This window comes from Castor canadensis, chromosome 2 (assembly GCF_047511655.1).
Source record: "Castor canadensis chromosome 2, mCasCan1.hap1v2, whole genome shotgun sequence".
Lineage (NCBI taxonomy): Eukaryota > Metazoa > Chordata > Mammalia > Rodentia > Castoridae > Castor > Castor canadensis.
In genome coordinates, this window is record NC_133387.1 from 14374459 (window position 1) to 14888105 (window position 513647).

Genomic DNA, 513647 nt, shown 5'->3' on the forward strand with positions numbered 1-513647 from the left:
TCAGACAAAAGGACTGATAACCAGAATATATAGGGAACTTAAAACACTAAATTCTCCCAAAACTAATGAACCAATAAAGAAATGGGCAAGTGAACTAAACAGAACTTTCTCAAAAGAAGAAATTCAAATGGCCAAAAAACACATGAAAAAATGCTCACCATCTCTAGCAATAAAGGAAATGCAAATTAAAACCACACTAAGATTCCACCTCACCCGTGTCAGAATAGCCATCATTAGCAACACACCAACAACAGGTGTTGGCGAGGATGCAGGGAAAAAGGAACCCTCTTACACTGTTGGTGGGAATGTAAACTAGTACAACCACTCTGGAAAAAAATTTGGAGACTACTTAAAAAGCTAAACATTGATCTACCATTTGATCCAGCAATACCACTCTTGGGGATATACCCAAAAGACTGTGACACAGGTTACTCCAGAGGCACCTGCACACCCATGTTTATTGCGACACTATTCACAATAGCCAAGTTATGGAAACAGCCAAGATGCCCCACCACTGACAAATGAATTAAGAAAATGTGGTATCTATACACAATGGAATTTTATGCAGCCATGAAGAAGAACGAAATGTTATCATTCGCTGGTAAATTGATGGAATTGGAGAACATCATTCTGAGTGAGGTTAGCCCAGCCCAAAAGACCAAAAATCGTATGTTCTCCCTCATATGTGGACATTAGATCAAGGGAAAACACAACAATGGGATTGGACTTTGAGCACATGATAAAAGCGAGAGCACACAAGGGAGGGGTGAGGATAGGTAAGACACCTAAAAAATTAGCTAGCATTTGTTGCCCTTAATGCAGAGAAACTAAAGCAGATACCTTAAAAGCAACTGAGGCCAATAGGAAAAGGGGACCAGGAACTAGATAAAAGGTTAGATCAAAAAGAATTAACCTAGAAGGTAACACACACGCACAGGAAATTAATGTGAGTCAATGCCCTGTATAGCTATCCTTATCTCAACCAGCAAAAACACTTGGTTCTTCCTATTATTGCTTATACTCTCTCTACAACAAAATTAGAGATAAGGGCAAAATAGTTTCTGCTGGGCATTGAGGGGGTGGGGGGGAGAGGGAGGGGGCGGAGTGGGTGGTAAGGGAGGGGGTGGGAGCAGGGGGGAGAAATGACCCAAGCCTTGTATGCACATATAAATATTAAAACAATAAAAAAAGAGTGATTTTAACTATAAATTTTTCATAAATGTTCTTCATCATGTTCAATAAGTTTCCTGTATTTCCCATTTTTTACCATGAATGGCTGTATTGTTTTTTCTGCATCTATCTTTCTGTGCCTCCTATCCTAGATGTAAAACTGGATTGAGTCTTGGTGTCTTAGTCTGTTTTGTGCTATCATAAAAAATACATGAGAATGGGTCTTTTATTTTTAAAAAGACTTATTTGGTTCATGATTCTGGTGACTAGAAAGTCCAACCAGCATGGCACCAGCATGTGGTGAGAGGTCCCCTGGCTGGATCACAACATGGCAGAGAAACAGAAAGGGAAAAGGTCATATGCACAGAAGGAGCATTTGTGAGAGTAAGGAAGCAAGAAAGGTTGGTGGGGCCAGGCTCTCTCTTTTATAGCAACCTGCTGCCCGGGGAACTAATCTGCTCCTAGGAGACCTGACCCATACCTGGGAGAGACAGCATTAATCCATTCATGAGGGTGATGCCCCATGACCTAATTACTGTGAGCTAAGCCCTAACACCACCAGACTTGGGGATCAAGCTTCTAGCACATGAACTTTTAGTGGACATGTTCAAACCATATCCTAACCACAGCACCCAGGATAGGGAGCACTAAAGTCCACTGGCAGAGGCTGAATGACTTCTGAAGCCAACTTATAATTTAATGACTATGAACTTGATCAGATTGTTTTCCTAACATCAAACTGCCAAGTCCTGAAGAAGTCAGAATAGGTGTAAGAAGTACCTTTGAAACCCAGAGCACACTGAGATGGACAGGTAAAGATGGGCTGCTAGAGTGGGAAACAACCCAAGAAGAGAAGAGAGGTGTCAAGAACAGGAAATGAGAGGGTACCACAGACACATTTTACATTTTCATTGAGAGCTGAGGTGACAATCATACTATCAAAATCCTGCTCTCCTATGTTAATTCTTTCTTGAACAAGAAAAGTTACAAGCAAGTATTTGAACACAAAATTATGCTCTGAGCTGTTTTTGGCAAATATGCCCAAGGAACTATTCCAGAAGACTAGAGCTTTGTTTAATTCATAACTATCTCTCTAGTCCAGATTTCTTTGATTGGTCTCTCTAGCATATTACCTTTCAAGCCAGCATTCTCCACAGTGTGTTTTATAAAGCACTATTTCGTAGGAAAGTTAACAGAAGCACACACATTCACACACACACATATACACATACACACCGTCATCAACAATTCCATAACCTTGGGAACCACTAGGCTAGAAATGTGCCTTTGTATTAGAACATAAGACAACCTTGATATGTAAATAAACATTATAAACTTCTGAAAGAATGTTGTAATATATGGTATCCCATGCAGATTTTTTTTCCATAGTACTGGGTTTGAATTTAGGGCTTCATGTTTGCAAAGTAGGTGCTCTACTGCTTTAGCCACACCTCCAGTATATTTTGCTCTGGTTATTTTGGGGATGGGGTCTCGTGAACTATTTGTCTGGGCTGGCCTTGAACCTGGATCCAATCTCAGCCTCCCAAGTAACTAGGATTATAGGCGTGAGCCACCAGCACCTGGCCCATGCAGAATTTTATGTTGTAAATAAAACAGACTTTTGGGCATTGAGTCTAATGGGTTGAAAAAGTATGGTAGGAACACTACTAGACTTCAAGACAGGAAATCTAGGTTTAAATTTTCAGCCCTATATGCCCCTGGGAGTGGTTGTTTAAAATTTCTGAGTCTCTGCTGCTTTGTTAATATAAACACAATGCTCTAATTTATCTCATAAGACTAGTCACAAAGATTAAATGAATTATTAAATGTAAAATCACCAATAAATGTAAGTTCTCCTTTTAATTACAAACCATATATGTTGTTAAATAAAATGTAGATTTAAAAACTCCATCAGGAATTGTATCATTAATGTAAGTTTCCTTAGAAATTAACTACTAAGTTTAAAAGCATATACAGAAAGGAACCTACAACTCTATAAAAAAAGAGATAGGAATTAACATTATATGTAAGCTATCGATGTCTATATAACATATATAATAGACTTTCATTCCCTTATGAAAAGTCTATGGGGTCCTAGTTTCCGCCTATGAGACAGAGTGACCCTGACCTTTTGGGAGAATAGCTTGTAGATTTAGAACAGAATAAAAATGACTGACCCATCATTAGGGTCAATTGTTGCAAAGGAAATATAAAAAGGAAAGTGGTTCTTTGAAACAGCAGAGCGAAAGCAGAAGAATATTCTGCCCAGTTGGGGTTCCTGCCTCACTTCTTGGACATTTGACCTTGGCATCTAAGGGAGCTTTAGGCTGGATGGGATTCTCTTTTCTACTCCTCAGTTCTCCACTTCCTTTGCACAGCTTTAACTTCTGATCTTGGTCTCATTGTCCAAAATTGCTCAGTGTCCAAAATTGCAAAACCATTTGTACAAATGCAAAGTCCTACTCCTAATTGTGTATGTAGTTGCTGAGATTAAGCACTGTGACTTACAATTCTCCGACATTAATCCCAAAAGCTCTCAATTTGTTTGTTATTACCACATCGCCTCTTATCTTTAAGAGGAAAGCGTTAATCCTTGAGCTTTAAACCAAGACATTTGAATCCTAGTCGGTGGCTTTTGTAGTGTTGCCAGCCTTGAGGAGTGTTCCACTGGGTGGCACTGGAGATCCAGCCCTAGAAGGCTAATGAGGGATAAACTGCACAAGTATGTGTTCCTATTCGTTTGTCCATCAGCCAGCACTGGGCTGCAACTTCCTTTATTGTTGGGGATCTTGGGATGCTGGCATGAGTCTAATGCAAACAGTCCCTCTGCAGTGCTCAGCAGTTAGCAAAGGGGGTCTAGGGCTCAGCAAGAGTATCTCTAAGGCTTTATCACAAGATCATCACTGAACCAATCTTTCTACCTCCCCTCCGTCCCCAAGTCTGGGAGCCGATTCTCTGTTTCTTCATTCATTCATGCAAACATCTATTGCTTGTTATTCTGTATCAGCCATACAGCTAGGAGTGGTGAGATTTGGTTTGAAAAATCTGACATCAGTAGCAAGCCCTGATACCATGGATTAGAGTGACTGCTCAGGCCCTGCAATTAGGGGACAACCATTGGCAGATGGCCTGTGCTTCCAGGAGGGAGAAGAGGGGAAATCTTGTATCCACAGCCTTCCCATAGTCCATCTCTCCACCAGCACACATCTATATAAAGACCAATAGCTTTCTTGTTCAATCCTCCGTATCAAGCTGACATTTTTACCTTATCTTTCTTTTTGATATAGCTCTGAGTGTTTCTTTTCATTTAACTCTAAAGCAATGTAGTTTTTGATCATTTTTAAAGTAAAAAGTCCATTGGGAATAAATCTCTACATTGGAATATTACTCAAGAATGAAAAGAAACAAAAACTATCAAGCAGTCTATGAAGAGCCAAGGAGGAACCTTCAATGCATTTTTCTAAGTGCAGAAAGCCAAGTACATATTCTGTAATTTCAACTATATGACATTCTGGCAAAGGGAAGGATATGGAAATAGTAAGCCTAGGGCTTGGGAGGAAGGAAGAAGAGAGAAGCAAGTGGAGCACGGGAGATTTCTAGAGCAGTGAAGCTATTCTATGTGGAACTATAACAGTGAATACATGCTATATATTTGTCAAAACCCATGTAATGTACAGCTCACAGAGCAAAACCGAAAATAAAGTATGAGCTTTTGTAAATAAAAATGTATCAGCACTGGCTCATCAATTACAACACTCTATGTAAGAAGTTAATGATAGAGGACACTGTGAAGTAGGTACGTGGAGACTCTCAGTTATGTCCAATTTTTCTGCAAACAAACTGTTGGGAAAGACCTAATAGTTTGGTGAGTTCACTCCTCAACTGCACTGGATATCAGCCTCCCCTCACCACTGCATTCCAGTCCTCCTGGCTCTTCATTCCTCTCTCACATGCCAAACTCTCCCACCACTTTGCCTGCAGCAGGTGTGAAGGAACACCATGTACAAAGTCATTTCTGTGGTTGGATCCTCCTCACCTTTGGTCTTAACCCACAACTCACCTTGCAAAGGGGGTCTCCCCTACTGTCTAGTCTATGGCAGGTGCTACTGCACCACTCTCCTAGCACCCTGCTCTTTCCCAAGACTGCTAACTATGATTTGTAGTTATATATTATTTATTTATTTATTTATTATACTATTATCATCTCCAACCTGTCCAAACTGTAAGCTCTTTGAGGACGGGGATGCTGCCTCTTTTGTTCATCAGTTCACCAGACACCAAATATGGTGTCTGGCATATGGCAGGTACTCCAAAAAGGTTGAAGGGATAAATGAATTATACAATAAAACTCTCACAACTGTGGCAAGTACTATTTGCTCTGAGAACAAATAGCCTGACCTGAGACAGGCTGGGATCATTGGAAGGCTGGTCTGAGGAAATGATGTGTAGGTGGAGAAGGTGGAGACTAAAGGACTAGAATCCACCTGTCTGCCAGGTAGAAGGAGCAGGTGGGTAGACTACCTTCCAGTCTCAAATAGAGCAGTGTGTGCAAAAGTGGAAAGGAGTGGGATGAGATCTAGGATATGAATGATAGAGCTGAGAGAACAAGAAGGAAAAAAGATTCAAGAAGAGGCTGGTGAGGCTGACCAAAGTTTCCCAGGCAGGGTCTTCAAGCTGCACCAAGGACTGACAAGTCATTTTAAACTCAAGAATGAAACAATCAGTTTTGTACAACAAGACCAGTCTGGCTGCTGTGGCGTCTTTGTTAGATGGGGTTAGAGTGGGGTAGGGTGAATGGATGGATGGGAAATGACCACAAGTCCCTAGGAGGTGATATGAGAAACTGGATTGAGCTAGGGTGATCAGAGCAGAGATGAATAGGCAGTTCTTAAAGATACTTAGAAAGATACACAAAGAAAAAAAAGGCTGGATCCTTCTTGTCCTCAAAAAACTTACTTTTCCTGAGCATGGAAAGTCACATGAAAGTTAGAGACAAGAGTAGAAAAGGGGGGAAGGAATAGGAAGAGGTAGGACTAGGACCGGCTATAATAAAACATTGACAAGTACTACAAAGGAAATTCTGGGAGGAAATACAAAGGAATTGTAGGAAAATGAAAATCAGGATGATCCTGCCTAATCTGACGATCTCACAAAACCCCCATGTCGAACAAGGAGCTCCAACACATACTGGTTCACCACTGGAGGTAACCATATTTTGCACTAATAGTTTTGGTTTCAGGGCTGGAGATTTAGCTCAGTGGTAGAGCACTTGCCTAGCAAGTGCAAGACCCTGAGTTCAATGCCCAGCACTGACATAAAAAAAAAAATAACTTTGGCATTCAGCCTATCTTCATATGCTTTCAGATCTGATTTTTTTTTCTACTCGACAGATTGCATTCTTGGTTGTCTTTTAATTATTGAATTGCTGTTCTTTATCTGCAGCCTCCGACTAGTAACCTTATTATAACAATTGCCCAAGACACAGAACTGAACGGTGCACAATAAAAGTACACAGTAATGAAAATGCTTAAATTAAATTTAAAAAACTCCTAACATGTAGCAGAGTGTGCTGGAATGGATTGTATGAGTCACTGACTGTATGAATGATTTATTTTAGAAGGTATATCTGCTGAAGAAAATAATAGTTCAATCTTAACACTGAATACCCAGGCCAGCCCTAATACACTCATCACAGAGCTTCTGAATGAAATAGTCTCATGCAGAGATGATTAATCTATAAATAATATCCTAATGGCCTATTGGTGTTTATGATTATTGTTTTAAGATATACTTCCAAGTGGCTTTAATAGACATTTCTTACTTCTTTTACTGTTCTATACATGTTGTGACTCTGTGTAGAGGTGTGGGATGTATTTTGTGTTGTGAACCCATTAAAATGGCCACAGTATGATAGCCAGACTAAGAATCTCCTTCTGTTTGCTACACTATTTTAAAGAATAAGAAAAGAAAAAAATCTCATACAATATTAAAGAAAATACTAATTTTGTGACTTGAGAATGCAGAATGGTTTTATGAATAGTTAATGAGAGAGCTATATTCTAAATTCTATTCCTCTTTTACCACAATACAAAAGGAATAGCATGGTATTGTTTTTCCTTCTATACTCAAACTCTTCTAACACCAAATTTGTAGGGTTTCCAAACCAAGCAATTCTGATACTGTCCACCTGCAGTTAGCTCAAACACCACAGGTAGGGGGCTCATCCCCTAACTGAAATGCTAACCACAAGAAGTGGGGTCACAGGTTACCCACACTTATGTCCAACTTGGTTACAAATCAGGGGTTCCCACAACCTCCCTCCTCAGGTTTGGTAATTTGCTGTAATGGCTCACAGAACTCAGGGACACTTAAGCTTCCTCCTTATTATAAGGACTATTAGAAAAGGTATAGATAAACAGCCAGAATAAAAGGTACTTGATGGTCCCAAGCACAGAAGTTGGTGTCACTATGGAGTTGGGTGCACCATACTTCTGGATATGGATGTGTTCACCAACCAGAAGCTCTCAGAGCCCTGTATTTCTTTTTTTAAAATTGTCTTCACATTTATTCATACATGTATACATTGTTTGGGCCACATCTCCCCCTAGAATCCTGTATTTCAAGGATTTTTATGGCAGCTTGATCCCATAGGCACAACCAATTTTTTTTATTTTTTATTTTATTCATATGTGCATACAATGTTTGGATCATTTCTCCCCCCTTCCCCTACCTCCTCCCTTACCCCCCCAGGCCCCTCCCTCTCCCCCCACCCCCTCCCTACCCAGCAGAAACTATTTTGCCCTTATCTCTAATTTTGTTGAAGAGAGAGTATAAGCAATAATAGGAAGGAACAAGGGTTTTTGCTAGTTGAGATAAAGATAGCTATACAGGGAGTTGACTCGTATTGATTTCCTGTGCTAGGCACAACCAATTATTAACTCAATCTCTAGCCTCTCTCCCTTCTCCAAAACTTGGATTTGAGGAAGAAAGTTCCAAGCTTCTAATCATGGCTTCATCTTTCTGGTGACTAGCACCCATCCTGGGATCCATCAAGAGTCATAGCATTTGAACAAACGATGTTCCTGTCACTCAGGAAATTCCCACGAACTTAGAAGATCCAAGTCAGGAACTGGAGTCAAAGACCAGATATTAAAATAAAAGATGCTCCTAGCACCCCATCACTTAGGTGATTATAAGGGTTTTTGGAAGTCTGTGGCCGGAATTGGGGATGAAGAACACATATATTGTGATGTATCTAGCTAGCTAGCTAGATATAGATAGATAGATCACAAAAATCACACATGGCAAGGGATTTGAAGAGGCACTTCACAAAAGAGGAGCTCCAAATGCCCAAGTGCTAGGGAGGTCAAGTACCTCTCTGATAAGCAGAAGAATGTGTATGGCTATAATTAAAAAGACTGATGATACCAAGCATTGAATGAGGATGTGGAGCAATGGGAACACTAATACCTTCCTAGTGGGAATGTTATTGGTACAGCCACAATAGAAAAGTGTTTGACAAGATCTATGCTATAGCTTGGAAAAGGATACCCCAAAGGCCCATGTTGCCAGGCTGTGGCACTATTAGGAGGTGATAGAAACTTTAGGAGGTGGGGCTTAGTGGAAGGAAGTTAGACATACTTGGAAGTAGAAGTTTCTAGAAGGGAGACTTAGCATAATGGACTCTAGAATCAGAAAGACTTAGACCCATATGTTCACTCCACTACCTGTAAGCTGTTTGAACCTGGGCAAGGCTCTATTCTTACCTATAAAACAGAGATGATAATAAGGTGCTTATAAGATCATTGTGAGAATTATGTAAAATAATTCAAGGAAAGCTGAGATAATTACCTTCAACAAATGGTGGCTGTTTTCAACAAATACTTGATAATTCATGGATCCTGCTCACTTACCAACCTGGCCATGTTTATTATATAACACCTAATATTACCACATGCTGATGGAGCCTTCTTCTCCCTTATAAGTGGTAAGAGATGGTTTATTTATGTGAAAATAAGTCAAACGGGAATCTCAGCCATTCAGTAAGAACTTTGTGGGACCTTGTGAAGGGCAGAATAAGCAGATTTCATAGGAAGAAAAGGTAGACAGCTTCCTTCTTGGACACTAGTCACAGTGGTGGGCCAGAATCCATGAAAACCTGGGACCCATACCATCCTGCTGCATCCTTAGCAGCAGGAATTCATGCTCTCTTGCTCTACTCCTGACAAGGTTCAGCTATACAGCCGGTTCTACTTGCTGCATCTTCAAATCACATGTACATAGAGGGAGAAGGGGTTGGTTCAATGTGGCATCATCCCCTATTCTGTGCATGGCTTTCTAAGCCCTGGATTGGATGAGCTTGAGTTTGGAGCCTTCTCCTGGTCCACTCAGATGCATCTGGGGAAGTAGTGTTCATCTGGTATCTGTGAAGGAATATGGATTAAGGAAATGTAGACAGCTCTAAGAGGACCCAGGACATGATACTCTGTAGTATTCACGTCCTTGTTTAACTCCTTCCCTTGAGAATGGTCTGGATGAGCTTCAGAATCAAGAGGAAGTGATGGAATATTACCTCCAAGATTAAGGTGTAGTGTGACTCTGCTTCTGTCTTAAGCACTCTCTCTTGCTCTCTTCCCAATTCCTCTTTCCAGGGAATCCAGTGATCGCATAGTGGGTTTGGAAGCAGATCTGAGGGTGAAAATGACACCTGAAGGAGGTGGGAAGCAATTCTCACCTTCTGAGCCTTCACATGAGACCACAGCCTGGGCCTCAGCTGAGAGAGGCCTTGAGCCAGAAGCACAACCAACCATTCCCATATTCCTGATCCACAGGAACTGAGGTCAAAGGTGCTTTCCATTTTAAATTTTATACTAAGTTTTAGAGTAGCAATGAGACTCAATAGTAGGTCACTAATATAGATGGGCCACTTTCCTGCACAATCCCCACATCTTATGAAAGCATCAGTGTACCACAGGTTAGAAAGGTGACCCCACCGAGGTAGTGCCCACTACAGAGTACAAGGGGTGGGATTAATATGAATTCACATTTGTGCATTAAAAAGCAGCACATTTGCTGTAGAAGAAGACAGGTAGTAGTGACATAGAGTCAAAATAGTGGTGTTTAGATGTCCCTGTAGCAAATATCTGGCAGCAGACATGGAGTTCCTATTGACTGAGTTCCCTGAACTTTCCAACATGAAGGCCAGGATGGGGACTTCTTTCCATCAACACTTCAGATGAGCCCTTTTTTACCTTTGAGGATTGAAACCAGTGATTTGCCAATTCCTTCTATCTTATGGCCCAAGTCTTTCTCGGAGTAGTTTCTGAGGAATGCTTCCCAAGATATGCAAACAAGGGAGTTCTGACGGTTACATTTCCTAACACCCAACTCCAAGCCTGGCCCACTCAGGTAGTGGAGATTTGTCACTGCTCTATCTTCTCAGCTGTCCTCCTACAACCTAGCATAGAGGTGGGTGCAGTCTCCCCAATACCTTCACACAAGCCAACTTTGTTGACAGAGTTTGTGGTTGTGTACTATTGAACCTGGCCACATGCTTTCATGTCTCTAACTCCATGAGAGGACACATAGCACCTCCACTAGCTTGAAGGTAGGGATTTGGTCTCATGTCATACCACCTCACACGCAGAAGCAGATGTTCACATGCACTTCTTGAACTCACATGAAGACCCACACAGACGTAGTGTACAAGAAAATGTGGCTTTTTGGCCTCCTGTAGCTGATCTCTTCATCAATGAAGAGAAACAAAATGAAAACTTGCTCATTATATATTTGCACAGCTAATTTTGCTTCATATGGTCTTTTAAATAATCACTCAGCCTCTTATGGTTTAAAGCTCAGTTGTTCAGGTTTTCTCCACTTCTGGTTCCCCTCAAGGATGGTGTGAGAGAAAGTGAGAGTAATTCATGGCCTGATGGCAGCAGAGATGGGGAGTCATGGAGCCTTTACCCAATCATTTCACTCAACAAATAATGACCAAAACCCTGGTTAACTTCCTGTACCAGGGAGTGTTCTAGGTAATGGATTACAGCAATGGAAACAACAAAGTCCTTGCCCTCCAGCCTGTGGACCTTCCATTGTGCTGGACAGGAGACAGACAAAAGACTAACAATACCTAATGTATCAGGATAAGTGATATGGAGGTGGAAAAATGGAGGGAAATAGGGTGTTATTCATATAGAGTGGTCAGGGAAGTCACCATTAATGAGAAGACATTTGAAGCTGAGCCCTGAAGATGTGAGGAACCCAAATAGGGGGAAGGGACTTTTCAGGCATGGGGAACAGAAAATGAAAAGGCACTGAAGCGAGAGCATGTATGATGTTGGAGGAACAGCAAGCAGTACCAGGTGTCTGGACTGCAGGTGGTAGGGGAGAAGTTGTAGGCAGCCAGATCCCAGCTGGCCTGGCACACCAGGGGAAGGAACGTTGCTTTTACTCTAAATAAGCTAGAAGCTATTGGAAGATGTTAAGCAGAGGAGTAACTCACATTGTAGAAGTCTCCTAAGAGCTTCTGTATGGACGAGAGTCTATGGGGAACAAGGGTGGGAGGGGAGGGGTGAGTTAGGAGGTGATTGTGGGAGATCACAGTGCACAGACCTGGACAGCAGCACCAGTGGTAGAACAGAGAGAGGTCCTAATGGTGTCAGAGAAGACGACACCAGCACATCCCATGGCATTTGGTGGAGCAGTTGGTAGACCCACATTTGGATGTGGAAAAGGGGAGGAGGAGGTCAAGGAGTTCTATTTTGGATGCATTTATTTTGTAAGTGGAAATGACAAGGAAGCAACTGCCTCTAACAGATAAGGAAGGGCAGGTTTGGAGATAGTTGCAGGATTTTTTAGTATACTGCAGACTCTAAACCTACCATGCTGTGACATCAGCAGGAGAGTCTAGAAAGCAGCCCTGGAGTTTGGAAATAAAGGGGAATCTTCAGACTGAAATGAGGAGGAAAGCAGGTCTCCATCTGCCCTGCTCTCAAAATCTTCACCCACAGCAGTTCTTTTCTCCCAACCTAAAGCTCCTGTCACCCACACCTCCCCTCTCAGATTCCTCTCCTGACAACTCCTGACAAAGTAAGAAGGTGTGGATCAGCTGTTCTTCCTGAACTGGACATGGGGAGCTGAAAGTGCTGCCCAGGACTCCTTCATCCCCCAACCCCAGCCTCTGCCAGTGCCTATGGCTGCTCTCTTGCCACCCTGGTCAGATGCAACTTCAGCTGGGAGACTCCTCTAACATAGTTCCAGGAACATAATGCCACAGCCAAGCTTTCGCCTTAACATTATGACATTATGAGGTTCTGCTGAGTCTCCCCTGCCTCATAACTCTCTCTCTCTCCCTCCCTCCCTTCCCCTTCTCTCAAGTGTTCTACCCTAGAAAGAATCTAAACAACCTCTTATCCTCCCTCAGTCTCTGCTTACCCTTCATACCATTCCTTCTAGCACCCCTGGTCCACATCTCTTTGACATGGACATTCCTTTTCTAAAACCCACCAACCTAAGTAGGGCTCCCCATGTGTTAGAGGAAGAATTCTAGAATTTAGAAAACCCTTCTCTCATCCCACAAACTTAGGAGACAAAGCTCCTGATTAAGCAGTCAAGTAAGGCAGAGTTGACCTCCAAAGGCTGCCTCTTAGTCTTGCACTAGTCCATGCTTCCTGCCTTCTACTTCTCTGGGGTGGTAAACTCTGTAGCTCAGATTTGGAAGCAGAGAGCTTAATGGAGTATGGTTAAGGGTGAAATGAAAATAAATTGCTTTACTATTATTCTCTTCCCAATTCAACCAACTACACTCAGAGAACAATTTGTCCTTTCCCTTTACTCCCTACACACCTAAAAGAGAGTGTGGATAAAGGGGAATTGTGAACAGAAACCTTTATAGGCCGTGGCTGGATCTGGATAAGTGTGACAGAGACATTGAGGGTGGAGAGGGAGGGGCGCAGAGAGTAGACAGCAAGAGGGGGGACAGGGGAGACAGAGACTAATACTTCATCTGGGAATGTAGGGCAGAGTAGAGTCCCAGGGGCTTCCTCCTGGATCTTCTCCAAGCTGAGGAAAGGATGAGAAGAAGGAGGGACATATTTTCAACACACGAGTTTCCACCCCTGGAGTCAAGTTCAAGGCAGAGCTGGAGAGCTCAGTTCTGTAACCAGTAGGGAGAAGCTGCAAGCAGTTACCACAGAGTCCGGCAGAGATTTAGCACATTGATTTTTTTTTCCCTTTATTTTTTTCTGAGCACTGTGGTTTGTGATTGAGTGGGGAGGTTGGGGAAGACAGCCGAGGCTTTTAAAGGTGCCAATACCGTGGCAAGAAATAAAGAATAGTGACTGCTAAAAGGGCCTAGAAGCTCCAGTCTACCCTCCCATGCCTCATTTTTCTTTTCCTTTTTCTACTTTCTTGGATGACACTGCCTATCATCAAGGCAGTCAATGGCTTTGGTGAGGCACAGAGAAGGACTGGGGGAAGCACTCAGCATGGGAATCGGGAGGCTGGGTCCTGAGCTTGGCTGATGATCAGCTTCCAACACGTGGTCCTCCAGCTCCTGGCAACATGCCTGGTTCCTTCTTTCACTCTGGTCTCCTCAGAGTATGTATAGGGTGTCTATTATGCACCAAGAATTAGGCATACAGGTGTGACAAACAGACGTGGTCCTGTCCTCAAGGATCTTACACTCACAAAAGGTAGACAATACAGTTGGTCCTTAATATCCATGGGTCTATGCTTAAGATGCATAGAGATTGGTGCTCTAAAATAACTCAAATTTACCTATACCACATGTACAGTAAGTCTGAGCACCCATAACCTGCAACCGCATGGAGTAGGCTACATTGCTGTCATGAAAATTACTACTGTACATGTTAATACTGCTCACAAAAACTTCATCTTATTTCATGCTCCTTATCTCAAATACTGCAAAGGTTTGATCCATTTTCCCATAATGCCACCCAACTTTCACTAAAGACATGCTTTCAACAGATCTAAAATTATCACCTGATCATGTCAATTAAGCACATTAACTCTTACCTTGCTTTTTTGTACACTGTTTGCTTTTTTGGGAGGCACATTTTCTCAAAGTTCAAGGCAGAGAAATACAATGTTTTAAACACAACTTAGGGTAATGTAGAACTGGCTGAGAGCATCTCTGCATCAACTGAGCTGCAGAATGGGGGGGGGACTTACAATGTTTGTTTTGAAATTTATTTTTATTTTTATTTATTTATTATTATTTTCTTGACCACACTTGTTCAAAACCATGTGTCATAAAGCCACAGATTAGGCAGGCTTACCATATTAAATATATGGCTGGAAATAAAAAGGTAATTACAGATAATGTTAAGTGTCATAGAGAAAAACCAGGAACATAAGAAAGAGAATTACCAGGCCAGGGGCTGCCCACTTCAGACAGTGGCCACAGAAGGTGAACATTTAAGCTGGGGTCTGACAGATGACATAAAACAGAGGTGAGATCTGGATCACCACCCAGTAGATGGTGTACCAGGCAAAACAGGAGAAATGAAGAAAAGCACTCAGACTGACTACTCCAACCTTGTGGAATGGGGTTAGGCTCTACACCTTACATTTCTTGTTAGGTTTATTCATCAATATCAACCTGCAATCCTGCACCCATCAAAGGAAGAACAGCATCTGAATGCACCCTGCCCTTGACAAACAAATTAAGCTACTTACTAGTATTGATATGCTCTTTTTTTAAAAATATAGAACTTTCCAAATTAAAGGAATTTGTGAATGACACTGTGATTAGGGTTTAAAATTCTTCTTATGACAAAAGTCAAAATTAACACTCTTCCTCATTGTCATTGGGAAAAGCCTCAAGTTCTTTCATAGAAAATAGGAAATTGGGTGCATCCCTAGATTTTTTTATTCAGTGGTAACATTCCTGAACCTTGTAGAGTTCAGCAGTCAGCACTGAGGATCACTGTAGCCATGTTGTATGTTTGTGACCATGGTTGCAGACATGCTCCTTTCTTTTCTCTCCAGTCTCTAGTCTCACGTCCATTCATTCCATCAAAGATATTTACTAAAAACCTAACACGTGCAAGCACCATTCTTACTAAGAATGCAGCAGTGAACAAAAAAGAACAGACTGAGTTCTATTCTCATGGAGACTCATGATGACTGAAAGAGACATCAACAAGTAAATAGACAAACATGAAATGGCTTTGTTAGCTAAAAGGAAAAATAAGGCAGAGAAAGAAGATAGAGAGTCATTCACAGTGGTCCCATTTATATATATTTTAGAGAAGATGATGGTTGGGCAGATACCTGGGGGGCTGCCAGGGAAGATAGCTCTGGGCAGAAGGAATAGAGGGTACAAAGTTTCTGGGTGGAGCTGAGTTTAGTGTGTTCTAGGAACAGGAACTAATGTAGCTGGAGTGAAGTGAGGGTTATCTTAGTTTGGGTAGTCCTTGAGACAGATTTTGGGTACAAGTGCCTTATTCTGCTAGGCAGTCACTTGAGCCACTCTGCCAGTCCTGGATACATAAAGTGCCTTATTCTGAAGGTGATCTTAGAAAGCACCATGATAGAATGGGGAAATGAGAGAGAAGAAAGGAAAGCTAATGGATGGGATATTAATGGGTGGGTTACCACGATAGAGAACTGAGCTTAATCCTTCTGGAGACCTCTGAGAGATGTATGGAACATGCCTAAGAACTACCCCCATTGAGGGTCAGGAGGCTGGGTGTTCATCCAACTCCTGTCTCATTAGTACAGACAACTTCTGGAACCTGCCCCTGATGCCAGAAAATACCTGCAGGTAGATGCAGGGAGGTCCCTACAGCATAGGTCAAAGTCTGCAGGTGATCTCTTGGGAAAGCCAGGGATGTGGGCAGGGCATTGGAAGTGTCTGCTGGAGGAGAGAGTGATAGGTAAAATCAGAGAAGGCAGGACCCAGAGCATAGATATCACAATAAGAACTTTGGATTTTAAATTCAGTAAGATGGCAAACATTCGGAGAGTTTATATAACATGATCTGATTTCCATTTTTAAATAAAAACGTATGAGTACAGTCAGGGAAGAGAGTAGGGAAACAAGGCTGGAAGCGGGGAGGCCAGTTAAGAGCCTATGCAATAATGTAGGCAGGAGAAAATGGCAGCTTGGTACAGGGAAGTAGCAGCCTGACAGTAAGAGGTAGCTGATTTCTGAATGTGGTAAAGGTAGAACATACAGAATTTACTAGTGGATTGGATGTGGAACATGAGAGAAAAAGAAGAGCTAAGACAAACTCGGTGGTTTCTGGCCTGAGAAACTGAGATGTCTATTAGATGATATAGGCTAAGGAGGAGTGATTTGGGATCTGCCAGATATTTGTAAAATGCCTATATTGAATTAAATAAGCAAGAGATATTGGCCCAAGACTGTTACTATAGTGAGTCTCTATATAACAAACTGCAATCTAATTTAGTACATAAACTGAAAATTTATCTCACAGATGTGTATTTTTATAACAGACCACCAGACCTCAGCCAGTCACAGGCAGCTAAGTTTCAGCCAGTCACAGGCTGATCAGACCATGTCTGGATAAGACAAATAGCTGTAACCAATGGAGCCACTTCCGTACCTTACTTAATTTTCTCTATGTAATCACAGTTCACTTGGCACGGTGCTCTCCAAATCTCTCCTTGTTCTGAGTGCTGCCCAGTTCATGAAAACGCCCGCTAGATATTCGGTTGGAGACACTAATAAGACAGTGGGACATAAATGTGTCTGGGACTTAACCATGCCTCCCTGATTCATGGTTTGGGACAGCCTTTTGTATCTCGGCATGACACCATGAACCTTTTAAATCTGAGCACTTTGCTCTTCATCCCACATTCCTGACTAGGTCAAAGTTTCTTTTCTGGCTTCCTCGTTCTCCTTCTCTTCCTGCTTCTAAGTCAAAAGATGACCAAGTGGTTAGAAAGTATCCCATGCCTGGAAAATGACATTTTAACGCCTCTCCTCACCTTACTTCCATCAGCTCCTTTCTGGCATCTTCTGAACTGAGGCAGAAATGCTTGCTTAAGTTGCACTGCAGTTAAATACATAAACTTTTGGGTCCCTGGTACATTTTATCTTCACCACACAAGCTCCAAGGACAAGGTTTCTCACATTATCTTGGTTTGGCAAGGAAGGTAATTAGAACAATAGATACAAGACATTTTTCCCATAGAAAGATAAACTAATGTTAACTTATGAAGTAAACGACGTCTAAAGCTCAGTGTGTTCACACAATAAGTTTATTTCTTGCCCATAGCACAGTCCAGTGTACTCAGGCATCTCTCCTGGTTGCTCTCTTCCACGTGGTGACTCAAGGATGCAAGATCTTCCCAACACCTGTCTCCATTACAGAGTCCTTTCCTTCTTCTACTTGGCCTTCTGTGCCCAGCAGAATTAGTGAGCATCCAGCTCATCTTTGCTGCAAACGGTTGGTCCCTCCTAGTAAGTCAATGTGTTGGCACTCAAGTTTGGCTTCATTTTCTAGTGAATAGTATAGTGTGACTTACTGTGCAATGTTTGATTGCTTCTGGTGAGCCAAAATCGGCAAAATTGAGACCAAACCAATTTTTTGCTGACCCCAAATTGCAGCCAACTCATGGAGAAGTGCCCACCTGGGTCATTAAGGAAGGATCAAATGGATTACCCGTGCTCTGATTAGTATGTCAGTAATGTGTGTCTTAAATTTAATTATTCCTAGGATCTCTTTATTTCCCCAGTAAACCAAATTCTACTGCTGTCATCTGCTACCCATAGCTAGGGAGGTGACTGAGGACAAGGAATTCAAAAGAGAAAGGGGAAAAAAAGGAAAAGGCTGGGAGTAAGAGAACAGTTAAGTCAAGGGCTGGGTTAAGCAATGACAATAAAAAGAAAAAAGGAATGAAGCGAAGAGAAGTTCAAGGTGAGAGTCAATACAGAAGAGAAAGGGTGGAGAGCAAACGCGAAGTGGGGTGAGAACCTGGGAACGTCGGAACGGATGGGGAGGGGGCTGCGGAGAGAGCAGCTGCAGCAAGAAAGAAGGAAAGGCCCTTTAAGAGACACCGCAGCAGCAGCTGTTGGCAGGTGGAGGCGGCAGAGCTGTCATTACCGCTCAATGGTGGTTTGCTCCACCACCACTGGGGGAGCAAAGCGGCTCTTGTCCCTCACCGGGGAGAGCGAGAGCGAGAGGATGGGGAAGGAAGTGGAGAAAGCAGAGGAACAAGAGGGAGGGAGAAAGCTCAGAAGAGCACAGCAGCCCCTGGCATGCTAGATGTTTCCCTCTGAGCCCCTCAAAGTTTTCACCTCTGCCTCCATTTGGAATGGGCACACTCGCCTGGAGCCTCCCACCCCTCCCAGCGTGGGCCGCCCTAAGCAGCACCTGGCCGCTTCCTGCAGGATCTCGGGCTGCCTCCTGGTCTTCTTGCTGCTCTGAGGGAAGGGAGCATCTAATGGGAACAGGGTGTGCAGAGTGTGATTAGGGTATCCAAGAGTGGACTGCTGGTTCCTGGGCAGCAGTGGCCACGGAATGGGATACAAAGGATCAAAGTGGCCTCTCTGTCTGGGTTCCTCCTCTGAACACTCGCCTCTGCCCTTTGCTTGGCCTTTCTCCGCCTGGGGCTGGCCGCAGTCGGAGCATGCGCAGAAGTGGAGGCACTGGGCGAAGGCACGCACTGGCTGGGGATTGATCCTGCCCACACTTACAGCCGGCAGGTAGCTCGTCCCAAACTTCGCCAAGCTGGGCGATCTGAATGGGTCAGTATTCTGCTCCATGAAGATGGGCTCAATTTTTTTCTCTCTGTCTTTCTTCTTTATTCCCCCCACCGTGTGTGTGTGATTTTGTTTTGTTTCTCATAGGCCCCATGGATGTTATTGAGTGTGCAGGGCAATTAAAACAAAGGGATCCTAGGGCCACCCCAAATGAAGGCTTCTTTCTCTGGCTACGTTGGGGAACTTTATTACCTCCAAGTCTCCTCACTGCTAAACACCATGCCAAGGCTGTCAGTTAAAATCGAACAATTTGCAACTTTTTAATGCAAGGGAAAGGAGCAAGCTGATAGACATAACACCGCTATGAAGTACTAAAGTTGACCCCGCAAGTAGCATTTCATTGCTTCGGTTGTATCTGATCAGCTACGGTAATGGTCTGATTTTGCTTCCCTCAAATACCCATAGTCACCACCACCATTTATTACCAGCTTCTCTGGGCCTGGGGGAAGATGAGGAGTGATTGGTGTTTTTGCAGCTTCTATTCCTGACTGCCTTTCAGAGGCTTCAGAACCAAGGATTCCAAACTCTGAGAGTCAGGGTCACCAAGACATTCTTGCATATCTGCTTTCTTTGTAGTTCTTGCTCTCTTTCCTCCTGTCCTTCCTCATGGCATTTGCTAGCCCTTCCTTCACTCTGATTCAGCTAATTTTAGTGAATCTCTAGTCTGCTTTCTGGAACAACTATTCTAGAAAGTGCCTATAACTTTCCATAGCTCTTGCTCCTGGCAAGACTGGGCTAACCTGGATGTTCCAGGACTCAACCTTGAAGCAAAATAAATTGACTAGTACTGACCATCAGGCTCCAGAAAGCTAGTGTCTTGTGTTTGTGTGTCCCAGCTGGGTTCTGCCTTGTCAATATACATTCTTGGTTTTGGCTTATGTGTGTGTGGTGGTGGTACTGGGGTTCAAACTCAGGGCTTCCTTCTTGTAAGACAGGTGCTGTATCACTTGAGCCACACCTCCATCCATCAATAGACATTCTTAAGTTGAGACACTGTCTCATTTCCCACTTCAGTCTCAGATCCCACTCAGGATATCATCATGCTGAAGGAGGCTGTAGAATTGGTCCCCAAATGGGCTTGCTTGCTTTTTGTCTTTCTGTTTATTTATTTACAGAACTGGGCCTCACACTTACTAGGCAGTTCTCTACTAAATGAGTCATGTCCCCAGTCCTTTTTGCTTTTTTTGTTTTTGTTTTTGTTTTTTCAGATGGGTGTTGCCCTGATGATCTTGAACTGCAATAATCCTCCTACCCGCTCCTGAGTAGCTAGGACTACAGCATGTGCTACTATACCCAACTTCGGCTGTCCTTAACTAACAAAGTTCCTTTTTACAACAGGAAGGTAAAACAGGTCTTGTCTGGGGGTAAGCACCAGTAGGAGGGGGAGGGCATAAGGAATGGGTGAAAGAGGGCAAATATGGTAGCAGTATTTTGTATTTATGTATGAAAATAGAACAATGAAACCTGTTAAAATTATTAGGGGTAAATTAATAGGGGGTAAGGGGAATAAAGGAGAAAGATGGAGGGAGCAAATTCAATTAAGATATGTTGTAAACACTTATGTAAATGTCTCAATGTACCTACCTCCTGTACAACCATAATACACTAATAATAAAAAATAATAAAGTTCCTTTTAGATTCTCAGAGCTTTAGACTTAGAGATCACCTAGTCCAGTGGTTCTCAAGGCAATGGGGAGGATTAACAGAGGTGAGACAAACTATCGTTCTTAACATCCTGGGCAGGAAGGGTAGAAAAATGGCTCCCAGAGCAGCCAGTCATTAGATTCACAGGGAGCTGATCCTGACAATTCTGATACTTCTACCAAGTATATTCTTCCCTTCTCTGCTGGGATTCTCTAAGGATGTAGGGTTTTTTCCCTCCCTCCTTCCTCTTCATGTACTTTATTTCCTAATAGTCTCTACTTCTCTAGCCCAATAATTTGAGTCCCATACAAATGCCAGGGAATAGCATGGACATTTTCATTACTTGATATTTACCATGTGTCTTCATATCTATTCTCAAGTCATGCCATCTCCTAAAGAAAACCCCATCCAGATGAGTTCTCCCTTGCTCTGTGCCAGTTGACATGCTAAAAGGGCTATCTGTATACACATGGAGTGGGATGTTTAATACCAATCTTCCTGTGGTGCACATTTTTATACTGAATCCCCAAAGGTGGAAAATGATATAACAGGTGTCATGCCCATCTCCTAGCACCTGATGGACCATAGGCAGGACCTTATGAACTTAAGAAACCAGTGTTTCTGGAGTTGACTCATCACTCATCCACATCCTATGAAACAGGAGGCCTTAGGGAACTGAAGAGAAGCCCGTTCCTCTGTAGAGTTTTGATGCTTTTCCCACCTCCAGTCAGCAATGTCTGCTAGGGATCTCTTAGAGAGCCTGATATGTCTCTTGGGGGAATATTGGAAGCTAGTATCTAATATGCATCTGAAAAATATGAAAGCAAAAGGATTGAGGTAGCAGAGCAGAGGTAAAGACAGACAGAGGACTTCCCCAGAGCATGAGTAACTGCAGAGTAATGATGCCTCCTGTTGGACCAAATGTGTGACATGCTGGAAGGGAGGGACCTAGAGTCATCTTCAAAGGGACATGGCCCATGAACCCTGCCTGGTGGGATGAATGACCCCAACAGAAGGGGGAAGCTGAGAACCTGAGTGTTGGAAGCAGCCAATAAAGGAGACATTGTTTGATTCACTGGAATAACTTTGGAAGGTTTTAGTGGAGAACCTCAGAGAAATCACAGTAATAAACCTTGGGGGAAAAGTCTGTTTGGAAATTCTCCCAAGGCCAGAGGCCACCAACATCACAATTACTAGAAACCGTGTCTTTTCCCGAATCCTTTCTCCCATCCTCACCAGAGCTAGAAATTGCAGCTTGCAGAGATGGAGGAGCCAGTGCAGAAAGACAGCCATCCTGCCCTCACACTGTATTGCATGCAGTGTGGAGCTGGGAAGAGAGCACAGCAAAGCTCTAGGTGGCATTAATTATTATATGAAGCTGACATATGAACTATGAAAAGAAATTTGTTTTTTGTAATTAAAAGGACCAGAAAAATCCTAATAACCACTCAGGATTTTCTGGCCTTAGGGCAAAAATTAACCCACAGCAGATTCAAAGGGACACAAAGGAGCTGACTCCTCTCATTCAATATAACGAGCACATACATAGGGCAGTGAGCACATAAGAACATATTAAAATATTAAACAACCTCAAGTTAAAATAATTGGAAAGGATGTGGACTATGTATTTTGATTTAGCATTCATTCTGGGATTTCTTATGACCAGAGTTTGGTTGTATACACTCAGTAATTGGGGATACCTTTGTACTTCCAGATTGTGGCTGGCCATTAGATACCTTGCCACCAGGAGGCAGGAGGTGTCCTGGTCATGGGTTTATAATCCAAACCACTAGGCTTTCTGTAGAGTTCTGAAAAACATGTTTTATGCTTAGGAATACTTTTTGTGTTAAAAGAGAAATCTGCAATAGAACCAAATAGATGTAAACTAGTGTTAGCCAAACATAAATTATTATCTTAAGTCATGAGTCTTCTATTTCTATAAAGAAACAGGAATATCTAGATATTTTCTTTCACTCCAGAGGTTCACCTGGGCATAAGAACCATCTTAGACCTGGTCCTCAGGGCTTCTAGCTTAACAGTCCTGGGCAGGACCCAGGACTCAAGCCTTTTAATAAACACTCCAAGTAATTCTGATGTCTTTTACCATTTAAGAAATATTGTTTTAATTATTTGCAACCCCAGTACCACTCATTGTTCAGTCTACAGCTTCGTTTTTCCCTAGACTTGAGCGGAACTGCTTTACCCTGAATTTTTAAACCTAAAGCCATTACGTTTGGAGGGGCCTTTGTCTTTAGCAACTTCACCAGATACCAAACCTTCAAACACTTCTCTTACACGAGAACCTAAGATATTGATTTTAATTACCTGCCTTCTCATTTATTACAAGAATGCATTTTTGCCCTTTTAGTGACTCCTTTTCCTTAAGTGACAGGAGCAAATAAAATGACCAGTTAACCTGTAAATTCAGGTGGCTGCCCTGAATTTGGCATCACTGCAATCAATAACAAACAGCACTAAGGTTTATTCACTAAACACTTCCCAAAGCAAAGACCATAAAGATGACACACTTGGGATTGGATACAAGTCTGCTTCCTATGCAGCTGCTATAAGAGCTCGGGGGCTTAAAAATCTAAGTCATCCCAGTCACTTAATTGGAATTTAACAAGATTTTTCAGTAGATAGGGTAATTTCTTCACGCACTCAAAGGTAATCAGAAACAGATGTGTCTAGAATAGTCAAAATCTGGAAGGACTTCTTCCTTCCAGTTCAAGGATTTAATCAGAGGCTCCAGTCGATGACCTTTAAGGGCCTGTTCTTCCAAGATTCTGCCATTTGTTTTTTACTGTTAAATTTCTTCTTGGCTTTGGCCCATCATTTCAGCCTGTTGTGAACATTTGGAGTCTTAGTTTTATCTTCTGTCATATTAGCTATTCCTCCAACTTTGACTCACCCTGCAATTTGATTTACAGATCTCTGAAGAGGTTCTTTCAAGCTGGTGATAAAAACCCACCAAGGAAAGATCCATACTTTACTGCAGTGAAATTAGACTCATTCTGCAGGCACTACAGACATTGTCCCAGCTTGCAAATGGAACTCGATATGCACCTAAAATCACACAGAAAGAGAACGCAGAAAGGCAGCAGGTATATTCCCTACAGATAAAAAACAAAATAGTGGGAGTGACTTGCAGGCAATAGGAAAGCAGCAAGATGGGATTGGAAGAGGAGTCTGTGAAGGGCCACAGGACACTGATAATGTCATTAACAATGACATTAGGCTGCCTTTATTGGGCATTGACCATGTGTCTGTCATTATCCCAGCACTGCATTGCGTTATCTCATTAATTCCCTCAACCCATTATAGGAAAGAACTGGTGGCTACCATCTCTGAGACCAAATGGCTTGGATTTGAATCTTGAGTCCAGTACTTACTTGGTGTGGCTTTGGAAAAGCTACTTATCCTCATTTGAAAATGATGATGGAGTCAGGCATGGTGATGCACCTATAATCCCAGCTACTCAGGAGGCAGAGATAGGAGGATCTCAACTTGGAGGCCAGCCTGGGAAAAGTTGATGAGAGTCTAACAAAACAAAACCAAACAATAAGGAAAGAGCTGGTGGGGGGTGGATAAGACACTTACCTAGCAACTCGAGTCCCTGGGTTCAACCCGCAGTACTAAAAAGAAAACGAAAGAAAAGAAAATGGTGGTGGGAATCCACCACTCGTGGGCTTGTACAGTCGGGTAGGGAACTGTAGTTGCTGGGACAGACATGCCCTTGTGTCTTCGTGGCTTAATACATTAAGGGTTTGCTTCACACATACAAGTGGATGTTTGACAGCATTCCACATGAAAATTCAGGGACCCATGTTCCTTTCATTCAGTGATTCTGCTAGCTGACAGGTAGAGAAAGGGCATTTGGGAGCCAATAAATACTTGAAAACATGTTCCCTATCTTGTCATAAAAGAAATACAAATCAAAACTCAGTGTACTGAGATTCCACCTCACCGCAGCCAGAATGGCTGTCCTCAAAACAACAAATGCTGATGTGGATGTGGAGAGAAAGGAACCCTCACATACTGTGGTGGGAGAGCCAGTGTGGAAATTGTATGGCGTGTCCTCTAGAAATTCAAAATAGATCGGCCATATAACACCTTCTATGCCACTCGACATGAATCCAAAGAAATGTAAGTCAGCACGAAATAGATACCTACACCCCCACTTTAAGGTGGCATAATGCACAAAAGACAAGTCATGGAAGTAGTCCGGGCACTCATAGGTAGATGAATGGATACATACATCCAATGGAATATTATTCAGCCATAAAGAAGGATGAAATTATGTCATCTGCAGGAAAATGGTTGGAACTAAAGATCTAAGTTAAGTAAAATAAGCCAGACTCAGAAACACAAATATCATATGTTTCTCTAAAAAGAAAGATATGAAAGAAAAAGGGGAACTATTAGGCGGAGGGGGATCACTGGGAGAAGAGAGACAAGAGAGGGAGACAAGAGAGGGTGATGGAGCAAAAATTTTATCAATTATTAAGCAAGAAGCTTAATCTCCCCACTCTTTACTCCCAAACCATCATTTGGCTAAAATGTGTGGAAGGGTAGTGGGTACAGAGTGGTGTAGGTTTTGACTTTCTATCTTGGTACAATATTTGTAATTCTTACATTACAGAACAAATTAAACTGTGACTTTTGAAGTTTTTGTAGAGGACATAATAAACTTGGAAGAGTTGGTCATGCTTTTGTAAGCATTAACACAATAGGTTCACACAGATCTTGAATTCCAGCTCCCTATTTCACTAGCCTTGTGAGTACAGGTAAGTTACCCAAAGACTCCAAACTTTAGTATCTATCTGCCTGGTGAAAATAATAACCTCATACTTGTATTGCACAGCGATTTTGCATGACACCAGGCAACAGTAACTCAATATGATAGTTACTTTTGTTATGATGAACACACACACACACACACACACACACACACTTCCTTCTCTGTAATGTTGAAGGGCATTCTTGTGTTCTTTCCTCCCCCAAAGTCCTGAGAACCCTAATAGGAATTTTGAAGACTGATATTTCAAAGGGTTGCCTGAGGCATTCTAACTCTACATTTTTCCCTTTGTAGAGGCACATATCCACTCATATTTTCTTTACTCACATAAGAGGGATGGACTTCCAACAAGTAAGATGATTATTAAGCAGTCTGCCTTTTCAGAAGCTCAGGGTTTCAAAAGGTAGATGTTTGAAGGTTGAGGGGTGTGGATGAGGGGGAGGCTCTCCAGACAAAGGCTGGTGGAGCCTGGAGTTAAGAATCCTGAGCACCAACCAGGATTCTTAAGCTATTTGTTAATCTTCTTGTTAATATACTCGTCTCATTTAATCTACTTGTTAATCTTCATGATGGCTCTGCAGAGAACAGAGTCCCTGCTTAGCCTTAAAGATCCTTCTGAGGATCTGATGACAGTCATTACTTTTATCCTGGGAAAATGCATTTCTGGCTATACATATGCAAAGGTTTGCAATCAATTTCAATGGCTTGGAGCCCCAACTGTGGCCCATCTGTGGATTGCAGGTTAAGACACTTCTCAGATGGTCCATTTGTTTTACATGCCTGTATAAATAGCAGTCCAATGGCTATAGTTGCATGCATGTATTTCTGAATCTTCTGTTCTATTCCATTAGCCTGTGTGTGTGTCTGCTTTTGTTACTATGGCTCTGCAGTATAATTTGAGGTCAGGTATTATGATACCTTCAACATTGCTCTTTATATCCATGGTTACTTTGGCTATTTCTAGGTTTTTCATGTTTCCTTATGAATTTTAGGATTTTTTTTCTATTTCTATGAAGAATATTATTGGGATTTTGAGGGGGATTGCAGTGAATCTGTAAATTGCTTTGAGTATTATCATTCTTACAATATTAAATCTGACAATCCGTGAACATGGGAGGTCTTTCCATCATCTGGTAGCTTCTTCAATTTCTTCAGAGGTTTATAGTATTCGTTGTAGAGATCTTTCACCTCCTTAGTTAAGTTTGTACATAGGTGTTTGTTTGGTTTAAGGTTATAGTGTATGGAATTGTCCTGATTTCTTTCTCAGCACATACATTATTGGTATTTAGAAAAGTTACTGATTTTTGTGTGTTGATTTGTGTCCTGCTCTTTGCTGAAAGCGTTTATCAGATCTACAAATTTTTGCTGGAGTCTTTTGGGTCTTTTAAGTATAGGATCATATCAACTACAAATAGGGATAGTTTTCTTTCTTTCTTTCCTATTTGTATCCCTTTGATTTATTCCTCTTGCCTTATTGCTTTGGCTAAGAATTCAAGTACTATATTGAATAAAAGTAGAGAGAGTAGACGCCCTTGTTTCATTCCTCATTTTTGGGACATGCTTTCCATTTTTCCATGTTTCATACAATGTTGGCTATATTGTAAAGGTTGTTTTCTACCTTTATTATGTTGAGGTAAATTCTTTCTATTCCTAGTTTCTTTAAGATTTTTATCACGAAGGGCTGTGAATTTTGTCAAAGGCCTTTTCTGCATTCATCAAGATAACTGTGTGATTTTTGTCCTTGATTCTATACATGTTCTGTGTTACATTTATTGAAGTTGAACCAGCCACAGAAATCTGATTCTCAATAAAGGTGGCAAAAGCATACACTGGAGAAAAGACAGCCTCTTCACCAAATCGTGTTGGTAAAACTGGATATCCACATGTAGAAGGCTGAAACTAGATCTCTATCTTTCACCCTGTACAGAAGTAAATTCAAACTGGATCTAAGACCTTAATGTAAGACCTCAAACTTTGAACTTACTAAAGGAAAACATAGGGAAAGCACTACAAGATCTAGGCAGAGACAATGACTCTTTGAATAGGACTCAAATAGCTCAGGAAATAAGAGCAAGAATTGACAAATAGGACTGTATCAGATTAAAAAGTTTCTGCACATGAAAGGAACAATTATCAAAAGTAAAGAGACAGCCTACAGAATGGGAGAAAATCTTTGCCAGTTATTCATCTGACAAGGGATTACTATCCAAAATATATAAAGAGCCCCAAAAGAACAAAAGAATAAGCAATCCAATTAATTAATGGGTAAATGAATTAAACAGTTTTCAAAAGAAAGTACAAATGGACTGATGAACACATGAAGAAGTGCTCAACATTCCTTGCCATAAAAGAAATGCAAATGTAAACCACACTGAGATTCATCTCACCCCAGTCAGAACAACAATCATCAAGAAAACAAGCAACAACAAATGCAGGTGGAGGAATGGGGAAGGTACCTTATATACTGTTGGTAGGGATGTAAATTATTCCAGCCACTATGGAAATAAGTATTGAGATTCCTCAAGAAACTAGAAATAGAACTTCCATATGATCCAGCTATACCACTCCTGGCTATGCACTTGAAGGAATCAAAGTCAGCATACAATAGATATATCTACACACCCATGTTGTTACAGCCCTATTTACAATAGCTGATTATGGAATCAGCATAGGTGCCCATCACAGATGAATGGACAAAGAAAACATAGTACACATGCTCAATGGAGTTTTATGCAGTTATACAGAAGAATGAGATGTGTCATTAACAATGAAATAGGTGGAACTAGAGATCATCATGTTAAGGTTCACACTTGTAATCCTAGCTACTTAGGAGGCTAAGATCAGGAGGACAACAGTTTGAGGCCAGCTTGGGCAAAAAGTTAGTGAGACCACATCTTAACCAATAGCTGGATATGGTGGTATGCCTACCAACTCAGTGAGGCAAAAAGCATAAAATAGTAGGATCACAGTGTAGCCTGACTTGGATAAAAAGTGAGACACTATCTCCAAAATAACCAGAGTAAAAAGTGCTGTAGGTATTACTCAAGCTATAGAGTGCCTGCTAAGCAAGTGTGAAGTCCTGAGTTCAAACCCCAATACTACCCAAAATAAATAAACTATACTCAGAAAGACAGATATCAAAATACCATGTTTCCTCTCATATGTGGAATCTAGATAGAAAAATAAATAAATACAGAGGACATACATAAATGGGGAACTATTTGGGAAGTGGAACCAGTGGGAGGGGGAACAACAGTGGTCAGAATATATGTACATTATAATTACATATAACAAAGTGATGGTGAAATCCATATAAAATTTTAAGGAAAATTTAAGGAAAAGTTTTTTTTATTTTTCATTTTATTTATTTTTATTAGGATACATTCATTATACAAGGGAGACTCATTGTGACAATTCTGATTGGACTTATATTGTACATTATTTACATTTTCCCTATCATCTCGTCCTCTCAGCCCCCTCCCTACCCTGCCTAAAACAATTGCAAAAGGTTTTTTAGTTATGTTTCATATAGATATATGAAGTCCATCAACCATATACTGTCACCTTAATCTCCTTCCTTCACCCTCTGCCTTCCTACTAGCACCCCTTCTCCCACACACACTGTGCCTATTTTACAGTCCTGGTTTTTGTTATTAATATTCAAGTTGACGTTCAAAGGGGTGTCTCAATGTATGCCCACTGTGGGTGTACTTTACTTTTGTCTGTTCAATCCCTTTGATTGCTCTACCTTACCCTTTTATCTCTCACCCCCCCATTTTTCAACAGCTTTCAATATACGTCCTTATATCCTTTACTTTCACATGTTATGTGATATTACTGTTGCTCTATCTTTCTCTTTTCCTTTCCCTCTTTCCCCAAGTTCCACAGAGTAGTTCCATTGTTACAAACAAGTTCTACATCTGAGTTTGTACATGATCATGTTTGTTTTTCTGTAGATGTTTATCTTTGGCTCTATCTTCCTAGTATGAGAGAAAACATGCAGTTTTTGTGTTTCTGATCCTGGCTAACTTCACTCAAAGTGATGTCCAATTGCATCAATTTACCTTCAAACCACATATCATTATTTCTTGTGGGTGAGTAATATTCCATTGTGTACATATACCACAATTTCTTGATCCAGTCATCAGTTCTAAGGCACCTGTGTTGTTTCCATAGCTTGGCTTCTGTGAATAGTGCTGCGATGAACATCGGTGTACAGGTGTCTGTATTGTATCCTGTTTTACATTCTTTTGGATAGATGCCAGGAGCGGTATCACTGGATCATATGGCAGTTCTGTCTCTAGTTTTTTGAGGCATCTCCATATTGCTTTCCATAGTGGTTGTACTAACTTGCATTCCCACCAGCAGCATATAAGGGCTTCTGTTTTGCTGCATCCTCACCAGCATTTGTTGTTATTACCCTTGCTTATGGCCATTCCAACTGGGGTGAGGTGAAATCTAAGTGTTGTTTTGCTTTGCATTTTTAAGGAAAGTTTTAAAAGGGAGGGGGTTGGGAAAGGGGAGATAAGAAAGTGTGATAAAGGAACTGAATATGGTCAAACTACATTATATGCATGTATAGAAATATCTCAATGAAACCTCTTACTTTGTATAATTAATATATGCTTAAAAAAAACAGTAGCCTGAGGCTGAGGTGAGAAATGACTACCTTCTGCTTGCACCCTGAAAGCCCAGTGCAGGATGCAAACAATGGGTATAACTTTGGAGGCAAGCAGATCAGTTAGAGGATGAGCCTGACTTGAGGAGCAATGGGTTGGAAAGAAAGGAGAAACCCACTCAGGTGTATGAAAGAGGACTCAGACACCCCATATGTTGGGTATTGGTGACGGAAAAGACCTCCAAGGAAGACACCTGGTTTCCTGGTTTAGATGACAGGCTGTGCTCTTCACTGAGATAGGTAGATACAGTCGTGAACTTCACATATCTATGGGACATCTCATGGGATTTCCCAAGGTGTGCAAGTCTGCACCACAATTCAAGGGACAGCTACAGATGAAGATTTTTGGAGTCTACATAAAATCAGAGGTGACTGAATTTACAGTACTTTTAGAGAAATTAAACAAAATATGTGTCTTGTGAGAGGACACGGGGGCCAAGGTCAGAGTCCTGAAAAACACCAACATGGGAAGCCATGTTTCCCACATCTCAGCCATTTTCCTATAATTTTCCTTCAGTTCAGTTCACTTTGTTTTACTTTTCTTAGTTTATTTTGAAAAGTGTGATCATGATAATAAATGAAAAAGTAGTATAACTTGCCATAAATAGAAAGTAATCCTAAAAACAATATCAATGAAAACACATAAACAAAAACCCATCTCTGCACTCTAGCTGGTCCAGAAAGGCTTCATTATCAGATCTCTCTCTTTCTCTTTCTTTCTCTCTCTCTCTCTCTTTCCTTCCTTCCTTCCTTCTTTCTTTCTTTCTCTGGTTGAGATCTCATACCATCTAAAATGATCCTTGGTTCACCAATGGTATACATGCCTCACATTGAGAAAACCAGATGAGTTGGAGTCCTGGCATCTGAGGAAAGGAAGTCCAGGAAGGAAGTGGCCGGTGTTGGAGGCTGCAGGGAGGCCAGGCCAAATCAGGACCAAAAGCACCTCTGGACTTGGCACCCAAAGATGAATGGTGTCTTTGGTGGAGTAGATTTAATGGTGTGGTGAGGGGAAAGGTAGACTGACAGAGTTGAAGAGTGAATGAGATATCAAACATGGAAAAGAAGCATGGAAGAACGTGACTATGAAAGGAAGGATAAAGACAAGAGATTCAGGGAGATGTTGTTTTGCTTCCTTTTGTAAAACATGGGGTAAATTTGACCTGATTTTAGATATTGAGGAAGGAGATGGATGCATGCTCCAAGCACTGGAAAGAGGTGACAGATGGAGTAAGGTCTCAGTTTGAGAGAAGATGGGAAGGGTTCAGACTAAGACAGGTAGAGGGACAAAGCCAGAATAGGGTGAAGGTCATCTTTTCTTAGCTTTCAAGGTAATAGGTGAGGGCACATGCAAGCCCAGGTGATGACTTGAGTTTAGAGTGCAAAGTGGAGGGAGCCTATGTCTGGAGCCTAATTTTTCTCTGGCAAGTAGGGGGTGAGGTTACCTCTGAGGTTAAAGGAAAAACTGACAGCAAATGTGACCTACTGGTTCCCATTGAAAATATATAATAGTCAGGGATGTTGAGAGAAACAGAATCAATAAGAAGTATGAGTAAGAGAGACAGAGAGACAGAGAGAGAGACTGAGAGACTGAGAAACTGTGTGTGAGAGAGAATGGAATGGATGAATTTTTTATCCATGTATTTATGGAAACTAGCAAATCCCTGCAGGGTAGGCTGGAAGACTGGAGGTGAGGGAAAGGTTGATGTTGCATTTCCAGTGCAAAGGAAGTCTAAGTCAGAATTTCCTCTTCTGGGGACCTATGTTCTCATGTAGGGCCCTCAACTGATTTTATGAAGCCCACCCACATTATAGAGTTGTCTGGCTTAATCACAGTCTATCCATTTAAATGTTAATCTCATTCCCCCCAACACGCCTTTCCAGCAACATCAAGATTGGTGTTTCACCAAGCATCTTAGTCCTATGGTCTAACCAAGTTTACATGTAAGATTACTCCTTACAAAGAGTGTTAATGACACCATACTTATCAACAGCAAAGGCGAGAGATAAGGACAAGGCAGTAGCCTATGGAAAGAATCCTCAGGATTCTAGAAGGTTCTGTTAGTAGGTGCTCCGATGACCACAGGGCTTTCGATGGAGCCTGAGATGATGGAAGAGCCATGGCACGGAGCCCACCCCACCTTCAGGAAGAGCTATCATTTCAACATAGATGAGAAGACCCTGTGAAAGTGAACCTTCTAAATGCAGAGTCTGATCTTGAAGCTCTGGTCAACAAACAGTTGGCCTTCTTCCTTCCTGTTCCTGCCTCTTAAGCAGCAGAATGTGGTTAGAGATAAATTACATGAGTTTCCTTTCATGCTTTCTCCTTCCTTTATTTTTAACATGAGTCAAAGGCATATATATTTATCTCACTGAGACCAATTTGATTATTTTCAAGACTGTCTTTTCTCAACATAATAGAACTTCCAGTTGATCAGATTCTTTCCTTCACTCACAACCTGAGGTAGTTTCATATCCATCCTGTCCTTGGCAGGAATCCTTGGACGGTCGCCTGGGACATACCTAGTGGTAAGCCACCTGCTCTGGGTTGAGGGTGGATCTATTCTAGTCATATTCTTTGTGATCTGGACAAAGGAATTGAGTATGTGCCTGTCAAATTGTCAGGCAATACTAAATTTGGCGGGCCAGCTGAATTCTAGTGGAAAATCATGCAAAATAGGGTTAGCAATTGGGGAAAAATTGGCCCATAGGAAAAGCAATTGAATCAAATTCAGTAGGAATTACATGGCCATAGAACTCTAACTTGAGAACTATCACTAGCTATGTGACCTTGTAGATCAGAGACCAGTCCTCAGATACAAAAAGGAGGTCATACCCTACTAAAATGTTTAGGAGCCAAAAGGGTCTTTGAGAAGAATCCACCCTCTATCCTGACTAATATACATTCAAAAAATATTTCTTCCAATTTTAAAAAGGTTATAGTTCTTGAAGTTCATCTCTGTTAAGTGAACTTTCCACCACCCCAATCAGAATTACTTGCACCTGCCCCTTCAGTCTCCTAGGATTCTGTTCACTGCCCTGTAACACTTGCTTCATTTCGTCCCACACTATTTACTTGTCTTATTCCATATCTGGATCATCAGCACCTTGTTTCTGGGACCTTATCTAGTGTATCTCTGGATTTTCAAGAGAAATTTTACTGCTTAGCACATAATTGATGGTTAATAGGTTTTGGATAAATAATAATAAAAAGAAATTCCACATATTTTCAAATCCAGTCGTTAACTTGTATCAGCAGGTGATGGTGATGCACAGATGACACGCGCAGGAATTTCAGGTGCTCAAGGTTCTTGAGCCCGCTCTGAGAATGAAAGCACAGGTGGACTCCAACAGCAGAAGTGGGAAGGATTTTATTTGTAGAGAAAAGAAGAGAAAGACTGCATATTGGGGAATTCAGGGGGACCCGGAAACCGGTGATCCCATGGGTAGGGGTAGGGAGTGGGGATTTATAGCCTATTTTTTGCATTGCCTGAGGGCGGAGATGCCTTTCAGATGCAAACAGGCATTTCCTAGGGAGGAGAAGTGTCTCATTGACCACTTATCATCTTTTGGGACCTCCCGCAGTCCGTCCTTCAGTCCTTCAGTGGGTTCCAGAACCCTCTGAGGATATCAACATTTGTGGGTACTCAAGTCCCTTATATAATATAGTATACTATTTACATATGACCTCCACTCATCCTCTTGTGTACTTTCAATCATCTCTAATTACTTTTAATACATCCTATAATGTAAGTAGTCATTATAATACATTGTTTAGAGAATATGGAGAAGAAAAGAAGTCTGTACGTTTTCAGTACAGACACAGTCATCCTCACTCGCCCTAACTACACATTCTGAATCTATGGATGCAGAACCCACAAATGTGGAGAGCCAACTCTACTATGGTTAGCATTTTCCCACTTCAAATGCTGTCTCTATACACAGCCTAATTCAGCAACTTTCTTAAAATTGAAAAAAAGCAAACACAGTTCTCTAGATCTTTGACCAGCACAAAATATAGGGAGAAAAATGCTTCGTGCCTGGACCCCTTACTTCTGGCTGGAGAAACTTAAGACTTGTGTTGGGTTGGTTATAAAGCCACATCCTCGTAAGCTTGTGGTCAACTGACTATTAAGATTGCTACCAAGCTGCATCTCGACCATTCTGCACATGTGCAATTGATCTTGAACTCAAAATGTAAGACTGTATTTTTTTGAAGTCCAATCAAAATCATTTTGAACTTAATGCTGTCAGTCCTGGCTTCAGATCATGGGCAAAAATGATACACATATATTTTCTGTTTTTACCCCACTCTGACAATGATGTTGAAAGGATTGGGGCAAGGATGAAGCTCCAGTGGTAACCACCCTGTTCCATACTGATCCATATCCACTCATAAAACTTAGGAGTAGCAATTGTAAGCTAAAAATACATATCAAAGTACTACCAAACATCTCTATTCACAAAGGTCTTATAGATGACATTTTAAACATATTTTCTAAAGTACGTACATGTATTTTACTATTTTAGCTTCTAAACCTTGCCAGCTAAACAATCTATTAAAGTACAAATAAACAAGGCTTATGGTAAAACTTCTTAGCATTTACATGCCAGTCCTATTACCAATGGCATTCCTTTCTAAATTCTCACAATTTTCTCCCATCACTTTAAAATGGGGATGTGTTCAGATCAATTTGTCCTTAGGCAATTTCATAGTTGTACAAGCATCAGAGGGTGCTTACACCGCCTATATGGAGTAGCTCACTACATACCTAGGCTATATGGCATAGCCTATTGTTCCTAGGCTACAGACTTGTACAGTGTTACAGAACTGAACACTGTTGATAATCTAAGCACATCTAAACACAGAACAGGTACAGTAAAAATGCTCAGTGATAGGAATTTTCCAGCCACCTCATCATCCTATGGGACCATCCTATGGGACTGTTGTACATGAGGACCATCATGGACCAAAAGGCAGCTATATTGCTTTGGCTGTAAATCTGACGTCAACTATGCCCCGACATTGGTATTGAACTTACTTCCCATGATTTGGATCCCATTTGATGACTGTCTCCAATCTTATTTAACTCTTTCATGATTCCTCAAAACTTAACAACCGCAACTTTGAAGTCACAGTTCTTTAATCACCTTGGATGAAGTTATTTACATGAACTTTTTGAGGTTGGCCTGAATAAGCATGGCAGAGCCATCTTGGATTCCCAACTTCAGTGGCAAGAGCCAGCCGTCAGAGGCTGATTATTATTTCTTCTGATTTTCGCCATATTCTGCAGGATGAGGCAACAGAGCAGGCTTTTGTCACCCTGAACACAGCCGCCTGGTGAGAAACTGCTTATCCTCATCTGAGGATGCTTCACATCTTATTCTGAGTTCACTTGAAGGTTCAGGACATCTTGATATTCTCCTCATCTTTTGATGCTGAACATGTGAAGGCCCTGAGTGATATCCAGTTGTACCAGGAGGTCAAGCCAATTGTCCCAAATGCCAAGGACTTGAATGAAGAAACAGGCCAGACTACGGGTGAAGTTCACAGAGCAAACTGACTTCTTCCCTGGTAATTCCCAAGGTTGCTCTCCTGGTAGAAAGTGATAAACAACAAGGTAACTGAAAAATCACCTGATGGTAGGAATTTTTTTCTTGCTCTCATAATCCCTGTTCATAATGTAGATCTTGGACTCGGTGGAAGACACCCATGTTCTTGTTTCCATGATATGTCAAATATAATGAGTTCAACACAGTAGTCCACGTTTTAGAGAACAAGGTCAGGGTTTGTCTTTTCTACCTGAGCCTGGAACTCCCAAAATCCTTCAAAAAGGGGCCAGTAAGAAATTCATTTCAGGGTAGAATATCAAAGTCTGAGTCTTTCAAAGGTAGCTTGAAATAAAATAGTCAAATTGCCTCCATTTATAAGGAAGGAAATTGAATCCCAGAAAAGTTTACTGACTTGCCCATGGTCACATAGTCAGCAAAGAATGGAGCTGGCTCTTGAGTTCAGGGCCTGGCAGTTCCCACTCCTTTCATTGTAACAAGCTGCTGTTGCTTTTGTCTGTGAGTTGTAGCTTCTCTGTCAACCTTTGTTTCTGCCCTTTCCAATTGAAAGACACATTTCTTCTTGGACAACAGTGAAAGAGAATGGGGTTTGCATAATTCTGGCTTCTGCTAATGTCCTGTCATACTTTCTAGGACTGGGAATACATAAGGTGGTAATACAGACACAGACAAACCTGTTGAGGAGAAACAGTTGGAGGAAGACCAGTGAGGCACAGGTGTAGCACAAACAGACTATGAGGTCATGGCTGACCGCAGATGGAGGGATGCAACCATGAAGTGCTATTCCTGAGAAGCCAAAATGATATGGGTATGTATTTATAGAAGGATGACACGTAAAGCCCAGGAAGCAATCATTAGGCTACAATCTATATTAGATGTCTATTAAATATGATCTTCAGTTTGTCGCACTTTGGAAAGAGAGAGCCCAGAAGGTAAAACAACAGGAAATTGCAACTTAGGGTAAAAGTTAAGGCATTTGGATAGCTGAAGGCATCATTTTCACAGATTTCACCATTGCCTGGTTGGTTGACCAGATAGGAGGAAAGCATCGAAAAGGGAAGGGAAATTGTGTCAGCCACAAGTTTCGCCCAGCCTGCTGGACTCTCCACGCAGGATTTTAGAAGCCAAGCCTGTCTCCTGCTTTCCACTGAAGGTTAAGATCCCCTGCCTGATGTCGCTCTCTGTGCAGAGTTGGGCCTCACACAATGTCCTTATCATGGATGGCTTTTCTACCTGTGCAGGGCTCTCCCTGTGTAAGTTGCCCTCTCCACATGCTGATTGCAAGGACTTGTAGAGCACAAGTAGTGAAGCAGCCACAGGCTCGTGACTAGGATCCTACGTGCACCACAGCAGTCTCATGGCCTCCACCTGGCTTTTGAATTTGTTTCCAGGCTGAATGTGAAAGATTTTTCTCACCCAGTCTTTCCCAAAACCCTGGGGACATCTAAACCACTACCATTTCACCCCCATCCTTGAGTCGCTTTAGGTAGCAGCATATTGAATACGATGGAAATACAGAAGTCAACCACAGAGACTCAACATTAACTTCCAGGAGTTAAAAATATGGGTTTTTAAAGCATGAGACATATTTTGTATAGTCACTTCATATTTTTTAAAGAAAGCTGGTGATGATTTCAAAGCAATTTTCTCTGTCATGCCTTTTTTGCTCTTCTATAGATGTTAAGCTTAATCTCTCCCCTCCAAAAGAAAAAGAATGATACATGAGTCTGTCATCATTGGGGTTCCATACTATGTTCTTGCCTGCCAACGAGTGCAATGGAAATCTTCCAGACCTGGTTTTCCCCCATCTCTCTGCAAAAGATATCCTTGGGAGAAGGGAGTACAACAAGCCTGCATGCCAATAGCACTGGGAGAACTTGGCCCCACAATTCAGGGACTTTTTGGAGAGAACTCAGGCATGAAGGACCAAGGAAATGCTAGGGGTTGCCGACAGTGACCTATTCCCCAGGTGTGAGCCACCAGAATTGCAGAAGTTTAAGTAAATCAACAGAAAGAGTCCATGGATGATCAGGAACACAGGCTTTGTGACTGGACAGAGCTGGAATGGAATATTGGCTCTATCAATTTCCTTCCCCAGCCCCAGTTAAACCTCAGCTACATCTGAGGACATAGGAATAGGCATGCAGGAATAGACTTAGAAATCCACACACCTTCCAGAAAGTGCTAGAATCCTTTAGGATCAAACAACATGGCTCATGTTTTATCTTCTACACATTTCTATACCAACATACAGAACCTGACCTTGATTGTTTTAACAACTGCATGGTACTCTACTATATGGCCATATTTATTTCTGTCATTTCTAAGAATGGGGGTCAAGGTTTTTTTTAATGAATTTTTGCTACAGTGAACAATGCTGCAATGAATATCCTTGTTCAACTATCCATATACAAATATAGCTGTAGGAAAATTTCCAGAAAGAAAATTTCTTCAAATGCCTTTAAAATTTGATATTGTCAAATTGTCCTCTAAAGAGCCTCCACCAATTTCTCCACTCACTAATGGTACCCACTAAGGCTTCTCTCTGACAAGGCACTAAGAAAGGATGACTATGGGCACATTGGGGCAGGGACTAGAAATGCCTTTTGTTATTCCTTCACTCCCCTGCAAAGCATTGTTGGTGCTATTTTGGGGGTCCTTGGGTGCTGACTCCACTGCAGAGCAGAGCACAGTTGTGCTTTTCTCAGAGGGGACATCTGTCAGATATTTTTGGCAACTCACTGACATGCTCTCTGCAATTCCAGGGGACTCTTGGCTTCCCTTAGCAATGGCCCATTTGTCCATTTGTGGCTGAATATTTAGTTTGTCTCTCAGTCCTCATGTCTATTCTGCAACCTATTTTGGGACTTGATACACTGGTTCCCCGAGAAAACTGTGAGATGCAAATCCCCAAACTAGGATCTTATGCTCTCTGTTATTTGGGAAGGTGTATAGGTAAAATGTGATTTTCATTATTTAATGTTTAAACTTAAATTTCTAATGGGAAATGGCAGACATATATAAGAATGGAGATAATAGCATGATGTACCACTCTGCTTCTACCCACACAGTTTCAATAATTCCCAACTCATGATCCATCTTGCACTCTAATTCCCCACCTCCTATATTATTTTGAAGCAAATCCCAGACACCTTTATCATTTCACTCATAAATTATTATTTTGTTCATATTTAAGAGTCTACCTCTAAAAAATAAGTTCTTTTAAAATAGGTATTCCATTTTCACACCTAAAATAACAAATAATAATTTGTCTGTGTCTGCTCAGTGGTGATATCTTTCAGCAGAGACAGTTTGGGGAGGGTGTGTGGTACATGCCTTCTCTCTTTTTTGAAGTCAACAGTGGCCAGAGTTTGAAGAGGCTGAATTTCTGCTGCTCTAGTATCTGTAGCAGCACAATTACCATCCTTAATCTGACCCAAGTGCTCACACATCTAGACATGACTCCAATACCTCAGTCCTGTTTAAAGACCATAGAAGAGACTGCTGCTCCCTGAGGGATCCTGTGGAAGAGTGACACTGCACAGCAGGGCAGGTGTGTGTGTGGGGAGGGTGCAGTCTTCTCGTAGACAAACTTGAGAGAACGCAGGTGGATCTGTGGAGAGATACATGTCTACAGTCCTGGTTGGCCTGGTCTGGTCCACAGCAAGCAGATGAAGATTCACAATTACCTTGGCAACCAGATAACAGGCTGAGCTGTTACTTGGCAACTTCCATAGACTTCCGTCCCCTCATCCTGTGCATGCTGGTTCCCAACTGAGCACATACACTGACACTTGTTCCCTCTTTAATAAGCTTCCAAGATCACAAGACTCTGTGTGAGGAAAGGAAGGAAAACAGAGAGATTCCAGACACAGGGAAGGAGAAAACATTTTCAAACACAAGTGGGGTTATGTTTGAATGACATCTTCCTACTTGTGACAGGAGAGAGAGGAGTTGGGAGTGGGGTCAGGGTGAAGAAGAAGAAGAGGTGCTTGGGAAGAAAGCTAGACATCACTCAGTTCATTTGTTCATAGAGGGAAAAGCAGAATGTATTCCCATTTTCATTTCTGTTCTCCCACTTCCTTTTTAGAGGCCCTATTACAGGAAATACCTTAAGCAGTCTATGCCCGTGTTCTGGTAGGTGCCAGCTTCCTTTCTTCTATTCATTGATGCAACACACATTATTGCATGACTACTGTGTGTCAGGCAGTGTCCCAGCCTCAGGGCTGCAAAGTAAAACACAGATAGACTCCCTACTCTCGTGTAATGTTAGATTTTTAGTGAGGGGAGAATTATAAAAAAAACAAGTGAGCAGTCAAACAAAATCATTGCAAATTGGAATAGTAGTGTACCACAAAGCTAGGGCCTGAGATTAAGACTAAGAGAAAAGGTCTTACTTTTGGTGGGGGTCACAGCAGGTCAAGAAGTATCATTGAAGCCATGATTCAAAGGAAGATTGGGAGGGAGGGAAAGCTAGAGATTACACCCATCAGAAGAGGAGTGACATGGGAAGGTGGGGAGGGTCACGCTAGGCACTGAGGGAGGAACTGGATTTAGACTAAGGGGGTGTTGGACTAGTCTGTAAGGAGACTTAAGAGGATGAGGGTCAATAGAGGTCAAATGAAATAAGGCCTTGGTGGCCACAGAAGGTGTTTGGATTTATTCTTAGCCCAACAGCAAGCTATTGCATGGATACAACCTGGTGGTGGAGACTTTGGATGTATATTTTTTTATTTCACTATGGCTGCTGGGTGCAGACCAGATGGGAGAGTGCTGGAGTGGAAAGATGTGGATTGATTGATGGATTATTTGGTCCAGATGAAAAGTGATGGGGGCCAAGTGAAGACTCCATGATGGAATTCATACAGCAGGGAGTAGAATTCAAGTTCTTTGGGGTAGTTTGCTTGTTTATTTCCCTTAAAGGGAAAAAAAATTCACAATGAAATCAGGCAGTTAAGAGACAGGCTCTTTTTTTGTTTTGTTTTGTTTTGCTTAAGTTTTTTTTTTTTTCCTTTTTCTTTTATTATTCATATGTGCATACAAGGCTTGGGTCATTTCTCCCCCCTGCCCCCACCCCCTCCCTTACCACCCACTCCGCCCCCTCCCTCTCCCCCCTCAATACCCAGCAGAAACTATTTTGCCCTTATCTCTAATTTTGTTGTAGAGAGAGTGTAAGCAATAATAGGAAGGAACAAGGGTTTTTGCTGGTTGAGATAAGGATAGCTATACAGGGCATTGACTCACATTGATTTCCTGTGCATGTGTGTTACCTTCTAGGTTAATTCTTTTTGATCTAACCTTTTCTCTAGTTCCTGGTCCCCTTCTCCTATTGGCCTCAGTTGCTTTTAAGGTATCTGCTTTAGTTTCTCTGCGTTAAGGGCAACAAATGCTAGCTAGTTTTTTAGGTGTCTTACCTATCCTCACCCCTTCCTGTGTGCTCTCGCTTTTATCTTGTGCTCATAGTCCAATCCCCTTGTTGTGTTTGCCCTTGATCCAATGTCCACATATGAGGGAGAACATACGATTTTTGGTCTTTTGGGCCAGGCTAACCTCACTCAGAATGATGTTCTCCAATTCCATCCATTTACCAGCGAATGATAACATTTCGTTCTTCTTCATGGCTGCATAAAATTCCATTGTGTATAGATACCACGTTTTCTTAATCCATTCGTCAGTGGTGGGGCATCTTGGCTGTTTCCATAACTTGGCTATTGTGAATAGTGCCACAATAAACATGGGTGTGCAGGTGCCTCTGGAGTAACCTGTGAGAGACAGGCTCTTTAGTCAAATCCAAACATGCCACTTCCTGTGTGACCTTGGCAAGTCACCTCAACCCATGTCTGAAAAATGAGAGCTGGCACAGAAGCAAAATGAGATAATTAATGTAAAGTGATTAATACAATGCCAGGCACATAGTTAAGAGCTCAGAAAATGGAAGATAGTATTGTTGGAAACTGAAAACTTGAAATTGCACCACCCGATTTCTGCTGTCAGGGGTGACCATAGGGAATGCTTTCCCTTTCCACAGTAAAAATATGAATCTGGGACAAAATGGAAGATTTGGATTTAGTAAAGGAACCTAAATGGAGCTATTAAATAGTAAATTTAAAGATGTTTAATGATTTTAACGTTATAAGCTACAAAGAGGAAAGAAATATACGCTAGGTACTTTATCAAGAATAGGAGTTTTGGAGCCAGAGAGATACGTGTTTTGAATCCCCAGTTTGCTACTTACCAGCTGTGTGAATCTCAGAAATGTCGCCTAATATCTCTGAGCCATTTTCACACCTGTAAAGATGTGCAGTGGCCATGCTTTGTGCATAGGATTATGGGGAGGAGTGGATGAAAGAATACACTAACAGGCTTGCTTGGAGTGAAGGCTGGGACCTATAGAGAGTTCAGCATGTGGGAGCTGCTAGAGAAAGGAACAGACTTTTCTGATGTGTTAGGGGTGGGGAGATTCATCTTTACAAAAGACAAAACTTTCTTGAAATGACAAAGATGTCACTGGAGAGTGGCAGTCCATGTTCACTGTGTTCTCTGGACACTTAACAGGTATTTATGTTTGCTAGGGTTGTCATAACAAAGCACCACAAACTAGGTAGTTTCAACAACAGAGATTCGTTGTCTCCCATCTATGAAGGCTGGAAGTACGAGATCAGGGTGTTGACAGAGTTGCTCCTTCTGATGCCACAATGGACAATCTATCCCAAGCCTCTCTCGTAGCTTCTGGTGGCTGCTGGCAGTCCTTGGTGCTCCTTGACTTGTGGATGTGTCACACTGATTTTTGCCTTCATATTCATGTAGTGTTTGTCCTGTGTTTGTGTCTCTGTGGCCAAATTTCCTCTTTTAATAAAGGCACAAATTATTTTGAATTAAGGGCTAAACCTAATGACCTTATCTTAACATGATCATTTGAAAGGAACTTATTTTCAAGTAAGGTCACTTATTCAGGTTCTGGGGGATAGGGCTATAACATCTTTTTTTGGGAGGAACACAGTTCAAATCAAATAGTAAATGGGCCAGCACTGTTCCCTGATCCAGTGAGGAGGTTATTCCAAGCTTTCACAGCTAGTGGGAAAGATAGGGAGGAGTGGTGTACCTGGGCTGTTTCTTTATAGTCAGGTTCTGCAAATCATTCTACCTGGGAGGCCCCAGGAAGTCAAATGCTCCCACATAGTCAACAGGACTTTTCTCATGGGTGACCAATCACATGTGTGTGTCTGCTGTGGCACTGGTAGTAGCTCCTATACAAGGAATTAAGTGTTAACTCTGCTTCTGTTGTGCTCTGCCTCAACCTGTATTGGAATTCAGCTTTGGGATTGTACCATTGGATTGTACCAAGTGAAGGCTGTCTAGGTTGTATATTTCACAAATCTAGAGTATGTCATTTATACTGAAATCTATTTTGTATAAAAAATGCAGAAATCTGGAGACCTCATCTAATTCCTACATCCCAGTTGTTCTCTTCCAATGCCTTGAAGGATGAGAAATAAAGGAAGTAACAGATTACAGCAGAATATCATGTAAATAATACTTAAACATGAATAACAATGGGAAAAGCAAAAGTTTAATGACAGTTCTGACAAGAAAACCCTTTAAGTAAAGGAGAAGAAGCCAAACAGCAGCTTTGCTACTGGCAGAACCATTGTGCTAATTGTTAAGAGGTAAGAGGGGGCAAAATTGAAAGCAGAGTATCACTATCACACACTTGAAGGCAACCCTCAGGACTCATCAGTGAGCTAAATCTCCAGATCAAGCTTGGAGTTGGTGCTCAGAGGCTGGCGCTTTCTATTGAAGCAAGAAGATGGTAAGAGATCCAAGGATGAAGCATTTAGTGTAAGAAAGAGAGTGCCCTTAATTTTTATAAGCTGGTTTGTAAAACACTTGTGCTGCACATCCAACATAACTATAACTATTTTAACTATTTTTACAAGAAGCGACTTAGAAAAAAATATGTCAAAATGTTAAGGGTGGTTATCCATGTGTGGTAAGACATTATGGACCCCCTACTTTTTCCTCCTTCTTCTCCATCTTCTTCATTGTCCTTATTTTCTCCAATGAATGTAATTTTTTAGAAGAACCTTTGTTTTTTAAATTGCAGCTCTTAGTGTAGATAAAATGCCATATCAAAATTTTCCTCTAAATAACTTAAAAAGCATTGCCTAGTTTGGTTTCAGAAAAGTCTTCAATGTAAGAGGAACTGGGTTATTACAGAAGAAAATACATATTCTAGGACATGCAATATTCAATAAGATGAATCCACACTTGGCCTTCAAAATAGCTAAGGATAGATTTTATTTTTGCTTAGTCCTAATTTTAGTGTAGACGGAGCTCAATCCTTCAGGATTTGAAAATTATATTAAAAGTAAGACCTCTAGGGCCTAGAACCCAAATTCTCAAGCTTGGATTGCTAGAGTACTTTGTGAAGGCTATTTTGGTTTTATGACCATTCAGAATTAATGAGAACTACTTTGCATAGACATCACTTTATGTTCTAAAGCAGTACCCTTTGAGGATTCTTGCCTTACACCTTGAAGATATAGATTATCAAAGTTGATTTGTTTTTGTATCTCACCCTTTACTGTTCTAGCCTATAAACCACAGAGATAATTATCTTTTAAGGCCCACAATTTTAGAACATTTATCAGGTTATTAAAACCATTGGTTAGGTTGTGGGTATGGCTCACTGGTAGAGTGCTTGCCTGGTATGCACAAGACCCTGGGTTCCATCTCCAGTGTGGCAAAAAAGAATTAAAAAATAAAAATAAAACCATCTGTTATGATGGTAAGCACCCAAGAAACTGGGGGACTTCTAGAAGGATTAAGAGAACCAACTTCAAAGATGCCATTGGGAGGGAGGGGCACATAGAATGAGAAAAACGTCTTTACCTTGATTGACACTCATATTTTCTCATCTTTTGAAATGTTGTCTTTTCCTTCTCAAGTAGACATAATCTATCCTGTGAAAAGAATTCTCAGAATGCAACTGATGACTATGTTTAAAATTTTACAGAGCTCTTGATGCCATTAAAGGCTCTTAAACCACTAAAATAATTTGTGATCTCTGAAGTACACAGCAATGGAATTATGTTGTCATAGACAGAGAACTTGTGTTCTAGTACAGAGGTTAAAGGCCTTTGCAGGCTTGGGACTCCCTAGGCCACAGATGTTAACTCCATTCAAGAGTACGTTTGGTTGTCAATCTCAGTGGTTTATTCTCAGGGCTAAAGGGAGCCAAATGTATCTTCATTTTACTTGGTAGGTCCAATCCTTCCTAAGAAGATGAACTTTGGGGAGAAAAAGTAAATAATGGTTTAATACCACAGTGTGGTAAAACCCTTATTTTGAATCACAGTTTATGTAAATAGAAGAGTAGAATAACAAAGTGCATCAAATATTTAACTTAGAGTGGACTCTAGTGCTCCCTACACCATTCTTCCTCCCTCTGTCTTGTGTTCCTAATGCCTGACCCCAGGCAGGTGGAGTGACTCAAGTGGTAAAGCACCTGACTAGCAAGAGTGAGGTCCTAAGTTTAAACTCTTGTACCACCAAAATAAAAAATAAATAAATAAACCTAAATCCTGACCCCTGTAGGGATCCTGCATCTCTGGGATATAGATTGTTCCCTTGCCCTTTCCTCCTTCAGTTGTTGTGATATGGCATCTTCTTACCCATTTAAGTCTACACCCCCTAGAACTTCCATTCCCCTCTCTCTGTGTTTACTTTTCTTTGAATAATGTATCACTATGTTGGTTACTACTTTACCTATTTCATCTGTCTTTCCCCCACCTCCACTAAACTGTCAGTTTCTGGAGGGCAAAGATTTCTGTCTGTTTTGTACCCTGCTCCATCCCCCGGTCCCAGGGCTATATCTGACATGAAATATGTACTCAACAAACAGTTTCACTCATTAAATAGCATTAGAGGTTTTTTATTTTGTTTTGTTTTCCTGTAGACTAGGGTGGAGGCTGGAGGCAGAAATTTCTTCTTTAGACTTATATAGCACATTGCCAAAAATTAAAAGTAATATGGAGAAATAAGGGAGAAAATGCTAAGAAGATCATCCACCCTGGCACACCCACCCCTTCCTGCAAACCCCAATGACAACCCAAAATGGCTCTCAAGGTCTATGGAAAACCCTGCTCTCAATCATTGCTGAATCATCAGGGTAGGTTATGTCCTGAGCAGAGATCTTTATCCCTATCCCCAAATAATCAAGCCATTGAAAGGAGGTAGAACTCCGACTGCAGCCTTATTGGCCACGGAACACCCTGACCTGGGAAGGCCAGACCCCAGCCAGTGATGCCAACAGACACTCACAGAAACTGGCATTCCCATGATCTCCAGACCACTGGGACCATCATCATCTTTCCAGTGATGTTCTGTAAGAAATCCTTTCCACTGGTGTCCTTTCCAGAGGCTCTATTCTAATATCCAGGTTCGGCATCACATCTGATTAGGTCTCATTAGCCAGTGTGACTTTCAACAGGCTGTGTACAATTCTAATTATTGAATAATAAACACTTCTATAGTATCTGTTATATGTCAATGACTGGTTTAAACTTGTGGCAAACGTTATCTCATTTTATCCTCACAACACCCTACAAGCTAGGCATTATTGTCATTATCCTCCTTTACGGAGGAGGACAGTGAGGCACTGAGAGGCTAAATACCTTGCCCAAGTTTACATGACTGGAGGGTAGTGCCAAGTCTACATTCAAGTGGTCTGATCCCACACTCCTTGCCTGTAACCATAATTATACTGCCAGGAACTAGATCTTTACCATATAGCTCAGAACACAAAAGAAGTGATATTAAGATGGTGGGTTTCTAGTCCCCTCACCCTTCAGATGCATTTGACTGTGTGGCCCAGGCTTTCTTAGGAAGAGGCAAAAGCAATGTCCTCTCCCGTGACTACCAGAGTTTGCCCTCCCATGTGGCTGAAAAGCATGGGGGTCTAACACACTGGCTCTGAGGCTGCTGTTGTAGAACTAACACATCCTTGACTGCTCATTGGGAGAAACAAGAACAAATTACTTGGCCTTGTTCCACTGGTATTTACATAACAACCAGGTCAGACCCAGCAGAAAGGCGCTTTCTAGGAACATTAGTTAAAATGGTACCTAAAAATGTCAACCTGAAAGTAGAATAGTGATTAGTAGAGGTAGGGATTGGAATAAAAATGGGAGCTTGGATTTGATCAGTGAGGAAATATATTGAATCCCATTCATATGTACAACTAATATATGTGAATAAAAAATTTAAAAAGACACCAGGTCTGATGTGGCTTTGAAACCTGTGACTAGTTTTTTCTTGTCTTTTGAAATCCTACTATGATCTTGACCCTGGATACACGACCTTGAAAGAAATTTTCAAACCACATACATAGACCAGGGTATACAAACCACTAAGGGATCATGTAAAAATGCAGATTCTGACTCAGTAGACCTGAGGTTGGGCTTTAGATTCTGCATTTCTAGCAAGCTCTCTGGTGATGCTGATGCAGCTAGCCTAGAACCACTTGGAGTGGCAAAGTTCTAGAGCATTTCTCTCACTCCTAGAAAAAGATCAGCCCTACAAAGGGGATGAGTATTTTCAATCCTTGATTTTCTCCCCTCTTGGATAAAAAATATTTCAACACCAGATTTTTATCACACATAGCTGTATCCTTGTAGTTGTAATGAATATACAATTATTGAATATAGTGAATGTGTGTGATTAAATCGGCTCTTGCAGTGGTGAGTGAGGTACAGGTGGGATGCTGAAGAGTGGACAGATTTCAGTTCAGAAACTCTTCTCAGAGAAGTAAGATCTATAACCTGCTTTGTAAAGAAGAACAAACAGTGCAAAGGAGGTGAAGGGAGGTTTCTAACAAGTAGTGAGTAACAACTCTGAGTCAGGCCCTCTCATATTTGTTAACTCTTCCATTTTCTTAAGTAGTCTGGGAGGTGAGTGTCCATTTTACAAGGACACAGGCTGAGGAGGCCAAGTAATACTAAATGTATGAAGAATTAGAATCTAGTTCTACTTAAAGACTCAAGCACCTGTGTTCTTTCTGCGTCTATCCCCCTATCCCAGCCCATGTGCAAAGGGCACATGGAGCTGCTTAAGAAAAAGCAGATAGAAAGGAGACCACCAGACAAAAGAACTTCAAGCCATTGACCAGAGAAGAAGGTCCTGGCCAGCCCTGTCTGTAGAGGGTCAAGAGGAAGAAAGAATTGAAAACCTGTGGATGAACTTTAGTATGGATAGAAAGGGTATTTTGTTTGTTTTAACTCATCTGGTAGTTTAGTATGCAGTAAGGGTTGACTTAGAAGGCCTCAGTTGACCTAACCCTACACATTCTAAGGAAAGGTTTGGCCCTTGACTGACTCTTGGGAGACAACTTCTAAGCCCTTGGAGTGCCTTGCCTGATGAGTGACTTCATTTATCTGGTTCACCTTGAGTAATGCTAGATAGTTTATGCAGTAATGTGATCCGTGGTAGAGACCTTGGCAGGGCTAGAGACTAAATAACTAAGGTTAGCCACAGGGGCACTCATGTCTACATGACTTGACCACTTCAAAAATCCCTGGACACGAAGGCTGAGGCGAGCTTTCCTGGTAGCCAATACTCTGTATGAGTTGTCAAAAAGCATTGATGTGAGAATTAAGTGCTATCTGTACATAACCACTGGAGGAAACAACTGGAAGCTTGCCTCTTCCAAACTTTTGCTAATTTTAATCTGAATTCTTTCAGTGTAATAAGCTGTAACCTGAGTGTAACAGCTTTTCTGAATGTGTCAGTCCTTTAAGCAAATCACTGAATCTGAGGGTGATCTTGAAGATACCCCAATTGTACTTAAATCTAACACCACTTGGAGGGGATGAGTTTGGTTCAGATCAGTATTTATTGAGCATTTACTACTCACACCCCAGTTATCAGGAAACAAAGACAATTAAGTCATAACCTCTGCTCCCCAAGACCCTGTAGTTCCTGAGGCAATCCCAGTGGAAACACTTCCATCTGAAAGTGCTGAATGCTGCAAGGCACAATATGGTACCATACGGTCAGGGGAAGGGCAACTTAGCCTGGTAGATATTTGGGGTGCCCCTCTAGGGACCACTATGAGTGTTTTGAGGACTTGGTTACAAATATTAGAGCTACCTTTCTGCAATTATATAACAGCTATCACTGTGGGGATATTTGTGCCTGGAGGCACTGGGGCTGGGATGAGTGGTAGTGGGTGTGTTTTTGACAAATCCAATTCTCTGCTTAACATAGTGGGCTGCATAATTCATCACAGACATGAAATCAAAGATGTGTTTCATTGGAAAAAGAAGAACAGTCTGTCTGTGGATAAACCCTGACAGTATACAGACCATGCACAGGGCATGTCTCAGATAGCTGTTGTGACCCCACCCACCCTCAGGTCAGAAGGTAGTGCACTGCAATCATAGGGCCTGATTAGCTCATTATCCCCACCTTACTTACCCCCACCCAGCAGGGAAGGAGCTCTTTAATCCTACCATCCCTTCCTTGAAGGAACAGGGCTGGAAGGTCTCACCTAACATCCACTCCTTTTCATTTCCAAGGGACTTTACTACCAAGATGCATATATGCAGTGGGCACCTTAGGATTCGTTCTTCCATTTTTTCAAGTTCATCTCCACTTGTAACACCTTCCCCACTTCTATTCTATATGGCACCTGCTTCTGATCTGCACTTACTTTTGAAATGGTTTACAGTTTATATCCATTACACTCAAGATACCTCATTAAAAAAACCCCACAGGTTATATTAATGTTCATGTGTCAGACTAGGTTCCTGCAGGCTGGTCTTCTTGTGCAACATCCAACATTATGCAAATCTTTCCACATAGGCTACTAGCCATGGCTTCTTTCCACATGAAGACTGTGGTTTGCGTCATGCCCACTTGGCCACTCCTCAGATGTACCAAAGAGAAGCAGCAACACACCTCTCACTCAGAAATCTCTCCTCTCCCTCCAGAAACCCACCTCTAAGGGACATCTTTCCCTCCTTGGCTGCTTAGCATTTATGTCTCAGAAGTTGTCTACTCTAGGAATCTTGGAGGGAGGCAGAGCTCACTATTCAAGAGAGAAGCTACAGGGTTGGTTGAATGGCTCAAGTGGTAGAGCACTTGCCTAACAAACATGAGGACCTGAGTTCAAACCCCAGTACCTCCAAAAAAATTAAAAAGTAAGAGAGAAGATGCTGTTCACCTATTTTTCTGGCCCCTTCAATGGTATACCCACTTGGGATTCTGATACAATAGCTACTGCCTAAGCAAAAGCAGGGACACAGGGATTACATTCTGGTGCTACATGTCTCTGCATGTGGCAGAGGCAGCCACAGGCACCTCCAGGGAAGGAGTAGTAGCTGGGCACGCCACTGTGGCTGGAGTCCAAGCAACATCCATGGGGTCCAGTGCACACCAAGATATGATTGTGGCTGGTCGTGTGACAATGCTTCCAGCCACCCATGTCTTTCCCAGAAATTACTTTTCCACTTACATCAGCAGAGCTAGTCTTTTCTACTTAAACCAAGACATTCTGATTGACAAGTAAGTCCATTTCAAAAGCACTTGCCTCTAATCAACTTCCCCTTTCCTCCAGCCTTCCTACACAGGAGTGAGCCAGAAACTTTCAAAAGGTAGATGGGTAGAAAGCAACTATGACTCTAAGTTAGGGAAAAGTCCAGTGAAGACTATGAGAAATTTCCCTCTTCACTGACAATTAGGAAATAGATTGAGGGACCAGAATGTAACTAGCAATTCCAGCACCTCAGAAGGCCTTTAGGTTTTTTTATATAAATGACAGTGATAGAAGAAAAAAAACAAATTTCCCTCTTTTTCTCTTCTGAATCCGTCTCCATTTTTATTTCCTCTCACCCAGCCCTCAAAGTATGTTCCTTTGGCCTGCACCTGATTGAAATGTTTACTGTCAGTTTCCTTTTGGATTAGCTTTTAGTTGGCTATCTGTGTAAAAGCTCTATTATTTCTTTCTACACAAAACTCAAGGGAACAATACTGTTCTGTATCAAATACTGAAGCCTCTGTCCTCCCCTTCCCAGTCCCATCACCCAAGCAGGTAGCAGACACAATCCTTTAAAACACACAACATGATCTTCTTTATTTAATTGTTTAATCAGTTTACATTCCACAACTGACAGATTATTTATTTTTTATTTTTTCCATGAACAAGTCATTTAATTAATTACCAGACACTTTTTCTTCAATCGATGGAAATACAATATTTCTGCCAATTTGAAAAAGAAAATTGCAAGATGCAGTCAGTTTCAGTGAGGTCCCCAAATGCTCTCTGCTTCCTTAGTCCTTTCAAAATCACAGGAACCTGGCAATTTCCTTTTCATTCCCCCCTCCCAGTTTCCTTTTAAATTCCTCTCGGAATATCACATGAGTCTCAAGATCTGGTTTGGATCACCTTTCCTGTAATTAATTAATTATGAGAAGGAACAGACAGTACAATAGATCTGATAAGATGTAGCATTCTTGTTAAGATTAAACAATACATTTATTCACATCATATCAGAACAAAGTAACATGATATTTAATCTTATTTTAGCACCAATAACCACAGGAATTGCTACCTCCAATGGGAGACTCCTTAGAATCCTGCAGTATACACCACTCCTTGTCTAACCAATCAGAAAGTACTATGCAAATTAAAGTGAAGATAAATAAATTTATATTGACTGAGCAATAATCTGGCAGACCGTAAACACTCCAGGTGTTTGAGAGTTTTGTTGGTGATGGCCCCTGTCTAATGACCATATAAAAAACATACTCACCAAATCAGCTTATTTTCTCTTGCTTGGTAACATAGGGCTCAGAATGTTATATTTAAAGTGAATCAAACCTCACCATATTGGCTCTTTGAAATGCTTTGAGAATGCCCAGGGATTGGTTGCTTGTATTTTATTCTGTTCTCTGCTCTAAGATCTTGCTACTTATTGTCCCGTCTCTCTCTGAAGAAAAGAGGCTCCTTCAAACCTAAGGAAGTTCTCCAAGCAGAGAGGAGAGGTAGGCAATGGTGGCGGGAGTCCCTGTCACTGCTACATCCTAGGAGACCCAGTCTGCCTGTGGTCACTACTCTGCCCAGTATCTCTCCTTTTCAGCATTTGATTTTAACATAAAAGTTTAAGGAAATTTAAGGATGGAGAAAACAGCTCCAAATATTGGTGAGATGTTCTAAACAGGTGACAGCACCAGATGACAATAGAAAGGCCTGTCTGCCCTCACCATGGTATAAAGAACATTTGGATAAGGGAGGGCAGTGCTAATGCTCCTACAATGAAGAATGTTACCTACTTTGACTCTTAGGACTTTAAAAGATCATTAAGGCCAGGCCCAGGGGCAGCACTGACATCCATTTGGGGCAGATGTAACATTGATTGGTTCATCAATCAATCTCCCCTTACGAGGCAAGTGAAGCAGGACTTCCAGAGGCCATGACAGCAACCTAGACATAGTTCTGCTTCCTATTCTGTGCCAATCTAGCCTCCTGCCTCTGTCAGCCACGATAGGATCTATGACAGTGAGTGACTCATGGGCAACAGCATCCCACTCAGTCTCCAAATGAAGAGCCTAACTCTGCACGGTCCTAGATGTACCCAGAAGTCACATGAATTGGAAATGTGGCTGACCCAAATTGAGATGTTTTCTCAGAGGAAAATTCACATTGGATTTAGAAAATTTCATTTAGAAAGAAAAAAGAACATAAAATATAATACTCCAGTAATTTTTATATTGATTCCATGGAAGTGATAATATTTTTGATATGTTGTGTTAAAGTATAGAATGAAAATTAATTTCACCTGTTTTGCCAGACCTTTAAAATGTGGCTACTCAGAGAGTTCAAATTGCATATGTGGCTTGCATCCTGTTTTACTGGACAGCGATGGTCTAAATCACCTTCCTGATGCTGGTCCCAGAGATGATAAGCATGGGCCATCAGAGAAGAGGAAGGCTTAGACTGATGGGACCTCTAGCTAGGGGGTGGAGAGCAGGGCCAGCACTGGCCAAGCTTGGTGTGTATTCCCCTCTGGGAGAGCTGCTCTGTTCAGTCTTGAGGGCAGATGGCCCTTTGTACTATTGGATTATACCGTCCATGTCCTTGAACTTTCTCTTACTTCAGGGTTTTTGCCTTAGGGATCCCTCCTTCTCTGCCACTAGGCAGAGGGCATTCTGGTGACCCAGCCATTTTTCCATCCAAAAGTTCCCTTTATCTAACCTCCACATCTTCTGCCCACAGCCTTCACCCCCCCACCACCACTGCCGTCTTCATCCCATTTGGTAGTGGCCTTTTTCCAGACTACCTTACTTCTGACATTGTCAGACACATTTGCAGAGCGAGTCACAATGACAAAGCAATTCACATGCATCATTTCCTTTGATGGTCTCTTTCTTATTCCAGCCCAGCACGGCAAAGCTCTGACAGCAGAAATAGTAAAATGAGATCATCAAAGTAGGTGGGAAAAGGCATCTGAGAATGACAAGGTAGATAAAAGGCTTTGGACTCTGAGCACAAGCTGGCTGCTATCTTGAGGTTACTTTCTGAGGAGTGCAAGTGTGGGGTAAGAGAAAAATCTCTCCTGATTTTACCTCAGTGTAGTAAACACACACCAACCAGCATGGGCTCGAAGTCTCTAAAAGTAGCAGCAGAATGGACAAGGAGACTTGGTGCCCTGTGAATCCCAAAAGCCATCCTGCTCCCTGTTTAGCTGAGAGGACATGGAGCCATACTGAGGTAACAGATCTCATCCAAGGTCCCAAGTAAGCTAGAAACAAAGCCAGTAATGCCACCCCCCAGGATCAGGTCTCTGTGTTGACCTTTGCCATAACCTCCACCCTTCTAACTCTGATGATATACTTTTAGGGAGATTTATTTTGCTTTAAAGTCAAATCCCTTCAGAGCAGAGTTCTAAGCAGACACTAACAACTGCCAGGGAACAACCAGAAAAGTCTCCTGTGCCACAGTGTCCCTCCCTTCAAATGCCACCAGAATCAGGATTCTAGGGCAGTCCCACACAAGTTCTCAGAAAACTGAGGGCTACATCATTGCATATGAGCAGTCACAATACCCCTCCCCTTTATTTTCAGTTTCCACTTCTATTTGTACATTTTTAGATATTCTTGAATAGCAAAACAGTCACACCATGGGGGGGAAATGGAAGAGGAGCATGAGTGATTCCATGAAAGCTCTGTGTAAAAGGCATCATCACACTCACAACACAGACACACTGGCACATACAGACAAGAAAGGGCCTATGGGCCACCCAGAGAGGAACGGGAAAGCTTGGGGTCTGGGAGAGAGAAAGAAAGGGACATGGGGTTCCCTAGGGAGCAATGCCAATCCTTGTGCATGAAGAGGAGGCTGGCTGTGTCACAGAGGTGTAAGCTTGAGCTGCTGCTGGGCAACTCTCAGGTTAGGACCCACTTTTCTACTTCTTGACACCACTGCAGGTGGGCATTTTTCCTCATCACCGGCCGAGCTCAAGCCACATAGAGAGAAATGACTTGACCTTCCCCTAGAGAAAATCTCAATACAACATTGAAACTTGATCCACTGCAAGCAGAAAGTGTAGAAATATATTCTTTTCTTAATCAGACTCCAGGATTCAGTTTCCCAAACAATATCATACAGTCCTAGTGAATGTGCCATCTAAAGGACTTCCTGCAAGAACCCATAGGTGTTTGATGACATCACTGGTTTCACCAGCTGATAAGATCCTTGCTCTTTGAAACTTTATCCTCATTCTAAACTTGAAAACACATTAAAACCTTTCAGAATCAGGTTTGTTCTCTCTCATTCCCAACTTGGACAAGTGTAGCTGGAAATAATGTTAGAGACTTGTTAAAAACAAGCAAACAAGGCATTAACCCATGCCATGGTTAAAAGTTAACTGTTTCAGCTCGTATAGGCTATTGTCACATATGCTTTATTCATCCCACCACTTCTGGTTATAATCGAGAGGAATAGAGTGCCCTTTGCAAAGTTGGTGTAAAAGAAAAGGAAGGAAGTTTGGGAATGGGTAAATGAAGGAGTCAGTTTCTCTGGAGGGCCTGAATGAAAAAGAGAATTCCATGTGCTTCAGTTGGATAGTCACAGTCCAACTCAGCAACCAAGATGACCTCTCTCTAGATCATCCCTTTAGCAGCGAGGCACAGAACCTAGACAGAACAATTCCATACCAGTGGGGCTCTGCTGTATAATTCATATGACACTTCATATTTGCAAATCATTTGCAATTTTTTTGCCACATTTAATATACCATGAGGTAAAGTGTTATCACTACCCTCATTTTGTAGATGAGGAAGTTCAAGTATGGAGAAGACACAGTGCCCAGAGTCACAAATCATTTTAGTAGTGCAGAGTGGCAAAGACATGAGCAGTAATGCGTTATACAAGTATAGCTTCGTTAGTGAGTTTCTCTGGCTTTAGTGTTTATACCCATGATTAGATTGAGGTGGCACCTGAAAAACAAAAGAACAAGTAGGAGAGAGAGAGAGAGAGAGAGAGACTGAATCCCCAAACAGGAATTGAGCTTTCAAAGGCCTCTTTGCTGTCTTTGGGGCCCCAAAGACCCGTGTTCCTACTGCCAAGAATATAGGTTCACCTTGATGCAGACCAGTAAGGTTCTATGGCCATGCAATGTTTTTCTATTCCATCTGCCAACCCAAAGACATTGGACCATTATGATTGGGTAAACTTCAGATGCCTCAGAGTGATGGAATTATGATCGATCTTTCTTTCAGTCTTTTTGTATTTTATTTTTCTAATTTTCTACAATGAGTATGTGTTACTCAGGGGGAAAAGCCCAAGAGCAAATAATAACATAGCCTGGGACTAGGAATAATGTTTAAGAAACATTTTGTACAATGGCAGCATCAATGGAAAGAGGTCAAACATAGTTCCAGAAGTCAACTGCTTTGAGAGACATCAAAACCATCTGTATGCATCAACTCTGCTGGGCTTTTTCAAAAATCTGTTCCCTTTCTCTCTATATACCAGTTGGAAGGCCTCCTGGAGGACAATTCAGCTGGAGGGCACCCATTAGCTCTATCTTCAGTAAAACCAGCTCTCATTTTCTCTTATCACATTTCCTGGAAAGGGATGGATGCGTTCAATGGACTCTTCATCCCTGGAACAGAGGGAACATTTTTGGAAAAGCAGCTTCCCTTGAACTACCAGAAGCAACCATGTATCCCACATACACCACACCAAAGGATGACTGGTTACATTTCTTCTCACTCTTCCCCAGAATCCTTGAAAATCACTTAATTCATGCTCTCAGTCCTTAGAAATGCCTCAGAGTGGTGTATTTGAATACATTCAGAATAATGATTCTGAATTTGACTAGGGTAGACAGTTTTGGAGACTGAACCAGCACATCCTCCCATGGAATCAGGACAGCCATACATGATACTTTTGTGCTAGGCCTCTAATCATGTGTGTGAATGAATCTGGAAATACAAAATCTCAGGTTATCCTCTCCTTTTGTGGAAGGAAAGGAAGCATTGCTGGGTAGAACCCTCACCCCCAGAGGGACGATCTACCAGCCTGGCGCTAGGCAGATCATGGCGCTAGGCAGATCATGGTGCTCAGAGACATGGAGTCGGGAAGGCTGGTCTCTGTCTGGGGAGTTGTCTAGTCTCTTGTGCCTTCATGACCCCAGGAGGACAAAGTGTGGAGTTGTTGAAAGGCTAAGGCTTATGGGAAGGTTGAAGCTGAAACAGACACATTTTGTTTTTATAGTTTGATGCCAGTGAGCCACAAACATCCACATGAAACCCATAGCCACAAAAAACGAGGAAGGGGGCTGCTTAGAGTCTATCTCTACCCTCGCTGGAGATGAAGTAATTTTCTATTTTAACTGACCAAAGTTGATACAGAAGAAAAGTACAAGTGAGTTGGGAGAAGAAAGAGGAACAGATGAAAGAAACTAAAACTCCCAAAATGAGGAGAGAAAGAAATGACCTCTCTCTAGGCAGACACTCCACTTTCTTGAACCTAATCTATTAGGAGAGGGAAGGAAACAAGTTCAAATGGGCCTCATGCTTGAGGTTGTTTGCAATGGAGCCCACAGCACATCCATGGTCATATACCTTGCATAGAAATTTGAACTTAACCTGGATGGGATCTTGTAGACTAATCAAAGCCATCATCCTTCAGTCTATTCAGAAGGCTAGGTTCTACTTTGATTTGGAGTAAGCAGAGTTTGATCTAGAGAGCTTCACAAATTAAGGCTCTTCTATTCCTTCTTCACTTCTTTATTAGCCTCCTCACACCCTAACTTCAGTAACTGCTTGGAGGAGTCTGTTCTAACCTGTAGCCAGGTCATTACACTGGAGAGATCAAGGTCACCTGGGAATTTTTCCCATTTTGGCTTGGACTTGCCATCAGCAAGGGGCTTATATGTGACTGGGTATTGTTTTTTATTTCAAGCCATGATTGGACCCAGATTGTGTGTCTCTGTACCTGTATGACCCTACTATTGAAAAAGTTGCTTAAAAGTACTGCTGACGGTGAGTTTAGCCTAGAGGGTTTACATCCTTCCAGGAAGTCTTCTAACATTTCAGAGATGCTCGTGTTTCAAAGGAAGTCAGTAAACTTTGTTAAAGGTCTGTAATTAGATACAGTAGGTGATCTGTTTATGGCAAATATGTTATTTTAAAAAAGAGAGAATGAATAATGATAGGTCTGTGAGTCAGTATCTTCAGATGCAATTACTTAAGAAAAGTTTAAATAGTTGATAGCAAATTGTCTCAATTAGAATTGTTTCCCTGTCTTTCTGCAATTGGAAAACAGGTGGAGTTGGTGTCCAATCACAGACAAGCCCTCCATTCCAAATGGGTAAATGGACGTGCATGAGCACCTGTCTGTCCCTGTCTGGTGCAAGACTCTTGGAAGAAAAACACTGGCCTCTCAAGCTAAGATACTCTTCTTCACTTTTCCTCAAGCCCAAGAATGCTGTTCCCCTTAATGGGAAGAAACTAACTTTATGAAGAAAAATGAAAATAAAATTCTCTATTAAAAAGCCAGGCTTTCCAGAAAATTATTCTCCTTCTCCTAGAATAACAACTTTGTCTTAAAAATAATCCTAGAACTTCAACTGGAGACCAACAGCATTTCCTGCTACCCAGCTCACCCTCATTCCCCAGAACACCCATACCCAGGACACTCACACATGACCTCTTGCAGAAGCTGAATGGGGTCCCTGCGAGGAAGTCTTGAGTAATGCATTCACACCCATATGCAGGTACGAATGAACACAAGCACACGCAAAATGCACCAGAGAGATAAACACATAGAGAGACCCACATTCAAGCCTACTCCTGTACATTGGATGTCACATTCAGATATGAATTACTCATACACATAGTCAAAAAGTGCCAAGAGACAGGCAGGACTTACAGCCTGGTGGATGGAGGGTCAGAAGCTAGTGGTTAGTAGGGGAGAAGAGGGAGAGGCTGGTAGGAAAACAGGATGGAAGACAGGGAGATGAAATACTACACAGGAGAGGAAGGCTGCAAGTGTTTGGCAAAGTTCCCAAAGTGTATTTGTTATGGAACAACTTGGATTCTCGGCTGCATGGCTGACCGTGGCTACCCCAGCTCGGGAATTCTCTCTTCACCTCTCCTCCAGCAAGGCCCCTGAGGTGATGTGAACTGCCCCTGTGCCTACAGCATTCACATCTCTGGCTGGTTTGCTTCACTTTGCTCAAGGGAGCCTGAGACACTGGGGTGGACTTTTTCCACCTCTGATTGGGTGCTAGCCACTAAGACAGCAATGTTGGGATTCACACCTTGAATATTAAGAGGAAAGGGAAGAGGATGGGAAGAGTCAAGAGTTCTCCATTAATTTATACAATATCATACAAACTTGAGCCCATGGGAAATGAAGGTGCTCTCTCTGCATGTGACCTACTTCTTTCATCTGTACAGAGGTCACTCCTTAGGGAAGGGGCAGATATCCAGTGACAAAGGACAGCCCCCAAGATGGGGAGTGAAGGTCTTGTTTGGTATACATACTTGTACATCAGCAGCCAGAGGCAACATTCCTTCTCCCTCCTGAACCGTGTGTTCCCCCTCTTCTCTCATGGCTTTTGTGCCCAGCTGTATCTTGAACTTCCAAAGTTAGAGGACTAAATCTTGCAGAGTCCCAGAACTGTAATGTGAAGAACCAGAGGGTTCTCTGGCCCAGTGGTTTTGTTCTTGGTTCTGCCCTCTGAGAATTTCTGCTGTACCAAAAATAATAGAAAAAATGCAACACAAATGATAAAACCCCACACTCAGGCATCATCCACCATAAGCACGTGTGCATGCATGCGCATACACACACACACACACACACACACACACACACACACACACAATCTCCAGGGATCTGCAGCTGCAACGTTAGCATCCATAGAGGCCTGCCCCTCACGATACTTTTGAGGTTTTGGGACCTCCATCTTGGACCAAGAAATCACTACAGTGTTAGGGAAACAACAGTCGTAATGCAATGTGAAACCACCCAACATACATGCACACACGCACACACGCATCACAGCATTGCTCCAAGGCTCCATTCTGCCCAGGGAGTGCAGGTGGGGAAGGACAGGGCGGCCTCTTGTTTAACTGGGTGTAAGGCAGCTGGAAGGTAAGACTGGGTTTTCTGAGCAGCGTGGTTAGCGTGTCCTTTGATTGATGGGCGTCTTGCCTCTGAGCATGTCCTCTCCTCTTCCCACCTCTAAAACTTTGTCCAAAAGTTTGACTACAAAGAGAAAACTTCCTTCTCAGTTTGTTTTCTCTTCCACTCCTTGTGTGTTGCTGGTGGGCCAGGAAGGAGCTCAGAACAGGAAGAGCAGGAGAAGTGGATCTGAAAATGGCCTCAAAGATGTGGTTACATTCTATGAACTTCGGGGCCTCGTTTTCCCTCGAGATGAGTGCTAGGGTTGGTGTCTTCTCCTGATGTCCCAGTGGGTAGCACTTCTTTCTCTAAATCTGGGTTGCTTCAGACTACTGCCACTGTCCCTTCCAGCTCACCACCACATCCTCGTGAGTGATGGGGACCAGGATGCTACCACAAGTGGTGGTGTTTGCTCTGTCTTCAAGAAACCATGAAGCCAAAAGTCAAGAATTGATGGAAGAGCCACAGGACGGGACACAGTCCCCATCATGGTGATGAGGCAACACAAAGTCCGATGAGATGCAGGTGCCTGAGCCAACACAACGCTACCTTGGCACTGGCATCATCTTGATTGAGTTTCGTTTTATATATGTATATTATATATATATTTATATATATATATGGATGGATTTGTTTTTTTAGCACACTGTCCCATTCTCGGGTCTGGATTTAGGGCAGTTGGTCCTCGGGACAGGTTGGACAGAGGGGGCCAAGGTACAGAAAAATCCCGAGATTAGCGTGAGACCCAGGCCCCCCCATGCACAGAACATGGACCATCCATAGCCATGGCTGATGTCATCAGGGAGTCCATACAGGTAGCGTGGGTAGCGTGACAGCTCAAAGTTGATCCCAGCCACACAGGTGCACAGTGAAATGATGCAGAAGGTTCCTAGGGAATAGGGGGGAACATGGGGTGTGGGGAAATGGAGAAGGAAAGGGAAGAGGAGAGGAAAGAGAAAGAGAAGTTAAGATTATTATATTTTCAATTCCTTGACTAGAAGAAACAAGGCAATCCAGGTAAGAACAGGGTATTACCAAGGTGATCAATTGAATATTTTCATAAAGAGGAGAAGAATATAAAGAATCACTACTTCCTTAATCTCCAATAATTGTCCACTCTTGGACAAACTCAGGAAGTCTCTTCTTTGGAAAAATACCCACAAATAAGTATCTTATTAATTTCATGTAGGGTGGAGTGACACATTTAGTTCATTTTTCGGAAGCATTTTAAATTTATCATCTTTCTTTGGAGACACAGTCAACATCCCATTTGATAATTCTTTAATAATAATTTTTTCTTTCCTATACATAACATCTTATACAATATTAGGTATTCCTTTATTCTAGTCACTAACATCTTTGTCCACCAAGAAAAAAAATTCCTTCTCAGTTTGTTTGCTCATCTTTCCAACTCCTGGAAATCTTTTTCCATTTCCTATAAGACAACATTTCCCAAGTGTTCTCCATGAACACTAACCCTCAGAGAGACACCTTGCAACATGGAGGGTGAGTCAAAACACTGGGAATCCTGCACAGGCATCCCACCTTCATGATCCACACTAGCATAAGTCAACTTGCCTAACTACTTCTACAACAAGCTTATTTGGTAATGGCACATTAACCTCCAATGAGAAGATTGCTAGAAGAGGTAGAATGGAATAAAATGGTTTAGAATCACAAACTCATTTTTAACCAATGCAAATATTTGATCAACTGAGAATGAATTCAATAGCCTTTTCAGTATTTGCTCTTGCGTTCCTTATGTTACCACTAAAATGTGAGCAATGACCTGAAGAAGGATGTACAGTTTTAGAGGAGGCTGGGCTGGATCAATGGAAGGAAGAAGGAGAAGCATTTTTGAGGGAGGGAATAACAGGTGGCACGTTATGTTTTATATTTGTTAGAAAACCTCTTCTTTAAACAACCAAACTGCTCTAACATCCAGTCTTATTTTTTCCAGAAGGCTCCTGGAGGGCAAGGGAAACAATGTAGAGTAATGAGGCTGATGCATTTGTAATCAATTAAGTGCCCATAGCAGCTGCAGTCATATTAAGAGCAGTGTGCTGGAAACTACAGAAAGTGCTCTGTGGGGTGGATTATATCATTATCCTGATCTTCCTGATGAGGGCATTAAGGCCCAGAGACATTAAGTCATTTGCTGAAGATCACAAATCTAGGAACTGGTACAAACTCAGGCAGCTAGTTCATACCTTCCAGTCTTTTCCACTATGCTATTGAAAACTGGTGTCAGGGATCTGGTTCCTTCATGAACCTCTCCATCCTAGGTCCATCTCCATGATGCACCTAGGTTCCTGCTGAATTCTGTGCCACTCAGTGTGGTTTAGGTGGTTTATAGTCTTGGAGGACTTATGAAAACAAAATGGCTGGGTCCCACCCCAGTGTCTGATTCACAGGTCTGTGGTGGGGTCTGACAATCTGTGTTCTTAACACATTGTTGGGTGACGCTAATGCTGCTGGTCTGGTGACCACAGTTTTGGAACCACTGGGTTGGGAAGATAAAGGTTTTACTGAAGAAAGAAGAGATGTAATAGTCCAGATCACAGAGGAAGAAATAACAAAAGCAATGAAGATGAAAAGTGCTCAATTTTACCAATAATCCAAGAATTGAAAATTAAAAGCATGGTGATAGAACATAACCTATCAAATTAGCAAATTTCTACTTTGATTTTTGCCCTCCTTTTTAATGATTATCTCCCAAACTGGTAAATGCACAATAAAATGAACCATCCCACAGACTCTGGGTAGTGTAAGCTAGTGTTTCTTTACAGGAGTGATTGTTAAAATATTCATACCTTTGACCAAGTTATTTTATTTTAGGTAAAAAAAAAATAGTGCCATGTGGGGACAAAAGTCAATATCTGAAGTCATTTATGTGGTGAAGAGTGGCTGAGGAGGAGGGAACAATGTGAGCCTAGATATTGGGGTGACCACTGTCCTCTGAACTGGGAATTTTGTATTTTTTCTGGAGTCTGGGAAAGGTGAAGGCACTGGTAACTCCAACTTGTATTTTTAAAGACCATTAAGTCAGAAGTGTAGAGGAGAGACCAGAGGGATGGGGATATCTAAGAGGCTGCTGTGGTCATCAGCGAGCAGGGAGCAGGGTCTGGCAAGGAGGGAGCAGGGTCGGGAGATCCTAATGGCTTAGAGAGTGATTGTTTTGAGAATGGTTATTTGTAGAGACAACAGAAAGTGATGTGTCGGGGTGACTTTGGCACAAGTGCAGCATAACTGAAATGCATGTGTATGTGTCACGTGTGTGTGTGTGCAAATGTATGTATTATGTGTTATGGGTATTCATATGCATATTTGTGTGTGCATGCATGTGCACATCTGTGTTTTGCATGTGGATGCGTGCATGTGTGTGTGTGGCAATAGCAACAGTATATATATATATATATATATATATATGCATTACTTGAGAGGATAGGGCCCTAAACTTGCAGGAGTTACTAAGCACCATGGTTCTCTGGTGCCATGCCCTGGGCTTCAAAGAGACTTCTCTGATAATTCCCAGGGAAGATCAGGTCTCAGCCCAGACTTTCTGAATCAGAATCTTGTGGGGGACAGCATGGGCATCTTCAGTCTGAAGATGCTTCTTAGATGACTTCCTATGCCAGGCAGAGGTGCTTTTTATCACCTGGAAATACAACTCCAGGTGGGAACGGCAGGGCTGGGAGAGGGGAAAGGGCAGCCTGGGGGCTCAGGCAAGGAGAGTGACTGCCTGGAGTGGCAGAGCAAAAGAAAGCTGTCATGAGTTTTAAATAATTCACATTCAAAATATGGCTTGCTCCTGTCTCAAATACCATGGGCCTCTTTCCAATTGCTGGCCTAGGAACCTAACATCGAGTTTGTAATTTATATAATTTGCTGATATTTAGATTTAGAACAGAATGTGTATGTGTGTATACTGTATGTGTGTATGTGTGTTGCATGCACGCATGTGTGTGCCTGCATGATGTTATCTGGCAGTGGGGCAAGTTCAAAGTTGAGCTACCCTTGGAACATTCAAGGAACTAGGATAGAAAGCTCTGAGCTGGACATGTGGGCTAAGTCAACATCTTATAAATTGAAGCACTGGCTGTAACTGAGGTCACACAGGACTTTATATGAGCTTTATCACCACAGAATATTTTAAAAATAGAGACATTTCTTCAGCTTCATTAATGGAGTTCAGGAACTTGTGTGGGGACAGAAGGTTCACATCAGAGAAGTTGGTCTTTCCCAGCTGCCTGTGGTTGAGAAAGCTTGAAGGACACAATTCTTGTGGTATGCTCCACCAGAAGAGTGGACAAGACACAAAGGATGAGTTTGATAAATTGTGAGTAGAGCGATAAGGTCCATGCGGGCCTAGTTAGTTACCAATTGGAAATGACTCAACTTCTTGATAACACACATCTTGTGTTCCATTAATGGAGTTAATAGGGGCATCTTTCTGCCTTTATGTCCTGCCAGTTCTGTGAGTTTGTAAACTTTTAAAACTCCTCTTGTTGGTATTCCCCTAGGCAGACAAACTTTTATGGCTCTCACTTAAGATGGCCTTTTGAATTGGCCATCTATGCAACTTGCTAGGAAGTTTTCCTACAAAAAGAGGGGAGAGTTGTAACAGGTCTTGTTTGTTCCCACAAACGCTACTGTCTTGTTATGAGCAAAGATTTATATTTGATGTAATTCTCTACTTATATGTTCAAATTGGAGACTAGATCTTAATAACTACACATGGGTAGATGCAAGCATGTAGCAGGCCCTCAATAAATGGAGGAATGAATACCATATTATGTCAGCACCATATTCTGACAAACATTGACAGAGCTCTGGGTGGGGGAAGACAGACAAGCAAAAGACACTGACTGATCAAGCTCTCTGTCCTACGTGATGAATGGAACTCTGTCTATGGACTGGTGGCTATCTGGGGACTGTGGGGTGCAGAACTCCCCCCACCGACTTGCTGGGGCCAGGTGGGGGCCTTTGGGGAAGTGAATACAGATTTTAAATGGTTCTGCTGGAAAAGATGTGACAGAAAGGGTAGCAATAGATATTCATAGCATGGGAGTGGTGGCCTCCTCCATTTACCCAGAGTGCTGCAATCTCTTAAGACAGGTGCCATGGGGCTGGTGAGAGCTACTGAGGCATACCAGGGGTCTTCTCCTCAGAAAATAGTCCCTATTCAGTCTACCCTAGGAAAAAATGAAGCAGCAGACCATGGTCTCTGAGCCTAGGTCTTTAGACTTTGACATTCCATTTCTCTTGGGTACTTAGTGATAAGTAAGCAAGGATCCAAGAAAGGCAACAGTAGTAAGACACAGTCATATCTTCTCAATGCTACACACATGAATTGGGGTCTGGGCCTAATTCCAATCACATTCCATTGCTAACTATGGTTACACGGTAGTGGTTAACGGAAAAGAACTCAGCCCCTAAGCTCTTTCCTTTGGAGCACACAGATGCTGACTGTGTGCAGTGCCAAGTGTAACCCTGATCAGGGTAGTAGTGATAACAGCAGTGTGGCTATGATAAGCAATGTTGGGTCAGGGATGGGGGAGGTTGGCCACAATGTTAAGGGGGTGCAGTTCCTTGGCAGTAGGCTCCATGGAATGCAAAACAGCCAATCAGCAAATATTCGTTTAATTTCTATGTTTGGAAAAATCATTGAGCTAGATGCTAGGAAGATAAAAGGGAGAATAAGACATGACCTCTGCCCTTAAGAATCTTTAATTAAATCTAAAACAAAATGCTAAAAAAAAAGAGCTTACGATTTGAGCCAGGAGCCAGTGACTCATAGCTATAATCCCAGCTACTCAGGAGGCAGAGAGATAGAGGATCTAGGTTTGAAGCCAGCTCAAGCAAAAAAGTCCACAAGACCCATCTTAACCAAAAGTAGGGCAAGGTGGTGGGTGCCTGTCATCCCAGCTACACAGAAAGCATAAATAGAAGTTATACATCCAGGCTGCCCAAGGCATAAATGCAAAATCCTATTCTAAAAATAAATAAAGCTAAAAGGACTGGGAGTGTGGCTCAAGTGGTAGAGCACTTACCTAGCAAGTGCAGGGCCCTGAGTTCAAACCCCAGTACCCAAAAAGAAACAAACAGAAGAGAGCTTCTAACTTGGTAGGGATGTGAGATGTGCATGAATCAAAAGTTGAGTATGAACTGGAAATAGCAGCAGCCTGAGGATTAACAGAACTGAGGAGCCTTTGGTCCCCTCATCTGTGAAATCAGGGAGCTGGGATAGACTATACAGTCCCTCCTGAGCCTACAGTGTCTGGGAAAAGAATGAATAATAAGTAGCCAGGGTAGGTAGTAACGACAACTTTGATGCAGACAATAAAGCTGGAGGAAGGAGGGTTTCTCATGGGAAATGGGTCTTGATGGTAGAACAGGTTATCTTCAGCAATGAGAAGAAGGGGACTTCACCTGGTTAGTGCTCCATTGTCCTAGGTGTCCATGAGAAAGCCTACCGTGCTACCTTCCCCTGACTGCTCCTCTCACTTGGGAGATGCTCGCTGCTACCAAAGTCAGGCTTCTATCATTTCTTACATGAACCACCACAATACATCTCTTGTACCCTGCCTTCCAACTTTGCCCTATATAGTAGATTTTAACAGTTTACCCAGGGTGGGCAGGAGGCATGGCTCAAATGGTACAGCACTTGCTTCTCAAGCATGAAGCCCTGAGAGTTCAAACCCCAGTACCACCCAAAATTTTTTTACTCAGGTTATGATTCTGTCATGTTTAAAACCCCCCAATAGCTCCAAATAAACATAATCCAAACTCCTATATTCATGTTGTCTTGAGTATATTCCTCTTACCTATCTGACAAATTTCTAACCTTGACCCCCACAGTCCCTACACTCAAGCCACACCAGAGAGTATCCTGTTTTGCAAACTAGTGATGCATGTTCTGTCTCAGGGCCTTTGCAACTGCTGTTTCCTTGCCCAGAATGATCTTGTAGCTCCTCTTGGATCTCAGTTCAAATATCATCATCAGAAAGATCCTCCCTGGAGACTCCCTGCCCTCTCTTTGACTAGAATAGCTCTGTTTTGATCTGTTTGCATGGGAAATTTCATTGGAAGAAAGGATTCTTATGACTTAAACATTTTTGAAAACCACCTGCCTTGTTGCCCCTTTGCATGGGAAACTTGAGCTACATCATTGCAGACACTGGATCCAGTGGCTGCTCAATTAGTGACAAGTCATGCCTTTGGCAGGAGTAGCTCATCAGTCTCAACTCTCATTCTTGCTGGTCCTGCAAGGAGCCCCAGACTCCTCAACACAGCCCTCCAGGCAGACAGCAGCAGCCAGTCAGCAGCAGCTGGCTGGAATGAGAAATAAAAACTAATTACCCTCTCTGTGCCAGGACTCTCGCTGGCTCCAGCTCAGAGTTCAGGAGTCCAGTTAGAAGCAGATATGGCGCCACCCTACATAGCTGTAGCTGAGAGTTTGCACTAACAAGACCTGCTGGCATGCAGGGAGTGGCACCCTGCAGACCCCACAGCATCTGATGTCCCTATTTGGAAACTCCACCTGTGAGCAAAGCCACAGTTCATGGGGACAATGAGCAGTGTGCATAAGTACAACATTTTGATTGCCAAAGACCATCCACCTAAAGCTTTTTCAGGAATCACACAGGGGTGGGAGGAGGGTGTCACACTGAAACCTACCACACTGTGCTGGATACTCGTGTCCGTGGGTCCCCATCAATACCTGGCTGTAAGACAGGAGGGCTATCACAGAGTTCTAGAATTGGTGCTCCCTCCACTCCAGAGAGGGTGAAAGAGGAAACTGTTTTCATGCCCAGACTCCCAACTCTGTTCCAACTCCAAATACAGCTTCCTCCTCCACTCCTTAACAATGTGCCATCGCTAATTAATGTTTTTCTGGTTGCCAAATACTAGATTCAAGTTTTTCTCACTAGTTTCATTTTCTTGGCTGTTTGATAACTTCCTCTTGCTTGGATATCTCTTCCCTTGATTTCCAAGCTGCCTTGAAACCTGGCTTCATTGCATCTCCCCTCACTCATCCAGAGACTTCTTGGCCTCCATTTGTTTTTTTAAGAATTTTTCTCTGGCTCTCTTTTCATCCTACATCACACAATCTCCAGCAACACCCCTCTTTTCTAACTGGCACTACCACTAGCACATGACTGCTGCATGAGCACTTCCTTCTTCCCACACCCCATCCCAGGCAGCTGCTATGTCCCTTGTATTCCTTGTCACATTCAGAGTCTCAGTGCAACCCCCATGCTATAATTTGCATGTATCAACTGTTTATGGGTTGGAGATGTAATCCTCAGATTCACGCATGAATGGTGTTTGAAGATGGAACCACTGGAGATAATTAGAATTACACTAGGTCATAAGGATGGGGTCCCCATGATGGCATTAGTGGTTTTATAATAATTAAAAAAAAAAAAAAAGGAAGAGACACCTGAGCCAGAACTCCTGTTTTGTCTGTCCACATGAGGTCCTCTACTCTGCAGCATAAAGCCTTACCAGATTCAGTCAGATCCAGTGCTATACTCTTGGGCTTCTCAACATCAGAATCACAAGCCCAATAAACACCTATTCTTTTTAAGTTACCCAGTCTTGGGTACAGTCACATGTCACTTACAATGGATATATGCTCTGAGAAATGCATCATTACGTGATTTTGTGATTGCATGACCATCATAGAGGTGTGTGATGTTCTTGGGAGATAGGAATTTTCCAGGTATGTTATAGTTTATGGTCCCACTGTTATATATGTAATCTGCCATTGGCAAAAAGTTCATTATGAAGAACATGACCATATTTTGTTACAGCAACAAAAAAATGGACTAAGACACCCTATAAGCCAAACTTTTCTTAAGTTCCTGACTTAATTTACTCCCACAAAGCTTTATTTCCCTTGTACGGAAACCAGCCTTCCTGGATGGCCTGGGAGTTGGAGGAGGAGGGTGTCTGGAGTGTGGGATTTTCAGTCCTAACCCTGGGAAGTCTTGGACTAACAAGATGAACTGGCCATCCTGACTACTGGTTTCCTCAGGATCCTCCTGTTCACTCTGGGGCCCATCACTATAGTGACCGCCCCAGGAAGGCCCCGCTTGTAAGTGAGAAAAAGTATCATGTCCCAGTGAGTGGGAACCCAGAAACGTGGATCTGTGAGGTGTTGCTGATGTTAAGAATTGCCAGGCTCAGTTTGGGAGTAGCGAAGTCTTTTGTCACCCTGAAATATCACCAAAGAACACTTACCCAGCAGCCCGATAATACTCCCATCCTGCTACCACCTTAAAGGTTAATGACCAGGATATTTTTAAGCTGTTATTCAGAGTTATGGTGTTAACTTCGTGCTCAGCCCACTTCTGAGCACTAATTGCAGGTGCATAAGGCAGACAAGATGGTGCCTCCTGTGCGGTTGTTGCTGGATTAGCCTACGCAGCCAGGGGAGGGTAGAACATGTGTTTCCACACCCCTAGGGATTCTCAGAGAAGCCATGGCAGTAATGCCACAGCACTGGACCCTGTGGAGAAATAGCATCAAAATTTAGGCCTCAGGCTAGGCAGAAAAAGCTGTTCTTACTAATTCAAGAAGCCATCTCCTAGGAAACCAAAGCTCTTGTGAGGGTTCTCGCAGGGATCCACAGCACTCACATCTCGTGTGTACAGGCACTTTCCCAAATATCTGTTCCTTCTGTGACCAAGACATGCCCACAACTTCACTGCTGCAGAATTTCTTCAGCTTTCTAGCACTAGAAATCCATGCGCATGACATTTTCTGCTCCCAGGAATGAGAGATGACGTCTGTGTGTCTCTCACCCTGGCCTTTTCCCTTGTTGCTATGTGGAGGGCTTCTGTTCTGACCAGTCACACAAGTTGCTACAAAACTGGAGATGCATAAATGCCCGTGTGGACGTGCATGTTGGGGACGTTTGAGAAGCAGCGAAGTCCGCCCTAAGACACCTTCCTTCTTCCCCCATCTGACCTTTAAAGCGATAAAAAAGCAAATCAGCAAACAGAAAAAGGATCCCTCCTCCTTCAATGGTGGCATATTCATCCTAGGAAGGTGATGTACACTAAATCCTTCCTTTGCTTAGATTGAATGCCCCTGCAGCATTCAGCTCTCGAGAGCACTTTATAGCTATGTTCAGACCTGCATGGAATATAAATTAGTGTTGAATTATACACCATTGCATCATCAGCTGTCAACAGGCAGGTCATGGGGCTTTACATTCAAAGTGCCTTAGGGATTCACTGGGATGAGGCAAGGGATGGTGGACGTGTTCGGGAAAAGAACACGCTGCAAGGGATGGGGCTCTGAGTTAGGGAAAATCACCCAACATTCTGCAAGCTGTGCACATGCTCTTGGTGGAGATTCTGCCAGGAGTGGAACCCAGAGGCCCCACGTTCAGAACAGGAGGGATTTTATGCTTCTGAGGCTATATCGTTACACTATGAGGGTGTTCTACACCCCAGCATGCTTAGGCTGCAGTAATGCAGCATCCCTGACTCAAGCAACTAAAAGGACTGATCCAAACATAGTTGTTGGCATCACTTCTAAAAATAATATAGGTGGACTTTTAAAATGGCATCTATGTATGCATGGATGTATTCATTAATTTATTTTAGCTGGACTGGGGTTTGAACTCAGTGTTTTGCACTTGCTCTACCATTTGAGCCACACCTTCAGACCCCAGATGGACTTTTGTATCTGTGGGTTGCACACATGTGGATCCAACCAACCACAAATAAAAATATTTGAAAAAAGATTTTGTCTGTACTGAACATGTACAGACCTTTCCCTTTGTGATGATTCACTAAATAATGCTGTATAACAATTATTTATATAGTACTTATGTTGTATTAAGCATTGTGAGTAATCTAGAGATAATTTAAAGTAAATGGCATGACACACATAGGTTTTGTGTAAATTTTATATAAGAAACTTGAACACCTGCAGATTTTTGGTATCCATAGGGAGTCCTAAAACTAATACCCCTCCATAGATACTATACAGGTACAACTATATGTCCAGGTTCCTAGCATATAATCTGAAATCATATCCCTTGACTTCTATACATCTATAGGGTAGCCATCAAATCTAGACATAGGTATATGAACTGAATTGTGTCCCCAGCCAATTCATCTGTTGAAGCCCTCAACAGATGTGACCATATTTGGAGATGAGACCTTGGAAGAGGTAATTAAGTTAAAGTGAGGCCATCAGGGTGGGCTCAAAAATACAATCTTACTGTTGGCCTTGTAAGAGGAGACAATGAGAAGATAAAAAGCAACACTGGAGGTGTGCACATTCAGAGACAACCATGTGATAAGGCACAAGAGGGAGGCCATCTGTAAGTGAAGGAAAAAGGCTTCAGAGAAATCCACATTGCTGGCACCTTGATCTTGAACTTCCAGCCTCCAGAACTATGAGGAAATCAATTTCCATTGTTTAAGACACCCAGCCTGTGGTATTTTGTTACAGCTATCCTGGCAAACTAATACATGCATAATAAATGCAAAATGCTTAATAGCATTACATGATAAAATAAGAATATGTATGATTAAGACTTTATGGCCACCCTGTAGCTAGAATAGGCATCTAAACATAGTCAAATAAAATAATGGCTGCTGGGTGTCACGTGGGTTTTTCCTCCATGTATTCTTGCTCCTATTTATCTTTGCTCACTCCTACTCAAAAGTTGTTTATGTTGCTTCCCAAGCTCAGTGGCCCTGGAGACTCTGAGTCTTTAGAAACACGTGAAAACATAAGAAGGGCTGAGGCACTGGGGGGTATTCAAAGGGTCTCCTTACAGTAGGAACTTAGAAAAGATGAAGTGTCACTGTCCAGTCTCTTCAACTGAGTTATGACCTTTTCATCCTCCACCCAAAACACACAGAGTCCTTGAAGTTATCCTGTATGATCCAACCCACACCCTGAATCTCTTAAGAGGCCTTCCTCAAGTATACCCAGCAAAAGGTAATCACACTTACTCTACATTTCTAAAACTTTCATGGTCTGAAACAAGCAGCCTGGGAATTAATTATAGAGGCTGTCTCCTGTTCTCTGTTGGAGTTTGTGTCTACCTAGACTGTAACCTTCTCAAGAGCCGATGGCAATGGTGTCTCCTTTTGCAGTATACACAGCCCTGAGTGTTACATCTATATCACTTGAAGAAATGGGATTTTGAGACTACAGAGCTTTTAAGTGAAATATAGACTTTAACCTAGAGGGGAATGAAGCAGAAATTGTGCCTGGTCCTTCCATCCTCTGTCTTCCTCTTAAATTGTGATGCAGTTTCTGAGGTGTTTGTGAACATGTGTGCGTGTGTGTATGCGTGCACACCCACGCTTGTATGTGCCTACTTTGTGTTTCAATTGGTACCTTAGATTTCAAGAAGCTTTTTTTATTTTTGCAGAAATTCGGCATCAGAATAATACCCTCTCTGCAGAATTATTTTGAAGAGCGATAATAATACATATGAAAAGGCTTGGAGAAGTTAAAATTGCTTTCTATATGTAAGGCATTATATCAGGAGTGGAAAGCTTTGAGTGAAGTTGAAGAAAAATTGTTCTTAAGGACAAGAAAAAATGTGGCTGCTGTTCCTTCTCCATCAGCCACTCTGTTCTCCTCCAGCCTCGTTCTGAGGTAAATGCTACTCAGGGAGTGACTGCTCTCAACAGAGAGGAAGTGCTTGATTAAGACCCTTCATTCTGTGGACTTTGTCAAAACCAAAACCATGAGACTTGGAGGGATCTCAAAATTCACTTCTGAGACAGACCTTTCTTGGAGATAAACTTGCCCTTGGGCTCCAAGAGGTCACAGCCTCTATTGGGGTCACATGTGACACTGTTGGTTTGTAAAGAACGTTACTAGGCCTGTGTCTCCACCAGGAAGGCAAAGGAACCATCCCTAAGAGGTGTGTTGGGAATCACTACACAATATGAGTTGATGACCTTTGGGAAAAGAAAATCTCATCTGACTTTTGATTTATTATTTTTCCCACTTATAAAAAATAACTGGGAAAAATTTTAGGAGTGTATACAAGACTTGAGCAGATACTATTATTTTCCCTGCTTGATGCCCCATCCCTCCTAACCAAGATAGTCAGCAGTTTGGTGTGTACTCTCAGTTTTTAAAAAATTATACAGTTTCATATGTGTGTTTTCCTACAAAAAATATGCTGTTCTGTATCTTGCTTGGATCACTAAATGGGTTTTGATAACATTCCATAACCATACATAAAATCCTAACAAAGTATATTACATTGTAGGTATGTGTCAAGTTTAGCATACCTTCAGTACAGTGTTTGTATTGTTTTGTATTTTTCAGCATTATAAAGAATCTTGCAATACAAGATCTGATTCTGATTCCTGTAGAATATCATGGAGGCCTTGATGGTTCCCCCACATTTACTTATTAAATGACTGAGAGAGCTACATTTTCATTATTTTAAATCTACACAGCACACTCTCTTTTTTTGGCTAAAACATCACCACCATATTTCATGAGAAAGCCATTCGGCAGTCACAATGATTAATTCAGACATTACCCTGAAGTCAAGCCTTACTTTCTGCATCTTCTGTATCTCTTGGGGTTGCTGTGAAATATATGCAAATTACATATACATATGTATATGTACAAGTATATGTAAACATATATTAATATATACAACAAATAAATTATATAATTCAAAAAGCAATCCCAAGTTAAGTTAAATAACTTGCTGGAAGTCTCAAAGTATGTGACAAAGCAAATATTTGATTTTGTTATAACTCTGAAATTATTTGACTATAGAAACATCTGAGAACTAGCCATTTACTTACTTTCATTGCCCCCATTAAAAAAAAAATGAATCCCCAGGGGAAGCAACCTCTGGCCCACTCCACTTTACCCACCTGGCCTTGGGCATATCATGCCTTGCAGAGTAAGATGTGCTATGAACTTTCCAGACAGGATGGGGAGAAGAGTTCTGGAAAGGACATGCATTTAAGAATGTAGCACCACATATATTTTTTTTAATATGAATCTTTGCAGCTTCCTAGCCATCTGGGCCTTGGTTTAGAGATGAGAGTTAGTGGGCTCCAACTGGCTTGTTAACTAAGCTGAGAATGGCATCGACAGCTGTGCAGAAAGGAACATTCTCAAACTGTGATCAGAGAGCTCCCAAGAGTAAGCCACTTAGAGCATACCATCTTCCTGCCCCTGAGTCTTTCCGCTTCTTTCTGATGACAGGTCCATGGAGGAAATTCTGAGAACCTCTAGGGTAGAGGGTAAGCTTGCTTAGGTCTCTTTCTAGGGAACAATGCTTAAAGTAATATAGCCTTCTGCAGACCTCCTCTGGTACTGCATCTTCCTAGGTACATAAAAGGCTTTTCCGAGAAAGTCACACCACCCTCCCCCCCCGCCCCCCCAGGACCAGCATGAAATCCAGTATATGCAGTTCTTTCATTATGTTGAAGTCCTGTCTTGGTGGTCATAGGCTCTCCTGGCCCAGGTTCCACCAAATCAACCTGCACTGGCTTCCTTACAGGACAGCTGCAACATATAGCGACATGGTTTAGTGGAAAGAGGACTCCACCAGGAAACAGAAAACCTGTGTTCTGGTCCCACAAACTAGAAAAATCACTTCATCTTTCTGGGCCATGATCACCTTGATCATAGAACATAGGAGCAGAAGCAGATTTCTAATGTCTTTCTTTTGTATATAAGTGACCTGACAATCCTAGGTCTTAGGGCAAGAAAGTGCCTTTCTCTGACTTGCTTTAGAAGTGGCTCTCACTAATTTTGGCTAACATAAACCACCTGGAGAGAAGACACTGCTTCTTACCTCCTGACATGCATAGAAGGGAAGGTGGATGAGATCACTAGAAGTCATTATTTGACATCCAGGTGCACATGAGGCTCAGGTCTAAATTGCCTTGATTGTCAATGTGGAGGGATGGAGTCCCAGCTGTTTAAGTGTCTGGAAGAAATTGACTCCTAAAAGAAATCTATCTGGCTTCTGCCCTATCTGATCTAAGCCAATGTCATGTTAATTAGTAGAGGAAGAAGCTGGGGTGGTAGCCAGAGGATCAGACGAGCCTGCCACCTGGTTTGGTTTATGCTTCCATCTGTCTGGCACATTTGTCAGTTTGGCCCTGGCCTTTCTTTGGGAGTAAAACCTGCACTCAAGTGATCTTTTTCATGCGGTCATCTCACTGCTGGGTTGCTGCACATATACTTAACTTTAATGGATAAAAGGTTCACATGTGGTTTATATGATAGGCATTGTTCCAAGTGCTTTACAAATGTTAGCCCTTTTAAGTTTCTAAGAAACTTTGTGAGGTTTAAAAAGGAAGAAATTGAGACAGAGAGCAGTTCAGTAAATTGCCTGAGGTCAAACAGCTAAACGTACTGGAGCCTGGATTCAAACCATGTTTTAGCTACTTGTTATGTTGTCTCTCATTACAGCTAGTGAACTGTTCAAGTGGACTGAAATCCATGTATGTAGAGAAGCCTTCTTTTTCTCCAAGACGATCCTGCCTAGCAAGTGCAAGGCCCTGAGTTCAAGCCCCAGTACTCCCACAAAAATAAAAAAAAAAAAAGAAGAAGAAGGATTTGCCTGAGAGAACATTTGGGTCCATAGAGCAGTAGCTCACCTGGAATTGCTGATTCATACTGGTGGTCCAAAGAAAGAAAGAAAACCCAGCCTCCAAATTGGTTTCCTGAAGCCAGTCTGGGGATTGGACCCGGATTCTAGGATGCTAACTACATCCAGGAGTGAGCAAGAGAAGACCTTTGTGGGGCTTGGTCCCACAAGCTCAGCTTCTTCTCCCAAGCTTACCAGAGAAGGCAGTCACCTCTTCTCCCTTGGGAAGGAGGGCCTTAAAAGGACACACACCTCTAGTCAGTATCCTCCAAAGAAGAACAGAGATACTTCCTTCCTTTATGAGAATGCTGAGATGAGAACATGGCAATCCGATGTCTCTGAGCCACACTAACTCAGGGGCCATAACAATCTGACTCACAGACTTCTGGGAAATGTGATTTCCTCAGAACTTAGCTGAAAATGTTAAGAGCTGAGCAAAAAAAAGCATTTCCCTAAATTGACTTATTTTTAAGTCAAATGTATCTGGGAATATGGCAGGATCAGCCAGAAGAGACATCTAGGCTTCGTTAGGGTAGCATTAGAAGAACACCATCATTGGCATTCCCTCCTGCTCAGGGCCCATACTAGGGCCAAACAGCATACTAGGTTTACATTTTAACTTTATATAAAGCTGTTTAAGCATTTTTTTATATAAAAGGGATTTTTTTTTTGCTTCATTCACCACAGAGTTTAGTTACATGGGAAACAGAAATATATTAATGACATGTGAAATCCTAAACTAGTCTGAATAAATAAAGATTTGGCAATTGCTTCTGGAGAGTGGCCAGCTCCAGGACTAGGAGCAGTTAGTTTCACTTAATAGATGGACATGAAAAGCTCTTTGAGGGGCAGTAATAAGAAGGCATGTTTCCTGAATTCCTCCTTTAGCTTCAATGCTTAGCTCCCTTGTGAGGCTGTCCCCAGCCCCACAGCAGAGGGAGGCTCCCTTTGGTCTTCACAGTTCCCTCTCTTATGGCTCTGCTACCTGCCACTCTCCTAATCTGAGCACCTACCTGCTTCCACTCCCTTGCTTGGGTGGTTGTACACATTTTTAGTTGTGTGTTTTAGGTACTAGCAACACAATGGCTAGCACACAGTAGGCACCCAATAAATAGTTATTGGGTTGAATTTAGATGGTTATTCCCGCCGTTAGGAAGCACAATAGAGTGGTGTGCAAATATTTGAAAGATTATTGGAAGAAGTTATTGAGTTTAACCTAGCAGAAAGAACTCACATCAAATAAGTCAAAGCTACCAGAAGTCATATGGAGATTTAAAGTAAAGATGACAAAATGACAACTGGAGTAGCCAGCAAGGAGGAGGATCCCCTGCTACCATGGAGGTCTTGACCCAGAAAGGAGATAGGAAATGACTAGAAACAGGCTCTTAGAGATACTCAGAGCAGGCAGTAGTGAATGGACTATTTGAGTAGGGCACAGGACATGTGACTGAAGGTGTATGAAAAAGATTGTGGTTGACATGAAACTTTAGGTAGGGGATGTTGGATTTCATTCTATAAACAACAGGAGTCACAGAATTTTTGTATCAAAAATGACATAATAATTAGTGTATTTCAGAAAAGCAGAATGAAAGGATGAATTTAGTGGAAAGTGGGGAAATGAACATTTATGAAATTCTTCTTCTCAGCTAGATGCTTTTGCTGTATATTATCTCATTTCATACACACAACAACCCATCAGGGCAGGAAGCACTGTCTCAATTTTATACATGAGAAAATGCAGGCTACCAACTGGTGGGATAGCAATTTCCACAAGGACTAAAAGATTTCCAAAATACTGCAGCAGTGATAACCCAGACAGAGCCTGAGGAATGGAAGTGAATGAATGGGTCACAGAGAACATTGCAAAGGAAATGTTGGTAGATGTTGACAATTGATGCAAAGGGTAGGGTGAAAGTGGAAAAGTGAAAAATGACTCAAGGGACAGAACAATCTTCAAGGATGTCAAGAAAAGGAGCTCATTTCCTTGTGGGGGAGGGAAAGGATAAGAACTGACACTTACAGGTGCCTACAGAAGGCCAGCATTTAGCATGTATTTGGTACACATAAAGCAACATGTGTAATGTATTCAGAGCAAAGACAAATCCAGCTGAAGGCATGTGTGAGGTTCCAGAGGGTAGAGATGTCTAGCAAGCAATTAGAAACACGAGGCTGGGGCTCAGGCTCAGAGCAGACCTACACGTGGTCCAGACTCATCTGCCTGGAGGACATTCACCATGAGGTGGGGTGTTGTTGCCAAGGGGACATGTTTATAGGGAAAAAGAAAAGAAAGTTAAAAGCCCACATTTAAAGGTAGAACAATGGGCAAAGTAAACAGAAAAGGCAAAGAGAAATGAAAAAAAAAAACCCTCAGTGTATTATCAAGAGTTTCAAGGAAAATGGAGATAGGTGGTCAGAGGGAGGTCAGAGGGCAGGTGGCAGACGGAGCAGGCAAGAGTAAGCACATCTCTAACAACGCAGCTTTCCTGACACAGTCGTAACAGAGACCAGACCCCAACAGGTGAAGAGGGTTGGTAGCAGAACTGTAGAAATAGTACGGATTATTCTTTTTGCGTCATGAGACCCAAGCTTTGCCTTTTGTCTCAAAGCATTTGAAAAGATAAGGCCCCCAGCCCAAGAGACTTGTTTTCCTTTTTCCTAGAAGACATCCAGAAACAAAAGCAGCCTCCTTCTTTCTGCCACTCCAAGAACAACACTTCATCTGCCATGATGAGATGTCTGTGTGGGGTCATCTCTTACTCTATCAGGTCATGAGCTGTTTGAGGATCATAAATTTGTCAATGAATTAATAACTGTTTGGGAGCTAGTACTGCATGTTAATTAAAAACCCCAAGCTTCTGCATGAAGCAGATTTGAATTCAAATAGTAGTTCCAGAAACTAACTGGCCTTGGGCAAAACACTTAAACTATCTCAGCAAGTGCCAGGAATTGCAAAGAAGGTAAGAGTCAGTGAGCAACTGAGCACTTAGATAAAAATGTATGACAGGCTCACTAAGCATTGTACACATCAACTTATTTAATTCTCACAACAACCCTACATGGCAGATACGGTTTTACAGGTAGTGAAAAGCCTTTACTTACAGGTAAGTAAAGGCTAAGGTTATACAACTTTGATTCAGTCTGACCCCAGGTGACCTTCACTGCTTCTGGACTTGATGCGAATGGTAACATTTCTGTGGTGGAAATGACTTCCTTTTTCTTCTCTCTTTTTACTGTCCCACCACAAGCAAACACCCACCTGCTCCCGGCTGGTGGGAATAGGGGAAGAGTCGTGGATGCCTGTGAGTATGAGGGTGTCTTTCCTGGTGGTTAAGTCCTCAGGCCTTTTATTTCATCCCAGGTGGCCACTCCCAGCATCCTTTTCTTTTCTCCCACACATCCCAGGAACATAGAAGAAAGAGTGAGGATTAGTGTGAAGACCTTAGATTAAGGGTCCAACATTTACTTAACTACATGATTCTATGCTAGTTTCGTGCCTGTCTGGGTCTAGTTCATATTTACAAACTGAAGGTGGTAATGTTGACCTCAAAGGCTGCTGGGAAGATGAAAGAAAAAGGTGTCTGAACACTGTCTGCCCTTGACCCAGGACAGATGCTCTGCTTATCTTCTTCCCTCTCTGCCTCTTCCATCTGCCTCCTAAGGAGGTTGAAGGCCAAGTGAGACCTTACTCTGCCTTTAAAATTGTATAAACTGTTGCCCAAACAAAAAAATGTACCCTTTCCATTGTTTTTGGGTAATCAGCACCTTTTCAGGTGACCAGTTGTTTTTTTTGAATTTAAAGATATGTCATGAAAAGGAAAACAGCTAATTTACTACACTATTTGATATAGGTGTCTGATTCCTGAGATTGTGCTCAGCTCCAAGGCTAGGTAAGTTTTATTTGGTCTTCCACAACTGCTGGTTGTCCCTCTAATAAATAGCAAGCATGGGCAGGTTTGAATGGTTCACTAAATAACATAGGATGGACTTGCCTTGTCACAGCCACATCTGGGACATCCTCATCCTTTTGAATAGCATCTATAGACAAGGTGAATATATTTTCCAAACCCTAAATCAAAGATGCCAGTTTGAGACATTATCTGTCAGTAAAAAAGAGTATTTGAAATCAGGAGGACTTTAGAATGTCAGGAGGCAAGCAGCTTTGCATAGACCTTCATTCTCCAATTATTGTACACATGGTGATAAAATGCAAGCTATTCCTCACTTGTCCCAGTACCCAAGTTCTGTTTTGATGGAGGTTTGTCCACCACAGCAGAGTCCACTACAGTTTAGGGCCATGACCCTAAACTCTTTCTAGTGCAATGCTTTGAGACCTCCCCACTCCTCACTCTCCCTTAGGCCTCCAAGGCCAACCACACGGGAAAGTTGAATGGATGGGACTGGCTAGGCTTCACCCACCTCATCTACGGAGAGGTACAGAGATGCTGTCCTGGGCCTAAGTAGTGCCGGCCACCCCCACTGCAGGGGCTACACTCAGTCCCTCATCCTCGACTCTCTAATCTGGTCCAGTTCTCCAAGTTTCTGGTGGCCAGAGGGAGCAGGTGTCTGCATACTACAACCTGCCCACTAAGCTGTGCATCAGCTTATCACAGAAGTTCCTATATGTAGTCTGGTCTGGTTGGCCTGGTATGTGGTTTTCAAACTTCAATCCCACCCTCCAGGTCCTGGCCATCTCAGCCTTCAAATTGTGGGGATGACAAAGAACCTCAAGAGGACAAAGGACCTGCTTCCTTGGGCCTGGCTATTTTTGCAAACTTCTCACCTGTCCTTAACCCCTCCATCTCACCCCAAGCCCCATCATTACCACTCTTACCCTCAGGGGACAGGAGAAAGGAAATTCCTCCTCACTTATACCTGTACCTCCCTCTTCATTGTTTCCTGGGAGCAGCTTTTAAGCCTAATAGGAGGGGTCTCCATTTACTTCAGAAACCATCATTTTTCTTTGATTTATGACTTGTTTCAAGGCCCCGAGTTTGTCTGATGAGTTCCCTTTCTCTGAGATTTGCACACCTCTGTAAGAACTTCCCAGAAGAGCAACCAGGAGGGAGCTTTTAAAGTTGCTTTAGAAATTGCTTAAGTTTCCATGGTAACCAGTCCCTGTGGAGTCACCACCACATTCTGGGTCTTTCTGTTTCCACCAAAGGGTAGTGGAGCAACTTGTTTTTTCTCAGCAAGCATCCAGCAGTGAAGAGGGTCTTCCAACTGCCTTACCCTCTGTCTTCTGCCTGCCCTTCACTGCCCACTCTTATCTATGGACCGAACATTGTGTGAAAGCAAGGGAAGCTGATTCAGTACAGTGGTGATCTTATTTCTACCCTAGAAAAGACAGGGTCTTGCTGGGGCAGAAGGAAAGAGCCTTAGGATATCAGGATCCCAATCAAGACCATGTTTACTCAATAATTTAGACATGTTTGGCACATTTGTGTTGGTATGGGCAGGCCAGCCAGAAAGGCACCAGGATGGGGAGAAATCATCCATCATATGTGATAATGAGAATCAAACTCATCCACCCCACCTCAGCCTGGACACAGAGAACCAAGACCAGGCTGCACTGTCTGTATGAACATGATTTACAATCCCACACCTGGAAATGTCCTGTCCAAGAAAAAGTCTGATTACTCATCATAGAAACTTCCCTAAAGATTCATCAACTGTTCCATTAAAAGCATCCATAGATAATGTTCTCCTAAGGTTCCTGATTCCCTCACCTCTAAATCCTCACATGGCTGTTCCCCCTAATCCTGGATATATCAATATTCTTACCCAAACTTTGGGTCATTATTTTTACTCAGCCTTAATCAAATACCTACATTGAAATGACGGCCTTAAACTACACTTCCAATTCTCAATAAATTCTGATCTTACCTCCTCCTTCTGAGACCTCATCAAAGTTTTTGAAGGTGGTATTTTTATCACATGAGCAAAAACAAGCTTTTTCATCTTCACAGGCTGAGCTTACAACATGTGGAGGTCAGCTTTGGATATAAGGAAAGGGGCTCACATATCTTTTTGTGATTATTCAGTCACCAGGACAGCAGAGTCGGCAAACAGAGCATCAGAGAGAACAGCAAAAAGCAAAATAGACAACAGATCTGATTTCTTGAGATCTTCCAGAGTCCTTGCAGCAAAAAACTATGATTTTCTAGGGTCAGGGAGTTTGAATGCTTGAGACAAGGCTGGAGGTTGAACTGGCTTCGTGGACATGCAGCGTGTGCATCTGTCTTCCTGCTGAAATATTTTCTATTGTGCTTTTGAAATTTTTAATGTTTGAACAAGGGATCCTGGGTTTTCATTTTGCACTGGGCCCATCAAATTATGTAGCTGGTCCTGGTTGGAGGGGAGGGATATTCGTGGGTGTACAGCAATGCCTTCTGGGAGCACGATGTAGCACCTCAACCCTGATCTGGCTATCCCAGGTATGAACATAGTGTCCTTCCTCACTGGAACTAGGAGTGACAGGCTGTAGAGGCTCTAGCAGGAGGTACCCCAGAAAGTAGCAAGGGACACTGATAAAGTCACACAATGTTGAATGTTACCCAGGGAAGAACCCCAGTGAAATATTGGAATAGATGAGGGTAGAACAGAATGGAGTATTGATGAGCCTTTAGTTAGTCAAGCTCCTAAGCATGGTCCCCAAGGTCCTTCTTGTTCTGTCCACCTGTTTGGCAACATCTTCATCTTACTCCACACCAGTCACAATTGTCCTCTTACTCAACTTCTCCAGAACTGATAGGCTCATTGCTATCTCCATTCTTTTTTGCAAGAAATGGTTCCGCCCCAAGTCTTCCCAAGACCTACTGCCTCCCTTCATGCAAGACTCTGTCCAAACACTACTGCTGAGAGACCCTCCATGCCTGTCCCCATCATCAGCAATGTCCCTGTCACTCTCTCTTTCCAGCCTTACTTTTTTCCATAGTTCTTACCACCTAACATGTCTTATGTACCTATGGGGCATTCTCTTTGTCTGTCTCTACAACTAGAATGTAAGCTTCATTCCCCCACTGTATCTCAGGTAAAAAGCATCTAATGTATAAGAGGCAATCAGTATTTATTGAATGAATGAGAGAATGAATGAATGAATGAATGAGTAGGGTATTGAATAGCCAGAGAAACATTATCTGTGTGAGGATTTCATCTTTCTTATTTTTATGACATGTAGGGTGTCTGTGTGGTGGTGGGAGTGATGGTGTGAGGCTGTTCAGATTCAATGTGGAGTGTCACTGAAAACATATATAAAAAAAATATTCCAGCAGCTAAAATAATGGTATCTAAAAAGTTACTAAGAACAATACTAAGCATTGTTGTAAGCCCTTTACTTACATACATTAAGTCTATAATCCTCACAGTTATGCTTGAACTGAATACTATTATTAGCCCTTTTTAATACATGAGAAAATTGAAGAAAAACACGAAAGGCAGATAAGGAACTTCCCAATGTCACATGGCTAGTCCAAGACTAGACCTTCATGAAAAAAGCATAATTCCCTCTATTAAGCGATGACTCTATTTCCTGAGCAAGGGATTTAACTCCCAGTTAGCTGGCAGTTAGCATGTAGCTCATGTGCAAGTGTGCACAGGAATATCTAAGAGACAAGGGCTGACTTCTCACACAAGCTCTTCTGAATGCCTTTACCAATCACCCTCTTTTCCATCTCCTTCCAGGGTCTGTTCTGTCTCAGCATGTCATCTGGGAATTCAGCAACAGGGTTAAGCAGCCCCCTGCTGTGGTGAATATGTAGCACGGTGGCTTTGTTGAATGTCTGGTGGGCACATTATGGGGCATTCCAACATAGCCTTCACCGGCCAGATTTAGGTTTGCAGAGCATTAAATCTCTATTTCTGCTCACTATTCTCTTCTGAAGCCCACGTCTCTACCAGGGGTGGGCCCAGTGATGGTAAGGTATAACCCCTTTTAGGTCTTTTCCAGCTCAAGGCGAAGATAAAGCCCTGCTGCCTGGGTTGCTGGAGCGGTCCATCCTGGCCACCTGTTCTACATTATACCTGGATGTTTTTTCCTAATCCTCCCAACAATATGTCCCTCCTCCCCAACGTGACTTTTACCGTTATGACTTTCCCCTCTGGGATCTGTTTTGAATGTAATTCTCAAATGCTAATGAGTATTCAAATATGCAGCTTTCAGGGGGCAAGACTTCCCAAGGCATGAAGAGGTTTGTGAAACTCTGCTTAAGATTTTAAAATATTATAAGATTAAAAGTCTAGGGAAGAGTTCTGATTGTCCAGTGAAGTTTCACATAAAACTATGAAAGCAGATCAGCAAGATAAGTAGATCTTTATGCCAGAGACATTCTTGATTGGCCATTAGAGATTATGGACACTTCTCTGACTATTAGAATAGACCTTACTTGGGGTACAAATATTATAGTAATAGCTGCCATTTATTATAAGCTTTTCATCTTGGAAAGTCAATGGCTTATTGATTTTATTCTCCCTCCCCAGAATATCTAATTTACATAGTCCTCTGCTCTATATCTCCCCTCTCTGACCCATGAGTCATGAAGTCATGGCCTGTAGGCATGAAATTAAGGCTTACTACCTCCAGATCTTAAAGAAACCCACTCATGTTTCTAAGTAGGGCCAGAGGGAGGAACGACAATGGGGAAAGGATGGGAAGAGAAGGCTGATGGGGAAACCTGTATGCTGTTCTACTTCACAGGAATTCCTAAAATCATTATATTGCCTAAAGGAAACAGTGCTCAAGGGAAGACACCCATTGCCTTGGCCCTTTCTGCTCAGGCTTATAAGGGCTTTCAAAGTTTCTGGGGCTTTATCAAGGATTCTGTCTGCCAGAAGAGGGGTATTTTTATGCTTTGTATCTGGGGGCTCAATGCAAAGTTGGCTATAGATGCCAGACATTTGTTGTCACTGGTTTGCATATCATTGCCATCACTCAAACCTGATAGCCTGAGCTTCTTTCTCTTTGTTCCTCCTAACTGATTGGGAAGAGAAAAAAGGTCACACTGATCACAGATGGTAGGAAAAGAAACTTTAATGATTTCCTCTTCTCATTACCCATGCTCTTGATTCTGGCCACCATCCCCTCCATATGTCCATTTGTGCTTTGAGAAGGGAGGGAAAGGAAAGAGAGAGCACAGGGCATGGAGAAAGACTTTGGGAACACTGGGCCTGTGGAGAAACACAGGAGTCATGCCAGTGTGGGAAGAAGTGTGTGGCTCAGCAGGGCACACTGATCTTCAACATGTGATGCTGCGAGCAGAGGCAGCAGGGCGGGCTTCAAGAATCCAGGTGGACTCACAGTCCAAGCTCTGGCTTCAGTTCTGCCAGCAACTAACAGAGTGACCTAGGACAACTTGATATCTAAAGTATAAGGAGGTCTAACTAGGTGATGTCAAAGTCCCTTCCACTGGTACTATTCTATGAGTACAGACAGGAAGCTCTTTATGAATCCATATACTTCATACTCTATTTCCAAAAGGAATTTGAAATGCTTTATAACAGAAGCAGAGAAATCCCTAGGACTGTCAAATACAAATAGAAAGAGGATACAGAATCCCATGGAATGGGAGGTGATTAGTACAGGAACTGCAGATGAGACAGTGTGATTTCTTGAAGAATTGCTGCTCTGTTGAGACAAAAATAATACTTTCTGTTTGTTGCACATAATTCACTCTTCCAACACATTCATTCAGCAAATATTTATCAAGAGTGCAGTCACTTCTGCTGACACAGGAGATACCTCAGTGTAAGTACCCTTCACCAAGGCAGACAAAGTTCTGAAGCTCATGAAGCTCACATTGTAGTGTGGGGAGAGAGACAATGAACAAATACAGAATATTAAAAACATTTCAAACACTTTGTTCCCCGATCTTGGTTTCTAATACCATTCTCCGTAAAAATAAATAGGGATCCTTGAAGAAATAGCTGATTCTAGCACTGGAACAGGAAATACACAAGAAGAGCTAGAGCATCTCATAGTGCTCCAAACTAAGTGCTCAAATAAGCAAGCAAAAATCAGGAAACAATGAAAACCAAAAACCAACATAGATGGCGGTTTGTCACAGGGCACAAAAGCCAATTTACAAAGCTCCCAATGGCCAAAACTGGAAAAATCAGAGCAACAAAATAAAGTCGCATTGGGCTGTAACCCAAAGTGCAAAATAAACTTCCATAAGTCTACACTGACATAAACAAATGAGTGAATAAATTAATAAGTGGAGAAGAGACAAATCTCCTAGGTTGAAAAATTCTAAATAATTTCTGTAGATAATCCACTCCAAAGGAGTATCTCCATCCCAGTACTCTATCTGAACTCTCACTCTTCTACATGTGTGGCCACACGTAGCCACTTCTCTTCTAAGAATATAGTATGGAAATGGGTTGACGGGGGGAGATGATTTTACAATAAAACATGGTAAACACTACTTTCACCAGGAAATCAGGGCAACATCCATGGTCATAAATAATGTTGAGATGATGTCATAAAATGATACTTCACCTATATGATTTCCCTACCCCAACCCATAACCCAATATAATCATGAGAAAAACAGCAGACAAGTCCCAGCAGAGGGGCATCCTACAATATGCCAGACCAATATTCTTTACGGCTGTCAAGGTCATCAAACACAAGCAAGTCTAAGAAACCACGTGAGCTGAGAGGAGCCTAAGGAGACATGAGAATCAAGTACAGTGTGATGTCCTGGATGGCACCCACAAACAGAAAAGGACATCAGGTAAAAATAAGTGAATATGAATTAACTATAGATTTTGGTTAAATATAATGTGCCAACATCTATTTGTTAATTATAACAAATGTGCCAGATTAATATAAACCTATTAATAAAAGGAGAAACTGTATGCAGGGGCACAATGATATGTTAACTCTTTGTACTGTACTTTTCTTTAAAACTGTTCTTAAAAACAAGAGTCTATTAATAAACAAAGAGGGTATTGAGGTCAGAGACTGGAGTCAGAGTCCCTCTCTTAATGGCCTTGCATAGGCAAGCTTCCATGAATTCTACAGCTGCAAGGAAATGGATTCTGCCATTGCCACTGTGATCTCAGCAAAGGACCTCAGGCCTCAGATGAGACCCCTGCCTCAGCTACAACTTTGAACGTGGCTTTGTGACACCTACAACAGAAAGCCCAGTTATGCTGTGTATAAAATTCTTATCCATGAAACCTGTGAGATAATCAATGTTTATGGTTTTAAGCTGCTAAAAAAAATCCCAAAACGTAATTACACACACTTCAGAAAGAACTGAAGTGCTATAGAGAATTAAATTAATTAAAATATACAGTGTGTCTGATGTCCTCACTGAATTGGTGTTCAAGGAAGCTCTCTCTAGGGTGTACTTTTGACTGGGACTCTGAATCTGAGGAAGAAGCCACAGGTCTAGGGCCTTGGAGTCAAACTTCATGTGTTCCAGGACAGAAAGGCAGCAAGTATGGGTGAGGCAATGTGAGTACAGGGGAAGGGAAGTGAGAAAGGCAGGATCAGCAAAATTGTAGCAGCCTTCTAAAGAAGGGTAAGAAATTTGGGGTTTATTTTAAGTTAACTAGAAGCCATTAGACCATTATTAGCAGGTGAGTGATATCTAATTTGCAGTCAAAAATTATACTAATTGTTCTGTGAGGGACTGATCACAGGGTAGCTGGAGTGGAGTCAGGGCAGTCAGATAGGAGGCTCCAGTATTAGTCTAGACGAAAGATTGTGGGGCCTTAGACTGGCTGGGGCAGAGAGGATGGAAGACTTCTAATGAGTGTGGAAGGACTGTGGGAAGGCTCTTGATGGAGTATATCTTATAGATCTGTGTCCATGAGGTGCCACCTCAGGAGGAAATTACAGGTGACCGCAGCAGTCACATGCTCCCTCACCACTCAATCTGTCCCTGTGTCATTCTGTTCCTGAGCTTCTGCACATCACTGATGATTCATCAAGACAATGGCTGTCACCCAAATGGTGTTGTGCCCATCTAAGCTAGCCTCTCCCTGAAGGGGCTGCCAAAAGAGAAGCTGGATCCCACCCCCACTCCCTTGCCTCCTGGCCAGACAACACTGCTCTACTTAATTAATTGCCTCCTCTGGGTTGGGCATTAGTTCAACAATTAGTTGCTAGTTATTTCACAGAGGATGAGATACCCTCTCTTTAACCCAGAAATAGTTACACCTACAACAGAGAAGTGCCCAGTGCTACCTGCCTTCCTTCATATGGAAACAGAGAATAGTGCAAATAGAACCCTTCTGTGCTTATTCTAGCCCTGGCAACTTCACCTAAAGTCACCTGCAATTCCATCTTCGGAATCTTGACTCCAAATATAACTTTCTCATTCTTGCTTCTCCCTCCTTTTCCACTTGCTTACCTAAACACCCACACCTGGCCAGCACTGGATGCTGTGCTGTTGGTTCCCACCTGATGGTCTCATTTGCAGCCCAATCTAACCCTTTGGGTACCTGTCTCTGCTTAGTTATAAACACCTGAGACCCCAACCTGGGGAAAAGCTAAAAACATGTGGCCTTTTTGTCCCCCTTTCCAGGAAACACCTGCACAGTTTGAATGAATGATGGTTTTGCTGTGTCCAGGAGATAGCTATCACAGGTAGCTGACTCTCCAAGTTCTTCAACAGGTCAACTGTACAAGATTAACCCCTAGAGGGGAAGAACTGGACAGGTTCTGGGAAGAGCTGGTGTTGAAATGTCTCCTTGATACACAGGGTTCTACAGATCAAGGCCTCACTTTTCAGATTGGTGTCCAGCCTCAGTTTATCTATCACAGCTGAGCAGTTCCAGGGAATGCACAGCATCTGTACCTGAGTTTGTTCCCCCACCATACCCCCAGTTCCTAAGTAAACCAAGCTCATGGGTCACACACAGCAGCTTCCCTGGCCTTCAGGAGTCCCAGGGATGTGTCTCGCCTAGTTACAAAGGACTGTAGTTTGAGAAGGAAGAGACTCCCTCTCTCCCTCCCTTCAGAACTTGGCCTTCCAGAAAAAGATCACCATTCAAGGGCTCAGCAGCTGGTCTTGTTCATCAGTCCTTTCTGTTGGTACATGGTCTAATGGTACCCAGAATTGTGTGGATACCACTTCCCCTCCCAGCCCCTTACAGGAGGATACTGCTCTACCTAGGGACACAGATGACAATGCTCTAGAGTAAAAGAGAAGGCTGCATGGATGAAATGGATTCGCTCCAGCCTGGGTGGTGCCCCAGTTAGCAAGAAATAGCTGTTGAAACAGCAGCTTCCCCAAAGCCTGTTATCACACTAACACTTTATCAGAAAGTATGGTCATGCAATTTTAAAACTACAGCTCATGTCTAAGAAATGCACATCTATCTGGACTCCTCCAGTCATCAGGGCTTGGATGGGCCTATCTCTTTCTGCTAGCACTGCGCTATCTCTTTCTGCGTAAGATTCAGAGAAAAATATCATGAGACACCTTGACCAACTCTGATACTAGCACTGCGCTATCTCTTTCTGCGTAAGATTCAGAGAAAAATACCATGAGACACCTTGACCAACTCTGATACTCTGCAATACTGGAGCTGAAGAGTTTAGAATTCATCTTTTCCACTGATTCTGTGCATGTGAGGAGCACCTCAGAAACTCTATTTGGTTGGTGTGGGCAGGGGCCTGTTATCTCTGTTTTCCAACTCTCCAGGGGCCTCCCATGTGCAGTGAGGACCCACTTGGAAGGGGAGAACAAGGTTCCTACCCTGTTACCCTGAAGAGAGTGGCCTCAGGCTCCTAACTGAGCCCAGGGGCTTTCAAACTATCTTGCCCAGAGCTCCAGGTTTCTGGCTAGTACCCAGTGGGAGGCCAGGGTTCCAGACACCCTCTTTCCCTCTGTGTCTGCTCTCATCCCTTTGGGAGGGTCTCAGGTGAGTGGGAGGTGACCCAATGACTTCATCTCAGTCAGAACTGTTGGCCCAGCCACTATCACTCAGTTCTGGCCTGTTTATTGTCTAACCTTCAGTGTGTGGCCTGGCCAAAGGAGATAAGCCAGCCAATCACATTCTAGCTATTTATCTGCAAGCTGAATGAAACAGCCAAAAAGGAAGTTCTCAAAGAGTGGAAAGGTTCCAGGCATAGCACCTGGACAGGATCTGACCCTGTGCCTGCCTGAAGAGAGGGACAGTGTAGAATGTGCCTAGGAGCTGCAAATGTCAGGAAAGAGGGAGAGATGAAAGAGCGCCAGCCCCCAGGGCTCATAGGATTCCTGCTTTGCCTGAGGCCTGTTTGCTCAGCTTTTCTTGGATTCCTAGGAGACCTCTCTAGAGCCTCAGGAAAGCCCTTTTTACCAGGGCCGTCTTTGTGTATCCAAAAGAGACTCAGAGTGAGGCCTCACTACAAACAAAACTGCTTCGCTTTTATCTTTTTACATTTTGGGGGTCCACATAAGTTGGATTGTGAAGGGGAAATAAAAGGGATCCCACAGCTAAGATATAGTGTGGGAATCATGAGCTAGTTTGATTCCTTGTTTCACTGAAAGGGACAGAGGCCCAGAAAAGGTAAGTAGGGTTGTTTTTGTGGCCCCAACTCTGTAGTAGAGCAGAAGGGGTATAGGAAATGCTATCACAGAGCCACCATACCTCCTCCCTCCCCCAGCCTTTGCCACAACTGCATGTGTGGGACCCCAGGGGAGACACTCTGACTCTGATGACAGAGTTTGGGCCTAGGTAGCAGTTGTCTTTGGCACAGAATGGCTGTGCTTCAAGGAACAGTACTTCAGGGCCCATGCCTATCATGCAATATTCTCCTTCTCCTCCAAACCAGAGCTCACTGGGCCTCAGAGATCTCTCTGGGCACTGAGAGATAAGCCCTCCTTTCTCTACCTGACCTGTTTAAGAGGAGCCTTATGGCCCCTCCTCCACCTCCTGCCTCTGCTCAAAAATTCTGGCCATCCACAAAGTGAAACTCAATCTAGCATTTGCATAGTGCCTGAAGTCTAACTGACATTTATGTCTGCATGTTGGGACTCATTGTTCCTTCTTTCCACAAATATTCCAAACTCCCTCTGTCCATACCCAGGCCTCCTCTATCAAGCTCCACACAATTCATCCATCTGTCTTCTCTGAGCAGTCCAAAACTTCAGTTCTGGACTGAGACTCAAGCCAGGAAACCCAAAAGTACATTCTAACTGTCAAAGAAAGAAGAGGCAAAAGTAGATGGGGGGTAAACCTTTACTCTGCATGGACTGGAACCTATTCCTGCATAGCTGTGCAGTTCTCCCCCTATACAAACCCAGTTAAAGGACACTGGGTTGGATCAATGGCCATGACAGTTATTACTCTGTTGAGTAAAGGAGACAAAGGCAAGGGAGGTCAAGCCCTATCCCACCACTGCCTTATTTTAAATGGGGGTCAGGGCATCGGGATCCATAGTCAAGGGTGAACACAAGCCTTTGGAGACGAAGTTAGCTGCCCAAGAAGCACCTTCTTCCTTCCTTCCTTCCACACCAGGTGTATAAAATGCCAGAGCACCTCCTGAGTTTATGTTTCCTTCAGGTCTCAGGTCTCCATCTGCCATAACATAAGCCTCATAGACATAACAAGCAGTCAGATTCCCAATGCCCTAGAGGGTGAGGACCACGTCTTATTTTCTTTTGCATCCCTAACAACTGGCAGAGTAGTGAATTGGTAAAAGGAATCCATTCCCCCACGACCCCAGTAACCAGGACACTTTCCACCCCATGCCTCCCCCAGACTGGCAGCCTTACCTCCCATGAGGAAGAGAAGCCCTGCCACATACTGCATAAGGCCTCGGTCCCAGCAGCAGCCCAGCACGCCGATGATCCAGCCAAAGAGGATGATGGCCACCGCCATGCCCATGAAGCCCGCCGTCATTCTGCGCAGGTCTGTGGGGAGCAGCAGGCAGCAGTCAGCATCAGAGCCTGGGACGTAGGGTCAGGGGCACTGGGACTTAGGGTGGGACAGAGAGGACACTGCAGGGGCAGAGGGGCAACCTGTCCTTTGCAGACAGGCTCAGACAACCGAGCGTCCTTTGCAGGGGAAAGAATCCCCAATGGTGACTGCACACAAGCTTGCCAAGACAACTGGGTTCCTTAGCACAGTAAGAGCACATCATGTGACAGTCATCATTGCTCATACACATCATTTGTGCCACCTTCAGAGATGGGTGCTGTCTTTATCCCTGCCTGCAAAAATGAAGCAACTTGCTAAAAGGCATGCAGCTAGTTAGTGGCAGAACAGAGATTTGAACACAGACAGGTGTGTCTAACCACAGCCTTAGTCAGCCTCTCAGAGGTGAGAACCAGGGAAATGGGCTGTTGGAGCTAAGCAGGGTCTAGGCAGTCAGTCTGCATCTACCAAACCCTCCCTCCCTTCCTGCCAGGGTCTGCCAGTCTCCAACAGGTGGCATGTGAGGAGATGCTCCCGGATCATAGATGTTGGTGCTCTGTTCCTTCTCCTCCATGCTGGCTTCTAGGGCTTAGTCTTGCCTTCCTGCAGAGTGGTAGAGTGTGAGTCACACTTCTTGCCCTCTGCCTCAGCCCCTGCAGCAGACCCTCTTTCTTGCATTTGCCTCCACCCTCAGCCCTCCACTCAGCCCTGTGCTCAGAATCAGGACCCTCCCTGTTCCACGCCTCTGTAACCCATCAGACATTGCTAAGAATGGCCAGGGAGGAGGAGGGTGGCTGCAAAGGCAGGATTTTTAGCAGAAGGGAGAGGGCAGGACTCTCTCCCATGTCTAAGCTGGCCACTAAGCATCTTTCTCAGTTTGGCTTCCTGCCTAGCTCCTGCCTAGAGCTGGCAGAGCCCCAGAACTGCTGTCACATGCCCCGTGGACATGCCTGCCTCCAGCCTGCACACTTTCTTTCCACTCTCCTTCCCTCCAACGGCCTTTCTTACGTCTTTGTTGGGGGCACCTCACCCCCATCATGCTGGCAGCTCCTTCCTCCCTGCTGCTGCCTCAACCTGCAGCTTCCTTGCTTCCACCCACCCCTATCAGCCCCAGCCCGCTGACAGGGCTCTAAACAGGAACAAAGCCATTTGTCTAGCCTCTGCCCCAGAGGCATTGTCGAGCAGCATGGAGGACCCATGGACAATCTCCTCTCTCAAAGTGTGAGAGTAGAAAGGAGGGTACCTGCCTGGAAGCAACCATGTCACCACCCCATGTGAGCACACCAGCTGCTACCTGGACAATCTCTTCTATCCCAGAGACACAAATGTCTCAAGGGTTTTTGTGGGGAGGGCCTTTGGGGTCTGCATTCCTAATGAGGGGGCATCCCCTCCATTGCTCTCTCACACTCCAGTAAGGCTACTGTGTAGCGCAGACAAAAAGATCCCTGGCACAGTTTAGCTTGAACCTGTCTGTCAAAGGATCTGATCTTGCCCTGACATGGAAGACTAGACCTTGTCAACTGTGGCTGAGAAACGGGGAAGGACAGGCACAGAAGGAGAACCAAGCCTGGCCCTCCCTTCTGGGGATGAGGGGCCTGTAGAGGAAGCAGGACTGAGCCTGAGTCCCAGAGACAGAATTTCTCAAAGGGCTGCAGAGCAAGTCTCAGCTCCACCCATCTCTCCTTTGCCTTCCCCCTGCCAACCTGACAGGCCTGCCCCTGCCAGGTAGAAGTAACACTTGCATAGTCACTCCTGTGAACTGCCAAGGATGCCTCATTATCACGCAGCACTGTGCTGATTGCTCATATCGCTAAATGAGTCAGATGAAGCTTTGTTGAAAGCATGGTTTGATTACAATACTAACACATAAGCCAAGCTTTCTGCACAGCCAGCTTGAAAGAAAGAAAGGAAGATCCCGTCTGCAGGGCTGGTCCTACTTCATATTGAGCCACCCATGCTGTCCTTTCTCTTCCACCTCCCCAGGTGCACTCAATACCACATGTTCTGACCTCAGCCCCATCTTTCTTCATCACAAGGGATTCAGGGAACAGGGCCTGAGCAGTGGGAGAAGTTTCTCAGTGGGCACAGGAGGTCATCTGGACTGATTCCTGGAAATGGGATACGTAGTAATAATGTTCTTTGCTTTCCACTGTCTTCAAGGCAAGGAAGAGGTGGGAAGGGGAGAGCCTAGCTGATTGTCAGTGTTAAGTGGGTTTACAATCCCTTAAACAGGATATCCCAAAAGTTGGCACACTCCTTTTGTAGGCCCTTCCCTTTTTGGTACAAAACAGTTTATGGAGTATGAGGGGAATCCTGTTTCCTTTGGCCCCCCTGGAAACAAACAAACCCACGGAGCCCATTTTCTACTACTGGCTGGACTCTTACTTGGCCTTGCCCATTGGAAGGCCTGCACTGCCTGCCAGGCTCTACGTGGAGGAACAAGTGGATCAATGGGTCCACATCTAATGAGCCCAACTTGGCCAGAGTTTGATGGAAAAGGGCTAGGAAGGAAAACAAAGAAATGCAAATCAGAAAAAGGGGGAAGGTGATAGGGACACTAGGCATCTGGGTCCCGGGTCAGTGAGGAGCTGTTACCCTCTCTCTCCCATTGCTTGTTGCCCACAGGGCTTTATCAACAGATGTGGAGGGTTGTGCTAGGTTGGGTGGAAACCAAGATGAAAAGCAGAGGTCCTCCTTGTGTATTGTCACTGACCTGAAAAGGTTTTTACTTCCATTTTTGCTATTTTGTTCTTGGGCAATTGGCCACATTATCTACATGGTAACTTAAGCAAGCTGCAACAATAACTTATAAGGTAGGTAGTACAAAAAATATTTCTATTTTACAGATGAGAAAGCAAGATCCAAAGATGTTAGCTATTTTACTGTCGGTCTCAAAACTACGGAACTACAAGAAGAGTTAATGACTGCATTGAGTTACGTGAGAAAATAAAATAATTGAATTAAAGACCTAATGAGTTGAGGCAGGATAGAGAGATGAGAAGACAGGAAAATTATATTATGTTTTAAAAATATTGAAAGAGCCAGACTCAGACATTGGAAGGAAGAAGTAAAAACTGATAAGCCAGAGCAGTTAGGGATTTCATCTCCTTTTAGATATTGAGTTGTAACAATAGTTGGAAGACATAAATCTGTCTTCCTCTTTGAGATGTTAGGGAGAAACAGAAAAAATGAAAGGCATGTCTGGCAAAGGGAAGTCCTAAAACTTACCTATGTCTCTGCATTTGGGGTAGGCCTAGATCACATCTCCATGTTTTAAAATAATAAACAACATCCATCTTGGGCACCCAAACCCATTCTCTAATGAGTAGGGGGTTCCTCCAGCTCAGAAAATATAAACTACAGATAGGAACCGTCATTTTGACTCTCTACTACCATTTCCTGAGTCGGAGGCAGGAGATATTTCTCCCTTTTTTTCCCATCTCTCCCTACTTTAACCTGCTATACTAAAATAAATCCTTGTTAAAACTTTTACCTTGTGAGATTCATTGTTTTGAGACACTTTGAAATTCTTTTCATGTTTGTGGATCTCAAAGTACCTATGATTTTGCGGAAACTGGGAATCCAAAGGAACCCCTCATGCCTCATTTGGTAACAGTGCTATAATGGCAGATTGAACCAATGCATCTAGCAATTTTTTCTCTGAAACCAAGCCAGAGCTATAGTTCAGAGATTTGCTTTTTTAAAGTCAGCAAGGGTGAGGACAACAGGAAAGAAGATGACCACAACAAGAAGACTGGAAACTGTGTAACTGACGGTGTAACTGACTGGGTGGAAGAGGTGAATCCCAAGCCAGCATCAAGAAGCTGAATCCAACCTGCAGGATTCCCCCAAAGGCTCACGAACTGGCACACATAGGTCCTTCCGGATCAGGTACTTAAGTCGAGGGGAGGGCAAGAAAGCAAGGATTTGGCGGAAGTTATTTGAGAAGGAATTGAAGTCTCAGGTTCCCTACCCACTCCACACCACTGAGGACCACCCCACAGTCATAAAACAGAGCACTTAGGAATGAGGGTTGACAAATTCATATAAGGGTTCGCCAGTACTGGTGTGGGTCAGGGTGCTGTACTGAAGTTCACAACTGTACCCTAATAGGGTGAGTAGCTTTGTGCATATTGAATGTGGAAACTTACCATTGAGTCCCCCAGCCTTCTTCTACTTGGCTCCTAGAAGCTGGCTGCAAGCCCTTTGCCCTGCAGCCTAGAGTCTGGGAGAGGACTTCCTTGCCCTATGAGCAGCATCTTACACTACTCTACAATGAGGCCCCAAGTTGACTTGAAGTTTCCTCACTGACTTGGTGACCCCATTTTTCAACATGAGCAGACAACCAAGTATTTCCAGAAATCTGAGCAAAGCCTATAACCTGAGGGGAGGGAGAGAAAACTGTGCAGTGAGAAGAAAAAAACATAATTCAAAGTTATTATTAACATCCACAGAGAGACAAGAGACAAAAGATATTGCTTCCATGAAATAAAAACAATACTATTAAAAATGACTAGCTGGAGAACAAAACCAATATCTTGAAATAAAATAGCAAAATCAAAATCTATGAAATTTGTATTATAAATTTCAGTTCTAATTTATGTATGACTGTCCTATCATGCTCCCAAAAAGATTTGAGAAGGATTACAAAATGTACACAGTAGAAAAAGCATAAAATGATGAAAGAAGGAGGAAAAAAAAAAGGAAGATGATGCCAGATACCACATTTGCACACAAAGGGCCTTAAGAAGGTTATTATAACCCTGATTTGAACTTAGAGGCATTACAGTGTATTATTTCCATTGTTTTAAATTTTCTGTTACTTTTTGTTTCCACTTGAGTGAATTCCAATTGCCACTCTGCCTATGAAGTGGCCATTGGTGCCATTGCTGCCCACCTGCCATGACCAGTGTACCCATCTTATCTCGTTAGGAGTAAGAAACAGCCATCTAATTTTTTGTGACTTCTCACTGTGTCCACAGCAGCTTTTTGTATTTAGCTTATGTTTCTTTCATAATCTCTTCCTGCCTTTTTAGAAAAAGAAAAGGGAGGAAACCTAACTTACTTAAAAAATATTTTATAAATATCAAAAATATTACATTGGCCTGAGAATGAACCCGCTGGAAACAGCCTTGAATGATAAGTTTGACTTTGCATAGCAAAGGCTAAGATGAAAATTCTCATGAATTGTGTTGGGTTTGAGCCCATTTTCTGTATTCCATGACCCTAACATTTAACATTCTAATTTTTGAAATGAGTAAGGTGCATTCTAAACTCTTTTGAATTTAGTTCATCATGGCAAAAAGGAGTGGGCAGAGGGAGGTTGATTATAAGGGAGAGTGAAGGAGGAAAGGCAAGGAAAACCATTAAATGGAGCCAGAAAAAGTTGTTCTCCCTTATGGAAAAATTTTGATTTTAAAGTTTACACTACTATTAACATTTAAATTGAAAGGTATTGCTTGCAACTGTACTCTGGGAAAACAGGATATCTGCATTTAAATAAACACCACTTAGAGAAGGAAAAATATATATTGGGCTCTGAATGTCTTTCTATTTGCTCTTTAAAGACCTGACACAGAAAAATGATGATGATTGGAATTTTTTCTCTTTAGAAAAAAAAAAAAAAACAGAAACGGTGAGGTAAGCATGTGTTAGAGCTTGCTTCCAGGGTAAAGATTGGATCTAGAAAAGGAAACACATTGTATTAATGGTCCCAGAGGTAAGAGTTTGGAGTACTGCTCTGCAGCTGGAAACTGTCAAGGCCAAGGTCTTCTGCTAGCCACACAGGCACCTCTTGGGTGATCCTCACTTGCTGGATGCTCTCTCTTCTACAGGGCATGAGCACATACCTCTGGATACAAGGATGAGAGAGGGCTGGCTGCCCTGGACTTGACAATCATTCACAAGTGATTCAAGGTCACAGGCATTGAAGGACAGAGCAAAGTAGTGAGGACAGAATTCAAGTGTTTTTGCCCCAAGGGGTCAGTCAGTTTGAGACATATGAAGGGCTGATCAGAGAGAGTCTATAGTGAACTTGATGGCCTCAGAATCAACTCAGGACTGGCTGATTCAAAGGACAGAGAATATTCAGGGGATTTATCACTGCATAGTCATTATCTTTGAAGGAAGTGGGTTTTGATGCTGGGGAACTGTATACAGACATAAAAGTTGGGAATGGAGGACAAATCTGGGAACCTGGCTGCCCCTGTTGATTAAAATCCTGGCTCTTCCACTCATTGGCCATGGAAACAAAAGCACATTAGTTTATTTCTCTTGATCTCAGTTCTGCACCTGTGAACAGAAGTTAGGACAATGTCTACCTCAAAAAGTTATTACAGGGATTATATAAGTTAATATGTATAAACAATGCTGGCAGTATAGAAGTGTAAAAAAATGGAAGTCACCTCAAGGCAATTTTCTCTTTTTACACACTACATCCCTTGCACTTGCCACACATGGCACAAAAGGAACTGAGTAGCATGTTGGAATATACCTCATTAAGGATTTGGTACCCAGAGGGAAGAGGCTTCTGGAGCTGCTTTATTTATTTATTTACCTTCCAGATACTGGTGATCTCTAGGTGAAGACTTTACTTTTTAATTTATTACAGTGGAGATGCGTCTACCCTAAGTGTTGTTGCTCTGTGTCCTCCAAGGACCCAAACAGCTGGAGGCTACAGCAGCTAATAGCAGAGGTGCCAGTGGCTACCAAGGCACTTTGGATTCCGGGCTCTGGCAGTGAGCACACTACGTGGATCTAGAAGGAAGAGACATGGGGTAGGACTGCTGCTCTGTTGGGAGGGCTTCAGAGAATTAGTTAAGAAAAAACAGAAACAGCAAAGAACCTACCAGGAGGTTTAGCCTGGGACTTGCTTCTACAGCGTAGGTTGGTTCAGCACTGCGGTGTAGTTATATTTCAGGAAATATTTTTATGTGAGAATAAAACAGTTCTCATGAGAAAGTGGATGTGGGGTTTTGATTCCTAAAAGGCTCTTCAGAACTGCCTTCTGCCTCCCTGTGGTCTCCGTCCTTCTCTAAGTTCCTCATGCTCCAATCAGACAAACTGCAGTTCCTTCCCTCCCTCCTGGCTGACCCTATGCTCTCTGTCATCATAGTTCCCAAAGGCTCAGTCTGGCAAACTTCTCATCACCTTTGAAGGTTTCCCCCAAAAGTAAATGCCTCTGGGAGGCTCCCGTGGTGCTTTAGTAGATCCTCGCTTCCAGTCCAGCTGGGTGACATCACTTCCAGATCTCATTTTAATGACTTGTTTACGTGTCTCCCTCCAACAAATCTAAGCTGGTCCAAGGATGCATTTATGTCTGGTTTATTCTGACTCCCTAGTCCCTAGCTCATTTGACATAAGCAGGTGCTCAAAAAATATTTGCTAAATGAGATCACCATCCTGCCTGTAGCAATTACCAAAACCTGTGCATGTGGAATAAGATAGGTGAGAAGAGTGCACCTTCACAGTCCAACCTGCTTCAATGACTCAAATGTCATTGCGACTTGAAGTCAATGTTCTCTTTCCAATCTCTTATTTTTTAAAAACCAGTTTTAACTATTGCTGAACAATTCAACATACTTATTTATTGCAAACAAAGGAAACATCAGCCTGCATCTGGATTCCAGATGACAGACAGCCATGGGTACCTGTGATACTCCACAGATTACGAATGCCACAGACCTTTCTGCACCATCCCTCCCCTAAATCAAGAAGAGATCATGGGGGAAGGTAGTTGCTGTAGGAACAAAAAGTGGTTTCTAGGTCAGAAGACAGGCTTGAAGTCTCCTCCTCCTCAATCCTACCTCCGGATTAGAGAGCTGCCATAAATAGGGATTTTATGTGATGCTGCCATATACAAATCATATTCATTGTCAAAACAATGGAAGGAAAATTACAAAATTTGTACTTGCCTGATGAAAGCTAGGTCAGCAGCTAAAGCAAGTGCAGGAAGAGAGGAAAGAAGAAGAGAAAACCCAGAGCCAAGAGGCAATATTCCAAACCAAAAACAAAGTCACAAGAATGGCCCCCTTCTCCCCACTGCACACTGCTAAGCTAACAGCAGAAAGTGCAGAAGGGAATGTTGGAGAGGAAACCATGGTGTAATTGCCCAGACATACCTGGCTGGACCAGTGCAACCTGCTCCTCTACTTGAGAAAAGCTCTCATTCTTCTTTCCCCACACCAAGTGTTGCTGAAGTACAGAAATTTGGGCTTGGCAAGAATGTGAGCCCAAAGAGCCATCATAAAAGCAATCAGAAGATAGAAGCTTGAAACACACAGGCTTGAAACACACACAGCCCAGAGAAATGCTGCAGGTGTCTCCAGACTGGTTGGTGGCAAAGAATTTGAAAACCCAGGGACAAGGAAGATAAACAGGCATTAACACTGATGTCCATTCACCATGGAGGCATGTGGAGGGCTTGTCAGTTCCTCTTCCCAATTCTTTATAAAGCAGATGCTACTTTTCCCCTTCAGAAATTGAACAAGGGAATTTTAGTTCATCTAGGTCACACAACCAGTAAGAGGCAGCTCTGGGAAAGGGTGTCACTCTGCCTGTGACCTTTTCATTCCTGGATGCCTTTTCATATTCCACACTATTTCAAATCCCAAAAGAGAGCTTAACATCCAGTCAAACATAAAGGAATATTATTCAGCTATCTAAATTATTCTGTTGAATGTCAACAATATAGGAAAAGTTTGTGACAAAATATTAAATGAAAACAATGGGCAAGCCAGCAGAGGCTAGGTGTATATATGAGTGACCACTGGCACATATCCAAGCGATAGAAGTGACAAAGAAATATACCAAATGCTAACAGGGACTCTTTCTGGGTGGCAATTTTTTTGGGGGGGTTGTTTATTCTTTCCTATACTGAAAATGTGTTACTTACAAAAGGAAGGAGGAGGGGATGGGAATATAATGGCCAGGGTGAACTTATTTAAAGTACACTGAGCACATGTACAGACTTATCATAATGAAACCCCCTTGTATTATTATTATTAATAATTATTGTTATTGGCGATACTGGGGTTTGAACTCAGAGTTTCACGCTTGCTAGGCAGGCACTCTACTACTTGAGCCACTGCACCAGCCCTCCCTCGCATTATTAATGTATGTTAATTCAAAAATAAAATAATCAGATTTTGGGTTCTTTGGGATATGTGAGCTTTATCGTTTGTAAACAATTCTAAGTATAAATACCGAGGCAACCTGCCCTAGCAGGAACGATGACAGAACACAGTGGTCTCAGACCTCAGATTCCTTCTTAGAAGTACTGCTTTTAAAAACACTTAGTGCCCTTTATCTGTGGTTTTACTTTCCAGTTTCAGTTACCTGTGGTCAACCACAGTCATAAAATACTAAACGGAAAAATTGCCGAAGTGAACAATCCTTAAGATTTAAATAACGTTCATTAGTGTATATTATTATGATTGTTCTATTTTATTATTGTTATTGTTAATCTCTTACTGTGCTTAATTTATAAATTAAACTTTATCATTCATACATATGTATAGGATAAAAACAGCATGGGCAGGGTTCGGTACTACCATGGTTTTATACATCCATTGAAAGTTTTGCAGTATGTCCCCAGAAAATAAGAGGGCTTAATGTATTGTTGTTAAAGACTTTAACAGTGACAGCCAAAACACACTATGCTCATCTTTGGCCAACAGTGTGCACTATGGAAATATTCACTGTTGGGTATCAGAGCTTGCTTTCTCTATGGCAGTTTCAGTGTGGGTTGTTTGCCAGGAATGGGGCCCAAAGCTGTTCCTCCCCACAATTGCTATTTTTTTTGCACAAGATGCTATGGACAGTTCCCTGAGTACCCACTCTCTCACTGCATCCCACATTGCAGGGATAAGGTGCCTTGGGACCAACCCAGAATGTCAAATAAAATTCACATAGAAATCTTCTTGCTCCTAAATGTCCCTCTAACTACTATACTGGGGTTTGTTTGAATAACATGATGACATGGGAAGAAAACAACCCACTGGACTCAAAGTTACCAGACTAGAATTTGAATCCTGGTTCTGTACATTTTGGTTGGAAAGCATTTGATAGACCACAACCAAACTGTCTTAGTTCTGAGGCTCAACATGGAGGATGATAGATGACAAACCCCCTCTGCTTCCACATCTAAAGCTGTGTTGGCTGGTATGGTAGCAATGGCCATGTGAGCCCTTGAAATGGTTGGTACACTCAAATTGAGACATGCTGTAAGTGCAAAATCCATACCAGATGTCAAAGATTCAGCAGGAGTCTGTAAAATATATCTTAATTGTTGTTTGTATTGGTTGATGTGACAGTACTTTGGACCTATTGGATCAAATGAAATATATTATGAAAATTAGTTTTACCTGTTTCTTTTTATGTCTTTAATGTGGCTACTGCGACATTTCAAATTACAAGTGTGGTTTGCGTTATTCTTCTGCAGCCTGCCCTGTTCTAAAGAGAGGTGTAAGACCATGTGTAGACCTTGCTATGAGAAACCCCAACTCAGCTCTGCAACGTGTAGTGTACCCCACCTTCAGTTTACATGTGGCAAAAGAGGAGGAAACCAGGAAAGAGTGGAGGTTTTTCTAACAGAATCATCCGGGAACTGTGTGTTCCCTTCCTTCAGGGTGGTATTTTTCTCACTCCTCCCTATCTAAGCTCAGGTCAAGGAAAAAACCCTCGAGAGAACCACTTGGTGAGCTGCACTAGAATATTACTGAGTTTAAAAGACATGGGGTGATACCTTCCTATGGCTTGAAAAATGAAGCGAGAGGCTGAATGGAGCCACCTGTGGCAACAGAGCCAAGACTAAGCTGTGCATCGAGAGTTTGGCTGCAAAAGGATCCCATGCTTTCTCCATGGCCCACCAGCCCACCATATGCATCCAGTGAAGGCCAACATGCCTCTACACTGAAGCTTTGCCTATTATGATGACATGACTCCACTAGAAACTCTTGATAAGGGGTAGCACAACAAAAGGGGGCCATAGAGGAAGGGAACCAGGTCTCCTGGACAGTGCCCAGCTCACATCAGGAGGCACTGGTGCTTTTTTATTCACTGTAGAGCCTTCCCAAAGGAACCACAAATTATCCCTACAAGAAATAAAGCCAGAATTTGGGCCCTCAGGGCACCGATACAGAGAGCAAGAACACCATCATCTTAGGCCCCTTAGGCCTTTTACTTGCCCTCCTTTCCCCAAACTCAGCCCTGGAGGAACCAGAAGTTCTAGGGCTATCTTATTGTGAAACAATAAGAATAAAGAACCTTAACAGCTCTCTTTTCTTACTGAAAGTTTCTAAGAGTGGGTCGAAGCCAAAAATTAGGGAGGAGAGCAGACTGAAACTAGACACTAGACTGAAGTGCTGATATTAGATCAGATTCAAATTTTGTTAGCTACAAAAATTAATATGATAAATTATTAAAAAATCTGTGGGATCTTTCATACATATCATCTAGGTATTGAAATGGGAGATCAGCCAGAAAGAACTTACATGATTGTAGTAAGCAAAAACTTGAGTAAGAGTATAGTCTTTTTCATAAATTAGTGACAGATGACCTTTTATGTGTCATACTTAAGACAAGATAGAAAACAGTAATAATGAAGTTAGCATTTTTATGTGCTATGCATGTCCTAAGCCCTTTCTATACATTATCACATTTAATATTCCTCCAAAATCAATGAGTTTATTATCACTTCTCTTTCATGGATGAGATAATAAGGAACTGTCCTCAAGTTGGCACCTTGGAAGCAGTAGAATGAGGTAAAGCATTCTGGTCTAACTACAAGGGTTTTACTTTTAATTACTGTGTTCTACAGCCTGGTAGAGTCATGGATCAAATGAGATCTGTGAAAGTCCTTTGTAAACTGAAAAGTGCTACCACAAATGCCAGTGATCACTTATGTTCACTGCCAGGCTCCAAGACAGAGGATCAAACACAATAGATATCATCCAATGTATTTAGCAGTGCCAGTCTTTATAAACAACACAGGAAGTACAAAAATAACAACTTCTTTTTTATCCTAAAAAAAACTTTAAATTCTGCAATCCCACCAAGTTCTATTTTTTAATTTAGAAATCTGATAGCAAAAGGACTAAAAGAATGTGAGCCTGGCCCCATCTACATATAAGCATAGATCTTTTACATATAAAGTCCATGTACATGGGATGATCTCAGGAGCAGGCAGTGTGACAGTAAAAAGGTGTTTTAGAGTAGAAAGAACCATAGGGTATTGGTGGGTGCTGTCCCAGGGGCAGGGATGGCCTCCAATCCTTTCCCTACTTTAGGGAAGTCACACAACGTCTGCATTTATGTGTCTGCTTTCTGAAATGGGAATAACAAAATCTCTCCTGCCTATAAGTCTTGGGGTAGACTAGATGATTCTGGTCTAGTGGTTTTAATTCTCAATGCCATTTGTGTAGCCTGCCAGCATGTCTTTATCTCAAAATATAGAGAAAAAGTTGAAAATGAAAAGCATGTCATTAAAACACTAATAATACATCATGCAGCCTTTTTTTTTAAAAGAATGCTGAGGGATCACAAATCGAATTAGATGATAAGAGGGCATATACCTCCCTTAAAGCTGGGAGTGACTGTAGGTAAACTAGCATGGCCTTCTCTTCATCCCTTAGAGGTCACACATCATTCCCCCCTCTGTGGTTCTTCCCCACCCTCATATTACCAGTAATGAATGCATGGGCTTTGTGGATCTTTCCTTTTTCCATTCTTTTCTCTCTGGCTCTACTAACATCTTTGAAGGCTACCTGTGGTCCCCGCTTCTTTAGCTAATGGTTAAAATTCACTCAAATAAACATCTTGCCCAGAAAAGGACTTTGGTAGAAGGAAACCAAAGTTTATATCTTACCCCCTGCTTGAAAAAATACGCCATTGATTCAAATTCCCTCTTTGGGATTATCCCACACTCATTAATTCATTCTGTGCGTGTTTATCAAGCAGCTAATAGGTGAAAGAGATACAGCAGTGGGCAAAACTGAATCCCTGGCTTCATGAAATGCACCTTCTGGGGAGAGAGACAAACCACATACATACATGCATGCACCTATGTGTATATATGTCAGGTGGGGATAAATGCTATGGACAAAAATAAAATAGGTCGGTGGGAGGAGGTGTAATGCAATGGAGTGGGAGAGTTGCTAGTTGACACAGAGATCAGAAAGCTGCCTTTAAACTGCGGCATTTAAGCAGATGCCTTGGGAAGGGAGAGAATGAGCGTGCAGGTGTCTGGGGGAAAAGCATTGCAGGCAGAGGGAATAGCAAATCCAAAGGCACTGAAGCAGAAGTCTACTTATCCTATTTGAGGAACAGTAGGAAGAATACAGGCTCTATGCAATGTTTTTCACCTAATAATTATTCTACACATTGACTTAGAGCCATATAGCTGATCTTAGTTGTCTATTAAAAACAAATAAGTACTTGCCATAACCAGCTATGTTCTCTTTCAGGGAATAAACACATGTTCCAGCTTTCCACTGTGATGACTGGGAGGAGAGGTGTGGAGACTTTTGCTCAATTAAACTGCCTTTGATGAGGAACTGATGTAGTCAACATTCACCAGGAGCTTCCTAGGCCATACTTTGAGTTTAGATTTTTATCCAGAAGGCCATGGCAAGTCATGGAAGGGTTCCTATCAGGGGAGAACTGGTTAGGATTTTATTCACTCTAGGAAGATAACTGTGGCTGCAGAACAGGATGGGGGACAATTGGGAGGAAGGGGTCTAGAGACAAGACAATTTTTTAGGATAGAAAAAATGATGAAGATCTGCACTATAGCAGAGGATGGGGATGAGAAGTGAAAAGAAAAAGAAAATTTCAATGAAAACAACATTACAAAAGATTTTTGAAATGGAGTCAGGAGGTCACATTTGTAGCTACTGCCTGGGAATATGGACATGGTCACCTTCTGACCACAGGTATCTAGAGCAAATAATGACATTATGCCAGAGACTCAGGATGCAGGTCAAGAGGTTCTCAGACTCCTGTTTTATGGACACTTTTTACTAAGTACATTCTTTATCATCAGTAGCCACATAGTCTATGTCAGGGGCCACCAGATCTTTCTCAATTTCAATAAAAGTCCCTACGAAGGATTTTTTTAAAATCACTTTGTACTGCTTATCCATTTCAGTTCCCACCTTCCTGGCCTTCTTTGAAACACTGATTCAGTGCTAGATGAACCCATGTCTCCCAAATTGCAATTCCTCAGACCTCACATAAAGTCCTATCTACTTTTGCAGTTTCTGAGTTTGGACTGATCATCTGAAAGTAGAGGAAATGACAGAAACTGGTCACTGGATATGAGGAATAAGGGAGTGGGATGCACAGCTGGTGACCTTGAGGCTGGGTTGAGTGATGGGAAAATGGGGACATCCTTGACCAACAAACAGAATAAAAGAGGAGATACAGAATGTTCGTTTCTTTGTCTTTACTTTTTACATTTTGGAGAGGAGATTGGAAGAAGGATGGAAGGACAGATCTTTTAAGAGAAGAGAAAGACATCAAATTTGGTTAATGATGCCCAATGCACACCTATCTGATGGGAAATGTCCATGATGACACTGCTCTATGGGTCTAGTGTGTAGGAAAGGGATTTGCTCCTGAGATTTTGATTTCAGAAGCTAAAGTGGTGGCACTAAATGCCCGTGCTCCCAGGGATGTTATATAAAATGAAAAGACAGGAAAGTTAAGGATAGAATATGGCAGGCACTGGTGGCTCACGCCTATAGTCCTGGCTACTCGGGAGGCAGAGATCAGGAGGACCACTGTTGGAAGCCAGCATGGGCAAATAGTTCCTGAGACCCTATCTCGAAAACCAACCAACACAACAAAGGGCTAGCAGAGCAGCTCAAGTGATAGAGTGCCTGTCTAGCAGGTGTAAAGCCATGAATTCAAACCCCAGTACCACCACCAAAAAAAAAAGGATAGAATTTGAATACCAACATTTAAGAGATGAGACAAAGAGGAGAACGGACAGCCAGAAAGGGTACAACAACACCCCAGCATAAGTGACACTGTGGGAGTGAAAAGAAGAAAAGGCTTCACTAATGACTAACGTAACTGATATCAAATAAGACCTAAGATCACATAACCTTCATCAAGGGTTTGCTGAGCACCAGTTGTGCACCAGGCATCATGCTAAGCACAGAGAACACAGTTTCTACCACGGCATGGTTTCTTGTCAGATGGAACTTAGTAGATTTACAACTAGAGCAGATGCCATATGACCGTGGCGAGAGCTCTTTGAATGGAAGTTAATTTTATTGGGTTACCATGAATAAGAGGTAAGCAACAGAAAGTTGCTCCTAAATCCTGTTTTCAAGTAGTCTGGTTAGGAAGAAGAGGAAGGGAGTGGAGAAATAGTTAGGAGGAACACGGAGGGAGGATGGGCTTTTTAAAAAAGTATGCAAGACTGGAGCACATTTCTATACAAAAAGAGTTAGTAGAGAGGGCGAACCTGAAGATCCCAGACGCTTAACCTTTCACAAGATTTGAAGAGAATCTCAGGGAAGCCCTCCTGGTTCCATTTGAAAATGTGGACATTAGAACTTGAGGGTGAAGGAAACTGAGCTGGAGGGGGGCAGGGTGGTCAGTATATCTGGGCTTAAGTTCCAGATGTACCTCTTCCTAGCCATGTGAGCTGAAAACCTCCCTGGCTTAGTTTCATGAGAGGTGAACAGAGATCATAACATGCCTACATCACAAGACTGTTATGAGGATGACATTTGTAGCTCACTTAGAGGCTTGCACAAGTGCTGGGCCCATGATCAGAAAGTAAGGCTTATCTTACTTTCTGGGCTACAGAAAATAAGACACACACAAACACATAATACCCAACTATACCCACTCTGTGAGAAGAGGTGTTTGCAAGAGTAACAAGAGGGAACATAGCTTGGTAAATGAGAGGGAAGTGGGGAGAGGTGGATATGTTTAAAGAATAGAGACACCCTTCCTCTTTTCAAGTAACTCGGGCCTAGCTCAGATTCCTATCCTCTCTGTAACCTCTCCTGCGGGCTCCTACTGGAATCATCCTTTCTGGAGGAAGGGCCACTCCTGGGGCATCTTGGTAAACATAACCTCTCACTTACAGCACATCTGTGCATTCATTGACTCATTCATTTGTTCATTTGCTGAGATCCAGTCCTCAGCCAGGTATTATTCTAGGCACTGAAGATCCAAAGATGGGGAAGACACCAGCCCTTCCCTAGAGAAAGTGGCTGGTTATAAAGACTTGGAGTTCTCTTGTCCCACCTTCCTACAGTTCTGCCATGTCTTCTGCAGTCATTCAGTTGCTTGGAGATGGAGGCTGCATTTTGCTTCTTTGTGTTTCTCACAGCATCTAACATACAGCAGCAGCTCTAATTCTCCACAAAAGGAAGGAGTGTGCTTACTCCCCTTGGTAGGAACATGAATGGGTAGGAGCCTATGGTGTCTCCCAGATGATCAGTTTGCAAGGGAGAACAGAGCTGATATTTACTTGGCATTGTCACCAGTGCACAGCACACAGCTCACTTCGAGGTAGGCAAGGAGAAAGCCCTTTTTGTTTGTTTTGTTGAAAAGTGATGCTTAATGGCTTTACTTTTATGTTTTTCATTTTCTGTGGTTTGTTTTCTATGCTTGAAGTGTCTCACATGACTGCAAACATTTTTCATGCTTCACATGCAATCAGAAACTTTTTGAATTTTGCTGGTGTTTTGCTGTTGGGTTTTGTGTGAAGTAAATGCTTGTTATGTACTTCCTGTCTGGTTCTACAAGAGACAAGCATTCCCACCCCTTTGGCCTTGTATGTGCCAGTCTCTCCTTCTGCCCTCTATGCTGTCTTTATTCTGTGGCAGGCTATGAAGCCCATTCCAGCAAGGTTGTCACTAATGAGGACAAGGTCATTAGAAGACGTGAAAAACCAGAACACAATGGGAAACATTTTGGCAAAAAATTTTTTTCAGTTCTTCCAAAAGAGTTAAAGCATTTGATTTATCATGTTGGAAAAAACCTAAATGGATCGTGGACATTTTTTTAAGCATAAGAGATAAAATATTTAAGGAAAGATGTTTGTATGTTGATACCCAGCCTTCTCTACCCTTTGATATTTCTAAAGGAACAACAGGCAGGTCATTCATCTGAAAGTAACTCCTCAGCTCATCACAATTCCTGTGTCTTCACACCTGGCAGCACAGAACAATGATCAAGTTCACGTTTCATTTCTGTGTTCTGGAGACATTGTCCTTGTCCATGGAGAAGGAGAAAAGGCTCAGGGCCCTCTGTGCTTGCAGGACTTGGATTCTGGGCTGCTCCTCCTAGGCCTGGGAGTGGAATGGACTCCTAGTGTCAGTCAAATGTTCCTGAGGAGGTTCAAAGCAAGAACCCCACTGTCCTGCCTGCTAGGAAGGCTCAGGGCAAGTCTCAATGTTTGAGAACTGGAAGGAAATAGAAACTTGGTTACTTCTGGCTGTGGGACCTCGTGATTCACCAAAGAATCTAAAAGGAGTATTCTTATTTTATCAAAAAGTTAGAGTTTAAGAGTAGGGCATGGTGGTATGCACCTGAAATCCCAGCTATTCAAGAGCAGAAGAAGGAGGATGGGGTCCAAGTCCAGCCTGGGTAAAAGTTAACTTGAGACCCTAGATCTAAAACAAATTATAACAGGCTAGGGGCATGTCTCAAGGGGTAGAACACTCAAGGCCCTGAGTTCAAATCCCAGCACCACAAAAAAAGTTAGAGTTTAAGCTTATCTAAACTTATATTATCAATTACATTTTAGTCTGGCTGCATTCAAATATATTTATAATGTACATTAATCAGAACTAGATTTCTACAAACTGATGTCTATCGAATCCACATCAGCAGTGCAGGCCTTCTTCCTTGGCTCTGGTCCAAATAGCTCCTGGCTTTCTGGATGTGCTAATATGGGTGTTCTGCCTGTGCCTCTAACTCTGAACTTCCAGAACTTCTAGAACTTCACTCTCAAAGTTCTCCTCCCTACTGATGCTGGTGGCATCACCATCTTCAGGACTCCCAAATTTCAGTGGCGTTGTGAGCTTAACCCTTTCCTTGTCCTTCAGCTCTGACTGGTTGCCAAGTTGACCTGGTTTTGCATCCATGATAAATGCTTATATCCCTCCTCACCCTCCCTGGAGATGCTGCCTCTGCTCTGGCCTCGATCCCCCTTCCCTTGCCCATGGTCAGCCCAGTAGAGTCAGATGAGCCTTAGCTTCATTTGGGGTTTTAAGGTTGACACCTGTCTCTGTCACTTTCTGCCCCATGGGGGATAAAAATGAAGGCATTTACACAACACACCTGCAAGGGTCTCAGCCCTATTAGGAGTTCAGTTTGTACCTTCTCTTCCCTCTTGTTGACCCATCCCCCGAGTCTGTCTTCCCAGTTTCTCAGCTCTGATCAATTTTTGTACTCTGCTGCCAGGTGAGTTATAAGGTGAAATGCATCCTCTTGCCTCCTGCTCAAATCTTGAGTGGCTTCCCTCTGTCTGTCAGAAGAAAGAGCCTAAGTTTGAGGGCCTTCATGATTGACCTTTCTTAACCAGCACAATCTCTTTTCTCTCTTCCTCCCTCACACACTCTGTGCTATGGCCAGGTGAATGACTTATTCCCTCCATGACACTCTCTGCCCTCCTGTCTCCTACCTTTGCCTGAGCTGAAGAAGACTCACCTGCAGCCTGGGCTCCTCTCCACCCCTATGTCCTGATCATGCAGCCAAGCCCTCATCCTTCCCAAGGATTCATTTACCTGCCTATGACATGACAAGGATTGATTTAATTTGACCTGTGGCAAATAAAAGAATAAATAATAACATGCATATATTTTACTCAATTTGTGACACTCTGCAGAGATTATTTAATTGTCAAATTAGATAATGTTTATGTTAAGGAGATGTCATTATTAAATATGTAAACTTGTAGCTTACTGTATTTGCAGGTATGTGGGCCTAGATAGGTAAAATAGGTATAGAAGATGGAGAGATACATACAGTGAGATAAAAACTGGACACTACCCTTCTATATGGAAATTTCCATCTTTCTATATAGTAAATCAGTTTGAGAAATCAAAGTCTTTTGCAGATATTCTCTGATGAAGAATTAATGTCCAAATGTTTCAGGCTGACCAACCACAGCCTCTCATGTGAGAAGCATATTGCAGGCATTAGAACCCTATTGTGAAAACTGAAAATAACCCAAACTATTCCAGCAATTGGGACTTGGTTAAATAAATGATGGTACACTCACATTATGGGCTACTATGCAGCCATAAAGCTGATGTGTTAAATGACATTGGAAAAAAAGAAACCAGATGCCAAGTTGTGTATTCTCTCTGTTCCCAGATATATAATTTTAATTATCATAAACACTAACAATAATAATAAGCAAGGGAGAAAAAGATCAAAAGGAAATATGACAAAAGGTTAATAGTGGGGGGAGAGGATTATGGGTGATTTTTAAATTTTCCTTAATCCTTTTTCTGTGGTTTCTAAATTCCCCACAATAAGCATGTATTGTTCTTACATCTAAGAGGCAAATACTCAAAGCATTATTTAAAAACCAACACAGAGAAATGTCCCTGGGCTTGGGTAAGGAATACCAGGATAGAGGAGGTTCAAACAGCTCTCTTCAGCATTGCCTAGCCAGAAGTTTTGCCTCTTGGAGGCTTTTGGTTTCCACTGTGAAACGACCACTGTGAGCAACTGCATACTAAACACCCCAACGACTCCACACATGGGCCAGATGACGCCAGAATGCCACGAGAACAGATTCAAGGACTTGCAGAAGGATAGAGAATTTTCTTTTACAACAGTTCTGTTCATGATTGACATGGCATACTGGTAGAAGTCTTTATTTATTTGGTTTTTGAATCCTCAAGACCACGATGCCATTGGTACCACAGGCAACCTCTGAGTTGGTGTCTTTTGATGGGAAAATACATGGGAGTCTCTGGAAGAAGCACCAGTGTTGGAACTGGAGGAGTAAATCAGTTTTCAATAGAAAACTGAACAATGCACCAGCTGTAAAATCCTGAACATCAGACAGAGGATGAGGGCAGCATAAAATGGCTTTGAATGTGGCACACAAAGCTAATCAAGTCATGTTCTTGGTTGACTGACACTTTTTGTGACATGAAAGATCACAATGACATTGTCATACAACAGGATGAAGCATGCTTCTTTGTCAGAATATGAAGCTGGACATTCTTCCAAAGACCTACAGAAGAGGCTGACTTCACCAATTACAGTCATACTTTAAATTACGACTAAGTATTGAGAATCTTGAAACTCAGAAGTGTCTGGAACTAGACTGCTGAGCTTGAGTATTGGCTCTTGTCTGCCATCTGACTTCGGTCACCTCTAAGCCTAGTTTTCTCATCTACAAAATGGGGTTAATAAAGTGTCTCTCTCAGAAGGTGAGGGTTAGAGAGCGCTATCACTTGGGTATGGCTTGAGATGTCTCCCAAAGTTTCACATAGTGGAGGCTTTGTCCCCAGTATGGCAGTGTTGAAGTGGGGCGCCTTTAAGAGGTGGGGCTTAAATCATTAGCAACACCACCAACAACAGGTGTTGGCAAGGATGCGGGGTGGATGGGGGGAAGGAACCCTTTTACACTGCTGATGGGAATGCAAACTAGCACAACCACTCTAGAAAAAAAAATTTGGAGGCTTCTTAAGAATCTAAATATAGATCTGCCATATGATCCAGCAATACCACTCTTGGGGATATACCCAAAGGAATGCAACACAGGTTATTCCAAAGGCACTTGCACACCCATGTTTATTGCAGCACTATTCACAAACATTGTATGCACATATGGATGAATGCCAAGTTATGGAAATAGCCAAGATGCCCCACTACTGATGAATGGATTAAGAAAATGTGGTATTTATACACAATGGAATTTTATGCAGCCATGAAGAAGAACAAAATGTTATCATTCGTAAGTAAATGGATGGAACTGGAGAACATCATTCTGAGCAAGGTTAGCCAGGCTCAGAAGACCAAAAATCGTATGTTCTCCCTCATATGTGGATATTAAATCAAGGGCAAACACAACAAGGGGATTGGACTTTGATCACACGATAAAGCGAGAGCACACAAGGGAGATAATGAGGATAGGTAAGCCATCCAAAAAACAAGATAGCATTTGTTGCCTCAATGCAGAGAAACTAATGCAAAAACTTTAAAGTGACAGAGGCCAATAGGAGAAGGGGACCAGGAACTAGAGAAAAGGCTAGTTCGAGAAGAATTAATTTAGAATGTAACACATATGTGCAGGGAAGCAATGCTAGTAAACTCCCTGTATAGCTATCCTTACCTCAACTAGCAAAAACCCTTGGTCCTTCCTATTATTGCTTATACTCTCTCTTCAACAAAATTATAGATAAGGGCAAAATAGTTTCTGCCGGTAGCGAGGGGTGGGGGAGAAAGGGAGGGGGGTGGAAGGAAAGGGAGGGGGCGGGGGGAAGGGGGGAGAAATGACTCAAACAATGTATGCACATATGAATGAAAGAAATTTTAAAAAAGAGGTGGGGCTTAGTGGAAGATGGTTAGGTCATGGGTGCTTTTCTCTCAGAATGGATTAAAGCTGGTCTCACAGAATGGATTAGTTCTGGCAAGAACAGATTGCTAAAAAGCAAGTTCAGCTCCCTGGGCTCTCTCTTTTGCTTCCTATCTTGCCATTAGATCTCTTCTGTTGTGCCTCTGCCATTGTAATGCCATCCATCATGAGGTCCTCACGTGAGCCACCAGAACTGTAAGCTAAATAAACTTATTTTTTCAGGTATTTTGATAGAACCACACAACAAAAAATAGACAAAGACAGAAGGGGTCATGCATGGCACATGTGAGGGACTCCACCAAAGTGAGCAAATGGGAAACTGAACCCTGGCTGAGCTTAACTCTCTCTGCGATCCACCTAACAGTCCACAGCATTGGAAAAACCAGGATCTTCCCATTCTCTCATCTGAATCTGTCCAAATATTCTTTAGCAAATGGCTCAGATCAAATAAAACCCCAAATTTTGCAGAATCTATATGCATTAAGTGAAAGGGTTTTTTGTTTTGTTTTGTATGTCAATAAACGGCATGGATTGTGTTGTCAACCAATTCAGGCTACTGCAGATCTTTCAGGCTCATAATTCACAGGCAGAAATAGAAAGGAAGATTATGCTACCACTGGCCCTGTCTCCATTCCAGGGCACGTTGGAGCAGGCAGCTGGACAATTTAGATTTCAATGAGCCTCAAATGGAATATACAGCTTTGGTCAGTTTTTTCACTGGGTCCCTGCCCTCTCCCACTTCCATCCTGACAGTGTGACGCTGTGTCTTACTTCATAACAATGACAACATTTATTCAGCATGTACCATGTTCTGAAAAGAGCATGGATCTGACCACTTTACATTTAGTTCATTTAATCACAGTATAGCAACTGTATGCTTCAGAGACAGCTTGAAGGGCACCCTGCCCAGTAGTGTCACTTCTCACTGAAAAACAACAAACTAGTTCAATCAGACAGTCTTTGGGGTACAGGAATGTGAGGGACATAGAGAAGGGCAGGTCGCACAAGCTCAGCTTGAAATCCAAATATTGCTGAGTCATTGTTCCCACAGCGTTGAATCTTGTATTTGTGTTGAATCTTGTATTTGTGTTGAATCTTGTATTTATTTGTGTTGAATCTTGGTCCCACGCTGGGACCCAGGGTGATGGGTTGTGGGGAACATGGTTTCCACCGTACTTCATTCCAGGGCATCTTTGCATCAAAAGTCTGTCACCAAAGACCAGCTGAACCTGCTTCCTCCCTGTACCCTAAGGAGACTCATCGACCAAATCCACAAGTACAAAGACATGCCCCATTCCTCAAATCCAGCAGCTTGTCACTATTTGTAAGAAAAATGTCAACCTTTTGAAATTCAACTCAATTAGTGTCTTTGCACTGATGGTTTGTTTTATTCAGTGCTGAGCACTACCTCTCAAACAGGCCCACAAATGTCCTGAATAAATGGGCGCGTTGTCTGAGTTACAATTTTAAATGTAATGTACCAAACACACAGACGTGGTGAACCACCCAAGTAATACAAAATCCTCTTTGACATCCTGAAGATAATGGAGTGACTAAATCAATAGAAAGAGCTTTAAAAGAGTTATTTCCATATTTTTGTTTTTCCCCAAATGTTCATTTTATGGTTTTCATTTTTTCATGAAGGTTTCTTTTTCTTTCTCGTTTTTCATGATGGTTCTTCCTTTTAAAATGGTGCTTATATATAATTACCACGTTCACCACTTTTAAATGGGCAGCTCAGTGGCATGAAATATACTCAGTGCTGGGCAGTTACCACCAGCATCCCCCTCCAGGTATGCTCACCTGGCCAGAGGCAGCTGTCTCTTACACACTCTCGCCCTCCCCAGCCCTGTGCAGCCACCATTCTACTTTCTGCCTCTATGAATTTCACTACTCAGATACCACTAGTCAGATATGAATGGGAGCATACTGCATGGGTTCTTCGGTGACTACCTTATTTTATGGGAAAAAATTTTAACTCTTGCATGTTGTAGCATGTATTTGAATTTCATGCCTAGTTTTTAAAAATTGGGGTAAAACACACACACAGAATTTATCATCCTGGTCATTTTTAAGTCTAGAATTTAGTGGCTGCAATGGCTCACTTTTAACATGACAGTTATAGCAACAGTAATGATAGATGGTGTGACATCAGAGTTGCCACAAAGAGGTCAGGAGGTCAGGGGTAGGATGCAGTTCAGCTGAGGACTTCACAAGTCACCTCACCACTCTGAGCCTGCTATTGTTAGGTCCCTTGGTAACTGGGTACCAGACCAGAGTGTGTGGGTTTTAAAAAGAATGAAAGAAAACACCCAGTGACACAGTCTGAAGGGAAGCGGCAGAAGTGATACAGAAGACAGTGAGGTGTGCAGCCCTTATGTGCGAACACATCTAGACTGGAATCCATTCATTTGCGTCACATGGGGCACAGAGAGGGCCCGATTGCACAGCCCCAGACATCTTGCTGAAGCCCCTGAAAAGATGCCAAGTCAAAGCAAAGTGCTCAGAATGGAATTTCACGTTCCCTTTTCACATTGGGGAGAAATCAGAAAACCTTCCAGAAAGTCAGTGGTGAGGACCTTGGGCCAAGAAGGAAGACAGCAGGCAAGGATGTGCGCACAGTGGTGGAGAGGCCCATGTCTCACGTCCTTGTGGAGAGGCCCATGTCTCATGTCCTTGTGGCTGCTGAGCCTAGATGGGACAAGGACAAAGGGGCAGCCTGAGGTACACTTGTCCCCAGGGCTCAGAAGAGAGGCCACAACTCAATCCCCAAGGGAGAATGAGTGAGTTTGAAAGGAGTTGAGAGCTGGAATCCCACAATGTTAATTAACAGAGCTGTGATTTGCCAATGAGCACCCAGCGGGGACGATCATCTGCCTGATAGAGGGGCCTGGCTTTCCTGATGGAATCTCAAGTGCATGAGGCATGAAATTACTTCTAATAAAAAAAAAGGCAAAGACAGTCAAAGAGGACAAGGATTTGTATTTGTGAACAGGAGGACTCTTGCTGTTCTCTTTGTTAAAGAAAACAGGCTAATTACAGAGACTGGAAATGAAACAGAAATAGTCAACCGTATCATCTCTCCTGAGAAAGGACAGTGTAGAGCACTTAAAATATCCTTGGCAGCATTTTACTTACACTGGCCTGTGAAAACCTCACAAAAACCTACTACCATCCTTATTTCACAGATGAGGAAACAGCAGCACAGAGAAGTGAGGTAATTTTCCCAAGGTCACACAGCAAAATGGAATCAACACAAAATTCTGTCTTCCATCCCAAGTCTCGCAATAACTGTCTTAATGAGTTTTTAAGAAATGGCCTAAAAATGAGGTTAAGCAAAAGTCCCAAGTAATATGCAAGAAGGTTTTTCTTTCCTTTTCCTGCTAGTCACCAGGGGTGCAGTGCCCATTTCTTTCACAGGCTTCTTGTAATCTCTCACAGCAAGGATGTGTGGTGGCCTCAGCTCAGGGGTGTGCACGCTCTAGGCATCTTTCTCCCATGCATGTCTGACCTCCCCAGCCCACAGGTTCAGTGGCTCCCCACTGCCTTTAAAATGAAACCCAGCTCCTCGCTGGCTGTGCCACTCAGGCCTTTTGTGATGCAGCTGCTCTTTGACTCTATTCTTCTCTCTCATGCTGTACTCCCTGCCTCTCTGTCCCTTGCCCACATGTACCTGTCACACCCATCATATCCCTTTCTGGGGAATTCCCAAGTCATCCCTGGCTCTTGGGCTTTCCTACTCTTGTGTCTTTTTTGCTAGCAATTCCTTGGGCATAAAAACATCTCTGCTTTCTGCCCGGACCCATAGGGTCCAACCAGAGGCTACCTTCTCTGCAAAGCCTGCTGTAACCAGTCAGACTTCTGGTTTCACTTCTTTCTGTTTCCCATACTGCTAGAGTTTGGATAGATCCCCAAGTTCACATGTTTATAAGTTCACTGAATGCAACAGTGCTGAGACCTGTGAGAGGTGACTATGTCCTGAGGGCTCTGCCTTCCTGAATGGACTGGTATGGTTATTGCAGAAGTGGCTTCATTCTCGAGACTGGGTTTGTTATGAAAGTGTGCTCAGCCCTCTCTTGGTTTCTCTCACTCGTGTGGGCCTTGTGCTATGATTTATGATGCAGCAAGGAAGGCCTCACCAGATGCGGCTCCTCCATCTTGGGCTTCTCAGCTTCCACAATTATCAGCCACAAAATTTCTGCTCATTGTAAATTACCAGTCCACGGAATTCTGTTAGAGCAGAAAAAGCAAACTAAAACACACACTCCTCTGTTAGACTTCCTTTCACACTGCATTGTAATTATCTTCATTCACTGCCTCTCGAAGACTTATCCATCCAACCATCCGTCCATCCATCCTCCATTCTCCATCAATCCCTCTGCATCCTCACATATGAGAGCTCTGTTGAAGGTAGGAACCACTACCATCCCTGATTATATTAGATCTCTGTGTATGCCTCTAATACAGTGGCTGGGCCCAGGCATCAGCACAGCAGCCTTGGGAACTCATTAGAAATGCTAAATCTCAGGCCCCACCTCAGCCCTACTGAATGAGAAACTCTGGGAGTGAGCTCTGTTTTAACAGGTCCCAGTTTGAGAACCACTGTTCTAATACAATGCTTGGCAGGTTGTATCCTGTAAGCCTGGAATGAATGAGCACACAGCTACCACTGGAAACCAGCCTTTCTGAGCCTCTGGAGACCTCAAGTTGTTCCAGAGGAAATGATCAGATCTTCTTGGATTAGCTCCCTTGTTTGTCCAGAGAATCTTGGTTTGCTCCAATTCCAACCCTATTTTGGTACTGCTGACAACTAGCTGAGTGACTGTGGAACACATCCAGCCAGTGAATCTTTGGTTTATCTGGCCTTTTGAAAATCTAATGAACCCCAGAAACCAGAAAACTAAGATAAAGGCCAAGTCATGACTTTTACTGGGTGATGTGTCTCTTGTCACTCATTTCTCCTCTGAAAAGAAAACCTGCTTCTAAGTTTGGATCTAGAAGGCTTCCCAAAGGCCTTGGTCCTTAGATTGGTTCTATTGGGAGGTGGTCAAACCTTTAAGACATAGGGCCTGGTGGAAAGTCTTTAGGTCATGGCATGTGCCCTTAAAGGGGGTTAAGGAATCTTGGTTTTCTCTTCTATCATTTTCACTCCTGGAAATAAGGTCGACAGCTTTGCTCCATCATGCACTCCCACCTTGATGTGCCACCACAGGCTCAAAACCTCCAAAACTGTGAACCAAAATAAACTACTACTCTTTATAAGTTGTTTCTCTTAGGTATTTGTTAGAGTAGTAAAAACTGACTAACACATCTGCCTAGTTCATGGAGTTGGCACACGAATCAAAAAAAGGGATCCATGTTGAATGTACTTCAACTTCAAAACTCTGCTCACATGTTAGTTATGTGGACAAAATGAGACATGCTAACTAAGAATACCAAAGTGTTTCACTTCTAAGATTCTATTATTCTACAAAACACAGACACTCAACTTCAATAACACTAAAAAAGAGGTGCTTCTCATAGATCAAGAATGGTGGGTCTAGACACGGGTGAGTCATGACCCCTCCTGCAATAGCCATACTGATCCATTCAGGAGTGCAGAGCCTTCTCACCCTACTCACTTCTTAAAAGTCTCAGCACTGTTGTACTGGGGAAGATTGGGTTCTATTCAGCCCTGCTGCTTCCATGTAACATGGAAAAGTTACTTACGCTCTCTGGGCTAACTGTTCTTATCTGTGACATGAGTCATTACTACCACCCACCTCCCAGGGTGGTTTGAATATATGTAAGATACTCAAAACTCAGCAGTTGGTAAATGCTGGGAAACTATTGCTATTAATACACTATTGCCATTGTTAATTGTGCTCTTTTCACTCCTGAGGGGAACAGCACAAAAATGAGGTATCAACTATGATGAATCATCTACAAAGAATCATTTTAGAGAACGCAATCTTCGGACTATGTGGTACCTGATTGTATTGTGTGTGTGTGTGGATCCAGACTATGAGGTACTGTTTTCTTTCATTTTGATTTGTTATGGTTTGATTTGGTTGGTTCAGACGTCAAATAGGGCAGCCTTTCAAATCTTTAAATGTGTCATGGACCATTGCTGCCAAGAACTTTCCCACGGATGTTAAATGGCACAGAGGTGTCTAAGAGCCAAGAGAGAGTAAACATTTTAGACTTGCAGTCCCTGTAGTCTCTGTTACTCAACTCTGTCATCATAGCACAAGATCACAATATGTCATTTATAAACCCTTAGGTTTACCTGTATTTGACCTACATATGACTGGACTTTGCTGGCCTGCGGCTTAGCAAACCAAGGAACCAAGATGACAGAACCATGGCCCCTCTTTCCCTAGCCTCATTCAATACACTTTATTTTTAGCTAATTCATTATAAAGAAATTGGCTATCTGGGATGGGGATGTAGTTGAGTGGTGGATCATTTGCCTAGGATGCACCAGGCCATGAGTTCAATCCCTGGCACCAAAAAAAAAAGTAAAGAAAAAATAAATTGCTATCAATTCTATCTTATCTCTAGTTCATGTATTCTGGGGAAATGAGTTCTAGAAATACATGAATTACTAGTTTTTTTTTCTGAAAAAAACTCTTCTCCAGAATTTCTGGTATTCATCATAACATTTCTATCTTAACAATATGATAGAGTAAAACTAGTTCCATGCCTGGCTGTACAAACTACTTCTCACTCAGCCTAGTTAGAATATGGCTAATTTTATTAAATAAAAATTTAAACATACAATATACATTTCTACTAATTTCTGCCTTTCTAGGAGTTAATTACTGCTATGGAAACATGGTCCTTTTGACCCAGCATAGATTTACAGGAACTGCATAAGAGCATCAGTGGCATGCTAAATAATCTTAACAATCTTAGACACTGCTCTCCAAGTGAAGTGGGTAGAATTAGTAGTTGTTTTGCTCTGTTCCAAGTCTTTAGGACTCACAAGTGGCACATGGAGTACCACTTTCATACCCAGCTCTGGTACAATCTGGAAGAGAGAATGAGGGGCTTGGTCAAATGCAGGGTGCAGAAGGAAGGCAAGGAACAAGGTAATGAGAGGAAAGAGGTAGGGCAGTAGCTTCAAGGGTTCAGGATGGAAAAGAGGCCAGAATGCAAGATATGGGAACAGGGAGCCAGGGACATTCCTAAGGAAGGAAGGAGCAGAAATAACCTCTATGCATTGCCAGAAAGCCAAACAAATCAGGTTTCAGAGGTACTACTCAGGACTCCTGACATGCTTGTAATGTAGCATTTAACATACAATGTGCAGTGAACAGATGTGAGCCAGAAAATGACAGGGTGGCAAGAGGTGGGTGGCAATTTTATTTGCCATTTGGACCTGAGCAGCCCAGTTTTAGGAAAACTGATAAAAATAAAGAAATAAATAATGCAGCACACCTCCTCTGTACCCTGTGGCAATAGGCTTCCATTTTAATGAGGATTGAACGCAACATAGACATTTTGACACCCTGACACATCCATTAAAATGAAAATCTATCTATAGAGCCTGTCACAGCAGCTTCTCCACACCGAAGACCCATCTTTACTCAAAGGGACCCATAGCAGTGTGAGAAGGAGCCCTGCAGCCATGGTCACCAGGTGGCCACCAATCCCCGTTAGAATGTTATAAAGCACTTAAAGCTCCAGTGACCCATCCAAAAGCAGTTGGTCAGACCAATTCCTACATCCAAATTCTTTCCACTGGGTTAGGACTTGAAGCCTATAGACCTGGCTGAGGTTCAAGTGCCCTGGTGGAATAGGGAAAGTCACAGGAACAAGACAGTCTCCTTTGTGAGGAATTTATAGGAAGCAGATCCCCAGAGAAGGGCCCACAGGAAAGTCTGTGCTGATGTAGGTAAAAGAGAGGAAGAATTTGGAAAGGCCCAAAACAGAAGCACTGTGTGCCACAGTGAGGGTGCAAAGGGAAACTTCACCTCCAGCTTTGGCCTGAGGCCAGAGGGGTGTTCAGAGTCATGGGCCCAGCACAAGACAAGACATGTACAAGCCTGGGTCCATCCTGGCCATGTGACAAAGTAGCCATGCAACTTCAGAAAAGATAGGAACCCTCTCTAAGCTTCCGATATATTTCATGGGTATAAATGGGTTGAATTATCTCCCCCCCTCAAAGCTATGTCAAAGCCCTAACCCCAGTACCTGTGAATGTGAATTTATTTGGAAATAGGGTCTGTGCTGATATAATTAAGTGCAGATGTACTAAGCGGAAGAGCCCAAGAGGAGACCACCAGCATTTAGAGTAAAATCCAATGACTTCGTCCATATAGGTAGGAGAAAGGAAAAAAAAAAATTAAGACTCAGAGTAAAAGACCGTTAAAGAGTAAGACAGAGATTGGAGTGATAAAGTCACAAATCAAGGAGTGTTGAAGCCACCAGTGCTGGGAGAGGCAGGAAGGAGCAACCATAGAGCCTTTGGAAGGAACATGACTTTGCTGACACTCTGACTTGAACTTCTGGCCTCTAGAACCATGGGAAAATAAACTTCTGTTGTTTTAAGCCCCCCAGTTTGTGGTCAATTATTATGGCCACCCTAAGAAATGAATACAATGGGGATAAAAACCTTACCCTGATAACCTGCTAGATGGCCACGAGCTTGCATGGAGTATTGCAAATGAACACCCTTCATAAACTGCAAGGGACAAAGTGGTGATGGGATCCATTTTCTGGGAGATATTTTGGTCCCTCTGGAGAAACTCATATAGGCAGTAACTACTCAAGGCTGCTGTCTGCCTCAGGGGTCGGGGAGGGACTTTCTGCAGCAATAGTGACCAAGGATAGACTTCATGTTGGCATTGAGCTAAAATGTTGCAAAGCACTCATCTCACTGAGTACTTTCATAATTCCATGAAACAGGCTGCATTATCATTCCCATTCTACAACTGAGGAAACAGAAACTGAGTTCTTTGCCAAGATCACAGTTAGCAAGTGATCAGGAGGGTCTGAGCTCTTCCCATCACATTCTCATCAGGTGCTCTTTCTATAGGGCTGTGCCCCTTAGAACATGCAGCTAGCTGGAAGCTCTGACATGTACCAAGTTCTGCTATGAACCTCAGTACTGGAAAAGTCATGTGACACATTACCATACTAAATCATAGAAGCCCTAATGTGTCCCTTTACAGAAAAGAAACTGAAGCTTAGCTAGGGTAAAATTGATTTTCAGGATCACACAGTAGGATCCAGCTATGTGTCACTGACCCTAAATCCTGGCTCTTTATGTCACCACATGGATCTCTTAGGGCCCTGTTCCCTCTCTAGGGAGGCCCCAGGAAGACCAGAGGCAGAACAACTGTGTGACAGTGTCTTACTTTGGCCTTAACAGCTACATTGGTCTATTATCAGTCTTTGGGGTCTCTGTGACCCCAAAGTCAATCTTTCAAATAGCCACAAACTTAGGGATAGTGAAATTTATATCAGTCACCTAGAAAAGAATGACATCTCCATTTCTGTTGGGGGCCAACCTCCTGATGATTATAGCAAATGGCACTTTGGCAGATTTCTACCAAGCTTGTGAGCTTCTCATAATAGAGAGAAAATGATAAATAAAGGAAACTTAGTATTCTTAGTTCTCTGATGGAATACTCCTTCTACTTCTAACCCAGGGCCCTTTGCAGATGCGAGGTTTCCGTCAGCACTTGGTCTTCCAGCTTTGCTGCCTGGGGCTCACCTTGGCAGGGCTAAGTGCCTGTAAATAACAGGCTGGTTAGAGTTTGGATAATTATAGACCCAACTAGCGAAGGTGGTAACATTTGTCTCCTGTAGTCCGTCAGTCTAGCTCATTCTATCTCTGTCCACCTGTCTCCAGGCAACTGCTCAGACATTGACTTTTCTCTCACCCTTTCATCTCTCTTCTCCTCCCCTCACTCATTTTTGTCTTTGCAAGGGACACTGACACACCTGGGGGCTGGCAGCATGGCACTCTGAAGGTCACCCTCTTCACCTCCATAGAGTATAGTATTTGATCCCTCCAAAGAGGCAGCTCCCAACACGATGGGTGAAAAGTCAGTGAATGACAGGTATGGGAGGGAAGGAGGAAAGGATCAAGGAAGAAATTCAACTCCCTTCTCTGTAGAAACTGCAAAGAAAGGAGCCTCTACCTCTGCAGGCAGACAGGCAGACACCCACGCCCCAGACAAGGGGAAAATGAGGTTAGTTAAACCCACAGGCATTAAGAAGCTTCCTCAGGAAGCCTTCATGCTCTTCTGTGCCAGAATGGCTTTTTCTCCCCAGAATTTGAATAACCCTTTTAACCCTTTTATGTAGTGCCTTTTAGCATCTTGGTTAGCTCCTAGAAGGCAGGACTGTGCCTCACTCTTCCTTGTGAAACCCTTGCACACTGAGGTGGTCCATAAACATTTGCTGCTGTTATTAATGAAAAAATAACAATAATTGTTTGAAAACAATTGTCCAAGATTTGGATACAGAGCACAGGAATTCTTGTGCTTCCTTTTACTGTAGGGATGACAGGCCTTTGCCTGGAGTTAGCTGATTCCTTAAGAATGTGCACTTTAGTTAGACTTGCTATTTACTATTGATTAGGATATTTACAACTTGTCAGGGTAGATGCTAACTTTCAGCAAATTGAGAGTAAACAAGTGATTCTGTCCAAAAGCCAGACAAATGAGTATTTATTTTTCTGTACAGATACAGGTGATTTTGGTCCTGTGGAAAAGAAGCCCAGTGGTCACTGTTTATGGCCCTGTGGATTATTGTAGCTTACCTAGCCATCACATTCTCATATACTTTAAGTGTTTTTCCTTATGCAACACATAAACTCTAGTTCTTTGATAGGTCTTTGAATCCACTTTATCATCTTACTGCCTTCCTCATTAATTAATGAGTTGGATAAATTTTAGTATATATTCTATTTTCTTATGAGAAGTATGCTTTGAACTTTTGGAACATTATTCTTTGACACTGGACAGCATGAGAGGAAGAAGACTCTAGTCTATAGTGATCCTAATGAATCAATTCCCCTTTGAGCCTTGGATCTTGATGGTACTGGTTCACCCTGTGGATTCACCTAATAGAGCTTCGGGGACAGTCTTGCAGGAGTGGGCGGTCCACAAGCCTTTGGAGAAGGCTTCAGAGTATAAAAGAGAAGAAATTACAGAATATTGGGACAACTGGTACATCTAAGTGAAGACGGAGTGGACAGACCAGAGGCCATGACTGGCACATACTAAGTCCTTGCACTCTGTCTAGTGTGCCCCTCCAGTGACTCCCCTTAAAATACTTTTCTGATCACCACTTATACCTCCAGGCCTACCTCAAAGATTACTTTTTCCTGAAGCCCTCCTTGGTCACCCCTACCCTCCAGGAAGAACTGGCTGCTGGCTTCTTCCTATGGAGGCCCTTGCTCTGCAAGAGAACCTAACAATTGTTTCTCCAAATTGCATGAAAGACTTAACTCCAAAGTAGGGCTTCCAGCTGCCTTAAACAAGAATATAGGTAAAAGACAGTATTCTGGGAATCGGTGGGCATATTCCCAGCCTTAAACAAAGAGGAGGAGATGGGAGGTTCTGAGAAAGACGAAACAGTCTTAGAGAAGGAAGTGCAAAATTGACCCATGCTAAGGGGACATGCCCATTCTAGAGCCCAAGTTGAAGTAGTGGGAAAAGATGAAGAAGGGCAGGTATGTCTGCAAGAATAAGCTGAGTATGAGGACCTCTTGGAGTTCGAAGGATGAACTGAAGAGAGGACAAGTAGGGGATGTAGAAATTTCTCTGTACTTATGAACTTCCATCTCAGTTAATTTGGATATATCTTTGTTTTTGTCATCTGGTGAATAGACTTAGGAAAGATAAAAAATAGAATCAATAAGCTCTACCAAACTTGGCCTGAAATGTTAGAACTCCTAGTATATCAGTGTGGCCTATTACTAAGAGAATGGCTGTAATGGCATGTTGTAATTATCTGCATTTATGCTCATTGCTTCCACTTGACCCTGGGCTCCGTGAGATCAGATACCAGCCTATATTCATCATTGCCTTCCTGGTACCCAACAGAAAGTTTGACATATAAGAAATTGATGGGTTTTTTTTTTTTAAAGTTCCTAAATATATATTTTTGTTGCCTACTAACTTTTCTTTCCAAATGGAGAATGTTTGAGCCCTTATTAATAGATATAACAAGGAAGGAAGGAGCAATGAAAATCCCAAGATCCAAAGTTAGATGTGACTTTAAAAATGAAAGGAGAGCAGAAAGTCCCTGGGGCAGAAAGACCCTGGAAGGAACAAGACAATCCACAAAGGAGTAGCCATGCCTTTGATGAGTTGGTAGTCTGGAAGGCACCTGGTTCTCTCTTTAATGTAGTTCAACACGTAAGCAAACAAAACTAACAAATCAATGCCTATTACAATCTTCCAAGAAATAGCAGAAACACACACCTAGAAAACACAATGAAGCTAGTCATAGGGCAGAGGCCCAGGAGTATCTAAATGAACTTTGTTAGTTACTCTCCTAGGACTTGTGATTATAGAGGACATTTCATTACCATAAACAACAAAGAATTGGCCCAACTCTTCCCCTGTGCTAAAATGTTGTAGAAAGATCACAGGACTGGGTCAGACAGCTGAGTTCTTGTTGTGATTCTGCCCTGACTACCTATCATCGAGAATATTTGATGTGATTCCACCACACCTGTATTTCTCACTACCTTCCCCAACAAGCTTATTCTGGCCCTGGAGTACAGCATTGCCCAAGTAAGGGACAGACTGAATTTGTGCTGTCTGCACATTCAGAACATGCTGATTACAGCTTGATGGTTTCTAATTTGGGACTGGGAAACAGTATGCCTTCCTACTGATGAGGATGTCCTTTGCACAGGTTCTCCTCTTTGCCCCTTCCCTATGTACGGAGCTCTACAATGACAAGTAGTGGGTGCCTCTGTCACCTCCTAGCTTCATGATCTCAGAGAAGGCAGCTCACCTTCTTTGCTCTGATTCCTCATCATTAGGCTAAGAAGGTTGGACAGCAGCCATCTGCCTCTCCAGCCAGACTGGAAACTCCCACCAGAGACTGTTAGAACACAGCTCAGTGGAGCCCCTTCAGCACCTCCTGCAGCTTCCAGAAAGCTCAGGATTCTCCATCAAACCATTCCAGCATATCTTATTTTCTGCTCCCTGCCTAATAGTCTAATCTGCCTCCTATGTGCTCCTGCAGATGGTTTAGTGAAAGAACCACACTGGAGTCTGAGGCTCCAAGCCTTGGGGACAAAAGAAACCCCCTGTAGTAGGGAACAGATTTGGAGAGACACAGGCAGGAGGGAAGATGAGGAGGGGGATGGGCTGTTCATTACTAGGCTGTTTCTCAGGCTCCAAGGCACAGGGTCTGGGTCCCAGGTGCCACTGAACAAAACCAGGGATCCCTTCACACAATGTACCTGGAGGACAAAGTTCTCTCAGAAGTTCTTTCTTTCAGAATGGGCAAGCAGAACTTAAATTTACCTCTCTGGTTAGACTCCAAGAGTTGCTACAAGGTTCTAGAATTCTCTGTAGAAGTCAAGCAAAAGTCTCAAAATTGGCCTTTAATACCACTCTTACCCTGGTCAAAACTTCCTTATTAAGTGCCAATGTATTAGAAGATCCTGCTGTACAGGGTGCTGTGCACCCTTCCGCACCTTGCCATAGTGACCTTTCACCTACCCTCCCTTCTCCCCCATCCTTCTAACCCTGGAAATGACTCGGACTCTGATCCTAGTATAGCCCAGTGTGGCTCTTCCCATTTCCTCTGCTGTCAGATGCCACAGACTATTATTATGGCTGTAGCTCTCCTCTAAGTCCCCACCTGCCCAGAGCTGCTGAAGCCAGGCCCAGGACTGTGGGTAGGGTGCTCACTTCTGCCTCTGATGGAAGGGAAGAGAGGCACCCCAACATCGCTCATTACAAAAAGGAATGTAACTTCTCCTAGAAGTACTTGTAATGGTGATTAAATTCTGTTCCATTCAATATAGAGAAATAATAAGTCTTCAGGTGAGAAAATCAAAGGCAGTAACTGAATGACTTGCTCACAGTCACGTAGGCAGCTAACGATAGGGCTGAAACCAGAGGTGGGCTCCTAACTCCCAGTTTGGTTACAGATTAGCTAAAGGGGCTTTTATTACTGGTTGAGGAGCCTGCCTGCTATTTATAGCATGGCTTCCATCTGAAAGTGTGCTCTGATTTCCAGATCACCATACTACAGAGAAGATTTGGAACACGGTTCATCCTAAGTTGGAGACCTACAGTTCTGTGGAAGGTCCACTGCTCTGTGGCCTTGCTGGAGGGGTACGACTTGGGGAAGTGACTTCACCCCTGGAGTGATATGGCAACTGAGGATGGTAACAGCACAGATGCCCTCAGGACTCTGCAGCTAAAGGAAGTTCAGGAACAACTGAGGAGAAGAACATTTTCTATCTCCTGAGGCCATGTTAGTTAGATTGATTTTACTCTACACCATTTCCAGGGGAAAGAAGCTAAATACAAGAACTAATCACTATGACTTTAAGAGAAAATTCCACAAGTTCATTACTTCAAGCACCAATTGAAGTTCATCTTCTGTCCAACCCTCAACATTTAATGAAGTAAGATGCCACCATAGTGCTCTCAGGGTAGTGGTGACAACAATGGTGACATTACTCCCATTTCTCTTTTTCCCTCAGTTACCACATTCATGGGACAGAAAAATAAGTTAAACTTGATGGCATTTTGTCCTCTTGGCTCTCTATTTCTCTCTTAAATGACAACAATCACAAATGTCTTAGAGAGTTATTGTCCCCCTACAAAATGGATGGAGAGATTTCAACAACACCTAAATTGAAATGATTGTTGAAGTGAGTTTTCCCTGGCTCCATCATCACTTCATCTCTCATTTCACTCAGTAACAGTGACCTTCTTCAAGATCTTTCTCCTGGTATCATGTGCACTTCTAATAGACTGCTAAGTGGTCACTATGTCGACTCTCTACCTTAAAATTTTTTTTTGGCCCCTTAACCTTCTTCCACTTTTCTTTAAAGCCATATTGGAGTGGCTCTTGCCTGTGAGTAGAGTGGCTATTATGAAAAAGAGGGGAGAGGCGTGGGCAGATGAATTTTGGCTAAACCTTTCCTAGCACCAGTGTGTCACTTCATCTTTCTGAGGTTCTGTTTTCTTTCTGTTGCATGAGAAGCCTGGACAATTTGAGCCCTGAAATTCATGGTGGTTCTCAAGACCTTTGAGACTCTGCAAACAACAGCACTGGAGACTCTTGGAGGGGACAGCAACTCAATACTAAGGGATGCCTTCGGGAAACAGGCTAGAGAGGAGCAGGTAGGACTGGGTGTCAGCAGTGGAAAAGTGGTGTGACATTTGCCTCTTTTGAACTTTGGAAATGGATTCTTTCTCCTCTTCTTTTGGAGTATTGGCAGCCGACTCCTGGCAGAGGAGGTGTCCAAGAAAACCAGGAATAACTTATGATGACAAAGGGTGAGACATGGTTGCTTGACAATGTCCCTCATTCCCTGGTGTGATGGTATGCCCCTCCTTCACCCAAGAGACTGCCTCACTCTTCAGGCTCCCTGGGGGGACATCAGGAACTGAAGAGGCCCCCGTACCTCTCACATCCTCCAGTCTCACAGGGCAAGGCCAGCTGCACAGCCAGGAGAGTCCCTGCATCTCCACCACGATTAGAAGGGGGAAGATAATTCTATTACCAGTAATAGTATGTTGTAAATATTCTATCTCCACCTGTTAATTAGCCCCCCTCCCTTCCCTCCTGAATATGAAGCAATGCTGCGTAATCATGGCATTTTGCGGGTGATGATGTTTATTATATGTGATATTTCAGTGGTTTGTGTGGGAGAAAGGATTAATTATAGCTCTCTGGTTCCAACTCGTTCCCCATCCCCAGCCCCATCCTCTCTCCTGTTCGGCTGGTATAGAAAGCCATATGTGCATAAATAAGAAGAGTAAGTCTATAGTGCTGATTTGAGACAGGGAGCAGGGCATTGAAGAGTAAGAACTGAGCTTGTGATGTGGACTCAGGTCCCCCATGACCCAGCAGAGAGGTCCTGAGGAGACACTGAAATCCTTTGAGCTTCAGTTTCTGTGTTTTAAGAGGGGAAGAACAAGCCAGGCCTGCTCATACTCTGCACTTGTTAGGAGGCTCAAAATCATGGCATTCTGTGCAGTGCTATCTGCGTGTGAGGTTCAGCTCTTCACGGTTGTTTCACGCTTCTGTGGATCCCTTCTGTGGATCCCTTCTGTGGATTCTTCTGGAGTGTGTCTGTAGCCAGGTATCTTTGCATACTAAAGAACTAAAATCACAGGTAAAATCAGCTGATGATGGTAGAGGCTGCTCAGGGTCAGGACACAGTGGTGATGGGACACAGGATGGAGTGGGGATGCAGTGGGTGTGCTGAGGTATCAGAGGACTGGGGGGGGTCCTTCTTCTCTCAAGGAATTTTGAGAGAACAAAAGGTCAGTGGAATCACAGGTGGGGGTCCACATATTTAAAACATGGGATGACTTTAAAATGGGACAGACCCTAGAAGAGATTCAGAGTAGAAAGGGAAAAAAGGATTTGGGGTGAGACATGGCTGAGGAGAAAAATACAAACAGACATAAAAAGAATTGCTTATGTGGCTCCTCTCCTCGACATTTTAGTAGACTCTGAGAATTTGCAAACTAACAAAGCAAAATGGAAAATGACAGAACTTGCTGAAAATATCATTGATCCACATTAATAATGGTGTGGATGGAAAATGATATGTATATCAGGAGCTGCATCCATGAGTCAGAGACTCCATATAGATTATTAGTCTACACAGAGGCCATGATTTGGCTGTTATCATACATGGTGGACACTTAGGAAGTTTATAGTAGAATTTATACTCCCCTGAACAACGCTTGAAGTTAAATATTATTATCTTAATTCTCCTCATCAGGAAACTGAGGCTCAGAAAAATGTAGTTTTCTTGTTGAAGGCCACACAGAGCCAGTAAGCAGCAGACTGGGCTTCAAACCCATAAACAACTCCTGAGTCACCATATGGGCTGTCCCACATGACAGTCAGGAGGTCCTCTGCTTTGAAAGGCCCACAGAGTGGGGGGGTAGGGAGGCCTCATCAGAGCCAAGGTCTTCTAGCCCCAAGTGTACATTCTGGCCACATCTCCATGTTCAGCTTGGAAGTTCTGAAGAAATGCACCAAAGTTACTGAGAGTCTGCTGCTTCCCAGCCCACTCTAAGTTGCTGACCTCTTTGCAGTCTTTCCAGTGTCTCCTGCAAGGCACAGGGCACTACTGTGATTATTGTTAGAGGGAAACCTCTTGCCCAAATTGTGCAGCATCAATGTTAAAGCAAAATCCCCCAGAAACACAACTGCAAGTCAAGAAGAGGCCAAGCAACAGAAATTGCCGAGGGTTTATTGAGACAAAAAAGGAGCATTTACCTTTAAAGCTTCCAGTCTTTTTAAAGAAAAGAGATCATAAATTAAAGCAATAGAGAGTAAACACCAAAAAATTAAGTTGTCTTTCAAGTCTAAAAGAGGAAGAAAAATCCTAGGCTAATAAATTATTTCTAGATTAAGGTAAAATCATGTCTTTGTATGAATTCCCTAAATATAAACCTGAAATGCATTTGTCTGGTTGGCCTACCCAACATTCTCCACATTCTAAACACAGATCCTGGAAAGAAGACATGTATGTGGTCTCTGATGATCACTGGCAATAACAACCGGGATGAATGAGAGTAAGGTTTCCTTGAGAGCATGAGAACATCTTCTCAGGAGATTTCTGGCATTTTTGTCTCAGGGACCTCCCTCTGTGGGGTACCAGCTGGTGGTATGTCCATTAAGCAGAAGATTCCCATGAAAAACATCATGAGGCAGGGTGAGAACTAAGCTCTGACCCCACAACTCTCAGGGGAAGGAATTCCCCTTCTCCTGACTGCTTAGTCACACACCATATACCCTTCAGCCTCCATCTTTTCTTAGAAGTTCTCTGGCTCCTTCATTGGTCTTTGATTTCACCCTTCTTTCAACATCTGCTATCTTGTGCATGCATGGTTGAAAGCCTTGCTTCTACAATTATTATGCTTTTATTAGTTTTATTTTCTCATGGTTTCAAATGTTTTATATTTCCTTTGACTCCCCCTCAATGCTGAGTAAATAGTTGTCGCTCAGTAAATATACCGCTGATTCAATGACAGATTAAGGATTTAGGGATGCGTGGTTTCATAGCAAGGAAGATAAAAACTGAGTTGCCTTGGGGGAAAAAAACACCCCACTCAAGCACCCTGAGTAGGCATCCTTCCCTGGGAACTTATTATCTTTATGAGAGAAAGAAGGAAGCACCCTGTAGGAGAAAATGAGTTATCATACACATTTTGAACTCCCAGCATCTAATGTACCACAAAAGCACAGGCTAAAATTGCTGCAACTGGTGCATTATTTACCTTAGATAGCAAGACTTGGAGATGGTGCAAGCAGAATTTCTGGTTGCTTGGTAATGACTTAAATCTTTCAGACATATTGAGGGTTTGGCAAAAGCATATGCCAGATGGAAGTCCCATTACAATCTGGGTCTGGTGTGCATTGGGAGTAGGGAATTCACCCTTTTCTCTCTTCCTTAAATCCACTCCCCAATGGTTAGAAAAATGCTGTGGTCTACAACACAATGCCAGAATTCAGGTTTGGTCTTATTTCTCCCTGCCAGTGACTTCCTTTTATGGGCTGGACAGAGTCAAAGACTGGCTATGTGTGGCGCTTGGTTATCAGATTCTGTTTTGAAAAAATAAATCCACAATGACATTTGGGGGATAATTGTAGGCATTAGTATATGAACTAGGCATAAATGACATTAGAAAATTACTGTTAATTTTGTTGGATGTGATAATGGCAATGTAGAGACGTAGGAGCACTGATGTGTTTAGGGATGGAGGGTCATGATGTTTGCAAATTACATTCAAGTGATTCACAAACCAAACATTTTTGATAAATAGAGAAGATGAAAGATGAAGTAAATATGGAAACTTATTAGCATCTTGATTTGGGTTATGAATGTTCCCTGTTCCCTTCTGACGTATGGAAGCATAAATTTTCTTTAAGCAATTAAGTATCAGAATTTTACATGTTATAGAGCCATGAAAATCCTATATATAAGATTGAGCACTAAAGTGCAGGACTCAGAAATTGTGACCCTTACCTCTCAATCCTAAACTATGTATAGCATGTCCAAACACATGGCATTCCAGAGCAAGCAAGCTTAAGACTTTTGCTTTATTTTGAAACTGAGTGATGAGAATATGGGTGTTTATTGTACTTCCAATTTTGTGAATGTCTAAAAATTTTCCTCATAAAAACAGTGTGGCAACTTCTCAGGAATTTAAACACAGAATTATACAATTCTGGATACATGCCCCAAAGAAGAGAAAGCAGTGGTTCCAACAAATATTTTCACACCCATGTTCATAGCAGCGTTATTCACAATAACCAAATAGTAGAAGCACCATTCGTGTCCATTAAGAATGAGTGGATAAAACAAATATTGTATCTATATATACATAATAGATGATGGGAGAGGCACATAATATGTTATATGTGGTAGCCTATATCATTATATGTGTTATGTGTAACAATATGTGATAGAATGTTATTTCTGAGGCCTGCTGTTATCTTGAGGACATTCTGCTAAGTAAAATAAGCCTGACACAAAAGGACAGGTACTGTTTGACCCCACATATATGAAGTATCTAAGATTGTCACATTCACAGAGACAGAAAGCAGCAGCATGGTTACCAAGAGCTGGGGGAGGGCATAAGGGGGATTGGTGTTTAAGGGGTCAGAGTTTTAATTTTGCAAGATGAAGCAGTTCAGGAGATGGATGGTGGTGATGGTTGAACAACAGTGTCAATGTGCTTAGTACCACTGTACTACACACTTTAAAAAGTAAAAATGGTAAATCTTATGTTATGTATATTTTGCCACAATAAAAAATTTATAAAAGTTGAAAGGAAGAAACTAAGCACATAAACAGTTAAGCCTGAGCCAGGGCTTTGAGGCCATCTCAGCTCTCCCAAGGCTCCTGCCCATCTCCTTACCCCTTTTCTTTTGCTGACCCTGGCATCTGAAGTCTCTCTCACATTTTCTACCTGTCAAACCCCATCTACTTTTCCAGTCCAGCTTAGATGCCATTATCTTTTTAAAACCCTCCCCAACTTTCCTAGGGAAACTGATTCTTTTCTAGTGCCTACCGTACATTGCTTGCATTTTCCATAAATGCTGTTTGCTGTTAAAAAACAAAATCAATGTTCAGATACTAGCCAAGATGAAGTATGTTGTATATACAAATCATCTGAGATTCCCCTCCGATGGAGAGGAGCATAAATTTTCTTTTGAGGAAATATGAACACTAGAAAGGTTATGAATCACATGGGATTGAGAGCTAAAGGTCAGAACAGGGAAATTATGGTTCCTACTTTTAATCCCAAACCATGTATGAAATTTCTAACCAAATGTCATCACAGAATGGGCCAGGTAGTTTGAGAATTTTTGGCTTTGAAAATACAGAGAAATCACGGCCAAATTATAGAACGTAATGTGTGTCGTTAAGACCCTGCCTGGACACCAGCCAACCCTGTAAGGCTGGAGATGAGGCTGGGCCCCTTTGGAAAGGGACAGGATCTCACCAACAAGAAAAGCTCACCTGATTCTACAGTACTGTAATTTGGTGAATATGATATGGTACATGAAAATACAAACAAACAAAAAAGTTGGGAACAGAAACCACCAGAACAGGTCCAAAGTGTAGACCTGAGGCTCAGAGCCCACAAAACATGTGATAAAGAATAACATATAACCACGGCTCAACTCCAAAAAGAAGGCCAGAGAAGCCCAAAGCCCAGAGAAGAAAACAGGCAAGTTGGAGAAAGAAAAGAAATGATTTTTGCTTTGTTTCAATTTTGCCTGGCCCTCTCTCCTGGTCTCCTTTAAGTCTAAATCATTACTCTCTCTCCCCATGCCCTCCTCTCACTTCCCCACCACTGCCTAGAAATTTTAACCTGAAATGAAATGGATTTTAGTGCTTGAAATGTTGCTAGGTAAGATGCTAAATTGCCCCTTAGTAGTAATTGCTTGGGCTAGAACAAGATGTTTCCAGCATGCACTTCGGGGGTCCCCGAAGGCCACCCTCTGTCATACTGCTCACTGCTGAAAGCAGCTATAGTTTTAAAAGGAAGCAGAGTCTCTCCTTAATTCCTAGACATTCCAAGTAGATCTGTGAGGTGCTCATGCCTGTCACCATTCTAAAAGACTAAGGTCTTTGAAAATATTCCCCTTCCAAAGCTTCCTGTTCAGACCCAAAGCTTCACAATTTTCTCTGCCTAGACTCATCTAGACATCTTCCAACAATTAATGCTTTTGACACTGATCAAGGACAAATTTGGAAGTAAAGGTTATTGTCATTCCATTGATGACTTTGACAGCATGGTGCTGCCTAGTGACAGCTGGTATAATTGCTGTGCTAGTGTGTTATTATTGGCTAATCAGAGATTTTAAGATCAGAAGAACCTCAGGGCCTCCCACACCCATCAATCTTCCTAAGCGCTATGTGGCAAATGCAAACAGCTATCACTACTATATCTTTTACTATACTATATTAAGTTGTATACAGACGTACCTCTTTTTTCCATTAGGCTACATAAATGGAAGTCCAGGCCAGGATATAACCCAGTTTCAAAACAATTTACTAGAGAGACTTCTCTAGGGTCCACAAGGGACTATTAGGAGAGCAGATATGGCTCACTCATTGTGGCAAGCTGGTAATACAGAAATAGATACTCATTCCCTTTTAAGTTACACATTACTAACATAATTGACAGAGGAAATTTCAGAATAGCTACATGTTTTTTACTATGAATTTTCTGTTTATGCCTCCTGAATCTAAAGTGACCAGTGGTATCAGGAAAAAGTGATAAATTTGCTGGAATATTCCTGCTGGTTGGAGTCCAGGGTAATGAGTTTGTTTGTGCCAGCTGAAGGAGACACAGCTCCTAGGTCTTGCTGGTCAAGAAGTGATGATACCATGCTAGACTTTGGAACCTCAGAAGGCTGTTTGTTGAAACTTACTGCTGCCAGGAATAATGAACACAAGTCAGCCTCGGACTGTCCTAGTACACTCATGCAGATAGATTTGCAGAAGTGCTGTTATTTAAAACATCTGTGATTCTCTATGAAATCACAGAAATCCTAGGCTTTTTGATTTTATCATTTTTGTTTATTTGCTTTGGAAACGGGGGCAAGTCTTCCTGCCCCCATCTGAAATCAGTCCCACACTGTTATAACACTTCTAGAACTGTGAAACTTTATAACAGCAATAGGGCTGAACACATAAAGATGAATGCTCACTATCCACGCTGCAATGACAACCTAAAGCAGTTATTACTCTAGTCCTTGCTAACTAGCTCTTCAACCATTTTGAGGATACCACACGTGATCCTTCTGACTGGCAGGAGAGGACATGGAGGTGAAGAGCAAAATAACCTCAGGAAGAATAAACAATTTTCCTCCTTGTTGTTTAGAGAAATTCAGCATGAATCAATTAAAGTGATGACAATATTTTTCACCTTGGGAAAAGTAGATCAATCTTTAGTGAGTTCACAGTCACCCTCACAGCAAACCAGGTGGTCATTTTAGTGATGGTTTTTTAAAGCAGAAAAGCATGATTATCATTTATGTCAAGCAAACATCTCAACTCGAAGCCTGACTATTTAAGCTACATGACTGGGGTAATTCAGGGTAAATTCACACTCTAGCCTGGCTTTGTACCAGGTCTGGAGGAGCCAAAGACACACTTGAGCTATTTCCTGCTTATCTCCAAGAATTTTAGAGTCACCTGATAGCACACTGGAGCTCAAACAATTACAGCTGGTAAAGAAAGCTTCTTACTGGCAGAAATGTCCTATATAGTTATTTAGGTGTACCCCAGTGCCTCAGTGGACATAATTCTATTCCCATGAAGGTGTACCTCACAAAGTCAAGGACTGAAAAGCTACAAGGAAGTGTGGTTTGGCAGCTGGAGCAAGTTATGCCAGGGCAGGGGGAGACAGCAGGATTTGATAGCAGGTGAACAGAAGGTGAGAGAGTGGGCTTCCTGTAGAAAGCAGGCATGGCCAGCAGATGACCATGGAGGGAGAAATCTGCATGAGTATTGGGTTATGTGACAGAAGAACAGAGCAAGAGTGGGTGGCTAGGAGGCCCAGAAACGGAACAGTTGTGGGTGAGGCATGTGGTGATGGAGACAAGTGTCAGGCCTTGAGGAGACGCAGCAGGAGGTGGGCGGGTGGGCAGAGGGAGGCCACCCACCGTGTGACAAAAATGGGGGCATGCAGATATGTGAAGGCTAAATGATTTCCCCTTTATTCAAAGGAGTCTGCTAAATTTAGCTTCTCGGCATGAGAACCTTTTCAAAGTCTTCCTCAACCAAGGGAGAAGAAAAGATGGGCTTTGGGGGGATTTGTCTGCCCTGAAATCCATTGCAGCTGGGGACAAAGTATCATCCTGTAATTTACCTCTGACCTATTTAGAAATAAAATCTGATTCTGAAAGAACTCAGAAGCAGGAGTGAAACTTCTTCCCCTGGCTGTAGTAACTTATGATGAGCATAAGGAATTCCAAACTCTTGTGCTCTCTGATGGCAGTCTTAGTCTCCTTAGCTGTAGAAAAAATAACAACATACACCTGTCTTATGGGGGGCTGCTATAAAAATAAAAACAGAGAGCATGTATTTTGCCAAATGTCTGATGTGTAGTAAGTGCTCAATAATGCAATATAAGTCTTATCTAAGGCTCCTTTCAACTCTACTATTCCCAGATTCTATGAATTCTGTCAGGTCTAGATTTATTTTCTTCCAAAGCAGGAATGCCTTGAAATTACATGCCAAGTTCATCAGAGACATGTCTTCCCAGCTCATGACAATTTCCTTATTGCCAGAATGGCCTCACACTATACAATGTGGGCCGTAACGAGCACCCAACCCTCCTGGAAGAGCTGACAGATTCTGAATCAAGTCGGGGCAATTAGTTTCTTTCTCCTGAGATTTTGAAATTTGGAGCAGATAGGGACATTGGACATTATCAAAACTGAGTTACTGAAGGTGAGTCTAGGAGGAAACAATCCCCACCCCCAAATGCCAGCTGCTGAGCACCCAGGACAGCTCAAGTTCCTACCCTACATGTATCTAGATTGCATGTCTTTAATTAAAGCCCCAGCATCCTTCTTGCTTATTTATATCAACCATAGTTGATTTCCTCCATTGCAAACAAAGGACAGGTCAATGATGACACATGTATATGCATAATCACATTTTTCAGAGGGAAAATCCACAGCTCTCATTATAGCTTCAGAGTTTCCATGACTTTCCCCTGGAAGAGTTAAAACCCAAGAATTCAAGAGCTTCATGTAGTGAGGTCATGGACAGGGAGCTCCACGGAGGACCAAAACAGCACTTCATTTGATCCACAGGAGAGCAAAGCTCTTGGAGCGAATCTTAATGCTTCTGACTTCTCCCATAATTTGGAGTCCAGGGAATGATGCTGAAGATCCTGCCAAGTCCCCAAACAACCCTTTGTACTAGAATGCCACCAATAAACAGATAAGGCTTTTAATCGAGTCATTACCCAGGAGAGAAGGCACCAAAGGAGAAAACAGGGAGCACTAATTAAATCCATGACAAGTCCAGAGAACAGATGATGAGGATGAGTTTTAAAACTAGCTCAGCTCCTCAAAATCCCTATGCCCCATGCCACCTGCACATGGGTCCACAGTCTCTGGTCCTCCTGACTTTGATGAATGGAGGCTGAATGGTGCAAAAAGGTAAAGAGAGAGGCCCACAGAGAATCCTTTATAAATCGAATTTCAGTAACATCATTTTTATTAGCATATAATAGTTGTACAGGGAGCTACATTGTGATATTTGCATATCTGCTTATGATATATCTTAGTTAGACTTACCTACTCCATCATTTTCCCTCTTCTCCTTCTTAGAATAATTTCAACAGGTATCATTCTCCTAGTTTCAAATGTGAATACAAAATACACCCACTGTGTTCACCCTCATTCACCCTTTCCTTATGCCCTTCTCCATCCCACCAGTACCCACCACAGAAAAGACCTGTTTTACATTCCTGTCCTTCGTTTTTTAAAAAGTGCACATTGATCATTCAAGAGGTTTCACCTGGGCATTTTAGACATGTATATATCATGTTTTAATCAGATTAACCCCCTATTACTTACTCTTTCTGTATCACTATGCTCCCCTATTATTCAGTAGCTTAAATTGCATTATGTTATATTAGATTCATATATAGATGGGATGTTTCAATATTTTTCATTCATTATATAATGGAATAAGTTCAAAAAGAAGCCTCCAAAGATGACTCCTAGCTCTTTGTCATACAAACAAGCCCAGGTAGGGTCAAACTAGAAGTTGGGATCATTGTTTAAAATAGAATCGTGTACAGGGAATGGGCTAGCTTCAATTTTGTCAAAAAAGAAGTCCCCTCCCCTTTGACTTTTGAAACAAGGTGTCACTATGTAGTCAAGGCTGGCCTGGAACTCATGATCCTTCTGCCTCTGCCTCCTGGGTGCTGGCATTGCAGGTGTGTATCACCATACCTGGCAGAAATGCTCTTCTTATAGCCATGGGAGTGGAACCAAGATTAGGGTTAATTAAAACCAACCTGTGACCCAGGATAACAGGAAATGTAATAGTGTAAGTAGGATGTGTGCCTTGCAACATGGGTGAGAATAAGCAAGACAGATAGGTGGTATTGGATAAAAAGGCACAGTCAACCCTGTACCAGAAAGGATTATGCAAAATTGCTTGTTCATAGTTACATAAGCACTAATGCTATGCTGTTGGTATCTAGAATTTTTTTCCCCTACTTGCTCTAAGGTATGAATTACTTCTAAATAGAATTCAAGATTATTTGTAATGTGTTTCTAATTTTTTAGAAGGTAAATCTTTTTGTAAAAAGTTCAAATGGCTAAGCTTTGTGAAGAATTTCTGTAAATCCTGACTGGGCTTACAAAAAGTCAGCCTAACTTCCAGAATGCCCTAGAAGGAGCTACTTGATGGCTGGAACAGAATTATTCACATATAGCCTGAGGGATCTGGTTCCACTTTAATGGCCAAACAATATGCTATTTTTTTTCAGTAATGGACACATTCCATGTACTAAAGGTTTGTCATAATTAAGGATCCTGAAACACAAGGAATCGATCATGAAATTTATCTTGAAAACATGGAAAATAAGGGACAGCTCCTCTTTCTAGTGGAAAGAATTGGGGGACCTTTGTGAAAGCCCATATAAATTTTATTTAGCTAGGATGTCCACTTGGAGCAAATAATGCTTTAGGTTTAATTTTAAATTCAGGAATTCATAACAAACTTAAAAGGAAGTTTTAGTTTATCTGGGAAGAAAGAAATGCAGAAAATATAAGGGTATCAACATGTTCCATCAGAGAAGAAGATGAATTATGCACAGTAGACTTCCACATTACACCAGTTATCAAAATACTAAAGTGGTCAATTAGCTCTCAAGAAGAGCTTGACCTACAGAAAGTGTGTCCCTGAGAACATACTTCAAAACACATAGGAAGATGAGTAACTGCTGCTGAAGAGTCTTCCCTACATGTTCAAAAGAGAAGCAACTCTAGAGCAATGGTTCCATGCAAATGTGAACTCGAGCAAGCCACCAAGGAAATGAAGGTTGAGCTGCAGCCTCCTGCCTTGGCCTTAGTGTTGGCACAGCTCAAGCCATAGCTATGTGTTTGCTTGCCAAGCTCCAAGTTCTCAAGAGGAGGGGTGGTAAGGGGCGGGGGGAAGTACTGGTAAAGATGCCTAAAAGGATGGTTAGGGGACTTCTGTGGGTTCACACAGGTGGATAGTACTGTGCTGTCTACATTTCTCAAGAGACTATAGCAACTCAGAGGAACTCAGAACTCTGCTGAGGTGGAGCCTTGAGCTGTGTGCATTATGAGGTTTGTTTTGGAACGGAATCACTTACTAGTGAGAAAGGCTAGGCACCTGAAAGGCCTAACTCAATATATTTGTTGTTGTTTTCTCTTTGTTGTAATATATGTATATTAGCCTTCATAAAGTGACTATTTTTTAAAATTGCCTTTCTTGTGGGAAAAAAAAAACCTGTCCATTAAGAAAGCCAATTGCTAATGGTGGTAATAGATGAGAAGTCTTAGAAAATAGTGTTTTGTATAAAATAAAGAATAGAATATTCAATCTTTCAGTAGAACAGACACGTGAAATAAGCAAGTTCACTTACATGGACTAGGGAAATGAGGAAATATAATTTATGAGGGTTGCAGCCAGTGCAAAAACTGTAATTTATAGGTGGATTTTTAATGGTATAGTGATATTTACAAATTGGTGGATTGCTAAAGTACTTGAGACCTATCTTTTAGGAACTCAACTGACTCTTAATTCCAGCAGTACAGACTTTGTCTGGTACTTTACAGAATTCCTGTGCCTAAAACAGAGCCTGACTCCAAAGAAGATGAAGACAGCCAGCAGCCAAGGAGCATTGTACCTAGTGGTTCATATGTGGAATTTATTTATTAATCTAAGTGCAATGGGAAGGCTTTGGGCATTTTTACATATAGGAGAACCATGATATCAATCTTAAGATAGTGATGGCTACCCTGCCTGCCATATGGAGGACAGATGACAGGAGGGGCATGGTAGAGGAGGCAGCCAGTATAAAGAGGTAGACCAGTTCTCCCTCTGGAGAAGGCTCCTAGCATATGCCATGTGAGGGATTATATCGTGGCCTGGATTTGGGATTGTCAATGGGTTCAAGATCAGTTGGAGACTGGAGCCAATAAATAAATTTACAGATAAGTGGGTGGGGGACTGAGGAAAAGGATCAAGTATAATTTGGGCAACAGGACTGCTGGTGGTGCCATTTACTGAGATTATCAGGAATGGAAAAGGAATCTTGTTCCACTGGGCTTGAGAAGTTTGAGGGACCTGCCAGGCATTGTGTGGAGATGGCACTCAGATACCTAAAGATAGCAATGCTATCTGACCCTGGAACTCAGAGAGATACATGGAGCTAGGGATTTAAATCTAGAATGGAAGAAAACAAATGTCTGAGGCCTACTCTCTACATTAAAAATGGGAAAAGTTCCAGCAAAGACAAAATAAAGGAACATAAATGCATTCAGTCCCCCTCAGTTAAAAGAGAAAATATGTTTTGCTTGTAAGCAAAAAGGGAGGGAATCTGAATTTTCACCATCCTAAGACATGAAAGTTCTTCCCACACTTAATGACTTCCCTAATTATACAACACGTCAAAGAAATAGTTAGGCTTTTTTCTTGCTTCAATTATTTTTTTCTGGTAGGGTCTCATATTTTTGCCTGGGGCCAGCCTCAATTCTTGATCCTTCTAACTATGGCCTCCCACCTAGCTGGGATCACAGGCATGTACCACAACTCATTGATTGAGATGGGGTCTTGCTAACTTTTTGGCCTTGAACCATGATCTTCCAGATGTTGGCTGTCTGAGTATCTAGGATTATAGGCATGAATACCACACCTGACCAGAATTTTTTTAATGTAGGAAATGTTGGCTATTGAGACCCTCATTTTCTTGATTCACCTAAACATACTTGCGACCCATTACAACCTAATCAGGCAGAGTTGGAGGGATATCTAGAAAGAAATAAAGGTGATAGAAATAAACATTTTACATAATAACTTTTAAACTGAAGTATCTGAAGCTCAGGAAAGAAAAAGAATATAAATAAATGAACGTTGCTGCTTCTAAAGAAGGAAAAAGTTCATACAACACTTAGACTCTGACAAACCAAGTGTCACACAGGGAAATGGCTTCTGCACTACAGGGAGAGTCTACATCTTTATTCAGAATGAGAGGCTGGAATGGTCAGTTACTTGGCTTGAGGCTTTAAAAGAACTTCAGTGAGCAAGGCCACAAGCAGGAAGTCAGGAGAAGCCATTACTAAATTCCCTATAAGATTCAAATGGTGGGGGGAAGGGTCACACGACTGATTATAGGTAAAGGTGACAGTCACATAGATGTTGCATTTGCCCTGACTTCAGGGAGCAGCAACACTTCCATCTGCCTTACCTCACTCCCTGTAATATTATGGGAAAGTAAAGCAAGCACACCAACGATACATGCTGTGTACACATGTAAGGTGTAGATTGTGTTGTGTTTCTGGGGAGGGAGAAAGGGGAAGACAGTGACAGATGTGTCATTAGATGCTTAAAAGTCACAATAGTAACCCCAGGAATGTACAGTTACACATTTACTTTCTTCTAGATGTATATTTGAATCTGAATTTTCTGACAGACTAGAAGATGTATGTTTCTTTGCAGCGATAACACTCCACCTCTCAAATGTAGGGAGATCAACACACCAAGACCGCGTCACCCCGCCAAGACCGCGTCACCCCACCAGATGATGATCAGCTCAAGGGATCTTACGGAGCTGAGGCCTATGTGAATGATTGTCTTAAGGACCAAGACGAAAAATGCATTCAATTAACATTTCCTTATAGAAAGGTAGCGCCTACTCCCCCAAACAAGCACAGGCATACACACACAGTAATGACAACATAACAGTGTGTTGTCACTGTTAAAAAGGTAGGAAACATAGTGCTTTTTTTAAATATTTTTAAGTTTAATCAAAATGCTGGAGCTGGATACGGCACAAAATAATCTTAGTAGTGCGCAACATATTCTATTTCAGTAAGACGCTTAGTAAAATGTGTATACCACTCAGGAAAGCAAAAGCACTAATAACCTAAATTATTTGGTATAAATCCCATCAAGTGGAGATATTACAAAGAAGATGTGTGGGGTATAATTTTCTAAAAGTGAAAGAAGGATCCTAAAATTGAATATAAACAAGATGGAGTCTTCTATCCAATTGTCTCTGAAAGGGTTTCACAAAAAGAATAAGATATGATTGTAAGATTCAGTTGTTCCAAATGTTTTGCTATCAATTGAAAACATTCAGATATTTTATATACTTAGATTTTTGTGCATAGTCAACAAATATTAACATAATTCACTTTCCTGAGGCTCCCCACTCACAACTGGTTTTACAGCCACTGAAGTTCTAAGCTACTGAAGTGCTCAGCACAAATATCTGAAGATGTTAATCAAGTATACCCCAAAATACACATCCAGGCCTAAAAATATTGCCACTGAAATAGGCATTTTAAAAATTCAACTAAATTTGTTTTCAAATTTACACTTACAAGTAGGGATGGACCACTTTGCAACTTCTTCATTTATGTCAAAAGTAGTAACAGATGAGTAGAAAAAAAATTCAATGTGAAATTCTGTAAGTTTACATCCATTTCCAAATTCTTTGAGGGTAAAAGTATTTTCTTGTAGAATCATAATATACCTGAATAATCCCCTAATTTGAGAAAAATACACCGAGAATTTTTTCAGTGTTCATCTGAACCAGAAGCCATTACTTCTCAAACTGTGACAACCATAATGAAGAAAAGGAGAGAAGGGAGGTAGATGAGAGAAAAAGGAGACAGACAGACATAGGGACCATATAAATCTGTGAGGTTTCAGGTCTGTAGAGAAGACCTCATCTGGTTATCACAAAAGTATCTCCATTTTACAGAAAACCAGAAAAAGACACAAACTCTGTTAGAAAAAGAGGCTGCAGGAAACCAGCAAGACAAAATATTAGTAAGCCCAAGTAGTTTTAGAAATAATATGAAGGTTTTCAGTTGTCTCATAAAACAACTGAGAGACTCTGGACATTTTAGAAGGCTTGGGAAGGTCCTGTTAGCTGACAGTCTAACAGAGATTGTGGACCACAAGGCCTGTGTGAGTAGAGAACTAGAGAGAGACAAAGATGAAGCTGCTTGGCTCTCTGACTTCAGTGAGGTTCCTCTTGGTCTGTGCTTCCCCCTGCACAGCATGCTTCTGAGAGATCCGTGTCTCTGTCCCTTTGTGCCCTTCTTGTGCACTATATAATCAACTGCAGTCACATCACAAGACTTGGACATCCAGGAAAACCCAGATGGCTATTTTGGAATGTCATAGCACACTTCCCAAGTGTGAAGGAAGAGAAATGGCTGGTGGTTTTCTTTCTGCTTTCACTACCATCTCTTCCTTCCTCCTGCTCCCCTGTCTCCAGTAGCAAGGAAAGCTACATGTCAATCACAAATTGCTCCTATAAAGGAATACCACTGCGCTAATAAAAGGGAACAGATTTCTCTAGTTGAGTGTTGGGAGAGGAATCTCCATTGGTGGAAGGTCAGGTTGGAAAAGCAGAGGCTAACCAAGGAACCAGACTTCTGCTTCATGTCACCTTTCACTCAGGCTCCCCTCACTCCATTACCAACTTCGCCAATGCCATGGACCTACGGTGTGCTGATATCAGACAATGCAAAAATTAGCTAAAATTAACTAGTGCTCTGTGTGTGTGGCCTTCAGAAAGACCGTATGGACAGGATTTAGTGACTCCATTCAGAATAAAGTATGGAAAAGGAAAACCATTAAAAGTATTCACTAGAAACATAGTGGAGAGAATTGGCAGCCAGTCCCTTAACCAAGTGACCAAGGTTAACTTCACCAGTGGTAAGTTGTGCGGATATCATGTTCCCCAGACATAATGAAATAAAAAGGGCACCTCCATTCAAAGAATTCTTCCACAAAACCTATAACCTATAACCCTAGTCAAAGCATCAGACAAATTCAAACCAAGGGACATTCTACAAATGTCTGAGCAGGAGTCTTCAAAACTGTCAATGTCATGAAAAATAAAGAAAGACTAGGGAACTGGTACAGACCAGAGGAGGCTAGAGAGATACTCAGACCAAGTGCAATGTGGCATTCTAAAGTAAAAAAGGGAGGTTAGTAGAGAAAATGGTGAAATCTGAATGAAGCTGGGAGTTTAGGTGATAATAATCTACCAGGGTTCATTTCTTATTACAGGCAAAGGTATTTAAAATGATAAATACCCATACTCTCTCTGGGACTTTTCTATAAGTCTAATATTACTCCAGAATAAAAAGTATTAAAAATATTTGAGTTCCAAAAGAACTAATAGATGTTTTTTATTGTTCTTTTAAAAAAAATTTTATTAGGAAATATTCGTTGTACAGGGGAATTCATTGTGACAATTCCAAACAGGCTTATATTGTACATTGGTTAGATCACTCCCACCGTCTCTACCCTCTATCCTCTCCCCACCCCACTTAGAGCACTCGAAAGAGGTTTCTTTGTTCTATTTCATATAAGTGCATGAAGCCCATCTTCCATATACCCTCACCTTAATCTCCTTCATTCACCTTTCCTTCCCTCAAGTACAACCACACACTATACCTATTTTACAATTCTATCTTTCATTATTTTTAAGATTTAAGTTGATGAAGAACTAATGGATCTTAATACAAAATGAAATCATAATTCATTTTGTTGTTTTATTTATGGTGATTTCATAAAATAACAGAAACAGAAACATGCATAATAGAAAATTACAATATAAAGACAAAACTAAAAGTTTTGTTTTTTATAAATAAAACATCTCACTTCTACCACCTGGAAATCAATACGTCCTCGGGCGTATTCCCCCCTCTCAGCTCTGTTTCTAATGTATGTGCACCTAAGTATCTACCAGTGTGAGATCTTACAATGCACACTAGCCACGTATTTTTTTTTTTAAGTCAGTGGTTTCTTCTTTTCTGATTTTGTAGGTTTTTATATCACCTAATAGTTTTACCATATTTGAATCCCCTGCCAAATTTCAAACCAGTATCTAACCTAGGATGATAATATCTACTTATTATGACCTATAAATATTTTTTTAAATCTAGCAAATTCTCCTTTTTTATCCTTGTCCATGAAGACACCAGCCAAGTGATGCTCCAGATTGTCTCAGCTTCTGGATTTATGTGATTACTTCCTTGTAGTGATGCCTAACTCGTTCCTATATTTCTATCTAGAGCTTTCTAGAAACTGAAAGGTCTATCTAAAGCCTTGAGGAAAAATGATAAACACTTTTATCTAGAAAATATCATAAGTGACATTGTCTAGTTGTGCTCAGTTACATCAAAGACATACAGCTGCAGCATTAGTGATACTATGACTGGCTACCAAATTAGGGTGAGGATAATCTTCTCCCTATGTTGTATACTTGGCTAGGTTTTCCTCTTGCAATCAGAAAGTACATGTGCAGTCAGTGTAATTTTGGTAGTATAACAATTGTCCTTTTCTCCAGTAGCTACATATCCTGTTACTTTTGTAACAGGAACACTGCCTGCATCAATGAATTCTTTGGGGTTGGTGAAAGTATTTTTAAGTCTATTAGACCATTCCCTAACCAACTGAAGCTATTTGGTTACCCTTAAATATAGCTCCTTACAGAAAAGACAAGAGAAAATCCTGGCTGAGATATTTAAACGATTTTAGTAAGCATTAAGGGGGAACAACAGGGAGCTAAATGCTGAGGGTATTAAGAATACAAAATAGGAACTTGATTTGTGCCCAGAGGACTGAACAACTTCAGGGTCACCTTGCCTTAGCCCCTGGGCTGCTACTTTGGAGCTGGTTCCCTCTGAACTCTTCCAGGCTTAAGGCCAAGAGGGCTCCTCCTTGTGCTGCAATCCCAAGACTTGCCCTCCATTTCTATTTTATACCTAAGATCTCGCCTCTTCCCCAGAAAGGTCTCTCCCTTTAAGTGAGTCTTCCTATGTCTTAATTAATAAAGCTAAACATTAAATCCTTACACACCCACACACTACCAGAACCAGTCTCCTAAATATAATAGAATAACCATAGCCAATAACCAAGAATATACAGAGTAACAAAGGGATCATTTCTTGTGGCTTCCTTAACAGAAAATGGCGGAAGAACCCCTAGAGTCAAGTTATTTCCCCTGGAACATAACTATTACCTACCATAATAAGAAATAGGATGTACTACAGTGTGCTTCTAACACAGACGTTAGTCCTGTCTGCTAAAATCAGCATCATGAGAGGATTCTACTATAGGTTTAACTCCTTGTCTTTTTCATTTAAAAATAAGGGTCTCACTTTGACAATCTCTATGCAGGTGCAGTCAAGATGTATGTAATGGAAGGATTTACCTTCTGCAATTCAGGTGGCACATCAGAATGACCCTGAAATGATGGGGCCAGCATTTGCAGGCCAGCAGTTTCAAATACGGTCCACAGTGAAACCTTTCCATTGTGTTCAAACCTATCAAAATTATACAATTATATACATAATTTGCTTCTGTTAATTATTAAAATTATAGGGAGATAGAGCAACATGTAAGTGGTTTAAAGGAACAAATAAAAGCAAATAGTCATACTCATTATCCAGAACATAAAGGGAGAGGGTGATCGGTCTATCAGTGTATAAAATCTTGAAGGGAAAGTATTTGTAGGTATCCAAGGGTACATTAAATTATGAACAAGAAACAGCATGGAAATAGGAAGACAGACTCTCAAATCCCAGCCACGGGACCTAGGGACATCTATCTTAAGATGAACACACAGTGCATACTGAATAGGATGAAGGCCCTGGGATTCTGCAGCTCCACAAGGTGCACTGCCTCATTTCACTTGGCCTAGGTGGAATCCGGGAGTGGAAGGTCTCTAATTATGATCTAGTCTATCTGATGAAATGTTTACAAATTTAGTTCAAATACCAGAGATTAATCTAAAGACACACAGAGAAAACTGTCTGCAAAAGTAAACACCAGAGTAAAATCAAGTGACAAGTTATTGGTTTGGGAAAGGAAGTCCCATGAACGTCTAAGTAATCGTCACATGGTGTGACATGTGTGGGAGAATAAGAAAAGAGGCAGTTACACAAATGGGAAAGACGCTTGCATTTCATGCCTTAAGGCTGTCTAACCTATTTCCTGGGGCTCCTTCTTACTCTACATCCTCCTATTAGCCTACTGCCTCCATGCACAGTTACTCTCTCTCACAGGCCTTTATGCTCTTCTCTCTATTGGGATACACACAGAAAAGAAGAGGTGAGAAGACTGTTCAGGAGAGCATCTGGGAGTGTGGTTTACACTGCATATCTCTGTGTATGCATGTGCCCATACAGGTTATGTCTCTAAAGAGTTTTTTAAGCCAGTGGGGTGCTTGGCACCCGTGAATACTAGAAACCATCTGACAGAGACATAGGCTACTGATGGAAGTCTGTTCGGTTGGTTTTGGTTTGTTTTTTTTTTTGTGTATGGTACTTGAGTTTGAACCTTGCACTTGCTAGGCAGGCACTCTATCCTTTGAACCACAGCTGTCGAAGCCCATACAAACCTGATTTCAAATTAAGAGTATGTATTAGCCAGGTGCTGGTGACTCACACCTGTAATCCTAGCTACTTGGGAGGCTGAGATAAGGAGAATCATGGTTCAAGACCAGCACAGACAAATAGTTCATGAGAGCCCCCATCTCCAAAACAACCAAAGTAAAATGAACTGGAGGTGTGGCTCAAGTGGTAGAGTGCCTGCTTTGCAAGTGCGAAGTCCTAAGTTCAAACCCAGTCCCACCAAAAAAAAAAAAAGGCTATGTGTTAAACTCCATGTTAGTACCATAAGGCTGTAAAGGAGTTACTGACATGAATCCTGGGTTCACATAAAAATGCTGGGAATGGTTGATGCAAGCTGTGGTGACCCAGCTCAGGGCTTCCCCTCTCATCAGCTATGGGGAAGAGCTGGACTTTCTCTCCATAGCCACTCTTTTTTTTTAATTTTTATTTTTTTATTATTCATATGTGCATACAATGCTTGGATCATTTCTCCCCCCTGCCCCCACCCCCTCCCTTACCACCCACCCCGCTCCCTCCCTCTTACCCCCCCACCCCCTCGATACCCGGCAGAAACTATTTTGCCCTTATCTCTAATTTTGTTGAAGAGTATAAGCAATAATAGGAAGGAACAGGGTTTTTGCTAGTTGAGATCAGGATAGCTATACAGGGAGTTGACTCACATTAATTTCCTGTGCGTGTGTGTTACCTTCTAGGTTAATTCTTTTTGATCTCACCTTTTCTCTAGTTCCTGGTCCCCTTCTCCTACTGGCCTCAGTTGCTTTTAAGGTATCTGCTTTAGTTTCTCTGTGTTGAGGGCAACAAATGCTAGCTGATTTTTTAGGTGTCTTACCTATCCTCATATCTCCCTTGTGTGCACTCACTTTTATCTTGTGATCAATGTTCAATCCCCTTGTTGTGTTTGCCCTTGATCTAATGTCCACATAGGAGGGAGAACATATGATTTTTGGTCTTTTGGGCCAGGCTAACCTCACTCAGAATGATGTTCTCCAATTCCATCCATTTACCAGTGAATGATAACATTTTGTTCTTCTTCATGGCTGCATAAAATTCCATTGTGTATAGATACCACATTTTCTTGATCCATTCGTCAGTGGTGGGGCATCTTGGCTGTTTCCATAACTTGGCTATTGTGAATAGTGCCGCAATAAACATGGGTGTGCAGGTGCCTCTGAAGTAACCTGTGTCATATTCTTTTGGGTATATCTCCACAGCCACTCTTTAAGGCATGAAATGGGAAAACAAGAGAGTCCTTTAAAAATCACAGCCAACTTTCTCAGGTATTTATTACAAAAAAAATTACAGTCATTTCATTATTATTTGATCAAAAAAAAAAAAACCGAATAAAATCTTGTGCTTTGTGACATGGATAGCACTGGAGATCATTATGTTAAGTGAAATAAGCCAGACACAGAAAGACAAGTACCACATGATCTCACTCATATATGGAAGCCAAATAAGTTGATTTTGTAGAAGTTAAGGGCAGAATGGTGGTTACTGAGGCTGGGACAGGGTGGGGGTGGGAAGCGTGGAGGAAAGGACGGGGAATAATTGGTTACCGGCCACAAAAATATGGTTAAATAGGTGGAGTAAGTTCTAATATTCTATGGTACAGTATGCTGACTATAGTTAAATAATACTTTATTGCAAATTTCAAAATGGCTGGAAGGAAATATTTTGAATGTTTCCAACACAACCAAATGATAAATGTTGGAGACAATTAATGTGTTAATTACCTTGATTTGTACATTGTATACATGTATCAAAATATCACTGTCTCATAAACATGTGTAATTTATTTAAAATTTTAATTATGCCCATTTCCTTCCTTGTCTGTTACAGTCCATCTCACAGAGATGGGTTTAGTGCCTAACTAGACATTTGCCCATGTGAGGAATTCAGGGCCACAGCTGGAGTCCCATTCCACAAATTTTGGATTTATATTCTGACTGCTGAGCAGAGGTTTAAATATTTCCAAACACCTACTTCTGGACAAGGGCGAAAAACAGGAAACAGTCTTGTAATGGACACTGCACTCTCTGCCTGCCCTTCAGGACCAAGCCCTTATCTGCCCAGCTGCAGGAGAGCTGGGGGCTGCAGATCCACAGTGGGAGTCCTCTCCTGGAACTGCATCACCAAAGGGAGAGCCCATTGCCCAGGGCAGCCTGCATCCAATGACTGGTCACTGTGTGGGTAAGAGGCCTGGGCCCTGTGTCTCAACTGAGACTTCTCTAAAGGACCACCTATGCTCTAGAGCACTTCAGAGGGTAGCAAAGGCTTTGGTTGCAACCCCAGGGATTGAAGTAATGAATTTTACCTCCCTCCAACCTGTCCTAGCAGGTGTTGGTCCCAGCTGGCCTCCTGCATGCAAATTTCAATATCCCAGTCTGTTTCCCTCAGAAACCTGACCTACAGCATGTCTCTGCTACACATGTGGTGCCATACTAGTCACCAGGATTTGTTGTTGTTTATTGGAACTTGAGGGTAATTGACATGGTCACATCCACAACCTTTCTCTTTTGCTGGCTGTGGTGACCTACACCTGTAATCCCAGCACTAGAGAGATTAAGGCAAGAGGATTGAGAGTTCAAGATCAGTGGGGGATACACAGTGAGACCTTGTCTCAAAAAGCCAAACCAAAACATAACCTTTCTCTCACCATCTGCTCTGGCCTCTGCCTGTTCTTGGAGGATGAAAGCAAGAACACCAGAGTTCACAGTTACAGACCCCCTAATAGGCTCGGAACTGCCAAAGCACTTCACACACACAGTCACATTTAATCACTTAAATGCTGAAGGAAAGGCATAATTATCTCTATTATTTTATACAAAGTAACCAAGGCACGGAGAGATCAATTTGCCCCAAGTCGCACAGCTACTCAGTGGCTGGACTCCAGGCAATCTTGATTCTAAAACCAATGCTCCTAACTGCTAAGCCATTTCCTTCTACTTTTTTTCCAATGCCTCTTTAATAGCCTTTTAATTTTTTTATCACCTCCCGCCTTATTCCTCATCCCCATTTCCCTCAGTTCTCTCACAGTCCCAGATTGCTCATGGGTCTGGATGTTATTTACTCATTACAACACCAAGTCTGGCATTCTTATCAAATCTAACCACCAGGTTCTTACATTTACTCAGTATGTCACCTTCAGGGCTGCACAAAACATAATTTTAAAGCAGTTCACAGAATTTTCAAAGAAGTTCTCTAAGATTTTGTCCATAATTTCAAAATAATTAAAACTTAAAAGCTGTATGTGAACATAGACACCCCTAGCAACTTCTCATGGGTCCCTTGCATAACGCATACAGATGAGGAAAGAAGGTTCTGCATGGTTACAGAGGAATGGACTCAGATTATGGAGAGACAGTGGGTTTTGGGAACCTTGAACGTGCCTAGGGATATGCATCTTTTAATGTAACTGCTGCATGGATGGTGACCACTCTGAGAAGGTGGCACTTGAGCAAAGACGTGAAGGAGGCAAGAGAGCAATCCATGGGCCTCTCTGCATGGGAATATTTTTGTAAAGGTCTGGAACCTTTGACAAACAACTGTGAGGTCAGTGTGTTCAGAGTAGAGTAAATGAAAGGAGAGCAGCAGATGATAGGAGATGTAGCCAGAGCTCATGAGATGAAGGAAGAATTGATGATGCCCAACAATACTGATAGGTCAAGTGAGGGAGGGCCTGAGAGTTGACTTCTGGATTGGCAACATGGAGGCCACTGGTGACTTTATCAGTGCAGATTTTGTGGGGTAAGGAGAGATGGGTGATGACAGCCAGACTAAAGTGCTCTTAAGAGAAAAGGGAAGAGGAGGAATTAGAATGAGTGAGGATAACCCAAGTCTTCTTGAACGGCTTTGCTGAAAAAGCAAAATACATAGGGATTAACTGGCAGGGAAATGGGTTCAAGAGACCTTTGTAAGATGAGAAAAAGTAATAGGTATTTGCATGCCTTGAGACTAAGAAGCTGAGAGAAGAGGAGAATTGGTACAGCAAATGTTTTGACAAGCCAGAGGAGATGGACTAGTGTGGGGGGGCGGATGGGGAAAGCAGGTTGTATAGATGGGCAGGTAGACTGAGGTGGCCTTGGACAGTGGGCATTTGGTATCCTGGCCCCAGTGGTAAATCTAACTTAATGCAGAGGTGTACACTGGGGGTTGTAGACTTTAGACCATTAGTGTTTTGATGTCATACATTCTGACCTCATTGAAGAGACCAGAGATGGCTGAAACCATCGCACCATTACTCCTATCCCCTCTTCCTTCTATCCTATCTATCCTACTTACTCCATGTTCACACACAAGCTTATAATTTACCTCTGCTCATCAATCTATCTACTGGATAAAAAAGAGCTGGCCATGTGAACTACTGAATCCCACTCATCTGATCATTTATCTGTCAGGGACACTCTGGTTTCTACATCAGTTCTTTGAACTAACTGTGCATTCTCTCAGAAAAGAAGGATCTTCTCTCAGAATGCCAACAGTGCCAAGTCTCTTGTGCTCCACAACTGAGAGCTCTATCAAGAGAGTAAGCAGCAGGTGCCCTTGATAAGGTGACCAACGTGCACATCCTCTGTGTTTGCCATGTGCAAAGGAGGAAGCTCGTTTTCCTAACACTTAGGGACAATTAACCAACTGCTAAGGAAACATTCTGGCAAAAAAAGCACCCTCCTGGGTATTGGCAAATGCCAGAATCTGAGCTGCCTTGCCCTTCTGTCTAAATCTAGCTCTCCTCCAAGACCTTCAAGAATCTTTTTTCTCTCCAGAAAAGTCTCCTCAACCATTCCAAACGAAACTAGATTCTCTTACAGCTGAGCTGTAATGGGGCTCCTGTCCTATGGGGAGTGGATTAAAGCCTATGAGAACTGGAAACAAGCAAGGTGAGATGCAGTTAATTGCTTTTACCTATAGGCCAAGATAGGCATAGCCCAGGCCATGAAACAGGAAAAGGTAGAACAGCTGTGTCTCCTAAGTTGCTTTTCAGAGAAGCAGGTTTCTCCTTTAACAGGGTCTCGCCTCTCTCTGTGGCGCCACCCTGTTTGCTGCTATAAAAGACCCCTGAAGGAGGAAGAGGGGTTTTTACCTTTTGGGAACTTACTTTGGGCTTTTTGCTTGGCTTTTGGCCTTTGACTATTGGGAAGCAGCTTTTACTTTGGGCCTTTTGGTGTGAGAAGCTTTTGGAAGGGAAAAGAACTGTTGAAGGGAAAATGCTAAAAAGAGGGGCTGATAGAAAATCTGCACGGAGAACTTTAACATAGGCTTCAGAGAGCAAAGCTGAGAAAGAACTTCACACGTGGGCCTTAGGAAAACTGAAGCTAAAGAAAAGCCAAAGAGGACAGGGGACAGTGCACAGAGCAAGTGTAAGGACGGAGACCTTAAGAGCTATGCATGTGCAGGTTGTAGGCGCAGCTGTGCAAGTCTGAGCACCGAGGCTTTGAGGGAGATGAAGAGAGATGGGACAGTGAGAGCCTGGGGCAAAAGACTTTAAGAGCGGTTAAACTAAAGATGAGCTGAGAGCAAACATGGGACAGTGCGAGCCTAAGAGGTTTTAAGCAAGGTTTTAAAGAATTGCAAGGAGAAAGGCCTTAAAGAATCAAGATAGAGAAAAGAAGCAGTTAGGGTTGTGCATCTCCAGCCGAGCATACAACACACCTGACCCTAACTTTCTGTCTATCCTGTATCTTCTCTAAGATCTCTAGATCCCCCCCACCTCCCCGGTTTAGCCCCGTTAGGTACGGTAATAAACAAGGAGCGAGAGAGCAAACCTCGCTCCAGCAAGGGAGGGAGTGCGAGGAACAGCGCCCCCTCACTGTCCGCAAGGGGACACTTCATCACACATTGTTTTACATGACGTGCTGCGTGTGTCAGTCTCCCCAGCTGGACTACAAGCATGTTGATGGCAGGTACCATGTCCTACGTGTTTTGCTCATGTTTCTTAAAGCTCAGAGATGTTCAGCATTGGTTGTGCAGAACGACAGCTGTCTGTCCTGGCCATATCTACTCAGTGCCAAAGTGGAGTGCCAGATGCATGTCCTTCCCTCTTAGCATTGTTTCCAGCACCGCTGGCCAAGGACAAGCCTGGACCTCACTCCCTTCTCTTTGGTCTCTTGGCTACCACTATTGAATATATCCTGGGTCTCCTCTAGTAATGCATCTCTTCACAACTCTCCTGTCCTCCCCGCTGCTGCTGCTGCTGCTGCTGCTTCAGCCCCCTCTGTGTCTGTAGCTCAGTAATACACCTAGGGGCTCCTTCACAGCTCCACCTGGGGCAGGCCCTCCTTACCTCAGGCCTGTGAGTGCAAACCCACATGCAATCCGTTGCTATTTGGGATGACTGAAGTCCAGGCTAGCCTCGTGCTAGGACAAAGAAGGCCCAATTAAGCAGAAGTTTACCCCTTGTCTTTGCTGTTATACGGTTTGCTGGTTGGTTGATTGGCTTTTCTCCAAGCTGTATGATTCCGTTAGCCTTTTCAACCGATAGAAGAGTTCTCCACTTGCTAGGCATACTTCTATTTTATGGCTTATTTAAAAGTCATGTTAAAAAACTCACTGTGAAGATGAGGTAGGAAGTAATCCTGGTTCCAGGGGACAGATGGAATGACCCACTGGGATTGTGCCATGTCTGTCCCCAAGAGAGAAAGTGGCAGAATGTATTTGTCTGAAGTGAATTTCTGTCAACCTGGGCTCAAAGCCAATCTGTAGAGAGCAAGCTCTCCATTAGTAACACAGTGCAAGTGCTTCCCTGCTCTGCATTCTTGCTCAGGGAAAAAGCAAAACACCTGAATTTTTCATTTTGCTCAAACTACAAACAAGGAAGAGCGAATGGGAAGCCAGCCACTTTTAACAGCTGGAGGGGCCCAGAACCCTGCAAGGATCTGCTGCTTTGAGAGAAAGGCAGAGCTGGAGAGATCAACAGAATTTTACCTTCTCTTACGGTGATACTTATTTTCTCTCTCCTTTACACACACACACACACACACACACACACACACACACACACATACAGAGTGGGGGGGATAAAATATTTTAGCAGAAATTTCTAGAGCATATTACTTAAATTATATCTTTGGGGCTGACAGTGTCTCAAGTGGTAGAACACCTGCCTAGCAAGTATGAGGCCCTGAGTTCAAGCCCCAGTACTGCCAAAAAATTTTACATCTTTATTAATTCAAACAAATACTAAATATCCTTTCTTTGTGGGGAATGGATGGGTCCACCGGGGAAGAAAATTGTAAAGGGAAGCCATGTTGAGTCTAAAGGATATTTACCTTTTTCTACAGCTGAATACCTCTTCAAGTGACAAGTCTGTTAGAGAAGGTGAACAGAGACCCAAACCTCACTGTTAAGGTCCATGTGTAGGAGAGGGGCTGCCCCCACAGGTCAGTCTCTCCCATCATATCCAATACTCACCATCGATGTGTTGCTTGACAATGTTTCCTTGTTCAGACTCGGATGTGGGGATCTAAGCAGGAGCAGTGTGGTCCTTTTATGAAAGAACTGGTAGGGCAGACCATCTGACAAGGAAGGAATTTGGCAATATTGTCTCACTGCTAGAAATCCTGGAGTAAAAACTCACTTCTATGCAACTTGGCAATATGCATTCAGAACCTCACTCTGTTCATCCCTGTTCTACTTCTAGGATTGCTCTGAAAATCACCAGGCATGCACCGACATACACTCACACAATATGTCAATGTGTCCCTGCTGCACAGCACAACAGGGAACGATGAACACTAAAGAAATGCACACAATGAGGAGTGGAGAAGCTAAGATGCACTCCATGGTAGAATACCATTCAGTCTGTAAATGCCACATTCTTAAGGTACTTTTAACAGTACAAAATTGTTTTGATATAGTGTTACATTAAAAAACAAGCATAAGTTTATAAGCATAGAATTGATTCATGCAAAATCCAATGATATGTTCACTTAAAAATACACACTTTAGGCACGTCACTGGGTATAAATCTCAGAAGAGTTCAAACATGTAAATATAGTTAGTAGTGTTTTCGATAACTTTTTTTTTTCCTGCTTTTCAACATTTCCCTGCATTTCCACAGCCAACATGGCCTCTACTTCCCCATCTTGGGTTTTGGGACATTCAGCTCTCCTGCTCTCATGCTCCATGTCCTGCTGCTCTTTGGATCTTCGCATGTCCTGAAGTCTACAACTCTTTACATTTATAGTTCCTCTGACTATATCCCTGTCCCCTTTGCCTTCCCTTGGTTGACCCTGTCCATCCCTCAGCAAGGCCACTGCTTCTTAGGAATCCCTTGGTCCTCTCCCTCTGCTCCACAAAAGATGTGCTCAGGTACTCAGTACAGCCTATAATTGCAAATTAATTCTATAAATATTTGTATATTGACCAGTAGGATCTCCTGGTTTTGAGAGAATGTTTTACCTAACATTAACTGGGTAACCTCCCAGTACCCAGCATGATGCCTGGTCCCTACTAGGACCACGAAAAGTATTTGATGAATCAGTGAGTGGAAAATCTCTTCTGTTAAGTAATCAGTTTATAAAAGAAGTTCACACCTTCACAGAAAGGAAGTGTTTTTCTTCTTCCCCCTTCCTTTTCCCAGGGGAGGGAGCTGGTGCTAGAGTGCTGTTGTCTCAAGAGAGCCATGAGAAGGAAGCCCTCACTCTGCCCTCCACTGTCATGTAAAATCCCCTGCCTGGGAGTGAGGCCCAGGATCTTAGCAGCACAGATCAACCTACAAACAATAAAGGGACATAAATAAGCAGCTGTCCATTAAGGAGCAGCTCCACCAACAAAACCCTTTGGATTCAACTTAGTAATCTCTTTTAGGGGACAATGAAATTGAATAGTTTTAAGGTCCATAAAACAGATTATAAACTGCCACACAAGAGTGGCAGGATATATAATGGGGTGGATGGCCTGCCTGTGAGGGTCCTAGAATAAAAACAAAGCACAGGATATCACCCAAACCCTGTTAAGAACAGGATGTGGGTGGGAGAAGGGGAAGGACATGTGGCGGTGTTGTTGTTGTTGTTGTTGTTGTTTAAAAAAGAGCATAAGTGAAGTGGGAAAGGAGGAAGGAAAATGTGGGAGGAATTTGCAGGGGAAAGAGGAAGTTAAAGAAGAAAAGCAATGGAAACCTAAACAAAATGGCACATGAAGGGAATAAAGGAAAACTCAAAGGAGCTGGGAAAAGCCAGGTGAGATCACGGAGGGGCTGAAATACCAAGAAACTTGTGCCATCTTCCTTTCCCCAAATCTGAGTGAAGTTTAAAAACCTTCAGAAAGCTGTAGGCCTTAAACACAAGGAAATATATTCCTCTGGGTAATGTACATGTATTTGAAAGCAAGGTACCGTGGAGCTAATTTGCTATGATCCTTGTGGTGCGCTGATTCTGTTTGGGAGGAACAACATGATCATTTCCCTCTGAGATCAGAACCCACGGACGTGCTTTCAGTGCAGGAAGGAGCACGGGCAGCCTGCAGAACTGAAAACGAGAAGAGTGTCCAAGGATTCCATCAGCAGGCTCTTTGGCCTCCAGGGATTCAGCAGACAGGTTATTAATAATAAATATTGCAAGCTTTTATTTTTATGATAGCTCCAGAGGAAGACACACACTCAACAATCGTCGTCTTTAACCTTCTCACAACCCCTCCAGGATGAGAACAAACTCATCCAGTTACAAAGTATTGTATGCCTTACAGAAAGGGTTCTCCAGCATTATTGCATTTGATCTGGCAAACTGCTGGGTTAGGCAGACAAAAGACAGATGTGACATTCTGAGGGTTAAATGGCTTGTCTAAGGTCACTGTTATGGGTTGAATTGTGTTGCCTAAAAAGATCTGCAGAAGTTCTGATCTCTGAAACCTGTGAATGTAATCTGCTTTGGAAACAGGATCTTTGCAGATGCAATTAAGATATCCCTCACCATATAAGGTAAGGTGAGGGTGGGTCTTTAATCCAATATGGCTGGTGCCTTTTAAGAATCACAAAGACAAGCACACACACAGAGGTAAATGCCATGTGAGGAGAGAGGCAGAGATTGGAATTATACATCTATAAGCCAGGGATTTCCAAGGACTGCCACAAACCACTGGAAGATATAAGAAAGAACCTGGCTCTGCCAACACCTTGACATTGTACTTCTAGCCTCCAGAACTATGAGTAAATCAATTTGGTTTTAAGCCCCACACTCTGTGGGACTTGGATTAGCAGCTGTGGGAGACTAATAGTCACACAGACAGAAGCTGTAGGGTGTGATTGAAATCCTTGTTCCCATACTTCATGCCCAGAGATTTCCTAATGCTCTGCTGATGTGGCTCACCCTGCCACCAGCTGTCCCTCTGCCTGGCTATCCTGGCTGAGCTGCTCTCATTCTCTTTTCTCCCAGGTCACCAACCACCTCTCACTGCTCACCACAGCCCCCATCACACAGCATAAGAGACACCTACCACCAAAACTCTCCCTACTTGCTTGGCAATTCTCCTCAATGACTTCCATTTCTCTGTACAGTGATCTCAGTTGTCAATGAGGAAAACATCTGATACAACTTTGTTATAAAACAGAAACTTAGTAGTGACGTTTATTTAGCACTGTGTCAAGATCTTTACATGTATCTCTTCTAATACTTAGAATATCCTTGCAAAGCCCACAGGGGATCAGCAACATTCCCACTTTCTACAGAGAGAAACTGAGGCTCAGAGGGCTAAAGGAAGTATGTTCCAACTTACACAGGCACTGAGAAGGCAGCATATAAACCAAAGGGTCTTCATTCCAAGGCCTGTGACTATGATTGTATGTCATACTGAGATCACCAGATCAGTAACATCCAGGAGAGGCCCTCAAGTTTGACTGCATCATTGGACAAATGAAGAAAACTGCCCTTGAAATTTGCCAAGGTCACACCCCAACTTAGTCTTCAGCTCATATCATGAGCACCAACTTAAACCCAGCATGTCTCAAGAAAGGGTTTAAAGACAGCAATCTGATCCACAGAGGGAGAGTTTCCAAAATTCTGTTCACCTAGCATTTTATACAAGCCTGAGAAGGCACCAAGCCACCCTCTAAACGAAGGGGGGAGGGATGGAGACTGAGATAGGCCTACAAGCTCCCCATATCATCCTTGGCACCATCACTGGGTCACAGATGTGTGTTGTTTAGTCCACAAAGTATTTACAATTTTTAAAAATGAGTTACAGCATCAAACGTCAAGAGATATTAACTTCAAACCTTGATTTCTAGATTTTATGGAAAACCAGAAGATCTGGTAATACATTCTCATACAGCATCATGAGCTGAATCTGAGAAATAATACAGCATGCCATCCTCAGTCCCCAGTACTCCTTATTGTCCTACCCAAGAGCTGAATGACAACTCTCATACATCATTCTTACAGGACTGCTTCTCTTAGATGCCCACTTCACTTCTTGGGTTACCTACAAGGCCTGTACTCCAAGCCTCTGTTTTGTTTGGTTTGGTTTGGTTTTTGAGACAGGGTCTAGCCATTTAGCCCAGGATGGCCTCAAACTTGAGGTCCTCATGATTCTGCCTCCCCAGTACTAGGGACTACAGGCATCAATGCACCTGCTAGAGTTGACATTTTCATATGTAATCACTGGCCCAACTTTTTCACGTGCTCCTAATGTTTAGGAATAAATATCTGTTTTTAAAGGGGGTCCAGCCCAGAAGCACAATACAAACAAATGATTCTCCAACTGTACCAAGATGGCACACTTATTAGGCAGTTATTTTAGGGCAAGAAAGAGATATTAAGCCAGACGTGGTGTTACTCACCTATAATCCCAGCACTCAGGAGGTAGATGCAGGAGGATTGCAAGTTCAAGGACAGCCCTGGGCTTGACAATGATACCCTGTCTCAATAAACCCAAAAAAAGGGGGGATTTCTCACCTTGCAAAGTGGGATTTGAAGGAGTTAGTATAGTTCAAATCAAATCACATTTTTATTGTAAGCAAAAGACATAAATTCCTTACTTCTGGAAGACAGAATGCTATAACTAGATCAGAATGGTTTATATCCATTTGTGGGTTATAAATACATAAAAAGTTATCAGGAGGGAGCATAGATAACTCATGGAGCCTTGTTAATCTTTACACAGCCACGGGGAGGTCCACCACCACATCTTCTCCCCACCCTGGGATTCTCTTTATTCAGTATAGCACTTTGCTTCAAATGAGAACTACAAGGGATCTAACTTCCACACAAACCTCCTCTCCCACTCCTGCACATGAAGGAGGTGGAAGGAGACGATTCTTAATGACACATGGGCTTGTTGGGAAAGCACTCAGCCTCACTCAGCAGAAACAGCCTTGCTGTTAGTATCAGAGGATTGGTGAAAATCCTGCTCTACCACTTACTCACCCAACCGTAACCAATTGCTTCACTGATCTTTAATTTCCCCCACTTGAAAATTCAAATACTCCTTTGTCAACAAACCTGGTGGATGCTGTGAGGCCAGTGTAGAAGCACTCTGTGAACTGTTGAAATGACCAGCCAAAAACTACATGCAAATTGACTCAGGGAAGAAAGTGATGTAAGATCCTAAAGGAGTTCCTAACTATTTACTAACCCAGCAAAGGCAAATCCCCAAGGTTTCATGCCAACCCTGTACATGAGCGACATTTGGGCTCACATTAAGATTCACTCATTCTAAAACAGTTACTCTGTTTTAGGCCCTTGGGACCTTTCTGACAATTTTGTCCCTCTAAATTTTCTGCCCTGCCTGTTCTCCACAGCTTATTGGCATGGGAGTGCCTGGCCTACTCTGTTCCCAGAGGACAGATTCATGCTTGCCTTCCCAGTTCCTGATACACCTGCTCAAACAATTTCCCTCTTTGTCTGCCATGTTCTGGCCACATCTGACTTCACCAAGGTCTTTCCGGATGGCTGGATAGATAGCTGCTGGTATGGATGGAATGAGTTGCCCTCTGGGTGGTTTCCTTGTCACCTGCCCTATAACTTTCAAACTGACTGCTGCCTCTCTGCCCAGCCTCAGAGTACACCTCACCTCCTGGAGCCAATCGCCCATGTCTGGGAGTCCTGATTCTTTCTTAGATTCGACATTTTGATCATAAAATTATCTAGGCCTCATTCTTCCACAGACTTCTTTTCTTTCAGTGGACAAATTAACAGTCTGGCTAACTAACAGGTATTTAAAAATTGTACATGTGTTAAACTCTCACAGTTAAGAGAGACTCGAAGAGGATAGCATTTTACTTGGAAGCATGAGAAATGATCAGACTGCGGACAACATGTCTGTCCATCTCAAAACCAAAAAAGGTCCCCTTTGTGACAGCCACAGTGTCATATGCTTATTTTCTTGCACTGGAATTGAGTGACTTTTGTCCCAGCAAATGGTCCTCCCAGAGGCTCAGCGTCTGGTAGAAAGTGAAGGTCCTTCTGCTGTCACCCAGGACTGCCTCAGTGCTGGGCAGAGACTGCCTGTCATGTCTTTATCTCTGGGGCCTATTGAAAAGCACTAAATGTGATCACCAGATAGTGAGATCCCTCCCATGACTTGGAGCACTAATTAGTGGCATTTGTCAGACTAGTTGTCTTGCAGCAAAGGGTCTGAAAAGCTGAGTTAATTTAGCCATTGCCATGCACTAAAGATGCTTTGATTGTAAGAATAATCAGCCTTCTTACCTTCTCTCTTCCAAAAAGAATGAGTCTGAAAGTGTCAGGAAGACAAATTTCCATTTGTGCCCTGTACTATAGTTATAGTTGGGTTTGCAAATTCTCAGGCCTACAGGTGCTGGCAGGCAGCTAATTTGAATGACAAAGTGAGCCCAGTGTAAGAAACACAGCCTCCTCTATCTAGTCTTTCATTCTCCCACTCGAGAGAGACAGTCTCCATTATGGGAAAAACAATATTGTAAACATCAGCCTTGGTGTCATGGAAACAATAAGGATGGACTGAGAGTGGCAAACTAGAGAGTATATGTCAAGCTAAAGGGTCACCATTCCAACCAAATGTCATACAGAAATGCAGGCCAGTTTGCCAGGATGGCTGATTTTTTAAGAAAAACTAGAAATATGGAGTTTTATGTAAAATCTTCTGACTCTTAAATGTTGGTAACTAATGTTTTAAACACGTAAAGTGTTTGCATTGAACAGTATACATCTTACCAAATCGGGACATGTACAACCTGAGTCGTGGCTCAAGCTGCTCTTCCCCAAATGTGCCATGGGCATGGAGAAATTAAAGATTCTTCCATTTCAAAGTTATTTTAGTATTGGTTTTCCAGGACATTCCCCAAGTTACTGACACTGCAGTTGGGTTGCTTATCCACTTGCTGCTCCCTCACCTGAAATCCAGGAGGAATGGTGAAAACGAATGGTCCCATGGAGCATCCAGGCAGAGGAGTGAGGATCAGAGAGGTCACTAGGCCATACTGCCAGCCAGTACTAGGTCAGGTTGAGACCCAGGACAGGGTTCAAGACCTCATACCAAACTGCCTCCCTTGAAATAGTTCCTTACTCTAGCACCAACCCTGGAAAGTGTACATGAGCAGCACCATGTCTTCCCCAGCCTTTTGACTTCTTTCTGCAGAGAAAAGCTCTGCTCCTTGATAGTTTCTCTTCTCTGAGGCCTTGTCTGGCTGAACTGCCCACAGTGATTGATGTTCTCTCTGCTGGGTACCCTTACACTTCCAAAGGATTACCAAGGCGCCTTTTGTTTTTTCTTTTATCAAACAGGACTGAATGGTATTTTGGTTCCAAAATGTCCTCTAAAATGTTTGATTCTTGAAACTATATCCAAAGACCAGAACCTAGAACTTGATTTTAACCTAAATCCCAGATGGAAAAGCCAGGATCAGTTATGAATGTGTTTGGCTGCAAGTGTTAGAAATCTGACTCGTAAGTTGTTTATTTACCCTACATAACACTAAGTCTGGAAATGGATTGCTACAGAGTTAGTGCAGGGGCACAAGAATGTCAGGATGCACGATCAGCATCTCATGTTGCTCTGAATCATCCTCCATGCTTGTAAGACAGCAGTCACAGCCGCAGACAACGTGCCTACACATAAACCAAGTATGCTGAGCAGACAGGAATGGATAGAGGAGGAAAGAAGGAGCCCCTTGTGTGGATCTGACCTTTTATTTGGAAGCAAAATCCTTTCAAGAAGCCTCCAGAAAATGTCAACAAAACATTAAGCATCGATAAAGTACTGGAACACCTTCACTTTTTAGCCACTAGTGCAACATTCATGGATTTTATATGAAAGAGTTTCCCAAGTTCTTGGGGTCATTCCATTCAAACACCAAATATAGCTACATTATTGTTTATGAGAAACAGCTGGCCACTGAGTCAGGTAAAGTAATTATGAACGGTCTGTGCAGGAATACATGTAGCAGTGAGTGTGTACAAGTATATGAAATACTAACTCTACTTATTTTCAATAGATAGCTATAAAATCTAAACATTCCTTGTTAAGGGAAAAGCCACATGGTTCAAACAAGGAAAAACTCATGCTTACCTACTTAGAATTATTTGAGAAAAGAAGTGGGACTACAGATTAAATGTGGCAGAATTCCTTAGTCATTAATAAAATTTCTCCCATTCGGTGATTTTTTTAAAAATGATTTAATGAGTTGTCGTGTGGCTGAGAAGATAGGGTAGGGTTGGCGGCTCATACATAGAGTTAGCTTAGAGACCAAGTATATTAAAGCATGTCTCTCCCTGCATAGAGAAGGGTAAAAAGAACAGCCTGGTTTCTCAGAGATGAGCCCTAGGCCAGTGCTGTTTAGCATCTTTATTAATGCTGATGAGGAGAAAAGACATGGATATCTCATAGGTGACACTAAACTGGTGTGCAAAGAAAAGGACCAAGCTATTTAAAAAGATTATAGGAAACTCTTATATGTGTATACACAAGGTGATGCATTTCAGTATAACCAAACTTGAAATATCAAGTATCCATTAAAGAAAGGATGGTTTCCTGAGGATCTCAGGCCAGTCTGCTGCTAAGAACCAAGAACAATAAAAATCATCATCAAAATACAGACTGAAAACAAGGCAGGAAGCCTTACCTTTCCTTTACATTCTATGACAATATAGTTTTAAAATCCAATGCTTAACACATCAAAAAGATTATTCACCACGACCAGGTAGGCTTCATCCCAGGGATGCAGGGGTGGTTCAACATACGAAAATCAATAAATGTAATAAACCACATTAACAGAAGCAAAGACAAAAACCACTTGATCATCTCAATAGATGCAGAAAAAGCCTTTGATAAGATCCAACATCATTTCATGATAAAAGCTCTAAGAAAACTAGGAATAGAAGGAAAGTTCCTCAACATTATAAAAGCTATATATGACAAACCTACAGCCAGCATTATACTTAATGGAGAAAAATTAAAACCATTCCCTCTAAAATCAGGAACCAGACAAGGATGCCCACTATCTCCACTCCTATTCAACATAGTACTGGAATTCCTAGCCAGAGCAATTAGGCAAGAAGAAGGAATAAAAGGAATACAAATAGGTAAAGAAACTGTCAAAATATCCCTATTTGCAGACGACATGATCCTATACCTTAAAGACCCAAAAAACTCTACTCAGAAGCTTCTAGACATCATCAATAGTTACAGCAAGGTAGCAGGATATAAAATCAACATAGAAAAATCATTAGCATTTCTATACACTAACAATGAGCAAACGGAAAAAGAATGTATGAAAACAATTCCATTTACAATAGCCTCAAACAAAATCAAATACCTAGGTGTAAACCTAACAAAAGATGTGAACGACCTCTACAAGGAAAACTATACACTTCTGAAGAAAGAGATTGAGGAAGACTATAGAAAGTGGAGAGATCTCCCATGCTCATGGATTGGTAGAATCAACATAGTAAAAATGTCGATACTCCCCAAAGTAATCTACATGTTTAATGCAATTCCCATCAAAATTCCAATGACATTCATTAAAGAGATTGAAAAATCTACTGTGAAATTTATATGGAAACACAAGAGGCCACGAATAGCCAAGGCAATACTCAGTCAAAAGAACAATGCAGGAGGCATCACAATACCTGACTTCAAACTATATTACAAAGCAATAATAATAAAAACAGCATGGTACTGGCACAAAAACAGACATGAAGACCAGTGGAACAGAATAGAGGATCCAGATATGAAGCCACACAACTATGAGCAACTTACCTTTGACAAAGGAGCTAAAAATATACGATGGAGAAATAGCAGCCTCTTCAACAAAAACTGCTGGGAAAACTGGTTAGCACTCTGCAAAAAACTGAAACTAGATCCATGTATATCACCCTATACCAAGATTAACTCAAAATGGATCAAGGATCTTAATATCAGACCCCAAACTCTTAAGTTGATACAAGAAAGAGTAGGAAATACTCTGGAGTTAGTAGGTATAGGTAAGAACTTTCTCAATGAAACCCCAGCAGCACAGCAACTAAGAGATAGCATAGATAAATGGGACCTCATAAAACTAAAAAGCTTCTGTTCATCAAAAGAAATGGTCTCTAAACTGAAGAGAACACCCACAGAGTGGGAGAAAATATTTGCCAACTATACATCAGACAAAGGACTGATAACCAGAATATACAGGGAACTTAAAAAACTAAATTCTCCCAAAACTAATGAACCAATAAAGAAATGGGCAGGTGAACTAAACAGAACTTTCTCAAAAGAAGAAATTCAAATGGCCAGAAAACACATGAAAAAATGCTCACCATCTCTAGCAATAAAGGAAATGCAAATTAAAACCACACTAGGATTCCACCTCACCCCTGTTAGAATAGCCATCATCAGCAACACCACCAACAACAGGTGTTGGCGAGGATGCAGGGAAAAAGGAACCCTCTTACACTGTTGGTGGGAATGTAGACTAGTACAACCACTCTGGAAAAAAATTTGGAGGCTACTTAAAAAGCTGGACATCGATCTACCATTTGATCCAGCAATACCACTCTTGGGGATATACCCAAAAGACTGTTACTCCAGAGGCACCTGCACATCCATGTTTATTGCGGCACTATTCACAATAGCCAAGTTATGGAAACAGCCAAGATGCCCCAGCACTGACGAATGGATTAAGAAAATGTGGTATCTATACACAATGGAATTTTATGCAGCCATGAAGAAGAACGAAATGTTATCATTCGCTGGTAAATGGATGGAATTGGAGAACATCATTCTGAGTGAGGTTAGCCTGGCTCAAAAGACCAAAAATCGTATGTTCTCCCTCATATGTGGACATTAGATCAAGGGCAAACACAACAAGGGGATTGAACTATGAGCACATGATAAAAGCGAGAGCACACAAGGGAGGGGTGAGGATAGGTAAGACACCTAAAAAACTAGCTAGCATTTGTTGCCCTTAATGCAGAGAAACTAAAGCAGATACCTTAAAGCAACTGAGGCCAATAGGAAAAGGAGACCAGGAACTAGAGAAAAGGTTAGATTAAAAAGAATTAACCTAGAAGGTAACACCCACGCACAGGAAATCAATGTGAGTCAATGCCCTGTATAGCTATCCTTATCTCAACCAGCAAAACCCCTTGTTCCTTCCTATTATTGCTTATACTCTCTCTACAACAAAATTAGAGATAAGGGCAAAATAGTTTCTGCTGGGTATTGAGGGGGGGAGCGGGAGGGGGTGGAGTGGGTGGTAAGGGAGGGGGTGGGGGCAGGGGGGAGAAATAAACCAAGCCTTGTATGCACATATGAATAATAAAAGAAAAAAAAAAAAAAAGAAAAAAAAAATCCAATGCTTAATCCTGTCTTAAATAAGTATAACTCAGAACTGGATTTCCAGATGCGAGCAAGTAAAATGAGTTCCAGGAGAAACAAGTGGTATGTGAAGATAGAATTCAAAAGGCTTGGTAATTTTTAGTTTATACAACAGATATTCATCACCTTTTGGGGGCAGTGGACACTGTGGCAGCCTACTGTGCTTATGGAAGCCTTCTCAGATAATGTTTTTCAATATATAAAACAGAATATAGCATATTACTAAGGAAACTAAGTATGATACTAGCTAGTTATAATATTTTTCAAACAAATCATTGAGATAGTGATAGATGTGTTTATTAACACAGTAAGCAACAAAGAGTGCTGAAAGATATAATAATTCCATAATTTGAAAGTGGTGATGTGCAAAAATGATATTTCAAGACATCTGCAATGATTACAATATAAAAGTATCTGTGATGTCTATGGTTATATCTAGAAGGGAAGAAAATGCTAATTTCATTCAGATGTTAATTAGAATAAAGATGCAGTTTTTCTAGTCAAAATTCATAAACCACCTGCATTTCTCCTACAGAGGCTTGGGAACTCTAGGCTAGTAGTCCTGCCATAACATCCAGGGCTGAGAAAGACTATCATCTATGGCTATCATGTTATTAATAATGTACATCATACAAATGTATGCCCATGTCCACAGACATGAAGTAGGTGGGGGAAGAGAATAAGAAACATGAGCAAAGTGAATTTAGGATAAAAAGTATAATTTTACAACAAACATTATAAAAGATGTGTACTGCATTATTTCCAAAGGTAGTAATGACTAGAAATATATCAAGTTCAAAAAATGTTTGGTAAAATTTGTCAATTTTAGTCACAAAAGACTCTTAAGAAAGGAGAACTAGATGCAACCTAACCTTCAAGGTTGACAGTAGAGAAGACAGTAGAATCTTCATTTGAGAATATCTTTGTAGGTGAAGACAAAGTTGGAGACCATGGGCTTGAACCAGTACTGTAGTATTTTCTCCTTTAAGTATCAGTTTTGTAGCTGGGTATGGTGGTTCATGCCTGTACTCCCAGCTACTTGGGATGCTGAGATAGGAAGATTATGCTTTGAAGGCAGCCTAGGTAAGAAGTCAGTGAGTCACTATCTCAAAAAAAAAAAAAAAAACAAGCTAGGCACGGTGGTGAAAGCCTGAAATCTCAGCTGTGTGGGAGGCAGAGGTAGGAGGACTGTAGTCCAAGACCACATGAGCAAAAGTACAAGACCCTATCTAAAAATCAAACAAACAAAAAGGACTGGGGCATGGCTCAAGTGGTAGTGTTTGCTTAGCAAGCATGAGGCCCTGAGTTCAATCACCACTACCACAAAAATTATTTTTAAACCCAACATCAGTTTTTTTCCATGCTCACAATTAAATTATAATAAAGCCCAATAATTCCATAATGTGTAGTTTCTTCACATGACCTCCGCTTCAGGTACTGAACAGTAGAAGTTTGTGCTCCAGTTGTTGATTTTATTGACCAGAAAATATATTTTCAGTGACACAGGCAAAGAGTGACTGTAGAATCTAGAGAAGAATCTGAAAGGAGAATAGGGTGGGTCCTACACCTGCAACCAGCACTCAAGAGGCAAAGGCAGGAGGTTCATGAGTTTGAGGCCATCCTGAGTGACACAGCAAGCTTCAGGCCAGCCTAGGCTGCATAGCCTCAAAAAAACCAACCAAACAAACAAAGAAATAAATAAAAGGCTCCAGGTTCTGGGAAAGTCTGATGGTAACATCATTGACGCCAGGGATCCGAAAACAAAAGTCAGGTCAGCACCTTGGACAGCTCAGCCACAGGCAGAATCCTCCTTAAGGCCTTTGTTCTAGACTTTAAACCTTCCTTGAATATCCATCTAAGCTTACCTCCTCCCGCTCCCCGTTCTTCCTATCCATCACATACATACCCCACGTCACTCAAGAATTAAAAGGCCTTGACATTGTTATTATGGCTTCTTCCCTTCTTTTAGACAATCGGTAATCTTCATCTGTCCTGGATCTCTCTCAATACTTGTCAGATACAACTGATGAAGGGGTTGTCAGGAGTCCTCAGGGGTCTCCATGCTTCTCTGTGGCTCCAGGACAGGAAGGGAAGCTTTTCTGGCCAGGGTTCTCTTTTTCTCCTCAGATTTTCCATCCCTTTGACTCCTTTTATTTCCTAAGTTAGTCAGCAGGTCTGAACGCCAGCCAAAGCCCTGACAATATTAGCAAGAACATTTGATTCCTCTCAATAAAGTTGGAGAGAGCCCTGAAAAATGATCAGTATTCACCCTGGATCTCTCTCTGCCTTCCCAAGGAACAGTCCTTCATCCTTTCCACCCCTTTCATCACAGCAGCAAGGAGCCTGTTTGAGGAAGCAATTTTCTTCAGTCTGGCTGCCTTTAGTGAATTTTTTTCATTAACATGAATAACTTTGTTTCTTCCACACAAAACAAGAAAAAATAAAAATACAAAGGGGAAATTTTTAATCTTAAATAGACAGCAGCTAGAATCTCTTAAATCTGTAAGGATATACAAAATCAGTTCACAGAAAACGAGGAGAAGGCAGAAGACCCAAAGAGATGAAAGAAGGAAAAGAAACCAAAGCAATGTCTCAGGAGGAGGTAGTACAAGTGCCAACAGCACAGGAATAAAGGAAGTGAAAATGGAATTGAGTGGGCTACACAAATAAGCACAGAAACCACCAAAGAGAAAGGAAGTAGAGCAAGGGGGACCTAAAAATGGACCACTACAGTAAATTCCTAAGGCTTACCAAGATTTGACTTTAGAGGTAAATAATGGAGAGACACAAGTGAATGGAGAGAAGGGGATATCAATGAATAACAGGAAAAGTGTCCCCAGATGAAAATAATTTTACTCTTGAGCACACACATGCTTGTGCACACAAACTCAACCTCATTTTCCTGGACTACACAAGCATTCCTAGGTTGCTTCATTATTTTGTCAAAACTATGTGCCACACCAAATTTGACATCCTAGCATTGCGGTGTAAGTGGCAAAGAACTCTGTGGGTGGCATAACCACAAAGCACCAGAAACACTTCTACTGAATACAGCATATTTTCAACGCCATCAACTCTTTGTCACTGACAACAGCTTATTCTAAGGGAAAGCAAAACAAATTTTAAAAAAACTCTATGATATTTATAAGACATTACACTCAAAGCAAAGCATTTGTTAGTACTCAAATTCTATATGTTGCTGTTGCCTCCAGGAGACTTGATAAGCCCAGACCATGAACCATGCATTGGGGAGAGGAGGAAGCAACACAGACTCCTGAAGTTCTGCTATGAGGATTCGAGCTTGTTTTCTGTTCTGCTTTGCAAATAATCCAATGCTCACATTTCATTCTCTCATTTTATCCTCTATGAGGTAGAACAGGTAGGCTTATTCTTGTTTGACTAACGAGGAAACTGAGACTACAAGAGGTAATGAGACCTCCTCAAGGTCAAGTAGCTATTAAAGAGAAAGCAGAGTCTTTTGGCCTCAAGTCTAATCACCATTATGTGATACTTCACTGCCTGTCCATCAGTGTAACTGAAATGGACCTCATGTCTCCCTCTTTCTGGTTTGATTACATCCACCCAATTAATATTTATTAAGTGCTGGTGGCTTAAGAAGGTTGAAAAGACAGGGTCACTCTCTTAAATGAGGTTACAGAAAATAAACAAATCAGAGAAGTGAGAATGGCAATGCAGAGACACCCTAATGGGAAAGTAGCAATGGGGCTTACACATGGAGTGGGAATAGAAGTCTGAAGTCACCCAAGACAGCAGTAATAGCTGTTTTGAGTTTCATGCACAGCCTCCAAATGTAGGTATCTTTTTTGGGAACAACTTACACTCCAAAAAAGTTAGTGTTTAGGCAGACAGGTGGGAGAAGGGTTGTTCTTGCCACAGAGAACAGCATATATAAGACAAAATATCTGAGAAACACTGGCAGGTTCAAGAAATTATCAGTGGTTCAGTTTTACTCAAGAACAAAGAATGAGATGAGCCTGAAGAGTTGTTACCAGTACATTCAGGCCTCTCATAGCATGGAGAGCACTTTTGTTGTGAACCTATAGGCTGGAGGGATCCATGGAGGAATGCTCCCAGGCAGAAGAGGGGTTGTCATGACCAAGTCTTTGTGTTACACATTCTGGCAGCAGCATGGACTTAGCCAATAGCTTGGCAGAGAAGGAGGGACTGAGGTAGGGGTACCAGCAAGAAGGCTGCACCGTCGTCATGGCAACAGATGAAGAGGACTAAACTGAAGGGGTGGTAGAAGAGATGTATCCAAGGAACCATTGAAAAGCAAAGTCCACAGGGTTTTTATGATAGAATGTAGGGGCAAGGGAGAGAAAGCCACCAAAATAATGCTAAATAATTTGAAAAATAGGACTGCCTCAAGACCAGAGGCTCTATGATGTTCATCTTGGGCCTCGCTTTTCTCAAGCCTGACACATTTGGGTGTTCAACAAACTTCTGTGAAATCACTTTGTTCTCAAGGTCCTTCCTTATTTTCATCTACCATAGCACATCAAAGATGGGACATACCACCAATTGTCTCTTATGCCTAGGAATACCTGGTTCAGGAATCTGAAGTTAGGAGGTACTCAAAAGGTTTATGGAATCAGAAAATTTTCCAGGTTTTCAGAAAATGATGTGAGACAGAAAAGTAGACATGTAGATGGAGGTGAAATGATGTCAGTCTTGGGGCAGATTCTTTGCACATAGCCATACCTATTCTACCTCTCCTTATAGCAACACTCCTTTATTTTTAGTTTTTGTATGGGTTACTGGGGTTTAAACTCAGGGTCTCGTGCTGGTTAGGCAAGTGCTCTACCACTTGAGCCACCCCTCCAGTCCTTTTTGCTTTAGTTATTTTTCAAATAGTGTCTTTTGCTTTTTGCCTGGCCAGCATCAGACTGCAATCTTTCCACCTACACCTTCCAAATCGCTGGGATTACAGGCATAAACCACAGCACCCACCCGGCTACACTCCTTTAATGTGACCTTAAAACTCCTCCTATCAAAGGTAGAGCCTATTTCCCATCGTTTTGATCTGGGCTGACCTGTGACTTGCTCTGGGCAATGGAAATCAGTAAAAGTAAACTTCTACTTGCACACCTGTGCCTTGATTACTGCAGCTCTTAGAACCCTGGGCTGGCCTCCTGGAACACAGGAGACCACATGAAACAGAGAGCTAAGGGTAAATCTCTTTATGAAAGGAACACATAAGACACTCTTCCTTGGCTCCTTTATTTGGAGGGGGTGGTGCTGAGAATTCAACCCACAGCCTTCCCTGTGCTGAGCATGCCATTACCACTGAGCTATGACCTCAGCCCTGGCTCCCTACTTTGAAGGAAATTAGAGCTGCAGGAGACCAGTTTCAGACAGGAAGTTGTTACACAGTGAATTCCGCTTCCTGCTGGACACCCCTCCATCTGTCATCTGAATAGCGCTAAGATTTACTCCAAAGGATGTCAGAGGTTAAGCAAGTCATATTTGGCATGGAGACAAAAGGATGTCAGAGGGTCAGCAAGTCAAATGTGATCGGGGTACTGCTGATGTGTAGGGGGCAAGGGCATTTCTTTGTGGGATGGACACGCCCTCTACAGTCTTTAAGTAACCAGAGGCTGCTTGTTACTGAGCATTGCTATTGTAAGCTTTGGGACTCAAGCAATATAAAACCTCAGGGGGGAGGAAGGAAGAGAGAGAGAGACAAAAATCCATGTTAAAGGTATATATGCATGTTTTACATGTTGCTCTATTTGTCTGAAATATCTTTAACCTGGTAAAAATATTTTTTTTTCTTGTAATAATAACGTAACTTTCCTTTTTTTCTCTTACACTGTCCCCAAGGAAACCTATGTTGTTGCTTTTTCTGCTCACAACTATGTTAGAAGACACAAAGTCAACAGCACCATATTTAATGTAGTCTCTTTTATCGTACTTCATTTATTCATTCATTCAACAACTCTTACCAAGCATCTTCTATAAACCAGGTATTCCTCTGGACAGGAAAGACACAGCAATGAACAAAACAATGACCCTTCTCTCTGAGCTTACATTCCAGTGGAGGAAAAGAAAATACAAGTATCAATGACCAGAGTGATACATACCATAAAGTAAAGCCTGCTCAGGGATTAGAAAGGCATTGAGAGGACTTTTCTACATGGGAAGGTCAAAGAAGGAATGCATGAGCTCAGCCTGAATGAGGGGACACTGGGGGGAGACATCTTGGAGATAGAGACCATGTCTTCTTCATTTCTGCATCTTGAGGTCCAGGCATACAGGAGGCACTCAATCTCAATGGATGGATAGATGGATGAATGGATGAACAGATGGAAGACAAGTGGATGGACAGGTGGGTGGATTGCTCCTCAAGGTTCAGCAAACAGTAAGAACCCAGTCAGCATTGTGGGGTGGGGCTGCCATCACAGTGAGACTATTCAATACCTTATTCTGCCCACCCCCATCCCCTTGTCCTGCTAAATCTTTCCTTTATTACATAACAATGATTGCCTTCAATCTTGTCACATAATTGACCAATTTGTTTGGATTATTGCTTATCTGTCCCTATCACCAGAGGAAGCTGCTGGAGGGCAGGAATTTGTATGTTTTGCTCGTCATCGTAACTCAAGCACCCCAGGCAGTGCCCAGCACACAGGCAGAGCTCAAACCATAGTGCTGAACGTGAAAGTGAAAGTGACTCTGCTCACCTTGGGTTTCTGCAACCTGCTTTGAAATTTATCTGGGCTCCGATCCTGTCTATTTTCCAGCAAGACACTTACATCTAGGATGATCCACCAGTCATTTGTTCCACATCAAGGTTGGAGGTTACTCCCCTGAGTAACTGACATTTAAAACCACAGTATTTTTGGCAATCTAAAAAGTCAAGCAAGCTTTGTACAGAGAGAAAATACAAGTCAGAAATAGAATCCTTTAAAAATAGAGAGCAATTTTGGCTTGTAAATAAACATTAAGTTGTTTCTTTATGAATTAATAACAATATTAATTAACTCTAAAGCACAGAAGAAAAATCTGATGGAAAAATCACCAAATATATCCAAACTATTTGTCGACATTTTTTCCTTTGCTGTGTGTCAGTCACTGTGGGCACATTTCCTGGTCCTGTCAATCATCTATACCTTGCCACCAGTATGCTGTCATGAACTCTGCCTGTCACTCTCAACAGGATTCTGACAGCTTCCAGAGTGGCAGTGCTGCTCACTAATGTTCTGGTTTCTTTGTAACCTAGTTAAGGTTTTATTAGCTTAACGAGGCTGGAGATATTCTTGTCAGCTGAAATTTGCTTTCCCCCTGAAATTATCCACACTCTTTTGGAAATGGCTGCATTTTCCTCAGTCTAAATTAGATTACCTAATTTCAGACTGTTCTCTCTCTACATTACAATTTGCCAAGATGGCCTAGAGATGGTCTTTTTCTTCCAGAAACATGTCTTTCTCCTAACATTGGACTCCCTAGTCAGAATGCCACCCCCACCTCCCCTCCAGGCCATGTGCACCATCGGGACTGCATGTGAAATGTAATATAGTACAGAATTTCTTCAGTTAGGAATTTAAAAAACCATCCCACAATTTGGGCTTTACTACAGAAGAGACTTTGATTCACTGATTTTGTAATCTTATTTTTTAGAACAAAACAAAATTTAGACACAAAAATCAAACAAAACAACCCACTATGGCAAAAGCCAAGATTTTAGGTAAGACAAAAACAAAACAAGATAAAAATAAAGTGATCTAGCTAATAAACATCTCAAAAGAAAACAACAGCGTACCTAACTCTGTTGCCAAATGCAGCTAGATTTATTTTAAACCCTTTTCTTCCCCGTCTACTGAATACTATTTTTAAAGGCTCTGTAGTCATAGATGAGACCTTTGGGAATTAAATTTTGAAAGGTTTTATGACAGAGGCTGTTTGTGCAATCATTTTTCCTAGGTAACTACTGAAACACAGCAAGACTGTCACAGTAGTTTGTCCTGGGGTTGCATTCCTTACGTACCCTTTCCACTAGAGTGAATTCCATAATTAGCAGGAATGGTAGAGGGGGAGGGGGACACTGGAAAGGATAAGGGGAGGAGGACAGGAAGTAGGAGAGAGAAAGCAGAGAAGAGAAGGGTAGCCTGGAGAGTAACAGAGAAGACCAGGGGTTGGACTGGTGCTTGTGCAAACTCCTTGCAGAGAGGGAGAGAGCTAGAAAGCTCACCAATAGCCTGCAGCCATGGAGGCATCCCCAGTTACCAGGGCTCTCCACTAGCAGCATCTTTCCACAGTGTGATGCTGGTGCTTAAAGACTAGCACTTTTACACAATATGGCTGCTATGGCTTGAATATAGCTTGTTCCCTCCAAAACTCATGTTGAAATTGAATCCCCATTGTGAGTCATTAAGAAGAGGGACTTTTAAGAGACTAGAGTCCTGCCCTCATGAATGAATTAATCCATTCATGTGACTAAAGGGTAAATGGTTATCTGAAGAGTGGGTCTGTTATAAAAGACAGCTTAGCTAGGTCTCCTGTACTCCTATCCCCTGGCCAAGCAATACTTTCCAGACTCTCCCAGCATGACAGCCATCACCAGATGCAGCCCCTCAACTGTGGACCAAAAGCATGAGCCAAAATAACTTACCCAGTCTGTAGTACTGCTCGATAATGCAACAGAAAATGGACCAATACTTTGGTTCTCAAACACAAGACAAGTATGTCATCTAATGTTCAATTGATCGAACAGTGGTCTCTTCCCACACTGAAGGAAAGCCATCTGTGCTGGCCTCCAACGTGGCACAGCCCTAAGGGATTTCCAAGGAGTCATTTTCATCTTACATCCAGACTTTAGAATCTACACACATCATGACCCTCCTCTACACAACATTTAAATATCATGGAAACCTAGATAGAACATGGGCTAGATGATTCCTTACTGAGCAAGAAGCATCTCTTGTTTCTTTATGAATAACTCACTTTGTAATAGAGACTTACTTTCTAATGATTAAAATGTATTTCTCTTAGTGTGCATATCTGTGCATGCTGTTAGTGCATACGTGCTACGTACTTATCCTTTGTTCCATATGTAAGAGACACATGAGGGACTCCAAAAGGAGCAAAGAGTTAATGGGGTACGTGTGTGCACGCACCCCACAACCTATATCTGCAGTGGCTGGAGTGAGACTAGGGAGGACATACAGACAATACCACATGACTACTGCTCCTAAGGTCCTGACACTCCTTCCATATAGCTGGTCATGAGTCAAGCCCTGGAGGCCGGCAGTGTTCTGAAAGAGATTGTTCAGGGAACATTTTGTGTAAGTTAGGAAAGAAGGAAGTCTGGTAGTGCTTTTAGGGTTGATGAATAACTTCCAAGAATTGTTGAAAATGGTCTCAAATTGTACATAGGTCTTCATTTTTTACTCTCCTCTAAAACTTTCTAGAACTACATCTTTACTCTTTTCTATACTTACTTTGGCAAAGAGTGTTTTTTTTATTAAAGTAAATAAATGAATAGAAATATCATAGGTAAGATATGAACCACATATAAACCAAAATGAATTTCTTATCTTCTAACACCAGGTGACAATGCATCCAAAATAGTAGGTCTCATTTGGTTAACATCACTTAAAGTTTAAAGGTTAAAAATGACAGCTTAGGCCATCCACAGGGTTCTATAAATTCAGCTCCTCAGGAAGCAGAGATCTGCAAGATCACAATTCTAGGCCAGCCTGGGGGAAATTTTAGCAAGATCCCATCTCAACAAATAAAACAGATGTGGTAGTGAAGCTTGGAATCCCAGCTAAGCAGGAGGATTGCGGTAGGAAGATCCTGGCCCACGGCAGGTGAGACTCTCTCAGAAAAATAACCTAAAGCAAAAAGGGTTGGGGGTGTGTGGCTCAAGTGGTAGTATATCTGCCTAGCAAGCACAAGGCCCTGAGTTCAAACTCCAGTACTGCCAAAAAAAAAAAAAAAAAAAAAGCTGTGGTTAGTATAAAGCAATCAGCAGGACATTTTAGGGAACATTTATTAATTTGAACTAGTAATAAATGAAAATCTTCAACTTTTTTCTTTTCTTTACTTTCTTTCCTTTTTTTCAGTACTAGGCCTGAGCTCTGGACCTTGTGCTTGCTAGGCAAGCAATCTTCCACTTGAGCCATGCATCTAGCTCTTTCTGCTTTGGCTTATTTTTCAGATAGTTTATTTTTCCAGATAGGTTCTCATGTTTTTGCCTGGGCCAGCCTCAGACCATGATCCTCCTACATTTACCTCTCATGTAGACAGGATTACAGGGATGCACCACCACGCCCAGCCCAACCTGTTCTTTATTTCATAGATATGATAGATAGATCTTATGTATTTTCAATGAAACACCAATCATCTGTATAAACTCATTAATTAGTGAGGATGCTAACAAAATCACCTAATACTTGAACAAAAAAAGGATATCATGACCCTCCTAAACATTCCACAGCTTATCCAGTGGCAACTTTATCATCCACTGTAACAGTGTCACCTTCACTGTGGCTTAGCAAGGAAAGAGACCCAGCACAGTAACAATGAGGACGGAAAACAAAATCAACACGGAAGGAGACATCCTACTTTTCTAGAATCTCTCTGAAAAAGCTTTACTACCAATCTCAAACTGTGGGCATTTGAGTATAAAGATTTTTATCATGGAATTATTAACACTCTAACTTTACTTATAAATTTAGAGGTTTTGATAAATACTGTTATTAACATAGGTACTTTTGATAATAAATGTGTGCCAATTTTTCCAGGGTTAAGTTAAAATTGGTTATCTCCTATTTATAAATGGAAAAGGGGAGGGAGTTTCCAAAGCAAAGTAGTAATATAAAGGAGGGTACATGAGAGTACATTTGTAACTTTTTACTTTAGGACATAATTTCTTTCCAAGCTCTCTTTTATGACACATTTGTATGCAATGACTAGCTGTGAGCTCTTTATAAACGCAAAAGCAGTTTCTTTACTAACTTTGTTAGCCATTAGCTCAAGTTCATTAATCAACCAATGGGTTATCACCAGAGACGTGGTACAGCCCTGTTTATCTCTTTAACTTTACATCCAAGGCCATGGAGTCCTGGAAAGTTTGCTGACTCGTCCCCATTCCTCCAACTAGCTGGTAGCAGCGTCATCGCTCACATCCAAGTCTTCTGAGCCCCAAAGTTTGAAATTATGACTCTCTCCGGTGACTGTCAAGCCAATCTCTGGGGACCTGAGACAGTGGGTGCTGGGCCTTGAGGGTCCATTTTATTCTATGTTTATTGTTCTGTATTTTCTTTATTCTACATTTTAGTCTTCCCTTCTAAGGGATCTTTTCACTAAGATAAGTAAAATACATGGCTTTTAAAAGTCTTCAGATCAAATTTTAAAAACATTTCAGTGAAAAATGTCTAATAGATTTTGAGAATGTAGCATAATTCATTATAGAGTAGAATTTGATAGAAGTTGGATCTTTAAAATGCTGTCTGACAAAGTTCAGTAACTGAAGGGCCACAGGATCAGAGAGTCTGAGTTTAGGCCTTACATTCAATGACCTGAGACCAAGGCCTCCAACTCCATGACAAATGACAAATTCCTTAACCACTCTGGCCCCCAGTGTCCTGTAAAATGGTACTCAAAGCCTTACAGCATCAAAGATTAAGATAATCCATATTAATAGCTGCTGAGGTTGCTGTGGTCTTTCTGAGACAAGGTCACCCTTATATTGATATCAGAGAAAAGTATTTTAGATCAGCATATAGTGAGGTGCCAATGTACTCCATATTTTCAAATATGCCACTACTCAAGCTGCCCTTTCCCCTGCAGTATGAACACATAGTTTTGTTTTACTCCCAAGGACATTTGAGAATTACAGGCCAAAACCATGGACCCTGTAGCCTGCAAGAGGAGACCAGGGGCTGAAACAAACGGCCCCACAATTGTCTCTAAAGTGCAAAACAAAGAGAGCCCTAGGTTTAAAAAAAAAAAGTGTTCTCATCACAGCTGCAGCCTGTGAAGAAACTGATTCCATGCTGGGCAGCTGTGAGAAGGTCAGCAGCCTGGACCCCGGTCTGGCCTTATGTTCTGGGGCTGCAAATGAGTCCTTGGACTTGAGGAGTGTCAATCCACAAGCCTCTCTAGGGGGCCTCTGGCTTCTGAAACTTCAAATGAGAATCTCAAGACCAGTCTGTGGGCACAGAGACATCTTGTTTCATTCATCCAATTCAGCAAAACACATATGTACTATGCATTATTTTGTCAGGTGCAAGACCAGAGTCCATGGTATATGGATGAATCAGGTCAACATGGTCCAGTGATGTGGGTAACATAGAGGGCAGCAGCTATGAGCACCATGTGAGAACTTTCCAGAAGTACCAACCTCGGGCCTTCTGAATGGAAAACCCTGGCAAGGAGGCCCCACCATTCATGCTTTAGCAAGCCCCTCCAGGTCAGTCCCACACAGCTGAAGTTAGTGAACCAGCCCTCTAAGCTGCATTTAAGAAGAACAGCCAAACATGAGCAATGAAAAACAAAATAAGACAGGAAGTTGGCATTCTGTCAGAATAGATATCACAAAAACTCCGCAGCATGAAGAACTGGCCAACGGTGAGCAGAGTAGTCAATCAAGCTGAGAGAAACTGAAGGCTGACGTGCCGTGAGATAGGTCAGAGAGTTTCACACCTCACTGACTATAGAAACTCAAATGGAAAAACCAGGAGTGATTGAGTCATCCATATGTGAGGAGAGTTTGTTTAAAATGAATATTGAACTGACTCTTTTCTCTGTCCAGGAGAGGAAATTTTACTTAAACTTACCCAAAAAAGGAATTTCAAGATGGCGGCTAGAGGTAGGAAGCAGAAAGCGACCCTCCTATAGTGAAATCTTGGAGAGACGCTGGAGACACACTTTGCAGGCATAATCACTGAGAAAAGGCATAACTTTGACTCCTCCACATCTCCAGCCGGTGCAGAGAATCTCCACCTCACCTTAAACGGAGCAACGAGGAGGGCCCCCGGGGCTGCCAGTGGCCGGCACCCAGACGGCTTGGGAAGACGCGGACCAGGTGAGCTTCCCGGTACTGCAGAACTCCTAAAGACAAGCCTGGGCCAGAGCAGCATAGCCCCCTGGACAGACTGACCTCCACCCAGGAAAAAAAAAGAGAAACTCAGTAATAAGCAATAAGAACAGTTAAGACACGCTGGAAAGAGGGTGGGGTGCCCTGAGCGCTGAAGATTGGGGGAAGGGAATCCTTCCCGGGACTGTAAATAAACAAGCCGGGCGGGCCAGAGAGGCTCTGGCGGGAGCGGGGTGCGCCCAGCAACCAGGAGCAGGGACGCTTGTGAGAGGAGGGAAGACCCACTTCCCACGTGAACTGTAAACAAACATGGCGGCCGGCAGGAGCAGCAGCACCGCCCAGTAAGCAGGAGCAGGAAAGCTTCTGAAAGTGGCAGTGGGAGGAAAACTTCAGAGGAGAGGGGGGAAGACCCACCTCCCACATGAACTGTAAATAAACACGCAGGCCTGACAACGCGGGGGCAGTGTCACCTTTCCCAGTGCTTGGAAAGGGGAAAGCCTGTAGCAGAGGCTCCCGCACAGGAGAACTCTGAGCAAACAAAGCCTGTGGGACCAGGTGAGTGCTAAGTTCACCCCAGAGATCTGCATAAATAACGCCGCCAGCTACAGGCTGAGAGCAGCAGGCAGGCAAGCCACAGTTGCAGATACCACTCTCAGAACTGTCTCAGACGCTTTTTTTTCTTTTTCTCCCTACCTTTGATGAGAGCACAACCGAATTACACCTGCAAGCCAAAAAACTTACTGAAACTGTATTGCATTTGAACTGGGGACACTTGGTGGGGCTTTGTGTGTGTGTGTGTGTGTGTGTGTGTGTGTGTGTGTGTGTGAGTGTGAGTGTGTAGTTTTGTTCTACTTTATGCATCCCCTTTGATGAGACAACTACAGAACAACACCTGAGGCACTAACTCCAGGACTGGAGATTGAGACGGACACCCAAATTATTAAGACTGAAACTGCATTGCATATAAACTTGGAAGTTTTTTGGTTTTTTTTTTTTTTAATTTTCTATTTTCCATTTTATTTTAATTCATTTTTATATATAGATATTACTTTCATTTACTTATTTTTTATTTTTTATCTTTGATTTTCAATCCTCTGTCTCTCTAATGTCTGTTCAGCTTACTGTCGATTAGTACACTAACACTCCCTGTTTATACCTTTGAAACTCTCTTGTCTGATACCTTGTTCTGCTTTCTCCCTCTTGTCTGGATATTTGTTTTCCCCTTTTCTTTAACTTCTTGCTTTCCATCTCAGCTCACTCTTCCATTCTAAATATTACCATTGTTATTATTACAAGCTAGAAAATACTTAATTACACACAATACAGGGACAGTAATAACACCAAGGACAATGACGGGAAGACAGAAAAAACAGGGAAACCAGTTTCCCCACAGCAAAAAATTAGTACAGGAACCAGAGGGGAATGAAGAGAACAGAAACTCAGATCCAGACTCCAACAAAATGAAGATAAACTATGCCAAAGGACCCAATGAAGCCCACAAGAATAATTTAAAAGAAGACATACTACAAGTACTCAGTGAGAATTTTATAGAGATGATACTGGATAGGGCCAACCAAAATGTACAGGAGACACTCAAGAAATTCCAAGACAATAAAAATAGAGAATTTGAAAAAGCAAAAGAAGAAATAAAGGAAACCATAGAAGCACTGTATAAACACCAAAGTGAAAGATAGAACACAATGAATAAATGGATAAATGACAAAAATAGACAACAATAAAGAAGAAAACTGCCAGGATATGGAAAACCTCAGAAAAAAGAACGAAAAAGAACTGCAAAACAAAACAGAAGGCCAATCCAGCAGAATAGAACAAACAGAAGACAGAATCTCAGAACTTGAAGATGAAATGGTAATTAAAGGAAAAACCGAAGAACTATTAATTAAACAACTCAAGACCTGTGAAAAGAAAATGGAAGAACTCACTGACTCCATCAAAAGACCAAACGTGAGAATCATGGGCATCAAAGAAGGAGAAGAGGTGCAAGTGAAGGGAATGCGTAATATATTCAACAAAATAATAACGGAAAATTTCCCAAATCTAGAGAAAGATATTCCCATACAAATGCAAGAGGCCTCCAGGACACCAAACAGACCAGATCAAAATAGAACTACTCCACGACATATCATCATTAAAACAACAAGTTCAGAAACTAAGGAAAGAATATTGAAGGCTGTAAGAGAGAAAAAACAAGTAACATACAAAGGTAAACCCATCAAAATCACAGCAGACTTCTCAACAGAAACATTAAAAGCAAGAAGAGCGTGGGGTGAGATCTTCCGGACACTGAATGAAAATAACTTCAACCCCAGGATACTCTACCCAGCAAAGCTATCATTCAAAATAGATGGAGCAATAAAAGTCTTCCATGATAAGCAGAAACTAAAACAATATGTGACCACAAAGCCACCATTACAAAAGATTCTGCAAGGGATCCTGCACACAGAAAGTGACACCCAACTTAACCATGAAAAGGCAGGCAGCACCAAACCACAGGATAAGAAAAAGCAAGACAGTAGAGAGTAACATCAAGTTAGGTACACACAATCAAACCTTCAAACAACTAAGACAACTAAATGGCAGGAATCACCACATACCTATCAGTACTAACACTTAATGTTAATGGACTTAATTCACCCATCAAAAGACACCGTTTGACAAAATGGATTAAAAAAGAAGATCCAACAATTTGTTGCTTACAGGAGACTCATCTCACCGACAGAAATAAGCATATGCTTAGGATGAAAGGCTGGAAGAAGATTTACCAAGCCAATGGCCTCCCGAAAACAAGCAGGAGTAGCAATACTTATCTCTGACAAAGTAGACTTCAAACCTACATTGATCAAACGAGATAAAGAAGGACATTCCATACTAATAAAAGGGGAAATAGACCAAAAGGAAATAATAATCATCAATCTGTATGCACCCAATGTCAACGCACCCAATTTCATCAAACATACCGTGAAAGACCTAAAAGCATATATAAACGCCAACACAGTGGTAGTGGGAGACTTTAACACTCCATTATCATCAATAGATAGGTCATCCATACAAAAACTCTATAAAGAAATCCAAGATCTAAAATATGCAATAGGTCAAGTGGACCTAGTAGATGTCTACAGAACATTTCATCCAACCTCTACACAATATACATTCTTCTCAGCAGCCCATGGAACCTTCTCCAAAATAGATCATATCCTAGGGCACAAAGCAAGCCTCAGCAAATATAAGAAAATAGAAATAATACCGTGCATACTATCTAACCACAATGCAGTAAAAGTAGAACTCAACAACAAAAGTAAAGACAAAAAACATGCAAACAGCTGGAAACTAAATAACTCATTACTTAATGAAGAATGGATCATCGATGCAATAAATGAGGAAATTAAAAAGTTCCTGGAAGTCAATGAAAATGAAAACACAACCTACTGGAACCTATGGGACACAGCTAAGGCAGTCTTGAGAGGAAAGTTTATAGCCATGAGTGCATATATTAAAAAGACTGAAAGATCCCAAATCAATGACCTAATGATACATCTCAAACTCCTAGAAAAACAAGAACAAGCAAATCCCAAAACAAATAGAAGGAGAGAAATAATAAAAATAAGAGCTGAAATCAACAAAATAGAAACCAAAAAAACCATACAAAGAATTAATGAAACAAAAAGTTGGTTCTTTGAAAAAATAAACAAGATCGATAGACCCCTGGCAAACCTGACTAAAATGAGGAGAGAAAAAACCCAAATTAGTAGAATTAGGAATGCAAAAGGGGAGATAACAACAAACACCATGGAAGTCCAGGAAATCATCAGAGACTACTTTGAGAACCTATATTCAAATAAATTTGAAAATCTAAAAGAAATGGACAGATTTCTGGATACATATGATCATCCAAAACTGAACCAAGAGGAAATTAATCACCTGAATAGACCTATAACACAAAATGAAATTGAAGCAGCAATCAAGAGTCTCCCCAAAAAGAAAAGTCCAGGACCTGATGGATTCTCTGCTGAATTCTATCAGACCTTTAAAGAAGAACTGATACCAACCCTCCTTAAACTGTTCCACGAAATAGAAAGGGAAGGAAAACTGCCAAACACATTTTATGAAGCCAGTATTACACTTATCCCAAAACCAGGCAAAGACACCTCCAAAAAGGAGAACTATAGGCCAATCTCCTTAATGAACATTGATGCAAAAATCCTCAACAAAATAATGGCAAACCGAATTCAGCAACACATCAAAACGATTATTCACCACGACCAAGTAGGCTTCATCCCAGGGATGCAGGGGTGGTTCAACATACGAAAATCAATAAACGTAATAAATCACATTAACAGAAGCAAAGAGAAAAACCACTTGATCATCTCAATAATGCAGAAAAAGCCTTTGATAAGATCCAACATCATTTCATGATAAAAGCTCTAAGAAAACTAGGAATAGAAGGAAAGTTCCTCAACCTTATAAAAGCTATATATGACAAACCTACAGCCAGCATTATACTTAATGGAGAAAAATTAAAACCATTCCCTCTAAAATCAGGAACCAGACAAGGATGCCCACTATCTCCACTCCTATTCAACATAGTACTGGAATTCCTAGCCAGAGCAATTAGGCAAGAAGAAGGAATAAAAGGAATACAAATAGGTAAAGAAACTGTCAAAATATCCCTATTTGCAGACGATATGATCCTATACCTTAAAGACCCAAAAAACTCTACTCAGAAGCTTCTAGACATCATCAATAGCTATAGCAAGGTAGCAGGATATAAAATCAACATAGAAAAATCATTAGCATTTCTATACACTAACAATGAGCAAACGGAAAAAGAATGTATGAAAACAATTCCATTTACAATAGCCTCAAACAAAATCAAATACCTAGGTGTAAACCTAACAAAAGATGTGAAAGACCTCTACAAGGAAAACTATACACTTCTGAAGAAAGAGATTGAGGAAGACTATAGAAAGTGGAGAGATCTCCCATGCTCATGGATTGGTAGAATCAACATAGTAAAAATGTCGATACTCCCAAAAGTAATCTACATGTTTAATGCAATTCCCATCAAAATTCCAATGACATTCATTAAAGAGATTAAAAAATCTACTGTGAAATTTATATGGAAACACAAGAGGCCACGAATAGCCAAGGCAATACTCAGTCAAAAGAACAATGCAGGAGGTATCACAATACCTGACTTCAAACTATATTACAAAGCAATAACAATAAAAACAGCATGGTACTGGCACAAAAACAGACATGAAGACCAGTGGAACAGAATAGAGGACCCAGATATGAAGCCACACAACTATAACCAACTTATCTTTGACAAAGGAGCTAAAAATATACGATGGAGAAATAGCAGCCTCTTCAACAAAAACTGCTGGGAAAACTGGTTAGCAGTCTGCAAAAAACTGAAACTAGATCCATGTATATCACCCTATACCAAGATTAACTCAAAATGGATCAAGGATCTTAATATCAGACCACAAACTCTTACGTTGATACAAGAAAGAGTAGGAAATACTCTGGAGTTAGTAGGTATAGGTAAGAACTTTCTCAATGAAACCCCAGCAGCACAGCAACTAAGAGATAGCATAGATAAATGGGACCTCATAAAACTAAAAAGCTTCTGTTCATCAAAAGAAATGGTCTCTAAACTGAAGAGAACACCCACAGAGTGGGAGAAAATATTTGCCAACTATACATCAGACAAAGGACTGATAACCAGAATATACAGGGAACTTAAAAAACTAAATTCTCCCAAAACTAATGAACCAATAAAGAAATGGGCAGGTGAACTAAACAGAACTTTCTCAAAAGAAGAAATTCAAATGGCCAGAAAACACATGAAAAAATGCTCACCATCTCTAGCAATAAAGGAAATGCAAATTAAAACCACGCTAAGATTCCACCTCACCCCTGTTAGAATAGCCATCATCAGCAACACCACCACCAACAGGTGTTGGTGAGGATGTGGGGAAAAAGGAACCCTCTTACACTGTTGGTGGGAATACAGACTAGTACAACCACTCTGGAAAAAAATTTGGAGGCTACTTAAAAAGCTGGACATCGATCTACCATTTGATCCAGCAATACCACTCTTGGGGATATACCCAAAAGACTGTTACTCCAGAGGCACCTGCACATCCATGTTTATTGCGGCACTATTCACAATAGCCAAGTTATGGAAACAGCCAAGATGCCCCACCACTGACGAATGGATTAAGAAAACGTGGTATATATACACAATGGAATTTTATGAAGCCATGAAGAAGAACGAAATGTTATCATTCGCTGGTAAATGGATGGAATTGGAGAACATCATTCTGAGTGAGGTTAGCCTGGCTCAAAAAACCAAAAATCGTATGTTCTCCCTCATATGTGGACATTAGATCAAGGGCAAACACAACAATGGGATTGGACTTTGAGCACATGATAAAAGCGAGAGCACACAAGGGAGGGGTGAGGATAGGTAAGACACCTAAAAAACTAGCTAGCATTTGTTGCCCTTAACGCAGAGAAACTAAAGCAGATACCTTAAAGCAACTGAGGCCAATAGGAAAAGGGGACCAGGAACTAGAGAAAAGGTTAGATCAAAAAGAATTAACCTAGAAGGTAACACCCACGCACAGGAAATCAATGTGAGTCAATGCCCTGTATAGCTAACCTTATCTCAACCAGCAAAAACCCTTGTTCCTTCCTATTATTGCTTATACTCTCTCTACAACAAAATTAGAAATAAAGGCAAAATAGTTTCTGCTGGGTATTGGGGGGGGAGAGGGAGGGGGCGGAGTGGGTGGTAAGGGAGGGGGTGGGGGCAGGGGGGAGAAATGAACCAAGCCTTGTATGCACATACGAATAATAAAAGAAAAATGAAAAAAAAAAAAAAAACTTACCCAAAAGAGACTTCTGTTGACCAAGGGGCCAGTCAGCTAAACTAAAGGTGTATCAAATCATCATCCTGAAGGCTCTGGCCTTCTTGAAAGTCAGCTGGTAGATGGAACTTGATCTTAAGAACAAAATGAGCACTTGTAAAATGAGCTCAATCCTTAGGACCAACCCAAGAAAGTCCCCACTAAGAGGATCTGAGAAGGGACTCTGTGAATATGATCTTTTCCATGCATTTTAAACAAAAGATTCCACCTCTCCTGGTTTCAGTGGTTGACTTTGAAAAATACTAGTTAGGAATTCATTTATCCAGCAGCAGGTGGTTGGAACCAATGATACCAAAAGATCTATAATCCTCTTTTATTCAACACTTGTTTGCTTTTAGGTCATTTTTTAATCAGCTTGTAAGTTTCTACCAGAAGACATTAGAGCAGTCAAGGCTAACTTCTAAAGTGGAAAAAAGTCACTACAATCCCAAGTGCAGAAAATAACCTAGGTCAAGGTGGGTGGAGCTAATGAAAGGCAGCAGGGTCTTTCTGGGCTTTTAAAAACAGGATCCTTGCCATCATTTTTCTTTTTCTAGTTAAAGAGAGGCAGCTGGGCAGCAGTGGCGCACACCTGTAATCCTACCTACTCAAGAAGCAAAGATCAGGAGGATCAGGGTTCAAAGTCAGTCTGGGCAAATAGTTAGCAAGACCCTATTTCGAAAAAAAAAAAAACACAAAAAAGGGCTGGTGGAGTGGCTCAAGGTTCAGACCCCAGTACCACAAAAAAAGAGATGCATTTGAAATTCAGTCTTGTTTCTCCTAAACTGACTAAAATGATGAGTCACTAGACGTGAGAGCTGGCAGTGACCTCAGTGGTCATGCTAGTCACTGTCGGCAGCCAGTCACTCCTTGGTCCTGAGACATGGAAATCTCCCCGTCAGAAGTCAGGCAGTTCTCATGAGGTCACCCTTCACAGTGAGCCTTGTAGTCAGACTTCCCTCTTCAAGAGGAGAACTGGGATGAGTATGTTACCCTTGGATTTATGGGGAGAATCTTTGCTTTCTTGAGAGGACAGGTGAGGAGAAATCAGAGAAAATTCTTAATTGCATTACAGAGAAAACAGGTGACAAAACAGAAGGCAAAAAACATGTCCTGTTCCCTCCTTACAATCTCCTCCCCACACCTTTCCAGGCTTAGTGAACCAGTGTTTACCAAGTTGCAGTGCTACAATGTAGAGAGAAGAAAAAAGAAAACCCCATTTTGTTTTATTTTTCAATCCTGGGATATCATCTTATTCCTTCATTTTTGTAGCCTTTTGTCTCTGCCAGTTTCCATAGAAACAACAACCAGCAAGCAGTTTTCATCCCTCTCTCCAGCTTGTGCTCAGATAACTCCAAATCGGGTCAAAACCAGCTCTGGGTTGAGAAAGAAAGTAGGAGATTCATTTCCTTCCCATCTATGTTGTGTGTGGATTGCTGTAATGGTGCACACATGCTCTGGGCATTGATCTCACTCCATACTTTTGGGCTATAAGTGTTATTTTTTAGACCTTATCTTTGTTTCTGAGAAGGGAGCAGTGAATTTTGGAATTAGTGACACAATTGAGAATGTACAGATATATAATATTGGAAAATAAGGAGCATCAAATGATCTTGCAGAAATAAGACCCTACAGTACACTATATGCACCTGAAAGGGGAGAAAATATTTTCTGCTACACAGGTACTCTACCACTTGAGCCACTCCACCAGGCCAGAAAATATTTTCTGAAGGTGTAATAGGCTCTTGAAATATTTATAAAACTCATCAATGAACCACCAAACTATTAGGTACAATTTTATGTCAAGGCATGATGCATGCTGTTACTTTACACTAAGTAGAACTTGTTATGTGAGTTTTCCTGTTGTAATTCTCCTGAGGGTATTTTGGAATTTCCTTAAATATTTTTTTTTTTTACTCCTAAAGAGAAAACTGTGTTGCCAACAGGTGGTGGTATGTCCACAATTAGTCTACACATCTGTTGACATAGGTGATGTTTGGCTAAGATTGAAGTAAGCATGATTTATTCCTTTCAAGATATTAATCTGTATTTAAGCACAATGCTATATATACCAAATTATAACAGGATTTATAGATGAAATTTCTGTATCATGCTATTAAAAGAAATTATCTTAGAAGATATTGATATAGGTATCAGTTTTCTATTGCTGCTACAACAAATTATCACAAATCAAGCTGCTTAAAACCACACAAACATTATCTACTCTGTGTATGTCAGAAGTTCCAACTGGATTTCACTGGGCTGAGGTCAGTGTTGGCCGGACTGCGCTCGCTCAGGAGTCTGTATGGGAAAATCTGTCTCTTTGCCCTTTCCCAGCTTCTAGACCCTGATTGCATTCCTGGCTTCATGGCCTTTCCTCTATCTTCAAAGCCAACAGAGTAGAATCTCCAAATCTCTCTTAACTTCATCACATCTGCGAAGTTCCTTTAGCTCACAGGTTCCAGGGATTAAAATATAGACATACTGGAATGAGAGGGATTATTCTGTCTACCACAGCACCTCTTTCATCAAATCATGCCTAATGATAAACATATTTTACTTTGATCTTGGTCTTACTCCAAGACTTTGACAAAATGACCTTTTCTGACGTTCCCTAAATCCTATCGTAACAGTCAAATGTCCTGCTCTTTGGTTTCAAGCCAGGTTTATGGCAAATGTTTTGTAGTTCGCACAAGCCCAAGTGCATGTACTCAAGGGTAATCTGTGGGTGTACCAGGTTTTCCTCTCCATCTGCCTCTACTCAGTCCCATCCCAGACAAGTTGCTCCTTACAGCCTGTGCCACACCTATTGCATCGAGGACTGCCTTTTGCCATGGAGGTAACAAATTCTTGAAGATAGGTGAAAATTTTCAAATTTTCTTTCATGAAGCACATGAGTGTCTTGCTTTTCTATTTGATTATACATTCATGGCTTTAACTATTTGAGTTCCCTAATTTTTAATCCCTTGCTAATTTTAATCCCTCTTGCTAGATCTCTTGATGACGTGTAGTGTTGGTTCTCCAGGACTCCAGCATGGCCTGACTTCTGAAATCTGTACTTACTCTAGTCATTGCCATAGCTCTTACCTGAGCCGTACATACTTAAATTCTACCACCGCCCAACTGCTTAGCTCTGAATGGTGCCCTGGGCCGGCCCACTGCAGCTTTGCCTCCTGACCCAGTCTGCTGAATTCCACCAGCTCCAGGGGCCTTGCCATAGCTGTCCCAAACATGAGTGTGAAGACACTGTCCTGCCTAGAGATTCTCAATGCATATCTACATGCTAAAACCACACTCACTTTCCAAAACCTGCCACAGAAGTCCCCGTATGTTTCTGAAGTAACTATTAACATTTTAATTGGTAGCTCCAGCTTCCAGATCAGAGGTCGCTCCCCAATGCACAATTATCATGGGCAAGAAATGTCCCCAGAGAAAATATTCTTCCAAGGCCCTGTTTTCTACACTATAAAACAATGTGACTCTTTTTGGCAGAGATGTTATCACTGACCAGCCTGTGGTGGTTCTGATAGTTTTGAAAAGGCAGAATGATGGAGCCAGCCCCCATCACCTTCTGCATGCCCCATCTCCCACACAGCCACATGGCCTGTTGCTGGCCTCAGGGAGAATCTGGTCATTGCTTTCCCTATGACTTCATACTATGGGGAACATCATGAACTCCATCACCAATCTAAGCAGTCCAGACTTGACAGGCAATGCAGCCCTGACACTTAGAGTCACTGAATGGGAGTTTTTTCTTTTTCTTTTGTTCTAAACGAGGTAAGAGAAGAGGCATCACCCTGTCTTCCTTCCACCACCATCCAGGTGATCAAGTAGAGGCCAGGTGCTCTAGGGTTCCAGGTGTTTTCATTATTAACCATCTTAATGAGATATTTCTGGCCAGAATAAGAGTGCTCTCCAACTTGAACTTCAAAATTACTTTTCTTTGATTTCCAGGGAAAAAAACAAAGTTGGGAGTGAATAAAAGGAAAGGCTGAGAGAAAGTTCGATTATATAAATGACTAATTCACAGGCTTTCTCCACTGATTATAACTTTTAAACAAAATGAGCTTATTAGTAAAGGTCTTAACTTCATTGTGATCAACATTTTACTGTCCTTTCCCCATCTTACATCTCTGTTGCTCTAATTAATTTTTATCACAGAATTTCAAAAAATAACCTTGCTTTTTAAAATATCAAACCTTCTCTTGGTACCTGCTGGATCTCTGTTAAATATTTCTTGCCTTAACTGTTTACAATGTTTGCAACTGGCTCAAAGGGCCCCATGACCTCTTCATTGTCAAAATGACAAAGTGCACACTGACCTATATAGAAACACATAGACACAGAGGCACACAGGCAGGTAGAAAAGTGCACACATTAAAAACCTGAAAGACATAGCCCAAAGTGTAAAACACAAGCTCCTTCACCACTTATTAGCTCTGTGAGTATCTGAGCTCTGAGGTACTAACCTGAGATCATCTACAAAATGCAGCTAATGATATTTAAATATTGCATGGAGTTTTTGTAAGAATTAAGTGGGTAAATTCATGGAAAGCATTTATAAAAGCACTTGGCAGTAAGTCCAACAAGAGTTTTTTATTGCTGTTTTTAATGGTGGTGGTGGTTGTAGTAGTGATGATGCAGAATGAAGGTACTTAGAGCTATAGAATATGTCATTCATTGAGCAGGAGAATATAAGTAGTAAAATTATACATGGATAAAATTGACATTATTTTTTAAACACAGTCCTATGGATATAATCTTATGACTAAGCAGAATGAGCCAATCCTTGTGTTAGGGACTTTACAACATTGGCTCTAGAAATCACAGCAGCTCAAACAGGTCACATTACTAGACTCATTTTAGAGATGAAAACACAGAGACCCACAACAGGAAAGTAACTACCACTGCCACAACAGTGGACAGTGGTACAAGCAGGATTCTGTCATTCAAGCAAACATTCTCTTTCCTGCCAGTCTTACTCCAAGCCTCAGCACTTCTCATGGCCTGGTAAGCAGGCAAGCAAGGATTCACACTCCCAGCAAATGACAGATGAGAAAACACAGGTGACACCCAGGAAGCAAGGATGGAATGGCAGTTGCGAGAGGGTGGGCTCTGGGGATAGGGAGGCGAGGTAGAGGTCAGCCCCTGAGGTAGGTGGGAAGCCTGGGAGGATGAGGAAGAGACTCCAGTGAAGTCAGGTAGCCCATGAGGACTCCGGCGGGGTCAGCCAGATCCTTCCAGGCTCTCTGCTCAGTTACAGCAATTCTCCAAGTCTGCCTATGGCAAGTGATGACTACTCCTCTTCAGTTGAAAAGACCGTCAAGCATTTTAAATTACAATTGTCAGCAGTGAGATGGTGTTTCATCATGTGAAATGATCTAAAGCTGCAAAGCATAAAACCTAATTTAAACAGCCAAGGAATGGCTCCCTGCAGAGAACTGAACCTCAAGCACAGAGAGGCTCTCTTCTCCCACAGCCAGTGGGAAGAAAATTAGCAAGTTTCACTGGCTTGGGGAAAAAAAGAACAACAACATGGCCTTGGAATGGCCAGGACACACGCATGCCAGGTGGCAGCCTTCTCTCTAACATATTCCCCAGGATGCTCCCCTGAAATGTCAAGGGACTCAACAGAAACAGCAAGGAAACTCTGCTACAAACACTTCAGGAATGCAGACAAGACCCCATCCTGTGATGCTAATGGGTGAGAGGTGAGGCCATGAGAAGTTTAAAGGGGAAAAAAATAGCAATCCCAAACCACATGCTGTATTACTGCCACTTTCACGAGCTTCTCTCACCCAACAGAAGTTACTAATGAGCAGCAAAATTGTCTATTTGTGGGTTCCTTTCTTCTGTTCTTCCATAACCACTAAAGGTGCAAATGAGCCACAGATCTGCAGAGTGCCAGGCAGCAGAAAGACAGTGAAGGGAGGCCAATGATCTGCCTCCTTGCTACATCCCCACGGTCATGCCAAGACCACTGGGGACAAGAATGAAGAAGAGGGAAAGGGAAGACCAAGAGCTGCCAGGCACATGGGGCCAGACACCAGGATGGCACGTCGGGTCAGCTGTGACCATCATTCATGTGATCCCAGGGATGCTTCTGGACCATTTGTCCCTTTGTTTTGGGATGCTCCTTCTGTCCCACAGCCCAGCTGCCAGTAGTTTCCAAATGATAGGAGGCACCTGGATGTCAGGTCCTGGGGCAATTGCCATTGCAGGCCTCAGCAGAGGGGGCCATGAGGTTTTCTGAAAGTCCTGATACCAAGATAGCCCTTTCTCCATCCTGCTCTCCACTCCAGCCCTGGGAACCTCCTTAGAATAACTAAATCAAGACACAGAAGGAAGGAGTTTCTCACTCACTCAGCACCTACTATGTGCCAGGAAGTGTTCTAAGAACTTCAGAATAGTGCTATGAACAAGACTGAGAGGAAGAGAGTCTGTGATCAGGAAACCTCGGCTGGTAGGTGGTTTAGGAGCTGAGGGTATTCAGGCAGCTTCTCACCTGTGCTCCGTGGCTTCACCTCAGGGTACCTGTGTGGTAGAATAGAACCAAAACCACAAGGAAAGCTCAGGTCCACCTGGCCTCACTTCCCATCTGTTCTCAAGACCAACTGACTACATCATTTGTAGAGCACCCTTGAGTGCAGAGCTCCAGCACCAGGTAGTGAGGCAGGAGAGAAAGGAGCAGACATGGATCCTGGCGACGACGGGTGTCGCTGGTTGTAGTGGGTGCCACCTCAGTGCACAGGCTAGCACAGAGCTGAGGGTCAGGGTAGCACCATCCCCTCCACCCATCTCTTAACAAAGCCACTCATTCCCTCCAGCTGGGCCAGACTCACTTAGTCTTCTGACCTCGATTTCCCCTCCCTCATGTGGGACTCCACTCAGGCTGCCCCATGGAGGGCATCCATGCGGATACAGCTTGGCTCAGAATCACCCAGCCCGCACTAACCAAGCGGTTTATGTCATTGTTTGCTATTGACTGGGTGGCCCTGAGAGAAACTGCAGGCACCAGGAGGGAAGCCAGACAAAAGTCTCCTTTCCCCACGCCTCCCAGGACCTGCCCTGGACTGAAAACCATTTTCCAAATCTTTACCAGCTGCCTGGCAGCTTGCCACAGATCAATAAGTCTTCTTCAGAGTTCCAACTTGCAAAAATATTTACTGTACATAATTTAATAGAATCCTCTCCTGGATAAGGAGATGACACTTTTAATTACCTGCATCAAGTGCCCTCCTCCTATAGGACATGGCGTGCACATGGTTTAGAATGCCAAGTGCACACATTCTCTAGGCTTTTTGCTACTGATCTGCAAAAAGGAAGAGCAGGATCAGGAGGGAGCATTGAGATGGTGACCTCCAAGTGGGGCACCTAGGAAAGGATACCCAGAGATATAACTAGGGACTTTCTTTTCCTAGTGGAAACTTCAAAGTGCTGTCTCCTTTTCTCCCCGCATTGTTTTCTTCTCCTGCACTCTTGTAAGTGTTCACATCTTCAAATACAAATTTTTTTTCCCCTTCTGTTCCCAAGGAACTTCATCTTCCTTGGGACAGTGCCTGGGTAGCTGGCCCCCAGCACTCATCACCTTCAGGTCGCTGAGGGTGCATGACTGAAAGTGTAGAATCAGAATTGACCAGCAAGAGTCCAACCATCTTCTGTGGGTCAGAAATACACTTTATTTCTAAGATGCAAAACAGGCCTGTGTGGAGGTGCTACTACATCCATTTTTCAGATGAGAAAACAGAGGTTCAGAGACATATGACTCATTGAAGGCCACCCATGAATCAGTTGCTGTCTCAGGTCTCAAGGGCACCTCAGCCTGACTGAATGCCTGCACTGTGTCTCAGGCCCCATCGTGAGGCAGACCCACACATTCCCAGAGAATCTCCCAAAGTCCCTACCCCAGTTTCCATCCCATGACTCTGTAGGGTAAGGTTGAATAAATGCTGGACAGTTTTGGTGACTTATGCCCTCCTCCTCATGAGGTCTCTCCTCTTTCGGGGTCCCTACGAAGCTTCTCCCCTGTACCCCTCATCCTTCTTGTCAGGCCCAGTATGGTCAGGTCACGCTGTAATTGGAGCATTTCTCTCAAATGCTAATTAACTTTCTTTGGCATCTTAGACAAAAGCAATCCCCTGGCAATCGCATTCTGCATAGCACCTAAAAAACTGTGGGTGTACAATAAATATTCAGCTCCTAACAGTTCCCACACTTGCTAATGGTTGTGTGGGTGCATGTGGTTTCATAGGCAGAAAAGCCAAAAAAGAGACTGCTGAAACCAGAAAGGAAATTATGAACCCAAAGTAGCTGTGCTTGGCTGTGGTTGGTTGGGGGAAGCAGAGGGTAGAAAATGAAAACCTCTAAACCTCCATGAATCATGGGTAATTCCAGACCAGCCAAGGCCTGCCAGCTAACACGTGATTCCTGCCTTATGCTGTTTTCAACATAACAATTTTAGAGCTGATATTTAAACGAGATGCCACTGGGATGTGGAAAAAAGTGTTCATTCTGGGCCCCTCCTAGGAACTGCTGACCTGCAAGGAACAGTGAAGGGGCAGGATGTGATGGTGAAGAAGCCTGGACATTTCTTACAAATGGTAGATTCGAAATACACAGGGACGACTGTCCAGCCATGTGCTCTTTGGTATGAGCAAAAGGGGAGCCCTGCAACCTAGGAAAGCTGTATCATACAGCAAGGGGGAAAACTGAGTGGGAAAGCCCCAAAACCTATCAAAGCACTGGCACCAGTTAGTATGGGATTTATTTTGCAACATGCACTACAAGGTGGGAAACACTAAGAAACTCTGACAACATTTGCATGTGGCACGTGAGACGGGCATCAGTATGTTATTGTGCAGAAGGACAGAATTGAAGGCAGGAGACAAACTGACCTGCATTTCACACCTCTATCCTCTGGACAAACTGAACTGTCACTCTCCTGCGCATGCACCCCTGTTGTTTTCTGTAATTTGAAAACAGTGTTTAGAAGAAATGCTTTTAAATCTTCATGGACATTCATATGACATTGACATGTGTCTCTCAATTGACCGTACTTCTCTGACGAGAGCTGGAGTGATGAAGAGTGAAGGGAAGTGTGTGCAGAGCAGGGGGAGGACAAAAACACAGGATGGGTCACAGTTGACATAGCTCCCAGGGTTGCTGATTGGCCTGAATCTAGTGGTCTACAGAGTATTTTTCTTTTTATTTATAGGCAGATTCTAATTGTTAAATAAGTTATTATTTAGATAACTAGAAAAATAGTTTAAAAGTATTTGGAAGATACAACGACAATTAATACCTAAGTATTAATGAATAGTGATTTATTAATAATATGTAATAATACAATTATTAATGAAAAAATATTTGGAAGAGGGTCTAGGCATTGGGAACCAACATAAGATTATTCAGAACGAAGAGTTGGGCTAGACTGACTTGGAATGATAGATGTGAAGTCTGCAACTGTAAAGTTGGAGAGTCACAGCCAGGAAGTCAACCCCTGCTCACTACAAGGGTGGAGTTAAATGTCCTGAGAACACAGGGGAAAGCCAATCCAAAGGACATGGGTTCAAAGGGAACACCCCAAAGGGAGAACTGGGAGTTCCTGAATCAGAAAACAAATGGGTTGGACCAGAGAAATGTATATAGACATTGAGAATTACAAGCAAGGAGACTACCAAGAAAATTCCAAGGTCTGCTACTGGCAGACCATGCAATAGCTGGCCCCAAACACTCACCTTTTTCTAAGGTTAAACACACACATGATCCTTAGTCCCTCCTTCCCCCACAGCATCACTACTGAGACTGTGTTCATGAAATAACAAGGACTTCCTTGACCCCCTTCCACTTCCAACTACCCCTCCCCATTTCTATCTTTCTCTTTGCAGAATTCTTCAAAATACATCAGTATTCATTATATCTAATCCTTTATCTGCCATTTTCTCCTAAACCAGAACAATCACAGTTTTGCTTCCTCCACTCCCCCAAGGCTGTTTTGATCAAGCTCACCCTTGCATTTTGTGCAGCTAAACCCAGTGGAAGCTCATCAGTCTCTTTTTTTCTTCACCATCAACAGCATTTGTCAACATCATTTCCTCTCCTTGAAATGCTTTATTCACATGACTTCCAAACACAGCACTGTTATGGTTTCCTGCTAACTCACAGACCACAGCTTTTCCATCTGTGTGGTTATTTCTTCCTTATTTCCTTGACCTCTTAAGTTTGACATGTCCCAGGACTCAGTCCAGCACTAATCTTTTCTGCTTACAATTACTCCCTTGGTGGTATCATCTATATGCCAGAGACTTGCAAATTTATATCTATCTCACATTGAATTCCACATTTGAATTCTCATGCTTATTTAATATCTCCACTGGGATATCTAACAGACATCCCAAACTTAACATATCCAACCTTTCCCCCATAAATCCAACCCCTTCTGCTGTTCTCATCTCAGAGGACGGCAATTCCAATCTCATAATTCCTCAGGCTCAAAGTCTTGGAGTTAGCCTTGGCTTTTCGTTCATACCTCACATCGTCTGTGAACAAATCCTGTTGGCCTAAGCTTCAAAATAAAGACTGTCTTCCTCAATGAAACATAGGCTACCTGTGTCCCACTCCATTGTTCTCCTTGAAAATGGAAAAAAGGTCATGGTATTTTAAAGAAAGGACAGCAGTCAGACACAACTTGCTGGACTAATGCTTGTTTTCCACTTTTTGGTTTTTGGTGATACTGGGTTTGTACTCAGGGCCTCATGCTTGCCTCCCAGCAAGCACAGCCTCCCAGCTACTGCCTTTCAGGTCAAAGCCTGTCATCCATTGCCTAGATTAGTGCAATAACTGCTCCCTCTCTACTGTCCTCACCCCAGTATGTATCCAACACAAGGAGCCAATGATTCTGTTATGACATACTTATTCTTCTCAAAACCCTTCAACAGTTCCCATTGATGTTTCCCTCAAATCCATCCATTTCTTTTCACCTACATGTCTCTGCTGCTGTGTCAAAAAACCTCCCCAGTCCCCAAACTCCCCTCCCATATCCTTCTCTGCCCAGCAGGCAATGTGATCTTTCTAACTGAGAAAACTGATCACATGCCTCTTCAATTGAAAGCCTCTCTTCAGGGGCCTCCTGCCCTCAGGATGAAGTCCAAATGCCTCTTGGTAAGCTCAACCCCTGTGCTGTGCAGTGGTGACCCCAGTGTATGTCTTGAGAGCAGGTCCTGGTGAGCTCCTTCAGCTAGAACAGGTTCTATGTATACTGTATTAGTTAAACTGTCATTAGAAAACTTTCTGATGAGTTGACCTCTTTGGGTGAGTTTGATCTCCCTAACCTGGTTGTTTTGGGCTCTTGTGAGCTAGTGTCAACATCTCCCCTTTTATTTTCTGTCCCTTTATTAACTCCCTGATTAGAGCAGTCCATTTGATATTTGTGTAATTAATGGGACAGAACAGACTGTGACTTGTATAAAAGGATGCTTGGCAAGTGTTTCTGGGCCATGGGTTGGTTTTCTTCTCCCAACACATCTGCAATGCCTATTACAAAATGTTCTGCAGAATGGTTGATGTGCTTGTGCTAGACATTCAATACAGCTGGTTTTTCAATTTCTTTGGGCAAAAACACCAAGAACAAATGACTTTACCTGAATATGTTGCCATGACAGAAAAGCTTCATCCTTTGGGACAAGAGCTATTCTTCTGACCTGATAAGCATCAGGGCAAAAGGATCATTGATACCATGTTCAACAGGCTGTTTGCTGGCTTACTATGGAAGCTGCTGTGCAGTCATGGGAGAGAATTGGTCATGAGGATAGAAACCATGATGGTTAGGTTACCAGAGCACCAGCTCCTCCTGCTCCTCCATGGGCGGGAGCTTGAGATCCTGCCCACACACTGCTATACATCTGCACCCTTGGAGGTGATGAGGAGAGGGTTTGAGGGAAGCTGTCACCTCACTCATTTTATTACGGTATGTTTTAACAAAACATTGGATTGGTTGGGTGGAATAACAGATGTTGCCCTCCTTAGGGGATTTTAGACTATCCAACGTAGATGCCTCCAGTACCCTGCTTCCTTAATTCTAAGGCTCACAGGTTGACTCCAAGGTCATAGGGCAATAAACCTCAAGGCACCATAGATTTGGGGGAGACATGTTAACTTATAAAAAGGACCAATCTGGGAAGAAGCATGGCATATCAAAATGATCTGTGAGTCATGAGGCCTGATTCTAGCCATTAATTTTTTTTTCCCATGTGTCTGTCTTTATTGGCTGGCACCACAATAAGAAGAATAAAGACTGTTCTAGAGAAAAAATGTAGACATACATTCTCCTCAGATTTCTAAGTATTTATAAGCCAATTGCCAGTGGTTCAAGCCTATAAATTAGTACTTGAGAGGGTAAACCAGGAGGATCATGATTGGAGGTCATCATAGGCAAAGAGTTCACAGGTCTTTGCTCCAAAATAACTAGGATAAAACAGACTGGATGTGATGTGTGGCTTGAAGGTACAGTCCTTTCCCTGGAAGCAACAGTCATGAGTCAAATCTTCTCTTCACATCATTTTTCATTATGTATCTGGAGGAAAGCAGGAGACATGGCGCGCTCTAACAAAAGATACATAAACTGGGCAGTGTCATGAGTGTGAGAATGGAGTTCCTTCATGTTTCTAAAAGGAAACAGGATATGTGAAGTCTTTCACTCATTACTTAAATACATAGAGTTTCACTACCCTGTGATATCTTACATGTATTTTTTGGTAATAGGAATGACAGAATATATTCCCCTATATGTTGCTTTTGTAAGGTTTGTCACAGATAGTATTACAACATATGCTTGATGGTGAATACAATGAATACAGACAGGTTCATTATGCTTACAACTATAATTTTCTCTCCAGTGTGTGGACTTTCATGTTTGAGGTCACGGAAATGAATGAAGATTTTCTACACTGCTTTCCTAATCCAGTTATTCTCCATTCTTAATCGTGTATGTTTTAGAGGAGCACTGGAATGTGTGAAGGCTTAGCCACATTACACACATGTAAAGCACTATGTTACAATGTGAATTGTGTTCCATCAAAGAGTACTGGAAAATGTTAAAACATTCTTCCATTACTTACATTGATAGTGTTTCTGAGCTCATTTATGATTTCCAAGACAGGGATATATGAATGTTTTATCATATTTGGCATGACACTAGTGTTTACTTACACCATGAGTTCTTTCAGGTACATGAAAGGTACTCGAACTAAGGAAGGCTTTCCACATTGCTTATATCCACTGGGTTTGTCCTGATTGCATTCTTTGATGAGTATGAAGGATACTGGATAGAGTATAGGTTGTCTCTCATTCCTTACATTCATAGAGTTTCTGGCCATTAATTCTTTAAGTTACATTGAGCTAGGCACAGAACCTCATTGAGCCTTATCTGTGCAAAATGGAGTTGGAAGTATAGCTGATCTTATACTAGCTGGCTTTCAAAGACCTTTGCAGACCAATGAGTCTTAGGATTTGTTATAGGAAAGGAAAATGAAAGGCACTTTTGGCCTGGATTGTTTAACCTGGGGATGATAAATGACAACAGCCAGGTTTTTGGTCCCATGACAAAGAATATCCATGACACCAGCATCCACCTCTTCTCCTGAGAGGAATACCAACATCATGACAGAGGTTGCAGCAGGATACAGCACAGGGTGAAGACAGAATAGTTTATCAACCAGTGTGAGGACTCACAAAAACTCAGGCACACTCCTCTTTTTGCTCTTCCTTTAGACCCAAAGAACTTGAGTGGCCCAGATCACATTCTCAGTGGCCCAAGTATCTTGTCTTTTAGGCCAGAGCTCTTTCTACATAGTATCTGGTTCTTATGGCCTTAGAACTCCTTTCTTTAGCCTCTAGCCTCCCCCAGGGACAGCAAAGGAAGATATTCCTCCATTAAAAATGTGTTACATATAAGATACCACTAACATGAGATCTGGACAGAATCACTTTCCTCTCCACCACTTCAGTCATGGTACCTGCAGCTCCAGAAGAAACATAATGACCAGAAAGGAAAAGATATATACACATATGTATTGCATATAAATATATATATATTGCACATTCTCCCTCAAGAGTGACTTGACCCTTTTTTTTCCATTTTGAAAGAGAAATGGGTATGCAACTGAAAGTCTTATGACACCCTTTTAAATGATATAAGGTTCACTGAAGATATAAAGTTGTCTTTATATTTGTACCTTATCATCCTTGAAGATTCAGTCTTCTACTTTGCAAGCTGGTAGAAGACTGTCAGTAGTAGGAAGTACTCAGGGTCCATGCCCAAGAATGCATGAGGGAGCTAGGCAGAGGCACCTCTCCAAAGTTGTTATTAACCTTCACTTACAACTCATGTTGAATTACACACACTCTACATTATGGTGCTGGTTTAGAAATTATTTCAACTGGAACTAAAACTTTAATAGAATACCTTCATTACAAATACAATTGTACACATTAATGGACTCTCAATATTTTGGTCCAATTATGTTCATAGTTTGAGATATAAACTTTGTAAAGATCCAATGACATAAATAGTGCAAGTCGAGTTAATCCCAATTTTTACAGACTACATTTTATATCTTTTGTGCCAGTTTCATTTTGCCTATGCTTCATTTCATCTACAAATATATTAAAGACACCAAGTAATAAACTATCAGAATCTCTAGTAGTGATAAGACAAAATTTAAGATCATTCTTGAAAGTCGAGATTCTTACAATGCCTTTCCAATACACGACATTTATAATTAGACATCAGAAGGGAAGGAGTAGTTGGGGGTACAGGGTATTAGGTCATTACCAAAATCTGAGACTTGGAATAAAATAAGCACGGCATTCTTTAAGACATTATAATATATTGCCAAAAAGAAGAAATTCAAATGGCCAAAACACACATGAAAAAATGCTCACCATCTCTAGCAATAAAGGAAATGCAAATTAAAACCACACTAAGATTCCACCTCACCCCTGTTAGAATAGCCATCATTAGCAACACCACTAACAACAGGTGTTGGCGAGGATGCGGGGGAAAAAGGAACCCTCTTACACTGCTGGTGGGAATGTAAACTAGCACAACCACTCTGGAAAAAAATTTGGAGGCTACTTACAAAGCATTGATCTACCATATGATCCAGCAATACCACTCTTGGGGATATACCCAAAAGACTGTGACACAGGTTACTCCAGAGGCAGCTGCACACCCATGTTTATTGCAGCACTATTCACAATAGCCAAGTTATGGAAACAGCCAAGATGCCCCATTACTGACCAATGGATTAAGAAAATGTGGTATCTATACACAATGGAATTTTATGCAGCCATGAAGAAGAACAAAATGTTATCATTCGCTGGTAAATGGATGGAATTGGAGAACATCATTCTGAGTGAGGTTAGCCTGGCCCAAAAGACCAAAAATCATATGTTCTCCCTCATATGCAGACATCAGATCAAGGGCAAACACAACAAGGGAATTGGATTTTGATCACATGATAAAGCGAGAGCACACAAGGAAGGTATGAGGATAGTTAAGACACCTAAAAAACTAGATAGCATTTGTTGCCCTCAACGCAGAGAAACTAAAGCAGATACTTTAAAGCAACTGAGGCCAATAGGAGAAGGGGACCAGGAGCTAGAGAAAAGGTTAGTTCAAGAAGAATTAACTTAGAAGATAACACACATACACAGGAAATTAATGTGAGTCAACTCCCTGTATAGCTATCATTATCTCAACCAGCAAAAACCTTTGTTCCTTCCTATTATTGCTTATACTCTCTCTTCAACAAAACTAGAGATAAGGGCAAAATAGTTTCTGCTGGGTAGCGAGGGAGTAGGGAGAGGGAGGAGGTGGGGGGAGAGGGAGGGGGTGGGGGGGAGAGGGAGGGGGAAGCGGGGGAGAAATGACCCAAACATTGTATGCACATATGAATAAAATAAAAATTAAAATAATAAAATATATTGCCAAAAATGATGGCCTCATGGTAAAGTCACATCATATGTGTAATGGCCAACAGTAAATCCTAACTCAACCTTGGAGTGCACACGAACTAACTGGAACAGCTCACATTTAAAAAAATTCACAGAGGTCAAACATTGTTTAGGGTGAGTGGTACAGAACATGTAAACAGTTTGGAAAGGAGAACTCTTGGCAACATCTGAGACAGTAGGAGAAAACCAGAACCATACCTCTACAATCCTGAGTGCACAAGGTGGGGACAGGAAGCCTGAAGTGGACAAAATTCTACCCACATATGTTCACCCATCCATCTGAAACTTTCAGCTGAGAAAAAGAGCATATAGAAATTGACAAGCAAATAAGTTTTCCTTTATGCTGCTCTCTTTTCAGCACTTCAAGCATCTTCAGCTTGTAACCTGCTATCCAAGCTCTATCCCCAAAACTACGCCTTCATGAATGATCTTGTTGGTCATTATGAGCTTTAACTAGAAATCAAAGGCTAATGGTTGGATCGTACATTCTTTCCGTCTATTTTTTGTGCTGCTGTAACAAAATATTGAGGACCGGGTAACTTAGAATTAACAAAAAATTATTGGTCCATAGTTCTGGAGACTATGATGTCCAAAATAAAGGAGCCAACATCTTGCAAGAGCTTTCTGGCTTCATCATCCCATAGCAGAAAGGCAAAGAGAAGGCAAGAAAGAGAGGAAAGAGAACTAAACCTGACCATCTATGAGGAACCTAAGAAAATGGCTTTATTATTAGAGGTAAATACCTCTTAAAAGTCCCTCCTCAAATGACCCAAGCCTTGTATGCACATATGAATAATAAAAGAAAAAAAAAGTCCCTCCTCTCAACATATCCACACTAGAGAACAAGTTTCCAACACATGAACTATGAGGGGCACATTCAAACTGTAACACACACCTTATCTTTCTTATCTCCCCTGAAAGGATTTGAATGTGTCATTACACATTTACCAAAACCTATAGAATGAACACCACCAAGAGTGTGAAGTATGGACTTTGAATGGTAATAATGTATCAATGTAGGTTCATCTACTTTAATGAATCTACCTCTCTGGTGGGGGATGTCAACATGGAGAAAGCTGTGCCTGGGCTGGCACAGGGGCTATCTGGGAACCCTCTGTACCTTCTGCTCAGTTTTGCTATGCACCTAAAACTGCTCTAAAAATAAAGTCTATTAATTTTTTAAAGAAAAGGAATTGGCCTCTTTCTACACTCTCTGCTCAACATTCAATGTTTTCTCCTGGAAAATCTGTCTCTCCCATGATGACACATTTCTGAGCTGAAATTTTCACTAACTCTATATTTCTTATAAAAAAGAAGCCACAGTTCTACCCAACTTAGGAATAGTTAAGACATTTTTTAAAAAGATGTTTCCATCATAAGGGTTTAGGGAGAACCCAGAGAAAAGCATCCAGGTTGAATAATAACCCAGGGAATAGGACTGGGAGGAACAACTAAAAATATAATATTCTGGTCTCAAGCTGAACTGCCCAACACAGTAGTCATTCACCACACTTACATTTACGTATGAATTTATTAAAATATCAGTTCCTCAGTCCTAGTAGCCACATTTCAAGAATTCAGTAGATACATGTGGCTACTGGCTACCACACTGGACAGCTCAGATAGAGAACATTTCCACTGGTGCAGAAACAACTTCTGCACAGAGCTATTCCAGATCAGGGATCAGCAAATCTCGCTTGTAAATGGCTCCGTCCTCATGCATGTATCAGTGTCATTATCTCACACTGGGCTCCTTATAGAAGGTCAAGTTCAGAAAATGTTTTAAGCTTTGAGGACCAAACCATGTCTGTTGTACCTAGTCAGCCTCTGCTTTTGTGGTGTGAAACAGCCATAAACAGAATGTTTATGTTCCAATAATACTTTTTACTTTTTTGTAGGATGTAGTCTACAGGGCAAGTTCACCACGCTCTGGTTGAGAGACATTATTCCTATTCTAGTGACACTCCCAGGAGGCCTGAAGTACTGGGAGGTATCTACTTAGAGGAATCTATCCATAAGCGCCACAAGCGATAGTCAAAGATTGAATAAGTAACATCTTGTAGCATCTCTCTAGACCTTTATTTATCAGAATATATAATCATAACTGATAAAATACAAATTCATTTCAAATCATTACTGCTTTCCAAGGAGCATTTGTCATTATGTATTATTCTCAAGAAATGAACCATGAATTTTGTGTGTTATTACATTGTTCTAATACAAGTAATGCACATTTGGCTTAGAAAAATGAGAAAGCAAGATAAAAAAAAAAAAGAAGGGAAAACAAACTACTAGAGTTTCTACTCAGGAGATTTTTTCACCATTTTTTTAATACACACGGTTCTTATGTTTGCTTCTCTATACCTAGTACCTAGGACATTGATAAATCCATGGTAAATAATACGTCAAATGAAAAAACCAACTGCATATTACAAAAGTAGAAGTGTGCATAGATAGACTTCAAGAACTATGAACTTTCTGACTGCATTGTTAATGCTGGGTGTTTGTGAGAGTTTCTGCAGGGGCCTACCATTTTTGTTGGATTATCAAAGGTATCTGGGACAGAAAAAAGTGAAGAACACCTCAGGCATCCCCAGGGCTGAACCTACAAGACCTTTATGTTTCTGTACATCTATGACTGAGTTCCCTGGAGAAGCAGACATTATTTTCCCAGGCAGTCTTCCATGACTAACCAAAGTCATCTATCTGAATGCAAACCATCCCAGGTGGAAAAGTTGCTTGGCTTGAACATAATTCACCAGGGAGAAGTAGAAGAGGGAGCTTCTGATCTGGTTTTTCCAAGTCTGCGAATATGGACTCAGAGCATAGAAAAAGATCCACGGGCTTCCCAAGAAGTTCTGGCTGGTTTCACCTCCTTTGGTCCTGTCAGTTCAGTAAGCTTGAGCATGATGCTAATGAAGTCAGAACAGAAGCCCAATCCCTACAGGGACCAGCTAACACAGAGGCAAGGGTCAAGCAGAAAACACAGGCCTCTGATCCTTTGGGGATGGTAGGAGGATGAGCAAAGCCAGTTCCACAGTCCTTGGGATATCCCCACTGTAGGCAGGCACTGCCCTGATGACAGACAAATTCACAGGATTGCGTTAGCTGTTTTCACAATGAAGAGTTAACACAGGAATGCTGGAGATGTTTCTTCCTCAAGATGCTTTTATAATCCGGGGGGTGGGCGGGCGGAGCGGAGAGGGAGAAAATAACTTGAGATTTATAGGACCTATTTGGAGTTCTCTCAGGCATTTTACCTGCATCTGTTCCATAAGGATGAAAGTTTAGCTTTCTTTTCTCAATCTAACATAGCACAGTCAATGCAGTGTCATTAATTGCCAAGTGTAAGGTTTTCTATGCCTAATGAAACCTTTAGGAACACAGGCTCCTCAGAAGCAGTTCTATTTATAGATCCTACATTTTCCTGGCCTCCTTCTCTTATTTCTGTGAGCATGGCTAGGAGACAAGAATTTTTTTTTTTTTTTTTTTTTTTTTGCTTCTGCAAAAATGACCATCTGCCCTTGTACTTATTCTCCAGTTGGCATCTGGCATCCAATCCCAATTTTGACATCCTAATCATCTCCAAGAGCAACCACTATGCTGTCACAAAGAGCAGATTATGACTTCAGTGGGAGAGTATGCCTAAGAGCTAATCATTTCAGAAACAAAAGGCCCTGTTTTTATGCAAGTGTACATAGTTATAAAGAATCTGCAGATAACTGACCAAAATGCAACCCATGGTAAACAGATTTATGGCTAAAACAAGATGTGTGCACACACAAAAAAGTAGTAAATGATTTTTGAAAAAAATATTATACTCTGATTTAAAACTATGATGAGGAAATCCCCTAAAATCAAGCAGTTACATCTTGAAACTGGGAGCCAACCTGTGCCTTAAACGAAACACAGCTGTTAAGTGAAAATTTTTGAAGGCATACTGCATCTCCAACATCATGAAGTCCGAAACTCAGCTTCCATGGCCCCTCCAGCTACGGCTTAAACATCATTTGTTGGTGTTTAATCCCTATTGTGAGGGATTGGAAAGGTGGAAACTTAATCTGACCATGGTGTTCACGGGTGAAACCTTGGGAAAGTGAGGAAGAATAGGTAAGGTCATCAGGGTACAGGCCCCTGATTTAATACTGGTGTCTTTATAAGAAGAAAATCAATGCTGGAGGATACGCATATGCACAAGTGCACACATTCCCTATCTCAGGCCCTGCACCACTTCAGTACTTTTCCAGCAAGACGGTCATCACCAGATGCAGCCACTCAACTTTTGACCAGACCCCAGCCTCTTTTCTTTGTGACTTACCAACTCTGCGATACTGCGCTATTACCAACAGAAAATGGAATAGTGCACCTATCCGACCCCTGCACTCACTGGACTTGCCATTCCCCATCTCTGGCAATGACAAATCCAGTCTCAGTTGCTCACAGCAAAACTCTTCTTGCCTCTTGTCTCTTCTCCATGCTCACACGCCATATCATATCCAGTCTATCAGCAAATCTTGTCGGGTCCAAGTACCTCCAAAGTCCTATACTTACTTCCACCTTCCTTGCATCACCCTAACCCAAGCCATGACAATCTGCTACCTGGAATATTTAAATACCCTCCTGTCTCTCTGCCTCCAAATCTGAGCTACCATGTTCCTACTAAAATATAATTCATATCATCACTCTTCTGATCAAAACCTTCTAATGGCTTTCCTTCAAGGAACAAAGGACCCAAAAGACCTGCTTTCTCCTATCTCTCTAACATCATCTCCCATGAAGTTCTCCCTCACTAACCCCCAGGCAGTTTCTTGAATACTAGCACCTTACTGCTTCAGGGCCTTTGCACTAGCTGGTCTTTCTGCCTGGAATTCTTATCTCCTAGGTGGTTTCCTCCTGTCTGTATTCAAAAGTCTCGCCTTGCTGAAGACTCTCCTGACAACCCTTAAAATTGCACTACTTGTTCCTTTCCATTCATTTCTTTCTCTACTTAGCACTTATCACTACTCAGCATGTTTTCTTTTCTTTTGTTTACCTTGTCTATGTCATAATATGTTGGGATTTGAGATTTTTTTCTCTTTTGTTCATGAATGAATCATGGCTATAGTGCCTAGCCTAGTTAGTGTACAACACTCAATAAATACTTGCTGAGTATATGAACACTGAACAGAGAGCAATTGGGACCCTAACTATTAATTACAAGTAAATAACAAAAGTAATTGGAAAAAAATTAGAAACTTCTTAAAGGCTCATGAACCAGAAATTGGTTAGATAATTAATGATATGGCCATTTAAAAAATACACTATGCAGTCCTTGAAATACTATGCAGAATTTACTCAGATTATGTCAAGACTATCACAACAATAATAATTCAATAACAATAATATTGAAATAATTAAAATAAGAGTTAACATCAGATTTATTCTGGTATAAAATGTTACATGTGTATGATAAGCATATGCATCTCATATATTCGTTACAAAACTCCACTTATGTGTGTTTATTTGTATGGCTAGAAAGAGAATAGGGACATAGAGATGAAAGAGAGAAAGAGGAGAAAGAAAGAGGCAAATCGATCCATCTTGGGAAAAGAATGTAAAAAAGATTTGTGCTTTCTTCATTGGATTTTCTACAATGAGCAGCTTTTAAACAGAATTTCATAAAGAGCTGTCTTTTAACATTTACCAAGGGTTAGCTACCTGCAGAGAGCCTGACTAAACTTAATGCCCCATAAAAAGCAGCATTCAAACCATTTCAGTTCAACCTACCAGAAGCTATTTGACAGCCAACTCTTTCAGAATTGCAAAGGAAATTTTACCTCTTTCCCTTGACAACACAAGGCATATAAGGAAACGATAAAATACAAATAAGAATTTTAAAAATCAGGACCAGAAACAGCTAGAAGTCTGCTTGCTAATCAAAATTTCCTTAGCTTTAGCCATGACCACAAAGTACAATGGAGGAGGGGAAGTAGACAGTAATAGCAAATAGGGGGAGAAACAAGCATCCTCACAGTAAAAGCTTTCCTGTCTCAGCCACACACTCACTTCACCCTCCGTCTTTCTTTTTTTTTTTTTTTTAATTTATCTTTGTGGTATTGGGGATCAAACCTAGGGTCTCGCACATGTTAGGAGCAAGCACTCTGAACTGTGTTCCCAGCTCCCAAATTCTTGCTCTTGCCTGGCCACTCAACCTCAATAGAAGGCCCTGTTCCAAGCAGATTGGGGTGACTGTCTTTGCCATATTCCCTGTGCACATTTCGCCTCCAAGCCTTGCTCTCATCGTGTCCCTGACTTGAATGCCCCCCTGTTCTTCTAGGCTTGCTAGAGTCTTCTTCCTCCAAAGTATCTTGCCCTAATAGCCACTCTGTACTCTTTCTCATAGCATTTCTGTCACAGAAAATAGATTCCTTAGCACTGCTGTTTGTCATTTTTAACATAAATAACGGGCACCGTATTAACCTCCATGGTCAGGGCAGGTAGAAAGAACACATCAGATGAACAGACAAGCTGGCCCCACACCCTGGATCATTTCAGATTCCCAGCCAGTCTGTAAGGCTCCAACTTGATTTCTTCCTCCTCATTTCCCAGAACAAAACAGAACATTTTGTGCTAATAGGGAACTCCACAGAAGACATGCAGGCAAAAACAAGGATGAGCACATCCTTGAGCACAGGCTGACTTTGGACAGGAGGAAATGACTTCTCTTCTGTTCAAATCCAGGATCTCTGGATCCTGAAGTGAGGGACTGTGCCCCAGAATGTCTCCATGATTTGCTGCATATGAGACTCACCTAGGAAGAACTTTGTAAAACAAATTGCTGAACAAGTAGATCAATACTCAATAGGGCCAGGGCATTGGTGCCTTCGTAAAGCTGATTTTAAAAAGGGTTCCAGTGGGCAGTCAGGGTTGAGAACCAGTGTCCTGGTCTCAAAACCATCTTTCCACAAGGTAAGTATGAGCAGTTCCCCTTTTTCTTAAGGCCTGATACTACTGTCAGAGAAAAATCAAGAGTGATAGGACCAGTGTTGAGCCCTTAAAGCCACACTGAAGGACTTGTGGCAGATAGAAGAGCAAAGGTCAGAATGGGCACCTGGCTGCATGCTGGTATGTTCTCCTTTTGGCCCCTTGAGGAGTCTGGTCTCATTCACCTGGGCCCTGTGACCAGAACTGTGTTGGGCATGCAGGACAGTCAACAAGTCACTTGCCACAGAAGTCAGTGAGGCTCCATGACACATGAGAAAGAGATACACAAGCACACAGAAGGGGCAAACTACTTTGGGAAAAGCCATTAGTGTCTTGGGAGCACCACCTTATTTTACAGGATGCCAAACCACTAAAGAATGGCAATCACCATACTGATTACCAGTTAAGCTTCCCTTGCAGTCTGGAGACTACCAGGGCTGGGGCATTTGGTCTTGGCCACCTGCAGATGCATCCAGGTGACTGCACTTTATATGTGGTCTTGATAGAAAGGAGCTGTACTGAGAAGCACTACATTTCCAAGCATGGCATGAGACAGTCCCACCGATAACCCTGAATGAGGTGTATTCCGAACCATGGGTTCTTGGAGTAGACCCAGGTGAACTAAGATGGCAAACAAACTCAAAAGCAGCCTCATCTCTGAAAGGTTTCCCTATATGAAAGGCCAGTCCTTGCCCAGCCAACTCACAAGTTGGGGTACTATGGCTTTTAGATTGAGAGCAGGAGATGACTTAAGTATGCGGGTCTGTTTCCCAGCTGTGTGACCTTGAACATTTATTTAACCTCTCTATGCCTAGAATTCCTTCTCTATGAAATGGGGGCAGTTATGACAATACCTTCATCATAGGGTCATTTGGGGATTAAAAGCCAATTTATATAGAGAGCGACTCTTTGCTCTAAATATAGCGGTTCAGAGAATCAAAAATCTCAATTTTACGCTATTCCTAAGCCTTCTGCTTTCCAGTTTGCTTTTCTGGAGATCATCTAGAATTATATTTTGCAGTCTGACAATTCCCTCCAACCATCACAGTTACTATTTTTTTCAATTGCTTAAAACTTGGTAAAATTGTTCATTTTCTTTGGCAGAAACATCTCATATTCAAGCTTGGATCCAAGGTAAGCATTTCTGGCACATATGGTTAAAAAAAGATGTCTTTAAGTGAATTAAGACAGCATGGGAAATACACATTCATTCAGCCCTTTTCCAAGAGTTGATTTCTAGCAGTTTAGCAATATTTGACAGTATGAGTCTTAGCATATGTGGTAGAAGTGTTGTGTTGCTCTCTGTAAGGTAACATATTGTAAGACTGAGATGAGCTGTGAATCAGACAGGCTGGCAAACTTCTAGATGTCCTGTCCATGTTCTGAAGAGTAACACGGCACAGGTTTGAGGAACAAAGGAACATCTTCATATACTATACATCTCTCTTTCTCACTGAATGACAAATGGTGTCTACCTCAAGTATGAGTAAAAATTTTCACAATTATTAGATAAAGCATGTATCCAAGAAATGAAAACTAAAGAAAAACTTGGGACTGGCAGAGTGGCTCAAGCAGTAGAGCGCCTGCCTAGCAAGTGTGAGACCCTGAGTTCAAACCCTAGCACCATAAAATGAATTAAAGAAAAACTTGAATGGTTTTCTGGGTTCACACACTTGGATTTTTTTTCTCTGTAAATGAATTCAAGCCAGGTTGGATATGTGGACACTTAAGCTTTTTAGCATTGAAATATTCAATCCATGATTTTTGAAACCCATTATTGTCCTCAAAATGTACTGTCAGAAAGGAGAGCCAGCATCATCATATTGTATGTGCATAGACTCAACATTTAGGATGTTTGTGTGCTATGTACATAGGGACTGCCATGTTGTAGGCTCAATGAACTACTGCATAAATGGGCAGATGGACAGTCGACTATCCTATGTCACCCAAGATTATCATTACATTGCAGTCATAACCACAGAGCCTGAAAAGAAAGATTATTCAATAAGAGATTTTACTAGCCAAGCACAGGGCTCAAGCCTGTGGTGTTAGCTACTTGGAAGGCGGAGATCAGAAGTAGTGAAGCTGAAGGCCATTCCACACAAAAATTAACCGCATCTCAACTGATGGCTAGAGGCAGTTGTGTAAGCCTGTCAACCCAGCTACATGGGGAAGCACAAATAGGAGGATCATGGTCCAGGGTGGCCTGGGAATAAAGTGAGACCCTATAGCAAAAATAACCAGAGCAAAAAGGGCTGGCAGAGTGGCTCAAGTGGTACAGCACTTGCCTACCAACTGTGATGCCCTGAGTTCAACTCCCCAGGATTGCCAAAAAGGGGGTTGGGAGAGATGATTTAATTGAACTTAAAATAAGTCTGTAATTCCTTCCCAAATACCCACCTTATTTCTTAAAGCCAGAATCTGATAAAATAATTAAAAATAAATATTAGGTATAGATAAACACATCTGGTATTTTGCACTTGTGGATGTTAACAAGAATCTCATTCTGCAGCTTTGGATGGCCCTAGTCAGTCATCTCAATTATTAGGTCTTTAGCTGCTCAATATATATATATATTAAGTGCAATCTGATAGTTTATCACTAATCCTTAATTGTTAAAAGACCCAGACCAACTTTGGCCTTTTCCCTAGTGTCTGGTAAAATGCTCTGTCTGGTCTAACTCACTAGGAATCAGATCTTGGAATGAAACAGCTCCAAGGACTAGGTTATGGCTCTGGAGTTCCAATCAGTTTTATGTCCAAAGTCTGATTACAGCATATCTTCCTTAATCGCAGCAAGTTCTTCATCTTGGCATTGATCCTTTCTGGACAGACATCCTGGGAATGCCAGTTTGGACTAAAGGTCATCTTGGCATTCATAGTCCTCCCAGCGGCTCTCAGACACAGGAGTTTTTCTCCAGTTCCAGTGCCCTTGCCACCCGGGTTAAGTCGTTCACACTAATTACACATCCAGCCCTTGTCTGCCCTTGCGTCCTTGCCAGCTAGAAAAGGTCTGCCATTCTCATCAATGCGCCTGCAGCCAGGTGGCCAGGCAGAAGAGGTAGGGTTATCTCCTCATAGGACCTTTCTCTGCTCCAGCATGAAACCCTGTCATCTCTTCCCCCACTTATAAGACACCACCTGCTCCTTTGTAACAAAAAAGAAAATTCCCTCCCTCTGGCCTCTGCAGTAATAGCTGTATAACTAGCTGCTGCTTTCAAATACTGACACTTCTCAATGTTTTGTCAAAAGTACGTGAATGGGAACTTCTGCCACCTGCCTTGGCCACAGACTGCTTTAACAAGAGCTCCTCAAACCCAGTTTCTATAAGAGCGTCTTCTCCCATGGAACACAGAACAGGGCAATGCTTCTAGAGAGACAGAAAGTGAACTCACAATCACATTGGCTCTATCTCTTAAGTTAAAGGGGAAAAAAGGAAAATTTTTAGATTGGAAAGTTTAGGGGATCTTCCCTGATATACCTGAGATCAACAAGAATAACCAGTACCAAACCCAGAATTAAACAGTGGCAAACACCTGATCATAGCCTCCTGACCCTGTTACCATCAAATGTGTACAAGCAGAGTGTCACACAGAACTGGAGGTTAGAAATGTCACTTCCAAAAATAAGGTGACAAAAAGATTGATGACATAGACCAGTTTTATAAACACATCAACTTAAATGACTTTTAAGACACAAAGTAAATGAATTAGGAAAAAAAAAAAAAGGAAAGAGAAGAAAAAAGAACTGATGAGTAAGTTTTCTATTGTTCACTAATTCTGTTCAAAAGACAAACGTCCATCTGTGAACTCCATGACACAGGAGATAGTGCCTCTGTTCCAGCAGTTAAAAGGTGCTCAATAAATACCTGCAAATAGCAGAGATGGACATGTAAGCATGTGTAGGAAACGGATTGTGTTTGTGTGGTGTGCACAACAATCCAGAGGAATTTCTTCAGGCTGTCCCAGAATTTGAAAGACTCCCCCAAGCCCTCTATTATGATTCTCTTGTAACCACCAATCAACTCTCAGATACAGAATCATGTTGCCATGGTTTTTCCCAAGTATCACCCTAGGAAGTAGCCAGGAACCTATCAGTCCTCAAAATGTGTAAGTTCATAGTAAATACATGGAATGCTGTTTTTACAACCAGTGTTTGTAGGCTTCGTGAATATCAATTTCCCTCTCAGAAAAGGTGATCCAACTGTTGAATCGTTTCTGGATTTGCCAAGCTAAGAACAACAATCAGCCTCACTAGCCATCCAATCTCCCTTTAATCTGCTATAATGTAAACATTATCAGGTCTGAGTTGTGCCTGAATTAGGTTTAGTAGCTGCTGTATGCAATATTGCTCTGTCCTTCCTTCTCTGGGATTCAATCATGTGACCATAAGCGTCTCTCTCAGGCTCATCAGGGAAGAGCTGACATGTCTTTTTAAAAAAGGATAATATTAGTATGTCTCAGCTGTCAATCATCCATAATCAAGCTCACAAACAATAAACACTTTTTGATGAGTAAAATTTTATTTTTACATACTAATGGCAAGTTGGGAGGGCTAAATAGGTTAATAAATAATTCTGTAGAGAGAAAATAGTTATTTTAAAAATAGGTTTCCTTGATTAACACAAAGTAGACATCCCAGGTGACCTTAGCTCTCATCCTACACTCCAGTGCTGAGTAACCTACATGCAAGCCCAGATAGAGGAACAGGAAGAAAATGGACAGCTTGTGCCTTCAAGAAGCTTAGGATTGTGTCATGGTAGTAAAACATGCAGATGAAAAGAAAAAGTTCTAAATTCAAAAATAAAATTGAGGCCAGGTGACGTGGCTCAATCCTGTAACCCTAGCTACTTGGGAGAAGAGAGGATTGCAGTTCAGACTAGTCCACAGGGCAGGGTGGGGGAAATCAAAGACTGTCCTCTCAACCAATGATTGGCTGTATGGTACATGCCTGTCATCCCAGCAAGGGAAGCACAAAGGATGATTGAGGTCAGGCAGGCCCAGGCATAAAATGAGACCCTACCTAACATAAACACTACCTAACACTAACATAAACACTACCTAACACTAACATAAAAAGGCTAGTGTGGTGACACAAGTGGTAGAGCAAGTTGCCTACCAAGCTTGAGGCCCTGAGTACAACCCCCAGCACTGCCAGGAAAGATAATAAAATTGAAACATCAATAAAAGAAAACAATGCAACAGACACCAATGCCAAAATATGCTAAATGTAAGTATATTAAAAGTAAGTGCAGAATGTAAGTGCTTAGAGGTGGGGGTGGGGTCCCTCTAGACCTCAAGGAAGGGGTAAGATTTGAACTCAGGCAGAAGAGAATTCAAAGGCCTTTGTATAAGGAAGCCAGCACAAGCATGAGTATGAGGCAGGAACACCTGCAGCATGATCTCAGTGCATCTGTCACTCACCTTGATTGGTGATCCTTTAATGACAGCTTAAAAATTGTAGGCTGCGGTCAGTGGGAAACCATTTGTACAGAGGATCTGGTGGGGGATAGAGGCATTTTCAGAAGATTGACCTGGCAGAGGTGTACAAGATCAAAAAATTGGTTGGAAAGGGTGGTAAGATCAGGTAACAGGCAACACCAAATCTTAACGTTAACTGGTAACAGATAATAGTGACATTTAGAAAAAAATCCTTCAGGACTGGGCCACCCATGAGACACATGCCCCCAAACAGAACCAAGTGGCAAAAAGGAGCCTAGCCTTCCAGGTTGAATTATGTCAGGAAAAAGACAAGGGTGCAGATGGAGAATGATTTGATCAATCTGAAATCATTCTGAGATTCTGGGTCTGAGCTAATGAGTGATGATACCTGGTTAGATCCAGCCATCAAGCAGCTGATTTACATTCTTCTGGAACTTCGTAAGACTAGGGTGCGGATTTGGAAAATCCAAAGAGAGACAATAGCTGGCCATTAGGGTGGTTGAGATCTCAGAGGAAGGACAGTCAGCACTGAAGGACAGAGGAGAATCTAGGCAAAGGAGAGACCCAAGAGCCATGGATGGAGGCATGGCAGTCACTGAGGTGGAAGAAAGCAAGATTAGATGGTGACATGATGACAGTGGCAGCATCAAGTAATGCTGAGCAGGAAGGATAAACAAAGAGGCCCAAGAAAAAGGATACAGGTCCTAATCCACTGGGTTTCTCAGAGTGTGTCTCCACAGAATACTAGTGAGGACAGGTGGCAGATCACATGGGGCCAAGAAGAGATGAGAAGTAGGAAGGGACACACTGAGGAAGGAGACTGTATGAGCAGCCACATAGCGGGGAATGTCAGAGAGTGGTGTGAGCATTTAACAGCCTGCCTAGCCAAGAAAGTGACACTCTCCTGTCCCCAGTAGAGTTTAAACACCCCGCAAGCAAACAGCCTGGCTCCACTTTCTTACAAGCTCAGCCTCAGATCTCGAAGAAAAATATCCCCTGGCACCAACTATGTGTAAGGCCTAAAACTTGCCATTCCAAGAGCTGAGCATGTCTGCTCCTCCTCCCTGCAATGCTGATTCCAGCTGGCAGGGGTCAAATGGTTCTGAGGAGGGAAGAGATGAGAAAAATGAATCTCCTGGGTTTCCAGGCAAAGAAGCTATGTCTGTTGCTGTAAATGAAAGAGAGGTCAGGTGGTGGAGATGCTGAGTGGAGGCGGAGGCTGAAATGACTGCGCCACAGGCGGCCAAAAGTTTTTGCTTTGTTTGTTTTCACCTCATTGCTTGCAGATCTCACTGGCATCGTTTAGGGGAAGCTCTATCTGGTTCCTGTCTGCTCCCTATCGGGAACCGGATTTAACTCAGTGCTTTTTGCACTAAGCAATGCCTTTGTCTCAGCCAGGGGGTCCTAAGCCATGTGTGTATCTATGTCTTTCTGAAATAAGACCCCATCCCAAAGACACACATCGATAATGCAGAAAGTGCAAATATGGACCTTTTTCAAAGTCCAGCATGCCTGTGTTTGTCTGCTGAAAGGCACTATTTCATTGTACTTTTAGACCATCAACTTGGAGAATTAACTTGGCAGCAGCAGCTTTGACTGTGGAGTGCAACAGAAGCAGAAATAAAAGAACAAAGCATTTTCGCCAAGGTCATACACATTGGAAGCCCAAACCTCCTTTCGGCATAGAACTTTCTCTAGTGGTCATGTACAAATTAATGTTCTCAAATGCGAAGGTCCATAAGTTTCCTTGAAAGAAAATGCCTGTAGTTCATTTCCACCAATCAGCAGAAGGCACAGAGGTGTCATCAGGAAGCACTCGGGTGAGCAGGCTGGAGTAGCCGCATCCTGCACACGTATCAACATTAGGCGAAAGGGGCATAATTATCTGGGGATTGGGAGGGGCACATGGGCAAGAGACAGCCATGAGTTCAGTGGTTGCTGGGAAGAGCCTGGTGATGACAAGAAAGAAGAAATCGTGGCAAAGTTTTCTACTACACCCCTTAATAACTAAAACATTCTTTCCTACTCAGTCAGTGCTAGAATGAAACATGATGCTGTTACATTTTTTCTTTTTGTGGAAAATGACTCCAACATCGCCAAGATTTCTTGCCTTGTCTCCTCCCTTAATGACTTAACTAACCCAACCTAGTTAAAACTAACTTGACGCTTTATGATGCTTATCTGAAAAGAACTGACCCAATTCTGACCAGCCTGTCTGTTGTCTTTTGTTTTTAAAAAAAAATACAGTAAGGAGCCAATTCTGCTCAGTTGAGATGGCTGAGAAGTTTCTCTTTAAGAGACATCCACCTGCTTTAGAAACTGCATTTGGCATTCTCCATGGGCCACCAGGAGAGGATTTAAATTCTACTGCTTGGTTGTTGCCCTAACGATCTGCAGGTGCATCTTCTTAAGAATTCGAATCATAGAAGCAAATTTAGAAACTGTTTGGAAGACATGACCTATGGAGATTGAACTGCAAGCTGAAGTCTGGGGAGTTTATTTACAGCATCCTTATCCTGGAGAAGTCTTCACAAACTTGTCTCCCAAATGACTTTTCTGGACTATCAAAATATCAAGGGCTTTATTTACCAGCTCAAGGAACACTGTCTCCTATTTTAGCTTTCTGTGGAAGCTACTCCACGGACATTTCCTCTTTCTCAGTCATAGAACGTCTTATCTCTTCTAACCCTACCTTTCTGAAAGCAGAGCTTATGTGCACCTTGTTAGTAAAGTCACTCATAAGGCAAGTAATTCTGGGAATGGGGAAAGATGGACTTTGGGGAGACAAGTGAAGATGATCCATCCAGTTTATACCATGCTCAATTGTGAGATGAGACATCCAGCAATTAGGGAGTTGGATATATTTGCCTCAGGTCCAGGTTGCAGTTACATATCAGGGGATGAGTCCTCAGAAATATGGAGGGTCACTGAAGGTGCGGAGTTAATAAGTTCACCCAGAGAGAGCTTATGAAGCAGAGGAGCAGAGGGTACAGGGCCCCACCTGGAGGTGGAGATGGCAGAAAAGCCCCTCTTTCCCCCTCCTCACCCCTCTCTCTCCCCCTCAATCTTGTTTTCCAATTATATTCCATCTGTGTGAATTGGCACCTCCTTTGGGGACTCATCCCTTGGCCCTGAATGTCAGGTGTCACAAGCCCGTCTCCTCTATCCATTTGGGTGCCATCCCCTCACGCCCAGCTTTATCCTTCCCCTCACTCACCTCCATTCAGCATCTTGTCAGTTCAAGATGCTTTCTGATGACAGTTCAAACTTGGTCCTCACTCTCCCTTACAACCTTTCCAACACTGTCCGACCTTCACCAGATGACATATGAAAATACACTAACTAAACAAAACCAAAGCAGAAAAATCATCCAGAGAAGATACTTTTCAAAGCATAAAAAAGATTGGAAACTCAGAGCCAACAGATTTGACTATAGAGCCTAAAATAACAAACGAAACTAAATAAAATGTAAAATAAAAATTCATAGTATAAGGTAAGAAATAATTTTATAGCAAATGTAAATATCCTGAATGTATATTTTTAAAACTTTAATAAATCAATCAGAAAACCAACAATGAAACAATGGAGACATGGGCAAAGAGTAACAGCTAGTATACAAAGCACTCAGACACAAAAAAATAAGATGTAAAAAAAAATTAACTGTTCTAATAATCAAATAACTTAAAATTAAGAGTCCATACTTTTTGCTTATTAAATGGGACAGATTTTTTAATCTGTTATGCTAAGAATTTAGAGTTATAGATACTTGCAAATACTTGTGGCATAGAGGGAACCAAGAATTTCGTTTTTAGAATCAGTCCCAAAGAAATGACACAGATAAGATCTATGTGCAAACATGTTACATGTACATTATTTATAGTAGTGTAAACTTGTAAGTAACTTAAATATACTATGTGGAATAAATAAATTTCAGATTCATTAATTATATACCCAATATTTTCACACAGATGAAAAAGGGGAAAAGATGCATAATCTATAAAGAACATTTATAAATCAATAAAAAAAAGTCTATAAGAAATAACAAATCAGGACATGAAATTCATAGAAGAAGAATCAGTAAACTACTTTTTAGTCAATCATCAACCCATGAAAGAATATATATTTAATACTTATCCCTAACCTATCACACTGGAAAATATTTCAGTAAACATAATATATTTGTATTAACAATGTATACTATGCGTAGAAGATATTTACCAAAGTGCTACCAATAGTTGTTTCTGGGCTCTTAGATTATCAGTGATTTTTATTTTCTTAGTGCTTATCTACAGCTTCCAAACTTCCTCAGTGACTACATACCCCTTTACTAGTGACAGAGGTAGTGGTGAATATGGAAAGTGCACCAGCTGTAGTGTCACAGAGCAAGAGGCCTAACCTGCGACAACTTAGGTGTTATCTGCATTACACATAAGAAAAATAATGAAAGGAGATGCACCACGCCAAGCTTTGAGTGGTCATCTCTTGGCTATGGGAATATGGGTAGGTTTTACTTTCTTTTAAATTTTTCTTCTACATTTTCCAAGTTATTTTATAATGCAAATTTATTATTGTTATAATAAATAAAATGCATGAGTTGAAGTGCTTTCTCCTTCCTATCAGTATTTCAAGCTGACCCTCTGGGTGCCTTTTCTCTAAAACATTCACATACTCCATTTTCTCCTTCCCACCCCAGAGCACAAAGAAATCAGGATATCCTGATATGGCTGTAGCTCAGTGTTAGAGCAGGAAAAAAAATCTGGCGTTATGGACATCCAGTGTACTTTTGCCTCTGACCTCTTCCTACTTGAAGCCAACATACTTGCAAGAATGAATTCTACTAATAACGCTCAATTCTTCAAAACTAAGTGAACATAGAACAAGAAAGACCTACTCCTGTTGAGGATACCTTTTCTAGATACGGAAATTCTTTTCTGCTCTCAGAGGATCTGTACCTTTAGGTCCCATGTAGGTTATTAACACAGTCACAGAAACACATCCATCCTCTCATTCCCCTCAAGCAAAGGGCATCCTTCACCAAGACCCTTCCCACACACTTCTTTTAAAGATCACAGATAATTACTGAATACTGATGGCAAGTCAAAGAGGATTCTATCTCTGTCTCAGCCTGGCATCTTCATTCTTCCTGATTTGACTGGGTTTACCCAGCCTTTTGGCTAGAAGGGACTATGCTAACTGAATCACATCAACCAAAAGCAAAGATTCTGGAATATGAACTCAATCCTATTAACTTCAGTTCAGTTGACCACATATATCCAGTACCTATTATGTGTAAAGTACTTACTAGATGCTACAGGAGTTATGGTTCCAGAGAAGACAGTCCATACCCTTGATAATCTTCAAGAAACCAGACCAAACAACCCAAGGGCACACCTGCCTACCTCTGGCAGAAAATGACCAGTGCAATGAGAGGGAAGCAAAAACAAACAAAGCCCATCTAACAGAAGAACATCAGGGAAAACAGTAGAAGATAGGGCACCCATGCTAACCCAAGAAAAGGATAATATTTAGACCTGAAGGGCACAGAGGGAGACTAGTTGAACAGTAGCATCAGTGGAAGGAAAAGGTTCATAAAAAAGCAAGCACAGGGCATGACATGCACTAGCAAGTGATGCATTTCTCACACGGGGTGGCCATGAGAGTTGAGTTCACATATATAAAATACTTAGAGCAATGCTCAGCCCAAAGAAAATATCCTATGACCATTTCCCACCACTGTGGGGAGTGGATTATGAGAAGCCTATGAGAACGTGACATAAGCACAAGTGTGCCCAATAATTGGCAGGCTGAGTTTGGCATGGCCCCAGCCACAGAAGAGTGCAAAATGCAGCACAGCTGCTTTTCCTAAGTTGTTTATGTTCAGAGAAGTAGGAACACAGGTTTCTCTTCTTACAATGTCACGCCCCTCCCCAAGAACTATTGCTCCACCTCGTTTTTTACCACTGGATATAAAAGACTTGCTGAAGGAGGATGCAGGGTTGTTTTTTGATGGGGGGGCTGATGGAAGGGTTGTTTTGATGGGGGTTCTGATTGGTGGGCTGCTTGCTGAATGATGCAGCTGACTGCTGCTGCTGCTGCTGAGTTATGCTAGAGATCAAAGGGAACATGGGACAGTGCAAGTCTAAGGACCTAGACTTTAAGAGTTATGCTAATGCAGTTTTTAGATGTGGCTGCTATTGTTGTCTGCAAGTCTGAGCACTGAGACTTTAAGAAAGCCAAGAGAGAACATGGGACAGTGTGAGTCTAAGGAAAGAGACTTTAAAGAATAGAAAAGAAGAAAGACTTTAGAGGTGAGGTTTTAAAGAATAGAAAAGAAGACTTTAGAAGTAAGGTTTTAAAGATAGAGAAAAGAAGCAGAGTAAAAGAAAAGAGTTAATAGAGTAAAAAAGCAACCAGGCTGTTGTGCATCTCCATCTAAGCGCCCAGCACACCTGGCCCCAACTTTCTGCATGTCTGTCTTCTTTTGTTTGTCCTTTCTGCATCTCCAGTCGCCCCCAGTTAGGTCAGGTAGGACCAGGAGTGAGAGAAAGCTCGCTACACACCACCTTTATTGCTGTTGCTTTACTACTTTCACAGGTATTACTACTATGGTTATTACTGCTCCTTCTATTTTGGGGTTAGAAATTGATGACAGAACATAAGACTATTAAGGATCATACTTTGAAAATTGAGAAATATCCCATACCATAAAATATTTCTGAAAGAGCTTATGTAATGTGTGTTTTACTTTGGGAACATTAATCTGGCAATAACATAGTATAGAGTGGAGTGGAAAGAGATAGAAGGAAAGGAGATTAGATGAGAAGTTATGCTTCTCATTTGTTGAAAATGTCCATGAAAATGAACCAGGGTTTCACATGATATGAAAAGCACTAGGTCCTTAGGATACGTGTGGTAAAAAGATATTGAATGAATAAAAGTGGGGATAGATACCAGAGACATTTAAGAAATAGAAGTCATGGGACTTGCAACAAGTTAGATGTGGAATGTGAGATGAAGGTGCTGAAGAAGATGGGACTAGGAAGTGAGTAGTCAGAGCACGGGGATGCTGAAGCAAGGAAGGAGAAGGAGAAAATGATTGACAGCATGCTGAATCACAATGGTGGAGCAACCCCCACCAAGCTGCCCAACATGGAGCTGGGGAGCAGGTCTAAAGACCAAGGGAGTAGAGACTGATCCAGAACTGAGAACTACCAAGATGATTCTGGTCATGGTGGTGGCCATGGCAGCAGAACCTGGTAGAGGACGAGAGCCCTGGAGAAGAGAGGACAGAGAGGATAGCTCAGAATAGAGCCTTGCTTTGGGAATGTCCGCTTTGGTGGGCAGAAAGAAGAAAGAAGGTGGTGGGGGTGGTGGGAAAGGGGTCAGGACACAGAGCCAGTGGAACAGACCCATGCCTTTGTCTCAAAAGAGCTTAGAATATGTTCAGCACAGCAGCGTCCTGCCATTCTGTAGTTACTCTGCTCACCCACTCCTGAATCATCCACTCTGTGCTGTCCTCCACCACCGTCTTTAATTGCCAACACTTCTCAGAGTAAGATCTCCTAGGTGGGAAGATAAAGAGGAAAAATGTGCAGTATTTTTTAAAAAATCAGTAGTAACAACATAATGTGCCTCGCTGGTATTTTGGACTAAAGTCAGTTACCTTAGCACTAGAAATTTAACTCTTATAATGAACCATAATCCTTGAGCAGCTGTGCACTGCTGAAAAATATGGAAACTCACATCCAAAATATCTGATTTGAATCTTGTTTCTATGATTTACTGGCTGTGTCATCCAAGAGAAGTCACCAAACCTCTCATTTCTCTCATTTGTAAAATGGAAACCATGATACCCTCACTCAAAGGGTTATTGTAGCGATTAAGTGGAAAAATGAGCTTAGCAATGCCTAGAACACAAAAAGTGGTAGCTTTTGTCTACTGTTAGCATTAAAGGAGACCTTGAAAATAAACATCTTTGTTGCTTTTCCCCCCTTGCATTAAGAAGGCCATCACATTTTCTCACCCCTGTGACATTTTCTTTTTTTCTCTATCTCTCCCCACCCCCTTTTGATGGTACCAGTGTTTGAACTTAGAGCCTTGCATTTGCTAGGCAGGTCCTCTGCCACTTGAGCCACTCCCCCAGCTCCTTTTGATTCAGTTATTTTCAGGTAGGGTCTCACATGTCCACCCAGGGCTGGCCTCAGACTGTGATTCTCTTATCTACCTACCACCTCCTTCTTAGCTGGGATGACTGACATGCACCACCACACCCAGTTTATATTGAGAGAAGTCTTGCTAACATTTTGCTCAGACTGACCTCAAACCACAATCCTCCCTATCTCTGCCTCTTGTGTAGCTGGAATTATAGGACTGAGTCACCACATCTGGCCTTCACCCCTATGACTTTCAATGTCTTTGCTCCCATCAGGTGATGGGGATTGGTGGAGACAAAAAACGAGAGTCATTGATCCTACAGCTTTCTGTACCAAAGACTAGTTGCATATCTTGTATGGTCACAGCAAGGACAGCCTGGGGTCTCATCTATGAGTTAAGGAGTTAACAAGTCCTCCCTCACAATGGAGCTTGATAGTTATGGCAGGGTTCTGATGAGTTCAGAGTTCATGGAGTGTGGGAAACCATCTCTGGGAGGCAGGTCCTGCCTGGGTAGCTGAATACCTGCTGATGATACTCCCACAGCAGCTATTTCAGAAGCCAGACAGCTTCTGAATCTCCCCTTAACTGAAGGCTAATTGGTTGATCCTTACCTATCACAACTATTCATGGAAGATGCTGCAAACACAGTATTTGGCCTTGTACCTTCTGGAGGCTACAAGAATCCTGCTAACATAGATGACTATTCCAGCTAGACACTTTCCAATCCCACAGAAAAGCTACAAGGTCACATGATTGATTGAAGAGGAGGAGGTGCAGCAATTGGCAAAGACATCCCCGCAAGGATGCACACATCCAAAGAGCAGTCTGGCTCCTGGTAAGAGGGAATGGCACTGAATAAAGATGTGATACCTTGGGGAAGAACTTAGTTCCAAATTGGTTAGCCATTTAAATGACCAAATTACCCAAGACATAATTAGGACATCATCTCCCCACCCCCCTGAACTCCTATATGTGAATTAATGGACCTTTAGTAAGCCACGCTAGCACTAATAGCATTTTCTTTCCCTCAGACCATTTAAATCATTAATCCCCTTTCCAAGCTGGCATTTGTGTTTGCATCTTCTGTGCCCAGAGATCAAGTCTCTATCAGGCTGCCTTTTGCTCTCTGACATGCAGTAATGGTGGGTATCTGTCAGGACAGAGAGTCTTTTCTGGTTCTTATGTACACCACATTCCCAAGGAGGTAGTTAGCACTAATTGAAAGAGCATTGGGTTGGGACGGGACACAGCTTTTTTGGTGCTTTGCAGCCTGCTGAGATCTTTTTTTCTATTGTGGTAAAATACACATGACAGAAGATTTGCCACTTAAACCAATTTTAGGTGTACATTCAGTGGCATTAAGTAAATTCATATTACAACTCCTTCCTGCCCTAAAACTCTGCACTAATTAGACAATAATTCTCCAGTCTCCCTCCCTTCAGTCCCTGGAAACCACCATTCTACTCTTTCTCTATGAATTTGCTTCCTCTAGGAACCTTACTTGAGAAATCATACAATATATGTCCTTTTATGCCTGATTTATTTCACTTAGAATCACATCTTCAGAGTTCATCCATGTATCAAAATTCCCATCTATTTCAGGCTGAATAATATTGCATTGTACGGATGGATATACCACATTTTGTTTACCCATTTATTTGAATTTTTGCCTTTTTAAATTAATGACTAGTAGTTCTGAAACCATTTTCATTACAGTAAGACTTTTATAACACTCAACCATTTTTCAGTGGACAGTTCAGTGGCACCGAGTGCATTCACATTGCTGGACCATCGTCACCATCAGCCCTCCCCAGAACTTCTGCGTCTGCACAAACTGAAACTCCACTAAACACTACCTCCCCAACCCATTTTGACTTTAGACCCTGGAAACCCAGCCAAGACTTTTTACTGGGACCAGCCTTAGCTTGTTCATTTGAAAACAGACATTATAATCAAAGTCTTGGACCTAACAGTTGTTTGCGTAGCAACTAGGTCTTTTTCATTCAGCTCAGGCCCCCCTTCTCTATGGGAAGAGCTCCCTAGTGTCCCCTTGACTTCTCTTTCTGGGTCAATGCTTCCAGATTTGGTGGGCACCTGGATTTGGAAGATATCTAGGAACACATACAGGTCCCCCACAAGCCAGGAAAGGGAGCCAATACTTCCCACATGGCAAGGAGTGAAATGGTTCCTCATCTTCACACACACCTACAAAACACTGCTCTTCAACTAATTAAACACACTTAGCTTTGAGGTTGGGAAGTCAGGTACAACAGGGACAATCTAAATATAAGTTCCCATTTGTGTTTTTGTTCCTTCCTGGCAACTTTTCTGGAGAAAAAAAAAAGGAGGAGGAGAAGAATTTGTTATGATTATTTATTGTTATCTCCTGTAAAAGAAAAAAAATTATAAAAGTCACCCACCTAGTGGAAAAACACAAACACAGGAGCTACCATATCCTGAAAGAGAAGAAAAATAAGGCCCTGTTTACATTAAGAATCTCATTTTTGGCAACAGAGCCAGTTTCAACTTTATATATTATGTGTGTTTATTAGAGAAATTTCATGTAATTAGTCACTGGAAGATACCCACAGAACCCCATAAATGTAACAGAAGCATATTGACAGCGGCATAAAAGGAAATGCTAATTAAATCCCAATTTCCTCTAAATACTGCCAGATCTTTCAGGTACAGGCTCACTTCCTGGGCTGTGAAGCATTGTCTCTAATGTGCCCAGATTTCGGAGTTGGTGCTGCATTAAAGTGAAGAGTCTGGAACAAAGCATTTGGTGAGCAGGGTTAAGTGGCTCTCCACAGTTGGAACACCCTGCAGAGCCTAGGAAAGTAGAATAGAAGTCAAAGACGGACTGAGAAAGGGGGCTTAGTCAGAAGACGTAAACAGGGCCAGCTGAGGAATTTTCTAGAAACACAGAGATGTAGCATAAGAAAAGAATTATGGTTGGAAAGAAAATAAAATTATGGAGAGGGGTAAATTCTGATGGACAGAGAAAAGGAGGAGAGTGGGGTCTGATAAGGTACAGAAGCAGTAGGGTGCGAGAAGTGAAGTGGGGAAGATTAGAAGGAACAGGACACTGGACCTTGGTGCTGTTCTATGCTCGTTGTTGGTCCGTATTAGAAATTTTAAAAAAAGGTTCTCCCCACCACTTCCAGGATGTCAGTTAGCATCAGGCTTGGAATGAGCTGCCCATGATGAGGTATGAGAAGATATCAGGAACACAGATATGAAAGGAGAGGAAGCAGAAGGAGTCCAAGCTTGTAGAGAGGAGGAATGAGGACTCCTGTCCTTCTGATAGTTCATCAGAGAAGCTGGTGGACTGGGACATACTGGTACCTGGATTATGGCCCTAGTGAACAGTGTATATGGCCCTTTCTCCCTCACTGTTTCTCCCTCATATCTCTAGCCAAGAGTTCATCAGCTAAAAATAGCCTTTGTACCCGAGAACCATCACGGCTGGAAGAAAACCATATGTATTCCCTGAGGGTCTGCCCCAAGAGTAGCTGGACAGAACTCATCCAGACCACCTGTCTTTCCACTGGTGTAGATTCTCACCAGGTGAGGCAGCAATGCCAGCAACAGAAAATAGGTCTGTGCTTCTGACCAAAAAGAGCAAGTGCATCCTAGAGGGAATGGCCACCAGTTGGCTCCTCCTAATTGCGCCACAGAGAAATGTGGATGCAGTTTTCGTGTGAAATTTATTAAATGTTGACAATGGATTTAAAACAACAATGTATGAACCTCACGGAATAGTCACCACTTGTAGATTTTTGGACCTCTGGGTATGTAGCCAAGAAGGAACAGAAGAGAAGATACCTCTCCTACCTTCAGTGGAAATTCTTCAGAGAAACAAAGGGAAAGATCATGTTGGGTATTCCTGTCCTGATTAGAGCAGAGAGGTAAGAAGCCTTGAGGAGAAAGAATTCAGGAAGCAAAGAAAGAAGGAGCCAGCCTGGTTAAGGAACGCCTAGGGAAGGAGGAGGCTGAAGATCCCCAAAGAAAGCATACAGATCTGGAAGGTTAGCATCTCAGCCCTGCCTGGGAAGAGTTGTTGGATATAAGCAGCAAAATCTGGGAAATGAAAGGCCATTGCCATGAACGTAAAGCCTCTCCAAGAGGAAAGAGGCAGTGAATAAGTCTCCCTCTCCAAAACACTGTCCTGGCTCCTCCACGCATCACCAAAGGGCAGCAATCCTTTTCCCAAATATCAGTCTCTTCCAGTGGCACTTTTTCCCCCACCCCTTCCAAAAACAGCCCACTATTCATCTCTTACAAAAACCTAGCTGTTCCTACAAATTTAGGTGTGTATGTAAGTTCGGTGAACTGGGAAGAAAGCTGGCAAAGGGGTCACTATTCTGCTTATAAAATGAGGTGATCTCTCCCTGTACACCGATGTTCATCACAGCACTATTCACAACAGCCAAACTTTGGAAACAACTCAGATGCCCCACAACTGATAAATGGATCAAGAAAATGTTGTATATACATACAATGGAGTATTACTTCGCCATAAGGAATAATGACATGTGGTTTGAAGGTAAATGGATGCAATTGGAGGACATCATGTTAAGCAAAGTAAGTCAGGATCAGAAACAAAGGCCACATGTTTTCTCTCATACATGGAAGATAGAGCCAAAGAAAAACATATACGCAAAAACAACCATGATCATATACAAACTCATATGTAGAACATGTTTGTAATATGGAACTACTCTGTGGAACTTGGGAAAAGAGGGAAAGGAAAAGAGAATGACAGAATATCAGTAATATCGCATAAAATAAGATGTGAAAGTAGAGGATATAGGGATGTGTACTGAAAGCTGTTGAAAGTGGGGGAGACGTAAAGGCTAAGGGAGAGTAACAGAAGGGGTTGAACGGACCAAAATAAAGCACACCCACAGTGGGCATACATTGAGACACCCCTTTGAACATCAACTTAAATATTAATAACAAAAACCAGGACTGTAAAATAGGTACAGTGTGTGCAGGGAAGGGAGGGGTAGTAGTGGCAGGGGGGAGGGTGAACTAAGGAGATTCAGGTGAGGGTATATGGTAGATGGACTTCATATACCTATATGAAACAGAACTAAGAAACCTCTTGAAATTGCTTTAAGTGGGGCAGGGAGGGAGTTGAGGGGGAGAGACGATAGGGGAAATGTAACTAATGTATATTATAAGTCTAATCAGAATTGTCACTATGAATGCTCCTGTATAACAAATATATCCTCATAAAAATTATCTTAAAATATTTAAAAAATAAAATGAGGTAATCTCTCAATGTCTTTCTCAACTTCACTAGGTCTCTAATGATTTTCTTCACAAAAATAAATAAGTAAATCAGACTTGGAATTGGTATGTGGATTGAATATCTGCAAATGGATGGGGTCCAAGTGTCTAGAAGGAGCGCTCTTCTCTTTTCCCCCATATTGACCCGTTTCCTAGAGCCTTCACCTTCTATAGGTCCTAGAAAAGCTGATGTCACCCCAATCCTTGTTCTGATCACCATAAATACAGATTAGTGATATGGGAGTCATTGGGGACTCATTCATATAAAATCAAGAAGTTTTAAAATATGGGAAAATTCTACCCAGTATTAGACTGCCCATATTAACACCCTACCTCTCTCCTCAGATCTCTTTCAGAGTTCCTATTACAGTGATTTCATAAGGAAAGCCAGGTCCAGCTTGGGCTAAAAGCAGGGGGAAAGGGAATAAGGCTTATGTGTACTTCGAGGGGCACAACAGAGTCCTCGTCCCACTGATGTTGCTCCCGTGACACTGCCTGTGTTCCTGAGAGTCCACTATTAGCAATTCATTCCTTTGTGGACGTGGAGGTTAAGGGCAGGTAAAACAATCTTGGCTCTATTAGCAGCTTTGTCTCTTAACCTCACAGCCTCTGTGAAGAATGGTCACAGGACCTGCCACGTAGAGGTGCTCTGAGATAACACGCAGTAATACACACGAAGCCCACATGGATTGTTCCACCCATGGCAAAGGTTTAGTTACATTACTACCATTATAATAATATCAATTACTATGATTCCTCTTAAGCTGGTAATTCCCAACGCCCTAGTGATGCACTGTGGTGTGCAAATAAATGTTGGGAAAGCAGATAGGGCTGAGAAACACCAGAGTATATTCTCTCCCTCCCTCCCTCCCTCCAGAACCTGGCTCAAAGCATGCAAGTCACCAAGATAATAGAAATTTGTTGACTCGTTCCCTGACTTTCTTTCATTCCTGCAGAGACCCTGCAGCATGAAAGGCTGTAGTACTGATATGAGGAAGATCCACTAACAAGGTGAAAAGTCAGGGTGGGAGACAACAGAGAAAACACACTGAGAAGTCTGTCTAGGGAAACTAAGTGAGAGCATAGGGATCCCTCTTATGTCTTTTCTTGGGTATAAAACACTCAAAAGTGTTCTAAAAGAGGTCTTCCAGAAGCTGAAACCCCCAAAATTCTAATTTGGGGGGCCCCTGTGAACCCTCAGGGAGCTGGCTGACCTCCCATAGCCCTCTGGCCCAGGGCTTCCTGGGAGCAGGGACTGTTTCTTTTCATCTCTGCCTCCCCAGTCTAGTACTGTTCCTGGTCATTGCAGACTCACAAGAAACATTGAATCAAAACATCAAAGAATTAATCCTTTTTCAAACCCCTCGTCCCCAAAGAATAGTCAAAAGTACTCCTCCACCTTCAGCTACAGCACAAACATTGGAGGTTTGTTGCATTTAATTCTTTTCTGTGTCTTTGGACATGTAGTACTGTCAGTTGCAGACACCAAGCCAGGAAAGGTCAATGGGAATGCAAACCAGCCACCATTAGCATCGGGATGTTAATGGTAACAGGGCTGCAACAGGACGCCTTCAGATTTCTGGAAATGTGGGACAAAGGTTAGCCTCTCTTCTGAGCTTGTATTCCCTCTGTTCTTCTGCCTGCCTCCTGTTTGGCAGCCAAAATAGCCACTCTAATTTCATTCCCTGCTCTTGGCCGTGTGCTTTGTGTATTGCCTCTCTTGACACAAGATAAAGTGAATGAACAGAGGAATTGGCCCCCTGCAGAAACCAAAGACAAGGCCAAGTCTGTTTACTAAGAAAACACTCCTTGCTCACCAAACACAGCTTTACAAGTAGCTGCTTCTTTGGCCTCTTCTTAGTGCTTCATAATAACCCTTGAGCATCTGGGATCCACGAGATCCTAAGCAACATGAATGAGGATACAAGACATCCTGGTAGGGGAGAGATCAGGTATCATGCCAGGCCAATAAACAGTTAACTCCCAGACACAAACAATGGAGGTTATCTGCTGGGTTAGAGGCTCCTAGCTGGATATCTCCTCTTCCCATGGGCCTGTGCTGGGGGTTCTACTTTCCTCACCTATCTGTGCAAATGCTAACGTGAATTTCCCTAACTATGCTGGAGGAGCCAAGGTTCACCCCACAAAGGCACAGGATCGCCTCAACCCAAATTCTCCCTCCTATGCTACAGGGTTCCTTCTCTACTTATGTATGACACTTTCCACAAAAAAACAAAGCAAGGACATGGGTGTAGACAGCCATTGCCTCCAAAGCAGCTTCCTGAATAGGCAGCTTCTTCAGACCATGACACTCCACAGAAGGGAAGGACATTTCTCACCATATCATTTCATAGCCACATCAAGGAATCAGGGTCCAAACAGCCCTCCATCTGGTGATATTGAAACTACAAAATGATATGCACAAGTGGAGTTCCTCCGATTGCAAAGGGCCTGTGTTTGATTGATGTCTGTTCATAGGTGACTGCGCTGCACACGGTCAGGGTGCATTCTGAAAGATTTAGAACATATGGAAGTGGGAAGGGTGGAGGCTTCTATAAGAGTTTCTCTATGATTCTCTATATGAGAGAACTGAGCGCAAAGTCAATCAACTTTCTCTCATTCTCTTCTCTATGTTCAATCAAGGAATCTGATCTCAGTGGGAGATGGGTGTACAAACTTCTATACCCCCAGTACCCAGGTTGGTTTCTGCTAGGTCAGGCACAAAGCTCGGAACATCTGGGTCTTTCTAGGTGGTTGTCCCAACTTAAAGGATTTAATTAGTCTTTGTGTAGTTGATTCTTTTTTGAAAGCTGTAACAGTCGAGATGGAGGTACTCATTCTGAGCCTGACTTGGTTTCTTTCAACCATCTCTCTGTTTTTGTTAAAAATCCTTACATACTACCATGTAGTCCATCAGACCTGGGAACTCCAGAGGGTGTCAGAGAGAGAGGGAGAGAGAGAGAGAGAGAGAGAGAGAGAGAGAGAGAGAGAGATGGCTTCCTGTTCCTTCTTGCTTTGGGTCTGAGACCCTGGGTCTCAAAATAAAAGGCACTACTTCCTCATAAGGTCTGTGATCTCTTTTCTGGATTCAAATAGCTGAAAGCAGCAGGGGTGAGAGGACAAGTCAAGACCCTGAAACTATACCTTTCACTATTGGTAAGCACTGCAACTATTTGTCAATCACTTTTGCATTTTCCCCATTACTCCTGTCCACATCAGACTCTTTTATCTTTGCAGTACCCTGAGGGATGGGCAAGACCTTTATTCACAGTTTAGAGAGGGAAGCAAACTTGCCCAAATGCTCCCAACTACCAAGTGGCAAACTCAGGACTCTTGCCAGGGTCTTCTGATCCAAATTCTCAGCTACTCTCACCACCTCATAGCCTCTTTCCACTGACCTCAGACCTTCAGGGATAGAAGTGTCAAACAGCGGACCCTTTGCTACTTTGCAAATCAAAAGGTCAAGGAAGAAATATCATGACAACCTCATACCCTTTAGGATTTCCTAAATCCAAAAACCCAGTGGAGCAATGAGATAGCCTCTGTAGTTACAAATTCATGAAGACATTCCATTGGCTTTCTACAAGACAGCATGGTGCTATCTTGAAAAGCAGGGCATAGAACACCTTCCTGCTATTAACAAATAAAACTCGCTCCTTTCCGCTTCCAATGACAAGTAACAGAGAAGCAAAGAGAACCTTCATTGTCCACTGTGTAAAACCACATCAAGCAGCTCCTGACAAATGTTCGGCTGGAGACTGAATCCGGTAAAGCCAACACACTCATCTCCCACCTCAGTCTCCACTGCCTGCAGCCCTCTCTTTGCCACTGTCCCATTTCTCTCTTACCATTAGGGCGCTGAGAATGCAGTTGCCTATGCTCCTTAATACCTTCACCTTCAAAGGCCATTTTTTTTACCAGAAAAATAAACAAAACAATCTGCACAGTCAACAAGACACAGTCAGATATCTTAACAGCAAAACAGATTGTTCTAAATGAAAGGGTTGCTAGAGAAACAGACTGTCAGAGAGTGTAGAAGAAGTGGGAACAGTGAAAGAAGATACTCTGGTCTGGCCAAGCCTGAGAAAGGCAGAGGAGCCCCAGGTGGGACCTTTTCAATGGTCCCTAATCTGACAGACGAAAATCAGGTCTGTTGAAGGCATACGCCTTCAGTTTGAGAGCACTGAAGCCATTTCAAGTTTGTTTCTCCCCCCATCCCCCCAACCCCTGCCCAAGCCCTAGACGAGAGTAATTTGCCCCACCCCTCCCCACCCCAATTTTGCCTCCAAATATAGAACAATTACTAGAGTTGAGGGCACCTGCAGGTCTCTGGACATTTTTATTTTATTGGACCCTTTTCTCATGACCCTGGCAATGCCAAAATCACATGCTCAGCTCCGCATAGTAGTGTCTACAAAACTCAATCAAAGAAAGACCTGAAAGAACATTTTGGAGGAAGCAGGAGTTGGGGATATTTAAAGATGAAATATAGAGAAGACAGGAAGGTTATGACTTCTTTAGTGATGTGAGCACACGGGCACTATCAGTGACTTACTTTCAGGGTATGTGCTGGCAGACCAAGGACATGAGCTTGCCAGGGCACTCTGATCCCTCTGCTCCCTCAATGAAAGACACTTGAAGAATGACTCTTTACAGTCTGGTTTATTAAACAAGATAAAGGGCTCCTAGACAAGGTGACAGTGAAAAGATATGTCTGAGAAATCAGAGTAAGACCAAAGATAGGAGGGAATAATGTAGAAGAACATGACACAGAGGTCACGAGAGCTGGGAGAAATCCAGTAACTTTGCAGCTCTGTTCCACACGCATATATACTCTGAATCATCCTGGGAAGCACAGAACACTTAGGAAAATTCTTGCATAGGTGGAAGGAAACTCATTAGAGCCCCCGGGGGACAGGTACAGCATGGTGCTTGGATGCTCCCTACAGAGAAGCACAGCGTGTCTGTAACCTGACAAAGCAAGAAGAGTGGCATCTTTCTGGAATGTGTATCCAAGATGAAATATCAGAGCCAATAATGGAAATAAAAAGGACAGGCAGGGCTTTGATATTTGAAAAGAAAATGCTCTCCATGAGATACACAAAGTGGGGTGCAGAACCCTAGGGGAGCACAGTTAGGGCAAAAGGAAGTGATAGACCAGTTACCAAAATACTGGCTGCCCCACAATGGACTGGACAAAACTATTTTGTTTTGTGGTAACAAGATAGAAATTTTAGTACCCTAAAGAGGCCAAGAAAGTTTTACTGTACCTAAATTTCATGCTAGCTAAAGGTGGGGATTCTTCAATGGTCTTCACAATTCTGGGCACAGAGTTCTTTTTGGTGTTTTTTTTAATTTATTTTTTTATTCATATGTGCATACAATGCTTGGGTCATTTCTCCCCCCTGCCCCCACCCCCTCCCTTACTACCTAACCCACCTCCTCCCTCTCCCGCCCACCCCCTCGATACCCGGCAGAATGGGCACAGAGTTCTTGCCACGGTTTCCAGCAGTTGGAGGGAGCATGGGAAAGCACATAAGGTGCTCTTGCCTCTATTATCACCTCCTGGGCCAGGAATCGTGAGCCCTGGATGCCGATTTTCTTCCTCATTCTGGACAGTGAGTGATTCATTCCTCTCCTCAAAGAAAGAAAGTCAGCATAATTTCTCAACAGAGTTTTTAAAGAAACTTTGCAGCCATTATGTGTTCTCACTCAATGTGGTTCTGCCCACTTTTCCTTCCACTAACAGGGCCACGCATCTTCATTTAACCTAGTTAAGAAAAACAGACAATAGGTACCTTCTGTTAATTCTAGCTGCTTCTCATAAGAAAGGAAAATCTGCTACATGGTGATGTCAGAAGTCCTCAGGAGCATAAAAAGATTTCCCAGAGTGTCTCCTAAAATAGGCAAGACACCCAGAGTCACTTTGGTTGAGGTAATCAAGTGCAGAACACTCCTCCAGCTGTAGGAGATAAATAACACTTTCCTGATATAGATGGTAAAACATTCTCCACATCCAGCCTCAGCAGTGGTATCAAGGATCCTGCTATCTCCTGGCGGCCCAACTCTATTACACAGAGAACATCAAATAGATCCCCGCCCTGTCCTGCTGACAATTTTCTCTCTCAAAAGGTAGAGAAAGCAATTAGGGAAACTGCTATTCTTGACACAATTCTGACATCAAGGAAAAGCCAGCCGGCAGTGTATAAGTGGCAGGAATCTCCTGAGTTAAGTGACCATTTTATCTCAAAATAAAGTGTAATAGCTTGGGGAGGAAGGCTGCATATAGGTGGACATGGTCATCATTCATAACCATCGGCTATGAACAGAAACTGGCTAATGGCACCTGCCTCCTAAGAGCTGCCTGCCTACCCAGACGATCAATAACACCAACACCTAAGGGCATCTTGTCAGTGATGGGAAAAGCAGAAGGGGCAAGTGATAGAGAATACAAGGGAGAGACTATCTTGTGGGTAGAACGATATGGGAGAAAGACATGCTATAGAAATCTGAATTAGAGTGTAACTGTGTGTGTGTGTGCGTGTGTGCGTGCGTGTGTGCAGGAGGAGTGCACATTCCATATGTGGGCAATGGTTTGAGAATTAGGATGTAAATGTCCACAAAGATGGCATAAAACGTGGCCCAGTGGAGAGCTTAGAAGGACAGAGTTAGCATGAGATTGAAGAGAGAAGGTAGCCAATGTCTGAGGTATTCAGTAAGCCCTGCCTGTTGCCTAAGAGTCAGCCGTTGCAAACATATTTATTCTCAGTTACCAATTGCACCTCACCCCACCACAACTGTTTAGACTGGGGTAAACATGTGGCAAAAGCTAACCAAATGGCTTTCACTTTCAACCAGGAATTTGGAATCTAGATTGTCTCCTGGTCACACCCTTGAAGGGTGTGGGAAGTCAGGAGTTCTAGGGAAACTATCTGCTTCCAAGAGTAGAAAGAAGACAACAGTTTGCAGCAGAGAAGGAGGGAAACACAGCAAAAGTAAGCCCTCAGCCCATAAGGTACCAAACCACACCCTGTCTTGTTTCACTCAGGTCCTGATCTTTCTAGGGTCCTTGTACTAGAGTCCCATGAAAGCCCTGAGCCCTGATGCATTCTCCTTTTATACAGGACAGGCTGCCTGGGTTTGGTGACTGCTCCCAAGGCCAGCTAATGGCATGTGCATGCACTGAGCTGAGTGTTGTCACAAAGATATCTCAGTAAACTCAGAAACAAATACTGTGTACTCTACATAACCTGCATAAACGACTAGGGTTGTGGCAATGTCACAAGTGGAACCAAGACCCTGGAACTTGGAGATTGTGCCATCAACCCCATTGCTAATCTCCCCATGCCTTGCAAAAGGCAGGTGTTCCACAACCAAAGCTATAAGCAAAGACTTTGAACTTAGTTCTTTAATAGTTGAAGGTGTTTGAGCAAGAGGCTGGTTTATACATGGGAATCTAGGGGTCAGTCAGTCAGAAGAAAAAATTTTCAGGGTTTTCTGCAGATTCATTGAGCATAAGTGGGAAAGAAGTAAAAACAAAACTGGGAGGAGAGCCAGGGTTGTTGGCCCAGAGGGACAAGAACCTGTCAGTCTGATGGGGGAGGCTAGAAAGGTTGAATGAACAGCTAGGTCAGTAGCCAGGGAAAACAAGGCACCAGAGCAGGCTGCAAGGTGGAATGAGCCAACATCAGCCAGCACATGGGGACAGATGTCACTCTCATGCAGAGCTGGGGATGTGGGTACAGAGAAGGTGGCTTTGGAAGGAGGCTGAGAGCTTTTGGCTTTAAAGGCATTAGGAGACCAGAAGTCCATCTGCAAAGGACCAAGAAAAGGATGGATGGGGACAAATGATGGGATGGCAGGACTGTCAAGGATTGTGTGTGTGAATTTGAAAGAAAGAAAAGAATGACAGTTGCTGGAGGGGATAAGACAACCAAGGGGGGAGGGTTTTTCTTTTTATCTTTTCTTTCATTTTAAATCTCTTCTTTTCTTTCTGGACAGAGAAACTGCAAGAAAAAATAAGCATGGTGCTGGGTCCTGGGCCAGCACCTGGACTTTAGGGAAAAAAAATAGGAGAAAATATTTTTGGTAAGAAAAGGAGGTAGAACACCATGTCTATACAGTCCAACAGGTAAACCATTCATGTGAAAAAGATAATGAAAGGGGAAATTTTCAGCAGAACAATCACAAACAATTACAAAGAAAAGGAGAGGGAAACATCTAAAGGGTGACACTAGTCACCCAGACAGCTGTCTCTACAGCAAAAGCACTGAAGAGACAGATGTGATTATGGGGAGGAGGGGTTCCCAACCACAGGAGCACACAGCTCTGCAGCAGGACCAAGCCTATCAGTAGGACTGAGGGCTCGAAGATGCTAGACAATCTTTAAAGGAACTTTTGAGCTATGTCTGAAGGAGAAACAAGCAAGAAAAGATAAAGCTGCTGCTTGGAGGAAGATAATTTAATGCTCACATATGATAGCAAGAAGGCAAAACTCCTACTTTGTTTGCCTTTCCTTAGGAAAGTGATCTTGAGAGGCAGCAAGGTAAAGTAAACATCATCAAGAAGTAAGCAGATTACCAGAGGGTGGAAAGATAGTAAGAGAACAGTTGGCTTCCTTAAATCAGTCCAACAATTCAGGCCCCAGCGAAGAGCAGCCTCAGCCATGAAGGAGGGGCCACAGGTGCGCACCAGGGGAGGTTTTAAGAGATGTCAGTGAACTGAGGAGGAGCTGCTGCTGTCCTGGTTGGGGGGAGGGAAGAGGAAGGCAGACCCTCTGAAGCTCAAGCTGATCCCCACCACAGTTATTCAACTGGCGGCTCATGAGTATTTAAAAGAAAGATGTCACTTAATAAAAGTGACTGGGGCTCTCAAATTGTGCTACAAAACCTCATTTCTATATTTTAAGAGAGAGACAAATTGACTGCTATTTGTTCATTTATGCCCTGTCTCATTCCAGAAAAGGACTGAATTCAGGTTGGTTAAAGGGACACCAAAAATTCACCATGATGCTGCAAGTAACATGAGAAAGAAAAAAGGAAAAACAAAGATCAGGCAAGACATAAAAAGAGAGCAATAAATAAGACCAGCATTAAAATGTGCAGCATGGAGTTCTATCTGCTTGTTAAGGTGGGTTCTATTCATTTGCTAAAGACACACCACTAATTTGGCTCTAAGTGCTCAATCAGGTAACAACAAAAGAGAAACCTGTTCAATTATTCATTTCACACCATCTATAAAATTTTAAAAAGGAGGGAGAAAGAAAAGTGGAAGTAAGGGGGTGGAGAGGGTAAGAGAGGAAAGACAGAAAGATGGAAAGGACCAAAGATGCACAATTATTCCTGAGGCTAGACCCAAAAGAAGCTTCTCCCAAGGATCCTCAGAAAGATGATCATGTGCAATTGTAACAAACACACACTGCAAGGACTCCCTGCAGTCAGATGCAATGTATAACCTGCAAGTATCCCTCTAACTCTATGTCTCTGATTATTTGTAATTCAAATTTGAGTAAATTTCATTAAAAATCCCAGTAGTGTCAAAGTCTTCTCAGCCTCCAGTGTTGGCCTGATTATTCTAAGCAACACGCAATACAGATCAACTACAGGACAAACCAAGACCTCATACTCTACATTCTGGAGGACTTTCTACCTCCTCTTGAGTGGCATCTCAGGATCACACATCCTCTGTGCTGGTCTGTCCAGGACACTACCTTGGGAAGATTCAGGGTCCTCTCATTCATGGAACCAAGGGATAAATGTGTTCTCCCTGAGGCTGGGCAGCCTCGTGGAGTCATTGGATGGTCAATGGCTCATGTTGGGAAGGCTCTTGGGAAGCCTAGCATCCCTATATTCCAGCAACCCTAAAGCCAGACCACCCTTTACACATCAAGGATTCTCTTTGGATGGCTCTTCTAAGTTTTCAGGCAATCAATAAACAAAGAGGCTCACAGGAGTTCCAGAATCAGGGCACAGTGCACCAGAAAATCAGACTAGGAGGACAAGTGGAGTCCTTATAGGTATAGAGCCAGCTCTACACTTACAATGATGTGAATCTGTTCAAGCCATTTAATTTTTATAGGCCATCCTCTATAAAACAAAAGGGGTTGTATACTTTGATAACAATTAAGCATCCTTTCTTTGATAAAATTCAATAGTTTAGAAGCACAAAGTAGAAGAAATCCATTTCAATACATTCTGTAATTATAAAATACAATATTATTGGTTATCTTTATTATATAAATCATCTGATTCACAGAAATCCAATTTGTACATAGGGTCTCAGGAAGACATATTCATTACACTGTACACCTATATACTGTCCAAGATGGGGTGATTCTAAACGCATTACAATAACCTGGATTGGATCTTAATGGATAAAAAATGATACTGGTGAAAAAACTGGTGATACTTGAATAAACTGTGTCATTTTTTAAATATAGGAGATTTCATATATGCTGTTCAATCTGGAAGATTTGAGCTTTTATCTCACAGTCAGCTCCCCTCCACAAAAAAAAAAAAAAAAAATGAGCCTTAGAATCCTTGCCTCTGATGTAATCCATCCTTCATGATTGACTTTGGGTTCTGTTCTCTGACCTATTACCGACCTCCTTGACTCCCAACTGAGTCCTGCATATAGTCCTACCATCCCTTTGATCACTGAGCCCCAAACAGCCTCCACATCCTTGCGATGATACTGGCAGCTCAGGCCCTTGAGGCCTGTGCTCTGTTGACTGATCCTTCATATTGGACCTGAACAAGACAGAGGGACTCAGTGAAAATGATCCCATACCAAGCCTTGTATCACTCTACTATGATACAGAAGGAGGACACCATGGCTTTCTGTGATAAATGCCACTTTTAGGCTCAGTCCTTGAAAGAAAATGGGATCAGAAAGGTTTTGAGAAGAAGAGCTAAAAGCATCAAAAGATGGAGAGGGCACCTTCCTAAGGATGAGTTAAAGAAATTAGGAGTCTGAAAGACAAAGAACAGTATTAGAAGGAGATAATCTCAAAGGTTTCTTTTTTAAAAAAAAAAAGTCTTGGAGCAAAAACAAAAGATTCATAGACCAAATTCCAGAGTATCTGACTAAGGCATTCTCTCTTGAATCTTAGTCATTTCTTTCTGACTGCCCTAAACTTGTCTGACAATAACAACAAAACCGGTGACTGTGAGAGACAGTAAAACTAAAAATCTAACTTTTTGACAGGGTCTCACTAGGTAGCCCAGAATGGCCTTGAACTCAAGGTCCTCCTGCCTCAGCCTCTAGCGTGCTGAGATTTTAGTAATGAACTACCAGGCCCAGCTTAAAAATGTAAATTTAAGGATAAATTTAGATAAAGTCGTGGAAAACTCTATGTCAGAACAGTAGAGTAAACTGGACATCTTCAACTCTGGAGACAATTCAACCCCCAAATTGCTTGGTATTTCCAACAGAAAACTCTACCAACTGTAGAACCTTGGAAGAGTTGCTTATTTCTTTAAGCCTCTGTATTGTTGCTTTCTTGTGAGGACCACCCATGCAAAAGTGTGTAGCTCAGTCCCTGGACTGCCGAGCCTCAATAAACAGCAGCAGCCGCCATCTAACGGTAATCGTTATAGAATTGGACTGAACAAAGGTGGATCCAGCTCATCATAACAATTCTGCTGAGGCATTATTTTGTCTTCAATAAGTCAACAGTTGCCATTTTTCAGTAATTAGATCCTGCTGTCTGGTGGCTCTCAGCTCAATGGTTCTTGGGCATTCCAGATAAGACCTTTCACATTTAAGAAAAGCTCTAGCACTAGATATTTTCCAAGGTCAAGATCATTCGCATCCCAGAGAAAATGGTTTGGGAAACATGTCAGATGTGTATCTTTGCAATAGATGTGTCAAAAGTAAAAAATTAAAAGGTGATGCAGGTGCCGGTTGCTCACATCTGTAATCCTAGCTACTCAAGAGACTGAAATTGGGAGGAATGAGGTTCAAGACAAGCCCGGGCAAAAAATTATCAAGATCCCCATCTCAGCAGAGAAAAGCTGGGTGTGGTGGCAGGAACCTGTTATCCCAGCAGCAGAAGGAAGTGTAAAATAGGAGGATCTTGGTCCAGTCCAGCCTGGGCAATGGGCCAAAAGCAAGGCTCAAGTGGTAGAGTGCCTTGCAAGTGAAAAGTCCTGAGTTCAAACTAAATAAATAAATAAATATGTGAACAGTAAGAAAAAAGATTTCTACATGGCTGCAAAATTAAGAGCAACACAGAGTCCATCCAGAGGAAAAGGCATTCCCTTACCACATAAGGGAAATCCTCGCTGTGATGCTCATATCCCTCTGGTATACCTCATAAAGCCGACAGACAGTTCCCAAGAAGTAGACATTTCTGCCTGAACCCCACTTTCTGCTTCCTCCTTGGAAGACTGTTTTCATCCCCACTGATCACTCTCATTTGGGGCTACAGCACATTTGCTGGGCTCCTAGGGCCAGGGGCAAAGGCCACCACAGGAGGAAGAAGTTGGTTGAATTCTATAGCCAAAGAGCATTTGCAAGATATTTTGAACCTGTTGCTGCTAAGTAAGCTGAGGGCTAATGCATTCAGGAAAGAGCTGAATCCAAGTCTGGCTCTTCTGACATGAGCAGGTCTGTCTGTGCCCACGGTCATGACATCCTCTGGACCAGTTTCATGCCCACTTAACTTCCTAGTCCTCAGTGCCAAAATGGGGATAATCGCAGCCCTTCCCTCATAAATCAGGAAATGTTAGATGAGCTCAATCATGAACCATACTTGGCACAACGTCCAGCACCATCTAAGCATCCCAAAAGTATACTTATTATTAGAGTTCATTATCATTTCCTTTCCTCCTTTCTTAGCTCCATACAGCTGGGGAAGAAGAATGAACAATAAGACATTTAGCCTATCTGCTGTCTGTCATTTTGCGTTTTCAAATGTTCATTGACTTAACAGGCTGTGCCTTGATTACAGTCCTATATGGGTTTGAATTTACGCTCACAAGTATGTTTGAATTTCACTAGCATTCCTCTCCAGGGACTCATGCTAAGTCAATACCTCTTATCCGATAAGGCTTAAATTGGTGTTGTAAACTACCATTTGGACTCTGTAACAGAATTGCTAATGGAGTGATAATTAATGAATTTCCCAATTATTCTCCTCTATTCCAGATTTATCAGCCATTGAATCTTCAGAGTTGTCTTTCACCTTCAGGGATTTGGCATGGAATTAGTGGGCAAAGGGGATTAAAAAGAAAAAGAGAGAGTTCCTCAGATTATAGGCTGGTGGTTTAATTCTACAGTTAATACCTTAGCTCCTTCCCTTCCATCCTCCCATCAGCCACTGAGATCTGTTTCTCCCAATCCCAGGGGACATTTTAAAACCATTCACTTTAAGGGCAAGGTTGCAGAGGCCTCATAATTCGTAAACCCAGGGATAACTTTCTGGCCTTCAACCATTTCCTTCTTAAGATTTTCTCCTCCCTGTGACTCTGTTCTTCCTCCTATTTCTCTAGCCACCCTACCTAGGTTACTCTGTCTCTTGTTTTTTTGTTCCTTCTACATTTTTTATTTAACTTTTTATTAGTATATATTAATTGTACAAAGTGGTTTCTTTGTAATAGTTTCATACATGCATATAGTGTACTTTGACTGAATTACTCCCTCTTACTTTCTCATCCTCTCCACCCCAATCAGTTCCTCACACCCAGTAACCCAGCCTTGTTTAAACTTTTCTCATTGCTCACCTGGACCACTGCCAACAATGTTAATCAGCTTCCTTATCAACCCTACACACCTTCCAATGCAATTCCTACTCCACCAACAAAACAGCAATTCAGAGAAGCAAATCCACTCACATGGCTCCCTCCTTTTTTTTTTAACCTACACAATAACACCCAGACAGTATGCACACACAAGTGCATTCTGGATTTGGCTCCACCCAGCTTCCCTATGGCTTTCCATTCCACCTGCCTCTCCACAACACTGTGCCCTTCCCTCTGCACACATGCAGTTCCCTCTGACAGGAATGTCTTCCTCTCTGTACCCCACTGGCGAACTCAGACTCATTGTTGGAGGCTCAGTTCTTGGGAGACTCCAGGGCACACCATATGCCCAGGCACCCTTACAACAGCAAGGTACATTTGCTCTTCCACATTTGCATTGAGCACAGTTGCCCCAGGGACCACATCTTACAGGTCTTTGTGTTCCCAGCATCAAGACTCAAGGTCCTGGGCCCGTTGCAGGCAGATGGTATGTGTTAGCTCATCGGTGCTCAACCAGAGACTTGATAAATGACTAGAGAAGATAGACAAGTATTCCTTCCCAAAGATATTTTTAAACCACAAAGAAGAAAAGATGACAAAAAGCCCTGTGTCTGCTCACGTGAGCAGTGCTCAGCCAGGCTTTCAGGAAGAAGAACCTGTGGTTCTAACAGATAGCAGTCAGAACAAGCCTGACCCAATGCGCTATTTAAATTCCACTCAGCGATTTTCTTTTTAATTCATTTTTATTCCAGGTGCAGCCCTGAGCTATTTTAAACCTGAGACTTAAAATAAAGTAATACTAATAGATGGAGTTATCACAGGCTCCCGCAGTAATAGGATGCCTTGGATCCCCCCCAAAAAAGCCCTTTGTGGCATTTTGACAAACCCCAGTATCCCTTCCCTGGGAGAGGATGGAGACCGAACAAAACAGGGCCTCCATCATCAAAGGATTGTGCTTCCATTTGCAGAAGCATTCATTCCTAGATGCCCTGAAATAGTTCACTTTGTACATTTAACTGTTCATTTCCAAAATGTGCACAGTCTGAAGGGAAGATGAGAACGCTGGAAAGAACAGATAAACATCAAGCAGACACGCTTCCTGCCAGTGCAGCCAGCTGACAACTTGTGACAGCCATCAGCGACCCAGGGGGCTGAGCACAAATAAAAATTCCAGGCCCCACCCAGACCTGTGGAGTCAGAACCTCACCTGCAGAAATGCACATTTTCTGGAAAGTAACTCCATGCTTGGAAATGCTGCCCCAGAAAATGAAGTTTTGTGAGTGGAGCACAGGGACACAGCCTTGCCCCTGACTCACTTGTGTCAGCAAGAGACAGACTGGTTCCTTTCAACCAGTCTTTAATTAATGAAAAAAGCAGGCTTTAATTACTGACCTGAGACAGCCAGGAATCCACAAAATTAACACAAACCAGACAGGAAACTTCACAAACAGAATAGTGATACCGTCCATTCAATCAGACTTGTCCCCTTCCCTTGGAACAGCCTTGCCTCCCAATGTGGGGGTTCCTTTCACTTTATGTCCCACCCAAGGAAGAGCATGAATGAGCGGGCAGCCTGCACCACCTCCTCCAAGGGCATTACAGAGTTACAGATAGAAGGATGGACACTGGCCTTAGCCTGGCTGGCTGGAGTCCTTCCTGGATGACGAGCCTGGAAAGGTTGTGGACAAGGCCCTGGTCCCCCTGACCTTGGCCCTCTCATGCTATGGGAAGTGAGCTTGTGACTGAGTTTGTCCAAGTTGGGTTTGTGCCACAAGCAACCAAAAGAGTCTGTATAGCATAGAAGGTCATCCAAGTTAAAATGGACTCAATTCAGTTTGGGGGTTTTGGCTTCCAGGATTCCAGAAGAGAATCAGCTGAGAACAATTTCATGGAGCCATGCAACAGGAATCCTCCAATGGCCACAGAAAGGACCACCCAAGAAGAAGTACCATGCTACTTGCTCACAGGGGCTTCCCCAGAGGCACCTCAGGTACTTCAGCAAGTTGGTTGCTGTGGTCAGACTCAGAGCTCAGGCTGGGGCCTCCCCAAGGCACTCGACCCGGGCCTGCCCACCACAGAGGCCCAGAGCCTCTGTCCTACCAGGTGGAGTGTACCTGGGCGCAGCTCCGCAGATGCTGCCTTTGCAGGGGTGGTTTCCTGCTGTGCAGGTTGAAGTGGTCTGCTTTCCCTTCTATGAGTTCCACAGCAGCTAGCTGCCCTCCTACCACTCACCTGGCTCTTCTTTACAATCTGTGACAGCCCTTGAGCCAGAAAGAGCATCATGCAATGTTTCCTAATTTAAAATTTTTCACAGACCTGCAAAATTCCATGTGCTAACATCTTCTTCTGAGAAGTAACATCATTTAAAAATACAATTCATTAACAGCACAGAACTTTCTCATACCAAACAAGAATGAGAAGCACCTGAAAGGTGCTACCTCAGAATAAAGAAGGTTTACTTCACTGCCACTGCCTCCTGCTCTCTTCCTTCTATTTTGTTTTTTTTTTTTTTTCATTCTGGTCTGGACCAGGGAAAAATTTCCCCCAAACCAGTCCCAGGCTGCCAAGGAGCAACTGAAGTCACTCCCTCTCCTTGGAAGTTCTCTAGACTGACCACGCCCAGGCAGGATCTCCCTCCACAGAGCACCTGTGGCATGTTACCTTGGAGAGAGCATTTCAGGTGACGAAGTGTTCACACAGACTTTCCTCTCATTTCATTTCACCTCATTACAAGGTTCTTGTGTAGATGAGGAAGCTAAAGACTTCACCTGTTCTATTATATGGGCTTTTCCTTGTTTATCCTTATTCTTATTTATTTACTTTTTATTCATTTATTTATTGGCAGTACCAGGGATTGAATTTAAGGTCCTGCATACCATTTGAGCCTCTTCCCCAGTCCTTTTGGCTTTATTTTTTTGGATAGGTTTTCACATTTTTATCAAGGACCATCCTCAGCCCTCAGTCCTCCTACCTATACCTTCTGACTAGCTAGAATTACAGGAATGAGCCACCATGCCCAGCCTTATTTATCCTTCTTTCAGTTCTGATTTTACCCTTTGGAACGTTCCCTACTACAGAATTGTTTTTAGACCTCACCTGAAAGTCCTCTTTCCAGGCTCACCAGACCACCCTCTTTGAGTTTCTTCAAGCACAAGTTTCTGTCTAAGTCCCTAACATGTTGCACAGGGACCATTACACAGAAGATACATGTTTGTTGATGAACAAATGAACTCTTCCTTATTCCATATTATTTCTAGACCCCGTACTTCCCTGACCAGGCCCCTTAAGAGGCACTGCAATCTTTTAATGGTGCTTAAAGTGTCCGGCCCAGAACTGTGTGCCAGGCACCTTGTAGGCTCAGATGTGCAGAAGGCCAAGGCCCCTTGACACTCTTGCCCTAGGCACCCAGCCTGATTCTGAATGTTGACATTGTTTATTTTTGCTTTCTGGAAGTCAATTCACACTGCCAATTTCTTTTTTTTTTTATTCATATGTGCATACAATGTTTGGGTCATTTCTCCCCCCTCCCCCCACCCCCTCCCTTACCACCCACCCTCTCCCTCTCCTCCCCCCACCCCTTGCTACCCAGCAGAAACTATTTTGCCCTTATCTCTAATTTTGTTGAAGAGAGAGTATAAGCAATAATAGGAAGGAACAAGGGTTTTTGCTAGTTGAGATAAAGATAGCTATACAGGGAGTTGACTCACATTGATTTCCTGTGCATGTGTGTTACCTTCTAGGTTAATTCTTCTTGATCTAACCTTTTCTCTAGTTCCTGGTCCCCTTCTCCTATTGGCCTAAGTTGCTTTTAAGGTATCTGCTTTAGTTTCTCTGCGTTAAGGGCAACAAATGCTAGCTAGTTTTTTAGTTGTCTTACCTATCCTCATATCTCCCTTGTGTGCTCTCGCTTTTATCATGTGATCAAAGTCCAATCCCCTTGTTGTGTTTGCCCTTGATCTAATGACCACATATGAGGGAGAACATATGATTTTTGGTCTTTTGGGCCAGGCTAACCTCACTCAGAATGATGTTCTCCAATTCCATCCACTGTTAGCGAATGATAACAGTTCGTTCTTCTTCATGGCTACATAGAATTCCATTGTGTATAAATACCACATTTTCTTGATCCATTTGTCAGTAGTGGAGCATCTTGGCTGTTTCCATAACTTGGCTATTGTGAATAGTGTCGCAATAAACATGGGTGTGCAGGTGCCTCTGGAGTAACCTGTGTCACAGTCTTTTGGGTATATCCCCAAGAGTGGTATTGCTGGAGCATATGGTAGATCAATGTCTAGCTTTTTAAGTAGCCTCCAAATATTTTTCCAGAGTGGTTGTACTGGTTTACATTCCCACCAGCAGTGTAAGAGGGTTCCTTTTTCCCCCGCATCCTCGCCAACACCTGTTGGTAGTGGTGTTGCTATCACACTGCCAATTTCTATAAGAACTGAAGTTCTTAGATGTTCTCAATTTTGAATCTGCTAATTGGTATTTTAAATCTAAGAACAGCTTTTTACATTTAGCCCTACCATATTTCTTGTTAGTCTATAAAGTCTGCACCTTCCCTTCTTATCTGACTCTTCCTATCTTATCTCCCCAAGTAGATTATAGCGTCCTTAGATGGTATCTTATGTACTTTTTGTGTGTGTGTGTGGTGCTAGGCTTTGAACTCAGGGTCTTCACCTTGAGCCACTCCACCAGCCCGATTTTTTGTGATACGGTTTTTCAAGATAGGATCTTGCAAACTATTTGCTTGAGCTGGCTTCAAATCTTGATCCTCCTGATCTCTGCCTCCTTAATAGCTAGGATTACAGGCGTGAGCCACCAGTGCCCGGCTTACATATTTTTATATTAGAAATAAATGTTCAGCATAGTACCATTCAACAGATATTCAATAAGTATGTGTTGGTTCATTGAGCTCCACTTTCATCCTAATATCCCTTTCCTCAGGACACTCACCTTCTGAAGAATCACATCTGTGTCCCAGGGGATAGCACCTAAAGACTTGTGCCCCACACATTGCAGCCCTGGCTCTTGCTTGTGTCCACAGGACTTGCTGGATGTCACCAGGCAGCCTCTCTGCATCCAGGCATGCCTTGTCCTCTCTATGTGACCCTCCCTCCCTCACTGCACCACTGCCTCCCATGCCTCACTGTGTCTGTGAGCCTGATCGCTGTGTTTCCCACGTTTCCTTGGCCTGTCTAGCACAGTCCATGTGCAGGAAAATATCCAGAGCACACCAGTGAGTAGTCAGTAACCAACACGGAAGAAGAAAGAATCCTATCAAATGGGATCCTCTCTACAAAAGGATTTGTCATGGAATTTCTTTCTGCAGAACACCCTTTCATCGTATCTGAACTATGGGTTGATGTGCCTATATGTGGTGAACATGCAACTGCACGTGAATGTATCCATTATAGAAGGAAAAGGCCCTGGACCATCACCAATAATTGTTCCTGCAAGATGCTTTTACCACTGATGGCCTTGAGATACACTGTGTCACTGACTGACAATGAACTCTGAACAACAAATAACTATATATATAATCACATTTTCCCCATGAATTCACAATGAAACTAGAGGAAACATAGAGTCTTATGTCTAGAAGAGACCTTGACTGAGCTACTCACATTAGGGGCAGAAAGAATTGACTAAGCAGAGAGGCTTACAACCACAGAGGCTCCTGGACTCATAACAGGGTTTTGTCTCAACAAACCCACTGCACATTGAAAATACTCTAAGTTGAAATGTATTTAATACATCGCGTGTACCAAACATCACAGTATACTACCAAGACATGCTCAGAACACTCACATTAGCCTGGGATTGGGCGAAACCATCTGATACAAAGCCTTATGTAATAATAAAGCATCAGGTAACTCATATAACTTATTGAATACTATGCTGAAAGTGAAATACAGAATGGTAGTATGGTTACATCTGGACCTATTCACGCTGAACCATTGAAAGTTGGGGCCCTTCTGATCTACTGACAGTTCTTCCAAGAAACCACCCAGGAGCGCTCCCTGTGGAAGCTGGAGGTACCACTCCCATCCTTCCCCAAATATCACTGTGTCATAGCTGAGACTGGATGCCACCCTTCAGCAGAAGCCCCTTCAGATCAATGGGGAAACTACTCAATTTTTCGATATTCTGTTTAGAAAAAAGTAACCTGGATGCCTCACTGAATATTTTGGTAAAACTTATTCAAAGATTGCTTTGAACTAACTTGTCTTGTCGGGGGTTTCTGGAATGTTTCACAGTTCCTAGGACAACACTGGGCATAAGAAATTTTGGCAGACCTGTTTTCATGCTTATAATTGGAGCTAATGAGGGGCTGGAAATAAACGCACACTCCTGCAGTCATAATTACTGCTCAATTTGCTGAAATAGAATCTGTTTAGATCCTTAATAATCACTGTTCTATTATTTGTAGAATGCTATGTTTCAGCTTGGTTTTTAATTATGTCTTAGGTCAGTCTCTTATTTGTGCCTTAATGTATCTTCAAATATGCCTCGACTTCTCTCTCACTTATTATACCCCAACAACCCAAGGATTTAAAATGCTGTTTCTGTAGTAATTTTTTATACGCAGTTGGCAAATGAGGATCTTGTACATTCGGGGTGTACAGCATAATGGTTTGATAAACATGCACATCGTGTGACGATGACCACAGCCAAGTTAATTAACACAACCATCAGCTGAACATCAGCTCCCAGAACTGTCCGTCTTATAACCAACATCTGTATCTCACGGTCATCATCTCCCCATGTCTCCCAGCTTCTCCTACCGTCTATTACTAGGAGTTTGACATTTTTAGATTCCACATATAGGAGAGATAACCCATGTAGTAATCAGATTTCTGGTACTGTGACAAAATGCCTGAGCTAATCAACTTAAAAAGAAGAACATTTTATTTTTGCTCATAGTTTTAGAGATTTCAGTCACTCGGCCCTGTTGCTTTGGGCCACAGTTCATCATGGCAGGAGCGTGTGACAGAGAGGCCTGTTCACCTCATTGGGTTAAGGAAGCAAAAACAGAGACGAGAAGAGGCCAGAAACCCAACAGCTGTTTCTGTGACATGCCCCCAGTGACCTGACTTCCTCCCACTAGGCCCCACCTCCTAAAGGTTCCAGCACCTCCCAGTAGTGCCACAGGCTGGCAACCAAGCCTTCAGCACAGGGCCTGTGGGGGACACTCCTAAACTGTAGCAATTAAGTATTTACTTTCTGTGCCTGGCTTATTTTGTGTTGTGTCATACCCTCTGGGTTCATCCATGTTGTCGTGAATGGCAGAATTTTCTTTTTAAGACTGAATAATATTCCATGTCTTCTTCATGCACTCACTCATTGGTGGACACCCAGCTGGTTTCCATACATCAGCTGTTGTGAATATGCTGCAGTGAACATGAGTGTGCAGCCATCTCTTTGAGATACTGATCTCATTTCCTTTGGGTATACATCCAGTAGTGGCATTGCTAGGGCACATGGTGACTCTGTTTTTAATGTTTTGAGGAACTTCTACAATGTTTTCCATAATGGCTGAGATATGAGCTGCTGAAGAAAAGAGATGAGGTCAGACACAGTGGTTAACACCTATAATCCCAGCTACTAAGAAGGCCGATATTAGGAGGATCACTATTGAAGGCCAGCCTAGACAAAAAGTTAGTGGGACCCCCATCTCAACCCACAAGCCAGGTATGGGTTCACATCTGTAATCCCAGGTACACAGGAGATGTAAGCAGGTGCATCACATTTCAAGGCCAGTCCAGGCACAAGACCCTACTTGAAAAATGACCTAAAGTAAGAAGAGCTGGTGGCATGTCTCAAGTGGTAGAGCACTTGCCTAGCTAGTCCTGAGTTCAAGCCCCAGGATTGCAAAAATAAATAAAAATTTTAAAACCACAGAAAAGAGAAAAAGTGCATATGGTGTTCAGAGTAGAGGGCAAGGGGAGGCCCCAGCTGGTGGGTGGAGGAGAGCTCTAGAATCTCTGGCCAGTGTTGAGGGGCAAAAAGAGATTGTGCCTACTGATATTATTCCCAGTGTGGTAGCCCTTAGGACCTCTGGTGGAATAACCCAAGAGCTGGGTTTCACTCTGGAAAAAAATTTGGAGGCTACTTAAAAAGCTAGACAACGATCTACCATTTGATCCAGCAATACCACTCTTGGGGATATACCCAAAAGACTGTGACACAGGTTACTCCAGAGGCACCTGCACACCCATGTTTATTGCGGCACTATTCACAATAGCTAAGTTATGGAAACAGCCAAGATGCCCCAGCACTGACGAATGGATCAAGAAAATGTGGTATCTATACACAATGGAATTTTATGCAGCCATGAAGAAGAACGAAATGTTATCATTCGCTGGTAAATGGATGGAACTGGAGAACATCATCCTGAGTGAGGTTAGCCTGGGCCCAAAAGACCAAAAATCGTATGTTCTCCCTCATTAGATCAAGGGCAAACACAACAATGGGATTGGACTTTGAGCACATGATAAAAGCGAGAGCACACAAGGGAGGGGTGAGGATAGGTAAGACACCTAAAAAATTAGCTAGCATTTGTTGCCCTCAACGCAGACAAACTAAAGCAGATACCTTAAAAGCAACTTAGGCCAATAGGAAAAGGGGACCAGGAACTAGAGAAAAGGTTAGATCAAAAAGAATTAACCTAGAAGGTAACACACACGCACAGGAAATCAATGTGAGTCAACTCCCTGTATAGCTATCCTTATCTCAACCAGCAAAAACCCTTGTTCCTTCCTATTATTGCTTATACTCTCTCTACAACAAAATTAGAAATAAGGGCAAAATAGTTTCTGCTGGGTATTGGGGGGGGGTGCGGAGTGGGTGGTAAGGGAGGGGGTGGGGGCAGGGGGGAGAAATGAACCAAGCCTTGTATGCACATATGAATAATAAAAGAAAAAGGAAAAAAAAAGAGCTGGGTTTCAAAAGGGGGTTTTGTTGTTTCCAATTTTGTAAAACGGTATTATTGGCAGTGGATGTTATCTGCAGTTTTGATGTAAGCAGGTTGACACCACTTTTCATGTTTTCAGTGGATCATTTGTAGAGACAACCACACATGACTTTTTTTGTTTCGGAACTAAATTACTTATTAAGTAAGAAAGGATTGGAAAAGTGAATTACATTAGTAAAAACCTCCACCTGCTTTGCACAACAGTGATTCAGTGAGGTACACTCCTGCTTTCACAGGTAATGGTCCAAATTTAAAGTTCCATGATTGACAGCCAGGATTTGCTGAGTATCTACTGCATGGGAATATAGACTAATCACCAAGGGAGATGTGAAATGCATCAGGAATGGCCCTCTGACAATGTGCCACCAAGTGGGGAACAGAGACATGAAAAGGAACGATACCAGGCAGTGAGTGTTAAGGCAACAAGCTAGGGGAGCTCAGAGTCCATAAAAGAGCTCACTTCTGCCTGAGGTGCCCACAGAAGCAGGCAGATTTGAGTTGAGCACTGAAGCATGGAGAGAAGGGAGACCAGTCCAGGGGACTCTGTGAACAAGGGCATGAAGATGAGGCATAGGGCATTCTGCATGGTGAGAGAGCAAGTTTCAACCCTAACATTTACAAGCTGTGTGACCTTGGGCAAATTGCTTGCTCTCCCTGGGCCTCCACTTTCTTATTGTAAAAGTGAGGCAGTAGAGGAACCTTGCTCCAGGACTGTCGTGAAGGTCATGGAATGAGGTACTTAGCAGAATCACATTCTTGGAATCACAGGGGAGCCTCGGTGAACAGTAACTATTGCCTACTTGGAATCTTCTACTTGTGAGGAGCCTAGGCAGTCCTTGGGGTGAGCTCTGTGCTGGAGCCAAGGTCAATGGCAGAGGACCTAGTTTTGCAACAGCAAATTATGGCCAGGGAGAGGAAATGGGTTATGGAGCTCCGTGGTGCCTGTCATGAAAATGAATGGAACTGATGTAGGAAAAGGGGTCATGGTCAACACTAGCAGACTCTTCCCAAGCACTGGGGCCAATCTCCCAGTGCTTTAAGTGGAGTTGATTCATTCTCACCCAGATCCTAAACCACTGAACTCCTCGAACCAAAGGGACTCACAGAGCAATGCCACAGGGAAACCAACCCAGGAGATACTTGAGGGGTGGTATCCTACAACCATCAGCCTTCCTTCTCCCACTCAGGAAGCCAGGATTACTGCAAGGCATAAGTGACTGAGAGAAACTGTTGGAAGGAGGGAGCATGGAGAGATTTTGAAGCAGCTCTCCCCACCCCAACACTAGCCTCTCAGCAAAGATGAGGGAACAATAGTCACTGGACCAGACACAGGAGCTGGTCTCCTCCAGGAGCCATTGCAGGCATAGGGGCTCCTCTGAAACCAGGAGCAATGGGCAAACTGAGGAGGCAATCCACTGTCTCTCACAGGGGACGCTTCTAGAGCCCATGGCTGAGACATCCAGCTTAAAGCAGTCAGGAGCAAGAAAAACTGCAGTACAACTTCCTGGTGGCTGTCTGAGATCCACCATGATGAAGAGAGAGAACCAGGAAGCTGGGGAGGCACAGGGTGGTGACTGACGGGGCTGATGTGGAAGGCAACCAAGATGGCAGAGTGGCCAAAGTGTGTGATATTCTCTTTTCTAATAATAGAGGTAGAACGACCTAAGGGCATGGTAGCATTCAGCAGAGACCACCAAAATACAGCTTTGATTTCTAGAAGTCTTGTGAAGAGAATTTATCTTTCTCTGCCTTGTTCTGATTAAGCTTCAACTTGAATCATACAGTGTTTTTGGAAAAATCCATATTTTAATTAGAAATGATGCTTCAAGCAAGATTGGCAACAATTGAAACAAAAAAATCACTCAAAGTAGTAAAACAACTCTTGAACACATCTGACAAACAAGAATGATGTTAAGAGATGGTTGAATATATATTTTGCTAAATTATGAATCTTTAGGATCAAAAGAGAATCTACCCAAAGAAAATTCCTGAATGTCTGTCTCTTATTGTCTTAATGTCTTCTCTTACAAGAGCTATAGACTGGCTGCCTGAGCGCTGGGGTTTGAACCAGGTGTTCCCCAGATCTGTACACAGACACCTGAGTATCAGGTGCCACCCAGAGCTGCACGCTGTCTCTATAAGCAGCTGAATGAGGTGCTTACCAAAGGTTTTTACCTCTGCTATGGCCTAAAATCACATGACTCTTAGAGTACTTCAGGTACCACTGTACTCTAATCAAAAGACATAAGGCCATCAGTACCTGGGGGAACTCATCCCGCCATGAATATGTAGCCAGTCACTGCACTTCACAATGTTGACAAATGAGAAATATGGTCCACTGTAGTTCTATAGCTCTACATAAACAGAGATGTGGGGGACAGTGCTAGAATTGGGGTGGAATCGGCCTGAACTTCCTTATTGGGGGGAACAGTGGTTTTGGGGTGAACTTTGAAAATGCAGGTACCAGCTGGATCTGAGGAGGAAAAGTGACTGGCCTGGTACCTCTTTACACCCAATTACAGGATGAGAAGTAGAGAATCAGGCCTGTAAAGGCTCTAAGTGTCTCTCACAGAAAAACTTGAACTAGTCAAGGATAACACCAAGAATTAAATATAAGGATATCCCAAAAGCTGAAGCAAGAAAGCAGGCAACACCCAGAGGGTGGTGTGGCCAGGCCAGGAAGCCTGTGGCACAGAGACCCATCTCTGGGATCTGTGAGTATCCTGCACACAGCTTGGGTTTTGGCCTGATGTTCAACATCAGTACATTTACAGGGGTGCCCACTTCTAGACCTGTGCCCTGAAGGATGCTGGGTCTAAGCCAGGGCCAACCTAACATGGAAGAAGAGGAGACTGAGGGAAGCTGACAAGATGATGGGCTGAGGGTCACCTCAAATGTTCTCTATCATTGAGGCCTCCACACCCACAGCTGGCTGCTCTTGGTTTGAATTAAGTGTTGTCCTCTCTCAGTTCTTCTTTCAAAAGCAAAAACCATTCTCTAGGCAGGAATCACTCAATCCCTACTACTTTAGTGTGAATGAATTTAACAGATCATTTAATAGCTTAATAATTATAATAATTTCCCTGCTAGGGAAGACAAGGAAAACCTTTCAGAATAGAAATTTGAGATAAGCAGAGGGACTAGAAACTAGAGGATAAGGCCAGCAAACATTATGAACATTAGTGTGGTGTTTCCCTTCTTAGCTGTTTTGCCTGGGGCCAACCTGCTTTCAGCTTCAGATCAAATGTCATGGGAGGAGTTTTTCTGTTGTTTGCCTTCCCCCTCTCCATTCAGGCAGCAAGAAAGGGCAGATGGCACAGCTAAAGTCTTGCTGCTGTTAACCTAGTCAAGGACAAAACTCTTGGGAGCACTGCCTGGTTTCAGCAAAGTGTGGACAGCATTCAAGAAGGACAGGCCAGGCTAACCACACCTTCACAAAATGCCAATGACTGTAAGAATGTCAAAATGACCCCTAAATCAGGTCTCCTCTCCTATCAGGGTTTAGAGACAAATTTTCCCATTGTAATTGATAACTTCTACATCATTACTGAACAAAAATGCAGTAATTCTGCAAAGGGTCTTATAAATAATAACCACCCTGTAATGTCCTTACCCTATATAATTTATCTTTAGTCCTGAGTCCCCCGAAATCAAAGGCAGCCATGACTTGAGGAGGAGTCATGACATGGGGTAGAAGACTTCCTTAGGATCTCCAAGGCAGCCCCTCACCCACTGGGAGATTTGCACGGCCTTTCTTAAACCAAAGACCAGCAGGAACCTCCCTTCAGTTGCTCCTCCAAGGTAGGAGCAGGGAGAGCTGAACCCACCAGGAATACTGTGTCAATACAAGGTTTTTATGAACTAATAGCTCCTGGTTTATATTTGCTGAGAAAGCAATGTACCCAGGATTGTGAGCTATTAATGGAGAATCACGGACACAAAAATGAGGCTTCTCTCTCTGCTCAGTGTTCCTGGGTGATTGAGGGGTTGAGGGAAGGGGATGTCCACATTCACATGCTCCCCCTGTTGGTGAGGAAAGGCATACTAACCATGGTCCAGGCAGCCTCAAAAGGATGCTGGGAAGATGAATGAAATGATCCTTCCCCATGGAGAGAGGTTCCAACAAGTCATACCAGAAAGGGGGCTACTCAATACCCTAGTTCCCTTTGGATTTCAAATTTCAGTGTTTTTCTTAAAGAACTTCAGAAAGTCTTTGGGAAAAATTACTTCATTTAGTTTATCCAAACACCACTTTGGTCAAGATTTCTACTGTCATGAGCCCTGACTATGCTCCAAGACTCGATCAGGGAACAGGAGAAATTCCACAAAGGGGACCTACAGGCTCCTGCAGACCAAACTCACAGGGGACCCCAAATCCTTAGCAGGCACCACACCCAAGGCCAGCACATAGAGGTGAGCTTTCGTCCAAACAGCTGGGAAAAAAAACAGACCTCTTCTCACAAAAATGCCCTTCCAAATAAATTAAACTCTACTGTCAGGAATGGAATGTTGTTAGCTATCGTGGCTATTTTTTAAGTTGGAGGGAGGTGGAGGAAGACCATTATAACCTCACCTGCTACCACCTCTGGAGTCCTAGAAAGACTTGGAGTCCTAGATCTTGTCCTCTGGGTTATATGGCCTTCATCAACTCACTTAACACCTGTGAACCTCCAGTCTCCATCTATCAATATGAAATGAACATAACAAAACTAAACTCCCAAGCATGTTGTAAGGTTCAAATGAAAAAATATGCATGAAAGTGCCACTGAAATGTCTAGCCTTGTTTTGAAAGTACTTGACAGTCTTTGGAAAAGTTATGCTGGGTGGAAAAGCTGATCCTGCTTCTTCAGTCTTCATCCAACCCAATTCCAGAAGATCTGCACTCACCTTCCTTCCCTATGTAAACGAGCATGTTTATTTAGCAGGGATTCATTAGACATTCACAGTGCTTTGCACTGTGCTAGACGCTGAAGCCAGAGCAATAAACAAGGCCCTCAAGAGCACAGATTGAGAGAATTACAACAATACCTATCCCCACCTCCATCTTATATTCTAGCCCTTTCTCAGGAACAAATATAAACCATGTTCTTCCTGGTAAGGTGATCAGCCCTGAGCAGGCAGCCCAAACTCATGAGCTACTGCGTCCCCTGAGGTCAAGTTTATACTGCATCACAAAACCATGAAACTAACTCAGCTCTTCCCCTCACCCCATTGTCATGGCCTTTCCAAATCCTTTCATGTCAAAACCTGATGTTCCTGCTGCACTCAGCTTCAGGCATAGCAGAAGCACAATTTTTGAAACCACTTTTGAAATAAAGCGTGAAACACCAAGGTATTAAACCAGAGATTTATCTCTATCCCCAGATCCAACATGGAGACTTGCAGCAGGCTAAGTACAGACATTGAAGTCAGGACAGGAAGACCAGGATTTGAATCTTGGCCCTGTCTCCTGTAATCCTTTAAGCTAATTGTTGGATTACTCTACAGCTCAATTTTCCACTGTATGGAACTCAGCAAATAACACCTAACCTATTAGTGATAGTCATATAATTAAATGTGAAGATATTGGTAAATAATTTAACAGTGCTTGGCACTTGGAAGAACTCTATAAATGGTGGTCATTATTATTTAAAATTATAATAGTCATTACTATTGACATGCTCAAAAAACATAGCCCATTTCCCATGCTTCTTGATAGCTCTACTGCCTGTAAATATGTGCAGAAAAAAACACTTGCTTATGGACTCCAGAGCAAGTTATTTCTAACCTAATTCATGGACCCTAATTCACCTTACCATTTTGGCAAAACTTGCTCCCAGTCCTGATGGTTAAGAGATATGTGTATTTGGTTTAGTACCCACCTGATAGACAAAATGAAAGACTAAATCACAACCTGAAATAGTATTTCAATCACCAACAAAATCATTGGGTTTCATGTCTCCCACTCCATTCATACAGAATCTTCCAATACACTTCACAGCAGCTCCCCTTCCTTGCCAACCACAGTTTTTTCCTCACCCCCTTCACTTCCCTCATCTGTGGTTCTCTCACCTCCACCTCCACTCTAACCAACTGTCTCACACAGCTCCAAAGCACCCTGCCTTAACTGAACACATCTACAGCTGGCGCAGGAAATCCCAAAGACATGGGCAATGAGAGCAAGACTATGTAGTAAAGAATTAACCTTGCTTGGAGAGACTATGGCTTTCTCTGTGGGCTTCTGAGAGGTCATCTCTAAGATCCTGGAAGTAAATGCCTCATAGGAGTGTCTGTTTTCCTGGGGACCTCGGGTCATGCAGCATGGAATAACAACGTGACTTAAGAGTGGAAGCTTTGGGTCTTGTCATGTCAAGACATGAAGGGTCACCAGGATGGAGCCACCACCACCCCCCAAAAAATTTAGACACCAAGACTCACGTGGGCGTCCCTTGTTGGCAACACTCTAGGCATATTTGTTGGGGTTGACAGTGAGGACAGCCACGTTAGGACCAGACCCCCTACACCCTTGTAGGTGGCTTACTAGAAACTCCCCATCCAACCCCAAAGACTGACAAAGGGACAGTTGTTAACCTTTATCTCTGGATGGGTGCCAAGGACAATTGAGCAGACAGTGACCTAGCCACAACTTAACTTTCTTGGTTGCCCAGCAACAGTATCCCTTAGTGACCTTCCTGGTACTTTTCCATGAGCCCCCTATATCTAGCCCAAGCCTGTGTGTGGCAGTGGGCTCTAGCTCTCTTGCTGGGGTCCCCTCCACAGCCTGAACAATAAACCCTGTGCTGGTGTTTGAGCATCTCTCTGCCTCTTCCATGTCCCTTTCATTTCTAACAATATTGTCATAGATTGATGCTAAGAAAGTATGGCTTTCTGTGACTCCAAAGGAAGAGAAAATCCAGACACTCAATGTTTGAAAGTCTCCTGGACTTTGCCCTAGGCACTTCTTCTCTTGGCCGATTTTATCTGTATTAACTATAATAAATTGTAACCATAAGCTTAACTCTTCAGTTGTTCTGTGAGTCCTCCAAGTGAATTATGGAAAGCAAGAGTGATCTTAGGGACCCTTGAACTTGCAGTCGGTGAAAACAGTCTTGTGGGCTGTTCCTCTGATGTTCAGAAACCATTGGTAAAATCCCCACAGACAGTCAGCCACATTCCGTGTGTTCAAGAGAAGCTGCTAAGAAACTGAACAACTGCATCCTTGGGTAATCTCCTGCCACAAGATGAAGCTCCAAGCCTAAAATCATTACTCTGCATCCACATGTAAGTCCTTGTGGGGTCTTGATGACTGACACACCCTGAATTAATTTGTACAGATGGATCTTTGCCCACTCAGGCCTCCCTCTGTGCTACAGGCACAACATGGAAGAGGCCCTGTTTTGGGGTCACTTGAGATTTCTAAGTCTAGCATGGTCACTAGGTAGTAGATTGGAAGATATATCATGTGGGAAACTGATCCTGGGAAACTACCGCCTGTGCCCAGTATCTCATCTGCCTGGAAAAAGTTACAGCCATCATTTCACTGATCCTGGTCCTCAACCCAAGGGAGGAAACTACACAGACAGAGGAAGAGAAAAGAGGAACCAGAGAATGGGTCAGGGAAGCCAGGGGACAGTAAGAGGGGCATCCATAATGACATCAGAATCTTCAGAAATTGCACCCGGGTAGAGATGTTTTCCCCAGGATGCTGAACCCCTCTCTGCTTAGAAACAAAGCTCCTTTTCAAAGCTGTGCTGTTATCTGTAGTGTGTCTGTGTCCAGATAACTAGAAAGCAAGGAGGTACATTCTTAAGTCAAGACTCCTGGGGAAAACACAGAAAGAAGAAATGTCAGCATCTGAGTACCAATGGAAATGGAAAATCTCAAACTTAGTGAGAAAGAACGGGTATTTTGGTGACAATGGGACTGAAATGAGCTGAAACTGACTGAATGTTGTATTGGATTTGAACTAGCCACAACAGCTTCCTTTGTTAACCTTGACTCCAACCAAATGCTCCAAGAACACTGAGTAAAATGGAAGGTACATCCTGGACTCCATCTGCTTAAGATGAAGAGATTTCAGGGCTGGATCAGTCACTTGAGCCTAATATTTGGATTTCCTTTAAATTGCATTGTCATTGACGCCTGTTCAGGCTGAGTTGCTTAGACAGTAAATTCTGGTTCTAGCTACCATTTCACGTTATGCTAATGTATGTGAGAAGCTGTCTCCCTGGACACCGCAGCAAATTGCTAGCTGAATCATACGAATGCTGTCAACTTTTTTTTTTCAAGTTTCCCATTTTTGCTTTGCCATTGTGTATAGTCAGGAGCAACCAGGAAAGGCAGGGATGAATATATATATATTTTTTTCAAGCTTCCATTGGATTCGTTTTGCCTCTTTAAGAAAAAAATCTGTAGCTTTCTCCCTTGTTTCTAAAGCACCCCACATGCATGCCTCCATTTTATTTGAAGGCATTTCTTTACCCAAATATGTGTCAGTTTTAGGGAACCAGTTCTGAGGGCCAGCAGAGGGAGGAAGAGAGCACCAAACCAGGCATTTCCTACAGAATCCACTTAAAATCAGAGCCTGCACAAGTGGATATCTGCTGAGCCCAAAGAGAAATCTGCAAATCAAATGCATTCACTAGGTGAGACTGCTTCCTAAAAGATGGCCAGGGAACCTGGTGTGGTGTAAAAAGCCTGGGCTTGCAAACTGGTTCTAGTTTGGGCACTACTATCGCCAATCCTTAGATGACCCTTCTGCTTTGAACAGTTCCACTGTCTGTAAAGCAGAAGAAAATTGGATGAGCTGTTAGGGTCCCTGACATCTTAAGTCATTAGGACACTTTTCTGACCTTGGCTGCCTATGGACTGGAAAACAAAGGTTGAAGCTGAAAACCTAGCAAGGTTGTGCCTAGGTCTAAGATCTAAGATTCTGTGAAAGCTGGTGCAAAATGGGTCAAGTAGTGGAAGAGACTGGTACATGCATGGATTATAGGCTGAGCCACACTCCGCATAGCACTAAAGTTCACTTTGCCATTACCTGGCCCTTGTTCTGCTTGCTGGACTCTGTGTTGGGGGCCAGAGCACTTGGCAGGGCCAGGACAGGAGGTCAACCTATGAAAGTGACTATAGCAATCATGTTCCCTCATAACTCTCAACACTGGTTCAGTCTTAGAGTTCCTGGTCTGATGTATTAACCATGGATAATTAGCAACCCAGCTATGTAATTTTTTTTTGCCTTGTCTGTTCTGTGTGTTTTCAACCACCCAAAGTTCTACCCATGCCCCAATGGCTGTTATTCCTGTAAAGATTCTAACTTCTACCCATTTCACCCTACCTCTTACCTATAGCTCCAGAAACTCAAGGGTGGCAAATTCAAAGAACTTTGGGAGGTAATCAAGAAGCATAAGCTGGTGCCCCTGTCATCCCAGCTACTTGGGAGGCATAGATAGGAGAATCGCGACCCAAGGTTGAGTTGGGGCAAAAAGCACAAGCCCTTATCTGAACAATAACAAAAGCGAAAAGGGGGGAGAGGCATGACTCAAGTGGTACAGCACCTGCCTAGCAAGTGTAAGGATCTGAGTTCAAACCCTAGGACTGCCGAGTTTAGGCACCAGGAAGAAGTAGGACTATGGCCAAGAGAAGACAGCATACCTTCCCTTTCCCTCACCAACAAGACACTGAAACTGAATTTTCAGAAGCTCTGTGCCCTTTGGGGTGGGGTTGTAGCTCAGTGGTTAGAGCATTCACCCAGCACCAAAACACAACAAAACTTTGTGCCCCAAACAAAAGGATCATACAAAAATTAGGTCATACTTCATCACTTTTTAAAACTACAATCTGTTCATTAAATGTGAATCTCTTTTAAATATCAGAATATACTACATAAAATTCATCATTCTTTTCAATAACTAAGGGTGAACTAGTTAGCATTTATATTATTACAAAAATGGTCTTATTTTACATTGAATAAACCCTACAGCTTTCTTAAAAGAAAGCCTATGGATCTCTTATTAACTATTTTAAGCCTAATCTCTACAGCATTTCTGTAATTTTTCAAAGGAAATTCTCTCCTGGAATAAAGTTATACCTGTAGGGTTATCCAAAAGTGATGCCATTAGGTCAAAAATTTGTCTGAATTCTTACAGTTTTATCTTTTAAAAAATGAAGTTTATTTTATGAATTTTGTGTTCAACTTTCTGTGTGATTTGAAAATAAACTTCTTAAAATGCTTTACTACCTGTTTAACTCTTCACTCCAAATCTGTAAACAAAATGGACATTTCTAGGAGGTGTGCCATGTTTATCCTGCCACGACCCAGAGGAGAACCAAGCATTCCTGTGCTGTAAATGGGAAGATCACTTACACCTGTCACCTGCTTCCTAAGAATGGGGTAGGGGGATGGGCTCACACAAATATGGCAGATAAATAAAATGAAGGTATGTGTGTGAGTCACTTTAGCGAAACCCCACCAAACATGGAGCAAGGAGTGACATCTGGAACATCTGTGACAAGTTCAGCAAGCCCTTACTTAGAAAAAACAGCCAAAACAATATGAAAACTTAGGACACTGACCAAACATGTGCAGAGTTTGAAAACTATTTATTCAAGGGCAGTCAGAGACAACCAGGTGTCAGCCCAGGGACATTCCCATCTCCACCTCTAGCTCCAACAACACAGGTTCTGTTAGAGACAAGACATGAAAATCATCAGCTAGCTGATGTAAGTGGCTTACTTGATGGGGGGGTAAAGTGCAAAACACACAGACATACACACACACACACACACACGAAACTAACCCCCAAGCATTATCATACACAACGATAGTTTTGTTGGCAAATAAATAGGGAAGGTCAATGTCAAAGGTAGCCTAAGTCTGATCAGGTGCTGTGGCACATGCCTATAATCCTAGCTACTCAGAAAGCAGGCAGATTTTGAGTTGGAGGCCAGACTAAACAAAGTTAGTGAGACCCTACCTCAAAAAAACAAAATAAAATCTAAGCATAGTGGCTCATGCTTGTAATCCCAGCTACTTGAGAAAGCTAAGATTGGGAAAATCACTGTTCAAGGCAAACCCAAGCAAAAAGTTAGCAAGACCCCATCTCAAGAAAAAAGCTGGGTATGGTGGTTCACACCTGAATAATCCCACCTATATGGAAGGCATAAGTAGAAGGATCACAGGCCAGCCTGGGCAAAACCAGCAGAACCTATCTGAAAAATAGCTAACGCAAAAAGGGGTAGAGGAGGTGGCTCAAATGGTAGAGCATCTTCCTAGCAAGCACAAGGCCCCAAGTTCAAATCTCAGTACCGCCAAAAGTAAAATGAAATAAAAACAAAAGAGCTGGGAGTGTAGCTTAAGTGGTAGAGCACTTGCCTAGCAAGCATGCAGGCCTGGGTTCAATTCCCAGTACTAACAAAAAAAAAATTTAAGTATAAAATTTTAAGAAGGTAGCTTGAAGTTGCTACCCTGGTTGAAGCAAGCAACTAAGAAGAAGATGAGCAAGAAACATAACCAAGAGACCCAGAGAATAGAAATCAACATGGGTCTTAACATGCTCCCATATTACCCTGGCTGAGCATGAGGCCTTGTGCACGCACAAGAGGGCCTAAGGGAGACTTGTTAACTGACACAACTTTGTGTTCTGTCCCCATCCACACATAGATGTCAGCAACAGAGAAACATCCAAATGTTGAGCACAACCTTTGATCAACCCCTACCTAACCACAAACAGGCAATCCTAGGAAGCCAGACTCAAACATTAAAATAAGAACTCAAGTAAAAACATTGAACACAGACATCAGTAGCTACATATTGCAGGAAGAAAGACTCTACTTATCAGAAACAGTGGAGGCCAGAAGCAGTAGGGTAAGTAACATCTTCTAAGTACTGACAGGAAAAAAAAAAAACCCTTTTAAGGGAGAAATCCAGCAAAACTATCTTCAATGATGAAGGCAAAATAAAGACATTCCTAGATAAATTAAAGATTTGTTGCATGGGGTGGGCCTTTAGAAGGCAAGCTGGGTATTGGCAGCTCACATCTGTAATCCTAGCTACTCAGGAGGGTGAGATGATGAGGACTGCAGTTCAACGCTAACACAGGCAAATAGTTCGCAAGACCTTATCTCCAAAATAACACCAGCAAAATGGAGTAGAGCACCTGCTTTGCAAGCATAAAGTCCTGAGTTCAAACCTCAGTCCCACAAAAAAATAACAAAATAAAATAAAAGTCCTTCAGGCAAAAAAGAAAATGAGGTTGACTATAACTTGAATCCATGTAAAGAAAAAAGAGTGAAAGAAAGTAAACACTTAGGTAAATATAATTGCTGTTTTAATATTTTCCCTTTTCTCATTTCATGGATTTAAAAAGGTCTAAAACTTATTAAACAAGAACAAAAGATTTGGGGACTTATATATATGAAAATGGAACACATAAAATAGTAATGGCACAAAGGAGGGGGAAGAAATGGAGCTCAATTGCAGCAAACTGCCTATATTTTACCAGAATTAAATTAGTATTAATTGTAAGTAGATTATGACAAATGGAAGATCCTAATATAATCTCTAGAAAAACCATTAAGGCAACAACTCAATAAAGTATAAGAAGGGTTTTTTTAAGGAATTAAAATGGTACACTAAAAAAATCTATTTAGCGTAAAAAGACTGTAAAAGAATAACCAGAAAACAAAATGACAGGAGTCATAGAAAAGAAATATCAAGTTGAACAAATCCATCCATATCAATGTTTCATGAAATGTGAATGGATGAAACTTTTCAATAAAAAAGCAGAGATTGTCAGGCTAGAATGAAAAGAAAAAAGATTCAATTAATGTCCATAAAAGACACACTTTGGATTCAAAGACACAAAGAGGTTGAAATTAAAAATATGGAAAAATATATACAACCATCAGGGTACCCACACCTAGCACAGGATAAAAAGTCCTGGAAGCCAAGGTCTTCTAACATTCTTATACAGATACATCCTGACCAGTCGCCTTCCCTTCCCCTCTCCATCTTCTGAGTCACTGTTTCTACAGCACACATATCAGTAGCTAAAGGGCTGGAAAGGGAAACTGAGGAAGGGGAGTTTTATCAGAATGGGAAACACTAGAAAGTACTCTGTGATCAGGGGATAGAATTTTAAGGTTTTAATGGTAATTTGATAGTTAAAAGAAAGTAAACCAGGGGCTCACACCTATAATCTTAGCTATTTCAGAGAGTATGTTTGGGAGGATCAAGGTCAACCTGAGCAAACAGTTCACAAGACCCCATCTCCAAAATAACCAGAGTAAAATGGACTAGAGATATGGCTCAAGTAGCAGAGCATCTGCTTGGCAAGCACAAAGCCCTGAGTTCACACCCTAGTCCCACCCAAATTAATTAATTAGAAGAAGTAAACTATTGAAGACCCAAGTCTTCCAAATGACCTATTTCTGAAAACGCTGATGTGACTTGAACCTGACTCTTAGACACAGATCCTACAGATTTTTGGTCATCTTGAAATCTAGGTTTCCATAGTTAGAGCTATTTGGAGTGCAGTAGGAACTGAACCTGAAGGTGGAGCCAGAGAAACAAGAAAGGTGTGAGGGGGGCTTATTTCCTCCACCATGAACAACAGGCTGCTTTTCTTGGTCCTGGACTTTTACCTTACAAAGACTTTTACTCCATTTGAAGCAACCAAATGGAAATGCCTTGAAATATCAATAGCTTCTTTACTTGGCTTCTGCAGCATCAGTGTCCTGATTTTCCTCCTACATCACCAGACACTCCTTAGTCTCCTTTTTTAGATTCTTCCCATTTTGGAGACTCTAAGTTTGGATGCCCTGCATCTCAGTTCTTGGACCACTTTTGTCCATGCTCTCCCTTCCTAGGTGATTTCAGCCAGCTCAAGGACTGTCAATCCCACTCTACACTGAGGACTTGCCTCCAAATTTGGATGTCAAAAAGGCATTTTGTAATGTTGCACATCTTAGAAACCAACTCCCCTTCTCCATACCCCACATCCAATCCTGTCCATAACACCTTTGAATCCCAAATCCAACTTAGAACCTCCATATCACTGTCATCTCTTACCTGGCTAAGTGCAATATCCTTCCAACTGGTCCCCTTACTTCTGCCCTTTTCCCTTCAGACAATTCTAGTGGCCTGAGTGGGCCTTTTAGGTAAAAATTTTATGATGCAGCACCCCATGCAAAACTCTCTGGTGTTTTCTCACCATACATGGAAAACATTCAAAAGCTGGCCTTGGTATAAAGTTACATGAACTTGATTCTGGCTACCCCACTGAAACTGCCCCTTACCACTTCAGCCACTGCTCTCCAGCCACACCAGTGGCCCTGGAGTTACTACACATTCCACGTACCTGCTGCCTTAGGACCCTGCACTTGCTCTAGATCTGTTGGAAAGCTCTACTCTCAAATAACCATTTGGGTTTCCCCCACATTCATTTGGGTTCCTCCTCACTTCATCAGAGAAACATTTTCCCAATATATTTCAAACAAATCCTCTTGGATATTAGTCCTTTAATTCAGGCATTTACTTGTTTATGGTCTTTGATTTCCACTGGAATTTATGTGAGCTAAGAATGTCTACTTTTTCACAACTAAATCCTCAGCATACAGAACACTCACTATCACAGGTAGCTGCTTATTAAAAATTCACTGAATGACGCTAGTAAATGGATGGAATTGGGGAACATCATTCTGACTGAGGTTAGCCTGGCCCAAAAGACCAAAAATCATATGTTCTCCCTCATATGTGAACATTAGATCAAGGGCAAACACAACAAGGGGATTGGACTTTGATCACATGATAAAGCCAGAGCACACAAGGGAGGGGTGAGGATAGGTAAGACACCTAAAAAACTAGATAGCATTTGTTGCCCTCAACACAGAGAAACTAAAGCAGATACTTTAAAGCAACTGAGGCCAATAGGAGAAGGGGACCAGGAACTAGAGAAAAGGTTAGATCAAAAAGAATTAACCTAGAAGGTAACACACATGTACAGGAAAGCAATGCAAGTCAACTCCCTGTATAGCTATCCTTATCTCAACTAGCAAAAACCCTTGTTCCTTCCTATTATTGCTTATACTCTCTCTTCAACAAAATTAGAGATAAGGGTAAAATAGTTTCTGCCGGGTAGCAAGGGGATAGCGGGGTGAGAGGAAGGGGGCAGGAGGGGATAATGGAGGGGGTGGGGGAAGAGGGGAGAAATGACTCAAACATTGTATGCACATATGAATAAAATAAAAATTTTTTTAAAGTTCACTGAATGAATACATGAATGGATGAATGGCTTGTCTATCTCCTCCCCAGGAAGAAGAAATATAAGTAATCTTATCAGAGACCCCAGTTCCCTTGAAGTCTGGCTATTCTGACCTTTTTCTGTGGCAACAAATGTTGGCCAGCAGACTCATGCTAGTGTATGAGGAAGTTTTCACTATACCCAGGGGGAAAAAAAATGAGAACAGTATGGTGAATTTCTCATGAGCTAAATTTTTATGTGTCCCTTTATCCTGAGGTTGCCCTCATTCTGGAAGACACCCTGATAAGAGCATGGGGAAGTGAGAAAAACAGGCAGAGGCTGGCATTATATACCTGAAAACTGTATGCCTTTGTATATCAAATCCAATCTTCCTATTGATCCCACACTTCTCTTTTTTCATGGTTGCATTTCAAAAGACAATGCACCCTAACACATCAACTTTAAGTTCTCTTGTTGCTTCTAAGAATTGGTGATTTGGAATACTCAAGGGAGATAAGAACTTTTCATATTTTAGAGTGAAAAAAATCATTATATATGGAGAAAGATTGTTCTTCCCCCAATTCATATATTTTGGAAGCCTACACTGTGTTCAAATTGGGTTACCTTTACTTAGATTCTGGAACTAAGGGCCGTGCTACTGAAGATCACTAAACAACTCAAATATTATTCCTTTGGAATTCTACTTGTGGTAAACAAGTTTGAGGCAAACCCAGGGGAGCTGAGTTGCCTCTCCTGAGGACCTCAAGATGGCACCTGTGGCCAGTGGTGGTTACCTCAATGAAGAAGCTGCCCAGGACCCAGGCAGCCTCATTGGATTTAACCCTGAAAGGCCATTTCCCCACCCACCAGGCCTCTCTTTGCCATCCACAGATGCCAACCAAGCAAGTGAGGAACTGGTTGCTTAAGAAATAAAGCAGATTCAAATAAATGTCCTTTTCCATGGAGAACTCTCTTTTCTACTTTGCTAGCAGAGTCCATTTGAGCCCCTCTTTTGAAATCTTTTTGACAAACAGAAATCCAAACTCCCAAAACAGGAAGGAGGGGAGTAAAGGAACAGGGAGATATGTTTCTTTATCAAAAGATTTATAGCCCCAGGATACAAATGAACGTTGTATTAGTTAACTTTCTCATCACTCTGATGAAAATACCTGGGAGAACAACTTAAACTAAGAAAAATGGATTTGGACTCAAAATATCAGACAGTTTAGTCCATCATAGGGCAGGTGGGTATGGTGGAGCATCTCACATCATGGCAGACAGGAAGTAGAGAGAGGGAATACAGAAAAGGACCATAGCAAGATACAGCCCCAAGGACTGCCCCCTCCCTTGATCTACTTCCTCCAAAGACCCCACCTCCTGTTTTCCACCATCTTGCAATCATGCCATCACCTTATGAATCCATCAGGGGATTCATCCAGTGATTAGGTTGGAGCCCCCATGATCTAATTGTCTCTGGAAATGTCCTGGCAGACACCCCAGAAGTGTGCTTTACTACCAGCTAGCAGGCAAAGAATCCTCTGGTCAAGAGGCTTGCTCTCTGTGTCCTCTGATGAAAGGTCCTCTACTTTTTTCTTGTCTCATTAATTAATTCTAATAACTTCAGTATTGCAACTTTATAAAATCTTCCTCTTATCTCAGAGCAGTTTGGAGAGGAACACTAGCAAGTGGTAGAATTCCATATTTTTAAACCTGAAGCAAAAAGAGATCTTGGAGAAAGTCCTTTCTCTTAAGAGGAAAAAAAAGTTTCATGATAAGGGAGCCAGGAAGCTGAGTAAAATTTTAGACATGCCTTCCCTTGAGCCCAGGAACAGTAGAAAGTGATCTTCTCCATGTGAGCTGTAGGGTCCTGCTGAGGTCCTGGGCAGAAGTGGGGATCCAGGGGCACAGCCTAAGAGAAAAAGTAGCTTTAAGACCAAGGCTACCAGTAGGTTAAAGAAATGATAGCCAGTTAACCTTGGACAGAGGGCCATGGCCTGGGACATACTGTGACAAACAGTAAAGCACAATGCAGTGAAGCACAAAGCATACCTAGGGTAATAAAAGATCTAATCCTATTTTATAAATTTACTATGGAAATATTACTGTCATTATTTCCATTATTTCACTTAATAATTATAGCTTAATGTGTTAATAATTTTTATTTAGGCAGTAATCTTGCAGGCTAAAGTAGTTACCTGGGAACTCTGTATCATGCACCTGTAGGTCTTGGCAGTAAATGTTACCTGCAACCTTTCCAGCTGCAGCCAAAAGAGTTTCTGCTCTTTCCTCATCCTCTCCTCTCATGCTCTCTGACCCGTCCAGCAGTATTTTGCACTGTCTCCAACTGGCCATTCCCAGGTGCACATATTATGTGTTCCCCTCACATCTGCCCATATGCATTGCTCAGATCCCTCTACCTGTCATTTTCAAATATACCTTTCTGATTCCTGTAGGTGTGTTTGATCATTCCTTATTTGGTTTTACTTCATACAGAAGTTTCTGGTAGTGACTGCTTCTTCCTTAGGGATTAAGGTACCCATACAAGTTAGACTGTGAGTGTCTAGAGGTGAAGGCTTCTCTCACCTATGGCTGTGTCATCTGGGCCCACAGAAGTTGCCTCAGGAAGATGTATTACACTACCCAGGTTTTAGGTAAACTGAAGCCCAGCTGAGCCTTCAGGGGACTACAAGGCTGAATGCAAAGCAAAGGCCCAGAAAGGGAGAACTTTTCTCCAGCCCGGAGTTCCCACAGTGTCCACTCCTTGCAACATGGGAAGAAGCAGGCCAGGCTTTGGAGTTCCAAGCTTCCAGAAAGAAAGACTACAATGACATTGATGCATTTGATGCTGTGAGGTGTGAAAAAGAGGGAGGGATGTAGACGGGCTGGTCCTGACCAGCTCTGGTGGTGGAAATTGTTAAAAAGTAATGGGAAAGGAAAAACCAATTCAGTGCATCTTAGGGAGGGGAGGAAGGAAGAGCCCCATGGGGCCAGGTACTCAGTAGGAGCCTCTTGCTGGGACAGGCTCATTGTGATAAATGTCAAGATGCCTGGAGGAGATTAAAGGAACACCAGCGAGGAGCTTCCGCTTTGCTCAGGCGTGTGTCAGGCACTTCATCCTACTCTCTTTCCTTTGAGTTCCTGGAACTAAATGGTTCTCTCTACTCCTTCATGTTTCTCTTCTCCTTCTGGTCCTAGCTCAGTCATTGTAGTGGAAAGCGCATGGTTCTGGAGCTACACTGCTCATTTTAAATCCTGCCTCTGCCACTCACTAGCTGTGTGACTCGAAACACAGAGAGGTGACTTAATTTCTCTGCACTTCAATTTTCTCACCTATAAAATCGGACAGCACTAACACTACCTGCTCATCGGTTTGTGTGAAGAGTCAGTAAATGAGTGTGTGTTATAAAGGAAGCCTAGATGCTCACTGTCCATGGAACTCTTTTATTATTATTATTATTATTATTATTATTATTATTATTATTATTCTGGGAGTGGGTACATTGTAGCTTTTACAAAGGTTCGTTCTTACAATATATCAAATACATCATACTTGAACTACCCCCCTCCCCTGATTCCGGAAACAGTTTCAATAGGTATCATTTTTGCATTTACATGCATGTGGATACATTGTTTGCACCATATTCACCCTCCTACCTCTTTCCCTGACACCTCCCCTCCCACCAGCACCAACTGCCCCCACCCCCTGGGCAGAACCTGTTCTGCCCTCCTGTTCTCCAATTTTGTAGAAGAAAAAACATAAAAGATAAAAAGAGAAACATGACATTTTTGTTAGTTTGTGATAAAGAAAGCTACACAGGGAGATTCCATGTGTTGTTTCCATGCATATGTGTATTAGAGCTCCAGTTGATTTGCCTCTTCCAGTCCTCTTCACTCCTCTCTATGGAGTGAAGTCCTCAATGGGACTCTTTCAAGCTCAGTTTCTGCATCTGTGACATTAGCTGCATTAAGCGAGTTTGCAAGATGTTTGAGACAAACGGTGGCAATGAATAAGTCAATATAAAATGCCAGGTACACAGCAATTGTTCATCATATACTAGCTATTATTATTACTATTATTTTACTAATTGACAAGTAATTGGGCCTGAAAAGTCTTTGATTTGAGGAATTTTGTTTCTTTAAAAGGAATCCTATAGCATTGGTTCTTGCTATGCTTTGAACATGGTTGGTCCCTACCAAAACTCATGTCAAGCTTGGTCTCCATGTGGCAGTGTTCTGAGTTAGGGTCTAGTAGGGGATAGTTAGTTCAAAAAGTGGCGCCCTCATGAATGAGTGCTTTTCTCCTTCCAGCTAGCTCTCACTCTTGTGAGATTTAGATCAGTTACAGTGAAAACAGGTTGTTACACAGGGAGGCCACCCCTCCAACCTGCCCCACATGTTCTACCTGTTCCACATGTGCTACTCCCCCTTCTGCTTTCCACCATGAGCTGATGCAATGTGAGGCCCTCTCCAGAAACTGAGAATTTGCCAGCACCCTGGTCTAGGAATTCTCAGCCTCCAGAACCTTGAACCAAAATAAACCTCCTTTCTTTATAAATGCCCAATGTTGTGAATTCTGCTATACCAACATAAAAAGGACTGAGCTCATTCTGCAAGCTTAAAATTTGTTTCCTTAAAGTAAGGAATACCTGTGTTGAATTAATGACCTCCACTAGAGCTTGTCTCTGAATTATCATAATGATATAGATGGAGGTTAAGTCTCAGATTTAATATAGCCAAATGCAATTTCTTTTTAAAATTCTGATTTTCTGAAATGCATCCAAGAGATGAAATAGTATCAACAACTGCTGGATGGAAGAGGAACTTTCCATTTAGAGAAAGAAGGGCTGGTGGTGAGATTCAAGTAGTACAGCACCTGCCTAGCAAGTGCAAGGCCCTGACTTCAAACCCCAGTACCATGGAGAAAGAGAGAAAAGATTCCAAGTAAGCACCTCCAACCACTTTCCAGACAGCCCCACCCCTGGCTGAGACACCATAAGGGGCTCATTTTCTCATCACACCCCATGAAAGCGAGTCCATAGTCAGTGTCTAGTTCATACCCTTCCTGAACTGGGCTTTCTCCTTCCCCTCCTAATGGCCTTGATTTACTCTTTCCGATGAGGAAGCTCTGATGTCCAACAACCCACAGCATCTGCAGTCTGAAATCTCAGCAGAAGCCCTACACCACAATATAAGAGAGCCCAGTACTATGCACACAGAATATTTATGATTTAAGAAACAACCCACAGGGTGCTATCAAAATGGACACCACAAGAAGAGAAGACAGAAAGTTGGTCACATATACATTAGCAGAAGATAAGACAGGACAGGTGCAATAAAAGCCCTCAAGCGTGTCCTGAGATTCTTCTCATTAAGGTTGCCAGATTTGGGGGTGGGGGAGAGAAAAAAACTTGAATTTCAGATAGAAATCATCTTTTAGTACAAGGATATTCCGAGTATTTTCTGAGACATTCTTATACTAAATATATATACAATGTTAATCTGCAATTCAGATTTCTCTCAGCACCCCTTGTAGACTAGCAAACACAGCTGTGATACACCCTGGTATTACTGGTTCCCACCTGTTGGAGAAGCAGTGAGAAACCCTCTCCCCTTTGCTCTTCTACTGCAGATGCAAAAGTGAATAAAGCATGTCCCCATCTTCTTTTCTTTTCCCTGCTGGCAAAAAAAGAATGAAATACTCATAGAAAACTCCTTCCCCATGTAACAGCAGGGGAAGCTTTGGATGTAGCACTCAAGAGAGTTGAATACATGATTTTAGCCTCATTTCAGGGCCCTTCATGGGTCTGGGGGTGGACTACAGGAAACATGCTATGGTATGAATATTCCCTAGGTACTTAATCCCCAAAGCAACAGTGTTGAGAGGTGGAACCTCTAGGTTGTGAGGGCTCCACCTTCATAAATGGATTAATGTCACTCTCCTGGGAACTGGCTCATTATGGAAAGAATGGGTTTGTTATGAAAAGTGAGTACAGTCCTCTCCTGTTCTCTCTCCTCCTCCTCTTCCTGCCTCATCTCTCTGATCTCCCATGGAACAGAGTCCAGTGAGACCTGTATCTACATGCATGTGCCCTCTTACTCTACCCCCTTCCACCACAGGATGACACACAAGACAGCCCTGACCAGGTGCCAGCACCTTGCTATTGGACTTCTAACCTCCAGAACTGTGAGAAATCCATTTCTTTTTCTTTGTATATTACTTAGTCTGCAGTATTCTGTTACAGTTATACAAGACAAAGATAGGGTGCATGACCAATCTACACTGTATACAAATATTTGTGAGTGTGCACTTTTTACAGGAATGGAGATCTCCCTGAGAAAGAATGAAAGAGAAAAAGACTATGAGCCAGGCATTGTTTTAGATACTGGAAAAAGTATATGGGGAATCAAAGAGACAAGACCCCCAACTTTATGGTGCCCATATTCTAGAGAGGAATATGACCTACAAAGACGTAAACAGATAGACGATTTGTCTTAGCAAGCAATGAGTTCTATAAAGAAACCATTCTTGCTAATGGGGAAAGGAGTGCTAGGGGTGAGCAGACTCTCCACAAGTCACTCCCTTAAGAACCTGCAGTGGCCCCATGATCCCCTGGAGTACAACAATTATAGTCCTGCATGCAGGACATTGTACACACCACGCCTCTTGTTCCCACCTCTCTGCCTTTGTTACATACAAGCTCATTTCCACCCTACGATCGTCTACATAATCTACTCCATGATCTACCTCATCAGGGAAGCCATCTCTGGTTACTTTATTGCTTAATGATATTTAACTTCTGAATTATTACCTTTTAGGCTTTGCCACAAAGTACCTTATATATTTAGCCAAATTAGTTCTAAAGTCCTTCTATTCTCTACCTCCATTATAACTCCCTGGAGAGGGAGCGCTAAGTCCGAGTACTCTCTTCTACTTTCACAAACACCTTGCCTTGTATTGTGCCTAAGAGATACACATGAGAATGAAAGATTTGCCACTCGCATCAGTGTGGGGGATGGACCACTACCCTGCAAGGATGTTTGAATTCCATATTGCTCAAGGAATGATAAATATTGGATAATATGATTTGATTTTTAACTAAAAGAAGCATGGGTCCACTGGGATGAGTTTTCAACACAAATTCACTGCTGTTCCTCAGGACCTGGATGAGATCTGATTCTTACTCAGAATCATCCTCTCAGAGACAAATCTGGGCAAAATCTAAATTGTGGTAGGCCTAAGCTAGACGAGTTTTTTCCTGAGTCCATAAAAACTCCAACTATTACAGGTTTAATCAGAGTTCAGGAAAAAAAAATTCTCAAACTCTATTACTCTATTATCTCTGCTTTTCTAGTCTCATGATGTCTCTCCAGTGAGATCCAAGTCATGCTTTTTACATAACGGAAGTCAGAGTTACAGCAGATCCCATGGGAGAACATCTTCATAATGAAATTCACTGGACAATTTGCACAACCAAAAGAACATGGGTTTGGGAAAGTCTTGGGAAGCAGATCTACATGTACCATGCAGATTCTCTCATCTCTATTTCAGTTGGAAAATCTATAGATGTTCCATATCAGGCAGGGCTCCGTCGAGGGAGCTGGCTTATGTATACATTGTGGCTGCACTTCAGCTTGGGGACAAGTGAAAACATGAGCATTATTTGCAGAAACAGGAGTTTCCAGAAGAGGATGCTCCAAAGGGACATAAGCAGTTCTGAGACCTCGATGATTTCTCTCCTTGCTGTAAACTCAATAGGCTCTCAGATTTTTTGTGTTTTTCTATTTTGTAAAATCTTCTCAAAAGAAGACTCACTTTGGGTAGCAAAAGTGAGACATCTAGCCTCTGAGCTAAATACCCTGCAAGTATAAAATGAACAGACCTCTAACCACAAAGGTCCTCTCCCAGTCTTCCTCCAGCAGGAACCTGGGTTCTGTTCGGGCCTCTCCACTGTTCTGATTTTCTTCCCTTCACCAGGTTGCATGGGTGGCAGCCCACACAAGGGAACCTTCTACTGCCTGGCCTTTTGACATGATGCTTTATTCTTTCCCTCCTGCCTCTCCCATCAATCCCTCTGTGTCCTTAGCTGACTTCCCCATAAATGCAGCCTGTGTGCACTAGACACCATTCTGGGCCTCACTCTTCCCTCTCATTTAGGAAATAAATCCTGTCTTACAGCTTCATGAGCACCTCTTTTCCTGACTCTCAAACCTATATTCCTTGATCAGTTTTTATCCACAATTGGTTCAGTAGCCAACAAACATCTAACTGAACATGTCAACATCATAATCTCTACAAGCCCCAAACTGGGATCATTATCCCTATTCCCATGGCTCCTTTGAATAGCCTTACTAGATCCCCTCACCCAAGCCCAAAAGCTTGGAGCCAATCATTTGTACACTCAACAATGGCTAAAATGTGTCTTTTTATTTCCCATATCATTTAAAACCAATTAGAATCAAAGTTTTAGCTCATAATATTCCTACTAAAAGTGCTATCTTCCTTCCTCTCCACTTATCCCAATCGTATCATCTTCAAGGTTCAATTTTAGTTCTAATCTCTGTCTTTCCTGAATGTCCAAGGCATTCATTCAACATAGTAGTATTTGAGAACATAATAAAACATTGTCTTGGACTGTTACCTGTTTTGTAAAGACACGCCGTACACCATAAGTTACTTTTCGCATATGTGCCTATATACTTCGAGGTAACCAGAACTGGAGGGATTATTTTAGGACCCCCACAAACACACCCTAGCACATAATGAATGAGCTAGTCTTTACTATGTGCTTATCTCAGGACCTGGTACAAAAATGAAAACCTAAAAATAAGGCTTGGAAAAAAAAATGTGTACTACAGAAAATGCCCCCCCCAAAAAAATATCCGCAGCCTCAATTTTGCCTCTCCTACCAATTTTAGTGGAAGACTAAGAGTGCTGGATCATGGTTGGTCCAGATAGTCTGAAGGACACAGACATGTGTATTAGGTATTTAAGGGTAGACATGTTTGGTCTTGGCAGATCAAGCAAAAAGGACTGATGGAGACTTAAATTATTCTTCAAGTGAAAATGGAACATGGAAATACACTATTCCCTCCCCTCCCCCATCACTTTTAGTAATATACACACTTAGTTTAGCCTCTTCTCAGCTCTGTATCTGGGCATGTGTAGTGAGTGTGCTTTGTAGAATGAATCTGGACCCGTGGGACAACACAGTAAAGAAAACACACAGAGCGCAGCTGAATTCCACAATGAAGAAAAAAGCAGAGGCCCAGAGACAAGAGTGACTTGCCCGAGGTCATGCCTCTACTGGCCAAGTTTACCTAAGGCCCCTGCCTCATCTCACAGTCCTCCAGTCCTCATTCAATGTCACCACCCAGTCCCAGCCTCCTCAGCTTCATAAATAGCTCATCTCTGGGCTATGATGCTTTTTACTCCCCATGGCAACCACAATCACACAGCAGAGGGAGAAAGGATTTACTCCTCCCTTTGCAAGCACAGAAGGACTGAGAGGCTCTGTTTTCTTTTAAGTCTATAAACAGAAGTTAATTGTTGGGGTCAGAAGACAAAACAAGTAACTGTCCCGAGTCCCTGCTGACCTGGGTGGACTCAGTGGCAGGGAGGGTCTTCCCTTTCTTCACTCAGTGACCCTAAAGCAAAGGACATCAATCCAGGGTCACATACATTTGGCTGTTTACATTGTTTTTATTCATTTATTCATATGTGCATACGTTGTTTGGGCCATTTCTCCCTCCTACGCCCCGCTCCCTCCCCCTCCCCCACCTTGGTTATTTAAATTTTGTTTACATTTTATTTTAGGCTGAGTGAAAAAATCTATACTGTCACTCTTTCTTAATTATTGGGAAATCCAAGCTATTTGATTTTAAAAATACAGATTTTATGACTAGTTTGTGAAGAAAGCCAGATATGGAAGGAGAAGAAAATAGAGAAAGTAAAGTGGAAATGACATCAGAATGCCGGTGACATTATGGGGTGCATCAAACAGAAACAACACTCATGAACCCAGGAAAGTCAGACACACACACATGTGTACAGTCACATGAAGAAATGCTGCGAATAAACTCATGAAGTGCTGTTCTATTCATATTGTGTTTTTTGCAATTCAACTGTACTTCAAAATATTCTTTATTTTTCACTACTGGGATTTGAACTCAAGGCTTATACCTTGAGCCACTCCACCAGCTCTTTTTTGTGGTGGGCTTTTTTTTTGAGAGAGGATCTCACAGACTGTTTGCCCAGGCTGGCTTTGAACCGTAATCCTCCCAATTTCTGCCTCCTGAGTAGCTAGAATTACAGGCCTGAGCCACCAGTGTCCAGCAGCCTCCTAATATTCCAAAGAAGCCCCTTGAAGCTATTGAGAAGTTGAATTGTGGCTACTGTGACTGGCAAAGTAATCTTCAAATTTTAATTAAAATTTACACTTAAATTTAAAAATGACAGCAATATAAAGTCTTTTTATCACTAAACACACTTTATCTGGAAGGACTACTTTTCATTCTGCTTCAAAGTCATACCAATTCTAAAAAAGATAAACCAGCTCTATTAATATAGATCTGAATTTTAAAGAAAACTGATTTCTTTTTTTGATACTTGACATAGTTATTGAAAAAGTTTTAAGTATATTTGGAACAACTCAGATATATGAATCCACACTGTCAGTTGTAAGTTTTATGAATTAAGTACAGACCCAATATTTCTGATGAAAATTTTTGTGTCCAAATTCAGATGTGTTTTAAGTGTAAAATACCTACCAGATTTTGAAGACTTTGTACCAAAAGAGAATGTAAAATATCTCATTAATAATTGTTTGCATTGATTAGTTGTTGAGTCAATAATATTTTGGATATAGGGGTTTAGTAAAATACATTATTAAGTTTATATCATCCATTTGTTTTTTTACTTTTTTAAATGTAGTGACAGGAAAATTTTTAATTAGATCTGTAGCTCATGTGTCTATCAGACAGTATTGTTCCAAAGGAAGCAAAAGCAAAGCTATTTTTAAAGATTTGATAGAGGTTGAGCCTGGTGGAACACATCTGTAATCACAGCTAGGTGGGAGGTATAAATAGGACAATCAAAGTCCCAAGCTAGCCCCAGGAAAAAAGCATAAGATGCTATCTGAAAAATAACCTAAAGCAAAAAGGGTTATGAGTGTAGCTCAAGTGGTAGAGTACCTGCCTGGCTAGCATAAGGCCAAGTTCAAACTCCAGTACTGCCAAAAAATAAAAAAGGATGATAGAAACCTCCTATCACAAGGTACCCCCAAATTGCTGGAGCCTTAGTAGCTGAGGAGCCAGATAAACACTAATTAATCTACCATTGTTGACCCTGGGATGACATAAACCAGGAAATTAGGAGCTAAAAGGGGATCCCAGAGGATGTGACTATGTTCTCAGTTCACAGGGAGGACGTCTGTGGGCTTCACCACTGAGAAGACGAGCTGGGGCAAAAAGTCTGGAAGTGCAGCCTGGCAGCACCCACCTGCCAGGGAACTTACCAAAAGCCTACAGATACCTAATTACAGAGGAGAAGAGAAGAAGACCCAAGGAAACAAAAGGACCCCAAAGAAACCCAAAGCAGTAGAGAATGAGAAAGCCATCATTATATAAATGGTAGCAAAATGGCACGCACAGCTATGTGCTTGTGCCTGGAAAACCCATCCTGGTATTCCCCAAAGGCAGAGCCGGTCTAACTCCTTTGTGATAGCAACCTGTTTGGGGTAAAAATGCAATCCAATTGATTATAAAATTTTGCCTACCAATTTTATTGGGGGGGAATCTCCGGGGGGGTTGAACTCTGGACCTTGTGCTTGCTTAGGCAGGTGCTCCTTTTGTGTTGGTTATTTTTGAGATAGGGTCTCACTTTATGTCCAGGCCAGGCTGGACCATCGTCCTCCTATTTGTGCTTCCCACTGTAGCTGGGATGACAGGTACATACCACCACACCCAGCCACTGGTTAAGATGGGATCTTGCAAACATTTTGCCCAGACTGGCCTCTAACCAAGTTCTCCACTTCCCAAGTAGCTAGGATTATAGGTTTGAGCCACTGCACTTGGCTCCAAAATATTCTTAAAAGTTAAGTTAGGGCCAGGCATGGCGTGTCACACCTGCAGTCCCAGCAGAGGCAGGGTGGATTATGAGTAAAGGTTAGCCTGCGCCACATAGCAAAAGGCTGTCTCAAGAAAAAAGGTAAAACTTGTAATCACAGAATTTTCGTCCTTGTTTGCAACAGAGAAAATCATTGACTTTTTACTTTGGGAAAACAGAAGAAGAAAGAAGAATATTTTCTAGTTTTATCACCTACTATCTTAGTATCTTGGTACTTTTTACCCTTTGAGTTTTACATTATTAAGTCCAGTTGTGACTGGGTATTAATTTTTATCATTAGTCATAACCCATATCACCTTCGGAAAGTGAACACTGAGCCCTGGAACTTGCTAGAGGTAGCTGCTTCACCCAACGCTGGAACTTTCCAGGCAGCGGGCTGCACCAATGACAGCACAGGCCTGGCGTCTGCCTCCATTCTGGATCTGGGAGAGCCAAGGGGCCATCCCAGCTCCAAGCTCCCCATGGACTGACTGCAGCTTTCTGCAACTCCATTGCTCTTCATTTCTTGCCTCTCCCTGATTCTGCTTCCCTAGGGGACTCCTCGAAAACTCCCTGCATGTGGAGAACGACTTACAGCAAGCAAGCACATACAATACTCACGTGTGCACACACACGCACATGCACAGAAGGTATTTTATCCACCCAGCCTTTGCATCCAGGAGTCATGTCAGAATGTCTGGGGTCAGATAACACACCTACCAGCTCCTGCAGGCTCTCACTGTGATGCCCATTGTGGAACACCTGGCAATTCCTGCTCTTTTGAGCAGAGAAAAGGAGTCCTGATAGTCAAGTACTAACTGCAGGTGAGGCTGGTTATCTCACCTAGTTAGAGCTCTTGGCTAATGAGTAGAAAGATCTAGGCTCTGGCTATCCCAATGGGGCCAATTAGTGTAATCTGTTCCTTGACCACAGACTGCACCCCTAACCACAGACTCCCAACAGCACCCTCACTGTTGGTCATAGAGAGGCTGTGTAGGAGGCATAGGCTGACACAAACAGGGACGAGGTCAGGTGACTCTCAAGGGCATAGTTCCACTGGGGCGGCCCCAGGTGCATTTACTCAGAAACCTGCTTCAGTTCACTGGCTGCTTCCATTGCTGACAGGAGGGATTTTTCTCTCAGAGATGGCTCTTCGGGATTCCTGGTCATCCCGTGTCTGCGATTCTCCTCTGGAACAGCACTTCTCTCTACCTGATCCAATTCAGCCCTACTAGTAAAGCCCTGATCCTCCTAATGTTTGGATAATCTTGGGATGCAGGTGATGCACAGTCAGCGTCCATTGCAAGTATGGCCCTTTTATTACACACTAAGTCAGAGCCCATGAGACTGTCTTTGAGGCTCCCTGATGGCTGCTTTTCTCAGGCCCTTGGGGCCCCTCTTCTCACTCATCCTAACCCTGACCACCACTGAGCGTCCTCTGTTGTGTCTCTAAGGAAGTAGGACTCATATTGAATGTCTGGACATCAGGGTGAGACTTACCTCCTATCAACACCTGCTCTACTCCCTGGGCTTGCTGCCTGAGGACAGTGACATGATTTACTAATTCAGTATGAGCCTCCCTGAGATCATCCTATCCCCCAGTTGTGTCTGACCGTGCCCTACTTACCACCTCCTGTCTTTCCTTCCAAAATAAGGTATTTACCTTTGTTGTTGTTTGACTTCAATGAGTTATCCTTACTTACAGGAATACAAAAAAAATCTTAGAAGCCAAGTGCAGTGGCTCATACCTGTAATCTCCACTACTCCTTGGAAGGTAGAGATCAGGAGGATCACCAGTCCAGACAAAAAGTTAGTGAGACCCCATCTCAATTGATAAACTGGGCATGGTGAGTAAGTTCATATCTATAATCCTAGCTACTTGGAAGGCCCTATGTAGGAGGAGTGAAGTCTGAAGCCAGCCCAGGCAAGAACACAAGACCTTTCCTAAAAAGTAAAGTCAAAAAGGGCTGGGAGCGTGGTTCAAGTGGTAAAGCCCATGTATCTCCTATAACATTCTAGTTAGAAGGGCAATCTACATATGACTATATATTCTGCTTTTTCTATTAATATTCAATATGTGAGCATTTCTTCATGCCTTAGAATTCTGCACAAATGTCACATTTAATGATTTCAATATCTTCTACTATATAACTGAACCACAATTAATTTAACTATTACCCTCATTTTTACCATCAAATCATTATCAATTTTTAGTGTTGAACAATTTCAATATTAAGCTTTCTGTGTATTGTAAATTGTTTCCTTAGGATACAAACTCTGAAATGAAATTACTTAAAGGGTAGGAACATTTATAGACTTGATAAATATGATCAAATTGATGTCAAGTAAGGTTACATCAACTTACTCTCCCACCGACATACCACAATGAATGAAAGTTCCCTAATTTTGCTAGGAAGAAAGGATATGTTATTAGTATATTATAATTTGCATGCCAGATTATTTGATGAAACTGAACACTTGTCATGTCTGTTAGAAATGTCAAATTCCCTTTGCAACCTGTTGTCCTGCATGCATTTATTCACTGGACTCCATACCCAGTTGCTTGCCCTCTCACCATATTGAGAGAGTTTACATTTTATCTATTTGTTCATTGCAAGGATTTCCCAGTTTCATTGCCTTTTGATTTTTTATTAGTTTTGGCCTCCAGAATTTTTAGTTTATAAGTAAATAAACCTATCAGTCTCCTCCTTTGTCATTTGATGTGGGGAAAAAATCTTTCCCACATCAGATAAAGATTTACCTATTTCTTCTAATTCATGTAATAGCTTTCCGCTGACCTCTCAACCTTGAGGCATTCCCCCTACCTTTTTTTTTTTTTTCCTTGCAGTACTGGGAATAGAATTGGGGCCTCATACTTGCTAAACAGGTGTTCTCTACCACTTGAGATATTCTCAGCCCTTGGGGTTTTGGGTTTGTTTTTGTTTTTGAGTATGGGTCTCTACAACTTTGTCCAGGCTATCCTTAAACTGAAGATCCCCGGTGTCTGTTTCATCCCGCACCCAGCAGCTGGGATTGCAGTCAGCTTCTCAGGACATGTCTAGTCAGCTTCTTTCCAGGCCCTCCCTTACTCCGGATTATTTTACCCAAAAAGCTGTGATTGCTCCTAGAGGAGGGACAAAAAGAATCCCTCTTTGCTGACCTCATATCTTGAGAACGATGTTGGCCTACAGGTAGTTGGCTTGGCTCTGTTGACATTATGCATGGGGGTCAGGACACACCAGCACTGCCCCACCCCCACACCCCCACACTCCCCACACACCCCCACCCCTCCCACACTCCCCTACCTCTCCCACCCCGTCAACTCCCAAGAGCTGTATCTGTTTGAGCCTGGCAGGTGGAGGCAGAAGACATACAACTCAGACTTTGGGGGACCCTTCTCAGAGGCTCTAGAAAGCCCCTCCACACACACACACGCACACATACAAGTACCTGTTTTCTCTTCTCTTTCCTACCTTTGCCTTTCTCTGCTTCTCTTTACTTAACCTCTATGACATCTTGAATTTGGAAGTAAGTTTAGTCAGCAATCCTAGGAAACTATCCCATTTTCTCTGCCTCTCAATACCAACCCTCTCTGAGATCGGGGCTCCCTCCCCCCTGAACCTCCCATTGTTCACAGGGACCACTGGGTGGGGCCATTTACAAACCTCTGGTTTACATCTCAGAACAATTTAGAAGGTGGAATCAGGGACCATCATAGCAGTTCTGGCCTGGTTCTCCTGCCTGCATCTCTTGCTAGTGATCCAGCAAAGAGAGGAAACCCCTCTTGCACTCTTCTGCTTGCTCTCATTAGAAAACTAAACAATGGACAAACTTCAAAAATATCAAACATAGAGGTCTGGAAAGGTTGAACCAAAGCCAGCAGAAAAGCGTTATGTGCCTGGGGAAGATCATAAGGCCCAAAGGACAAGGCCCACACCCATCAGGTTTACTGTATCCCAATGCCTGAGGGGTGCCTAGAAATTTCTTAGGGCCCAGTCAACAATTATTAAGGAATGACTAGGAGCATCCTCTCCAATGCGAACTGCTCTGAAATATGATAACTAAAATAGATAGACAAGCAACTATTTGGAATCAACCACAGAGGCTTTGGGAGTTTTGTTGTTTTTATAATGAATGCACGTTTTTTTTTTTTTAGCTAGTCCATGCTTTTAGTACTTCATCTTCAAGTTCTCTGGCCTCATCACTAAAATGATAAAGTTAGATTAGATGATCTCAAAAGTCACTTCTAGCTCTGAAATTCCATGATTAAATTAATAACTTAAAGATGATGGTTTTATTGATGGTTATAAATTCTGTCCTACCTACATGTGGTTTTAGAGTACATGCCATAATTTACATCTGACTGTACTTTACTGGAAACAAAAGTCCAAAAGGGAATTAGAACCATGAATGCCTTCTCCTACTTTGTACACTGAAACACGATCCCAGAAATCATGCTTTGAGCAAACATTCTACACCAACCATGAAACTACTACTGGTATAACTTATTCCTTACTAAATAAGTCTAAACCCTTATGTAACGATTCTGAAATGTGGTAGCAGTTAATATCAGCTTTGTGAAAAGTCAACGACAAAATGTGCATATGGAAGTTCATTTGGCATAGAGGCCGCTGCTAATGCTAACCTTCTAGAATGTTCTAACTGGTATTAAGGTAAGTAATTCATATTAAAAATGGAAACTGATCATCAGAGTTCTTTTTTACATGACCTCAGAGTTGGGTGGTATGTGTTCGCGGAATGCCAACTCATTTGAATATTTGCCTAATTAGGAAGGTAAATCTGCTGCTCCTGCTGCCAGCAATCACGTCGTGCCTTTCAAGGCCAAATATAAATGCCTTCATATCACCCACTGATTAGGATTCTTCACCTCCCACGTCGGCTCCGACAATGCAGAACTGACCAAACTGTTTCCCTTCTTGGTCTTCTCTCTCACTGAGGCTGGGCTCTGCCACACAGAAGAGTGAGATGGCAGAGGACTATCTGAGGGCATGGGACATGAGGAGACACGGGAGGAGTTAGGATTTGATTAACCAAGTGTGAGGAAATGTGATGGTCACACTCCTGGGCCAGGTTCTGGATCAGAGGATGTGATGAGGTATGACCTGCCAGAAAATGTTGACTAGCTGCCCTGGACAAAGAAAATCCTTACGATATGCCTCAATTAGCCTCTGCTTTGGTCTCTTCTCCCATGGTAAAGCCACCTGTATCCTCCATTCTAGCCACTGAGACACCCCCTACCTCTTGCACTCAGAAAGTCCTCCAGCCTTGTCATCATACTTCGCCCAAGCTGTTGCATAGCCTAGAAGTCTTTGTATCCCACATAGGCCTGGGGATTGCCAGTCATTCTTCAAGGCCCACCCAATTCAAATCTGCCTCCCATAAAACTCTCACCAGAGCTTCCTAACCTCAGTAAAATGACCTCTGCTTCTCCCATCTTTCATGGCCTTTGATTTGCCCCAGGGTATCTTTTATTGAAGTGCTTTAAGTACAAATATAGATACGTTAGGTTTTAAGCAGCAGAGGATGGGGGTAGTCTCTTATTCATATTTTATGTCCAATAATGCCAATCACAGTCTTTAAATATAACTACAGACCAGAAAAGCAGGCTACAGAGAGAGAGCAGTTACCTTCTGTTGGTGCCATCTGAGCCAGACAACTTTGAAAAGCATCCCAGAGGACCACTGCTCCAAGGTGGAGTGGAGGGCAGCACCCAGGCCCTATTTCAGGAGTTATACAACCTTAGCTAACACACAGAATCTTCTAAGCTCATTAAAATGCAATTTACTGAGCCTGCTTAACATTTTAATTCAGAAGTTTGGACTGGCAGATAAAGAATCTGGTTTTTTGCCCACACAGGCAATTCTAAGCAGGTGCCCTGGTACCAGTATTAGAAAATTCTGCCCTGGGGAAAGATGCACAATGAAGTCAAAAATAGGAGTTGCCAGTTTTGAAAAAGGGAATGACACCTTTTGGTGGGAATGCATAGAGCTGTCAACATTCTTTTGATTAGCAAAAGGCACAAATCAAAGTGCTCAGAGCTTTCCAAATACCTTGCCTCTGGAAGCACCTGTGTTACAGAGACCAAAGATTCTTTCTCCCCTGGCAAGACCTCATGCCTAAGTGGAACATGGAAACTATCACAGTCTAGCTCTTAATGTCTGTCTGTGGTGAGACACATAGGAACCCCCAAGAAGGCCAACTGGAAGTGGAGGAAGAGCTTATGGTGGACTATTACTTGGGGGAAGGCTTCCAGGGTTAATATGGAAAATGAAGAAAATTCATTTTCAGAAGAGGACTTGCCCAGCTGACGGCAATATAAATTCTACCTTCAGCAAGTCCCTCAGTCAGCACCTTTGTGCTAATCCTATACCTAAGAACCCCACTGTCATGTTCTTTAACATCTTTTAATTAATTGAAGAAATATCTCTCATGCCTACTATGTGCCAGACATCATGCTAGACACGGACATTAAAGATGAAAAGACATGTCCCTTGTCCTAGGGTAGGCAAGGATGGCAGTAAATAATCAAAATGTGAATGGAAAGTGTACTGATAGCAATATGCACAGGAATACCCCCAAATCACCTGGGAGAGAGCGTATTGAAACCCAATCTTAGGATTGACAGAATCCTCCACAATTACCAGATATGAATCAATACACCATCCTTCCATCTGTTCCAAGTTATAGAAGAATTTTCCATCTCAGGCAACTGACATCATCCATTTCCCTCTGGCAGTTAGGGAAGGCAGCACACAGCTGTGCTCAGATGGTCTCTTCAAGTCTCCTCAGCAGAGCTATGACACCTTCATTACTAGTCCCCTGCTCAATGGGTCTGGAGCCTGATTGGTGGGTTCCCATGGGCCTTGTAGTAGGGGGCCAGGCTTACCTAATGTCAAAGGCAGGATGGCTGGAGATCCATGAATGCCATAGAGCTAGGGAAAGACTTCTGGCAGAAGAAGGAAGAAGTTAAGTTACAGAAGAAGGAAGTAAGAAATTGAGTCCCTAAGTTTACATTTTATTGGTGCTTAACTCAAATTTTCACTCCTGTCTTAACTAAGAGTTAAGACATATGGATAAAAAAATGCTGCCTATATCATGTGGGCAGTAATCAGAAGCAGCAACTAGCCAGCCACAGGAAAACTGCCTGGTGGCAAGAGACATGCCATTCTGCAGACTCCATCACCAGCAGTGGCTCTCCACCCTACAAGCAGGCACTAGGAGGCCCTTCCAACCCCTGGGGAGCAGGCCCTGCCTCTATCCCCAAATAGGAATGCTGCAGAGGAGATACCATGTCAAATATAAAAAGATAATAGAGCCGGGTGCCAGTGGCTCATACCTATAGTTCTAGCTACTTGGGAGGTTGAGATCCAGAGGATCACAGTTCGAGGCCAACTGGGCAAACAGTTGAAGAGACCACATCTCCAAAAAATAACCAGAGTAAAATGGACTTAGAAGTATGGCTCAAGAGGAAGAGGACTTGCTTTGCAGGTGTGAAGCCCTGACTTAAAACCCCAGTCCTACAAAAAAAAAAGAAAAAGAAAATAGAGAAATGGCTGATACTGAGTGCAGAATTATTTTACTAAGCAATTGTTTATTTTATGGGGCATCTTCAATTTTTCTTAAGGTTACATACTGAGTAACTGCAATCATTGATTACATTAATGGATTACCTCTGGAGAAGGAATCTAATTACATTTTTGCACAAATTGCAAAATGTAGATTCATTTCAAACTTCCTTGGCAGCTCTCTCATTCTTGAGCTCAGTGATGGGGCTGTGGATCAGGAGAACCAAACTCTGGCAAAGAAGCTGAAACCTCTAGGAGATTTTGCTCATTCATTCAACAAACATGCACTAAACTCCTTCCTCTCTATGTACCAGCTCTGTTCTACATGCTGAAGATTTGGAGGGGGTGGACAATGTTTTGTTCCACTTGGAGTCTCCCAAAGTGCTAGACAGCTTCAGAAATCACAGAATTCCCATTTAAGGAGGCTCTGGGTTTTAATTTCTGAACACCAGTTAGCGCATGGTGCCTCTAACCCTGAGTTTGTCAACTTCTTTAGCCAAGAGAAGAAATCTAAAAGGGTGAGGAAAGGATTAAATAGAAGGAAAAACACCTAAAAGGGAGCCTCTGGCCAAGCTGCACACTTCCTGAGCCTGATTTACTCAGATGGCAAAAGTAAGGTGATAGGAAAGTAAGGACAAAGCAAAGGAGGAGCGGATTTAAAAAGAAATGCAAACAGCTAATAACCACTTTTTAAATTCAACCCTTCCCATAATCACAGAAATGAAAATTTCAAAAATGAGTAGCTAGTCTTCAATCAAATTAGCATATGTTTGGGGTAGAAAAGGCTTTTCAGTGTAGGTAAAATTGGAAAGGACTATACGCTGGCCCAACCTCTCCAAAAATCTTTAAAAATGTTTATATCTTTTGAGCCAACAGTTCCTATTATTGGTATTTATCCTAAACAAATTATCAGAAATATGATCAAAGATTTCTTCACAAGGATTATCACCATAACATTCTTATAATAGCTCAGAACCAGCTCATATAAACATTTCACTTTAGAGGAAAGGTTAAGTAAATTACACATATCCATATAATAGAATACTATGAAGCCATTAAAATTATGTTTGTGAAGAGTTTTGATGATGAAGGGAAATTGTCTATCATATAATTATAAACAAAACAGGGTACAAAATTACATATGAAGTATTATTCATACTACAGAAAGAAGTGCAAATAATATACTCCACAACATTAATTTATCTATTGGTGGTAACAAGTTAGGTGACTTTTTGTCTGTTTTTATAATTTTTATCAATTTTTTCTCCATATAATCAAATAATCATGTTTTATCTTGATAATCAAGAGAAATAAGCTGATGGAAAAGAAGATATAGTAGAAGAGGGGCAATGTTATTTTAGCAAGAAAGAAAACAAGGATGTCTCTGTTGCTCCATGGGCCTGGGGTGGGGAGAAGAATTGAAACCACAGACTTGGAGGATTCAGAGGATAGGCAAATGCCTGTTGTCCAAAGTAGCCCTAGGAGACAGCAACTGTCTCCAATTTCCTCCCTCTTTCAAAATTATGTTTGTGAAGAGTTTTGATGATGAAGAGAAATTGGATTTACTCTTAAGTTTCAATCTCCCTGACAACTCTTGAAGTAACTCAGCCTGAGTCTATGAAATTCTTAGTCTTACTTGGTTCTACCAATTTTTGGCCCCCAAGTTGAACATTACTTGATCCTACAAACTTTATACATTGACCCATGAAGAAAAAAGTTTCAAAAGAACTATAGCATTTTTCAATTTCTTTTCACAAAATCCCTAATAGCATAATAAAAATTTTCTTTCCCCCCCACAAAAAAAAAACCACACAAGCAGTACTGACTGTAATCAATTGACTCTTTAGATTCTTTCTCTGGAGACTCCATCCCACTGAAGGAGATGAATTACGGTCCTAGAAAGCTTCTAAAAAGGGTGCCCCATCTGTTCAGCACTTACCTTTCACTCAGAAACCATAAATACTTAATGATGACTAAGTTGATCAGCAGCGAGCATGGAGACAACCTTCCATTCCCAAGCATGCCAGAATGGGTGTCGAGGGAATGGAAAGAAACTACAGAGACCATGGCTGCTCCTCCTTGCTTTTCTCATTCACCCAGTGGTCATTCCCAGCCGAGAGCATCTCAGTCTCCCAGAGTGGGGCTGAGGTTATTAAGAGATAGTGCTGGAGTTTCTAACAGCTGATATGGAGGATACCAGCAATTTCCTCACCAGTGCCCTTTACCCATGCAATTTTAATAAACTCAACCTCAAGAAGGGAAAAAGGAGCCTGGGACCATATTGAATTATTCACAGCTCCAACCCAAGAAGGCAAAGGAATCCCTTTTTTGAGAGTAAGTGATAGCCACTCATTGATTTTCCCCCTTACAACTCCTAGGTAAGAATCTAGTTTAAAAACAAAAGAAAGTTCTTTCATAGCTGAGAGAGCGAGAAATCTATCTTAAGTCTGAGTTCGTAAATAGTGAATTTATGAACTGTGTTTCAGTTGACTTTTTCTCAAGAATACTTTTGATTCTTTAGACTTGATTAGAAAAGAGAAAAGGCAAGGGATTGGTCTTAGTATATCTACATCTACTTAAGTGTTGTACATATATAAAAAAATTGTATGGTGTTATGAATATGATAAAGTGGACTTGTTTAATAACAGAATAAAAATGATGGCTAGCCTTGAGAATTGTAAGCCAAAGAGACATGGCTCATACATTTATTAGATGCTGTCTTCGTCCATTTTCTATTGCTATGACAGCATACCTGGCACTGGGTAGTTTATAAAGAAATAGGTTTGTTTAGCCCATGATTCCAGGGTAAGCGAATAGTACCAGTGAGGGCCTTGCACTGCTTCAATTCGATTCATGGCAAAAGTGGAACAGCAAGCAGGTGTGTGTGAAGGAGGCAAAACCCAAGGGAGAGCCTCGCTTTTGAATAACCCACTTTTTTGTTTTGTTTTTTTGAGAGAGGGTCTTGCTATGTAGCCCAGGCCGCCCTGGAACTCACTATATAGGTCATTCTGGCCTCAAACTCATAATGCCCTTGATTCAGTCTCATAAGGCTGGAATTACAGACATGCTCCACCATGCCCAGCTTACAACCCACTCTTGTGGTAGCTTATCTAGCCCCATGAGAACAAGGGACTAGACAATGTAATCATTCCTTAAAGGCCCCACCTCCCAACACCACCATCAAATTTCAACATGAGTTTCAGAGGGGTCAACCCACATTCAAATCCCTGCATTGAATTAGCTTTGGAATGTAATTATATATCTTATTTCTGGGTATGAAAGAGAAATGTAAGTTCAGCAAAATGTAGTTAATTCTTTCCTACACTTTAAGGAAAGCATGCGTTATAGGAATTGTCCAATTTTCCATGGCCATAACTCGTGTTGATAAATGGTATTTGGGAGACAAGGACAGATGCCCAAGTTCCTGTAGGAAGTGGGTTAGAAAATAGTCACACAAGCTTGCTCAGACCTTGCCCATGCTTCTCAGAATCTCAGCTCTCCCTCTAAAAGTCCTATGTAAGCATACCTATGTAGCAGGTGGTCTCACCTCCCTATTCTATCGAGTCTCATACATCCATTGCTGAGAATCTAATCCACCCATTATCTCAGACCTAGAATACCAGAGAACACTCCCCACAGAGTCCAGGCTCCACCCCTTCCATCCCTCCCATACTCAGCTGACAGATGAATTTCCTCAATCACATAGTCATGTTGCTCATGCTCCATGGCTCATCCATGAGTTACATAACCTCTGTAGGCCTCAGTTTCCTAGTCTGTCAAAAGATATAATATGTACCTCTGAATACAGCTGGGGTTTATGTGAAATGATACATATCAAAGACATCACAGACCCTGGCACATGTTAAGTATTCAATAAGTGGTAGTTGTTATTATATAGGAATATAAGCTCCCTGAGGGCAGGAATTGTTGACTCTTCCATCCAATGCCTAGAACAGTTCCTTCTATATGGTAGGAACATTTTATTGCAGGCCTGTTATCCTATTTCCCACCATGGAGGCTGCTGATGGCATTTGGTTTGCTCCATCTAATAGCACGGCCCCAACATGCCGAATGTGTGTCACTGTTCTATGTTCTCTAGGAAAACTGTAGACTCACTAGTCTCTCTCACTCCTCTCTCCACTGCTCCACACCCCAGTAAACACCAGGAATGGCCCAGCAAGGTCATTCGAAGAATAACCAAAGACAACTCCTCATTAACTACAACCACACAGCTCTGCAAACTCTCAAATCCCGGCACCTCTACTTCCATTTCATGGGGAATGCAGCTGGGCTAGTAATTTTTTTAATTGCATATATTTCTATTAGCTCAGCCATGCTAAACAAGTACCTGAATTTCAACTCTGACCATAGGCAGACTCCCTACTCCTGATACGAAGTAATTTTTACTATCTAGAAAGGAAACGCTCCCTTGAGGGTAGGAACTGATGGCAACATGGGATGGGGAGTGTCTCATAGCATTCACCTGACACTCAGACAAGGCCAGACCAGAGGGGGGAAGGGAAGCACTGCTGGCTTGGAGCTACCTACCACTACTTGGTGTCAGCATCATTACCAACCCCCACTCCCAGACAACTGCCTTCCTTCCCTTCTACCCATTCTCCCCAGGATTTGCCAGGAGCTTTGGGGAGGAGGTAACTGGTGTACAATTGCTTTCCCCAGTTTCCTTGGTAACCATGCAGCCTCTAAAAATTCCAGGAGTGAGGTAGCGGGATGGGATGTCATATGGAATAGAGATGCTGATGTCAGTCAAATGTGTCAACTCCACACCCAGGTTTAGCAGCCTCTCAGCTTCAGAAGTTTACACACACACCTCTAAATGCTCAGCTCTAATTTGGTGCCAGGTGCCCAAGCAATGAGCCTCGGGGAAATGTTTTATAATTAGTCTCATATTACCAATGTAAACTGAGACTAGGCCTGAGACTGAACAATCCCTAGTGCCAGAGATACTTGATATCCCCTGCTTGGGTTTCTGGATTTCCTAGAAGCCTACACAGGACACATGAAGGAACATTCATTAATGGTGTATCAACAGCTAGTTACGGACTGAGAACAGGGAGTAGGGAGTCAGCTTTCCCATGGGGGCTGAGAGTGTCAGATTTGGGGGATCCAGCCTAAGAATAACAGAAGTAGGCAGAGGGAGGATGGCAGGTTCATTCAGAGGCAAAATTGCCTAGAGAGTGGGAAGGTGCAAAGTCTCCAGCTTTCTATTCTAAAACCCCATTTATGAGTCACTTAGTTAGAATTCGGAACCTATTTCCAGAGAAGTCTTGTCTGTTATAAATGATGATTGGGTTTTTCGGCTAGTCCACAAAAGCCTATTTAACTTATAACGTAGATGAAATACTATACATTTGCCATGAAAAGCAATAGAAAAAAATCCTGTTGTGATACCAGTCATTAAATGAAAAAGAAAAACAGAAGTGGAAAATAAATAGCTTTCTTTCATTTCTTTTGAACATTACAGCCCTAGGATGAAGGGGGTGGCAGGCTGGTTGCTCATTACCTCATTTGCATTAGGGAATGGGTTGGAGGTGAGCAACCATGGTCGGGGAGGGCTGCAGAGTGGAGGGAGTGCTCTTCTGCAAGGAGAGATGGGGAATGGGCCTGCCACACAAGATGTAGGCAAGCACCTAGGGCAAGGAAGGGCATGAATTTTGCATTCACAACAGCCTGGATTCTGGTTCCACCTCTATTTCTCTTTTTCTCTTTGGGGACGGTTCTGATCTCTTGAGTTTGGTTTCCTCCTGGAAACCTCAACTGATTGCTTCAGACAAATGCCTGCACGATAGATGTGTGGCACACAGCCCAGACTCCACTTCCCAGAAGAACTTGTTGCTCAGGTTCGGGAGGGCTGTCAGCCCCTTGGGGATTACTCTGACACAGAGAGCCACACACCCAATGTCACCCTACTTCCATGGCCCACAGCCAAGAAGTGGCCATTGTAGGAGGATAAAGGCCCAGCCATTTCAGCCTGAATCGAGAGAGTACGAAGGGCGCCTTCTGGACCAGAGCCATCCAAGGATGTCACTGCATGTTCATCCCAGCCTGGCTTCTCCCTTGTTGAATGCAGCCTCCTCCCTTTCTTCTACCATGTCAATTCTGAGGTTGCTTCCCAGAGAACCCACCTGCAACAGCCTGGTCTTTATTTGGCACAGAGAAATAATGAGACCTTTTCTCTGCTGCCATTCCTTACCTGTACTGGGTGTAGATCAGCATAAAGGCCTAGAAATACCCCCAGATGGTGCTAGAACTTGGGGCTGCTGGGAACCTGGGGCAAAGTGGCCAACAAGGATATGGAGGACCCAAAGAAATGTGTATTCCTATCCACCTAAAAGGGCCAGTGTGTCATGTAACCTGCAAGCTTGTGGTTTTAATGTATGTGTGTTCACAATCAAGAGTTTATCATTTGGAAGTAGGCTCTACTTAAGAACTTCTTTGGCACTGCTGTGTCTAATACATTGCTGGCCACATGTGGCTATTTAGATTTAAATCTATTCATATCAAATACAATTTTAAATTCAGTTTCTTGGTTCAATAGGCATTTGTGACTTGTGGCTACCATGTTTGGCAGTGTGGATTTACAGAATGTTTCCATCATAACAGGAAGTTCTATTGGCAGTGCTAATTGGAATTGAACTGTAAAGGATCTAAGAATATTTGCATTTTATTCTACACCAACCTTCCATGGAAGGCTCCACAGATAGATATTTATGGAGAATGAAGCAAGACAAGGACCACTAAGGCTTTGGTATTCCCCAGAATCTCTCCCACCCCACAACTCTAGGCTGAATTCCATCAGAACTACTTCAGGGAGACCAGAATGACCCAGAATCATGTAAGGCTCTTAGCTTACTGTGATCTCCATGCTCAAGCCAGAGTTAAATATCAGGAAAACAAAGAAGAGAGAAAACATCAGAAAACCTCAGACCCAAAGCTAAAGTTAAAAAAGAGTCTGTTCCCAGAATCATGTGTTCCAAACATTTTAGCTCTACTTGGTAACTCCATCACTAAGACAGTGCCAAAGTGTCCTCAAACTGATTGACTCATGCAGCTATTCAAAGAAATTAAGGACCCTCCTAGAAGTCAAAGCTACCAAACACTGACCATGACTTGATGAGCAATGACAGAGAGTCATGGCTAGAGCAGTGCTCTGTCCATCATTCCCAGTGACCCCATGCACTACCCTGACCTTTACTTTGGATCTGGTTCTGACCTTCTGCCCCTTCCGTGGACTTGCACATCAGTATGCTCTGATTCCCCACAACCAGGACTTCAGTTCTATCCCTGCTCTGCGGCTGTGGCTACAGAATAGTCCCAACAGCATTCAGGCCCTCCCTGCCTCCCAAGGGGGTTCAGGCCAGGTAAAGCTGCAGCTTCCCTCTCCACCAGCTGATGGCCCCAAAGCCATCTTCAAAGCAACCACCTCCCTGTAATCTTGGGCTACACAAATGGGCAGAATCCATGATCACAGCCATACCAGCCCAATGGACCACCCTGGTGAGAGTGGGAATAAGGAGCACCCTTTCCCACAGTACAGCATTGTCATCCCAGTGGCCTCCCCACCCACCCATCAGCAGCTCTTTCCCTTGCCTGGGCACTCTGTGCCCCCCCAACATTCTCCCAGGATCCTTTTTTAGGATGTGCTTTTGTTTCTGGAATACAAGAGAAAATGGGAGGCCACAGTCTTCCTAGAAGGCAGAGCTTGGCTACAACAGTTAAGAGAGATCTTTTGGTACCCCCTCTATGATTTCAATACAAATGCACTCACTGTATTTGCCTTCAAAACTGGACTGTTACTTTTTAGACACTGAACACATAAATGTTCTCTCAGAGACTCATGTTACTGTCTAAACAGTGTTCATATTGAACACAACCGATAAATTAGAGGGCTGCTTCTGCTGCTGCTATCCCACTGAGGGTCTCAAACACTCATGATTTTCTGCTCTGGAACTCCTTTTACAATATGCCACGCTGTTGCCTGCAAATAACACTCTCAGCCACTTTCTACTCCCACAATATAAATACCTGATGCCAGCTCCCGGCACACACCTGCACCAACAGCAAACCCACAACAGACCTACCAACTCACACAGCCACATGCAAGCCAAGGTCAACTATACAGGCTGCACAGTGTGGAGCCGAAAGTCCCCTGATTGTGAAATGATAGGTCATTTCAGAGACATTCCCCCCAGATCCCATGTGCCATGGGACAGCTCCTGGGTTCCAGTAATAATAGCATCTAATGTTAGCATCAGGTTTTGCAAAGTTACAAGACACTTTGCATGAATCATTTTTATTCATTTTAGACCTTATAATAAGTCTCAAGGCAGGTATTATTACCTCAGTTTTACAGATGAGTGTACTGGGGTCAAAACACTTCAACGATTTGCCCAAGGTCATAGACCTAGAGGCAGCAGAGCTAGAACTCAATCCAATGTCTCTGAGTGGGACTTAAAAGGCTGTTTTCTTTTTTTCCACTATCACTGGGGCACACTCCCAGCCCTTTATGCTTCAGTTATTTTTCAGATAGGATCTTATGCTGTTGCCTGGGGCCAGCCCTTGGACAAAGATCCTCATACTGTCTCCTGCCACATAGCTGGGACTACGGATGTGCACCAGTATGCCTGGCTTATTTTTTAAGATGGAGTCTTGCTAACTATTTTTTTTTTTTTTTTTTGCCTAGGCTGGCCTCGAACCTCAATCTTCTCATTTCTATCTCCCAAGTAGCTGGAATCACAGGCCCTGCTACGAAGCATGTTTCTGAGTGAAGCTGTACTCTGGGGACACAAGATAGAGATTTGAGGGTAGGTATTGGATGATGCTTTTGGTTAAAACACATAATACTAAAAAGGAAATCCAGTTCACCTCCTCTGTGCTGTTTTATTGTCAACAAACAGCACACAAATAAAAGCCCTACTTCTGCATGAGAGGATGTCTTTTTTTTTTTTTATTCATATGTGCATACAAGGCTTGGTTCATTTCTCCCCCCTGCCCCCACCCCCTCCCTTACCACCCACTCCGCCCCCTCCCTCTCCCCCCACCTCAATACCCAGCAGAAACTATTTTGCCCTTATCTCTAATTTTGTTGTAGAGAGAGTATAAGCAATAATAGGAAGGAACAAGGGTTTTTGCTGGTTGAGATAAGGATAGCTATACAGGGCATTGATTCACATTGATTTCCTGTGCGTGGGTGTTACCTTCTAGGTTAATTCTTTTTGATCTAACCTTTTCTCTAGTTCCTGTTCCCCTTTTCCTCTTGGCCTCAGTTGCTTTAAGGTATCTGCTTTAGTTTCTCTGTGTTAAGGGCAACAAATGCTAGCTAGTTTTTTAGGTGTCTTACCTATCCTCACCCCTCCCTTGTGTGCTCTCACTTTTATCATGTGCTCATAGTCCAATCCCCTTGTTGTGTTTGCCCTTGATCTAATGTCCACATATGAGGGAGAACATACGATTTTTTGTTTTTTGAGCCAGGCTAACCTCACTCAGAATGATGTTCTCCAATTCCATCCATTTACCAGCGAACAATAACATTTCGTTCTTCTTCATGGCTGCATAAAATTCCATTGTGTATAGATACCACATTTTCTTAATCCATTCGTCAGTGCTGGGGCATCTTGGCTGTTTCCATAACTTGGCTATTGTGAATAGTGCCGCAGTAAACATGGATGTGCAGGTGCCTCTGGAGTAACAGTCTTTTTGGTATATCCCCAAGAGTGGTATTGCTGAATCAAATGGTAGATCAATGTCCAGCTTTTTAAGTAGCCTCCAAATTTTTTTCCAGAGTGGTTGTACTAGTTTACATTCCCACCAACAGTGTAAGAGGGTTCCTTTTTCCCCACATCCTCACCAACACCTGTTGGTGGTGGTGTTGCTGATGATGGCTATTCTAACAGGGGTGAGGTGGAATCTTAGCGTGGTTTTAATTTGCATTTCCTTTATTGCTAGAGATGGTGAGCATTTTTTCATGTGTTTTCTGGCCATTTGAATTTCTTCTTTTGAGAAAGTTCTGTTTAGTTCACGTGCCCATTTCTTTATTGGTTCATTAGTTTTGGGAGAATTTAGTTTTTTAAGTTCCCTGTATATTCTGGTTATCAGTCCTTTGTCTGATGTATAGTTGGCAAATATTTTCTCCCACTCTGTGGGTGTTCTCTTCAGTTTAGAGACCATTTCTTTTGATGAACAGAAGCTTTTTAGTTTTATGAGGTCCCATTTATCTATGCTATCTCTTAGTTGCTGTGCTGCTGGGGTTTCATTGAGAAAGTTCTTACCTATACCTACTAACTCCAGAGTATTTCCTACTCTTTCTTGTATCAACTTAAGAGTTTGGGGTCTGATATTAAGATCCTTGATCCATTTTGAGTTAATCTTGGTATAGGGTGATATACATGGATCTAGTTTCAGTTTTTTGCAGACTGCTAACCAGTTTTCCCAGCAGTTTTTGTTGAAGAGGCTGCTATTTCTCCATCGTATATTTTTAGCTCCTTTGTCAAAGATAAGTTGGTTATAGTTGTGTGGCTTCATATCTGGGTCCTCTATTCTGTTCCACTGGTCTTCATGTCTGTTTTTGTGCCAGTACCATGCTGTTTTTATTGTTATTGCTTTGTAATATAGTTTGAAGTCAGGTATTGTGATACCTCCTGCATTGTTCTTTTGACTGAGTATTGCCTTGGCTATTCGTGGCCTCTTGTGTTTCCATATAAATTTAACGGTAGATTTTTCAATCTCTTTAATGAATGTCATTGGAATTTTGATGGGAATTGCATTAAACATGTAGATTACTTTTGGGAGTATCGACATTTTTACTATGTTGATTCTACCAATCCATGAGCATGGGAGATCTCTCCACTTTCTATAGTCTTCCTCAATCTCTTTCTTCAGAAGTGTATAGTTTTCCTTGTAGAGGTCTTTCACATCTTTTGTTAGGTTTACACCTAGGTATTTGATTTTGTTTGAGGCTATTGTAAATGGAATTGTTTTCATACATTCTTTTTCTGTTTGCTCATTGTTAGTGTATAGAAATGCTAATGATTTTTCTATGTTGATTTTATATCCTGCTACCTTGCTATAGCTATTGATGATGTCTAGAAGCTTCTGAGTAGAGTTTTTTGGGTCTTTAAGGTATAGGATCATGTCATCTGCAAATAGGGATATTTTGATAGTTTCTTTACCTATTTGTATTCCTTTTATTCCTTCTTCTTGCCTAATTGCTCTGGCTAGGAATTCCAGTATTATGTTGAATAGGAGTGGAGATAGTGGGCATCCTTGTCTGGTTCCTGATTTTAGAGGGAATGGTTTCAGTTTTTCTCCATTAAGTATAATGCTGGCTGTAGGTTTGTCATATATAGCTTTTATAATGTTGAGGAACTTTCCTTCTATTCCTAGTTTTCTTAGAGCTTTTATCATGAAATGATGTTGGATCTTATCAAAAGCTTTTTCTGCATTATTGAGATGATCAAGTGGTTTTTGTCTTTGCTTCTGTTAATGTGGTTTATTACATTTATTGATTTTCATATGTTGAACCACCCCTGCATCCCTGGGATGAAGCCTACTTGGTCGTGGTGAATAATCTTTTTGATGTGTTGCTGAATTCGGTTTGCCATTATTTTGTTGAGGATTTTTGCATCAATGTTCATTAAGGAGATGGGCCTATAGTTCTCCTTTTTGGAGGTGTCTTTGCCTGGTTTTGGGATAAGTGTAATACTGGCTTCATAAAATGTGTTTAGCAGTTTTCCTTCCCTTTCTATTTTGTGGAACAGTTTAAGGAGGGTTGGTATCAGTTCTTCTTTAAAGGTCTGATAGAATTCAGCAGAGAATCCATCAGGTCCTGGACTTTTCTTTTTGGGGAGACTCTTGATTGCTGCTTCAATTTCATTTTGTGTTATAGGTCTATTCAGGTGATTAATTTCCTCTTGGTTCAGTTTTGGATGATCATATGTATCTAGAAATCTGTCCATTTCTTTTAGATTTTCAAATTTATTTGAATATAGGTTCTCAAAGTAGTCTCTGATGATTTCCTGGACTTCCATGGTGTTTGTTGTTATCTCCCCTTTTGCATTCCTAATTCTACTAATTTGGTTTTTTTCTGTCCTCATTTTAGTCAGGTTTGCCAGGGGTCTATCAATCTTGTTTATTTTTTCAAAGAACCAACTTTTTGTTTCATTAATTCTTTGTATGGTTTTTTTTGGTTTCTATTTCGTTGATTTCAGCTCTTATTTTTATTATTTCTGAGAGGATGTCTTAAATGCAATATTCCCTACTCCAACTCTTGCCCAAAGCCCACCCATAATAGCTCCTGCCCTGAGCTACTTCTGACCATGACAATTCACAGTGCCATACAGACCACAGTTCGCAAACTTTAGCATGTGAAGAATCACACTGGCTCCTGGCCCTACCTCTCGAGATTCTGATTCTGAACATTTGGGCTGGGGCCTGGGAATCTGCTTTTCTAACAAGTTTCCAGATGGTTCTGACTGCTGGGCTATGGACCACATTTGCATAGCCCTGGTTTTGATACTGGCAAGACCTTTACAACACAATGTAGAAATTGGCTACTTTTTCTGTTACACTATTCCATTTCCCAAATACTTCCTACTACCCTCCCTGCAGGCCCATCACATCCAGAACCGCCACTGCAAAACCCAAGATCAATTCTGATCACAGTTTAGAATACTGCTCTCAATAAAATATCTTCCTATCTCATCCTGGGCATAGCACTCCTGTCCGTGTGCTCCGGTTCTCATAAGTGGGCCTCTCTCTTAGCCACAGTTCTGTTTCTTATTCTACCTCCCCAATCCTCTAGATTTCTTGTAGAAATGGGGCCTTCCTTCCTTTGGCCAAGCCTCCTCCATGAGGATTGACTCATGCAGTCCTGAACCCCAAAAGTGCACCTACCATCCTCATACCTGCTGACCACAGCCTTGATGCCAGATGTCTGCCTGCCCAGACATCTTTGTCTCATCTCACCCAGACTCCCTCTCACCAAGCTGTTCTTGCCTGCTTGAACAAACATCCAGCTCCGAGCTGTAACTGTCGTGTTGGAAAGAAAGATCGCCTACCATACTCATTTTCAGCACCTACAGTGTGGACAGTTCCCCAAGAGGCCCAAGTCAGGCAGATCTAACGCCATCTCCAGGCTGTAAAAAACAGGCCATGACCCCAAACTCTAAAGTTGATACAGGAAAGAGTAGGAAATACTTTGGAACTAATAGGTATAGGCAAGGACTTCCTCAATAGAACCCCAGTAGCTCAGCAACTAAGAGAAAGCACAGACAAATGGGACTTCATAAAATTTAAAATGGTCTCTAACCTGAAGAGACCACCCACAGAGTGGGAGAAAATATTTGCCAGCTACACATCAGACAAAGGACTGATAACCAGAATATACAGGGAACTTAAAAAACTAAATTCTCCCAAAACTAATGAACCAATAAAGAAATGGGCACGTGAACTAAACAGAACTTTCTCAAAAGAAGAAATTCATATGGCCAAAAAACACATGAAAAAATGCTCACCATCTCTAGCAATAAAGGAAATGCAAATTAAAACCACACTAAGATTCCACCTCAACCCTGTTAGAATAGCCATCATCAAAAACACCACCAAAAAAAAAAAAAAAAAACACCACCAACAACAGGTGTTGGCGAGGATGTGGGGAAAAAGGAACCCTCCTACACTGCTGGTGGGAATGCAAACTAGTACAACCACTCTGGAAAAAAATTTGGAGGCTTCTTAAAAATCTAAATATGGATCTGCCATATGATCCAGCAACACCACTCTTGGGGATATACCCAAAAGAATGTGACACAGGTTACTCCAAAGGCACTTGCACACCCATGTTTTTTGCAGCACTATTCACAATAGCCAAGTTATGGAAACAGCCAAGATGCCCCACTATTGATGAGTGGATTAAGAAAATGTGGTATTTATACACAATGGAATTTTATGCAGCCATGAAGGAGAACAAAATGTTATCATTCGAAGATAAATGGATGGAACTGGAGAACATCATCCTGAGTGAGGTTAGCCTGGCCCAGGAGACCAAAAATCATATGTTCTCCCTCATATGTGGACATTAGATCAAGGGCAAACACAACAAGGGGATTGGACTTTGATCACATGATGAGGCAAGAGCACAGAAGGGAGGTATGAGGATAGGCAAGACACCCCCCCCCCAAAAAAATAAGATAGCATTTGATGTCCTCAATGCAAAGGAACTAATGCAGAAACTTTAAAGCAACAGAGGCCAATAGGAGAAGGGGACCAGGAACTAGAGAAAAGGTTAGTTCAAGAAGAATTAATTTAGAAGGTAACACACATGTACAGATAAGCTATCCTTATCTCAACTAGCAAAAACCCTTGTTCCTTCCCATTATTGCTTATACTCTCTCTTCAACAAAATTAGAAATAAGGGCAAAATACTTTCTGCCCAGTATTGAGGGGGTAGGGGGGCAGAGGGAGGGGGTGGAGGAAAGGGAGGGGGTGGGGGAAGGGGAGAGAAATGACCCAAACATTGTATGCACATATGAATAAAAGAAATAAAAAATAAAAAAAATAGGCCATGCCTCTGTGATATGGTAGTTCTGTATTATACTTTGCTTTTCATTTCCCCCATAATGAATCCCTGCTGATTAAGTATGAAAGTTGGGAGCTATGATGTGTACAAGCTGGCAGCATTAGCCTGCACTCTGTGGGTAGTCAATACACGCTAAGCACCAAGCATTTTGGTCACTTGCCTGGTTGGCACCTAAATATATCATCCAATTTGGAAAGCAGAATACCTTTAATATCCCCTCCAGCACCTAACAAAGGGTTTTTCACAGAATAGGCACTCCATGAATATTGAATAAGTAAATGAACAAACTGGTGAAGGAGGCCAGTGGGGTTGTGCCCAGTTCTCCTTGGTGGTATCCAGATCAGTATGCTCAGCCAGAAGAAAACAACTTCCAATCTGCAGAAGCTGAGAAAATGCCTCTAGGCCAGACTACCAACTAATTCCCAACACAAAATTGAACCTGCACACTCAGATGAATTGTGCTTCAAAGATTACAATTACAGCAGCACGGCACTTCTCTGGTTTGTTTTTTTTTTTTTTTTTCAGTACATTGATGTCTTTAACACAAAAGATTGTACCATACTCCACCCTTTCTCTACTCCAGATTTTCCCTACCCCTAAGGCTATCTCAAAAATAAACTCTACCTCTTTATCCACTCCATTTTCATCATTGACTCCTAGTCAGGCCAACTACCTGAATAGGTAAAATCAACAGCTGCATGTGTGTTATTGATGTCAAAGAACCTTCATACCATCTGTAATCACCTCCCCATCATTCCTTTGTGTAGGTCTCCTGAAAAGTAAAAACTGCTATCCAGGGATAATCCTGGAAGACATTAACACATTAGCTCAAAAAGTCCATCAAAGTCAGACGTAGTGGTGCATGCTTGTAATCCCAGCACTCAGCAGGCTGAGGTAAGAGGATTGTGACTTTGAGGTCAGCCTGAGCTACAAAACAAGACCCTATATTAAAAAAAAGAAACCAAAATAACAAAACAAAGTTCATCAATTTAAGGAGCCTGTTCTCTAGCACCAGACTGAGGGAATGCACAAAGGAGAGGTAAATTTGGGCAGGCAGTAAAGCCACTCTGGAAAGGAAATGTCCTTGCATGAGCTGCTGCTGTAAGAGCAGGTCTAGGTATAATATTATATTAAAGGGTCTGTGTTTTCTGCCTGGCTTTCTGTAGTAACACCACAGGGGCTCTGGAAGGACAGGCACAGGGCAGCCTGTGAGCTCTAGGCTGTGGGTGTCCCAAAAGATCTGCAATGTTCCCTGCAGGAGCTGGGCCAGAGAGACAGGCAATGGTTTGCACAAAGCAAAGACTTTTGGTTACCAGGCAACACATAGTGATGCTCTGTTGGTGGAGTATCTGTGCTACCAAGCTTCCCACTTCTGAGGATGCTTTCCTGCTACTGATGACCCGAATGGATGCCAGTGTTGCTAGCAAGAAGCAACTCACAACAGATTGCACACAGTGACAGCCTCACTTTGGCTGGGCTCACGTGCAGAAGCAGAGAAGGAAAATGGCTGACGCTACAGGGATCCTAAGCATCTAATGTCTGGGATGTTTACCTCATTAGGCTGTTTTACATAACCTCAGCCAAATAGAGAAAGAAAAAAAAAAGGTAGTTAGAGGGCCGAGGTTCAGACCTGGATTCTGAGTCATCCTCAGGGTCCTCTAAGACATGGATCTCCAGGCAGTCGGTTTCTTCCTGGCCTGGTTATCTTACATGCAAAGGAGCCACAACAATGTAGACTGTGCTAGGAGGAAACACCAAGTCACCCTCTGAGAGCAGAGCATTACAGCAATGTGAACAAAAAGGTGCTGGCATGTCATAATTACTGGCAGTTTCACTCTAAGTTATTTGATCCACACATCCATCTTATCATAACCAAGGATGGCTGAGGAAGGAGAGGCCAGGAATCCAGGATGCTCTGGGCTGAGGAGGCCAGAGAGGTCTTGATGGAAAAAAGGTCCAGAGAGCAGTCAGTTACCGAGGAGTGGGCTAGTTTAGGAACTGTCAGGTCAGTCCACTGGGAAAGGCAGGTGCCATTGGGCCAAGAACCAATGTAAGTCTGAGGCCAGAAGGCCCATGCCAGAGAGGAGGGGCAATGAGCTACCTGGGATCTAAGAGGTAAGCAGAACCTGGAGTGTCTGGAGGGAGTCCAGACAATACCATGGAGACTGGGGTTCAGAGCAGGACCTTCTCGTTCTGGAAAGAGCAAGGGGTGAGGAAAAGAGTAGGAGAGGCCAGATAAGCGGGCTTGGCTAGGTAGAAGAGGTGAGAGTTCTGCACTGTGACCTACAGTGAAATGGCAGGACTCACTGGGCTTCTTACCACACACCAGCCTGGGTGGGTGGTCCCCCAAGATTGATCTGACCCACAGGCCAAAGTGGAGGTCAAGAGCTTCAGGGAGCTGAGCAGCTATTCAGTGTCTGAAGATAGCACAACAGCTCTGGGTTGTGATTTCTTGTCCCTCGTAGTGGCAAGTCCCCCAGAGTGCCCTTGCTCATGTACCAAATCTCAATCTCCACCTGTCTCCCTCCCCTCTTCTCCCCTTTCTTCTTCCTCCCTCCTCTAGCCAGGCTGTATTTCCTCTGCATTCCCCACACCCATCTGTAGGATGGCTCCATGGCAAGAATGTTCTCACCCCAATGGGTAACATGGTCACTGCACAGGGTGACAATGAAGAACTCCCCACTCCGGGAATAGGGGCACCTGCTTTGCTGGGTCTTCTGTCATGTCCTGTGTGCCTGAGGCACAGCTGCAGGGCCTGTTTGTGAGCCTGTGTTGGGTGTGATTGGGGGTTGGGGGTTGGAAAGTAGAGAGAGGAAAGTATCTCTCTCTCTCTCTCTCTCTTCCTCCCTCCCTCCTGGCCAGCTGGAAGTGTGCCATGTGACCATTCAATCTAATTAGTTAAGCCCTCACTCAGTCCTGACAGAAGGAGGCTTCAGAAAAAATCTCTAGCTTCCTTGGCTCGAAGCCTCTTGAAAGATACAGAAGATCTGATTGCAGGAAAGTGGAGTCCCAACACCTTGATTCTCACTGCCAGAAGCACTCAACTATGAGCTGAAATCTCCATCTTGCCCACTCCAAGTGGAGTAAGAAACTGAGTGCACAAACAGTGACTCTGAGCCTTGGGCTTCCACAAGGGGATCTTAGCCACAACTGTCCAGAGTCCCTGCTCAGCAGATCAGAAGGTCAGGGGCATCACACTATCAGGTCACACTGTCCAGTGGATGTCCACTCAGTAGCCTCAGGCAGCCTCTCCCATGGTGACTCTACCAGCCCACCCTGGCTGCCTGATATCTGTCACAGGCCCCTGATTCCCCCATCCATCTGCTCTTACCAAGCCACTGAGCAAGTGTCAAGGTGGCTGGCTGTGCAGCGAGGGCAGGCTAGAGGACACAGTGGCAGGGAGACAAAGGCAGAGCCACTTGGGATGGCCTCTGGGTTCTTGGGGTTGCTCAAGGACACAGCATTCTCCAAACAAGCACTGCCAGCTCAGACTGAACTGCAGGTTGTGAAAAACCTGTGGGGACATACTCTAGTGAGGAGGGAACAGCACCATTGAAATGTCACAGTCATGCCAGCCATTTTCCCCTGACCACTGGTAATTGGATTCTGCCATATTCAAAGCATTAAACCAGACGACCCATCCAAATAGTGGTATTTGCAAAGTTTGGCTCCTGAGGTCATCTGTCCCCTCCTTGCTCACCAGTGACACTGTCCTATCCTGCTCTAGCCCTGGAGATGGCAGGACAATCTGGGTGAGGAGAACAGTGTATTTGGAGCCCATAGAGCACCTGCCTCACCCCTGCCATCCACCTGGGTTATTGGGACTAAAAGGAGTCAGTGTCAGGTGGGAAGGCAGCAGTGGATGGCCTTGCCTGGGTGGACTGAGGACACAGATGCCAGCTCCACGAGGAGTTCTAGCCTTGCCCAGCATGGGGAGGAAAAACAGGCACCTATAGAACCTCGCCCACAATCGCCACTCAAGCCAGGGTCAGAACCTTGTCACAACTCACCAAGAGGACTCAGCATTTGACCCTCGGGCACAAAGACCACTTCTCTGCTCCCAACAGCCACACGCACATGCACCTGAACACACACAGGTTTGATCCTCCCGCCTTCACTTCCTGCAGAGTAAACTCTTACACTTGGATCTGGAAGTCTAGTGGCCTATGGGCAGTTTGATCCTTTCACCTGGTATTCAGCTGACCAGGCAGTGAATGAGCCTACAACCTGGCAGCTAAACCTTGCATTGGTGGGGTTAGTTTTTCAAAAACAATATATTTTTAACCAAATTATGCCTTTTCCCATTTGGAAACTTTCATTTTTTTTCACAACAATGGTTGACGATCACATGCAAATTCCTGATGAAAAGTACACAACCAAAGTTCAAATATTTGCCACAAATTCACAGACACAAAAAATTTCTTTCCTTGGGCAAAAATTATCTGAGAAAAATTACAGACTATAAGATACTATGGTCAAATTATTAATTGGTACCAACCTACTATGAAATAAATTTATTTGATCCCACTCAGAGTATTAAAGCATATAGCAATCTCAAAGTAAGAAATCTGTTTGCTTGAGTTTTTATTCAGTTCTGGAGATCAAACCCAGATCCTTGTACATGTTAATTAGGCAAGCACTCTACCACTGAGCCATAGTCTGTAGACCAAGAAATCAAGGGGTTTTATTTCCTCATGGTTAGTGCTTGATCACAGGAGTTTCTAATCTTTAATTGCTTCTTCGATATTTCAAAGGGGGTTTCCCTGCCCACTTCCTACCTGATGTCATCGATACTCAATCTCTAAAAATTAACAGGGGCTTGTATCATGCTTCGCCATGAGCCAGCATTCCCAGTTACACTTAGTACCAACTTCAGTTGTGACAGATGCTCACCTGCCCTCCAGCTAAAAATAGCTGTCATGGATGTCAGACATGGCAAATGTTCTCTGCCTGCTTAATAGCTCATTAGGCAACTTTGTGAAAGAGGCAGATGAATCCTTCACCAAAGGATTCACCCAACACCGTGTGCTGGAGACCTTCACATGAATCAATTGTTGCAATGGCTTTCATCAGTTAAAAATAGATCTGTTAGCACCCCTCTTCACAGCAGAAGCTGTGCTTGGGTTTTCAGAACCCAACAGCGCTACAGTTGAAGAATGAGCATCCTGGAGACACACAGTGCTCAAAGGGGACCCCACAAAGCTCTGTCTTGGCTGATGGCAGGTGACATGTTTCCAATGATGTCTCAATGGGTGATCTCTTTGAATTCCAGACTTCTATGGTGTATACAGCCAAAAGAGTTTTACCATGTTTCCGTTGAAGTGTATCTGTGCAATTTACACTGAAATAATTCTTCTTAATGAAAAAACTCCACAAACTATTTTAAATGCTAGAAGCAATTCTCCTATATTGTAATTATCACATTGCCTTGTAATTACTTGCTTTGTGAATGTCTCCCTCCAATCCCGCCCTTCTCCACTCCCAGACTACAGCTCCTTAGAGAGCTCCCTGTGGCCTTGGTATCTACTACAAGCCTGATACATAGAGAAACTCAGTAACTTTGGTTCGATTCAGTTCATCTGAATTAAAACGGAAATGTCAGTTTCTTAATCTGTTATATTTAAATGACTACTCAACAGAATTTACATATCTTGAATACTCCTTTTAGTTTCCTATTGAGTGACTGACTATACTAAACCAATGCATTATGGGAAATAAGCAATTATTGTTATGTATTTCTATATTTGGGTCCTTCTGTGTCCACCACCCAAAAGAAATTAATAACCCTGATTACTAGAGTCTCTAAGGCAAATCTCATATTAAAATTAAATAGGTATGGGGTATACTTTGCTCCATGCCTAGCACAGGGGAGTGCTCTTTGAACATTAGCTCTCTGTTCCCATGTGCTGCTTAGTGTCTCTGATGACTAAAACTTGTAGGGGCAACAGTATGGTTACAGCTGTTCCATTCCCTGGCACCAGCTTTATTGTTTCATCTCAGGAGCAATGAGTAACAATCAAGTTGTTAAAAATTTGGACATCCAATTTTTTTCCAGTGAATAGGGCCCATGCACACAAATGATAACTGAGCAACATTAAAGAGAAGAAAGATGTTTCTGCCTAAAGAGTTGCCTCCTTCAAAGTTCATCAACTAAGAGATCTTTAATATCAGGAAACAATAAAAGAGCACTCATTTGCATACAAATGTAAACTGAGCCCTAACCTTTGGAAATTGGGAGAAAAAAAGAGGCAATAGGAATACCTGAAAAATCCAACAAGCACATAGATTCACAGGACCAATGGGTCAGCACAAAGAACTGGGCCAGCAATGAGCAGGAGCTCTCCTGCCACAGACAGGCACAGATCCCCATGGAGCAGAGGCATAAAAATAGGCAACCAACTCTGCTTGCTCATTAAGTCACCCCGTGGTGGCAATGTAAGTCTCTGAGGATCCCTGGCCAAGAAATTCCCTAACCAATGGACACTGATGTTCTGATCTTTACTAAGAAAGCACACAGGAACCCAAAGCCTATCGTTCAAAGGCACACAGAAACTTGTAAGTTGAGGCCAGACTCTACCCCTTCAGTGACCCCACCCGGGTGCAAATCCCCAAAGCAATGCAGTTATCTGGTCTCATCTTTCACAAATGGCAACTCAAGGGACTAGCATGTTACCACAATAATATGCCAAGCAACTTGGAGACATGCTAGAGTTAAATCCCAAGAGAAGATTTGTCAGGTAGGTGAACTCTTAGATGTATATTAAGGTAGTGAAATAAGACTATTGTCTAACTGGTAGTGGTTTGATTTGTTGTCACTATTGTTCTCAGTTTTTTTTTTAATAGCTGACTCCCAAAATTGGTAACATAATCAAACCAACAGTGGCAATTCTGACCCACAGATATTGGCACTGTAAGGACCCACCACAATGTCTTGAGACTGACCACAGATCTCAGAAGGAGGCACATCCAATCCATCAAGCCTTCCAAGAGACATCACAGCACAGTCACAGCCAAAGAGACATGGGTGTACTTACGCAGGGCATGCCACTCGTCTTGACGGATAGTCCTCGTGATATTGAACGTGAGGTTTCTGGGGATGGTGGCTGAGGAGTAGTGGTACTTGATGTACGTGCATCGCTCAATTTCTCCTGGAAAAGAGAGACAGGAAACCAAATCTTAGTGAGTAGTGGCCACATCTAAAGCAGTTCTGAGATCCACTGTTCTGTTCTTGTTTCATGTTGGGCCTGAAGACACCTCCAGTTTATCATACAAGGCAGTAAGTTCGACTCAAGAGAATAGGACCACAATCAAAAACAACACCGATTTAGAAAAAATACATCTGTGGGATTGTGCAGAGGTAGGAAGAGACAAAGTTTAGACTATTAGAAGCTAGCTTTAAAAAAAAAAAAGAGATACTCATGTTTTTCTAATCTTTTTAAGAAAATCAACTTTCAAGTCAAAAGAGGAACTTTGGCATCAGAAAACATTAAGTTTCCAGACAGGGGTCAGAGAGCAGGCTTCAGTCTCAGTGATGTTATTTGTGCTTTCAGTACACACAGTCTTCTGGAATGGTAATGGGGGCAGACTGGAGGGGGAGGTGGGTCTTCCCTTTTCTCTTCTCCACCCTCCCCAACCTCACCTCTGAACACAAAGCACTCAAATCAATCTGTGTCTACTTGAGCCAGTCTCTTCTCAGGTTTCTCGGACAAAATTGTAGCCCCCTTAACAAACTCAGCACATGGTCTAGTATGACCTTCACAGTAAGTTGTCAATCAAAGCATGCTTTGCAAGTAAAGTTGTCAAAATGTCCCTATACCTTAGGACAGAGATTTTTAAAGGGTGATCCCAGGACCAGTAGCATTAGTATCCCCTGGGAACTTGATACACATTCAATTTCTCGGACCCAACCCCAGAATCAAAAACTCCAAGATAGAGCCTGGCTGAATCTTCTTAAACCTTCCAGGTGATTCTGTTGCATGCTTAAGTATGAGAACTGCTGCCTTAGGGAACCTAACAGAATTGCCAGTGTACTAATTCAAAATTCCACCATGTTTGCAAATTCCAAAAGGAAGGCCAGATTACCTTTGGTCTCCTATAGGTATTTCTATTGATGCTTGCTTATCTGGGGAATATTAAAACTCAATGACAGGGCATTGTAAAGAATCAGGAAAAGAGTGATTTTTAAAGGTTAGGGGTTTTGAAATTTGGTTTTGCACCTGAATGGATTTTGATGGTAATCCATTTTGCACCCCACTGATTTTCAATTTATAACTGGTGGCACCTGATTGAATTGTTTGACCCCTGGCCCACTGTCAGCAGGGAACCTGGCAATTGGTAGAGTGCCATAATTTAGACAGTGCCTTGTGAAAGTGATGCCTTATTGTAAATCATATCTGGACAACTGCCCAGGTGCCAGTTGCCTGCTATTGGCAGACATTCCTCTAACAGGACAGACTCTATCCAAAGAGGCGAAGTTCTAGAAAATAACAGACATTCTTTACTATAGCCTCAGTGTTTCAGCTCCTCCACCTCTGCCCCCTCATCCCACACCCTCCAGCAGTCTCTCACATGTCCCCAGTATTCCCCAACCCCCAGAACACCTCCTCTTCACACTTTCATCCATCATCCTGCTAAACTTCTGGAAAAAGTATCCACCAGACCATCTCCACTTCCTCAACTCAAATCCACACCTTCTCTAATTTCATCAATAGCATGCTTCCTCCAGTCTACAGCACGTCCCCATGTCTCCTCCTCCCTGATTCGATCCCTCCTTCCTACCATCAACTGGTCACCAAATTCTGTCAGTTCTATTTCAGAAAAGACCCTGGAGTCCCATCTCTCCTCTCAGTCCCCACTTCCTCCATAGTAGCTATCCTAATACAGTCACATGCAGCATGACTATGTTTTAGTCAAAGCCTTTAAGAGTGTGCCACCCGGTGAGGTCCTGGCCATCTTATTTTGTGTAAGTGCACTCTATGACGTTCACATCATGGCAAAATAGCCTAATGACAGATTTCTCAGAATGTATCTCCATCACTGAGTGACACATGACTACAATGGACTGTCTCAACAAACAACCACATTTGCTTGCTAGGTCGGAAGAAACTGACCTTGCAACCCAGTGGTTTCTAATGCATGGCATGTCAAGGTGCACACAGAGATCTTTATCCTACACCCAGTGTTAACGGCTTGAGGTATCCCACTCCTGGGTTCTGCACTTGTCCCATCAGTGAGAAACTCTGGTACCGACATTATTTCATTTAATCCATTATTTGTCCCGATTAAATAGGTGTTACTATTATGGTCATCTCGATTTACAGTAAGAAAATGAAGGATCAAGAAGATTAAGTGATTTGCCCAAGGAAGTGACCTCACCAGGAGTAGAACCCAGGATTGTCTAACCAGAGCCTCCCTCTACGAGGCCACCTTCCCCCTTGAAGTATATCCCACAAAGGAAATGGCGTGGTCAAATTTCCTTTGTGGAATATATTCAGAGACCTCTGTTGTCCTCTTTCACACACAGGAAGAACCCACAGTCTTCGGGCATAAAGTCCCAGCCCCCTCTCCAGCTCCCTTTGGCCCCAACCTGCACACCCCCAAGGCTCCAGCGGGCAAAAACTGACTCTGGAGCATCCCTTCACTACAGCTCCTATTCTCCCTGCCGGCCTCTCTAGGGACTCCACTGGTCCTCCCATGATAGCTCCCAGCAAAGCCTCCCTGCATTCAGGATAACACCCGCAGCAGTCACCCATGCTATTCCCTCCTCCCCTCCTGGTCCCTCCTTATGCTACAAACACACCATTGGCTGTGATTTATCTGTTTACATGCCTCACTCCCCCACTAGATTATGAGTTTCTCAAGGGCAGGGAGATTGTCTTACTCATTCATCATTCTCTCCTGAGCCCTGGGAGCAAGGCATCATCAAAGTCATGGCTTTGAGGTAAGGCATGGATCATATGAGGCACCCTTTGCAAGACCACAGTGGGCAAAGAATCTAACTGCTCTTATTACATTCAAGGAATTAAAATAATTGGGGCAAATTAGAATGTGGTGCATCAAAGGAGGTGATCATTGCAGAACTCTGAGATGACAGCACCCCCTCCTCCCTGTCCAGAGAATGTGAGAAGAAACATCGCTCACAGCCAGGTAGAAGAGGAGTTTCTTGTGGTACTTGGCAAATGTAATCCAAGGGGCAACTAGGTCATGGTTTTGGGAAAAAGGGGGGATAGTATAGGAAAAAGAGGGGAAGGAGATATAAAGAGCAAAAGATTGGAACAAGAAAACCATCAGCTCCTGGTTGGACATGTACAGTCAGGCAGGTTGTGCCCTGCATAGGGGTACCTCCTGGGGTACTCAGTGCTGAAATCCACCTGTTGCTCTGCTCCTGGTAGGAGGTGGGGGTGCCCTGCCAGAGGTGCTGCCTGTATCCAATTTATTCAAAAGTCCCATATCTAGCAGCAGCTATGCATGCAATAATTGTGAAATCAAACAAAACACATTCCCTTGCACTTGGATGCCACTGGTGATGTGCAGATTGGTGCCTGTCACTCGTGTCTGAGAAAAGTGCCTGATTCCTAAGCTGCGGTCAGGATCTTTCAGCCTCAACACAGACCCAACAAGTTGCAAGAGGACCCAGGCGAGCTGGAGCCAGTCCCCTAACCTCTCCCACCTGCAGCCCACCAGGCCAGTGAGTAAAAGAGGCTGTTTGACTCTCAGCAAGAGCAAGAAAGCAAGGAGCAGGCAGTGCAGGTGGCGGCCAGAGAGCCTGCATGGAGCAGCAGGAACAGCCTCACTGGAGGCCCTCTCTGTTTGCTTTGCCTCGGGGATGTAAGCATCCTGCCTTTGACAGCAATTAAATTTGAAAGATTCAAATATTGCCTAAAAAGAAAGGCAAAATATTTATCCATGTGTCTGCAGGTCCTGTCAGTGTGCTGGGCTTTCATAAATACAGGCACCATCTGGGCACCCAGTACGTGTGCCCAGAACGTGGGCTTCCCAGTGCAAACAGGTTTCATGCACCAAGCACTGCAGAGGGGTTACCTGGCAGGCTGCAGGGAAGCCCAGGCCCTTACCTGGAAAGGAAGACCAACCTACCTTTACCTGTGTCTGCACCCCAGCCCAAAGACCCTGCTGCCCCCTCAGGAAGCCAGAGCCCTGAGAACTGGCTGGTGAGCTCACAACACAGCCCCTACTATGGCCTCAGTCATGCTCTGCCTTCTGAGCTGTTGACCCTCCTTCTGCATGCCAGGGTCCCAGCAAGCAGAGAGGACACCCAAACAGGTGACTTAAGAAATAGCAAATTAATAAATGATCTGATTTTCAAATGGGCAAAGGTCTTGAACAGAAAGAAAACATTTAAATGATCACAGAAATGCAAATCAAAACCACAATAAGATACCACCTTACACCTGTTAAGATGGCTACCATCAAAACATAAATTTAAAAGATGATGGAGGAGGTGAATTCAATTATGATAAATTGTAAGAACTTTTGTAAATATCACAGTGTATCTCCCAGCATAACAATAATCATAAAAGTAATTAGCTGGGTGCTGGTGGCTCACACCTATAATCCTAGCTACTAAGGAGACAGAGATCAGGAGGCTCACGGTTCAAAGCCAGCCTGGGCAAACAGTTCGAGAGATCCTATCTTGAAAAACGCTTCACAAAAACAGGACTGGTGGAGTGGCTCAAGGTGAAGGCCCTGAGATCAAGCCTCAGACAGTGATCACCTACTTTGGCCTCTCAGATACCTGGGATTCACCACCATGCTCATTTTATTGGTTGAGAGGGGATCTCACTAACTTTTTTGCTCAGGCTAGCTTTGAACCATGATCCTCCTGATCTCTACCTCCTGAGCAGCTGTATTATAGGCATGAGCCACCACACCCACTTTTATTGCCGCATCATTCACAATAGCTGAAATATGGAATCAACCTAAGTATCCATCAATGGATGCATGGATAAGGAAACTGTGGTATATCCATATGATGAAATACTACTCAGCCTTAAAAATGAAGATGCTGCCATGTGTGACGACATGGAAGAACCAAACACTGCATGATTCCACTCATAAGAAAGATCTAAAATAATGAAACTCACAGAAGCAGGGAGTGGAATGGTGGTCACAGGCACTGGGAGAGGGAAATAGGAGTTGTTCAATAGCTACAAAATTTCAGTTCTGCAAGTTAAGTACATTCTAGGGCTCTGTCACACAGCACCATGTCGCACAACTCTCTATCACACACTCATAACTCTGCTGAGAGGGCAGATTTCCCACTAAATGTTCTTACCTCAAAAAAAAAGGTGGGGATGACCCCTCAGCTGAGAACTGGGCATAAAGAGGACGGAAGAGGATGGGACAGGGACCTGGGGCTGGCGACAAAGGAACTGGCACTACAGAAGGCCAGGAGGGAGGTTCTCTTAGATATTCATTTTTAAAGCTCTTCTTAATCAGTGTGAAGATATTGCCCCGAGTCACTAATATCTAACTGTGAGTGAGATCCCCATACTCCTTCCTCCAGACCAGAGGGGCCCTCAGCAGCAGAGTACCCCTAGAGAAAAGAGATGCTGAGAAGTATGAAGAATCCAAGGTGGCACCGGGGAACATGGGTAATACCCAGAGGCAAAGCTATCACCTTACACTGTGCTTGGCACTGACCCAAATGGCCCAAGGAAGAACCAAAACATGAGATGTCCCCACCTCTCACTTTAAAGGTGATGAGGTGGACTGGGCACATGACAGTCAAGTGTATTTAGGAAAAGCTGGGTTCAATTGTAGAACTTTTAAGAAATATACATGATGACTCCTTTAAAAAAAGGGACAATTACAGCATGCAAATGGGCCCAGACTCTTTGAACCCCAAATTCTTCAAATTTACAGAGAAGTTTCTATCACTGATCTGTGAGTTCATGAGAGTCAGAAACCATAAGCCAGGCATAATGGTGCACACCTGTGATCCCAGCATGCAAAAGGCTGAAAGAGGAGGACTGCAAGTGTGGCTACATAATGAGACTCACTCTGTCTCAAAAAAGAAAAATCAGATTTCTTTTGTGCATATTCTACCCCTGGGCCAAGCATAGCAATATCACATGGCAAGTCCTCAATATATATTTGGATGAATGAAAAATAAATATGGGGTCTGCTATTTGATCATATGCTCAACCAGATAAGTTAACTGGCTCCAAAAGTTTGCTGGTCTTTTCTCAGAGGCCACATCTGTGAGCTATCAGTACAAGTAGCTCCAGGGTCAAATGCCTGGAGTTTGCACAATGCCTTGAAGTGAGTCTGGCATCTCTGTGCACAGAACTGGAGCTGGCACCTTTAGTAACCTACACCATATCCCTTAGCCACCTGCAATTCCAGCTGTCACACAGCTGCAATAGACAGGATTCTTTGACAAGCTGGCAGCACCCACCAAGTTCCCTCCTTTTTTAAAGAGCCCAAACTAAGACTAATGACCCAAAAGACAGCTGTGTGCATGGCTTATACAACTGTAAACACTGTGGGTGGTGATAAGTAAAAGGAATTGGGACAGTTTTGTGTTGAGGTTACCCTGAGGGTCACAGGGACACCTAGATGGTGGTGGGCTTCTCTCTTTTCAGCTCCTCTGTGCTTTTCCCCTTGCTGACATGGGGAGGGACTACAGGGTCATTTCCCAGAGACCCTGTGTTTCCTCCATTGCAAAGTTCCTTTTTTAAACAATGAGAAATCTGTTCCATGCCTAGCACACATCAGATGCTCACATTATCCCATGTCATCACAATGACCTGTGAGAGAAGCCTAATAGTACTATCCCTGTTTGACCAAAGAAGAAAGAGGTTATTCAGAAGATGAAGGCCCTCCTTGGAGCCACTGGGAAACCAAGAGAAGGCCAGGATGCAAATTGTGGCCTGTCATTCCATGATTCTCAAACACCACAGCCATAGAGTCACTGCTTGCTGGACAACTCCTTGGAAACAAGAATTCTTTTTTGCAGCCAGAGCCTTGAACACAGAAAGAGCTCAATACATGCACTGAAGGAAGAAGGAAAGGGAGGAAGGAGCAGAGGAGAGAAGGGGCATCAGCCTGTCTTGAAGGTTGCTCCTCTTCCCACAGTGCCCAGACTGCCTGGGTGCTCTTGTTGCTCTAGCCTGCTGCAGGGTCACAGGCCTTCCAGGTTCACTCTCATGCCTGTCTCGCCCACTGGGCTGGCATTCTCAGTCACTCTAGCCCAAGGCCTGGATGGTGCTCTGCACTAACGAAAGAAAGATTAAATAGCAAGTAGAAAGAGCACATGGCAATAAATGAAAAGTCAACAACAAAGAAAAGATGAAACCAGTTAGGGCTTTAAGATTCAGACTTCATCTCCTCTTTAAACAGCATTTTCTTTATAAAAAAAAAAAAAGTTAAGTTACATCTTAGCAGGGAGAAGAAGGAGGGAGATTTTCTTTTAGCAATTAGGAAATTTCAGGTGAATGAGTTTCCACAGAATGCTTTAGAAGCCCACAAGGGGACTGAGGTGAAGGAACACAGGAGTCCCGAAACATGAACCTTAAAGGTTCACAATCAGAGATAATAAAAAGGATAGGAGGCAAACCAGGGACATTCCAGGAACTCAGAAGGGCAGTGGGAATACCACACCCCCCATCAGCCCAGTCCCCAAGGTAGCAGAGAGGGAAAGAGGTGGGGAGGGTCTACCCTTAGCCACCCCCACTAACCAGCAATGTTGGCAAGAAGCTCTCCTTATTTAAGAGGCAACTCTCCACAGAAGCTCATTATAAATAATATCCCCACCACCTCCCCCATGTCTTCTCTTAGTACCTTCTGCTCTTCCCAGATGTTCTGAGATGAAAGATTTGCAAGGCTTATAGCTGCTGCAGGCCCGACCAGAAAGAATGTTTTTCTCTTCATACTGAGAAAAAGTGTTAGCTACATTTTTTTTATTTTTAACGCCTTCAGATGCATTCCCTTTTGTATGCTTTGGTTTTTGTGCTGGTGGTATCAGCATGGCCTTTTAATGTTGTTTTGTATGTATTGCATAGACTGAATCCTAAATATTTAATTCCTTCCCATCCTATGTTACATTAGTGTTTGGCATGAGTAGTGATCGGGCCTCCTGATTACACACACAGAATTTCATTTTCAAAACCTATTACCTCCCCTATCCATGGCATCACTACATATTTCATCCTTCCCCACCCCTATACACCTTCTACTGCTATAACATGGTTTATGTATTTCTATGTGCCGTAAAAGCTTTGAGATAGAAAAGCTTATGTTTTTCCTCTTGTACTTAATCATCAAAACGATATTTTGAAGATTGTTACTCATTTTAATAATAATTATTTAATGAATGCTTTCTGTGTTAGGTACTGCAAAAGTACTTTATTATGCATTTTCTCACTTAATCCTAAAAGTTAGACACTGTTATTTTCCCCATTTCCCAGATGAGGACATAAACTGGGTGTCCCAAGGACACACAGTTATCAGGTGTCAAAGGAGAGACTGACCTAGCACAGACCTAAGCATCACATGACAGTGTGTGTGTGAAAAGAAATTTGGAAAAATTTCTTCTGAAAGAAGGGTTCTTCTGAAAGTGGGGCACCTTCCAAAGATCTACGTCGCTCTTCATATAAAGCAAAACTTTTCTACTAGCAGGAATTTTCAGCATCTTCAGATTCTGCTGCTCTTCTAAAGAAGACAAAACATTTGCTTCTATAGCTCCCTAACAGGCTGGAGAGAAGTGAGATCTGTAGTAACACTGAGTGCAGATGCATAAGAAGGCTGAAAGTATGTCTACTGGCCTTGCATTCACGCCTGAATCTCACCACTCCCAGGATGGCAAAGGCCTTTGATGAATTGCTTCACATCTCTGGGTCTGCATTTCTTCAACTGCAAGATGCAGACAATAATGGCACTCAGCCCATAAGACTCATGAGGAATAAATGAGGAACCCATGTAAAAAAAATGCTCCATAGTGAGCAGTCAATAAAAGCTCACATCATTTATTAGTTATGCCTCTGGAGACACACATCCCACTCCCATATCACAGCCCATAAATATTTAAAGAAGACTCTTGTGCTCATCCCCACTCCTTCAATCTCCTTTCCTTCGAGCCGAACACTTACAAGTTCTCCCAACCACATGGTCACAAAGCCCATCACTATACTGGTCATTCTCAAGGTCCAGTCTATATGTCATAATCTCTCCGAGTGCCACCAAGAGCACTGGCCACAGTGGTTCCCATGCATGGTCAGAGCTGTGCCAACCCACAGGACCACAGGCACTCTGTGTGGATGGTAGCATTAGTTTGGTACCCTCTTAGTCTCATGGGAAGCCTGGTCACAGAGTTGGTCAACCAGAGGGGACAATGCCAAAGCATTTTCTCCAAGTAAGTTAAACCAATTCCATTCTACCATGTGTTGGGCAACTGTCTTTTCTCATTTGGGATTGTCTTTACGGTTTATTACCTCCATGTAAGATAGTCTACTTGTTCCAGCCCCTGAAGAACTTCTTGGATCATGGTCTTGTCATTCTATAAATTAGTGATTAGGCCTACCTCCATCCTCACCAAGCCATTGCTAAGATTCTTCCACACAGCAGTGTTGAAGCAGAACCCTCATTCTCATTCCAAGTAAGAAATAAAAACAAGGCTTAAACAAGGCACAAACACAGTATCTCCTTGTGAGCAAAACTCAAACCATCATAAGAGAACTCTTTGGTGTGATCGTTTAGCCTCCTCTGGTTCTGCCTCCTGACCTACCTCTCCCAGGCAACCTGGACATCATGAAAGACATGCCTACATCATTCACCCAGATCAACATGTCTAAGAATTGTACCCAAAAAATGGAGTGAGGTGAGCTTGTTTCACCTCTCAGCACCATGGCTTCCTTTCTGAGGGCTCCCCAATTATCTGTTTAATAAGCCCTTTGGACATCTTTTCATAGCTCCCTCCTCCCAGATGCTTGTCTGTGTCTCCAGAATCCCCTGATAATCTCCTCCATCATTGAACTCTGAGCACAGGTCACCTGTTTCCAGGCTTTCAGCACCTTGTATCCCACAGTCCCTCTGACCACCCCATCTACCTTGGCAAATAGGACAGCCACACTGTAAAAGTTACTTCTCATGCTCCTCCCTGCCCCTTCACATCATCGGGATGGACAGGAAGAACATTCTCATTCCAAGTAAGAAATAAAAACAAGGCTTAGCACTGGGTGACCACCACACACTCCTCTGATGACAACCAATTGTGCCACAAAGCACAGTTTTCAGTCCTCCAGCTTCTCCGTCCATCGCTTCATCAAAAGACTCTTTTCTGTGACTAAAAATTGTAGCATCTAACATTCTACAACCTTCTGTGCCAAAAGTCACCTCATCTTTGGTGGAAGCTAAACCTTTTAAATCCTGACTTCTTCATTCCCAGATACTAAATGTCTTTTTCCTTTTTTTGAGTCTTTTTGTAAGTTTTAAATAAGACATTTTTTAATGTCATTACATAGTGGTTTCCTCACAAAAGGAAATAAAGAACGAGCTGTCACTGATTGCCCCATCATCCCTGCTAGCTTCTGACTGCCTGGTCCCATTTTGCTCATGTATTTTCCAGCTTGAAACAGACTTCATGGAAAACAATGAGAATGTGAGGTATGACTGTAAATTACCGTTTGGGGTACAGTAAATAATCTGTTCCCTTATTCCCATCACCTCCCTAATAACCTTCCAGAAAGTTCAGAGCTGCAAGCTGCTGCTGCCCTGACGGCACCCCCTTCCCCTCCAAGCTCACGGACACCCAATGCAAGAGTCTGCAGCTCCTCCAGGTACACTTTCCGCCTGTGGAAGGATCATCCATCTCCAGGCTCTGACAGACAAACGAGGCAAGAACGAGACCAGATCTGGTTTTTCATGGCAAACAATGAGCTCATGCTTTCTCTCCAAGGACCAGGAAGTGGAGACAGATCTGGAGATGGGGAGACAGTGATGGAAGCAGGCAGGAGTGATGAAAGATAGGCCTGCAAGAGGAGGGAGCCCAGCCTGGCACTTTTTTAATGTCACTTTTGATAAGAATCCTCAGCTCTCAGGCCAGAGGGAAGCATCTATTTTCTTTAAATTAAGGATTCAGCATGAGGCAGTTGTCCTAAAGGGGAGGGACAGACAAAAGATAAACAGAGTTGGAAATTTGTCATTCCTGCTTCTTCAGACAACAGTGAAGTGATTGTTCATGAGTCACCAGAATTACAGATGCCAGGACAGAGATGGCCCTGCTGTTCTCTCTCACTGCCGCCTCTGGGTGTGGGGTCAAGATCTGACTGTAGACGCTTAGACCAGTTTCATCCTGGGAGAGATCTGACTCCCTCAGGAACATGTCTCCAAAACAAAGTTAGACAACTCAGACACCTGCCCAGATGTTTCCAAGTAGCTAAATGGATGTTTGATTTCAGACAGGGGGCGTAAGCCAGATTAGTAAATTTTCCAGTGTCATTTGAAAAGTTATTATTACTAATTAATTGAGAGAGAGAGAGAGAGAGAGCATGCATGTGCACATGCACGTCTGTATATTTACAGCAGGATTGGGGGAAGATGGGTTATAGATCAGAAGTCAAACCCAGATGACTGGTTAATTTATCTTCAACCTGTTGTATGTCTTAGTTAAAAAAAACTGAATAAAGATCACAGAAAGAAAGGAGAAAGATCGAGTAGGTGAATTATGTTTTTATTTATATTGCTACTCACAAGATTAACTATTTTCTGTCTTTTTTCAAAAACGGAGAACAGGAAGGGAGAACAGGTCCTGTCTAGGGATTGGCACCAGTAGGATGGGAAGGATATAAAGAAATGGTGTGGGAGGGAGAATATGTGGAACTGTTATGTAGTCATGTATGAAAATGGAAAAATGAGATCTGTTGAAACTATTACAGGAATGGGGGAAAGGGAGATAAAGGAGAATATTGGCAGAAGTTAATTCAAATATGGAATATTGTAAGAACTTTGGTAAATGTTACAATGCACTCCCAGTACAACAATAATTTAAAAATTAAATATTTTCATGTTTAAGTTAAATGGTTAGATTAGAAATAGTAATTAAAGTGTTACTCTAGCCTGATTTACAAGTTGCATTGGAAAACAGAAAAGACAAAAGGAATAATGGACAATTCACTCTTCCCCTGCATGTCCAGAAGCACCGTGGACAGTGCAGAAGCATGGGTGCTACAGCCAGCTTGCCTGGGGTCAGATCCTTGCCTTGAGACTTTCTAGGTTGTGATCCTGGCCAAATTAATGAAACCCTCTGTGCCTAAAGTGTCTTCATTTTAAAGGAGTGTGATATCTACCCCCCTAAGTGTGTCATGAAATTTTCATAAATTAATATAGGCAAATAACTTAGTGTCTGGCAGTGGTAAACATTCCATAATTATTATGGAATACTACAGCACTACAGAGGACACAAATCTATTGTATATGTCAGATACTGGGAACATCCTTCAAGACATGTGACAAGCACATGTCTTGGTTTAATAAAAAAAGATGGACATCCTAGGAGACAGCCACCTATCAGCCCATCTTGTCCTTCCTTCGTTATGGGCTCCCTAGTTTCCTCTAACCCATGTCTCTGGCATCTTTCCCAACCCCCACTCCCAGTTCAGGGCCCCTCCTTCTATTTTCCATGCTTTGTTACATCCTACCACCCACTCCTAACTTAAGGATCAATTCCATCCCACCCCCATGATTTACAGCCCCTCAAACACTACTACACCAGTGATCTTCTTGAATGCATATCCCCACCCATGTGTGAGACCCTCCCAGACACAAAAGCAGATTATGGCTTCAACTGCACAACACCAAGTATAACTTACAATTTGATGCACCTGGGAAAGTAAGGATGTAACTCAGTTTTGACCTGCAAAGATAATACTTGGTAGGTGAACATGGGTACCCAAACCTCTGACCCCAGCCCTAACCTGATGAAATACAAGTCCAGGCCATGATGGAATTTCCATTTAACTTTCTAGAAATGCTGTTCTAGACAACACTTGACAAAATCAATCAGAAGTACATATATCCTCTGGCCCAAAAGTGCACCTCCTATGCTAACTATCATATGTGCTCACAGGAAAAGATGTTTAAAAGAACATTCAACACAGCATTACCTGCAAAAAAAAGAATGAAAACCAAATGATCATCACTTAGGAAATAGAAAAATTAACCATGGTTATATTCGCCTGATAGAATGAACTAGAGATGTACATATTAATGTAGAGAAGACAGATCTCCAAACATATGGAACTGCAGGTTAATAGATCTATGTATATAAATTTTCAAAGCAACTTATTGGTTGCTTAAGGACACAACTAAGTGTAAACATGAACATGGAGGATACCCACCAAGTTCATGAGAGCATTCACCACCATGGAGAAATTGGAGAGCACTCAAAAAAGCCTTCAATTTCATCTCCATCTTTTCTTGACTGATACTGAAAAATATTACCATTTTCTAATTCTACCTAACAAGCACAATGGTATTTACTACATATTCTTTATAGTCTCTTGTATTTTAAATTTCTCCCACAAAATACAGTCCCTTGGAATCCAATGAGAAAAGCCAATCACTTCTCCAAAAGAAATTCACTTACTCCTTTGATAAAAATCAAAGCCTGGTTCTTCAGGGTGGGAAGAGGCAACGAGCCCAGCCAGACTTACCTCACTGGTCTTCCGAGGGCTCCTCATCTCCTCCCCTCACCTGTGCATTATGCACACAGTGCCTGCTGAGATGAATGGTGCAGCCCTAAAGGTGTAGATGCCTAGCAAGAGGAAGGAGACAAAAAAGCTAAGGGAACCCAGGATAGGGCAGGTACTGCACAGTGCCAAGGAATGGGGAAAGAAGGCGACTTATGGCTGAGGAAATCAGGGAAGTGATGGAACTTCACCTTGGTGGAACAGATCTTGAGAGAAGTGGGATCCCAGGGTGTCTGTGAGTCTGCACCTATCTCAACAGGAACTGAGCTGGTCTGAGGCCAGAGAGTTCCACAGGGGATAATTGGGCTGAGGGAAAGCACTGAGGGGAGGGCCTGAGAAGGGATCAGAGAGAGGGGACTGAATGGAACTGGAAGAAAGGGCAGGGAGGACTCATGGGCAAGGAAGATCCATGAGGGACTTCCTGGCCCCCTTGAACTAGCCCTGCTCCTTGCAGAACCAGGCCCGACCTCAGCCTCCTTTCACTGAACCCACCCTCTGCTGCAGCTGAGCCATTTGTCACTCTAACTTCCCCTATGGGGGCAGAGAGGCAGCATGTGGGTGCCCTGAGACCCCAGGCATGCAGACTGATCAAGAGGTACAGCTGTTTCTGATGGAATAAAGGCTCTTAGAAATGTAGCCCGACTCTGCCTTAAGAGAACAGTTCCCATCACTCTCAGGCCTCTTAGCTTCTGCATCAGGACTTTAGCCAGCACACAGAAGCTGAGAGATAAGACAGACAGACAGCTGTCTCTTATCTCATTTTGCATGGCCCTGGGAGCCACTCTAGTGGCTGCTGCTATGAACAGAACTAGTGGCCTGGCAAGAAAGCTTCCTCAAGGGAACTTGGGCTTCAGGAAGCAGAGCCAAGAGCAGGAGTGGTTCTACAAAGAGGCAGATGCAGGGGCAGGGCCGGACTGCAGAGCAAGCAAATGAGACCATAGCAGAAGTAGGGTGATGATAAGATGGAGGTGGGCCTGGGCAGCCAGCACTGGAGAACTTTCCATTAACTTATCATTTTTTTCTGCTTATAAAAAACAGAATATGTGAAGACTTAAAAAAAAAGTATTTATCAAACAGTAAGATGTCACCCCTGGAGAGTTAATACTCAAAAATGTGCATTGCAGAGATGCTATCAGAATACAATAGCAAGTACAAAGCCATCAAAGCAAGTGAAGTGTAACTCCTGAGGTAAACTAAGCACACACCTTGGAATGCAGACTCCTGCACAGAGTTCTCTTTCTTTCCCATCCCCCTTTTAAGTGCAGCCACCCCCAGAGTACCTGTTGCAAAGCTTCCTGTCTCTTCCTTCTTCAAGCATCGGTCATGGGTGTCCCTCCAGACCCAGACAGCCCTTCTCCAACCTCCCTGCCTCTCAGCTGATCTTGCTTCACTTAGATGCATCCCTCGGCTCTTCCCCTCTCTACCAGGCCCCTGACTCTCCCTGCTGCCTAGGAAGCAAGTAATGAGGTATGACAGGGAAAGAACTGGACCAGAATTCACAAAACCCAGCCCAGCCCAAAACACATGGGAATGTATTTTAGGAAGAATAGTGGCATCTCAAGTCAGTAGGAAAAAAAAAAGATGGTTTTTTTCAATAAATGATATTCAGAAAACTATGTAACCCTCTGGAAAAAAATAAAATCTAAGGCACACTTTGCAACTTAAACCAGAATAAATCCCAAATGGATTCAATATTTGTTATTTTAAAAAAGTTCAGTTGCACAGTACCAGAAGAAATAAACAGAAAAGTCTTTGGGTAGCCTTTTTAACTAGGACCCAAAGTCCAAAAAGGAAATATTGATAAATTTGACTACAAAGAAATGCAAAAGTCTGCCTAGCAAAAGCCACCATAAGCAAAATCAAAAGACAGAGAGAAATGTTTGCAACTTGCACCACAAAGGAAAAATATGCCTCAAACATAAAAGGCACCTACAAATTGATAAGAACAACCCAAACCAATCCATTTTCAAAATGAACAAAAGAGATGTCAGTTCATGTAAACATGAATGTCTCTGAAACGTGTGACAAGATACTCAAGAGCACTCAATATAAGAGAATGGCAAATTAAATCTGCTCTGAGATGACATTTGCAATAATCATTTTGACCAAGGCCCAGAAGTTCGATAGCACATTGGGTGGTTCTGATGTCGAAAACCCAACACTGTCACGGGTTGCTGTTGGAGTATAAATTTTGTAAATTTGTTCAACCTCTCTGGAGAGCAATTCATCAACATCTCTCAAAATTACAAAGGCTCAACTTGACCCAGAAATTCCACTTTTAGTAATTTATCTAAGAGATGCAATCTCACAGGTGTGACATGACATATGTACAAGGTTATTCATTGCCATTTTACTTAAAAGAATAACCTAAATTTCCACCAATAGGAGACTGATTGAACAGATTATGGGACATCCACACAATGGAAGAAGTCAATACAATCAATTTTTTAACAGATAAAACCCTTTATAAACCGATATGGAAAACCTTACAAGATAAATTAACACAAGTAAGATACAGAATTCGTGTACTATATGCTACATCTATGAAGTAAAAAAGGAGAAAGAAGATAGATACAAACATAGATGTATCAATATAAGGTTACATATGCATAAAACATCTCTGCACAGAAACATAAGGAAACTGGTAATATTGCTTGTTAATAGAGATTTGGGAGGTTGGAAGCATGCAAGAGAAAGAAACACTCCTTGTATATCCTTCCATGCTTATAAAATATTGAACCATATGAATGTATTGCCTATATTTTTAAAGTGAATTTATAATGTAGTTATAACCCAAAACAAAGTAAAGATCATTAAAAAAACAAAAACAAAACAGACTGGGTATGGGGATCAAGCCTGTAATCTTTGCTACTTGGGAAGCAGAGATCAGAAGCATTGCAGTTCAAAGAAAGCCTGGGCAAAAAGTTCATGAGAGCCCATCTGCACCAATAGCTGAGCATGGTGGTGCACCCCTGTCATCCCCATCTAAACAGGGAAGCACAAATAGGAGACTCGTGGTCCAGGCCAGTCCAGGCATAAAGCAAGACATAGCTCATAAATAACCAACACAAAAAGGGCTACCATTTGTGAGGCTCAAGTAGTAACAACCTGCCTAGCAAGAACAAGGCCCTGAGTTCAACCCTCAGTACTGCCAAAAATTTAAATTTAAAAAAGGCCAGGTCTGTCCCAGCCTCTGCCCAGGATGACTTGAGGGCAGCTTTCCCATCTGAACCTCAGATTTTGCATCCTGCCTTTTTGGCTTCCAGGCTCAGAGCTGCACAAGGCTCCGTGTCTTGGTGGTTCTTGGAGACCTTTCCAACCCCAGAACTCAGAGCCCTCCTTTCACCACAGCTTGAGCCAGCCGTCTATAAGCCTAAAGGCTAGGCTGACTTCTCCCAGAAGGCTTTAGAGTGGTGGACTCCGTCAAATGCAGGATGAGGTGGACCAGCACGATGAGCTGATCTTGAATACCTGTCCTGGTAAATGGGCCTCTGCCTTTTTCTCCCAGGACAAGAGCCAGACTGTGACGGCTGCTGAAGCCTCCTCTTCCTCCAAGCTGAGGACTCTACCTTCCCCTTGTCAGATGCTACCAAGTATGGCTCAATTTCTGGCCCAGATGAACCTCTGAAGGCTCAGACACTGTTGCCAGACCCAGCAGTAAACATGCTGTCCTTAAGTTTCTGCTTCTCTGCCTGTCTGCTGTCCACCCTCCAAGATGACCTCACAGACCAAGCTGGTCCATTCATTCCAGTTGCATCCATACCTTGTGCTAGTGGCTGCCCCTCAGTTATCCCTTTGGCTGCTGCATGGGAGAGCGCCACCTTTACTCCTGTGCCTCTCACGGCCAGCCCATTGGAGCTTTGCTGTTGGAGCTGCTCTTCAGGCCCTGCCCTGCAGCTCTGTAGTGAATCTCTGTAGAGAATCTCACACTGTAGTGAGGGATTCTCTCTTGTCATTTGATGCTCATTCCAGCTTACATTAAAACAGCCTCAGAAAACCTCTTGTGATGTCTGTCCTCAGCAAGCTAAGGTCCCATAGCTGTTGGGGAAGATGAAACACAGCTTTGGTAGAGACTTTCAGAGCTATGCCGGCTTCACCACTCTTGTGTTTCAAAAGATACAGTGACTTCCTCGGTTTCAGCTTCCAATTCCTTGTCAACTAACTCCACATCAAGTTCTGTGGCCCTGGACCTTCCTCAAGCAGCAGGACTCAGGGATACCTTCCAACTCAGTATTTCCAACAAATAACTGACTATCTTCAGGGGTTTCCTGGGTTTGAGCAAGTCTGTGACCTTGATTCTCTCCAGGCTTATCTTCAATACACAGCACATCCCAGACTTTGCAAAGCAGCCTGTAATTTCTGTGTGTCCTCTTGTGTGAGTACTTCAAGGTCACAATCACCAGCACAGAGCAATCAGCTCTCAAATGACTGTCTTAATGGCTGTTGTTTGCAGCTCATCCCAACCAGAATGTAAGCTTATTTCTATTTTATCTTCTCATAGCACCTAGGGAAGAACAATGCTCTGCATACAGATGTATAATGTAGAAGAGGCTGGGGACTGGAAGTCAGAAGACTTGGCCTGTCTCCCACTTGCTCTTGACTTCTGTCTGACTCAGTTTCTTCATATATAGGTGGAGAGTGATAATACCTGCTTTGCAGGGTGACTGCTAAGATTCAGTGAGTTCAAGTACATGAGGTGTGGCTTTGGTCATGAGGTATAATGCAGAAGCTGCATGGATTCATCTACTGAAAGTCATTTTGTAAGCATTATCTCAAAGAAGGTGCTCTAGGAGATATGAGCTCTGTGCCAGCCACACAAACTTTCAGTTCTCTGCTGTGATGGATACGAGGTCACTTCTGAAACTCACTGAGGGGGCCAGAACCCTGATAGAAGGACAGCCTGCATTGTTCACAGTCACTGGTGAAGCTACTAACTGTCCAGGGAATTAAGACAAACCTCTTCACAACGGTTCCATCTCTTAGACACCAGGGCAACAATGCCTTGGCCACTCATGACCTAAGGCTTGACACAGGATGTTGAACTAAGCATGTCAATCCCTCCCTCAAGTGAAAAGGAGATCAGAAACATTGAAAGATACCAGGAGGCATTCCAGTGTGCCCTATAATTAAGCTGGTACCAACGAAACCAATCAAAGTAAGGAAGATTCGAGTTAGTTATAAGGGAGGCAGGCAGAGAGGACTCTAGGTTGAAAGAGCAGATGAGGAGGGAGAGACAGGAGCCCTGAGAAGGAGGGCAGGACCCAGACGGCCCTATTCCTCAGCTTCGCAGTTCACAATGTTGCTAGGTATACCCTTCCAATCAACCTTTCTAACTTGATGTAATCTTTGTGGGTTCCCTGACCCCAAGCCAGCGAGACTCAAAAACTTGTACCCTGAATATGTATCCTGTTTCCAAAATGCAGTTCCCTCTCTAGAAGACCACAGGGGCTGGCATCACTCTCTTCTTGACACCTATCCAACACTCTATAGGTTCAGCTGTTTCTTGTCAATGACCTTGACTCTTAGACAGTGAAGTGAAACATTCACCATGTCACTTTGGTAATGGTTTTCTCTCCCCGCCAGCACACACATACCCCCACCTTTTGTTATATTATCAAGTCCCAGTGGACAGAAAAGAAGACAATTTGTTAAGGAAACAGGCTTCAAGAAACTGATGTATTAAAAGGAAAGAATTCTCAGGAGAAGCTGATCAAGGACCAAAGTTGATGTCCATATCATAATTAACAGGATATTTGGAGCTCTGGTCTGTGCAGGTGTTTGAATGATACACTAAATATCGGCTCCCCAGGAAGACAGGAAACACAGCATCTGATGTGCCCACATCATGCCCAGACATGCCTGAGCACATCCAGAGGGTCAGTAGAGCAACTGTGACTTACATGGGGCTGTGCTGATTGAAATTCAGAATGTCTGCACTCTAGTTCCAGGATTACCTGCCTCTTCCCCTCTCTGGGGCTTCTAGAAGTTTATTTATACCAAGGACCAGTGAGAGAGCTGGAAAAATATGCATCCCAACAAAAGGGTTACTACACAAGTTGGGGCCAAGGACAACAGGGCAGAGTGAGGGGAGGGTTGCTCCAAATGCCAAAGGATGTGTTGCTTTGAAGTACCCAGGCTCTTGGCTCCAGGGATTTGTGCCACAGACCAAGGGAAGAGGAGTTGAATAGAATAAAGGAAAGCGCCAAGTGCCCAAAGTCCCTGTGAGACATTGCTACTACCCCCAGGCAGGACAGAAGAGAGTATTTCTTCTCTAATGAGTCGAAAGCCAAGGACAGAGAGCCATAAACCCAGATGCAGCAGCAAGTCCAATCAACCTAAGTCTGGAATAGCTAGGAGAGCTGAGGCTCCCACACCTCGGAAGGTAGGGGGGTGCAGCAGGACAGCCTTAAAGAGGAGCAAAAGAGGCCACAGTGCAGGAATGGCTGACAGAGAAGACAGGGTCCTGAAACATTCCGAGGAAGGCAGAGCCCTTCAGCCAAGAGCATCTAGAAATCCACAAGGCACTCCTAGGGACCTCTTCAACCCAATGCAACAAATTTCAGGGTCCCTGAGGAACAACAGTGGAAGGAAAGACAATGGAAATGGGGGGTGACCAAATCCATGATTAAACCTGAACCAAGGCAACAGCAACTGCAGATCTATCACTGATGTCAGCCTGCGAAGTTCAACCAGCAAGCACTGAGCAGCCGTGCAAAATACTACACAAGTCAATGGAGGGATAACAGGTACTTAAAACCTTACTTGGGCTCACAAGTTAACTGGAAGCAGCATAAAAAGCTTGGCCTCCCTGATACCATTTTATACCTGTCTTTGCTCTGAGCCATTCCCTCCTGCAGCCACCTTGGAGCCACCCTGGATAAATATCTTGTGACAAGAATCAAAGCTACACCCCAGGCAAGGATGACTTTCTTATCATGACTAGGCCCTGCCTGACCTGAGCAACCTGAGCAATGAGACCACACCTTTTACCAGAACTATATAACACATACCTCTTGCCACTTGCCCCAATTCTTCCTCACATCTGTAAAGCTCATACCTGTCCCAAAACATGGGCCGAAATGCTTACTTTGCTCTTCTCATGGAATACCCATGCTGCATTGATAAATCTACTTTCTCTGCCCTTCATTACAACTCATCTCTCTATTTGGCATATTGGGGTTAGTGACTAGACCTGACATACTAGAACCCCTGGAGATGGGCATCTGGCCTAGAACTCTGGTTACAGGGAGAGATGCCCCCCACAGTCTCACCATAGAATCTATGCCCCAACTTCTTCAAGCTTTAAAAACAATCACTGTTCTCTGTGTCTCGGCAGCAGACCCTGTGAGAGATGAGAAACTACCAAGAAATCCACAGAATGTAATGCCTCTCCTTTGAGAAAAGCCCTCCAAGGGAAGGGAAGGGTCTGCAGGAAGCCCAGCTGAGGGAGCCAGCCATGTGGAAGCTGATCTCAGAGAAGCCTAATTCAACTATGTCTGAAGTTGATGTTCCTTTGCTGAAGACAAACCTGTGCTCCACACACTAAGGAGGCCAGCATAAGGGGCTAACTCCACCACAGACAGTCCAGTCATCATCTCAGAACCTACTTGAGGACCAGCCACTTCAAGAAAACACTCTTGTTTATCAAGTACCTTAACCCTGTATGTGCTCATAATTATCCATCACTCAGGCCATTAGATATCAGGCACAGCATGAGGTGCTGAGGCAAGAAAAATTAAATAAGCACAGACTTGGCCTCCTCTGCAGCGCAGTCATGCACCACATAACAACATCCAATCAATGGAAGATTCATTCCATTTATGATGGTGGTCCCATAAGATTATATTGCATGGTGACCATCATGTAAGTCCACTCTGTGCTGTTCACACAGCCATGAAATCGCCTACCAATGCATTTCTCAGAACAGATCCCCAACCTCAAGCAATGGAGAATTGTCATCAGTTTGGCAGGGAACACAGAAAGGAGGAAGATAAGAAAGAAGAGAAAGAAAATCAAGTCTAAGGAAATCCTGCTTTAAGAAACATAAAGAACTATTCGATGACTCACACATCAATGCTTAGGAAATAAATATGTACTCTAAATTTTTTGACATCAGAAAATGATACTTACATTTCCAATATGCTCAACTATTTTTTTTCCTAGGTAACACAAAGAAAAATCCCTTTTCTAGCCCTCCTGGAAGGATGAAGAGGTATGACTTAACAGAACACTAATTTCTACCATTTACCAAGTTAATTGCACATGCATTTTCAGCAATTAATAGAAAAGCAAACGACCTGGAATTTGAAAGCAAGCATCCGATGAAAGGATGAGCTGTGAAGGAGCCAAAGGGTAAGAGCTGTGCCCTCCCTCCCTCGGCCTAGTTCACCCCAGACCGCTGAAAGATGCCTGTCTGGGAAGAGGTCAGCAAGCATATAGCTTTTATACTGAGGTCCTCTGACCTCTGTGTTACTATTTATAGTCAACATTGTCTTTATCATCAGAAGATTTAGCCAGTTACAATACCACCCAACTTCCTCCATTCAAGCACATGTAATTCTCTGGTAAACAGCTGTGGCTAAGAGAGAAAAAATTTAAGCTTCGATATCCTTTGGGCCTCTGGTTTCACCAACTTATTTCAATCCCTTGATGAACAGTACTTCAATATGCTGACATTCACTGTCAGTGTCCATGTCATCTTTTCTCTCTCCCTCAACTAACTCAGATCATGCCTACAATTAAACCTAAACCCAGTAGGAAGAATCTAAACAGCTTCCTGACTGCACACAGTATGGTCTTAGTTGTTCAGGTCTTCTCAATAGTGGTATCCTGGGGCCACTGTCCAGCAAGCAGGCCTGAGTCTCCACTTGCCTGATTCCAGACCCCTGGCTTCCCAAGTCCCCAAATTCCTACTTCCTAACTCTTTCTCTGTGCCATAATTCTTGTCCCGCTTCAAGGCATGAGGACTTAGAAGTAAGCTAATAAGGAAGGGTATATAACTGAGACAAAGCTTATCCAGTTAGAAAGACTACTTAATTCGTGTTCTAACCTGAAGAAGAATGACCGACAGTCATTATTGTCTCCAGTGTCCACTTAGATAGTTAATGGGCAAGGGAGCCACGCTGGAGGGAAGACTCCAAAACAGGACTCATTGGATTGATATGAGCCTCCTATTGTGCAGCTAGTAGCACCACAATTCTAGATAAGGGGTTGGCAGATCATGGACAGGATCAGGGGAGAAGACTTGCCAAGAGGTTTTGGAAAATGAAGATGCAGATTACCATGAGATTTAAGGTTCAGTGATAGAAGAGGGATGCATGTCACTGTGGCTTTGCTGGTCCCAACTCCTCGCCGTGAACCTGAACTCACCATCACCCCTAGTCTTAGCATCAAGAGTTAAGATTAACTGCAGATTTGAAGTGATAAAGGTACATTTGCTTGCAAAGAAAAGCAGTGATAACGAGTAGTATCCTTCCAGAACTAGAGCACAGCATACAACTTCCCAACCCACTCATCTCAAAAATGTCTGGGAAACCAGTCTATACTGAGCCCCTGCTTAGTCAGCCAGTGTGCATCAACCTTTCCCTAGCAATGGTCTACACTGATAACCCTGTACTGTATATGCCTACTGTATGTACTTTATCATGAGTTTCAACAAACATGTATGAAGAGCTTGCTGTGTGTTAAGACCCAGAAAAAAAATCCACACAGCTACAGCCATCTGATTCTCAACAAAGGGACCAAAAAACATGTTGAAGGAAAGACAGCCTCTTTCACAAATGGTACTGGGGAAAGTAGATATTCACACGTAAAGACTGAAACTAGATCCCCATCTCTCACCCTGCACAAAAACCAACTCTAAATGGATCAGAGACTTTAATGTATGATCCAAAAATTTGAAAATACTAGAGGAAGACACATGGAAAACATTTTGAGATTTAGACATAGGTAACAGTTTTCTGAATAGGACTCCAATAGCCCAAGAAATAAGAAGTAACCATGAACAGATCGCATCAAATCAAAAAGTTACTGCATAGCAAGAGAAACAATCTAGAGTGAAGAGAGAGCCTACAGGCTGGGAAAAGTCTTTACCAGATAGTCATCCAACAAGGGATTACTATCCAGGATATATAAAGAAATCAAAAAAAACTAAACACAGTTGATATTTGTTAGTAGGAAAAACACTAAAAGAATAAATAATTCAGGGCTGGCAGAGTGGTTCAAGTAGTAAAGTGCCTGCTTAGCAAGCATGAGATCCTGAGTTCAAATCCCAGTGCCACCACAAAAAGAAAAAAAAGAAGAATAAAGAATTTAGTCTATAAATGGGCAAAAAAAATTGATAAACCTCTTTGCAAGAGTGGAACTCCAAATAACTCACAGATATAAGAAAAAATGTTCAACATCATTAGCCCTCAGGGAAATGCAAATCAAAACGACATTGAGATCCCTCTCACTTCAGTCTGAATGGCTATCATCAAGAAAACAAAAAACACACTGGTGAGGGTGTGGGGGGCGGGAAGGACCTGTATACAGTGCTGGGTGGAATGTATATTACTGCAGTCACTGTGGAAATCAGTACGGAGGTTCCTCAAAAAAAACTAAAACTAGAACTATCATATGATCCACCTCTACCACTCCTGGGCAAGTAGCTGAAGTAATTAAAAGTCAGCATACTACACCTGCATACTCACCATTACCCCAGCCCTATTCACAAGAGCCAAGTTAGGGAACCAGCCTCAGTGCCCATTAACAGATGAGTGGATAAAGAAAATGCGGTATATACACAAAGGAGTATTATTCTGCAATAAAGAAAGAAATCATATTGCTTTCAAGAAAATGAGTGGAACTGGAGTTCATCATGTTAAGCAAAATAAGACAGATTCAGAAAGACGAGTATCACATATTTTCTCTCATGTATGGAATGGTGGGGGGATAAGACATGGGAGTTGAAGAAGGACTATGAGGGAAGAGGAAGATAACCAGGGGCAGGTAGGAGGGATGATAAAAGAAGAAACAGTCGGACGCCAGTGGTTCACACCTGTAATCCTAGCTATTCAGGAGGCAGAGATCAGGAGGACCGTGGTTCAAAACCAGCCCAGGCAAATATTACAATGAAGCCTATTATTGTGTACAATTAATGTACACTAATAAAAGAATCTAATCTTACATTTAAAGATGGATTTATGGGACTGTAGGTGTGGCTCATGTGGTAGAGTGCTTGCCTAGCAATCATGAGGCTCCAAGTTCAAACCACAGTACCACCAAAAAAGTATACCTGTATTCATGAACACATCAGTGTAATTTTGTAAAGTTGCATTATTTCCTAGTCTCTCATTATTTTATGTATGTAATTTTTTGCCTAATATTGAAATGTAAATCACCTAGTAGAAGAATCATACTTTCTATGGCTTTCAAATTCTCACCTCTACTCTATGGCACTCACTACCATTCCTGGTATGTGAGGAAGGGAGGGAAGGAAGGAAGAAAGGAGGGAGGGAGGGAGGGATGAAAAGAGGGAGGGAGGGAGGGAAGGAAAGAAATTGGTTAAATTTTCCTTATGTGGATCCCTTTTGATGTGGGATTTAGAAGCACCAGAGGACACAGTGCAATAAGACCTAGAATTTTACAGTTGGTCGTTACCTTAAAGATTACTTGGTCCTAGTTCTCGTTTCACAAATAAAGACTCTGACGACAGAAAGACTAGGTGACAAGTCCTCAGCTATATCACAAGTAACTGATAATTATACAATTTGTGAACTAATGGAGACCATTATCCTTTGTACGGTGGTACTAGAAGTATTAAAAGTAAAAAAGATAATACTTCAAATAGAACCCACCCAAGGTAAAATAACTCCTAAAGTAGAACTAAGTCTCATAGGAGCGCAATTTGGCACAGAAGGTCTATCAGCAGAGTTAATTAATTTTGTTCCTGTGAAGGACTAAAGGAAGGACAGAATGGCTCCAAGGGCAAGGTGCAGAGTAGAAGACAGGGATGGAACAGGTAGCATGCTCTTGCTTCATAATTTTTGAAACTACAAACACCAATTTTCCCCCTCTACCATTCTGACATATTGATAATATGATAAGTAATATGAAAACAAAGGGAAACACACCTCTCTCCATACTGTTTCAAAGACTTTCTCCATGGAGAGCTAAGGACCACCAGCTGTTTTTACATACAAAGTTAATTTAATTTGGTTGCTTTATTCATAAAAAATGAGATGAGATGGAAGTAGTGACAAAGGTGGGATGGGAGGAAGGGGCACTGAAAGCGTGTGAGCTTGGTGAGAAGCAGATGGGGAGTTTGGATAAACCAGAAGGGCCAAGAGAGATAGAGGGGCTGACAGAAGGCTGAGGAAGGTGCATGAAAGACAAAATGCACAAAATTAGTCTTACCTCCTTCACAACTTGGCCAAGTGTCAGCTGGTCCTGGTTCTCATGTGACCCTAGAGACAGAGGACACTTGTCCAGGATGGCCTCCCCTAACACTGGTATTAGAAAGGCATTCCCCTCAACTCACCCTTCCTACCTCATCCTGTCTCTGACCACTTAAACCACACTCCCTACAGCCCTTTCTCTTTCAAAGGTCATTTTAAATTCTAAATATTGTCAAATAGAACCTGAACTGCAACTTTTCTCCAGACCTAATCTTTTGCTGTCAGCAAGTTCAGAGGCAAAAAAAAAATCAATAAGGGATTAGCTGCAAGTGACATTGCCTATTACAGCAATGTACATCACAGCCACGCTGAAGGACTTGCCAGCTGACAAATAGTATGCAACCCTTTCAAACAATGACTTTTTATCACAAAGCATCTCTTCACCTTTGTCACTCAGAAGGAAAAGAAAAAAATTAATGTACCAAAAAATGCTTTTTGTCAAACATTTACCTATCGTTCCATTTGGTAAAATTCTGTCAGTATATTGCCTAAATTATTGTTACCCCTTCAGAGTAGGTATTGACTTTGGAAATTTTCTGATATTAACATAGCCCTTTATCCGAGAAAGTTCTTAAATTATTGGAGGTGAGACTGCAGGAGGGTGTTTTCTTTTAAAACTAAGCACATTCTAGCAAGTATATCCCCACTTTCGACTTTCTAATATGGAGCCTCTTTCCATAGGCCAGTGGTTCCCAGTGTGACCAGTGGGGCTCACCCATCCCATCAGTAGATCTCTGGGAGCACAATTACACCTCAATTATCTGAAAGTCACCCATAAAACAACTTCATCTAAGCAAAGGTCAGCTGAAAACCCAAAAGTGAGTGACAGGAGCTTTCTGAGCAAAGCTCAGCATCCCCACACACAAAGTGCACATTCTTTCTTCTCAGGAAAGTCCCTGGGCCTCCATTTACAGCCTGCTGCTCCTTCCTAGCAAATGCTAGCAAAGCTATCCTATGTGATTTTGGAGGCTACAGGAAATTACAAACAGAAAATTATAAACAAACAAAAAAAATTACTGCTAGAAGCTGGCAAATTGACAGCAGCCAGGAGGTTGTCAGCTGCCTTCAAAGAAGGACTCTGGACAAAGACCTGAGATCTCCCCAGACCCACTGTTGAGTACTGAGTACTGAGTACTGCCTAGGTGACCTATCTGAATTTCTACCCCACCCTAATCTAGTTCGTTTTAGGGACGGGATGCCTGTAAGCTACAAGTGCCTCTTCAAGTGGGCTGGCTGAGCATTATACTTAACGGAGAAAAACTGAAACCATTCCCTCTAAAATCAGGAACCAGACAAGGATGTCCACTATCTCCATTCCTATTCAACATAGTACTGGAATTCCTAGCCAGAGCAATTAGGCAAGAAGAAGGAATAAAAGGAATACAAATAGGTAAAGAAACTATCAAAATATCCCTATGTGCAGACGACATGATCCTATACCTTAAAGACCCAAAAAACTCTACTCAGAAGCTTCTAGACATCATCAATAGCTATAGCAAGGTAGCAGGATATAAAATCAACATAGAAAAATCATCAGCATTTCTATACACTAACAATGAGCAAACGGAAAAAGAATGTATGAAATCAAATACCTAAGTGTAAACCTAACAAAAGATGTGAAAGACCTCTACAAGGAAAACTATACACTTCTGAAGAAAGAGATTGAGGAAGACTATAGAAAGTGGAGAGATCTCCCATGCTCATGGATTGGTAGAATCAACATAGTAAAAATGTCGATACTCCCAAAAGTAATCTACATGTTTAATGCAATTCCCATCAAAATTCCAATGACATTCATTAAAGAGATTGAAAAATCTACTGTGAAATTTATATGGAAACACAAGAGGCCACGAATAGCCAAGGCAATACTCAGTCAAAAGAACAATGCAGGAGGTATCACAATACCTGACTTCAAACTATATTACAAAGCAATAACAATAAAAACAGCATGGTACTGGCACAAAAACAGACATGAAGACCAGTGGAACAGAATAGAGGACCCAGATATGAAGCCACACAACTATAACCAACTTGTCTTTGACAAAGGAGCTAAAAATATATGATGGAGAAATAGCAGCCTCTTCAACAAAAACTGCTGGGAAAACTGGTTAGCAGTCTGCAAAAAACTGAAACTACATCCATGTATATCACCCTATACCAATATTAACTCAAAATGGATCAAGGATCTTAATATCAGACCACAAACTCTAAAGCTGATACAGGAAAGAGTAGGAAATACTCTGGAGTTAGAAGGTATAGGTAAGAACTTTCTCAATGAAACCCCAACAGCACAGCAACTAAGAGATAGCATAGATAAATGGGACCTCATAAAACTAAAAAGCTTCTGCTCAACAAAAGAAATGATCTCTAAACTGAAGAGAACACCCACAGAGTGGGAGAAAATATTTGCCAACTATACATCAGACAAAGGACTGATAACCAGAATATATAGGGAACTTAAAAAACTAAATTCTCCCAAAACTAATGAACCAATAAAGAAATGGGCAAGTAAACTAAACAGAACTTTCTCAAAAGAAGAAATTCAAATGGCAAAAAAGCACATGAAAAAATGCTCACCATCTCTAGCAATAAAGGAAATGCAAATTAAAACCACACTAAGATCCCACCTCACCCCTGTTGGAATAGCCATCATCAGCAACACCACTAACAACAGGTGTTGGCGAGGATGCGGGGAAAAAGGAACCCTCTTACACTGTTGGTGGGAATGTAGACTAGTACAACCACTCTGGAAAAAAATTTGGAGGCTACTTAAAAAGCTAGACATCGATCTACCATTTGATCCAGCAATACCACGCTTGGGCATATACCCAAAAGACTGTGACACAGGTTACTCCAGAGGCACCTGCACACCCATGTTTATTGCGGCACTATTCACAATAGCCAAGTTATGGAAACAGCCAAGATGCCCCACCACTGACGAATGGATTAGGAAAATGTGGTATCTATACACAATGGAATTTTATGCAGCCATGAAGAAGAATGAAATGTTATCATTCACTGGTAAATGGATGGAATTGGAGAACATCACTCTGAGTGAGGTTAGCCTGGCCCAAAAGACCAAAAATCGTATGTTCTCCCTCATATGTGGACATTAGATCAAGGGCAAACACAACAAGGGGATTGGACTATGAGCACATGATAAAAGCGAGAGCACACAAGGGAGGGGTGAGGATAGGTAAGACAACTAAAAAAGTAGCTAGCATTTGCTGCCCTTAACGCAGAGAAACTAAAGCAGATACCTTAAAGCAACTGAGGCCAATAGGAAAAGGGGACCAGGAACTAGAGAAAAGGTTAGATCAAAAAGAATTAACCTAGAAGGTAACACCCACGCACAGGAAATCAATGTGAGTCAATGCCCTGTATAGCTATCCTTATCTCAACCAGCAAAAACCCTTGTTCCTTCCTATTATTGCTTATACTCTCTCTACAACAAAATTAGAAATAAGGGCAAAATAGTTTCTGCCGGGTATTGAGGGGGGGAGAGGGAGGGGGCAGAGTGGGTGGTAAGGGAGGGGGTGGGGGCAGGGGGGAGAAATGAACCAAGCCTTGTATGCACATATGAATAATAAAAAAAAAAAAGTGGGCTGGCTGAAACTGTTTGGATCTAAGATGGCTGCCAGAGTGACACCCCCACCAAGAAACCTCTGACTTCATTATAATTATAATCCCACCTGCACACTTAAACATCACCCCCCCAATACCATGACAGTTAACAATTTCCACTGTGATGAAAGAACCACAAAAGGAGTGAAAAGATGCGGCACCCAAAAAGACAACTATTCCTTCCCCTTATTAGCATATTCTTCCCCCTCATTTCTTTTACTCTATAATTATAAATTCTAAGTCCCCAAGGGTCAAGAAGTTGATTTGCCAGTTTATCTCCCACTTCTTCTGTCTGTTCTGGGCTTTAAAAAAAGCCACACACCTAAGAGCTCAAGAACGAGCACAGCCTATAGCCATAAGTGCAGGTACAAGCAGCTGTGTCACCATTAGGGACATCTGCACTACAGTAAAGTCCATTACTGACTTTATGATGATAACAACATGTCACCAATTATACATAGTGACTGGACCGAGCCATTTAATAAGGGGGCTCACACCTGTAATCCTAGCTACTCAGGAGGCAGAGATCAGGAAGATCATAGTTCACAGTCAGCCCAAAAAGTTCCAGAGACTCCATTTCAACCAATAAAAGCTAGACACAGTGACTTGCACCTGTCATCCCAGTTATACAGGAAGCATAAATAGGAGTATCACAGTCCAGGCCAACCTGGGCATAAGTGTGAGATCCTATCTCAAAAATAATCAAAGCAAAAAGATCTGGGAACACAGCTCAAGTAGTAGAGCACTCACCTAGCAAGTGGAAGGCCCTGAGTTCAAATCTCAGTACCAAAAAAATAAAGGACGAGGAAGATTGTACAACCCCTTCTAGAGTCATTTCTATTTAGTATAAGCTTTAATACAAAGCTTAAACCATCTAGAAATTTAAATTTGTGGCTCAGTTCAGACCTCAATGATTCTAGAAATATTACATATTATTACATCAAAGTGGAAAGATCTTAAATGTCTATGTTTCTTTGTCTTGATTTCTTTCTGATAATCAGTGTGTTTAAAGAGAGTACCTCCACTAGAATTTCTTTAGCACCTATTCTACCCATTCAGTCTGATAAGAATTGCTTTTTGATGGGGAATTGACTAATGAGGAAAGTAGGGCCCACTGCACCTACCTGCATGACCTCTTCCACTTGTATGAGTTGGCACCAAACACATCACCAGGCTCTGTTAATCAAGAGTCTGCTTTCCCCATCTATATGGATGGGATGGTTAATCTTAGAGTCAGCTTGATTAGACTGAGCGATGTCTAGGAGATTAGTAAAGCATACTTCTGCGTGAGTAGGTCATTACCATTTAGGACAACAGCTTGGTATGGAGACCCACCCTGAATGTGCACAGCACCATGTAATAGGTCGGGGGTCCAGATGAAACAAAAAAGAAAGAAGGAAGAAGCCAGCCATGCAGGCTTGTTCGCTTGTTCTCTCTCTCTCCCTCTCTCTCTCTCTCTCTCTCTCTCTCTCTCTCTCTCTCTCTCTCTCTCTCTCTCTCTTTTCCTCCCTCCCTCCCTCCTGATCTCCCTCCCTCTCTGTCTCTTTCTGTTCTCTCTCTCCTTCCCCCCAATCCAGCTGCCACACTACCACACCATAATCTCATAATCTCTGCCTTGCCTCAAACCCAAAGCAATGGAGACAGGTGCCCATGGACTGGAATCTCTGAAACCATGAGCCAAAACAAATTCTTCCTCCCTTAAGTTGTTTTCTCAGGCGTTTTGTCACAGCAATGAAAAGTAACTAAGACAATGGAATTGAAGCAAAGGAAAGGAATAGGGGTCATGTTTAGCGCCCAGAGACTTAGCATGGGACAGGTAACGTATGATACAAACACCACCAGCACCCTTCCCAAAGCATGGCAAGCATAACCAATCAATCCTTCAGAGTGTAAGACTTATGATCCTCCCCTCAACACAAATCCAGGCAACCATTACAGATTGATTGACACTGGCATTCAGAAGGAAATGATCCTAGGCCTAAGTCACAGCTAAGTGATCTCAAATTAGATTTATAAGTTGTCTGAACTGAAGTTTTTCATGACATACAGGCCACCTTCTTTGGTACCTCCATATCCTCAGTCATGACTACACACAAACCTTTAAGACCTCACTCAAATACCCCTCCTCAATGAAGCCTTCCCTAAACTCCTGTGGATTGGAGACAGGGTGGCCAAGAAGCAAGTGACTAGTTCAATTCTGTGTCCACAAGACACTGTATATTTTCTTCATTCAGCTCAATCAAGAAACATTTACTGAGTATCTACTTTGTGCCAAGCACAGTGCTAGGCACTGGGGGTAGAAATTCATATATAACATAGTTCTTTTTTTTTTCAAAAATTTTTGGGGGTGTTAGGATTTGAACTCATGGCCTTATGATTGCCAGACAGGTGCTCTACCACTTGAGCCATACCATAACGTGGTTCTTGCCTTCAAGGAACTTACAGTCCACCTTATACTGTTTACCTCTGGTTTGTTTGTTTGACCCTGAGGATTGAACTCAGGGCCTTACATTTATTTGCTAAGCAAGCACTGTACCACTCTAGTTCTTTAGGGGAAAGGCCGTGTTTATTCATTCCTAGATCCTCAGGGTCAATGAAATGTGCAGTAGCTTGGGAAACTCCAGGACTTCAATGGTCATATTGACTGTAGACTTCAATAGCCATATTAGTGCTCACACACGCACAAGCACACACACACACACATACACCTGTGCAGATCTCTAACAATACCACCAGGAATAATTTAGCAAGGATTTAATGAGGAGAACAAAAGAATTAATTGAGAATGACTAGTTTTGCATTGGGATGGAACTTACACATAATTGTGTACCATCAACGTCTCATCATCACTAACTCCTCTTCCACCAGCTCATGCTGAAGTGGCAGGGAGAGGCTTCTGAGCTCACACTCCTGTTCGCCTGGGCACTTTCTCCCTGGATCCTTCCCTGTGGCCTCCTGCATGGCTGGCAGGTAACAGAGTCCTCATTAGTGACTTCCAAAGAGGCTCTGCAGAAAACCTTGTTCCTCTGTGTACTAAGCAAGCCCCATTTCCTGAGGCCACGGGACCCAGAAATTTTCTCTAGTTCTAGGGACCCCTAATGTGTTGTCTGTGTTCTCTGCTGTACTGTGGTGTCCATGGTGGTGTTATTGGTTTGCTTTCTGGTGTGAAACATAACATTCAGCTTAAGTTCATGCTGAAAAACACTCCTCACACTCCCCATCATGGGCAGAGAAATGGAGTCTCGTACTTTCTAGGTGACATTATTGATATTCTTCCTCACAACAGCAAGTCAGAAGTTTTTCACTCTTGAATACAGAACCTAACACTGTGGCTGGCCCATAGCAGGCTCTCAAAACACATGAATGAACAAATGAATTAATTATTGAAATGAAATGAAAGCACGAAAGAAACTATTTCAAGCTCACTTTCCTGTTAATTGGAATCCTGCTTCCAACTCTGTAAGCTTAGGGAAGACTTTTAATCTCTCTATGCCTCAGTTCCTCACGTGTAAAGAGCAGGATATTAATATATAGCATCAAGTGGAAAGAATGGAGGAAATGTGTGTAGAGCACCCACCTCAATGCTTGGCACACAGTAAGCACACAATGAAGGGTCACAGTCACCGCACTAACATAGAGCAGGCACTTTGACAAATATTTGGTGAAAACAAATGCATAAAAATTCCAAGAAGGGCAGAGTGGCTCAAGTGGTAAGAACACCTGCCTAGCAAGCATGAAGCCCTGAGTTCAAACCCCAGTGCCACCAATAAAAAAGAGAGAGAGAGAGAGACTCCAAGAAGAATTGAGGAGTTCACACATGTTCACATTGCCTTGCTCAACTGTTAGCACTCTGTCCCCATCACTGGCTGTCCTCTGATGTCACAGCCCTCCCCTCTGAATGGGGCTTGCAAGCATCTCTTAGAAGGCAGTCTCACAAGGGAGAATGAAACCTGTTAAACGTGGTCACGAGTTCCTGCTTCAGATAAATAGGGAAGATGAATCTAGCCATGGCCCTGAAACTCAAATGAGCTGAATATGATAAAGACTTTAGTACTAACCCTGTCTCTATCACTTACCCACTAGGTGATTGTGCCAAGTTACTTGAGCTCCTAGCCCATTTCCCAATAGGTACAATGGATTCCACAATAGTACCTAAATCACCACGTGCTAGTGTGATGGATGGAATAAGATACTGCACGTGAGGCACTTAGAACACTGTCTACACATAATAAAAACTCTAACCCATTAGTTCTTTTAAAAAAGACAATAGACCTATATTAAGTAGCTCTGGGTAAACTTCAAGATTAAAAAGTGAAGAGCTATACTTCAAGCATGGATTTTTACATGTAGTGTATGTGCTGCCTGGGCTTATAATAACCACTGACCTGTTCACAGATTGCACATTTTTAGTTCACTCAGATAGTGAACTAAAAAACAACAAAGCATATGGCATTGTGTCCTTTGTGGCATGGCATGTTTGGGACCCAGAACAGAACTCATGACAATGTGGCTACTATGGCTATGAGCCAATAGGATTTGTACAGAATTAGTTCTGTCTTCTTCCAGACCTTTCCCTATAGGAATACATATCTACCCCCACCCCACAATCTCCACCCTTGTATAGCAATGCACTGCAGAGCCCTTGTTAGCTGGTGGGACTTGGTGGCAGTCATTCTGGAGAGGTTCATTCAGAACAGTTAAAGGGGAACTTGAGAGGCAACAAATTACACCATCAGTAACAACTTGTTTTTGAATCATTTACAGAGAAAATCTGTAAGTTCTATTATTCATTCCCATAACAACCAAAAAAACAACTGATGATGCCCATCTACAGAAGATTAGTAAGAGGCACACTCAGGCAAAATCTCTTGTCCCTAATATCATCAAAGTCACACCACAAATGAGAAAGAATTGAGAAGAACTATAATGAAAGAAACAAGATTTGATCAACCATCAGACTTATACTGCAAAGATTCAAGAGTCACTTGTTATAGGTGGTGGAAGGGACTCTATGTCTAGATAATTCAGGCCATGAAAAGTAATGCACAATTTGTTAGTGACAATAAATTAATACCACTGTTTCAATAACAATGTGACAATAGCTACAGAAAACCATGAAAACTTTCACTCTTTGACCTAGTAATTACAATTAAGGAACTAGACTAAAGAAATAACCCAAAAGAATCTTGAAGTTCTATGCAAAAAAAAAAAAATGTTTACTGCAGCTGAATAATGGCCAAAAAATGGAGAAAGTTAAGTCTCCAACTGTAAAAGAAAGACAAAGTACATGAAACTTATACACTTGATAGCATTGGTATAACAATATGAAAAAAAATTGTATACTATTGAAGAAAAAATCACATATTCAAGTGGACACAAAGGGAACAGAATTTAGGCTACTGAAATTAGCATGAAGGAATTGTTGGTGATTTTTTTTTCTTTCTTTAATTCAGGGTTGTACAAATATTACTAAATATTATTCTCATACCATGTAAAAGCTTAAAAACTAAAAAAGCAGGGTCGGAGGAGGCTTGTGTTAGCATCTTTAAGGCTTCTAATAGCTCCAATAATCTCTGAGCCTTTTGAGGCCAGGATAAGTGTCATTTCCATCTCGGTATTCCCAATGAGAGAACCTCAGCAAATGGGGAAGGGACATAATGAGCAACCAAGTGGGTGACTCTACTGAGTCTGGGAAACCCTGGATCAGTCAGAGCCTGGATCACTGCAAGAGCCATATGTCTAGATATTAATTAGATGAACTAGATGTTCAAAAAATATCCCAGAGGAAGAGTTTTTTTTAAAGGGAGATTAGAGAACAATCTGAAGGAAAGAGTACTTGATTGAAAATTCCTCAGTTTTGCCTCTTTGACGCAATTCCACACATTACAGTCCCCCCGACAAAGCTAGGTACACGAGCACAGAGTAGCTTTCATTTCTATTCTCCAAGGTCTGGAGACCTCCAAGGCAGGGCTCATCTCTGGAAAGAGAGGTCATGAAGTTTGCACTAAATTCAAGGTCACCAGAAAGATGACTTGAAACCAGATGCAACCGTATGACATGGAGTCAAAGCATGAGACATCTGAGATCCTGAATCAGAAGACACAGGTTACCCACTTACATCGGTGGTCCACCTCCACCAACATGGGCAAACCATTCAGCTCCTCTGGGACTCAGATTCCTAGTCTCTGTCCTGGCCATCTCACAGAGACGTCATGGAAATCAACATGTTATTGAAATGTACATGAAAAAGATGCGTGAACTCTAAAGTGCTGGACTGGCCGAGTGCCTCAAGTGGTAGAGCGCCTGCCTAGCAGGCCCTAAGTTCAAGCCCCCACAAAAGTGCTATGGAAGATCTGGGCTTGAAGCAAATGGGTGCCAAAAAAAAAAAGGAGAAAGGAAGTCAAATAATATGTGATTTTTACAGCAAGGCAGGCGCAAATAGTAAGGCCGGTACTACTCTGTGTTCAGAGAAGCAGGACACAGCCATTCTTCCAGGCCATAATGGGAAGGAGCTTGAAGATTACAGACAAACTGACCTAAAGAGGAGCTACCCATGGTGCCTTCAGCCTCCTGGGGCTGCCTTCTTTTAGAGGGCCTTCAAGGCAAGGCGGAGCAGCCTCAGAGTCAGGAATATAGATACATGACACTCATTATTATGCTTCTGGGAACAGCACAGGCATGAGCATTTTGCAAAATGTTTTCAGTTTAAGGGGTTGGAAGGAAGCCCATTGTGAGAGAGCATGTCAGGCACTTTCGGTGATCAAAGGGATGAAAAAGAGCGAGAGATGCCAGTGACATAGATCGAGGTCCATGTACGCGATGACGTGATTAAAGGCACAAATCTGTTTCAGAGTTGTCATTCCTAATAGAACCTGACTGGAGAGAGAAGCGATGGACCTGCAGGAGCACCATGCAAGCCACACACACGTGGGGCGCCTCCTTGTGCCCTGCTGAGGCTGCAGGGTGCTGAGATGAGGACAGAGCTCATGCATTGGGGCTGTTTGGCATCATTAAGAAAAATAAATGGTGCAAAGGGACATTGTAGGCAGAGGTGATCTCTTAAACCCCACAAGGAAAGACAAGATGCAGTGTTCTTGGGCAGCTCTGGATAACGTCAGGCAACTGGGTCCATGTGCTCTCAGTGCAAGGCAATGAGCCCAGACCAGCTCTTGCTGGGAAGGATCATGTAGGTTGACACTCTCATTTATAAAGAAGAGACTGGAGCCCAGAGAGGTTAAGTGACTAGTTCTCAGCCACATGGCAAGCTACTGGCTATGACCTCTAACGCCTTGATTCTCCAAACATAATACTACGCGATAGGCATGGACGTGGCAGAGTTAACATAGAGCACAGGAAACTGTCTGTTCCAAGGCACCCACAAATGACAAGGAAGACGAATGCACTGTCAGGCCCAAACTTGAGGGGAGAAGCCATGGTCAGACCCAGGCGTGCTGACTGTGGCTATCATTATAGGGTTTGGATCCTATCTACAGAAGCAGAGCTACTCTTGGTCCTTTCTGTCTGTGTGTTTGCCATCCAAACCTAAGAACCCAAAGACAAGCCTTGATTGTGATCTATCCCTTGGGTCCTGGGGCTACTTTTTGTCCTCTGAAGAAGCATGTGACATGTGACAGGTGGGGCTTGGGAGGTTCTAGGACTTTTCTGCAGGCCTTCCACATGTCAGCCTTCCACACCAACAGAGAGATTGATCCTCAGTCCCTCCTGACAAAAGGTAGCTCTGATCTTTACAAAGCCTTCTAGCCCAGCCTGTCACTTATGGTGGTTTCCAAAGGAGCTGGCTCCCCATTATAAAGATTAAATGTTCTAAAGAAAGCAAACATATCAGATGCTTTCAGATGACACACCACGAGAGGAGATGTTGCACTGGGGAAAAAGGTCACATCACAGCCCCACCAACTACAGGTCTAGTAGCCCAGGTCCTGGTACAGTGATTATGGCAGATGCCACTGGCTGACTCTGAACACCCAGGCTATCTTTCCTTCCTTAGTAACAACATCTCAATTTTTAGCTAGCTAGGTTTGTTGCTTTCTAGAAGAGACTTTTTTCTCAGCCTCACTCATCGTGTGGCCACACACGATGCCAATGACTAGTAATCATGCTGCCTTACTATAAGCCAAGTGCAGTTGTAAGCACCCTTCCAACGCAAACTTGTAACAACTCTCTGAGACGCACACTTATTCCCCTTTACAGAGCAAACCTCAACACAGGCAAGGGAAGCAATTTGATCAGTTACACTGTTGATGTGTGCAAGAGCTGGGGTTTGAATTCAACTAGCCTGACCCAGTAGAAGCTCTCTGCCACTCATTACACTGTACAAAATCCCAACCATAAAAGAAGCAGAAGTTCCGTTGGACTTCCAAGATCATGCCTTTTAAAAGGCTGGTGCAGTAGCTCACACCTATAATCCCAGGTACTCACTACTTGGGAGGTAGAGATCAGGAGGATTGTGGTTCAAGGCCAGCCTGGGCAAAAAGTTCCCAAGACTCCATCTTACAATAAGCTGGAAGTGGTTGCAGGGGACTGTGATCCCAGCGATACACAAGGCCATGGGCAGAAGGATCAAGGTCTGAGGCAAAAATGTGAGACCCTACCTGAAAAATAATTACTTCAAAAGAGGGCTGGGGGCATGGCTCAAGTAGTAGAGTGCCTGTGTAGCAAGTGTGAGGCCCTGAATTCAAACCCCAGTGCCTCAAAAATAAAGTTTAATTAATTTAATTAAAGGAGGGAGCTGCTAGAAATAGAACCTATTTCCCCTTTCCAGGAGTGTGAGCCAAATTTAAGAGGGTCTGGAAAGGAAAATGGAGTCACTTGGAAGTTGAGAAATCTGGCAGACACCACCTTAACAAAGTGACCAAGGTTACCATCACCAGCAATAAGCCATGATACTATATACCCCAAAATGATGCAATGATATAAGGACTTCATCTCTGTGAAATTCTTCCCCCAACCCCATAACCTGATCTAATCACAAGAGAACATCACCCAAGCCAAACTGAGGAACTTTCCACACAATACCTGACCAACACTCTAATCTACCAAAGTCATGAAAATAATGAAAGGTGGACAGACTGTCACAGATTGAAGACTAAGAAAAATGATGACTAAATGCAATACGGAATCCAGGCATGGATACTAGAACCAAAAACAGACACTAGTAAAACTGGCAAAATCCTAATAAAGACCATAGTTAGGTTAATAGGGTTTTATTAGCATTGATTTCTCTGTTTTGATCAATGTACCACAGTTAGGTAAGATGTAGACATTGGGAAGAATTGAACAGAGGATATATGGGAACTCCATTGCTATCTTTGCAACTTTTCTGTCAATCTAAGTATTAAGAAATACTTTTTCCCACCCCCATTTCTTCCTATTGCTAGATTGTTAAATTATGGTGATTTCTAGAGTTTCAGCAAATATTTTGATCCAAGAAGTCACCTTGAAAATTAAAGTCATGTCCTGAGAGTGGCAGAATGAAAAAATGGAAGCCTAAATCTCTGATGACACTCATTGCTATCTTACCATTCTTGGACTCCTAGTTACCAAATTCTTTCTCTTGTGAGAAAGAGAAATCATCACTATTTTAAATAAGTCACTTACTTGGGGATAGCCTTTCCAATGCATCCAAAATGAAACCTTGCTAATATCAGTAAGAACCTGTGTCATTTCTGTCACTGTGTCATTTCTGAGCCCTGGAACTGGGCTCATTAAATTCCACTTAGTCCAACCACCATTTTTAGCATGGGGAAAAGAAGAACCAAAAAGATAAGCACATACACAGGTCTCATAACCAGCAGCAAAGTGATCCACAACACCCAAGTTCTGTCCAGCTCAGCTTCTTCCACTGTCTCACTGCCTGGTGAGAATTCCAAACACCAGCATTGCAGTGCTAATATAACTATGCATCTAGAGTCAGGGTGAAATGCTGCAATGCAGGTTTCTGATTGTCACACTGAGTTGCCTACTTCACTCCAATGATAGGATTCTTATATTTTACTTTTCTGAATCAGTTGCTGAACTCAGAAACACATCTGCAAATTACATCATAATTCTGTGTATTTCACAGAATTATGTTTGAGTTTTGTGAACAGAAGACTATAGTGCTAAAATTCATGCTATTGTTAATATTTACTTGGTTTTCATTAAAGGGAAATGCACTATAGCAAAATATATGCTATTATATCTGTCAAAGAGAATTATATTCAGAGAAAAAAATAAGGTTTTCATAGGTATGGGCACTGAAGGGAGTCACTGCCCCAATCTGAGTTGGAAATTTCTTTGTCTATATAATTAGAAGTTTAGTTGGGATTTAATTTCCTCTAAATTTCCTTCTAATCTAATAATCTATAATTCCAAACACAAACCTATCACTCAGTTTTTACCTATACAAAACAATTGCTTCAAATATCTATAGAATGTGCTGTTACACTAAACAGAGAACACCAATCTGTAGTAGATCACATGAATGGTCCCTTTTCTCCACTCCTCCCTGCTACGTAGAGCCATGTGTCACTTAGTGACTGAGAAGTGCATCACTGGATGTTTCGTCATTATGTGCACTTTCAAGAGTGCACTCACGCTCAGGCGGTATACAGGTCGTTCATTCATCATGGCCTCTTGATGCAACAGACGTAGAAAACACAAGATAGGTGAGGCTGCTGCTGGCATAGATACCAGTTAACTTTTTCTATAAGCAGAAGGAGTACATTCTAAAACAATGATAAAGATATAGTAAATACATATTCCAGTAATGCAGTCATTTCTTATCAAGTATTATGTAATATAGATAATTATATCTGCTATACTTCTGAATGCCTGGAAGTATGAAATAGGTTTGTTTACACCACTGTCACCACACATGTAAGTAATGCACTGTGCAGCGCTGTTAAGATGATGATGACATCACTAGGTAATAGAAATCCTTCAGTCCGTCATGATTGATTTTTTTTCTTTTTTTTCTGGCAATACTATGGTTTGAACTCAGAGCTTACATCTTAAGCCACTCCACCAGCCCTTTTTTGTGATGGGTTTTTTCAAGATAAGATCCTGTGAACTATGTACCTGGGCTGGCTTCGAACCATGATCCTCCTGATCTCTGCCTCCTGAGTAGCTAGGATGACAGGCATGAGCTACCAGTACTTGGCCCATCATGATTTTATGGGACCATGTCACATATGCCATTCATCACTGACGAATACACTGTGCTGTGATGCACAACTGTGTCTTCGGAGTTCTCTCTCCACCAAAGCAGAGTATCCCCACCCCTTGAATCCGAGCTCAGTCGTGCAAGTGGTTTGAACCAACCACTGTTATAAGGTAGGAGTGACAGCGTGCCATTTTCAAGCCTAGGCTTCAAGGAGGCTTACATGCTTCCACACCTGCTCGTGCCATTTCTACCACTGCTGTGACAATGGCAATGACATGCTTCACCTGCTTGCTGGTCATGGAGGAGAATCAGAAACACATGAAGAACTGTCCTGGCTAAGGCACCCCAGGCAAACCCCACCAGACCACAGATGCATCAGTCAGCCCAGCCAAGACTCAAAGAAATCCATGACACCCCAAAGACACTGGAGAATTACTGTTTATTGTAAGCAGCAAGGTCTGTGATTGCTTGTTATGCAACAAAAGCTAGCTGATTCACTACCTTAAAAACTTCAACTTAGAAGGGAAACTATTTTAGGGCAGAAACTGGCTATATGCACTTGCCATAAAATTCTCTGTGGGAAATGGTTTGTTACTGAAGTGCTAGACTAAAAGTGCCTGCTTGGCCTGCACTCATGGTCAATCTTTGGCCCAGGCATGGATAAGAAGTCTACCTTCCACACTGTCTTGAGATGTATTCTGTACTCCTTTGAGAGCGTATTCAAATGCTAGTTACCTTCACTATGCCACCTTTTAAAAACATTCATCCCAATCCCCATCTTTTGCAGTGAATTAATTCAACCAAATGTTATGCACTTTGATTAATGAAATGAAATGCTAGCATTGGTACCATAAGAATAAGATTTGTTTCCAACTATGCATTAGTAAAAACTAAATTAGATGTCAACATCCTATAATGACTTGAATATTCCTTTTATCCCCAAAGGCAGTGGTGGTAAAAAAGCAAATGTATTTAGTTAGGCCCATTCTGCATGTTTGTTTGTTTTTTAATATTCTACAAATACATATTAAGCACTGATTGCTCTATGCAAATGCTGTTCAGGTGCCAGCCCTCGGCATGGGCAGCAGCCAACCCAGAAAAGCCTAGGGTGTAGCACATGCCAACAATGGAGCAGCCAAGGTGCCAGGAGGCCCAGCATGGGCCAAAGGACAGTCAGGCCACAGAGCCCAGGGACAGCTGAGGGATGTTAAACATGGAAGGAACAAGGTGAGAGGCGAGCAGCTGGAGAGAAAGGGCAGGCCAACACAGCACGCAGAGGGCTGAAGTGTCACGTGTCAGGATCCAAAAGGAGATGGCTTCCTGCCCCTGCTCTGGACTTCTCTTGCTTGCTGTGGGGAAAGGGGGATCCTAGGGGAGATGGCCAAGCCCAGCAGGTGAACAAAGGTGGTAACTGGCACCTGATGGTAGGGCGCTAGAAAATTATCTCCTGGCCAGGGACTGCTGGCTGCCATGCATGTGAAAGGTTCCAGCTTTCTGCCTGCAAGTGCAAATACATGACCTCTCATACTCACACAGAAGATGCACTTGCACACCCATCCACTGACACACGGACAGAAGCACACACATACCTCCATCCTCTCACATTCACACACAGACAGATGTGCTCACACATGCCCTCACACACACCCATCCTCTCTCTCACCAGACACACTTATCCTCTCACACTCACACACAGACACACTGACACACACTCAACACAAAAATACACTCATCTTACACTCATCTACACATACCCACTCATCCTCTAACACTCACACATACTCTCTCAACACACACACACTCACACAGATGCACTCACATATACACCAAACTCACTCTCAAACACACTCTACACGCTCTTACACAAATACATATCACATCTACACACTCATGTACCACACACATGCTCATACACTAGCATACACCACACACCCACACACTCTCATATTCTCATAGAACCACACATTCCTACACATTCTCTGACACACACACCACATATCCTTACATGTATCACACAACACATACTTATACACAAATGCTCATATATACTGTAACACACATTCATGCACTATACACATTGCACACTCTCACACTGTCTTGCATAACTCATACACAGGTATGCACACCCTCTTGCTCTCTCCTAAGTACACTCTGGCACACAAGAGTTGTCGGGTCCTGTCGAGCCTGTCTCAGAAGTGTCTCTCACCCTCCTCCTACTCCCTCCTGCCCAGGCCCACTCTGCTTTCTTCCTCTTCTGCTGGGAGGGTGTCTGGGCCAAACTGGGGCCATTCCTGCCACTCTTCAGACCCCCGGCTATTCTGCCACAGTACCAAGTCACCTTCATAAAGCTCAGCTTCCATCTCCCTCCTCTTCTGCTGAAAAGCCGTTGACTCTCCCAGAGTGGCAGAATATGGACCATGCGCCAAACATATACCCCAGGCCCTGGATGCTGGATCCAACCTACTGGGCCCTCCAGATCACCCCCAGACACCCTCGTGGTCTGCTCCACCTGCATGTACACATCTCTGGCTTTGCTCCTGGGTCACTGCATAAGCCTCCTCACCTGTCAGATCCTCTATCTTTCAACAGAGCTTTTATGTAGAGCCTTCCTTTCTGGAGCCCTGTGGCTAACAGCACCACCTCCACTCTCTCTCCCCAAGTTCCCTTTTATGCTCCTTGGGACCATTCACTGCCACTCACCAGGTCCTCGCTACCCACATCTTCTCTTATTGGAATGGGAGCTCTTTGAAACAGATCCTGTCTCTCGTTCATCTGACTAACTCTGCTCCTTCCTTAAGGCCTAAAGCATAAAGAAATCCAAGAAAAATGTGCTGGATTAGAGTCAATAATTTAATCCCTATGAGACTCGATTCATTTCATTAGCCCCACATCCAGCCAGTTTCCATTACTGAGCCCAGCAAACTGGACGAGAGATTAAGGCTGGTTCAGCCTAACACAGACTCACAATGAGGAAAACAGCTCAGAGCATATGCCCTCTTCATAATCAACCAAACTATGTGCCAGAAAATTCTCTTGACTAACAGTAACTGAGCCTCTGTCCCCAGGCAGCACTCTCCCTGCCCTGGGGGTGCAGTCAAGTTGCAGGGTAGGGATGCAGACAACAGCACCTTTCATCCAAAAGACCGATAAAGACTACACAAGCCAAAAGTGAGGGTGATGTTATAAAGAACAATGGGGAGGAGGCAAGGGACAATAGGAGGTGGTAACCACTGAAGCTGAGACCTCATCCCCAAGAAGGTCCAGCCACGCAAATTTTCTTCTGAAAGAAAAGATGGTCAGGCCAGTGGACCAGCAAATGCAAATGGGCTTAGAGCCCTCAAGAAAGACAAGGGAAGCTGGTCAGCAAGGGTGCAGATAAGGTGGAGACCTGCAGGCTATGGAAACAGGAAATACTTCGAATTGTGGTAAGATGCACATAACATTTACCATCTCAACCATTCTAAGTGTATTATTCAGGAGTGGTAAATCCATTCACACTGTGGTATATCCAATCTCCAGAACTTTTCATCTTGCAAACTAAAGCTTTACACCCACTAAGAAACAGTTCCCCATTCCTCCCCCTCCTTGGCAACCATCATTCTCCTTTCTGACTGTGAATTTATCACTCTGTGAAACAAATATAGAATCATACAGTATTAGTTTTTTGTGCCTAGTTTATTTCACTTAGCACAATGTCATCAAGGTTCAACTATGTTATAACATGTGTCAGAATGTCCTTCTTTTTAAAAAACATTCCATTGTGTGTAGAAACCACATTTTGTTTATTCATTCATCCATTAGTGAGCACTTGGGTTGCTTTTGCCTTTTGACTATTGATGACTGCTATGAACATGGCTGCACAACATCTCTTAAAGACCCTACTTCTCATTCTTTGGGGTGAGTACTCAGGAATGGAATTGCTGGATCATAGGATAACTCTGATTTAGTCTCTTGAGGAACCTAATCTAGCAAGGAGTTTGTATTTTATTCTGGGTAAAACGGGAGGCCATTTGAGGGTTTTGAGTGTACAAGTAGCATAATCCCACTTAGATTTTTAAAACGTCACTCTGCTTTGGCAACTTACAGAGTGGATTATAGGGAGCAATCAGAGCTGTAGGACACTGCTGCAGTCAGAAGGCCATTGTGAGAGCCCTGAAAAGAGATGATAGGGAGGCAGAGTGGATCTGGTGACCATCAGATAGGGGATAAAATGGGGGAGTGGGGAGTATGCAGGCAGGAGGGATGGGGAAAGGAATACTGGAGAGCAGTGATGTTATTCAGAGAAGCAGTGGAGCCAGGGATGTAAATATCTTTTAAATAGTCCACAAAAATGTCATAATGAAAGTTCCCTGTATAGCTTTCTGAAACAAACAAAAATGTCCTTTCCAAAAATGAAGAAGTCCTGTCTGGGGATTGGTACCAGTGGCGGGGTGGGGCGGGGGGGGGGGTGTGGATACAAGGAAAGGTTGTAGGAGGGTGAATATGGTAAAAATATTCTATGAACTCATGTATGATATGGAAAAATAAGGCCTGCTGAAACTATTCTAAGAATGGGGGAAGGGTGATAAAGGAGAATGATGGGGGGGGTGAATTTAACTAAGATATATTGTAAGCACTTTTGTAAATGTCACAATGCACTCCCAGTACAACAATAATGTGATAACTTTAAAAAGTAACAAAAAATAAATTAATAAAATATAAGACATATTATTCACTCAGAAAAAATAGTCCACAAAAGGTGACAAAACATTCTTTCTCCTCTCCACCTCCAATTTTTGGGGGGTTATTGGCATTTTTTGAACTCAGGGCCTCTTACTTTCTAAAAAAGAGCTACACTACTTGAGCCACACCCCCAGCCCTTTTTTGCTTTTTAGTTATTTTTGGAATAGGGTCTCACATTTTTGCCCAGGCCCGGCTGAATCACAATTTTCCAATTTAAGTCTCTTGTATAGCTATGATAACAGGCACATACCTGTTATCATATAAAAATATGATATTGGTTTATTATCATTTATTTATTTATTTATTGGTTGAGATGGGGTCTCATGAGCTTTTTACCCCACCTGGCCTGCAACTGCAATCCTCCCAATCTCCACCTCCCAAGTAACTAGGATTACAGGCATGAGCCACCACACCTGGCTTCCACCTCCAAATATTTTACAACCCTAAATCTCAATTTAGCCTTCATCTCTCAGACTTCAGTGACTCTTCCTCACACTCAGAGCTAAGCTCTATGAAGCAGGAAAGTAACCACTATCCCACATGGTGCTGGTGGGGACATCAGTTCAATCCAAGATCCCTAGCCTGTGGGTTCCCCTGGAATGCAGGCTGGCAGGAAGTTAGACCACGTGCATCTTCAAACAGAGGCCTGAGAACTGGCCAATCAGTGATCCAGTATCTTATCAGTGGCTCCATGTATCCAGGAAGGTCACCTAAAATCACATCAACAGGGCCAGGCTCCAGCAGAGAGTCACCTTGTCCACAGGTCTAGCCTCTTATCTCAAAGAGTCCCCATGAGTCTTTCTGGGTCTTCTTGCTGCTGTTCCTGTCCTTGTCACATCTCATACATAAAGGACAGCTTTGAAGAGCCTGAGCTTCATTTTTAAAAAGCATTCAACAAATATTTACTAAGCACCTTCCATGTTCTTAGCAACATGCTAGTAAAAGGAGTACAGAGATGGATAAGACCTGGATCTTGTCCTTGAACTTTCAGCACAAATACCCACTGGCAATATGAGGGAGGCCACACAGGTTAAATACCAAGTCATAAAGAGAAAGAGAGTCTTGTGAGCTGATATCTTTTTGCACAACAAAGTGGGACTCATGCTGACCTTCAAGGATAAACATAATTTGGGCGTTGAATAGAGGACAGGGATGTACCAAGCAACAGAAAGTGCTTCCTAAAGGTTCAGAGGCAGAAAAAAAGCAGAGCCTGTGAAGAAGGAGGCAGGGTGAAGGACCAGGAAGGAGGCTGATGGTGAAGATATGGATCAGAGATGGGCACAAAGGAGGAACCGCATTCTTAACACAATGTGGCCAGCATCATACTTGATGCTTCATAGCTGTTACCTCCCTCAGTGCCCACAGCCCCCTGTGAGGGGTAACACTGAAGTTCTCATCCCTATTTCACAGCTGTGTGACTGAGGCTTTGTTGCAACTGAAAGTTTTTGAAGTAAGATTGCCAGCAGTAGGACCTGACCTCCAGCCACCAAGAGATTAGGAAGCAGTGTTTGCTATATGTGTCCACAGCCCCGCCTCGCTGTGTTGCTACTGCCGCTATGCTTGCTGGCTGGTTTGAGTTTTGTTTGTCTGCTTTTTGGTTGGTTGGTGTGTGTTCAGGGATCAGGAAGAGCAGGTCTGATCTTTGCTTTTCTTCTTGCCCCAGAGTTGTTCTATAAAATGAGGAGGCCTCCTCTCCTAGGACCACAGCATAAAAAGATGAGGAAGTGGGTGGTCCTCTCTGGTAGACTGCAATACTGTTCCCAGTTCTTTAGCCCTCCTGTCCTCAGAGTCACCATGTGACATTGCAATTTGTGCCATGACAAGTGGAGCACATACTCCTGCCCAGGGCTGTCTAGCTAGGCCAAGTAACTTGTCATGCCCAGTGGAAAATGGGCAGAAGTGACAGTTTCAATTCAGGTGAGACCTCTGGAAACACTGCATGTTTCACTTTCACCACAGCTAGAAGCTCAGAGTCATTCTTGGGACCCAGAAAAACCAATACCAAGAGCCATATGGAGAGACCTGAACCCCTATTGCAGCAGAAGCCAAACCCCACCTAAATCCACAGTATTTCCAAGTGCCCGGATTGTGAATCACTCATCTGTTGCAATCCCCTCATTTTTCAACAGATGTATCTAAGGCCCAGACTGGAGAGATGGTCTATTGGAACCTCACAATCAGTTGAAAATCCTGGTTTCTTATCCACTGCTTTCTCATTGTATCTCCCTAACCCATCAAGGAATTCCCTTCAGGCTTCAAGAAAATAGAGGAAATCTGAGATGCCAACCCAAGTAAGTAATTAAGCAGAACAGATGCAGTCAAAAGCATGAAAGCAAGATTGAACCTGGATAATCCCTCCATAATTTAGAGTTGATCTGTCTAACAGGGGTCCTGTTGATTTCCCAGGAGGCCCTTTCGTCTTGGAGAAGAGCCCCAGAGAGCCTCAGAACTGAATCTATTAACCCCATTGTCTTTCTTTTTTTTATTATTATTTCTTTTATTCATATGTACATACCATGTTTGGGTCATTTCTCCCCCCTTCCCCCGCCCCCCGCCCTCTAACCCCATTGTCTTTCAACGTGTCACTCTAGTACCTGAGACCTGTGGTCTGATTTTTGTTACCTCTTAAACTTTGTGTTTCTATGTTATGCCAGAAAAAAACCAGTTCTTTCCCAAATGACTTTGCATATTTTTCTCTGCTTCACACAGCAGAGAACACTGCCTTAGTAATTCCATTCCTATAAATATTGTTGTCATTCAAAGATTTAATAATCATGGCATGTCAGGGCTGGAAAAGAACTTTCATCGTTTCTAACCCTGTCGTTTTATAGATAAGAACACAGAGGCCCAAGGAAGGAACTAACCTTCCCAAGGTCACACAGCTAGTTAGTGACAGAGCAATAGGTTCCATGGAAGAGATTGGCAGAACCCTTCTAGAAACAGGCCATAAACTCCACAGTTCAAGGGAGTTACTGACAGTGGGTCACTCCATATCTGTTGAGATGCCTAGTGTCAGACCTGTGCCCTGAGAGTGGGAAGAAGTTGAACAACAAAAGAAAATGGCCCTGATCAAGAAGAAACTAAGTCCTCCCTGAAGAGCACTGAAGACTTCTGGTGCCTCAGACCCACTGGTGCTGAGCCCAGGTCCGCTGAGTATGCAAACGAGGACCCAGCATCCACCAAAATGTACCACCAGTGGCGTGCTCCAGCCAGCTTGTCCCAGCTACTGAGCACCGAGAGCTTAATTTTGTGAGCCAGTTGTTAATTTCGTGGCATGGTGCAAAGTCAGTCAGGTAGGAATGTTTACACCACAGGAACTGGCAAGGGCTACAATGTGAAGCTGTTATTGTTCTTGTTTCCAGAAAGCCAATTTCCCAGCATATCATGGGCTGCTGTCCCTCCAGCAGGGACTGATGGCCTGCCCAAAAACTATGACACTTCCCCACAGACAGGGATACTCAAATGGATTTCCAAGGACAAAAGAGCTCCTACCCAGATTCCTGAAAACCAGAGCCCCACGAGTTTTGTCTCTCTCTGTACAATGAGTGCCTATGACTCACGTCTGCCTGATGTGATCTCTTGGAATTCCTTGTATGTTGTTTGACTAAAATCCTACTAACCTGACTCCTGCGGCCCACACCACCCCCTTGTTTTCAGCTATTGATCACCAAACACTGGGTCCTTTGCATTCTCCACAGATTGACCAGGTGGGGAAATTAACCCCTTCTCTCCCTTTCTAAAACAGGAGCTAGAAACATTAATAGCTGCTTCCCAGGAGCTAAAGGCCCAGCTAATCAGTAAAGAAAGGGATACAACTATAGTCCTGTGCCTGTTACCTTTCCATGGAGAAAATGTCCAGCATTTCCTGGAAAACTCATGTGAAGGAGCGGCAGTCATGACCCAGAAGATGAAGGCTCTGAAAAAAGGAACCTACAGTGTGGGATGGGGGTGCTATAGTGTGAATCTTAAATGTCTCTCCCAGACTCCTATGTTAGAGACATAGTCCCCAGCTTGGCACTTTTGGGAGGTGGTGGAAACTTTAAGAACACGTCCTTGAAGGGCATAGTGGAGTCCCAGCCCCTGCCTCTTCTGCTCTTTCTCTTCCTGGTCATGAAGTGAAAAATGGTTTTGCTTCGACCATGAAGTGCTGCCTCACCACAGCCTCAAGAGCAACGGCTCTGCCTGATCATGGCCTAAAACTGCTAAAACTATGAGCCACAGGAAAACATTCTATAAGTTGACTATGTCAAATATTTGTCCTAGTAATGGAAAGCTGGCCAAAACAGGGGCTGTATGACATTTTCTGGTCCACCCCAAGCCACCTCTGAGGGATCAGCTGCACAAATGAAGACGCCAACCAGTAATTCCAGCAGCTACAGCAGAACCTTGGGTATGTTCCAGATGAAGGCCCACGCCTGCCTTCAAGGACCAGCTTCAGGAAGGCAGGCCTCAGAGGCCTACATGGGATGAGCCAGCCTGTGGCCAAGGTTCTAGAATTTTACAGAATCATCTCTTGGTGATATACCTTCCGATAGGACAGAAAGCCATTCTGGCTCAAGCCTTAAAATGCTAGCCTTGACTAATGAATTCTCTTCTTATTCTCTTCTTATTGTGGAAGGTAGAGCCGCCACAGAGGGTGTCAACACCCCAGGAGCCAACCTAGTCAAGAAAGAACAACTTCTTAGAGTGTCAACTTTCACAGAACTTACAAATCAATTTCAGATAGATGGAAAAGGTATGCAAGAGAGAAATGTGTCCACTTTTACCTTGTTTATGTGTCCCCTTTGCCTAGGTAATATCAGGTATATTGAATAGCACTCAACAAATGTTTGTCAATGAGTGATTTCAAAATGAGTAAAAGAATTCATTTTTGTAGCATAGAACTAAAAGGAAAAATAGTAAAGGCAAAGACTCGAAAATTTGACTATCTAGACACTTAAAACTTCTATATGTAAAAATTAATAATAAAATATAAAGGTATATGTTGTAAGGCAGGCACAGTGGCTCAAGCTTATAATCCTAGCTACTTGGGAGACAGAGATTGGGAGGACTGCAGTTTGGGAACAGTCCAGGCAAGACTGATTCTCAAGACCCCATCTCAACCAGTGGTTGGGCACAGTGACATGTACCTGTCATCCCATCTACATGGGGAAGTACAATTGGGAAGATGGCGGTTCAGGCCAGCCCAGGGAAAAAGCAAAACACTATCTAAAAAATAACCAGTGCAAAAATGGCTGGTAGAGCACCTGCCTAGCAAGCAAGGCTCTGAGTTCAACCCCTAGTACTGCCCAAAAAAAACATATTTTGTATATGAACAACAACATATGTGACAAACAGTACATGTCATATCTTAAAGATATTATCCATATCAATAAGAAAATGTAAACATTCTAATAACAATAAAAGCAATTCACAAAAGAACACCTGACAAAGTGTTTAATGTCATTAGTAATCAAAGAAAGATATTTTCTACCTGAGAAAATTTACAAAGTTTAAAAACAATGAACTACACAGTGATAGCAGTTGTGAAGAAGTGGGGACTTTCAAACTTTGCTAGTGGGAAAGTAAATTAGTGCAAACCTTCTGGAAAGTGTTTTTGTAATCACACCAAAAGCCCTTAAATGTGCATGCCTTTTGATGCAGGAATAGCACTTCTAAGAATTTCTCCTCAGGCAGTCTTCCGAGTTACATGTAAAGACACATGAACAAAGTTGCTAGTTGTGGCATTATTTATAACCACAAAATCTATAAGAAAGTTGCAATAAGAGAGAGAGGCTTCTTTAAAGTAAATTATGGATCCCGATATAATGAAATACTTTGCAGGTGTTGAAAATACCTAACATTGAATAATATGTTCCAATTAAAATGGAAAAGCAGTCTGTAAGTCAATACATAAAGTGACTCTTTTTTTAAAAGCTACACACATATATACCAGGAAAAAATATTAAGAGTGTTCATCTATGAGACTGTAGATGACTTGTTTTTTTTTTTTCACTTACAGATTTTTCTTTAGGATATACAAGTCGACTTTTTTATGTTTTGCAAATCTTCTAAATGCATGTTTTTCCTTTTCAGTTGGAGGCAGAACAAGTGCTCAGGCCTTGGTTTAGTTCCTGGTCCCATGATTTACCAGCTATGTGACATAGGATTAGTTACCTATACTCTCTTCACCTCCATTTCCTCATCTGTAAAAAATGGGACTCTGGTACCTGATAGCTAAATAAAATAATCTCTGTGAAGTGATTAGCACAATTCCTGGCACAAAGCAAATGTCTGGTAAAAGCTGGCCACTGCTATTAGAGAAAATGAAAAGTAACTTTATTTAAAAAGAAAAGAATATACTTTGAGGCTTGGCCTTGGGCTGTATGGGGGTTTAACAGAATGTCCCTAATTGCCTGGCTAGTTGGAGAGCCACCCTAGCCCAGAGGAGAAAGAGCCCCTCTGGTTAGAGAACACTCACCCAGCCACAGACTGGGGGCATCCACTTTGTACCACTCAGCTTCTGCTAATCTTCCAGCTCTTCAGGACACAATCCTTACAGTCATGACAGTGCAAGGCTACTTAGCACTTTTTGTTTTAATTCAAACCCCTCTAAGCTTCCCAGTCAGGTCAAAGGTTGGTCTGGTGATGTAGAAGTGATAAATAGTCATACTCTGCCCTTGAATTCCAGGACTCAGGGAAACATTGTCTGTAAATGAGCATCAGGAAGCAAAAAGAGACAACTGTCTTTGGAATGACCCCTATTTTGTGAAGTCTGGAAGCCAAGTCAGCACGACTTGGAACCCTGAGGTCCTCCCTCCCAGGACCTCATTGCCCAAGCCATTAAGAAGGGCCTGCCTCCCTGCAGAGAGCAGCCCAGACCAGGTGATGACTGAAATTCTCAGGCACTGGAAGAGTACCCCAGGCCCAGCCAATTTCCAGAACTGAGAGTGGTTCCCAACCCTCAGTGTGCGGCTGTGTGCCTATATCCCCTCCTGATTCCTGATTATTGCTGACTTTTGTCTCCTTGCTTGGAAGCTTCTTTCTGCCTACTGTCTTCTTGGCCTAACTGCACGCAGTAGGTGCCACAGACTTCCTTTAACTCTGCACAGTGTCATTCCTTCAACACAGGATGATTCACTGGCCACTAAGCCCCTGTTTTCCTAAAGTCATTGTGACAGGCAAACCCACTTTCTTTCAACAGAAACACATTGCCCCATGGCTGGGATACCACATAGCAAGTCCATAGCAAGTGGAAGCCATGAATGGTGACCAGGAAGGACCTAAGAGGTGAGGAGCACTAACTCGAAAAGAAGTCCTCCCTATGATAGACACCCCATACCCACACAGCCGTCCCACAAACATGGTACAATAAGATGTCCTGGACAGGAGGAGCGCTCCCTGTCAAGAGTTATTTGGCAGGAAGTAGGGATCTTTCAAGATTTCACAGATTTGTATTGTGACAATATGGATTCACATGGCTCTTCCCTTCCTGCCACAGTCCTGATTCTCTGAGAGCAGAGCAAGAATTCGGGTTATATTTCCACCATGATGAGCACACTCAGCATTAATCCTCCTGATGCCCAGTGCAGGCCCGGTTGAGGGACTCCATCTGGCCACAGGGTCTGCCAAGCTCAACTGTAATCTGGACCTACAAACCACCTTTGAGTCAGGTGAAGGACACCCTGGTGAAAAAGAGTATAAGCCTGACAGTCAGACACAGCTGGTGGGTCATCTACCTTCCCAACTGGGTAATCCTGACCCAGCTATTTATCCTTTTCCATCAGTGGAATGGAGAATAATATCCACCACACAGGGTAAGATTGTGACTATAAAGAAGGTGAGACTTAGTGAGGTCAGCCAATGACAACCACTGTTATCATGAACCACATTTGCTGTCTGCATGGCCATTCCTAGCACACAGGGAAGGTACCCAACAGTTACCCCAAGACAGTGACAGCATTTGTAGTGCTCATCTTAGTTTCCTCTATAACCCCCACCTATCACCCTGCCAAACATATTATAGGGCAAAGACCCTTAAATATTTGTTGAAGGAATGACTTAGCAAGTGCCTTTTGGTCTCAGAAATGTGCCTTCCATATTTTATCATTTCATGAATGATGTATTATTTGGTGACCTTTTGAATTTCCATTTAATCATGCAACTAAGTTAAATTCTGATTTACTTCTATGACCCCGAACAGCATACATTCCTTTTCCTTCAATATTATCCTGGCTATATGGACACGAATTCTATACCAAGTGTGTCCTGTTGTATAAACAACCCCCATGAAACTTCCTTGCTGCGGATGATGTCATTTACTCTCATTATTTCAATGCCATCTATATGCTAATGACCTTCAAATTTTATTTCTGGCTCAGCCTCTGACTCACATATCCAACTTTTGATTTCCCTCCCCAAACTTGCTCCACCCATACTCTTTCTAGTCTCAGAAAGGAGAATCACCAGCCACCCAATTTCTGAGGCCACAAATCTAGTCTGTCCTCAGTTGCTCTCTTTCCTTCACCTCTCATTTTCAATCCATCCATCAATAAAACCTGTCACCCTCTCCCCTCCTTCACTGCTACCATAACAAACCACCTCAAACTGGGTGCCTTGGAATCTGTTTTAGAACCTTGTGGTAGACAGAATAATGTTCCCCTCAAAAAAAAAAAATGTCTATGTCATAATCTTAGTACCTGGGAACATGTCACCTTACATGGATAAGGATCCATACTGAGGGGAGGGGAGTGATTATCCTGGCTTATCTGGTGGGCCCAATCTAATCACAAGTATCCTTACAAAAGGGAGGCAGAAGAGAGAGTCAGAGAAGATATGACGGCAAAAGCCACGCAGAGTGATACGGCCATAAGCCAAGGTATGGGGCTAACCTGTAGAAAAGGCAAAGAGCAAGTTCTGACTTAGGACCCCCCAGAAGGATGCAGTCTGCTGATACCCATAAGACCCATCTCAAACTTTTGACCTCCAGTGCTGTAAGAAAATAAACTTGTGTTGACTTAAGCCACTAAGTTTCTGTGAATTTGTTACAGCAGCCATAGGAAACTAATACTGTTCTTGTCTTCTTCCACATGTTCTCCTTGGGCAATTTCATCTTTACCTGGCTTCAATGACCATAAGAGGATGTTTCTCCCTTGAAATTAGAATTTCATATTCTACAGCTTGTTTAACATCCTCAACAGAATGTCCTGTGGGTGCTCAAAGTCAAACCATCCTCAACTCCATCCCTCTCCCACTCCACCCCGACCTATTTCTCCCCTGTGTTCTTGGTCTCGGGTGGTGGCAGCCTCGTGCGCTGTCCTTCCAACCATGACTCCTAAGGACTCCCACTCCTTCACCCCAGTGTCCCATTGATCTCCAAGTCCTACTATCATCTCATCAACTCATCCCCTCCCCTCCATTGCTTCTATCACAACCTTCTCCATCTCTTGCTTTGATTCCCATCTTAGATTCCTACCTGGTCTCCTGGTCTCCATCCTTGAGATCCTCAAACCCATCTCCATGCTACACTTATCTTTCTAAAATGCACATATTTCATCACACCCTCTGATCGTGGATTCCTCTAAGATAAAAGTCAAGTTGCTAAACATGGCTTACATGGCTTCCTTCAGTCTGCCTCCCACCCCCCATCACCCCAGCCTCACCTCCTCTGCACCACAGCCCATGTTGCTTCCCACTACCCCAAATGCACTCCTCTTTTGGGAGATAGAAGAGGGAGACATGAAGCAAGCTTGTGTTTTTCCCTACCAGATCTCTCTAAAACCTGTCGCCTCTCTAAAACCACAATTTACTGACTCTCAATTCAAGGGGAATAGAAGCACCCCCCTCTGTATCAGATACTTTCACACATATAGAGCAGCTCTTATACATTCTCATCTGTCCTGAAGACACACCCAACAAAAGCAAAATCACACTCCAAAATGCAAATTCATGTAATATTCATTCCCCTATAGATATGCCCGCCCACAGACATACAAATACAGAAGATACAGACAGATGCTCATCCAACTGTAAATGCCTTCCCAAACTTCCCTTAAAATTTTCTTGTGCAGACACAGCCCAAACTCACAAATATCTAAAGCAAGGAAAGCAGATAACATCTGTGGTTTTGGGAGACAGAGAATAAATAGCTAGGAGAGGTGGGAAAGGATGGGAAGGAGGTTGAGGGTGAATGGAAAAAGTAAGAGAATGACCATGGATGGTCAGCTTGGATATATTCACGCATCAACAGTCCCTGGGCCCAAATGAAAACAATCATCATGCCGCTAAGCAATAAGGGTACAGCGATCCTTACAGTGGGAATGACAATACAGCTCACAGTGGCCATGCCATCTCAGCACAGAGCATAGCACTTTTGTGAGCTCCTTTAATCTCCATTACAATCTCATTAGGTAGATTCTATAATCATCCTCATGATGTATGTCATGATACATGATGCAACAAAGTAGAAAAAGTCATGTGACAGGTCCAAGGTCACATTGCAAAAACTGGCAGAACTATGCAGGCTGCCAGACCCAAGAGTCTGTGTTCTTACTGACTTTGCTATACAAGAGCCTGTCTGGGGGTAGCACACAGACCACTGGACACTCACATGCTGAGGCTGGAGACTGACTGTCTTCTTTCCTCAAGGAGAAAGCACGGGCAAGGAGACAACAGGTACTAGAGGGATGAACACTGAACCTAAACCTAAATCCTAGTTCTGTCGCACATTAGCTGTAGAAACTAGAAAAGCTGCTTAACCTCTCTGAACATGGGTTTTCTCATCTATAAGTGAAGATTCTAATGCTACTTTGTTGAATTTTATTAGAATTAAGTGAAGTAGTCGATAAAACGCTAAAGACAGTGCTTAACAAACAGTAAACATTCCATAAACAAATATTCCTTCTGCTCTGACAAATAGCTACTTCTCAACTCCCAAACCTAAGGCTTTCCAGAAGCATTAGAAGAGCAATTGCAAATCACAGCCCTTGGACATGTGCATTGTTTGTTCAACAAAGTACTTTAAAAGGCACAGAAACCAGGCAGGAACTGCACTAGCCACAAGGCAAGCAGCTGGACACCTAGCTGCTGTGGCCATTACAGACAGTTCTCACTACCAATCCCCTGAGGACATCTGAGTTCTCAACTCGTGCATTAGAATGAACATAGCCAAAATGGTTTACTTTCCACCTACAAAATCACACTTTCCCAGGGAGGGGTCCTGGCTGTGCTGCTTTAAATTCTTGTGCACACTCATATTGGAGAACCACTAGATTAAAGAGTAAAGAGTAAAGAGTCAGATGCAATGGTGCACACCTACAATCCCAGCTACTCAGGGAGCAGAGGCAGGAGGACTGAAATCCAAGGCCACCTGAGCAAAAGCTTGAAACTCTATCTGAAAAAGAAACTAAAAAGCAAAAAGACTGGGGGAGTGGTTCAAATGGTAGAGCACTTGCCTAGCAAGTGTGAGGTCCTGAGTTCAATCCCTAGTACTGCCCTCCCCACGCACACACACAAAAAAAGAGTAAAGAGACACTCTGCCTTCTGTTTTCCAACAAGATGTCTGGCTCCAGGGTGCATGAGCTGACCTACAATGCTGCCAACTTTGAGTGTTTCTTCCACCTGAGACAGGAAATAAACAAAGACTTTCTCTCTTCCTGGAAAGAAGTGGCCCTTTTAAACTTAGGATGGCCAGGACATGTCTAGAGGAAGTCATTGGGCTGTCCCTGTGTCCCTGGTCAGGTTTCAGAAGCCAGGCAAGTAGCATTACAAGGACAGAAGGTTAAACTCTACCAGGTCTGGCTCTAGAGGGAAAGAGGCGGATCTGAGGCAGGAGAGAACAATCCTTAGGGGACAGAATCCCTGATCTGAGTGCCCTCATTCAACCTCCCCTTAGGAACTCGGATGGCCTAAGACACAGGGAGTGGAGCCATGGGGCAGCCCAAGGGTCTGCTGGGGCTGGCAGGATACAGGTATTTCTGTTGCATAGGAACAAAGCCTTGAGCACAGGCCCACTTCTTGCTGACTAACTCAGCCTGCGACCTAAAGTGACCTTACACCATTTCCCAAGAAAAGTAATTATGCCAGCATGAAAGGTCAAACAACAAATAAAGACTCCAGCATCAGGCCCATGTTTCCCCTCTACCTAGAGTTAGGGTCACATGACCAGCCTCCACCACCTCACCCAAAGGCCCCACAGCCCCAGGCTACCCTGAGCCTGGTCAGTGACAGGAAGCAACTAAAGGGGTCCCAGCCCAAAGGAGAGTTGAGCCTTGAGTCAGCTCTGCAGGACACAGTCCTGGCACTGTCCTTTGCCCTGGCTCCCACCTTGAACTCTACTGCTGGTGAACTAGTCCCATCTTCCCTTGTGCCCAAGTCTCACAGCCCAGCATGCCCCTCTTCTGTCCTTGTCCTTAAGTGAAGGACTCCTCCTGATCCCCACGTCTGAGTGTAGAGAATTGCCTCTGCAGTCAGACAAGACTTCCAATCCCAGTGCTCAGACCCTCCACCCTCCCCATCCCGACCCTGGTCATGGTTTGTGTCTGGGTTCTAGACTGCAAAGATAGGGTGCTCTCCTGGGGTGCATGCTCCCACCTGAATTCCAGCCCTGGAACCCAGAGAGTCTGCAGGAGGCCCCACCAGCCCACCCAGCCCCACCCAGCCTGCTGGGATGATGTCCTATCACCAGCTTTGTTCTGAAACATTGTCCTCAACAGAGAAGACGTGATTAGTGCTCTACCATACCTTGCTCATACTTCTTTGCCCACAGTGTTTTCCCCCTTTGGCATAAGAAAAATGAATTTTCACTATTCGGGTATCACAAACAAAATGCAATACTCAGCTAGGCTTCATAGATATCCTTTTTAATCATAAAGCTTAATTAACAAGTTGCTTAGAGAATTCAAGTATAAACATCAGCACAACTAATGAACTTGTAAACACTGTAAGGGATCCTCAATCACATACACATAATATACACATATATGTAAATATGTATTCTTGCTAGGCAAGTGCTGTGCTACTTGATCCATACCTCCAGCCCATTTTTTGCTTCAGCTATTTTTCAGATAGGGTCTCAAGTTTTTGCTTGGGGCCAAACTTAGACCACGATCCTCCTACCTATGTATCCTACATAGCTAGGATTACAGGCACACACCAACATGCTCAATTTATTCATTGAAATAGGCTCTCACTAACTCTGCCTGGGCTGGGCTCAGTTTGTGATCTCTCAATCTCCACCCCCCAAGTAGCTGGGATTACAGGCATGTACCACCAAGCCCAGCCCTAATATTTGTTTTTTAGGGTTTGGGGAGTATTGTTTTGTTTTGTTCTTTGATGATACTAGGATTTGAACTCAGGGCCTCCTACTTGCCACATTATCACTTGAGCCATGCCTCCAAACCTTCAATTACACATATTCTGCCTTTGCCCAACCTAACCTTTGTTTAATACTTTATACATAGAAACCCCTAAAGTTTAAACTACTGCTCATATATTAAATTTGGGCTTTAATTCATCAGCTATTTAATGAACATTGAAAGGTCTCTCACCAAAGCCCTGCTTCCAGCTGGGCTTGGTGGTACATAGCTATAATCACAGCTACTCTGAAGTGGAGGTAGGAGGATTGTGAGTTTGAGGCTAGCTTGACCTACCTCAAAAACCAAAGGACTATGGAGTGTAGTTCGAGTGGTAGAGTGCTAGCTCACAAACTTGAGGCCCTGGTTCAGAACCACAAAAAAAAGTCCCGCTTTCCTGGCTGTATTCACTCATTCTTTCCTTCAGTAAGTGTTTCTTGAGAGCCAAATGTGTTAGGTACTGTGGGGGAAAACACCATGTGTGGCACGGAGTGCAGTACTAACAACATAAGTGGGGAAACATACAATAAATAAGAAAGCAAACAAGTAATAGCACACTGTGTAACTTTTGTTATGAATGAAAGACTCTGAAAACTACAATAAAAATAAATGACAAACACCCTAGTAGCCACAAGCACACACAAGGCCCAATTCTGGTCTCCAGGGCCATCCTCCAATGAAGGAACGAGGGCTCCCAGAAGAAATGGCTGATTCTAAGACCAAGGTAGGAAATACACAAGATTATTCTGTAGCATCCTGTATGCCAGAAAGTAAAAGGTGCTAAAAAATATTTTAATAAAGAAAAACATGGATGTACGATAAGGTCAAAAAGATCACAGGAACAACTGAAAGAGCTTCCAATGACCAAAACTAGAACAACTGGAGCAACAAAGCAAAGTCTTATTGGATGATAACCTAACACATAAAAGAAACATGCATGAGTTCATATTGGTATTAATAAATTATTGAATATATTAATAAATGAAGAAGGTACAAATTCATCATGCAGAAAAATTCCAAATAATTTATATAGAGTCTCCATCCTAAAGGGGGAGGAGACTAACTCCCAGGAATAGGTTATGACTGGTGGCTTCTCTTCAAAGAGTACCATATGGGGGAGGGAAGAAATCTAGCAGACATGACTACATACAGGTGACCCAAATAAGCAACAGCCAGCCATCATGTTCACAGGATGTGAGGAAACAGCACTTTACCTCTGTCATCTTCCTCCCCAAACATATAGCCCAGCCTAATCCAAAGGAAAACACCAGACAAGTTCCAACAGAGTGAGTCCTACAAAATTCCTGAGCAGAACTCCTCAAAACTGTCAAGGTCAGCAAAAACAAGGACAGTCTGAGAACCATCATAGCAAAGAGACCAAGGAGAGATAAGAACTCCATGTAATGTCCTGGGTGGGGTCCTCACACAAAAAACAGGTGAAAATTAAGGAAATTGGAATAAATTATAGACTTTGGTCAATAATAACATACCAATATTGGTTTGTTAATTGAAACAAAGGCACTATGGTAGAGTAAGACATGATAGAGGAAACTGAGTGCAGGAGCTACCTAGAAATCCCAGGAGAGAGAAACCTAGTTGGATTAAAGGGGATGGTCTGAGACAGCCTCACTGAGGAGTAAGCTCTAAACCCAGACTTGAATAGTGTTCAACGCTTAGGAAACAGTATGTCCAAAGGCCCCGCAGAAGGAAAATGTTTGTCTATCTGAAGAACTAAAAGAATATCTGAAGTCCCATCAACAGGAGGCAGAGTAAAAGGAAATAAGGCTGAAGGAGTGAAGGGAATGAAAAACCAGGCTGAAAGGAAGAGTGGGGTGAAACAGGTTGAGGACATAAGCATGGGCCAGACCACTCGAGGTCTTGGTACTACCATAAGGAAAAGATTCTCATTCTAGGTGTAATTAGAAGCAATCAAAGAAGCAGTTTCACTAGTACCATCATCTTATTTAGCAGAACAGTTCTGGAATATTCTATTATAGTGCTCATTGTATAAAGATGAGTAGGAAATGAAACACTGGGGATACAAACTGGAGTTCTCAGAAACACACCCAAGCCAAGGTAAAATCCACTACAAGGACTGAAGAGGTCAAACTGAAGGTGAAGCCAAGTTCATCTTCCCAGGCCATTGAGTTTAGGCTCACTGTGTGACAATGGTGAAAGGAAAGGAAAAAAAGAAGATGCATTTAGGAAATGTTGGAAATGTTTCATTGAAGATTATGTCTAAAAGATAAAGTGGAACCAAGGCTTTCATTATTTGTTGTATCTCTGAGAACAAATCCTTCTGAAAATGTAAGTTTTTTCAGACGTAAGTTATCTCTTGTAGGAGTGAAAGAAAGCAGGGAATCACGTTTATTATTTTCTACGTGTAGGTCTCACCTTTCATTGTGTGACTGAATTTTGAAACTAATATCCATATTTTTTTCAAAGCCTTCCATACCGCACTTTGGTTCCTAAGTTCCAAACCACACCCGGATACATTATCTTACACACACACCCTTCCACCCTCATCCTCAGAAGACAAGGGCCTGAGCTGAACCCACCTCAGCCACCTTCTTCTTTCCTGTCTTCTTTCCCCAGACTTTATGAAGGAGCTGGCAATGGGATCTGTTAAGCTAATTCTCTATAAGGATTCATATGGCTTTTCCTTAAAAATTTGAATTTTAAAAGAGATCTCATGAAAATAAGAATTTCTCAAGCCAAGAAACGAGTCTTTACTAATATACATTTTAGGAGTTCTGCCAATCTGGTGGGAGAGATATTTTGTAGAGGAAACTTTTAGTGGCCCCTTGCCATGGTACCACATGGACAATGAAATACCCTGCCAACACAGAAGTTCCGTTTTCGCATTAATAGCTCAGTCTCTCTCTCTCTTTTTTTTTTTTTTTTTTTTTTTTTTTGTTATTTCCATACACTTTTCACCAAACCACATTCCATTTTGTTTTGAAGGGGAAAAAACAAACCAAAATTTTGACTTTGGTGCTACCAGAAACTCCTAATAAATTAACTGCTAAATATTGATTACAGTGTAACATGTTTACTTTCATAGTTTTAAAAGGTATTCATTAAACAAATATTATGCATCAGCACTGTTCTGGAAGCTGAGAATATATGATAATGGTCATCAAATCAGACAATGTCCCCACTCCTACAGAACTTTTTTTCTAGTTAAATTTGGCAAAAGTCAAAATTCCAATAGAAAATTGTGATGTGGCCTTAGAAGGCCAACAGGAACTTATGACCTGCCAACCAGAGAGGGGGACAGTTCAGAGTCTTATTTTCTTAAGCAATGAACACTTGATGGGCAATGAGGTTTCTGGATAAGAAGAGAGAAAGATATCCTCGGCATCCTCACTCAAACAAAAAGCCAAGGGCCGGCAAGGCAGGCTCAAAGTCTATGTTGAGAGAGGAAGAGGAATGGGATTAAATAAAGAGAAATTTTGAGGGAAATCAGAGTTACATGCTTCCAAAGGTGGGTCAAGATGTAAAACATCTGAAACTTTCCTGTGCTCTTGGTGGGAGTATAAAATAGTCCAACCACTTGTGAAAACTGCCAGCTTCTAAGGAGACAGCTCAGTGGTAGAGTGCCAGCTGAGCCAAGACTCTGAGTTCCATCCATGGCACTGCAAAAAAAAAAACAAAGAGAGAGGGAGAGAGAGAGAAAACCGCCAGTTTCTTATAAAGTTAACCATGCATTTACCCAATATTACCACTGCTAGCTATTTACATAAAAGAAATGAAAATCTATGTATACAAAAGACTTGTACAAAAATAGTCATTGTTCATATCAATGCCAGGCCCAGGGCACACTCCTGTAATCTCAACTACTTGGAAGTCTGAGATAGGAGGATGTCTTGAACCCAGGAGTTCCAGACATAGCAAGACTTCACCTTTAAAAAAAAAGTTCATAACAAATAAACATGACAGCATAAACCCTACCTTCCAGGGCATCCCTGAAATGCATAGACAACCTTATAACCTACTACCCTAGGGCCACTGGTGGCAGCTTCTCTAAATGTAACCACAGGGTGTTTCAGAAGTTCACTGACTTCCACAGGAAAAACCTAGACTCTTATTTCTAACTCAACAATGGAAAGCCAAGCGTGTTGGCACATACCTTATAATCCCAGCTACTCAGAAGGAACAGGCAGGAGGATTGCAAATTCCAGACCAGACCAGGAAAACTTAGCAAGACCCTATCTCAAAAACATAGTAAGAACAAAAGGGCTAGGACATGGCTCAAGTGGTAGAGCGCATGAAGTCTGAGGTCTTGGGTTCAAGTCCCAGTTCTGAAAAAAAAAAAAGGAAACATCACACGTGATCATCCTGTCCTCCTGAAGAGCAATATATGGTTATTACATCTCAGATCCTGGTGTTTAATTGCAATTGATACTTAGCCCAAAAACTGGAGATGACACAAATGTCCATCAATGATGCCCAATTACATAAACAAATTGTGAACTATTCATACAATGAAATATCACTCCGCAGTAAAATATACACAAGGGTGAGTCGCAAATACTGTGATTGTTACTCCAGAGGCACCTGCACACCCATGTTTATTGCAGCGCTACTCACAATAGCCAAGTTATGGAAACAACCAAGATGCCCCACTACTGACGAATAGATTAAGAAAATGTGGTATTTATACACAATGGAGTTTTACTCGGCCATGAAGAAGAATGAAATCTTATCAGTCGCAAGTAAATGGATGGAACTGGAGAACATCATCTTAAGCGAAGTTAGCCAGGCTCAGAAGACCAAAAATCGTATGTTCTCCCTTATATGTAGACTTTAGATCTAAAACAAATGCAGTAATATTATTTGACATGGGTCACACGCTAAGGAGAGAACACATACAGGAGGAATAGGGAAAGGTAGGAAACCCAAAACTTGAAAGTGTTTGATGTGCCCACTGCAGAAGAGCTAATATAATAACCTTAAAATGACAGAGGTCACTATGGGAAGGTGACCAGGAAGTAGTGAAGAGGTCTGGTAGAGATGAATCAATTCGGGTTGTAATACACTTGTGCATGGAAGCAATGCTAGGAATCTCTCTGTATAGCTATCCTTATCTCAAACTAGCAAAAATGCTATGTCTTTCTTAGTATTGCTTATGTTTACTCTTCAACAAAATTGGAGAAGAGGGCAGAACAGGTTCTGCCTGGAAGGGAGGAGGGTAGGGGAAGAGGGAGGGTGTGGGAGGGCAGAGGGGAGAGATGGCCCAAACAATGTATGCACATATAAATAAATGAATTTAAAAAAAAGAAAATCCAGTCCCAAAGCACAACATACAGTATGTTTCCATTTACATGTGGATTAAGAGCAGGTCAAACCAATCTATACTAAAAGAAATCATATCTGTGGTTGTTTGGGGTCAGGAAAAGGTAGAGAATAGTTGGAGAAAGAATATATGGGCTGATAAATATTTTTCCATCTTTTGGGGGAAGATGGTTACACCCAATGATCAGTACATATCAAACAGAACATTTAAAAACCAGGTACTCTATTGAATGCAAATAAACTCAATTAAAAAAAATAAGCTGCTTAATATCAAGTTAACAATAAAGAGGACATAAAATACCACTAAACAACTAAGAGAGAGCTGATCTCTTAGAAATTAAAGAGTAGAAGTCTTTAACTTCTACCCCTTTGGCATTCTAGGTCAAAGAACCAGGTCAGGGAGACTGATACAAGAGAATTCTAGCAAATGCCTTCTGATATATAGAAACAACTTGTGCACCAATAATCTTTTAGAAAATAGCCCTCTTTAAGTAATAATACTTATTGACAGTCTACTAGGGCCAAGTACAGCTCTGGGTGCTAGGAATCCAGTCCCAATACTGATGAGCCCCAGTTCCAGTGGGGGATGGGTGGCAGCAGGGGAGAGAGAGACAACACCCAAAAAGTTAAAATTATATCATTTCAGATGTTAGCCTATCACGTACTCAATTTGTACTTAAAGGCCATCCTGCTTGTAAGTTTTTCTGAATTAAGGTAAGAAGTTGGAACACAGAATGGTGTAGCAATAAAAAAAACACAAGCTGTGGAGCATTTGGTAACTTACTCTAATCCTAACATACAGTAAGCTTTCAATAAGCCTCAGTTATTATCATTATTATTTCTCTCCACTCCCTCCCTTCTTATAAGAAAAACATGAAGTTTGAGAATAGATGTGCAATTAAAGATATGAACAAAAACATTCATAACAGTTTCATTCATAATAGCCAAACCCGGAAACTACCCAAACAGTAGAAAGGATAAATTGTGGAATGTTCACATAATGAATACCTCCTTGCAATAAAAACAACGGATTGCTGCTTCACAGCAATTAACAACTTGGATGAATCTCGGAGTGAAAGAAGCCAGACTTAAAAAGTCACATACTATGTAATTTCATTTATATAAAGCTCAAGAATAGGCAAACCCAACCAATGGATGAAGTCAGGAGAGTGGTTAAAGTTGGCAGAAGTGGCTAACTGACTGGAAGGAGGCACAGAGGAACTTTCCTGCACACTGGAAATGTTTTTTTGTTTTTTCAGTACTGGGGCTTGAACCCAAGACCCAAGCTTTCCAGGCAGGAAAAGGGCTGCCCCCAGCCCTTTTCCCATGTGTTATTTTTTGCATAGGGAACTGCCTTGATGCCCAAGCTGACCTGGACCGCAGTCCTATTTACACTTCCTGTGTATCTGGGATGACAGGCACACACCACCATACCCAGCTTCTTATTGGTTAAGATGCAGTCTTCCCAACTTTTTACTCAGGCTGGTCTCAAACCACAATCCTCCTGATCTTTGCCTTCCAAGGAACTAGGATTACAAGCACGAGCCACTATGCCTGACCAAAATGTTCTTTATCTTTATCGGCGTGCTGGTGATATGGATATACACATGTATAGCTATTCACCAAAGATTGGAACTCTTTTACTATAGTTATCTTAAGTCTCAATAAAAAATTTGAAGAATATAAATGCAACTAAGTGAAATAAAGCATAATAAATACGAGTATTTATTATGTAGCATCTTGGATATTTTCAGACACTGATGGCTGCAATAAATGGGAATGCTAGACCTCCACTGTCATAAACAGCTCATTCATTCAACACCCAAGCATCTCCCAAGCATCTCCCAGCTGCCAGGACCACACCAAGTGCCCAGGACACATGAATGAACATGATCACATAATCCCTGGCCCCCAGGGCACTCCCAAAGTGGGCAGTCAGCCATGTAACCAACTACTCACAGGCAACTGGAAGCAGTTCCTCTAAATGTGGTCCCCAGGGTCTTGCAGGAATTTACTGATTCCACAGGAGAAGCCTAGACTCTAACTCTAAATCAATAATGGACTGGTGCACATCATCATTGCCCCCTAAGGAGCAACATGGTTAATACATCTTAGATCCTGGAACTTAGTTGCAATTGACTTTGTGAAGTCAGTAGAGGTGACAGCAAACGTCCTTCTGAAAGGTTTCTTGTTTGTGACAAGAGCAGAGGAAAAGAGGCTAATTTTAGGGACCATGGCCCAGCTGCTAACCTACAGAGGCACATCCAGTGGGTGAGTCTTTGTCCTCTTGGCAGTGGTGTGTGTGGGAATTATTACATCTAATATTTGACTCCTGCAACTCTCATCACCCTCCTCATGGGTCCTGGGATGCTGCCATGCAGATGGTTCCAGATGCAGTATTCATGTCTGAAACATGACAAACTTCTTGGCTTCTGTTTCTAGCAGAAAGCGATAATTTGTTTTTTTCAAGGACCCAAGTTAATTGATATTGTAGCCAAATTAGCCTGATCTTCTTGCTCAGTACAGAGGGACAAGTAAGGTATCCAGGGGTTGCTTGACCATCACAAAGAAGTCTGAAGTCTGACAGTTTCTGAGCTAAAAAGAAATAGTCAACCTCTGAAGAGAACGAGCAAGTAAGAGAAAGGAGACTGAGAAGGCCAATTCTGAACATTGCTGCAGGCCTCACTCTTCCTAAGGTGGAGCAAGCAATTATTCCTGACTTTAATGTGGAAAAGACCAGAAAGGAGGCCCAAAGGCACTAGTTTCAGAATCAGATGTGACCAATAAGAAGGGTAACCAGTTGTTCGAGTTTGCCTGAGACAGTTCCAGTGTTGTGCACTCTTTCACTGGGACATGTGCCCCAGTTTGAATGATAAGTTGTATCAGGTTATCAAGAAGAGAAGCTATAGCTAGTGAGCTAGAATTGGCACAGTCTTTGGGAGAAAGAGGCCAGATTTGCTTATGGACTGTGATTGGCTCTGGGCCACTCAGGTAAGTGCAGATCCCAGGGCCAATAAATACTGAGAGGGCCTAAAATATGAAAGGAACTGGACCTCAAACATGAAGCTCTTACTCCAAAAGGGTTCCTTTTGGAGGTCCTGAGGGGAACTGCTCATGCCTCTCTTCTAGCTTCCGGTGACTGCTCAGCCACCCTTGGCATTCTGACATTCCAGTCTCTGCCTCTGTCCTCACATTACTCCTCCCCTGTGCCTCTCTGTATTTCAATGTTCTCTCCTCTTCTTATAGGGATACCTGCCATGTAATACAGGCCCACTCTAAATCCAGAATGATCTCATCCCAAGAACATCAGTAAAGACTATTTCTCCAAATAAGGTCACATTTGCAAGTTTCAGGGATTAGGACCTGGACCTAACTCTTTAGACATTCAACTCATTACAGATGTATATATAATTGTGCCCAATCAAATCAAAGTTCATCAAATATTTAAAAAAAAAAAAAAAAGGCCAGGCATGATGGACCACACCTGTAATTCCAGCTATGCTGGAGGCAGAGATAGGACAATCCATCTGAGGCTGGCCCCAGACAAAAACCCAAGACCCTATCTGAAAAAATAAGTAAAACAAAAAGTGCCGTTGGCATTACTCAAGTGGTAAAGCTCTTGCCTAGCAAGTGCAAGGCCATAAGTTTAAACCCAATACCACAAAAAAAAAAAAAAGAAAAAAGTGTTTCCAAACAAAGTTTAAAATACAAAGAAGAAAAAAAACCAGATCTCTGAGGGAGAGAAGGGCTTAAATGAACCAAATAACCAAGGGATGGAGATACTTCCCTATGCCTACTTTTGTGGCCACTGTCCCCAAAGAGGAACAGCTGGGCTGGCCAATGGCCATTTCCCACCTCTCTCCTGTCTGGCTTCCCCTGGACTCACTGCTGAGGGCTTGTGAAGCCCAGGTGTGCACAAGTCACAAATCTGCCTGACCCAAAGGCCTCTACGTGCCCCAACATTTTAGTCAAAAAAAATATCACCTCGCCCCCATACATATTCTGGATGGACTTCAGAGAGTGCATAGGGCCCCTTCTCAGGCCACAGTCATCAGGGAAGACAGATGACTTTAACCTGAAAATCCCACCAGGATTTTTCTAGATGAAGCTCCCACCTGATGGTGTGATTCTCACACCAAACACCAGTCCAACTTATGGTATCCAATTTATTTAAACTCCTGCACCCTGATGATCTGATCACACATCCCATGAAATCTGGTCACCTCTTGATAGGCATCTTAATCCCTTCCACCAAACACCTATGACTATAAACAAGACAAAAACAACATAAAATTGAACTTAAAAATAAATTATTATACAATCATCTCCCAGGACATGTCAGTCCTCAGCTGGCCCATAGCTACAGCAGTGCTCCCAGTGGTTTTCTATTTTCTCCCAGACAAGGTGCAGACTTGGAGAAAAGGAGACTTGAGAGAGATCCTGCAGATTCCACCAGCAATTCTCTGATTCTATATGACTCCATTTTAAGGAAGGATTCTAAGTCTAAATAAATTTATAAGGAGACCACTAGTATAAGGCTGCAAGATCATAGCCCCAAACACAGAACCTTTCACAAACCCATCTCTGCCCACTCACCTACCTCAACTGTCATTCATCCCTGACCCTCACTGTGCCCCAACCTCTACCTACCAGTGTGCCCATACACACTTGGCTTCAGCTTTGGTCCATGCTATTCCTCAGCTTAGCATGTTCTTCCCAGTCCTTGACACACACCTGCAAACCAGGCATCCTGCCAGAAATCCATCCCTCCTTCTTGATGTCTTCTTTCTCCACCCAAACCTCATCAGCCTCCTTTATCTGAACTCCTGCACCCTGATGATCTGATCACACATCCCATGAAATCTGGTCACCTCTTGATAAGCATCTTAATCCCTTCTTACAACTAGCAAGCCCACAGCCCTTTAGGGAAGGGAACCCCCAGCACCTAGAGTAGCAGCCTACCCTTAACAGTTCCTCAATAATGTCTAACTGACAAAACCAAGGTTACCTGAGGGTCCAGGAGAAATTCCAGAGCTGGGCTTTAGTAGGTAAGTACAACTTTGTCTTTGGCTCATTCTTATTAATTTCCTGAGCTTCCAGTGACAAAAGAAATATTCTAGCAAGCTAGAGATTGGTAAATGTCAACTATAATTAAAACAACAACTTCATTTTCCCGCAGGTTCCAGGTGACAAGTGGCACTGGACATCACTGTCTTCCAAGTAGTTAGGAAGTCGAGTTGTTTCCCCTTTTTCAGTTATTTTTATTGTTTGCCAGGTTTTCTAACAGCTTTCTTCTTCCTGAAGTGATATATGGCATCTCTGCTTAAACCAAAGCAATGTAAAATTGCTTTTTCTTTGAGAATTTTTAAAAATGTCTTAACACCTCTTGAGCTAATTGGAGACACCTGAGAATGTCAACTATCAAAACTGGATTTGAGGTAGGAAATTGTCTTCTAAATCAAACACAAACATTCTCTCAGAAGCATTTCTTAAATTCCTTGGACAAGAAACAACTAATTAACATCCCAATATGGGGTCTCAGATAGTTCTTTTATCCAAAACCAACAGAAAAAAAAGACAAGGGTAGTCAGCCTCAGTGATTCTGGAAGCTTTCTTTTTATATTCTTCCCTTTTTACTCTGTTTGGTGAAACAAAAGGAGTTGAAATTCTAGGGTAGAAGAAAGCGATGAGTGATGGAAAAGAAAACAGCTTTGTAATCTTCTTTGAAAGGATTTTATTTCACACAGTATTTTTCCCCTTAGGAAAAATAAAATACAATAGTCAAATCCTTACCTTGCTTATGTTGCAATTTCAGGCACTCACAATACTTAGAATACCATATGTTAGGCATTCAGCTCAACAAATATTTATTGCTTCTCTGGCACCGTGCTAGGTGCTGGGAAAACAAAACAAAATGTGACCAACTTTCACTTTCCGCACCATGGACAGATCTCAAGAGCGCTCCAAAACAAGACAGAGTGCTGTCTTCAGGGAGCTTACGGTCCAGGGCACAATGACAGTGGATATTACAAAGGGGTGGGGTTGGGGGGACTCATTGCTTCTTAATGCTTGATCCTTGTTATCAGATAGACTAATCTGTTCGTTTGTTTGAAACTTTTACAAATCAAAGGTTTTATATCACTCTGAGAAAGAAGAAAGCAGTATGCAATTTTTTTTGGCAGATCTGGGGTTTGAACTCAGGGCCTTGTACTTGCCAGGCAGGCACTCTGCCACTTGAGCCTCCCCTCACCCCCACCCTTTTTGCATTAGTTATTTTTTGAATAGGGGCTCACACTTATGCCCGCTGGCCTGGAATGTGATCCTCCTCTTTACATTTCCTGTGTAGCTGGGATAATAGGCATGAACCACACTATACCCAGCTGGCCCAGAATGCAACCTTAGCACACACATCTGCCTCTAGCTTCAGGGCATATTCCAGTTCAAAGGATAGCAGGGGTCTTCAGCTCACCCTCTGCACAGCAAAGGAAGCCCATACCATGAAGGTCTGAGTTCACTACATATGGGCAAATGTGTGAGAAAAGTACACAGCTTCCCTCCCCACTGTGTGGACCCAGAAGCTCAGGGAGGATTGGGAAGGTAGACAGGGAACGACTCTTGCTCCTGCTGCCTCCTTCATTCACTACTGAGGGACACAGAGAGCAGTGCAGTCCTGAGGGAATCCTCACAATTTCACTGAGGGTCACACGCACACACACACACACCGGCTCTGGATAAAGTCATAAGACAAGGAAGGTGGGAGCCTCCAGGCCCCCTGAACACAACCTGTTAAAGTTCAGAGCTGCCTCCCCAGCCTTCTCTGATTACAAAACTCTCTCCCCACAACTTTGGCATAAAAATTCCATTTTTTTTCTGAGTACCCCTGACAGAGCATCAGGAGACAGAGAAGAGATGGGCTGAGCAGGTAGGGCAAGCATTCAGTATACTCAGAAGAGCCTTAAAACAAAGGTACAATAAAAAAAAATAATTAAAGAAGAAGCAGGTCTAGACATCATCAATAGCTAAAGCAAGGTAGCAGGATATAAAATCAACATAGAAAAACCATTAGCATTTCTATACACTAACAATGAGCAAACAGAAAAAGAATGTATGAAAACAATTCCATTTACAATAGCCTCAAACAAAATCAAATACCTAGGTGTAAACCTAACAAAAGATGTGAAAGACCTCTACAAGGAAAATGATACACTTCTGAAGGAAGAGATTGAGGAAGACTATAGAAAGTGGAGAGATCTCCCATGCTCATGGGAGAATCAACATAGTAAAAATGTCGATACTCCCAAAAGTAATCTACATGTTTAATGCAATTCCCATCAAAATTCCAATGACATTCATTAAAGAGATTAAAAAAATCTACCGTTAAATTTATATGGAAACACAAGAGGCCACAAATAGCCAAGGCAATACTCAGTCAAAAGAACAATGCAGGAGGTATCACAATATCTGACTTCAAACTATATTACAAAGCAATAACAATAAAAACAGCATGGTACTGGCACAAAAACAGACATGAAGACCAGTGGAACAGAATAGAGGACCCAGATATGAAGCCACACAACTATGAGCAACTTATCTTTGACAAAGGAGCTAAAAATATAGAATGGAGAAATAGCAGCCTCTTCAACAAAAACTGCTGGGAAAACTGGTTAGCAGTCTGCAAAAAACTGAAACTACATCCATGTATATCACCCTATACCAAGATTAACTCAAAATGGATCAAGGATCTTAATATCAGACCCCAAACTCTTAAGTTGATACAGGAAAGAGTAGGAAATACTCTGGAGTTAGTAGGTATAGGTAAGAACTTTCTCAACGAAACCCCAGCAGCACAGCAACTAAGAGATAGCATAGATAAATGGGACCTCATAAAGCTAAAAAGCTTCTGTTCATCAAAAGAAATGGTCTCTAAACTGAAGAGAACACCCACAGAGTGGGAGAAAATATTTGCCAACTATACATCAGACAAAGGACTGATAACCGGAATATATAGAGAACTTAAAAAACTAAATTCTCCCAAAACTAATGAACCAATAAAGAAATGGGCAAGTGAACTAAACAGAACTTTCTCAAAAGAAGAAATTCAAATGGCCAGAAAACACATGAAAAAATGCTCACCATCTCTAGCAATAAAGGAAATGCAAATTAAAACCACACTAAGATCCCACCTCACCCCTGTTAGAATAGCCATCATCAGCAACACCACCAACAACAGGTGTTGGCGAGGATGCGGGGAAAAAGGAACCCTCTTACACTGTTGGTGGGAATGTAGACTAGTACAACCACTCTGGAAAAAAAATTGGAGGCTACTTAAAAAGCTAGACATCGATCTACCATTTGATCCAGCAATACCACTCTTGGGGATATACCAAAAAGACTGTTACTCCAGAGGCACCTGCACATCCATGTTTATTGCGGCACTATTCACAATAGCCAAGTTATGGAAACAGCCAAGATGCCCCACCACTGACGAATGGATTAAGAAAATGTGGTATCTATACACAATGGAATTTTATGCAGCCATGAAGAAGAACGAAATGTTATCATTCGCTGGTAAATGGATGGAATTGGAGAACATCATTCTGAGTGAGGTTAGCCTGGCTCAAAAGACCAAAAATCGTATGTTCTCCCTCATATGTGGACATTAGATCAAGGGCAAACACAACAAGGGGATTGGACTATGAGCACATGATAAAAGCGAGAGCACACAAGGGAGGGGTGAGGATAGGTAAGACACCTAAAAAACTAGCTAGCATTTGTTGCCCTTAACGCAGAGAAACTAAAGCAGATACCTTAAAGCAACTGAGGCCAATAGGAAAAGGGGACCAGGAACTAGAGAAAAGGTTAGATCAAAAAGAATTAACCTAGAAGGTAACACCCACGCACAGGAAATCAATGTGAGTCAATGCCCTGTATAGCTATCCTTATCTCAACCAGCAAAACCCCTTGTTCCTTCCTATTATTGCTTATACTCTCTCTACAACAAAATTAGAGATAAGGGCAAAATAGTTTCTGCTGGGTATTGAGGGGGGGAGTGGGAGGGGGTGGAGTGGGTGGTAAGGGAGGGGGTGGGGGGCAGGGGGGAGAAATGAACCAAGCCTTGTATGCACATATGAATAATAAAAGAAAAATGAAAAAAAAAAAAAACATAAAAAAAAAAAAAAAAAAAAAAAAAAAAGAAAATGTGGTATCTATACACAATGGAATTCTATGCAGCCATGAAGAAGAACGAAATGTTATTATTCGCTGGTAAATGGATGGAATTGGAGAACATCATTCTGAGTGAGGTTAGCCTGGCCCAAAAGACCAAAAATCGTATGTTCTCCCTCATATGTGGACATTAGATCAAGGGCAAACACAAGGGGATTGGACTATGAGCACATGATAAAAGCGAGAGCACACAAGGGAGGGGTGAGGATAGGTAAGACACCTAAAAAATTAGCTAGCATTTGTTGCCCTTAACGCAGAGAAACTAAAGCAGATACCTTAAAAGCAACTGAGGCCAATAGGAAAAGGGACCAGGTACTAGAGAAAAGGTTAGATCAAAAAGAATTAACCTAGAAGGTAACACACACTCACAGGAAATCAATGTGAGTCAATGCCCTGTATAGCTATCCTTATCTCAACCAGCAAAAACCCTTGTTCCTTCCTATTATTGCTTATACTCTCTCTACAACAAAATTAGAAATAAGGGCAAAATAGTTTCTGCTGGGTATTGAGGAGGGGGAGAGGGAGGGGACGGAGTGGGTGGTAAGGGAGGGAGTGGGGGCAGGGGGGAGAAATGAACCAAGCCTTGTATGCACATATGAATAATTAAAAAAAAAAAGAATAAAAGAGGAAATCAAAATGTAAAAAAAAAAAAGAAGAAGAAGAAGCAGGGACTACATCTGAATGCTAGGTATAAAGCTGTGTTTGGGAAAGGGGTCCTGCGTGACCAAAATTAGACTTTCCAGAGTTTAGATTGTCCTTTTTCTGACCAGCTGCCTTGATCCACCTGCGAATGGGCAAGAAATAATATATTTGGCTATGAAAGCAAACAAGCTGTAATGGCTATCTTTATAACACAAGCAAACAAGCCATTATGGTTCTTATTTCATTCAGAGGCTTCAGTTTTGCAAAGAAGAAAAGGGGTTGAAGAAAGAAGAAAAATAATGGACAAGATGAAAAAGGAAAAAGCCTTTATCCATAATTTCCTCCCTTCCATCATGATATATTACACTCATGTAATCACATTCAGAGTCAACAGTCTCTATGCAGCTCATTCATGCATCACTGGGCCCTGTGTTTCATCTTCCACAATGCTGGTGGCGTTCCCCTGATGGAGGTGAGCCTACCTGCCTAGGTCAGGATGGAGTTTGTTTTATCTAATCAATGTCCTTTATCTCACAATCTTGTGTTCTTAAGACCCTCTGGGGACAAAAAGCTTAAAATTCTTATATGTCACAGCATTTTAAAAAGATGTTACAATAATGGTTCATTGGTAAATCCATTATTAATTCCCTAATCGACAATGTCTGCACCACCTGTGTTACACAGAGCCAGACTGGACTGTAATTTCTTTCCTTCTTGATCTGTTGCTATGAAGTTCTTCATCGAGGTTAAGGGTGTAACTCAGTGGAAGAGCACTAGCTAAGAACATGTGAGGCCCTGGGTTCATTCCCCAGCACCACAAAAGATAAAATAAAAAATAAAGTCCTATTTTTTTCTATTGAGCCCTCTTCCTTTATTCTTCCATTTTTTTCTCCTTTTCCCTGCTCTGTCTTTTCTTACCCAGCAGAAGTCTTATTTGCTTATTAAATATTATGTTCAGTTTTCCAGAGAATTTTCAAGCTTTTCTTATTTATTTCTAAAAACAATGAATTTCTAATTGGACGGAAAAAAATCACATGACACTTGTTTTTCTCTTTGACATGTTAACTCCACCAATGAAAAGAAAGGAATTAAGAAGCCCAATGAGCATAAAGCCCTGAATTCAAACCCCAGTATTGCCAAAAAAAAAAAGGAAAGAACAGAGTCTAAGATCACACAAAGACAAAGAATAGCAAAGGAAGCTGGGCGCCAGTGGCTCACACTTGTAATCCTAGCTATTCAGGAAGCAGAGATCAGGAGGATTGTGGTTTGAAGCCAGCCCAGGCAAATAGTTCTTGAGACCCTATCTCAAAACAAACCATCACAAAAAGGGCTGGTGGAGTGGCTCAAGCCATAGGCCCTGAATTCAAACCCCAGTCCCCAAAAAAAGAATAGCAAAGAAGACATCAACAGATGAAATATTTCAACATGTTTTTGGAGAAGAGAAAGTAGAGGAGGGTACCTGAATAAAGAGAGCAAAGGAAACTATGACCACAGTAAGTGAAAAGGAAACACAGACACAGACACAGACACAGACACAGACACAGACACAGACACACACACACACACACACACACACACACACACACACACACACACACATATACACACACCCCAGAGCTCAGGAAAGAAAGGCTCAGGACTTGATGGTGCTATGTTCAAAGGATAGAAAAACTGGCTTCATACAAAGAAGCTAGCTAAGAGATATCACATCTACCATTACCTGGAAAAGAACCAACTCATACTTTCAAAATTAACATAATTTCAACTTAGAATTCTTTTCTCAATCAAACTACCAACCAAGACTATAAGAATAATAGCATTCTCATGCCAACAAAGTGTTCAAAAATGAACACTTTTTTTGAACAGACTATGATAGGATGTGCTACAGCAAAAAGAGGAAGTAAACTAAGAATAAAAGAAGAAGACATGGTGTGACACTCATGAGAAAAGAGATCTAATAAGGAGAGTAATCAGTGAAAGCCTGGGAAACAAGACTATACAAACAGCCTGAAGTCCTAGTAGGAGGGAGAGGACTCTACAAGGGGAAGAGGAATCTACTGGTTATCTGACATGTCAGCATGTTTGAAGAACATATTGGCTGGTAGTCAAGAGATTTACTGGCATCTCTGGAAAATTTTAGTAATGAGTACACAAACAGTCACAAATTTTCTTAAAAAGATGATTATTAACCAGGCAAAGACACCTCCAAAAAGGAGAACTATAGGCCAATCTCCTTAATGAACATTGATGCAAAAATCCTCAACAAAATAATGGCAAACCGAATTCAGCAACACATCAAAAAGATTATCCACCACGACCAGGTAGGCTTCATCCCAGGGATGCAGGGGTGGTTCAACATACGAAAATCAATAAACGTAATAAACCACATTAACAGAAGCAAAGACAAAAACCACTTGATCATCTCAATAGACGCAGAAAAAGCCTTTGATAAGATCCAACATCATTTCATGATAAAAGCTCTAAGAAAACTAGGAATAGAAGGAAAGTTCCTCAACATTATAAAAGCTATATATGACAAACCTACAGCCAGCATTATACTTAACGGAGAAAAATTAAAACCGTTCCCTCTAAAATCAGGAACCAGACAAGGATGCCCACTATCTCCACTCCTATTCAACATAGTACTGGAATTCCTAGCCAGAGCAATTAGGCAAGAAGAAGGAATAAAAGGAATACAAATAGGTAAAGAAACTGTCAAAATATCCCTATTTGCAGACGACATGATCCTATACCTTAAAGACCCAAAAAACTCTACTCAGAAGCTTCTAGACATCATCAATAGCTATAGCAAAGTAGCAGGATATAAAATCAACATAGAAAAATCATTAGCATTTCTATACACTAACAATGAGCAAACGGAAAAAGAATGTATGAAAACAATTCCATTTACAATAGCCTCAAAAAAAATCAAATACCTAGGTGTAAACCTAACAAAAGATGTGAAAGACCTCTACAAGGAAAACTATACACTTCTGAAGAAAGAGATTGAGGAAGACTATAGAAAGTGGAGAGATCTCCCATGCTCATGGATTGGTAGAATCAACATAGTAAAAATGTCGATACTCCCCAAAGTAATCTACATGTTTAATGCAATTCCCATCAAAATTCCAATGACATTCATTAAAGAGATTGAAAAATCTACTGCGAAATTTATATGGAAACACAAGAGGCCACGAATAGCCAAGGCAATACTCAGTCAAAAGAACAATGCAGGAGGTATCACAATACCTGACTTCAAACTATATTACAAAGCAATAACAATAAAAACAGCATGGTACTGGCACAAAAACAGACATGAAGACCAGTGGAACAGAATAGAGGATCCAGATATGAAGCCACACAACTATGAGCAACTTATCTTTGACAAAGGAGCTAAAAATATACGATGGAGAAATAGCAGCCTCTTCAACAAAAACTGCTGGGAAAACTGGTTAGCAGTCTGCAAAAAACTGAAACTAGATCCATGTATATCACCCTATACCAAGATTAACTCAAAATGGATCAAGGATCTTAATATCAGACCCCAAACTCTTAAGTTGATACAAGAAAGAGTAGGAAATACTCTGGAGTTAGTAGGTATAGGTAAAAACTTTCTCAATGAAACCCCAGCAGCACAGCAACTAAGAGATAGCATAGATAAATGGGACCTCATAAAACTAAAAAGCTTCTGTTCATCAAAAGAAATGGTCTCTAAACTGAAGAGAACACCCACAGAGTGGGAGAAAATATTTGCCAATTATACATCAGACAAAGGACTGATAACCAGAATATACAGGGAACTTAAAAAACTAAATTCTCCCAAAACTAATGAACCAATAAAGAAATGGGCAAGTGAACTAAACAGAACTTTCTCAAAAGAAGAAATTCAAATGGCCAGAAAACACATGAAAAAATGCTCACCATCTCTAGCAATAAAGGAAATGCAAATTAAAACCACACTAAGATCCCACCTCACCCCTGTTAGAATAGCCATCATCAGCAACACCACCAACAACAGGTGTTGGCGAGGATGCGGGGAAAAAGGAACCCTTTTACACTGTTGGTGGGAATGTAGACTAGTACAACCACTCTGGAAAAAAATTTGGAGGCTACTTAAAAAGATGGACATCGATCTACCATTTGATCCAGCAATACCACTCTTGGGGATATACCCAAAAGACTGTTACTCCAGAGGCACCTGCACATCCATGTTTATTGCGGCACTATTCACAATAGCCAAGTTATGGAAACAGCCAAGATGTCCCAGCACTGACGAATGGATTATGAAAATGTGGTATCTATACACAATGGAATTTTATGCAGCCATGAAGAAGAACGAAATGTTATCATTCGCTGGTAAATGGATGGAATTGGAGAACATCATTCTGAGTGAGGTTAGCCTGGCTCAAAAGACCAAAAATCGTATGTTCTCCCTCATATGTGGACATTAGATCAAGGGCAAACACAACAAGGGGATTGGACTATGAGCACATGATAAAAGCGAGAGCACACAAGGGAGGGGTGAGGATAGGTAAGACACCTAAAAAACTAGCTAGCATTTGTTGCCCTTAACGCAGAGAAAGTAAAGCAGATACCTTAAAGCAACTGAGGCCAATAGGAAAAGGGGACCAGGAACTAGAGAAAAGGTTAGATCAAAAAGAATTAACCTAGAAGGTAACACCCACACACAGGAAATCAATGTGAGTCAATGCCCTGTATAGCTATCCTTATCTCAACCAGCAAAACCCCTTGTTCCTTCCTATTATTGCTTATACTCTCTCTACAACAAAATTAGAGATAAGGGCAAAATAGTTTCTGCTGGGTATTGAGGGGGGGAGCAGGAGGGGGTGGAGTGGGTGGTAAGGGAGGGGGTGGGGGCAGGGGGGAGAAATGAACCAAGCCTTGTATGCACATATGAATAATAAAAGAAAAATGAAAAAAAAAAAAAAAAAAAAAAAAAAGATGATTATTGCCCCCTAGGAAAACAAAATAATGTACAAGAAGTTAACTTAATCACAGTTCACAATTTGGCCCAGAGGGTAAATGCTATTTACACAGTCATAATAATACAAATACTGACAAGAGGTTTAACCAAAATCTGTGAACTGGTTATATTGAGAGAATAAGAAGGGAATGAATGAAGGGTGGCGTTTAAGGGCTAAACTGCAATCAACTATGTCAGAAACTTAATATGCAATATCTAAAGTGTTTTAAGAAATAGCAGCATGAGTATATTATTTTTTAAATATGTGAAAATATCCAAAGTGACTGCCTCTAAAAAGCAGGGTTGGAAAGTCAGAGCCAGGGGATGACTTTTTCTTTAGGACAATTTTGGATGTGTTTTACTTTGATTAAAAAGTACTAATAAAAATAAAATTTAATTTAAAAACATGTGTCCCACTAATGTATACTATGAATTAACATTTTATAAAACCTGCAATTATCTTATGAGTAGTATAATTGTATTGCATTATTTTATTAAAAGCATTGTACCTCATGTAAACATTTAAAATATTTCATCATTAAAAAAACAACATAGATATGAGTGCTTTGTAAGCAAATATACTTGCTCATTTAATCCTCACAACAGCCTAATAAGTGGCATATTACCACCCTCTTCCTTCTCCACATGAAGAAATAAAGGTTGAATTTGTCCAAGTTTGCAAAACTGTAGAGACTCCACCCAGGGCTTCAGGCTCCAGATCCCTGAAGCACGCCATTCATTGCCTGATCACTCAACTCTAAGCCAGATCCCTCAATGCCCATCTTCCAGTTCTACAAAAAACTAGTGCCCTTCCCAAAACTATAAGATCCATGGATGCCCACCTCACCTTCCCCAATGTCTAAACTCTGGCCACTTGACCATGACAACTGGGGAACCTAGCAAAAGCATACTGTGCTCCCAAGAGCCCTTTAAACTGCACAGTGGTAGCAGAACCCCAGTCCTCTAAATGCCAAGAGGCAAAAAAAGGCCACAGAGCCTCTGCACCTGAATGAGAGGTGGCCTAACCTGAGCCCCTTCACATCACGTCCCAGGTGTCTCATCAGCCTCTTTCAACCCACATAGCCCTGGCTCCTCTCCTCAGTCCCTCCTCCACCTCACCCTTCCAGTCCCTATTTCCAAGGCTGGATCAAACCAAAAAGGCAGGGATTCCTTACTGAAGACATTTGGCAAATGGATCTTCAGAATGTATCAAAGCATGAGTATAAAAATGTTTGCCAAGTGTCACCCTAAGATGTAGGTGTTGCACAGAGCAAAGGATTTGACAGTCTACATCTGTGAAGTCAGACATCAGACAGAGTATGTGTTTTGTAAAATCACACTAAGTCATTCTAGTCTAGAATAGGATGGAAGCCCATATAAGTCCCCACAGGTCCATCTTGGTCTGCCACCTCCCAGTGCCTGACAGCCTAGACCTGATGGCTCCCTCTGGCCACCAGATGCCTCTACCCCTTGGGGAGCCTCAACAAGTGACTGAGGAAAATCAGTGGATAGAAAGATAAATAGCCTACCATCCTCACATAGGGTCCCTGTAAGATTTAGCCCCAACTACCCACATCATTAACCTTAGAAACTCACCCTTTATCCTTCCTTCCTCCCAAGGCCCCTTCCAGAGCCTCCTCCCATCCTGTCTCAGGACTTCTGGAGGAGCACAAACAACTACAAGGCCTGTCTGACTCAGCAAAATGTCCTGAGAGAGCCAAGCACACCAAATAATGTCCTTGGGGACCTGCTAGTATAAGTGGATAGGACTAGCACATAATTAGCACCTCTAGTTTTTAATGCAAAATAATTGTTGTGAGGAAGTAAGAGTTTCTGAAGTATGGTGGACAAAGCCCTTTTAATTTTGTTTACACTTGTTTTATTCACACCATTTCTTCATTACCCTTTCTTCTTTGTAAAGGCAAACTTGTAACCGCAAAGTCAAAAGAAGCAAATTAACAAGGTCTGAAATAATGAGGGTTTTTCATTGTTTATATATTTCCTATCCTGGTGTCATATTGTCTCTTTAGCAGAGTCTTCTGAACAGTCAGTCATTCATTCCTCCTGCAGAGTCCCTACCCAACTCTTATGAGCAGGCCCATAGAGTCCCCTGGAGTCATTATTAGGTAATATTGTCCCCTAACCATCATTCACTGTTATATAGCACCACACTACGTGCTGATTATTCTCAGCACTTCACACACATTAACTCACTTCATTCTGAGAAATAAGCATCATTATTTTCCCTATTGTACAGATGAAGAGACTGAGGCACAGGGTTTAAGCAATGTCACACAGGAAATGGAGAGGCCAAGATTGAAACCCAGATCTCCCTGACACAGGACAGATCAGGGAAATGAACCATGGGAAACAGCAGTCAGGAATTCAGAGATAAACACTGTGTTAATGAATGGCTTCATTAAAAGCACACAGGCACCATTTTCCTTGCTTTAAGTCTTACACTCCCTTAATAAGCTATAATTGTTCAGTAAAAAGAAAAGAGAGCAGCACTTTTCCTCTGACCTTACCTGCTTACCCAAATAATTAATGTGCTCTGAGCAAGGATATCTTAAAGACTTATCCCAGGGAAAAAACACTCAGGAAAAAAATGACTCCTCTGGGCACGAAAAAAAAAATTGCAAAGGAAAATACTGATCTCAAGATGGGCATCTTGAAGGGAGCATCTGTCAAACTCATTCTTTGTTTAAGGGGTGGTCAGATATCTGTATGTCTTAATGATCCAAATTTAATGAACAGACTAAACTTGATATCTCTGGTTCCAACTGATAAAACAGTGAAACAGCCAGAATAATGAAATAAACCAGGCATCTAGAACAAAGGAGAGCACTCATCTAAGATGAATTTAAGCAAAACCCAAACTCACTTTTTCACCATAAATACCCTCGATGTTAGAGCACTCACTGCACCTGTTATCATACGAGGCAGCACCCATGTCTGGGTTGTGTACTGTCCTTTCTCTGCTTTACTAATAAGCTTTCTTGGTCTCCATCTTGATGAGTCTTAAGACTTTTGCTGGGGGGAGGGGGTGGTGGGGAGGAGAGAATGTCACAAACTTGGTACCCAAAGGCCAGGTAGAAGCCTCCTTCCTTTTGGAGACCTCCTCTCTGAGTCTTACAGGCTCCAGTAACAACCTGATCCTAGACTCTTGGCTCCTCCCAGCTCTCATCTCTGGCCCTGATTCTAAGAATGAAGGCAGAGGTTAGGCTTCCAAACAGAGTTCAGTCTGTGCTGAGATCTCCTGATGCCCAGGAACAACCCTCAGAAAAGAGACCATGAGCAAGTGGATATCAAGGTAGGCACAGATGGAGCCACAGATGAGGCATTTGCAGCACTGATCTGAGCTTTGCTACTAAGCTTCCTTTCATTGGAGTTTCTCACAATACAATAATTTCACAAAATAATACAAGAGCTAGTAAATAATGTAACAACTCACCAATATTTCACTCCACCCAAAAATGCCATAGAGGAGTCCCTTGATCCAGGAAATGAGTCTCTGGGTCCTCACTTTAATAGAATTTAGTCAAAGAAGTTGGCTTCAGCTCCCCACCTGAAACAAATATTGATTCCAGCAGCCCCCTCCATCTTATGCGATGCCATGGGTTCTCCCCCAGGTTCCTTCCTTCTTCCTGCCTCCATCCTCCAGCTTCCTTCTACCACCTTCTCTCCCACTCTGCCCTGGGACACCTTAGTTCTTGGCTGTTTGGGCACAAACAGTGCTTTCATTTGTCTCTGCTCTGGAGAACAGAACACAGGTGGCATCAATAGGGAAAAAATGCATTCCGTGGTGGCCAGCTGTTCAAACAAAGGTTTCTCAGTGACTCAAAAAGAAAAACGGGCATCGAAGGGAGCCATCGCAGGGCACACGACACCCCAAACTCAAAGTCAAAGCTCGAGCTTCCAGCATCACACTCATTTGCCACAGCAATTTCATTTGAGAAAAAAAAAAATCCATCACATTAAATTAATATTGTTAATTTGAATTTTACTGGCTTTTGTCACTTTATTTGTTTTTAATGTTTAAATCTTTGTTGGTTTTATGGATATATAAGAGTTTTAAGTGCTAGGAGTTTATACCTAGCTTTATTCTACGCATACTTAAATAACATTATAATTAAAACATTATAATAAAAATAATTAAGATGACTCTGGGATCCATATGAATCATTTCAACATGAGTGTCACAGACAGGCCTTTTTCCTCAAACCAGAGCATCCCCGACACTGGTGAAGGTGGCTCTTTGCATTCTCCACAAACATTGCTCCTAGCAGATGCTCCATGACCTTTGCCATGGCTGCACTTGGATGCTCACTCATCTGAACCCTACTTCCACATCTCAGTAGTTTCTTACCCTTTTATCTTCCATCCCTAACCATCTCTCCCCAAGTTTTCAAATTTCCACAAATCAGTTCTTACTTTTCATCAAATTAAGGGAAAATCCTAAGTCTTAGGTAGGCCTGGCATTCAAGAATTCCACGCAATCTGAGAACTCCAAATATATCTTCCTCTCTGTCCCTCCACTCCCCCTGGTGCCCCATCCAGCTTTCCTGCACCCTCCACCAAACCACACACTAGTGCTTCCTCTGTCCTCCATCTCTGTCCACTCAAACCCTGCAGATCCTGAGTGTCCCTGTAAGGACTACTGAGACCCCACATACACACTGCCCTTCTTCCTTTCTCTGACAGCACCCACCCAACAAATCAACCATTTTGTCCTGAACCTATACAATACATTCTGAAGTAGCCCAAATGTCCCACAACAGATCTTGGGTTATGAGAAAACATCTTGCTACTTTCTTTATTCCCTGACTGAGCCTGAATTCTCTTCAAAGTGGTGTCTGGAAAAACCAGCTTGCACAATAGATTATCTAGGTTGGACCACAGGAACAGGAGTAAAGAACTAGGATGGAAGAAACACAGAAAAGAGGAAGCCAACGGAAAGGTGCCTTAATGAACTGGTCACTGGGGAACTCAGGGTAGCTTGACCCCCCTGGGACCTCTGAAGGAGATGAACAGAATGTGTCTCAGAGTTGCCTACCCAAGGACAGGAGGAGGGAAATTTTGCCACCAGCTTCTATCCTATCCCTATGAGTCAAGGGTCAACCTGTGGGCTGCCGACCTCAGCATCTCCATAGGACATGTGTGAAGTCCTATCAGTGTCCCCTAGGGCAAAAAGGGAGAGAGGGATGACATAGCTGAAGGGAGATAGTGACCACATGCTCCCGGGCAAGGCTGACTGCCTACCAATGGCTGGAGTAAAAAAGATGGGCAGTTTGGATGTAAGGCAGAACACTGAGGTGCCTGGGCCCTCAGCAGATAGTACAACACTAAACTTAAAGGAGAAATGCGGGTCTTCCCAATGAATCCATCCCATACTTCTTTCTCAAGGCCTTCACACATTCATATGATCTGCTCTAGTCATTCAGCTTCAGACCTGGAAATTTCCAGGTCACCTCTTTATACCACTTATAAACCACCTTTGATCCCCATACTGAAATGCCCTGAATAGTGAAAATAGCAAGGCAAAAAAAACATAGCTTTAGATTTTTAAAGAGCACTTCCATACTAGTCATATTATCTAAATAACCTCTTTCCTCCCCTACATGAAGCAGCACAATTACCCTACCCAGAAACCTGAGATTATACAGCTCAAATGGTAATTAAATGGCATCCACCCAAAAATGGAGTTCAAATAAAATGGTCTCCTCAACTCAATCCTACAAACATTTGCTGAGTCCCTATGATCAGCATTGTGCAGTTGTAGGTGTGGAGGAGAGGTAACATTGAATGTATCACAGTTCCTGGCCTCAAGAAGCCTCCACTCAGCCTGGCAATGATCCAAGTGCACACCACGTTGAGCCCTAGAGAAACAGACACACAGCAATTCAGAGTGAGGAAGAGCCACTTGCACTGTGGAGATTGAGAAAAGCTACTAAAGGAGCAGATGCTGAGCTGAGATGGACTCTGGTGGTCTGGACAGGTATTCCCAGGAAGAGGATGAGAAGAGGAAGAAGGAAGGGTCCCACAGTTGTGTTTTCCTAGGCAGTGGCCGGGCTGGAAAGCTCTATTCCTTTTCTCATCTGATGGTTTGCAAGTCTGAGGGTTTCAAATTGTGTTGTGTACCATCCCAGGATCTCAGGGAACAGATGGATGGTGATGGAACAGATGGAACAGAGCACAGGGCTCTAAGGATCCCCCTCCCACTTACCTGCAGCAGCCGAGTAGGAACAAAATGAACTCCTCTGTTGAACAAGCTTTGAGAAGTTAAAAAAAACACTAGAGGAGTTAAAAGTGCCCATCTAGGAGTTAGAGACCAGCCCTGCTATCAACCACCCCTTCAGCCACTCTCGAAATGTCTCCAACTCTTCCTGCCATCTATGAATGGTTAAACAGCTTTAGGCAACGCTACCTCATATTTGGATGCCTGCTGGAGGATTTGCCAATACTCCCATGGTCTCCCTCTGGCTAACACACAAGGGAAGTTCCAAGTCATAATAGATTTCACTTCCTTTTAATCCTTCTCCAGGAGGGGCTTGAGTAGTAAGATAAATGAAATATGCTTCTTAGCCACTCACCCAGCAAAAGCCATTTATCACCCTGGCCAAAGGGGTGAGTAGCTATTTGCAGAACGGGACACATAGCTTTGAGAATGTCCAGGTAGTTCTCTCCTTTGATAAATGAGGGAAAGCTGTGCCCTGTGCTATTCCCAGCCACACGTAACACACCTCACCCCCGGATTCCTAGAGTGGCATTACTGGAGAGGATGGAGGATTGTTCATGCTAAACGCGTAGGGATGGCAAAGCCAAGAAGAGGAGAAATCATTGCTCATTTAGCCTGTGACTATTAAGAGATGGCTAAATTCTAAACCAGTAATAAGACAGTCAGTGAAGTAGTGTCTGAAAATAAACTGCTTCAAGGTGGATAAATCTTCCTGATTATAATTAATCCAAAAAGCATATGAAAATATGCCTATGTGAGTTAATTCTTCCTGACTATGTGTTTATATATAAATATATGCAAAAACTAAAGATCAAACATAAGCAAATAGCAGGGAAAACAATTACTGACTTTGTAAATTGTGCATCTCTGATACTTCTAATCTAGGGACTAATGTTTCTGGCTTTGTCATGAAATGCCAAGACTGTTAACTTCAACTGCTTCTATAAATTAGTACACATGCTATAGTTTATTGAGGGTCATAATCAGAATGAAAATATTGATAAAAGCAAACATTCATTTCTGACTATAGAAAAGTAAATATAAACACAATGCATGACAGCATTGATTTATCCTACTCTTTCTCCTCCAAGAATTATTATGAAGTATTCTAGCACCATTATATCTGAGGACATGATGGAAAGTCTTTTCAGTTCTGATCCTTCTTCCTTCCATGTTTTATATCTAGAAATAACATCAGTAAGTCCCTCCAAACCTTTCAACATTTGTCTTCTCTGAGCTATGCAAGCTGGCCTCAGAACTGAGGCAAGAAGCAGCAATCCATAGTTAAGGAACATCTAGACCAATAAACTGATAGCAAAGATACCATTTTTGAAGGATTTTCTTTTTTGTATAATGAACATGGAAAATTAACATATCAGGTAAACAGAGGTTAGCAAACTATGCTCTTCAAGTTGCATTCAACAGTTTCACAATGCTGTATTAGTCAGCTCTGTGTGGATTAAACAAAAGATATTTACTTCTCACAGCTCTGGAGGCTGGAAAGTCAAGGATTAAAGCTCCAGCAGGATTTAGCTGCAGGTGAAGGCTCTCCTCCTAGCTGCCAACTTGCTAAGTTCTCACCTGGTCTTTTCTTGGTGTGTCTGGGGAGAGTGAGCTCTATGGTGTCCCTTCTCATAAGGACAGTTATCCTATTAGATCAGATCTCCACTCTTGCAAACTACTTAATCTTAATTACTTCCTTGCCTCACATAAGAGCCACACTGGGGGTTAGCACTTCAACCTATGAACTTTAGAGGGACAGAGGCATTCAATCCAGAACACTGGCTATGGAGAAATCTGTTTTTCTCAGGAATTTAGATAAATGCTCTAATCAGTCAGTCACCATTTATTCATAAGCTCCTATTGTGACCCAGGCATTTCCTTGCTGGAGAAAGGAAAAAGAATAAAAGGGAGAGGACATATATACAGGAAGAGCAGGCATGAATAAGTATTCATATCCTAATGACTGTCTGTCTTCTTCCTATCTTTGAGTGTATATTTATTGTCTCTCGAAATGCTGCCTGTACATATTGAATGTGGTGCCTCAGGCGATAGCAGTACAATTCAAATCAATATTTGTTTGTTCTTCCCAAGTGTTGATGCAACTACATATTCCAAATTGTATTGTTGAATTTTTCACTACTTATTTATCAAAAGTTCATTTTTCAGTCAGTTATTATAATCCATAAGCCTTTTAGAACAGCAGCTTTGTCTTGTTCCATTGAAACCCACAGTTATATAGTGTCTAATACATAATGGACATTCATACAACTGTTGGGTGAATAAAGGAACAACAACAGCACACACAAAATTAAAAGATATTATTTAAAATAAAATTGTTAAAGAAATAAGCTCCTAAAATCCAATTATTTTTTCTAACCATATACTTTCTTTTTCCCAAAAATTAGCTTTTAAAATAGTATAGGATTTTGTCTTTTAATCAATAGATCAGAAATTGTATAAAATCCCATCCCATTTTGCTTAAGAGTCATTTTTTGATACCTGTGTTGGTGTCATCAAAGGCCACAGCACTCAGGTGGAGAGCATCTACCCCATTTCCCACCACTGAGAATTACTTTACATTCACAATTATTCATCAAATTCAGACTAATTGCCAGGCACTGTCTTTACAAGCTAGCAAAGGAAACAATCACACTAACTAGTGCATAATTACAAACTGAAACAAGTGTACTACAGAAAAGGAATGCAGGCCTTTGAAATCTGAGAACAGTGGGTCAGGTAAGAATTCTAAGACCTTGTCAGTATCAATAACTGCACCTCCTGCATAGTCCCAATTTCACATGTCCGCTCTGCCCGCCACCTCCTGTGTTTGCAGCTCTCTCCCTCCTGTGACCCATCTTCACCAGTTCTTTGACCCTAACCCCACAAAATTTACAATCTATTATCCCATCACCTTTTCCCTGTCCCTTGTTCCCTCCTGTTCTTTCTTTCCATATATTCCAGTCTAGATTCCATGGCTGATGATTGCATCATGCCATGCCATTCCTGTGCCTCTCTTTCAGTTCTACTAAATTCCTGGATAACTCCAACTCTCTGCTACAGAAAACCATGGAGCATGCCAAATTAATCTCATGTTATTCTTAGGACCAATCTCAAGCTAGCCCTAAGGCAGCACACACTTCTTCCTTCCTCTTCAGCCCTCCATCACCTGCCACACCCATCATCACTCTGGGATGGAGGTCTATCTATGACACTGAGAATTGGTGCAATTGGTAGAATTTCTATGAACTCCTCCTACTACATCCATCTACCTGCCTGCACAAGTCTACCGCATGACGGACCCTCTCTCCTGTAGACAGATTGCCCGTGCACTTGTCTAATGAAAACTTGTGCACTGGATCCTGTCCACTGATGGTTATTCAATGACATCACTCTAAGGATTCTCCCTCTCTTTCTCACGTTAGCAAATTTCCCATCTCTATTGGATCACTCCCATTATCATGCAAATGTGGTATTATCTCTCCGATCTCTGAAAATCCCTCTCCTTGATCTCCTTCTCATTCCACTAATGCTCCTTTTCACCACCACCTTTATGACAAATCACCTTTGAAGAGTTATCTCCATTCATTGTCTTCAATATTTCTCCTTCCATCCCCTTGTTAGCCCGATGGTCAAATCTCATTCCTCATTCAAACAGCAAAAACTGACCCAAGTGATTCCTGTTTCCTGTTCCCCATGGAAATACTTTCTTCACTTGGTTTCCAGAACACCATAAACTCTACAACATCACCAACTCCTCCTTCTCAGACCTCTTTGCTATTCCTTTTCTTCTCCAGGACCTCTTTATTTTATAGTGTCTCCAGCCTCAATCCTCAGGCCTTTCATCTCTCTTCCACTGCCTTGGTGATTCTCTAGTCCCAGCTGTAAAGACCATCTGTGCTGAAAACTCTCAAGTTTGTATTGCCAGTGCACTTCACTCTCCCTGACTCCAGACACACATATCCAAGTGCCTACTCTCCAATGTATAGCATACACCTCCAACATAACATACCTAAAACCAAAGCCCTTATTCTTCCCAAAGCCTGCTATAGACATCATGCTCCTCATATTACTTGACGGCAACTCCATCTTGGTCCAGAAAAACTGTGACTCCTTCCTTGAGTCCTCTCTTTCTCTCATACCTCTCATATCCAACCTGTCAATAAATCCTGTCCGCTCTACCTTTAAAATATCTCTAGGGATGAGGATGGAGCTTAGTGGTGGAATGCTTACCTAGCATACCCAAGGGCCTGAGTTCCAGTCATACCATCACAAAAAAATTTTTTAAACGATATCTCCAGAATCCTACCACTTCTTACCACCTCCACTGTCAACGCTCTTGCCCATTAATCTGTTTCCATTGTAGAAATAGACTCCTGGTTCATTTCTCTGATTCTACACTTGGCCCTGCTGTCTCTTGTCAACAACCACCACTAAATAAATAAATAATAATCCTTTAAAAACAAGTAGATCCCCAAGCCAGGAATTGGTGGCTCACACCTATAATTCTAGCTACTTGGGAGGCTAAGATCAGGAGGATCGCAGTTCCAGGCCAACATGGGCAAAAAGTGAGACCCTATTTCTAAAATAACTAGAGCAAAAAGATCTGGTGGTATGGCTCAAGCGACAGAGACCCTGCCTAGAAAGTGTGAAGCACTGAGTTCAAATCTTAGTACCACCAAAAAAAAAGCAGATTGCAACATTAGTGTGCTCAAAATGGTTCAAGGGCTTCCCATCCATAGAGTAAAAGTCAAAGGTCTTACACTGGCCCTAAAGGAACCCATATCTCACTTCTGTGGCCCAAACTTACTCTCCATTACACTGGCCTTCTCTCTGTTCTTCAAGCAGGCCAGGTATACTTCAGCTGTAGATATTTTGCACAGGCTGCCTTTTCACCCTACCTTTTCTTTCCCCATTCCTTCTTCTCCTTAGGTGTATCTTTTTAGTAATTTCTTCCCTGTCCAATCTATTCAAAGTTGCAGGCCAGTACTCCAAATCAACATTCCCTATCTTAATACTTTCTTCCATTTTCTTTTAAACACTTATCAGCTTCAAACACAGCACTGTCTCCTCATTGGAATTTAGACTCAAGCAAGTGGGAATTTTGTTTGTTTGTTTTTCACTCATGCATCTCAAATGCCTAGAATGGTGTCTGCATTGGGTGTAAGCACCCAAAGAAGGTGTGTTGAGCAAATACCTTATATGAGAGGCTGTGATGTCACCACTTAAAATCACAATTAAAATATGCACAGCATATACAGGAATGAAAATAGTGATGATGGGAAAGGGCCACTGTGTCCCTATTAACTAGTTATCATCTATTAGCACATTTACATAAATGTGTTTATCAAATTATCTGGTTGTTACTTTGGAAAGTGGCCTAAGACAGAAAAAAAGCTCCAAACACCATGCATCTCTGAGAGAGTTTAAGTACTCCTAAAACTTTGCCCATAGTCCATCAAGTTCCAAAGAGTAAATGACTGTGAACTTGTACTCCTAGGGTAAGTGAAAAGTGGCATGGCTCACAAGATCCTAAATTTCTTTAAAGAATCATGTTATAGCTTTAAAAGTCATATACCCTTTGCATTCCTTTCTACTATATATGTGTTTTAAGATAAAAGTCACATGAACTTATTTAAGTTTAGCTTACTGATCTCCCATAAAATCTTACAGTAAAATATACAGCCCAGAAAGGAGTGCTGTCTTGCCTCCAGCATTCTATACATCCTAGGAAATGTGCGAACCAGTTAGAAACTCATTGGATACTTTGTAACTTCCAAACAGTAAGTATACAAACTTCAAAACCAAACTGAAGTAAATACAAGCTTGCCTCTTTCACAATCTTGCCTTGGCTGACATTAAGTAACATTTTTTAAAGGTTATTAAAAAGTTACTTGAAGGGTGGGAGGCATGGCTCAAGTGATAGAGCCCTGTCTAGCAAATGAAAAGTCCAGCAAGTGCAAAGTCCTGAGTTCAAACCCTGGTACTGCAAAAATAGAAAAAAGTTTCCTGAATTAAGTGAGCCCTATGTAAATTTCTGGGTTTGCTTCCAAAGTTTCCAAATGACCAAACACTTTGTCCTAGAGTTATTTGCTGCATTTACATTTTATGTTTTCCCTTTAACATCTTTAGAAGTTCTAACTTAGAAGTCATTACAACTGATGAAAGAAATTAGGGAGAAGAGTATTTTTAATGAAAATGATATTAATGTGCATTTCCATTTGTAACTAAATAAAAGAAATAAAATGTTTCCTCTTTCAGATAAAATCTTGGTGTGGAAGGAGGTTGAGTGCAGATAATTTCAGTTTACCAGCTCACCCCTTCTTCCTCCATTCCGATTCCTACTCTTAGTCCCTCTTTTCTCCCCTTCCCTCACCATTATGCCTTAGCTTTTGGATGATAGGCCACATTGGAGTTGGGTATAGTTTTCTACTAAAGAGAGTTTATGTCAGACCCTTGACTCTTTCAATGTAATTGTCTTTAAAGTCCACAAAGAGTTCAGACTTTTAGCTCATGTTATGGGCTCACTTGTGTTCCCCAAAACTCAGTTGTTGAGTCCTAACTCCTGGTATCTCAGCATGCAACTGTATTTGGAGATTAGGTCTTTATAGAGGTAATTAAATTAAAAGGAAGTCGCTAAAGGGGGCCCCAATCCAATATGACTGGTGTCCTTATAAGAAGACAAAATTAGGACACAAACAGGTACAGATGGAAGAGCATGTGAAGACACAGGGAAAGGACAGGCATCCATCAGTAAAAGAGATGGGCCTTAGAAGAATCCAACCCTGCAGACACCTTGATCTTGGACTTCTAACTCCCAAAATGAAAAGGGAATGGGAAAGAGAGAAAACAGTTGCTGATGGTGCCCAGATGGAAAAAACAGAACAGCAGGTAGAAAACCTGATTGCATTTTTAGACACTAAAAGGATCTTGGCTTTGTTATGCAAGAGCCAGCCTCAGGCCCTCTAAGGTATCCTTGAACTTGGGGAGGAATCTTATCTGTCTTGCTTACAGGAAAAGGCTTTGCAGAGCAACTCAGGAGGCATACATTAGCCTTATACAGGTTACTGGGCATGAACTATAGGCTGAAAATGGGGGACCCTTCACCCCTGCCACAGCAGCAAGTGTAGCCCATGTCCCATGCACCTCCAGGTAAGGCAAAGGTTTTGCCACCTACCCAAGGTGCAGCTCCTGCATCCCAGGAGGCCCAGGAAGAGCAAATCCTGTCTGCTTCTCATTCAAAACTGGTAAAATTTCTGAGCTGGCTCAATTCAGCTAAAACACTGGTACCAAGAGCTCTAAAACTGCCTGAATGTGTATTCTTAGTTGCACGTGCCAAATTAGGTGGGAAAGGAAGAAAGAAAATAGTTTCTATTTTGCTAAATGATACCCAGTTACCCCAAGTGAAGAGACACTTTTCCCAACAGTTATTATGGAACAGACAAATTGGTTCCTGAAAAGATCCTGAATCCAATCAACTCTGTTTTCTTTGCAGAGATAAGGGCTTACCAGGGAAAATCCACAATCCCAGCACTAATACAGTCTTAATAAAATCTGCCAATAAATCTTCAAAGAAATTGTGTCAGCAGTGCTGTTGTTAAATATATGGAAAACATATTACATGGAACAAATTTAAGCAATGCACCTCATTATCACAAATTCAGGTTTTTTCCCAAATGCTACATTGAAGCTAAACAATGGCTCTAGTCCTCCGGAAGGACTAAACACTGGTTTGGAAAAGCCCAGTGTTAAAAAATTCTCCCAATCAATCAGCATTTACTGAGCACTTTCTATGTGCCAGGCAGGATAATGGAAATGGACTAAATCAACAAATGAGATATGGTCCCTGCTCTCATAGAACTCAACTAGTAAGGCAGACAAAAACAAAGATCCAATCTAGTGTAGTATGACACATGCTCCAACGGAGGCAAAGTGAGAGAACAAATGGAAACTAAACATGTGTGGGAGTCTGAAAGCACTTGATCAGAATTTTTTAACTTCCCATCAGAGGATGCAAGTCATAAAGCTTGCTGGTTTTAATGCTCCATAATCTCAGTCTGATAATTGATGTGCATGACCAACTGCCCCTCTCTTTCCTCCCCCACCCCCAGTCTATACCACAACTATGATTCAGCAGGTCTACACTGCTCTCTGCCTTTTGAAAACTTCAGAAGAGATGAGTTGGCACCACCTGGGAAGATAAGTGATAACGTTTTTTCTCTCCACACTTGAAAGCAAATGATAGAAATGGCAGTAAAGAAAATTCACAAATGACATGAAGTGCTAATCTGGGGTGGCCTTGGGTTCCTGACTTTAACTGCCCCTTGGAGCATGGACCTGGGACTGCAGCAAGAGGGATGGTCTGTTCAACAAAATTAGAATTAAGGGCAAAATAGTTTCTGCCGGGTATTGAGGGGGTGGGGGGGAGAGGGAGGGGGCGGAGTAGGTGGTAAAGGAGGGGGTGGGGGCAGGGGGGAGAAATGACCCAAGCGTTGTATGCACAAATGAATAATAAAACAATTTAAAAAATAGAAAATAAAATAAAATAATGATATATAAAAAAAAAAAGAGGGATGGTCTGTGATGGACAGACTTCCAGATAGTGAGAACTGACCCCACCTACCTTAGCCACTTACCTGGACAAATGGACTTAACCCTATAAGCTTCAGCCTTGTCCTCTATAAAGCAGAAGTACCCTGCCTACCCCAAAGAAACATGGAAATCAAAGGAACTATAATAAGTGAAAATACTCCTAAGCCTGAAAAACACTGTGCAAATATAAGAAAGGATTATAATTAACGTAGCCATGAAGCTGCCTCAGGGTTTGATTAAAATACACTGTACCCCTCTGGATCGACAAAGTGTGAATTTGGTTAAAAAATAGGGACAGCTACTCCTAAACAGAGACAGTTGGTGTGTGGGCAAAGCCCCATAAGCATTTTCTATGCCAGGAAACTTGCATATGCTTAGAAACTAGCACGTTTCTGTTGGCCTTATAGCAGCAGTGTAGGAGAGCTCACAAAATGAAATCTGTACCAGCAGCACAACTGTCCCACCTCCAAGAAATGTGCTGAACACAAGTCCCTGTCAATGGGATGAGATATGCCCTGTACTACTCTCCACCAGGGAATGCCTGCAGGGCTGGCAGAGTGGCTCAAGTGGTAGAGGGCCTGCCTAGCAAGTGTGAGGCCTTGAGTTCAAGCCCCAGTATCATCAAAAAGAGAGAAAAGAAAAGAAACCAGGGAATGCCTGCAGCAGACACATCAAGGTAGATGTACATAGTTTCCAGTAAAGTGACTATGACTTAGACATTTAAAGTCTATGAATGAAAACAACCCCTTTTGATAAGAGAAGGATTCCAGATAGGGCAACTCTCCCCATCCTGACAAATGAATCACAAAAACAGTACTTTTTCTATCTGATTACAGTAAATTTTCCAATACAATGACTGCTTTGTTTGGCTGAACCATTTAATAGTCATTCACACTCTCTAATAAAAATACTAATTACAAAATCTCTGCATTGCAGGCAATAAAAAAGGGTTGCCAACCTCTTTACAGTGCCTTAGTTCTGCCATCAAGTAGCAATTACTCTTCCAAGGCCCTCCCTCTTTTTCACTGATTCTCACCTCAAACATCCTGGCCAAACCTACTAAAAAAAGAAAAGAAAATCCACTCAAACACATAAGCAAGCATGGTGGGTGCCCATGGGGACACACACACACACACGCACACATGCCTGCTCTCCAGGAACCTGAAGGACTCCTGGATTCACATTGCTCTTTTGCATTGGCTAATAGGGCAAGATCAAGATTTTTGGCTACTGCACACTGAAAAAAACTAAACCCCTCACAACAAAAATATTTAATGCCTTAAAACAGTCATTGTATTGAATGCACTACATATATTTTTAGTTCATAGATACCTACTGTACATCATTCTCTCTAATTTTGTTTTGTTTGCTGTCAACAAACAAAAGAGAGGGGAGCATAAAGGCAGCATGAGACATGTTTGTTCTTGAACTATTATCATTATAGAAGCTTCCAGAACCATCTTAGAACAGCCACAAGCTGAAAGGACATCTTCACCTGTACCAGAGAAAATAAGAATTAATTCCCTCAACCATCTCAACTAAAGCTCCATCAGCAGTGAGGTCTGTAACTGAAGAAACCAATGTTCACTGCATGAACATAGGCAAAAAACAAAAAAAGTCAAAAATCTATTATTCTAGCTTTTAAAGGTTAAAGGAAATAGCAGAAAGATTGCAAAAAATGTTCTATTGTAGTGCATTAATTAATTAATCAAGAGTTAGAAAACAGGCAACAGATTTAGGGTAATTCTGCCAAATCCAAATTAGGTTCAAAAGAGCCAAGATATTTTTTTTCCCAGACTTGTATGTGATAGACTTGGAATTTGGTGCTTTATCTAATGTTCCAGAGGCTATATCCCAAAGGGTTATTTTAATAACTTAGGAAAATAGTCAAATGAAGCCCTTGGAAATTAAATTTTCCCCTCACTAAAGAATAAAGAAAAAACTTGAGAACACTTAAGTCAAAATATGTCTACCTATAAAGTATACAGACTATATATGAAGGTGTCTATTTACTTAAACAAACACCAAAATATATACATTCAGTTGACAGTTTCCTCAAAGACATTTAATGCTTTAAATCTGAGGGCTGTATAATTATTCATTGCTCAAAACACATCTGTCATTCTTCTTTTGGAGTGATTTTTAGAATTCACTTATGAACTACAGAAAATCTGTTTTGGTCATGCATTCTACATATATATATGCTCATACACAAAACTGTCAAACCTTACTTATTTCTACAGAAGTGCTTCAGAGTAAAGAGTCTAAACGTAACTTCCATTTTGTTAAACATGTTTTCATGTTTATGTAAGAATATAAGTATTTTGGAATTTCTATACATTCATGTTCATTAGAATGGCATGATGCTGAGGGAGTCAGATTGAATCAATTGTATCTGGGAGCTGGCCACAAAATCCAGCCTGCTTTCTACTCCAAGCTAGTTATAGAAAATGCAAGCATTCCTCATACTGCCCAAGCAGAAGGAAGTGTATCACTGTTTGCACTTACATAGAGTTCAGACTAAGAACTTGGAGACAGAAAATGACCAATCAAAAGTGCCAGGGCTGGATGATGGCTCAAATGGTAGAGCACTTGCCTCGGAAGTGCAAGGCCCCAAGTTCAAACCTCAATACCACCAAAAATAAAAAGTTCCAGAACTCATACATGGATTTTGCCAGTACTTTCACATCTAGCCTTATTGTAGAATATCTGGCCCAACCAAATATACTGATGGCTATAGTTTGGATTTTGAATGTCCCAAGGCCCATGTGTTGAAGGGTTGGTCCCCAGCCTGTGGTGCTATTGGGAGATGGTGGAACCTTTAGGAGGTTCATCACCATTTCCCTCTTTTATATAAGTTGTTTGCCTCAGGTATTCAATCAGCATTAGAAAACTGACCTGCACACTGAATTTTTTTTATTATTAGCATATTATTGTTGTACAGGGGTACACTGTGACATTTACATAAAAACTTACAATGTACCTTAACTAGATTTTATCTCTTTTTTCTTTATTCCCTCTTTCCCTTCTTAGAACAATTTCAGTAGGTTTTGTTCTATTTTCATATACGAGTACAAGACATTTCCACCCATGTTCACCCTCCCTCACCCTTCCCCCATGCCCTCCCATTCCCACTGGTACCCACCTCTGGTACCTGTCCTTCTTTATAAAAAAATATATATTTTTGTTAGTTTATAGTAGTTATACAGATGGTTTTTTTGTTGGGACATTTTCCATATATACATATAGTATACTCAGAACTGGTTCATTCTCTCCCTTATTTTCCCTTCTACCCCATTCCCCTTCTCATGTTGTCTTCAACAAGTTTCAATGTTCCATATTCAAACTTGAACAGAAGTACATCATCCATATTCACCCTCTTTACTTTCGTCATTTACCATCCCATTCCTGCTAGTGCGCTCCCCCTAGAATGACCTGTTTTATGTTTTTGTCCTAACAGCTATTTTTTTTAAAGAAGTAAAGTTGAGGTCCAAGAATCTGCCTTCTTAAACTGCCCAGGTGATTGTGATTATGACTGCAGCCTGAATGAAGAGATAGGATTTTCATTATACAGACAAAAGCTCCAAAGTGGGACAGATCTGGAAGTAGTAGGCAATGCTCTGATTCAACCTAACACAGTGATCTTCCAATTATATGTCACCAAACCAGTGATTAAAGACAACAACTCGCTAATCCAGTGGATGCATATGAAAGTGTGATGTACTGTTGCTCTATAATAGTGCAAACAAGCCTCCATACCCAACCAAGAGATTAGAACATTACTGGGAAGGGCACGCTATTCTAGTTTACATCACCCTTTGACAGACCTGGCTCATGGTTCTTTAACAATAAACTGCCAGCTCCATGTAAGTCCATTCAGCAAGCTGACAACTCAATTCAGAATGAATTAACTTGTAAACCCTTAATCAGAGCTGGACATGAAAAAAGTGGAAAAGGTAGCTGTTTATAATAATATTAGAGAGAAATGTGTGGCCACAAAATACTCATCCAGCCTAATAGCTTAGATGTCACATTAGAAATGTATTTCTTTACTTTAAATATTAGTCTTCATATCAGTAGCAAGTGCTCCTGGGAGGGGAAGGAGTTGAGACTTATTGACCATGTACAACTGAAAATAAAAGATCTGACCAGATTCTTTCTTGAAATGAAGGGCTATTATAGACATGAGAGATATAGATTTTAATTCTTAGAAAAGGGATATATGAAAGTAAGAAAAGATTGTCATAGAGGAGGCTGGGTTCTCCAAAGACAAACTCCACAGTTGCCCTTAGATCCAGTCCTGCCATGAAGGATGATACGATAATGGATGCTCAAACTAGCTTTAGCAAAGTTAGAAGACTTTCATTCGGAGGGTTTTATAACAGGCTTTTTGTTTGTTTGTTTGATTTTAGAGACAAAGTTTGCCAAGACAAGGCCAAAAACAAATTATTCAAGAGCAAACTTCATCCAAAAAGGTAAAGGCAAAGTTCAAAGGAAATTACAACTGGAACTGTCAGATATGTGCTTTCCATAAGCACTGTTGGCAACAGAAATCATTCTGGCAATACAGAGACCCACATGTAAATTATCCTGTTCAATTTTTCTTGTGAATTGCAAAGGTGATAGTAATAGCCTACATTACTATGTACTAAGGACTGTTCTAAGACCTTTACTTGTATTAACTCATCCAACTGTCACAGTAAATCTATAAGGTAGATTACAAATAGAATCTTCATTTCACAGATAAAGAAACTGAGGCATCTAAAGGTTGAGTAATTTGCTCAAAGTCACACAGATAGTAAATGATAAAGATGGGGTTTAGAGGCAGTATTAATACAGGCAATTATTAAGAGTAATTATACTCTTAATTACTCATACTCCACAGAAGACATTTAAAATAGTAGTCTAGACCAACCATTTTACACATAAATGTTTTAAAATCCAGGTGACATTGCATCTGTAAAGGAATATGGCATAACAAAATGCATTGAAATCCGTTGAATAAGAGGGGTGGGGTAAGAGTACAGAAAAGTAATAAAGGGGGTTCATCTGACTAAAGTACAATATATTCACAGCTGAAATACCATTGTAAAACCCCTTTAACAATGAATGTAGACTTAAAAATGAAGGACAGGATTGCAAAACAGGTCCTTTAAGGGAGCGGGTATTGTGGGAGGGGGCAGAGGGAATGAGGAGATAAAGGAGAGTGAATATGGTCAATGTGTTTTATATACTTACATGGAATAGAACAAAACCTGCTGTAATTTTTAAATGGGGTGGAGAGGGATAAGAGGAAGAAATGGTGGGGGTGAACCTAACTTGCACATTGCAAGCATATATAGAAATGCTCCTCCCATACAACCAATATATGCTAATAAAAATTTTTTAAAAAGTAAACTTCTACTATACAGCATCAGACACAGTAACTAGAATTTTATGGAATACTAGCATTGACTAAATCCTTAAAAAAAATCCAGGTCATGTCAAAATACTTTTAAATATTTTATTAACATGTATTAATTGTACATGTTAACATTTGGTGTGATTTTTCAACACAAACATAGAGTATATAATGATCAAATTCAATCCTCCTCTAATGACCCCAACCTTTATTTTAGCTTCCACATATGATGGAGACCATGTGGTATCTGTCTTTCTGTGTCTGGCTTATTTCACTTAATGTACTGTCCTCTATTTCCATTCATTTTCCTGCAAATGACTTTATGTCTTCTTTATAGCTGAATAATTTTCATTGTGTATATATACCACATTTTCTTTATCCTAGGCTGATTCTGCATCTTTGTTATTATGAACAGTGCCACTATAACTGTTGGCATGCAGGTATCTTTTTGGTGTGCTGATTTTATTTCTTTGGAAATACACCTACGAGTGGGAATGCTGGATCATTTTTTGAGGACCTTCCATGTTGTTCTCCATAACAGCTGTACTAATTTTCATTCCCACCAACAGTGCATAGGACTTCTTTTTTCCACATCCTCCAGAATTTGTTATTTTGGGGGGTTTTGATGTTTTTTTAATATAATAGTCACTCTAACTGGCTGGATAAGATGATATCTCACTGTACTTTTGATTTATATTGCTTTGGTGGCTTGCTAATTATATTGAGCACTTTTTCATATTTTTGTTGGCTACTTGAATTTTTCCTATAGTAAAGTGTCATTCAGATCATGTGCCCATTTTTAATTAGATTACTTGATTTTGTTAAGTTTTTAATTCATTTTGTATTTTATAAACTAATCCTTTGTCAGATGAATAGTTGGAAAATATTTTCTCCCATTCTGTAAGGTGTCTCTTCACTCTGCTGATTGTTACCTTCACTGTGTTTTTTCCTTTAGGTAACCTCCTTTATCTGTTTTTGCTTTTGTGCTTTATATCCCAAAATTGCCTACACCAATATCTTGAAGTGTCTCTCTGTTCTTTTCATAGTTTCAGCTCTTACACTGAAATCTTTGATCCATTTTGAGTTGATTTTTGTTTAGGGTGGGGACCAGGATCAAGTTTCAATCTTCTACATATGGATATCCAGTCTTCCCATTACCACTTACTGAAGAGGCTGCCCTTTTCCCAATGTACATTTTTGGTGACTTTGTCAAGAATCAGCTGGCTGAAAATGTGTGGGTTTATTCCTGGGATCTCTATTCTGTTCCAATGGTGTATGTGTGTGTTTATGCCAGTATCATGCTGTTTTGTTTACTATGGCTCTATAGTATGTCTTGAAATGAGGTTTTGTGATGCCTCCAGCTTTGTTCTTTTTGTTCAAGATTGCTTTGGCTATTCAAGGTCTTTCGTGTTTCCATATGAACTTTAAAAAAATATATGGGAATAAATTTAACCAAGGAAGTGGAAGACCTCTACAATGAAAAATATGAAATGCAGACAAAAGAAATTGAAAACACAAAAAAAGGGAGATCTCCTCTTTTTATGAATTAGAAGAATTAATATCATTAAAATGTCCATACCACCTGAAAAGTTTACAATGCAATCCCATCAAAGTAACAATAATATTCTTTACTGAACTAAAAAAAATTAGACTGTGTTCTTAAAATGCCCAAAAAACATGGATTCAAATTTTTAAGCCCTTTTAGAAAACAATTCTGTATTTAGTCTGATGTGAGTGATCAGGGTTAGAAGAACATTCTCCCATTGATATTGAAGAAACTTTTCGATTTCAAAGTTTCAAGTTTCAGACTCTTATTTCAAGTGGATGAATAAAAAAGGGAATAAACTAGAGAGAGATCTTCTGGTTGGGAAAAAGTCATGAGGATTCACATTGTGAGTAAGAGGACTTGCAGCATGGTGCCCTTTTCATAACATCATGAATCAGAATAGAAAATCAAATAGAACAATTTGGAAGCTCAGATCAGAGAAATGAAAGCTTATTTAATGAGAAAATAACTATCTGGTAGCTAAGTTCTATAAAAAAGAACTATTGTGCACACCAAGGATGATCAAGTCCAGAGGAGAGGGTTATGAACTTAACACTTGATAAATAGGATAATGCTTTCAGGACCATGGACAGAACCCACAGCCTTCTGCTGGCCAAAAAGGCTTAAGGTGGGTTGGTCTTCTTCAGTTTTGATTAGGCTAATCAGTTCTCTACAACACTTAAAATTTTAGAGAAACAGTACTGAACTGATGTTTTATTTCTTCAAATCTTGTTACAAGTGCACACAGAAGAATATACAAATGAATGGAAAGCCCATTAAAATCCTGGTGTTGGAAAAGGAATCTAGCATTTATTGTGTGAACCTGGACATAGAGCATTTACATGTTGTCTGAATGGTAGCTTCAATATAAATTGCATGTTAGAGTTGAGGTGGGATGCACCAAATTATTATATACACAAGTAAATAATGACATGCTTGCTACTATAATAGAAGAACCCTAAAATCTCACTAGCTTAACTAAGAAGTACATATGTTGCTCACTAAAGCTCAACTAGTTACTAAGACAGGAGAGGTGCTGTTCCTTTCATTTAGGGACTCAGACTTCTCAAGGCTTTGTCATCTTCAAACCTTGCTTTCCAAAGGCACCCAGAGTGTTAGCATTCAAATAAAAGATAGATGAAACTAGATCCCAAAAGAGAATTTATGGGAAAAACATGGAAGTGCAATATATCACTTGTTACCCCCACATCACTGGCCAGACACATGGTCATGCCAAACTGCAGACACTGCTAGGGGAAAAAGCCCTGCTGTGTACCCATAAGGAAAGGAAAATAGATGGAATGAGCAGATAGATACTCTTTGATCAATGGGCAATCATTCGACCAACAATACAATGTAAAGTATAGTGTGGCAAAAAATTTAAAGGAATGCCACCCTTTCAAACTATTATCTCCCTCTAGTCCGGGGGATTAAAATTTTAAAGAACAAAAGAAAAGGTCTTGCCAAAAGGTGAATTGTGCTATATCTTGCTCTCCAGCACCGTGTCCAAGGCCATCAATGTCATTAGAGAGATACAGATTGGTTGTGCTGGGCGATCACTAGCACTTACACTTTCCTTTGCCCACCTAGTAACTTCTATGGATAAAATACTGGTCAGCATATCATCGCCATAAAAAATACCTGAGACAATTAGCTTATAAGAGAAAAGGTTTATTTTGATTTATAATTTTGGAGATTCAAGCCCAAGATTGGGCAGACCCATTGCTTTGGGCTCCTGATGGGAATGCCAGATAGTAATGGCAGGGAGTGTATGGCAAAGCAAACCGTTCACCCATGGCCAAAAAGCCAAAAGGAAGAGGAAGGTGCTGGGGTCCCACAATCCCTTTGAGGACATACATCCAATGATCTAAGGACTTCCCACAAGGGCCCTTGTTCTAAAGGTTTCACCACTTCCCAATAGTGCTATGCTGGGGACCAAGACCTCACACATGGGCCTTTGGGGGAAATTCAAGATCCAAATTACTACAATAGGGAAGAGTTAAAAATAGGAAAAACACACAGGCACAAAATAATCCACCACTGTGAGACAGCCTCCCAGAATGTGGTGACTGAAAGAACACAGGCAAAGGCAATATTCCTGATCTGGTCCTACTCTTCATTAGTCAAACAACTGTTTAACATTTTTGACCCTTGTATCATCCATATATAAAATGGGAATCATCCTATACATTCCTATACATGCCACACACACACTGGTGAGGTGGCTCAGGGTTTATTGTTTTTAGTAAGTGTTGATGAAAGAATATGATTGAGAAAATAAGCAACTCCTGAAAGAACGAGTAGGTGATCAAAAATTATGGAGGGAACAACAGGCTAAGCCTATGTACTGTGATAGTTATGGAAGAAAGAAGCAGTGATGTAACACTGATATAACAGAGGAAAATTGTGTGTTAAAATGTTTCTAAGAGCCTGAAAAAACAAAATTGGTTATGACACCCATCCTGAAAAAAAATTTTATAGAAATTCAGGACCTACTTCCTTACAGATAGAATCAAACATATTCTCAGACACAAACCAAATAGGTAAAGAAAAAACCCAAAAAGTTGAGTGCAATCACAGGAAGCAGTGACTGGCTTAGTCCCCCTCCATTTCTGAGTAGAAGACAAAGATGAAGTTGTGTCTCACCTGCACTACTAACTTGAAACTATTACTCTGTCTTTAACAGTTACATAGTTTTTCTTAGAATTTTGAACCTTTACAATCCTCAAGGAAGAAATGAAAGAGATTAATGGCATGTACACCTCCTCAAAAAAAAAAAAAAAAGAGACCTGCAAAGCAATTGCCTATAAATGCAGCTCATAACTTTTGCACAACAGCCAGGACTTCTTTTTTCCATGAAAGAAAGGTTTTCTGCCTTTAATTGCTACATTAATTGTAGAAAATATTCGCTCAGGGATTACCAGAAATTTTGAAGGTTTGTTTTCCAGAGAAACTTACAATATAATAAACAAAGTACACTATTTCTGCACCACCATAGGTCTTCAGTCACTGAATCAGAGGCTCTGAAATGCAAACACAGTGCGGCATTTTTAGGATGACAAGGCAAGAATGTGGCTATTTAGCCTGAAAATAAAGCAGCTTTATCTCAAAAAATGACCTGAATGTCATCAGAGCCAAAGCACCCTAAAATTCTAATTACAGCAGTGCTATTACATGAAGCACTGCAGAAACCATTGGTTAAAGGACCCCTACCAAAGGAAGCAACCAAAGAGGGTTGAGAATGAACAGCCCTGACTTTTTAAATGGAACCTTTCTAAACTTTCCTGAGCAACATACTTCATTCAAGCCATAGTACGTCACATTCCAGCCGATACCTGAGAACAAAGTATCTTAGAATGTCCAGCAATCACCAGCCACTTAGTGCTTAGAACAGATAGGCTACTCTGACCAGAATTCATTTTTATAAAGCAAAACGCAAAACCACTATCATAATAGAATGCAGTTAGGCTCACTCCCAATCCTGTTTCCCACTGGGAATCCTGCTTCCCATTAAATACTTAATAATAATGATAAGGTGCAAAATGTTACAGAAACTCTTTTTAAAAGCTTAAAGCCCTTTGCTCAAGAGCGAGATGATTGTTAACTTACATCAAGAAAGATTATCTCAGATTTTTACTCCCTGTCCCACCTAAAATGTGTTTCTTGCTGGGCCATGTTTCTTTCCTTCCACCTTTCTCTCTACTTTCCTTCCTGCTTCAACCTCTAAGGTCATTCTCCCATCTCTTTTTTTTTTGGCATCATCCTACAAATATACTTTCATTTCTCTAATTAAAAAAGCATTGTAAGTCTCTCTTGACCTAACTTTCTCAGTTCAGCTATTGTGCCTTTGTTGACATTATACCAAAAGTCCTTTAAACATTCTATACTCGTCTCCAAGTCCTCTCCTCCTCCCAGCCACTCTTGAACTCACTTCAGTAAAGGTGACTTCCAATGCTGAAATCAATGATCTCCACATTGTGAAACCGAAAGCTGTAGTCTCGGTTCTCATCTTGCCCCACCAACTCACAGCATTCCACACCATTAGTCACTTCCTCCTCCTTCTTACATGTTCTTCACTTGGATTCCAAGACAGCATACTTTCCTAGTTCCCTTCTCACCACTGGCTGTTCTTCTCAGTATCTTCTGCTGACTCCTCCTTATCTCCATGGGCTCTTTAAAGCCAGGGTGCCCCAGGGCTTCATTCTAGGACATCTTCTCTTCTCAATCTGTGCTTACTCTTTAAGTGATCTCATCCAGTTTCATGACTTGAAGTACCATGAGCTGATGACTCCTCAACCCGCCTCCCCACTGAGACTTCTCCCCTTAACCCAGACCTATACAGATGCCAACTGACTCGGCTTCTAAAGGCATCTAATAGTAGCATGTCCAAAATAGTGGGTCTCCAAAACAAGATCCTCCTCTACACCTGTCTATCACAGTTAATGGCAACTCTGCCCTGCTTGCTTTTCATGTTGAAACCTTAGTGCCATCTTTGATACCTGTTTTTACTCACTTGCCATGCTTCTGGTCCATCAACCAATCTTCACAGCGTTCCTTTCAAAATACAACCAGAATTCAATCTCCTCTCCCACCATCCTAATTCTAGTCGCCATCTACACAGGCTGGTCTCCTTGCTTTTAAACATGCCCCACAGTAATCTTATTAACTCAGCAAACCAAGTGGTTCTTTTGAGCCATTAATCTGATCATATCACTCCTATTCTCAAAACCTACCCATCTCACTCCTTCTGTGACTTTATGTAAGGTACTTATTTACTTCTCTGACCTCATATGTAACTTCAAGCCCTCTCACTTGTTCTACCTCATCAGTTGGTCATTTTTGGCTTTCTCCAATATGTTAGCTATTCTCTCACATCAGGGCCTCTTCCCCCATTACTCTCTCTACCTGAAACATTTTTCCCCCAGATATTACCCATAACTAGTTCCTCACATAATTCATGTCTTTACTAAAAAGTAAAGTCCCATTGAGGGACCAATCTACTACTTCACATTTCCTATTCCTTTCCCATGTTTTGCCTTTTCTCCTTAGCACTAATCTTATTTAAGGTATTGCACATTTTATTTATCTTCTTATGTTTTATGCCACCGGAATATAAGTTTCATGAGGGCTTTGCCTATTTGGTGCTTGACTATACCTTATGTCCCATCCTGGCAAATAAAGTATTTACCAAATACTTACTGAATAAGTGATGATATAATCTGTGTAATTTATCTATGCATCATAAAGAAGAAGCACGTAGTAGAAATTGTCATTCCACTGGAAAAAGGCACCACTGTCTCCTATGCCATTCGGGCCTCAGCCCAGCTAGACTCTACATGTCCCCAGCCCTCTAGTCAAGGTGTTTGGTGCTATCTTCTGTAAATTTCCATCACCCTCCAACTCTATCATATCACTTTGTTGTCAGAGCCTTTCCCTTTCCCATTTCCTCACTGATGCTGGATCCAAACCCACCTAAGTCTCTTAAAGATTAGTGTCAGATCACAAGAAATGTTCTTTAGGTTAAAGGACAGCCAAGAATAACTATAATTGAGTAGTGTTTGAAGCCAAGAGAATTGATCTTATCTTTCACTATCTGGGACTTATTCCATTAAGGCAAACTGAATGTGCTTTTATTTCAGCTGCAATAGCGGACATTTAGCATATGCAAGTCTCTATGAAAGGACTCATCAACTTGAGAGAGTCTACTTCTTTCTTCTAAACAGTAAAGATCTCAGTTCAGGGGTATCATTGTTGTTATTCCTAAATACAATTCACTATCTGGAGATGATGTGTCTTCTGTGAAGTCATATGGTCTCTGATGCATATCTCTTTTTAGCAGCTTATTGATTTACAAGCACCCAGCCAGCCACTACAGATATGTGTAATAGAAGCTGATGCAGGCATGCTGCTGGCATAGGAGCATAAATGTCCTCCTTTGAAACATTAACAACACTGTTGACCCAAAAAGATGAAATGCCACCTTCAGTTTGAAATAAGCCTCTGGGTTGCTACTGGTTTTTAAATAAACAAGAGAGTTTCCCAGGATTAAGGTGACCTAACATTTTATAAGACTCATGTTACTGTATAACTCATGAAAGATTTTTATCATTAATTCTTACAATTAAAGCCAACCCTTCAAAACACAGATTAATTGATATAGCTATACAATGGTTACTATTGAATGTATAATATTAATTTTGACCTGTTAGCACTTTATTCAATTTCCAGCTTAACCCAGCATAGACTTAATTAATATAAATCTGGGAGTTATAGTGGTCATAGAAAATGTTTCCTTGATATGAATCATTTATTCAATCTAGTCTAGGAGCCCAAGCAATGCAGCTGCATCTATATTATCTGCTGAAATCAAAAGAATTACTCTACTTACCCAAATTAGATGGCAATGGCCTATGCCCTTAGCAGGTCTTACAGCTAAAGGAGAAATCCTTAAAACCCTGACTATGAGACGACCCAGCCTGGAAAATGGTCACTGTTATTTCCAGAAAGAACTTGCTTCTCTGTGGGACTCTGAGGAGTGAACAACTTTCACATCCATTGTTGAACTGGAACTTGATGATCTTCATAAGCAAAGATGTGTTAGTTGGCCATGACTTCTTTCTGCCCCTGTGTCCTCTTCTAGGGGATGAATACTGTCTGTGAGTAGTGTTGTTCATCAACCCCCATGGGACCATGGTGAGGATTATGGACCTTATTCTGACTGATAAACCATGGGCAGCCACCAAAGGGTTTTAAGCAAGGTGATAACATGGTTAGAGTTGTATCTGAGAAAAATTTCTCTGAATAGAAACCATTGACTAGCAATGAGATTAGAGAACAGGGAAGCCAGAGTGTTGCAAGAGTTTAGGAGATCACAACTGAAGACAGCGGCAGTACCCTGATAAGAAGCACCAGTGAATGGGAGGCAGATAATTGTCAGGTTTTCCCAGCATCACTGACACACTCGTTTTTGGAAAGTCATAGAAATGAACTAAGGTGTGAACCAGACAGGGACAATTACAATAGGCACAGTCTGTTTTCTCTGGTCATTGTCTAACCAAAATCACTATTAAAGGTTATAGCTTGAATATGAAATGTTCCCTACAGGCTCATGTATTGAACACTTGACCCCAGCTGGTAGCACTATTTTGGAAGATTCTAGTAATTTTGTAAGATGGGGTCTAGCTGGAGGAAGTAGGTCACTGATAGGTTACACCTGGTCTCCAGTAACTTCCTCTCTTTCTGCTTCCTGTCCACCATGAGATAAAGAACCTCCTCTACCACATGCTCCTGCTGCCATGGTGGAATAGTCCACCTTGCCTTGGGCGTACAATCAATGGAGCCAAAACCATGAGCCAAAATAAATCCTCCCTTTAAAGTGTTCTCTCAGGTATTTTGGTCACAGCTACCAAAAGTAACTAATACAGGAAGAGATAGGAGGCAGTTAAGTAAGTGGGAGGCATCATGGAGACCACCTGAAGACATTCCTGATGATAAGTAAGTATTGAGAAATTTGGAAACAGATCCTGAAGGAGTGGTCAGCTATCCCAGCAAAAAGACCCATGGGTAAGTATGGAAATCCTTAGATCCATGGTAGGAACAGAAATGGAGGTAAATCCATGGATGGGAGGACTGATCTGAGAAAGTCAAGGAGAGTAGACAAAGTGAACAAGGCACTCTAATTAGAGAAGTTCTAACCCAGGACAATGGGAATAGTCCAGATTTTAAATTCTCCTCTTGTAAATCAGGTGCTTTAAGAAGCTACCAACCTTAAAAAAAGGAAACAAATTCAAGTTTATCATATACATTACAAAACAATTCACGGCAGGGTTCTGTTAATAGTGAGTCTCCCTAGTCCAATGAAGTTATGAATCTTTTTTAAATGAGATTTTCAGATCTACTACATTAACTAAGTTAAACCTTCATTCATCCAACAAATATTTATTAAATTCCTATTAAAGTCCATGAATTACATCTTTGCATATATAAAACCCCATAGACAAAAAGATGAATAAGAAATAATTCAAAAAAAGGCTCAAAAAAGAAGGGAAACATATGGGGAAGCAAATGATCTGTACCAAAATGGCACTGTTGGTAGGAAGGATGTATGTTTGGTGTACCAGACCCTAAAAGAGGGAGGAGGCAGTGCTAGGATTTGGTGGGAATGAGAGACTATCAAGCAACACTAGGGGGAGGGGACTTAAATTGACTGCTAAAGGGTTACTAGGCATTGACCAGACAGACTTGTGGATGGGACCGAGACCATGAATGGATTTCCAGACAAAGGAAGAATGGTGAGAAAATGCTCCCAAGACATAAAACAGCTTCACTGGTTGGGAGTCCTTCGTCTTGAAAGAACAGAATATGCTGTTGTGGAGAAAAGTATGGAAAAGAGTAAGATCATGAGATTGAAAGGAATAGGCTCATTGCCAGACGAGTGGGGCCTTCTGTGGCCTTGGAAGGACTATGGACATTATTCCAGCTGGTGTACCCATGGGGACCCCTAAGGGTTTTAACAAAGTGACAACATAATTAGAACTGCATTCAAGAAAAATCACTCTGAATAGAAGGCACTGAAAACAGATGAGATTGGAGAATACAGAAGCCAAGCAGAGTGCTACAAGAGTCCAAGCAGTCAGCACCTAAGGACAGCATCAGTTTTAGGACCAGGTGAGGAGATGAGCGAGCAGGAAAGTTATTAGTGGTTAAAGTTATTTGTTCACTGCTTGGATGAGGAGGCCAGGAGAGAAAAGAGCCTTCAAAATGACCCTCAAGTTTCTGATTTGAGCAAGTAGACAGGCAGTGATGTCATCCCCCAAAATGGAGAAAATGAAGGAGGGATTAGTCTGGGGGCAAAAAGTACAATAGATTCTTTGGAATCCATGGTTGATTCCAGTGGACATACCCAATCAGCAAGCATTTTGAACAGTACATCTGAGCTAAGATGCCCAGCACAACTAGTTGTGAACACGAAAGAAAATGTCCATAGGCATGGACGAGAAGGTGAACAATGGAAAGAGAAAAGTGGAATCCTGGAGAATACACACAGACTGAGAAAGAAGAACCAGCAAAGGAGAGGGCATATGAGTAATGGTGCCTTGAAAGCCAAGAAAGGCTGTTTCAAAGAGAAAGGCAGTCCCAGATGGGAATGGAAGAGGGAACCAAATGTGCAAAAGATGAATGTGTGGAAGAGAAGTGCTAGACAAGGAGAGAAGTCACCACTGACTGGCATAAGTTGTCAAGAAAGAATTATCTTCTGCATCGTTTGGTGTAAACAACACATTGAGAGGGGGGAGGAAAAGGAGTCAACCTGAAAACACAGAGGTCACCTTTCCAAAGTGGAAGGTCATTCACCCAAGGAAGTGCATAACCCTGTAGAGCACAATAAATCCAGAAGCTCATCTTGGTACCTTTCAGCACAGACCTGTCCCAGGTTGCCTCAAGGCATCTTTTTCAGCCCTGTGGTTACTGAAATCCAAGTACAGAAGTTATTCTGCTTCAGTACCCCTGAAATCCCACAGGACTTTCATGATCCCTTGGTAAGGTCAGGCCCAGCTTTGGCTTTTTATAGCATTGTCAGGTGAAAATAGAGCCCTTGCTAAAATTCTAATGGGATTTTTTTTGTTCCAGCTACAGTCTGTATAAATGCAGTGGGCAGGAACAGGTCACCATAAATAGGGGCTCTTAGCTGAAATCACCTAATATTTTAAGAATAAATTACATATACATATATATATATATATAGAGAGAGAGAGAGAGAGAGAGACTTGTACCTATATATTATTCATTAACAATAAAACTATTTAAAGTTTTACTAACGTTCTCTACCCAGTGTCAAAAATGATATAAAAACTGCTAAAGAAGGAAAGTACAATCTGATTCTTTTGAAAATCAATTCTTAACCTTTTTCTTTATTAGTTCACGCTGAAGTTTTCCCCTTAGGGTTAAAATGGCCTCTAAGAAGTCTGTGTTCAGTCCCTAGTTTATCCCTACATTCAATAGCTAGTTGTACTCTGTCTTGGTGCCTTATGTATTTTAGTTTGTGTATGATCAAGTTAGCTGAAAGGATGATGTTAGTTTAATTTTCCATCCCTTAGAATTCATGTGTTTTTCTTCTCTGCAAGAAGCAGAATTCAACAAGAGGGGAGTAATTGATACATTATTCTATTTCAGCAATTAATCATATTTAAACCCTGATTTCCTCTTCTTATACCACATCAAAGGATATACAACTTAATTTAATTCTTAAGCCCTTCTTTATCGGCTACTTTCAGTGTTAGTTGTTGGTTACCTGATTGTCCTCTTTTCTAGATGCCTCTTTTCACTACTGACTTGTTACAAAAGTCAGTCACAGGTGCCCTCAAATACAATATTTTCTGAGAATTTTCTTTAAAGAAGCTGCATCCTATACACTGAACTGCAGATCTGAATAAGATGTTAGCATTTGTGTCAGAACGATAATAGTCTCCGTGAACTTGAGGTGCATGGATGCCATGTTTGCTTCAAATCTTCTTTGTATTTTAAGAAACAAAGCATCGCAGATGCTTACGAAGCCTCCTGGCACCTTCCCAACACTTTTTCTTCCCCTTTCTTGAAAAAGGTAAACACCATCCTTCATTTTGTGTTTATTAGTCCCATGCATATTTTTATAAAAGCAGTGCAAAAAAATGTTTCCATAAACATCTAATGTTGTCTTACTTGTTTTTAATTTCATATAAATGTCATCTTACACTACATTTCATTCTGCACACTACTTATTTCACTAAAACTTCTATTTATCCATGTAGAAATAAACATATTATACATACTTTAAATATACTATTATAGTTTCCCCTGTATTAATATACTATAACTCATTACCCAGTTTCTTTTTAAGGAACACTTAGGCTTTCCTTCTTGCAAATTTTTAATTTTGCCACTATAAACAGTGGTGCTATGGACATTCTCGGATGTGTTTCATGTGCTCACGAGAACCCAACCTAGAACAGAAGTGCCAGGTGACAAAGTATGCTTGTCTTCAACCTCATGGCATAGCCTGAAGTTGCTTTCCGGTGTTGGGCCACCTGTAGTGGTACATGATCTGTAGTGGCACATGAGCACAGAGCTTCTCTGAGGTAAAAACAATCCTACCCCAACTCGATCTGTGAAATACTCCACCACCTTGGAGAACAGGGGTCACGGTGCCAAACTAGATTCACTGATATAGAGATGAAAAGGAATTCAGGGCAAAACTGAATGTGCGATGCTCCAGAGCAAATAACATGTCCAACAGAGAGAGGGCCTAAATATGAAAAGCAGGGCATTTTTAAAAGCAGGAAATGATATAAATGTAGGAAGATGACCTCATATAAAGTAAATTGCCTTTTCTTGGCAAAATACTTTGACGCCAAAAAAAAAAATCAATTGAAATAATTCAGATACTGCAGTCTCCCATAAAAGCAGCAAATCTGTCAAACTTCTTTGAATGTGAACAGAAACTTGTACTCACACTAAACATCACCTGCAGACAATTCCTGGTGTCTCCTGGAAGGATCCTTTAAACACCATCTCTGTGCATACAAATTTATAAAAGATGAATATTTTTCATCCTCAAATCACCTATTCACTACCTGACTTAGATGCATATGTGCTATTGTTTTTAAATGACGTGAACAGAATATTTCTGATATGATTTATAAAAATCTGGTAGCAATGGCTGCCTCTTAGGAGAAGGTTTGTAAATCTGAGGGGCAAAGGGGAGAGGGGATGACAGTCTAGATAAGTATTACCTAGTCATTAATTAATAATTTTTAAATACGGCTAAGATTTCATCCTATCAATCCAGAGATACCTCACTATGAGCATCTTAGGATCTCACATCTGCTTTTCTGCAAAGCCTGCTCTGACTTCTCTGAAATTGTACATAGTCACCTGGACCCCCAGCTCATAAATCTCTCAGAACCAGCCATAGACTTTGTATTGTTAGTCTACTCCCAAGATGTCTTCATTTTTTCAGTTGGTTTTTTTTTTCTCTCCTTCAGAACAGGAGCTAGGGATTTCACTCAAGATCCTTGACCCCATGTAATGTGCCTGTCATAGTTGCTGTTCAACAAACATTTATAGAATAAGTACAGTGAGATGTTCTTCATTCAGTGATTTTTAAATGACCCACAAAATTCATTCATTACTTCTACTCGTTTTATATACTGGTATTCTTTAAAAGTTCTGTTTAGGGCTGGGGGAATAGCTCAGTGGTAGAGGGCTGGGGTTGATCTCCAGCATGTACACACACAAAAAAAAAATGCTTAGAAGGAAAAGAAAAAAGATTAATGCTCAAAAATGTTTAAATATAATCTTATGAGGGCAGGAATTATGTCTGTTTTATTAACTTCTATATGCTAGACATACTTGACTTGCTCCCTGGCACATAGTGGGTATTTAGTAAAAGCACTAAATGAAGAGCCTTGGCTATGAAGTATTCTATACACTGAACAGAAACCAGTTCCTTTCTCTATTAATTGTTTAAATTTCTTTTGTTATTTATTTAAATTGGAGAGTGATCTTGAATGTCACCCAAAGGTCCAGGTGTTGAAGGCTTGGTCCCATCCCAGGGCACAAGTAGGAGGAGGTAGAACATTTAGGAGACAGGGCCTACTAGAAGAAAGTTCAGTCATTGGAAGCATGCCCTTGGGAGATCCTGGGACCCTGATCCCTCACTTTCTGTTTTCTTTGCTTCCTGACTACCATGAGATGAAAAGCTTCCTCAGCCACACACACACTCCCACTGTGATGTTCTATCTTGCCACAGGCCCAAAGGCAACAGGGCCAAGTGACCATGAACTGAAGCCTCCAAAACAGTGAGCTACAACAAACATTTCCTCTTTTAATTTGATTATCTCAGGTATTTTGTTTTAGTAATAGAAAGCCAACCAATACAGGGAAAATATATTTAACAAAATGTACCATTTTAGCCATTTTTAAGTGTATAGTTCAGTGGCATTAAGTTCATTCACATTGTCATGCATTCATTACAACCTTGCTCTGTTAGGTTTCAAGGGCTGGTGGAGTGGCTCAAGTGGTAGAGTGCCTGCTTAGCAAACATGAAGTCCTGAGTTCAAACCTCAGTACCACCAGAAAAAATAATCCAGATTAGATTAGAAAAGAATCCAGATTAGATTTTTAAAATTTTACCCCAATCTGTAAAATGGCATTTCAAATTATTAGAAAAAGAAAAGGTTAATTTTTATTACATGATTGCATAGTGGTAAGGAATTTGTTGCTTGGCTTTCTGCCTCTTCCTATTACAAATTAGCACCTAGGGAGAATCTCTTTGGAAATGTCTCTTTCTCCATCTTGCCCTCTTGTTCACTTGCTCTCTCTGCCCCTCCCTCATTTTCCCACTCTCCTCTTTATACTCTCTCTCAACCATGTACCTATTATCTACTCTGTGTCACCTAAATTTAACTTTCTCATCACATTGTAGAGTATAAAACAGCTTGGACTTCTAGAATCGAAACTTATTATCTGATATATGAGGAAACAAAGTCCTGTTTAACAATGTATGCATCTCCCAAAAACACGAGACATCCAGTGAAGACGTTAGGATAATTTTCCCTTCTGTTTATCCATGGAGTTACTGACTTCTTCTGAGTATTTTTTGGAGCAATAAGTTACAAAATATATGCATCTATACAAACATTGGGACTCTAATGTTTAATACCTAGATGTAGATATGAAGGCGGGAGGGTCAAAGGGTCAAACTATCCAGACCAGCATCCTTCTCAAAGGCCCAGAATTACCTAAATAGCAGGAAAAGCAAAATATTTTCAACTGAATCCAAAGTGTAATATATAGAATTAATTTTCTAATTGACCCTTACCAACCTACCATTAAAAGAATAACAAACTGACCTTTTAAAGCAGAAATAAGGCTCTTGACTTTGACTCAATGAAAGAGTTCACTGTTGATTTCTGATTCAGTTGACCTCCTGAGCAAGAGCCTGATCCACTCACACAAGACAATCAACTCGGGAAACTGAGCTAGAGTATAAGCTTCCTTAGGACAAGGACCACTGGTCTTTGTCCCATCCAACTACCTCTTCCACTACTACCCCAAACTCCTAGCAAAGAGCTCTTCACACATCAGAGCTCAAATGCATCTCTTGCCCCAGCCATGCCTTTGCCCCAAGTCACTGAGCACCCTCCCTAATCCTCAACTCAATCTGGTTGCTTGTGTTGAGGATCATGAGGGGTAGGAGTGTGCCTAAAAGCATGTTTACTTATTGCATGCAGGCACACATTCAACAATTATGCATAGGGATGCATGGCATGTACAAAAGACCTCAAGTGTCTGTATAGGTTTGTCTGTGAGCAAGCAGGTATGTCATAGATTTAAGTTTTTTAATCAATGGTCAAGCAGTTTTTTAGGATCTGCTAATAAGTACAAAGGCCAATATGTGTTTTACCTATTAAACAGCTCCTCCCCTTCAGGAATGTGGGACCTTCTTCATGTTTGCCCCCTCTTTTCCCAGAGCACCCCAAGCCTCAAACTAAAACTAACAGAACATTGTCATTTTTGGCTTATTTGTTTTTCCCCTTTGTGCTTCCTAAGTGTAAAGACACTTCAGGGCACTCACTATCTTATGCTATATACTGTGATTCATTTATTAGTTATTGTTTTCATTCTACAGATATTTATTGTGTCTTTCCTCCCCACCCCAAACCCAGAATGTCAGCTTCTTCATTTCGTCCAACACGGTACCTGATGCCCAGCCCACAGGCACTCAAGAATACTTGCTGAATGATTACTTCCTTTATACCTATAAAACCTGAGCATCTACTACATTGAGCAAAGTAAATCCCAATACTGATGTGGCAAGATGAAAGAGAACTTCTGTCAGTGAGCCTCAAAGCAAAGTACATGAGCCACTTTAATTACCTTTGTTTAGAATATAGATGCTGAAAGAATGACTTTCTTGGGTGGGGGTAGGGGGGAGAAATGACCCAAGCCTTGTATGCACACATGAATAATAAAACAACAAAAAAAAAAAAGAATGACTTTCTTTTTTTATTTTGGGGAATCAATACACCAGTCTCTTCACTCACCCCTGCCCTCACAGATTCCATAGAGACAGTGGATATGGGTAAATTCCCAAGCCTGAAGCCACAATTCAAATTCTGACACCTCCACTTAGTAATAGTGCATTCTCACAAGTTATTTGACCTTTGTGCATCTTGGTTCCCTCTGCTATACAATGGGAGTTAAAAAATAATATTAAGACTACCTGCCTCAGTGTTATAATGAACAATAAATAAATGATTACACATAAAGTTCTGAGTTCCTAGTATCAAATTTACATTATTATTAATTTCTTTCCCACTCAGTTAACTTTGTAATTTGTTTTGAATGAAGTCAGGGAGAGGAAAAGAAGGGAAGAAGGGAAAAGCATGTGAGAATTCTGTGAGTAGATGGAAAACTAACAAAATATGGATTTAGTATACATGACCATGAACTAAAACTTTCTGCCTCAAACATTCAAAGTATAAAATATTATTCTTGAATTTAAGCTGAAGTGACCATGTAATTAACCTCATCTGAAACAAAGCATGTACGTGTTCCTTTTAGAGGGTTTAGGCTCTCTGTAGTGCTATCCCAAAGAACTTTCTCTGATGTTGGGATCATTCACTGGAATCTTCACAGTCCAAAATGACAGCCACTAACTACATGTGGCATTAAGTATTTGTAATGTGGCCAATGCATTCAGTAAATGAATTGTTAAATTGTATTTAATGTTGGCTATTTTAAATTTAAATACCACATATAGCTAGTGGCTACCCTGATGACCTACTCAGTTATAGGGGATTTGATATTCAGCTCCTTATTTCGGTCCTGGCCTGCTCTCCAGCTCCTCATCTGCTCCTCCCCTTGCCCCAGAAATCAGATCTTCAAGCCAAACTGCTGTTTCATACCTCCATGGCTCTGCAGACACTGGCCCCTTTGCCTGAAATGTCCTTCCTACCCACCTCCAAACCTTATCACCATCTTCTTCAGATTTCATTTCCTCAAGACAACTTTCCCTAATCCCCTTGTCCCACCCCATAGCTGATACAATCTGCCATTGCCTCCTCTCTGTTTCTCTGAATCTGTTTTGATGGCTGTGCTCATCACCCTGTGGTGACATTGAGTCTTCAAGAATTTTGAGGCCCATGTCTTATTCATTCCTTCTTCCTAGTGATGTGCGTCAATATGTCACATAATACATGTGCAGTAAACATTTGCTGATTACATTATTAAACTTTAAATATGCACAATATTTCATTAAAATAATTTTTGGGGTACTGACAACCATTATGTGACTAAGGAAACTGTTGGGGCCAAAGTGTATTATAAGGCAAATTTTCAAATAATAAGGTTTTAGGGGATCAGTTGAAGATCCATTTATTTCAAACCCTATTAATATAACATTTCAGTACAAACCAAAGCACATAACCTAACCTACAGCCCTCCTTCAGGCCTGGAAGTATCCTGAATTTCTTACCTCATCTGTCCCCAGCACCTACAGTGCCTGTTCAGGGAGACAGGGATGAGGTTTCGAAGCAAGAAGACAAGAGTTCCTGATTTAAGACTCTTCACAGACATAGTCATATGAGATCTGGGATTAATCTATCCTTTCTGCACCCTATATCCAATCCTACCTCCAAAAAGGAAATCATCAAAACCTTACAGAACAGAAAAAATAATGACTTCGGGTGATGTGTGTCTGCTCAGTGACATACATTATCCAAAAAGAATTGAGTATGTCCCTTATTTCTGGGCAAGCTTTTATCAAGAAATCTTTCTGTATCTAGTCTGATAGCTACACCTTCATTCTTTAATCATGGTTTTCCATATAATCTTTTATTTGGATTTCTCACCAAATTATTCCTATAATTAGAATTAGGTCTTGATAGATGCATTTTTGTAAACCTAATTTTTATGAGATCTGATGAATATATTTTACAAATGTTTGTCTTTTCTGCCCTCTAGGAACTTACAATTCAATAATGGAAACAAATAAATAAACAATGCTCTCTATTTGTGGGTACATCCATGGCAACAGGGCACTGAAAACCTGGATTTCAGAAAGAATGAATCCACCCTGTATAACTATCATTTACTAATAAAAACATGTTTTTAAAAAGAACATGAATCCAAAAGACCTTATCTTCAGATCAGATATATATTTGACTTTTGTTTTCTTATTAATTTGGTGATTTTATTTTATTTTAAAATGCACAAACAGTACCTTCTAATATAATGAACACTGATTTAACAAATGACTGAGTTCTTTAGATCATTTAGATAAATTTCTCATTTTTCCATAATATTGATAGATTTTAAACAATCTTTTCTCTGGTTTTCCTTCCCCCTTGCCCAAACCTATCTCCCAGAATTTTAACAGAAGATGCCTCAAAAAAGACAAAGTTCTGAGACACCTTTTAAGGCTCCTAATGATGTCCTAAATTTACACATAGGGATATCAATTTATTTTTAACCAACTTATAAAGTTGACCCATCTAGGAGAAACACTGTGTCTAAAAATTATGTTCTCTATGTATTGGAATTGCCTGTGAATTCTCTAAATATAAGATGCACTTATTTCCAAAATTCATCTATGCTGCTTGGAAAAAGGAAGCTCTGGTTTTCAAAGATGATTTTTTTGAGGTTAAAAATGAAGATAGTAACCTTAGTATTTGTAAGGTTGGCATGCCATCTATCTCAATAACACCTAACAAGAATGTCAAATGGACGGAAACAGCCATGGTAAGCAGGTGTTTTGCAGCTGACAGTGATTGCTGTATTTGGGGTGATGGGGACCAGCATTTCCATTCATTCCTGTGAAATGCAATCCCTTGCCAACTTGAGGTATCAGTGTATTCAGTTCCCCTGCTGTGAGTGTCCATTTTCAGTTGCTGCAATTAAAAATCAGTCGATACAAACTCAAAATGTTGTGCATTCTTCCCCTATCCCTTTCCCTGTCACTGTGTTTCCAGCTTCACCAGAAGAACACGTCACTATGGTAACCAATCCCTCTGGTGCACAGACCAAGTCAACCTTTCTAGTCAGTTTGCCAAAAGGAGTACCACAGAATCAGAGCTCTGGATGGAGCCACAAGAAGCCTTGAATTCCATCCCCTCTTCTTTAAGTGAGGTCAACCAATACCAGACACAGACTATCTGTCTCATTCTATAATGTTCAAGAAAGGAAATTCAAGAATGTCCTTCAGCAAATCCTACCAGCATTTACCAGTCATTACTGACATGAATTCTCCCCCCACATTTCAGCTAACTTCCTACCATTTCATTTTAAAGAAAGTGGAAAATGATGGGTAAAATAACACCTTATAAATCTTAAGTGTTGTGAAACCACTCACTGTCAAAAACGTTCTACTTCCTCTAGTTTTCCTACTTCTCAGTCCAAGTCCAAGTTGCTCTCTTCTGGAATCCCCTAACATCCTGAATGTCTTTACAAAGTTGCAGAGCTCCACATGGGTCACCCTGCTCTAGTAAGAGCCTGGTCATGAAGAAGATGGGATGCTAGTAGTATGAACACACCCATAACTAAGTCAACTGAAATCCATAGTCATTCTAAAGAAGCCACACAACAAACACCAGGATGGATTCTCTCTCCAGACCTATCTCACTTCCAAAATGTGAACTGGCCTATGAGACCCTGCCAATTGTTTGTCATTCTTAAACAGTATACTTTGTTTTCTCAAGTTAACAATTTTTACAGAATTTTTTTTTTACATAAACCCACATTTTTTTTCAGTGGTACTGGGATTTGAACTTGGGGCTTTGTGCTTACCAGGGAGGCACTCTACCACCTGAGCCATTCCACCAGCCTTAAGTTAACAATTCTTTCTGATCAATTTCAACACATGTGTAAATCAAAGCATATCAAGTTTCCATAGATTATTTTAAAACATCAGCAATTTTACGGTATTATAATAAGAGGTGCTAAGAATTGCTCTAAGTCTTGGCCTTGAAGCACTTTGCAAATAATAGCAAGGTGACAAAAATGGATGTCACCTTGACATCACCATTTAATAGTTGAAGAGAATGAAACATGGGGAGAGGGAGAAGCAAGATCACAAAATTTACACATCTTCCCAGGGCACAACCACCATAGAAGAGAACATATTCCTTCTTCTGAGCAACATTAACACATGTCACATCAAACAACATTTCAGTAGGCTGATGGAACAGGATGGCCTCCAGCATATAAATCATACAAGATCTATACTTTGCATCAAATAAGTACAATTTTTAATTTAAGTACCATATTAAATTATCAAATTTTATCATTAGCAAACACAGCCTGTTTCCTGTTTTAGGTAGACTTTCTTCTGAAAATGGTAATTTTTTTCCTCTGAAATGCCCACTTTGGTGTTATGTTAGAGGTGGGGGACTTATTAGACCCTATCGATATTCACTGCACACAATTCACTTTTGTCAACCGCTTTTTTAAAAGGAGAAATAAAGGATTGTGACATGAAGCTACTGACCAACAGGCTTTGAGCTGCTACAGGGCAGGAGCTGTGACTTATTGATGTTTATGTGAGCAATGCCTGTCCCATGCCTGCTGTAGAAATCAGTCAGTAATGCTTCTGGAATGAAGAAGGCCTTCTCTCTATCTCCCTTGATTGGATCAGTTCAACATCGAAAACAAAGATTAAAATTCAGAGCCTGTTAACCCTGACACATCATTCTTAAAGGGCTTCCTCCAGGAGCAAAACGTAATGGATTCCCTTCTTTCTCAGAAGCTGATGAAGCATTATCCTGGATTAAAAAACCCTAGATGAGATTCCACGCAAATGTGGCCAGACAAGAGCAAGACAGCAGGCGAACAGAGAGTGAAGCCTCCACCATGCGCCTCTATCAGCTAAACGGAAGCCAGTTCTGTCTGCTCCGAGGCTCAACCAGGCCTGGATAAGTGGACCTGCCGGAACCAGGAGATCGGATAGTCTACGGCGGTCGGGAGAGGCGAGGGTCTGCGGGGCCTATCTACAGAGGCGCCTGGCTCCCCGCAGCGCCACGCCTCGCGCTTACCTTTGCGAATGAGGGCAGCGATCTCCGGATCGAAGCCCTGCCGGTGGCACTTCCTCCAGAGGCCCATGTTGGTGGAGTTGTATTGCCGGCTGCACTCGTCCGCGGGGCTCATGGCGAAGAGCTGCCGGCGATTCCTGGCCCGGAGGAGTTTACCCTCCCAGCGGTCCAGGCGCGAGCGGCTCGCCCTGAGAGGCAGGTTGTTGTTGCTGTTGTAAATGAAGCCAGGGTCGACCCGGCGGGTGCTGAAGGCCTTGCACCGGTCCCTATGCTTCCTGGCGTCCGTCTCGTACCAGTGATCGGAGCAGATGGCCACAGCCAGCATGCCGAGGGCGCAGAGCGCTAGCGAGAGGCCGGTGTAGAGCAGTAGCCTTCCGGCAGCCATGCCTCCGCTTCGCGACTACACCATGGGCATGATCCGCCGCAGCCTCGCCTTCCCTCCGCGCGCCCGGAACAAAGCGGCGGGCGGCCGAGCTGGGGGGGATAGGATGGGAGGGGGGCCCGCGCCGCGGCGCCCCCTGGGCCCCCACCTACCGCTGCGCGGCCGGAGGACTGCGGGGATGGGGGCGGGAAGCCTAAAAAGTTCTGATCATCCTCCGGGGCAGGCGCAGCCTGGGGCGGCGGCGAACTCAGCACGGCGGCTTCCCGCCCCCTCCCCGCCCAGTAGGAAGCGATTGATCCGAACCGGCCGCCTCGGCTCGCAGCCCGGCTTCGGCCGCCGCTGCCCTGGGTCCGGAAACTAAATACCAAGAGCCCTCGATTGCGGTGGGCTTGCTGGTGTTTTCTTTGTGCAGCGTGGTGACAGGATCGACTCTCTTGGCTTTCTGGGGAAGATGGGCAGGGAGCGTCAGGAAGAGGCTGGATCACAGGATGAACTGAAACCCACCCGCTGCCGGCGGACGAGGGAAACCTTCGGATGCCGGGGCCGCTGCCCTGAGTCCCGCTTGGGATGTCTTCTCAGGGACTCTGCCCTTTCCAATATGCAACCGAAGACTCGGGATGCGCGCCCAGAAATGTTCTTCCTCTGTGGCTCAGGTGTTTGAAAAATCTCCGTCCTCTGGCCTTTGCTCCTTCTGGCCCACGCGGGCTCTCAGACACTGGCTTCCCACCGGCGCACGGTCTCTGCCCACCTTCTCCTGCAAGCTCCAGAGTTGCCTAACCTCGCCATTCACACGGCCCCTCCACGGACGGCGCGGCCACCCGGGCGGTGTTACGTGACAAGCGAGTCCTGGCCCGGGGTTTGCGGAGACTGGGCGGCAGCTGACGGGCGCGAGGGGCGGACTGCGCAAAGGAGGGCGCACCCGGCAAGGCTCTTGGCGCCCGGCGCTCGGAGCTTGGCGCACCGCGCCTTCAAAACCATGGACAGTTCGCGCAGTCGCCGCGCGCTGCCGACCCTGCAGGCAGCTCTCCGGGGGTCATGCTTCTCTCTCCTGTGCCTTCTTCCTGGAGTGTCCACTCGGCCGCCTCCAGACACGCCTCCGCCTCACTTCATCTGGCTCTCCGCAGCTCCGGGAGCGTGCTGCCCAGGTGCAAAGAAAATGCTGCAGGGACGGAGGAAAACCCAGGTCCTGGCTCCTCTAAACAACCCGCCCCCTTCTCCCGCCAGCTGAGCCCTGGCACTCTAGCACCGGCTCTCCTCTGCCCCACTGGGGTCAGCGGCTCTCAGGTTGCACCATTCTCTTCGCAGCCCACACGAGCGCGGAGATGCCAGTTAGCTCGGCAGCGTGCAGAGAATCCAGTCCCGACCTCGGCGCGCGTCGGTCGCGGAGATGACTGGGGCGAAGGTGGGGGAGGGAGGCTGGGTCGCTCGGCTTCCACTCCCTGCTTCCTCCTTAGGCACGGTGGCTCCGAGGCCTCGCAGGCTCTGCCGATGCCCGGGAGAAGCGACAGCCCAGGCTGCGCCCCAGAGCCTCGAGAAATCGCATTTCCCGGGTGTGGGGCGCCAGAAGCCGCTGCCGCGCTCGCTCGCTCGGCCGCCGGGCGCTGCAGCCTTGGCTAAAACCCACAGACGAGAACACGGAGCGCGCAGCCAAAAGCTAGTGATGTCATCCGTGCAACGTGAGCCTCATCTCTTATTTTTCTAGCCTTCTTAAAGTTAAACTGCACCAATTTCCAGGCACGAAATGTCTAAGCCTTATTCTTCGGCCAGGCAAGTCAATGGTGTCTAGATAGGTATGTGCTCAAACACATCTATATTTATGCACATACACATATATGTGGCATGTAGCATGTTTACATGTATTATTATAAATTTAGGAATGTTGCCTACATCTGTTGTTTCTCTTTTAAGCCGTGGAAAATTCCCTAAATTCGCCAGATTTTGGTTTGTTTTTTTTTTTTTAAGAAAAGACTGCTTGCTGCTTTTACACTAGCTGAGTGAACCCCTACAACCCGGATTTTGGTGGCTAGTATGTTGGACTGTATTTGATTTTTGTTTTCCCGCAGAAAGCCTCAGGCACTACCTTGGTAGCTACTGGCGTTACCACCGCGGGGCTCACAGTCAGCCACAGTCCAGCCCCAAGCCAGCGCCCCGCACCCCTACACACACCCACCTCCACCTCCCCTCCCTCTTCAGCAGGAAACGAAAAGAAATTTGATCCTTTCAAGACTAGAAGAGAATTGTAATGGGGGAGGGATGGGATGGTTAGTATATTTTGAAAGCTGTTCAGTAACTCGCTCCTTGAGAGGGTTAAAGGCAACCTTGGTGTAGGGTTTGTCATTATCTTAAGGTGGCGGTTAGATAGGCTCTGCAAAGGCTCTGGGAGGTAGGGCCGGACCCCAGACCTTGAATGCATGAGCCCTAGTCAAGTCAGCTTCACCCAAACCCCAACCCCCTGCTTCGCTCACGTGAGACCGCGCCGCAAAGGCTGGGGGCCTCTCTCTCATCTCCACACACTGGATCTAATGCTCACTCTTCTTTTTCACTCTCACTCCAAGGTCGAGATTCCCCACTACTGGGCAAAGAGCTGCCCTCGGAAAGAGTGCCAGGTACCTGGCTTTGCACCAGGGGCTTATGAGTCAAAATGAGCACACCTCCACCATATTCTTTTTGTCATTTTTTCCCCTTTCCTGCATTTTGAAAATCTTGAACAAGGAGTTTCAGTGCCATCTAGTGGGGGAGGGGCGTCCCTTGCTTTTGGCACCTGGATTCTGGATTTACTGAGGGGATAGCAGAACCTAAGGATAACCGCTGGAAATTCTGAAGTACCTGGCTGACCTAGGGACTGATCCCCGCCCTCGTGGTTCCCTAGGATATCAACCGACTTTGGCCACACTGTCTTCTCACCTTCCTTTTCACCTACCCTTCTCTTTTTCAGTTCTCCCTCTCCCACCTTTGAACATAGAGAAACGAATGAAGTGTAGGACATCTGAAATTTCTGAAGCTATTTTCTTTCCTAAAGCTCAGAGCATTTTTAGACTAATAGGGTGCCTGGCTATGACAACAGAGAGGAAGCAAAGTGGTGAAATGACACCTACGGGGTCACTCTGGAAGTCAGAGCACAGCCAGCATTAAGGCCTCAGTCTCCTCTCTTTAGAATCAGCATCTGAGACCTTTGACAGCCCAAGTAGTGCGTGTGGGCAATACATGTACCTGCTCATTTTGTTCTTACCTTTCCTCACCCTTCTATTATTCCATCCCTTTCTTGCTCTTGCTTTTTAACTTTTTCTCCCTAGCTTACCTTAGGCCTACTTCCAAGGATGTACCTTATCCACTCTCCCATGGTCCACAGCTGTTCTGTGTTTCACGCCCTACTTGGAAAAGGGACACATGTGGGACTGCCCTCCTCTTTTTTGAACATCATTAACACTGTATTTTGAAATTTTTGTCCTTGGTGTATCTCAAACACCGCATGAAAGATGTTGACTTACATCCTCCTCTGAAGTGCGATTATCTTGGGCAGCCCTGTTGCATTTGGGAATAAGAAGATGATGGACACTTCATCTAGACTACATGACTTTATGGCTATCTTTCTGTGATTACCTCGTCTAGATTTCCTCACTTGATTGATCTCCTTCCAATTCCTTCTATCCTATTAGCAATGGCATCATTATCTCTGTGTTTCTAACTGTTCCCTCCCACTTACACCAGCACTGTCCTGCAGTCATAAAAACCCCAAATCAGAAGGGACTTCAGAGTCAACCACAAAATAATACATGAATCTCTCCTAGAATATTTCCCAAAAAGTGAATGACCAGCTTCTGCTTGTATACTTGAAGTGATGGGGGAATTCAAGCAGCCCACTGCACTTTTAGGCAACATGGGATTCATAGATCTCCCCTTACTGGGCCCCCGTATCTCTTTCCCATTGACCTTTGTTTTCGCCTGCTAGAGACCCACAGATGGTATGTGATTCATCATCCATGTAATAGTCCTTCTCATACTTGATCAGCCATCATGAGGCTTTCATTCCTCCATGCCAAATATCCCTTGTTCTTTTCTTCTTTATACTTGCTCTTCTCTGGGTTCTGATACCTCCTGACTGTTAGTGATCCTTTTAGGTAATAACTCCTCCACTTAATAGTCATGTGAACCTATGAAGAGGAAGGTTTGATCATGTTTTTCTATGACCTATGTACTCTCATGCTCCTCACTTCTTCTTCCAGGAACCCACAAGTCATCCTCCTCTTATGTGGTCTTAGAATCATCCCCCAAAATGGCAGTAAGATCACTCATTTGCAATTTGTGAAGTCTACATTTTTTTAATTAAAAATTCCATTTGCACACACACATACATCTTTTTTTTTAAGCAGTGTTCACTTTCTGTAAGCTTTCTCTCAGGTCACAACAGAGGCTGAGATATCACTACAAGTTCTTTCCACTTTCTTAAATACAGTCCACTAGAACAGAGAGATGGTTTCCTATAGTTTCTTTGTCCATTCTGCAGTCTTCAGCTACCATACTTGTTCTACCCCACATTCTATCTTCAGCCTGAAAATCCTCTCCTTGACATTGTCAGTTGGAAGCAAAATAAAAGTTGAAGTTTCCTCTTTGCCATCTGTCAATATTACATCATTTGCCCAGAGAAAAGGCCCCCTTACATATTCTTACTTCTGTTTCTATAGTTAACTTTGCATGGTTTGGACATTATGTATTGCCCCAAATTGATTTTGAGCTTTAATTCTCCCAATATGTTCCTCCAACTCTGGAAAATGCTCTATCTATGCCTCAGCATGCCTCTTCTTTCCATCTGAATACCTTCTTTCTATGTCTCAGCTCATGGGAGAGTCATATGAATTTGTTTAGCTTTCATCCTCCTTTTCTTCCTCCTTAGGGTCATGATTGCAAAACACTCTTTGCATTGGATTCCCAGGCATCTAAGTCCTCTCCTTGCTTTTATTTTCTTCTTCCTCTACCACACCAAGGATTAATCTTTTCAAATTCTACAGTTATCCTTTATTCAAAATTCTGCAGTAGTTTCATCTTGCCTGTGCAATAAAGTTCCAACCCTTTGGCACCTCTCCCATATCCTGCACAAGGTTTCAGCCTTATTTCTAAAGGGACCTCCACCCTCTAAACATGTTCCAAAAAGCCTCACATTGGCATGGTTCCTCTTGCCCATAAATAACTAACCACTCTGCTTTTCAAAGTCTTACACCTACAGGTGCCTCATATCAATAGGTCAAATAAATACCATTTGATCATCTCACTAGAAGCTGAAAAAAACAACAAATTAAGCTCAACAAACTTGCTTGATATTTAAAAGCTCTTCCTAAATGAGGAATAGTTTAAAGTGAATAAGATCATCTCCTGCATAAAGAAATATTTCAAATTAGTAAGAATAAAACAAATAACACAATAGACAAATGAGACATTTTCAATTCGAATGAAAAATTAACATATTAAAAACTCAACCTCATTAGTAATCTAGAGAATACAGATTTTTAAAAATACTGGTATCACCCATCAGATGGGGAAAATGTATATGCCTGCTACTGTCATGTATTGTCTTGAGCACAGGGAAATACGCTGTTGCACGGTTCTAGTAGGAATGTGAACTGGTGCAGCTACTCTAAAGGGCAACTTGGAATAGCTGCTGAGATGGAAGAGACACATTTCATATGATCCAGCAGAGGTGCTTCTAGGGATCTAGCTTGAAAAATACTCACACAAAGGTAAAGAGTATCTCTAGCATGCTACCTGTTTCCAGAGGCTTCTGTGACAAAGTACCATAAACCACATGCCTCAAAACTTCAGAAATGTATTGTCTCACCATTCTAGAAGCTACAGGTCCAAAGTCAAGGTGTTGACAGGACTATGCTGCGTCTGAAACTTGTAAGGAAGAAAGCTTCCTTGCCTGGTCTAACTTCCAGAATTGACTGACAATCCTTGACATTCCCTGGCTTACAAATACTTCACTCCAGTTTCTGCCTCTATTGTCACATGACTATCTTTTCTTCTGTGTCTTCATATCATCTTCCCTCTGCATCTTTTGTCTCCAAATTTCCTTCTTCTCAGAAAGACACCAGTTGTATGGAATGAAGGCCTATCCTGCTCTAGAACATCCTCATCTTAACTGATTACATCTATCGTAATACTACTTCAAATAAGATCACATTCTGAAGAACTAGAGGTTAGAACCTCAAGATATCTTTTGAGAGGACACTACTCAAGCCATAACTCTAGAAATAAAGGGGACATGAAATACACATGTACCAATTTGGGTAAAATGAGAGGATAATAGAAGAACCAGCAAGGCAAGCAGGCAATGGGAAGGTGACAGCAGGAAGCCACTCCCACACTCCCACCCTGGGCTGAAGTCAGGCTAACCCTAACATGCAAAGAACCAAGGAAGCACACAAATGGAGACCCATGTACTGTATGTCTAAACTTTTAGAAGTTATCAATTAACAGATTGTAAAATAAAAATGTATTCTATTTCTCTACCTTTATGATGACAAAATTCAACGTATATATATTTTTGTATGAATAAAAGTTGGCAAAATATAAGCCAAATTATTATTATTTATGTGTTGATTAGCCAGAAATGTTCAAAAAGTAATAAAGAAGTTCACCATTCATAACATCATACATAGTTCATAAGACTTATTTCTGAAAAATCATTAATTTTATTGTTATAACCAATATATCTCACATAACTTAGATGGGGGGCAGTACTGGGGTTTGAATTCAAGGCCTAGTGCTTGCTAGGCAGACACTCAGCTACTTGAGTCACTCCCCCAGCCCTTTTTGTTTTATTTATTTTTAGAATAGAGTCTTGCTTTATACTTTTTTTCTTTTGTGGTGCTGGGGATCCAGCCCAGAGCCTTGCATTAGCACTCCATCATTGAGCTATACCTCTAGCCCTTCATTTATTGACACAAGGTCTTACCATGTAGCTCAGGCTGGCCTTGAACTCACTATGTCACCAAGCTGACCTCAAACATGTAACCTTCCTGTTTCTATTTCCCAAGTGCTGGGATTACAAATGTGCACCACCACACAGGTGGTTGTGTTTAGTTTTGTTTTTAATTAATTTCCATTTGAAGAAACTTCACCCTACTGGGGCAATAACATTTTCATTGGAAGTGTCAGTAAAATTCTTAAATAATTTTATTTGGAAATTTATGTTATGTCCAAGCATTATAACAGTCATATATGAAAAGTTTAATGCAAAAATATGATTTTTTGGCAGTACTGGGTAGGCAGTAGGCAGGCACTCTATCACTTGAACCACTCCACCAGCCCTGTTTTGTGTTCGGTATTTTCAAGATAGGGTCTCATGACTATTGGCCTAGGGCTGGCTTCAAACCACGATCCTCCTGATCTCTGCTTCCAGAGTAGCTGGGATTACAGGCGTGAGCCACCAGCATCTGGCTTACAATCACAATTATAATGCTACTAGTCCCATCTCTTAAAATAATATTTAGATTTTTACAATATTTCTTAACTTCCTTTCTCAAATATTCCAATGCTAGGATAAATAAAACCAAGAATTGGAATACACTGTGTAATTTGTTCAAATCTCTCTACAATCAAAACCACATCTTGATCTATGATTGAAGGATACTTTCTATAGATATTATTTGGAGATTATGAGTCCTATTCTGTCATGAAAACATTTTTTTCCTGAGACTGGGTCTTGTTACATTAGCCAGGTTGGCCTTAAACTTCAGGCATCAGGTGACCCTCCTGCCTCAGTTGTGCGAGTAGTTTGAACTATAGGCATGTGCCGCCAACCCTACTCTATTTCCTTGTTCTAATTTCTTTTGTTAATATCACTTATTTCTATTTAGAAAATCCATTTTCTTTAAAATTCCAAAGTTTCTTTTCAAAACTCACCATAAGTGAGAAATTACCATACTTGGATCTGCTTTTGTTTACATTATTAATAGCTAGAAATTGTGCATATTAAAAAATTGTGGGTAGCATAAATCCTAAATTAATTTCATTTTCCAACAAAATCCACATTTTGTTCTGCATTTGAGCATCTATTGTTTTATTTAGCTCTCCTAGCACATCTTACATCTTTTCTAAATTAATGCCTTCAGCAGTATTTAGTCACCATTTCTATCATGTGTCTTAAAGTGGCTATAAAGTTAATTTAAATGTGTCTTATCTGTGGCTAGATTCAAGTTATAGCATAAAACATCTTAGTTTCTTCAAAGAATTTCATGACTGCTGGTTCAAGTTGAGCCAAAATCTCTAATAACAAATTCAAACTACGTGCCATACATGGTGCTAGCATGTTGCTGGATTTTAAGCCAAAATTCAGGTTAGGTCTAGAAATACAGTTATGGGTAAGAGTAATCTGAATTACTTAATATTGTAAAATATTCTACTGACTGCAACTGTTTCAAAAGACCACTTAATTCATGCATTAAAACTCTAGAGCCTTGAATTGGAATATAAAAGGGGGAAAGAAAATAGATGTTCATCACTTCTGGGAAAAGAGAGTTCTTATTCAAAAACCTCCTGCATGCAAGCTATCTGGGAGGAAGGACTGACAAGCTCATTGTTTTGTTTTTTCTTATATCTAAGCACTTCTGCCCTCTGATCCTCTCAGCACTCCAAAGCAGTTAAACCCCACATCAGCACAGCACAACCCAGAAAGCTCAATGGCATTCAGAAGCAGTGGTCTATTGTTTTGAGGACTTAGGGCATGAGGTGCTGCAAAGCATCTCCTCAGAGCCTAAACTGTTAACCAGAAGAGCAGACGTATAGGGCCACAGGCTGTGCTGTGCCAGCTCTGATGCGGGATCTGAAGCCATGAATTCTTCAATAGTTACTTAGTATATCTTTGTGATATGTGGAGCCCTCTAAAATGTGGAGTCTAGGTCACAGACCATCTTGCTGGGACTGCCTAGCTACAGAAAGGGGAAAAAAAATAGGAAGGGAGAGCATGGTGTGGTGATACATACCTGTAATTGCAGCACTTGGGAAGCTGAGGCAGCAAGACTCTATCTCAAAAACAAAAATGTTTAACCTTTTTTTTGAAGAAAGGGGTATTTCCGGAGCCCAGGGACCAGATTTACTCAACAGAAGTTGGAACCATAAGAGACACCTGTCTGGCATAGTTGGAGCCAAGAAAGGCATGAACGTTGCTAGCTTCTCCCTCTCTTCTGCTCACCAGTCTCTTACCAGGATCAGTCACTGGGTGTCCTAAGCCAGCTAACATGGGAGCCTGGGACATGCAGCCTGCAGAGTTCAAGTCCACTGCAGTACAAGAGAGCAGGGAAAGGCAAGGGACAAATCTTAGCACCAACAGATCATGGTGGACTGGTACAAAGTGAAACCTTAGAAATATTCCCACAAAATTTAGACCAAGATAAAACTGCTTTCTCTCCAACAGGTGAAGATCACAGGGCAAGAAAGAGACATAAAGAATTATAGTCATTGGAAAAGAAAATGTGCAACTATTATTATTATTATTATTGATAATATGACTAAAAATTCAAAAAAAAAAACTAATAGATTCAATAAGATGGTTTACTGTAATAGAATAAAAATAAGAAAGCACAGATATCAATATTTAAATTAATTGTTAGGAAATAACAATAGCAAATTCATAATGCCAACAAACTACAATACACTTAATAACAGTTATATAGAAAGGGAAAGGTATGAAGAAAGCTACAAATGTTTATTGCAAGACAAAAATGACTTGAGCCTGTTTTGCAAGCACAAAGCTCTGAGTTTAAACCCCAGTGCCACCAAAAAAAAAAAAAAAGAATGTAGAAACCTACCATACTCCTGAATGAAACAATTTAGTACTTAAAAAATGTCAATGCTGTACCAAATCCTTTATAGATTTAACACAGTTCTAACTGAAATGTTTTATTTGGAACATGCAAAAATAATTCTAAAGGTCAACTGAAAAAACATTCATGATATGCTAAGATACTATGAAGGGATAATTTCTCTCTCATAAGTATTAAAATATTTGTAAAAGGCATAATGATTTTAAATAGTGGTACGACCTCCAAAACCCTGCCCTTCCTCCCCAGAAATGCCCATATTTTTATTACTAAAAAGAATAAGGGATCTAATCATTCATTACAGACCATAGAGAATAAGATTTGTATGAAATTAAGTCCCTTAGTGAGTCCATTTCCACACGCTCTAGAAAAGGAATGCGTGCACAACAGCCTCCTAGACAGGCTTTGAGCAATATGGGTATGCTTGATGCCACCTGCAGAGAACGGCCCAGGGTTTTATAACATGACTTCTGGTGTTGTGAACAGTGTCTTCTCTCCACCCCCATTCCACTCTCCACTGGCATCTCTTGAGTCTGGATCCTGCTAGTTCTTGACCACCTGGTACACCATCTTCAACTGACTAAACTGTGCCTCCTGATTCATATACCGAAGCCCTGATTCACAATGTGATGGTATTTGAAGATAAGGACCTTGCAAGTAATTAGGTTGAGATTAGGTCATGACAGTGGGGCCTTCTGAGTGGGATTTTTGCCATGTAAGAAGAGAAACCAGAGCTTTTTCCTGGCCATGTAAAGACACAAGGAGAAGGCTATTATCTACAAGCCAGGAAGACTCTTGATCATGCTGACCCCCTGATCTTGGATTTCCAGCATCCAGAACTCTAATAATTTCTGACATTTAAGCCACCCAGCCTATGATATTTGATTATAGCACACTGAGCAGACTATGACACCATCACCTGCACAGCAACTCAAACAGACACAAGTTTGCAGTGTCATGTGGAGGGTCTCCTCCACACCATGCCCCATTAAGGGAGGTACCCACATGCTACTGGATGAGGGATTAACACTGGAACAGGATAACCCTCAGTTCCCCAGCCTAGATAGTATTTCTTAAGGATTTCTTTATATCAACAGCAGTTCATTTTCTCCCCTTTCCCTTTCTTTCTTTCATTCATTCTTTTTTTTTATCACTTTGTAGCCATGGTTGCTGACCTTATTCATTCACTCTACCCATGCTATATACAAGTGCCAGGCATGGTGGCACCACCTAGCACTTAAGCAGAGGCAGGAGGATTGCAAGTTTGAGGCCAACCTGGGCTACACAGAAAGACCCTGTTTCTTTCTGGGGTTCAAACTCAGGGCTTTGAACTTGCTAAGCAGGTGTTCTACCACTTGAGTCACACCTCTAGCCCAAGACTCTGTTCTCAAAAAAGAAAAAAAAAAAAAAAAGACAACTTACATATGCAAGCATTATTCTAGGGTCTCAGGAGAGCCATGAAAACCAAAGATCCCTGCCCTAATGGAGCTTCTATTCCAGCGGTCGGAGACGAGTAATAACTAACTTCATAAACGAAGAAATCACCTCATCTTTTTAAAAATGATATATGCTAAAGGAAAAAATAAAGCAGGATGCAAGAATATTATAGAATGAGTGTCCATGTTCTACCAAAATCCACATGTTGACATCCTAACCCCCAATGTGACAATATTTGGAGATAGGGTCTTTAGAGGGTACCTAAGGTTGAATTAGGTCATAAAAGTGAGGCCTTAACCTGATAGGATTGGTGACCTTATACAAAGAGGAAGTGAGTTCTCTTTTTCTCTTTTTCTTACTCTTTGTCCTTTTCTCTCTTTCCCCATGAACACAGAGTAAAGGCTATGTGAGGACAAACCAGGAAGACAGTCCTCACCAGAAATTGAACTTACCAGCACCTTGTTAGCCTTCCAGCCTCCAGATCTGTGAGAGCATAAACATCTGTTGTTTAAGGCATTCATATTCTATGATATTTGTTAGGGAAAAGGGGAATCATTTAGGAAAAGAGAAAAGACTGCACAGTCCTTGGAGGGACTTCTTCTGACACCTCAGTGGCAGAAGACTCCATTTTCCCACTCTCTCACACATATGCACACACCTACACCCTGGCTTACCACAACACAGCCTGCTCTCAGCCAGCCAACCCCAGACTCCAACATAGAAGTGCAGTCATTCTTATCAAGGAGAGCCTTGGGTATGTGGATTTCCCTTCCTGCACTACTTTCCAAAGGTTCTGGCTTTTCTACGAGGCACCTACTAGAGAAAGGGAAGTGCTTGCCAACAGAGGTCTGTGCAAGCCTTGCAGGCATCACATAAGGTGTTGTATTATGGGTGCTCACATTACCACAGCTTGCAATAATAGCTGATGCAGGAACAGAAAGCAACACATTCATAGCCAGCCAGCAGGCCACCTTTCATCATGCTTACCACCTCATCTGAGGTGGCATTCTCCCAGAGGATAATAAAAACAGTCCTGCCACAGAGACTCCTCCACCCAAAGCTTCATTGTCATTTAGCCCCACTAAAGTTGACCTTGATGGTACATGTCCAGCAACCAGGGCTCCAGGAACAGAAGTGTCAAGTGCTGGAAAGGAATCTATCTTAAAGATATAATTGGATAAGTACTCAAAACTGGAGGATCAAATATTTACAGTGAAGTATTATTTGCAATAGGATTCACAAATATTCAACAACCGGGGTTGACTGAATAAATCATAATACAGTTATTCAATGGAATGATAAGCAGCCATTAAAAATAAAGTCTTGGAAGAGTATTTAAGAATATAATAAAAACAAAGTCAGGCACAGTGCTTCAGATCTGACATCCCAGCTACAGGGGAGCTGAGGCAGGAGGACTGTGAGTTTGAGGCCAGCCTTGGCAACACAGCAAGATCCCATCTCAAAAAAATATATAGATAGATAGATGGATGGATAGATAGATAGCAAATGTATATACAAATATATAAATATAAAAAAATATGTAATATACATACCTATGTACATTGCTAGTCAGTTTTATCATTGCTGTGACTAATCCCTGAGAAAAACAATTTGAAGGGAAAAATACTTTATTTTACTCACAGTTTCACTGGTGGGCTCAGTTCATGGTCAGCTGACTCCATTACTTTGAGCTGGAGGCAAGGCTGAACACTGGGAGCACTGGGAGCATGTGGAGGAGGAGGCTGGTCAGACAGGAAGCAGAGAGTGTGAGACAGGGACCATGGCCAGGTATAACCTTTAAAGGCACACTCCCCTCAGTGACCTACTTCCTTCATCTATGTCCCCCCTTCTAAAGTAACCTTCCAAAAGAGGACCACCAACTGGGAACCAAGTATTCAACATATGAGCCTATGGGGAACATTTCATATTCAAACCATATATATTAACAATAGAGACTGCTAAATATGAAAAGTAGGATGCAAAAGTGTGGATGAAATGCAACTTAAATTTTGTAAAGGAAAATGACAAGGAAATAACACCAAAATGTTAGGATTGTTTCCAGGTGATTGTCTCCTTAAACTCTCTTGTATTTTCTAGATAGTCTGTAATGAGCACATATTACTTATCTGCTTGAGACAATGCCCACATTAAGACAATGAAGGTTCTTGCGTTAAACGTCAGTATGTGTGATCAGTCCTCCAATAACAAGGGCTCCCTAAGTTCCAACTGAACAAATTCACTCAAAAGCGCAAAATCTACAGCCACTGACATCCAAAATTAGGAGTCCTCCTTAAAATAATTTTGCTTCTAAGTGCTTTGAATTGTATATTTTTGCCTTACTCTTCTCCACAAACCAGTCTTGTGGGTTTTCTTCACCTTTGTTTTCAGGTGAAAAAAGAAATGGTTTTCACAGGGTTCCCTTCTCTGTCCTTTTAAGACATTTGTATGACAAAGGCCATCCCCTCCCTCAGCCAATCTCTACTTTTCGGTCTTATGGGTACATGAGGTAAACAAGCCCAGCTATAATGCCAGTGGCTCAAACTGGCAATCCAGATTGGGGAATGGGTGGGGGAAAGAAATCACAGCTCCAGACTAGATGAGGGAAAAAAGTCTGCAAGACCGCACCTCAACAACAACTACAAAAAAAAAAAACAAAAAACTGCATGATGACATGCACCTGTCATCCCAGCAACAGTAGGTAAAATAGGAGGAAGGTCCAGGCTGGCCTGGGCAAAAAGCGAGATCCCATCTCCAAAATAACCAGGGCAAAAAGGGCCAGCAGAGTGGCTCAAGTGGTAGAGTTCCTGCCTAGCTAGTGTGGAGACTTGAGTTCAAATCCCAGTACCACAGAAGAAGGAGAGGAGAAGGGCAAAAGACTTTGACTTTGCTAAAATTGAGGACCAGCTACTGAGTACTTCAACTGCGGGTGGAGCTCAAATCTAAGCCAAGCAGGGACATTAGGGAGGGCAAATAACCACCACTCCAGAACTAGTGAAGTCATAGAAATGCAATCAAGAAGCAAGATAATGGGACCCAAAGCATTCACAACATAAGGAGGGAAAAAGCCAGAGGAAGCAGGAATCAGGCAAAAAGCAAAATTCTGAACCACCACAAGGTCTTGCAGGGAAAACTTGGCACCCGTGAAAACAACTCAGATAACTGGAAGAAAGGGCAGATCAGCAGGACAGTCCTGAGCATCTGGCTCCTGTGTGTGGATTGCCTGCTTTGTGCCAGACACCGTTCAAAGGATTTTTTATTTAATCCTCACAACTGCCCTATGAACGACTACTATCTCATTAATCAGATGAAGTCACTGGGAGAATGACTTGTCCAAGTTCATCCAGCTGGTAAATAGAGGGGCAGGGATTTAAATCTAGATGTAGTTCAACTCCAAATCCCACTTCCTCAGCACTATGAATCTATTACAGAGCACAGAACCAAGAGACAGTAAAGGAAAGGTGATTTCCTAGAGTGAGAGGTGGAAGACCATAGTCATAATATTCACACGGAAATAAGAATGGAGTGTCAACCAACCCCAATGGGAAAACAACGGAAGTAACATGCTGTTAATGTATACAGGCGTTGACATGGAGACAGTCTGAAGTCAAAGTAATCCAGTTTAAAAAAAGAACAGTGTTCAGTTTGCAACTCAAATCAGAAAATACCTCTTTCCAGCTGGAGGCATAGCTCAAGAGGTAGAGTGCCTGCCTGGCAAACATGAGGCCCTGAGTTCAAATCCCAGCACTACCAAAAATAGAGAAAGAAAAATTACCTCTTTCCAGAAATCAAGTAGAGAGGGCTAATAGCTTAAGGAAAACAAGACTAATTAAGGCTTTAACAAAATCATAGGCTACATGTATGGACTGTTGTAAATCTGCAAAGACTAGATTGATAAAAATTACTACTATAAATATCTATATTTGAACTTTAGGTATTTAAAGTGTGTGTGTGTGTGTGTGTGTGTGTGTGTGTGTGTGTAGCTGGCTCATACAGGTTCACCACTTAGCTAATGTTAGAAATCATAAGAGAAACTGCTTTCTCTCTATTATCAGAGTTTATGCAAAATGAGTCAATGGGGATGGTTTGGGGACAGGTTTATGCGTTGCTGTCATTCTGTATTTTGTCTGCATACAGAGGGGTAGGTTTGGTAGCCACCTGGACACTCTACCAAAGGAGGCTCTTTTTCAGTCCTTGATTTCATCCATTCAATTTTTTTGTGTTTTGTTTTTTGAGACAGGTTCTTCCCTGTGTTGCCCAGGCTGGTCTCAAACCCCTGGACTCAAGTGATGCCCCTAGCACAGCCTCCTGAGCAGCTGGAACTATAGGCATAGGCTCCCACACCCATCTCAGCTGGGACCCTTTAGTAAGTCCTTTTATTGGCTAAACCAATAAAGTGTTTTTAAGTCATTGGTAAGTGCTTTTTCTAGAAATTTTTTTGTGGAAAACTTAGAAAATTCAGAGAACCAAGAAAATAGAGCTGGCGGATTGGCTCAAGTGATAGAGTGCCTGCCTAGCAAGCGGGAAGCCCTGGGCTCAAACCTCAGTAACACCACCAAAAGAAAAAAATAAAACTCAACTATCAGTATTTTTCTGTATAGATTTTGGATAGATATGAAAGGAGATATTTAGTCAGCTGCTATGGCACATGCTGTGATCCCAGCTACTACAAAGGCAGACATCAGGAGGATCTACTCACACCCCCCAGCCCCAGATTTAATGGCTATGCAGAATTCAATTTATAGAAATAGTACAGTTTATTCAATGAGCTCTCTACTTGGAGCCACTAAGTTCCAAATTTACTTTATAAATGGTTTTCTTTATAAAAATTATTATTGTTATTATGGACATCCTTTTACTGTATCTTTACATACTTCTCTGATATTTCCTTAAAAGTTTATAGCAATTTCCATTTTGATAGAAAAGTGTGAGAGTTCTTGGCTTTTCATACCCTCTTATCCTCAGTAAAATACCTTTTCTTTTGTACTGGGACTTGAACCCAGGGCCTCCTGCATGCTAAGCTAGTGCTCTACCACTTGAACCACATCCCACCCCCTCAGTAAAATATCTTTTTTTTTTCTCTTCCTCCTCTACCTCTACCTCCTCTTCTGGCTCTTCTTCTACCTCTTTTTCTCCTTCTTCTTCCTTTATACTGTGGATCAAATCCAGGGCCTTTCTCACATGCTTGACAAGTATTGTACCACTGAGCCACATCACAGCCCTCTTTTTTTTTTTGCAGTACTGGGGCTTGAACTCAGCGCCTTCACCTTAAGCCACTCTACCAACCCCTATTTTTGTGAAGAGTTTTTCAAGATAGGGTCTCACGGAACTATCTGCCCAGGCTGGCTTCAAATCACGATCCTCCTGATCTCTGCCTCCTGAGTAGCTAGGATCACAGGCATGAGCCACTGGTGCCCGGCCCAGCCCTCTTTTTAATCTTTGTTAATTTGATTGCTGGGGAAAATGATATAAAGTGTTGCACATGCATATTACTGCCAAATATACCTATTTCTCATTTCCTCAGAAAACATGTAGGTCATCATTATTTCTTTCAAAAGAGTGTTTCTAAGACAGATGTGGTACTGCACATCTGTAATCCCAGTACTCAGGAGGCTGAGGCAGGAGGATCACAAGTTCAAGACCAGCTCAGGCTAGTGAGTTACAGCCTAGCCTGAACCACATAGTGAAACCTTGTCTCAAAAAAAGTAAAAGTAAAAATAAAGGGTTTCTGAAAATGTATGTGCAACATAAAGAGCTTATGTCTTCATTGGAAAAAAAATAAAATCCTCATCAGTTAGTTTAAGCCGAAAAGGAATTTGTTAAAGGATATTAATAACTCACAGAATCATTTGTAGAGCAAGAGAAACAGTCTCAAGGCTCAGCTTCTGTGCCACAAAACTGTCTTGGTGAGTTAACTTTCCCACCACCACCCACTAAATTAAATTCCTAATTCAAATTATCAATGGCCCTGGGTGTGCATGTGTGTAATCCTCAGCAGGCCCAGGCAGGAGAATTTTGAGTTTGAGGCCAGTCTGAGGTACAGTGAGGTCCAGACCAGTATACACTACATAATGAGACCCTGACTCAAAAAAAAAAAAAAACCCCAGAAAAAAAAGTGGTTGAAGAAAAGTCTGCATTTAAATTGACTCAGCTTCTGGTTCTTCCATTGGTCCAAGAAGGTTATATGGCCAAGGCCAAGTCTGAAATGGGGTAGAATAACATACTCCAAGGCGATAAGCAGAGCTGTGTAACCTTCTGTGTTAGTCAGTTTCCCATTGCTAAAACAAAATAAATGTGATTAGATAATATATAAGGAAATTTTTTTCTTTAGCTCACAATTTAGAGGCTAAAAATTCAAGATTGGCATCCCCACCAGTTCAGCCTCTGATGAGGCCCGCCTTGGTTACATCACAACATGGTGGACTACATCATAGCGGGAGTACATCTGAGAGGAAGAGATCATACAGTGAGACAGAAAGCCAGAGCAAGGGCAGAAGGCAGGCTTGCTCTTTTTAAAAACTTGGTCTTGTAAGAACTAACTCATTCTTGAGACCAGTACTAGTCCCATCTGTAGGCAATGTCCCCAGTGACCTAATTACTAGGCCCCACCTCTTAAATGTTCTACCACCTCTCACATCACACTGGAACCAAGCTTCCAGCACATGAGCCCTTGAGAACACACTCAAACCATTTTCAAATCATAGCATCCTCTTACAAAGAAGGGAACAAACACTCAAGATGTCTGACATAATCTACCTATTACCAACTAATCCACAGCTACCCAGACAAAATATTTTAATCTTTCCTTGGCTTCCACATTTTACTTAGAATTCTAAGTAAACTTTTATATATTAAGTCAAATAGTTTACTCACTAGCGTGAATATTAATAGGAAGCATAAAGGAGACTTTGTTTGAAGTGAAAAAATATTTTAAATACAAATTCTCATTCATTTTAATAGTCATTTCATAAATATGTCATCTCAAGTAACAGCCTCTCTTAAAGCAAAATTCATTTTAAAATGTCTGTTTTTCCTGTATCAATAAATACCAGAAATCTAAAATATATGTAAAGATCATTAAACTATAGACTTTAAAGAAAAATCTAATTTTTGTTTTAAAATAAACAAGAAATTAGAACGTTTCCAATATTTTCATTTTGGTTTAGTGACTATCAAATATGTTTGGACCCAAAATTCACTCAGGAACAAAGATATTAGGTATGAAAGCTTTTAAAAGAAAAATCTGACTTGATGAAATGATAGGGAAAGACTATCAATTGCAATTGGAAAAATTAACACAATAATGAAATGTAGTTAATCCTTCACATTGGGACTTTAGCATTCAAGAGTTAGACTACTCCTAGCCGGGTGCTCATGCTTGCAATCTAGCTACTCAGGAAGCAGAGATCAGGAGGATCACAGTTTGAAGCCAGCCCAGGCAAATAGTTTGCAAGACCCTATCTTGAAAACACCAAACACAAAATACAGGACTGGTGGAGAGCCTTAAGCAGCAGAATGCCTGCCTAGCAAGCATGAAGCCTTGCATTCAAACCCTAGTACTGCCAAAAAAAAAAAGTTAGTCTACTCTTTAATGATCATGAAGTCCACATCACGTTGTAACAGGGAATTTGCTGAAACATTCATTTTCAGGATCCTATGCCCCAAGCACCTGATATGTTTACTCCCAGCACTCAAATTTTACTGCTCCTTTTTGACCTTGACTTGTTACGGTGGGCATATTCATTCTCATATGCAGTTTGCTCTGCGTAGGAAGAAACAAGGTGCTATAGTGCTAATTAATAATTGTTATAATTAATATTTAAAGACTCATTAAGTTCTCTGGAAATTCTCAAAATCACAAAGGTTTATTAAAGAACAAGTAAATAAAGTCTTTTTAAAAATTTAAAACAATAGCACAAGCTATCATGGATAATACAAAGGTCCATAGTCTGATTGTCAGATGACATGCCAATTAAGTTCTTCCTATTGCAAGTGACAGAAACTCAGCTCAAATTGTCACAGGCAAATGTTTCTGGTTCATTGAAAAGTCCTAGGAAACCTGGATGAAGTAGTACATGCCTGCAATCCCAGCTACTTGGAGGCTGAGACAGAAAGATAATGAGTTTGAGGCCAGCTTGGTCTACAAAGCAAGTTCCAAACCAGCCTGTGCTACACAGCAATATGCTAGTCCAGCCTAGGCAAGAAAGGAGAGAGACAGAGAGAGAAAAAACAAAAGAAAAAGAGAGGAAGGGAGGGAGGAAGGAAAGAAAAAGGAGAAAATAAAAAAAGAAAGAAGAAACCAAAAATTGCAGAGAGATTTTCAGGCCTGACTTGATCTGGGAGACCAAATGATATCAGAACTCTGTTTCTTCCCATTTCCCAGTTCTTCTCTTGCTCTATAGGCTTCATTCTCATTTACACCTGGCAGGTCTAGGCTGTCACCGTGCAAGTGTGTTTGAGCAAAGATAGCCCCCTTCTCAGTGCCTCCTGAATAAATCCCTTGATCCACACACACTGTCACCTGCCCACTCCTAATGAGTCAGGTCTTGATCATTCATGCTGCCTCAGGAGCCCCTGCCCAATGTACAATCCACATGGATGGAGTCATAGAAAAATGGTTCTCCAAAGGAAATTCAGGGTTTTGGGACCCTGAAGAAAATGAAGTGTATATGGGCAACCAACACAGTCAATGTTGCCTACTGGCATTTAAGATAAAATTGGAATTTGGGGTGCAGCCCAGTGCACTAGAGCACTTGCCTAACAGGTGCACAGGACTGGATTCCACCCCTAACACTATGGAGGGAATAAAAAGATAAAACTGAAAAAGCCTGTGACTTCAATAGAGCTGGATCCTAAGCAAACACAGTCAAGGGATCAACCACCTCCCCGGCCTTCAGTTTGGAAAGCACAGGGAGATTCCAGGACCTTGGCCACAACAGGTGTTCTGGGCATTGTGGCAAAGTGCTGCTGCTCTGTGGATCCTCCAGGAAAACATCCTAAAACGCTATTAGCATATGTTGTCTCTCTATGTTCAGAAATTTAACTATTAACGTAACCTGCCATCACCTCAGTATTCTGTGACTGAAATAATGACCTCACTTTCCACTGAGCCAGTGTTTAGTGCATCCAATATGTTCATTTTTGTATACCTAGTGAGGCCCAAGAGTGTCCATTTTTGTGTTCTTAAACACACTTTGGAATACAGAGTAAAATAGGTTTTAGGAAAAAAGACTTATTTTATGTCACTTGGCTCTACTCTGTGTCCTTACACAAGTTACCTAGTATCTCTGTGCCTCATTTTCCTCATCTGCAAATTAGGAAAACAAGAGCTCCTATTTCAAAGGATTGTGGCAGAATTACATGAGATAATTTGTGTCAGATATTGAAATCAGTAACTGACCTGTAATAGATATACAGTAAATGTTCATTAATAATATAATACCTACACATACTTGGTTTTCATGTTTCTCTTCCCTGAACTTTTGCACTCTATTTATTAAATATAATTAATCCATAGTTCATCCAACCTAAGGATGTCAATCACTCACCATAAACACTTACATAATGAGAACACATGCTCCTGGAATGTATAGAGCACTGTGTGTGGAGGCTGTGATTGAATACTATCAATCCTGATAATAATCCCATGAGGAAGGTTCTATCATTGTTCATCCTTATTTGTGGATACTGAGGGACAGAGAAATTAAGTGATTTACCTAAGGTTACAAAACTAGGAAACACTAGCTTGAATCCACAGAATCTGCTACCAGAGATGTTTGTTTGTTGTAGGATCTTGCTACATTGTCTCATCTCTTGGACTCAAGAGACCCCCCCTACCTCAGCCTCCAAAGTAGCTGGGACTGCGGGTGCATGCAGTCATGCCCAGCTGCCATTTGCTCCTCATAGCAAAAATGAGAGAAGGAAGGGTTGAAAGAGGAAAAAACAACCTCTACCTCTATCACTTATTAAAAAGCACCAACTGTGCTGCAGCTTTCACTTCTACTCTCATCTCCATTAGTACTTTTAAGAAAAATCATTAAATTTTTTATAGACCACTGAAAGAGATTATTTCATTTAATCATCCAATAACACTATCAAATATACTTGATAATACTATTATTATTTCTATTTTACAGATAAAGAAAATTAAGCTTAAAAATGTAAGTGACTTCAAGGAAGGTATGAGGATAGGTAAGACACCCAAAAAAACTAGATAGCATTTGTTGCCCTCAATGCAGAGAAACTAAAACAGATACTTTAAAGCAACTAAGGCCAATAGGAGAAGGGGACCAGGAACTAGAGAAAAGGTTAGTTCGAGATGAATTGATTTAGAAGGTAACACACATGCATAGGAAAGCAATGCAAGTCAACTCCCTGTATAGCTATCCTTATCTCAACTAGCAAAAACCCTTGGTCCTTCCTATTATTGCTTATACTCTCTCTTCAACAAAATTAGAGATAAGGGCAGAATAGTTTCTGCCTGGTAGCAAGGGGTAAGGGGGGGTAAGGGAGGGAGTGGGGAGTGGAGTAAGGGAGGGGGTGGGGGGAGGGGGGAGAAATGACCCAAACAATGTATGCACATATGAATAAAATAAAAATTAAAAAAAAATTGAGTGACTTGTCCAAGGTCAGGAGGAGGTGAATAGTGAAAGTGTGTTTTAACTCAAGCTGTCTGGCTCTAAAACTTGAACTCAGGGCTTCATATTTGCAAAGCAGGCACTCTGCCACTTGAGCCACACCTCCAGCCCATTTTGCTCTGTTTACTTGAGAAATGGAGTCTCTCAAACTATTTGCCCAGGGTGACCTTCAACCTCTATTCTCCTGATCTCAGCCTCCCACACAGCTCGGATTACAGGCATGAGCCACTTGTGCCTGGCTCTAAAACTCTTGAGTTCAGGGTGATATTGACCTCCACAATGAGTTGAGAAATGCTTCAACATCCTCTATTTTAGAGAAAGTTTGTAAAGAATTAGTGTTATTTCTTTAACTGTGTATTAGGACTCAGTGGTGAACCATCTGGGCCTGGGGTTTTGTCTGTGAGCACTTAAAATAAATTACAGGTTGAGTATTCATTATTTGAAATGCTTACAGCCAGAAGTGTTTTGGATGTCACAGTTTTTGGACTTTGGAATATTTGTGTACACATAATGAGATATCTTGGGGATAAAACCCAAGTCTCAACATGAACTGCATTTACGTTTCAGATATACCTTCTACACATAACCAGAGGGAAAATTTATACAATATTTTAAATGACTGTGAACATGAAACAAAGTTTCATGATGTGGTATTTTCCACTTGTGGCATCATGTCAGTGCTGAAAAAATTTTGGGTGTCAGACTATTTTGGATTTCAGATTTTTGGGTTAGAGATGATTAACCTATACTAATTAAATCTCTTCGTTACAGTTCTATTCATATTTATTTTTTCTCCTTCAGTCAGTTTCAGTAGTTTGCATCTTTCTAAGAATGTGTACCTCTAATCTATCAATTATCAGCACACAATTGTTCATAGTATTCCATTTTATTTCTATAAGGTCAGAAAGAATGTTCCCTCTTTTTAATTTACTATTTGTGAGTGTGACTTTTACAAACGTTATTACAACATATCATAGTTAAATTCACCCCCTCCATCATTCTCCTTTATCCCCTTTCCACCCATTCCTGGTCTCATTCCATTTTCATAGTGAGTACATAATATTTCTGCCATATAAAAAATCCTAGAAAATCGAGTTCAATAACATAAAAAAGAATTATATACTATGAAAAGTGGGATTCATCATAAGGATATAGGTTAGTTTAATGTCTGAAAATTAATATAACATACCATAATAATTAAATTTAAAAATCACATGATCATCTCAGTAGATACAGAAAAAGCACTTGACAAAATCCAATACTCTTTCATGATAAAAATACTCAACAAGCTAGGAATAGAAGTATATTTTGTTAAAGAAAATCTGTGAAAAATACACATCTAACATCATACTTAATGGTGAAAGAATGGATGTTTTATCCTTGAAATCAGGAACAAGACAAGGATTTCAGCATCTCAACATTATACTGGAGCTCAATCCAGGGCAATTAGGCAAAAAAAAAAAAAAAGACATAAAATCTATCTGAATTAGAAAGGAAAAAATAAAACCATCTCTATTTACAGAAGACATGCTTTCGTATATAGAAAATCCCAAGGAAACCACAAAAAACTTACAGCTAATAAAGCAGTTCATCCAGGTTGCAGAACATAAGATCAATTCATAAAAATCAATTGTGTATGTATATATAATGAAAACCTGGAAAATGAGATTAAGAGAAACATTCCATTTGCAATAGCATCAAAAAGAATAAAAGGCTTATGAACAAAGATAAGAAAAGGAGTGCAAAATTTACATTTTGAAAACTACAAGTCTGTTGAAAGAAATTTAAAAGTTGTAAGCAAATGGAAACATATCCCATGCTCATGCATGGGAAAACTTAATATTGTTAAGATGGTAATTATTCTTAAAGGGATCTGCAAATTCAATATATTCATGTATGAAAATAGTAGGATGAGACTTGTTGAAGGTATTCTAAGAAGGGGAGAGGGGGATAAAGGAGAATGATGGAAAGGGGTGAATTTAACCAAGATATATTGTAAGCACTTTTTAAAATGTCACAATGTACACCCAGCACAACAACAATGTGATAATAAAAATAAAATTGAAAAAAAACTCTTGTGTTCTGACTCCAGGGCACTGTAGGGTACATTGATTATTATTAATAAAACACATGAATATTTATACCTACTCCATTCAGAGGACACTGACCACTATTATCTATCACTTTGAAGACAGGAAAATGAAGCCACAGAGACTAAAATGGTCCTAGAAAGCATCAGTCTTGTCATTAAAAAAGCTAACCACAGGCATATTTGTGAAGCAAATGAGGGTTTCCTCTGGGGTTTCTGCACCCTCTTTCAAATCTTTCTCTCATCCTGGTAATTCTGATTCCCTTCAGTGCTACTGGAAAAATAAAATATTCTCTCCAAATTATTATGACTCAATTAAGAACTCAAAATGGTTTATAGAGAAATATTAATGTGATGTTCTCAGAATGCTAATACTGTCAGTAGAAAGTTCAAAGGCAAGATGTTTCAGTGAAAAAAGAATTCCTAACATTCCAATGTGTCCCCAAGGACAAGAACTCTGCCATGCAGGCTGACTTGTGGAGAGACTAGAAACTTGGAGAGAACTTTAGGATTCAGAAATTAAGAAATATGGAGAACATCTTAAAAGCAGATGGCTCAGGGGCTGATCTAATTAATGTTAATAAATGTCGGAAACAGTTTATTCTATGAAATTTCTGTTGACCAAGTGCAAAGTTTTGGATAATCCTTAAAATACAAAGTTCAACCTAAAAATTGAACCTGACTAAAAGCACTCTTTGAAACTTACGTATTGTGCTTATTAATTCTCATAACTGCCCTGCAAGGTAGCCATAGTCAACTTGTTTTACTGATGGGAAAATGGCTAATACAGTGTTCTAGCTGATTACAAACACCATGATGCCTTCTGGAGCAGAGAAAGAACATGCCTCTCCAAGGATTACAAAATCCACCTTGGTCATGTGATACAAAGACTATCAAAGGCCACAGTGAGAAAAGAAGCCATTGTAACCCAAAAATGTACATATAGCATCATGCCCCTTAAGCAATAGCCCTTCTAAAGGTCCCACCCACTGGCTGTGCTAGGTGGTGTTAATCTCTGGGGTACAGCCTATAACCCAAGAAATCTAAATGGTAAGACTCTTGGACACTGTGGGGAAACATTTTCTAATGACCTCTATGACATCATCATCTTTGTCTAGATCATTTTCCTCCGGTATTGGCAGGTGACTTTTGTTTTGTCAGAATCATAAATTCCAAGATTTGAGTGTGGGGTTGGGAGTAAAAAAGCCAGATCTTGCCAGATATCCATTTGTGAAGCCTTAGACCAAAATACCATGGTAATGTCACTCTAGTCAGTACAACATTGCAAGGTCTGGAACATCCTAGAGATTTCTGGTTTTGTTTTGCACATAACATCTGTGTGCTTGGGGATGTAACTCAATGGTAGAATGCTTGTCTAGCATTCACAAGGCCCTGTGTTCAGTCCCCCAGCACCACAGTAATAATAACAATAATACTTATAATTTTTAAATAGACTTCATATTTTAGAGCAGGTTCAGGTCCCCAGCAAAATTAAAAGGAAAGCACAAAGATTTCCCACAATCCCCTTATCAAAATCCCTCACCAGAGTGACACATTTGTTACAGCTAATGAACCCACACTGACAAGTCACTATTACCCAGGGTCCATAGTTTACATTGGGGTTAACTCTTAGTGCTGTACATTCTGCAAATATGGACAAATATGTAATGGCAGGGACCCACCATTATGCTATCATAGAGAACAGTTTCACTGCTTTAAAAACTCCTCTGCACTCCCTCTCTTCCCTCATCTCCTAGCAAGCACTCATCTTTTCTCTGTTTCCATACTTTTACCTTGTCAAGAATGACACATAATAAGAATAATATAGTATGTGGCCTTTTCAGATTGGCTTTTTTCACTCAGAAATAGGTATTTAAGCCTCCTCTGTGTCTTTCACAGCTTAATAGCTCACATTTCATCATCTGCATGTACCAACAGTTAATTTATCCATTCACCCACCAAATGACATCTTGGATGCTCCTCAGTTTTGTTTCAAACAAACAAAAAGAGTGCAAATTGCAAAGACATGTGTACTAACATCGTATGATGGCCAGGATTTCCTGGAGGGAGTGATACAGGAAACAAGATGGGCCGTGAGTTGTTATCAGTTAAGATTGGGTGGTGCATATAGGAATTCACTGCTTTCTCTTCTTATATATATGTTTGAAATTTTCTATAACAAAACATATTTAATTTTAAATAAATCTGAATATATTCCTACCACCAGCTTTTAGTATAACATTCTCTCAGCCTGCTACATGCTTCCCTTCCTCTCCCTGAAAGGTCAAGTACCAACTTCTCTCTGACTTTTTCCCTAGCTGCTACAGCCTGCAGGGCTCTCTCCTTCCTTAAAAGTCATCATTTTTTAAATGCACATATTAGAAAAGAAGAAAAGTTGAAAATCAATGTGCTAAGCTTCTTTGTTACAAAGTTAGAAAAAAAATCCAGCTGGGCATAGTGGTGCATGTCTGTAATCCCAGCACTCAGGAGTCTGAGACAGACAGGAGGATTGTGAATTTAAGGCCTCCCTGAGCTACATAGTAAGTTCCAGGCCAGTCTGGCAACTTATCAAGACCCTGTCTCAAAACAACCTCAATAATGATAAAGTTAGAACAAAATACAACAAATTCAACAGGAAGAAGTTAATAAAGATAGATGAAAATAATAAAATAGAAAGTGAACATATTGTAAAGAAGATTATATAAGCCTAAAGTTGGTTCTTTGAAAACTGATAACCCAAGGCATATTGTGCCAACATACATTAAAATTTTGGTGATATCAACAACTTTCTAGAAAATAAACCTCTTGCCAAAATTGACATAAGAATAAAGAAAAATCTAAAGAGTCTAATTCTGATGGCGAGTGAGTAGAAATGCAAAAAAATAAGAATAATGATTTTTAATGAGTCAGTAATTTAAAACTTTTCTGCAGCTTCTTAAAAATCTAAATACAGATCTGCCATATGGTCCAGCAATCCCACTCCTGGGGATATACCCAAAGGAATACAACACTGGTTACTCCAGAGGCACCTGCACACCCATGTTTATTGCAGGGCTATTCACAATAGCCAAGTTATGGAAACAACCAAGATGCCCCACTACAGATGAATGGGTTAAGAAAATGTGGTATTTATACACAATGGAGTTTTACTCAGTCATGAAGAAGAATGAAATCTTATTATTCTCAAGTAAATGGAAGGAACTGGAGAACATCATTCTGAGCGAGGTTAGCCAGGCTCAGAAGACCAAAAATCATATGTTCACCCACCTATGTGGACTTTAGATCAAGGGCAAATACAGCAATGTTGTTGGACTTGGGTCACACGCTAAGGGGAAAGTACATACAGGAATTATGGGGATAGGTAGGAAACCCAAAACATGAAAGTGGCTGTCCCCCCTGTACAGGAGCTAATACAGAAACCTTAAAATGACAGAGGTCAACATGGAAAGGGGATCAGGAACTAGTGAAAAGGTCAGGTAGAGATGAATCAACTTGGGTTGTAACAAACTTGTTCATGGAAGCAATGCTAGGAATATCTCTGTATAGCTATCCTTATCCAACTAGCAAAAACGCTTTGTCTTTCTTATTATTGCTTATGTCTTCTCTTCAACAAAATTGGAGGAAAGGGCAGAATATGTTCTGCCTAGACACAAGGGGGGTTGGGGGGACAGGGAGGGAACAGGGGGCAGGGGAGAAAAATGACCAAAACAATGTATGCACTTGTGAATAAATGAATGAAAAATTAAAAAAAAAACTTTACTCCAAAAAGAAACTTAAGCACAGAAAATTTCAAATAACCAGTGAATTCTATTAAATTTCTAGGGAAGAAAGAATGCTAATCTCACAACTCTTCCAGGGAATAAAAAGGGGAACATGCCTTGCACAGTTCGATGGGCTAACATAACTTTGACACCAAAATCTAAAGAATACATTTTGAGAAAGTAAAATTATGGACTAATCACATTCATCAACATAGATGCGAAATTCCTAAACAAGATATTTGCAAACTGAGTACAAAATATACAAAAATAAGTGTACATCACATTCAAATTTGGTTCATTTCAGAAATAAAGGGTAAACTCATCAGTATAGCTTACCACATTAACAGAAAAAAAGTGTTTAAAAAACCATATGATCACTGGGCATGAACAGTTTCACTGCTTTAAAACTCCACTGCACTCCACCTCTTCATCCCTTTCTTCTCTCACCTCCTAGCAAGCACTCATCTTTTCCTTGTCTCCATACTTTTACCTTGTCCAGAATGACATATAATAAGAATAATATAGTATGTAGCCTTTTCAGATGTGTCAAAACTCTTCCAGGGAAGATTACATGTCTATAATCCCAGCAGAGGCAGGAGGATCACGAGTTTGAGGCAAGCCCAGGCCAAACAGTAATGAGACCCTGTCTCAATAACAAAATGAAAACAAAAGAGTTGGGGGAGTAGCTTAAGTGGTATAAATCACCTGATCACCACAAATGATGCATAGAATATTTAATAGATTTCAACACAGATTATGATAATGATATTGATGTGTTGATAAAGGTGGAGAGCTTCTAGTTGTGGGAGCAGAAAAAAGCCAAGATTTACTGAGAAGAGCTGAGGAAATGATCCTGTAAGTGAAGTACTGAGGAAAAAGGAGATACGCAAACACTGACCAAGCAAGTGCTTGGGGACAATCTATGGTATGCTGCTCGCCTGTTGCTTGATTAAGAGAGACTGGCTAAGAACCGAGAAAAGAATTCTGATGATGGAACTAGAAATGGCTAGAGAAGAAAAGTTTGCAGTCAGACTGACTTCAAGAACATCTTGTTTGTATACTCCTTCAGTCAAGCTGTGAATCCTGATTGAGTTTTTACATGGATCAGGCTCTACACTAGCCTTAAAGGGCAGAATTTCAAACAAAATGCACACTATCTATACCCTACAGGAGTCTATAAACTACAGAATATAAACGAGCAAATAAGTATCTATAATAAAAGGACAGAGTGCTATTTTTACAGAGTAAAATTCAATGAGCACTTCAATAGTTACTGTTGTAAGAACCTTGTATGTATATTAAACTTCTTGACTCTCACAACAATTTTTCTGAGGTGGATACTATTGCCATTTTACAGATAAGAAAACCGAGGAAGAAGTGAGTGTGCCCAGAGTGATAGTTAGGAAATGGCAGGGCCAGGTTTCCTTCTAACCCAAGCACGCTTTGTGCTCAGGTTTTGTTTTTTGGGGTTTTATTTTGTTTTGTTTTTTGGCAGTGCTGGAGTTTGAGCTCAGGGCCTTGGCTTGCTAGGCAGGTGCTCTACCATTTAAGCCATGCCCCCAACCCTTTTTGATTTAGTTATTCTCAGAATAGGGTCTTGCCTGGGCTAGCTTGGACTGTGATTCTATTTAAGCCTCCTATGTAACTGAGATGATGGGCATGCACACAATATCCAGCTTTTATTGGTTGGGATGGGGTCTTGTGAACTTTTCCCCTGGCTAACCTCAAACCACACTCCTCCTGATCTCTGCCTCCCAGGCACCTTGAATACAAGCGTGAGTCCCCGAGCCCAGCCTGTGCTCTTGTCATTAAACACAGGCTTTGCCTTTATGATGTGCTGGCCCTCTGCTAGGGTTTGAATATAGTTGGTTACCTCTGAAGCTCATGTAGAAATTTGGTTCTCAATTTGTGTTGAGATGTGATGGGACCTTTAAGAGGTGATTAGAGACTGGAGATGTGGCTCAAGTGGTAGTGCTCCTGCTTTGCCCTTAATTCAAACCCCAGTACAACCAAAAAAAAGGGGAAAAAAAGAGGTGATTAGAACACTAAGAGGGATTAATGAAGTTCTCACAGGACTGGATTAGTTACCATGAGTGAGGGTGCCTTTTATGTTTTGTTTTTTCCATGTATGCCCACTTAGCTCTCCACTTTTCCCATTTTAATGCAGCATGAACTCCCCATCAGGTACTCCCACCCATTCATGAATACACATCCTCCAGAACTGAGCTATGTAAACCTCTTTCCTTTACAAATTACCCAGTCTCAAGTATTCTGTTATAGCAACAGAAAACAGACTAAGACATACTCACTAGAGAGAGAAGAGAAAGAGAGAGGAGAGAGTTTTAGAACATCAAAAAGACTTCCTAAAGGAAATTATATTTGAGAAAAAATTAGTCAGAGGAGAAAAGAAAAAAAAATGTTCCAGGCACAGCTACATCCTGAAATTGAAAGTGGCTCTGTAAAACTGGAGTGAGGATTTTCAGGAAGAGATAGAGAAATGTGAGACTGTAGCCACAGAAGCTATCTTGTGGTGAGACTTGTAATCCATACTAGAGCATGGGCAGTGGGAAGCCACTAGGGAATATCGGGGGATGACATATCAGATTGCTATAATGCAGAGAATCAACTAGAAGAGGGGTGTAATGGGGGAGACAGGAAGTCATTATACTGTTGTGGACAAGAAATAAATGCTTAAAGGACTTGGGGAATAGATGTGGGAAAACAAGGATGAGAACTCCAAGATGACACACAGATTTCTGGTTTGAGCATCTGGAATAGAAGTAGTGACATTACTGGGATGAGTAACACGGAAGAAGGAGCAGCCAGGAGTGAGAAAAAGGGGGAGGAGGAGTTAATGAGATAAAAGATGCACAATCTTATTAATAATCCAGAATAAGAACACTAGGTGTCATTTCTCCCCAAATTTAATATATCTGATCATAAGAAGTATTAGATACATTGCTGATGGGATATAAATTGGTACAGCCATCTCCTGATGGTACAGTCATCAAGTTGGAGTACCTCATTGAAAGTGAGACCCTTGAAACCATTGATAACATTTCTCAGCTAAAGAGACTCTTAGACATGTGCTAAAGGTCACTTGCAGAAAGATGTTCATCTGATCATTATTTCTGATGAGACAAAAAAATGGAGACAACTGTTATCTTAGTGTAAAATGGTTAAATAACCATAATTTATTCATATAGTGGAACACTCTACATAAATTCAAATGGATGGATTATATTTGTATATATTAACATGGATGAATCTCAAAAACAATTTCAAGTGATTAGAGCAAGCTGAAAAAGATGCATATGGAATAATACCAACTATGTAATTTCTTAGTTGTTTGGATACTATTTATGGACACCTATAGATGTCTTAAAAGTTAAAATGCACACATAGGAATGATATGCATCAATTTCAGAATAATCATTTTCTCTGAGGAGGGAGAAAGTGAGAGAGAAGGTAGGAAGGACAGAGCTTTAGCCTTATTTGTATCATTTTTACAGAGTAAAATCTAAATTTTAAATGGAAGAAGTAAAGGAAGCATTCTTTCAATAAGCTATAAAAAGAACACCTCTTATTTAAAAATTCAGGCTAAGCCAGGCACTGGTGGCTCATGCCTATAATCCTAGCTACTTGGGAGTCTGAGACTGGGAGGATTGGGGTTGGAGGCCATCCTGGGAAAAGAGTTCAAGAGACCCCATCTCCAAAATAATCAGAGCAAAATGGACTGGAAGTGTGACTCAAGTGGTAGAGCACCTGCTTTGCAAGCATGAAGACATGAGTTCAACCCCACTCTCATAAAAAAATTATTTCAGGTTTGTTGTTATATAATTTGTATACCATAAAATTCAGCTTTCCAGGCATACAGTTTGATGAGTTTATGAAAAATATACAGTGGTGTAACCACTAACATAATGAAAAACATTTTCATTACCCCTTTGTGGTCAATCCCCTCCCCTTGTCACTAGCCATTGGCAACCACTTATTTGCCCCTATAGTTTCCAGTGCCTGTGGGACACCTTTTGCATAATGTCATAGAAATGGACACATACTGCATGTAGCCCTTTGTGTCTGGCTTCTTTCACTTACCACATGATTTGGGGGATTATTCATGTATGTGTATGCACCCATAATTTATTACTTTCTATTATTTAAGGGATCCCATTGTACACAGGTACCATAACTTGCTTATCTACTTGTCAGTTGATGGGCTTTTGTGATGTTTCTCTGTTTGGGCTACTATAAATAAAACTGCTATAAACATTTAGGTCCATGTTTTTCTGTAAACATATTTTCTTCATTTCTCTTGAGTGAAGTAGAATTGTTGGTATCTTTTGGTAAGTATATATTTAATTTTATCATAATCTTCAAGTTGATTTCCACAGTGGTGATACCACTTTCCAATCCTATTCACTTCACATCCACATTAGTACATTTTACTGCCTGTTTTAATTTTAGCCATTCTGAGTCTGTTGTTTTATCTCAATTTTCCCTGCTATTCTATGATACTAAGCATCTTTTCATGTTCTTATTTACTATCTTTATGTTTTCTTTAGTGAAGTATCTGTTCACATTTACCCATGTTTTAATCGTCTTAGTGAGTTGTAAGAGTTCTTTACATACTGTGGGTATAAGTCCCCATTATTAAATATATGCATGGCAAATATTTTCTCCCAGTTGTAGCCAGTCTCTTCACTTTCTTAACAGAGCATTTCAAAGACAGAAGTTTTAAATTTTAATAAAGTGTAGCTATCAACATTTTATTTTATGATTTGTGATTTTCATGTACTATCCAAGAAAATTTTGCCTAACTTAATTAATGTTCTTAAATAATGTATATGTATTTCTATAAAAGTTTATAGTTTTAGCTCTTACATGTAGCTCTGTGATACAAAACTGTCTGAATCTAGCCTATTAAAACTAACAAAAAATCAATATTCTCCAGAGAATTTAAACAGGCTTGAGAGAAATTTAATATTCACATTGTCCAGGACACTATCCAAAATTTCTCAACACTCAAAGAACTGAGAAATTGTGAACAAACCTGCAGGGAAAAAGAAATCAAGATTTAGAAGGTAACACACATGCACAGGAAAGCAATGTGAGTCAACTCCCTGCATAGCTATCCTTATCTCAACTAGCAAAAACCCTTGGTCCTTCCTATTATTGCTTATACTCTCACTTCAACAAAATTAGAGATAAGGGCAAAATAGTTTCTGCCGGGTAGTGAGGGGTAAGGGGGGGGGGTAAGGGAAGGAGCGGGGGGGGGTAAGGGAGGGGGTGGGGGAAGGGGGGAGAAATGACCCAAACATTGTATGTACATATGAATAAAAGAAAAAAAAAAAGAAATCAAGCGATCACAGCCTGGAGATGATTCAGATGTTGCAGATATCAGAGAAAGACTAAAGTAGCCATTCTGACCATGTTTCATGAGGTAAAGCTAAATATACCTTAGTGAATAAAAGTACAGAAGTTATTGAGAAAATAGTAACAAAGAATCAAATATAAATTTTAGAACCAAAAAATATAACATCTGAAAAATTCACTGGACGAACACAATAGCAAAATAGACATGATGACAAGTGAAAGAGCTAATGAATTTAAAGATAGATTAACACATGTCATTCAATCTGAAGAACAGATATTATCAAGTGTTCTAACAATCATTTCATTGGAATCCTAGAAGGACAAGTATTGGTGCAAAACGACTACTTAATAAATTTATGCTAAAACTTCCCTAATTTGATTAAAGGCATAAATTTATAGCTTTAAAAAGTCACATAATCCTAAACAGGTTGAATGCAAACAAAAATCATGGCTAGATACATCAAGATCAAGCTTATGAGCATCAAATTCCATCCATGTTGCAGTAAATGGCAAAATCACCCAATTCTTTGAACTGTCTCTAGGTTACATGCCAAAGGTTACATGGAAGTCTATTTGCAATGGTCTGTCAACTGACAACTTAAACGGTTCCTTCTTCAAGCTTTCTGAAAAATATTCTTTTCAACCTGCTCTGTGTGTGTGTGTGTGTGTGTGTGTGTGTGGATGGGGGTTGAGCTCAGGGCCTTGTGTATGGTATGCTAGGCAGGCTCTCTACCACTTGAGCCACACAACCAGTCCCCAACCTACTTTTAAAATAATTTATAATCTAGTCATTATGAGTCATTCACTTTCACAATGTCTTAGAAAGAATACAAAAAGAGCAATACTGAGATTTGCCAAATCTGTATTTATTTTGTTTTTATTTAGAATTACCTTGTTTTATCTGAAATAACTCTTGGAGGGTTAGCAAAATGGAAATATTGTTAATTTGATACAAAATTTTTATAAAATATTTTATGCCATCATATGCTAAGTATACATATACATAAATACACACTCTAAGCCTTGGAGCTGCAGATATGGCTTATTCAATTTATAGAGAACATCCTGTTGGTCACGTGATCTAATTTGTAAAGCCAGTCAACTAGTTCAGATTCACTTTGAGAAGAAGCCTAACTTCATTTTCAATACAAATAAATGTATTAGAATATGTATTTTGAGGTTTTTTAACTAAGAAATAAATTATCAAATGTATCTCATAAGCTCAATTATTTTAAAAGCAGTCTTAATTAAATGATGTCAAAACTAATAGAGTAAGTTTACCCATTTTATGTCATAAAACCAACAATAAACCTAAGTGGTTTTTCTCATTGGTTAATCCATAATAATAAAACATTTCACTAAAATAAACACTATTTATGAATTACAGTATGAAAAAACACAGTATTCCTTCAGTAAATATGTCTATGTGTATGTTGATCTTTGGTTTTCAGCTTTTAGGAATAACTAAAGAAGAATCATGTATTAAAATTTCTGGCTGGGCATGCCCTCTAGGGAGGGCAGAGGTAGAACGATTTTGATCCAAGCCTGGCCTGGACAAAAGGTATTATGCTAGCTGAAAAACAAACTAACCTACAAAAGCAAAAGGGCTGGGGGGGTGTGCATGGTTCAAGTAGTAGAGCACTTCCCTAGACAGCATGGGTCCCTGAGTTCAATCCCCAGTACTACAAAAAAAAAAAAAATTCTGGCGGGGCATGGTAAGTGCATGCCTGTAATCCCAACACTCAGGAAGTTGAGGCATAGGGATCACAAATTTCAAGGCCAACTTGGGCTACAGAGTGACACTTTGTCTCAAAACAAAACAAACCAAAAGATTCTTAAATAGCTCTAATCAATTTTTGAAGAAAAATCGTTAAAATGTTTCATTTATATTTAACAAAGTATGAAAGTGTATGCTATTAAAATTTTAATCAGGCCAGCAGCTAAATCATACTTTTATTTTTGTTTATAAGAGGATAAAAGAATTCAACATATTAAAAGATGAAATGAAATCAGGATTGACGTATTTACATATTTCATAACAGAATATAATATGGTCCATGTGTCACCCAATATAAGGTAGGTCATGTGGCAGTAACGAGCAACAAAGATGAGTGACGTAAGATAACAATGGCTCATCTCTAAAGTCAATTTCCCTGTGGCAGCAGAACAGGTGCTGTCTCTCAGAGGCCCTCTTGGGCCCACACTGACAAGAGCAGCACCATTGTCTCTGTGGAAAGGGAACACCCGAGCTTCACGTGGATATTTAACTGCCCTGGCAGAGGCAGCTCTTCTGCTCATAACTCATGGGCCAGAAAAAGTCATCTGCCCAAAATTACCATGAAATACAATGCAACTAGAGGAGAGGGAAATGGGAAATAATTGTTTGTATCAATGATTGCCACTATACCTGTTAACCTTTGTTAAACAACACATATCAAACTTGAAATATGTATAACTTTTTGCTGTTTATTCCAGTGCACTGTGAAAAATACGAAAGTCCCTGAAAACAATCCACATTTGTAATTATCAATATCATTAACTATTTCAGCCATTCAAAGCTACTTCTATTTTCAGATAATAACATATTTTTTGGGTAAATACTGAGAAAAGCTGAAAAGAATTGTTTTTTATGTTTAAGGATGTGAATAAAATTGAGAGTTTAGTATTTTTTTCGATGCTAGCTTTGCTTTGATCTCACCAGACAGTCCCTCAATAACAATGCACTTCTTAAAGAATAAAAGAGATGTTATGATTAAAGAAAAATTGCTATTATTCTCACCACTAATACTCACACAATATATCTGATTTCAGAAAATCTCAACAAATATCCAGTTACCATACTTCTGACAGCTATACTTCACCCTTAACTGGAATTAATGCAAGACAAGAAGAGATACGAACCTTAAGAAGAGTTTATGGTGCCTTTATTGATCATTAAAGGAAGTTTTCCACAAAACATTTGAATTATCCTTTTGTTGGTTGTCCTGGAGTGTTTTATACCCTTCGTGATATACCTTTCTTTTGTAAAGTGGGAGAACTGTTATAAATTCAGAAGTGGAAAAGAACCCATGTGATGTAAAGAATACCTGTGGAAATGGGGGGAATCTATAAATTGATTTACTCAAAGTACTAAGTAACTACCTTTTCCATGGACTAAGTCATACACTAAGAACTTGAAGTAGATGTGAGCTTTAATTCTTGCTCTGCCTAATAGCAAGGAACAACTGCCATAGAGTTTGATGAAAAATGAAGTCACTTACAGTAGAGGCTTTCCGGGTTACCACAATCTAGAGTAAGAAGTATATTTATATTATGATTCAATTTGCACATATATATTCCTTCATCAAACAATATCACAGTCTGATATTTCCTATTCTAATGTCTTTTAATGCTGGTCTTGACCAACTAAAATTATTTCATAACCAACTGTTAGTCAGCTTCCCATTACTATAACAATTGCCTGAAATAAATCAACTTATAAAGAGGAAAGTTTTATCTTGGCTCACAGTTTTGGAAGTTTCAGTCCATGACCAATGTCCCCATTGCATTGGGCCTACAGCAAGATAGCACATAATGGCAAACAGCCAATTTTCCTCACTAGGATGGGAAAAGAGAGGAAGAGGAAGGGATTGGGGGTCACATTACGTCCCTTTGAGGGCACATCCCCAAAGACCTAACACCTCCCACCAGGCCTTACCTCAATAGTGGCAAGCTGAAGACAAAGTCTTTAGCACATGGGCCTCGAGAAACATTCTACATCCAAACTATAGCACCAAGTAATGCTTTCAAGGCCACAATGTGAGCAACAAGAGACTAAAGAAATAAAATAAGGTAATATCTAACTATAAAGCAATCACTGACTATAGGAAGTTTGGGGGGGAATGGAGGCATGGCTTAAGTGGTAGAGCACCTGCCTCGCAAGCATTAAGCCTTCAGTTCAAACCTCTGAACTGAAAAAAAAAAAGGTTTTTTTGTTGTTCTTTTGGTTTTTTTTGTGGTACTGGGGTTTGAACTCAGTACTCGCGCTTATGAGACATGTGCTTTACCCCATAGGCCATACCCCAATCCCTTTATTGCTTTAGTTATTTTTTCAGATAGGCTCTCAAATTTTTCCCCAGGACTGGCTGCAGATTGGGATTCTCCTATCTATACCTTCCACATAGCTGGGATTCCAGGTGTGTGCCACCACGTCTGGCCATAAGAAATGTTCTTAAAGAACCACTGGCAGGACTGGAGGTGTGGCTCAAGCGATAGAGGGCCTACTTTGCAAGGGCAAAGGCCTGAGTTCAAACCCCAATCCCACCAAAAGAAAGAAGAGGAAGAAGAACCACTGGTAGAAGACCCACACCTGTAATCCCAGTCACTTGTGAGATAGACTTCTGGAGGATCATGGTTTGAGGCTAGCCAGCCAAAAAGCTAGTGAGATCCCATCTCATCAAATAAACTAGGCATGGTGTCAAGTGCCTGAAATCCCAGATACGCAGGAAGGCATAGGTAAGAGGATGGTCTCAGGCAAAAATGCAAAACCCTATGTGAAAAATAACTAAAGCAAAAAAGGGCTGTGGGTATAGTTCAAATAGTACAGCACCTGCCTAGCAAGCATAAGTTCAAACCACAGTACCACAGAAACCACTGACTTGGAGGTACAAATGGTTAAAGTCAATATCCACAAAAGGTTAAATTTTATTCTATTATGTTAATATTCCAACTTTCCTCTTCGTTAATAAGTTTCTGATTAGACAGTTTCATGGGCTTTGTGCTTGCAACTCTGTGGTAGGCAAAAAAATGTTCCTTTATCCCTGAAATCTTCAAACATTATCCTGTACTGGAAAACAACTTTTAAGTATGTTACTACTTTAAGTATCTTAAGCTGGAAACAGCGTCTTGTATTAGCCATGTGGACCCTAAATATAATCATGTGTATTTGTGATTCCCACATAAGAGGAAAGCAAAAGGTCAAACACATAGAGAAGGCAATGAGGAGAGGGAGCAGAGTAATATTTGAAGATACTGACCTTGAAGAATGAAGTGATGTGGGCAAAAACAATGAATGCCAACAGCCACTAGACGCTGGAAGGGTCAAACAACTGGAGTCTCTGGAGGAAGCACAGCCCTGTCAACATGTTGATTTTGGTCCAATGACCCTGCATTTAAACTTAAAACCTACAGAAACGTGAGTAATTTTTCTGTTCTTGGTAACTTATTACCAAGTGTATGGTGTTTTATTACAGCAGCCTCAAGAAAACAAAATGAGCCCCATGAACTTGACTTAATGAGTCATAGTGCAAAGAACCTAGAGGAAACAGACACCTGTTACTCTACACATTAAGCCATGGCTTGAGTATGTCCCCCGAAGATCTCTGTGGTGAAATTTAATTCTCATTATGAAGTATTAAGGGGCAGGAAACTTAATCTGACTATGGGTATTTAAGGGTGGGGCCTTTGGGAGGTGATTAGATACAGAAAATGGTAGAGTTCATTGAATACTGGTGATTTTGTAATGAGAGACAGAGAACATGCAAGTGTGTGTACACACAAACACACACACACTCCCTGTCTCTTGCCATGTGATGCACTGAACCATCTTGAGATTTGGTTAGCATGAAGGCTATCACCAGATGTGGGCCCTCACCTTCAGAACAGAACCATGAATCAAAATAAGCCTCTTTTTTTTTTTAAATCGCTTTATCATATTCTGGCAGTACTGAGGTTTGAACTTACATCCTCACACTTGTTTGGCAAGCACTATACCACTCAAGCCAGGACCCCAGCCCTAAACCACTTTCCTTTATAACTTACTGAATTTGTGGTATTAGGTTATTAACAACACAGAAGGACTAATACACCTTGCTGTGTTTCAAGACTTATGGTAGTTTTATGAAGATTCACAAAACATAATGAAAATACAAATGACAGGTGAAAGTGGAACAAACAAGGATATACAAAATACAGCCAACAAGGTTTAAGCAAATACAGCAGTCCCTCCTCCACATCCATGAGTTCTGCATCTGTAGATTCAACCATGAATCAAAAATATTGGGGTGGGGGGGCGGGAATTGTGTCTGTAGTGAACATGAGCAAACTTTTTTTCTTGTCATTATTCCTTTAATAATTCAATGCAACAACTATTTACATGGTTGTTACATTGCATTAGGTATTATAAATAATCTAAAGATGACTTAAACTATATAGGAAGCTGTGCATAAGTTATATGTAAATACTTAATTTTACATAAAGGATTTCAGCATCTGTGGATTATGACATCCATGGCAGGTCCTGGAACCAAACTCCCACAGATAACAAGGAATTACTTATACATCTAATATTTCTCTTCCCATGAGACAACTACAAATTTGGCTTTAAACTTCCTAACAGTCAACATGTAAAGGACCTCTCCTTGTTTATACAACTTGGGAGGGATAAGATAATGTCCATCCAACTAAAAACAGGGTGAAATTTCTCCTAGGAGCTCTGTTATCCGGACATTTTTTATTGTAATTATGCATAGAAGTCTCATCACCCTCAGCGTAAATTTAACTACAGTCACTACACTCAAGTTTAAAAAACTGTTTCCTAAAACATGAGTTGATAACGTATCAAAACTTAACCTGATAAACATATATTCTGTAGGAGGGAAAACGGTGTCAATTGAATACCCTTTAGGTATATAGCTCACTGCTGATTTGCCTTAATTCCAAGGTACATAGTATTTACCCTAAGGCATTGAATAATGCTCAGAAAGCAAGTACTAATTTCTTAAATAAACTATCAAGTATTCAATAAGTGACGTATTCAATACCTGTAAAATGTGGCTTGCTTGAAAGCAAACTTAGTAGAGTGAAATACATACAGTGTTTCTCCTAGCTGTCAAGAGAGGTCTAAATACTAGACTACTGAGACGTAGAAACCAGTGGCACCCTAGGTAGGCCACTCTTTGACCTCTGTGTCAAGTAATTCCCTGGGAACACATAAGGTCAAGGCTGGATGAAAAGAAAAGCAGAAAACAGAAGTAAAAAATGGCATTCCATCCTCCCATCATAGAGCACAAGCATCACCACTCCTTCAGAGTTTCTGGAGGCAAACAAAATAAAGCAGGCTAATCCTGCAGGACCTACCAGAAAAGCCAAGCCTCCCTCATTCTCCCCATCCCACGGTCTCCCCTAGTCTTCTGCACAAGTTGAGGCGCTAGCCTCACTGCGCAGGCGGCTAAGTATTACCTCGAAGCCCCGCCCCCAGAGAGGAACTAGCCCTTCCGGGTCGTCACCGAGGCTCCTCTCTAGCCTCCATATTTCCGTTTCTCTACTGCTCTCCGTAAAGTCCAACCGCAGCTTGGCGCTAGCGAGGGGGCGGGCCTTCCGGAACTGGGGCGCGTGGGTGAAGAAGGTCAGGACCAGGTAAGGTTGCCGGTGACTTGGGGCTTGCAGGGAGATAGCGGCGATAGCTCTAGAGGGTCTGCGGTGGTGTCCGATCTGGTAGAGTCTCCAGAAGTAATACGAATCCGTTTCCTTAGTGGCCAGCTCGCGCGTTTCACGTGTAGCCCACAAACACCTCGGCGTTTTCCTGCGTGGGTCGGGGATTTTATCAAACTCAGGACGTCCGCGTTCCTGTGCGGTAATTTCCCCTCCCGGATCAGACGGCGGTGCACGTCTCTGTTTCTCAGGGCATTAGACGGCCTTCTGCACCGTAGCTTTATGTGGAGGATGCAGATGCACTTTGTTACCAGCTTAAGAAAAATCCAATAACGTGATTCGTAACAAAATCATTTGTGTGATGCGGTACCATTCAGACGTCGGTTGACACTGCTAAGGGGGGAGTGGTGGAGTCAGCGAGAATTGAGCTGAATAAAACTACTGTGTACTCAGTGCCGTTCATGCCCTTGCGACCCGTTTTAAGTATGAAAGCATTCTGATTAGGTTGTTCTGTGACAAGTGCGGACCGTGTGCATTCCTTGGTCCCGATGGTCAAGGCGGGCCCTGTGCGGTGAGTCTGCATATGGGTCTCGCAATTCAGCTAGGTGGTCCGACGCTCCCCAAAAAGTAGGTGAGAGACCGAGGCAAAGAAGAAGGACCACTAAGAAAAAGACACGAGGCAGAGGCAAGAGTCCAACCAGCTTTTCTCCTCCGAAGCCTGTGTCCTCTGAGAAACCAGAAAAGGCTTTCTTCCCAGTGACACGGTTTGTGGGATACACGTGAAACGTCCGCGTGGGTCACTAATACACATTTACACACAAATGCACATTTCAGCACCAAGCTTTACAGATCCAAAAAGCTGAGGCATCTCTGGGTTAAGAACTCGTGCACTTTATCTTCACCTTTCAAAGAGAAAGGCAAACCTAATGCAAAGCCAATTACTGAAATAAAACTGATCTTTTAAATGTGTCAGACCTACCAGAAAGGTCAAAGAAACCTGCCCTTTTATACCAAAGAGAAAAATACAAGGAATTTTCTTCTTGTGTGGGCTTAATGTGTTTTGCTGAGCACATTTGAATAGTTGGGGTTTTTTGTGTTTGTTTTTGGTGGGACTGGGGATTGAAGTCAGTGCTTGGCACTTGTAAATCAGGCTCTCTACTGCTTGAGCCACACCTCCAGTCCATTTTGCTTTGGTTATTTTGGAGATGGGGTCTTGTAAACTGTTTGCCTGGGCTGGCCTCAAACCATGATCCTCTCAAGCTCAGCCTCCCAAACAGGATAACAGGCATGAGCCAGCAGTGCTCAGCAAGTAATTTTAAGTCCAGTTATTTTTTTTCTCCATAGTACCATAATTTTCTTCAGTCCACGTTTAAAGAAAGATGGCATTTTAAAGTGAATATTTTGTATCCCTTAAGAATGGTTTTATGGGACTCAAAATCTAATTGACATGGAAATTATTTACCTTTTAATGTCATTAATACAGTCATCATATTCTTTTTTTTTCTTTTTTTCTCTTTAGATAAAATTGAAGATTTTATAAGTAAGTACAATAGGGCCCTAAAAAGTCCTAAGCACGGCTTTTGAAATTTTGTAAAATTTAAAACTAGTAAAAAAAAAACCTTGTTCTTGCAGTACTGGAGTATGAATTTCTCTCATGCGCTTGGCTTACACTTCCAGCCCTTTTTGCTTTTAGGTTATTTTTTAGATAGAGTTTCTTGTGTGTCCCTGGGAGCAGCCTGGATCTCCGTCCATCTACCTGAGGCCTCCCTCGGGTCTGGGAGCTGGGGCCATATGCATGCACCACCATGACCAGCTTATTTGTTGAGATAAAATCTCACTAACTTTTTTGCCTGGACAGGCCACAATCCTCCTGATCTCTGCCTCCAACATAGCTGGCCTAGCCTGTGTTTAAAAAAAAAAAAAAAAAAAAAATACACCAAACTCCTCTATTCTCCATCAGAGCCATGTCTGTGCTCTGGAAAGATACTACAAACCAATGGTGTTGGTAATTGTAAGGATTTTCAGTTTTCCTGTTTAGCAAATAATTCTTTGCTTCTAATAAAGGAATCAGTTTGAAAATTTTAATATTTTAGGGCTTCAGTTTTGTGATACGTGTTCCTATGAATTCTCCCTCTTCCACCCACCCTTCCTCTCTCTCTCTCTCTCTCAAATAAGGACAGAGAATGGACAAATGTGTCTGTGTAAACATTTGAATACCAAACTTGCAGAGAAGTTTAGTTTTTCTTTCAGTTACCACTTACTGAATGCCACTGTCTTATTCATTTCTCACAACAGTCCTGCAAGCTTTGTTTTCAGAAAAAGGAATCTAAAAATTTAGAGAGAATAGCTAACTATTCAGAATAACCCAGGTAATAAATAACAGCACCAGTACTCAAAGCTAGGCCTCAGGACTCCAGTAATCCACTATTTAAATATAAAGTGTCTGGAATTCAGAGCATATTTTCCTAAAAACATCGTAGCAAAATGCCTACAAGTATCTGGAAATACTGTGCAATCGCAGTAGAAATCGGTTCTAATCTCGTAACGGCAATTAAGTAAAACAAGGCAAAGTTAGTGAAGAAACAGTTTCTTGTTATTTTCTCAACTGGTGTTTGGAAAAAGGTTAAAGTAGAAAGATAGAGTATGCAAAGAAACTTACTGCAGCTTCTAAAAGTGACTTATGTGCATTAGCAAGGCCTTTAGTGGTTTAGGGCATTGATTTATTGCTGTTTTCTGTTTAGACATTACACTATTAATGACCTTTTTTCTTATTGATAAAAATATAACCCTAGTCCTAACATCACCAAACCCAGCCAGCTACAGTCACACAATGCAGCAAGAGTCAGGAAGTGAAAAAAAAAGCAAAGAGCAAGGCTTGTAGATGGTCCCCAGGATTAGAGATCTTGAATCAGACATTTCTCCCCTTCCTGGCCTTCAGGTGGCGCTGCTGGCCCAAGATTGCTTGGTTGGTGATGAAATGGCAAATGGGTTAAAATTGACATTCTGCAACTGGTTTAAAGCCAGCCTCTGTTCTTAATGGATCTTGAAATTAAAACTTCCTTAATTTAAACGCTGAGTTTGTTTTCTTGCAAGCACTGTTTTAAAATTTTATCAGGGTAACAGTCTCTGCCCATACCTGATCTGCCTGTTACTAGGTCTGTAGGAGCCTCTTTTCTCTGCAGGTGGCAGCTTTATTGGCATTTTTACCTCCTCTCGTTCTTCTGGAATTTTTATTTTGTATCCTTTTGATGTATTAACTCAATCTAAATAAGCTGTACCTTTTAAAGGTAATGTGTAAAAAATTAAAGAAATGATTTGGCAGTGTTCCCTAGTTTTTTTGGTAGAGTTCTCCCATTGGCTTTTCAAGATACGTTGGTGCCATTTTTTTGTGTTTTAGAAATCATCTCCTTTTCATCTCAGCTAAACTGTCCCCTCAGATAGGGGACAGTTCTCATCTTCTTAAAATTTCACACAAATTGGCATATTCTGCAAACAGTAACCCGTAACCTAATCTAGAATAGATGTCATAGTTGTTCCACCAGCAACATTCTTGATTTTTACACTTCCCTTATGTAGCTGTTTATGTCTGTTACCTATACTTTCTGCATAGAATGGTTATCATTCTTATATCTATTTCAGCATTCTGTGTCTGAAAACAAAGTTAATGTTTTCAGCTAATAAGAACCTAGCTAGTTTGCATTAAGGCCAATAAGTAACTAAGTGCCTTTTATTCAGAAATAACATGGATCTTTTGAGCCTTATTTGAGCTGTTGAGTTTTTATTTCTATAGCACTACTGCCTGTTTTTCCCAAATGGCTCTCAGTCTCTAGGCGGAATTCAATCCAGTAACCTAGAGGCCAAATGACCTCATAACTCATTAGCAGTTCTCAGAGCCATCTGGTGCCCTCGAGGAGAACAGTGTTCAAAGACTGATAATAAAAACAACAGCATAATTATTTCTCTGCCATGATTATACCTTTAATGGCAAGCAGTCAGCATATTTATTTGCAGATTGCTTAGGTGGTTGTTTTCTAAAGGTATAATAACAATGCTGAGGTAGAATAACTTGTTTCCCTGTCCTCTTCATCCAGCCTGCAAATGAGTAAACTGACTACCTATAAGGAACCTGTTGTATCACAAAATAAGTCATTGTAAAAGTGGCAATAGTATGTGAAGCAAATATATAAATTGCAGTTGTAAAGTTTGCAAAGGAAATAGCCATCTGTACTGTGGATGTTTCTCAACTCCAAGGCATGTCTGTGAATACTAATTCATGTGTGGCTTACTGTATTTTTTATTTTCTAAAATGTTTACTAGATAATCTTAGAATTTTTCGCACTAATCTGTTTACCTCTCTTATTCTCTGTAGGGAATTTTGTTCCTTACTGCTCAAGAAATGTCTTCACTTTCAGAATATGCATTGCGCATGTCTCGCCTGAGTGCCCGCCTCTTTGGTGAAGTTGCCAGGCCTACCGATTCCAAGTCCATGAAAGTGGTGAAATTGTTCAGTGAACAGCCCTTGGCTAAGAGGAAGGAGACTTATGACTGGTATCCAAATCACAACACGTATTTTGCACTCATGGGCACACTCCGTTTTCTTGGCCTTTACAGGTGATGACAAAAAATAAATAAAGAGGGACCTGTGAGAGATATGTTTACTACATTGGCAAAGGGAAAAAAATTTAGCCCTTTTGTCCTTAGAATTTTGTGGCTCTAGTAAGAAAGCCCAGGTAGTTCTGAAGTTTTAATCTGTGGTGGAAAGCCCTCTTTCAAAACATCCATAATTAGCACACTGGGAAAAAAAGAAACATGCTTGTTGGAAGACGTATTTTAATTATGTCTAAAACCATACTAGCATGGAATTGATACTGAGAGATGTTTAATTACTCATTAATCTAAGAGCACTTTAAAAAGGATTCAGAAAAACTGGTCCAAGTGCTGCAGAAGAAAACCCCAGACGCACCAGGGTTGCCAGAGCAGCAGGCTCTTGGTATTAGCTGACAGAGTCCCTGCCCCACACCTGATCTACCTCCTACTAGCCAGTTTCTCTGCTAGTGGCAATTTTGTTGGCATTCTTACTCCTTCCACTCACTTCTGGCATTTTTATTTTGTAGCTTTTTGATGTATGAACTACGCTGTAGTTCACCATTAAGGATAAGGCACAAATGGCACAGGCTCTTAACACCACACTGTGTGTGTTTGGATAGGCCTAGAAAATGCATGCTTTAGACCACACACCTCTCTAGAAAGAAAAAAGATCAAATACGTATAATGATCATTCCTCTTTCAAATTTTTTTCACTACCAAACTTATACATGCCCATTACAAAGAATTCAGACAATACATAATACGTAACATTAAAATGTATGTCATCTTTTTTAAAATTTGACATTTTAATTGGACTTATCTTTTAATTTGGGACCATTCATTCTAATATGACAAAGTTAATAGTACACTACAATATTCATTCCAGAAAGCAAAAGGTTGATACATTTATCCAACAGATACTTCTTAAGTACCTTCTATGTGTAGGTACTTAAGACGGGCTCTGGGGGAACAGCAGTGAACAAAATAGAATATTCTTAGTTCATACATTATCAGAGATTATAATCCATGACCTGTTTTGAATGTCTGGAATTGCTTGGACTATCTCCCTCACTATTAGTCTAGGCTCAGAAAATAAAAACTAATTTTATTTTGACTCAAAATAAAATGTTGGAAACCAGATCCCCTGAGTAGATTATAACCTGTAACAGAATCATATTCAACTATTTTAATGTATCTGTTTGCCACTGCATTCCATTTGTTTGAAGAATGAAGACCTGGCTGTCTGCGGAGATAAGGAAAAAAACAATTAACACTTAGCTATCTATGGGAAAACGAAATTAATTTTCATGAATTAGTCACTAGTTATAGAAAGTGCTGCTTCCAGTTTGAGGCCTTCTGTAGCATCATCCATAGTTAAACTATTTCTTTACTGAAGGGTAGTCCCTTTAGTAAACACAATCTGATTCAAAGGCCTGTAAAAGAGAAATGAAAGGACACGTTCTCAGAAACAATTGATTTACTCATTTAGCCTTATGCTGGTATACTTCTTCAATAGAGACAAATGCCCCTGCCTCTGTGGAGCTGTCTTTCTATCGAAGGGTTGACAAAAATAGGGGAGGAAAAGAAGAAGGAAAAAATTGTAATAAATGAGTGAATTATGTGTTGTGTTACAGAGTTGAAATTGCTATGGGGGGGAAGGCAGGGCTGGCTGAGCAGGATCCAGAGTGCTGACAGAGCCCATGGTGGGTGGGGAGAGGGCATGTTATAGCCTGAAATAGAACAGGACAGCAGTTTAGGCAGGGGCTTGAAGGTGGTGAGTGAGCCACATGAAACCTGGGGAAGAGATAAGAGCAGAACAAAGGCAGGAGTGTGCCTGGAATGACCCAGGAGCAGTGCAGACTAAGAACAGTGGTAGGACAGGAGGCAGGTCACAGCATCTGTGAGCATCATCAGAAGAAGTGGGGCTTTTGCTCTGGGTGAAAGGGGCAACCATTTGCTGGATTGTGAGCAATGGAGTGATCTGATCTGATACGTAAAATTAGTGCATATTGCTTGTACAGAGGGGTTTCGTTGTGATATTTTCATACATGCATACAATGTACTTTGATTATATTCACCCCCTCTATTACTCTTAATGTACCCCCCCTTCTATCCCCTTTTTAGAATTTTTAATGGGTTTCATTATGTTATATTAATGCATGCATATAATGTACCTTGATCATATTTGTCTCTGCATCAACTTCTCCTTTCTCCCTGCCCCATACCACTGGTTCCCCACCCCAAAACAGGCTCTCCTTTACATTCATGCCATATTTAGGTCTACATTCCACATATGAGAGAAAAATGTACTTGTCTGAGCCTGACTTACTTCACTTAATGTGATGATCTCAAGTTCTACCTTCCTGCAAATGACATAATTTTATTCTTTATGGTTAAATAATACTCCATTGTGTAAATGTATCACATTTTCTCTACACATTTGTCACTTGTTGGGAACCTAGGCTGATTCCACAACCTTGGCAGTTGTGGGTAGTGCTGCAGTAAACGTGGGTGTGCAGACATGTTGTATGCTGGCTTACAGTCCTTCAGATATATGCCTGGGAGTGGTATAACAGGATCATACCACTGCTTTTGGTTTTTTGAGGAGACCCCATACTGATTTCCATAGTGGCTGTACTAGTTTATATTTCTACCAACAGTGTACAGATCTCCTTGCCAGTATTTTTTTTTTCTTGATGATAGACATTCTGAATAGGGTGAAGAGGAATCTTAGTGTCGTTTTGATTTGCATTTCCTTTATGGCTAAGGATGGTGAGCATTTCTTCATTGTTAATTGACCGCTTATATTTCTTTTGAGAAGTATAAATGTTTAATTCATTTGCCCACTTATTAATTGGGTTATTCTTTTAGTGTTTAACTTTTTGAGTTCTCTATATATTCTGGGCACTAATCCCTAGTCAGATGAATAACTGGCAACCATGTTCTCCCATTCTGTTTCCTTCGATGTGCAGAAGCTTTTTAGTTTAATGTAGTCCCATTTGTCAGATCTTCCTATTATTTCCTTAGCTATTGGATCCTATTCAGAAAGTCAGTGCTTTTGCCTATAAAAGTGTTTTTCCTGTGTTTTCTGTAGTAGTTCCAGATCTTACATTAGAGTCCAATTCATTTTGAATTGATTTTTTGTGCAAGGTGAGAGATGGGGCTCTAGCTTCAGATTAATATGTGAATATCCAGTTTTCCCAACACCATTAAAAGGCTGTCTTTACTCCAACATATGTTTTTGGCACCTTTGTCAGAAGTCATATGGTTGTATCAGAGTGGGTTTGTTTCTAGATTTCCTGTTTTATTCCATTGGTTTACATATCTTTCTTTATGCCAGTACCATGCTGGTTTTGTTACTGTGACTCAGTAGGATAATTTGGAATCAGGTATTGTGATACCTGTAACATTGCTCTTTTTGCTTAGAATTGCTTTGGCTATTTAGAGTTTTTATACTTTCATGTGAATTTTAGGGTTGATTTTTCTTTCTGTAAAGATTATCGTTGGAATTTTGATTGCATTGAATCTTTATGCTGCTTTTGGTGAGATAGCCATTTTTGCAATACTAGCATTGCCGATCCACAAACACAGGAGGTCTTTCTATCTTCTAGTATCCTCTTCAGTTTCTTTCTTCAGTGATATAGTTTTCATCACAGTTAGGTTAGGTTTATTCCTTAGTTAGGCTTATTCTTAGGTATTTTATTTATTTTGTGAAGCTATTGTGAATGGGATTATATCTCTGATTTCTTTCTAAGCAAGTTTATTATTGATGTATAGAAAAGCTACTGTTTTTTTATGTTGAGTTTTGTCTCCTGCTACCTCGCTGAAAGTGTTTTTCAGATCTAACAGTCTTTAGTAGAATTTTTAGTATCTTTTTAGTATAGGATCATATCATCTGCAAACAGGGATAGTTTGATTTCTTCCTTTCCTATTTGTATCCCTTTTATTTCTTTCTCTTGCCTAATTGCTCTGGCTAAGAATTCAAGCACAATATGGAGAGAGTAGACACCTTTGTCTCATTCCTGATTTTAGAGGAAATGCTTTCAGTTTTTCCACATTTAGTATGTTAGCTATAGGTTCGTCATACATATCCTTTATTATGTTGAGGTATGTTTCTTGTGTTCCTAGTTGCTTCAGGACTTTTAACATGAAGAGATATTGAATTTTGTCAAAAGACTTTCTTCATCTGTTGAGATAATCATGATTTTTTTTGTTCTTTATTCTGTTTATGTACAGTATTAAATTTATTGATTTGCATATATTGAATTATCCTTGCATCTCTGGAATAAAGCCAACTTGATCATGTTGCATGATCTTTTATCTTTTTGCAGTCCTGGGGTTTGAACTCAGGATCTCACACTTTCTAGGCAGGTGTTCTTCCACTTGAGCCACTCCACCAGCTCTCTTTTGTGTTGGGTATTCTCGAGTTAGGGTCTTATGAACTATTGGCCTGGCTTCAAACTTTGATCTTCCTGTCTTTACCTTCCGAGTAGCTAAGATTACAAGGGTGAGCCACTGGAACCTTGGCCTTGTATGATCTTTTTGATGTGTTGTTAAATTCAGTTTGCAAGCCAGGTGCCGGTGGCTCACGCCTATAATCCTAGGTACTCAGGAGGCAGAGATCAGGAGGATCACGGCTCGAAACCAGCCTAGGCAAATAGTTTGCGAGACCCTATCTTGAAAATACGTAATACAAAAAGGAATGGCTCAAGGTGCAGGCCCTGAGTTTCACCACTGGTACTGCAAAAAAAAAAAAAAAAAAAATTCAGTTTCAAGTATTTTGTTGAGAATTTTTGCATCTATATTCATCAAGGAAATTGGGCAATAATTTTCTTTTTTTGTTGTTGTTGTGCCCTTGTCCAGTTTTGATATCAGGTTGGTAGTACTGGCTTTGTAGAATGAGTTTAGTAGCATTCCCCACCTTTCTATTTTATGGCATAGTTTGTGAAACATTGGTATTAGTTCTTCTTTAAAGGTATGGTAGAATTCAGCAGTGAATTTGTCTGGTCCTGAACTTTGTTGGGAGACTCTTTATTATTGTTTCAATCTCAGTGCTCATTATAGATCTGTTTAAATTGTTTATATCCTCTTGGTTCAATTTGATAGGTCATATGTGTCTAGGAATTTATCCATTTCTTCTAGAGTTTCAATTTATTAGAATATAAGTTTTTGATGCATTCCCTGATGATCCTCTGAATTTCATTTGTATTTCTTGTAATACCCTATTTTTATTCCTAATTTTATTAATTTGGGGCTTCTCATTTAGTTAGCTTGACTAAGGGTTTGTCTGTCTTGTTTATCATTTCAAAGAACCAACTCTTTCATTAATTTTTTGAATTGTTCTTTTAGTCTCTATTTCATTAATTTCTACCCTGATCATTATCATTCTTTTTGTCTACTGGTTTTGGTTTTGGCCTGTTGTTTTTCTGAGACCTGGAGGTGCATCAGTAGGTTATTTATTTGAGATCTCTCTGGTTTCTTTATTTAGGCAGTCATAAAGTTTCCTTTTAGCACTGACTTTGCTGTGTCCCAAAGGTTCTGGTGTGTTATTAAGCTTTCATTTTCATTTGATTCTGGGAATTTTTTCCTTCTAATTTCTTCTTTCAGAAGTGTATTATCATTCAGTCTCCATGTGTTTATACAGATTCTTTAGTTTCGCTTACTATTTCTAGTTTTATTCCATTCTGACCTGTTAAGATACAGGAAATTATATTAGGGGTTTTTTTTTTGTATTTGTTAAGAATTACTTCATGGCCTAATGTGTTACCTAGTTTGGAGAAAATTCTGTGCATTGCTGAGAAGAATGTGTATTCACTTGCTGAATAGAATATTCTTTTGATGTCTGTTAAATCCAGTTGATCTTATTGTGTGGTTTAACTCTGAGGTATGTCTCTTGACTTTTTTTTTTTTAAGAAGGGATAGGAGGTCTGAACAATCTATTAATGAGAGTGGAGTGTTAAAGTCACCCATTATTATTGTATCTGAATATGTCTGTCTATGTCCAGTAGTGTGCACTGACATTCACTGCATATATATTAACAATCACTATGTCTTCTTGATAAATTATTCCCTTTATTAATATGTGATATGTATTAATATTCCCTTTACCTTTTCTGAGTAGTTTTGGCTTAAAGTCTACTTTCACAGATGAGTATAGCCACTCTTGCTTGCTTTTGACTTTTACTTGCTAAGTATATCATTTTCTATCCTTTCACTTTTAGCCTGTGTGTATCTTTACTTGTGGTGTGTGTTTCTTGTAGGCATTGAACAGTTGGATCTTGTTTTTTAATCCAATTAGCCAGAATATGTCTTTGATTGAAGAGTTAACACCATTTATATTAGGATTATCATTAAGAGGTGTTTACTGATTCTTGTAGTTCTTTTTTCCTGGTTGATTTGAGTACTGTTTGTTATTTTCTTCCTCCCTTGTTCCTCTTAGGACTTTGCTAGTTTATTAGGTTAAGCATGTTTAATTTTTTCCTAATTCTAGTGTGCTTATGTATTCTTCTCATGAAATTTATTATTTTCTGAGCTCTCTTTTTGAATATCTTTTTCCCATCTCTCTGTGTGGTATTCCTTTAAGTATCTTTCGCAGTGCTGGTTTAATAGTCATGAATTGCTTTGGCTTTTGCTTAGCTTCAAAGGTCTTTATTTCTCCATCAATTCTGAAGGTTAACTTTGCTGGATATAGTAATCTTGGTTGGCAGTTACTTTCTTTCAGAGCTTAAAATATATCATCCCATACTTTCCTGTCTTTTAGGTTTCTGCAGAGGTATAATGTATTTTGCCTTTGTTGGTAGGCATTTTTCTTTTGCAGATTTCAATATCCTTTCTTTGTTCTCTAGGCTTGATGTTTTAACTGTAATGTGATACAGAAGATTTTTTTTCTGGTCATATCTATTTAGGATTCTAAATGCCTCCTGTACTTGGATATCCATATCTTTCCCAATATTTGGGAAGTTTTCATTGAATAGGTTTCCTAAGCCTTCCATTTGTATTTCACCTCCTTCTACCCCATGGATTCTTAGGTTTGGTCTCTTGATCTTGCCACAGAGTTCTTGAAGGTTGTAATCATGATTGTTTATTCTTTTTCTTTCTGGCTGTCTTAGTGTAATAGTTCCTCGATCTTACCTTCAGTCTCTGATAGTCTTTCTTCTGCTTGTCTACTGATAATGCTTTACTGTGTTTTTATTTGTGAGTTATTGAGCTTTTCATTTCAAACATTTCTGTTCATTTTCTTTTTTTCAGTGATCTCAGTTTCCTTGCTGAATTTCTTGTCCATGTTGCTGACTTTTTTGTCCACATCTTGAATTGATTTCTTTACTTCATTTATCTGTTTGTTTAAATCTTCTTTGAGATCATTAATCAATTTTTAAAGTAAACTTTTGAATAATTTGGAATTTTCAGCCATTTTTGTATCTTTTGGTTCAGTTATTAAGGTGTTACGAACTTTTGGAGGAGTCACATTGCTTTGCTTTTTCTTTTTCTTTTTTTGGTGAGATTGAGGTTTGAACTCAGGGCTTCATGCTTGCAAAACAAGTGCTCTACCAACTGAGCCACATTTCCAGTCCTCATATTGTGTTTCTACATTGTGATTTGCTCATCTGTTAAGTTGGATATCTCTTTTACTACTTGTCAGAGGAGAGGAAGCAGACAGAAATTAACAAAATCAATAATTCAGAACCAAACCCAATATTTAAATGTAGCAAAAAAAAAATTATGAGCATCAACTACTCCCCCAATCAGGTTATAAAGGATAGGAGCTAGAATACTTAGAGGATAAGTACAGAGTTAAAACAAAAAAAAAAATTTAAGGTATAGGTATTAATAATTAAGTAATAAAAAGAAGAGGGAGGGCTGAAGGCATGGGTCAAGTGATGAAGCACCTGATCTAGCAAGCCCAAGATCCTAAGTTCAAGTCACAATATTGCCTGGGGTGGGGGGCATGAGATGAGAAGAGGTAAGATAGGGAAAAGTATATATTTTGAAAGTATCAGAAATAATTGTGAGAGAGAACACTATAGAATATGTACAGAAAAAGACAAAAGAGTCAAGAAAGAAAATAGAGATAAAATGATGACTGCCTTCAAAAAAGAAAGGAAAAAAGGCAGGGAGATTTTGTTTTCAAAATCAGTCAATATTTCTTTGATGGTTGAGTGTGTCTTCTCCTGCCCCTGCCAAAGCAGTTTTTGTGTTTTAAGGGGTGAAGGGTTGTTGTTTTTAAAGTCTAAATAGATTAGTGCAGAGAGGGTTGTCTGGTTTGGGGATTTAGCTTAGTGGCAGAACGCCTGCCCATTCCTGCAAGGCAGAACCCCAGGACAGCACATGCTGTATGCAAGTTCCCCTCCTGGCTCCCAGGGGCAGCAACTCCTAATCTCCCAGTTCATACAGATTTGCTCCCCTCTGGTGTCAACTCCAGTCTGCTTCCTACTCATCCCCCACAATTCCTACACTGTTAATGCTACACTGACTTCCAACTTGTTCTCCCACTCAACTTGGGCTAGACCCTGTGATGGCCATCACTTCCTGCACCCCAGCTCTAGCTTTTGATTTGTGGAGTTCCTTCATGGCTGTTTCATGCTTCTTATCATCTGGCGCCCAGCTGCCCAGAGGTTAGTGGCCAGAGACTCAGCTCTGTTTAGCAACTTTAAAAACTCATGAAGGAGGTATTTTCTGCCTGTTTTGCTTCCGAGTTACAGAGAAGGTAGAGAATATTGCTGGCTTCTAATTTACCATCTTAGTTCTCTCCTGACATAGATTTTACAAGTACTACTCTGGCTGCTCTGTTGAGAATTATTTGGCATCCATGGCTAATCCCAAAGAGATCTGTTGTTCACTGTCCATCACATTCATGGAATGAGACATTGAATTCTATAAACCAATCTATTTCAAACCAGCCTAGCACACCTTTCTCTTACATGTAATTATAATACCATTACCATCATACTTCACAGATAAGGAAAACTAAGGCGCAGATCACTTATCCAAAGTCACAGAGCTAGTAAATGGTGGAGAGCTGTGATTTGAACCTCGGTTCAAATGGGTTCCACAGCCGTTTAAGCACTATGCTGTTCTTTGCGGACTTCATCTTAAGATGTAGACATTTTAACACAGTGTAAGCAGACTTCAACTTCTACGTCATCCAAATGCATAAATAAGCTTCTTGATGCCTGTAGTATTTTTCTCTTCATCTGACTTCCTTCTGCCTGAGTCTTTGTCAGCAGCATTTTTGTATGCAGCATCCGCTGCCATTAAGGCTGCATCCTCCAAAACTCTGCCCACTGTTAGTAGATGCTAATTCTTGGGGCAGTCAGGGTCTCTATGTAGCTACTGAATATTTTAACCCACTTGCTGCTTCTCTCAGTGTTTAATTTTAAGGTCAGGAAATAAGAGTAAGTCAGTGTGTATCATAGATACATAGGCTTATCTGGGCTGGCCTGGGAGGCTATCTGCCATTTGTGGTTGTTCTATGAGGAGGAAGTGACTTAGAAATGATTTTTGGAACCCAGTCCATCTGTGTGTTGGAGACCACCTGTACTTTCTCTTCACCAAATTGAGCATGAGTACTGAAAAATGGATTGATAACCCAAACTACTTAGAAGAACAGTGCTGGATTGGTGTACTTTTCCAATGTGATAAAAACAACTGGTTGATTAATTTTTCTTTCTTCATTCAGAGACGAGCATCAGGATTTTAAGGATGAGCAAAGACGTTTAAAGAAGCTTCGTGGAAAAGGGAAACCAAAGAAAGGAGAAGGGAAAAGAGCAGCAAAAAAGAAATAGTGCCAGCCCATCAAGAAACAACATATCTTCTTTAGTGACTGAGAGGAGGAACATAATAGAGGAACATACTTCCTCAATGAAGGTTATTTGGAGAACTACATCATCCAATCCAGTTAAAGTGTGACTGGTTTCTTGAACATACTCTTAATTCTGAAAAATTATTTTGGTCTCGGTTTTATAATCTGAGGTTTACCTAATCCTCTAAAAGAACAAATAAATTGTTGTTTAATGACATGTTTGGGGTAGGGATAGAATCATGGGGGAGTAGACAGGAAACCTTATTAAATGCGTGTCCCATACTTTCCTCATCTCTCCCTTGTTGCTTCCCACTCATCCAGCCCTAACTTTCTTTCATCACTCTGGCCATTCAGCCACTGTCTCCACCACCAAGCTCACAAACTTTATGGCTGTCTTCACCTACTCCTTTGAGGGTATCTAAGTGGGATGAAAGGCTTTTCTGGGAAAAGAGTACTTAACATCCACTGTATACAGGTACTGGGACACTGATGATACAACAGTTAACCAGATAAACAGTTTCTGCCTCATAGAACTTTTAGTCTATGGGACAGACTAACAAAGTGACATACAATTGTATTAGATGATACAAAGGAAAAAGGCAGACTTCTGTGAGAGGCTGAATGGATGAATGTATGGATTGCCAAGGTGATTCTTCTAAACTTTAGGAAGTTTAAAGAAGGCCTTTATAAAGAAATTAACTTAAGCTGAGTCCTGAAGAATAAATGAGAAAAGAACAATCTTGAGAAAGTGTTTGAGGCAAAGAGAACACCATTTGTAAAGCCCTAAAATAAGAAGAAATTGTTTCATTCAAAAAAATTGAAACAAATCACTGGTTCAAAGTTGGCAATAAATATGCAGATAGATAAAAGCTTGGATATAACCAACTTAACCAGAGGTCAGAGAGTAAGATCTTTTGTTTGGAGATGACTGTTGTATGTGTTTAAGTAATTGCTAGTTTTATTGTATTATAGCCCTGAATTCCAAAGAGGTTTTGAGGGGTTTGTGTCCATGTGTGTGTGTGTATAAAAATTTAGTTATTCTGAATCTTACTATCCAGTAAACTTTCTTCTTTTTCCCTCTTTATTGTGGTTAAAAAAAAAAAAGAAAAAAAAATTAACATCTTTAAGTTGCCACAACAGTGTTAACTATATGTAACCTCTGTTTCTACCTCTCAGACAAAAAGCAAAATGTAGCCAGGCATTGGTGTCTCACCTGTAATCCTCGAAACTTAGGAGACTTGAAGTGCAAGGGCAGTCCCAGGCAAAAAGCAAGACACCATCTCAGAAATACCCAACACACAAAAAAGGGACTGGCGGGATGGTTCAAGGGGGAGTTCTCCTGCCTAGCAAGTGTGAGGCCCTGAGTTCAAACCCCAGTATTGAAAAAAGAAGCAAAGTATATAGACAAGAGGAGATACAGCAACCCTCCAGATACAGTTGTCTTTCCCTGCAATACTGAATGACTCCTGGACTAGTGAGAATCACCAGTACGTATGTTTAGACAATGTTATTTATACATTATGTAAATACATATGTTAGACAATGTTATTTTTAAAGATGCATAATCCAGATGGTATGGCTGGGGTGTATAGCCTGTTTAAAAAAATACTACCTAAAATTGGATGATTTATGTCTAATAGAACCAAGTTCAAACAGAAATCTGAAAGACCATTCATTTACAGCTTTATACTGAGCACATGCTATATGCTTGACACAATCAGAGGAAATACAGAAGCAAATAGATATGGGGTCCAAGATTATTTGAGTGAGTGAGTGAGTGAGTGAGTGAGTGTGTGTGTGTGTGTGTGTGTGTGTGTGTGTGTGTGTGTGTGTGTTGTAGCACTGGCAAGGTCTCAGGCATTTGCTTAGACACATGCACATGTTCTTGGCAGGTATGGGTGGATATTAGGGTGAGGAATACAGTTTCAGCCAGAACCAAGCATAGCTAAGTGATTATGAATTATGTGATCAGCTTTTGAAGAAAGCCTGAATACAAGAGGAATTTAGGAGAATTAGCATCATATTTTAGAGAGTAACTATCAGAAGCCAAGAGTAAGGAACAAAAGAATGGGTGTATTTGCTAACTAATGGGAGAACTTCAACATGGATCAGACCCTGAGGCTTTAAGCTTTAAGGATCCCTAACAATGGTTCATGGAGAAGTTTGTTGATAACCGAGCAGTTATTAGTGTGCCGTTACTCCAAGCTGAAAATCAGAAACTAAAGAGAGAATTTATTTGCACATAAGCTGTACCCTCAAACCAACTGTTAGAATAAATGCCGTGTGACTCAAAACAACCTACGCTGCACTGCAGCGGACCAGCTGGGAAGTAGGATAAGGAGGAAGAGTTAACTCTAACTGCCAGTAGAAAGTAGCACATTTTAGGACACTGGTGACCAAGGGTTCAGATGAGGATAAGTACAATAAAAAAAATCTAATTCCAGCTTTCAAATAGCCAGTGGTTTAATTATTTTCTAGTCAAAACCTGAATGTGCTTTCCCCCTAATGTTTGGTGTTTAGTGTGCAGGGAGGAGTTTGCCTTTGATTTCGGTATGGCATAGTAGAAAGGCTCGGTTTTGTATTCAAAAGTCGAGGGGGTTATAACATGGTTTACTGATGATGTGATCCTAACAGTACCTTCTCTGAACCTCTTATCTGTAAAATCATAATACTTGGTTAACAAAATATTATGGTATTTTTGGAAATGACCATATAAACTGTAAAAGATGTTTTATGTGACTAGCAGATGTTTCCAAGGCAAGCTGAAATGTTAATGGTTTTCAGGGCTGGGGTTTTGGCCCAGCGGTAGGGTATTTGCTACCATGAGTGAGGTCCTGGGTTTGATTCCCAGCACCACAAAAAATTTTAAAAATAATATGTTCTAAAAAAGAAAGTAGGTGGAAGATACTTGTTCATGTAATTATGGATTACAGAAACTCATTTTTAAAGCACTGCATATGTGTATGTATATATACATAATGCTCCATTTTTAATACAACTTCCAAGAGAAAAAATCAAAATTCTTTCTTCACCCCATCCCTTTTGCCTCACATACTTCCCCCAAAGCTCCTAAGAGCTTCATGTTAGAGACTTTGAGCTCAGAACAAATTTCAAGGCAATAAATAGGATAAAACATCTTTTAACCTGCCAATCCTGTCTTCCTGGCCCTTACGTACTTAAGAAAAGTTCAAAACAAATGATTTACTTTTTAAAGGTTTGAAATTGAATCTGCAAAACAGTGATATACTCAAGAAGACAGATTAACAATAAAACTCTAGATATAAAGGTACCTGGAAAGATGTACGCTGAACTTAAAGCAGTGAAATGTTTTTAAGTGACATTCCAGCATACAAGTGAAGAGAGCAGTCACAAAACTGATGTGAAGATTCGCCAAAAAACCTATCCAAACAATTTTCTTAGTTACTTGGAGTTCAGACAATATTACAGGTTCATTTTACTGTAGACATTAGAGTTAGGCTGATAAAAATTCTAAGACCCTTTTCCGTTCTACTTAAGGAAATAACGCCTTCTAGAAAAGGTAAGTTCATTTACAGAGAGCTTTCTGTGTCCCTAATGCACCTCCCCCTAAGACTGCCTCAATCTAATGGGTGCTCAGTGTAGAATCATCTTCCCACAGAAGCCACAAAACTTGATTGGCCCACTGCGTTTAGAATAAAACAACATTCTAAACACACTGACAGTCTTGGAGAGGACACAGGTTAAACTAAAAGACACTCCAGTCAAACTATCCATGAGAACTGGCCAGTGCATAAACTAGTAACAAACAAGTTAACATAAATATTTAATAAAGGGGTTAGAGGTAGGAGAGAGGAATGTGGCTTGCATCATCGGGAATGACTTCCCAAGCAGTGAAAACAATAAATGCAAGTATGTCAACACTTTTGGAGCACTTACCACATGTTGGCCATTGTGCTTTGTCAGCCATATCTCAGCTGCCCTGTAATAAGTGTCCCCATTTTACAGATGAGTCTGAGGCTTAGAACCTGTGCCCACAATCATATGGCATTAAAAGTCTATAGACTGAACTTTTAAATTCAAGTTGCTGACTCCAAAACCAGTACACTTACCACACTCACATGCAAGATTTTTCACAGAGACAAGTTTCGAGCAAATAGAAGGCACAAGACCCACAAGCAACCACAAAACCTCACACTGTTGAGAGCTGTAACAAGCATGGCCTGGCAAACTCAGAATGAACCCGAAAACCAACACTGGGCCCTCAAGTTTCCAGTGTGCTCCCTCACCATTTGCTGAGGCGTGAACCCAGGGCCTTGCCCAAGCAAGCACTCTCCCACTGAACTACACCCTTGGCCCTCAGTGTTCTTTTATGACCAGATGATAAAGCTCTGATCTCTGTCTGAAGATTATTGTAACAATTGTATTGTTGCAATAATCATTTGTCAAGCACTTTAGCACTTGCAAGGCACTCTACTTTTTCTGCAAATTATGTCACTTTATCCCTACAATAGCCCTATGAGGTTAAGTATTATTTTTCCCTTTATATGTGAACTTAAGTTTGGCTATCAGCTCTGGTTATGGCTTAGAGCCACATGGAGAAGGCTGAAAGATCCCTGTCTCTGGTCCCATTCCAGACGAACTATAGAGTTGAGACAGGAAGGGAGAAGGAGTGCAGCCACTGGTATCTTTAAAAGATCCTCAGCTGTCTCTACTGTGTAAAGAAGCATTACCGTAAAGCAGTATTTCTCAAACAAGTATTCCTCTGTGTCATCTTGGTGGTTTGTTAAACAGATGGCTGGCCCCACCATCAGAGTGTTTTATTCAGTAGGTCTCGGGGGGGGGGGTGCAAAAATTTGTATATGTAGTAGGTTTCTAAGGATTGCTGATGTTGCTGATCTGGGGACCATATATTGAGAACTATGGCTTAAAGTAACTTACACAGAGTCTTCCAGCTGGTAAATTGTTGAGGTACCTAACTAGTGAAATTTCCTAGGCCAACCTGGAGCTGTTTCCTAACAAGAAAGTAGCAAATCTTTAGAAACTGACAGCTAAATACAAGATGTCACATAAAAGAAGAAAGTTTTAGCTGGGTGTGGTGGCTCAAACCTGTAATCCTCACTACTTGGAAAGCAGAGATCAGGAAAATGGTGGTTCAAGGCCATCCTAGGCAAAAAGTTTGTGAGATCCCCCATCTCCACTAATGGCTGGGTGCTGTAGTGCATGCCTGTCATCTCAGCTACATGGAGAAGCACAAATGGGATCACTGTCCTGGCAGCCTAGACATGAAGCAGGAACCTATCTCAAAAATATCCAATGCAAAAAGGGCTGGAGGTGTGGTTCAAGTGGTAGAGCACCTATCTAGTAAGCCAGAGGCCCTGAGTTCAAATCCTAGTACCGCCAAGAAAAAATTCATGAAACTACTGAATGTTGTAATAAAAGAGGACTTGAATAAATAGACATCCTAGATTCCTATACCTAGCTTCTTCAAAAAGGATTCATCTGGGGGGTGTAGGTCAGTGGGAGAGCACATGTTTATAATAACCAAAGTTCTGGGTTCAATCCTGGTGGGAAGGAGGAAGAAGAATGGAAAGGAAAAGGGAAGGATTTATCTAAGCATTGTTTCCAAGTCATACCAGGAGACTTTGAAAAAGGGTACGTGACATCTTGACTTGTGGAACTAAGTGACAGAAAAGCTCTGTTAAATAGTGTGACCTCACTGAACTCCAAGGTTGTCTCAGTGTTCAAGTCTGCATTCTCAGTGAGTGTAAACGCAGTGATGGATGTAACTGACCCAGCCATAGCCGCTAGTGTAAATCTTAGAGGTACTAAAATAGCCAAGAAAGTTGGTGGACAGTTGATAACTGTAAGGTGGTGGAATGGGAGGTTCTCATGAAAAGGTGACAAATTCTGGTATAACCAGAGTTAAAAAGACTCAAACCAGTGCACTAGTTTTGGTTATTTGTTCCCAAAGCATGTGGATAATCAAATAGTTTCTGATTATGTCCAGATGAACCAAATGCGGGAAGAGAGATCCTATATTCTAAAATCAGTGCAAAAAATCTTTAAAATGGGATAGACATTATGTCTCATTCAGAAGTCTAAGGATTCTCCTAGTGATCTTTTTACTTTGTATTTATTTTTTATTATTGTGCTGAGGGGTACATTGTGACATTTACCAAAGTTCTTAAAAATGTCATAGTTGAATTCACCCCCTCCACCATTCTCCTTTATCTCCCCTATCCCCATTCCTGGAACAGTTTCAACAGGTCTCATTTGTCCATTTACATGCATGTGTACACAATATTTCCACCATATAACCCTCCTACACTCTTTCCTTATATCCTCCCCTCTCCCACTGACACCAACTCACCAGACAGGACCTGTTCTGCCCTCTGCTCTCTGATTTGTAAAAGAAAAAAATGACATTGTTTGTTTAAGATAGCTTTACAGGGAGTTTCCATGCGACACTTTCATGTATATATGTATTATAACTGAATTGGTTCATCTTCTAGTGATCTTGCATTCCAGTTCTTGAACAGACTGAACATTTTGGTGATTCAGGTTTTTGAGATGGAAGACATTGAGTTCATTTGTAGAACAATGGGAGCCAAGCAAGTTTCTCATTTTGACCAGTTCGTGGTGTCAGTTGAGGTCAGGGTTACACCTGTGAAAGCCTGGAAAACCAGTTTGAATTGTTCATGTTCCTAACAAATTGGTATTGAAATGCTGAGCCCTCCACTCGTGGTCCTTGCAGTGTCACATGCTATTTGGTGAAGACAGCTGTTATTGCAGGAGTCAGAGCTCCAGAAGCAGACATGGCCCTGTGGTTAACTGGACATTCCTGAGCATTGAGTGGCTTTGGAAACTACAACTCTGTGCGTGTTTTGCAGATGCTATTCAGGTCATTCCATCCACACTAGCTGAAACTGCCTGAATCCTATTTCTACAGTTACAACTAAGAAATCCACATGCCCAATTAAAAAAATAATAATAATAACTGCAGTCATGTCCCACCAAAACGTGGTATTCCCAACCCTTTGGAGAAACTGGTTGTCCAGCTCTTGTTAGTTTCATTCAGTCTTTGACCCTGACAAAGAAAGTGAGAGGATTCTGAGAACTGACGGCGTGGCAAACACTGCTGTCTGGCAGCTCTGGCTTGCTGCACTGTCAGGATGTTGGCGGTGTGGTGGAAGAAGAAGGCCTTGGTGTTCCTTGTTGTTTACAGGTTTGCTTCCTCTGTCAACTCCCAGGCTTGGTCATCAAGCTGCCATTGCTTAAAATCGTATAAACATGATTTAGAGAAAGTTAAATATCTTTCAAAAAAGATGCTTATATATTTTATAATTTTTATTAAAATTTCAACAGGCATTTTTGGAATAAGATAAAATGGTTCCAATTTTTAAAATCTATTTGGAGCAACTATATAGGAGACAACAGGAGAAATTCTGAAATGCAAGAATGGTGAAACATATAATTAAAAATTTGAAACATTGTATAATTAAAATAGATTTCAAAACACTAATATCTGTGGTCTTGAAGAGATATTTGTATATCCATGCTTATAGCAGTGTTATTCACAATAGACAAAAGGTAGAAACAACCCAATTGTGCACTGGTGGATGAAAAAGAAACAAAATGGAGTACCTACTGTGGAGTATTATTCAGCCTTTAAAAAGGATATTCTGATACATGTTATAACATGGAAGAAACTTAAGGACAGTAAGTAAAATAAGCTAGTCACAAAAGGCAAAATACTTTAAGATTCCACTCAAATGAGGCACATAAGAGTACTCAGATTCACAGACAAAAATGTAGGACGGTGGTTGCTAGGTATTGAAGGAGAGAAGAACTGGGAGGTGTTCAATGGGTATAGAGCTTAGTTTTTAAGATAAAAAGACTTTGGGAGATTGTGAGTGTGAATGAACTTAAAACATAATTGACCTATACACTTAAAAATGGTTAAGATGATAAACTTTACGTATATTTTACCACACTTAAAAATTTTTAGATACCAATATTGATGCAAAAATATATCATTGGGGAAAAAAAGGTATAACCCAGAAATAGTTCCTACAGTGGATAAGAATTAACATATTATAAAAGATGCTTCATCAATTAGCTAATAAATGGTGTTGGGACAACTCATTGGCAATTGGATGGGAAAAAAAATAATTTCAGTCATCACTTTATACCATATATAAAATAAATTTTGGATAGGTCAGTAATGAAACAAAAAAACATTAAAATGGAAACTAAGTGATAAAAAACACTGAATAATTACTTAAAATTGGATATACAGCTATATCTCTAACTTCAAAGTAATAAAAGAGGCCCCAAGGAAAAGGCAAGAAGGTTGAAAACATGTTCTTTGGGCAAGGACTCGGGAAGGTGACAGAGTAGAAAGTACCAGGAACTACACTGGCAGAATCTGGCTGATGTAACCATCTTAAACCTCTGGAAGCTCTTTGAGTCTTTCAACTTCCAGTGGAAGGCTGATGGTAAGTTGCAGTTAATTTGGGTCGATTTAAGTTCTCAATACAGTAGCTAGCCATCCCCCACATGCAGCCCCCTGGCAGGCAGCTATGCAGTTGTTCCTGGAACAACCTGCACATCACAGGAACCACCATGAACACCTGGGTGGGCCACATGAAAAGGAAAGAGTCTAACTTGGGGCAGGAAAAATGGGGATAGTGATCCTTTTAAATTGGATCTAGGAACCGGAGGACCAGCGCAAGCTAAAACTCTTGTCAGCTTCATTTACGTTTCTGGGCAAGTGGCCAGTATCTGGCTCCTAGAAGGCTGGTGCTCTCAGGACTTTAGTGATCGCATAGTATAATCCCTTCCTTTGTTTGGGTAAAGCCAACAGAAGCCATTTAGAGCCAGCAAGCATGGAAGAGGATCTGAGTAGCTGCATGGAGTCAGTGTCCAGAGTCCCAGGGGCTTTGAGGACTTGTTTAACCCCCCACGTCAAACAACTTACAAGTCTGTAGAAGAGTTAGGACTAGCTAGCAAGTCTGTTTCCTGCCCTAATTTTACTGACAGATTTAACATCCTCAAAGCAAACTTCCTGCAAGTTGCAGAGTAGAAATGAAGAAAATCCTGTGGGTGTCCCAGGCAGTGTTACAGACAACCCACCAAGGTGTAGGAAGGAAATAGAACCTTATTTATTTATTTTAGTGGCACTGGGGTTTGAACCTAGGGTCTTGTGCTTGCGAGGCAAGCACTCTACCACTTGAGCCACTCCCTCAGCGCTTTTTGCTTCAGTTTATTCTTCAGATAGCATCTAGTGCTTTTTGCCTGGAACCAGCCTTGGAGTGGGACCCTCCTACCTCCACCTCCCATGTAGCAGGGATTACAGGTGTAAAACCTGGCCTTATTTTTATTTAAATGGCATCCTTGTAAGTTTCCATTTTGAAAAAAATATGTAATATAAAATATAATAAATCAGGTATATGGTATATAAATAAATAGAAATACAAAAAACATAAAATTTATGTGTGGAGTACTGCATTAGTCAGGTTCTCCAGAGAAACAGAACAGCAAGCATGCAAGCATACATACATAACTATCTGGATAGAGAAACAGATCTATCTATCTATATATCAGTAGATATATAGATACATTTATGTATATATACATATAGATACACACATACATATATGGAAATTTATTGTAATGAATTAGAACAATTGGCTCACACAATTATGAAGGCTGAGGAGTCCTTTGATCTGCCATCTGCAAGCTAGAGAGCCAGGAAAGATGGTAGTATAATTGAGTTTGAGTCAGGAACAGGCCTTTGGTGTAAATCTCAAGCTATGAACAGAAGACAAGATGGAATGTTCCCGCTCAACCAGGCCAAAAAAAAGGGTCAAGTTCCTCCCTCCTATGCCTTTTATTCTATTCAGACCCTCAACAGATTGGATGATGTCCACCCAATAGGGCAGGGAAATATGCTTTACTGAGTCCACTAATTCCAGTGCTTATCTCATCCTGAAAACACTCACAGACAAATCCAGACATGTTTTGCAAAATATCTGGGCACCCTGTGACCCAGTCAAGGTAACACATACAATTAACCACCGCAGGTAAAAAGTTTGGCCCACTCTACTCAAGAGAAGGAAAGAAGTGCAGAACAGCTTGTGAAATCTACAATTGCCCTGGAGTTCTGTCAGATCCCCTGGGATCTGGACATCAATGTCCAGCTGGGCTTGGGGTTATTCACTCCTGTGGTTGGAGAGGGTGCTTTTGGAAGCAAGCCGCTCAGCCTGTGGAAGTATGAGGATCCATCAGCACTTTGGCCCATGCATGTTCTCCTAGGGGAAGGCTGTGGTCATGGGCAATTGGCAGAAGCATGTCCCACAGGGAGCCACAGCAGGCACAAACCAGGAAGGCATGGTGTAGGCAGCTCAGCCCATATTCATCAGCATCATCACCAGAAGCTTCTCTGAGTTAGCAGGCTGCTATACAGTGCAGGAATCTGCATTACTGACAAGCTCCTCCAACACTGCTTCAAGAAGCCTCCTTTGTGAGCCATAAGACATAGACATCCAGATGATCTGGACTCTGATCTTGTGTTGGGACTGTTTCAAAGGTGTCTTGGATGGGATTTTGTGTTGTGGTATCCTCACCACTTAGTCTCCTTCAACCTCTGATTTTATCATTCTCTCCCACAAGCTCACATGCCTCTATGGTTTCATTCTTAGTGAGTCTTTGGTATTAACAACTGCTTATCCTTCTAGTACTACACAGGATGATCTCATCTCTACAATGGGCTCTCTGTGGGGCGTGTGTAAAGATACCAGAGGTCAGAAGACTATCCCAATTCCTAGTACTAGATTCTAGCCATGTGGTCTGTTTCAGATTGTCTGCATTAACTGGAACCTAATTAGGGAAAGGAGGCTTGACCAGAGCTACCCTTCTTGTGGGAAATAATTACTTGATCTTTCTTCCTTCTTTACTAGTCTTATGAAGTCTCATTTGTTATGCATTTCATAACCAGCATGAACAGCAGGGAAGATGAAAGTGAAGAAAAGCTCAGCAATCTCATTTGGAGATCACAGTCTGTCTCTAGCACAGCAGGCAGGTTCTGCAACTCTTCTCTAACTGCAGGTTCTGTTTGCCACATCACCAATGGAGCCAGCTCCCTAAGGAGGACAGAACACCAGGTGATATGTGGAAAATAGGAATAAAAGGGAATTCAACTATGAACCACCTATTCAACTATGAACGCTCCAAAATGTCATTTATTGTCAAATGTTCTGCAAAGAGCAAGTATTACTGCTATGGTTTTAAAAGTTATTTTTTAGAAAGAACAATGTCATTAATTCAAACCAGGGCATCCCAAGTGATGTAGTGTTTTCTCACTAAAATTATTATGTCCAAGGAGTCTCAATCAATTAAAAACCTGTAACAATCCTGCATGTCCTGCTTTCCCTCCCACGTCCTACCACAGCTCCTCAAACTAAGGATTTCACCATTGCCCAGCTACCTTGATCCACAGGAACTGGCCAAGCTAGTCTAACCTTTCTCTTACCTTTCCTGTAGTTCTGGTTCCCATGACACCTGGGCAGGTGACCTCCAGGATGAATCACTCTATTTATGCCCCTGACTGGTTCAGGTACTGCTTCTGAAATGCCACAGTCTCAAAAACAGAGACTTCAATTACTTTTTCTCAGAGCAAAAGGCAAATGTATGCTCTCCATCTTGCTCTTAGGTTGTGCCAACTAGAAGGCTGACCAAAATAATAGATGCAGGGCATAGAGCTCTCTACTCAAAATGTACACTGGTGGAAATGTGGGACCTGTTGGCCTAGTATGTGTTGTTACCTTCAGAGTTCTTCTAAGTCACAAGCATACTCCAAATGCAGCCATGCTAGCTTCACTCAAGCAATTCATTATTCTCTTTGCCTGGAAATGTCTTCCATTATGTCTCATCAACCTGGCCAATTCCTACTCATCCTTTCATGCACAGCCTAAAAATCATATCCCCATGGAAACCTTCCTGATACTCTGAGTCAAAACTATTATTCCCTCTTCTCTGCTCCCTTCTACTTTACACCTACATCCGGTATTATACAGTCTTTAATAGCATATCGTGTGCTCATGAATGTGTGAGTTATTCAAGGAAAAAGAGCATGCCTTATTCACCTATGTCCCTAGCACCTAGTCCAGGTCTTGGGACAGAGGCTCAATAAATGTTAATGAAAACTTCCTTTGGGTCTTTCCTCCCATTGTTTTAGAATCACATAATAATAAACCTTATGCCACCCAAAGATTTTCACATTTAAACCTTATATCTTTTAAAAACTATTCTTATATTTTTATATATTTTAATTGAAGCAAAATTCGTACAGGTTATGGGATAAAATATGATGTTCTGATACATGTGCACATTATATAATATTCAAATTAGGGTAAATATCTCTATTTTTAAAAGATGGTTCTTGCTGTATTGCCTTGACTCAAGAGTTCCTGCCTCCTCAGCCTCCTAAGTATGCACTACCACACATCACTTTGAAGTAAGTCTATCTTTTCAAATATTTATCATTTCTATGTGGTGAAAACATTCAAAAATCCTTTCTTCTAGTTTTTAAAAAATATATAGTGATTTATGGCTATCTACGGTCACCCTACTTATATTTTCAATTTGCTAGTTTAAACTAGTAATGATTTAAAAATACTTATATTGGCCTAGAAATAGTCTTTGAGCCTACATTTCATTGGGAAAATTATTTCTTTCCCTCCCCTTGCACACAACCCCTCTCCTGAAGCATAACATATCAAGTGCAGATAACATGCCAGTTTATAGTGTAGCTGCTTTTAGGGACGATTTGGGGTGGTATCACAAATTAGTTATTATTATATTTATTCATTTACATTGAGACTGTTTTGGTATCTCCAGTATTTTCTTACAGAGATATAACTGGTATTACTAAATTGGCAGTGAATAAAAGGAAAGAAAATAGTAAAGAGAAGCAAGTAGAAGATAAGTAGTGATCCAAGAGTCACAATAATTAGTAGCTGGGTTCTTAAAATAAACACACCAGAAAACATGCAGGTAATTAAGGGCATTTAATAGAGTTGGCAAAACCCTGCAGGTTAACAATGAACTCTTGAGAGAATGCAGTCCTGTACCAGCTTGCATGAAAGAACAGAGCCAGAGATGTTCTCTGGTAATGTGCAAGCATGATGACCTTTGCTCTGTGCAGGTCAGCAGGTAATGGGCACAAGCATCATGCAAATGCCCACAGATTGTCCTGCTGACCATATGGTTCTGGTAGTAGTAATTAATGAAGCTACTTAGGTGAACTTTTGCTTTCTGAAGGGCCCTTGCAATATTTATCCATAGATAAAATATGAGTATCTTTTGAGTCAGGAGTTCCACATGTGTACCAGAGAAATAGTTATAAATACATAAAAATGTCAGTCACAGTTTTTATGCAAAAAGCAAGCAATCTACATGTTTATCAACAGGAAAAATTATTAAATAAGTTATGCTACATCCAGACTCTGTACATAGAACGAGTTTAGAAAATAGAGACACATGTATTTGTGTGCCAACGTGAAAAAATGTCCATGATAGCACTGGTGAGGCTGAAGCAGGAGTATCATGAGTTTGAAGCCAGCCTGGGGTACATAGTGAAATGCTGTCTCAAAAAAAAAAAAATGTCAGTGATATAGCATTTAAAAATTCAAGTAGCAAGGATATTTTATTGTAGTACTTTAACATCAACTGAACTGAAACTTATGAATAGGAAAATACATTTAGACACACACACAGCAAAAACTTAGAAGGGTATTCATTAAAGTGTTCAGTCTGAGGACAGGGATTAAAAGATTTTTTTTGGCAGTATTGGGGTTTGAACTCAGGGCCTCATGCTTGCTAGCCACTTGAGTCCTTTTTTGTGTTTTGTTTTGGTTTTTGAGATAGGGTCTCAAGAACCATTTGCCTGGGGCTGGCTTCAAACCGCAATCCTCCTATGTCTGCCTCCCGTGTAACTAGGATTATAGGTGTGAGCTAAAAGATTTTTTTTGCGGGTGGGGGGGGCATGTATCACTATGTTGCCCAGGGTAGTGTTGAACTCCCAGGCTCAAGCAATTCTCTCACTTCAGCCTCCCAAGTGCTGGGGCTACAGACATGTACCATCACACCTGTCTTAAAAGAATTTGAAGGGCTGGAAGAGTGGCTCAGTTGTACAGCCCCTGCCTAGGAAATGTGAAGTCTTGAGTTCAAACTCCAGTGCCACCAAAAAAAGTTGAAATCATTTTCCCTTTTATAGGATAATATACTTTTATATTGTTTGAACTTTGTTACATTTTTATTTTGACAAAATTTCAGATATACAATTAGTTGCAAAAATAGTGCAAAGAACTACCTTATATACTTCATCCAAATTCCCCAAAAGTTAAAATCAGTCTTCTCTCTCTCTCTCTCTCTCTCTCTCTCTCTCTCTCCAATTTGTGTGTGTGAGGTGGGAGGGGTGAGGTGTACTGTAAATTTTAAAAACTCTTTGAGAGCAATCTGCAGACGTGCCTCTCCTTTACCTCTAAATACCTCTGTACATTCTCTAAACACAAAGAAATTCTGTTCTATGACTACAGTATAACTGCTAAATTCAGGATAATGCACAAATTAACACATTTAAGTATTGCCAGTTGCTCCCAATGACTGTTGTGGGAAAGGGAAATCCCAGATAGTGAACTGAATCCAGTTGTCGTGTCTCCTTAGACTCTGTGAGTCAGAAACAGTTCCTCAGGCCATCCTTGTTTCTCAGACCTTGATACTTCTGAGAGCCCAGTCCAGTACAGTTATTCTGAAGAATGTTCCTCACTTCGTCTGGTGTTTCCTCAGGACTCCAGACAGGTACTTGTGGCAGGAGTGTCAAGGAAGCAATGCCCTGTTCTCAATGCTTCCTATCAGGACGTGCGCTTGGCTATAAGGTGATGTCTGTCAGGCTTCTCCACTGTCAATTCACTACTTTTTCCATTAATGTGGTGATCTTCTAATTCCAGCATCCTTTCTATATTTATCAGTTAGAATTTTACTATTAAGGAAAGCTTCCCACTTTCCCTGCTTATCCCTTTGTTCTTTCATACATTCATTCATTCATCAATGGACCCAATGGTCCTTTATCATTACTCATTTGATGGACAAACTGTCAGGAGCTGATTTTAAATCAAGACAGACTAAATTTGAATTCCAGTTCTAGCAATTGTTATAAGCACAGCATTGGGTTAGCTTTTTACCTATTTACCTTGTGTATAACATGAAGACAAGAAAGTACCTTCCTCATGGGTAGCCATGAAGTATATACACAAAACACTTGGAATGGTGGCTGGCAAGCAATAAGTGTAACATAAGTGTTAGCTATTATTACTACAGTTATTTTCCCACCATTAAAAATGTGAGAAAGTATGCTCTGAAGAGTAAATATAAAGTTAATGCTGACTCCCTCCCTCGTAGTAGCATTGTGACTTTTATGTACTTCTTGCTTCTTTCCGTTTTCTATTTTTTCCTCTAAACAGCATGCATTAGCTGTTGAGTAAAATTGTTTTAAGAATAATAAGCGCTATGCAGCAATTGACAAAAGTGGATTTTTACCTTCCCAAGAACACAAATGCAAAAACTGAATAGTTCACAGAACTTCAGGTTCAATGGCACTGATTTAGTGATTAATAAATCATAATTTATTTATCCATGTATTGTCTGCTTTGTTAAATATAAATCTCAGAGGCTTATTTAGGACTATAACTTTTGTTATTTTTTAATTTTACTCAAAAAACGTTTTATATATTTTTCCTGTAATTAGGCTATGTGCCACCAGGTGGCAGCACTGCCTTAATCATAGCTGATTTATTTGTAAGTAAAGGTTTTACTTTACAAAAGGGTGTTCTAGGGACAGGAGTGTTGCTTGGTGGTAGTGCCTCCCATAGCATGTGTGAGGCCTTGGGTTTGATCCCCAGCACCACACATAAACACACACACACACACACACACACACAAAATTAAAAAGGTAATATGTATATTTTTATTCTTTGCAATGTGTTAATTTGTAATTTAAAATTTTTTAACTTAATTGAATATGGTAACTATTGCTTATCTACCAAGATTTTAAAAGAAAACAGAAAAAATACAAAAAACTAAAAAGAGAAACAATTTATTAAAGTCAGACACAGTCTAGTGAACTGCTATTATCTTTCTATTATTCCTCATCAGCAAGGAATTTTGGGGAGGCTTCCTTTGACTTTCTTGAAATGCTATTTTCATGTGAACAAAGAAAGCAAGAAAAGCTATGCTTGTTAGGTTTCTCCTAATTACAGGATTTGAAAAAACAAAGGTCTAAAGCTGGAGAGAGTTTAGAGATTTAGCCAAAGCACCTCATATTACAGCTGAGGAAATTGGCATGGCTAAGAGCTAGGTGTTTTGCCCACAATTCCTTGAAGATGCAGAACTAGACTAAGTTAGGTAGGCTCTTGGCCAACGTGCTCAAACAGGCACACGTGTGGACTTGTGAAATTTGTGGTCACTTCATATGGCCAGGCTCACAAAGCCAGTTCTTTACAAAGCATGTGGTTCCTCTTAGTCACGATGCCTACAATGCACATAGGTCAAAAAACAAAACTTACTAAGTAGCTGTCAGATCAGTAGGCTTTTTCCAAGGGAGAATGATTAGGTGATATAGGTTATGATTCAACTAAAAAATAAATGTGTTTGCTGAACATATCACCAATACAAATATTTAAATAATCTACAATAGTAAAATAAAAGTAAGCAAGTCCATGGCTCACCTTCTATACTCTGAGGCTCAAGCTTTCCACTTAGCCAGCTGCTCTGGTTATTGCAAAGAAGACATTTCCAGGCAGCTTTCCTTGAGTTCTCTCCCCACCTCCATGTGTGGTATTTTTTTTTTTTGGTGGGGGAGAGTCCAGTGTGCTACAGATTAAAGCCAGTACCTTGTGCATGCTTTCTAGGCAAGTACTCTAGGACTGAGCTACATCTCTGGTCCTCCTCCTCTTCTGTAATCCATTAGTTTCTGTTGTTACTTTTGAATATGAGCAATTGCATTCCTCATTTATCTTACATCATCATTCTTTGGATCCATACTTGCTATGAATTTCTTCTAGAAACTCAGAAAAAAAAAAGAGAGAGAGAATGGAGAACATCAGTGTGAAAACTAGTTCATTCAGTCAGGAGAAGGATTGATTCTCCAGTAAACTCTTCCCTATCACCCCCAACTCTTATCCCCAGTAACAAGTGCTTTCAAATGCTCCTATTGGAATTTGCAATCCAGCTGGTTTCTAACAGAGAACCACTTTAACTTCTTAATGAATCATTTACCTTTGTGTGCGTGCCTCTGTGTGTGTGTGTGTTTGTGTGTGTGTTGCATTTAAACTAGTTTATGTATACATGGAAAAGAAAATAGAAAACCTTATTAAATCTACAACTTGAGATAACTTTCTGAGGTTAAAAATAGTTTTTTAAAAGGATGGCTGAGGGTACAAAGTATAACTCAGTAGTAGAACATGTGCTTATCAACCCCAGCACCCCCCCATAAAAATAACAGTAATAAAAGAAAAACAGCCAGGTCTGGTTGTTCACACCTGTAATCCCAACACTTAGGATGAGTTTGAGGCCAACCTACTAAAAGAGAAAGAGTGAGAGACAGACAGTCAGAAAGGTGGGTGGGTGTACAGCTCACTATGCATTTGTCCAGCATAGTGAGTGTCTAAGTTGGATCCCCAAGAAAGAGAGCTGGTAGTGGGAAGAGGGAGAGGGACAAGAAGATGAAAGAGAAAGGGAGAAGGAACAGGGGAAGGGAGGGAAAGAGAAAACGAAAGATTGAAAAATGGAGCTGCATCAAATGTTTACATTTCTATACACCAAAAAGATACAAGTAAAATTGAAATAGAAGCAATCATTTGAGAAAAATACTGTAACATTATGGACTAAAGATTAAGTGAGCTCATACAAATGAGTTAAATACAATAAACAAGTGTAGCCAGGCAAGGTGGCTCACACCTATAATTCTAGCTACTCAGGAGGCAAGGAGGTCTGCAGCAACAAGGTTCAAAGCCAAAGCAAAAAGTTTGAGAGACCCCACCCAACCAATAAAAGCTGGGCATGGTGGTCCGCACCTGTCATTTCAGCTGCAAGGGAAGCATAAATCAGATCACAGTCCAGTCCAGCCTGGGCAAAAAATGAGACATCCTATTCAAAAGATACCTAAAGCAAAAAGGGCTAAGGGCCTAGTTCAAGTGGTAGAGCACCTGCTAGCAAGCTCAAGGCTCTGAGTTCAATCCCCAGTACCACCTAAAAACAAAACAAAAACCCTCTAATTTCTCATTAGAGAAGGGACAAAGAATATGAACAGACAATGCACATACAATTGGAACATAAACATTTGGTAAAATGATCAACTTCTCTTTTTCGTCCGAAGCTTTGGTGCAGTTACTGTAGGCAGTCGTGTATTGCATCCTAAAATAACTGTGCCAACGCTTATTTGAGTAATCAAAATGCAGGAGATTCAAAGGCCTTGCTGTAGCAGTAGGTCGCGGTCAGCTTGGGAAATCTTGAAGTTCCCAAGCCTGAACCGACTCGAGTGTTTATTAGGTCGCGGGGTGACCACATGTGGCCCCCGGTCCTGAGCCGCTGCCCCCGTCGGCCTTTGGTGCTCAAGAAATGGGTCGGGGAGCCCGGCAAAGCCGGCAAGAATGGTCATTAGCTCGCTGTCTGTGCCACGTGGCCATCTTGAGACTATTCTGTATCATTTGGCGACAGCACGCAGAGAACCTCCAAAACGTGAACCTGCTGGTGAGTAAATTATCTATAGGAGTTGTGCTTGCTGATCGATTTTGTGTCGTGAATCTCCATGTGTCTTTCGGACCTGTCAGCTGTGGCAGTCTCCCTTCCTAGCCATGGAAGAGCATATTCTTGTTTATTGGCAAAGCTGTCACCATTTAATTGTTATCAGATTCTGACTTGCACAAGTAACATTCTTAAAAAACAAAAAAAAGATCAACTTCGCTAATCAAATAACCAAGAATTAAAACTGCAACTATAAGAATCTTTGCCTACCTACTAATTTAGCAAACATGTATTAAAATGTGATGTCCCCACTGACACGGGTGGTGAAATGCAGCCTTGCATAAGCTGCAGGTGATGGGAATAAAAATTAATATAGCTTTTATGAATAGCAATTTGGCAATGATTTAAAGAGGCTTTAAAATGGCCTACTTTTGATCCTGTCAGTCCAATTTTAGTAATCTATATTTAAAAATTACCAAAATATGCAAAAATATTTTCATATGAAAATAATCAGTGCAGCATTTTTTATGTAACTGAAAAATTAGACATTAAGTTAACATAATATTAGGGTCTATGTAGGTAATTCCATAAATAAAACAGTAGTTAGCCATTTAAAATGATGGTTACAAATAATGCATATGCTATATATTAAGTATAAAGAAGAGGGCATAATTATTTTTTTACATGCATGCAAGAAGTGACTGGAAGGGAATACAATTTCCAAAGGTTAATAGTCGTCATAACTGAGAAGTGGGATTTTAATTCATTTTATTTCTGCTTCTTTATACTTTTGTGTACTTTAAAACTTTTTATGTCCAACATGTATTACTTTTGTAAGTAGAAAAATAGGATAAATAAAAGAAGAAGAAAAGCCAAAAACAAGGTAAGAATGAACAGATTTACTATGATTTCCCCATGTTCCTGGGGAAAAGGAACTCTTCTGAAGATCATACAAGCCACCCTGCAGGTAGCACTTCTCAGCCCATGTTCGCAGAGAAGAGCTGGTTTATTGTAATACTAATGTGGTAAATTGAGAAATGTCCTAGTTCCTGCCACATGACTTTATAGGGTGCTGAGTTCTCTGCAGTAACACGCTTAATAATCTTTTTAGCAATCCCTGCAATTAGGGGGTTGCCAAACTAGAATTGTTACTTTAAGACAGGTACATACATAATGCACACAAACACAATAGCTGAAATGTAGAACCAACTACCCCCTTGAAGGAAAACAGAATAATTATTTCTCCTGTGAATGGGGAGATAGTCAACAACCTAAATATAAACAGATTTGGTACTTTCTTTTCCTTCAGAGAACATAGTTCACCAATTTCCACCACATATTAATCGGAAGTTACATACACAGTACGGCCGCTCTGAGATGTCAGAGTGCTTCAGCTCTTGGGACGAACTAAAGTAGTGGCTAGGAGGATGCAGAGACCCACTGAGCTTTGGAGTTGAAAAAGCAGAGAGGGAAGTTCTCAAGCTGTACCGTGAGAACCAGTTTTGTCAAGCAGAGCTTAATTACAAGTGTATTATACCTACCTGTGTTTGTTGAAGCTTCTTGGCAAGTCACACTTTCCTATTCAACAAAGAAGACAGGGGATCCATATTCCCAGAACAGTAGTTTCATCAGCTTGACTACCTGTGGCTTACTTGACATATAAGGGAGGGAAGCCAAAGGCAAAGGGCTCTACTTGGTCTAACAAACCAGAACTTATCCCTTTCTGGAAAAATAAGTGAACTTCACAGCAATAATTTGGAATTGCTGTGGTCACTGTGGGGAATGTTCACTTTAGACAAAATAACCCATCCTCTGGGAACCCTTAAAGAAAGAGAATCCTAGACATCTCAAAAATAATGCAATGCATTATCTGATTGACATAGAGTCTTACAAAAGACAGAGTGACTAAAAAAACCCTTGTATATAAAAAAAAACCCCTCTCAGGCATGTTAATAAAAAATTCTAAACTGGTGGGGTTGGAGTTCAGTAGCAAAATTCTTGCCTAACATGCAGGGTGCCCCAAGTTAAATCTCCAGCAACACATGCACACACACACATGCACACACCTGCACACACACATCCAAGCACGCACACCCACACATGCACACACACGTGCACACCTACACACACACGCACACACAACATTATAGACTAAGACACATTCTCACACATGTGTAGGGTAATCATTTGGGTGAGATGAAGAAAATGCTTTTTTTTTTTTTTTTCATTTTTCTTTTATTATTCATATGTGCATACAAGGCTTGGTTCATTTCTCCCCCCTGCCCCCACCCCCTCCCTTACCACCCACTCCGCCCCCTCCCTCTCCCCCCCCCAATACCCAGCAGAAACTATTTTGCCCTTATTTCTAATTTTGTTGTAGAGAGAGTATAAGCAATAATAGGAAGGAACAAGGGGTTTTGCTGGTTGAGATAAGGATAGCTATACAGGGCATTGACTCACATTGATTTCCTGTGCGTGGGTGTTACCTTCTAGGTTAATTCTTTTTGATCTAACCTTTTCTCTAGTACCTGTTCCCCTTTTCCTATTGGCCTCAGTTGCTTTAAGGTATCTGCTTTAGTTTCTCTGCGTTAAGGGCAACAAATGCTAGCTAGTTTTTTAGGTGTCTTACCTATCCTCACCCCTCCCTTGTGTGCTCTCGCTTTTATCATGTGCTCATAGTCCAATCCCCTTGTTGTGTTTGCCCTTGATCTAATGTCCACATATGAGGGAGAACATACGATTTTTGGTTTTTTGAGCCAGGCTAACCTCACTCAGAATGATGTTCTCCAATTCCATCCATTTACCAGCGAATGATAACATTTCGTTCTTCTTCATGGCTGCATAAAATTCCATTGTGTATAGATACCACATTAAGAAAATGCTTTTTATCTTTATGGTGGAAATAGTTATACATGTATATAAATTTGGTAAAGCACATTCAAGTATACATTTGAAGTGAGTGCATTTTAGTATATGTAATTTATCTCAATAAAGTTTATGTTTTTAAAAAAAGACTCAGACTCATGAATTTTAGGCCCTTCTGCTCTCCAAAGACTCAAGGTCCCCCCAGTGCAGCTGCTTAAAGGAATGGTGGAAACAAGAAAACGATAAATTGCAAATACATTGGATATATCATCTACTCAGATGGACTTTGAAGATATCCAAAGCTGTAGATGCTGCTGTACTCACTCCCCTAAAATTTAGTCCACAGCTTCCTAAAATTTACTTCTGGTAATAAACAAATATACTCAGACTTCCTTTGAAGAAACCTAGCCTCCTTTCTCTGTTTTTTGTTTGTTTGTTTTGGGTGGGATAGGGGTTTCAATTCAGGGCTTCTCTCTTCAGTTTGAGCCATGCTGCCAGTCGATTCTGCTCTAATTATTTTGGAGATGGGGGTCTCACGAACTATTTGCCTGGGCTGGCCTCAAGGCCATGATCCTCCCGCTCTCAGCCTCCCAAGTAGCTAGGATTACGGGGTGAGCCACTGGTGCTGGCCTTTCTTTGTATCTTTGACACACAAAATTTCTACTCTGTCTTTTCTAGGACAAGAGAGTCAACTCTTTAAGATGCAAACTTCAGGAAGATGACTCATCAGAATGGGAGGAAAAAGAGCTATTTAGAAACAAAGTAAATCTTTTCCACAAATATTTGTAGAAAAAGCTTTCAAACTCTACTACTGCCAACAAAAAAAGAAAAGAAGAAGCTTTGACTATCTCTGCAAGTAACCTTAACTATGAGAAACAGAATTTGAATCCAGCTATTCTTTCATAAACAAGTGAGTTTTATATTATTCTACCCGGTGCAGAGAAAAAATTTTAAAATAAAAGCCTTCACATCTTTGTTTCATCTGTCTGTATGTTTATGTCTGTCTCTATACATGTATGTTACATGTATGTGATATTTTTATACCTCAGAATATTATTATTAAAATTATTTTGTTGTTTTATTTAATTTGCTTAAAAAGTAAGTGCTGTTAAGTCAGATGTAGTGGTATATGCATGTAATCCAGCACTCCATTAGGCTAAGGAAATAGGATCATGCATTTAAGGCCAGCCTGCACTATAGAGTGAGAAACTGCCTCAAAAAAAGTGCTTTTATAAATTAAATATTCCTAAAGTTCCCAGAAAAATAGAAACTAATCCAAATGCCTTTCAAGTTCACCTACCTTAAGTAAACTTTAGTAAGAATATTGTTGGCTCAAAGGGGAATAAGATGGCTTCCGGACTGCCTGAATTGATTATCAGAGTCCACAACTTTTTCTACCTAGGTTTACTAACAAAACAAACTCACGTTATCTATGTTGCAAAACTTGTCAGAAAGAAAAACAATTTAAGATGCTGGCTAGCTATTTAATATCTGATAGAATTTTAATGAGCAATCCAAGTATAATCATTGAAAAATAGGCAAATTATCAAGGCATGGTGGTAATCCCACAAGCTGGTAATCCCAGCACTTGAGAGGCTGAGGCAAATTCAAGGCCAGCCTGGATACATAGTGAGACCTTGTCTATAAATAATAAATAATGCAGTGAAAACAGAAAATAACTTTAGAATCTCTTTGGTAACTTAGATTCTTTAGGTTACACTATGTTTAATTAAATGATGGACATTCATCAAATATCTAGCTCATTTTCAAGTAGAAGAATATACTGAAACATTAATTGCTGAACATAAATTCACTTACCTGTGATTTTTAAGAGGATTTAGAAATCTGGCATCCGGAGTGGCTTAAGTGGTAAGAGCACTTGCCCAGCAAGCATGAGGCCCTGAGTGCAAACACCAGTGTCACCAAAAAAAAAAAAAAAAAGGGTTGGGGGTGTGGCTCAAGTGGTAGGGCACCTGCCTAGAACATGCCATCCATAATGTCTATTTTGAATTAAATGCACTTGAAAAATAGTAGATGCAAAAAACAAAAGAATAGCAACAAGAAACTACTCTGACCATCCACTTTTTTCTTAAAAGTAGGTGGTAAAATTCTCATGTGAAAGATATCCTCCCTGTACCAGAAGAGTAGTATTCTTACCATCAAGGATTAAAAGTTGAAGCCGAGAGAAATCTGGACAAACCAACCTTATTTTTCTAGTTATATCTCCGCTCAGTTAACTATCCTAGCAGCCATTTTGCCCTGTCACATTTTCTTGATCTATTATTCTTTGTGTAATTCAACCTTAAGTGCATCTTCGAGTCTTCATTTCCTTGTGAGTGCTCCCATGTCACATAAAACTTATATTAAAATAAATGTGTATTTTTATCTCCTATTATTCTATTTTATGTCAACTCTTAGCCCAGTCAAAAACCCTTAGAGGACAAAAATTTAAAAATTGCCTCCTCCATAGCTTCTTACTAAATTAATGAAGACATGTGGTTCTGGCCAGGCACTGAGGGCTCACGCCTGTAATCCTAGCTACTTGGAGGGCTGAGATTGGAAGGATCATGGTTCAAGACCAGCTGGGCAAATAGTTCTCAAGACCCCCCCCCCCATGTCCAAAATAACAAAAGCAAAAGGAACTGGAGTTGTGGCTCAAGTGGTAGAGTGTTTACTTTACAAATGCAAAGCCCTGAGTTCAAATCCCAGTCCCACACACACACAAAAAAGATATGTGGCTTTGTTAATATGTTCTTTTTACCACGGTGAGAATTCATCGTAACAGGAGGCTCTATACCTACAAAAGTATAAATCACAAGATTTACTAGAGTGTTCATACAGAATGCATTTGTGAAAGTCCACATTGTATAGTTCCTAGTTTTCTCTATAAAACAAATGCTACTGATAATTAAAAATTACAATCAATGTGTATAGTTTAGCCTAATAAAAGTTGTAAGGGTAAAGGAAAATAACTGCATATAAAAGTATATAAAGAAAATAACATTTTTGTTTGGTTGTTTTTTGTGCTTTTTTTTGGCAGTACTGGGACTTGAACTCAGGGCCTTATGCTTGCTAGGCAGGTGCTGTACCACTTGAGTCAATTTGCCTACAATGTGTCTTTAGTAATAAAAAAGTATGCAAGGTATGAAAAAATATTTTCATTAAGAGAAAAAGAATATTTTTGTATTATCAAATTAGATCTGGTTATTACAGAAAAAGACGTAGGAAAAGAGTAAGACAAAGCCTAAATGGGAGAAGTTAGGGATGAGAAAGAGAAAAGAATGAGAGAGAGAAATCTTCTATGGCAAAGCTGGTTAAAATCGAAAAAATTTGCTGTCAAAACTGAAAAATTAGCTTTAGTATCAAAAGTACACCAATGTAAATAAAACCAGAATTTTATCTTTTCTTGTCAAAATGGCCAAGTTTCCTTGGGTTATTAGTATAGTTTTCAAAGAAGATCATGGAACTTTTTTGATTTGGGATTATCCCACCTTAAATAAAGGAAACAAAGTTTCTATGTTTTATTCAAACAATTTCCTATACTTAAGAAAATTATGTATTCTCTATTAAAAGAGTAAAGGTTTGTTTATTTGCCTTTTTTTTCAACTATTAAACTTTCTTTTTTTTTTTTTTCTTTTTTTTGGTGGTACTGGGGTTTGAACTCAGGACTTCTCATGCTTGCAGGTGTTCTACCCTTCCTATTATTGCTTATACTCTCTCTACAACAAAATTAGAGATAAGGGCAAAATAGTTTCTGCTGGGTATTGAGGGGGGGAGCGGGAGGGGGTGGAGTGGGTGGTAAGGGAGGGGGTGGGGGCAGGGGGGAGAAATGAACCAAGCCTTGTATGCACATATGAATAATAAAAGAAAAATGAAAATAAATAAATAAATAAATAAATAAAATTGAAAAAATTTGCTGTCAAAACTGAAAAATTAGCTTTAGTATCAAAAGTACACCAATGTAAATAAAACCAGAATTTTATCTTTTCTTGTCAAAATGGCCAAGTTTCCTTGGGTTATTAGTATAGTTTTCAAAGAAGATCATGGAACTTTTTTGATTTGGGATTATCCCACCTTAAATAAAGGAAACAAAGTTTCTATGTTTTATTCAAACAATTTCCTATACTTAAGAAAATTATGTATTCTCTATTAAAAGAGTAAAGGTTTGTTTATTTGCCTTTTTTTTTCAACTATTAAACTTTCTTTTTTTTTTTTTTTCTTTTTTTTGGTGGTACTGGGGTTTGAACTCAGGACTTCTCATGCTTGCAGGTGTTCTACCACTTGAGTCACTCCACCTGCCCAGCAACTATTAAACTTTCTGAAGTTGCCTTTGAAGTCTTTTAATTGTCACTTGAGGCTAAATGGATAGCCATTATTTTACAATTTGACTGTGATCCCATCTAACCAAATGTTTTGAGATTTTTGACAATTTCCCAAAAATCCAATAACCTCAAAGTCACAGAGATTTTCTGGACAACCCCTGAAAGCCTCAAAATGAAAGAGAGAGAGGAGAGAGAGGTATTTTAATTTATTTGTTATGTCAAATTGCATGGAAAAAATGACAAGTACAAAGTAATACTAAGATATATTGTAAACACTTCTGTAAATGTCACAATGTATTCCAGTGCAACAATAATATAAGAATAAAAATAAATTTAAAAAGTAATATTAATGCTTCTTTAAGTTCTATTTACATGGGTATGTATGACCAAAGCTGTATACAATTCCTAAAAAACTGTCCATGTTTTAATGTCACATGACATTCATTATAATTCTACTTATCTTAAAATTTTGTATCTCATACAAATAACCAAATTTCTTTGTCAGTTGCATTAAAATGAATTCTTATGGCCATTTAAAATCTTTTCTCACCCATGGACAGTTATTGTTTTACTCTGATGCTTTTCTAAAAGCTTTGGTAAACGGTTATGATACAAAATTATAAGAGAATCATGGTAAAGACTGACAAGTAAGGGTTTCTTATAACCTTGAAGTGCAGTTGTTTCTAGTCTCATAGCTCTACAAATGACACTGGATGACTTGATTAAAAACTTCAAAGAAATTGCCACAGTAGCTCACATATAAACAACCTTTGTGCCTCTGCTGTGTGGGCCACACAAAGGCTACACAGAGTTCACAAGAGACACTCAAACTACAAAGTAGAAAAATTCATTTGATTAAAACAGTCTGACTCAGAAAAATGATGTTTCTAGGTCAAAAAGTCAGGAACTATAACCCCAAATCTTACATATGTAAAAGATGTGGTCCAGGTGTTCTAGCACATTAGGGAGCACAATCAATTAATCTATTTAGTTAATCAGATCTTTGCTCTTGGCAACCTTGCTACTCAGGGCCTCAAGTAAGTGCCTGGGCAAGCACTCCACCACTTGAGCCACTCCACCAGCCTTGATTTTATTTCTGACAATATAATTCAAATGAATCAGAAAGCAACAAAAAAAAAGATAGCTTTACAAATCTCTGCTTTGAAAGCTTTAAAATGCTGTCCTAAATTACTCATTAGTTACAGAAGAAATTAAATCATAAACTGCAAAGTATTTAGAATGAATGAAAATGCAAATATTAAAATCAACACTTGTGAGGTACAGCTAAAGGAATTTTTAAAGACATATTTTAACTTTTATTTAAAATATAAAGATTGAAATTTTGCTAAATATTATTTCTAGATATAAATAACAGAATAAAATAACAAATCTAGAAAAGACGTTATAAAATAGTAAAGACAAGTACAGAAATTAATAAAAGAAAAAGTAAGTAAAATCAAATACTGGTCATTTAAACAAAAATAGGTAATACAGAAGAATTGTGACTGAGGGTGTGACTCAAGTGACTTGACTGGCAAATGCAAAAAAAGAGGAAGAGGAGAAGAATCACCTTCAGACAGACAAAAGTGGAAAGATAAGATAAAAGATGGAAGACACAAACAATATTAGGAATTAAAAAAAGAAATATAACTATATATAGTACTAAATCTTTTAATAATAAAAGAATCATATAACATCTTTATGTTAATATACATGAACAATTTCGATTTAAGAATATATTTTTGAGCTAAATGTGGTGGTACATGCCTGTAATCCCAGCACTCAGGAAGCTGAGGCAAGAGAATCACTAGTTTGAGGCCAGTTGGGGCTATATAGAAAGACCCTATCTCAAAATGAAACAAATACATACATTTTTTAAATGTATTTTATAAAAATTGAGTCAAGAAGATTCAGAAAATTATTCTCTATCGATAGACACTAAGCACAGAAAGTTTTGCAGGAGAATTTTGCATAATCACAGGGAATCTCCACATTACTCAAACTTTTTAAGAGAATGTTTAAAAGACTAGACTCAGAGAATGCATTGTACTGTGCTAAACAGCCACTTTTGGTTACTGTTTTGGGTTTCTTTTGAGAGAGAGGATCTTACTCCTTAACCCAGGCTGATCTCAAACTTCCAATCTTCCTGACTCAGCCTCCTAAATGGTAGGATTATAGAACTGCACCACCATGCCTGGTTTCACATTGAAGTTTTTGATGATGTGCTCTCTGTTGGGAGACTTTCAAGACTGAAAAGGCCAAATGCTTTAGTGTCACCCTGGGGTCTGTGCAAGAGGAAGTGTGAAACAGCAGGGCGGGCAGGGCGTATGCCTGCCAACCCAGAACTTTAAGAGTGCATCCAGGTGAAGAAGCAATGTCAGTTGAGGATGAGAGTGAGGGTGATGTCTTCCTGGTTATTGTTTAAAATGACTCAAAGCAGCGGTCTTTAGATTCTGAGGGTCAGGGACTGGAAGAGCACTAAGGCCAGCCTAAGAGCCAAAAATGTTCAGTCTATCTAGGAAAAATCTTGGCTTGCAGTTACTTGCACACAGAATTAACTGGAAATATATAATAAAAAAAATCTACTAGGTTTAAGACAGAATTGTACTGACGAGAAAACAAAACACAAAACCAGCATCTGATAAGAGCCTACGGTTTTGAAACTCTAAAGAAATCTCTGGGCCTCCCAAAAGTCCCACTAGTCCTAGTGGGCACAGGTTCATGCTAGGGAGAAGACTGGGGCTGCCGGATTGGCTAATTATAGAACTTTTTTCACCACCAAAGCAAACAGTCTTCACTTGTCCTGTGCAGTAGGACTTGGTAACTGTCCAGCAGGACTCGGGAACTTTTACATTTTGGCAGCTGCTGACATTTTCCATTTCTCCTTTTCTCTGGGCAGGTGTTTTTATTGTGGCCATCCTGGTCTTTCCCACCATTGTACATCAGGTGTTCTTGGGTGGTAGCGATTTGTCTTTAAGGTTAAGGTTTACAGGACTATAAGAAGCCAAGAGGATGGCACTCCATCTCGATAGTCCAGATATCAAGTTGGACATGGTCCTTGGATGACTTTTTGGTTGTGTTCCTAAGGGAAGAGTGTCTCCAAAAAGATATGAGGTAATAATAGGGTATGGTCCATCTAGTCTCAATCTCTAACCTTATTTCTTGCCTGCTGGTCTATAGAGACTAGAAAGTTATCATGTGAATTTGCAAACAAAGCTTTAGGGTTAAGGATCATAGCTCAAGTGATAGAGCACTTGTCTAGCAAGTGTGAGGCCCTGGATTCCATCCCCAATACCACAAAACAAACTAAAAACTTTTAGACAAAACAAATTTAACAATTTGTATGAGCAAAGAAAAACTCATGAATCAGTCAGCACTCAAAAGTGGAAGAGTTTCAGAGTGAGCAGCGAGATTTCATTGTCCGAATGCCGAAGTAAAGCAAAGAAATTACAACTGGCTATAGCTAGACCTTTGTCTTGTTTCGGTACACCCAATGAGGATCTCTAGTTCTATGCCCAATTAGCTGATTAACTGCTTGTGATGGGATGAGGCTCAGTTTTGGAGGTTTTTTTTTTCCTTTTTTCCCTTTCTTATTATTTGTTTGTTTGCTTGATTTAAGTCAGTTATAAGAAAAGCCTCCAAGTTAAAATTTTCTTGAAATTTACAATCTTCTTGCCTCAGCCTCTGGAGTGCTGCGATTACAGGTTTGCTATACCATGCTCAGCTGTTGTTCTTTCTAAAATAAGCTATTTAACTATTTTTCATTGTGGTTCTAATTTATATTTCCTTCATGACTAGTGATATTGAGTACTTTTTTGAGTGTTTATCAACCACTTTCTCATAAAG

The 513647-nt window shown here is 41.6% G+C and overlaps 2 protein-coding genes, 1 long non-coding RNA gene and 1 other non-coding gene across 4 annotated transcripts; 2 read left to right on the top strand and 2 right to left on the bottom strand.

Annotated features, from left to right (window-relative positions):
- Positions 1 to 50723: 50723 nt before the first annotated feature.
- On the bottom strand, positions 50724 to 429241 carry Tmem178b (transmembrane protein 178B). Its single transcript, XM_074061837.1, has 4 exons — positions 428546 to 429241; positions 307605 to 307718; positions 90652 to 90789; positions 50724 to 60203 (listed from the first exon to the last, which is right to left on the bottom strand). Exons 1-4 carry the CDS (start codon positions 428925 to 428927, stop codon positions 59953 to 59955), a joined length of 885 nt encoding a protein of 294 aa, XP_073917938.1. The 5' UTR covers positions 428928 to 429241; the 3' UTR covers positions 50724 to 59952.
- Positions 429242 to 461948: 32707 nt separating this feature from the next.
- LOC141419253 (uncharacterized) lies at positions 461949 to 469311 on the bottom strand. Its single transcript, XR_012444030.1, has 3 exons — positions 469152 to 469311; positions 467052 to 467132; positions 461949 to 465323 (listed from the first exon to the last, which is right to left on the bottom strand). It is a non-coding gene; the product is annotated as an uncharacterized lncRNA (long non-coding RNA).
- Positions 469312 to 469319: 8 nt separating this feature from the next.
- Mrps33 (mitochondrial ribosomal protein S33) lies at positions 469320 to 484113 on the top strand. The gene is made up of 4 exons (XM_020156996.2): positions 469320 to 469430; positions 470965 to 470985; positions 473815 to 474056; positions 483709 to 484113. The coding sequence occupies exons 3-4, from the start codon at positions 473842 to 473844 to the stop codon at positions 483812 to 483814; spliced, it is 321 nt and encodes a 106-aa protein (XP_020012585.1). The 5' UTR covers positions 469320 to 469430; positions 470965 to 470985; positions 473815 to 473841; the 3' UTR covers positions 483815 to 484113.
- An 18561-nt stretch (positions 484114 to 502674) lies between these two features.
- LOC141421106 (small nucleolar RNA SNORA24) lies at positions 502675 to 502805 on the top strand. Its single transcript, XR_012445784.1, has one exon. It is a non-coding gene; the product is annotated as a small nucleolar RNA SNORA24 (small nucleolar RNA).
- The last annotated feature ends 10842 nt before the right edge of the window (positions 502806 to 513647 follow it).

What these genes read in the sequence shown, in the direction of transcription:
- Tmem178b (XM_074061837.1), bottom strand. Translation starts at nt 428,927, where the DNA reads ATGGCTGCCGGAAGGCTACTGCTCTACACCGGCCTCTCGCTAGCGCTC. An exon ending in CGCTGCCCTCATTCGCAAAG is followed by an intron (nt 307,719 to 428,545) that starts GTAAGCGCGAGG and finishes TCTCTTTTCCAG; the next exon opens with GAGAAATTGAGCGATGCACG. An exon ending in GCTTCTCTTCCTCATGGGAG is followed by an intron (nt 60,204 to 90,651) that starts GTAAGGCTGCCA and finishes CCTATTCCCTAG; the next exon opens with GAACCTTCTGCATCATTTCA.
- Mrps33 (XM_020156996.2), top strand. Translation starts at nt 473,842, where the DNA reads ATGTCTTCACTTTCAGAATATGCATTGCGCATGTCTCGCCTGAGTGCC. An exon ending in CGTTTTCTTGGCCTTTACAG is followed by an intron (nt 474,057 to 483,708) that starts GTGATGACAAAA and finishes TTCTTCATTCAG; the next exon opens with AGACGAGCATCAGGATTTTA.